The 576,716-nt window shown below is 43.2% G+C and overlaps 1 protein-coding gene, 1 long non-coding RNA gene and 2 pseudogenes across 6 annotated transcripts; 2 read left to right on the top strand and 2 right to left on the bottom strand.

Moving 5' to 3' along the window:
• Positions 1-42,602: 42,602 nt before the first annotated feature.
• On the bottom strand, positions 42,603-56,732 carry LOC100340833 (casein kinase II subunit alpha-like; annotated as a pseudogene). The gene is made up of 6 exons (XR_016214226.1): positions 56,375-56,732; positions 54,665-54,739; positions 51,349-51,505; positions 50,413-50,482; positions 47,945-48,153; positions 42,603-44,356 (listed from the first exon to the last, which is right to left on the bottom strand). The product of XR_016214226.1 is annotated as a casein kinase II subunit alpha-like (transcript).
• Positions 56,733-213,783: 157,051 nt separating this feature from the next.
• SUCLG2 (succinate-CoA ligase GDP-forming subunit beta) lies at positions 213,784-509,588 on the bottom strand. 4 transcript variants are annotated; one of them, XM_002713297.6, is made up of 11 exons: positions 509,498-509,588; positions 438,940-439,081; positions 362,258-362,357; positions 361,280-361,370; positions 351,682-351,834; positions 349,823-349,912; positions 343,008-343,104; positions 331,861-332,022; positions 329,838-329,980; positions 233,489-233,609; positions 213,784-214,943 (listed from the first exon to the last, which is right to left on the bottom strand). In XM_002713297.6, exons 1-11 carry the CDS (start codon positions 509,579-509,581, stop codon positions 214,828-214,830), a joined length of 1,299 nt encoding a protein of 432 aa, XP_002713343.1. In that variant the 5' UTR covers positions 509,582-509,588; the 3' UTR covers positions 213,784-214,827. The 4 variants fall into 4 exon arrangements, with proteins under 4 accessions (XP_002713343.1, XP_089161566.1, XP_089161564.1 ...); XM_089305440.1 differs by lacking the exon at positions 438,940-439,081; XM_089305438.1 differs by lacking the exons at positions 213,784-214,943; positions 233,489-233,609 and adding an exon at positions 269,675-270,138.
• Positions 421,840-422,739, top strand: LOC103349264 (coiled-coil domain-containing protein 127 pseudogene; annotated as a pseudogene).
• A 113-nt stretch (positions 509,589-509,701) lies between the features above and the next one.
• LOC138844082 (uncharacterized) lies at positions 509,702-510,747 on the top strand. Its single transcript, XR_011379487.1, has 3 exons — positions 509,702-509,888; positions 510,047-510,313; positions 510,407-510,747. It is a non-coding gene; the product is annotated as an uncharacterized LOC138844082 (long non-coding RNA).
• The last annotated feature ends 65,969 nt before the right edge of the window (positions 510,748-576,716 follow it).

Raw genomic sequence — 576,716 nt, 5'->3', positions numbered from 1 at the left:
GTAGACACAGAACACTGATATGTGGATCTCCTAAAACTTATAAGAAGGGTCATTTTGTCAGGCTCTATAGAGAATACAAAGATGAGTCAAACGGTTCTCCTGTCAAGGAGACACAGTATATTTGGATAAGTTCAAGTCATTGCAAAAAGAATAATGTCACATGGAATAACTGACATCTCTAAGAGATCCCAACAGAGACTGGAGTTCATAAGAGTGAACACTAACCGTGTAGGAAACTAGAAAAGATTGCATGATTAAGGCAATTTACTGTCTATGGAGAAAAGAATTGCTATTTCTTCTGTCATTTAAAGTGAATAATGACGGGGCTGGTGCTGTGGCGCAGCGGGTTAAAGCCCCGGCCTGCAGCGCTGGCATCCCTTATGGGCACTGGTTCTAGTCCTGGCTACTCCACTTCCAATCCAGCTCTCTGCTGTGGCCTGGGAAAGCAGTAGAAGATGGCCCAAGTCCTTGGGCCCCTGCACTGATGGGGAGACTGGGAGGAAGGTCCTGGCTCCTGCCTTCAGATTGGCATAGCTCTGGCTGTTGTGGCCACCTGGGGAGTAAACCAGTGGATGAAGGACCTCTCTCTCTGTAACTCTGTCTTTCAAATAAATAAATTAAATCTTAAAAACAAAAAGAAAGTGAATAATGACATTATGCCTGTTTCTATGTATGAGCAGCACATACGCATGTGAATGGTAGAGAGAAATATATAATAAAGACACAAAGTGATTGTGAGTTGAAGAAATCCTTGTGGAACTAAAGATCCAGTGTTGCCCAGTACAAACCAACTGACAAAGGTTTTAACAATACAAATACCATGCTAACATTCCAGTTCTTCTGGGAAAATTCTTATCTCTAAAGATGTCCATCACAGGGACCTGCGCTGTGGCGCAGTGGGTTAATGCCCTGGCCTGAGGCGCTGGCATCCCACATGGGCACCAGTTCTAGTCCCGGCTGCTCCTCTTCCAATCCAGCTCTCGGCTGTGGCCTGGGAAAGCAGTAGAAGATGGCCTAAGTCCTTGGGCCCCTGCACCTGCATGAGAGAGCAGGAAGAAGCTCCTGGCTCCTGGCTCTGGATTGGCGCAGCTCCAGCCATTGCGACCATCTAGGTAGTGAACCATCGGATGGAAGACCACGCTCTCTGTCTCTCCTCTCTCTGTGTAACTCTGACTTTCGAATAAATCAATAAATCTTTAAAACAAAACAACAAAAAAAGATGTCCATCACAGCTTTACTACCATGTGGGAAGTTGCAGCAGCTGTTAATTACTGCCTCCCTGATATGAAATTTCCATTTTTCTTAGGATTCTAGAAATGTTGACATATAGGTGCAATATTTTCAACTTTCAAAAGTCCCATGCTGTCTTTAGTTCTGGTATCATTGCAGAAATTCTAGAGAAAAGGATAAGAAGAGATGAGGAATGAAAATGATCTGCAATGCTTTTGGGGCTGCTTTGTGGTCTCTTTAAGACTGGCAAACATACTGAATGCCAACTCTAATCAACTGTTAATGGATCTCTTACCCAGATTGTGAGGACAGAGTTAGCAAGAATGCCAGAACTAATGAATAATAACCACCTTTAAAAAGTGTTAGCTTGTGATAGTATCATACAGTTTCTATATAGAAAAAAAAAACAGCTCTAAACTATTCTGGAGGGGGATATCACCTGATCAATAGTATAATCAAATCTGGGGGCACCTGATAATAGAATTTTGCCAAAATCTTCGATTTCTACTAAGACACATAGATTTCCAAAACATAGTCTGCCATCTTGATTACAGATTCCATCACAAATCAGATTGGAAGTAACAGCCTGTCATTTAGTCATTTAGTCAGCTACTGACTTGGTTATCCAGTGCTGTGTAACATATCCCTTCAAAACTGGGTGTACTGAAACTACAATAAATAGTTTTCTCCCTCTCAGTTTCTGTGGGTTGGCAATTTTGGAAGGGTTCAGATGGGCAATTCCAGTTCAGAGTCTCTCAGGTGGTTCCAAGTAAGACAAAAAATGACTGGGCGGAGTGGAGGGGTCTGAAGCAGTGATACCCATTGATACTCAGTGGGTATCTCGCTCTGTTGAGACAGTTTTAGTGCCCCCTCACGTGTGTTAATTTGGACTCCAAAGGCAAGATGTACAGCCTTTTACAACCCAGCCTTACTTCTACCACATACTATTGATCTCAGAGTTCAAAGTCCACTCTCCCAGGGTGAAAGGGTGGAGAATTAGACCATCTTTTAGTGGGGATGTGACTATGTTTACAAAAAAATATGGGATGAGAAATATTGTCCTTGCTGTCTTTGGAAAACCTGATCATTCACCATTGCAACCATTTATTGAGAACCTACTATGTGCTACATACACACTAGGAATACACTGAAAAGAGAGAGATCATTTTTTTCTATGAAAATTATATTCTACTGAGGATGTTCAAAGAGATAAACAATAAATAAATAAACCAGTAAGCAAGATAATGTTGGAGAGGGACAGGTACCATGAAGAAAATTTTACAAAGAGCAATTAATGTTTGGGGAACTTCCTTAAATAAAGGTGGTCAGGACAGGTCTCTTTCAGTCTGAGAACTTGATGAGAAGGATGAGGCAAGAGCAGATGTAGGGGCCGGTGCTGTGGCGTAGTGGGTAAAGCCCCCAACTGCAGTGCCAGCATCCCGTATAAGCGCCGCTTCATGCCATGCTCCACTTCCGATCCAGCTCTCTGCTATAGCCTGGGAAAGCAGTAGATGATGGCCCAAGTCCTTGGGCCCCTGCACCTGCATGGGAGACCCAGAAGAAGCTCCTGGCTCCTAGCTTCAGATCGCTCCAGCTCTGGCCATTGCAGCCAATTGAGGAGTGAACCAGCGGATGGGAGCTCTCTCTCTCTCTCTCTCTCTCTCTCTCTAACTCTTTCAAATAAATAAAATCTTGAAAAAAAAAAAAAAAGCAGATGCAGAGTACAGGAGGTAGGAAGCAGGTTAGCATGATGGCAGTCAACAAGTCAGAACGAAGTCTGAGACACAGACGTGGGACAGATCACGCAGAGTTTCACCATTAAGGTAAGGAGCATGGATTTTGTTCCAGCCTTCTTGTGAGCTCTGAGAGGAGGCACTTACTCTGATCACTGGTTGTCGGAGCTGCAGTGCCCAGAGCTGTGTTTAACACACAGACAGCACTCAGCAGAGACCTGCTGCACAGACAGTGAATGAATTGGCTCCACAGCTTAAGTTCCACCCATTCACATCCCAAGAGATGCTCTACTTGGTGAGGACCGCTCCCGGTGACAGACTGGATGAGATCTCACTTTAAAATCTTAAGCCTTGGCTGGCGCCGCGGCTCAATAGGCTAATCCTCCGCCTTGCGGTGCCGGCACATCAGGTTCTAGTCCCGGTCGGGGCCCGGATTCTGTCCCGGTTGCCCCTCTTCCAGGCCAGCTCTCTGCTGTGGCCCGGGAGTGCAGTGGAGGATGGCCCAAGTCCTTGGGCCCTGCACCCCACGGGAGACCAGGATAAGCACCTGGCTCCTGCCTTCGTATCAGCCCATCGGCCGCGGTGGCCATTGGAGGGTGAACCAACGGCAAAGGAAGACCTTTCTCTCTGTCTCTCTCTCTCTCTCTCACTGTCCACTCTGCCTGTCAAAAAAAAAAAAAAAAGATTTAAAAAATCTTAAGCCACAAAATTGCATCTACTGCCACCTTAAATGAAGACACATAACAGGGAGCTAATTATAACATGTCCTGCCCTGCTCTTGAATAATTAAATGTTTTATTGTGATGTTACAATCGGAATTTATTATCCTTTGCTAGGGAACAAAATTAAACATAATGAGGGCTGTTAGTCTCTTCTCAGTTCTGCCCATATCCTGTACCTTCTATCATTTTTACCACTTTGATTAATGGGTTTAATTTACTTTGACTGGGATATGTAGGAATCAGTAAGGGGAGGGGGTGAGACTGTTAAAATCCTTTTAATTAGACTAATAATGCTAAATCTGCATGTGTTAACAAGGGTGCACTATTAATTAGCTTTTCTAGGTGGTTTCTGCCAAGGTAGCAGAGTGGCTCTGCAATATCCTTGGTGATTGCAGATCTATTAAGTTGACAAACAGAGCATGACATTACATAGTCGCTCCAGCAAAGAGCCCTCCATCTCTTGAAGTGTAGAGAACTGCACACAATGCAGGCACACATCCCTAAAGTGCATGGGATGGTTTCTGTTTACCCTTCCATTTCCACTCCTGCTCCCGTTCCCTGCTCTCTGCCCTAGTCCTGACCTGCAAGCGCCATAGCTGTAGGACGCCCCGACTGTGCCTACTTACTGGCTGGCTTGGGAAAATGGAACCTGCAACAGGAGCTCAGGGAACAGTAGTCCTTTCTTATCTGCAGAGGCTATGCCCCAAGACCCCCAGTGCACCCCTGAAACCCTGATGTCACTGAACTTGGCACTTATGTACCATGGCTGTAACTTTTGCATTTTGCCCCTGCTAATGCGGGAACAAAGCTTTCAGCTTTTTGAGACAGTCTACCGAGCTCAGCAGCTTTCCAGGTCTGCCAGAGGGTTGGCTGTGCTCGGGTACAGTTGTTCCACTCATTAAGCAGTTATTTGTGTTTCCCGAGTTCTATGTTAGTTTTACAAGTTTTTCTTTTAAAAGCAGAGGAGGAAGGGAAGAGAGAGATTTTCCATTTGCTGGTTCACTCCCAAAAACCCGTAACAACCATGGATGGGTCAGGCTGCAGCTAGGAGCACAAAATTCAGTCCAGGTACTCCATGGGGGTAACAGGGACCTCACTCCCTGACCCATCACCTGCTGCTTCCCAGAGTGCGCATTAGTAGGAAGCTGAAATCCAGATGGACACTAGAATCTGAATCTGGGCAATGTAAGCATCCTAGACAGCATCTTTTATTTTAAAGTTTTTCTTAGTGAATGTAAATTTCATAGGTACAACAAAAGGAATATAGTGTTTTCCCCATTCCTACCCTCCCACCCCACTCCAGTCCCACCTCCTACTCCCTCTCCCATCCCATTCTTAAGATTTGCTTCTTTTTGTTTTTTTTTTTCACTTTTATTTAATAAATATAAATTTCCAAAGTACAGCTTATGAATTACAGTGGCTTTCCCCCACCCATAACTTCCCTCCCACCCACACCCCTCCCCTCTCCCGCTCCCTCTCCCCTTCCATTCACATCAAGATTCATTTTCGATTCTCTTTATATACAGATCAATTTAGTATATATTAAGTAAAGATTTCAACAGTTTGCACCCACACAGAAACATAAAGTATAAAATACTGTTTGAGTACTAGTTATACTGTTAATTCACATTGAACAACATATTAAGGACAGAGATCCTACATGAGGAGTAAGTGCACAGTGACTCCTGTTGTTGACTTAACAAATTGACACTCTTGTTGATGGCGTCAGTAATCTCCCTAGGCTCTTGTCATGAGTTGCCAAGGCTATGGAAGCCTTTGGAGTTCACTGACTTCGATCTTAGTTAGACAAGGCCATAGTCAGAGTGGAAGTTCTCTCCTCCCTTCACAGAAAGGTACCGCCTTCTTTGATGGCCCGTTCTTCTCACCTTCTCACTCATAGAGATCTTTCATTTAGGTGTTTTTGTTTTTTTTGTTTTTTTTTTTTTTGCCAGAGTGTCTTGGCTTTCTATGCCTGAAATACTCTCATGGGCTCTTCAGCCAGATCTGAATGCCTTAAGGGCTGATTCTGAGGCCAGAGGGCTGTTTAGGACATCTGCCATTCTATGAGTCTGCTGTGTCTCCCACTTCCCATGTTGGATCGTTCTCATCCTTTTTAATTCTGTCAGTTAGTATTAGCAGACACTAATCTTGTTTATGTGATCCCTTTAACTCTTAGACCTATACAGCAGTAAAAAACAATGAAATCCGGTCATTTGCAACAAAATGGAGGAATCTGGAAAACTTCATGCTGAATGAAATAAGCCAGTCCCAAAGGGACAAATATCATATGTTCTCCCTGATCAGTGACAACTAACCGAGGACCAAAAAGGAAACCTGTTGTGAAATGGACACTATGAGAAATAGTGACTTGATCAGCCCTTGTCCTGTCTGTTGATGTACAACTTAATACTTTATCCCTTTTAGTATTTTTTTGTTTTACTTAATACTATTGGTTGAACTCTATAATTAACACCCAATTATTCTTAGGTATTTAAATATAACTGAAAAGTGATCTCTGTTAAATATAAGAGTGGGAATAAGAGAGGGAGATGTATAATTTGGGACAAGCTCAGGCTTACTTGCCCCAAATGGTAGAGTTAGAAATGTGCCTGGGGATTCAATTCAATCCCATCAGGGTGGCATGTACCAATGCCATCTCACTAGTCCAAGTGATCAATTTCAGTTCACAATTCATCATAATGATGGGTCTAAGATTTCCTTTTAATTAACTTTATATATAGAAGACCAACTCTATACTAAATAAAGATTTCAACAATTTGCACCCCCCCGCCAGACGCAACATATAAAGTACTACTTGAGAACAAGTTTTATAGTTAATTCTCTTATTATAATTCATTCAAGACAGAGGTCCTACATGGGAATCAAGTGCACAGTAACTTCTGTTGTTGATTTAACAATTGACACTCATTTATGATGTCAGTAATCACCCGAGGCTCTTGCCATGAGCTGCCAAGGCTATGGAAGCATTTTGAGTCCACAAACTCCATCAATTTTAGACAGGGCCATAAGCAAAGTGGAAGCTCTCTCTGCCGTTCAGAGAAAAGTACATCCTTCTTTGATGGCTTCTTTCTACGGGGGTCTCATTCACAAGATCCTTCATGTAGGACTTTTTTTTTTTTACCCCCTAAACAGCATCTTAACCACTATGCCAAATGCCCATGCTATGTTTTACTGTATTTATTTGTTTACAACATAAACCAAACATGAACCCAGAGTCCAGGGCTTGACAAGGCTCCATGTGGTGATGTGGGGTCTACCCTTCCCTGGAATGCTGAGCCACTCTGTGGTTTATGTGAATCTGCTTTGCTATCAGATAATCAAGTAAAATCAATAATTGGTCAGGTGTGGTTTCCTCGTAGAAACAATCCTGCCTATATTCACTCTTTGAGATGGTGCCAGGCAGTGAAGAGGTTGGGTCCAAGTGGCATGGTGCAAAGGACATTGAGTGACACAGAGACCACTGTGCTCTGGGGCTCGCTATCATCACTCAAGATCAAGGCGCTGAGCCAGGGCCGCAGCAACTCCTCCCTGGGGACTCCTCCCATGACCTCATCACTCCCTCCACTCCCTCTCACAGTACTGTAGACCTGGGGCAAAGCCTACCCACACTGGCAGGAGGGCATAAAGCAGAGTGTTATTTCAAAACAAAGTGTTTGTCCTCATTCTCAGGGTAAAGGATCACCTTTCATACCAACCCGACCCCACGTTGACACTGTCTCTTGGTATTTCAGCCTGGTTCATTCTGGATTCTCCCCTCTCTTTTTTTGCACATCAGGCCAGCTGCCTTTGCAACATCAAGGGAAGGATGTCCAAAAGGCTTCTGGTTCCTGTGCCTCCCTTGCTCCTCACTGGCCTCCAGGCAGTTGTCCGCAGCTCTGCAGGTTGAGGGCCACTGCACACTGGTGTCTGATGAGGTATGTACTGGCTCTCACTCTCCACTGTCTCCCTCCCACAGTGTTTACCTGATGTGATTAAACTCAGCAAAGGAGACTAGAAATGGACATCATAGCTGTGAACCTGGCAGTGAATTAGATACTCTTTCCTTCCGATCCAGATGCCTCTCATATTCACAAAATGCTTCTCTGCATGTTTTGCCTGGTTGATGACCATCCACAAGTCATAGCCACAGATTCTGCTTATCTGCCTCAGATTCTGCTTATCTGCATAGTGATAACCTCAATATACTTGCGCCTTGTGAACTATGAATTTACTCATGAACAACTATGCATTGTTCTCTCAAAAGTATGATCATTTTTGGGTCAAGTAATTGCATTTCTGACACCTACATGGGAGACCTGAAATAAATTCCCAGCTGCTAGCTACAGCCTCAGCCTGGGCTACTGTGGGTATTGAGGGAGTGATCCAGTGAATGCAAGTTCTATTTGTCAGTTTCTGTCTATTTCAGTCTTTCTTTGACCCTCAAAAATTTTCTTTGATCATTTATACTTCTTGTGTTGTACTGAAAAGCAACAAGACTGGTACCTGTATTTTAATCAACTGTGTACATATTTAAACATGTTCATATTTAATTAAACATTAGAAGAGCTTCTATTCTAGGTAAATCATTGCAGTTTTAAAATAGACTAGGACTGGCCGGCGCCGCGGCTCACTAGGCTAATCCTCCGCCTTGCGGCGCTGGCACACCGGGTTCTAGTCCCGGTCGTGGCGCCGGATTCTGTCCCAGTTGCCCCTCTTCCAGGCCAGCTCTCTGCTGTGGCCAGGGAGTGCAGTGGAGGATGGCCCAGGTGCTTGGGCCCTGCACCCCATGGAAGACCAGGAGAAGCACCTGGCTCCTGCCATCAGATCAAGCACGGTGTGCCGGCCGCAGCGTGCTGGCTGCAGTGGCCATTGGAGGGTAAACCAATGGTAAAAGGAAGACCTTTCTGTCTCTCTCTCTCACTGTCCACTCTGCCTGTCAAAAAAAAAAAAAAAATAGACTAGGACTTAAAAAAGACAGTGAGAAACTTTTAGTCCTGTTTTTAAACAAAATAATTGACAAAGAAATTTTATTCTCGTCATCCAATGTTTATATATACCTATATGCTTCTACACTGTGAAGAAAATTGTTCTCTGAGGGTGGGTAAACAGAATCATAACTCAGTTTATTCTGAATGCCTGCATCCTGGAATACAGTGCGAAGATTCACAAATGCACTGGATTATTCATGCTGCTTGTGTATTTTGGGGGAATAAACACCTTGAAGACAAACAGAATTCATATAAGACAAATATTTTTTATTTATTTTTTTGCAATAACTGAAAGCAGAGAAGTAAATAATCCAAACCATCATTCTAAAAGAAATTAAATTTTACCATGGAATATTATATGAGGGTATTTCAGAAAATTTGTGGGGAAATTGATTTAAAACATAGGTTTATTTTGGTTCAAAATTGTGAAATTCATAAATACAAGAGGTGCTCCCAACATTGATGAATGATGTATATTGTTAGAAACTACACATGGATTTTAAAAAGTTTGTACCAAAATAAACTTATCTTTTAATTCCACTTTTTATCAACACTTGGAAGTACCCTTGTATTATAGAATCACATTAATTGTACATTGTTCTCAGAGAACATCTTATTTTTTCCTGATGAAAGCAACTCATAAACATTAAAAGTTAGGGCCAGGGGCTGGTGCTGTGGTGCAGCAGGTTAAACCTCTTGCTTGAAGTGCTGGCATCCCATATGGGCACCAGTTCTAGTCCCAGCTGCTCTTCTTCTGATCCAGCTCTCTGGTATGGCTTGGGATAGCAGTAGAAGATGGCCCAGGTCCTTGGGCCCCTGCACCCATGTGGCGGACCTGGAAAAACCTCCTGGCTCCTGGCTTCGGATCGGCACACCTCCAGCCATTGCGGCCAACTGGGGAATGAACCAGCTGATGGAAAATCTCTCTCTGTGTCTCTAACACTCTCTGTCTTTCAAATAAATACAATAAATCTTTAAAAAAAAAATCAGGGCCAGTGCTGTGGCTTAGTGAGTAAAGCCACTGCTTCCATGCTGGCATCCCATATGGGCACTGGTTTGAGTCCTGGCTGCTGCACTTCCGATCCAGCTCTCTGCTGTGGCCTGGGAAAGCAGTAGAAGATGGCCCAAGTCCTTGGGGCCGCTGCATCTGTGTGGGAGACCTGGTGCATCTCTGGCCGTTGTGGCCAATTGGAAAGTGAACCAGTGGATGGAAGACCTCTCTCTCTCTCTGCCTCTCCTTCTCTCTCTGTGTAACTCTTTCAAATAAATAAATATATCTTTAAAAAATAAATGTTAAAACTGACAAAATACAGCTAAATATCAGCTTTTACCTCATCAGTCCATATCCACAATCAGAGCACCAATTTGTTCTATATTTCAATCAAACTTGGTAATTTGTACTTTTTAATATTTATGTACTTTCAGTTTTATGGGAGAGGGAGAGGGAGGGGGAGGGGGAGGGAGGGAGAAAGAGGGAGAGAGGGGGACAGGGAGATCTTTCATTCATTAGTTCATCTTCCAAATGCGCAATGCCCACAACAGCCAGGGCTGGGCCATGCCAAAGCCAGGACCCCAGAACTCCTGGGTCTCCCAAATGAGTGGCAGGAGTCAAGCACTTGAGCTATCACCTGCTGCATCCCAGGGTAAACATTAATAGGAATCTGGATGGGAAACAGATAAGCCAGGGCTCCAACCAAGTGCCCAGTTTTGGGATTCAGGCATCCCAAGCAGCCACTTAGCTACTTCATCAAATAACCTAAACCTGTAGGTTCCTATCTTGGCACTCTTCTGTTGTCTTGGCCATAAAGACTTTCTCTGCCCTTGCAGGTGTGGTTAAAATGGCTTCTGGGATTTGAAACTTTCTGGAAATGATAAAAAAAAATCTTGTAGTAATAATAGCTGGTCATAACTGTTCCCTCCTCTGTGACAACTAGCATTATACACATGCTTTCCCTGTGTTTTCCTCTCACGCTTGGCATTGTGTCAAAGTTTGCGAACTGTCACCAATATTGAAGGCCTACATCTCAAACACCAGAATATATAGTATATTTTGGACAATTCAGGACTCAGGGCAAGACAGAGAAAAAGAGAAATACTAATTTTAAGGAAAAGAACTAAACAGATCATTTACCTTAAATAAATAAAGATACAAGTTATGAGGTCTCACTATCTCCTCCTTTAGCCTTTTTTTATGACTTCATGCAAGTAGTAATGCATGTCTGACAAACCTTGGAGTCAACACAAGCCTTGGGATTAAGGGTCACATACTTCAGATGGATTAAGCTCAGCTCTGTGGTACAGCGATTGACAGTAACATCCTGATTTCTTTACATCAAACACTGGAAAACACAGTAGACAGGATCTATACCTTGTTTTTTTTTTTTATTTTTTATTTTTTGACAGGCAGATTGGACAGTGAGAGAGAGAGACAGAGAGAAAGATCTTCCTTTGCCGTTGGTTCACCCTCCAATGGCCGCCATGGCTGGCGTGCTGCGGTCGGCGCACCGCACTGATCCGATGGCAGGAGCCAGGTACTTCTCCTGGTCTCCCATGGGGTGCAGGGCCCAAGCACTTGGGCCATCCTCCACTGCACTCCCGGGCCACAGCAGAGAGCTGGCCTGGAAGAGGGGCAACCGGGACAGAATCTGGTGCCCCGACTGGGAGTAGAACCCGGTGTGCCAGCGCCACAAGGCGGAGGATTAGCCTAGTGAGCCGTGGCGCCAGCTAGGATCTATACCTTGTAAGAAGAGCCAAAACACAGTCACAATGAATTTTACTAGAGATGAACCATCACAACATTCTTTTTTTCTACTATGCAATTTCTCTCTGCTTCATAGGTTTTACTTGTTTGCTTGTCTTAACCTCTCCACTAAACTCTAAGCAATCTGAAATAAGGGATGGGTTCCCCCCACCCTTGGAAAAAACAGTGCCACAGCACTTAGCTCATGCTCCAAATATGAATGGTTCTCAATAATGACTTTTTTTAGTTGAATTTTGTCTGCAAATCATACAGATGTGAACACACTTTACAGTCATAGAAAATGCTTTTTTTCCTCAGAGTTAAGAAATGATACAGCCTACTGGTCAACTGTAACCTTTCTGGGTTCAAATCCTGGATATGCTTCTTACTAGGAATTTAAATTTGGACAACTCTTTCTGTGCCTCAGTTTCCTGATTAGTAAAATGCTAATAATAATGGAACAATATGAATATATGTAAAATGGCTCAGAAAGTAGCCAGTGCTTTACACTTTAATAGTAATTGTTATTTATGACTACTGTTATATAGTTACAGAAACATGCCTTCAAAAATTAAATTTGAGTTTCCAAAGCAATGGGAAATAGTTAAAAAGTATGCATGCCTCATAAAAGATATTTGCAAGAGATCATAAATTTATAAATAATCCTTCTCCCTTTTTGAATAGTAAAACTATGTGGATTCATTATGAAAATATAATCTGCTATGTCCATCCCACTAAAATACTCAAGCAAATTCGACAGGACTCATGGAAAACAAGAGGGAAGGGAAGGAAGGCAGTACCTTTCAAGATTGCTGGTTTATATTTTGGTGGAGGTTGGGTTTCCAGAGTGACAGTGAGAGAGGAAGAGACAGAAAGAGACATGTTCCATTTGCTGGTTTGTTCCCCCAATGCCTATAACAGTTGGGACTGGGCCATGCTAAAGCCAGGAGCCAGGAACTCCATCCTGGTCTCTTCTACAGGCAGTAGCAACCCAAATACCTGAACCCATCATCTGCTGCCTCCTGGGTAAAACAGCAGGAAGCTGGATTGGAAGCAGGAGAAGAACTTGATTCCAGCCTCTTCAATATGGAATGCAGGAATCCCAGTAAATGGCTAAACATGTTGCACCACAATACCCATCCCTGGACTTCTCTTCTGATTTCACTTCGATTTGGGATACAAGACCCAGGGGTATCCTATGTATGGTCAAGGATTGAAAAACAAACCCAGTGGACAACACTATCTCATCAGATAGCAGAAAATCACAACAGTTTATTAAGACCTCAGACTGGCTAATGAATAGTCCGTAAATTAACATATTTATTTTCATGCTGATTGGGAATAAGATACTAGACCTGCTTTCCAATGCCTAGGGATAGCAGGTGTTCCACCAAAAATCAACACTGACTTCTTCAGCAGGTGTTTCTCTCCTCTCCTACCCCTCTTCTTTCTCCCCTTTCTCCATCTAACCATACCTGAGAGGAGATTATGTGTTAACAGAAAATCGAGCTAGCTTTCTGTGTTACAGTATTAACAAAATGGCCAAGGGCCTCCTCTTACTCTTTTTCTCTAACTTCTCATTGAATGAAAGACTTCTTTAGCTTAAAATACTTCATTTACCATAAAAACCTGTTAGCAGAGCTTTTAACCTACTTTTGTTCAATCTTTAGCAGATTAAGCAAATAAAAAAGATAAGGATACAGAACAGCAGTGAAATATAATAGATAATTTCAGTTTCATAACCATGCATTAAAATTTACTCCCTAGTGACAAAGCCTCAAATTAGACATTGTACATGCCTATTCAATGAACAGAAATCAAAATAGGGAAGTGAGCCAGGCTGGGTAGATTCTGAGAAGACCCAAACACATAAGGTGGGGAAGCCCCTCCACACAGGCCCAAGAGTGAAACTGGGTATGGGTTGGGACATGACTGACGGGACGTCTGTGGAGGAAGACACTAGGGAAACAGCACCATCATTGGTCCACAAAGAAGGCTTTGATTGCTTAGCTCCTGTTGTGTGCATCTAGCACCTTCTCAAAGTCTTCAGAAAGGCTGTATCCATACATTACTTTAAAATTGTTAAAATGTAACAGTCTAGAAGGAATACACTCTAGTGGAGCTCTTGGCTCACCATCCCTTCCATTTTCAGCCACTAACTGAGTCACTACTAAGGATTAAGATTTGGAAGAATGGGATGCGGGTAGGGTGAGGCATATCTCCAAAGTGGGTTGCATTTCCTAAGAAAATCAAATTTTATTGAATGAAGCTATTTGGTTGTTACTGGCAATTCAAATCCTGGAAATATGATTTATATCTGGTATTACAGTAAAAGAGAGAGAGAAGGGAGCGAGAGAAGGGAGCGAGAGAAGGGAGCGAGAGAAGGGAGCGAGGGAGCGAGACCAATCCAACAAGGGTCATAGAAATGTTATGGGACCAGGAAGGGAGAACAGACTTGTGGGGGTGGAAGGTTCGAGAAGGATTTTGGGCAATGAAGATGCAACTTCTCAGTTGGTCCAAGAAGACAAGGAGCCCTGCCTTGACTGAGGGAACAGCTTAAGCCAATCCCTGCATAGAATGAAGAATGTGGTCTACAAACAGCCTTGAGAGCCACAAAGGCCTTCCAACCAAGTACTCCAGTGACAAGTAAGAGTCTGTGTTACTCCCATGCTTCCTTGATAGCAGGAGAAAACAGTCACAACCTATTCTCTTCACCTATCTGTGAGGGTAACCTGCTTTTAAGACTGTCTCCAAACGTCAGGGTGGAAACCACACATTGTCTAAACTCTTCAAACTCATTTAAAGGCAGAAATATTCTGTTTTCCCTCCTGATTACCCCATTACCTTCCTACTTGTGACCTTTTTAATCCCATGAAAATAAATATTTTGTGATTTAGAAAACCAAGTTACTGGAAAAATACAGAAAATCATAAAGCAAACAATAACTCCATCACCCAAAGATAAAACTCCATCACCCAAAGATAACAATATGAGTACTGTTATGTATTATCTTTCCTATGCATATCTGATGTATATTAAATATAATTTAAATTAACAAAATTATACACATCCATTTAGGAACCTGATATGTCAAATTTTCTTCAATGATATTGCATATTATTCCACAGTAGAGATATTCTATTTTTAATGTCCTAATCTTGGACATTTAGACTGATTTTCACTATCTTCAGGTTTTTTTTTATTAATTAGGATTTCTCTGGCTTTTCCCTTTTTATGCACAAAACTTTCAGTGTCTACTCATATAAGGCAGCTTTGACTCCTTCTTCTGGTGAACTAATAAATTAGTCCAAACAACTCAACTTTCTGCAGAGAAGTTGGGAGCTGGGCAACATTAGTTGCATAACAAGCAGTGTCTATGAGAGAAGGCTGTCTATTTGGCATTATACTCTCTACCAGCTAACATGCTTCAGGGTGGGGATGCGTCTCTTCCCCATTACTATCCTTTTCCCTACATGCATGAAAATGCACGATTTGTTTTTAATCCTGTGACAGTTGTGGACTTTCTTAACTATAAATGCCTGTGACTCTTCCTCAACAGTAAGCCAATCAATGTTCTGCAGGAAAACCGAAGGAAAGAAACTCAGATAACAAAGAACAACATGACGTAACACTTCTCTGTGATAATCCTCTTACCACCTGAAGTCCAAAACACTGTACTGAATGAAAATGCAAGATTAGAGTTGTATAAATAATGACAGCACAAGGAGAAATAAGCCAGAGAGGCACTGTTTCTGCCTATTTAGAGAAGAGATGAGCTGTTGCAACACAGAAAAATGTCCTTATATTGAGAGGCATCAGGATCAAGGAAGGAAAAAGGAACAAAAAAAGTCTAAAGAATAAGCTAGAGAAGAGGAATGGGTAGTTTTAAACTGAACACGCTCCATTTGGGACTAGAAATACATGAGGAGAGCAGCAGCTCCCTATTTCTCAGTTTACACCAGGGATCCCCAAGCTTGTTCTGTAAAGGGCTAAGTAGTCAATGTTTGGGATCTTGCAGGTCACACGGTCTTGCTCACTGCACTGTTTGACCCTCTACTCAACTCTCCCGCTATAGTGGGAAAGCAACCATAGACAAAACTCAACAAATAGGATTAGGCACTAAGTTCCCCTAAAACTTTGTCCATGAAGTCTGGTGACACACTGATCTGGTCTACAGGCTGTAGTTTTCTGACCCCTGGCTTAGATGATCCGATAATGGCAGTAGACTGATAGACAGTTCCTTTCTCGGTTTCAGTTGTTGTGAGGATGAAACAACAGCTGTGAGTGGTTCCAACACAGTGCCTAGCACAAGGTCTGATGCTAACTCACCCACCACCCTTCAAGTCAGTGATCACAATCCCCACGGAACACTCACTGCCTCAGCCCACCACACATGCTCATGTCAGCAAGGCAGGTAGAAAAGAAAGACAGGCTGGGAGCAAGGTTGTTATTGATTGTGGTTGTCGTTCTTCAATACACACAACTCAGGACAAATCATTAGAAAGCATCATTTTGCAAACCGAAAAAACAATGAAAAACTGCAAAAAGAAATTAACTCAAGTGGAGTGGGTTAATTTCCGTAATGCTAAGCTCATTTTCCTTGTTTTTAACCGAGCTTTCAAAAGTTTAAAAAAATCCTTACTTTTAATGTATTTTTTTTACAATAACACAGAAGCAGACCCTTACTGGTACAGGTGAACTGTATCTAGCCAAAAGTGTAATACGGTCTAGTTAATCTCATTAACTTCAGCCCAGACACCATCTCAATTTTGACTCCAACTGGAGTTAACTCTGCTTTCGGTTCTCAACAGTCTGAGTAACGCCATTCTAGGTTCTCTGAAGCTTTTCTTTCCGTATGAGGGAGTTTTATTTTACACCGTGTTTCTTGTAAAAATGATTGTCTTTCTGAATATCTAATTAAAATAAAGATGTAATAAAGAATTTACTGTTTTAATTAGGGCATAGATCTTAAAGCAATTATCGCGTTGTTAATAATTTTTTAACAGACATTCTTGCACAAGATGAATAAAAAGATTTTTAAGCTGTGAAAAATCAATACGCATTACTCATTTACATTAACAAAGCATACCGAGCAATCTGTAGCTTCATTAAATTATTTCTCCTGTAAAGCCAAGGAGTTTGGAGAGTCATTAGCTATTTATACCCTAGTGGAACTTCACTTAAAAGGGAGAAGTCTTATTCATCACTGGGTATTTGTATCTGTTTCATTTCAGTGAAGATCCAAAAAAAAAATATCAATGTGAGTGAGTGAAAACAGATTTATATCATCTATAAAGGGAACTAAAACACAGCCGTCTTCCCTGTATTAACACACAAATGGCTCAACAACTTTCTTTGAAAATTAAAAGCCTTAAAAATGTTTTTAAATTATAATTTAGTTCCCCAATTAAGTCTCATGCACACATTTGAGCTGTCATTCAGGCAACTTGTTATCTATGAGACACCAAGACCAGGGAGTGACCTTAACATTGAATCATGACGGCATCCCAAGAAGGATTTTCAAAACAGGATATTTTCTATCATTTCATATAATATTATTATGCTAAGGTGTGGGAAAGAGCATAAACAAACCAAACCAAACAAATAAAAAATTCAAGATCGAGAACAATTTTGCTGAGGCCAGTGTTGTGGTGTAGCAGGTTAAGCTGCTGCCTGTGATGACATCATTTTTTCAGTCTGATCCACTTCTGATCCAGCTTCCTGTGGATGTGCACAGGAAAGCAGTGGAGGATGGCCCAAGTGCTCTGCCCCTGCACCCAACTGGGAGACCCAGAAAAAGCGTCTGGCTCCTTGGCTTCGGTCTGGCCAGCCACTGCAGCCATTTGGGAGAGAGAACCAGCAAATGGAAGGTCTTTGACACTGTGCCTCCATCTCTCTCTCTCTCTCTCTCTCTTTCTCTCTAACTTTGCCTTTCAAATAAGTACATTTTAAAAAAATAATAAATAAAAAATAAAAAACCCACAATTTTGTCAGAGGAGGAAAGATGATATGGTTATAAAAAGCCATTAAGAGGAAGAAAAATATTTGGTAATTGAAATTTTAATTACACTGTCCCTCTCTAATAATTTGGGAGCTGAACAAAGTTCTTCTTTTTAAGATTTTTAAAAATTATTTGTTTGAAAGGCAGAGCGAGAGCGAGAGCAAGAGCAAGAAAGAGACAGAGATCTTATATCCATTGGTTTACTTCCCACATGGCCTGCATTAGCAGGGTCTGGGCCAGACTGAAGTCAGAAGTTCAGAACCCATCTGGGTCTCCCACATGAATGGAAGGGGCCCAAGCACTTTCCGCTGCTTTCCCAGGCAAATTAGGAGGCAGTTGGGTTGGAAATAGAAAAGCCAGGACTTGAAGTGTTACTCTGACATGGAATGCTGTAACCCCAAGAGGCAGCTTAACCCACTGCACCACAATGCTGGTCCCTTAACACAAGTTTTTGTTGGGTCATTTGATAAAGACTTCAGTTCTCATAGCCGAGTTTGATGAGTGGTAGGGAATGATCATGAAAATTAAGACACACTCGGGAGAGACAGCAACAACCATACAAGTCTGCCAACAGATGACTGAAAACTTGTTTCCTGACCTTGTGAGAAGTTCCTTCAGGAGCCTTACAAGAATTTGGAGAGGGGCCTGCACTGTGGCATAGCAGGTTAGGCGCTGCTGGGTCCCGGCTGCTCCACAAGCAGTAGAAGATGGTCCAAGTGATTGGGCCCCTGCACCCACATGGGAGACTCGGAAGAAGTTCTTGGCTCTTGGCTTCAGCCTGGTGCAGACCTGGCCATTGCAACCATTTGGCGAGTGAACCAGCAGATAGAAGATCTCTCTCTATGTATCTTTTTCTCTAACTTTGCCTTTCATATAAATAAAATAAATGTTAAAAAAAATTTGGAGAGGCACAGGTAATTACCAAGTGCTTAAGACACTCAAGTCCTACACTGTAGTACCTGGGTTCACTTCCCAGCTTCAGCTTCTGATTCCAGCTTCCTGCAGAGAGGCCTTGGTGATAGCTCAGGTCCTTGGATCCCTGCCCCTTGTAGGAGACCTGGATTGTGTCCAACTCCTGCCTCCAGTCCTGGCCTGGCTAAATCCTAAATGTTGTGAACCTATGAATGGGAGTTCCCTTTGTCATTCAAATAGACAACAAACAGTAAGAAAAAATAAAAATAAAGAATTTGTATATAAATCACTAATTTTCCAAGAAAAGTTACTGAATGGATTTGTGGTTTCTTAATTCTCTCAACTTGCCCATAAAGAACTCTACTGGGGTGGAGGGGAGTGGATGGCTTTTGCAACAGGGGTATCTACCTGCATGTGTTTGGGGGACACATTGCTGTGACATGCAGTGCTAAAATACTACATAGAATAATGTTATCATTAATAATTCTGCTTGCCACTGGTGGAGTTAGCTATCCTATCAATGTAATTGAGAGATCATGAGATGCCTTAGTCCTCCCTTCCAGGAAATACAAAGACCTAGACGCTGACAAAAGTACTGCTGATCACACACAGGAGGGTGACAGGACTGCCAACCACCCTGTCAACAACTGTACTCTTGTTCTCCCCAGCTGGGTCCATTGGTGAACTTTAGACAACTTCATAGCTGACTGTGGCCTGCCACTGAGATATCTTGGGCACCTTCATAGAAACTTCCTTAAAAGCAGCCAGAATGTGCCCTTTGCCCTTTCTTGCTGGTCCCTCTTCCTTTCTGCTTCTACAGGAAGCAAGTGGCTGTGGCAGAAAGAACCACCTTGACCATTCATTGATTGGTCTTGGAAAAGGAAGCCTAGTCCATTCAGACTGCTACACCAAAATACCATATACAAGGTGGTTGAAACAAATCATTATTTCTCACAGTTCTGGAGGTTGGCAAGTTCACCAAGACACTGGCAGATCCCGTGTCCAGAGACTATTCCTAATCGATAGTGTCATCTAAGTGCCTTCACCTTGTGGAAGGGACAAATGAGTTCCTTCAGGTCTATTTTGTAAGGGCACCAATCCTATTCACCAGGGTTTCATTCCCATGATTTAATCACCTTCCAAAGGACTCTACCTCTCAACACCGACACCCTGATGGGGTTGGGATTTCAGCATATAAATTTTAGAGGGACAGAAACAAAAAGACCATAGCAGAGGCCACACAGCAGAGCATCAAGGTTGTAACAATCCAGCCCATGAGACCATCACGGAGCAAGGGTGGAGGTTCTGGGGAGCCCTGACTACCACTGAAGGTTGTGTGCAAAGTGAACAAGTTTATGGTATGCCAGGACAACAAGAAATAGGCATCTGGATTGTGAAAAAATTATGAGAGCCACAGTCTGCACCATCAGCAATGTATTTTCATATGTAATGCAATCCCAAATCTGTAGCCAAGTTTCCATACTTCTTTCTTTATAGATTTTGACTTTTAATGGCGAAGGCCTTCTGATTTACATGGAGTATTTAAAATTTATCCATATTTCACTTAGATCTGCTTGGTTTTCTTTTAAAAATATATAATTTTTATCCATCTAAAAAATAGTATTGGAATTGCTTATTTAGTAGTCTATGCATGTAATTTATACTGAGGTTAATTCTAGGGATCCTCAAGTAAGCATTTCATCCAGTAGCCCTTCCGTCCTCCCATGACAACTACAGCCAACAGCACACGATTTTTTCTACTTCACAGAAAAAACAGGAAGACCAATAAACCCATAAAACTGCTTGTTAGCATTGCCAATAATAACACTTATTAAATGAGTCAAAATAAAATTAAAAACGGAACAAAACCAAGCTAACTTCAGTATATTGGGACAGGTACTCTCTTTTCCTAATGGTATGTGTGAATTATCTCTAGAAAGCAAACTGGCTGTAAACAAGAATCTTGTAAGAATTCACAGTCTTTGATCTAATAACTCCACTGCATGAAACTTTCTCTACATAATTAGTTTAATATTTTGACAAAAAATTCAAATGTTCTTTGTAGAATTATTTTTGATAGTAATTTTTTTAAAAAAAGCAGAACCATCTCCCAACAGAAAAACACGATTAAATTATAGCACATTTAACACTGAGATATTACAGTACTACTACAATGACATTTTTGAATTATTTTTTACAAAATAGATCAGTGATTATAATGTAATTATGAATAAAAGTAGCAAATATTCTTTTTTTTAAGATTTTGTTTATTTATTTGAGAGAGAGAGCTATAGACAGTGAGAGAGAGAGAGAGAGAAAGGTCCTCTGGTCACAACGGCCAGAGCTGTGCCTATCTGAAGTCAGGATCCAGGTGCTTCCTCCAGGTCTCCCACATGGGTGTAGGGGCCCAAGGACTTGGACCATCTTCCATTGCTTTCCCAGGCCATAGCAGAGATGGCTGGAAGGGGAGCAGCCAGGACTAGAACCGGTGCCCATTTGAGATGTCAGCGCCCCAGGCAGAGGATTAACCTTCTGCATCAGGGTGCCGGCCCCACACATGTTCTTCAATTTTAGGTAGACAGAGAAAAACAACTTGAAGGAAATGTACCACATTGCTTATTACCTCCATGGCAGGTAGGATTGCAGTTACATTTTATTTTCTGTCTTCTATGTTTCTGAATTTTTAGTTTTTCCAAAATTGCACTGGATTTTTATTGTAAAAAAATATTAAAAACATAAACACTACTCTGGGTTCAGATTGAGCAAAACCAGAAGTAGCATTACTTACAAAAATGGACTTAACCAGGAATCTTACCCTTTGCATCTACTACATGTAACATTTTCATTGTTTTGCTGCCAAACCCAGCATCCTCTCTCTCTCAGGAATAACCTGAAGAATATGAAATTATTTACGAACAAATTATATCACTACCGCCTAATAGACACAAACTCATACTAATGCACAAATGCACCTCTTCATTCAATGACAATGTTGACTGGAAAATGAAGTTCCTAGAGTTTAAATGTAGGAAATCTCACCAGAAAGCTAACCACTCTGTCATATGGATCTGAGAACTCTTGGTTGGTCAAGCACTAAACTATCAGTAAAGCTGACTGAACAGAGATAGTTTTACCTAATGGGTTTGACAGTTCAAAAACTCTAGATCATAGAAATATTGACATGTGAAATAAATCAGATTGACGGCCTCATCATAGAGTGACATAACCTGGGTTGAGTAACATTTTATTGATACGCGACTTGAATCTAGAGTAAAATACTTTTCTCTCATTAGTTCCAGCTTCTGATGCACTATGAAGTTCTAGAAAATTTATTTAAAATGACTCAGAAGCATATTCAAAGATTGGTCTACAAAAGTATTCCTTGAAGTATTTATTTATATTGAGGAAAACAGGAGAAAATTTAGGTTCCAACAATTGAGCTTTTTACATAAATGATGTTTCTATATAATGAAGTCTTACACTATCACTAAAAATATCACAAAATAGTTAATAAAATAGTAAAACGCAAATAATCTATGCTAAATAAAAATGTAGTTATTGGATTAAAATCCACATCTCAATGGCTTAAAAATTCATGGAAAACATATTATGAAAACAACATACACGATTTTAAATTTTTTTCATGCCAAAATAAACTTATCTTTTCATTCTAATTTCCACAAACTTTTTGAAGCTCTCTCCTATATTCATTTTGTGCAGGAGTGTGTATACATATAGATATTAAAACACAATCATGCACCTAAACATTATTTCTAGGTAATTGTGTCATAATTTTTACTTTCTAACTTTTTATTTTCCTTAGTCTCTAAATTTATTGTGACAAAAAGACAAACCCAAAACACTCACGAAATTTCTTAATACACTACCAATAAAGATATGCTTATTTAATATATATTGAAGCATGTATAATTCTGAAATATTTATATGCGTGGGCACAAAATGTGACCAGCATTTTTTCTGTTAGTGGCAGTAAACATATTGCTCTTTCCTAAAATAGGGCCAGAAAATCAGGTCTTCCGTGAGACTTTTAATTATGTGGAGCGCAAACCTTCCTGCAGTGACCAGGAGTTGGACTGCACTTACTTAGAAGGAGCTGAACTGTGATGAGTGATAGCGCAGAAGTTGAACTAAGGTTGCAGAACCTTCATGTTATAGAAATCACTTGCAGGATCAACATTTAGAGAGCAGGACCAATAAATATCTGAGTCTCTCTTCTTCCACATCGGCCAACCTTATCTTTTTCCTCAGTTAGGAATGTGTTTAGCGTCCAGTAATAGCAACCCCACCTGAGAGCTGCTCAGACCATATAGACATGTACTGTGCCATAGAACAGCTTCAGCGACTGACTGAGGTCATCAGGCCCACTTCCTTCTTTTCTTTTCACTTTTTCATTCATGGAATGCTAGGTACTTGAGTTTTATCGCCATATAATTCCAAAAGCGGCTGCTAGATACTGGCATTACACTAGCATTCAAAGGCAGGATGAAAAGCCGAAGAGACAGTGTGGTTGCCTTTTTGTAGTAAACACTTCCCCAGAACTACCATCCTTAGCACCCACAACTTGCTCAGTTTTGTCACACGGACGGACATGCCTCACTAAAAGACTGGCTGGCAAAGTATTTCTTTTGATCCATCTTTTTAGGCAGGAGAGTCAGAGACTGTGGGGTTAGAAGTGACTCTGGGAAGCTGACCAGGGGTCTCTTTCCATTTCTGTGGCTTCGACATTTCCTTAACTTTTTTTTTTCATTCCTAGTTCTTTTGTTGGCTGTTATGGGATGGCCCCAATTTTCTATTTTATCTGATACATGCAGGCATACCAAACACAGAGAATTTGATACCTTGGAATATTAAAACACAACAACAAACTCACTGATGGTTTTGTAAATCCAAAAGTGCAAAAGTGCAGCTAAAACCCCTGGGCATGATAACATCAAAAACATTTCTTTCTTTCATGGCAAGTGGAAGACTGCGAATGGGGAACAGGATGGGCCAATGTCAGCTTTCATCAGTTTCTCTTGTTCTATGCATTGCAGGACACTGAGACAGCAGAGATGCTGGAGAGACAAGTCCTTTTGCTGGACACATTACATGCCCTTGAGTAGCCCACATCAGTATTTCTCAAGTGTTTACATCACAGACCCCTAAGAAATCTTTTTTGGTACTTCCTTTCTAACCTCCTGTCCCAGAAAATTTTATGAGATACACTCAATATCTGGAATTTGTAGATGAAAAGAATATGATGCACCTGTCCTGATTCCCAAACCAATTTTTCCTCCCTTGGGGATAATATTCCTCCTGTCTCACATGGTCCGTCATGAGTACTTCCTCTTAAGGATGGATGGATAGAGGGAATTAAGGAGAGCATCCGATGTAACCTTCAAGAATGAAAAGAGCTTTACATATGGCGAAGGAGAAGTATTAGATGCTCTGGGACTGTAGGAGTAAAATGGAAGACACGGGGAGCTGGCGACTCTGATTCTGATCCAGCTTCCTGCTAACTCACTTAGGACAGCAGTGGATGATGGCCCAAGTGCTTGGGTTCCTGCCACTTACATGGGAGACCCAGAAGGAGTGCCATACCCTGGGTAACTGCTTTCAGCCTGGCCCAGCCCTGGCTTTTGTGGCCATCTGGAGAGTGAACCAGTGGACGAAGATCTCACTCTCTTGCTCTGTCACTCTGCCTTTCAAAAAATTAAATAAATAGATTTGTCTATCTATGTATCTATCTTCAAAAAGAACTGAAGAGATAGACAAGTCTTAGGAGTGCGTCAGGGGATGAAGAAGTGAGCAACTTAGAGCAAGTCAGAGGTTTACATGGGTAGTTAAGAGAAATAAATCCTCAAACATGTATCCTCAGATTTTTCACTCAGGGATCTCAATGCCAAACTGTGACAAATGATAAATTCAATAAAAGGAAGCAGAATCATCAAACAGTAAGTAATAATTTCCAATCTGTTTTTCACCCTTGTATTTCTGCTTCTCAAAACAACTGCTTCTAGAGGAAATATTTGGCATAGTGACTAAAACGCTGCTTGGGGTACTAGCATTCCATATTGGGGTGTTTGGGTTCAAATCCCAGCTCTGTTTCTCATTCCTGCTTCCTGTTCATACACACTCTGGGAGCTGGCCATGATGGCTCAGCTGTTTGGATCTCTGCCACCCATTTGGGAGACCTAGGTTGATTTCTAGGCCCTGGGTTTGGCCTAGCACAGCCATAGTTTTTGGGGCACTGGGAGAGTGAACCACTAAACCGAAGACCTTTCTCTGTCTCTCCTCATTCTCTTTATTTCTTTCGGTCTCTCTGCCTTCCAAATAAAATGAAAATAAAAATTAAAGAGAGAGAACAAAATTGGTTTCAAGTTATAATAAAGGAGCTGGCGCCACAGCTCAATAGGCTAATCCTCCGCCTTGCGGCGCCGGTACACCGGGTTCTAGTCCCGGTCGGGGCACCAGATTCTGTCCCAGTTGCCCCCCTTCCAGGCCAGCTCTCTGCTGTGGCCCGGGAGTGCAGTGGAGGATGATCCAAGTGCTTGGGCCTTGCACCCACATGGGAGACCAGGAGAAGCACCTGGCTCCTGCCATCAGATCAGCGCAGCGCACCGGCTGCAGTGCACCGGCCACGGCAGCCATTGGAGGGTGAACCAACGGCAAAGGAAGACCTTTCTCTCTGTCTCTCTCTCACTGTCCACTCTGCCTGTAAAAAAAAAAGTTATAATAAAGGAGCCTATCTAAATGATCTTTACTAGTTCAAGTAAGAATTTCCCAAAAGTCTTACTGCACGAGAACAATCTAACTCGTACAAACACAGTGACTGGATAGCTACAGAAGCAGCACCCAAGGACCTAATAGCATAGTAATAAATGATTGAGTCAGGAAAAGACAGTATGAATTATCAGTTGGTAACTCTCCCCTGAGCTGCTTACTGCAAGGAAAATACCTAGAAGCTTAGGCATGAATAAAAGTTCCTTTGTGTTTTTTCTCTTCTTCCAAAGTGTTTATAATTAATTTTGCTGACACAAATCCACGAGAGGTTCTGGAGGAAGGGCACCACGTTGGAGAGAAGACAAACCTGTTCTTGCCCAATACACTGGAGAAATACGCCTGGACCATTCACCCATGTGAATGCCATCTTTCTAGTGCCTCCAAGGTCAGGAAGACCTCTGGTTAAAAACAAACTAAAAAGTTACTACACAAATGCAAATACATTAGGTCACATTATGGACCTAGTGTAAGCAATATTTCAAGCTAAAATTATGGAGTCAAAATAAATGTCAGGCCGGCGCCGTGGCTCACTAGGCTAATCCTCCGCCTTGCGGCGCTGGCACACCGGGTTCTAGTCCCGGTCGGGGCACCGGATTCTGTCCCGGTTGCCCCTCTTCCAGACCAGCTCTCTGCTGTGCCCAGGGAGTGCAGTGGAGGATGGCCCAAGTACTTGGGCCCTGCACCCCATAGGAGACCAGGATAAGTACCTGGCTCCTGCCATCGGATCAGCGCGGTGCGCATGCTGGCCGCGGTGGCCATTGGAGGGTGAACCAACGGCAAAGGAAGACCTTTCTCTCTGTCTCTCTCTCTCACTGTCCACTCTGCCTGTCAAAAAAAAAAAAAAAAAAAAGAAAAAAAATAAATGTCATGTTCACAAAGATCTCATGCATTTTTTCTATCCAGTATGACTTCACACTCCTTAGAATAATTCCCACTTCAGAAACACAGCCACACACAACACAAATACACAGGATGGGATAATTTTAAAAGATAGGCATTAGGGGCATTGTGGTGTAAGGGATAAGGTCTCTGCCTGTGAAGTTGGCATCCCATATGGGCATGGGTTCAAGTTCTGGCCATTCCACTTCCAATCCAGCTCCCTGTACATGCCTGGGAAAGCAGCAGAAGATGCTTGGGCCCCTGCTACCGGCATGGCAGACCTGAAAGAAGTCCTACCTCCTGGCTCCAGACCAGCCCAGCTCTGGCTTTGCACCCATTTGAGGAATAAAGCAGTGGATGGAAGATCAATCACTCTCTCTCTCTCTCTGTAACTCTGCCTTTCAAATAAATAAAGAAAAGACAAAGGGGCCAGCACTGTGGCGTAGTGGGTAAAGCCATTGCCTGTAGTGCCAGCATTCCATATGGGCACCAGTTCAAGCCCTGGCTGCTCCACTTCCTATCCAGCTCTCTGCTATGGCCTGGGAAAGCAATAGAAGATGGCCCAAGTCCTTGGGGCCCTGCACCCATGTGGGAGACCTGGAACAATTTCCTGGCTCCTGACTTCCAATCGGTGCAGCTCCAGACATTGTGGCCAATTGTGGAGTGAACCAGCAGATGAAGACCTCTCTCCTCTGTCTCTCCTTCTCTCTGTGTGTAACTCTGACTTTCAAATAAATAAATCTTTTTAAAAAATAAAAAAAGGAAAAGAGAGATGTGCATTAAAAATAAAGTGAAATTTGTCGTGGTGGTCAATGAATTAACCATAGCAGATAGATAAATTCCTTTTTGTTTTCCCAGTGCTAGATCAATAAACTAAAAGATAAGAAATCCTGAAGAATTTTTCCACTGAATTTATTGACTATTTTATTGTTACAAAGAAGTGCAGATTTTCCAATGGGATCAATTGATTTTTTTCTTCATTCAGGGAAACAAATCTGTGAACAGATCCCACCATTCAAAGCTCAGAGGCACCCAGGGCCTCCTTTCTGAATGGACAAGGGAAACTTCAATGGAATGTGGTCTCTTTTTATCCCTAAATCCAAATGCAAGACGTGTAAATAGGGGCATAAGCTAAACTTTCTCTAGTTTAAATGAGGATTCCCTGCATTAAATTTGGTATCCCAGAATGGGTCCCAGATAAAAGGACATTAGTGCAAGAACTTTTAGTTAATAATGAATCACCATGAATGTCTTATTTTTGATACATGCACTCTGGTTATATATCATGCTGTCATTATAGGGCAATTACAAAAGGCATGTGAGAACTATATTTTTTCTCACATCCTTTTCTATAACTCTAAAATTATTCCAAAGTACTAAACTTATTTTTAGAGATTGTTTTTATTAATTTGAAAATTAATTTTTTTTAAAAAAGATTTTATTTATGTATTTGAGAGGTGGAGTTATAGACAGAGAGAAAGGTCTTTTATCAGTTGGTTCACTCCCCAAATGGCTGCAACAGCTGGAGCCAGCAGCTTCCTCTGGATCTCCAAGACCGGTACAGGAGCCCAAGCATTTCGGCCATCTTCCACTGCTTTCCCAGGCCATACGCAGAGAGTGGGCTCTGAAGAGGAACAGCCAGGATATGAACTGGCGCCCATATGACATGCCAATGCCCCAGGTGGAGGCTTAATCTACCACACCACAGCGCCGACCCAGAAAATTAATTATTTCAAATGATTTGTTTGAAAAGTAGAGAGAGAGAGAGAGAGAGAGAGAGGTGTGATTCACTTCCAAAATAGCTATAATGGTTAGAGTTGGACCAGGCTGAAGCCTGAAGCCTGGAACTCCATCTGGGTCTCTCAGGTGCATGCAGGAACCCAAGGACTTGGGCCATCTCCCACTGTCTTGTCAGGTAGTCTATCAGAAGTGGAGCAGATGGGACTCACAGGTGTCCATATGGTATGATGGTGCTGCAGGAGTGATTTAAACTTACTGCACCAAGTTAGTGGCCCTCCAAGTTTATGTAAAGCGAAGTTTTCTCTCCAACTCACCAGGCTAAGAATACACCCTTAGTATTCCCTGGACAAAACCATGTTTTCTGATTACTCTACCACAACAGAGATTACTTTGCTTTGTATATATAGAAGCACTTAATATGTGTTTACTGAATTCAATTCCACAAATAGCATGGCAAAGATGTTCCGGACTTGGAGTTGCAAATCTTCGGATTTGGATTCATTATGAGCTGTGACATTCCATGCAAGTCATTTAACCCTGTAGTAGCTCTGCCTCCCCACTGTGAACCTTTGCAGGCCAGGAATCCCATCTTGTTCATCTCTACAGCTTCAGTGACATTTCCTGGATTCTTCAGGATGAAAATTAGTCTAAACTCTCAGCTCCTTCACTAACCATGTCTGCTGTTAGGAGGCAAAAGGTATAATATTTCTTGGTTTCAGTTTCTCCATCTATTATACCCAACATCCTCCCAGATGACACTCGTGGGGAGCATGTTTTGTCAAACAAGTGTGGAGATGATTAAATGACATGATAAGGGTGGGCACCCAAGTGTGTCTGGCACAAATGGGAAACAAGCATACTTTCTCTATAGACACAGGAATTCCACTTATTTTCAATCTTGAAGCATTTTTCTAGTTCTTATCAAGTATAATACTCTGTTCTAAATGTTTTTCAAATAGTAACTTGTTTTATTATCTTAACAACCTTATCAAGTAGTTCACGTTATCTCATTTTACAGATGAGGAAATAGAAGTATAAAGAAGTTACTTGCCAAGGTCAAACTGATACTAAGTGGAAGGACTGGGATTTGTTCCCACATAGCCCTGTTGCAGGTTCTATGTTCCTACAGAGTCACCCAGCTGATGGGAAGCATAGGCAAGGTCAGGTCCCCAGGACTGCTGTGAACCTCAGGCCCTTTCCAGGATACCCCATATCATATATCCTCCCAAATAAGATCATTCTTGGGGCAAGGTTTTGTCACAGAAGTGGCTCTTTCCTTCCCTTGACCCAGGCCTTGTTTGTTCCCCGTCCCAGATGATCTAGGTGACTCTTGGAAGGTTAGCACACGGAAACTGTGCTGCCATTCTCTAACAGTTCCCCATGCCTTATTGTTTTTCACAGCATTCACTGTTATCAGATACCCTATCACACTTACTGTCTGTACCCCTCCTAAGTGGTAAGTTCTACAAAGACGAGGATGGTGCTGGGTGACCATGCCTTGTATCAGTACCTGTGCATGGGAGATACTCAAAAACAGCACTGCTGAATGAGTGAGCAGACGTGTACGAGAGTCCACTGGTAGTTTAATGGTATCCTCAGTTCATGATTAGTAGTGTCTCCTTTTATCATTTAGGTACATCAGTGGAGATGAGATTTTATTTAATAACATAAAATTGAGGTTCTGCATTGTGGTACACCAGGTTAAGCCACCATTTATGATGCTGGTAGCCCACATCAGAGCACCAGCTGAAGTCCTGGCTGCTCTTATTCTGATCCAGCTCCCTACTACTTTGCCTAGGAAAATGGCAGAAAATGACTCACATGCTTGTGTCCTTGCTACCCAGGGAGACCCAGCTGGAGTTCCAGGTTCCCTGTCTTCAGCTTGGTCCAGTCCAGGCCATTACAGCCATTTGCAAAATCAACCAGCAGATAGAGGGAGGGAGGAAGAGAGGGAGGGAAACCTTCCTTCTCTTTCTCTCTCTCCCTATCAAATAAATAAATACACAGAATCCTTTTAAAAATGAAATAAAACTAAATAAAGAATGTTGATTTCCATATGATCAAAACACGAAGTCTATGCAACACCATTAACAACCCTGAGCCTGAACATGTGGTGTGAGACCAACCTCCAGGCAGCCCTTCCTGCTGGCACCACTGAGCTACCAGGCAGAGCCCCTGTTTTCATTCCTCCTAAGCTTTCTGGAGCTTAGAGAAACCACAAATTGTTCCAATTCACCTCTCACTTCTCCATCAGGAAACAACTGGCCTTGATTTATTTTTTATCACTTTATTTATACATCACCTGCAAGACAGAGGCATCGATCTTCCTAAGAGATAATGCTAATAGGATCGATAAACCACGACGAGCATGTATCAAAGTGTCATTTCTCCACCAGAACCTGGGGCAGGAGGCTCCGCTGGCAGCCAGTGCCGCTCAAGTGTGCCCAGATGCGCTGATCTGGGAGGTGGGACCAAGGTATCTTTGCTTATAAATTATGAGCGAACTCAAGCACTTTGACCCAGATAACTGAGCAAGCACAGTGCCATTGAGGGGAGCCTGGAAACCCAAAATCAGATTTGAAAGCTTTTAATACAGTCCACACTAAAGCCAGATTATGTGATGAGGCAGCCAGGGGCAAGGATCACTAAAAGGCTGGCTCCTTTGTTGTTATTCTATGTCAAGGGATCACGGGTAAATTAGAACAAGCCATTTCCCTGGCAGTCTCACCTTTCATCTACTTTTAGAAAACTCACATTGCAGTGTCCCCAACACAGGCAGTAAAACAGACTAACACACAGACTAACACTTGATGGCAAAGCCAACTGGGCTCTGTACACAGGTTATCTAACCAAGATGAGTGCTGTCCCGTTTTCTGCCACCTCTAGGTTCCCATGCCACTCAGTCAAGCAGGCCTCCTGCACTCAAAACACACAGCATAAGGCTCCCTTTCCCACTTCCACCACCTACATGGTCTCTCCACAGCGAAAGCGAAGCAACAAGTCTTAACCTTGACAGGCGAAGGTTCTTGGTGGAATCACAGTCTGTCCTGACAGCACTCATGCAAGAGCCAATCACCTCCCCTCCCACTTGTACTTTTTTTTTTTTTTTTTTTTTGACAGCGTTAGCGAGAGAGAGACAGAGAGAAAGGTCTTCCTTCCGTTGGTTCACCACCTAAATGGCCGCTACGGCAGGAGCTACACAGGTCTGCAGCCAGGAGCCAGGTGCCAGGTGCTTCCTTCCAGTCTCCCAAGTGGGAGCAGGTGCCCAAGCACTTGGGCCATCCTCCACTTCCCTCCTAGGCCACAGCAGAGAGCTGGGCTTGAAGAGGATTAACCGGGACTAGAACCTGGTGCCCATATGGGATGCTGGTGCCGCAGGCGGAGGATTAACCAAGTGAGCCCCCACCTGTATTTCGAACTCCAGAAGTTCAGTCAAGTCCAAGGAAAAGCTCTGGGCATGATAGATTGCTGTGATCCACTTCAGACCTACTGACGAGGAGGTCAGGGGTTAATCAGAGAATGAGAATCTGTATTTTTTTGAATGCTTCCAAGGGATTTTCACAGGATCCTTCAGCTAACATTGTTTTGGGAGCCATTTCTCCAAAATCCCAATGGTCTCAATCATGAGTTCACAGTACTGGACTCATCTGTGAAGCTACTAAAGGCTACAGATGCTTGGTTCTCCCTCCAGATCAAGGCTTCTGTGCTGGAGGGAGCTGTCCTAGACCCCTACCCAACAGATGGCCTAGTATCTGACTCTCCTAAGAAAAAAGTGTTTCCAGACATTTCAAAAATTGCCCCTCCTGCTTGGGCCTGGTGAGGATGCCTAGTTATTTCAAGTTTCCAAACTCATCTTAACACTCATCTCCATGATAATCACCATGCCCTTTCTATTTCTGGTCACCTTGGTTGAGATACTCATCTGTAATATACATGGAAATATTGTGTTTCAGGAAAATACCTAATCTACATACTAAGAAAAGTCCAGCTGGCCTGTATATATGAAACTACACATTCATTGGCCAGGTATTTCTCTATTTACATAGAGAAATGGTTCACAAAAGGATTGGGCAACTAATTTTAAAATACTAATGAAGGCAGTCACTTTTTATTTTTATTTTTATTTTTATTTATTTTTAGAGATGAGATCTAGAGACTGGGATCTTTTTTAAAAAAAATTTTTTTTTGACAGGCAGAGTTAGACAGTGAGAGAGACACAGAGAAAGGTCTTCCTTTTCCATTGGTTCATCCCCCAGATGGACTCTGCGGCTGGCGCAGTGCACTGACCCAAAGCCAGGAGCCAGATGCTTCCTCCTGGTCTCCCATGCGGGTGCAGGGCCCAAGCACTTGGGCCATCCTCCACTGCCTTCCCGGGCCACAGCAGAGAGCTGGCCTGGAAGAGGAGCAACTGGGACAGAATCCGGCGCCCCAACTGGGACTGGAACCCGGTGTGCCAGTGCTGCAGGTGGAGGATTAGCCAAGTGAGCCGCGGTGTTGGCCTATTTTTTTAAATTTTTATTTATTTTTTTAAGGGAATGGGTTTATTGGAGGAAACCCAGCAGACCAAAGGAAGGGCTTAGGGAGGAGAAGAGTGTAAGAGAAATCAAGAGAGAGAGAAAGAGAGATCGGGAGATGGAGGGAGAGGAGAGAGGAGAGGAAAGAGCAGTGAGAGAAAGTGATACGAGAGAGAGGAGAGAGGAGCGAGAGAGAGAGCAGAGAGGGAAGTAAGAGAGGAGCGGCAGTCATTTTTTAGAAATCAAATTAAAAGAATGAAGCACAGTTTATTCCTCTCCCAAATTAGCAAAAATGATTCACCCATTGAATCTCCCATGAGAAAGGCAGTTAGCAACACAGACGGAAATCAGTGCCATTATGGAACTCGTATTCTAGAAGGGAAACACAGTCCTTAGGTGAGCTTACACATCAAGTAAGATAATTTGAGGTCATTTATAGTGCCATTAAAGAAATGAAAGGGGTGAGGTGGGGTGGAGAATACAGAGCAGCAGTGGAATACATTGGGGCATTCCAAAAGGACAGAGTAGAAGTGACATTTAAAGCAAAAAACTGGTGCTGTCACACACTGCTGGTGACACGAAAATTGGTTCAGTCTTCTAGGAAAGTAATTCATCAATAAATGTCAGGGGTTATAATAATGTTCATTTTATCCAATCATTAACAAATAGGAGACATTTCTAAAAATATGCCCTGTTAATATCACTGCTGGGACAGTACACCAAAGAAATTTCTAAAATACTACAGAATATTCCCTTACTACAAATACTTCACAATATTTGCTACAACTGTAACTATTCTACAAATATAACCATTGTCAACAAAAGGGATCAATTAGCTAAATTCTGATCTATCAACTAAATTGTGGTGAATTCTCGAGATAATGTAAAAATCATATAATATGTAGAATGTATAAGGTGTAATCCAAAGAAAAATAAAAGGTGATGTATCTGCATACTGATTGCATATAGGATTTGATGTACAAGAAACAATGAGACAAAATTCAACCAAATAATAAGATGCAGTAGTTGCCTTTCACTAAGATTTTCCCTTTTTTCCTGTTTTCCAGGTTTTTGATTCATATTTAAACACATTATTAAAATAATGTTCCAGACTTTTAATCACAACCTTTACTCACACTGTCAGCTATGCAATCCAAATCTGATTCCCTTTTATTAAAAAACACACTTTTAAAAATTGTATTTATTAAAGAGACAAAAAGAAATCTCCCATCTACGGGTTCAGTCACCAAGTGCTCACAACATGTGGGGTTGGGCCAGCCTACAGCCAGGGGCCTGGAACTCAATCCAGGTCTGCCATGTGAGTGCCAGGGACCTAAGCACTTGAGCCATCACTGCTGCCTCCCAGGTACACTAACAAGAGGCTAGAATCAAGAGCAGAGCCAAGATGCAAACCCAGGCACTCTCATGCGGGATGCGGATGTCCTAAGTGGTATCTTAAACAGTGTGCCAAATGCCCATCCCCGATTCCTTTTCTGAGGTGTCATTTGAATGCAGCATCCAAGCAGCCATACTTGTCTGCCCTTGCCCAAGTCACAATTCATTGATTTTTGTCCACAGCTTCTCAAACATTTTATCTTCCTGTCATAGGCTGAACTGTGTCCCAACAAACTTATATGTGGAAGTCTTAATTCCTAGTACCTCGGGATGTCACTGTATTTAGAGACAGGCTTTCAACAGAGTGACAAAGTTAAAATGAGGCCCTGGAAGTGGGGGCAATCCAATCTGACTGGAGTCCTCCTACGAGGAGAAGATTTGGACACATGGAGAACTAGCAGGGACACACACACACACACACCCCAAGACTCTGTGAGGACTCAGTGGCCACCCGCAAGATCAGAGAGCAGTCTCAGGAGAAACCAATCCCACCAACACATGGATGTTGAACCCTGAGTCTCCGGCCTCTGAGAAAATACACCCAGGCTGTGGAATTGTGTCAAGGTAGCCCTAGCAAACTAGTAAACCTTCCTACTGTAAAACCAAAGAAATTCTAATTAGCAGCCTAACTATTTTTTTCTGTTCTATTAGCTCATTTGCCTGTTAAGCATAGGTTATAGAATTATTTACCTAACTCCAACATCTTTGACATTATGTAGTCATTCAATAATTGCTAGTCAAAATGAAATTTCTTGGCTTTTTTTTTCTTTGCACAACCTGGGAACTTAATACTGCAAGATGCTAAACCAGTAGAAAGACAAGTTAAATGAGAAAAAAGGTCATTTCAGAAGGGAATTCATACCCTCAAAAGGAAAAAAAACTCAATTATCAGTGGTAGAAATTCTCTATAAAATATTTGCATAATCAGTAACTGTTTCTTATTCCAAAGTAAGCACACTGTATGCGTAAAAAATTAGGTAGCTGAGGGGCCCACTAAAATCTCTGTTGAGTTTCAGCCGCGTCAAGTTCTCTTTCTGCCATCTGCATCAACACCACTGATGGACTGCATTTTCTAAAGTACTATGTGATAAATATTCTCCACATCTCAAAAATTGGCTTTAGAATACCTTTTAACTTCTGACAAAAACCTGTTTATAATATGCACACTTTTGTATTTTCCAAGTGTGCAGCTCAATTCTAATAATGATGTCTTTCATATCATAATTGTTAAAAATTCTCAATGTTTGCATTTCCAAGTTTGGTCTGTGAAATCCCAAGCTTTGTCATCACCTGAGAATGTCAAGCCCCATCCTGACCAACTGAATCACAACTTGATTTTTAATAAGATCTCCAGATGATTGGTGTGCTTGTTAAAATTTGAGAAGCACCGTTCTAGAATATGGATTCTCACGATTAAGTGTCTTGTTCAACCTTTTCATCACTTGTATTTGTTTGAAGAGATGAAAAGATGAGAATTTTCCATGACTAGAATCAGTGCTGTTGTAAAATTCTTTATAATCTTTGCTTTGTTTTTAGGCAAATGGAGAATAATGACAACCAAGCAGTCGTTCTGAATTTAAGAAGCACCTCTTGTGCCATTTCACTGGATTTGTCTGTAACTTGGAGACAGCATCTGAGATAACAGACTAGATGGTGTGAAGCCATCCACTGCCTGTTAAATAAATCACAGTGCTGATGAAAGAAGCAGGTGAAGGTACAAATAAAGAGCTTTTTCTGACATAACTTATAGTCAACCTAAATATGACAGCCCGATTTTAAAACAATAGGCAACATCTGAGTTTCAAAATAGCAACAAAGGGGAACAGCGCTGTGGCATAGTGAGTAAAACTGCCACCTGCAGTGCCAGCATTCCATATGGACGCTGGTTTGAGTCCCGGCTGCTTCACTTTCAGTCCAGCTCTGCTATGGCCTGGGAAAGCAGAAGATGGCCCAAGTCCTTGGGGCCCTGCATCCACATGGGAGACCTGCAAGAAGCTCCTAGCTTCAGATCAGCCTAGCTCTGGCCATTGCAGCATTCAGGGAGTGAACTAGTAGATCGAAGACACCTCTCCCCACCTCTCCCCACCTCTCCCCACCTCTCCCCACCTCTCCCGACCTCTCCCGACCTCTCCCGACCTCTCCCGACCTCTCCCGACCTCTCCCGACCTCTCCCGACCTCTCCCGACCTCTCCGTAACTCTGCCTTTCAAGTAACTTAATTAATTAATCTTAAAAAAAAGTTACAAAGAAGGTCCTGGCTGGAAGCCACATTTCTTGAACCTGAGATGAGGCAAATGGCTTCTTAAAAAGGTTTTTTGCTCTCTCAGTAATTATAAATATTCAAATGGATAGGAACAAACAACTGTATGACACATAAAGACAAAATATTGATTCTTCCCTTTTCCCTCCCTCCAGGCACTGATTTCACAGGAGACTTCAATTGTATTTATGGCTCATGAACAAACACAACGGTAAAAACGCTCTGTGGATATAAAAACCTTTCTTCCCAGGAGCTCAAACTGTCTTCTAGACGTTATCTCATTAATTGCTCCCTTAAATCTTTCTCATTGATTTTTGTCTTTTTTGAACCCAGGAGTTCACTGTTTTTTTGCATATGAAGAGAAGAGTTCTGTTAGAATTTGAGGTCTTAAGCATCTTTTATGACAGTGATGTTATAGCTCAGCTGACAAGAGTTCAATGGAATGGTTTCAAAAGAAAGAAAGTGACCCAAGAATGTCACTTATTTATTTATGCTTGAAGTTGCGGAAGGTTCTGAGGATGGCCCTGGAAGACTGGATCAGAAATGCAAACACTTGGTGAATGTACCAACCATGAAAAATGTGTCTGAAGATTAGAGATGTGCAAATGTCTAATTTTGAAAGGGAAAACAAAATGCAGGTATACATTATTAAATAAGCCATCTAACAGGAAAATGCAGTGATCATGAGGGACTGGTAGGCCTTTACCTAGAACAAGGTCATTCCAAACCACCTTTATGGTTTTCAAAGAATTAACCATTTGGTAACAACAACAACAACAACAAAAGACAGCAAGGATGTACTAAAATCCTACTAATTATTGATAGTTGTTTTTTAAATTTGTCTTCTAAAGATTTATTTATTTCATTTGAAAGGCAGAGTTGAGAGAGAGAGAGAGATCGATCCTCCATCCTCTTGTTCAATCCCCAAATGGCCACAACAGTCACGACAGGACCAGACTGAAGCTAGGAGCAAAGAGCTTCATCCAGGTCTCCCATGTGGGTGCAGGAGCCCAAGCACTTATCTTCTGCTGCTTTCCCAGGCGCATTATGAGGGAGCTGGATTGGAAGTGGAGGAACTGGGAATTGAACCCACCTCTATATGGGATGCCAGAGTTGCATGTGGTAGCTTAACAGCTGCCCCATAGCACTGGCTCTAATAATTATTCTTTGTTGAGCACTTCCCATGTGTCAGAAAACAGTATTAATACCTCATTTCATCTTGGGAAGCCTATGAGAAGAAACTATTTACCTATGATGTAAAGTAACTCATCCAACGTCCCAAGGCTGCACCAAGAGATAAGAGCACCCATATAATACACAGTAGCATTATCAGCAAGGCTGATTTGCTTGTGAAACTGTATGGTCACTTGATGTCTCCACCTGCATGTTCTAAACAGTCTCACTTATAATATTTCTGCATGTGATGCTGACTTACAGTCTGGCTCCCTCTCCACACCAGGAGACTTCCTTCCCTTTTGATTTCTTCTGCTGCGGCCAAGGCTTATACCTGGGATGTATCAAGCCACTGTTGTTAGGGAACCCTTCTAGACAAGGCAGCTGCCCAAGGTTAATGTCACAGGCAGGATTTAGGGAGATGGACCATGCTTACTTGATACTGGGCTCTCAACCTTGATTCAGGAGGTACAGACAGCTCTCAGGATATTTTGGGGATTGGTTCCAGGACTCCTCTGAATACCAAAATCTGAAGATGCTTAAATACCTTCTATACAATAGTATAATATTTTCAACTAACCAATTCACATCCTCCCATATACTTTAAATCATCTCTGATGACTTATGATAGCTATTATAACATAAATGCTAAATAAATAGTTGTTATACTGCATCATTTAGGGTAGGGGTAGAGAACTTTTATCTGCCAAGGGCCACTTGGGTACTCATAACACCATTCATGGGCCATATGAAATTATCAACTTAAATATTAGCCTGCAATAGATTTATTGAGTTTCAAGTCCCATCTGTGTTACCTAGGCAGGGCCAGAGCAAATGACTTTGCAGGCTTTGTATGGCCTGGGAAAGAGTAGTTCCCCACCCCTGATGTAGAGCACAACTTCAAGAAAAATTCTGTATGTGTATGTGTTCAGCAAAAACTTATTTTAAAATAAGTATGATCAATCCATGGTTGATTGAATGCAAAGCTGCAGAATCTGTGGATATTTGAGGGCCAGCTGTACCTTATATATCATTGAGTTCTGTGGCTCTGGAATTCTACACATATAATTTTTTTTTTTAGTCTTCCTGAATTTTCCCCAAGCTTCTCTGGTGATAATCATCCAGATGCTACCTGTCAAACCGAGTGGGCCCTACTTCAAAGCAGAACGTTTTCAAAACGCATTAGAATGGCCTGGGCATTCATCTGTGGTCAAGGGGACTGAAAATAATGGGAGCTAAAAAAAGCCTAAAATAAATTACATAGTCAAGGTAGGAACCAAGTGGTTGGAGAGCAGGTCCAGGGAGTGCGAAAGAACGTGAGTTCTAAAGATTTTCCTGATGAGTTCAATGGCAAATCTGTAATTTTACAGCTTTGGATTTTGGTTAACTTGTTAAACTTCTAGACAGCCTGTTTGTCATCTATAACCCTACTTCAAAGGGTTATTTTGAGCATCAAATAAGTTAGCTCATGTACAATTCTTTGAATGTTCTAGTACATAGTGAGTGTTATATGCTGGCTTGTACTAGCATTTTTAAGTACAAAGATGGAAAGATTTCCACAAACCTGTTAACTGAAAGGAAGTACACTGAAGAGTATTATGTATGGTATGGTTTCTTTAATGTATTAAAAGCTACATTTATTTGATTCAATGCAAAGACTTAGTGGAGAAAGATGTAACCCTCTTTGTGGTAACCTATTTGGAGAAAAATATGACTGTGGAAGTCAGAGTAAAGGGAGTTTTCATTCCATTTTTCACATCATTTCCATTTTTACAGTGATGATATTTGATGTATTTTGTAATTTAAAAAATAAATCAGCATTTTTACAATTTATACATATATATATTTATGACAGAGACAGGCAGAGAGAGCTCCCATCCATTGGTTCATCCCCTCAAATGCCTGCAATGGCTATGGTGGAACTGCTGAGGCTGTATCTGGGAATTCAATACAAGCCTCAAATGTGGGTGACAGGAACCCAATTACTTGCACCATCATTACTACCTCCCAGAGTCCACATTAACAGCAAGGTACATTTGCGATCTGGAGGTGGGAACCCCAGCTGCTCTGATAGGGGATGTTGGTATCTTAACCACTAAGCCAAAAGCGCAATCCTGCGTTCAATTTTGCTGAAGCAGCAGACAGGTAACTGTGACAATGCACTGCCTCTCCCCATGATGATGAACATACGCCAAGGGCTCTGAGCACCATCTGCCAGCCTATCGTTACTCAACAAACACACACGTCCTGCCCTTCTCCCAGTCCCCAAAGGCACAAAACACAGAAATCAAACTTGGCACCATTTGTCAGCTGGACCACTGGGTATTTTTCATTCTCTTGCAAGAACACCAAATCCATGTGTTTCTTCCTAGTTCAATGACAGACACTCATTAATATAAGGATGGACCTCTCACAATGACATTTTCTCACTGACTCAGGAAGCATAGATTTAAATATTTTTGCACTAAAACATCTTCTGATTTCATGTTTCATGAATTTCAAAAAATTTTACTTGAAAAGTAGAAAGAAAGAGAAAGAGAGGGATAAAGAGAAAGAGTGACAGAAAGAGAAAGAGAGGGAAAGAGAGAGAGAGAAAGAGAGAGAGAGAAAGAGAGAGAGAGAAAGAGAGAGAGAGAAAGAGAGAGAGAGAAAGAGAGAGCTCCCATCCAGTGGTTCACTCCCAAATGCCTACAATCACTTGGAATGCGGAAGGTCTGATCCTGGAGCCAGGAAGTCCATCTGGGTCTTCCACCTATGTGGCAGGACACAATCACTTGCCTTCATGGATGCCTCCTAGGATTGCCTGGGTGAGAAGCTGGAGTCAGGAGCCAGAATCAGAAACTAGACAGAGGCATTATGATAGGGTACATGGGCATAAATTTATAGTTTACAAAGTACTTTCCTATGTTAGTTCATTTAATTCAACAACCTCCTGAAATCAATAGGCAAGTATTATTACATCATCTCATCTTTCTTTAATATGAGGAAATGGAGACTGAGTAGTTGTTTGAAGTCACATAGGTAATAAGTAAGAATGCCATGACTTGGGCACAAAATTTTTGACTGAGCCGTTAGAAATTAGTAATAATTCTGCAACTAAGTTTTAGCTGCGGTTTGGGGAAGGATAGATATACTTTTTAAAAAGATGAGTAAGTTTTGAAAAATTGGAATACTGTTTAATATCTTCATGTTCAAACAGCAGATAAATTCTGAAATCATTATGTTGGTATGGGTGTTTGGCATGGTGGTTAAGGTACTGGTTGGGAGCCCTGTATCCCATATCAGAGTGCCTATTTCCATTTCTGGCTCCTCTGTTTCCAGTCTAGCTTCCTGCTAATGCACACCCTGGGAATGCAGCAAATAATGCTTCAAATACTTCGATCTCTGTCACTCACGTAGGAATTCTGAATCGAATTCCTAGCTCCTGGCTTCAGCCTCCTGCAAGGCAATTAGAGTGAATCTGTGGAGAGATCTCTGTTTCTTTGTCTTTGTGTAAGTCTCTCCACCATCAAATATAAGAAAAATAAATTCTAAAAAATAAATTATATTTTCAAGGAAACATATTAAAGCAAAGTAAGAGGATAAACAACCACAAAGAGATTCTGGCTCACACCCACCTGGATGGCTGCTACCATAAACCAGAGTGTTAGCAGGAAAATTGAGAATCTGGAACTCTTGCATACTGTTGAAGAGAATGCAAAATAGTGTAGCTGCAATGGGAAAATAATGTGGTGGTTCCCTGCCCCCACCAGTATTTAAAATAGAATTGCCATAAATCTAGCTGTTCCACTTCAGGGTATGTAGCCAAAAGAACTGAAACCAGAGACTTGGGGACACTACTACGTCCATGTTCATAGCAGCATTATTCATCTTAACCAAAATGGCGGAGGCATTAACAAATGAATCAATGAAAAAAATGTGATCTATCCATCTAATGGAATATTATTCAGCCTTAATAAGGAAGAATATTCTGAAACATGGCACAACATGCAGGAAGCTTGAGGGCATTGTGCTCAGTGAAATAAACCAGTTAAAATAGGCAAATGCTATAAGCGAGAGAAGTTACATTCAAAGAAACAGAAAGTATTAATGGTGACGACCAGGGACTGGGGAGAGGCTGAGTGGAGAGTTGCTGAATGGGTATAGTTTCAGCTTTGCAAGATGAAGATTCTGTAGACTGGCTGCAGAACAGGGTGCATACATCTAACAATACTAGCACATACACATAAAATGTGGTGAAGATGGCAAGTTGTTTGTGGTATCTACTTTTAGCATAATGTTTAAATATGGTAAGGGGCATTAGAATGAACAAGTGCAGAAAGTCAGAAACACATTTTTTCTAGTTTCCTTAGTCTTATCTTACCAAGGTTGGAATGGAAGAGAGAAAAAAAAAAAGAAGGAGTAACAGTTTGCTCTGTCATTAACTTGCAACGAGAACATCTTTTTTTTTCTTTTGATAAATAAAACCAAACACTTATTTACACCGAAGAGTTTCAACAATGGATCTCTCACGTATGAAGGACAAGGGATTATATATCCACACACAGCAAGGGGTGGCAGGGCTGTAACAAGAGTTTATAGTTTTCCCACAATTACAGGTCTACCATTTCTGTTTCGTTGGAGATAGTGGCTCTGCTCCCACCTCCCAGATACATCTGCAGGACTGAGGCGCAGTCTTCTCACTAGATGGCCTGGGAGGGGAGGGACAGGTAGGAGGGAGGGAAGGTAGAAAACTAAAGTGAAGCTCCATGTGGCCACATTTCCCATCAGCTCTCAGAGCTGCTGGCATGAAACCTATACAGAGAATGTTTGTCTCTTTTGAAAAAGCAGTAAGTTATGCCCAGGAACAAACAGAATTCAAAACGGCCAAGTCAAAGAAAACTGACAAACAGATCCCTCCTACTAGCAAGTGGAGCACAACACATTGGAGTTGAGGAGAGAAAAGACTAAGGTAAGGAGCCTGGGAGGGAAGGGCCACAATTTTGAACTAAACTCAAACGAAAATGCTAACCGAGTTGGATTCAGGGTTAGGTCAATAAGAGGTGATTCATACTGAACAGAAGTGTGTGGGATCTGTCTGCACTTTGGGTTGATTTCCAGTAATTAGTACAGCCCCCACCAGAGTCAGCAGGCTAACCCTGCAGAAGCTCTTGTGCAGTCAAGTGATGTAAGTGTCCAGCAGGGCACTGCCCCTGGAGATTGAGTCTTCTTGGCCTCCCTCCTTCCCCCTCCCTCAAGAAGCCACATTTGTGTCATCTCCAGAGAAGAGCATGAGATACGACCCCCCCAAAGCATGGAACAGTGTGGGGGGCAGAGGGGGATGGGAAGAACCCTCCCCCCAAACACAGCAGCCGGGATTGAGGCTGGTCCATCTTTGTTCTTTAGTGACGAGGAACTGTATTTGGAATGGGAAAAAAACTTGGTGAAATATTCCACCTGCAAGTACTTTTTCAGGGAATCCCCTGAGTTATGAAAAGTTTGAGTTAAAAAAGAAAAAAAAAGAAAATCAGCCTGTTCTATTTTTTTTTTTAATGACTGAACTACTATAGATCCATAAGCAATGGTTCAGACACAGTGCTTCTGAAAGTGTTTCACCCCTCCCTGTCAGGGCAAGTTGCATCAAGGAAAGGGTGGACGTCCCCACCCCTGCTCAGGCATCAGGAGACAGATGGGGCCATTACTGCCGAGTGCCAGCGGCAGCTGGAACAGGCATCCCCAGGGGGTTGGCGGCAGCAGTCACTGGCGAGCCTGCCAGAGGTCCCAGAGCTGAGGGGGTTGGCACTGAAGAAATCCCTGATATCATAGTGGCACTGCTGACAGGTGTGCTGCCCCATGCGAGCCTGGTCCTTCACGACAGTATAGAAATACGGGTGTGTTCCACGGCCTCCCCTGTGCTGAGCAGTGACTGGTGGTCACATCACAGCAGCTTGTCCAGGAAAGCCAAGGCTTCAGGGCTGACAAGGTGCTGGTTTTCACTGTGGACCAAACGTTCCCATCACTTACGAGAGTGTCTGCCCAGGAAATCATTGAAATGTGGATCTAATTCAATGCTGTATCTGTCAATGTAGTCATACAAATCTTCTGTCCCCAGAACCTTGGCTATCCTCACCAACTGATCGTGATTATTATGCCCATGGAAAAATAGCTCCTTCTGGAAGATCTTATTTGCCAACATGCAACCCAAGCTCCACATACCCACGCTATAATCATACATCAGACAGTCTACAGTAGCTCAGGACCTCTGAAGTATTAAGAAGCAACTCGGACATTATGCTCTCAGCCAGGAAGGTAAAATTCAGCCAAACCCCAGTCTCTCAGTCGTAGCTTTCTGTGTTCACGATCCATCATGACATGATGAGGCTTCACATCTCTGTGCATAATTCCCATGCGATGGCAATAATCCAGGGCCTTCAGGACCTCATCCATGTAAAATCGACTACCACAGTCTGTTAACGTCTGGTACAAGTGCTTGAAGTCTGTGTTGCTTACGTGTTCAAAAACCAAGGCAGGGGTTCCTGACACAGGGTTTCGGATAATGTCTACCAGTGTAATGATGCTGGCTCCTCCTCTCAAATTCTCCAAAATCTTTATTTCATGCTTAATTTTCTTCTTTCTTACTGGCTTGAGAATTTTATCAGAAACTTTTTCATTATTTGTAGTACTGATGGCTTCAAAGACTTCGCTCTATTTACCCGGCCTAATTTCTGAACCCGTTGGTAGTCATCTTGATTTCCCCACCCCACCACACGTGACTCATAACCCCAGTACTCTTGGGGTCTGTGTGCATCCACCTCTGTGTAAACGCTGGCCCTGCTTAGCACCAGTCCCGAAATGTCAGACAGCTGGCCTTGACATTTGAAGGTCTGGCAGTCACCTTGTTTGGAGACAGCTGAGGGCTAAGACCTCGTTTCAGACCTATCTTCTTCCAAAATGCCTCATCCCGTATCTGAGTGCCAGTTGGAGCCCTGGATGCTCCGCTTCTGATCCAGCTCCCAGATAATGCACCAGGGAAGTCAGCAAACGATGGTATAGGCACTTGAGCCCCCGCCACCCACGTGGGAGACCTGGATGGAGTTCCTGACTCTCAGCTCTGCACTGGCCCAGCTCTGGCTGTGGTGGCCAATTTGGCAGTGAACCAGATCTCTCGGTGTCTCTCTCCATTACTCTGTTGCTCTGCTTTTCAAATAAACCGGTGGTGGAAGCGACACCGGTGGCGGCTGCTCTCCCCTCTCCTCGTACAGACAACATGGCGGCAGCAGAGGAGGGGACACAGGGCTCAGCCGCCAGCTGCAGGGACCAGACAAGAACATCTTCTGATATCATACTGACACTCAACCTTCCTGCCCAGAGAAGCAGTTAAGAACAAGAGCTATCTTTGCCTACCCCATAAACTTCCACGAGGATCCAAACAACCAGAAGTGGCTGTCAACTCTGAGGTCCCCCCTGAATCTGCCTCACTCACTTCCATGCTTTTGCTACAATCTGTGTGATGCTGTTTCCCTAGTCTCAATTTTCAGTTTACATGGATCTTTCAAATCCGTGCATTTGACTGGGTATCTCAGGAAACCCCGGATTTTAAATGTCCCAAACTGAGTTCACTCTTCCCCTCTCACCCCTGTCAAGATCCTCTGAGGATCCTTCCTGTATTGAATGGCACCACCCCCTACCAACCCCTGACTGATACCTTCATCTAACCAAGGGCAAAAGTCTGTACATTTTCTTGCTCACCTTTGCACCTGCGTGGCAGCAACCCAAGTACTTGGGCCATCATCTGCTGCCTCCCAACCACTTTAGCCGGAAACTGAATGGGAAGCAGAGATGGAACTTGTTGCCATTTACTCAATATGGCATGGATGCATCCCAAGCTGTAGCTTACTCACTGCACCGTGGTGCTTACCCCTTTGCAGATCTTGAAGGTGGAAGATGAACATTCATGTTTAATAATACTGGCTACTGTGGGGAGCAACTCGGACTAGACTAAGTTACTGGAATTAAAACTTATTCTATGCATCTGCTCTCCCACAATATGGCGCTGGGAGAGAAGAAAACAGCTTCTACACAGCTGCCTCCAGTTCAGCCAATAAACTGTAGGACTTGCTCCTGATTGGAGGAGAGCAGCGTACTCGGCGTGTGGGCAGCCGAGTTGGGATTGGCAGAGGAGGACTATAGAGGAGGAGAGAGACGGCATACACCAGGAACATCTAAGGGGAACACCTGTGCAGCCCCTGAGAGAGCCGGCCGGCGGTGTGCCGCTCCCCTGCGGAAGTGGGGAAAGTGGCCAGGGGGAACCGCCCTTCCACGGAGGTGGAAGGGACGGCAGCCAACCCGGGGAGGGCCGAGCAGACAAAAGAACAGCGCAGGGTCCTGTGTCGTTCCTCCACGAAGACGGGGAGCAACATAATGGTGCCGTGACTCGGATATGAAGCCTAGGCAGGGTTTAGTGTCGTTCCTCCACGAAGAGGGGGAGCGACAGGCTACAAACATGCACAGCTGGCAATGCTACCACATAGGGATGTGTTCCTCCTACCCAATCAATGTAGAAACATTCCAAGTCACCCTCAATAGAGGACTTATGTTAGGTCCAGCAGTGTGGCGCAGCAGGTTAAGCTGCTGTCTGCAATGCCAGTATCTCATACTGAAGCACTAGGTTCCATTCCTGACTATTGCACTTCAGATCCAGCTCCCAGCTAACACACCTGGAAAAGTAATGCAAGCTGGCCCTTGTAACTTGGGCCCTTACCACCCACAAGAGAGACCTGGATGGTGTTCTAAGCTCCTGGCTTTGGCTTCGACCAGCCATGGCTGTTGCAGCCATTGAGGGAGTGAACCAGTAGATGGAAGACCTCTTTCACTATCTCTCTCACAGTCTCTTCCTCTTTGTGTCATTCTGCCTTTCAAACAAATAAATACTTTTTTAAAAGAGCAGGGGATTTGCTTTAAAATGGCATTAAATCTGTAAATACATTATATGCAGCCACTTAAAGATATGTTTACTGATTTTTAAATATCTATTATATATCTAGGTATAATAAACAGGTTAACCAGTCATGTACATATGGGCATCCTGCCTTTTATATAGAATGGTACATTAAAAAATGGAAAATCCTGAAAGTGTTTACACAAAAAGGCAATAGGTATTGTCAAGGGATAATATTTCTTGTGCTTTGTATTCTTCTTCATTTAATCAAATTTCTAATTTTCTATAATATATTCCTTAAACACTTTAGAACTGGTACACATTTGCCTATTGTGACAGTAAGAACAAACAGTGCATGGGAGTGGACAAGAGTCAAGTCATGTTCTGGGAAATAAGGGAAAAATGGGTTTCTATGCCCAAGTCTTTCCTGAGGCATCAGGATGTATATTCAAGATTTCCCAAGCTGGTGTCTTAGGGCACATTGTTCCATGGCAGTTAAGACAGAATTTATTTTTGATGGGGAGGGGTTGATATGCACTGAGGAAGGGGTTTTTACTGTGTTAAAATAACATTGGAAACCCCAACAAAAATAGTTTAAATAGATTTCTTGTCCCAGAATTTTCCAGAATCTTGAATATACTAATGTCCATAGTAAATCTCAAGAGGAAGAAACACTTTTTGACTATGGAACCCTCTTCTGTTTCTCTCTCTCCCTTCTTACAACCATTAATAACTGACTGTCGCATAACTTGGGATTTCAAACACCATGAAAAGATGATGGGGATGTCAATAATAAAATCTCGGCTCTATTTAATCATAATATTGTAATGTGTTGTAGCAGTTTTCTTACCCAGTCTCCTCTATTTGTAAAATGAATGCAATAGCAGGGCCGGCGCTGTGGTGTACCGGGTAAAGCTGCCGCCTGCAGTGCCAGCATCCCATACGGGTGCCAGTTCATGTCCCGGCTGCTCGACTTCCAATGCAGCTCTCTGCTATGGCCTAGGAAAGCAGTAGAAGATGGCCCAAGTCCTTGGGCCCCTGCACCCGCGTAGGAGACCTGGAAGAAGCTCCTGGCTTCGGATAGGCGCTGCTCCAGCCATTGCAGCCATCTGGGTAGTGAACCAATAGATGGAAGATCTTTCTCTCTCTCTTCTCTCTCTGCCTCTGCCCCTCTGTAATTCTGCCTTTCAAATAAGTAATTAAATCTTCAAAAAATGAATGCAGTAGAAGTTCTTGAAGATACATGTATTTATTTACTTTCATTTGAAAAGCAGAGACAGAGGGAGGGAGAAAAAAAAGGAGAGGGAGTGTTAAAGGGCAAAGGCATGAGAGCAAAGGGGAAAGATGGGGGAGGGGAAAAGATAGAGAGAGACAGATCTTCCATTGTTGGTTCACTCAGGACTTCAATATGGGTCTCAGCCGGGTGACAGAGATCCTAGCACTTCAGCCATCATCTGCTGCCTCCCAGGGTATTCATTAGCAGGAATCTGGGTTGGAAGTGGGACCAGACTCAAACCCAGGCACTCATACAGAGGAGAACAGGCTTCCTAAGCAGCCTCTTAACTACTGCACCAAATGTCCACCCACAATCTAACCCAACTTCACCTATTCACAGAAAGCAGGTAACAACTTCCGTTTGTGTGAACCCTGTCAATTTCTTAAGCAACTTTACAACATTTTGTGTCCCAGGAAATATTTTTAAGGAAATGCTCCTGAAAGTACTTTGAAGTTTCATGTAAACACCGTAAAATAAAAACAATTTCATAATAGTGACCACACTGCTGATATACCACCACCTAATCTAAGGTCAGAAATGCTTTTCTGAGACCCAGATAATCAGTATTTCAGTCTCTGTCACAACCATTCCAGTCTGCCATTGGCACTGAAAGCAGCTTGTACAATCACAGCAAGTAAAGCCATGACTGTGGTTGTGTTTTATTCACAAAATCCCTTGTTACCTTTGGGGTGTCCCAGCAACGAGTTTAGCAGCGCCATGTCATCTACTCCGACTCCAGAACTTGGCTTTGACCTGGGATTGATGGGCCCTGTATGTTTTTTGTCTTCCCGTAGAGCAAGTGAGGTTGCTTAATCCAGCCTACTATATTATCTGGGGAGCCAAACTGCACCAGCACCCCTCCAAAAGCAGCAGCATATGACGCAGAAACGCCTGATGGGGAAGAGGGACAAGGGCATGTGTACACTCATTTAGACTCAATGAAACCAAATTAGAGTGTTCTGATTACAACTAGGAATGGTTGAAAATTCATGTGAGTAATTTGGAGGAGGACAGCTCTCTCTAAGTGTGTTTATTTTTAACATCACTACTTATCACTTGTGAAGGGAAAGATACATAAAACTTGTTATCTCAATTAATTTAAAGAAATAAACTCCTAGCTTTTTTTAAAAAGGCAGTTTTCAAGGAGCTCTTTAGTCTAACAATGACATCTAACAATATTTTAACTGTCAGACTGAATTATTTGTATATCAGCCATTTAAGCAAATTAGTCAAGAAGTTAGATCACTTCAGTACTTGTAGTTCCAGCATTGTGAGACCCTCACAAGAACTTCAGTGGAGGTTCACAGCTTTTAAATCTGTCTTTAAAATGGAATTCTTTCTGTTGCAACCACTGTACTGCTCTTCCTGGGACTGCACTTGATTTTTGTCTTTTCAAGATATGGCCAGATGGTGCATGCCATGGCTTTATTATGGTTTGTCGCCATCCAAACCCAACTTGATGCTTAGTCCTTCAATGCAGTAGTGTTGGGAAGCAGGCCATAACAGACAAGAAACATGATTTAATTTTATTTTACACTTACTATATGAAAGCTCCATGTCATTTTTGTTTTAAAGATTTATTTATTTATTTGAAATGCAGAGTTACAGAGAGAGAGAGAGAGAGAGAGAGAGAAACAGAGAGAGACAAAGAGATCTTCTATCAGCTCATTTACTCCCCAAATGGTTGCAACAACCAGGAATAGGCCAGGCCAAAACCTGAAGCTTTTTCCAGGTCTCCCACATAGGTGCAGTGGCCCAGGCACTTGGGCCATCTTCCACTGCTTTCCCAGGTGCATCAGCAGGGGGCAGCCAGGACTTGAAGTGGACTGAAGTGGAGCAGCCAGGACTCTAACCAGTGCTCAGATGGGATGCTGGTACTGCAAGCTGTGGCTTAGCCTGTTGTGCCACAGTCCAGCCCCCATCTCATGGTTTTAAGTTCTAAAAATCTGTTTAAAACATGGATTCTCTATGAAATGAGGATTCCAAATAAATCCCAAGATGTAGACCTACCTATATATTAAAAACTGGTGATATAAAATAAGAATTTTTAAGATGACAATTAACTCAACATCCTAACCTTACGGAGTATTAGAATATTTTCAAATGAAGATCATTAAGGTGGTGCTGGCACTGTGGTTTAGTAGGTTAAGCCTCTATCTACAGCACCAGAATCCCACATGGGCTCCAGTTCGAGTCCTGGCTGTTCCTCTTCTGATTCAGCTCCCTGGTGATGGCCTGGGAAAGCAGTATAAGATGGTCCAGGTGCCTGGGGCTCTGCACCCACATAGAGACCTAGAGAAGGCTCCTGGCTTCACACTGGCCCAGCTCCAGCCCTTGGGGTCTTTCAGGGAATGAGCCAGCAGATGGATGCTCTCTCTCGATCTCTCTGTAACTCTGCTCTTCAAATAATCTTTTCTAAAATATGGAAATCATTAAGAAAATTATACTACACAAAGTCTTATTGTATAATTCTATTCTTTAAAAGAAAGAGCTCAAGTATACAAATGACACTCAAGTGGAGTAGGTAAGCACCTTCCCAGATCATTTATGCAAGACAAATCTCTGTGAACAGTAAAGAGGAAATGGTGGGAAAGGCAATGACAGCATACCATGCCCAGTGCTTCTCACAGAACAGTGATCCCATTCTTCTCTACCCCTCCCCCCCAGAGTTCCCAAACTTTGCTTATCAGTTAGATGAATTTGTTGGAGAAATACTGTGTTTATAAATATAACATGTTGATGCAGGATTTTTCCTCTCCTAAGAAGTTAATTGTTTAACCAGAAGAGATTAATTCCATTTTTAGGTTGTTGTTTAGTGCTATAACTGAATAGTGAGTTTCTGAGCATGCTTACATTTCTGATTCCTTCGCAAAACTGATTAGATTTGGACAACAAGAAGTTTCCTTCCATATTGAAACCACACACCATGTATTCATTTTGCCTTTTTGCTGAGCCTTTGGAAGAACCACACCATCATCTCGTGGTGTACCTTATGCCTCAGCTGTTCTGTGCCTATCATCCCCACCCACATTCATTCATTCGCAGAACACTCTCCCGTGCTGCACAAACCCACACATACAAACAAAGGCAGGTAATTACATCATTAACACAAATGTAAAGTTTACAGTCTTTAAAAACAGTCAAAATTACCTTAAACATGGAAACACCTGTTATGCTGCTCAGGCCTTTGTTTCTGGAATAAAATCAAATCTTCAACGTCCTACAGAGGAACACAGTCTGCGGTGAGAAGTATGTACTTAAGTTGACTGCCACCCTCTATCAAGACAGGAAGGCAGTTCTGAACAATGTCATCCTTCCTCCACTAAAACCCAGGAAGGACCAGACACAAGTAGAGGCTATTTAGTTTGTATGCACTTGGCAAGCTCTACTTTGAGAAACAGGAAAATAACTTCAAAAAAGCTTATAGAGAAACAGAATTCAAAGCTAAGTTTATTGTGGTGCAAAAATTTTTTGAAATTCATGCAGTTTTTTCATGATATGCATTTCCACGGACTAACTGAAGACCCTTTGCCTTTCTTTAACTTAACATCCTTTTTCCCAAAGTACTGAAAGGAGAGAAAGTTCCTGTCTTAAAAAAGATTATGCAGTGAGTTCGGGAAGGGCAGACTGGCACAGTAATAATTAATAATTTAAAAATTTAAACACGCTCTCCAAAGCTGAGCATCTAACAGGCTGCTCTGCCAACGAAGACATTCCAGGAAGTTGACAGAGACCCTGTGAGAAAACTCTGATCAAAGGAATGATTAAGGGGAACTTCCAAAGGTCAAACTGAAGTCCTTTGTTCCTTTTACTTAACACACACACACATCTGATTTGGACATTTTTATTGGAGTGTACAGCAGCAATTAAATATGTATTTGCCTAGCTGAGCTGAAAAGGTAATTCTCTCTTAACCTTCTAAACTCCACTTTCAGACCAGGTTGAAATCAGAGGATGTTGCTAAATTTAAGTCTAAGTTCCAAACAAGTGTCATATGCCTTCTCACATCATCACCCCCTCCCCAGTGGCTGGAATGGGCTTTGAGTTAGAAACACTCCAACTGAATAGATACGTTCCTGTACTCACATGTGCTTTCAGACGATCCTGTTCATCAAGAAGCTGGAAGGTAGGGGCCGCGCTGTGCCATAGCTGGTAAAGCTGCTGCCTGCTAGTGCTGGCATCCCACATGGGCGCAAATTTGAGTCCCGGCTGCTCCATTTCCGATCCAGCTCTCTGCTATGGCCTGGGAAAGCAGTAGAAGATGGCCCAAGTCCTTGGACCCCTGCACCCATGTGGGAGACCTGGAAGAAGCTCCTGCCCCCTTGGCTTCAGATCGGTGCAGCTACGGCTGTTGTGGCCATCTGGGTAGTGAACCAGTGGGTGGAAGACCTCTCTCTCTCTCTCTCTCTCTCTAACTCTGCCTTTCAAAAAATAAGTAAATCTTAAAAAATAAGCTAGAAGGCTGGAGGGGGCATTTTATAGAAATAATTTGGTCTACTTCCCATTTTTTACAGAATAGAAAATAGAAAGCTAGAAATACTAGACACACACTTGCACAAAAGCTTGTACAATATTAAGCATATGGACTTGAAGAAAATTTGATGTCAGGGTTTCTAATTCTAAGATTAATACTCCTGTATTTTCTACCTCACAGTGATGAAGATCTGAAACTGTCACTCTATACAGCAAATGCCTAATTTCTCTGATAAAATCGCTCATTGGGTTCTGGTATCCTATCTCATCCTAACTCTCCAAAATCATCATCAGATAGTGAGGGTAGAAAACTCTGCACTTAGCTCAGAGTACAGATTCTTGAATCTGAAGTCCCACCTACACCACTTTCACCACGTGACATAAACCAAACCATTTCAGTATCAGCACACTTGAAGTATCAGGAAAAAAATTAGATTCTAGTATCATTGCCATCACTATCAGAGTACCAGAAGCCTATGTGCATGATGTTATATTTTGAGTTTTATATTTGATTTTATCCATTCATCTATTGTGTACCTAGCATTGGATGCAGTGGGGAAGGCAGATATGCATTCCAATTTGTGAGACAAAGTCATTATCAAGTGATACCAAACTTCCCAGTCCAGTGAGGGATCAAAGACAAGACAGGATTTACAGCATGAAGGACTCATGAGAAGGTAAGCAGAGAGTCAGGGCTGCCAATGAGGCCAATTAATTATTCAGGTAGAGGAAGGGTATGGTGCTCCAAAGCATCCCTGCCACGTGGGCACGGTGAGCATGACCGGTGCAGCCTGTCTTGGTGGGAACTGCCCGTGGTTCATGTTGGCCAGGAGAGATCTCAGGAGGAAGACCAGATGGTGCAGGGTCTCATGCGGCCTACCACAGAATCCCAGGTTCTTCTCTTCAGTAGACAATATGAAGCCAAGGAAAGCTGCAAAGATCTGCCTCTCCAACAAGACCAGAAGCAATTTGAATCCAGGGCATTTATCATGCTTGACTCATTCTACCGAGTATTTAGCTCCGAGTAGGTGCTCACTGCACTGTTTATGAAACAAGGAGGACAGCACTGCACTTCCAGCGACTCTCTAGAAGGAATACTTGCATAATTAGGCTGAGCATTTCAGTACCCTCGTTTGAACAGAAATTAGATTTCCATTCATTATAAGCCAAAGAGCAATAGCAAGGGTGAAAACAAAAGGTGCATTGGCTTTTCTCATGAAGGCTGGCTGTTAGTGACTCCCTCAAAGTGCAGTATGACAGGAGGCATCAGATTTCTACGAGCAAGCAAAGAGGCAACCAGTTTTGTTAAGAAAACAGAGACCCTCGGTGAGGTGGTTTGGATGAGGAGGCGGCTTGGCGCTCGTGATCATCAGGAGATGAGCAATCACTGTGTCTGTGAACGGAGCCATCAGGGTGGTCGAGGAAGTCGCGGGCACTAATTCTCCGGCAGCTCTTCCCATTGCTCGAGATGTGCAATCAGAGTGATTGGGAACCAACAGTTGCTCTGAGACACATGTGGGAATCTCAAGCTATTTTTTTTTTTTTTTTTTTTTTTTCCCCAAGTCAAAGCATCATGGCTACTTGGAAAGAATGAAGTCCTAAGGACAGAAACTCGTGTTAAGTCAAGTCACTTTTTCCTAAACGCTTGGCATGTCCAAGGCATTGTGTTGAGCTTTTCACAGCTATTATGTCACTGAAGCCACAAAAAAATCCTCTACGATGGAGGGAACATTACTATTCTCAGTTAGCAAATGGAGTAAATGAGACTCAGAAAAGTTAACTAATTTGCCCTGAGCCTCATGGCTAGGAAAGGGCAGAATTAACAGTAACCTATGTCCAGCTGGGGGTCATGAAAGCCTACCCCTTCAACCGTGATTGGAGCCTGGTGTGAGCAGACAATGACGTTGCCCTTCATTTTGACAACCCCGGCAGATCTCCTTGAGCCTCAGTCTTTTTTTCCCCCCAAACCCTGAAGTAGCCCTGTGAGATGTCACCCTTTGACAAGGTGAGGAATTTGTATCAGATAACTTGACTTAATTTTTAACACAATAAGTGCTAGGAAAGTAACGAAATTTTCTGTGCACACCTCCCAGTTGTGTTGCTTCCTGGCTGTACAATCTTTAAAAACTTGCTTAGCATCTTATGAATCTCGGATTATAGCACCTACCTCATGGAGTGGCTGAGGGGATGACATGGGACAGTACACACACAAACCCACAACATCTGCCACATTCTACCTGTGAACATGTGAGAGGACTTCAAAAGTTCACGGAAACTTTGAATTAAAAGGTGTTCATTTTGGTTCAAGAAAATCTTGAAATCTATGCATAGGTTTCACCTAATATGCATTTCCATGAACTTTTTGAAGATCTCTCATATGCCTTAACTCTCAGTCTTGTGTGTTAGTTACCATGCTCTAATTCACCTATCACTAAAACCTAGTGTTGGCCGGAGCTGCGGCTCAATAGGCTAATCCTCCACCTAGCGGCGCCGGCACACCGGGTTCTAGTCCCGGTCGGGGTGCCGGATTCTGTCCCGGTTGCCCCTCTTCCAGGCCAGCTCTCTGCTGTGGCCCAAGTGCTTGGGCCCTGCACCCCATGGGAGACCAGGATAAGTACCTGGCTTCTGCCATCGGATCAGTGTGGTGCGCCGGCCGTAGCGCGCCAGCCATGGCGGCCATTGGAGGGTGAACCAACGGCAAAAGGAAGCCCTTTCTCTCTCTCTCATTATCCACTCTGCCTGTTAAAAAAATAAAATAAATAAAATAAAACCTGGTGCTGCATTGGGTGGGCAGCTCATAACATTGCCATCATGACTGTCCCTGGGTGGCATTTTTTCTCCAAATACATTTCCTTCCTTTCTGCTGTTTTCTCTTCACTGTCGTCCTCTTCTGAGCAAGGTTCCACTCCTTCTTTCTCCTTTCTCTTACCTTTGGAATCTGTACAATACAGCATCGCTGGCCTTCTGGGCTCCACAGGGACCCACACAGCTCTCCTCTCAGTCCCTAAAACAAGCGATCAATGACCCTGGAAATGCTCATTTTAAAGAGGGCAACATTTTGAAAGCTCCAAGACAGAAAAAGCTGTAAGATGGCCATCCACGTGGGAAGGGGAGTGGATCGCAATGAACCAATGACTCAGAGTCAGCACCAGAGAGTCTGCAGCCAGGTAGCTAGGGGTGAGTCACAACACCAGGAACCACTGCACAGATCTACAGCAGGCTCTTCACTGACCTCCTTCGAGCTAAAAGGCTTCTACCTGAGTGCTCTGGTTAGTGCAAGTTTGTTTAAGATGCATAATTCATAAAGGGTACATAGCACTACCCTTGAATACCTTCTCACTTTCCGCTTGCTCAGATGGGTTAGCTGGACTTACTCAGTGTCACACGATCACTCATGAGAACTGGTATTATCACACTGTGCGGCCTGGGAATTGTCACCAGCTACTCATCTTGTTCTCTTGACCCCATGACTGTCCCCAAAAGATACCTGCAAAAGTACACATTCCCTGGCAAATACAGTTCTTTCCTCCCCACGCAGAGTTCCAAAGTGTAAAACCATGACAGCAATTCAGAATCAACCACATTTTCATCAACCACCACTAAGTCAGGAAGTAGAAACTAACTTCCTCCTTTTTATTGTGGAGGAGAGAGGGTAGGTTGAAATGGTAAGGCATAAATTCAGTTCTGCTCCTAAGTACATCTGTTTGAGTTGACACAAGCAAGAAAACTATCTCCTTAGAATCTGTGCAGTTGACCCAGATTGTTTGTCATTCCTATGTCCAGTGATGACATAATAGTCAATTTAGAGGTGATTTATGGTGCTCCTTGTAGGACTGAGGCAGGGCAGCTGCACAATAGGAGTTATTTCGGGGAGGCATTGCTAGTGCTACAACCTGCTCCAAATACCTTGTTCTTAGTGCACTTTGATGATTTTTTTTCAGCATGACAATGACACCCCTTTAAAACAATCCATCAAACTCAGGCAATGATCAGCGCAACCTCATTTCCCAAAACCTCTACACTCTGGTTCAGCCAATAGGATGGTGACTAACAACCCTGACTGTGACAATTTCCCAGCTGATCACTGCTTTAACCCAGAAGCAGGACCAGGCCTTATTCCTGGTCAAACACATACAAACCAAGTGGTAACAATGAGAAGGTGATGTTAGCCATGGTTTATGATCACTTACTACGAGTCTGTCCGTTTAATGAGACCAACACAGTATCATATATATCATTCTTTATAACAACCTTGAACAGCAGATTCTCCTGTCATCCGCATTTCACACCAAGTTTACTCAGACTAGCAAAATCTAATTTATAACAGCATCAGTAGCAGAAATAACAGCGATTAAAATAGCAACAGTTGCCTTTTATTAACAGTTTGCTATGAGCTAGGCACTGTGAAAATTTTCTTCTTTTCATTATTCCTTTAACCCTGGCAGCTCTGTGACATGGGTATCATTACAATCATGTTCACTTTTCCAACAAGAAAATGAAGGCAGAGAGGGGAAGCCAGTTACTGAAGAACACACAGCTAGCAGATGGCAGAGAGGACTTGCACACCCATATGGGAGAACCCATCTCTCAAACTGCACGTTTGCTTGCCTAGCACCATTCTTGAAGAAAAACTACTCACCAAAGTATGAACAGCAAGAAACCACACCAAAGGAGACTCCACACCAAACGCGGATTTCAGCTACTGAAAAAGACAGAAGCTACTGAGTTGCACACAATCCCTTTGGCCACGTGCTCTAATTAAATCCACCACAATCAGGAATCCTACCACCTGCAAGAGCAGCTTCACAGTTTTGCTACCTCTGGACACCTGAGTTAACAGCAGCACTCTGACCTTTGCCAAAAGGTGAGGGTTGCCACCTGTGTGGGGCCCTATCTTAAAAGGGCACACAAGGGGAGCCGATGCTGTGTCTTTAAAGGAATTTTATCAGCTCCATTTGAGTGTGCATATATTGCTTCCAGTAGTTTCAGAAGGCAGTTCTCCCCCAGCTGATTTGAATTGCTTGTCTTTGTGTACAGCTGCCACTTGTTGACTACTTACTAATTGGTAGCCTCTGCGCTTAGAAATACTCCTTACATATTGTCTTATTTAATCTTCAAGATAGTCCTGGGAGACAGATTGCCTTCTTATTCCCCTGTTGGCCTGTATTTTGGGCCCCTCACCTGCTTTTCTAAAATCCTTCAAGGCTGGCAGAGGAAACCCTCATACTGCTTATGTGATCTGGACTCGTGGACCCTTTATTGTATTCAGTCTCCCAGGTAGGCTGGGCTCTGGAAAAGAGGTTACTGAGGGAGTGCAGGCTGTTAACCAAGAATAAACAGGTAAGAACCAATGCTTTTCAGCCAGAAGCGTCTTTTGGCTGCTACTCAAACTGACAGTTGCTTTCACTGAATCAAATCACTTAGACAATGCTTTAAAACTGAATTTAGTCAATTCTGCTGGGGTTGTGTCCCCAGTCTCAACTCTTCTCCATTCAGCCAGCCTCATTGCCAGAACGCTGCGGGGGAATCTGGGGTCATAAGACATAAGTTAAATGTGATTGCAGTCAGCAGAACCTTCACACCTCACTCATCATCTTATCTTCAGTTTTTTCATCTGTGAAATGGGATTATTATTGTAGCCCTTATAACAGATAGTTTTTCGGCATTCATTATGTGCCTATGTCAAGGGCTTTGCATTTATTGCCTTAAATGGTACAACAATCTGCGAAAGGAAACCTCATTGCCCTTGTTTTATAAGTGAAGAAAGAGAGCTTTGACAATTTGGAATGTACAAGCTAGGCTTACTCACTACTAAGAAAGGAAGCACTGGTAACCTAGCAAGTGAACTAAATGCAAAGTTCACCCTCATGCCCATTAATCCTGGGATCCTCCAACTGGAATATGTTCCATCAGAATCACGTGGAAGGCTGGTTTGTCAGTCCCAGTCAGTGCACTGACCTGACTCAAGGTCATGGCTGCATACGTAATGAAGGCAATAAAGCTAAGAGCTTCCAACTGAAGAGAGCAGTTGATTAGAACCGCACAAGTAAACAGGAATTCAACTAAAAGGTAGACAGCCTGGTGTTTAAAGTTATGGCCTTCCCAGTTCATGAAAATAGACCTAAATGAGCAACAAGGTATCAGTCATCTTTGAAATACATGTTCAGGAATCTATTGGTCTGAAGTATTTGATAGTGAACAGAAAATCTGGCCTATGTCCTGTGGCCTCATATCCACAGGAGGTTTGTATTTTATCTTGAGGAATAAATACGCTTTTTGGCACTAAACTTTACCACTAATACCTGGACTATTAGTTCCTCCAGGACATCCTCTCAACTGCGAAAGCAAAACGGACATGATTCGTGAATAGTGAGCAGAAAGGTACTTTAAAAACTCCATGGAAAATTGGGGATTATAACTTTATTTTGGTGCAAAACAATAGAAATCCACACATCCAAGGTATTTTCCAAAAGTTAACAGAAAATGTGTATTATGAAAAAATTAGGGATGGGTTTCAAACATTTTTGCAGCAAAATACATTTTTTCATTCTATTTTTCACCAATGTTTTGAAGTCCTCTTCTATTTATGTGCATTTGTAGAAAGACCATCCACTCACCTCCCCTTCAGCCTAGAGAATGGATTTCCAACCAGAATGTGAACATGAAGCACACCAACCTTCACCCTGGCCCTCACATACTGAGGACCTGGTCTGCACCAGGCACTGTCTATAGCTCTTTACATCTCACCTACTCGAACCTCTAACTCTAAGAAGGCAGCTATTATGACAAGTGGTCCTCATTTTACAGATCATAAGACTGAAGCAAGGAGTGGACGCGGAGCCAATAAACACCGCAACTAGCATTTGGCCCAGAGGCTGAATGACTCTGGCACTCATAATTTTAACTGACTCCCATCTGCGTTTGCATTGCCTTCTTGATTTTATCTTCATGGGTAGATAGTGGATTAATGATACTAATAAAAATAATAGTTAACATTTATCGCACCCTTATATACCTCCTCCCAATGTGTCAGGCAGTTTCTCAATTAATATTTTATCAATTCATATCCCCATTTTATGGATGAAGAATCCAAGGTCATTAGAGGTTAAACAACTAGAAAGTGATGGGGCTGGCACTCTACCCCAGGTCTGCTTGAGATAAAAAAAAAAAAAAAAAAAAAAGCAACAAGTTTAACTCCCAAAGTCATCCAAAGTGGAGGGGCACACCTGACTTCTCCTTAGGGGCATTGCTCGCGGGAAATGAAACAGCATGGGAGCGCCAATGGTGGAAATGGATCAAACTCACATTTGTTCCCTCTCTAAGTTAAAGGACTTCACAAGCTTTTCAGCTTTAAGGTTCTAAAGAACACTGGTTAGTTGAGCACTCTTTGACGTGGCATTAAAGAGTAGAGACATCTTTGCATTGTAAATGATAGGCAGACACCCATTTTCTTAGAAGTAGGCAGCATTTTTCAACTGTTCAAATACTGTAGTCAAGTTTCTACTCCTAATGCTTTTGATTTAGACTTCATTAGGCCTGAGTGTATGTCCCTCAACCTGCAGTTCCTCTGTAAAGAATAATTCCTTAATTTAGCGGAATGATGCAAAAGCCAGAGCCAAGACCCTGAATCAGAGAGACTCAACTTGCCTCTACAGTTAACATCTCCATGCTACCTTCTATTCTGAGATCTTTTCAGGAACTCAGAGGTCCTGAACAAACTGAGTAGTACCCAACCAATCCTTAGACCCTGGACAGAGTAGAGCCCACCTTTGCCATTACTAAAGAAACACACGGGCTTCTATTATTGCCCAATCAAAGGAAGGCAACATGCACTGTGGACCAACCAGGGGCCCACAGGTGAGCAAATCATGAACTGCTCAACCTCCACTTTAACCTGCAAGGGTCACTGCCTTTAACCCCTCAGGGAGTCCAGGAAATGACTGATAGCTGTCTGACTCCCTGCTCTGCACACGGTAAGTAAACTTTCTTCTACCAGTCCAGTATAATTGACTTGATGTACACTGGACAAGTAGACCCAAGTTTGGGGGTTCTATAGAAATTCTGCTAACCAGTTTTCGGGGTGTTCTGGAGGAATACTATAGGCTGAGAGGGGGTATGCCCTGGCATCAGCCTTCCTTATGGAGACATCCACATTAGCAAATAGTTCCTTCCACACACAAAATCAATACAGCTGATTACGTCAGACAAGAGATCTGACTCAAGGTGGGCCAACCAGGGCTCTCTTCCTGGGCTTTTATATCCACTATCTCGTAGAACAGAAAATAGGAAAATTCAGAGATTATCAAAGGACCATGTTTGTCAGTTTAAACAAACAGGTAGGAAAGTCAGTCTACAGAGAGAGAGAGAAGTAAAAATAACAGAACTTGTGGCTTCAGAAGAAGAAAGAGATAACTGCCCACTTTTTGGTTCTAATTCCTTACTCTGCCTAAGGGTTATTCTTCTGCCTTGAGAGACACTTCGATGTACTTACTACCCTCTCATCCCTTCTTCCAAAGACTTAAATTAGCTTAAGTGTGTTTTTATTACTTAAAACTAAAAGAGCCTTGACTAGGATACAATCTAAACAAATTCATGGGCAATTAACTCTAAATTAAAGCAAGTCGAATTCCCCAAAATCTGCTCAAGGGAAAACAGTTGCGTTGTTCTGTCTCCTACTGAAGGTTTCCAAAGAACCCTCTGGGATTTTGATTGCCTTGTTCTTTAATGTAAAAAGGTAAACAAAGATTCTGTGATTGAGATTTTCAGAACTAGGCCCTGGGACAAGGATCTGAGTGACTGTATTTGAGATTATTATAGAAAGTACCAGTAGAGCAGGAGAAAAGAGAACGCAGAGAGAAGGAATCCGATAAAGAACTAGTTACCATCAACTGGGAACTTAAATATCTTCAGGCACCCCTCAAAGGCATCACAGACCATTTTCCTCAAAGTCATCATATGCACTGGGCAGAATCTGGGGTACTTATATACCAAGTCATATCAGAAACTGGTTGAGGGCTAACAGGAGGGAGAATGGTCAGTTCTGCTCCAACAGCCAGACAATGCAAGGAAAGAAATACAGGTGCAGGAAATTCGAAGTCCTGGAGGTCTTCAGTGAAATGGTAAAATGGATGCTGGTGGGACCCATATGGTGCTGGTTCATGGAGATGAAAAAAATTACAGATAAGAAAACCTTTGAAGTTTGTTCTAGGCCAGGCATTTGCCTCAAGGGTTCATTCAGCTCTTGAGAGAACCACATCCCATATCAGAGTGCCTGGTTCTGATATGGGGGAAAATAGTAAGATTAAGTAGAAATAGATGAGCTGGAAGAGTTTTCTCCCAATTTCTGCCTGTAGCCCTGCATTGTAACTCCACACTTTACATGTCAATCCAGTCTGGCTACTTTCCCATGATGCACCTGTGTCTCATCCAGGGCCAGGAAGAAGGAAACACTATAATAAATGGCCACATGGAAGTTAAATAATTAAACTCCATATGGTAGTGCCATGAAACTCCTGGAAAGCCTCATGCACACTAAATTCTGCTTAAACCCTATTTATGTATCCAATTAGGGGACCACCCACTGCCCCATAGAGGAGACTGTTTTATGTGGTAGCAGCTTTTGCTTTTTGGCTTCTGGCCCTTGTTGGTCCTTCTCTGGCCTCCTCCCATGCTCTCTCCTCATAGGCAACTCTTTGACCCTCTCCTGATGGGTATCTCTCCATGTTGCACACACTCTTGCAGGAAGGTACATTTGTTACAGGCCTACATATGTCAATTTTTGCTCCAAAGAAAAAAGAATCAAAGCAGAGGCATAAACACAGCACACAGATGAGAGCAGGATTTATTTGAAAGAGAGAGAGAGAATATACATCTGCACAAGGGTGTAAGCAGCACCACAGGGAGAGAGAGCCATCATGAATGAGCCAGAGAGCTGCCTACGAGGAAGGAAAGTGGGAAGAGGCCATACATCAGGTCCAGAAGCTAAGAAGCAAAATAAAAAAGAAAGGACGTCTTCACGTGTGACCATCACCTTTATGGGGTATGGAGTGGTCCCCTAATTGGATATGCAAACGTGGTAGAGTACGAGCAGGGTTCAGTGGGGGGGAGGGGCTTTCTGAGAGTTTCACATTGCCTCCACTGGAACTTCCATGTAGCCATGATGGCACCTCCTCCTTCCTGGTCCCTGATGAGATGCAGGTGCATCATGGGGAAGTAGGCATACTGGATTGACATGTAAGGGTTGGAGTTACAATGCAGAGCTACATAGAAATTGATAGGAAAAGCTTAAGGCTCACCTATTCCTACCTAAACTTCTGGCCTAGTTCCTCAGTATCATAATCACTCTATTACTTTTAAATGATTCATACTGTCACTGTGCACCTTATTTATGTGTCTGCTTAGAATGCTCATCTCTGTGACGGCAAGCAGTTGGAGTAAATCTTGGCATACACATTCCCATCATCATTTGAGTCCCAGCTAGTTTGCTTTCAATCTCCCTTCCTGCTAATGCACATTCTGGAAGGCAGCAGGTGATGGTTCAAGGATTTGGGTCCCTGCCACCCATGTGGGTGACCAGGACTGAGTTTTTGGTTTCAGTCTAGCCCAACCCTGGCTGTGAATGAGCAGATGGAAGATACCTCCGCTTTTAAAAGAAACAAAAAAAAATAAAATAAAATAGCTTAATTAAAATAAATAAAATACTTTAATTAAAAACTGAGATTGAGGGCCTGCACTGTGGCAGAGAGTAAAGCTGCTGCCTGCAGTGCTAGCATCCCATATGGGCTCCAGTTGGTGTCCTGGCTGCTCCTCTTTGGATCCAGCTCTCTGCTATGGCCTGGGCAAGCAGTTAAAGATGGCCCAAGTCCTTGGGTTCCTTGCACGCATGTGGGAGACCTAGAAGAAGCTCCAGGCTCCTGGCTTCAAATTAGCCCAGCTCCGGCAGTTGCGGCCATTTGGGGGAGTGAACCAGCAGATGGAAGACTTTCTATTTCTCTCTCTCTCTTTCTGCCTTTGTCTCTCTGTAACTTTCAGCCTATCAAATAAATAAATAAAACTTTTTTAAAAAGTGAGATTGAGTAAGAAATTTGGGCTGTGGGGCTTTCCACCCCATTTAAATGTACCATGCTTAATAAATTTTGGACTTACACAGCTAGAGCTGGAGGAAGTAATTCTTAATGTCCCCCTGTGTCCACCTCCTCTTTCAGGCCTCCTAGCTGCAGGAGCAGGACCAGTTGAAGAATCACCCCCCACAGAGTGGTGAAGTATTTCTTTAAAGGGTCCACAGACAAGGCTGCAAATCTTGATATGTTTTGTGCATATACTGAGCAGTAGAGGGTTTAAGAGTCTCATGATAGAAGCCAGGGTTTCAAAGCCCAGGGAAAGGCGATTTTTCTTTCTAACTACCCCCTTAAGGAAACCTTGGAAACAATCCTTTACTTGCTACTTACAGAGACTAAATAAGAAGGGAAAGAAGGCAGGGCACTGAAATAATCCCCGAGAAAGGGTGTGGAGGCTGACGTGGATTCTGTTGTACCGAGATGGGTCAGACTTAGCAAGGACCAATAGTCCTGGGTACTGGCAGACTGGAGAGGGAGTTGCTGCCTCTCTGTTAACTGGCTGACTCCTGCTTTTCTCTGCTGGTCTGTGTCACCCCTTTTGAACTCCAGGAATGGCCATTCCTTCAGCTCCACCTTCAGCCTTTCTACCTACTTTTGGTCTCTAGTGGTTCCTTGCATGTACTTCCATGCACATACATTCTACGTGCTCTCTGCACGTAGAGTTTCCTGTGGGTATGACTAAACACTACTATTTAAGTTACTATGAAGTAGGATGGAAGGGTAGAAAGGTCAAGAAGAGAATAAGACAATGGAATATTTTTTTTCCATTATTTTCACTGGCTGTGGTTTGATATTCTGCAAGATAGCAAGACTGTAATTCATGGCTTGGGAGCCAGTATGGATTTGGATCCCAGTTGTCTGTGCTGCGTATAGCTCCACACGTAGTTCGTTGATTTACTTACCTGGGTCTCAGAGTCTGGCTTAGTTTGTGTTCAATAAATATTTGCTGAATGAGTGAAGCAGATTATAATATCTCCTAATGGCTAGGAGTTTAAGGAACAAGCCTACTTCTGACAGCTGTGGGGCCTGGGTCAGCAGTACAAGTAGAGATGCCCCCTATGGCTCCTTCTAAACTGCTTTTAAGGGGGTATTGCATAAATATGCATGGGCACACCAGCCTGTATGTCTGAGCTCTGTTCTCGTACCCAGGAAGCGCAATCACTAGGCCACCAGCGAGGCCAAGGGTTAGGTGGGAAAAAGACCCACACAAGAGGGCCAGACAGGGCCTACAAGAGAGCTTAAAGCCACTTGGGTAGAAAAGCTGGAATTTTGGGTACTCACAGGTGGCACGAGTAATAGAAACACATCCTTTTGCTCTGAAGATTTCCTTCCTGAGCCGAGGGTGCAGCCAAAAGAAGGCCAAGTGATGTGCCCCAAACAGGAGCAGTCACTCTTGTTCCCTGCATGTTATACTCTGATGAAGTTTAGGTGAAAGACAGATGCAGAGAAAATAAAGCAATTTGTAAATGTTAATGATTGTTGAAACTGGATAGTGAATGTAAGTATATGCCTGACACTGGTCTCTCAACTTTTCTATATGTTTGAAAACTTCAATAGCAAGAAGTCAAGAAAATTGTAACGGCAGTATATGCTCTAAAAGCAAGGCCCATGGTGCTGTGACACCTCATTACAGAGGAATGTCACAAAGGCAAGGAACTTGTATCAACTGCTGGGTCATTTGGAACTTGAATGTGAATTAGCGAAAGGCTCTGGCTCCATGATATGCAACCCTGTGGACTCCCAGCTTCAGAAGTCAACTTGCAGGACTAGGAAATAAAGGCATGCCTTCTGCCAGCAGACGAAGCTCCACACCCGTGCTCATGTACTGGGAAAGGGTACCATAATTTGACAACTACCTATGTCATCTTAAGCATCAGTCTCATCTGGCCAAGGATTTGATAAGAAGCTAATTCAATACAGGGATGCAGAAGGAAGTTGCCAGGCCAAGGACTCAGTATCCACTAAGGACTCGAAGTGGCAGTGAGAATGCTGAGAACCAGAAAGGAAAAAGAGCCCATTGTTGCTTACGTGCAGAGAACTTAGATGGGCCTGGCAGCCTGGCATGGTGTAAAGTTGGCGAGATGGGCAGCAGTAGGGCTTTGAATGAAGCAGTAGTGCCACTATATTGACTTGAGACATAGAACATTCGTGAAACAGAAGCCTTAAAAGTACCTGGTACAAAATATACATGCCAGCACAAACACAAAACTTGGCTCAGCCTCTGGCTAGCAATAATTTGGGGATTAACCTGTCTCAGCCTCAGTTTTCGTAACTGTAAAATGGATATACTAATATTAGAAGAATGTATGAGATTTGGCACATACATACATGAAGCATGATGCTTAATGAGTTTACGCTGCACTTATTATTATTCTTCTCCTGTACTAACGATTCATTCACTGTCATCATTTTCATCATCACAGTACCAAACACTTACAGGCCATAAGGGTCAGGTACTCATCTAAGTACCTCACGTATTAACTGACTGGATCCTCACAACAACTTTAGGACATGGGTAGCATGCTCATTTTTCATATGCGGAAACTGAGGCCAGTTAAGTGATTGATTGGGTCAGGATCCTACAGTGAGAAAATAGCTAAACCACTTTGAACCACGAAGCCAGGCTCTTGGTTCTGCGGGCTTAACCACCCTCAGTGTTGCTTCCCTTATAAATACGTAGGAGGAAAGAATACACATACCATGAAGTATCTCTTCTGCCTCCCCTCAGCACCAAGACACAGGCCAGGGTCAGGAAGCACCACGTTACTCATTTTGCTGTGAATGCTCTTCTCCACGTACAAGTCCCACGGGGTCCCAGATCTCACTTGGGATCTTTTTCCATCCATCCCCACAATCTCCTTGATCTTCAAGAAAACCTGAAGGCCCGCGCCATGGCTCACTAGGCTAATCCTCCGCCTTGCGGCGCCGGCACACCGGGTTCTAGTCCTGGTCGGGGCTCCGGATTCTGTCCCAGTTGCCCCTCTTCCAGGCCAGCTCTCTGCTGTGGCCAGGGAGTGCTGTGGAGGGTGGCCCAAATGCTTGGGCCCTGCACCCCATGGGAGACCAGGAGAAGCACCTGGCTCCTGCCTTCGGATCAGCGCAGTGCGCCGGCCACAGTGCACCGGCCGCGGCAGCCATTGGAGGGTGAACCAAAGGCAAAGGAAGACCTTTCTCTCTGTCTCTCTCTCACTGTCCACTCTGCCTGTCAAAAAAAGAAAAAAAAAAAGAAAAAAGAAAACTTGAGCTGGGTGAAAAATGAAATCAGCTCTTTGGGATGGCAGCATCAATTTTTAACAATCACTGTCACGGAGTGTTCGAGTGGCAAAGCCTTGGGATACATTGACTATTGACCAGCCATGGGCTACTTGTATGACAAAGGGCTGTGAGATCAGTCCAGAGTTGCAGAATGAGAGCCCATCTTTCCTCTTTGTTTTCTTTCTGCATTTTAAAGGAGCCATCCTGTGCCCACTGCTGCTGGAACCCAGATGAAGTGGGATTGTTTTCATTATTCTCAACTATAGTCAGAGCCCGCTCAGAAGAAACCCCACTCGCTAAGTGGACAGGAAAGAGGGAGAACTGTCAATTAGTGGAAGGGGTTAGCTATGAGAAAGGGCACAGAAGACCCATTCCAACAAGAGCAGAAGAGTAGCTACTCCCTGTGGACAAAGAGTAGATGTCGCTCCCCCTCTTCGTGGAGGAACGACACTAAGCCCTGCCTAGGCTTCATATCCGAGTCACGGCACCATTATGTTGCTCCCCGTCTTCGTGGAGGAACAACACAGGACCCTGCGCTGTTCTTTCGTCTGCTCGGCCCTCCCCGGGTTTGCTGCTGGTTCTTCCCGGGTTGGCTACCGACCCTTCCACCTCCGTGGAAGGGTGGTTCCCCCTAACCACTTTCCCCACTTCCGCAGGGGAGCGGCACACCGCCAGCCGGCTCTCTCGGGGGCTGCACAGGTGTTCCTTCAGATAGATGTTCCCCTTAGATGTTCCTGGTGCATGCCGTCTCTCTCCTCCTTTATAGTCCTCTTCCGCCAATCCCAACTCGGCTGCCCACACGCCGAGTATGCTGCTCTCCTCCAATCAGGAGCAGCATCAGCTCCTGGAGGTCATCACTCAAGTTGGCAAGAGGCAGCTGCGTAGAAGCTGGTACTCCCTTCTCAGCGCCATATTGTGGGAGAGCAGATGCATAGAATAAGTCTTAATTCCAGTAACTTAGTCTAGTCCGAGTTGCTCCCCACAGATCCCCCTTTCTTTTTATTTTTTGGCGTTGATACGCACCTGTCTTCGGTGCCCCGTGGCACACACTCTGCTCTGCTTGCTAGAGTTGCCCACAGGTGCTTACAAGTCCTATCAATCAGGCAAACCGAATCCGGGTCCTCTCTTCGCCATGTTGTGAGGAGGTTTTTAGGCGCTGATACGTGCCTGAGTTCGGTGCCCTGCAGCGCATGCTCTGCTCTGCTAGAACTGCATGCAGGTGCTTACAAGCCCTAGCAATCAGGCAAACCGAATCCAAGCCCTCTCATTGCCGTATTGTGGGGAGACTTATTGATGTTAACTCGTGCCTGTCTTCAGTTACCTGTGGCGCATAAACTGCTAGCCACCCGCAGGTGCTCATCGCCTCACTAATCAGGCAGACCGAATCCAAGCTCTCTCATTGCCATGTTGAGGGGAGGCCTTATTTTTGTCTATTTCTCTATCTCCGGGCATTCCTATCTCTCCCATTTTACTTCTATCTGCCAGCATTCCTATTTCTCTCATTTTACTTCTAAATTTCTGTTTCTCTTATCTCTGTGGCTTCCCGGCGCCCGCCCCGAGGCTGCTTCTCCGCGGCTTCCCGGCTCTGAGCCGCTTCAGCCCGCGCTTCTCCCATCTGCGCGGTTTCCCGGCGCCCGCCCTGCTGCAGGCTCCCAGCTCTGCGCGGCTCGGCTTCGCGCGCACACTCTGCGGTCTCCACGCCCTTCGCGCCCGCACCACGGCCTCGCGCCAGCCCCGCGTTCCCTATCTATTCACGCCCCGTGCTCTCTCTGCAGGCGGCGGCTTCCACGAATCACACAGCGTAGCTCACGTCTCCGCCGCTGGCATTCAATCCAAGTTCCCCAGACTAACCTGGCGAATTCCAACCTGGCGGCCCACGTCTCTGCCTCTGGTTCCAGATCTTCGCCTCTTGCTCCCCGGGCTGACGTGAAGAATTCCAAGCTGGCTTACGTCTCCGCCTCGGCCTGCACTCGCGGCTTCATCCTCCCTAACATTTTTCTCTACCCGGTATGTTTCCCTAAGTTTTCTTCCAACAATATTCCCCTCTCATTTCTCCTGGCCTCTCCCCACAGTCCGTGGTGTTCCTTCTAGGTTTCACTTTTACTTTCAACCTGCAGTCCGTATCTGAGTCTAAGTTTCTTCTTGCTTTCACTTTAAATCCTAACTTCTTTCCCACAGTCCATATCCGAGTCTATGCCTAGGCTTTCAATAGCTTCTTCCGGCACCTTTTCCATCCGGCTTTCCCTAGGCTCTTTGCTAGTCTCTCTCTCCGGTAATTTCCACTTCTTCCCGTTTCTTCCCTCCTAGGTTTCCCTATCCGAGTCACGGCACCATTATGTCGCTCCTCTTCTTCGTGGAGGAACAACACAGGACCCTGCGCTGTTCTTTCGTCTGCTCGGCCCTCCCCGGGTTTGCTGCTGGTTCTTCCCGGGTTGGCTACCGACCCTTCCACCTCCGTGGAAGGGCGGTTCCCCCTGCCACATTCCCCACTTCCGCAGGGGAGCGGCACACCGCTGGCCGGCTCTCTCGGGGGCTGCACAGGTGTTCCTTCATATAGATGTTCCCCTTAGATGTTCCTGGTGCATGTTGTCTCTCTCCTCCTTTATAGTCCTCTTCCGCCAATCCCAACTCGGCTGCCCACACGCCGAGTATGCTGCTCTCCTCCAATCAGGAGCAGGATCAGCTTCTGGAGGTCATCACTCAAGTTGGCAAGAGGCAGCTGCGTAGAAGCTGGTACTCCCTTCTCAGCGCCATATTGTGGGAGAGCAGATGCATAGAATAAGTCTTAATTCCAGTAACTTAGTCTAGTCCGAGTTGCTCCCCACAAGTAGACACCAGAGACCAAAGAGCCCCTTCCCAACAAGGCTAGGAGCCCTTTGAAGAAGGTGGAGCTGCTACAGAACTTGGGGTTTGTTAAAGGAGGAAAAACTTGCCTGAGGGCACGGCACTCCAGGGGCTCTGGAAGCCTCTTGCTGTTGTCAGGTCCAGCTGGTGGGAGGTGCTCAGAAGCAGTTGTAGTGGAGGGAGCCTGACTCTGAGCACTCCACTGGAGCTGGTCCACACAGGCTCCCTTGCTCCTACACTGGATAATCACTAACAGATGACCAAAACCCAGGAGGGAAGTGTCCTCCCACCCTACAACCTTACGAGATCATTCCATCCCTCTCTTGACAAAGTCTGCCGTTTTGCTAGCTGGCAAAGGGAAATGTGTACAAGGTCCAGCACAAAGCAGGGCGAAGAATGGAGGATCTGGAGCTGAGAAACAACCCGCTCAGAGTAATCTCATGGGCATATGGCAAGGTGCCAGGCCATGGATACTATTGTCTATAGCATTTCCATTACTGTTAATTCTCTGCAGGGTAACCCTGTCTTTATTAGTTTCTTCACATGTAATGAAGGAGCCTACAATCATGCAGCTTGTGTGTGCACTAACTTCTTCATCTGGCATCATCACATTACATTTTACAATCAGGTATGTGAGTTTGTATATGAGGAACTTTCAAAAGTTTGTGGAATATGCATATTATGCACGGATTTCAAAATATTCTGTCCACCAAAATAAGCTTATTTTTTAATTCAAATATCCTACGAATTTTTCCAACACGCCTGATACAACTGTTGTTCTAGAAAGATGTCCTGTAAACTTCATGAAACAAAGACTTTATTTCATTCATTATTATATCCTTAATTCTTATTACAATGCTTTTCATACGTGCAACACTCATAAATGTTTCTTGAATGAATGAATGAATCAGTGACCCTGCCTGGCTTTCCCTCTGGCATAGCCTGTGCTTTACTACTAACTCAGGAGGATACACCTAGCCTGGTTTGCAAACCAATGGAGGAAGTATAGGTTAATGGGGTAGAGTCAGGCTTCATGGGCCAGGATCTTGAATTCTTATGAGAGTCAACTAATATCCTCAGTTAGACAGCTGTCATCTCTCCCTTGACTTCAAAGTACCTCCTAGAGCCTGGCTCCTGGATACTATTTCCTGAGCTCTTCTCCTGGTAGGCATAAACTGAAACACTTTTAGCCCCAGAAAATCCATCCCTAACCACTCAGTGGCCTCCTGAGGCCAGCACTGCTGTGTAGCAATTAAAGCTGCCCTCTGCAGTGCCATCATCCCATTTGGGCACCCATTTAAGTCCTGTCTGCTCCACTTCCGATCCAGCTCTCTGATATGGCCTGGGAAAACAGTAGAAAATGGCCAAAGTCCTTGGCTCCTGCACCCATGTGAAAGACCTGGAAGAAGCTTCTGGCTCCTGGCTTCGGATAGGCCCAGTTCTGGCCATTGTGGCCATCTGGAGAGTGAACCAGTAGATGGAAAACCTCTCCCTCTTTCTCACTCTCTTTGCTTCTCTGTAACTCTGCCTTTCAAATAAAATAAATTAATCTTTAAAATAAAAAGTGGCCTCCTGACTGCAACCAACCTCGCAAATTATCCTGGATCATGGTGACTCTCATACTCTGATGCCCACGACAATTACTTGGGAGACTTAAAAATCCCAATTAAAATAATCAAGACAGTGTAATAATGGCATAAAACTACACACAGAGTTGCAGGAACAGAAGTGCGAGTCCAGGAAAAATCCCTTTATATTTATAATCAATTCATTTTGGACAAAGGCAGCAAGGTCAGTCCATGGAGGAGGAAGTTCTTTTAAACAAATGCTGCTGGGACAATTGATATCCATTTGCAAAGAGATATATTTAGATTCTTAACTCACATCATACATAAAAATGAACTCATATGGATCACAGACTTAAATACAAGAGGTGAAACCACAGAATTTTTAGAGGAAAACAGAATAAAAATCTTGGAGTCAGGCAATGGCTTTTAAATATGATACCAAAAGCATAAACTATTAAGGAAGAAATTAATAAAAAGACTTTCATCAAAATTAAAAGTTTTTGTACTTCAAAATGTATTATTCAGAAAATGAAAAGACAAGTTATAGGCTATGGGAAAATATCTCAAAACCTACTGATAAAAGACTTAGCCAGAATATATAAAGAAAACTACAACTCGGAAAGACACAAAACCCAATTTAAAAAATAAGCAAAATGTATGAATATATATTTCACCAAGTAAGATATAAGAATGCCTAAAAAGGATAGGAAAAAAATGCTAAACATCATTAGGCATTAAGGAAGTACCAATCTAAACACCACTGAGATACCACTTCATACTCACAAGGATGACCACAGTCACAAAAATAATAAGTTTGGGTGGGGATGTAGACAAACTCCTCACACACTGCTAATGAGAATGTAAATCACATAGCCACTTTGGAAAACAGATTGGCAGTTTCTTAAAAAGCTAAACAGAGAGTTATCACACGACCCAGCAAATCCACCATGTAAAGAAGCACAAAGAAATATTATTTAACAAAAAGCGGAGACAACTGTGGTATCAGTCGACTGGTGAATGGATAGACAAGGTATAGTATAACTGTCCCCTGGCATCCATGGGGGACAGGTTTCAGAATTCCCCTTGATACCAAAATCTGTTTGCTCAAGTCCCTTACATAAATGGCTTAGGATCTGAATAAAATCTTTGCACATCCTCCTATATACTCATCATTACTAAATTACTTATGATACCTACTACAATAAAAATACTATATAAACAGCATTGTTTAGGGAAAAATGATAAGGGGGAAAAAGTCTCTAATGTTCAGTACAGACACACTGTTTTTCTCTTGAATATTTTCAATCTATAGTTGGTTGAATCCATGACTGTGGAACCCATAGACATGGAGAGGTGACTGTATATCCATCAATAGAACCAACCAAGCAATTAAGTATTAACACACTCTACATTATGGATAAACCTCGTAAACATGCTAAGCGAAGAAAGTCAGGTACAAAGCCTACATATTATGTGATTTTCATTTATATGAAATGTCCAGAAAGCACAAATCTATAGAGGAATAAATTACTGGATACCTTGCTGAGATTGGGAACAGGAATTAGCTGCAAATGAATTTGGGGATGATGGGAAAGTATTCTAGGCCTGGATTCTGGTGCTGTTTCAAAAATGTAGATGCACTAAAAGTCACTTAATCATATGCTTAAAATGTAGAATAAAATGGATGGATTTTTTACATAAATTAAACACAATGAGGCAGTTTGTATTTTTTTTTAAACCCCAATATCAAGGTCCTATCTACTCTAATTAAATTAAAATTGCTGGAGTGAGGTCAGCAGATGGGATTAAGAACTGGGCTACTCAAAGTGGGATCCTGGGGCCGGTAGCCCTGGCCGACTCGAGGCCCCAGCCTGAATCGGCATATGCATTTGAGTAAGATCTCCCCTGTGAAGCTGCTGCCCACTGAAGTTTGAGAATCACTGCTCTGTGACATGGCAGTTATCACAACCTTTAATTATGAATTTGTTTGCATGTCTTTACTTCTTTGCACCTACCTCCAGGATAATGGAACACAAGTTCACATAAAATGCCATGTGAATACGTCTTCAATCACAACTCCGAGAAGGCAGCATCCCCGAGCACTGCCACGTGCGTACGCCCAGCAGAATTCCTGCCACAGAGCTGGCACTAAACTGCATGTTCATCAAGTGAATGAACAACCATCACTCTCACCCCATTCCCCCTTTCTGTTGGCCTCCTACTGATAGTGAAGACCACATCAAGGATGAGAAACCTTTTTTCTGCCAAGCGATATTTATATCACCAATCACTCATTATCAACTTAAAAATGAGCCTGCTATAGATTCACTGAATTTCAAATCCCACTTGCAGTTGCGTTGGCAAGATCTGACCAAATGATTTTGCAGGCCTCATTCAGTCTACTTGCTAGACGATGCCCGCCCCTGTTGGATGAAAAGCTCCCTTTACCAGCAGGCAGGACACAGACAGGTTCCTCTTCTCTGTGACCCTGCTGGTCATCTGCTGACCTATTAAGACACCTCTCTTACCATTGGAAAGGCACCATCAACCCATGGAGCTGTGCCATCCAAAGAATGGAGCATTTCTGCACACATCAGCCAGCTAGCATTCAATCTGTGCTAGTAGTAGTGGTATAAACGATCTGCTTGACATTACAGTGTGTCTACCTTATAGACACATGTTGATAAATAAAAGCCATAATGGACCCCCATCTTCTTTGGGACTTAGAACTTGGTGTTGGCTACCTTTGCATGTTAACACATGCCAACCTCTCCCGTCTAATGTCCACCCACCTAGTCTTTGTGCAGCTTTCTTTGCTTATTTTATGCTTCCTGGTAATACACGACCTTGGGCCACATGCAGACCCCCAGATGCACAATCTCACACTCTCATTTGTAGACTTTTCTTACTGCATAGAGGCTGACTCTCCTAGTTTTCTCCAAAGCAGATGCAAAGAGGGATATTCTAGTGTAACTAATTTATTTGGAATATACAAGGATTCACCAAGATTAGCACAGGTAAGTAAGAAAGAAAAGTAATATATTTTTTCTAAAACTGTTCTCCAGTCAGATACCACTGTGGACACGTGCAGCTTATCCCTATTGGGAACTGTGGGAACAATTGTGGGTCAAAGAATCCAGTGTATTTTATATGGGCTTCCCATCTGTTATTGGCTGCAGATTGCTCCTGGAATCATTAACTTCCCACCACTGTAGATTTGCCAAGAGCAAACCCTTGGCTGGGGAGAGGAGCAGAGAAAGAGAATTGCAGGTGTTTACAATAAGCAGCCTTGCATAGGCTGCTTGCCAAAGAAACATTTCTTTGTGAAATTTAGGCAAATACTGGGAGAAAACGTGATAGATACTTTACACTGAATGGACAAGGCGGCTCAGTGAGGCTAACCTTTCAAGGCTGAAGTATTCTGGTCCAGAAAGTTCCCAGTGAATCACAGAAAAGCAACCTTGCTTCCAAGAGGCCAGGTCAGTAGCTAGCAGCATGGTACAAGAGCAAATTGAATTAAACGAGAATGACATTTCATTTACTTTGTTGTTTACTCTGGTGGCCACCTACCAGCCCTCTGAGGAAACATCCAACAGACCCCTGGCCCAGACCTTGGCTTTCAGACTAATGTTACCACGATGTAGATGCAGCCTCAAGCCTTCTTTGGAGTATATGTTTGTAGATGTTGAGTGTTGCGGAGAAGCAGAAGTAGAGCAGGCACTTCGGGGACCCACTGGAAACCCAGGACCTAGCCTGTCAGTAGACAGTTACTAAGCAGAGCTGAAATATCGAAGCCAGCCAAGCTGTCCTCTCATTTCAGTGTGGCAATCTTCCCAGCTAAGGTCTTCGGTGGCAAATCAAATATTCTATTACATTATTTTCCAATTTCAAGCATTTCCCCAGCTGGGACTCTCAAGTGGTATATTTTCCAAAGTTCAGAAACATTGTCCTGTACACCATCTGCCTTGATGGCCTGACATATTGGACACTGACTCTGGGACCAAAACGTGTGGCCCAAGGACACCCTCCTGCCCCTGGCTTACAGCGCCGGAGGGATGGGGAAAACACAGAGGTCTCAATCCAGATGAGCCAAACACTCTCAGCTCATACAAATGTCCCTTTGGCATTGCTGGCATTTACTCGGCACTTGCTAGGTGAATGCACATTAGATTCATCTAAGAAATTTCACTGTCTCCTAGTCTCTGATGACTAATCTGACAATTTGGCCTTTTCCAAAATGGTTATGTGGCATCTGTAAGATATCAAAGGCACTTATACACAGAATTTTAGTACCAGTTCGACCTGATTAGGTATGTTGTCAATAATTGGGCCTTGGATCCGAAGCAGGTGGTTTGTTTTTATCTCTCCGCCTCCTCCCCAGCTCTCCTGTGAGTCGTTGTCTGAATTTTAGGGACCCACGTCTAAGAAAAATGCATGTTCTTTAAGAAGTGCGATGAGGAAGGGGCTCAGCTGGAACCAGAACCCAGCTGCTCTCTCAGGAACTAGCTGGTAATCGCTGAAAAGGCCTTGAGCCAAAACAGTCTGCATCCATTAGCCAATGTGATGAAAAGTGATTAGCATTTAGCAAAACCATGGCAACCTTTCAATTCAAACAAGCCGCTGACCCCAGCTCCCTGTAAAGCGGCTCACTTGCAGCTTTCCTTGACACTGATGTCACTAATTGGTGACACAACTCATTTGCATGGGTCCCTCTGCCCCCACATACGGCAAGCTCTTGCAAGGAATCAGTGCTGGAGGTTGTATCTCTTGTGCCGCTGAAGGGATATCAATCAACACACTGGGAAAAGGAGGTGAGAGGCAAACAGGGGAATGAAGTTTTAGCCTCAGCTACTCAGCTAAGAGTACGAAATGGAACTGTGGGGATACTTAGTGCCGTCTGGGACTGTGCGGCCTGGGAATCTTGGGTTGGAGGCAGGCTCCTGGTGGACTACAGGAGTTGAAACTAGGAACCAGTGCTGTTTTAACTCTGGTGAACAAAGCATGGTTACTTTTCACCTAGTCAAGTCATCTTAGAGTGAAAAGCCTGGGGACTTCATCTACTCCTTTCTCCTTCTCAGCATGGGAGCCACTCCTAGCACTCTCATGATAGGTGATTGGCTACTGCCTCTGCTTAAACCAAGGGTGGGAAGCTCCACTACTTTCAGGAGCAAGGAAGGTAAGCACAATGACTGAAATGGAGCTAGGTCTAAAATCGTAGGAAGGAAGTCTGAGGAAGGCCAACAAGCAAATGCTCCAGCTTTGTAACTCAGTAAATTGTTGAGATGCAAAATAGAGGGCAGGGAGAGAGAGAGCGCGAGAAAAGGAAAATGCATGCATGCACAATAATTTCAATTACATGAAAAAGAAAACACCCACATTTAAGAAAATATTGAATGGACATATAAATCCCTCTGTATGTAGGTGACGGTCCACAAACTACCAGTTTGTAGCTCTGACTTACACACTTGACAGCGAGCCCACCCCACATATACTGTGTATATAACAGCTTCTTTCATGTACTGATCTCTTTTCAAGCGTCTTGCACTATTTCTGTGACATTTTTTGTTATTCAATCAGTTTTTATTAAACACCTACCATACCCCTGGTGTTCTTCTCTACCAAGGGTTACAAGGAGTTCCTTGGGGTAATTCAGGGAGGAAGGCAAGGTTGCTCATAAACAGTTCATTTTACCTACTGGAGGATAACTTTACAGTCCTTATGGCAAAGTCTTCTCTTTTTAGGCTAAACAACCCCACTCTATCCAACCCTTGCTAAAAGGTCAAGGTTTCTCTTTTTATTTCCAGTTGCTTTATAACCTTCTTAAAGCCTGGTAAAGCAAGTATAAACTAGTAGTTATGAAGTCCCATTCTGAATGGGTTTCAATTCATAAATTTTGTAAAATATCTGTTGGACATATGCAAATACATGGCTGTTCGGTGTCCCTACCACCCTTTCATGGTTTCCCTCATGGATTTCGGTATGGACACGTATCTTCATTTCTAAGAATCCTAAGATATGAAACGTTCCACGGATAACTCTGCACCCATCAACTGCAATTTCTTTTCAGACTCTTTATTATTTAAAGGAAGACAAGAGATGCATAGCCAAACTTATTTGCTTTTCCTGGGCATGTATTTCCAAAGGTCACAGATTTCATGCCGAAGTGCGACATGATGTAAGCCTTTCGAGGAGCACTTGAGGAAAATAACATTAATTGCCTGTGACGCTAATTGGCTTTATGACAGTAGCCAGGCCAGTGGCTGGGAAAAGACACCCCAGAACAGCTGTCAGATACACAACCTGGCAGAAAGGCATCGAATGCCAAGAGCCTTCCCTACACAGAACTGACATTCAAGAGGTCCACACAGACCCATGAGCAGAATAAAATCTCCCTTCATGTAATGATTTTTCAAAACCATTTAATTTAAAATGGTTTCTGTGGAGCATGCAAAACATGCCACATTTCAGCTCTGGCTGGCAGTAAGCTGCACTTGGAGTAGCAAAACCCCCAAACTATTAGTCATTAGGTGAGCGTTTAGGAATGTACACAATGATTAGGCCACAATTACATTATTTATCCAGCCTTCGCTAGACGCGTACTTTTATAATTAGAGATGATTTGGGGAGAACCAAGTGGAAATCAACAACCTCAATCTGCCAAGAATCACAAGCTATAGCAATCACACAAGGATCCTCAAATGATTGTCCTGTTTCTCTCCTAGGTAGAAATGGGGCTTGAGCTCTGCCTCGAATCCTCCTATTTTCCTTGCTGACTGTATGACTGGACAACACACAGGCCCCTAAGAATTGCAAATACTGATGGTCTGTCATCGCTGTCCAGGCTTGGTGTAACTAAAAGAAACCAGAATTGGGAGATCAGAGTCTGCTTCTGAATCCTACTGCTTAATATTGACCAAGGAATGGAACCAGTCAGGTGATTGGCAGGGAGATTCAAATGCATACAGAGAAGTGAGTTGAAAAGTACAAAGTACTATGTAAAAAGTATCGAGACACTATCATTATTGTCATGCTGTTTCCCCAAAACATCTTAACAGATAGCTACCACCTGTCTCTCATCAGGTTCTCCTTGTACCACAACTACAGGATCAGTTATCCAGAGCCACTTCTGTGACAGTATCTTTGCTCTCTCCCATAGTTTCTAAACTACAGATCAAGGGACTATCCTGAGCCCACAGAGATATTTGATTTGATTTGCAATGTTTTGTTTTTCTTTTCTAAACTGCCTGGTTTTCAGCATGTTGATACTTTATAATGAGGTATTTCCTATAGATACTTCCGTTTGGCATTTTCATGTCAAAATTCAAATATTCTACTTCTTTTGAAAAATGAGAGGATCTGGCAATACTGGCTGGGATTCCCCACAGCTGTGATGGCTGAAGCTGAGTAGCAGGGACCCACAGGGTATGTTCTCACCACAACCCCAGCCCCCATGGTGCCCGCCTAGCCTGCCTCTCTCATTTATGTTTCCTGCTAAACTCCATTGGCATTTAGATTTTAACTTTTGCTCATCCCTTCCTCATTTCAGAGGAAAAAATCTCTTAAAACATCGAAAAGGATGAGAGCCAGAGCAACAAAGAGAAGCCAGGAGACTGAATACAGGTCGCTCCTCTTCCAGACCAGCTCTCTGCTGTGGCCTGGGAAGGCAGTGGAGGATGGCCCAAGTGCTTGGGCCTCTGCACCCGCATGGGAGACTAGGAAGAAGCACCTGGCTCCTGGCTTCGGATCGGCACAGTGCCGGCCGTAGCAGCCATTTGAGGAATGAACCAACGGAAGGAAGACCTTATTCTCTCTCTTTCTCACTGTCTATAATTCTACCTGTCAAATTAAAAGGAAGGGAGGGAGGGAGGGAGGGATTGAGGTAGGGAGAAAGAGAGAAAGAGAGAAAGGAAGAAAGAAAGGAAGGGCCGGCACTGTGGCATAGAGGGTAAAGCTGCCACCTGCAGTGCCAGCATCCCATATGAGTGCCAGTTCAAGTCCTGGCTGCTCCACTTCCAATCCAGCTCTCTGCTATGGCCTGGAAAAGCAGTAGAGGATGGCCCAAGCCCTTGGGCCCTTGCATCCACAAGGGAGACCTGGAAGAAGCACTTGGCTCCTGGCTTTGGATCGGCACAGCTCTGGCCGTTGTGGCCAAATGGGGGAGTGAACGAGCAGATGGAAGACCTGTCTCCCTCTCTCTCTCCCTCCTCTCTCCCTCCCTGCCTCTTCTCTCTCTGTGTAACTCTGACTTTCATATAAATAAATACATCTTTAAAGAAAAGAAATAAGAACAGAAATATCACTGCTCTGTGAGCAGCTGCAGAGCAAAGAGATTAAATGCAAAGTGTAATGATACAGAAGCATCAAATCATGGGCTCCATCCCTTACTAGCTTGGCGCCAGAGTCACTTAAGCTCTCTGGGCCTCAGTTTTCTCATCTGGAGTATGGGAATGATAACAGCTGTGTTTGGAATTGATTTAGTTTAATATTTTGGAAGTATGCACTATGTACCAGGGACTCTTCTACGCACTAGTGATGCAGCAATAATGCAAAGTTCATACTTGTGTGGTTTACATGAAATGAGTGAATCCACATAAAGCATTCAGAATAATACCTAGCACGCAATCAATCCTCAACGCCTGTTACCTAGCACATCTTCTCTAAAGTGATTATTGAAATCTGGAATGGTAAATCTCTTTAAATTTGCTTCTTATTTCTGCACAGTAGCCACCAGAAAGACAATTTAAGAATGATTCCAAGACCTGTCTGGGCTTAGCAGAAAAAAAGCACAGTGATTGATAATTGATATCAACTGGGCTTGAGTCAAGTGCATGGAAACTTGGTTGTGGGTTTTGCCATCTTGGTTTAAAGGAGCCTTCGTTTCTATAAAGTAGGCATTATGTATGCCTTTTTGTTGTTTTCAGTCTTCCCGAGGCTTCGTGTTCAGGGAGAGAAAAAAAGTCATTCTGTCCAAGATTCTGCTTTTAGCAGGCAGCTGAGAAAGGCCAAGTCATGAGCTGCCTCTGCCGATGTGCCGAGTACACAAAGCTCCCGTCATCCAGGAGGGGAGAGTTTGAAGATGGCTGGGCCAATGACCAGCTGTAAAGATGACCCTCAGAGATGCAAACCCAACTCAAGGGGATGGAGATGCCTGCCTACTTAGGGTTCTTTGTTACTCAGTAAAATACCTAAAGAGCAGGAGAGAGAGAGAAAAAAAACCTTGCACCCAAGCATGCCCTGAGCCCCAGGGTTAGCCCCCAGCTGGCCTGGAGGCTCAAATTCTTTGTAGCAGTCTTTGTTCCACCATTTCCCCACCTTTATTCTCCCAAATGTCTTCCGTTCTCACACAATTCTAAACCAGACAAGCTGCAAAGACAAGGCAAGTTTCCTCCTTCACAGATAAACCCAAATCATGGCTCTTTTCAAACTCCTCCAGGGCAAAAATGAAATAAAACTCTTCCCAACAATATTAAATGTAAACTCACCATACTCCCTGGAAGCTTGCACCTGCTGCCCCAGCCTGAGGCCTTGTTCAGTCTTCCATCAGAATCGCTCGTGACAGCCAAGTTCACAGGGAAAAAGAATTCACAGCCACAGGCTGCTGATGGGAGAGGTCATTGGGTAATGAAAGAAGGGAAGCCTGCTCTGCCTCCAGTTGAAAGGTGAGAGGGCAAGGCGACATCCTGTTATTAAGCAGACACAGGCGATAATGTTGGTGAGGCACCTGGGCAAAGGCCTCCAGGGTGGTCTTGTGTGCCAGCTCACCTTCCCCCACGGAGGCTGGGCATTGGAAAACGATTCTCAGAACGCTGCCCATTCATACCAGGGGACTTCAAGAAGTTAGTGGTGACATGTAATTAAAAGATCGTTATATTTTGGGGTAAAAACATTGAAACTCCCTGCCTGTTTTTTTTAAATACTCATTTTTTTATTATTATTATTTTTTTGACAGGCAGAGTAGACAGTGAGAGGGAGAGACAGAGAGAAAGGTCTTCCTTTGCCGTTGGTTCACCCTCCAATGGCCGCCGCGGCCAGCACGCTGCGGCCACCGCACCGCGCTGATCCGATGGCAGGAGCCAGGAGCCAGGTGCTTTTCCTGGTCTCCCATGGGGTGCAGGGCCCAAGCACCTGGGCCATCCTCCACTGCACTCCCTGGCCACAGCAGAGGGCTGGCCTGGAAGAGGGGCAACCGGGACAGAATCCGGTGCCCCGACCGGGACTAGAACCCGGTGTGCCGGCGCCACTAGGCGGAGGATTAGCCTAGTGAGCTGCGGCGCCGGCCTAAATACTCATTTTTAAAGACTGCTAATACATTATAGTTCTAGAGGATGCAAGCTGTTTCTGCCCAGGTAAAATGAAACTTGTGTGCTGCCAAGGCAGGTGGGTTTTCTGAAAAACGTGATGACGTAAAGGAGTCCTTGGCTTCGCACAAGGTCCTGTGGCTGTTCTTTCAGAGCAGTTCACAATGCAAATTCTTTATTAATTTGTACATCTGCTTGTTTCATACCAGTATCCTCCACCAGAATGAGTTCTCTTGCATCATCCTGTCCTCGTTCTTCAGTGCAAAGGGTGGCAAATGTTTTCCTAAAAGTGTCTGTTAGAAAACATTGTTGGCTTGCAGACCACCCTCACTCTGCTGTTGTAGCCTGAAAGCAGCCAGAGACACACAAATGGGCACAGCTGCTTTCTAACAAAATGTTATTTACAACAAGAGTCCATGTGCTGGGTCTGACTTGTAGTTTATCAACCTCTGACCTAGCACAATAAGTGTATTATTAATTAAGTGAATTATTAATTAAGTGTATTATTAATCTTTTCATTGCGTTCCAACAAAAGCTAATAATCAGTGGTGATTAGGAATCAGAATGGCCTGGGGGTGGTGGGCGGTGAGTACTACAAAGAGAGCAAAGAGGAGCTGGTGAGTTGGGGATACTCTGCTTCTTGGGGTGGGTGCTAGTTCAAAGGTGAATTTAGTTTGTGAGGGTTCATCAGGATGTACACCCCACTTTGAATAATTTCTTCCATGTCTGTTGTATTCTGAAAACAAGTAGACCAATTAAGAAACAAATGTATAAGTAAAATCAGGGCAGATGAGAGAAAGCAGGTAGTTGCTGCCTGCTAGACTTGAGAGTAGATGACAACAATGCGAAGTCCCTCTACTGGTTTTGAGTACAGACTAGGAAGATCAGCCCTATCTACTGGCAAGCTCAAGTGGAAATAAGGCTCTTCACTCTGTCACCTCCATAGATATAGTGTCCTTCCAGCAAACTGGAAGCCCAATTAACCTGGATGCTTTAATTTCTCTGAGCTCCACTGTTTCTTCTCTAAAATAACTGTCTATGCCCAAGCTCTCTTGTGGGGGGGGGGGTTCATGTAGGTAATGTAGAGAAAATGTCTGGAACAGTGTCTGGAATTATTTAATAACCATGATTTGTACCTGAGGAATGTCAGCCAATATTATATGAGAAAATGGGTCTCAGGCTTTCCCTTCTTCACCCTTTCTCCATCCTTCTTTCCTCTGCTTCCTGTTGGAGGTTAACCAACAAGGTCATGTTCATGGGCTCCCTTGCTTTTTCTGGCTTCTGACATGAGATGAGAGGCAAGAGAGCAAATGAGGCCAGGCTATGTGTCCCCCCGCCCCGAGTTCTTCCAAGCAGGGCCCCTCAAGAAGATAGATGGCCTTTCCATAAGTCTCTCTGTCGTCAAGTCCCCATCAAAGCTCCTTCCCCATACTCTGTCAGGCCAGTGGGTGCCAACTGCTTCTGGAGTATTTCACAGAGACTCCACACTGTGGCCATACTTCTGTCTTCTGTTTCCAGGACTCTGACAAATGCACCAGCCACAAATGAGCAAAGCAAATTCAACCACGAGTAAGGCAGGAACAATTCTGGAAATAGTACATTCTGCTTCATTTTGGCTCACATAGGAGACTTGAAAAAATCAAGAAGATGTGTCACTAGGCCCTGCATACAAAGGTCATAAAGTTTGTTTGCTAGATGTAGGCTTTCTTGCTCCTGGACTTCATTAAGACCGGGTTTCTGTTTCAAGAATGCAAACAGCTGCTACCAGCTGACCTAGAGACCTGGCTTTATTTGCTCAGGGAGGTCAGCTGCTGCTGGCTGCCCTCTGGTTTGCACATCGTATTCATGGCAGATTTTAAGAGAGCTTCGGAGCTCAACCCCAAACCCCACCCCAAGAACAAGACTTCCAGTGGAGTAGCTGTGCATGTCAGAGACCTGGAACACAAGACCCTAGGGATTTGGGAACCTTGGCTCAGAGTCTACACCCTGAGCCTGTTGGAGAAGCATCTGAGCCTCTCTCTGAAGGCACATGTGGGTTTGGACAATGAATCCTTCTGCAGTGACCTTAATGGGCTGACCACTAGAGGCCTTTCTAATTAGTACGTAAGCCCTCTGGGATTTCTTTATAAACCTAGGGAAGAGTAGAGGGGGCCCCTAAGCCATGCCCAAATACACTCCAGTGACTCTGACTGTGTTTGACTCAAGTTGGCTCGGCAAGCGGCACTTTTTGCATGGCCAGTGGGAGTACTTTGAGTACAGCGAGGCAGATGCTATAATTACCCACGTTTTACAAAGGAAAACACAGAGCCTCTGGGAACCTGAACCTCTCTCAACTCAAGGTGCTTGGGAGTCCAGGCCAATATTGCTTGAGAAAGACAAATTGAAGCAAGCACTGTTTTGTGTATGTGGAGCACACTGACGAGGGTTCTTGGAAAAAGGAACTATATGATACATTTTGTTGCAAAAAATAAGAAAATCCATGCATTTTTTTATAATACGCATTTTCCATGGACTTCTTATGAATACCACTTCAGAAGCACAATTCCCATTTTATTCTAGGGAGCCCAGCCACAGTCTAGATGTTTGCAAAGTTCCAAGAACTGCATCATCTTCTACTCCTTTCTACACCATTAAGTAAGCCAGAAACCTGAAGCCAGCAAAACCCTGTGTGAAATGTTTATTAAGTAAGATGGGCCTGGGGCATTTAATCTATGACAGTGCCAGGCAAAACCAACACATGTCTCCCATCCTACCACTAGGCACAATCTTGGAAAATTAAGTAAAACAATTAACTCAGCTTTTTACAAAGTCAGCAAAAAACTGTTTACATAATTCATCTTTATCATGGCAGTTCAGTTACAACATTAATGTCAAGTAGACCTGGAGAATAAATGCAAATTGTAGGTGCAAATCAATTTATACATTCAGCAGCATTTCCACTTGCCTCCCCACATTCACTTAATAGCTATATTAAGTGAATAGCTTAATATAAATAGTTACTGGTCTTCAAAAAGGTGCAGATTTGCAAACTGAGCACTGAGATAAAACAACAAAAAAGCAACATCAGAACACTGCAGGCTTTAGAAGTCCGAAGAAGAGCTGGCAGCAAGTGCTTCAGCATTTCCTATGAGAGATGAAGTGCCAGCTACCTTGCTCATTTTCCCTTTTTACTCTTTCTGTTGCTACCAGGCTCCAACCAGCAAACCCTGACTCATGAGGGGACTTCAGATAACAAATGAGGCCAGACCTGCTTTCACTCCAAATTGCTAGGAAATGGATGCTCTTTCTGCTCTGAGATGTCTCCCCAAGTATCTCAGGGATTTCCTTGTTGATGCCCAGGAGAAAATAGAAACGTTAAAAAAAAAGAAAAAGAAAAATATACCTTGGAGATAAAAAGATCTGAAGTCGGGTAAAATAGCTCAGAAAACTATAACCAGGAAACTGTCCTCCATGTGAACCTGTGTAATACAGGTGTAGGTGTCTTTCCCCAAAATTCATTTTTCAGTTATCTTTGGCTATCTGTATTCTGTAAACTCCATATCTTAATTTTGCTCACTGTTTCCTTGGTTCTTTAACCAAAATCATGGGATGGAGCTGGCGCTGTGGTGCAGCAGGTTAAACTGGCGCCTGTGACACTGACATCTCATCTCTAAGTGCCAGTTCAAGTCTCAGCTACTCCACTTCTAATCCAGCTCCCTGCTAGTGCACTGGGAAAGCAGCAGAAGGTGGCCTAAGTATGTGGGCCCCTGCTCCCCATGTGGGAGACCTGGATGGAATTCCAAGCTCCCGGCTTTGCTTGGCCCAACCTCAGCTGTTGTTGCCATGTATGGAGTGAACTAGAAGATGGAAGATCTCTTCTGTCTTTCCCCTTCTCTCTGTCACTTTGCCTTTCAAATAAATAAATCTTTAAAAAATAATAAAAATCAAAATGATGGGCAATAATTGGGTTTAGTCTTCCTAGCCTCCTTCACCCATTACCAGAACATAATTTCTAGTTCTCTCACAATGCATATCCCTAAGTATAATTACTGCAGTAAGAATCTCATTAAATAAAATGGTGGGGATTGACAGCTCTGATTGAATGTTCAAAAAGAGAAGAAACTTACAAATTTTACAATGCTTATTGCTGAATAATCTTTCTCTAAAATATATCTTTTCCTTCTTCTCTGGCTTCATTTTACTCTCATTGCTATTTCTAAAGACAAAAAAAGGGGGCTATGGCTCAGCAAGTTAAGCCACCATTTGCAGTGCCAGCATCCCATATAGGCTCTGGTTCGAGTCCCAGCTGCTCCGCTCCTGATCCAGCTCCCTGATAATGTGCCTGGGAAAGCAGCAGAAGATGGCCCAAGTCCTTGGACCGCTGCACCCATAAAGGGGACCCAGAAGAAGCTTCTGACTTCTGGTTTTGGCCTGGCCCAGCCCCGGACGTTGCAGCAATTTGAGGAGTGAACCAGTGGATGGAAGATCTCTCTCTCTGTCTCTACTCTCTGTCTGTAACTCTAATTTTCAAATAAATAAATAAATCTTAAAAATAAAAAAAAAATTTAAAAAGCAGGACAAAATTTGCCCGCAAAGATCAACCTACCATTATAAAAATTTATATAGAGGGAAATTTTTCTAAGTATTTCTAAGTATTCATGGCTGCAGAGCAGCATGAAGTTTCAGGTATGTGCAATGCTGAGCATAACTAGCAGGCCAAGCAAAATGAGAAACAGATGCCATTTTCTAATCAGAAGAAGTAAAGTTGTTCACAAGGAAGACACTTTGGAGAACAGGGCACTAACATCAAATAATAATATGGGTTCTTTTTAAAGATTTACTTATTATTCACTTGAAAGTCAGAGTTACACAGAGAGAGGAGAGGTCTTCCATCCATTGGTTCACTCCCTAGATGGCTGTGCCAATCTGAAGTCAGGAGCCAGGAGCTTCTTCCATGTCTCCCATGCAGGTGCAGGGGCCCAAGGACTTGAGCCATCTTCCACTGCTTTCCCAGGCCATAGCAGAGAGCTGGATCAGAAATGGAGCAGCCGGGACTTGAACCAGTGCCCATATGGGATGTCGGCACTACAGGCAGTGGCTTTACCTGCTATGCCACAGTGTATGTTAAAGGAAAGGTTTATGTAACTTTATTTGTCAGCTTGGTGTCATACTGATCAGAAGGAAATCTTTTCCCATCATCTACCTTGGTATTTTAGTTGATTTGTTTACCTGTTTGTTTATTTTTTAACCAGAAATCTAAGCTATGATTAGATTGTCTTGGTAATGAAGATGGTCAATGACAAATTAATGAGATTATGGTGTAATTCCATCTGTTATTTTCATCTTTTTCAAAACCATATTTGGGATAGGCATTTGGTGTAGTGGTTAGGACTCCATTTACTATGCCCATGTCTATGCTGGAGTGCCTGGGTTCAACTCTTGGCTCCACTCCTAATTCTAACTTCCTGTTAACACACATCCTTGGAGGCTGCGGGTGGTGGCTCAAGTAGTTGGATCCTTGCTACACGTGTGTGATACCTGGACTGAGTTCCTTGCTCCTAGCTTTAGCCTTTCCCAGCCCTGGCTGTTGTTGGCATTTGTGAAGTGAACCAATGGATGACCAATCTCTATCTCTCCCACATTCCCCCAAACCCTGCTGCCTTTAAAATACATTAAAAGAGTTTTTAAAAAAATTTAAGCAAGCATCTTAGCTGCTATGGCATAGCATCCTTGAAACCATCCCCTAAAAGATGCTTTAAAGATAACCCAGTTTTTACAATATTAATCAGAGATCCAAAGAAGAGCAAAATATGAAAGCATCATACAAGTCTAAAGATCCACAGGACTAACACAGCAAACCTTGCATTGTCTACATAACTTTAAGTACCAGAAGTTTGGTTTTTCTAAATTTCAGATTCTGTGAGGCTAAAGGAGTTACTAAATTATAATAAAACAAGAATTAGTTCTTTTTACCTTACATCCAGATTTCAAATATCTAGTTTCTGTGATACCATACTTTTCAAATTATGATAGAAATTCAATATTTCAGCATCCAGACTAGTCTTTACACATGGAATGGCATAATGATACTTGGCTAGATTGCACAGACTGATTTAGAGCTTATACCTTGGTGAATGTATCTACAGTCCATGGAAGTGTTCCTCCTTCTTCCACCGTGCTGATTAGCAGCTTCAGGACACACAGGTCCTCTTCTCATTTGTCTGTCTTATATGTCATTCACATAATATCTTTAGTTTCCAATTTCTGCACTGAATCCTTGGTGATAAACCTATATATCTCTTGGGGCCAGCACTGTGGTGCAGCGGGTTAAAGCCCTGGCCTGAAGTGCCAGCATCCCATATGGGCACTGGTTCTAGTCTCAGCTGCTCCTCTTCCAATCCTCTCTCTCTGCTATGGCCTGGTATAGCAGTAGAAGATGGCCCAAGTCCTTGGGCCACTGCACCCACAGGGGAGACCAGGAAGAAGCTCCTGGCTCTTGGTTTTGAATCGGCACAGCCCTGGCTGTTGTGGCCATCTAGGGAGTGAACCAGCGGATGGAAGATCTCTCTGACTCTACCTCTCTCTGTAACTGTGCCTTTCAAATGAATAAAATAAATCTTTAAAAAAAAAACCTATATATCTTAGGAATATCTGGGTTTAACAAGTGTACATTTTTCACATTTTAATATGTGATCACAGAAAAACCAAATATATTCAGTGGAAATAGCACCAAATCTGATGTGAAAAGTTTATGTTTGATTCTTGGCTCTTCCCTTTACTGTCCATTCTTAAAACAAACTTCAGATTTCTTGGCCTTTTCCCCCAACCTGTACAATGGACACATCAGTAGTGCCTATCTTTTTAAGATTGATCTGAAGATTAAGTTGGCATATATGAGAAAACTTGTTAACCAAAAATTAACTTCTCATTTATTGTTATTGTTAGGCTAAAGTTGTTTTCTGAGGACAAACACAGAAAACTATAGAAATAATTGCCAGGCATTCTCCTAAACACTTTAAATATAGGAACTTGCTCTAACCTCGCAATAATCCTAATTCAGTATTATTATTCTCATTATTCCAATTGCAAAACAGAGGCAGTGGATAATAAAGTCATCCAAAATCACACAACTAGTACATCGCATACTTGGGATTCAAACAAGAGTGCACAGGCGTTTATCACCATCCTGTATTTTCTCGGGACACATCTGTAGTAAGTATTCTGTTTTGGAGTTTTTAATCAATGTGACATGTATACAGAAACAGGATCCCATCACCAAATAAACTTAGGAAATATCAGGTTCAACAAAGTTAAATAAGTTTTTGACTGCAGGACTCATTTCCTTCAGCACACATGGTGATTCTGCACAGAGAAGTCATGGTGGTCAGCACAGCCCAAGACCAAACAGAACCTCGGAACAGATTTTGGCAAATGCTGATGTACAACATACAAACAAGCAGCAGTGACTTACCATTCAAGGGCCTGCAAAGAACCTTTTGAATAAGGTAAACAAATATAAACACACACCAACTCCATTTTATACACGGTTTCCATATTATATACTACCTAACATATTAAGTGGATTACCCAAAGTAAGAAAAATGGCAAGCACTGTACTTTTCTTTAAAAAAAAAAATGTATGTATAAAGGATACTTCTTTAAACAAAAGGATCTGTGAGAAACTGTTTTTTCTCTTCCCAGGTTGATTCTCTGAGGCTGACATTTGGAAGAGAAAGATTCACGGGTAGGAGCTGTGTCTTCACACACCTCGCTGCCCTGAGACACCACAGATCACACTAGGGCAGGACTGAGAGAGCACAAGGAATGAGTTGTCTTCAAGTGATTAATGACGGTGCAATGACTTGCTGACCTCTCCCAGGCGCTTCTCTACCTGGGCATCTGGAATTACCTCCCGGACATATGGGGAGAGGGAGGAAGGAGACTGGCTCCAAATCACTCAGCGCCCACGATCACCTTAATAGAGACCTCAAAGTAAAGTTGCCTATTGGATTCCTCACTTACTGTTACTAACATGAGTTTAATATGACTCTCAACCACCCTTCCCCCCATACACCCTTATCCCAATGAGAGAAGTCTCAGAGTCCAGCTTAAGACAGAGAAGGATCTGGCCAAGAACCCCTGGAATTACCAAAGACAAAAGTTGTGGTGAACAGCATAAGTGATATCCTCTTTAGAAACTCCATGAAAGGCCGGTGCCACGGCTCACTAGGTTAATCCTCCCCCTGCGGCGCCAGCACACCGGGTTCTAGTCCTGGTCGGGGCGCCGGATTCTGTCCTGGTTGCTCCTCTTCCAGGCCAGCTCTCTACTATGGCCCGGGAAGGCAGTGGAGGATGGCCCAAGTGCTTGGGCCCTGCACCCGCATGGGAAACCAGGAGGAAGCACCTGGCTCCTGGCTTCGGACCGGTGCAGTGCGCCAGCCATGGCGCCATTTGGGGGGTGAACCAACGGAAGGAAGGCCTTTCCATCTCTCATTCTCACTGTCTAACTCTGCCTCCCCCTCCCCCCAAAAAAAAGAAAGAAAAAGAAACTCCATGAAGCTTTGTAAACCACATCGGATGTGGCCGACCACAACATCAGCATGAGCCTGGTACCATTACTCAACTCATCTCCTAAGGGGTGCCTACCCTAGATACTCATGTTACCTTAGAGTATTATTGCTGGGGCCAGCGCAGTGGTGCAGTGGGTTAATGCTCTGCCTGTGGCGCCAGCATCCCATATGGGCACCACTTCTAGTCCTGGCTGCTCCTCTTCTGATCCAGCTCTCTGCTATGGCCTGGGAAAGCAGTGGAGGATGACCCAAGTCCTTGGGCCCCTGTACCCACGTGGGGGACCAGGAAAAATCACCTGGCTCCTAGCTTTGGATCAGCGCAGCTCTGGCTGTTGCGGCCATTTGGGGAGTGAACCAATGGAAAGAAGACCTTTCTCTCTGTCTCTCCCTCTCACTGTCTGTAATTCTACTTCTCAAATAAAATAAATAAAATCTTTTTTTAAAAAAGAGTATTATTGCTGAAGTGGGCCTGGAATTTCAAGTCTGGAAGTTTATATGAAATGGACAATAGCAACATCATTATTTGCATTTGGCTTCCATGCACATGTCATTCTGTTGAATAATATAAATAATTGAAGGACAAATTTCACTGTTATTTTATCTTCATATCTTCCCTCAATATTCTCTGCAACCTAGAGTCTTGCCTTGAAATCAACCTCACTTCACTCTGCTGTTCTGTCCCTACCCAATCCACTTTACTAACCAGCCTCTCAGACTCAGAACAATTTTAAGAATAGTTGGGGGAGGGGGGGGCTGGCGCTGTGGTGTAGCAGGTAAAGCTGCTGCCTGCAGTGCTGGCATCCCATATGGGCACTAGTTCGAGTCCTGGCTGCTCTACTTCCAATCCAGCTCTCTGCTATGGCCTGGGAAAGCAGTGGAAGATGGCCCAAGTCCTTGGGCCCCTGGCACCCAACCACAGGGGAGACCAGAAGAAGCTCCTGGCTCCTGGCTTTGGATTGGCACAGTTCCAGCCATTGCTGTGATCTGGAGAGTGAACTAAAGGGTGGAAGACCTCTTTCTGTAACTCTGACTTTCAAATAAATAAATCTTAAAAAAATAATAGTAAAGGAGTAGATGGGTTCCAAACTCCCAAATAAACACTTCCCAGTTGGCATCAAAACCGACTTAAAACCTGCTTCTGCTTCTTCCTCCATAGCTTTTCTTCATATGGATGCAGATGGACTCCCCTGGGTAGAATCAACCATTCATTCCCTATAGTACCCTGTGAGGGATCAATGTCTTCTGTAATATAGCACTCATGCCTCAACACTATTGAGTTTACGAAGGTAAAACACTGAGGCAGGACCAAGGAAGAGCAGAACCCTGATCTCTTGACTATCGAGTGTGTTGCACACATTCCTTCAAAGGTGGAAATAAAAAAGGATTCCAATGTCGAGACAAAATCTTTAATCTTTGTAGAAGAATAACAGAAGCAGCATGGAGAGGGAGGAAATGAGAGAATTAGAGAGGACATTTTTGGTTAACTGGTGTCAGCTGAGTCTTCTGGAAGACTGGGTTAGAAGTGGAGAAGGTTTATTGGAAAGCAACATTGGTGAAAGGAAAAATGCAGAAGCAGAATTAGAGAGGACAAAGCTCTCAGACTACTCACACCAATGTCTGTGGCTCAACAAGGTACTCAAGAGTACTGCAGTGAACAGAAATGGTTACGCCTTCATATCACTCTATGGTTTACTAACTGGCCAGTACTACCCCAGAAAGCACATGAACTTGGCTCCAAAGCTAAGATAAACTAGGAATTAATGGCAACTTGAGGCTTCAGCTAGCCACACATTTTGCAGTTGAGCAAAGGATATCATTCTTTTTTTGCTGGGCCTTCCACCATGTCTCAATCTTTTCCTTATGGTAGAGTGGATTTGCAACTTGAGTTAATACAGAAGAGCCTATAATTACACACTCTTGACAGTGGAATTGTCATTGGTGCAAACAGCAATAAATATAAATACAAAAATACTAATTCAGCAATAAATAGAAATACAAAAATACTAATTCATTCAAAATCAATAAGTTTTAGGGCAAATAATCTGAGAAGTTAGCTATCACCTTGGAAAAGCAAGATCAGGAAATGGGATAAATGACAGATAAGTTATACTGATGAAGAAAAATAGGCTTAGGATAGAACTTAACACACATGCTCATAATGGGAAATTTTTATCACATCTCTTCTAACCACAAGTAGTTAGTAGACAAAATTATTAAAAATATATAAAAGATCTGAACAAAATTAAAATTTAATCTATCTTGATCCTCTAGGCACTAGCCTTACAGAAACAGCCCTCAAAAGGAAAGACCCAAAGAACTAGATATTTAGAAATCTGTGAATTGTTTGCTTTTTCCCTCTGTCTGTTGTATACAAACATACCTGTCCTTTTCTCACAGGCCTGCTGTAGCCATGGCACACATACACTTGGCAGTCTGGCACTAGAAACTATCATCATCCCCAGGCTTTATTCATGTGCATTTGTACCAGTGCTACCTTGCTTTGGGCAGTTGTGACTGCACCTGCATCACCTCTGTTGTGTGCCTGGGCTCTAGGCACAGACAACTAGACTCATGGGACATGGGACATTGTATTTATGATATGGACAACTGCATGTCTGATGATTCATGCATGCTCCAAAACTCTATGTGTTATTTTCCTGAAGCCCAAAGTTCTAAAAGTTAGATCCAGATGAACCAGTCACCGAGCTAGTAAGTGAGCTTGATGGATTGTCAAGCATCCACCACCCATCTGTCCACTGGCCTAATTTTCTACTCTTCAGAGTTTATAACTGTTCTTTAGGGTCCTGGGAGGTTGACTTACACATTTTAAGCCATAGATGAAATCATTTTATGGGAAAATTTTTATGTTTTAAGAGATTTTCAAATTTGGATATTTTCAAATATATCTCTTATGGATTTGGTGAATTTATTTTTTTAAAGTTTAATATAATGAACCTAGGTAGAACCCTACACCTCACATAAAGAATATGACTTCTTTTTCAACATTCATGGATCATTAATAAAAATGGACCATATCCTAAGTTACAAATCATAAATAAGTTATATTCCTTGGGGCATATACTCTTAACATAAAGTTGATACCAGTGACAACACTAAAGTAAAAAAATTTCCCAAAACATTAATGAGAGTATCAGCACCCCAACAGGAAACAAAGCCATCCTGAGGCCCCAAAGAGGCCACAACGTTGACTCTATGCCTAGAACATTTGCAACCACTTCAACAATTGAACTGGAATATACCCTGGGAAATGCTCATTCTTTTGTAGGCTGGGAAGCAAGGTCTCTCCTCTGCTGTCCAAGCAGACAAAGTGAAGATGATATTCCCTCTTCTTCCTTTCAGCAGAAAAAAAGGGTCCTTTAGCCATCTGGTGAGGCAGACAAGCATGGCTCAAGAGAACAGTGCTTTTATCCATGTGGTCACCACAATTCTCTGGGCCAGCTGCCTTTGGGGCAGAGAGTGAGCCTCTGGGTTCTGAGAAAATGCCTCACAAATCCCTACTGGGACTGAATAGTTGAGACTATGTATGAGTCATTTCCATTTTTAACTTGGCAAAAACCTCATACAGGCTTTACCTATAGCACAACTAAAACTCAAGCTACACCATCAAACTACCACCTCCATTTTCTCATCTTTGAATACACTCAGGTTTCATTGAACCCATAGTTGCAGGGTCGTAGATAACATAGTCAGGCATCCTAGATGCCTATATTCACCTTCCACTGGCAACACAGACTTTGCTTTAAAATCACAATGAAATTTTTTATCAAGGCATCTCCAATCATTCATAAAACTCCACTGCATTCATTCCATGTAATCATCAATTACACCCAGCAACTTCAGAGCAGCCCCCATAATTCCTGAGTGTGGTAGTCTGGAACTCTCAGTGCTAATTCATTTTACATTAGTGCTTCGGAGCAAAAAAATCTTGACTCCTGGCACTGAGAAATAAATTATTCTTGGAGTACTATACTTAGATGCTTTGAGTTTAATTACCTTGTAATTTCCAGGTCATGCTATTACCATGAAGTTACATGATTTTGCAAACTTATTTACAGCCTATAAAAGAAAATGACTTTGGAAATGAGTGTTGCTAAATTGGTCCCTTGTAAATAGTTCTTTTGTTATTTAAAAGTTAAAAAAGGTAGAAGTCTTTCCTACCAGAAAATGTTGGCTGCTCAAATGCTTATTCTCTTAAAATAAAGATTCAGAGTCTTGAGTTAAAAGATCTGAGGTTCCTCTGAGAGGAGCCAGGGTTGGGAGCCATTGGGGATAGATGTCAGGAGGAGGGTGGTTGTCTGCAAAGAGCCAATCAGCATTCAGAAAGACAACCATGAAGGTATAGGGACCAGATAGAAGAGGAACAGGGACAACAGAACTGCGGTTCCATCAACCCCCAAACTCTAAAATGTTAGTAACACTTAGAAACCAAGGGTCAAAGGTTTACAAACAATTGTCATTCTATTTAATGGAAATTCACACAACTATTAAATGACCTAGATAATGCACTTGATTATTTCTTTATGTCCACTGTGTGTGTGTGTGTGTAAACATACACATAAGGGAATAAAGCTAGTCTTTATTTAAAGTTATTGGTCTTTAGAGAAAACAAGACTGTTTCTTCTTGTTTTATTCCATAACCTGTTTCTTAGCTCCAGAGGATCGGTGGTTAGCAACTTGACCTTGCAAAGACAGAAGACTTGGATTGGACTTTGTAGGCCGTGGGTTAAGACCCGACTTGGGATGCCCTCATCCCACATCAGAATGCCACAGATTCCAATCCAGAAGATCCCTCAAGAGTTTGGGTCCCTGCCATCCACATAGGAGACCCAGATGGAGTTTTTGTCCCCAGCTCCTGGCTTCAGCCTGCCACAACCCTAGATTTTGCAGGAATTTTGGAATGAACCAATGGATGAAAGATACCTTTCTCTCTTTTCTCTCTCTCTTCAAATAAATAAAAACATATAAATAAGCCAACAAAATTTAAATTTAAATGAGAGCTTTTTGAAAAAAAAAAGGAGCTGGTGAAATTTAAGGATATGATAGGTAGGACTTTCAGAGGGGATAAAGGTGATGTCACACTGGGCATGGCCTCTCCTCTCTCTCTTCCTTGCACCCTGAAGTCATGGTAAGATCCCAGGGCCTATCATTCCTGTGTCTTTTCACAGATGTCTTCTTAGTAGAGCTCTCCCTGGATGTGTAGGACCAACCACAATGATACTCACTCACCAACTGCTGCTCCCAGGCATGAATCTCACATGCGACTTCTCGCTGGGGAAAGTGGGTGGTTGGCCCTTAGGCAGAATTTGTATGTTCTTTGATAATGGGTAAGCTTATCCTGAAGTCCAGCAGCCATTCAAAAGGGCCCGTTCTATAGGCTTCCTTTTATTTTATTTTTTTACAAAACATAAATGTTTTGATGTTTTGCATATATTTTATCCTTTGATACTGTTTTTGAGATTTAATAATTTTTAACATTTTTGTATATATACGTTACTGTAAATATTATATATACATACACACCACTTTTCTGGAAAGTAGAGATGGATATGTTAATATATAACATGGGATTCAGTACTATATATTATATATATACACAACATATAAATATCATATAACATTGATTCAGGGTAAAGATCATAAAATGAGGAAAGAAGAATATGTTATGTAATGGTTAATAATTCAGTAAAAACAACATTAATAAATATATATGTGACATCTACACATTTTAATATATATAGCACATGTATTATACCATGTAAATATATTACATATATACATATAATCTGTCTTATTTCACTTAGCAAAATGATCTCCAGTTCTATCCATTTTGCTGCAAATGACGAGAATTTCGATCTTAGATGGCTGAGTAATAGTCCATGGTGTGTGTGTATATATATATATATATACACATATTCTTTATCCAGAAATCATTTGATGGCAATCTAGGTTGGTTTCCTTTTTTTTTTTTTTTTTTTTTTTTTTTTTGCTAATGGAATTGGTTTGCAATCAACATGGGAATGCGAGGATCTCTATCATATGCTGACTGACTTCATTTTCTTTGGTTATATTCTCAAAAGTGGTATAGTTGGGTTGGATAATATGGTAGATCTATTTTTAATGTTTTTGAGGATTTCCATACTGTTCTCCATAATGACTACTAATTTACATTCTCACCAACAATGTATTAGGGTTCCTTTTTCTCCACATCCTTGCCAGTATTTGTTGTCTCTTGACTTTGGATAATAGCCATTCTAACTGGAATGAGATTATACCTCACTGGGGTTTTGATTTGCATTTCCATGATAGCTAGAGATCCTGAGCATTTTTTCATGGCTTTTTTTTTTTACCATTTTATTTCTTCTTTTGAAAAATCTCTATTCAGACCTTTGCTCATTTCTTTTTTTAAACTTAATTTATTTATTTGAAAGGCAGAGTTACAGACAGAGAGGAGGAAAGACAGAGAGAAAGGTCTTTGATCCACTCTTCCACTCCCTAAATGGTTGCAATGACTGAGCAGGGCCAATCTGAATCCAAGAGACAGGAGCTTCTTCAGAGTCTCCCATGTGGGTGCAAAGGCCCAAGAACTTGGGCCATCTGTTGCTGCTTTCCAGGTCCTAAGTAGAGAGCTGGATTGGAAGTGGAGCAGCCAGGATTCAAAATGCCACCCATATGAGATGCCAGCGCCACAGGTGGAGGCTCAGCCTATTACATCACAGTGCCAGTCCCATGCCCATTTCTTAACTAGATTGTTTTGGTTGCTCTTAGTTGTTTGAGCTCCTTATATATTCTTTATGTAATCCTTTATCAGATGCATAGTCTGCAAATATTTGCTGCATTGTGTTGGTTGTCTCTTTATTCTGTTGATTGTTTCCTTTGCTGTGCAGAAGCTTCTTAGTTTGATATCGTCGCATTCATCTATTTTTGATTTAATTGCCTGTGCTTTGGGATCCTCATCTAAAAAATCACTGTGTATGCCAATATATCGATGTGTTTCCCTATGTTTCATAGTTTTGGATCTTACATTTAAATCCTTGATACATTTTGAGTTGATTTTTTGTGGGAATCCAGTTTTCTTAACACCTTTTTTTCAAGAGACTATCCTTTCTTCACTGAATGGTTTTAGCACATTTGTCAAAGATAAGTTGATTGTAAACGCATGGATTTATTTCTGAGGTTTCTATTCTGTTCCATTGATCTACTTAGTTTTGTGCCAGTACTATGCTATTTTGGCTATAATAGTCCTGCAGTGTGTTTTGAAATCTAGTAATGCAATGTTTATTGGTTTGTTTTTCTTGTTCAAGATTACTTTGGCTATTTGGGATATTTTGTGTTTCCATAATTTAGTTTTCTTTTTTTATATAAAATCTTTTTAAAATTTATTTATTTGACAGATAGAGTTAGACAGTGAGAGAGAGATACAGAGAGAAAGGTCTCCCTTCCATTGGTTCACTCCCCAAATGGCCACCACAGCCAGAGCTACGCCGATCTGAGGCCAGGAGCAAGGTGCTTACTCCTGGTCTCCCATGCGGGTCCAGAGGCCCAAGCTCTTGGGCCATCCTCCACTGCCTTCCTGGGCCACAGCAGAGAGCTGGACTGGAAGAGGAGCAACCGGGACTAGAACCTAGCACCCATATGGGATGCTGGTGTCACAGGTGGAGGATTAACCAAGTGAGCCAGGGCACCAGTCCCCCATACTTTAGTTTTGTAATTCTGTGAAGAATGTCATTGGTATTTTGATGACGATTTTAGGGAATCTATAAATTGCTTTATATAGTATAAACACTTTGATAATATTAATTCTCTTAATTCATGAAATGGGAGGTCTTTACATTTTCTGTGAGTCTTTTTTTTATTATTGGTTTGTAATTTCCACTGTAGAGGTTTTTCATGTTTTTGTTTAAATCTATCCCCCCAAAATTTTTTATAACTATTGCAAATGGGATAGATCTTATAAGTTCCTTCTCAACAAAATCATTATTAGTGTTTAAAAATGCTGCTGAATGGGGCTGGTGCTGTGGCACAGTGGGTAAATCTGCTGCTTGAGATGCTGGCATTCCATATAGGCACCGGTTCCAGTCCTAGCTGCTCCACTTCTGATCCAGATCCCTGCTAATGTGCCTGGTAAAGCAGCTGAAGATGGCCTAAGTGCCTGGGCCTCTGCCACCTATGTGGGAGACCCAGATGGAGTTCCAAGCTCCTGGTTTTGGATCAGCCCAGCTCCAGCCACTGAGGCCATTTGGTGAGTGAACTGGAGGATGGAAGATCAATCTCTCTCTCTCTCTCTCTCTCTCTCTGCCTCTGCCTCTCTGTAACTCTGTCTTTGAAATAAATAAATAAATTTTTTAAAAATGCTGCTGATTTTCTGAGTTGATTTTTTGTTCTTTACCTTTGTTTAATTATCAGATCTAATGGCCTTTTGATGGAGCCTTTGGGTTACCCCAGGTATAGAATCATGTCATCTACAAACAAGGATAATTTAACTTCCTCCTTTGATTTGTATGACTTTTACTCCTTTCTCTTACCTAATGGCTCTGGCTAAAACTTCTAGAACTATATTTAATAAGAGTGGTGACAGTAGACATCCTAGTCTGGTTCCAAATCTTAGTAAAAATCCTTTCAGCTCTTCCCCATTCAAAATGATGTTGGCTATGGGCTTGTCATAGATAGCCTTTCTTGTGCTGAGTAATGTTCCTTCTTTACCTAATTTGTTTCAAGTTATTATTATGAAAGGATGTTTATTTTCTTAAATGCTTTCTCTTCATTTATTTAGATAATTATATGATTCTTATGCGATTTTATGTGGTTGTGGTTGTCGCTCCCCCTCTTCGTGGAGGAACGACACAGGACCCTGCGCTGTTCTTTCGTCTGCTCGGCCCTCCCCGGGTTTGCTGCTGGTTCTTCCCGGGTTGGCTACTATCCCTTCCACCTCCGTGGAAGGGCGGTTCCCCCTGGCCACATTCCCCACTTCCGCAGGGGAGCGGCACACCGCCGACCGGCTCTTCTCGGGGGCTGCACAGGTGTTCCTTCAGATGTTCCCCTTAGATGCTCCTGGTGCATGCCGTCTCTCTCCTCCTTTATAGTCCTCCTCCGCCAATCCTAACTCGGCTGCCCACACGCCGAGTACGCTGCTCTCCAATCAGGAGCAAGTCCTACAGTTTATTGGTTGAACTGGAGGCAGCTGGGTAGAAGCTGTTTTCTCCTCTCCCAGCGCCATATTGTAGGAGAGCAGATGCATAGAATAAGTCTTAATTCCAGTAACTTAGTCTAGTCCGAGCTGCTCCCCACAGAGGAGAGCAGATGCATAGAATAAGTCTTAATTCCAGTAACTTAGTCTAGTCCGAGCTGCTCCCCACAGTGGTGTGTCACCTTATAGTTTCTTGTAGGAGTTTCATGGCTTCAGGTTTTCCTTCTAAGTCTAATCTATTTTGAATGCATTTTTGTGGATTGCATAAGAGTTCACTTGTGTGTGTATGTGTGTGTATATGCATAAGGATATCCAGTTTTCTCAACATCACTTACTAAAAGATCTATCTTTCCCCCACTGTGTATTTTGTTGCAAATTAGCTGTTTGTAAACATGTGGGTTTACTTCTGGCTATCTGTTCTGTTCCATTGGCCAACATGTCTGTTTTAATGCCAGGACCACACTGTTTGTTTGCTATAGTTTTGTAATATAGCTTGAAATCCAAATGTGTGAGGCATCCAGCATTGTGCCTCTTGGGGCCTTTTAATGGTTCCATATGAAAATTTTAGAAAAAAAAAAAAGAAAATTTTAGGATTGTGTTTGTATTTCTGTGAAGATTTCTTTTGGAACTTGATACCAAAAACCCAGGTAACAAAAATTAAAAATTGGAATATCAAACTTAAAAGTTTCACCACAGCAAACAATCAACAAAAGAAAAAAGGCAATCTGTGGAATGGGAGAGAATATTTGTAAACCAGAAATCTGACAAGGGGTTAATATCCAAAATACATAAGGAACTCTTACAATTCAATAGCAAATATTTACCTGGTTTAAAAATGGGCAAATGATCTGAACATTTTTCCGTACAGGATACTGGCCAACAGTATATGAAAATGTGCTCAAAATCACTATGATCAGGGAAATACAAATCAAGATTACAATGAAATATTCCCTCATATATTTTAGGACAGCTATTATTAAAAAGTCAAAAGAAAACAAATGTTAGTGAAGATGTTGGTGCATATTGTTGGTAGGAATGTAAATTGGTTATAGCCGTGACAAAAAAAAAATTGTATTGAGTTTCTGAAAATACTGAAAACAGAACTAGCGTACAATTCAGCACTGTCAGTTGCAGCTATATATCCAAGGGAAACAGTCACTATTTTCAAAGAGATGTCTGTGCTCCCATGTTTCTTGCAGCACTAGTCAAGATATGGAAACAGCTTCATGTTTGTTGGCAGACAAATGGATAGAGAAAATGTTAACTATGTGAGTTGATGGGTATGCTAATTAACTTGATTGGGGTAATCATTTTATAATGTAGACATGTATGAAAACATCTCATTGTGCATCCTAAATATAGGCTGTCAATCATACCTCATTGAAGCTGGGAGAACAAAAAAGCTAGCATCAAATCTTAGAAGGGTATAGCTTGTAAGAAGGAAGGTTTATGTTTCGCTCACTCTGCCTGTCATCCTGGGGCTTTGTTCCAAGTCCTTGGAACTCTGGGGAGGAGGCTGATAGAGCAGCCACTGTGCTGAACGCTGTCACACTCTGTGGCAGAAGGAAAGAGCTCCAGAATGTCTTGCAGCAGCAATTAAATGCTCCAGTCTGGAAGCCACCACTCTGGCCAGAACTTGTCACACAGCTCTAACCAATCAACACCAAGAGAATCACGACTCCACTATGTGCCAGGAAGGTAAAGAACCAGCAATATTTGACAAACAGCATTAAAGGCTAAAACAGACATCTGAAAAGTTTTTGTTGTATCCACACTTGAAGTCAATCGGAATAAGGTTCTGTTCCTTAGATTTAACAAGGATTGAATGTAAGAAAACTACGACAGATGCTATAAAATTAGGGTAGAGTCAAACTGGGAAGGTTGCCATAAGTCTTGCTAAAGGGCTTATTGGTTTTCTTTCTGTAATCAATGGGAAGTCTTAATTGACTTTAGCCAATAGGAAAATGAACAATTAGAGGTTTTAACCAAAGAATTACACAATTGGATCAGTATTTCAGAATCACCATTCTAGGAAGGGAAAGGGAGGGATGGTAGATTGAATGAGGAACCAACAGTCAGATGGAAGGATAAATTCTAGTGTTACATGGCACAGTGAGGGTGACTACAGACTATGATAACCTTTTGTGTATTTTATGAATAATTAGAAGAAAGGAGCTCAAATTCTCCACACATATAGTAATGACAAGAGGAAAATAACACTGATTTGATCAGTACATATTGTATATATTTATTGAAATGTCACACTGTACCCCACAAATGCTAATAAAATGCTTTTAAGTGTTTAAAGAGACGGTCATGGTGTGGCACTGTGGCATAGCAGGTTAAACCACCACCTGCAGTGCCAGCATCCCATGGGTGCTGGTTCATGTCCTGACTACTCCACTTCTGATCCAGCTCCCTGTTATGGCCTGGGAAACCAACAGAAAATAGCCCAAATCCTTAGGTCCCTGCACCTGCATGGGAGACCCAGAAGAAGCTCCTGGCTCCTGGCTTCTGATCGGCCCAGCTCCGGCCATTGCGGCCATTTGAGGAGTAAACCAGTGTATGGAAGATATCTCTCTCTCTCTCTGTGTGCCTCTGCCTCTGCCTCTCTGTAACTCTGCCTTTCAAGTAAATAAATAAAAATTTTTTAAAAAAGAAATGGTCACGTTGACTAACCTGATTTGATCACCACACATTTTTGTGATACCAAAGAAACAGGGAAAATATAGGCTACTACAGGATTTGAGAGCCATCAACAAAATCATAAAAAAGATAGGAACATTCCAGGCTGGCATTCCCCATCCAGGGGCCATTCCTAATGGATACCACATAGTTACCATTGATATCAAAGACTGCTTCTTTTCCATTACCATTGCGGAGGAGGATAAGGCCTACTTCACCTTTACAGTATGGGAGCCCAATTTCCAGCTCCCAGCAAAAAGATTTCAGTGGACAATACTCCCACAAGGCATGGAAAATAGCCCTGCCACCTTAGAAATAGACTATCCAAAACATGCTTTCCCTGCTAATCAACCTATACCCATGGCACCGTGTGTGTTTACGGACGCCAACAAAGTCACTGTTTGGAACAGTGATCAAATCCTCAGCAGAAAAAGATAAGATCCATGTAGAACCCCATGGGGGATCAGTACAGTTGGGAGAAATAAGGGCAATAGTCAAGTTATTACTACTTAGTCAGGATGGGCCAGTAAATATATTTTCAGACAGCAAATATTCAGTACAGGTAGCAAAGACAATCCCCTTTGCAGTCTTTAACCCGACCATTAAGCCAATTGACCAGATGTTCACAACACTTAAAGAGTTAACTGAGAATAGAAAACACCCATGGTATATCTCACAAGTAAGATCACCTACTGGGTTACCTGGCTTTACTTTCCAAGGCAACAAAAAGGTTGATTATCTTATCTCCTGCAACATGGCTTCCATCAGACACCTAGAACAAGCCCATATTCTATACCAAAAATTTCACATGTCAGCAAGCAACATAAAATTGCTTTTCCCAGAGCTAACAATGAGCCAGTGCAAACACTTAGTATGCTCTTGCAAGAATTGTGCCCCCTCACCCTGTTAGGCCCACAGCAACAAGCAGGAGTGAACCCACGAGGCCTTGCTCCTAATAAGCTCTGGCAAATGAACATCACCCACATTAACTTCTTTGGTAAACTTAAGTTTGTCCATGTGGTAAGAAATACTTATTCAAAGGCTGTATATTCAACAGCCCAATCTAGAGAAAAGGCTAGTAATGTGATAAAGGCGGTTAAGTCAGCCATGCTGGTCCTTGGTGTCCGGTGGACCATAAAGAATGATAGCGAGCCAGTGTATACATCACAGGAATTTAATTCCTTCCTGAGGTCCTGGAACATACAGTCTGCCACAGTTATCCCATATAACCCACAGGGACAGGCAATCATTGTGAGAACTAATAGGACAATTAAGATCTCTTACAAAGACAGAAAAACAATCATATGCCCCCAGACCCGCAGCTTGCTTTGACCAAGGTCCTTTTCACTATCAGTTTTCTTACTTTTGATTCCCAAGGGGTCAGCGCAGCTTATAAACACTGGGGATCATTTCTATCCCAGCCCCCAGCCCCTGTGGTTAGGTGGAAAGACCCCCTGACAAGAGAATGGAAGGGATCACACCCTCTGCTAACCAAGTGCCAAGGATATGCTTGTGTCTTTCCAGAGAATGTGGGACAGCCCATTTGGGTACCAGCCAGAAACATCAAGCCTGCAACTGACAGTCAACCAGAACCAGCTGAACAAGACTGAGAGTCCACCTTGTTAGCAGACACACCTGCTACCAATTGTCAATCTGCTGCCCTATCATCCTACCCTGAGGAACTGGCCATAGCCACATTCACTACTGCTTTATACCCTACTAGCTCTGGTCAGCCACTCAAACGGCCCACAGCCTGTGTGCGGTCATGCCATTCGTGAGTACTAATGTTCCTCATTCCTATCCCCATCTGAGCAGGCACTCCTGTGGTCTCCCGTTTTGAGGGCTGGTTAGTCAATGATGGGTAAGATACCCTGGCAGACAACCTAAGACAGGCACAGCCGCATACGGAGACCACATGGAACAGAGTCAACAATGGTATGGCCAAGGATCATGCCTCCCATTTCTCAAAAATAAAGGAAAAGGGGGAAATGCGGTAGAATGAGAAGGCCGTGCCAAGATGGCCACTGGCAAACAAGTGTCAGTTACTCAGGAATGGCTTAGAAACCCACCTGGCAACGGAGCCTCTTGGCAACAGGCAGTGATTAGATGGCTTTGGAAACTGCCTGGCAACAGATTGTGATTGGTTAGGGCATAAACCGCCCCTTGACCAGATTGGCTGCCTCGGCTATATAAGCTGCTGTACCAACTGAAATAAACAAGTCTGCAGGCTGCTACCTCTGGCCTGCTTTCACCTGACTCCCATGGTGTGTGTGGTGACTCCACACCTCTTGCCCCCACTGCACTTCTCCTCTCAAAACAAATCCACAGCAACACTTTTCTTGCTGAAGGATTCCATGTTTTGTTGCCTTCAACTGTCAACTGTTGGCAAGGTCACAGAACTGCATAATTTCCAAGCTCAAAATAATTTTAAAGACCCTCTTAAAAAGCAATGAGATGGGGCCAGCACTGTGGTGCAGCAAGTTAATGCCCTGGCTTGAAGCACCAGCATCCCATATGGGTGCTGGCTGGTTTGAGACCAGGCTGCTCCACTTCCTATCCAGCTCTCTGCTATGGCCTGGGAAAGCAGTAGAAGATGGCCCAAGTCCTTGGGCCCCTGCACCCACGTGGGAGACTGGGAAGAATCTCCTGGCTCCTGGCTTCGGATTGGCGCAGCTCGGGCCATTGCAGCCATCTGGGGAGTGAACCAGTGGATGGAAGACCTCTCTCTCACTCTCTACCTCTCCTCTCTCTGTGTAACTCTGACTTTCAAATAAGTAAATAAATTTTAAAAAGAAAACAATGAGACTTAAGAAAAGAATGAAAGCGTAAGTCATAGATGGGGAGAAAATACTTGTATAACATATACCTGATAATAGATATAAATCTAAAATGTATAAAGAACACATAAAATTAAATAAGAAATCAACTTAATTAAAAATGAGTAAAGGATGTGAACAGACACCTCACTAGAGAAGATATCCATAAGATTACAAAGAGATGACCAACATCATATGTTATGAGGGTATAGTAAGTTAAAGCAACAATCAGATATCAAAATACACCAATAATGGCTAAGGAAAAAACTAACAATTCTAAATGCTACCAAGGATGCAGAAGGAAGGACAATCAAATTCATTGCTGTTGGAAATGCAAAAGAAAATAGCTATTCTGGAAGACGGTTGAGAAGTTTCTTCCAAAATTACATATGGACTTACTATATGAATCAGCAATTACGTTCCTAGATATTGATGCAAATGAGTGGAGAACTTAGTTTGACAACAACAAAAAAAATCATGCACGTGAGTGTTTATAACAGCTTTAACTGCCACCACTGGAGGCAATCAATAAGTTCTTTAGTGAGGAATAGAAAGGGTGATGAGATACATAGAAATCCTCTGTACTTTTTGCTCAGTTTTCTGTAAAAACTAAAATCATATAAAGAATTAAAATATATTAAATTTTTGAAGCAACAACTAATGTCATTTTTCATATAGTCATGGCTAAAAAAGTGTTACTTGGTGTGCTATAGGGGCAAAAGTTAACTGCTATGGCTAGTAATGGACATGGAAAAAGAAAGTTTTGCATATTAGTGGAAAAGTCCTTTGGAATCAGGAAATCCTACCTCCACAAGCTTACTGGTTTCAGGCTCTTGGATAGGATGACTAACCTTGCTGGGTCTATACTTTTCCACATGTAAACTGATAATAATAAGACGAGACTCAAAGAGTCAAAAAAGTTAAATAAGAGAATACATGAAAAGTTCTAGCTATTGTGACTGGCTTAAGAAAATGGAATACTTGTGATTATGTAGTTGATGTCTAGAGACAGAAGAGGTAGAATGAGAGGAGAAAAAAGAGGAAGAAATCACAGGTTCAAAGATAGGTGAAGATTTCAGAATATTGCTAATTTTTCATAGCCAATGGCTTTCAGTATTACCTTTAGCCACTAGAGACTCTAGATTCAAGTATAACTCCACATATTTGTAAAAACCACAGAAAAAAGTAGAATCTTTAAGAAAAACTTCACATTTTAATGAGTCATACTGAAACATTTCTTTTTTTTTATAGTAGAGATATAAAACTCCATCTAACTAAGCCGGCAGTTAAAAGCAGATACGTATGCATATTTGAACACTTCCAGAATAAAACTACAAGTTTGAGATGAAAGCTGATATTCTGCCTCAGTTTCTACCCTCACCTTCACTTTAAATAGCTTTGATGAAAAGCTAAAATCCAGTGAAGACATGTGAGAATATGAATGCCTTTTTTAAAGAACTAGGATTCTAGCACAATCTCATTTGATTCTTCTACAACTTACTTTTCTCCCCGATGTGAATGAAATGCCAAACAAAAGCCAAGGAGCCAGGTAGCATGCTCCAGTCTCCTAGCAAAGGCTGAACACTTTTGATTGTCCTAAGCAAAGAGTCTCTTGCCCTGGATTTGCTGAAGAACCTCTATTTTAAGCAGCTCCTCTTATTACTCTGTTTCAGGGACTCTTCCAAAGCTCTGATTTTGCCTGAGTGCCAAACATAGCAAGTCATATGATTAGGGGCTAAATCTCCTGCACCAGATCTCTGTATTTAAAATGCTAGCCAAGACTTAGCCTTTTAAAAGAGAAGAATTAGAAACCCATTAGCACATTTAGATAGAACTGTGGATAATGTGCCCCAAACTCCACAGCTAGTATGTGATAGGTGAGGATTTACACCAAGATTTGAGTGACTTTAGAGTTTACATTTTAAAGCCATGCCTTTCCATTTTCCATTCTAGGTTCTTACATCCCAACACCCAAGTGGTTTTGACTTTGGGATGAATTCCATTCCAACAGTATGCACATTCAGCAAATTTAAATGAAAGGAAACTCCATTCTCTGCCCAAATCTATGAAGAATATTAGAGAAGATCAAATGCCCAGTCCACACATGTGACATCCTCATTCCTCAACTGCCCACAGACAGAGAATCCCCTGCGAGGATGATTGATTGTTGAACTTGACTATGCCCAACTCAGTCCTGCCTTGTCCCAGGACCAAGTGCCTCCTTTCCTTCTCCAACCTCAGCCCACTCCTGTAGGCCCAAGTCCTTCCCTTCTTTCCATTTTACTCCTGACTCTCCCCTCACCCTCCCAGTCCATTCTCCATAAGCTCAAAGAGCCTGTCTTATGACATCAGAGATTGTCCAAGCAAAAACCATTTAAACACAGTTTGTTTTATGCAGAGGTGGGGAGAAGAGTTGAACATTCCCAAACTGTCAACACTCATATCTTGCCATTCCTCACACTTGAGAGATCTTGCGCTCTACCACCTCAGGTCTTAAATCCCTTCTGAATCTCATATGCTGCTTCTTGTTCCTGTCCTAGGTTACACAGCAAGAGACAACCATTCTTTCTAACTTCATATATTTGGGCTTTGTGATGAAGCTTGTGCTTGCAGAAATCTAAGAAATTCCTATTTCTAATAATTACCCCCAAGAGATTTATTAAATTTTTACTAGCTATTATGTCAGATTAAATTTTCCAGAAATGGCTGTAATAAAATATATTCCATTCTACACATGCTAGGATATTGACATTCTTCAACCAGTAAGTAGAGAAAAATTACAACTTCCACCTTTCTCTGGGATCACTCACATCACAGAAATCAGCATTTATGCAATTAGACTATTCCAGGAGCTTACTGAGAGGGACTGTAGAGCCCAGTTTCAACATACAACTAACAGCCAATCACATGTTGCTGGGAATGTGAGTGGGTCACCATTATCTTCTTCTGCCACAGGCAAGCCTTCATTTGGCAAGGGTTTCTGGGAGCCCAACTGACACAGGACTGCAATTTCCTGAGACTCGAGTGAGAGCTTGTCATTGGATTCCCTCCCAAATTTCTAACCCACAGAAACTAGAGTGATATTTAAGTAGTGCTATTTTGAATTTCTAAATTTTGGGCTGATTTTATGCAATAATAAATCAATAAAGCTGCTTTTAATACCTGATCTTAAATTTGTCCCAGCACTGAGTCAACCCAAGCTAATTTTAATTTTAAGATGGCCTTTGGGTGAAGGAAGAGTTTCCAAGAGGTGAAGGCTAGAATGGAGACCAGAGTTCTCTTATTACCCCCAAAGAAACAAGGGGCATTTGGACCAGAGAAAGGTTCCCACCACCAAAATGAGTGACTTTGGAAAACAGACTACTTCTCAGTCCTGTCCAAGATTCTGCCCAGCTGATTTTGTCACTGTGTCCAAATCCTAATTCTCAGGAAGAGGAAGAATATCTTCTCATGGAAGTGAAAATTTAATCCTTCTCAGCAGAGACCTAAGTGGACTCTGCCATCAGTCAGAGGTCATAATAGCCACTCTCTGACTTTCCTTCCAGTTACAAGAAAAATCTATCCACTCAGTATGAGAAAGATATGAGACTACTCTTAAAGAATTCAGAGATGGGGGCCAGCATTGTGGCAGAGTGGGTTAAGTCACTGCCTGCAGCACCGGCATTCCATATGAGCACCAGTTCAAGTCCCGGCTCCTCCATTTCTGATCCAGCTTCCTGCTAATGTTGCTGGGAAAGCAGTGGGGGATGGCCCAAGGGTTGGGGCCCCTGAATTTATGTGGAAGACCCGCATGAAGCTCCTGGCCTCAGCCTGGCCTGTGCTGGCCATTGTGGTCATCTGGGGAGTGAACCAGTAGGTAGAAGGTCTCTCTCCCTTGGTGTCTCTCCCTCCTTCTCTCTGTAACTTCGACTTTAAAATAAATAAATAAAACTAAAAAAAAATAATTCAGAGGGCCCAGCGATAACCTGATGATGACTTCAAAGCCGGGTGTCACTGCTGTTCCTAGGCTGGATAAAGGCTGCATTGCCAACCCCTTCTCATCCTTGGTATACCTTCCTTTTGAACAGCCAAATGTTATGTCCTTATGTATCTATACTTGGAAAATAAGCTCTCATAACTCTTTCCTGCTAGAATAGAATTTTTAACTTTTGTACTTGAAGAACTTTATAATCTTGTGGCACAGGAAGATCAGGAATTACAATACATGTAGATTTATGGGGATAGAATCTTGGGGTGAAATGAATCCTCTTCCAATTCAATCCCATCTAGGTGGCATGTACCAATGCCATCTCACTAGTCCAAGTGATCAATTGCTGTTCACAATTGATCATACTGATAGGACTAAGAGTCAAAGGGATCACATGAACAAGACTAGTGTCTGAAAATACTAACCAATAGAATAAAAAAAAGGGAGAGAACAATCCAACATGGGAAGCGGGATACACAGCAGACTCATAGAATGGCAGATGTCCTAAACAGCACTCTGGCCTCAGAATCAGCCCTTAACGCATTCGGATCTGGCTGAAAAGCCCATGAGAGTATTTCAGGTGTGGAAAGCCAAGACACTCTGGAAAAAAAAAATGACCTAAATGAAAGATCTCTGCGAGTGAGATCCCAGTGGAAAGAACAGGTCATCAAAGAAGGAGGTACCTTTTGCTGAAGGGAGGAGAGAACTTCCACTTTGACTATGACCTTGTCTAAATAAGATCGAAGTCAGCGAATTCAAAAGGCTTCCATAGCCTTGGCAACTCATGACAAGAGCCTAGGGAGATTTCTGACACCATAAACAAGAGTGTCAATTTGTTAAGTCAACAACAGGTGTCACTGTGCACTCCTCATGTAAGATCTCTGTCCTTAATGTGCTGTACATTGTGATTTAATGCTATAACTAGTACTCAAACAGTACTTTTCACTTTGTGTTTCTGTGTGGGTGCAAACTGTTAATCTTTACTTAATATATACTAAATTGATCTTCTGTATATAAAGAGAATTGAAAATGAATCTTGATGTGAATGGAAGGGGAGAGGGAGCAGGAGAAGGGAGGGTTGTGGGTGGGAGGGAAGTTATGGGGGAGGAAAAAGCCATTGTAATCCATAAGCTGTACTTTGGAAATTTATATTCATTAAATAAAAGTTAAAAAAATAAAATAAAAATGAATCCTCATTATTCTTGTTGAACAGAGCTTTCCCACTTGGATACATACCTCTTATCTAAGAAGTGGTGGGACAGAATTGTAAGATATCCCAATGCTGTTTTATGTGGAAGGAACCTCATATAAGTGGACTGCAGATATGACAGTTATGGTTTGATATTTAGCCTTGCATACAGAATTTCAATTGACTGGGTGCCTTTCAAGATGGGCTTGTCAGGAGAAAGTGATGGGTACGCTGGCGTGGCACACTGCATGATCTGTCAACATGCCCACCCAAGTGGCTCAGACACTTACACAACACTATGTGAGGTCAACGTCCAGGGCCAAACACCCAATGCCACCTTGGTAGGAAACCTATCAGTGCCAAGTGATATCAGTGACAGCTCAAGTGCCCAACCTGAAAGAAGGACTCACATCAAGGTGACATCCTCAGTAGATGTTTGAAGATATAATATAGAGCAATATGTGACTTCAGGGACAGAAAGTACTTATTTATTTCCTAGCTGAAGATACATAGCTTATTTTATAGCTATTGCTAGCTTAGGGTTCCAGTCAGGAAGAAAAATTAAATTTTAAGCAATGCAACTCCAATTGTGGTCTATGAACCAGCATCATTGGTATCAACTGAGAACTTATTAGAAATAACTTTTGTTTGAGGATTGGCCCTGTGGTGTAGCAGGCTAAGCCTCCACATGCAGTGCAAACATCCCACATGGCTGCCAGTTCGAGTCCCAGCTGCTCCTCTTCTGATCCAGCTCTCTGCTGTGGCCTGGGAAAGCAGTGGAAGATGGCCCAAGTCTTGGGCTCCTGCACCCACGTGGGAGACCCAGAAGAAGCTCCTGGCACCTGAATTCAGATGGGCCCAGCTCAGGCTGTTGAGGCCAATTGGGGAATGCACCAACAGATGGATCAATGTTCTCTCTGTCACTTTCTCTCCCTCTGTCTGTAACTCTACCTCTCAAATAAATAATTTTTTAAATAAATCTTTTGCTATTTTAACCAAGAGAATTTGGAGTTGTTTATGACCATGGCAAACTCACACTATCCTCATTGATAGAACTACAAATCAACACTGGTGATATGGGTCCGAACCCAGGATTCAAGAAAAATTATAGCACCAGGTGTTTACTTAAGAAAAGCAGGGGGCCGGCGCCGCGGCTCACTAGGCTAATCCTCCGTCTAGCGGCGCCGGCACACCAGGTTCTAGTCCCAGTTGGGGCTCCGGATTCTGTCCCGGTTGCCCCTCTTCCAGGCCAGCTCTCTGCTGTGGCCAGGGAGTGCAGTGGAGGATGGCCCAGGTGCTTGGGCCCTGCACCCCATGGGAGACCAGGAAAAGCACCTGGCTCCTGGCTCCTGCCATCGGATCAGCGCGGTGCGCCGGCCTCAGCGCGCTGGCCGCGGCGGCCATTGGAGGGTGAACCAACGGCAAAGGAAGACCTTTCTCTCTGTCTCTCTCTCTCACTGTCCACTCTGCCTGTCAAAAAAAAGAAAAAAAAAAAAGAAAATCAGGAAGGGGCCGGCGCCGTGGCTCAATAGGCTAATCCTCCGCCTTGTGGCGCCGGCACACCGGGTTCTAGTCCCGGTCGGGGTGCCGGATTCTGTCCCGGTTGCCCCTCTTCCAGGCCAGCTCTCTGCTGTGACCAGGGAGTGCAGTGGAGGATGGCCCAAATACTTGGGCCCTGCACCCCATGGGAGACCAGGATAAGTACCTGGCTCCTGCCATCGGATCAGCGCTGTGCGCCAGCTGCAGCACAGCAGCCGTGGCGGCGGCCATTGGAGGGTGAACCAACAGCAAAACGAAGACCTTTCTCTCTGTCTCTCTCTCTCTCTCTCACTGTCCACTCTGCCTGTCAAAGAAAGAAAGAGAAAGAAAGAAAGAAAGAAAGAAAGAAAGAAAGAAAGAAAGAAAGAAAGAAAGAAAGAAAGAAAGAAAGAAAGAGAAAGAGAGAAAGAAAGAAAGAAAGAGAAGAGAGAGAGAAAGAGAGAAAGAGAGAAAGAAGCAGGAAGGCTGAAAATTAAGGTTCTAAGCAATTGGTTAACACAATTAGGGAAAGAATAGCCACAAAAACTCAGCAAAACTAGAAAGAAATTTTTTAAAATGTGAAATGAAAAAACACAAAATGTAAATATCTGATCCATAAAGTTGAAAATCTGTTGTTTAAGATGAGTAGTAAAATCAGCAAATCACTCCTGATACAGGGCTGCAGGGCTGCATTGATTGGGAAAACAAAAACCAGGTGGGCAAGTGGTGCAGCACGTGAAACTGCTGCTTGGGATGCATCCTTATCAGACAGCCTGGGTTGAAGTCCTGCCCTGCTTCAAATCCAGTTTCCTTTTTTTTTTTCTTTTTTTTAATTCATTTCGTTATTTGAGAGTTAAAGAGAGAGAAAGAGAGGAAGAGACATAGAGAGGACTTCCATGCAATGGTTCACTCCCCAAATGGCCATAATGGCCGAGCTAAGCTGATCCGAAGCCAGGAGCCAGGAGCCTTTTCCAGGTCCCCCACACAGGTACAGAAGCCCAGGCACTTGGGCCATCTTCTACTGCTTTCCTAGGCTATAGCAGAGAGCTGGATTGGACGTGGAGCAGTCAGAACATGAACCAGCAACCATATGGGATGCCAGCACTGCGAGCCGAGACTTAGCCTACTGTGCCACAATGCTGGCCCTCCCGTTTCCTCTTAATGTGCACTCTGGGGGTCAGCAGACCAGCTGCATCTGGGAAGTGAACCACTGAATGGAAGATATTGGAAGATTTCTCTCTCTCTTTCTGCCTTTTGAATAAATAAAATAAATGAACATTAAAAATATCAACCTAGATGCCCATCAATGGATGCTTAGATAAAGAAAATGTGGCATAAATAAAGGAACATTTCTCAGACATAAAAAAGAATGAAATCTTGGCAACTGGAGATCACTATATGAAGTGAAATAAGACAGACTCAAAAAGATAAAAATCACATGTATTGTCTTATTTGTGGTATTATACATATAGAGAGAGTATAAAAATTGTCTGGGTGTCATATCATGTGGTGTATATTTATAAATATTGCTTGACTGAATCCTACCATGTAAATGACAATATACTCTTTTCCCCCAATGTTAAAAAAAAAAACAATAAAAAATGGGGACAGGGAAATACTGAGAACTCTTGGGGTACTAGTAATGTTGTATTCTTAATTTGGGTGTTGGTTATGATTGTGATCAGAGGATGAAAAACTCATTTATCTGTACACTTATTTATGAGCATTTCCTGATACGTATACTGTGTTTCAATAAAATGTTTAAAAAAAAAACCAAACAGCTTCAGATCGGCACGGCGCCAGCCATGACGGCCATTAGGGGTGTGAACCAACGGAAGGAAGACCTTTCTCTCTGTCTCTCTCTTACTGTCTATAACTCTACCTGTCAAATAAAGTAAAAAAAAAAAACCATAAAAAATTATCAAGGGCCTAAAAATATTCTGAACACAATCCAGTGCAGGTCACCTAGCTCTACTTGGTGACTCTCCTCCAAATGTTGACACAGATTACAGATTATCTCTGCTGACATCCAGCATCAGTAGATAATGGCAACCATGAGTAGTCAGGTAGATTTGAACTGTTCATCTGATTACATTCACCTGGAAATAGTGTTAGCTTGTATTTTATGTGCTTGACTTTTTTATATCATGTGTATTGACTACATGGGGTTGTGTTGTATTTGTGAAAAAAAAAAGTCACAAAATTACAGTGTGTTGATATCAAATAGAGCTTAAAACAACCAAAGTGAAATAATACATTGTTCAGAAATGTATACAAATGGGATAATATTATTTGGTAAAATGCAGGGGAATAACAAACACCACATTTGACACAGTAGTTAATTCAGTAGTATTAATATGACTCCAGTTCTTGAATTGGATACTGTGTTCTCAATATTCATTTGATTATTGTATTTTATGACTCACTCTGGCATATTTATTCTCCTGTATATATTAAATACTCCTGTTAATTACTACAGTTTCCACTTGAAGTTTATTTATTTGTTTATTTATTTATTTATTTTGGACAGACAGAGTTAGATAGTGAGAGTGAGAGACAGAGAGAAAGGTTTTCCTTTTCCGTTAGTTCACCCTCCAAATGGCTGCTACGGCCAGCGCACTGCGCTGATCCGAAGCCAGGAGCCAGGTGCTTCCTCCTGGTCTCCCATGCGGGTGCAGGGCCCAAGCACTTGGGCCATCCTCCACTGCCTTCCCGGGCCACAGCAGAGAGCTAGACTGGAAGAGGAGCAACCGGGACAGAACTGGCGCCTCAACTGGGACTAGAACCTGGTGTGCCGGCGCTGCAGGCGGAGGATTAGCCTAGTGAGCTGCGGCGCCGGCCTTGAAGTTTATTTTTAAACTTCTAAAATTCATTTATTTTTCATTTTATTTGAAAGGAAAAGGGGAGAGGGAGAGAGAGAGAGGGAGGAGAGAGAGAGAGAGAGAGAAAGAGAGAGAGAGGAGGAGAGGGAGGAGAGAGAGAGAGAGAGAGAGAGAGAGAGAGAGAGAGAGAGAGAGAGAAATCTTTGATCCCCAAATGACCACAGTGGTATTGTTACGGACTGGGTCAGATCAAAGCCAGGAGCCTAATCTCAATCAGGGACTCAGGTGCATGAACCATACCTGCTGCCTCCCTGGATACATATTAACAGGAAGCTGGATCAGAAGCAGAAGAGCTGGGGCTTGAACCAGGAACTTCCACACGGAGAGTTGGTATCCCAAAAAGCATCTTAATCATTATACCAAATGCCAGTCTTACTTGAATATTAAATCTTACCTTTTCAATGTATTAGATTTTCCACCTATGAAGTGGGAATTATAAGACTTGCTTCTGATCCAGCATCTCCTAACACTTACTCTGGGAGGCAGCAGGTGATACTTGAATACTTGGGTCTCTGCCACCCATATGGGAGATTCAGATTGAGTTTGGACTTTCAGCTTCAGCCTGGCTCAGCCTTGGCTGTTGCCGGCATTTGGGGCATAAACCAACCAATAGATGGAAGATATCTCTCTTTGCCTCTCTTCCTCTCTCCCTTTCAAATAAAGTGAGGAAAAAAAAAAGACTAGCTTTTACTTCTGTCATTAGGAAAGCACAAGAATACTTCCATAGTTTTATGGAAAAGGAAGTTCAAAGAGAGGTTTATTTTGGTGCTAAAGATTTTGCAATCCATGTGATGGGTCTTCAAAAAGTTCATGAAAGCGCATATTGACAACAATGCTTTGGTTTGACTAGTATTTGAATTAAAATAAATATATCCTTCAGTTTCATGTTCTATAAACTTTTCACTATTTTTACTATCCCCTTGTATAAGAGAAAATTAATATTTTGATATCATAGTGCAAAACATTTCTTCCACTCCATTTTCCTTTGCTTCTCCAAAAAGAGGCAGGCTTAGGACTGTGGAGAAGGCCAAGGCATTGTGTTGTTGTTGTAATGCAGCTGTCTGGGGAATGGTCCTCACATGTGTAAGGTTTTCATGCATCCTAGAGGTCCATTTGGCACAGATGTACCACCAGGGTCTTTGTTGCATGTGATGAGCCATTGAATGTGTTTCTTGATTGGTATGGAAAGGAGCATCGGAATAAGAGGGCTAAAAGAAAACACTGAGCAAACTCAAGGGAGAGAGGAACTTAGATGAGAAGAAGAGCAAAGCTAACAGATTTTAAAGACTCTATTTGCCTCCTTTGAGCTCCAGGGAGCCTGAGAAAATCACAATTCACTTCCTCATTCGCCTGGCCCACCTGAGAACTAACTGATAACCATCCTGAGTGACCAGCAGGTCCTCTGTAGCAATGACCCGAAGCCTTTCCATTCCCAAGGATGTACTTCAGGGGTCCCAGAGAAAGAAATGATTTTTTAAATATTAATGCATAAAAACAGGAAACAATCCCAGTGCATATTTTCCAGCTAACTCTAGCTCAGAGACTTAATGAGCAATAATCGTTTTATTAAGCTACAGCAATTGGGGCAATATTTATTCATCTGAAACAGCCTATGAAATGTAAATGATAAAAACAAAAGGCAGTGCAGATCGGGGAAAACAAACAAGCAGCCAGTGAAGCTGAGTGGAGCTTTTCAAAGAAGCCATAAAACGTACCCAAATGCATAAGGGGAAAATTACAGAGCAAAAGGAAATTATCATATCTGAGCAGTTCTGCAGTGCACGCACTTGCCTCTCCTGGACTTGGAGGGGAAGCAGTCAGTGGTAATAATTAAGAAAGTCTGCACTTGTTTTTTTTTTTTAAATAAATATTTCATGACATGTCATGTGTTTTGGAGAAAAGCCATAGCGTGCCACAGCCACTGCATACTTAGCAGTTGCAGAATGACAAAAACGGGGCTAATTATGCTAAGATCATACAAATTTAGAAGCGAAGGCAGTGGAAGCTGACAGGCAATGTCAAGGGCTATGAATCTGGGTTATCCACAAAACTCCAGGAGTCAGCCGTGTCAGCTTGTTACGTGGGGCACCTGGCAGGGCCCCTCACAGGGGCCTCCTCGCGAAGAGTTCTCACACATGCTTCCCGGCAAGAACAGCACTTCAGGGGTTTTCAGAAAAGAGTGCATCAAAGCCAAAAGTGCCTGATTTTCCCCTTTCCCCATCTTAGACAGACCTTTAGGCTCAGACTGCAAAGAAACACGGCCTGTTAAGGCCTCTTTGAATGAGGGAAACTCTGAGTTTGTTTCCTTATGAATTAATTGAGCCTCAAGTGTCAGGCACCGTGCCAGACACAAGACACAGCTATGAACAAAACAGACATGGGATCCCTCATGGAGGCCTCCTTGTAGAGGCAAAGACTGATAATAAGCAAGGGGAGTAGGTAATGTTGCAAGCAATGATGGGTGGTCGGGAGGAATACAAATCAGGGAAGGGGGCTAGGAGGTGTCCCAGTTGGGTGCTTTCCCAGTTTTCATTGTATGAAAGGAGGGCCGGAAACACTGGAGACAAGACTGAAGGAAGAGAGGCGTCAGGAGGAATTCCCGGGAAGGGGGTGCTGCAAGCCCAAGGGTGGGTTAGAACACTAGCTTGGCTGCGAGAAACGTGAAGAATCAAAGAGGCTGAGGTTAAAAGAAATGAGGTCAGAGGGACCATGAGGCGGGGCCAGATCAGATCAGTCCGCACAAGCCTCGTAAAAGCCTTGGATTTGACTCTGCCAAGACTGGCACCTCCTGAGGTTTACAGAGCAGAGGGGGATACATCATCCAATCCATCTTCCCACAGCATCACCCTGGCTGCTCTGTTGGGAAAAGAACACCGTGAGGCAATGTCAGAAGCATGGAAACTCTTCCAAGAACCAAAGGGAAGGGGCCTGTGCTGTGGCATAGCAGCTAAAATCACTGCCTGTGACTGTGGACACTAGTTCATGTCCTGGCTGCTCTACTTCTGATCCATCTCCCTCATACTGACCTGGGAAAAGTAGCAGAAGATGGTCCAAGTATTTGGGCCTGTGTCACTAGAGGACCCAGATGAAGCTACTAGCTCTTGGCTTCAGTCAGGCTCAGCCCTGGCCATTGCAGCCAGCAACCAGCAGGTGGAAGAGCTCTCTCTTCTCTCTCCGTAATTTTGACTTTCAAGTAAATAAACAAGTCTTTAAAAAAAATCCAAGAGAGAGATGACAGTGGTTTGGAACCAGGGATAGCAGAAGCCCAGAGGGAGAACTGATCAGACTTCTCATGAAGGTTGAAGGTCAGACTAGGAGAAGACTCAAGGAAGACTCCAAGACTTTTGGCTTGAGCACTTCAAAGAACAGAACTAACACTAAGTGAGAAGGGTACAACTGGAGAAGGAGCACACTGAAGGGAGATACCAGGAGCTCCACTGAGATCATGCTCAGATGTCTGGATCTGTTTAGATGTCAAGTGGGCAGTTGCATCAGGGGTGTATTGTGGGCTCACTACATTGCATGGAGATCACTGACATCTGGTTGGTATTTGAAGCTATGAGGCCAGATGGTGCCACCCAGGAAGTGAGTCTAAATAGAAAAAAGTAGAGAGCTACCAAAGGCTGAGCCCTCGTTATTCTAACACTTCAACAAAATGGCAAATGACTATACCTGCAATATGGAAATAATAGCATGTAGCTCACTGCAATGTGAGGTTTTAGGAGTGAACACATGCAAAGTGCAAAGCTCACACATCCTAGTATATGGTAAAAATATTTAAGTAAAGTCAAACTTAACCAAACTATCCTGTTGAAGTCTATAGTAATTCCCATCAACCAGAAGCCAGCGTCAGAGGCATTTAAGAGCTTTCTGCCTATGGAGGATGAGTTTGGGAGATGAGATTTGAACTCAATTTCCTTAATTCCAAATCAAGTATATTATCTTCTGTGCCTCATGCTTTTTGTTCACACACCTATCTTCAAGGAGCTTACATTTTAGTATTGGGAGAGATAAGACAAGAGGATACAGAGGAGCTTGAAAAAATTCATGATGAGTTGGATTAAAAGATACTTTTATTCTGATGCAAAAAAGTAAACCTGAAATCCCTACATGGTATTTTCATATACACATTTTCATGTACTTTACAACACACTTTTCCATGGATGGAAACCTCTTATATGAATTTTCAGAGATCTAAAGTACAACCCAAAATGGGATGGGTTCCTAGATCCTATGCACTGGGATCCCTGGTTGTGGAAACCCCTGGTTTTCTCCTGTACGATGAGGCCTGCCCCAAGCTGCCTTGCTAGTTAGGACCTAGGAGTTATTCACGGAGTGAAGAGTTATGAGGCAGGTACTCTTAGGCCAGTTAGAATACTGGCTCTGGATTTGTGCATTGCATCAGCTCATCAATCAAGTCCCCTTGATGTGGTCATAAAAAACTTCAGCTAATTGAACATAGTGCCTGGTCCAGCCAAGTTTGAAATGCTCACCTTTTAGAACAGGTCCTCTTGGCACCTGGAGGGAGGAATGGCTACAGACAAAAGCTTTTCCTTTTCCTCTTAGAACCACAAGGCAGCACCAGTTTAGGCTCTGTGCTGGTATTTTCTTTGGCAACTATCTCATCTTTACCAGGCTTTCCCATCTTCATTCTTTCATTTCTACGGCAATGTGACAAATTGTAAGGCTTGTATTCATAGAGAAGGTCACTGAAGTTCATAAAGGTTCTGTGACCTGCAGATGACTCCATAGCTAGCAATGTTGGAGCAAGGACTCAAACTTTCACATCTCACATGGCCAGCACGTGCCATACTGCACACAGCTGCCTATGGTTAGTTGATTGGCTATTGCTGCTTAGGGCGATAGTAAATAAGCCTTCTGAGTCCACTGCCCTAGTAGGTATTCCAGTCACATGCAACTTTAAAGAAAGACTTTCAGATATTTCTTAAATAGCCTTCTTGAGATGGGATTTACAATGCATTCTTAGATCCTGAAATTATCTTTAAAGAGGAAAAAAAGTGTTGAAGTTCTACATTTCAGAAGGCTGCTTTTCAGTGACCATATACCATGCCACAGCCAAGATTAGTACGATCCTACACTCTCTCTCTCAAAAGGATTGATCAAACCATGCTTCTCCCCCAACCATCACCACCAAATTGAGTCAGCTGTTGACTTGGCATTATTAAATGCCTACACACTGAAGGCAGACATCTGTAACCCACCCCAGATGAAACTTGTCAAATGTCAGCAGTCACCCACATGCTATTCAAAACCCCAATCCACACTGGTCCCACATTTCGTGACTGCCTCCCTCACTCCCCACATAAACATTCATTGTTTTATAAATGTCCTTGTTACGCCAGCCAAAAATAAGCATCCACTCACAGCAGCCCACTCAGATAAACTATTCCCGTCAACTTTGCTTGCAAATTTCCATAAGGGAGAATGCATCTCACAGAATTTGAGACCCAGTAACTGTGCGGTTGTATTTATTTATCTTCTTGTACAAAGACTCTGATATCTTTTTCTGCTTCCAGACAATTGGTTAAGGAAGAATCGTAAGTGTTGCCCTAACCAAAACCTTATAAAAGGTCATTTAGGATGGCTCAAGTACAGTTGGTTCTAGGGATAAAGACTCTGCCTGGACTCTGTGAAAGTTGCATTTTTTTATTTTTGTGGGGCTTTTTTTGGAGGGGGGGGACTGTAGAAATTGATGGAGGATTGGCAGCGTAACCTGGGGATCGCTCTGGGAACACGGAGGCAGGAGGGAAACCACAATCCCCTCCTTTAGCCCCTTCCCCAGAGCACTCTACCCTGTACAACCAGTCCAGAAAGTGGCTTTGATCTGAAAACCTAGAGCTCTACAGAGACACAAGGAGCTATTTCATGTCTGCCAGGAACCTGTGAGCCTTGGAATCACCCTTGTAACGAGTCAAAGACAAAATATGGCACTGAGAATGCTGTTGGATCCACTGGTGAACAGCCTTCCTGCTCGTCTGCAGTGGAAAAGGGAGACACGGACATTGCCCCTGCAGGTCCTTTCCCCTGTGGAAAAGTGGATTTAGGAAAACAGGAGGGGTTTGTTTTCCTTCCCCTACGAAAGATCCACTGCACAGCAGGGCCAGCACTCCTGACATTGCCCCCAGAGTCACTGCTGTCGACACAGCTGCCCCTTCCACGCTCTTCTGCATGCTGCTTCCTTCCTTCCTTACCTGTGTTCTTGCACAAGCCCAGTGGTTCAGTGTTCTCCAGCCATTAAAACTCTCATTTTATGCTTTAAGATTACTTATGAAATGGAAAGATATTCATAATAAACTATTAGTAAAAATAGGCTTCAAAATATAAGGTAATCCATGATCCCAACTTTTAAAACAGATTCATTGACTTATTTGGTAGAGTTGCATAGAGGGAGAGGCAGGGGGAGAGAGAGGTCTTTCATCCACATGATCCCAGTTTTAGAGACGAGAAAAAAGCTGTGTAGAAGAATATAAAGACAATAATAAGGATCCTTTCACACAGCATGGAACCATGAGCAATTTAAAATCATTTTTAAAAATTTCTTGGCGTTTCAGAGATAGAGAGCACTCCCATCCACTGGTTCACTCCCCACTTGTCTGTGATAGTTAAGGCCAAAACCAAGAGGTGGGAACGCAACCCAGACCTCCCACATGTGTGCCAAGAATGTGATCACTTGGGTCATCATTGAGGTCTCCCAGACTCTGCATTAGGAAGGTGACGTTAGGAGCCACAGCTGGGAGTTGAACCCAGGGAGTTCAATGTGGGACGAGGTCAGCTTAACTGGAGTCTCAATGGCTATACTAAATGCCTCCCCCTCATGAGGGATTGGGGTATTCTTTTCTGCCTAACTAAATCCCTCTGGACTTTGTAAAAGAAACACGTTACTTTAAAATTACACACAGCCCACTGCAGTACATTTAACAGACATCAGTTGCCTCCCCACTGTGCAAGGGGCTTTGCAGGACAGGCTAAAGCAGCATAAAACTAAAGGAGCTTCCTTGTCTTCAAAGACCTTGCAATCTAGTTCTTTGGCCAGAAGACAAAGAAAATGGAGGCAAGCAAAATACTATGAAACAACTTATTATCTTAAAATAAACTTATAATCTTAGAATGCTTTTAGATTCACAGAAAATTTGAGCAGAGAGTACAGATTTCCTATCAACTCCATACCCTATGCCAACTACTAACACATCTATCTGTTACAATCATAGAACTAATGTTGATGCATCACTATTATTTAAATGCCATACTTTCTCCACTTTACCTTAGTATTCACCTAATGCCCTTCTTCTGTTCCAGGAGTCCCTCTAAGGCACCACATGACATTTAGTTGTCATCTTAGGCTCCTCTAGGTTGTGACAATTTCTTTCCCCTTGTATTTGATAACCTTGAGTGTCAGTGAAGAATTCTGCAGAATGCCCCTACACATGGACTTGTTGATGTTTTCCTGATGACTTGGTTGGAGTTGTGTTTTTTGAGAGGAAGATGTTATCATTTTCACCATATCACATTGCCATCAAAGAATGCCTATAATGTAAAAACCTCTTGCCTGTCCCCCTTAGCCCAAGGTGTCCTTGCCTGCCCTTTATCAAAAGGAATTCACTGCCTTAGGGAGTGATCCAGCTGGCCCTGCAAGGTTCTAGTCATGGGACTCAAGGAGTCATTTGCTTCTCCAATAGATAAGAACCTTGCTGGCCAGTGCTGTCCTGGAGTAGGGGAATTCCAGGTCAGGGCAGAATGTAGCTGCCACCTTTATGTAACTCTCAAATGGAGCCCACCTGGCCAACATAAATTCCCTATAGAGCATGACATCATTGACCCATCTAAGGAGGATCATGAGCACCACTGACCAACCAGGAACTTGGACATGAGCTGATCACGCACCTCTCAGCCCCAATTTCAGTCTATAAGAACCTTTAGCCCTAACATTTTGGGGAGCCAGGGAATGAAGAAATAGCTGCCTGGCTCCTTGCTCTGCACTTTGTAATAAACACCTACTTTCTTCTACCACCCCGATGTCTGTCAGCGATGGGCTTTCTGTGCATCAGGCAAGTGGACCCTGTTTGGGGGTTCAACAGCAATGCCTCCAACTGGCTTGGGGTGTTGTTTGACAACACTTTCAACATGGTTTATTTTTTATTTTTATTTTTATTTTTAACATGATTTAAGGTTAACCTTGATCACCTGGCTGGCTGAGTTTTTTGCAGAGTTTCTCCAGTGTAGGGTTATTATTTTCCCTGTCTCCATGGTAAAGACTTTTTGGAAGAAGTTATTAGGCACACCCACACTTAAGGAGTGGAGACTTGTGGGGCCGGCACTGCAGTGTAGCGGGTTAAGCTGCTGCCTGCAGTGTCGACAATCCCATATGGGCGCTGGTTTGTGTCCCGGCTGCTCCACTTTTGATCCAGCTCTCTGCTATGGTCTGGGAAAGCAGTGGAAGATGGCCCCAGTCCTTGGGCCCCTGCATCCACGTGGGAGACCCAGAAGAAGTTCCTGGCTCCTGGGTTCGGATTGGTGCATCTCCGGCCATTGTGGCCATTTGGGGAGTGAATAGGCAGATGGAAGACCTCTCTCTCTCTCTCTCTCTCTCTCTCTGCCTCTCCTCTCTCTGTGTAACTCTTTCAAATAAATAAATAAATCTTAAAAAAAGAAAAACGGAGTGGAAACTTGCGCTAGAACCAGGTGATGGAGTTAGTTCTTGAACTCAGGTACTCCTATACAGGACACAGGAGTCTTAACTGGCATCCTAACTGCTAGGCCAAATGTCCAGCCCCTCCACATGGGTTAAATCTCCTGATTATTCTAACACACTGCCAACGTTCAAGAGCCACTGCCCTGGTCAGTTTACACAGTCCTCATTTCTGACTCCTCAGTGCCTAGTGCCTGGTCCACAAAAGGTGCTCAAAATAAAATTGTTGGTTGCACAAAGTTGAGATTGAGGTTTGAGATGATTTGGATACCCTGTGAGTGCAGACAGGAAAGAAGGGGTTAAGCTGAGGGTTAGGGACAGAATAGGCTGCCAGAAAAACAGAGGATGTACAGTTGTACCAAAGAGGAAGGATGAAGTCACTGTCCTCATGTACTTAAAAAATGTATGTAAAGCTCTTTGCCAATCTCTTCCCATCTTCACAGAGGCAAGAGGAGAGAACGCAGGCTAGAATTCCAGCAAGTATGCTTAGCTATAAGGAATAATTTTTTCACTGTAAAGATGTAAAAATAGAGAGCAGTCTGTGAAACACTAGGCCCTGTGAGTCTATTAAAAACTCCTGCAGACATTGCTACTGAATTAGGTCAGCTGAGAAACGCAGCTTGGAAAGGGAGTTAGAACTGTTAGGAGAATGGTTTGTAGGCTTTAGTCTGCCGGGGAAAAATCAATTCTCCACTGGATCAAAATCCCCCATCCCAACCATTTCCTCTCCATGTAGTTGTAGGTGAGATGGCAAGACCCCTATAGGTCTCTCTCCTTTTTCTCCTACTCATCCTACATATGCTTAGGAGCTCCAAAGCCTTATCCTCCTGTGAGATCTCAGGGCTTTCATAGGTCAGAGTCAGGTTCATTGTACATCTGCCTGGATGGTACCTTCTTATGTTGCTCTTCCCCTCTCCTCTCCAGCCACACTCTCCATACACTGTCAGTGGAGGTATCTGGCATGGCAATTAAGATGCTATATGGAATGCCCACATCCCACAGCAGAGTGTCTGGCAGTGGTAATGGCTCAAGTATTTGGATTCCTGCCACCAACGTGGAAGACCAGGGCAGAGTTTCTGACTCGAGTTTGGCCCGAGTCAGCTATTGTGAGCATTTGGGGGGTGAACTGGCCAATGGGAGATCTCTGGCTATCTGTCCTATCTTTGTTCTCTCTTTCTGCTTTTCACATAAATAAATACTTCTTAAATTTTAAAATTTTAAAGTATTTAAATTAAATTAAATTTTTATTTTATTACTATCTTAATTATATGTATTTACAGGGCACAGAATAATAATTCTGTATGTATATATATCTCCAATGTGATCAAGTCATATTAGTATTTTCATCTAATTAAACTTTAAAATTTATGTTGAGTAACAGTTGATTATTGTACATATTTATGTGGAACAGTATTTCAATAAATGTATACAATGAATACTTATCAGAATCAGGGTAATTAGAATTTCCAGCTCTTTATCATTACCTTATATTTGGAGTCTTTGAGCTCCTGTCTTCTATTTATTCACTAAATATGTAATAGGGCATTGGGACCCAGAGTTCCCCACTGTACTACAGAAATGACTCCTACCTGCCTGTGTTTTAGTGCTTGTTACCTGGCCTCTCATTATTCCCCTTTCTCCCCCAACCTTCCCAACCTTTAGTAATCAATATCTTATATTCAGATCGACTTTTTTTTTCCCCTTCTACATATAAGATAGGACACGAAGTATCTGTCATTCTGTGTCTGACTTCTTTCATTTAACATGATCTTTGCTAATTCCATCCATTTTGCTGCAAATTTGGGAGCCACATCTTAAAAATACCACAGACACATTTGATTACCTTATTCTATTTATATATTTGAGAAGCAGAGCAAGCGAGCGAACATGTGCTCCCATTTGCTGGTTCATTCCCCAGTGCCACTGGAGCTGGGCTGGTACTAGATCCAGAACTCAGTGCAGATCTCCCACGTGAGTGCCAGGGATCTGATTACTGTAGCCATCATGGCTGCCTCCAGGGGTCTCCAACGGCAGGAAGCTGGAGACAGGAGCAGAGCCCAGTATCAAACCCAGGCATTCCAATACTGGACACAGGCATCTTAATCAACATTTTTAACTGCTAGACCAAATGCCTACCCCTGTAAGTACAGTCTCTTCATCTAAGTTCCTTTCTCACTGTCCCTAGAGCATCTAGCACAAAGTCTGATCCTGAACAAACATAAAGTTGAGTGGGGAAATATAGGAAGGATTCTCTTTGTGTACCATTGTGCTTGGCCACAACTTCTCTGAACAGATCCCAGCTCCGTGACTGTCTGAGTTTTGTCAAGGAGCCAACCTGTCAGGCCACACCAATACCAGCATGCCTCACGCAAGAGGAGGTGAATTTATTCAAGCCTACTCCTTGCTTCGTAGCTCACTTTCTTTAGTTGTGAAGGAAGACGGCAAACAAGTCACTCTCACAATTAGCAAAAATGGCAATTACAGACGCTCGCCTGAAAACACAGTGAACTTTAAATTAGTTACACATGACTAAGGCAAGTAATACCCACCTACAGTTGACATTCAACACCGCCCACGGTGGAGCTCGCGGCCGCCTGTGTGAAACCGCTGGGGTAATCGTCGTGCAGAAAGCTTTGCTTGGGAAGAATCTTCCCAGTTAGGATTCCTGAAAGCAATCTCACTCGCTCATTCATTCCAACCCAGCCTCCTCCTCCGCTCATAGGCTTAACTACAAACAGAAAACCTGATGCAGGCATTGTGCTGCAACACCCTCTGGAAGGCCAGCACCCCATTTGGAGAGCAGTTTGAGTCCCGGCTGCTCTGCTTCTGACTAAGCTTCCTGCTAATGCCACTGGGAAGGCAGCAGCAGATGGTCCAAGTGCTTGGGCCCCTGCCACTTGGATTCCTGACTTCAACCTGGCCCAGCCCTGGGTATTTGGGCCATTTGAACCAGTGGATGCAAAATCTCTCTCTTTCCATCTCTTCTACTCTCTGTGTCACTCTGTCTTTCAAGTAAATCTGAAAGCAAACAAATTAAAATAAATAGAAAACCTGTATTGAGTAGGTACTACACGCCAGGCACTATCCTAAATGTTTTATATGTTCTTTTTTTTAATTTATTTACTATTTTTTTTGACAGGCAGAGTGGACAGTGAGAGAGAGAGAGACAGAGAGAAAGGTCTTCCTTTGCCGTTGGTTCACCCTCCAATGGCTGCCGCGGCCGGCGCACTGCGGCCAGCGCACCGCGTGGATCCGATGGCAGGAGCCAGGCACTCAAACTGGTCTCCCATGGGGTGCAGGGCCCAAGCACTTGGGCCATCCTCCACTGCACTCCCTGGCCACAGCAGAGAGCTGGCCTGGAAGAGGGGCAACTGGGACAGAATCCGGAGCCCCGACTGGGACTAGAACCCAGTGTGCCTGCGCCGCAAGGTGGAGGATTAGCCTAATGAGCCGCGGTGCCGGCCTATATGTTCTTATCTGCTTAATTCTCTCAACAGTCCCTGAACTGCCTATGATTATCACTCCCTTGTGATAAAAACACAAAGATGGCCCCATGATGCCTACCTCCTTCATTTATGTTTTTGTTCCACCTCCTCCCTCAAAGAATGGGCAGAACATACAGCTTGTGTGTGATCACATTGTGGCACTAACATGCTGAACTCTCTCTCTCTTTTTCCATTGTTGGCTTTGAAGAATGGAGCCGCCATGAGTCCTATAATCACAAGTGCATAAACCCTGCTGGCAATCTGAGTGAGTTTGGAAGTCGACTCTCCCAGGTGAGCCTCTACCTGAGAACCCTTCCAGAATGCACACCTGGGTTGTTGCCTTGCAGAGAACCCAGCTAGGCTGCACTCAGACTCCACGCCCATGGAAACTTGGACATCATAAATGTAAGATGGTGGAATTTTCTAACACAGCGGTGGTTAACTAACACCCAGTTTACAGGGAAGGATCCAGAGGATATTGGTCCTTCCACTATTAATAAAGCTACCATTTTTGAACCCTTAGAACATGCCTTGCACTGGGCCAAAGGCTTCATCCATGTCACTGCCTTTAAGTCTCCCCAGAATGTTATGCAGTAGGTATTATTATTACTGGATTGTATAGTTAAATATACTGAGATCACAAAGCTGATGTGCCAAGACTCATAACTATTTGGTGTTGGGATCAGGATATGAACCCAGACTACTTGACTCCAGAGCTCATATTTCCTCTAAGTTCTTGTACTTTATTGCTTCCTGGAATGGTGCAAATTACCTGCAAGTGTGTTCTGACTGGGCTGGGGTTCCCAGGGCTGAAGCTGGGCAGGGCAACTGAACGTGAGAGTGAAAAGTGTCTCTCAAACTGAAGAGCCTAGAGTTAAGATAGTCCTCAGTGATGAAGCCTCAGAGAGCAAAAGAGTCTGGGCTAAGGGTCCTTCTGAGGACACTGGGAGGGGGCTGCAAAGACTGTGAGTGAGGGGAGAACTGGGAGACAGCCTCCTCATCAGCCATGTGCACATTTGTAGCTGCTAGAGCTCAGATCAAGAGAGTTTATTAAACCTTTTGTAAGCTCAGTAACAGGCTCTGCCTCATGGTAGGAGCCTAGAGCAAATCTACAGGTAAACTAGACACTTCTGGGGAACCCAGTCTCTCATCCAGGAGCACCCTGTTAACAATCGATTTATCAGGCAATGCAACATTGGAGCACTCAGTACACTCAGGCTTCCTACGGTGGCCTCAGGCCAGTTTTAATGCAGAAGCTGCCAGCATCCTCTGGCCTGGCCGTTTCAAAAACATGGCAGGAAAGCCGTGGTGAGAGGGCTAAGTAGAAATGGGATCTAGTGGCTGCCATAGTTCACTTTTGCTTGACCCAGATTCTGCTTGTTCTGATAAGATAACAAGCTCTGTGCCCAAAGGTGGATAAGACCTAGTGCCTGGCCTCACGCAGGTTCTGTGTGAGCAGAAGAGCATGCAGAGAACAGCACACAATGAGAAGCTGAAAAGCTGGTGGAAGCCAGTGCAGGGCTGCACACAACAATGTCATAGGGGAGATGCAGACCCAGCAGCAAGATCGGGGAGGGCTTTATGGAAAGCGGCACCTGGCACAAGTCTGGAAGAATTATGATGTCTCCAGTAGGCAGAAGTGAAGAGTCAAGCTGTTCCAGAAAGAGGCAGCAAGCAGCACTCTGCTCAAGGAAAGAGAGGTGAGAGATGCAAAAAGTATTCATACAGCAGAAAGAAATTTGACTGAAGCATGAAGGGCAAGGAAAACTAAATAATGGTCAAGAAGAGAGAAAGCAAGCTGCAGCCAGATCATCTGCGACCTGGAATGACAAAATAGAGACATTCGGTGGTGATTCTGTAATATGGGGAATTCTTAAACAACCTTGAAAAGGGAAGTAATGAAGCTTGCCTGGCATTTACAGGGAACCATCGGGTCTCTCTTGTTTCATCCACTCCTGGATGACAGCAGGTATTATTTCTTTTATTTAAAATTTGTATTTATTTATTTCAAAAGCACAAAGACAGAGAGAGATCTTCCATGCACTGCTTACAAGAGCCTGGCCTGACCCAGGCCAAAGCCCGGAGCCAGGAACTCAATCCAGGTCTCCTACATGGGTGACAGGGACACAGGTACATGAGACATCACCTTCTGTCTCCCAGGCTGTGCATTAGCAGGAAGCTGGAACAGAAAGCAATGCTGGGACTATAACTTCAGCACTCAGACATGGGATGCAGGCTTCCCATGTGAGGGCTTAACCACTAAGCCCAATGCCTGTCCCAAGAAGGGCATTGTTTTTTAGAGTATTTGAAGGGACACTGTTCACATGCACATGCCCAAAAGATAAAGAATCCAGTGATAAAAGTAAGAGTCAGAAATGTGTGCATTCCTCGTACACGTGCCACTCATGTTAGGACAGCGGCAGCACCATGAAGTCCTGCAGTAGGGAAACCCACATGACTCCATTACACCCAGTGTTCTCTCATGTATTTCACCACAGGTTGTTTTCTAGGAGCAAACACATGTTAAGATCTCTTAAAATACTGTTGCAGGAAGGCATGCTCTGTGTTCTCCAATTTTTCAGGTAAAAAATAATTTTCTTAAGGGAGGCCTGAGTTCTTACCACTCCTTGCAAGAGGGAATAGACAAAGAGTTCTCTTCATGTTTAATGACCAAGTTTGGCTGAAAGGGATGAACTGAGAAGGATGACTCCACCATGCAGGCCACAACGTTTGAAAATATTCTACTGAGGGGCCAACGCTGTGGCATAGCAGGTGAGGTTGCCACCTGCGGTGCTGGCATTCCACGTGGGTGCCGGTTCAAGTCCCAGCTGCTCTGCTTCTGATCCAGCTGTCTGCTGTGGCCTGGGAAAAATGTGGCAGAAAATGGCCCGAGCCCTTGGACCCTGCACCTGCATGGGAAACTGGAAGAAGCTCCTGACTCTTGACTTTGGATTGGCCCAGCTCTGCCCATTATGGCCATTTGGGGAGTGATCCAGTGAAGGGATGACTTTCTCTCTCTCTCTCTCTCTGCTTCTCTGTAACTGTCTTTCAAATAAATCAATAAACATTTTAAAAAAAGAAAATACTCTATTGAGTCAATCTTTTCTGCTTCACAAAGAATCTGTCATCTTTCAGCTATGGGAGGGCCCACGTGGACTTGTCTCCATACAAGTTTCAGAGCAGTCCACATTAATTACAAGTGTCCATTAGAAGGCCCGGGAGTGGCTGTGCAGAGAAATAAATGGGGCCTGAACAGATCTGTACAAGCGCAGGCAGGCCTAGTATCAATCAGATGCGGACGGCCAGAGGGTCTTTGCTAGGACCAGGGGCCTGATTCAGCCACGCAGTGATTCATAGCTGCTTCTTCCACATAAGCTCCCTGTGCCTCATGGAAGGCCTCTTTACCACCTCTTTGGGCAACAGACCCAAAGATACAGCACAGAAAGGGAGCATCATTTGGCTATAAAAATGTTGTAATAAGTGTTTTTATATAACCGAAATGCCAGTTCCTCTCCTACATCCTCCCACGCATTTTACAACCAGTTAATATTTTTCTGAACTTTCCTGTTGTATTCCACTCTGCCGCCTCTGCAATCTTTTTTGCCTATTTTTCTGCCAGAGCCACAAGAATAAAGCTGTCAGATGGTGTGCAAAGCCATCTTTCTTGTCTGGCAAATTGTCTAGAGGCAACCATAACCTCCTACCTGCTCCACTATATAACAGAAGAAGCCTGTCTTAACAAAACAGAATTTAAATATTCTTTCGATTCGTGTTATTTACAGGCATCCAGGATGAAATAAGTGAACGTATATCTCACTGACATTTTTTGACCTTGTTCCAGTGGGAGTCGGCTAGGTCTTCCCATTAAGCCGCCCTCGTGCTGATGTGCTTAGCGATGCTCCCCAGCTCTCCGCTGGGTTTCTGAACTGCAATAATAAATGTAGCTGCTCCTGGGGGAGGAAGGAGACAGCAAGGAAGGGCCCCAGAAGAAGATTGAGAACTGAAGGGAGCTAATGGTACACGGTGGTTAGGCTTTGAATGCAATGAGGATTTATTGTTTCAATTAGTGCGGGAGAGCAATTTTAGAAAGTTATTAGCAGGCAACTGGCATTCTCGAAGATGGCTCATTTGTGTATTGCTCAAGATTAGCTGGGTCTCTTAGTTGTTTACAAACACACATGGTGACTTGTATTGAATGTGCGGAAGTGATTGCAATATTCCATATTCAGAGCTCTTTAGCGCAGAAGCCTTGGTGCTTCGGTTTCTTACTACTCCTGTGTGGGCAAAGCAAAAACTCAATTTCGCAACAGATTCTTCGCTTCAAAAAAAAAAAAAAATAGACAAGTTTAAGTTTCTCCACCTGTTCAAAAACTCTGATACACTATTTCAAGTGGATAGTTTCCAGATTCAACACACTGCCTCATATTTAAAAATCTTAAATGCCTCAAATACTTGGTGTTGTGTTGCCTGGAATACAAATTAATTTTTTAAATCTCCCTGCTGGATTGTTTTGCACTGAGAACCATAAATCTTTACATGGGATTGTGCAGCTCTTTCTCTTTTAAAGCCTTTTGGGCATTATCCATACAGTGTAAAAATTCTAAAGTAGATTAGAATCCTGGTTGAAGCATCTTCATACACAACAAAAAACACTCAATCCCAGGGCATTGAAAGCTGTGCCTGGTTTTCTCCACATCAAAAGCCATGGAAAGTGTGACATCACTGGGTGCCAGCAGACCTGGGTCTCTGCCTCCCACCGAGCATTGAGACAATTTTCCTAGCCCCATACTAGGGGAATACAAGAGAACACTCCCCAACCCCATACAGGAACAGTAGGGTTCCTCATAGGATGGCAGGTGCTTGGTCCAGGGATGATGTTCTCACCATGGAAGGACTGGGTTTATATGGCTACTGAGGGTGTGCTTCTTTGACCCTGAAATTCAAATGCTTTTGAAATACTTCCTTAGGTCCCTTATGTATTTATTTATTTATTTATTTATTTATTTTTGACAGGCAGAGTGGACAGTGAGAGAGAGAGACAGAGAGAAAGGTCTTCCTTTGCCGTTGGTTCACCCTCCAATGGCTGCCGCGGCCGGCGCGCTGCAGCCGGCGCACTGCGCTGATCCGAAGCCAGGAGCCAGGTGCTTTTCCTGGTCCCCCATGGGGTGCAGGGCCCAAGCACCTGGGCCATCCTCCACTGCACTCCCTGGCCACAGCAGAGAGCTGGCCTGGAAGAGGGGCAACCGGGACAGAATCCGGCGCCCCACCCGGGACTAGAACCCAGTGTGCCGGCGCCGCAAGGGGGAGGATTAGCCTGGTGAGCCACGGCGCTGGCCTCCTTATGTATTTATTTTAAAGACTTATTGTTTTTATTTGAAAGGTAGAGTGACAGAGATGGGAGGGAGGGAGGGAGGGAGGAACAGAGAGAGAGAGAGAATCATCCATCCACTGTATCATTCCCCAAATGGCCTTAACAGCCGGGCTTGACCAGGCTGAAGCCAGGAGCCAGGAACTCCCACTGGGTCTCAGGGGGCCAAGTACTTGGGCCATCATCTGCTGCTTTGCCAGGTACATTGTCAGGGAGCTAGACTGGAAGTGGAGAAGCCAGGATGTGAACCACCACTCATATGGAATGCAGGCATTGTAGGTGGCTTAACCCACTGCACCACAGTGCCAGCCCCTTCCTGCTTTTTTTTTTTTAAATCCAGAGAATATTTCTTTGACAGGCATACATTCCCCTAATCATATTAATGTATCTAAACCTGTATTCCTCTAGATACTAGAATGTGACCAGGAATCTAGGATAGAAAACAGAGACAGGGCTTTCTTCTAAATCTCTGTCAAGAATGGCATTACCACATACACATTCCCTTCTGGGGTCTTACCTTCTTATTCCCTAACCCATCCTGTGCATAAATAAATTCAATAAATTCAGGTAGTTATAAAGCTAAGAGGAAAACAAGGATCTCAAGAAGATTTTTATTTTAGTCTGCAAAAATTCTAAGGCCAAAAGAAAGCAAGGATCTGGCTCTCTATGTGGAAGAGCACCCTAATGTGCTACTGTCTCTAAACACTTATCCGGCCCCAGGTCTGTTGAGAGTCTGATTCTTCATCTTCCTTCTCTTAGTCAGGAAATGAATTCCTCCTCCTAATTTTTTTTTTTTTATAGGCAGAGTGGACAGTGAGAGAGAGAGACAGAGAGAAAGGTCTTCCTTTTGCCGTTGGTTCACCCTCCAATTGGCCGCCACAGCTGGCGTGCTGCAGCCGGCGCACCACGCTGATCCGAAGCCAGGAGCCAGGTACTTCTCCTGGTCTCCCATGGGGTGCAGGGCCCAAGGACTTGGGCCATCCTCCACTGCACTCCCTGGCCACAGCAGAGAGCTGGCCTGGAAGAGGGGCAACCGGGACAGAATCTGGCGCCCCAATCGGGACTAGAACCCGGTGTGCCGGCGCCGCAAGGGGGAGGATTAGCCTAGTGAGCCGTGGCGCCGGCCCTCCTAATTTGTGATTATCTTTGGCCTTGGCTGGGGGAGGCAGGGATATTCTCCTAGTTTTGGGGACTAGATTCTGAATCATGGGGAGATGCAAACATGGCTTTCGTGGTGGTTATGAGTGGACAGCTATGATGTTGACTGCAGCTTTAGGAATTTATGACACAAGCACTGACCAATCAGATGGATACCCATAAAATGAGTCCGGCTACAGAAATGAGACTGCTGTACTATTGATACTGGCTGAATATTAGCTCTGGATTTTACAAACAGTGGGTGGTCTTTATTAAATTGATTGGAATAGCACTCTAATTAACGTAAGAAAGATAATTTTAAAAACTTTCATATCAGAGATGTTAAGAACAATATAAAACATGAAATGCACGTTTGTACTCCTATACATGTATGCACATGTACTCCTTAAACACAAAAACATATGTATTCAATGTGCACACATTTCCACTTAAAGGTAAATAACAAATAATAGCTTGACATGGTAAATTACGTTGGTACTCCAGAGATGTCAACAAAAGGAAGAGAGAGCTGGGGTTTTCATCCACCAACTGCAGTCAGTCACTTGTGGAAAGCTCCTCTGGGACTCTTGATCTTCTGGTACTTGCAATCTGTCCCAGGAATATGCCAGTTGGATGGGCTGCCATGCCACAGAAAGTCCTTAAGTAGAGAGACATAGTAGCTTACACTTGGAAGCCTTTGGATCTACTAGCATGGACAGAGTAGGTGCCAAGGCGGCTATGGGCAGCCAGTGTTGCCAATGTCTACTTCAGGAGCCAGCCGATCCAGGTTACCTGCCCTGATTAAAGTCCAATGGAGGAAATATGACCCTCCCTTTTAGATACATCCAATTTGTCTGATAAAACTTTTGGAATGCAAATATTATAGCCTTTGGTAGGTTCAAGTGCAAGCCTGTGGTTGGTCAAGGCTAGGCTATGTGACCCCTGTCAGTATACGAAATAAGAGCAGAGAAGGGTGATTCCCCTTAGAAACTCAGGTGTTGCTGGATCAGTAGGGAGGAATAAATATAAGGCAGAACAAAATAAAACCCAGAAAATGGGACTCACAGAGGTTACCAACACTGGAATACATTGCAATCTTCTTACTGCCACTGAGCCACAAATATGAAGTCTCTTGGACACAGGATTGTCCATGACTCTCTAAAGTGCCAGTGGTAGGGGTCACATTTTTAACGTAGCCCTCTACCTGACACAGTTTTTCCCTGAGTTTCAGCTATAGTGGTTGAGAAACCTTGGATAAAAGAAATTCAGGTATAAAGGTCCAAGAAACATTTCCATACTAAATAAAATTATATTCTTATTATATCATAAGAGAACCTCCTTTCCCAATATTCTGACAACAGTATTGACTCCCAGAGGCTCTGACTGGAATAAATGTCCCCTTCAGAACCAAGCACATTAGCCAGGGGCCAAGAGCCCCTTTGCAAATGGAGAGCTCTAATGGCCAGGTCACTCAGATAAATTTTCCAAAGGTCCAAAACGTTCGTAAACACTTGTACTAGCATTCTCAGGCTTGCTTTGATTTATACCTACCAGGTTTTGGTGGAAGGCAGAGGAGACAAAGTTACTGCTTGACCTAAAAATTTTTGCATTTTTCCTCATTCCACGTATCAGTGTTTGGTAAACGATACTTCTGGATGGAAACAGCGCCACTAATTTGTGAATTCTTGCATTGCCAAGTGATACATGCGGAGAAATAGAACTCATATGTGGTTGCTAAGGATTTTTTCCTGCGAGTACACTTGCATTTGAGGGTACTGTCATATGTGGGATTTGCAAGGAAGCTAAGCAAAACTGAAATCTATTTTGTATACTCTGCATTTTAATATGCAGGGAACAGCAGGCTGTCTAACCGTACAAATTGGCTTCAAACAGCAAGCGGTTAATCTTAAGGCAAATAATCTGTTATTTTAATAATTAATTCAACTCTTTAAGAAAGATGGTTAGAAGCCAGTTACGAAGAGGTATAAAAAATAGTTATTTTATTGGATTCAACTTTAAATGAAAGTTTAATGTTTAGATGCAGACAAGTGAGGTTATAAATGTTTTAATAATAGGTTTAGATTATTTTGATAATGGATTCAAAAGCCCATTAATGTTAAGTTTGCAGCAATGGGTGAAATAATCAAGGTTAAGAAAAGATTTGAGATTGTGGATGTAGAGGACCTTAAGGGAAAATGGAGAAAGAATTACATGGAAAGGAAAGACGGTGAAGAGGCAACAACGATCTCCCTCGGTTTCTGTCCAAGTTCTTATCCATTTTTTTTTTACAATGATTAAAGTGTCATTAAGTATGAAAAAAGATTTCACATTACAAAATTTCAAAATAAACTTTTAGTAAGATATATATTTCAGGGGCCGGCACTGTGGTGTAGCAGGTAAAGCTGCTGCCTGCAGTGCCAGCATCCCACATAGTTACTGGCTCCACTGCTGATCCAGCTCCCTGCTAGTGGCCTGGGAAAGGCAGCGGAAGATGGCCCAAGTGTTTGGGCCCCTGAAGCCACCTGGAAGACCTAGAAGAAGCACTTGGCTCCTGGCTCTTGGCTTGGCCTGATCCAGCCTTGGTTATTACAACCATCTGCAGAGCGAACTAGCAGATAGAAGATCTGTCTCTCTCTCTTTCTTGCTCTGTCTCTGGAACCCTGATTTTTAAATAAATAAATAAATCTTTAAAACAAAACCTCCTATAGACACAAGCAAACCATTATCTTTTAAAAAAAAGACATATTTTGCTTTAAGAAATATTTAAAGTACAACAAATAGAGTTATTAGTGCCAATTGTAAGGAATTGATAGAGATTCACAAAATCTGGATTTAGGTTCAGCTTACCTTCTATGTAGACAACTTCAGGCAATCTTAACCTCACTCTATCCTAGTATTTTTTTAAATTAAGATGATGAACTTGATAATTCCACATATTATTTGACCTTAAAGTGTGAAATTCTATGATACCTTTTTTAAAAGGTTAAGGTATTAATTCATTCTAATGCATTAAAAAAATTTTTTTTGACAGGCAGAGTGTACAGTGAGAAAGAGAGACAGAGAGAAAGGTCTTCCTTTGCCGTTGGTTCACCCCCTAATGGCCGCTGCGGCCAGCGCGCCGCGGCCAGCACACTGCGGCCAGTGCATTGCGCTGATCCGAAGCCAGGAGCCAGGTGCTTCTCCTGGTCTCCCACGCGGGTGCAGGGCCCAAGCACTTGGGCCATCCTCCACTGCACTCCTGGTCCACAGCAAAGAGCTGGCCTGGAAGAGGGGCAACTGGGACAGAATCCGGCACCCCAACCGGGACCAGAACCCGGGGTGCTGGGGCCACAGGAGGAGGATTAGCCTATTGAGCCACAGCGCCGGCCCTAATGCATTAAAATTCTAACAGAAATCATAAATCGGAGAATAGTTGCAATTGTGAATATTGAAAATAATTATAAGAGAAATAAAATCAAGTTGGAAACATAACAACACTCTTGCAAGCTGGTTTTATATTCTCCAACAGCCTGAACGAAGCTTAAAAGACAATTAGAAGCAGTTTGAAGAGTTACATTCATCTCCTTTGATAAATGCAATGTATTTTTAGAGGCAAGACAACAGCATTTCAACTCGATTTCCTTTTTCCTTCTTCAATGGTCTACTGAGTTTTCCTTTGCTGTTTGAACGAAGCTAAAATAAACAAAATCATGCCTAATTTGCCTACAACAAATATCTCCTTTTCACGAGGCTCTTTCTATGCACTGCTTCCTTCCCTGTAGGTTAGTGGTTCAGGGAATAGAACTTATTTGGTAACTCCAGGTGCTAAACAGGTTCAGACACAAAGTAGTTTACTAAAAGACCTGGATTCCATAAAAATAATGTCTACATTCCTTTCTGTTCCTATTTTTGTAGGCATAAGGAAATCTGGAACTAAATTCAGAATGTTTTAATCAAACATTAAGATTAGAAATTGATGTTTAAGTTTCTGATTTGTACAATAGAAGTGCTCTTCCTGAGTGGGAAGTTGTTAGAAAAATACCTGATCTGGGAGGAAAGATGATGAGTTAAGCATGTTTGTGTGCATTTGAAGTGCACAAAGGCCAAATGGAAATGACATAGTAGGCAAAGAATATACATATGTAGTTAAGTAAAAAGGTCTGAGCTGGAGTCATCGATATGGGAGCCACTGTCACCACCTTCTAGTTAAGTAAACAATGGGTCCACGGAGAAAAGCCTTTGAGGAGAAAGGACCATGAGACAAGCGCTCCCATGCTTCCCTCCATTTCAACTCTGCAACAATCCCATGGGTGAACACTATTAACTCCCTTTACGAATGAAGACATTGAGTTCAGAAACTAGCACACGGAAGTCCTCCCCACAACCAACCCTTCCATTTGTCATCCCACCTCTGCTTTTTCTTAGAGCAAAAATGAGCAAACGTGGCTTTTCCTTTCGCAACTCCCATCCTGATCAGAGTAAACGCGGATAAAACAGCAGTCACTGGTGGCCATCAGTCTAGGGGGAGATCCACCTACAGTTTGCCAAAAAGCTCACATCATGTCTATTCCAGAGGATGGATGCAATCCAGTAATTAGATCAAATTGAAAGCGAAAAACACTGAAACCATCCTACTCCAACCAGTATACAGTGAGAAAAGTTACGTCATTGATCTTATTGCTCATCCTTGCTTGGGTTTTGCCTGAAAGTTTAATTTCTTGCAATCCCTTTTCTATTATTCCCTCTCCATTTTCATGAAGGGTCTGCTAGCAGACTTCTCTGAGGCCAGAATTCTGACATCTCATATAATTTTCAGCACCATCTTGGACTGTAGGATTATTCCTCACCAAGTGGTTTTCCCTTATTGATACATCCAGATGTTTTCTTCCTGTCGTGTCAACCTTGACACTGGAAGACTGGAAGCCAGTCACACCCGTATCATCACATCCTGATCCACAGCTATTCCCGGGAAAACAGGTAAGGCCTGGGAAGGGAGAGCTCTGTGATCAGATATCTGCACACCAAACACCATAGTAACCTGAAGTCTGCGCTCACAAACACCTCCAAGACCGCACTGTCCCCATGGAAACAGGGCTTTGGTGTTGCAATTACATCAGCATTCTCTTCAGTTAAGAATCAGTCACGGCATATATGTTCTTTCCTCATTGTCCTTGACACAACTGTGAATCTCTAACTGAAAACAGATAATAAAGGGAGAGGGATGCTATTGATTCCTAAATGATGGGTAAAATGCCTTCTAGAAGCCCCCACTACAAAGGGGACAGACAGCAAAGGGACTGTAAGCAATGAAGGGTTTAAAAAAATAAAGAAGCAGACAACAATGATTAAGCCAATCCCTCAGCAGGCTGGTCGGCAGCTTGCTGAAGAGGCTATGATCTGGTTAGCTCATGGCTATCAGTGAGTATTTACTGTGTTCCAAATATTGAGATTTTGGACGAGCCTTGGCTAGGTGTGGGTCTACGTTCTATTGGGTTAGAGTTTATATGATGTAGATGGGGGATATGGGGCATCTTTAAGATGATAATATCAAATCCCAAATACAGAATTACGCACAAGACATTAGAAAGGGCCCAAGTAAAACGAGGGTCCCTGAAGTTTCAGCTTCACTGTGCTCTTGGTCAGTCTACCTCTGATCCTAGAAATAGGGAAGTAAGCACTGTAACAACAATAATAGCATAAATAGCCTGGGTAGCCAGAAACATGCAAAGCACTTTGCATGCATTACCTCGTTCAACCCTCACAACCAGCCCTGAATTAGATACCAGTTTTTGCAGATGAAGAAGTGCAGGCTCAGGAACTTGCCAAAAGGCACAGGGCTGTGGAATGGAATTCAAAAGCAGATATGCTTGTGCTCAAGAACTAACCTCACCACCAAAGTACAAGTTCTCAGCAGTACTCTGGTGGCGCCAAGGGAGCCGCTGAAGCCAATCTTGGGATGCTCAGAAAAAAGCTGTTGGTTTCTCGGGGCAGACAATCCTTAAAGCAGCATTTCTCAACCTCAGCACCGCTGACACTTGGATGGGATAATTCCTGGTTGTGGCGGCTGCTCTGTGCCTGGTGGGCTGTTCAGCAGTATCCTTGGCTTCCATCCATTAGATGCCAGGAACAGCCTCTCCTCGGCTGGGATATCCAAAAATATCTCCAGACATTTTTTAACATCCCCGTGGTGGTGATGTGAATGCCCTTGCCAAGAATTAATGACTTCAAAAAGACTAAGGTGTTAGAGGTGGCTTGGTGAGAAAGGTTGGGGGAGCATTCCAGCAAGAGGTAACAATAACAAGGCCAAAGGCAGAGTAGAGGGAAAGGCGTGACAAGCGCAAGGAAGGGCAGGCAATTTGATTCTACATAAGGTTACAGGGAAACACCAGGAATTCACTGCTGTGATGTAGGTCCACCATATACGAGGCTAAGGAGTTAGAGCTTTATCCTACTGCAAGGGAAGGCATCCATAGAACTGTCACAACACCTGGTAATGACAGGATCACAGGTACATTTTTTTTTCGATGATTTCTTTGTGGAAAATACATCTGATAAGGACAAGCTGATTCAATGAACTGTGCATTTATATTTTATTATTATTTTTTCAAGATGTATTTATTTATTTGAAAAGCAGGGCTACAGAAAGAGGGAGAGACACAGAGACAGAGAGCTTTCATCCACTGGCTTATACCCCAAATGATCATAACAGCTGGGGCTGGGCTGGGCTGCAGCCAGGAGCTAGGAGCTTCTTCTTCCAGGTCTCCTATTGGAGTGTAGGAGCCCAAGCACTAGGGATCTAGACTTTCCTAGGCACATTAGCAGGGAGCTGGATGGGAAGTAGAGCAACCAGGACACAGACTAATGCCCATGTGGGATGCTGGCTTTGCAGGTGGTGGCTTTATCTCCTGTGCTACAATGCCAACCCTTGCCCTTCTATTTTAGGTATGGGTTTTGCCTTCACAATTTTCAGATATCACCCAAAAGTTCCAGAGAAATGAGTGCTTGGATGGCTTTATCTTTGGAAGACAGAAATCTCAATACAACCCTACCCTACCAGGATGTGGGATGGCACTGCCTCGTCAGACATGGAAACTAGAGAGGCTCTCCCCGCTAACAAAATGCATCAGGTTTGGGTACTTCTGTATGAGGTACCCACTCTGCTCAGCTGTGCTTAAAATAGGGCAGAGAAAGAATCAAAACTATGTCCATGAGTGTCAACCACCTGGCTTTCTTCCAGATCAAATGACTTGAATAATGAGCATGCTGATAGCACAGTAAACTGCTCACTGTGTATCCAACATGCGTGATCCTCTTGGTCTCCACCAACAACTTCCTGATTTAGTGTCGGCAAGAGTGTTCTCAGCCCAAAGTACTTCCCCATGTTCGCACGCAGCTAGAAGTGACCCAGCAATTCAGGCATATGAGATGAGTGCCCGTGTTATTGGGTGGTGTTTCTAAGAAAGTCTTTAAAAGGGGGTGGCGCAACTTACTCAGCTCTGTACTTTGGAAATGTCTATGCTCTTCTTGCCTAGAAATGGAACCCATGGCTAAAAATGAAGCAACTCTCTTGTTTTCATGAAGTTGCTATCGTGAAGCTGAAGGCCCCCACACCAGGACGATGGAGAGAAAACGTGGAAAGAGAAGAGGTTGATTCTTGATGCATTAGGGCTGGGCTGCCCACTCCTGGGGTCTCGATTGTTTGATGCAGCTGACCAGCGTAATGGCCGAAAACGGCAACTCATGTAACTCCAGGAAGGAAAGAGAAACAAACAAACAAACAAACAAAAACAACAGGCCACAGAAGGGAACAACTACAAGAATTCTGGTGATTTCCTGGCACAAGAGAAGCAACAACAACAACAACAACAACAACAATCCTAACACCCAAAAAGAAAGGAGCCCGCGGGGTGGGCGCTCCTCTCAGACACAGGTAGAATGTCCTGCACAAGCAGGCTGCCAGCTGTGGCTGGAAAGCTTGTTTCTGGACCTGCCAGCTTCCCTCTATAGCTTCCTGTGCTGCATGTGCGACCTTGCAGTCTTAATCACATCTTCGTTAGTTGCAATCTTCCACCCACAGCCAGCAGAGGAGGCTGAGCCCCTAAGGAGAATCGTGCTGTCTCCAAGAGAATCCCCGGCTATGTCCATAAGCCCAAAGCCAATCAACATACAGTATGTGAAACCTCGGCCAATGGACACCCTAATGAAATGATAGTGATGCCTTAAAAACCCCGGGCACTTCCTGAACGCCAGTGTCCCGTTCGGGCCCTCCACCTGCTCTCCTCTCAGACCAGACGCTTCACTGTCACTTGCCAACCAAATAAATTTCCTGCTTTTTACAGATTGTGCCCCAGCTTTTTATTCCTATACTAAGCTGAGGGGAAGAACCCAGGGAACTTGCTTCAGCAACCACCCTGCCCTCCATGACCAGTAACAAGAAAGAAAGAATTTCATTTTCCCTGCATAGCTCTACTCCAGTTTGGTTCAAGCATTTGAACTGTTAGTTTCCTGAATGTTGAGTGTTAGAACTCACGGAAAAGAAAACAATTTAAATATTATAGGTTTTCTAAAACACTCACCCTATGTTTACTAAAAAAAGCAGTAAACAAAACACAAGCATAAATTTCAAAGATTAAAATATAAAATTCTGGTTCCTGAGACCTGTAGCAGACAATGTCTATAAAACCTTCTACTCTCATCCCACTCAAATTGTTGCCAAATTCTCAAGTTTTCAGGGCACATTGGGATGGTGTCATATCCTGAATACTGACTTGTTGACATAACAGTAAGCTTTTCCTTTGCAAAGTATATGGTTTCCTTTTCCCAGTCTTAAAGTGGGTACTCCCAACCCCCACTCCCACCAGAGACTCCTTTGTTACAAACTGTTATAATCCACCAATCAGCAGAGTCCAAATTACAACCTACCCAGCCCTGAGGATTCATTTGCATAGAAGAGACTGATTGGCAACCCAGGTCCAAAGTCTGGAGCAGGTTTGGAAAACTGTGGATGAATAAATTGTTTTCTGGTTGGGGTTTGTATCAAATGCTTTCCAAGGAGTCTGAATTGCTTGCTTTAGTGATTCTCCATGTTTGTGTAACTAAACTTGATCAGCTGGAGCTAATCTTTAATTCAGAAGTGGGTGCTGTCCATCAAGGAACAGCTGGTGAAAAGATAACAGAAGGTTACTGACATGTTCCTCAAAGAGGTGAACTGGATGAATTAGTCCGACTTGAAGAGAAACAGGAACCACCTCCAGGTGCCTGCATGTGTTGTAATCACCAGGTAGAACAGCATATAAGGAAGTAAATATGATTTTCCTACTTTTAATACAAAGAATTAATTACCATTCTTCAATTGGTAACCTAAATAACCCAGAGATTGCACGGGCAATTACATCATCAAAATACAGGGTGTGGGAGAGGGCATTTATAGTGGTAAGTCACCTGCAACCCCCAGTGGAGGGAGTGGCTGTGTTTGATACCTACCTCCAGCTCCTGACTCCAGCTTCCTGTCAGTGTGCACCCTGGGAGGGAGCAGTGATGGCTCAAGGAATTGGGTTCCTGCCACTTGTGTGGGAGACCTGGATTGCATATCTGGCTCCCAGCTTCAGCCCTATTCCACCCCTGGCCATTGTGGGCATTTGGCAGATGAGCCTGGAAATAAGGTATCTCTCTCTCTCTCTCTCCTTCTCTCTTTCTCTCTGAAATTAAAAATAAATGTTGGGAGTGAATGCATCATGGGGTTGGGGTACTCTGCAAGTTAATGGTCTCTAAACATGGTAAGAATGCTAAGACTCTCAAGGAGAATATGCATTTATTTTTTTATTTTTAAAGATTTATTTTATTTATTGGAAAGACAGAGGTAGAGATAGCAAGAGAGATCTTGCATCCATTAGTTCACTCCTCAGATGGCTGCAACGGCCCAAGCTGCGCCCATCCAAAGCCAGGAGCCAGGAGCTTCTTCCGGGTCTCCTATGTGGGTGAAAGGGCCCAAGGACTTGGGCCATCTTCTGCTTTCCCAGGCCATAGCAGAGAGCTGGATCAGAAGAGGAGCAGCTGGGACTTGAACCGGTGCCCATAAGCGATGCCGGCACTTCAGGCCAGGGTATTAACCCACTACACCACAGTGCCGGCTGAGAATATGCATTTCTAATGTTTATAGTTTTCCCTATTGCTTTTATTTGCTTTACATTGGTGAGATATTTGCAGTATTTATATGAAATGAAATTGTGACATGCCTCATAAAATACTCAAATTTAAAAATTTATTTTAAAAAAGAATTTCCATCATTTTTCTTACAGTTACAAATTGCACCCTTCCCATATTCCCTTTTCATTGTCTCCCACTGGAAATACTGAAATTACTCTAACACTACACATATGACCATTGGTTTCATAAGACAGAAATCATACTGCTTTTGATTTGAGCTTAAGCCATCTGAGATATTGCTTTGAATTCAAAATCTTGCTAAAACTCAGAGCACAAAAAAGTCACAATTCAGAGTTTATTCATCATTCTATGTATTATTAATTCATGTGGAAACAACAGATACCTTCCAGAGGCAGGCATTTGTCATGGCAGGTAAGCCACTTGCGGAATGCCAGCATTCTACATGGGAGCACCTGGGTTTGAGTCCCAGCTCTGCTTTCCATTCCAGTTTCATGTTAAAGCACACCCTGGGAGGCAGGGGGTAATGGTTCAGGTATTTTGGGTCCTTGCCATCCATGTACAAGACCCAGATGGATTTTTTTCATTCCTTGCTTTGACCTAGCCTAAACCCAGGCATGGAAGGTATATGCGAAGGGAACCATTAAATATCTCTCTGTCTCTGTCTCTCTCTCTCTCTCTTTCAAACAAAATAGGTAAATAAATAAAAATTGTAATAGCAGGAATGTCTTTTGCAACCAGAAATCTAGATATAAGGTGGGCTGCAGGCATACCATGTTCAAGACTTTGACCTTTGGGTTTTGCTCGCCTTTGCTTTTGTCTGTGGCAGATTTATTCTTACAGAGCATCCTTTGGTTTGCAATATGGCTACTTGCATTAACTGGAGCAATGCAAGAAAGTAAAACATACATTGAATCATAAAGGCCTTCCTTGGCTTGGACCGATTGAGAAACATGGCTATGCATGGGTTCCAAGCATGGGGAACAGAATGGATGAACATGATTAGGTTTCATTAGTCATGATATACCCTCGGTACCAGAGATAGACTGATCTCTGGGACATTATATGGTAGTATCGAGAGAGAGTGTGACTTGAGAGCAAAGAAATATTGAGGGGACCCCTAGACTGGTAATCAGGAAAGTCTTCTGCCTTCTACATTAAGGAGACCCTAGGAGGACCCCAAATGTGAAACATGAAAGACAGAGATTTACTTGGTGGGCATTTCCAAGAGAGTTCCATTTGTGAATTTTTTTTTGACAGGCATAGTGGACAGTGTGAGAGAGAGAGACAGAGAGAAAGGTCTTCCTTTCCTGTTGGTTCACCCTCCAATGGCCGCCGCGGCCGGCGCGCTGCGGCCGGTGCACCGTGCTGATCCGATGGCAGAAGCCAGGTACTTCTCCTGGTCTCCCATGGGGTGCAGGGCCCAAGGACTTGGGCCATCCTCCACTGCACTCCCGGGCCACAGCAGAGAGCTGGCCTGGAAGAGGGGCAACCGGGACAGAATCCGGCGCCCCGACTGGGACTAGAACCCAGTGTGCTGGCGCCACAAGGTGGAGGATTAGCCTAGTGAGCCGCAGTGCCGGCCCCATTTGTGAATTTTAACAGATGATTGGACAAAGAAACCAAAGGGAAAGGAGGATTATATATTTAGGTTTATGAGTAGCCATTACTAGGTAGGAGGAAAACTCAAACTATGATTAAGACAGTGATTATTTTGTGTTACATGGAACTCAGATTGTTCAAATTTCATCAGGAAACTAAGTTCTTGTAACTGAGACGCTGTTTGAAATGCATTAGATTCATCGTACGTACACATCAGCAGGGTGGTAAATGGCTGATTTTTTAAAATTTCCAGACTGTTACAGAGACCTATCTAGTTTTATATAGATCTTGGGGGTTTTTTTAAGTCAATATCTCAGCAGCAAAACAACTGAGTTAAAATGCACTGCCTTGTAAGGATGTGTTAATGATTGATTACCAAACAATGCTCTGAAATATCCTACCTGTCCTATACCCAACAATATTTCACACTTTTACCAGGATTGCATAATAGCAAATCTTAAATTCCTACTAATCTGAGAAATAATAATAATAGTTCTTTGAGCTAGGTTTCTTTAGTTATAAGCAAGATGGAGTATATGTTCATGTTTGTATTAACTCCTTTAACTAGCATCTCTCTGATGATGGGTACACTGGAGATTTTTCATACGTGTGTGGGGCCACTGGAAATGGGATTTGGCGTGTTTGAAGACATCCTTTGCAGGAGCCAAGGAATTAGTATTAAGGTACACCTCAGTGGAGGACATTTTCAGGAGGCTAAACAGCTGTGATCTAGTTTGCAATTTATTGGATTCAAGGATACTGAGGATGCCAAACATCTGTCTTAGTTTATTTGCCATAAATAATCGCCCAGTCTTTTGTAAAGCAGAGTGATTAGAATATTTGGGATGATTCTCTGTGGAAGCCTGCATCAGTGGTGGTGGGAGTATGCACATGTTAAGGTTGGCAATGTCTGAGCATGAAGCAGTAGAAACTTGTTTATCTTGGCTAGAAGACCTTTGTGTCTCCCTTTGAGAGAAGCAATAGGAGTAGTGTAAGGTTAGAGAGCCATCAGCTTAACAATGTAAACTGTATAGAGGCAGAGAGTGGAGGAGGCTCCTTTATTTCCACTTCTATTTCTCCTCTTTTCCCGCTTCACTCAAAACTGAAAGGTCCATTTAGCCTACTTTTTCCCTCACTCATTAAGTCCCAGACTCACAGCCTGCTGGGAATGTCCATAACAGCCAAACTGTCTCCTGCTTCAGGGCCTTTGCACCTGCTGCCCTTTCTTGTAGCCCTCTTCTGGCCTTCCTGGGAAGACTGCCTTCTTATCTTCCTTCAAGTCTCTGTGGGAAGGCCCTCCCCTCAGAAGTAGCTCCTCCTGTCTGCTATTTTAAGATCGTTATTCCTGCCCTGGTATTTATCACAAATATTTAATTGTGTATCTTTTAAAAAATATGGCATTTAGGGGGATAAAAGGAGCAGGGATGGAGAAAGAGAATATCATTATATTCTAAGAAATGTATCTTGAAACTATATTGAACCTGTTAAAAACTAAAAGAATAAATTTTTTTTTTTTTACTTTTTTTATTTGAGAGGCAGTTACAGAGGGGAGAGACAGAGAGAGATGTCTTCCATCTGCTGGTTCACTTCCCAAATTGCTGCAACAGCCAGAGCTGGGTCATTCTGAAGCCAGGAGCCAGGAGCTTCTTCCGGTCTCCTTCATGAGTGTAGGGCCCAAGCACTTGGGTCATATTTCTCTGCTTGCCCAGGCTATTAGCAGGGAGACGATAGGAAGTGGAACAGCCAGGACTCGAACGGGGGCCAAATAGGATGCTGGCACCATAGGCAGAAGCCTAACTTATTACAGCACAGTGCCTGCCCTCAAAACTAAAAAAATTTTTAAAAATATGACATTAAAAAATATAACAGGCCAGGGTTGTGTCTCAGCAAGCTAAGCAGCTACCTGCAACATTAGAATCCCATATGAGTGCCAGTTCACTCCTGAGCTGCTCCATTTCCTATCCAGCTCCCTGCTGATGTCCCCGGGAAGGCAATGGAAGATGGCCCATGTGCTTGGGCAGCTGTCACCCATGTGAGAGACCAGATGGAGCTCTGGCTCCTGGCTTCAACCTGGACAGGCCCCAGCTGTGGTGGCCATTTGGGGAGTGAACTAGCAGACAGAAGATCTGTCTCTCCCTCTCTCTTTCCCCTTCAAATAAATAAAGTAAGTCTTTAAAATTTTTTTTGAAAAAGTATTTTGCTTCTCTGTTTTGTTTATTTTACTATTTCTCCCACCAGCAAATAGACTACAAAAGCAGGATCTGGTTATCCAGTTTGCACTGAGTTTGTGCAATAACTCTGTTCTGTGCTTCAGCAATGGGAATACTGGCAGGCCACCGTGGGCATCTAATGATGGGAATGGGCTTCCCTGGGCTCCAGTGTGATGGATTATAAAGCTGATGTTTCTTTATGTGGCGATATTGCAAGAAAAATATGCACAGTAATTCACAGCCCCACCCCCTTCAAAAATCCAACCTGCTATTACCAGCAAAAATTGCCATCTGCTTATACTGACACTTGATTGTCCAGTTCACCAGTACCAAATGTCTATAAAAATGAACTGGAAGCTAAAAGCCTATCTTTGACTCACTCTCCTATTTAATTACATTTATGGAGACAGGCATTGGGTCACTATATATTATCTATGGTTTAGAAGTTGTCAGTTAACAAGATTTGCAAAAGCAAAAGCACTACAAAAGGAAAGAAAAAGCCAGCACTATGCTTTCACTAAGTCTGCACACTTAAAAATATATGTGTATATTTAAACATAAAAGATAATTATTTATATTTATGTGAAATGCATATATTTATACAAAATGAATATATGACATGTTTATGCTATTTATAGGAAACATATATCTTTTTGCATATAAAGAACAATGTGGGGGGCTGGAACTGTGGCTTAGCGGGTAAAGCCACCACCTGCAGTGCCAGCATCAGATGGGCTCCTGTTGGAGTCCCAGCTGCTCCACTTCTGATCTAGCTCTCTGCGATGGCTTGGGAAAGCAGTAGAAGATGGCCCAAGCCCCTAGGCTCCTGCACCCACGTGGGAGACCTGGAGGAACCTCCTGGCTCCTGGCTTTGGATCGGTGCAGCTCTGGCTGTTGCGGCCAACTGGGAAGTGAACCAGTAGATGGAAGATCTCTCTCTCTCTCTGCCTCTCCTTTTCTCTCTGTGTAACTCTGACTTTCAAATAAATAAATGAATCTTTAAAAAAAAGTGCTTGATTTGTTAAATATAAAAAATCCAAAGTAGCAAGTATTCATATACAATCATTTTTTAATAAATTACAGTCACTACATAACAAATATTTCTCTTTGCTATTTCACAGGCATCTTCTATGCTTAAATTGAATGGAGTTTCTATAATTCCATTTATAAGCAAAGGAGGTCTGCATTCTTTAAGGGGCAATTCTAATTGGGAATCTTAATCTTCTCTCATATTCCCTTTACTTCTGTGTCTGATTTCTAAAGGTCCACAGGTAATTTCACAGTTTATAATGTAAACTCTGACTCTCTGCACAGGTTGAGAAAGTGCCTACTATTTGGAAAGGCTCAAGAAATACCCTTTCCTGAAAAGCCTTTGCAATGTTTGATGATAATTCAATCACAATCCATTTGCTTTGTGCCGGCAACACGAGCATCCACAGCTGTGATGCTGTGGCTAACACCAGAGAGAGCAGCCGCTGTTTAACACACTCCTCTCAGAGCAAGTCTTAGTAGTCAACATCCTCTGACAAGATGAGATTCAAGACCGCTGCATACAATTAATAGTGATCAGACAGAACTGACATAAATGTCCCCTACCCACATTGCATCCTTAATGATCTTCTAGAAAACCCTTTGTTTGACTGCCCAAACACACATCTTAGAAAGGTGGGGAGGTTTAGGGTGACAAACCAAGAAATAAAAGAGAACCTTACACAGTCACCTGTAAGGTATGCATAGGTATGCAGAATTCAATCAACTCCACCTGCAATGCAGTGTGGGTTGCCTACCACCATGAGTTACTTGGGCATCAGTGACAGTGACCAGATTATACTCAGGCAATCACCTATATCTGGGCAGAGAGAACTGGATGGTCAACCTAGCCAGAGCCTGGCCTTATGTCCTTATCACCTGTCTTTACAACTTTTGGGCAAAAATGGCCGGGATGCCAAGAAAAGCTCTCAGGGACCTTATGTTTCCCAAAGTGATCCTGGTAGTGTTGGTAAGATAGGGGAAGCAGGAGCCGGCACTATGGCATAGGCTAAGCCTCCACCTGTGGCGCCGGCATCCCATATGGGCACCAGTTTGTCTTGGCTGCTCCACTTCTGATCCAGCTCTTAGCTATAGCCTGGGAAAGCAATGGAAGATGGCCCTATAGTGCTTGAGCCCCTGCACCCACATGGGAGACCTGGAAGAAGCTCTGGGTTCCTGGCTTTGGATCTGCCCTGCACTATCCTAATGTCCTAGGATATTTGGGAAAATGGAGTTCATCTTTGTGACAGTGATGGTACTTAGCTACACATTGGGTCTGATTGGGTTCACCACCCAAGGGAAGTGAACCAGTGGGAGGAGGACCTCTCTCGCTCTCTCTGCCTCTACCTCTTCATAACTCTGCCTTTCAAATAAATACATAAATCTTTTTTTTGACAGGCAGAGTGGACAGCGAGAGAGAGAGAGACAGAGAGAAAGGTCTTCCTTTGCCTTTGGTTCACCCTCCAATGGCCGCTGTGGCCGGTGCGCTGCAGCCGGCACACCGCGCTGATCCGATGGCAGGAGCCAGGTACTTATCCTGGTCTCCCATGGGGTGCAGGGCCCAAGGACTTGGGCCATCCTCCACTGCACTCCCTGGCCACAGCAGAGAGCTGGCCTGGAAGAGGGGCAACCGGGACAGAATCTGGTGCCCCGACCGGGACTAGAACCCGGTGTGCCGGCGCCACAAAGCGGAGGATTAGCCTAGTGAGCCGCAGCGCCGGCCCAAATACATAAATCTTAACACACACATACACCCAATAAAGGGGAAGCAATGCTACCAGCTCTCACTCAGGGGAGACAAAGTGGGAGGGAAGTCTGCTGCTCCTTGCAAAGACACTTTCCCCAAAACTCAAACTCTTACCACTCTGGTTTCTTTCAAATGACTCTACTCATTGTCATTGTCGGGATGTCATGTCAGTTGTGAAATAACACCATGACATGGCCAGAAACTAAACTAGAAACTGCATCAGACCACGAGGAGTTGAAACACGCTTCCTCTAGCTGACATCCCATTCTGCGGCGATGCTAGCAGCGGCATTTCAGCGCCTTCGGATGGGAGGTGCTGGTTTTCATTCATATGCATTTGGATCTCAATATGAATGAAAGTACAGGTGAGACACTGAAGAATATTGTAAACTCCCTCCAAGCCATGCGATTCTTCTGGCCACTGCGGCAGTCAAGAAGGTCCTTTTGTTGGTTTACTACAACATAAATCTGCCCGCGGAGCCTCACTTTAAATTACTGTTGCATTCCTGATGGAAAGCTGCCACATCACTTCAGTTCCAACAGCCCCGCGCGTTCCCATATTTCTTATTTGTGACTTGCCACCTCACAGACGGAACACATTCTACTATCATTTTAATAAACAGTTTTTGAGTGAAGGCCATTTTTCTTTGTGTCCATGTTCCATCTGTTTGTTTTTGCTTTCTCTTTACAGACACATCTTGAGATCCAGTAAAGGACTGTGAAAAGCCATTTTATTTCAAAGGCAGCCATCACACTTCTGACAGCCAATAAACCAAATGACCAAACAGAATGACATCTTCAAACTACCAAAGAGTGCGTGAGTGACAAGGCAGGTTTGTCAGTTCTTTGAAGGGAAGCAAGTAATGATTTCTCTAGTTGAGCCGCTTAGCTGTCAGTAAACATTATTTTTTAGAACATCAGTTTTCCTGGGTTTTCTCATTAACAAAGTGTTTTCCCCATAACAGTAGATAATTACCTAGGATATTTGGGAAAATAGAGTCCATCTTCACGACGGTGATGCTACTTAGCTACGCATTGAGTCTGATTGGATTCACCGCCCAAGCTATGAAGAAATGGATATCATGCGACTTTTAATCTTGGACGAAACAAAAAGATTAAACTGTCAATATAACGATGAAGTGCCGTGACGAGCCCTATGATAGAAGCGAACTCTCCGAGCTGCTTCTAATGATATGCATGCAAGGACTGGATTTCCCCTGATAACGCCTGTAATCGGAGCACAGAGATGTTCTGTTCAAATTCGTGACACGCCCAGCCAATAAAGGAAGAGGGGATAAGATCCTTGCTGTTTGTTTGCATGAAAAAGCTTCAATATATGATATATTTTAGAGAAATGAGGTTTTAATCTGGATGAGTAGAAGATATTTGAATCCTAAACTGTTTTGGAGTTGATTTGTGAGGATTCACACAGAGGTAAGGCTGTGAGGCTTACACACCAGGCAGGCATTTTTTTTTCTTTCATTAATTCATGGATGTCTCATACAGTCAAGAGAAGAAAATTGGGCTTTTTAAAAGCCCACCATACAAGAATTTACTTTTATGAAACATAATCAGCAAGAGCTGATAGGAGTCTTAGCAGGAATGTATTCGTTTTAGATTTAAACATTCAAGGAGTTAGATACATCGGTTCAGCAGTGATGGTCCTCCACTGACCTGTATAAAACAGAAATCTACAGTTGTATATTGTTATGAATATATTTCAGAGGCCTCTTGCTATCATCCTGCCAGCTCTTCAGAGAGAATTAAGGACCACACAATGGGTACTTGAAAGAAAGCTTTGCATCAGTTCTTATGTTTATTTTTCAATGCTAGAGGTTATTGTCACATCCACTGGGCGTATATCTGAGAAATGTCTTTCAAAAAGAAATTTTTTCTCCTTGTGTTTTAGAAACAATGTTTCCTATTAACGTTGTCTGTGGAATGGATTCTATTGCAGGAGTCCTCGTTTATGATGTAAGAGAAAACAGTAGCAGGGGATAAACAGTAGCATCATTTGACATGCTAACAGATAAGAACAGCTGTCACAGCTTATGCAGATGTGAAATAGCAAAGTTGTCAGCTCAGGGTTCTAAAGGCTGCAGGATCCAGCTGGATGCTTAGGCCAGGAGCTTTCTGCATCTATTCTTCTTTCCACTTCAAAGCCAGCAACAACTTTTGTCAATTTTCTCTTCCAACAACCCTCTTTGTCACAAACTTGTCACTTGTAGCTCCCACCTGGCTCTGTCATTTCTAATCACCCTGTCTCCTATAAAGTTTCTTTTAAAGGTTATTTCTCTCTCCTTGGCCTCCTCTAAGCCATCCCCCACAAAGCATAAAGTTAACCTGATCATGTTGATCTGGCTTAAAATCCTCAATGGCTTCCCCTTGTGTTTGGAACAAACTCAAACTCACTAAATCTAGACCTTCCGGGATCTAGCCTTTGCTTCTCTGTCTAACCTCCTTCTTTCTCAGGGAGCCAGGGCCATCATAGCCACGCTCCTTTTCCATCCTCACTTTCTCTCCTTCTTTCGGACTTTCTGTTCTGTCTTTAGCCACTCTTCATCCGGACCATTGCCTCACATCTCAGCTAAAACGGCCTCTCTTTGGAATGTAGTAACTAGAGTACATTTCACCCAACTCCGTGGTTGCTCTTACTGCACTTAGCAAAATTTGCAGCTGTTCTGTTTACCGACCTTTTCCTTAGTCCAGCACCCTATGGCAATGTCAGCCTCCTGAAGGCAGAGATGACCTCTGTCTTGGTTGCTGTCACATATACAGATCTAAATACCCTCCACCAGGGTTTGTGGAATGAATACATGCACAGATTACAACATGGATTTCATAGGCGGAGGCTGCAAAAATGCAGAGATGAAGATAAATTCCAAGGGGGACAACTGCCTGTGCTTGGTTTGTTTCCATGTCCCGGAAACATGCGTTTTCTTTTGCCCTACTCTAACATAAATGCGTAAATTACCCCTAATTTTCACAAGGGAAAAGTGAGGGCAAGAGATAGTTTTACATACTGCAATCATAAAACATGCTCAAAGCACTTATATTCTTTCATTTTTGGGTGAGTAAGCCTGATTTTTCTCTGGAAGTGAGCTAAGCCCTTTTGGAAACTTTGCTATATCTCTTTTGGGCCATTTAAATAACAAAGATACTAGCATTTCTAACGTGTCCCCGAGCACCGCATTTATTGCCAAAGAACATGTAGGCTGGTTATATCCACTTGTGTGTATTCACTGTGCAAGACAAGTATAACAGTCTTGGAAAAAGAAAAATAGTTCTTAGCTAATGTTATTGAAATCTCTTATAAATCAAGATACAATGTGAGAGTTGAAGAAACTACTTATAACAACAAATAAAGAACAAAAAAATTTGGTGGACACACAAATCTATTAAATGGACAAGATATTTTAAAATATTGTTTTATTATACAACTTTCAGTGCTATTTTTCTCTTCTTTTTCAGAAGGGATTCTATTTGATTTAAAAAAATTAAATTTTAGTGATTTTCATTTTATTTGAAAGGGAGACAGAGAGAGAACTTCCATCCACTGGTTCACTCTCCAAAAATGCCCACAACAGCCACAGCTGGAACAGTTCAGAGCCAGGAGCCTGGAACCCCATCCTGATCTTTCACATGGATGACAGGGGTCCAAGCACTTGAACCATCAACTGGATGAATATTAGTAGGAAAGTATATTGGAAGTGCAGTGGCCAGGACTCAAATCAGGCACTGTGATCTGGGGTGCAGGCACCCCATGTGGCAACATACCCACTGTACTACATGCCTGCCCCCTGATTTCTTTTTACTACCCATTGCCCAAAGAAAACTAGACACTGATAAAAAATGATAGCTAATAAAGAAACTACCATCATCTTCATCAACCTCACATACTTGCCAAAGCTATATATTTTATGCCATGTAATTTAAAACTTAAAACCCAGAAAGCATGAACATATTAAGGGATATAATGAAATTTACTTGTAAATTTTAAATGGCCAATTTTGAAGAAGTAAGAGGGCATTTAAAAAAAAATCAGAGAAAATGGAATTTAAAAATATGACCCCAACAGTTGTTGAATATTTTTTTTTCTGCAACTAGAGATCATTTGATGGCAATTTTTATAAAAGTAGCTAAAATAGAAGTGAATGTGATATTCTTTCCCATAAGCCAGAGACAAGAACTGATGAAAGTAATTCACTGGGGCCAGCGCTGTGGTGTAGCTGGTAAAGCCGCTGCCTGCAGTGCCAGCATCTAATATAGGTGCCGATTCGAGTCCTGGCTGCTCCACTGCTGATCCAGCTCTATGCTATGGCCTGGGAAAGCAGGAGAAGATGGCCCAAGTCCTTGGGCCCCTGCACCTGCATGGGAGACCTGGAAGAAGCTCCTGGCTCCTGGCTTCAGATTGGTGCAGCTCTAGCCATTGCAGCCATTTGGGAGGTGAACCAGTGGATGGAAGACCCCCCCCCCCCCCCCGCTCTGGTTCTCTGCAACTCTGCCTTTCAAATAAATGAATAAATTTTTTTTAACAAAAAAAAGTAATTCACCAGTCAAATATATCAGTTCATGCATTAAGGTCAGGCAAGTTGCAGATTTTGACCTTCCCACATTGAAGGATTCTGACCGCCCAGATGCAGCTGGACCCAGAGGCACGGATAGGCCTCTGTAGTTTTTCCAGTGGTCTGAGTTTCTGGCTACACTGACATGCTTACACCGGCACAAATGTGAGCCCCTGAACCTGTGGGCAAAACTATACCTTTGTTTGTGTATACACAATATGTTATAACCAGTGTGTCAGAGGGGCTATGGTAGTAACGTGCAAAATTCTAGGTTTTTAAAGCAAAAGTGGGGCTATTAGCAAATCCTCGTTTCTACAGTTAGAAAGATCCTTCTGGTTTGTTCCTCCTAAGGAAAGGGATACACACGTTAGCCCTGGGACTGCAGCTATGGCACAGAGGTTAAGATGCCACTTGTGATGACAGCATCCCACCCTGGAGCGCCAGTTTGAGTCCCAGATGTTCCACTTCCTATCCGCCTCCCTGCTATTGTTCCTGGGGAAGCAGTGGAAGATGGCCTGAGGACCTGAGTACTCAGGTCCCTGCTACTCACGTGAGAGACCAGCATGGAGCTCCTGGCTGTCATGTGGAGCAGCCCTGGCTGTTGCAGCCATTTGGGCAGTAAACAAATGGATGAAAGATCTTGCCCCCTCTCCCTTTCTCTGTCACTCTGCCTCTGAAACAAATGAGATAAATCTCTAGAAAACAAATCAGCCTGTGTCTATAGCTCATGCAGAATATAAATACCACAGATGATCTGAGAGAGAGAGAGAGAGAGAGAGAGAGACAGACAGGACCATGCAACTGTTTCCGCACACTCTTTCTGCAGAGGAGTCACAGAAGCACCAGCCTTCAATGCCAGGAGGAAAGATCCCCAACAAAACCTAATCACTGTGTAAAAGTTGAGCTCTTCTGGAGAAGCAGTAAGATGCAAGTTCTGAAAAACTGGCTCCCCTAGCACATGCCACAGTGGGACAAGCGTGTTAGGCACTTACAGGAGTAGAATAAACTCCTGGCCAAAGATTTACAGCAGCTACTCAGAAAACAGAGGCAAGGTAGGATTCCCAAACCTCACTGTAACCTCATATGCACACACACACGCAAACCAACAGGTGTGCACGTGTTCTCACACAGACGTGCAAACACACACCCACTGCCTTAGTCCACATGGACTGCTATAACAGAATACCACAGGGTGGACAGTTTACAAAGCAACAGAAATTTGTTTCTCAAAGCTCTGGAGGCTGATAAATCCAAGAACAAGGCTACAGTAGATTCAGGGTCTGGTGATGGCTTGCTTCCTACACAGCTCTTTTTTCTGTTACCTCACATGGCGAAGGGACAAGAGCTCCCTCTGGGGTCTTTTAAAAGGGCACTTTAATACCACCCATAATCATAATCCCAAAGGCCCTACCACCAATACTGATACTGGACAGCTGGGACCCCTGCCTGGGCCCCCTGCAACCTCAACAGGGTCCTTGGCTTTGATAAGAGATAGAAATCAACCAGGAGCCAGCAAAATGAAAGCAAGTGAGTTATATTACAGAAAGGGGTGGGGCCAGCATTGTGGCACAGCAGGTTAAGCTGCCTCTTGTGTCACTGGCACCCTGTATCAGACTGCTGGTTTGAGTTTTGCCTGCTCTGCTTGTGATCCAGGTCCCTGCTAATGCATCTGGGAAGGCAGTGGAAGATGGCCCAAGTACTTGGGACCCTGCACCCATGTGGGGAATCTGGGTGCAGTTCTAGGTTCCAGGGTTTGGCTTGACCCAGCCCCAGCCATTGTGGCCATTTGAGGGGGGTGGACAAGTAGATGGGAGATCTCTCTCTCTCTCTCTCTCTCTCTCTCTCTCTGTGTGTGTGTGTGTGTATGCAACGCTGAATTTTGAAATAAATGAAATAAATCTCAGGTAATTGTAAGCTGTCATGGCATGAGGGGAGGGGCGGTTCTTTACTATCTTATAACGAGGCTATAATGAGGCAAGAGAATGTAGAGCAGTTCATCTGGATGCCATGTTGGATCCAACTGATTTCAACCAGTTCCTTTGCCTGAATCTTCTTTTTTCCAGCCCATTTCCTGGTTGGAGAAGCTGGACTTGCCCCAAACCTATCACAGTCCCCCTGAGAGATGTATTCCTCCTTATTCTTAATATGTGGGGGGAGATCTTATCTTCTCCAGCTGTTTCCTGCTGGGCCTTGCCTCCCATGAGAGGAATAAAATTCTCCCATATGCTATCTAAGGGTCCCAGTGGCATCAGCAGCAGGTGCCAACTGAAACTCTTGTGTAGCCATCTTTTTATTTAAAACTGTGGAAGCCTAGAAGACAGAAACTTAACAAGCAGATTAAACAAGTGAGGTCTCAATATTGCCAGTAGTCCACTGAGTCTCAAGGATCCTAGGTGGAGTAAGGAGGAACAGCTGCCTTTATGGTGGTCCAAATCGAGCTGGTGTTGGCCCCCACTCGTTGTACCCGTGCAGCCTCTAAGCCTGCTCACCAATTTTCTGGATGTTGGTTTCTATTTCCATCGTATCTAGTTACACTGGAGTACTTTTTCATCAGGTCTGACTTCCATGGTATCTGCCTGGGTCTCCTATACAAAGAAACAACTCCACCAGACCTCTAAGACCAACAGGACTCCCTTGTAGAATTAGTCTCCAGTCGGGGCCAGTGCTGTGGTGCAGGCTAAGCCTTGACCTGCATCATCAGCAACCCAAATGAGCGTCAGTTCATGTCCCAGCTGCTTCTCTTCTGATCCAGCTCTCTGCTGATGGTCTGGGAAAGAAGTGGAAGACGGCCCAAGTGCTTGGGCCCCTGCACCCACGTGGGAGACCCAGAAGAAGCTCCTGGCTCCTGACTTCAGGTCAGCTCAGCTCCAGCCATTGTGGCCATTTGGGGAGTGAACCAGCAGATGGAAGACCTTTCTCTGTCTCTCCCTCACTATGTCTGTAACTCTGCCTCTCAAATAAATACCTAAAATCTTAGAAAAAATTGAAATAGTCCCCAGTCACTGTCTGCCATTAGACTCTCTCCTAGCTGAACAAGGAGGTATCTGTACTGTAATTAATCAGCCTTGCTGTACATATCTAAATAAGTCTTGGGACATAGAAACCAAGATCCTCAAAATCTAAGAGCAATTTAGACCCACACATGCTGTGATGGTAACAACTGAAGGGTGCTGAGGACGCCTTAGGTCCATAGGACTGCAAGCCTCCCAGAGGGTCCACCTCATCTATTCTGGTGTTTCTTAAATGTTAATATGCATGAGCACCACCTGGTGAATCTTCCCCAAATGCAGATTCTAATTCAGCAAGGTATGAGGTAAGGCCTGACCTTTAGCATTCCTAACAAAACCCCAAATATCACCGCTGTTCTAAGCACCACACTCTTAAAACATAATATTAATTTGGTTATTTGAGAGGCAGAAACAGAGGGGCAAGAGAAGACAGGAGAGGCCGGTGCCACGGCTCACTAGGCTAATCCTCCCCCTAGCGGCGCCGGCACACCAGGTTCTAGTCCCGGTCGGGGTGCCGGATTCTGTCCCGGTTGCCCCTCTTCCAGGCCAGCCCTCTGCTGTGGCCAGGGAGTGCAGTGGAGGATGGCCCAGGTGCTTGGGCCCTGCACCCCATGGGAGACCAGGAAAAGCACCTGGCCGGCCGCGGCGGCCATTGGAGGGTGAACCAACGGCAAAGGAAGACCTTTCTCTCTGTCTCTCTCTCTCACTGTCCACTCTGCCTGTCAGAGGTCTGATCTGATTTCATCATCATTTAAAAAATCATCTATTAATTTTCACTTTATGTTTGTGTGGGAGCAAACTGTTGAAATCTTTACTTAATGTATGCTAAACTGATCTTCTGTATATAAAGAGAATAGAAAATGAATCCTCATGTGAATGGAAGGGGAGAGGGAATGGGAAAGGGGAGGGATGCGGGTGGGAGAGACGATATGGGGGGTAAGCCATTGTAATCCATAAGCTGTACTTTGGAAATTTATACTCATTAAATAAAAGTTAAAAAAAAAAAAAGAGAAGACAAGAGAAAAAAAAAGTTCTTCTATACACTGACTCACTTCCCAAATGCCCACTGTGGTTGCACCTAGGCCAGGCTGAAGCCAGGAGTTCTCATTCAATCTGGTCTCTTTAGTGGAAAGCAGAGACCCAAATACTTGAGCCATCAACACTGACTCCCAGGTCTGCATTAGCAGGAAGCTGGAGTCCATGCCACAGCATGGAATTGAACTTGGGAAATTTGATATAAGCATTTCAAGCAGCATCTTTTTTATTTTTTAAAGATTTATTTATTTACTTGAAAGTCAGAGTTACAGGGAGAGAAGGAGAGACAGAGAAAGATTTTCCATCCACTGGTTCACTCCCCAAATGGCTGCAATGGCCAGGAGCAGGCCAGGTTGAAGCCAGTAGCTTCATCTGGGTATCCCACATGGATACCGAAGCCCAAGCATTGGGTCACCTTCTGCTTCTTTCCCCAGTACATAAACAGGAAGCTGGATCAGAAGTAGAGCAAACTAGTGCCCACATGGGATGCTGGTGCTGCAGATGGCAACTTAACCTGCTGTGCCACAGTGCTGGCCCCCAACTGGCATCTTAACTGTTAGGCTAAATGCCCACTCCCTATGAACCACAAGCTGAGAGTCTAATCGACCTTGTTCTTATCCCTTATATAACTGCCAAATTTAAACATGAAAAATGCAAGATGCCCAGTTAAATTTGAATTTCAGAAATGCAGAATTTTTTTGGACAGGCAGAATTAGACAGTGAGAGAGAGAGAGAGACAGAGAGAAAGGTCTTCCTTTTTCCGTTGGTTCACCCCCCACCAAGTGACCGCTACGGCTGGCACGTTGTGGCCAGTGTGCTGCGCTGATCCGATGGCAGAAGCCAGGCACTTCCTCCTGGTCTCCCATGCGGGTGCAGGGCCCAAGCACTTGGGCCATCCTCCACTGCCTTCCCAGGCCACAGCAGAGAGCTGGACTGGAAGAGGAGCAACCGGGACAGAATCCGGCACCCCACCCGGGACTAGAACTCAGGGTGCCAGCACCGCAGGCAGAGGATTAGCCTAGTGAGCTGTGGCTATTTTAAGTATATTCCATATAATATTGTGTATACACACACACACACAGACACACTTACATTGACAGATTTATAGTTTTTCTGAAATTCAAACTTAACTGTACATCCTGCATTTTATCTGGCCACCCTATCTTCCATACCTAATCTGTCCCCAAATCCCCGTTCATTTTACTGGCCTCTGTAGAAACTCAAATTGAGCAGATTCTGAGACAGGGATTTAGGGACATGTGACTGATGGAGGGGAGTCTAGGGATAAAGGAAGCAGGGAGAGGGGTAGACGAGGGTAGAGAAAGAGCCAAGAAAGCTTGTGGTCTTGACTGGAGTTTAGCTTTAGCCTGATCCTACTAGGCGCTCTGAGGCATAAATTGCACTACACAGTTGGTCCCACGTGGAGCAAAGGGGCTGAACTGCTGTTCCTTGTATTAGGCCTTTGCTGTGGGCAGCTGCCAGGGCTGGGAATCAATTTCCAAGTGAGAACAGTCTTCTTTGCTGATAATTTTTTTGGTGAAGAAGGTAAATGTCAGCTACTAGCAATAACACTCACAGCAACTGGGAGACGAGAGTGCCTCTGACTAAAGGGGGTCCTGATATTCAAGCATCCACTACTGATAGCCTGCTTATCAGGAGCCCTCGGCGTGTGGATGACTTAGATCACCATGCAGCTGAAAAATGCGCTCACGACTCTGATACCGCACATAGGCGGCAATGCTTACTGACCTCTGTTTTGGAAAGACTTACTCTCCCTGGACACATTACACATCCAGACACAGCCACAGTCACAGTGTATAGTGCACATCCCTTAATAATTTATACATGACCTTTAGCTATCATTCAATCCAATTAAATCCAGCTGTGGACATGGAGCACTTGCTATGTGGAAGTCCTGATAGTGTATAACTTGATCTTCTCAAGCATTCCGTGGGAATAAGTAGGCCAAGTATCGCCAGCTCCATGCATAACAGACCGGGGAACAGAGAGCGCAGCAAGTACAACTCCTTTAAACAGAGTTGAGAGCTCATAGAGGATAACAGGCTTTCTCTAACTCAGAAAGATAAAAACCAGAACTTAAGTGATTTTCTGATGCTGTTTTTGAATAAGTACTCAACCCAAGGTATTCATAAGAGGATCTTTATAAATGATAAACATGCACAGTCCTAAAAGGACAAAAAAGAAATTCACTTAGCAAACTTTCTTTAAGGATCTGTATTTTGAAATAATTATGGATTCACAGCAAATTGCAAATACTGCACCGTGAGGTCCCTTCACCCAGTTTCATCTTACATAACTATACCATAAAGTCAAAACAAGGAAACTGACATTGGTAAGATGTGTGTGCAATGTTCATGTCACTTTCACACATGTGCAGATTTGTGTAACCACTGCCACAATCAAGGTACAGATATATTCCATCACCACAAACATCTTCCTTCCTTCCTTCCTTCCTTCCTTCCTTCCTTCCTTCCTTCCTTCCTTCCTTCCTTCCTTTTTGACAGGCAGAGTGGACAGTGAGAGAGAGAGACAGAGAGAAAGGTCTTCCTTTTACCATTGGTTCACCCCCCAATAGCCGCTACGGCTGGTGTGCTGTGGCCGGCACACCATGCTGATCCGAAGCCAGGAGCCAGGTGCTTCTCCTGGTCTCCCATGCGGGTACAGGGCCCAAGGACTTGGGCCATCCTCCACTGCACTCCCGGGCCACAGCAGAGAGCTGGACTGGAAGAGGGGCAACCAAGACAGAATCCGGCGCCCCGACCGGGACTAGAACCCCCGGGGTGCTGGTGCCGCAGGTGAAGGATTAGCCTATTGAGCCACGGCACCGGCCCAAACATCTCCTTTCTGCCTCTCCTTTCTAATCATACATTTTCACATCTCTCATAATGCCTAACGTATAGCAAACACTAATCTGTTTCCTATCTTTATAATTTTGTCATGCTCAGTCTTAAATAAATTGAGCCATACAGTACACAATCTAGCAAGAAGGGCCTTTATGAGTCTAAAGTTGTGTTGTAGCAGGTAAGTCACACTTGTTATGGTGGCATCCCATCATAGCACCAGTTCTAGCCCCTGCTGCTCTGCTTCTGATCCAGCTGCCTGCTATTGTGCCTGGAAAAGCAACAGAAGATGGCCAAGAATTTGGGTTCCTTCTACCCTCATGCGAGACCTCATGACTGTAGTCTGGCCTAGCCCTGGCTACTGTGGTCATTTGGAAAGCGAACCAGGGGGCCGGCGTCGTGGCTCACTAGATTAATCCTCCGCTTGAAGTGCCAGATTCCCATATGGGCACGGTTCTAGTCCCGGCTGCTCCTCTTCCAGTCCAGCTCTCTGCTGTAGCCTGGGATAGCAGTGGAGGATGGCCCAAATGCTTGCACCCTTGCACCTGCATGGGAGACCAGGAAGAAGCACCTGGCTCCTGGCTTCAGATCAGTGTAGCTCCAGCCATTGCAGCCACTTGGGGTGAACCAACGGAGGGAAGACCTCTCTCTGTATCTCTCTCACACACTGTCTGCCTATCAAATAAATAAATAAAATCTTGACCCAAGTGTCAAAGGGATCACACAAACAAGACTAGTGTCTGTGAATACTAACTGACAGAATAAAAAAGGGAGAGAACAATCCAACATGGGAAGTGGGATACACAGCAGACTCATAGAATGGCAGATGTCCTAAACAGCACTCTGGCCTCAGAATCAGCCCTTAAGGCAGTCGGATCTGGCTGAAGAGCCCATGAGAGTATTTTAGGCATGGAAAGCCAAGACACTCTGGCAAAACAAACAAACAAAAAAAAACCTAAATGAAAGATCTCTGCGAGTGAGATCCCAGTAGAAAGAACCGGCCATCAAAGAAGGAGGTACCTTTCTGAAGGGAGGAGAGAACTTCCACTTTGACTATGACCTTGTCTAAATAAGATCAAAGTCCAGCCCTCACCCTGACTGTTGATGAGCAGCTTAATATGTTATCCCTCTTAGTATTTTTTTTTCGTTTGTTCTACTTAATACTTTTGGTTGAATACTGTAATCAATACACAATTCTTCTTAAATGCTGAAACTTAACTGAAAAGTGTTCACTGTTAAATATAAGAGTGGGAATAAGAGAGGGAAGAGATGTGCAATTTGGGACATGCTCAAGCTGACTTGCCTCAAACGGTGGAGTTAGAAACATACCAGGGGATTCGAATTCAATCCCATCGAGGTGGCATGTACCAATGCCATCTCACTAGTCCCAGTGATCAATTTCTGTTCACAATTGATCGTAATGATAGGACTAAGAACCAAGATCACATCAACAAGAATAGTGTCTGCAAATACTAGCTGATAGAATCAAAAAGGGAGAGAATGATCCAACATGGGAAGTGAGATACACAGCAGACCCATAGAATGGCAAATGTCCTTACAGCACTCTGGCCTCATAATCAGCCCTTAAGGCATGCAGATCCGGCTGAAATGCCCATGAGAGTATTTCAGGCATGGAAAGCCAAGACACTCTGGGGAAAAAAAAAAAAAAACTAAATGAAAGATCTCTGTGAGTGAGATCCCAGTGGAAAGAATGGGTCATCAAAGAAGGAGGTACCTTTCTCTGAAGGGAGGAGAGAACTTCCACTTTGACCATGGTCTTGTCTAAATATGATCAGAGTCAGTGAACTCAGGGGGCTTCCATCGCCTTGGCAGCTCATGACAAGAGCCTAGGGTGATTACTGATGCCATAAACAAGAGTGTCAATTTGTTAAGTCAACAACAGGAGTCACTGTGCACTTACTCCTCATGTAGGATCTTTGTCCTTAGTGTGCTGTACATTGAGATTTAATGCTATAACTAGTACTCAAACAGTATTTTTCACTTTATGTTTCTGTGTGGGAGCAAACTGTTGAAATCTTTAATTAATGTATGCTAAACTGATCTTCTGTATATAAAGAGAATTGAAAATGAATCTTGATGTGAATGGAAGGGGAGAGGGAGTGGATAAGGGGAGGGTTGCAGGTTGGAGGGATATTATGGGGGGGAAGCCATTGTAATCCATATTCTGTACTTTGGAAATTTATATTCATTAAATAAAAGTTAAAAAAAAAAAGAACGGGGCCATCAAAGAAGGAAGTACCTTTCTCTGAAGGGAGGAGAGAACTTCCACTTTGACTACGACCCTGTCGGAGTAAGATCAAAGTCGGCGAACTCAAAAGGCTTCCATAACCTTGGCAACTCATGACTAGAGCCTAGGGAGATTACTGACACCATAAACAAGAGTGTCAAATTGTTAAGTCAACAACAGGAGTCACTGTGTACTTACTTCTCATGTAGGATCTGTCCTTAATGTGTTGTCCAATGTGAAGTAATGTTATAACTAGTACTGAAACAGTATTTTACACTTTGTGTTTCTGTGTGGGTGCAAACTGATGAAATCTTTACTTAATATATACTAAATCGATTTTCTGTATATAAAGATAATTGAAAATGAATCATGATGTGAATGGAATGGGAAAGGGAGCGCGAGATGGGAGGGGTGCAAGTGGGAGGGAAATTATGGGGGGGAGGAAGCCATTGTAATCCATAAACTGTACTTTGGAAATTTATATTTACTAAATAAAAAAAAGAAAAAAAATCCAAAAAAAAAAAAAGATCAAAGTCAGCGAACTCAAGAGGATTCCATAGCCCTGGAAACTCATGACTAGAGCCTAGGGAGATTTCTGACACCATAAACAAGAGTGTCAAATTGTTAAGTCAACAACAGGAGTCACTGTGTACTTACTCCTCATGTTGGATCTCTGTCCTTAATGTGTTGTCCAATGTGAATTAATGCTATAACTAGTACTCAAACAGTATTTTACACTTTATGTTCTGTGTGGGTGCAAACTGATGAAATCTTTACTTAATATATACTAAATCGATCTTCTGTATATAGAGATAATTGAAAATGAATCTTGATGTGAATGGAATGGGAGAGGGAGCGGGAGATGGGAGGGGTGTGGGTGGGAGGGAAGTTATGGGGGGAAAATCCATTGTAATCCATAAACTGTACTTTGGAAAATTATATTTACTAAATAAAAGTTTACAAATATAAAAAAAAACTAAAAAATAAAAATAAATAAAATATTTTTAAAAAAAGTGAACCAGGGGATGAGTGAATATAAAATCTTTTTCTCTTGTCCGGCGCCGTGGCTCAATAGGCTAATCCTCCGCCTTGTGGCGCCAGCACACCGGGTTCTAGTCCCAGTCAGGGCGCCGGATTCTGTCCCGGTTGCCCCTCTTCCAGGCCAGCTCTCTGCTGTGGCCCGGGAGTGCAGTGGAGGATGGCCCAAGTGCTTGGGCCCTGTACCCCATGGGAGACCAGGAGAAGCACCTGGCTCCTGGCTTCTGATCAGTGGGGTGCGCCTGCTGCAGCATGCCAGCCGTGGCGGCCATTGGAGGGTGAACCAATGGTAAAGGAAGACCTTTCTCTCTGTCTCTCTCTCTCTCTCACTGTCTACTCTGCCTGTAAAAATAAAATAAAATAAAATAAAATCTTTTTCTGTCTCTCCCTTTGTCTCTATTACTCTGTCTTTCAAATAAATAAATAAATAAACCTTTCAAAAAATGAAGAGCTTTATAAATTAACATAATGTCTCAGTTCTATTCAAGGTGTTATTATTTGCTGCCAGCCTCATGGGGAACCTCAGTTGGATTTCTAACTCTCCATTTTCGCCTTATCCCAGCCCTGTCAACTGCATGCATTTGGGGTGTGAACCATCAGATGGGGAAGTTCTCTCTCTCTCTCTCTCTTCCTCTCAAACAAATAATTTAAAAAAGAAAATAGAAGAGAATAATGGAACTAGCTAGAATATTACAGACTCTCAAATTATCTAAAATGTCTGACAATTGAAGCAGAAATTATGATAATTTGTATTATAAATCTCAGTGTATGGAGAGGATAGGTTTATTTAAGACAATTAAGCTGATAAAATTCTGACACCTGTAGACTGTGATAAATATATATAATGTAATGCCTACGGAAACCATTAAAATCATTTCACATATGAAGAGTATACCCAAAAAACATAGATAAATCATTAACAGAATTCTAAAAGATGTTCAAATAGTTCATAGGAGAACAAAAAAAAATAAAAGAGAGAAAAAAATCAAGAAGGCAAAACCTGAAATGGTAGACTTAAGCCTTAGTGTATCAATACTTATATTAAATATAAACAGTCTATCAATTAAAAGGAAGCTATTTACAAAAGAGGTATTGTAAGGATGAGGGATTCAGTAGTTATCACCACCTAGAAGGAAAGAGTTAAAAAGAGACATCTGCTTTGAATGAGGTTTAGAATCCAAAAGGAAGCCATATCAGCATATACCAGGGAAGGCCAGATGGTAAAAATAAAAGGGGGGGTTGCGGAAGAGGCCCTTGGATGCATTCAGCTTAGGTCAGTGATTTGCTGGTATCCAGGTAGAAGTCTAAGAATGTTGGTTAAGTGGGGAACTGAGAAAGTCAAGAATGCAAATTCTTGACTCCTGCAAGATGCTCAGGTCGATATTAGCAATTTGAATAACTGTAAAGACACAGTGCACACAAAAATTAATGCATGTGAAATACTGGTGTTGCCTCCAGCTATTGTCACTATGTTCAAATATAATGTAATCTGGCCTCAAGGTTTCAGTTTTTTCTCTGATGAATTTACTTGGGAAGTCAATTGTGAGTGTCAGGCAGAAATGACCACATAAATTTTCAGTACTTTTCAGTTTCTCCTTTCTAGCTTCCCTCGTGGTTTCCAGCACCTAATACCTATTCCATAGTGATCTAATAATACAGAGAAAAAACACTGAAAAATTAGGAGAAGAAGGTAGTATAGAAAATGATTTTGGGGCCAGCGCCGTGGCTCAAAAGGCTAATCCTCCACCTAGCGGCGCTGGCACACTGGGTTCTAGTCCCAGTCGGGGCGCCGGATTCTTTCCCGGTTGCCCCTCTTCCAGGCCAGCTCTCTGCTGTGGCCAGGGAGTGCAGTGGAAGATGGCCCAAGTGCTTGGGCCCTGCACCCCATGGGAGACCAGGAGAAGCACCTGGCTCCTGGCTTCGGATCAGCGCGGTGCACAGGCCGCAGCGCGCCAGCCGTGACGGCCATTGGAGTGTGAACCAACGGCAAAGGAAGACCTTTCTCTCTGTCTCTCTCTCTCACTGTCCACTCTGCCTGTCAAAAAAAAAAAAAAAAAAAAAGAAAAGAAAAGAAATGATTTTGTATTCCTAATTTGCCAGTGTATGCACTGGCCCAGGATGACTATTAACGACAATAGCTTCTCATGGAACCCTATAAAGTTGTACACAAATCAAGCAGCAAATGGGAAAATAAGATGGATTGGTGCTTCCCAAAAAAGGCAACAAACAACAGAACTTTCATCTTGTTAGAGGATGCACCAGAACCAACACATTTCATGAGCTAATGTGTTCTTGGGTGGACATGGTGGGCAGGGGGCAATGGGAAAAACAGCAGCCCAGAGCACTGATAGTAACAAAAATGGAACCCATAGAGATAGAGAGGCAGGTACATCCATTCAATCCCCTCTGTCACGACTGTTGATGGATGGGGAACAGAGAAAAGCAGCGAAGTTTTGGAACAGCTTTGAATAATCTACTGAGAAAAAGCACTTCACTACTCAAAAGTCACAATTTTGAGACAATTTTGTACTTCATTGTGGAGAACACAGAAACTATTAACATCTTTAGTAGATAGGAGGCCATCTGCTGGCACACCATATCAGTTTTGCTAGCAATTAACTCAGGTTAAATTATTTCATGTCCAGTGCTAACTTTTCTCATTATAATAATTGTTTTAGGTCTGAAAATACAGGTGGTACTCCACCGTTACTTTCATGTATTCTCATTTTCTATATTGTTTAATTTGCTTCTTTATGAGTGGATAAAGCACACCAGTGTATGCTCTTATATTGAAAATAAATACATAATTTTAATGAAACTGCTGTAGGATTTATGGTTTCCCATGAGTTCGTGGTTCCTTTAACAACTGATAGCAAAATGTTCAGGAAGAAATATCACAGAAACCAATTTAGAGCTTTCCCTAGAATTAAAATCTGAAACGGAGTCATTAGGTGAATTTGGGTGTTAGGAGCTCTTATTCCTTTTTACCTTTCCCTACCTATCTTTAAAGAGTACTTTACAGGTTATTAAACTAAAATTCAAAAATACCGATTCACAAATACTTGTTACTTACCTTACCTGAAATGTCATGCTCATATAGAAAATACAAGCCTCAGACATGATAATCAGAAGAATGTTTTAGGGATGGATTTAGGTTAGCAGTTCCGTCATCATCTGGAATGCCTGCACTCCATATCAGAGTTGGCTGGGTACAAGCCCTGTCCACCCTGCTCCCCGTTCCAGCTTCCTAGTGATGCACATCCTAGGAGTTAGCAGCTCTTTAGGGCTCTAGTACTTGGGTCCCTGCCACCCATGTGGGAGATCTGGATTGAGTTCTGGACTCCTGATTTCTGCTGGGCCCAGCCCTGACTGTTTGGAGCATTTGGGGAGTGAACCAGTGAAGTAGAGATCTCTCTCTATCGGTCTCTCCATCTTTCTCTTTCTCTTTCTGCCTTTCAAATAAAACAAAATAAATAAATAATTTTAAAAAGAATTATATTTAAATACGCTAGCTATGCTTAGCAAGCCAATAGAAAAGACACCTATTGGAATGTTAAAAATATTTTGTAATTGCTCTTTGTGATGTGAAACTCACCTATAAACACAATGTTAACTGAGATAGGTGATTCTATACAGGACTTCTCAACCACATACTCTGTATTTTTTTTTTTATTTTAAGGTTTACAAATTTCATGTATTTCATATAAGCCCTGAATGCACTAAAATATGCAAGGATAGTAATGCCCATACCCTTCAGGGCGTGTGTTGGGAGTCCCAAGACCACAGGCAGCCTTGTGCATACATCTGATGTGTGTCTTGATATCAGAATATCCCAAAGTCACTGGTCCTTGTCAAAGACTATTGTACCAAAAAAGATACATGGACTGTTACGTATGGGAAGTCTGACCAGGAAATAATACAACAAAACCTGTTTATATAAATCTTCTTCATAATAACAACTTCCATTTGAAGAGAACACATGTTCCCCTCAAAATTTGCTCCCAAATTAGAAAAGACAGAGTCTGTCTTCAACATTAAGAACCTTCCTGTTTGGGAGACTAGATTAAGAGTGTAAAAATGATCCCTTAAGCTGACCAGGATTGTCAGCACACCTTCAGTGCGGTGGTGATCTCGTGACTATGTAGTAATCAGAGCAGAGCTGAAAGCCAGAGTAGCAGGGAGGCTGGCTGGAAAGAAACAAGCCTGAGTTCTGTGGTCTGGTCATGCCACACAGTTCTTCACTGGGAAAGTGCCACCTGTGACGAGCCATTTCCAAGGGGAGGTGCACACGAGACAGCAGAAGAGGGATGGAAGCCACTGGACGTGGATAGCATTGGACAGCAATAGTTGTGATGTTTCCCCATTGGAAGCAAAGGCAAAACAGAGGGAACTAAATAGAGCTTTTGAACGTAGAACGCCAAAAGGGACCCAAGATTAAATTCCTCTTTAGGAAATTGTGGTTGGGGGAAATGAGGATATTCCACTTCCGCACAGAGTGTTTACTGGATTGAGCAAGGAGCTCAGAGCAGCCCATCCTCCTGACGGTGTTCAAAAATCCATGCAATGTTTCCAAGACAAATACACTCCCGCTATGCAGCAAGTCTCTGTGGCGGCCCTGCTTGCTCCACAGGAGAATCGTCCCCTGGGTTCCTCTTTCGTTTGTGGTTTTCAGCACCTCTTGCTCTACAGAGCTTTTTACTAACTAAAAACCAGCTAATTATCCTTGTAGGGAGATGGGCCAAATGACAGATAAATCCTTCAGACACACAAGCAAAGTATATTTTTTTAAAAGATTTATTTTATTTATTCGAAAGAGTTACAGAGAAAGGTAGAAAGAGAGAGGTCTTCCATCCACTGGTTCACTCCCCAGAGGCCGCAATGGCTGTAGCTGAGCCAATACGAAGCCAGGAATCAGGAGCTTCTTCCGGGTCACCCACGTGGGTGCAGGGGCCCAAGGGCTTGGGCTATATTCTACCACTTTCTCAGGCCATAGCAGAGAGCTGGACTGGAAGAGGAGCAGCCGGGACTCAAACCAGCGCCCATATGGGATGCCAGTGCTTTAGGCCAAGGCTTTAACCTGCTGTGCCACAAAGCCAGCCCTGCAAAGCATATTTTTTACAGGTAACATGTCTTCCAGCTGTTTTAAGTCGATAAAAAAGTAATTTGCCATTAAGAAAACAATACTGGCTGAGTAGGGAAAAGACACGCTGAATTTGACCACTATTAATTTTAATGAATATATCTTCTGTAAGTAATCATTAAAAAGGCCAGATGACCCAGTGTTTACAAATTCATATTTTTTTTCTGTATATTCTTTTTTTTTTTTAACTTTTATTTAATGCATATAAATTTCCAAAGTACGACTTATGGATTACAATGGCTTTCCCCCCATACCGTCCCTCCCACCCACAACCCTCCCCTTTCCCACTCCCTCTCCCCTTCCATTCACATCAAGATTCATTTTCGATTATCTTAATATACAGAAGATCAGCTTAGTATACATTAAGTATGGATTTCAACAGTTTGCTCCCACACAGAAACATAAAGTGAAAAATAATAGATGATTTTTTTTAATGATGATGAAATCAGAGCAGACCTATTGTCATGTTTAATCCCAGTGAGAGTCAAGTTGGGAATTGATAATTTCTTTCTTTTTTTTTTTTTTTTTTTTTTTTTTACAGAGGATCAGTTTAGTATGCATTAAGGAATAGATGAGCTCTCGATTCACCTCAAGGATCTAGAAAACCTACAGCAAACCAGACCCAAATCTAGTACGAGAAGAGAAATAATTAAAATCAGAGAAGAAATTAACAGGATTGAATCAAGAAAAACATTACAAAAAATCAGCCAAACGAAGAGCTGGTTTTTTGAAAAAATAAACAAAATTGACACCCCATTGGCCCAACTAACTAAAAAAAGAAGAGAAAAGACCCAAATCAATAAAATCAGAGATGAAAAAGGAAATGTAACAACAGACACCACAGAAATAAAAAGAATCATCAGAAATTACTACAAGGACTTGTATGCCAGCAAACAGGGAAACCTATCAGAAATGGATAGATTCCTGGACACATGCAACCTACCTAAATTGAACCAGGAAGACATCGAAAACCTAAACAGACCCATAACTGAGACAGAAATTGAAACAGTAATAAAGGCCCTCCCAACAAAGAAAAGCCCAGGACCAGATGGATTCACTGCTGAATTCTACCAGACGTTTAAAGAAGAACTAACTCCAATTCTTCTCAAACTATTCAGAACAATCGAAGAAGAGGGAGTCCTCCCAAATTCTTTCTATGAAGCCAGCATCACCTTAATTCCTAAGCCGGAAAAAGATGCAGCACTGAAAGAGAATTACAGACCAATATCCCTGATGAACATAGATGCAAAAATCCTCAATAAAATTCTCGCCAATAGAATGCAACAACACATCAGAAAGATCATCCACCCAGACCAAGTGGGATTTATCCCTGGTATGCAGGGATGGTTTAATGTGCGCAAGACAATCAATGTGATACACCACATTAACAGACTGCAGAAGAAAAACCATATGATTATCTCAATTGATGCAGAGAAAGCATTTGATAAAATTCAACACCCGTTCGTGATGAAAACTCTAAGCAAATTGGGTATAGAAGGAACATTCCTCAATATAATCAAAGCAATTTATAAAAAACCCACAGCCAACATCCTATTGAATGGGGAAAAGTTGGAAGCATTTCCACTGAGATCTGGAACCAGACAGGGATGCCCACTCTCACCACTGCTATTCAATATAGTTCTGGAGGTTCTAGCCAGAGCTATTAGGCAAGAAAAAGAAATTAAAGGGATACAAATTGGGAAGGAAGAACTCAAACTATCCCTCTTTGCAGATGACATGATTCTGTATTTAGGGGACCCAAAGAACTCTACTAAGAGACTATTGGAACTCATAGAAGAGTTTGGCAAAGTAGCAGGGTATAAAATCAATGCACAAAAATCAACAGCCTTTGTATACACAGACAATGCCACGGCTGAGGAAGAACTTCTAAGATCAATCCCATTCACAATAGCTACAAAAACAATCAAATACCTTGGAATAAACTTAACCAAAGACGTTAAAGATCTCTACGATGAAAATTACAAAACCTTAAAGAAAGAAATAGAAGAGGATACCAAGAAATGGAAAAATCTTCCATGCTCATGGATTGGAAGAATCAATATCATCAAAATGTCCATTCTCCCAAAAGCAATTTACAGATTCAATGCAATACCAATCAAGATACCGAAGACCTTCTTCTCAGATCTGGAAAAAATGGTGCTGAAATTTATATGGAGGCACAAGAGACCTCGAATAGCTAAAGCAATCTTGTACAACAAAAACAAAGCCGGAGGCATCACAATACCAGATTTCAGGACATACTACAGGGCAGTTGTAATTAAAACAACATGGTACTGGTACAGAAACAGATGGATAGACCAATGGAACAGAATTGAAACACCAGAAATCAACCCAAACATCTACAGCCAACTTATATTTGATCAAGGATCTAAAACTAATTCCTGGAGCAAGGACAGTCTATTCAATAAATGGTGCTGGGAAAATTGGATTTCCACGTGCAGAATCATGAAGCAAGACCCCTACCTTACACCTTACACAAAAATCCACTCCACATGGATTAAAGACCTAAATCTACGACCTGACACCATCAAGTTACTAGAGAACATTGGAGAAACCCTTCAAGATATTGGCACAGGCAAATTCATATTTTTAATAGGGAATGTTTGACTACTCTGTAGATTGTATCCTCTGCCTAAATATTTTCTTTAAAATATTTTGATTTATTTTGATTAAGTGTATCCTAGTATGCACCATCAACTGATTACAAATAAACATGAGTTAACCCAGAGATTAACAATGATATGAGAAAAAGATGCCTTAAGTCCATACAATAAAGTGAGGGCTATTCCTTAGATATGAAATTCTACCTTCCATGGAGCTGATGGACACTAGAAAAAAATTTTTTTTTATAAAGGCTACTGGGTTGAATGTATCCCATATAATATATTTTTTGGACTGCCTATCTTAAAACACATTGCGATTAGTGACGAAAATCAGGAATATTTTTATGCAAGATCAAGAAAACCCTGATTTCATCTTAAGAAACAGTTACCATGGCCGGCGCCGCGGCTCAGTAGGCTAATCCTCCGCCTTGCAGCGCTGGCACTCCGGGTTCTAGTCCCGGTCGGGGCGCCAGATTCTGTCCCGGTTGCCCCTCTTCCAGGCCAGCTCTCTGCTGTGGCCAGGGAGTGCAGTGGAGGATGGCCCAAGTGCTTGGGCCCTGCACCCCATGGGAGACCAGGAGAAGCACCTGGCTCCTGCCTTCAGATCAGCGCGGTGCGCCGGCTGCAGCACGCCAGCCGTGGCGGCCACTGGAGGGTGAACCAACGGCAAAAGGAAGACCTTTCTCTCTGTCTCTCTCTCTAGCTGTCTACTCTGCCTGTCAAAAAAAAAAAGAAGAAGAAATCAAAAAGAAAAGAAAAGAAAAAGAGACAGTCACCTCTTGGCAATAGTGAAATGAAGTCTGCAGGGACTCTACAGCCACTCACTGTGAGCAGGTGGGTCGTCACATTCCCACCCAGCCCAGCGCATTCACTGACGCATTCCTCCAGTGGAGCGTTTCCTGAGTGCCTTCCTTGTGCAGAAGACAGCATGCTAGCTTCTGCTCTCTTAGAGTGTGCAGCCTAAGGGGAGCTGCACAGTAAAGAACTCAACAGAACTGCAAACTTAGAAGAGTGCTATGAAGAAGACTTCATGAGAGCATTTCACAGGGTGTCCAGAACTATTCTCATGGAGGGGGAGGAAGGGTTGGAAGACTTTTCCAGCAGAGGCAGTTCTCTGAGCTTGCATGAGAAGGCCCAGGAGAGATTTAGAAGACAGTGTGTGTCCCAGGGAGAGAGAACCATAGAGTGGGAGCTGAAGAGACTGCTGATTGTTGAGATCACTGAAAGAAGTGTGATACATCCAGGCAAAGAACAAGGAAGTGCCTGGCATGATTGAGGTTGGGGGTTAGGTGTGCTTAGGACCAGACTAGGAATTATGTAGGTAATACTAAAATGATGGGGCTTTGTCTTTAAGAGCGATGGGTAGACAATGAGGAATCTCTCATTCAACTAACTTATCAGGAGCCAAACTGGGTTTTAAAAACAAGCATTCTTGGCCGGCGCCGTGGCTCAATAGGCTAATCCTCCACCTTGCGGCGCCGGCACACCGGGTTCTAGTCCCGGTCGGGGCGCTGGATTCTGTCCCGGTTGCCCCTCTTCCAGGCCAGCTCTCTGCTATGGCCAGGGAGTGCAGTGGAGGATGGCCCAGGTGCTTGGGCCCTGCACCCCATGGGAGACCAGGAAAAGCACCTGGATCCTGGCTCCTGCCATCGGATCAGCGCGGTGCGCCGGCTGCAGCGGCGGCCATTGGAGGGTGAACCAACGGCAAAAAGGAAGACCTTTCCCTCTCTGTCTCTCTCTCTCACTGTCCACTCTGCCTGTCAAAAAAAAAAAAAAAAAAAAAAAAAAAAAAAAAAAAAAAAAAAAAAAAACAAGCATTCTGGGGCCGGCGCTGTGGCGCAGTGGGTTAACGCCCTGGTCTGAAGTGCCAACATCCCATATGAGTGCCGGTTCGAGACCTGGCTGCTCCACTTCCAATCCAGCTCTCTGCTATGGCCTGAAAAGGCAGTAGAAGATGGCCCAAGTCCTTGAGCCTCTGCACCCACGTGGGAGACCTGGAAGAAGCTCCTGGCTCCTGGCTTCGGATCGGTGCATCTCCAGTCGTTGTGGCCAATTGGGGAGTGAACCAATGGATGGAAGACCTCTCTCTCTCTCTTTCTCTCTGCCTCTCCTCTCTCTCTGTGTAACTCTGACTTTCAAATAAATAAATAAATCTTAAAAAAAAAAACAACAAGCATTCTGATCACTGGAAGGAAAAGGGTTTGTAAGAGACAAGAATGGAAGCGACTGAATACGATATAAATTAGAAGACCACCTTATGGAAGAAAGATTCCAAATTGGAAATAACTGTTAAAAACTTTAATGTCAATGGAAATTACACCAGACTGTAGAAGGAGAGACCTTCCATTTGTTCCACTTCATTCCATTCTGTGTCCAAGAGGTTGGCCCACACGGACTTCCCAACCTGCTGCCTTCAGCTATGTTCAGCCCATGGGTGGTACCAACAGGAGAACAGAGGGTACTTGGGGAGGGAGGTCAAGACATGTATCGCACCAGCTTCCTCTCTGCCTGATCATTAGGGGTTGCATTCTTCTTCCAAAGAGGATGGCTTTTGTTGGACTGACGCTCTCTCCAGCTTCTGTAACCTTTCCCTCTCTTTGCCCTTCAAGCTTTGAGGCAGTAATGGTTTCCCACTGTTGCCCACACAGGGTTTCATCACTCACTGCTAGTTTCCCTTAACTTTGCCCATACATTTCTAAATCGTCCCCTCATTAAACTCTCCTTGGTTATCCCCATTTGAATGTGCCATTTGTCTCCTGCCAGGATCCTTGGCCTTGACCCAAATTATGATCATTAGTTGGAAACAAGTCCAGTACAGTGGTTTAAAAAAAAAGCTCTAACCCAAGCATCTTAAAAGAAAAGAGATAAAATAAAATCACACTGACGAATCCAAAAGAAAAGCCTAAGAGGCATCATTCTGCCTGCTACCTCTCTTAGAACGAGGTCATGAAAACATGGAGAATAAATAAGCCCGGGGCAGAGAAGCAAAAAAGCGATGCTGTGGAGGATGTTTTCTTGTGGATACTCCTAGCAGGCCTGCAGCCTTGTTCCTCGTCCCAGCGGCTGAGAGTGTTGGCTTGCATCTCAGCTCAAGCACACCCTAGATCAAGCCTTTAGTCAGAGAGTCAGCACGGAGTCAACTCTGATGTCATTCCAGGTCCAGGCTGGGGATTCTGGCAGGTGCAACTGCTGCTCTCTGCATGCATGGCTATGCTTTCCTAACCCCTCAAAGACGCTGATCCTAAGGACGTTCTCCAGTGAGCTTCCTACACGCTAACCTCTATTTCAAAGTTCATTTCATAAGGAGCCTAATTTAAGACAGGCGCTGTCATCTATTTTCTTATAAAGATGTAAAAACATCAAATGCCAACATTTCAAATTGAGATATGGTCAGAAAAAACATGTGCTTTATAAAGTCCATGCATGGCTGATTCTCAAGTTTCTAACTATATCATCACGTATCTCCTTAAGAATCCTTACAATGATTCTTCTGAATTCTTTATCAGGCATTTTGTCAATCTTGCCTTTGGAGTCTGATACTAAAACATTACTGTGATCCTTGGGACGTCACAGTACATTGCTCATTCATATTTATTGCATCTTTACCTTAATGGCGGCCCATCTGGTCAACCAGTTTTCTCTACCCCTTTTCAGGAGTGGTTTCTGTGGTGAAGGCTTTTCTCTGAAGCTGTATCACTGAATGTTGGGTTGGTAGGAGATTTCGGCTTTAGTTCTTGTTGGATGCTATAGCATATTCTTCCTAAATCTTCTACTGTAGTTATGACAGTGGCAGCAGAGACAAAGGATGTTCCTTTTAGGCCCATTGGGGGTAGATGGGTCTTGGTGATCCCTGTGGGGTAAGGTTCAGGTTATGGGTGTGCAAGCCCTCAATCAATGGTGGCTATTATAGGAACACATGGGTCCTGTGTGTTTCATTGCAATAGCTTGGCATTCTCATACCTTTTTATTCCCCAATCAGACAATCATACAGTTTGGGGATGGATGGACTGAGTAGTTCCATGACCATCAGTGTCACATACTAGATAACATCTGGATCCCACAGTACCTAAGACCAACACAGCATGGGGTAGGGCCAAGGCCAATGCTGCTCTGGTTTGCCTGCTGCTGAAGCAGACTTGTGGCCTGAGGTTGCTGCATCCAACCACAAGTAATCCTGGCCAGGACACAAGTCCAATTGACCAGGGCCACAAGTCCCCACTTGGCATTAGATAAACCCACAAGAATTAGCTACAGGCATTGGCCTGGGGACGGTAACCACTAGGATCTGCTCAGAATTGTTTCTGCTAGGCTGGCACTGGAATTCCAAGAAAAAGTCCCACTCTCATATTTGTGCCTCATGTCCATTGGCTGAAGTCATGTTCCAGCTGTCTGCCTACAGGTGAGAGAGGAATGGTGAAGGGAGTTCATTGGCTGCCCACTGACAATAAGTTAGGTCACACCTGACTGTCATAGCCACAGGTTCATGTGCTATCTTGAAGATGTACACCAGGCCATCATGAAGGTGAGGGGTTATACAGACTGAAATGAGTCCATTCCAACACAGCACAAGTCTCTACCTGATGCCAAGATAGGTCTACAAGTTCTGTCTGCAAAGACTGCCTTGGGGCTACAGGTCTTTGCACTTGAATTGGTGCTGGGTCTCAGTGCAGAACGCCTAGCTCTGAGTTCCAAGGCAAAGTCTCCTGTTCCCTTTCCAGCCCTATTCCCCAGAAATCTGAGTCTTTCTCTTCTTTCTGGTGGAGGTTGGGACAGGGAGTAGCAGAGATGATCCCTTGGCCTCCTGGCGAAGGAGAGGTCAGAGGCTCAGTCTTCAGATCCTTTTTTAGGAGCAGGTACCATGGTGCCCTGTTTGGCACTGGGTTTCAAATTTAAAGTCTGCTCTCAATTGCTTCTCTCTTCTCCAAGCTGGATATGTCTCTATGATGTGCTACTTGCAGCTTGGGGACAGGTGATACAGGTAAGGGTCTGCCTCCTGCCTTCTATAAATGAGTCTTTTCTTAATATTATACCAACATTAGGCATTATAGTTTGTCACCTGGTTTCCTTAGCTCTTGTGAAGGTGACTTGGTGAATGACCAGCCATTCAAAACGATGTCTATGTGGAGACAATCAACTGTTAGAGCATCTTACTCAGCTACCATCATGCTCCATCACCCAATCTTTTAATACCTTAATGTGAGTTTCTACACTAGGAACCAGACGTGATCAACCTGTCATAAATTTCCATGTTAAAAAATACAACACTCTTGGGGTCTTAGAAAGTAGCACTACTTTAAGGCCGACTAAGATGAATGACCTTTTGGGATGTGTGTCCCACAAAGGTATATCCACATGGTAGGCTGTGAAAATGGGCACACAGAGCTTTTCCTGTGATATCTATTACCCTCCAGGACTTTGTAAATTTGGCCATAATTAACTTTGTTGTTACTATGAACTAAATTATGTCCTAAATGCTCTGTGTGTATTATCTCATACAATCCACACAACAACCAATGAGGGTGGAAGGTTTTATTATTCCTACAAGGATAATAGAAAAGCATCAAGCTAAAAGTACAACAATGTAGATTTAAGCCATTTGATATCCCTGGGCATCAGTGTTCTTGGCTGAAATGGGAATGAGAGCTCCCTAGAGATGTGGTGTAGACCAATGAGGTGCAGCAGGGCTATGGGAATGCTTTCCATGCCAAGTTGTTATACAGGAATTAGGACTTCTATTTAATGCAGTTTATGTGTCAGTGAGTGAGTGAGTAAATCTAGATAGAAAAAGAATCAGCATTCAACAGATTGGCAAATTGGCACCTTCATGTCTTCATTTTATCCATGAGCAACAAAGAAATATGAATTAAAGTTCTCATTCTCATTTCAAATGATTCAATTGAACAGATAGAGAATGGTACCATAAAAAGTAACATGGGATCAGAAAAATGAAAGAATTGCAAGGCATTTTGTAAAAGGAACACAAATTGTTCTACTGACTCCTTTCCCTTTTGGAAAGCAGCACTGCTAATTATCATAACATTATTCATGGAAGAAGGCGACCATGTCCACATCCACGGAGTGACCCTGACCCTCTGCTCCCTGACAGCCAAGGTCGCGATGGCTGGGCATCACTCCACTAGCCTTTTAGCAAAGCTCGCCAATCAGAAGTCTCTTCAGTATCACCAGCTCACTTTGGAATGATAAAACACCAGCTGCAAAGCCAAATGGAGTTTCTCAGCCACGTGTCACAGTGATTGGTGGAATTCATGTCAGAGTTTTGCAAGAAGAACAATACGTTTCATTCCTAGTATCGCGAGTGCTGGTTCACTGGGAGACATTTATGACTAAAGCTGTCGTTTGTATGCAGGCTGTGGAGGAAGAATGCGGCTCTGAAAGGAAAAGATGCTGAAAACCCACCGCATAAATTTAACTTAAGATTACTGACTTGGGTGGATAGAGCCTTGTTCATAGGTCTGGGGGAGAAAAACCAGTGTCTTGTACCTTGAATTATAGGGAGAGGAACACTGGTTTCTAAGACAGGCTTCCAATGCAAATGTACCACAGAGCTTTGAATAGATCCTGTTTTGCTTTAAAAAAAGAGAAGTTTTGAGATTCTTGGTAAAGAAACTGCATGAAGCAGTGACTTGTTTAAGTCTGCATCTCATGTAAGAGCAAGAAAGATAAAATATCAAGAACAACCTCTGGGAACCTAGGGGAGTACTGAAAAGATCTTGCACGGTTAGCTCTAAGTTCTGTCTTCATCTAGGAAAGTGGAGAATCTTCTAGTCACCTGAGAATGACCTAAATCCTCATTCACTTATTCTTTGAGTAAAAACAGTGTTCTAGATTCTGTGCATGGGTTGAATACTAAAAAAAAAAATACAGCATAATTATTTTGTTCATAAAGTGTTCACAGACTTAGCAATCCGGAGAGAAGTGGAACCTCTTTCTCTTTTTTAGATGATGCAGATTTCTTCATTGTTTACTATATATTTGTCATGACAGTTGCAATGAGAGGATGGAGAGGAAATCCAATGTGGCAGTGCAGGGCAGAGGGAAGCAGACAGAAGAGAGCAAAGGAAAACAAATAACAAAAAGAAGATCAAAGGCCATGTTGTCATAGTTGCTGCAGATAAGCCATGTCTTGATCCAAAATTGAGGTGCAGCTGCCTCACAAGCAATCAGTTCTTCCCCCATTCCTAAACCTAGTCACTGGGACAACTTCCAAAAATGAATGAGTACCTGAGAGCCCTTCTGAGGCACAGTGTTCTGGGGTTATATAACTTCAGACAAGGATCATTCAGATAAAGATGTTGGGTCCAAACCCACTAGGCTCTGATTAATTTAAACTACTAGATGTACATCTAGACTCTGGTCCAGCGGCTATGTCTTTGAGACCAGGCCCAGCTGTACTTGAAGGTAGTTATAGTTTTATCTCATTTCATTTCATTATTCATTATGATGTAACAGACCAAGTGCTAAGCTGACAAACAGGCAGATGAAGAAGGGTTCAACATCATAACTCATTAAGGAATTTCAGATTAAAGCACAATGAGATTCTATTATACATCTATTAGAACGGATAAGGTAAGATTAAGAGTTCTGACAGTGTTAAGTGCTTTGGAGGACACAGAGAGGCTGCAGCACTCACACTCTGCTGATGGGAATGCAAAACAGCAAAGCTACCTGGGAAAGCAGCCTGGCAGTTTCCTACAAAGTTAAATATACATTTGCCAAAGAACTTGAAAATCTGCTCATTCAGACACTGAACAGAGCCCCTTTCTCTGAGCCTTGAATGCAGATGCTAGAGACCATTGGGCCCTAGTCTCCCCCTGTCTTCCAGCATTCCATCCTTAACCTTAAATTTCCTTGCTCTGTTTTTATGATTGCAAATCAACCACTTACTGAGCTGGTGCTGTGGCATAATGGATAAAGATGCCGCTTGCAGGGCCAGCATTCCATGTGGGGGCCATTTTGAATCCTGGTTGCTCCACTTATGATCCAGCTCCCTGCTAATGTGCCTGGGAAAACAGCGGAGCTTGGACCAAATCTTTGGGTCCCTGCACCCACATGGGAGACCTGAAGAAGCTCCTGGCTCCTGGCTGTGGAGTGAACCAGCAAATGGAAGATCACTCTCTCTCTCTCCCTCTCTGTAGCTCTTTCAAATAAATCAATTTAAAAAAAAGAATAAAGAAAAAATGGCAAAAAAAAAAAAAAAAACCACTTGAACACTTGTTAAAATTAAGTCACTGAGATTAGGGACTGGCGCGGCCAGCCTCTTAGGATTCCTAATGGCAGGGTTCATGGGGTCATTTATTTCCACTACAGATAACATCTTGATGTCTGGCCTTGTCCTGAGGGATTTCTTTTCATGAAACCCCAGGCCCAGAGCAAAAAGTAACTACCACCTGCATGGAGCCCCTAGACCAACTGGAGCTCACTGTGCTACCATCAGTTTCTCTAAAGAATACAATCTTGCTGTCCAGTCAAAGGCAGAACAGGAAAACTGCAGACCAACCATGAACTTGGACATGAGCCAAATGTGCCCCTCTCAGCCTCAACTTCAATCTATAGCAGCCTTCACTTCCAAACCCTCGGGAATCCTGGGAGTTAAGCGATGGCTGCCCAGCTCCTTGCTCTGTGCTGTGCTCCTTTCACTAACCACGCGAGTCAGTGACTCACCTTCCACCTGTCACGTGAGCAGACCCAGTTTTGGAGGCTCTTTTGCAACTCTTCCAACCCGTTTTGGGGCTACTCTATATCAATATCCTTCAAGTGAGGAGTGGATAAAAACACGGTGGTATATCTGCAATGAAATGCCATCCAGCAATAAAAAGGAATGAATACCTGCCACACGCAATGAGATGGATAACTGTGAAATGACTTATGCTGAGCAAAGCATCCAGATGTACAAGGCTGTGTGCTGTAGGATTCCTTTCATGTGACCTTATTACAAAAAGCAAACCACAGGGACAGAAAACAGATTGGTGGTTTCCCCCAGCTGGAGGAAGTGTTGAATTACAAAGGGGCCTGGGGGAACTTTCTGGGTACACTACCTGTTCTATCTCTTGATTATACTGGTTGCTACAGCTCTATATTTGTTTGTCAGAACCCAGTGAGATTTCTATAGAAAAGATTCAATTTTATGCTATGTAAATTATACTTCTACAAACCAGACTTAGATAAAAATGTTAGATACCAAAAACATTATTGAGAGTTTTACCTGAGAACCAAAAATATAGCTAATTCTTTCAAAATCTTATTCATTTTTACATGCCAAATATAAATAAACTATATCTATTTATTGGTACAACCTGATGTTTTGAAATACATTGTAGAATGACTAAATCAAGCTAATTAACAGATCTACTACATCATTTACTTGCTGTTTATGGAGTTGACATTTTTTAGATACATACAGGAAAGAAGTTTACATTAGAATTACTACTACAGAGTTCACTGTTAATCACACCCAAAAAGCCTACTTACTAGAGAGTAATAAAGATTTTCACTAAATGAGGAAGGAACAAATATACAGATAAATTTTATGAAGAGATCAAGTTGAAAAATTTAAAGACAAACTGCTTTGATATTCTTACTGAAGAGGTATTGTTTAAAAAAAAAAAAGGTGTTAATTAAAAAAAAAAGAAGGAAATATTAAGCTTGCCTGATGAAGAAAGGGAGCAGCAGCTTCGTCAGGAATGAGTAAAGGTCTAAGCAGGAAGATTCAGTTTTTTTTTTTTTTTCAGGGACAGTGGTAGTAAAAAAGCCTTCTCTCCATAGTGTAAAACGCAAGATGAAAAGCCCAGATCTTACTCCTCCAGGGAGAACAGAATGACTGTGATACAACAGTCCTTAAGACAACAGCCAGGGGGCTGGCACTGTGGTACAGTGGGTTAAAGCTCTGGCCTACAGCACTAGCATCCCATATGGGTGCCAGTTCAAGTCCCAGCTGTTCCACTTCTAATCCAGCTCCCTGCTAATGTGCTTTGGAAAGAGTAGAGGATGGCCCAAGTCCTTGTGCCCCTGCACCTAAGTGGGAGACAGGAAAGAAGCTTCTAGCTCCTGGCTTTGGATTGGCTCAGCTCCAACCATTGCAGCCATTTGGGGAGTGAACCACCGGTTGGAAGACCGATCTCTGTCCTACCTCTCTCTGTAACTCTGCCTTTCAAATAAATAAAATAAATTCTTTTTTAAAAAAAGATAACACCCAGAAGTATTTAGCAAGACTCAATATAGAAAGTTAAAGAAGCCTTCAACCCTACAGTCACATCTGTTCCAATTAAAAGGGACAAGTTTCCTAAATTAGCTGAGAAAAAATTGAACTGTATTACAAATAAATGAAAACTGGGACTCACATTTTGGTAATAGCTAACCTACACAGTTTCAGAAAGAATCACTCACATATGAAGAGTGTTTTAAAATAGCATTCCTAGAAGAAAAAATGAGTCTTTACAGTTTTAGAGAATGAAAGGTGTAAAGTGGGGAGTAAAGTCCTATTATCTATTGATATTCAAATGAAGCTCCTGAACTCTTTTAAGAAACAAAGCAAGGACTTCTTTGCTCAGGAAATTATTCACTTTCCTTCCTTCAGTATTATAAAAACAGCAATTTTGTTTCCAATTTCAAAGAAAAAATAAATTCAATAACTTAAATTTGTAGTTTAAAACCTTCCCAAAAGTGACAGTCTTAACTAGCAGTTATAGTCTAACCATTTGAAAAACAAAACCAAAAACAATTCCACATAAACTCTGCCAGGGTATAAGAGAGAAACTAGTTTTATTATATCATGATTCCCTTGATACCAAACCTAAAACCATTAAAGAAGAGATAATTACAAACCAACATACTTCATTAGCACAGATGCAAAAACCATTAACAAAACATCAGTGAATGGAATCCAGATGTTTATATGGAAGACAATATACAAAGGCCAGAGGGATTTATCATGGGAGTCAGGGTTAACTTAACATTCAAAAGTCACACTAATAGACTAAAATGGAAAAACCATATAGTCATATCAACAGATGCAGAGAAAGCATTAGACAGCATTCCATATCTGGACATGAGATCTACACACAAAAAAAAATCCTCAGTAAATCTGAAGCAATGAAAAAGGAGCTTCCGGCCTGCGTTGCAGCTCACTAGGCTAATCCTCTGCCTGCAGCGCTGGCACCCTGAGTTCTAGTCCCGGTTGGGGCACCGGATTCTGTCCAGGTTGCTCCTCTTCCAGTCCAGCTCTCTGCTGTGGCCCGGGAAGGCAGTGGAAGATGGCCCAAGTGCTTGGGCCCTGCACCTGCATGGGAGACCAGGAGGAAGCACCTGGCTCCTGGCTTCGAATGGGCGCGGGGCACTGGCTGTAGCGGCCATTTGAGGGGTGAACCAATGGAAGGAAGACCTTTCTCTCTGTCTCTCTCTCTCTCTCACTGTCTAACTCTGCCTGTAAAAAAAAAAAAAAGGAAGAAAAAGGAGCTTCCTCACCTTGATAAGGGTTATTAAAAAATAACCTAGTTAATTATACAAAATGTGTCTCCCGTAAGACTGGGAAATTTTAGCGGTGTTCTCTCTTACCATAGCACCTAACACTGCACTGTGTTGCACTGTTGCTAATACAATAAGGCAATAAAATGAAACAAAGGGATACAAATTGTAAAGGAAAAAGTCAACTCCTTACAAATGGACAAAATGGTCTTTATAGAAAATCTTAGGAACACGTAAACATGCTACAAGAATAAATGACAACATTCTAAAAGAAAACAAAAGAAACTCTTCGTAATTTTGGTTTTGGCAAGATTCTGTAGCATATAAAAATAAAGAAAATTTTTATAAAGTGGAAATCATCAAAATTAAAATGTTAAAGAACAGTGTTGGAACTGGTGTTGCATTCCCAGTAAAACCACTGACTGCATTGCTGGCATCTGATATGTGCGCTCTTGTCCAGACTGTTACACTGTTACACTGATCCAGCTCCCAGATAATAGCCAGGGAAAACAGCAGAAAATGGCCTACGTGCTTGGTCCTGAGTCACCCATGTGGGAGACCTGGATGAAGCTTTATGCTCCTGGTTTTGTCTGGCTCTGTGCTTTCAAATAAATAAAAATATTTACACAGAGACTGAGGGACAAGACAGAGAGATCGTCCATCCTCTGGTTCACTCCCCAAATGGACACAACAACCAGCGCTGTTTCAGTCCAAAGCCAGGAGCCAGGAGCTCCTTCCAATTCTCCCACATGAGTGCAGGGGTCCTAGCACTTGGGCCATTTTCTTCTGCTTTCCCAGGCACATTAGCAGGGGCCTAGATTGGAAGTGGAGCAGCTGGGAATCCAACCAGCATCCATGTGGGATGCCAGTGCTTCTGGCAGTAGATTTACCTGCTATGTCACAGTGCTAGCCCCTAATTAAATAAATCTTAAAAAAAGAGAACAGTGTTACAAAAATGAAAAGAAAGCCACAAAGTTGGTACAATAAAATTATCTAATGAAAGTATCTCTAAGAAAGGACAAACACAATATATTAATTACAGGAAAAATACAATTTTTAAAAATGGCTAAAAGATTTGGACACTTAGCTAGAAGATACAAATTAAGGCAAGTGAGTACATGAAACAATAAACATCATTATTCATAAGGTACATATAAGGTAAAGCCTCAACAATTATATCTATTAGGAAGGTTAGATTAAAAGGACCAACAATAGCAGGTGCTGGCAAAGATGTGATGTAAATGGAATCTCACATACTTGTGTTTACGAGTGCAAATGCCCTCTCAGAACTGGGGGTAGTTCCTTCTGTCTTCTTCACGTCTAGGACTGTAGCTGATGGTGCTACAATCCCTGGAGCGGCGTCTGCCTTCACCAGTGGGGTCTGAGGAAAATCCTATCTGCATTCCGCTACTCTAAGCCTTCCTATTGCATAAACTCCAGCATAATCTGCAGTCGCCCTGTGGGACGTGGAGAAGGACCTATCTGAATTCTACCTGCTTGATACCTGCACCTGCCAGTGCAAATTCCCCAGCGGAACCCCTGCTCTTCTAATGGCATCTGGACAAGGTAACCTCCACACACCTCAGAGCTAAGACTGGGGCTATTGATTCCATAAATCCTAGTGTCACCCATCCTCCGAGATCTAGGGAAGGTCCCAGCCAATTTCACATTTCCTGAGCCACAACTATTGAAGTCACAAACCTTGGAATTAACCACACTCTCCTGGGGAGGGCCTCGTCTGTGTGCAGAGCAACAGGAACCTGACCACTGCCATCACGAACACCAGAGTGACTGGCACTCAGTTCTGCGGGGTCTGCGGAAACACACCTTTGGAAGCCCACATTCACTATAAAGTCATGCCACTACCTTCATGAATCACTGCAGATTAGACGATCGTAGCACTGATAGTCACTGCTGATCTTAATTGCAGCTGAAGGAATCACACAGAGGCTACACTTGCAGACTCACCTAGACCAAAGACCAAAGCCAATGCAACTATCCTACTGACACCCCACCTACTATCTAAAGAAAAATGTCTTCTGGCTGGCATTGTGCTGTAGTGAGTTAAGTTGCCACTCGTGATGCTAGCATCCTGTATGGGCACTTGTTTGAGTCCTGGATGCTCCATTTCTGCTCCCTGCTAATGGCCTGGGAAAAGCAACAGAAGATTGCCCAAGCGTTTGGGCCCCTATACTCACATGGGAGACCTAGAAAAAGCTCCTGGCTCCTGGCTGTGGACTGGCCCAGCGCTTGCCATGGCAGCCATCTGGGGAGTGAACTAGCTGATAGAAAATACCTCTCTCCCTGAACTCTGAACTTCAAAGCAAATAAATAAATCTTTTTTAAAAATATTTTCCAACAAAAGCTACTCCATATAGAAGAAACTGCTAAACTAGCTATGCAGACATCAATGTAGGAACACAGAAAACATAAAGAAAAAAGGAAGCATGACACTGCCACAAAGAATACAATAGTACTTCAGATCCTGATTTGAATGAAATCCGCCAAATGCCTGAAAGTGAATAACGATCCTAAGAAAGAAATCAAAAATATTAGTAGTAGAGAGTTTTGACATGTGGTTACCATAGCATAACTTCACCAAAGATAATGTGTATGTGTGTGTGTGTATATATACATATATATATATATATATATATGCATACATACATACATACATACATACTTCAGTCTTCCTGAAGGCAGTGGTCAACAATTTTCAAAAACCTTTGATGGGATGACAATCCCAGTTAGCAATGCTGTAACAGAACACCACATACCAGGTGGCATAAACAGCAAATACTTATTTCCTACAGTTTTGGAGGCTGCAAGCCTGCTAGCAGGGTGCCAATATAGTTGGTTCTTTCCGCAGGCCTTCTTCCAACTTTACAGAGGGTCATTTCTCATTGTGTTCTCATGTGGTGGAGAGACATACACACACACAGAGAATGAGCCGGTGAGTGATCTAGGCTTCTCATCCCCTAATGAGGGGACAAATCCTTTTCTTACAGGTTCCACCCTCAGACCAAATCATTTCTCAAAGCCCCCCAAATACTACCATTTTGGGGATCTAGGCTTCTTATCATAAACCTTAGAGGGAGTCAAACATTCAATCTGACCATTAACTTAGTTCTTTAAAACACTAGTTTCGTCTGATACATTAGGTGTTTCTCTAGATTTCCTGCTGATTTATACTAACTTGATACTACTTCAGTTTTATTTTTGTCTGTTTTTCATTGGACAGACTCAGATTCCTTCTATCCCATAAAACTTAGACTAGTGTTTCTCAGATTATAGCAACTGCAGATCAAATTTTTCAGACACACACAATGCACACATAGTAAATTAAAATATAATAAGAATTTTATAGCCTTTACTATTTAATATTCTTAAAATATATGTCAATAGGAGATGGTTTTGTACTGTGCTAGTAACATCAGCTAATGTCATAAGATAAGTAAGGTATATATGGTCACTTGTATCTTTAACATTAGCTGTTGGAAAATGCCATCTCATTACCTGAGGCTGGAGATAATAATCATACACACACAACACTCAAATACTAAAACTTGAAGCATCACAGTGAATAGAATCCTAATCAGCTCCGGTTGTCTTCAGCTCTAGCAAGTTTTCCTTTTGTTGTTACAGTTTTTGGACTGGTGTTTAATCATGTCCAATGACAGGTCAGTAATTTGCTTCACAGATGAGTAGGGGGGAACACACCAAATATCTGAAAAAAAATTCAACTTGAAAAGACTGAGGTGTTTGCTCTGCAATTTGTTTTTTCTTAAGAAATCCCGATATCTTATCTAAAACTAGAGAAAAATCCATACCAATTTTTTCTTGAAGGGATGGGTGCTTGCATTCAAGACTCTGAATAAATCACTCAAAGCTGCCACTTGAGCAAAGTATCTGAAATGATGGAGACAGTCTTTACAGGTATCATCAGGGTAATGAAAATGTGACTTTTAAATCTCATCTTTCATTCTTAAAGTTCATATAAGCATCTGTTTCTGCAACAGCAATGTAGAAAGGCAGAACTTTGTAATTGCTACATAGTCCTGAAACTAAGCTCCAATGTAGTGGCTTTCAAGTACATGCTACATCAGTCTCTCCATCTCCCTCCATAAGCTTTGCCTTGTTTATTAACGTAAACCAACCTCATACAAAAATTAACTCACTAAGTAGAGAAAGTGGTGCCTTAGATCCAGCTGGAGGGATATGTTCAATCTACAATGACCATTAACTTAGTTTTTTTTTTTTTTTTTTTTTTTTTTTTTTTTTTTTTTTTGACAGGCAGAGTGGACAGTGAGAGAGAGAGACAGAGAGAGAAAGGTCTTCCTTTGCCGCTGGTTCACCCTCCAATGGCCGCCGCTGCAGCCGGCGCACCGCGCTGATCCTGGCAGGAGCCAGGAGCCAGGTGCTTTTCCTGGTCTCCCATGGGGTGCAGGGCCCAAGCACCTGGGCCATCCTCCACTGCACTCCCTGGCCATAGCAGAGAGCTGGCCTGGAAGAGGGGCAACCGGGACAGAATCCGGCGCCCCAACCGGGACTAGAACCCGGTGTGCCGGCGCCGCAAGGTGGAGGATTAGCCTATTGAGCCACGGCGCCGGCCATTAACTTAGTTCTTCAAAATGCCGATTTAGTCTGCTAGACACATTAGGTGTGCAGACCACAAGATTCTTGACTTCATTTGTCTCTTCTACAGATAATATATTGAAGTTAGGTCTTCTTGGGTTTTGTTTGTTTGTTTGTTTGTTTTTAAGGAACCTTAGACTATTTAAGGAAACATGGCAGGGTAAAGACAGTATATAACAACAGTCACACTGAATGTAAATGCTCTCAACTCCTCAGCTAAACACACAAACTGGCTGAATGGATTAAAAAAGTAAACCCTTCTATTTGCTGCCTACAAGAAACACATCTTGCCAATAAAGACACATGCAGACAAAGTGAAAGGATGGAAAAAGACACTCCATGCCAACAGAAACTTAAAGAGAGCTGATGTGGCCATCCTAATATCAGACAAAATAGGCTTTAACACAAAAACTATTAAAAGAGACAAAGAAGGACACAATTCAACAGGAAGATGGGACTATTATAAATGTATATCCACCTAATTACAGGGTACCTGGCTATTTAAAAGAACTGTTAAGGGATTTAAAGGGAGGGACGTTATGGGGGGGGATCCATTGTAATCCATAAGCTGTACTTTGGAAATTTATATTCATTAAATAAAAGTTAAAAAAAAAAACACAGATTAAAAAAAAACTCCAAAAAAAGGGAGATATAGACACAAATACAATAGTAACAGGGGACTTCAATACCCCACTTTCAACATGGACAGATCAAACAGACAGAAAATCAACAAGGAAACAACAGAGTTAATCAACACCATAGACCAAAGAGACCTAACAGATAGCTATAGAACCCTCCACCCTACAGCCATAGAGTACACATTTTTTTCTCCAGTGCATGGAACTCTCTCTAGGATTAACCATAAGCTAGGCCATAAAGTGAGTCTCAGCAAATTCAAAAAAATCAGAATCATACCATGCATCTTCTCAGACCACAATGCAATGAAGCTGGAAATCAACAACTCAAGAATCTCTGTATCTATGCAAACACATGAAGAATGAACAACATGTTTCTGAATGAACAGTGGGTCATACAAGAAATTAAATGAAAAATAAAAAATGGAAACAAATGAAGATGACAATATAACATACCAAAATTTGTGGGTTACAGCAAAAGCAGTGTTAAGAGGAAAGCTTATAGCATTTGGTGCCTACATCAAGAAATTGGAAAGGCTCCAAACAAAGGAGCTAGCAATGCATCTCAAGGATCTAGAAAAACTGCAGCAAACCAGGCCCAAAACTAGTAAGAGAAGAGAAATAATTAAAATCAGAGAATAAATCAACAAAATTGAATCCAAAAAAAATTACAAAAGATCAGCAAAATGAAGAGTTGTTTTTTTTGAACAAATAAACAAAACTGACACACCACTGACCCAACTAACCAAAAAAAAGGAGAGAGAAGACCCAAATCAATAAAATTAGATGAAAAAGCAAAGCAAATGTAACAACAGACACCACAGAAATAAAGAGCCATCAGAAATTACTACAAAGAGCTGTATGCCAAAAACTAGGAAATCTATCAGAAATGGATAGATTCCTGGACACATACAACCTAACTAAATTGAACCATGAAGACATAGAAAACATAAACAGACCTATAACCAAGACAGAAACTGAATCAGTAATAAAGACCCTCCCAACACACTAAAGTCCAGGACCAGAAGGCTTCAGTGCTGAATTCTACCAGACATTTAAGAAGAAATAACTCCAATTCTTCTCAAATTATTCAAAACAATTGAAAGGGAGGGAATCCTCCCAAATTCTTTCTATGAAGCCTGCATCACCTTAATTCCTAAACCAAAAAATGATGCAGCAGAGAAAGAGAATAACAGACCGATTTCCCTGATGAACATAGACGCAAAAATCCTCAACCAAATTATGGCCAATCAAACCCAAAAACACATCAGAAAGATCATTCACCTGGACCAAGTGGATTTATCCCTGGTATGCAGGGATGGTTCAACATTTGCAAATCAATCAGTGAGATAAACCACATTAACAAACTGAAGAATAAAAACCATATGATTATCTCAATGGATGCAGAGAAAGCATTCGATAAAATACAACACCCTTTCATGATGAAAACTCTAAGCAAATTGGGTATAGAAGAAACATTCCTCAACATAATCAAGGCAATTTATGACAAACCCACTGCCAGCATCATATTGAATGGGGAAAAGTTGGAAACATTCCCACTGATATCTGGTACCAGACAGGGATGCCCAATCTCACCATTGCTATTCAATAATGTCCTGGAAGATTTAGCCAGAGCCATTAGGCAAGAAAAAGAAATCAAAGGGATACAAATTGGTAAGGAGAAAGTCAAACTATCCCTCTTTGCAGATGATATGATTCTATAGATAGAGGATCCAAAAGACACCACTAAGAGACTATTGGAACTTAGAGAAGAGTTTGATAAAGTAATAAGAGACAAAGTTAACACACAAAAATCAACAGCCTTTGTATACACAGACAATGCACAGCTGAGAAAGAACTTCTAAGATCAATCCCATTCACAATAGCTACAAAAAATATCAAATACCTTACAATAAACTTAACCAAGGATGTCAAAGATCTCTATAATGAAAATTATAAAACATTAAAGAAAGAAATAGAATATACAAAAAAATGAAAAAAATCTTCCATGTTCATGGATTGGAAGAATCAATATCACCAAAATGTCCATTCTTCCTAAAGCAATTTACAGATTCAATGCAATATCAATCAAAATACCAAAGACATTCTTCTTAGATCTAGAAAAAATTATGATGAAATTCATTTGGAAGCACAACAGATCCTGAATAGCTAAAAGCAATCTTACACAACAAAAACAAAGCCACAGGCATCACAATACCAGATTTCAACACATAGTACAATGCATTTATAATCAAAACAGCCTGGTACTGGTACAAAAATAAATGGATAGAACAATGGAATAGACTAGAAACACCAGAAATCAATGCAAACATCTACAGCCAACTTATATTTGACCAATGAGCTAAAACCAGTCTCTTCAACAAATGGTCCTGGGAAAACTGGATTTCCACATGCAAAAGAATGAAGCAACATGCCTACCTTACATCTTACACAGAAATCCACCCAATGTGGATTAAAGATCTAAATCTATGACTCTACATCATCAAATTAATTGAGAACATCGGGGAAACCCTGCAAGACATTGGCACAGGCAAAGAATTCCTGGAAAAGACCCCAGAGGCACAGGCAGTCAAAGCCAAAATTAACAAATGGGATTACTTCAAATTGAGAAGCTTCTGTATGGCAAAAGAAACAGGAAAGTGAAGAGGCAACCAACAGAATTGGAGACACTATTTTCAAAGTATGCAATTGAAAAAGATTAATAATCAGAATCTACAAAGAGATCAAGAAACTCCAAAACAACAAACCAAACCACTCAGTTAAGAGATGGGCCAAGGACTTAAACAGATATTTTTCAAAAGAAGAAATCCAAATGGCCAACAGACACATGAAAAAATTTTCAGGATCACTAGCTGTCAGGGAAATGCAAATCAAAATTACAATGAGGTTTCACCTCACTCCAGTTAGAAGGGCTTTCAGACAGAAATCAACAAACAACAAATGCTGGAGAGGATGTGGGGAAAAAGGTACCCTAATGCACTGTTGGTGGGGATGTAAACTGGTAAAGCCATTATGGAAGACAGTTTGGAAGACAGTTTTGAGATACCTCAAAAATCTGAATATAGACTTACTATATGACCCAGCCATCCCACTCCTTGGAACTTACCCAAGGGAAATGAAATCAGTAAACAAAAGAGCTATCTACACCTCCATGTCTATTGCAGCTCAATTCACAATAGCTAAGACAGAGAATCAACATAAATGGTCATTAACTGAAGACTGGATAAAGAAATTATGGGATATACACACTATGGAATACTATACAGTGGTAAAAAAAATGAAATCTCGTCATTTGCAACAAAATGGATCAATCTGAAAAACTACATTCTTAGTGAAATAAGCCAGTCCCAAAGGGACAAATACTATATGTTCTCCCTGATCTGAGAACTAACAGAGCACCTAAAATGAAAGGTGTAGAAATGAAACTGACACTTTTGAGAAACAATGACTTGAACAGCCCTTGTCTTGACTGTCGAGGAACAGTTTTTTATTTTTTTCTCTTCTTCATACTATTTGTTGAACTCTTAACATAGAGTTAATTATATGTATATAAAGTCGATTGAAAATAGATCTCAGTAAAGAGTAAGAGGGGGAATAAGAGAGGGAGGAAGAAGTTTGCAACTGTAAAGCTCTATAGTTCTGCGTACATTCTTGTGGACTTACTTGTAAGGTACAGTTTCATTGAAAGTGGAATTAAATTTTTTGAAATCTATGCATAGCTTTCTATATCACAAGTTTTCCGTGAACTTTCTGAAAACCCTTGTCAGTCACTCACTCAGCTGCCCGTCATGAAGCTGCAGCTCTGCATGACACTGCAGTAGTTTTCTCCCTTCTCTGTCCTTAGCAACGCAATTCATTGTTGTTGCACTGGAAATTGTATTTTGTATTCCTCATTCTGTGGAAACGCAATTAGTTTACCAGTTGAAATTTGAAAAAATAAAAAGCATATACTGATTTATGAAATTATTAAAAATACTAATAAGGCCAGGAAAATTGACCTACCTATAGGTCTCATAAAATCCCAATTTTGGATATTCATCATTGTCCTTTTAGACATATTTTGGTGCTTTCGTGGCTTGTACACTCTCCTCATGCCTACAGCTGTGAGAAGACTGGGCCTGACAAAACTGGGCACAGGTAGATGATGTAAGGGCTAGTGGAATGTTGACTGCTCTGGAAAGCCCCACACCAGGGGACCTTCCAAACTGCTAAGACAATGCACCCCCCACCTTATCAGGGTCCTTGTGGCACTCTGCACTTCCTCCAGCAAGCAGCCTAAGAAGGGACTCTGCCCGGTGCACACATAGAATGAAGACTAGTTTCAACGCCCAGCTCTCTGTCCAGGCAGGCTCAACCCCACTCTCTCTACCCCAGCCCCCCAATTCTGTCCCCCTTAAAATAAAGTCTTCTCTGCTTTAACTAGCCACTCCTTTCCTTCTGTGAACCCTAAAATCCTAAAACGTAACCTCAGCAAATGCAGACTAAGATTTTGTATTTGCTCTTTAGGCTTGCGGTTTTGTCTAAAGCTGTAATAAATAATTAAATTGAAATAACATTTACTTTTTATCACTACTTTCAAGCTTAAACCATTTCCAGTGATGTATTCATTTTAGTGAACTGATGGAATAATACAACAAAATAACAGCAAAAATCACATGTTTAACAATATAAATACATACCATAGAATCACTTTCTTTGAGATGAATTGAACCCAATTATCTACTTGGAAAAGCATTTTTAAATGCTGTAATGAGGTTATTAAATGAAACGCCACTGCTCGTTCATCTAGAATAGTAGTCTCGTTGACCTGTCCATTTTTCTGGTTCAGACTTCCCTTAGGAAGTCACCCCTGATAATGAAGTGAACACCTCCAGGATCATCATTCTTATGATTTGAAAAGTTAATAACTACTAACCACTTTCCTCTATCAAAGGGCAGCCTTTACTTTTCTTTTTGATGGTTTGAGTGTTCAATGCCTTCCAATCAATAACTTTAAAAGTTATTGATGAATATTCGAATACTGTTAATTTTATCATCTCTAAAGGGCAATTTTGTAAAATGGCAGAAAAAATAAGAGCTAACTTTTCACATTCTGTGCCATGGAAAATCAGATGCACCTGTTTTGAAAGAAGAAAAAAACAATTAATGATGATAATAGTTCCACACAAAGATCTCTATGCCTTTGGTGGTCATCACAGCAGAGGCAGTCACTCTAATGCAGACCACTTTACTATAAACCTTCATGGTATGGTAAGTTAAATGGCAACATATGCTGAAATAAAGAATCTGCCAGCAAATATTTTTATTTAACACATTGCTGTGTGAGGTATTTTAATCTGCAATCAAAATTTGATTCATGTTGATATTTTAATATTGATATTTAATTAGATATTTTAATATTGATATTTAATTACTGAGCAACTGGATTGCTCAGTAAAATGCAGATAAAAATATTTATAAAGGTGGGCATTGTGATGCGCTGGGCTAAGTTGCTGCCCGGGACAACCACATCCTACATTGGAGTCCTGACTACGCCGTGCTTCCAATTCATCTCCCTGATGGTGCTGCTGGGGGACAGCACGTGAGTCCATGTGCTTGGGTCCCTGTTATTCAGGTGGGAGACCTGGATGGAACTGCTGGTTCCTGGCTTCTGCTTACTCTTGCCCTCACTACTGTAGGCATCTAGGGAGTGAACTAGGGAATGAAAGATCTCTCTTTCACCTTCTTTCTCTTTCTTCCTTTAAAAAAATCTTTTAAAAATATGTTTGTCATTACTAAAAATACAAAGAGTCAGTGGTTAAAACTTAGGCTTTCATGTCAGATTTAGTTAGGGTAAAATCCTGGGTTTTCTCACATGCTGTGATGTTAATCAAATAATAGCTTCTCTAAATCTGTTTCTTTATTACTACTCAACGCCAAGGCACATAAGAGTAAAGACATCTACTGAGCTGATAATTTTATCTTCAATATTTAATACATTACTTGTACATGGCAGCCACTTAATAAATATTCAACAACTGAAATACTAAATTGAATGATGGGGACAGTAACACAATTTGCCTCTTAGGGTAGATGTGAGAATAAAAAGATTAAGCAAGTATGATGTTGGGCACAGATCTAGACCATAAGCTTGAATAATTAGGTATTATTAGGCTGAACCCAGATACCTTTTGGGAGTGATAGAGGATGCTATTAACAGTCACACAACAGATGTAAACTGAGACCCTCCTGCTGAACGAGACCCCTGGGTACACAGTCATCCCCACTTTGGCTATTACTGTCTGGCAGTATAGGAAACCAAGAGTAGACAGAAATGTGTCACTGTAGGTCTTCTTTAAAAACAGTTGTTTCTACAACAGTGTTTCATCAGGCAACAATACCACAACCCCACCAAATCACTTCTACTTGCCTGAAGCTTTAGAGAGAAAAAGAAATAGTTGAAAAATAACTTTTCCTAGATCACAATTTCTATATTTTGTTGTTTTGGGTCTCTTAAGTTTATTAATTAGGTTAAAAATTCTTTCACAATCATTTACAAGGGTCTGTGGTGTGGCCTAGTGGGTAAAACCGCTGCCTACAGTACTGGCATCCCATATGGGTGCCAGTTCAAGTCCCAGCTATTCCACTTCCAATCCAGCTCCTTGCTAATGTGCCTGGAAAAGCAACAAAAGATGGCCCAAATGTTTGGGCTCCTGCACCCATGTGGGAGACCTTGAAGAGGTTCCTGGCTCCTGGCCAGTACATCCTAAACCAAAAGTGGAACAGAAATACAAAGTAATCGAATCAGCTCACATAGCAAACTTGTTACACTACACTACCAAGAGTCCATGCGTTAATAAAGACCAAGAGGAGGTGTACAGAAGAGAGGCAGTCTGAGTCAAGTGCAATGCCAGAAAATGGGGGTGGGGAGTTGAGTGAAAAACAAAGTTCCATCCCCTTAACAGCATCATTTTCCAACTGTAGGCTGCAAGTGCATTCCATATAACCCCAATCTTAGGACACCTGGAAGAGCTGTGTTCATGATACACAGTTTCTATTCCCCACTCTGTGCCACTAGACACAGTATAATGTACATTTAGTATTCCTGTGATAAACACTAAGTGATTTATACTCTGACACTCCAGTGGAGCAGGAACACCCAAGTGACATTATAAGGACTCAGGGCCCAGTTGTTGAAAGAGAGAACAAAGAAGAGGGGTGGAGAGCAGAAGAAACATGAAAAGCAAACAAACAAAACTGAAAGTACTATTTTGGGGGCAAGATTCTTCCCTGAAGAAATTTATTTTACAGAGATTGATAATTACATTAAAAGAAATGTTTAGGATAAAGACAAAAACCAAGAAACAGAATACATGAACATAATAGATTATGATACATAGTCTTAGGAGAAAAGAAATAAGGACAAGGTAAGGAACTGATGAAATATGACAGCTAATTTAATTATGTATTGATTATTTTGGGTGTTGTTAAATAATACTGCGTTTACACAAAGTAATAAGATGGGTGAAGGGAGCAATATGGTTAATTAAACTGTGATAAGGAGGAGGATAGAAATTATTAAAAACATTAAATTTTATAAAGCAGTTATAGTTACAAAGGAATGTGAACATAAGTTAAGGGCTGTTATTAAAAGTAAAGAGTCCAGGCTGGCGCCGCGGCTCACTAGGCTAATCCTCTGCCTGCGGCACTGGCACACCGGGTTCTAGTCCCAGTCGGGGCGCTGGATTCTGTCCCGGTTGCCCCTCTTCCAGTGCAGCTCTCTGCTGTGGCCCGGGAGTGCGGTGGAGGATGGCCCAAGTGCTTGGGTCCCTGCACCCGCATGGGAGACCAGGAGGAAGCACCTGGCTCCTGGCTTTGGATCAGCGCAGCACGCCGGCCGTAGCGGCCATTTGGGAGGTGAACCAACAGAAGGAAGACCTTTCTCTCTGTCTCTCTCTTTCTCTCTCACTAACTCTGCCTGTAGAAAAAAAAAAGTAAAGAGTCCAATATGGGCCTTCTGTACTTGCTTTCTATTATTGCAGAACAAACTATCACAATTTTAGCTGCTTACAAAACTTCATTCATGATTTCAGCATTTCTATGGGTTGGGAGTGTGGCCACAGGATAGCTGGGACTTTTTGATTCAAGGTCTTACAAGGCTAAAAGTGTTGGCAAGCTGCATCCCCACTTGGCTTTGTCAAGCCAGGGAAAAATCTATTTCTAGCATCCCTCTGGTTATTGACAGTGCTCACGTTCTTGTAGTTGTAGAAATGGAATCCCAGATCTCTTGCTAGCCATTGGTTGGACACTGTTTCAGCTCCGTCAGGTGTTTTCAGGTGGTTGTCATGGACCTTCCAAAATGACTGCTTCTTTTAGAGTTTCATATGAAGGACTCCCATGGGTAGATGATCCAATTTGGAATAACTAAACTCAACTAATTAGAGATCTGTATTACATCTGCAACATTCCTCCCCTTTGTTGCACAATGCCACTCAGTCAATGAGTGCTGTTCTATCTTGTTCAGTCCTGCCCACACCCACAAGAAAATTATGCAAGGTACATACATTAGCATCCATTTGGTGCTAGTAGCAGCCATTTGGGGGGGTGAACCAACAGAAAGGAAGACCTTTCTCTCTGTCTCTCTCTCTCACTGCCTAACTCTGCCTGTCAAAAAAAATTGAGCTATATGTTTCTTAAAAAGAACAAACAAAATACAGAAATATTAAAAAGAAATAAACAAAAAGAATATGCCAGTGGCCGGCACCGCGGCTCACTAGGCTAATCCTCCGCCTTGCAGCGCCGGCACACCAGGTTCTAGTCCTGGTCGGGGCGTCGGATTCTGTCCCAGTTGCCCCTCTTCCAGGCCAGCTCTCTGCTGTGGCCAGGGAGTACAGTGGAGGATGGCCCAAGTACTTGGGCCCTGCACCCCATGGGAGACCAAGATAAGTACCTGGCTCCTGCCATCGGATCAGCATGGTGCGCCGGCCGCGGCGGCCATTGAAGGGTGAACCAACGGCAAAGGAAGACCTTTTTCTCTGTCTCTCTCTCACATTGTCCACTCTGCCTGTCAAAAAATAAAAAAAATTAAAAAAAATTAAAAAAAAGAATATGCCAGTAAAATGGTAACCCCAAATATCTGAAGTTCTAATATACTAAAGTCCAAAGCATTAATAGTGTTCAAGACTAATAATGACAACACAAGAAGTAACTCCTTATGAAAATAACAATTATTAATTTAAACACATGCAACAAATTTTTCTAATAAACATTTATAAAGACAAATTGAAACTGAACTGGGAACTTCCAATACAACTCTATTAAAAATGGACCAACTAAGATAATAAGAACTTAATAAGGATAGATATTTGAAAGCAGAATTAATATGTTTGATTCAATGGTACTATTTTCAAATTTGTACCTATACATTCTTTTCAAATAAAAGGGCATCATTTATAGTAACTACATCACAAAGAAATGTCAAAAATTTCAAAATTTGAATGTCATATAGACTACATCATTTAACTATAATAAAATTAAATGAGAAATCAAGAATTAAAAGATCACTAATAAGACCACAGATTTAAAACCTTAGAAAATTCAGACCTAAATAATTTATGAACCAAAAGAGAATTAACAGTGAGAGAATTATAAACAAATTATGGTAGAACACCAACAAAAACACAGCACAACAAAACTAGGAAGGATAAGGGCCAAATGTCCACGTTTATTATCAAGAAAGACTAAATATACGTAAATTAGTTCAATATTTTTTTTAAAAATATAACTTATTTATCTGAGAAGTAGAGGTAGAGATAAAGAGAGAGAAAGACAGAGAGAAAGGTTTTCTATCTGCTGGTTCACTCCCCAAATGGTCACAACTGCAGGAGCTAAACTGATCTAAAGCCAGGAGACAGGAACTTCCTCTGGGGTTCCCTTATGGGTACAGGGAACCAAGAACTTGGGCCACCTTCCGCTACTTTCCCTGGCCATCATCAGAGTTGGATCGGAAGAGGAGCTGCTGGGACACAAACCAGAGCCCATATGGGATGCCAGCGCCACAGGCGGAGTCCTAGCCCACTATGCCACTGCACCCGCCCCAGTATTTGTAAATTAGCTAAATAGTTAAGTGACAATGCATACAAAGATTTAAAAAAATATGAACCATTCAAAAACAGAAGAAAGGGGCCAGAATCATAGCATGGAGGGTTCAGCTACTTCTCTCAATGCCAGAATCCCATACTGGAGAGCAGTTTGAGTACTGACTGGGTTCTGATCCAGCTCCTTGTTACTGCACGGAAATGGCCCAAGAGCTTGGCCCCTGCTACACAAGACAAGGATGGAGTTCCTGGCTCCTGGCTTCAGGCTGTCCCAGATCTGGCCATTATGGCCATTTGGAGAGTGAACCAGTGGCTAGATCATTTCTGTCTCTCTCACTCTTTCTCTGCTATTCAGCCTTTTACATAAATAAATAATTTTAAACATGTTTTTAAAGTGTTGTAATAGTATTCACTAATTTATTGGAACAGTTTTAACAAAATCAATCTTTACAATAAAAAAATGCCAGGGACACACTGATTCAGATTTTGGTGGATGACATACTTTCGGAGGTGAGTTATATTCCTATTTGGGTTTTCTGTTTCTTGTCTTAAGGGCATACACCATCCATGTTTTCCATGAAGAGCAACTGAAATTAGAGTCTGACTCTTGAAATAATTTTTTTCTCATAATACAAGGGCATTTCAAAAAGTTTTGGAAAAACAAAATTAAAAGATTAGGTTAATTCAGCGCATGAATATTGAAGTCCATGCATATTAATATAATCAGGCATAAAAGACATAAAAGATTAGGATCCATAGGGCTGACGCTGTGGCATAGTGGTTAAAGCCATTGCTTGCAGTGCTGGCATCCCATATGGGCGCCGGTTCAAGTCTTGGCTGCTCTGCTTCCCATCCAGTTCTCTGCTGTGGCATGGGAAAGCAGTAGAGGATGTCCCAAGTCGTTGGGCCCCTGCACCCACGTGGGAGACCCAGAGGAAGCTCCTGGCTCCTGGGTTCGGATCAGTGCATCTCTGATCATTGCAGCCAACTGGGGAGTGAACCAGTGGATGGAAGACCTCTCTCTCTCTTTCTTTCTCTCTCTTTCTCTCTCTCTGCCTCTCCTTCTCTCTGTGTAACTCTGACTTTCAAACATATAAATAAATCTTAAAAAAAAAAGAGATTAGGATCCATAAGGCCCTGCTACTACTATTTACTGATAAATCCTACAAGGGTACTACCAAAAGTTCATGGAAAATTGAAAATTAAAGTTGATTTTGGAGTGAAAAGTTTCTGAAATGCATACATAGTTGTTTTTCATAATACTCATTTTGAAGATGTTTTGTATGCATGTATCTCAAAAATTTTGCACCAAAATAAAGTCATCTTTTAATTTTATTGTTCCATGAGTTTTCTAAAGTACTCTTGTATTAGATTCCTGCTTTTTCTCCCACTGGAAGAAGGCACTTTGAGGACTCCACCTCTTCCCCACATCCCCATTCAATCTTTTCCCTTGTCTGAACATCATTTGTTAGAAAAACAATTTCTTGATCCTGCAGATCACTAAAATTTGCACAAGGCAACATGGAACAAGTGAATTTTCCTATCTCCAGGTAGATACAGAAATTGGACCCGGATTTTCTTATAAAACAGAGAACAGAGTGACTAATAGAGCCTAGACCAGAAGTCAAGACTCTTGGGTCCAACTCTCTGGTCTTACACGTATTTTGAGATACTTGTAAAAATGACTCCAGAATCTTCTGGCGCCTTCCTGTGATGCACTTACAAATGGTAATTATCCTTTTCTATTATAGAGCTCTCTCTATTGTGATACGGAACTGTCTCAAAGGAGCTGACAGCTTAGTTAATGCATGGAGTAGAAATTATTTTGAGCTTCCCACAGGAGTGCAAAATGCACATTAAGTACAAAGTCTGGAGGTACAGGAAAGGAAACAGAAACTGTGAATCATGAACACAGCATGTGCAGCTGTCTTAAGATGGGGTTATGTCGGCCAGCGCCACGGCTCAATAGGCTAATCCTCTGCCTGTGGCGCCAGCACCCTGGGTTCTAGTCCTGGTCGGGGTGCCGGATTCTGTCCCGGTTGCTCCTCTTCCAGGCCAGCTCTCTGCTGTGGCCCGGAAGTGCAGTGGAGGATGGCCCAAGTGCTTGGGCCCTGCACTTGCATGGGAGACCAGGAGAAGCACCTGGCTTCTGGCTTCGGATCAGCGCGGTGCACTGGCTGCAGTGCGCCGGCCACGGCGGCCATTGGAGGGTGAACCAACAGAAAAAGGAAGACCTTTCTCTCTCTCTCTCACTGTCCACTCTGCCTGTCCAAAAAACAAAAAAAAAAAAAAAAAAAAAAAAAAGATGGGGTTATGTCAAGCACAAAGGCAACTGCCATGGGAAAGGCCATGATGGTACCATGGGATGGGCTGTTCCCCAGGGCAGAGTTCAGGAAACAGGTGAGGCAGATTTCTGTGCTGGACTTCATAATGGGCCACTGTGGGGCCTTGGCAACTGTGGTACTGCCTACAAGGTCCAAAATAGTCTGCCCCTGCACACCTCTCTGTTATGAGATTGATGGCATCAGTGGCTCATTCTTCACCCTTTCCTGTGTCTGTCCCTTTTGACATCGGATGTTAAGCAACTCCCATAAGGGAGTGTTTTGATCCTAATTTTGGTGAGGTGACCGGCCTTGACCAGTAGGAAGTTAGTGACTGGAAACCACCAGGTGTCTGAAAAGGGCCTGCATGATTTTGGTTTTGGCCTGGCAAGGTTGCTAAAGGAAGACACAAGTAGAACAGTACCAAGTTCCCCTGGATTCCCAGCCAAGGCCAGCCAAGACTAACCACTGGCCTGCTGGTTCACAGAGATGTGAATAAGCTAAACCAACAAGAAAAACCCTCCGGCTGACTGCGTCCTCAATCACCGAGTCTCAGAATAACTGCTTACTTACACAAGGCACTGAGGTGTGAGCTCATTTTCTTGTACAGCATTCTGAGGCCATCAACCTGAAGTGCTCTCCACTGCCTTCCTTTTACTCTCTGCACTCACTGGGACCAAGTTAGGCATCTCTATTTAACAGAATCGTGCCATATACCCAAGGACAGGACTCTTGCACATACTATTTTTTTAAAGAATTATTTATTTATTTCAAAGTCAGAGTTACAGAGAGAGGAGAGGCAGAGAGAGAGAGAGAGAGGTCTTCTATCCACTGGTTCACTCTCCAATTGGCTGCAACAGCTGGAGCTGTGCCAATCCAAAGCCAGGAGCCAGATTCTTCCAGGTCTCCCACGTGGGTGAGGGACCCAAGGACTTGGGCCATTTACTGCTGCTTTCCCAGGCCATAGTAGAGAGATGGATCAGAAGTGGAACAGCTGGGACTCGAACCAGCGTCCATATGGGATGCCAGCCAGCCACTGCAGGAAGCGGTTTTATCTGCTTCGCCACAGTGCTGACCTCTTGCACATACTACTACGCATCTGCCTGCAACTGGCTCCTATGCTTCTACCCTGGCACCTTTCCTAGGTCAGTTCCTTAGCTGAAGTGTATTTATTCAACAATTCTAAGCTCAAAAGGGACTTCCCTAGGCAAGTCTTTTCCTCCATCCAAGAGCAAGTGTACTTTATTTACAATATATTCTCATGTTTGTTACTATACACTAGAACACTTACAGATATCTTAATAATTATACTCTCACTTTTGAATGATAGTTGATTTTAAGTCTGTCTCCTCCTTTAGATGGCCATGAGTTTAGAGGACAGAACTGTTATCTGGTTCATCACTGTATCTTAATGTGATAGATAATACAGTGCATTGGGCATGGACTACTGAGCAGAGTGAATGGCCACAGCAATTTCTGATGAATGAAGATGTGCGTCCCAATGGATGCATCCATCCTCCACTTTCTGCAGGTGATGACTATTAACAACTTACTTTTTATTTTGATTTTAAATATTTATTTAATTGAAAGAGTTATGGGGGGAGGGAGTGCAGAGGAGGGAAGGAGAGGGAGAGGGAGAGGGAGAAAGGGAGAGAAGGAGAGAGGGAGAGAGAGAGAGAACGCTTTCATCTGCTGGTTCACTCTCCAGCAGGGGCTGTGGCTGAGCCAGGCTGAAGCCAGGAGCTTGGAACTCCATGTAGGTCTTCCACATGGTGGCAGGGGCCCATGCATGACATATTAGCAAGGAGCTGGATAAGAAGCAGAGCAGCCATGACATAAACTGGTGCTCATATGTGATGCTGGCCTTGCAGGTGGCACCTTAACCCATAGTGCCACAGCACTGGCCCTGACAAATTATATTTGTATATTTTTCCAAAGGCATGGTCTTGAGCGACAAGGATCACCTCACTCAGACACCAGAGAGGTTTGTCCACTTCCAGGAATCAAATGACTGGCACAGGCATCAAATAATCCAGCCAGGCCTCTGTGTGAGACATCCTATGTGACGTAACTTATGCTGTAGATATCCCAAGGGGTCAGGGCTAGGCTAGATTTCTTCTGAAACCACATCTTTGCCTAATTCTTTTCCATGCACTAATCTATTCCCTCATCCCCTTTTATGCCTCTACTGAGAACTCAATTGCAACTGATCACTTGTATAAGAATCCCTGTTCCAGGTTCTGCTTCCAATCAAATCCAGCAAATGACAAGAGTTAAACTGAGCATTTCTGACCAGTCAAGAAAAAAACATTACAACCTGAAATATCACCCATTGAACAAAATCTTTGGATAGAGGAAAAAAAAGAGTTCACTTTTCTCAAAAGTTCGTAAATTTGCAGACATCTAATTATTTTGGGGTTGGTCAGAATCTCCATGGTTATTAATATTCATTCAAATATAGGATTTTAGTGAGTAAATAAAATATAGGATCATATGTTCAAGTTTTATTCCTTCCTAGAAATGTTTGGTCTCAGAATTGTTCTCAACAGCTTCATCCCGGTAGAGGGAATGTTTAATATTGCAATACCAGGATTTCACCTGTTCTCCATTTGTGGGTTGCCATTTTCAGAAGGTAATAAAGAAAAGTTGCTATTGGCTGGAAAATGTCTATAATACAACATTAAAAGAAAAATGTAATGGAATGAGTGTCTGGGGCAGTGCTTAAGACATTGTTTAGGATGTATGAATACCATCTCATACAGCCTGGGTTCCAGTCCTAGCTTCATTTCTGATGCCAAGTTCTTGATAGTGTGTGTTCTGGGGAGCAGCAGGTGATGGCTAAATTATGCAGGTCTTAGTCACTCACATAGTGAGTGCATTGGTCATGGACTACTATGTGAGATCTGGATTGCGTTCCTGGCTCTTTATTTTAGACAGGCTCAGCCTTAGCTGTGTGGGCATCTGAGGAGTGAAACAGCAGATGGAAGATCTCTCTGTCTATCTCTCTCTGTCTCATAAATAAAATTTTAAAAAGACACACACCTATACATACATGTATTATAATACTTATGAACAAATCTACCCATTAATCTGGTCACTAAAAAAAAGAAGCATATTAATATGTAAATAATAGTAGCAAAATTATGAGATCCTTTACTTTTCACTCTTATACATTTGTTTCAAAGACTTATTTTATTTATATGAAAGGTACATTTACAGGGAAAGAGGGAGAGACAAATATAATGAGAGATTTTCCACTCACTGGTTTACTTTCCCAAATGGCTGCAATGCCAGGGCTGGGAAACTAGGAGCCTGGGACTCCATCCAGGTCTCCCATGTGGATGGTAGGCCCCGAGCACCTGGGCCATCTTCCACTGCCTTCCCAGGTGCATTAGAAGGGAGCTGGGTTGCTCCCCTGAAGACCAGGCAACAAGGGCAAAATTAGACAAATGACTGTATCAAATTCAGAAGCTTCTGCAAATCCAAGGAAATGATCAACAGAATGAAGAGACAGCCAACAGAATGAGAAAAAAATATCAGCACATTACTCATTCAGCAAAGGGTTAATATCTAGACTATATCAGCAACTCAAAAAACTGAACAATGAAAAAGCAATCAATTCAGTTAAAAAATTGGCAAAACACTTCAAAAGCCAGTTCTCAAAACAAATACAAATGGCCAAGAAATGTATTAAAAATGCTCAATATCAGTAGTCATCAGGGAAATGCAAATGAAGACCACATGAGCTATCACCTCACCCCTGTCAGAATGGCTATTATTGAAAAGACAGAGAATAACAAATGCTGACGAGGATATGGAAAAAGGAGAATTCTTACACACCACTGGTGGGAATGTAATTTAGTGCAGCCACTACGGAATATGTTATGGAGATTACTTAGAAAACTAGAGATAGGCTTGCCGTATGATCCAGCAATCCCATCACTGGGTATACACCCAATAGACAAATGTGTTGTTTCAAAGAGATACCTGCCTCACGATGTTTATAGAAGCACTGATCGCAATAGCCAAAATTTAGAATCAACCGAGGCATCCACCATCAGATGAATGGATAAAGAAAATGTACACACACACACACACACACAACACACAAATGGAGTATAATACAGCTATAAAAAGAATGAAATCCTCTTACTTGCATCAAAATGGATGCAAGGGAAGTACATCATGTTGAGTGAAATAAGTCAAACACCGAAAGACAAATACCACACATTCTCTCTTATGTGCAGGAGCAAAAATTAAAAAAGAAAAAAAAATCACAACACAAAAACAAAACAAAAAAAAGAAATGCCTGTGTGTATTAGTGTTGATGCAAATACAGCTTTTTTAATAACTAGGGATTTTTTTTAAAAAAAAGATTTACTTATTTACTTATACAGAGAGAAGACAGGCAGAGAGAGATAGAGATAGAGATACAGAGCTAGAGAGGGAGAGAAGGAGGGAGAGAGGAAGGGGGAGAGAGAGAGAGAGACAGAGTCAGAGAGAGAGAGAGAGAGAAGAGAGAGAGAGAGGTCTTCCATCCACTGGTTCACTCCCCAGTTGGTCGCAAAAGCTGGAACTGCGCCGATCTGAAGCCAGGAGCCAGGAGCCTCTTCCGGGTCTCCCACAGGGGTGCAGGGGCCCAAGGAGTTGGGCCATCTTCTACTGCTTTCCCAGGCCATAGCAGAGAGCTGGATTGGAAGTGGAGCAGCTGGGTCTCGAACTGGTGCCCATACAGAATGCTGGCGCCTCAGGCCAGGGCGTTAACCTGCTGCACCACAGCAGCAGTCTGATGCAAATATAGTTTTATCAAACTTCACTTTATATCTTTTTCAAATGGCTAAGAATGAAATGCTACTATAGTTTTAATGATCTGTGATTGCTTAAAAATGTATTGTATGAGTAAATGTAATGTGTGAGTGAAAGTGACATATTTTCATTTGATCATTGTTCATAGCCCTTGCCTATATTTCTGCTGAACTATGATGTTTTAATTTTTTATTTGCTGAATTTTTTATTTAATGGAGTACTAAGCCTTTGATTATATTGTAAATTAAAACTGTTATTAAAAAAGAAAGGAGGAAAGGAAAAAAAAGAAGGGAAGGAAAGAATGAAGGGAAGGAGGGTACGGAGAGATAGGTAGAGAGGCAGGAAAAATAATATCACTATAGTCAGAATTATATCTATGAACTACACTGATCTGTTCTCTATGTATTAGTATCATATTAACATTGAGAATTGATGAGAACTGTGTTGTAGTATTCATCACATTTTTGTTATGACTGAGTCTAATGTATCAATAAATTCATTAAAAACACTGTTCATGCCAAGAATTGGGAAAATTTCAAAGTAAATGAAAAGCAGCAATCAATATATTTTAATGCTGAGATGACAGACCTGTCAGAATTATATAACAAACATTCTCAAGCATCTATGACAAAAATGCTCTCAATGAGCAATTAGAAACACACTCAAAACACAGACAAAAACAGAAACTCTCAGCAAAGACATGTAAGATGAAATGGAAATTTCAGACATGAGAAATATAGCACTCAGATTAGGGTGAGATTTTGGCTCAGCAGTTAAGATCACTTAGGAAGCCTGAACCCTCAAGTCCTGGCTGTTTCCAATCCAGCTTTCAGCTTATGTGTACCATGGGAGGCAGCAGACGATAACTCAAGTACTTGAGACCCTGTCAATCATGTAGGAGATCCAGACTGGGTTCTGCGAAGTTGCCTTTGGCCTGGTCCAGTCCAAACTGTTGCAGGTATTTCAGGAAGTGAACCAAAGGATGGAAGCTCTTTCTCTCTCTCTCTTTCTCATTCTCTCTCTCTCTGCCTTTCAAATCAAGTGAAAACTAACAATCAAAAAGAAAAATAAAGCAATCAATATAAAAACACAAATGGATTGGTTCAATAGCAGAGTGCACAGAGAAAAGAATGAGTGAACTGGAAGACAGAGCAATAGAAATTACTCAATCTAAACACAAAGAAAGTAGATTGAAAAAAATGCAAAGAACTTTACGGATTTGTAAGACAATAACAAAAGCTCTAACAGTTGTGTAACTGAACATCTGGAATGAGAGGAGAAAGAGGCTTGGGCTGAAGAAGTACTAAAGACACGAGTGATGATTCAACACTTAAAAATATCACAAAAGATATAAACATACAGATAAAAATCTACAGAACTAGGAAGGTGCCAGCAATGTAAGATTTCCAAAAATAGATCTGTGTGTGATTGTGTGGGCTCTGGAGGCCACCAGACCATAATCGTGATCAGGTAATAAAGTCATTGTTTTCACTTGTATAAAGGACCCAGTGACTCGGAGCTGTGAGCATCAGAAGTCGGACCAGTCACTGTCCAGACCACAGCGATCAGCTACTGTAAATTCAGCTAGCTGAGGAAGACCCAGAATTAAGTATGGAATGTTGAAGATACTGCAGCACTTAGTACTTTTTGTGCATTTGGTATTTTATGCACTTTTCATGGGTGATAAATGTTTAGACTAACAAGTCAGTGTTAAGCTTCCAATCTAACAAGTGTGGCTGAACACTTGATAAAAGTTGACATTTTAGATTGAAATATTACTAAATATACAAACAATATAGCATAGTTAAGAGTATTTAAGAATGAATTTTAAGCTTTAATTAAATTTATTGTATTTATGAGAATTCCTGAAGTGGTTGAGATCCCTTGTCATAAAATGAAACACACTTAAAAAGAAGTGGAATATATTCAATTTGTACAGGCAATTCCAGTGCTTAAAGGAGTTTCACTAACTTTCAAATCATGAATTGAAGGCTCCTTAAAAGTGATTTGTTAAAATAGGATAGTTATAAACAGAGTGAGATCTGTAAGTTTGGGAAGTAGGCTTTAAAATTTATAGCTTAGTCAATTATTCTTTTAAAACATTTTAAATCTGTGAAAAACCTTCCTAGGATCTAAAACCTGCTATCAAAAATAGGAAATTGCTCACGGGCATGTATACCTCACATGGGCATGTGGCATGATCACCATGGGGAAGTCTTACCAGGTTTTTCCAGAGTTTCATTTCCATCACTTCTCCAAGTCCTGCCAAATTCCTGCAAACAATTGCTAAGCAGGTCTGGATTTCCTCCTCCTTGAGTACAGGGTCAATCTTTACGAACCCTGTTTCTTTCCACAGATGCCAAGTTGCTGAGGAGGGGCAGGTATTGGATAAAACACTTGTGAGAACTAAACTAAAAACTTCCTGTTAAGCCCTATGTTAAAATGGCTGATCCTGGGGCAGTGAGTCTTAGGAGGTTTGGCTTCAAAGGATGAAGACTCAGAAGAACCCGAAACTCACCAGCCACACCTGCAAATTGAGCCCTTGCACGACGACCGCGTTGAACACAATTTGATCCTGTCCAGCAGCTTTTGCAGTCTGGGAGGGTGTAGAACTACCTGGATCACACACATTGCTAAGTTCTGCCAAGTCACCTGCAGCCCATCACTGCTTTGAGGTTTCAGGTTGTCCTTTTGCCCCTTCCTAAACAGCAAGATTCACCTGCACTGAATGCCTCAACACAGACCCACAGCTTTACTGTTACCACTGGGAAACAATGCAGACTTTGAAATATCAGAACTTTATGCTATTTAAGAAAAAAATAGGTGCCGGCGCCTTGGCGCAGTGGGTTAATCCTCCTCCTGTGGCGCCGGCATCCCATATGGGCGCCAGTTCTAGTCCCAGCTGCTCCTCTTCCAATCCAGCTCTTTGCTGTGGCCTGGGAAAGCACTAAGGTGGCCCAAATGTTTGGGCCCCTGCACCCACGTGGGAAACCAATGGAATGAAGACCTTTCTCTCTGCCTCTGCCTCTAACTCTACCTTTCAGATAAATAAAATCTTTTAAAAAACATTTAAAATATTATTTGAGAGATGACAGAGCTCTGACAGAGCTCTCCAGTCTTCTGATTGACTCCCCAAATGCCTAGAATGTTTGAGACTGGGCCAGGTCACAAGAGCTGGGAGCCAGGCACTCAATCCAGGTCTCCCTTGTGGGTGGCAGGGACAACTACTTAGGTCTTCACTGCTGCCTCCCAAAAAGCTGGAATCAGTAGTGGATTCAGGAAATAAGAAGGTAGAACCAGAAGTGAAGCTGGGATTCAAACCCAGGCACTCCCTTATGGGACATGGGTATTCCAAGTAGAATCCTAACTGCTATGCCAAATGCCTGCCTCCCCAGTATTAGAATGTTAGACACTGCATTTTGAAGGTTTAAGAGACTCAAAATAACAGGAAAAACATCACCAATAATTACAATTCCTGTCAGAAAAAAATCAGTTGTATATATTTCAAACAAAATTGGATGGCCTATACATGAAATATACACTGGTTCAGAACCAGTAACTAAATATTGCCATTAAAGATCTCAAACTCAAACAAGCGTTTATTTCGAGACACCAAAATGTAAATTGAATGGGATTTGGGGGGTTGTTATTTATCTTATTTTTCCCTACAATGTCATATTGTAATAATTTCCTGTAAAATGTATTCTCTAGAAACAGAGTACTACTGAAAGAACTTAAGTTTTCACGGTACTAGAACATTTACCGATTAATTCAAGAGCTCAGAATATCTATCCTTTGAAGTTTAACCCATTTATCTAACAAGGAAACTCTTCCCTGGTTCCATTTTATACTCTGCTCTTCTTTTGGAAACTACATTTTTACTCTATGAGTAACAAAAACTACCTTAGTAAATTACTATATAAAATTAAATCAATGTTTCTCAATCTTATCACTATCAACATTTTTGACTGAATTCTTTGTTGTGGGGTTTGCCCTATGCATTGTAGGATTATAAGCAGCAACACTGGCTTCTGCATTTGAGAAGTCATAAGCATTTCCCCAGTTTTGAGAAACAAATTTGTCTCCACACATTGCCAAATATCCCTAAGGGGGATAAAACCACCCAACTTTAAATGAAAAATATTTAAAAAAGAAACCCAAAAAAACAAAACATTAGTTTTCTACCACACTTACATTTTTGTTTTTATGGTCTATTTATTTTCTTTTAAATATTTTCTTTTCAAAGAGTTACACAGAGAGGTAGAGAGAGAGAGAGAGAGAGAGAGAAACTGAGTTTTCCATCTGCTGGTTCACTCCTCAAATTGCCACAATGGCTGAAGCTGAGCTGATCTGAAGCAGGAGCCAGAAGCTTCCTCCTGGTCTCCCAATTGGATGCAGGGGTCCAAGGACTTGGGCCATCTTCCAGTGGTTTCCCAGCCACATCAGCAGGGAGCTGGACTGGAAGTGGAGCATCTGGGACCAGAACTGGTGCCCATATGAGATGCCAGTGCTTCAGGCCAGGGCTTTAACCTGCTGTGCCATAGCATCAGTCCTCATGATCAATTTTCTACAGGTACACATACAGATATTCTTAAAAGATATGATCACAAAGAAGGAGAATTCAAATAATTTAGGGAAAAACTGAATGAAAAATGATGTGCATTTTCCATGCACTTTTTGAAGGCCTTTTGGGGTTACTAAAAACTCTTGTATATTCTTTTGTTACTGCTTTTTGCAGCATATATTATGAATACCTTTTCACACAAACAAGCATACACCAACTTAATCTTTAATGGTGAAATAATATTCCACGGTTTGTATAGAATATAACTCATGAATTCATTTTAGTACATTTAGGTACAGAATCTGTTTCAATTTTTCCCCCTCATGGACAATAATGTAATAAAAGTGCCCATTTGGTTGACTATGATATTCTTGGGAAACTGTTTAGCCCTCTAAATTCTGCAGGTGAATCTCATTGTCATCTGACAGTAAAACTGGCTAAGTGCAAGTCCACTGTGCTTGCTTCCTGCTTGTCTCTTCTCATATGCATATTCATATTCATATTCATATTCACATTTTGAGAATCTATTCTTATACAATTTAAATGTATTGATATTTCTTGGACTAAAGAGGTTCTTTTCAATCTTCAGGCACTTTCCCACATTCATTTCTAGAAACATTTATTCTTTCTTTTGAAAAACATCTATTTGAAAAGCAGAATGACAGTGAAGGGGGGGAGAGGTATCTTCCATCTACTGGTTCACTCCCCAAATACCTGTGAGAGCCAGGCTTGGGCCACGCTGAAGCCAGAAGCGAGGAACTCTGCATGGGTCTCTCATGGTGGTGGCAGGGCTGAGACATCACTTGCTGGTTCCCAGTTTGCACATTAGCAGGAAGTGGGTTCAGAAGTTGAGGTGGGACTCAAACCAGGCACTCCGACATATGGAATGAGGACATCCCTGAGAGGTGCCTAACTTTGTGCATCACAATACCGACTCCTATTATATCTGTAAAATAACTTCCATTTTCAGTTGCTGGCTTTTCTAGTTAAAGGACACAATTATTCTTATGTTGGATCACCCTTGTCCTACATACTATTTTTCCCTAATTCTTGCAATTTCTTCATCTCCAGTTCTGTATTCATTGTGAATCATGCAATCTTCATTTCTGCAAGTTTTTTTTCTTCTTTTGGGATTTTTATTTTAATATGAGCCCATCAATCACATTTACTGTGATAAACTAGCAAATGCAGTTAAATTAGGGTTTCTCAACCTTGACATTATCAAAATTTTGGGCATGAAAATCCTTGCCCTCCTGGTTGGGCTCTCTTTTGTGCTGAAATATAGTTACGACTCATTGCTCTCAATGATTTATTGATGAGTTCATTTTTATTGATTTCTTTTCATTTGGTTTGTTTCCTTTTTTTTTCTTTTATGGTCTCTGATCACCTTTTAATTAATTAGATCACTATTCTAAATTCTATACCATGAAAATGTTCTAGGGATTAAGATTTTTTTCTTAAGTTCTATTGTTTCTCCCAAAGTGATTATGTATCTGCTCTGTGGTGTTGGAATTTGCCTGGGTCCAGGTCCTGGTTTCACTCCGCATTCCAAACTCCTGTTAATGTAGACCCTGAGAGGCAGCGGTGATGGCTGAAGTAGTTGGGTTCCTGTCACCTGTGTGGGTCACCTGGACTGAGTTCTCAGCTCCTGGCTTGAGCATGGCCCAGCCCTTGCAGGCAGCTGGAGAGTGAGGCAGCTGGTTTGAAATCTCTTCATCTCTGACTCAGCCTCTCAAATAAATTAGAAAGAAAATTTCTTCCCAATGCTCAATAGTCTTTAGCCCAGGCAGGTGTCTCAGATGTTCGACATCTGAGTTTAGTTTGCATCCTGCCAAAGAAATGCCCTCGTGCAAACCCCTGCCACGTAACAAGCCCCAGCTTCTGGTTCTCCTTCCAGGGAACTATTTAGTTGTCTTATTGTTCTTACCAGCTTCCCTCATTGTAAATTCCACATGTAGACAAAGGAAAATCATAATTTTATAAGTCTGTATTTGCTGTAAGTGCAAAATGTAAAAGACTGCATTTTGCTGTAAAAGATTGGTCATATACTTTCTTAATGGTTATGCAATGAAGTAATGCGGCTAATGACGACATATTGGAAAGAACCAATACTGACCACCGCTCTCATCACAGAAAGTTCTATTGGACAAGAGAAGAAGTGATAGAATTATGTGAGTGGTGCAGAAGCCTAAGTTTTTGCTATTACTTATGAAACATCAAGGAAGCAACTTTACCTCACTATGCTGTAATTTCCCGACTGGTTAAATGGCATAAAGCCTTTGCAGTATCATGGTAGGGATCAAATGCACTGAAGTCAGCTTATTTTCCTTGCTTTTTGATCATGTTCCCAGGACCTCAAGACTACATAACATACAACAGTCACTTGCAAGGATCCCTCTGAGGATGACTTGATAGGGACAGCCCTTTGGGAGTTTAATATTCATAGCCATGATTTGATATTATGCCAACAAACCTGTAAGTAGTTAAGAACAGCATATGTTCAAAAGCCAACAAGCTATCTGTAGATAGTTCTTATAGCTATGAAAAGGCATAAATTAACATAACTGGATAGGTTTTCATTAGCAAGTGGCCTTTGATACACTTCTAAGTTCTCCCAGGTTTTAAAATGAAAAGATCAAAGATCATATTTACTGCTTTTCATTGCTGTTTAATTTTAATGCCTAAACCTGCCTTTTGCAGGTTCAAAACAATAAGAACAAAACCGGTCATGCATTACATCTTTTACTATCTACATTGTTACTATGCTATCAAAAACATTGTACACTACAAAAGACATTGTTAAAAATTTTCATTCATTGCATAACCATTAAGAAAGTATATGACCAATCTTTTACAGCAAAATGCAGACTTTTACATTTTGCACTTAGAGCAAATACAGACTTATAAAATTATGATTTTCCTTTGTCTACATGTGGAATTAACGATGAGGGAAGCTGGTAAGAACAATAAGACAACTAAATAGTTCCCTGGAAGGAGAACTAGAAGCTGGGGCTTGTTACGTGGCAGGGGTTTGCACGAGGGCATTTCTTTGGCAGGATGCAAACTAAACTCAGATGTCCGACATCTGAGACACCTGCCTGGGCTACTGGTTTGTATATAATTTTTCTTCTTATCCTTTAAAAAAGATTTATGTATTTATTTGAAAGGGTTACAGAGAGAGAGAGAAAGAGAGAGAAAGAGAGAGAGAGAGAGAGAGAGAGAGAGAGAGAAAGAAACGAACCTTCCATCTGCTGGTGTACTCACCGATGGCTGTAATGGCCAGGCTGAAGCCAGGAGCCAGGAGCTTCATCTGAGTCTCCCACATAGGTGCAGGGGCCCAAGCACTTGGGCCATGTTCTGCCAATTTTCCCAGGAACATTTGAAGGATCAGAAGTGGAGTAGCCAGGACATGAACTGACACCCATATGTGACGCTGGTGTCACAGGCAAAGGCTTAACTTGCCAAGGCTCCTAATTTTAATACTTTTACGGAACAACCTCCTACCACAGAAGTAGTTGTCTGATGAGTTTAGTGGAACTAGAAACATCTTGGGACAACACACACTCTCCCATTTTAGAAACATGCCTAAGACAGTAAGGCTACTGTCGTTGTAAAAAGAAAACTCTGTGTGAGGAATAAAACAGACTAAGCTGAGAAACACACAAAGATCTTGAACTTTATGAAACATAAGATTTTATTTAAATTTGTGTACAGATAAAAAAAATTTGCCAAAATTTAAACAAATATGTATTTCAAATTTTTACCCATTGTAAAAATGAGGCATCATGGGGAAAAAAAAAAACCACATTCCCCTTGATTATTCCATCTTTCTACCATAGCTGGTAGATTCTAGGAGTGGGGAAGCTGGGAATGGTGTGCAGGAAAGGAGAGAAGACCCCACACTGAACACAATTATCTTCAGTGTTGTCTCATCTCAAAATTATAATCATGGAGATTTCCATAAGAATCCACATTCTTCAAATGTGACATTAGAATGAAAACTTCTATGCCAAAATCACAAATAAGGCTTCTGGCTTTTCTCTTAGCGTGAAGTAAACAGTCTATTCAGTATTAAGGCAAATGGCAACATGCATGCACCATATATTAAAGCAGACCCTTCATTGTAAAATATATTTTGGAAAATTTTTGATTTCTCAGACATGCGTTGGAATCAGAAACTCATAAAACCTACTGCACAGTGGACCAGGAATTTGCTTGAATGTCTCAGCTGCACCCTTCTGATAGCTAGTATGTAAGATGTAATTTCATTTGAGTTTTTTAGGGACTGTGTTTTCTTTTTTTAAATTATCATATAGGATTAAATGTCTACCAAAAATCTTCTCAATATCCAGGGTCTGATTCTCACATTCTGTGTATATGCACATTACTGGATTTTCACAATCTGTGTGTATGCACATTATTTGGCCACGCAGTTTAACCCCAAAGTTGGCAAAACACTGCCTACTGAGCAGACTTGCTGTGATAAAGAAGTATGAGCACACAGGACAGGATTCTTATGAACAGTGTAAGTAAAATCAGTTTCAGGCTACCTAAATATCTTATTCAAGAAAACACAGAGTTATACACTGATCCTTTTTCATTTCCTCTACCCCCTATTTTCCCTGCAAGAGATAACCATTTCCTTCACAGTGATGACAGAACTATCCCTTTTGATGCAAAAATGGCCTTCTTCCCTGGGGTCCGGACACAGGCATCACTTCTTGGCCACGCTGGCCACAGCCTTCTTGGCTGCATCCTCCAGGTCGACGGCCGAAGTGATGGGCAGCCCGCTGTTGTTGAGAATTCTCTGAGCCTCCTGGACGTTGGTTCCTAGAAGGAGGAACGATGGACGGTCACTGAAGGGAACTGGAGGTGGGGCGCTGAGATGTTTTGTACAGCTGAAGCCACACGGTACCCAGGTCTCACCAGACACCAACACGACTTAATTACAACACAGCCACAGCTTTCCATGACCCAGTCTGCCTGTTCCGGCAGAGCCAGACAGAAAATTATTTTTTTCTCTTATTTCCACTTCAATTACCCAGCATTATATAGATTACCTGCTAATTTCTCAGTCATGTAAAAAAAATGGGAAAGAATTTCCTTTAAGGTTCTGCACAAGGAAGGAAAACAATTACTCGATCAGCTAGTTCTTTAAATATTATTTATTTATAGGTAGACGGACAGATAAAGAGATCTCCCCTCCACTGGTTTACTCTCCAAAGGTGTGCAACATCTGGGGCTCGGCTAGGGCTGAAACTGGGAGGTGGAAACTCAATGCAGGTCTCTCCTGTGAGTGGCAGGAGACTCCAGTCTGCACTGCTGCCGCCCAGTGGCTTCTATCAGCAGGAAGCTGGAATCAGGAGCTCTGATAAGAGACATGGGCATCTGAACTGGTGTTTTAGCTGCTATGCCAAATGTCCAAAGCCAGTTTAATCGGTTTGAATGAGGAAAATCTTATGAACTGGATTTACTCTCTGAACGAACAGTCTCAGTATGGAATCCAAAGTAAAAGCCTTGTGGAAAGAGTATGCAGAATGTCAAATCAGGGTGTTAACATGGTATGAAATACTGGAGTGACACATGAAGATACAGGGGACTAACCTACCTATAGCTTTTCATCATCAGAAAAATGATTATTTTTTCACTGTAAAAAAACACATGTATTTATTTTTTTGAAAGTTCAGAGTTATACAGAGAAGGAAGGAGAGATCTCCCATACTCTGGTTCATTCCCCAGTTGGCTTCAACAGCCGTGGATAGGCTAGGCCAGAGGCAGGATCAGGAGCTTCATCTGGGTCTCTCACGTGGGTGGCAGGGCCCACAATGCTTGCTCAACCTTCTGCTGAATTCTTCAGGTCATTAGCATGGAAATGGGTTGGAAGCACAGCAGCTGGGACAAGAGACAGCACCCATACAGCGTGCCAAGTCGCAGACAGCAGCTTCACACATTATACCACAATGTCGGGGGGCTAATTTCAGTTTTTTTGAGAAACTTCCTTAAGGTTTTCCATAAGGACTCCATTATTTTACATTCCATTTAAGAGTGTGGAAGAGTTCTCCTTTCTCCATATTGCTATTAGCATTTGCAGTTTTTCTCTTCTTCATAATAGCTATTGCATTTTGAGATGAGATGTCCATGTGACCTGAATTTGCAGTTCCCTGATAATTAGCGAAGTTGAGCACTTTTAAAATATATTTGTTGACTCCCTGTATTTTGTGTTATTGGAATTATTTATTCAGATAATTTGACCATTTCCTAAAAAATTTTTTTAAAGAAAGATTTCTTAAACCAGTACTATATTTTGATTGGCTTTTTTTTTTTTTTTTTTTTTTTTTTTTACAATTTATTTATTTTACTTGAAAGTCAGAGTTACACAGAGAGAGGAGAGGCAGAGAGAGAGACAGGTCTTCCATCTGCTGGTTCACTCCCCAGTTGGCCACAACGGCCGGAGCTGCGCAAATCCGAAGCCAGGAGCTTCCTCCAGCTCTCTCATGCAAGTGCAGGGGCCCAAGGACTTGGGCCATCTTCTACTGCTCTCCCAGGCCACAGCAGAGAGCTGGATCGGAAGTGGAGCAGCCAGGACTCGAACCAGTGCACATATGGGATGCTGGCACTGCAGGTAGTGGGATTAACCCACTATGCCTCTCAGATTTTGTCTTTGCAGAAAGCTGGAACCAGGACTCGGAGCAAGGGATCCCACCAAGGCACTACAATATCCGGCACAGTCATCCTAACAGGCATCTTAACCAGTGACCAAACGCCCACTCTGATTCAGAAAATCAGTTATACAAAGGTTTCAATCAGTGTTGTTGGTAAGAAAGATTATGTGACAACACTGATCTCAAGTTGTGGTCCAATGAGAAAAGGTGATGAGAGCCAGGACTCGCAGGAGGGAAGTGAATATTCCTACTGACAGAAGCTGGAACGTCTGCCGACTGCCTATGATAATCCACAGTCCGGTGGACTTACTGTGCCTGAAGCCCATACCTGAAGTCCTAAGATCTCTTGGAAGGCAGGGGACTGGGTCATGACCCTACCTGAGAGCAGAGATCCTGAGCCTCTGCCTGAGCCTGTCCCCAAATGCACACCTTAGACTCTGGCAGCGCTCAAGGTGTCCACCTCTGTTTCAGGGACTGCCTACCTAGCATGTGGCCTGCTCTTCTGTTCTTTCAGAGTGAACCGCCTTAAGCATCTACTGAAAGCCTCATCTTACATCATTTCCTGTGCATTCATCTAGTGGGCAAGATGGAGCCTATTTATGAACCCCGTCCTTGACATACAGGCCTTGGAGAACTCGTCTCACCACAGAGAGTGCACACAGGAGCAGGTGCTTGGCCAGCAGGTGTCACACAGGAAGGCAAAGGCTGAGGTTATACAGAGCAGGTGCACTGAGAAGGGGATGTGGCATCGATTCTCCTGGGGCCCTGCGGCCACCTGGCACTGTGTTTGCAGCTCACGGCTGACTCACCGCTATCTGACAAGGGATTCTAATGCAAGCCTGCATGGAAAGCAACAACCTACAAGCTGGGGAAGTTGCCACCTAAACGCTCACCCTGTCTTCCTGCTGGGAAATCCTTGTGTAGTTTCAAGTGACTTACCTCCTCTGTGCCACAAAGTTTTTAGCTCCACGTACAGAATTATCATTCTCACTGTCTTCCTTAGGACAAATAGTTATTGATTGCTTATATATGTGTCAGGTAAGACACTAAATGAATTACATACAGAATGCAAAACCTCTAGGTCAGCTTTGCATAGGTTGCACCACCCCAATGTTACAGGTAAGGCAAGTGAGGCTGAGAGAGGTGGTGACTTCTCCATGGTCACACAAGTGATACGAGGGGGTAGAGAGGTGGTGACTTCTCCATGGTCACACAAGTGATACGAGGGGGTTTTTGCAAAGTTAACAGAAAATGTGTACTATGAAAAAACTAGGCATGAATTTGAAACATTTTGTGCACCAAAATACTTCAAAGTGTCAGAGGTGGGACTTGGCCAACACTGGTAATTTTAGAACCCCGGAAGTCCTAAAGGTAGGCTAGTCGGCTTCCTATTTGGAAAATAATAATATCACTGACAGCTTCCACTGTGAAGAGTGGCAAACGAAGTAATACCTGTGAAAGCATTTTGCCAGCAGTACAGTGTCTGGGGCACACCTGGCTGGCAGTCCAGTGAGGATTCGCACCCCACTTGGACAGTGTAGTGCTACTGCTGGGAGTAGCTGCCTGGCCAGAAGCCATGTTCCAGGCCTGCTGTATGTAGGAAGGAGCATGTAACTGAGTCTTGGCCAATGGAATGTGAGTGGCTAGAAAACAAACGCCCATAAATCTTTTCATACTCCATTTTCCCCATCTGCCTCCTGGAATGTTGCTGGCCAGGGCAATCCCAGAAGGGAAGACGGAGATGACTTCTCCAGCCTGGGTACCGGAACAACTGTGTGGAGCACAGCACCCTGTCTTATCACCCTCTCAGATCTTATGTGAATGAGCAAGAGCCTTCCATCACCTTACGCCGCTGAAATTCCAGGATCTCTCTGCTTCGACTAGAGCTAACACAGTGCTTTGTAAAGAGATGTTGCAGCAGGTAGCTTCTGAAATGACACTCAAACGACCCATGGTGTTCACGCCCTTGTGTGTGGGCTGGATCCATCAGATGGCTTTGGTAAGGAGCTGAGGCCCCCAGTCTCCCCTGGCTTGCAGAAGTGCATCCTGTGAAGCACTGGAGTGACCTTGGAAGTGAACTGTTCCCCAGCCAGACCCTGAGAAGCCCCCAGCCCCAGTAGACGCCCTGGCTGCACCCTCATGAGAGACCCTGAGTGAGGGGACAGGGTCAGGAAACCATGAGACAGCAAAGGCCCCTTTTGTTTCGCTGCTCAGCGTTCGGTCAATTTGTTACCTACTGGTAGGTAACCCACACAGACCTAAACGTTTATGATTTCATGAATAACGGACTCGGTACGCATTTTGGTTCATTTTGTGAGGTTTCAGCCAAGGTCCCAGAGGCTGAAAAGTAGGACAGGGGATGGAACCATGGCAGGTGTTAGACACCGGGCTGAGGAATTGAGACATTCATCTGCATGCAGGGCTTTCGTAGAATTCATGACAGAGTGTGAAGCAAAAGCCCTGACTGACACAGCAGCGACCTGGACTGGAGACCAGGGGATGAACCGAAGTTCCATGCACAAATGTCTGCCTCCCCAACAGACAGCCACGGGCTCAGACTCTCTCCCCTACCGTCTGCCCAGCTGCCGGAGAAGACATCTAAGTTAGGATGGAGAGGCTCCCCTCCCTCTTTTCTCTTTGGCGCACCCTCTGATCTCAACACACAGCCCCCGGGACCTCTGACGGGGGCTGGGTGGTGCTCCGCAGCCCTCCCTATCTCGCATCCTGCTCTTCCGGGGGTTTCAATTTCATCGCGCGTCCTCCCTTCTGACACCTGCTCCTTCACTTTCGCCCGAATCCCCAAGGTTACGGACGAAAAACCTCAGTGACAGCTTAGGTGGGTGGCTCTTTCTTGCAATCAAGTAGCCTAAATAATTCAGTTCTTTACTTAGTATTCTCCTTTAGCATGTGCTCCAGCACCAGTATTCCCAAGGAAAAACACCCTGAAGATTTGATTTGGCCACTCACGAGTACGCAGACACACTGGGTCCGTGGCTCTCGGTGTGCACATCACCCAGGGCTCTGCTGCCCTGACACCATGTACACGCAGGCATCTGTTTAAACGACATGGTGGGGGGGGGGGGGCTTCCTTGCTGCTACTTCCTAATGCTCCCACTGCAGCAAGGCTTATAAAATGAGGTCGCAGGGTACCTTGTACTTCCAAAGCCATATTGTGATCACACCCTAATGGGATGGTTCCCTGCTTCCTCTGCCAGGCTGGCTCACCGGGGCCTCTCACAGCATCACGGAAAGCTGAATAAAAAAGGATAGATTCACAGACCCAGAGAGTGCTGGAGGAGGAGACATGGGGGTGGTCCTTTCCTGAAACCTTGCTGGCCCCACACCCCTAAGCAGCCCTTTTTTATACAGGGGTCGCATGGAAACCCCAACTGCCTGAAGTGAAAGAGCAGGGAGCTGTTTGTGAGCTTGTGCAGGGGTTTCTGGGCACTCTGCTGCCAGTCTCTTCCTGGAAGAAGGGCCCTGAAGCAGCTGGCTGCGCTCCGGGTGCCCTTGAGCAACGACACCAAGCTGCTGCCACCACTCTCAGCCCGACAGCCCCATGTGGCCCAGGCCAGGGAGTGAGGATTTGCTCCAAGGTTAGCCCAGGGGGTGGGGCCAGGGAAGAAAGGCAGGGAGCAGCACCCAGAAAAGCCCACTCGCCCTTCTCTCCTCCCGGCTGCTCCTAGAACCCTGTCAAATGCCTAATTGCTTCCTGATTCCGGGATCCACTAAAGTGAGTTTTAGTCATACTCGCGGTTCTACTTTTTTTATTTTTATTTATTTATTTATTTTTTATTTTTATTTTTTTGACAGGCAGAGTGGACAGTGAGAGAGAGAGACAGAGAGAAAGGTCTTCCTTTGCCGTTGGTTCACCCTCCAATGGCCACTGCGGCTGGCGCGCTGTGGCCGGTGTACCACGCTGATCCGATGGCAGGAGCCAGGTGCTTCTCCTGGTCTCCCATGGGGTGCAGGGCCCAAGCACCTGGGCCATCCTCCACTGCACTCCCTGGGCCACAGCAGAGAGCTGGCCTGGAAGAGGGGCAACCAGGACAGAATCTGGCGCCCCGACCGGGACTAGAACCCGGTGTGCCGGCGCTGCAAGGCGGAGGATTAGCCTAGTGAGCCGCGGCGCTGGCCGCTGTTCCAATTTTAATTACAGCCTTATTTATTAAGCACAGACCAGCAGGCTCAGAACCAAGCCAGTTTTGAAGGGATTCTCCATGCAAACATAAGGCTCAGCCATGGGAATAGGAGGGCTAGTAGTCATGTGAACATGTGCTGTGACCAGATGACAAAGTGTGCCACGGCAGGCAGGCAGGGGGCAGGGGGAGCAGCGGGGAGGGCAGGGAGGAAGAAAGAGAAAGACGGAATGAAAGCAGGAGACAGAGCAGCGGAGTAAGAGAGGAAGAGACCCAGAGGCAGAGGAGAGAAGAGTGAAGGAAGAAGAACGCGCAGGGGGCAGTAGAGCCAAAGGCAGGCCTGAGTTTTCCACAGAGCAGAGAACCAGGGAAGGGGGTGGGGGAGGGAAGAAGAGGAGAGAAAGAGGAAGGAAAGGAGAAAGGACTGAGTAGCACTGGGTGCAGAGGGAGGGAGATGAAGCCAGGACCACCCAGAGAGCAACAGGCCCACGGGAAGGGAGGGACGCAGAGGGAGTGAGGGACCAAGTGAGCTTGCCAAGCACCCTCCGCAGCAGCCACTGCTCGGCCCTGCTCCGTCCCCCTGCATGGACAGCATGCCCTGCTGGCCCCAGACCCCAGCCAGGCCTTCTGCTCCCACTCAGGGAGCTGATGGAAGAGGAAGGAAGACGAACAGGGAGGAGGGGTCGAAGGCTGAACCACAGACACTGGAACCAGGTCCCCGGAAACACCAGGGGGAGTATCAGGACCGGGCAGCTCAGGTTCCTTTCTCCTCCATTCAACAGGTAGCTGATGTGGAGGCCTCATCCCGCTCCCTGGTTTCACTTCTAAACAGACACGATCGTAGTTGCTTGAAACTACTGTGTTCCAAAGACAGCGTTTACGGCCGTGCACACAACAACAAAGGAAGCTGATCTCTTTCCCAGGTTCAGTGGTGCTACTGACATGCTCTGATACTTATTAAATGCTGCACCACTTTTTAATGAGGCTGCAGGACAACACCCTTAGTAAGCACCTGTTCAGACAAATGATCAACCCACGCCGCTCCAACTTCAGGCACTGCTGAGTATCTGCCTGTCGGGAGCCTCCTGGCTCCATGGCTGTCTACCCACCACAGGACTCAATGGCAAGAAAGAGAATCGGAGGGGCACGAGTTTAAAATGCAGTCTGGACTGCTAGAGGACTTTACCAAATAGTAACAATGATTATAAAAAAGACTTAAAAACCTCTCTATCACCTCAGCATGTTTTACCAGTGACTTCCTGCCACTGGGTGGAGGAAGAGAGCTGTAAACACACAGGCAAGGTTCATTTATCAAAATGCGCTCTTTGTTTTCAATCGTATGTAAGGCAAGGACGGGGCAGGAAACACAAAATACAGGGCTGCGTTCAAAATGGGCAGTACCTCCTCCTGCTCAGGCCTGGGTAGTGGAGAAAACCATTCTCCAAGTCTGGAAAATCATGCCACCTAAAAATCGTCTTTACAAACTATTCTATCAATAAGAATTTTTAAAACAGAATATTTAGTGTGTAATACTACATGCAATAAATGGGCATATGAGTGAAGGGTTCACCAGGTTCATAAAACTTAATCCTCAGAGCAACTCAAAAAAGATTGACACCATTTTTATGCCCATTTTACAGAGGAGGCAACTGAGGCACGAGGAGACTTAGGAACTGGACCATCATACTGCAGCAAGTCAGAGGCTGGGCAAGGATTAGAACCCAGGCTTGTGTATCTGCACAGGTGAATAACAAACCAAGCAAAGTAGCCTCTTGGTGGGAGATGGAATCCCAGGGACGCTTTGGACTACGTCTCTTGTTTGCACTACAGCAAACAGAAGCCCAGAGTTGCAAAGGAGTGTGCTCAGGTCAGACAACCAATTAACTATGCAGCCTGACTCTCAGGGGAACGTTCCAAGTCAGGGCTGGCAAACTAGGGCTTGTGGGCCAAATCCAGCCCACTGCCTCTCTCTGCAGCACCTTTGAGCTAAGAATAATTTTTATATTTTTAAGTAGTTGAGAAAAAAAATTAGAATATTTTGTGATCTGTAGAAATTACATGAAATTCAAATCCCAGTGTCCATAAATAAAGTTTTCGTGGAACACAGCCAAAGTGATTCGGTTACAGATTGCTGGCGGCTGCCTCTGCACTACAGTGGGGGAGCTGAGCAGTGATGACACAGCCAGTACGGCCCGCAAGGACTAAAATATTTCATCCCTGCTCTAAGTAATTGCGTCTATTTTTTCCCCACTGGGAAAGGGGAGATCAGTGGAAACAAAGCAAATTCTGCACAGCGGTAGACACCGCTTAAAATGGTCACTGTCCCTGTGCCCTTGCTCTCGTTTCTTCCAATCAGATGGAGGAGGCCCATTTTCTCGGTGACATGGTAAATTCAGATCACTTATCACATCTCTTCTGTTTTGTTATTACACTGTTAGCAGTGGAGTCATCTGTTGAGAATTAAGAAGGCAAAGCTGCCAAGTCAGCAGCCCTGGAGATGCATCTCTTGTCTACCTAGCACCCAATCTGGCAGGCGACCGAGGCCACCCATGTGGATGAGTTAGTGACAACTGTATCTCCTCATTTGTTTATCTTTTTTTTTTTTTAAACTGGCTCCTCTGTTCTGAAGCTCTATCACCCCCAACCCCTGGCTCCCATCTGTTCTCTACTTGGAGGAATTCCTCTATGTCAGAGTTGTCAAGAGGCACTTGTCACCCAGTCGCACCGCTCCCCTATGACCTGTACCACCTATATCTGAGGCCACCATCCCAGGTCTGCTGGGCCTAGGCCCCGAGGACCATGCACTGAGGAGTCTGAAGGCTTGTGATTAAAACAATCAATGCTAGCTGTGTTTGATGTGCTTCTAAGTTTTAGCAAAACATAATCATAAAAGAGTTCAGAAGACCATAAGCATAGATAACATTCACTCAGTTCTAAGGGATTCAAAATCACACCTGCTCCTTACTACAACCCCATGAAGCGGCCATATTTTTAAATTCCCATTTTATATATGAAAAAGCTGAGATTTTAAACCCAGCTCTCTTCCTGAGTAGCAGAAGGGTTTGAGGAAGTTACTGCAGTTTTGAGGCTTTAGATTCCCCTGGATGAGTTTCTCATCTAAATGCCTATATCCCTCATATTTTCTACAAAGTAAAGATGACTGATGGTTATCCTGTGGGGCTTTGGCATATTCACACCCAACTTCCTCATGATTCCTTCTCCCATGGTGACACAACAGGGACACAGAAGGAGTGAACATGATCACAGCTGGAGTCACCAACTCTGGTGTCAGGAGCCCACAGCCAGATTCCTCCCTACAGCCGTTCAAAGACAGGAGCGTACGCACCTCATGCAAGCAAGGTTCCGGGCCAAGTCCAACATTGTGCGTTTATGCTATTGTTTTCAACTATATTAACCTTCAAATACGCAACATGCATTAATGAAAACCAAAGCTATGGGAGCCTTAACATTCAACTAGAATTGAAGACTCTGGAAAGCACCAGCACGTCCCCACTCTGCACACATCCCCATCACCTGCCAGTGATGAGAGTTCTTTTCACGGAGGAATGTTTTATACATCTGAACACTGTGCATGTGGACTTCTCTTTGTCCCTTCTTTGAATGGCCCTTGTGTCTTTCAATCCGTCTATACTGTGATTTACGGAATTCTCAAAGGCCATTTTGACAGTGTGAGACTTCTGTCTGCAGTGTTGACCCTGGAATCTCATCGCTGTGTAAGAGGTCATGTTACTGCACCACTCTTTGGGATTCTGCACTTAGGTAGCAGAAATGACAGAGTAGACCCCACTGCAAATACTTTCCTTGAGAGAAACTGGATTCTGAGAGCCTAAGGTTGCTTTCCAAACTCCTACTTTACTCTCATGAGACATTTCAGAGCCAAGGACTAAGGAAGACAAATAACTTGGGGAGTTCCCAGAATTCCAGGTTTTGTTGCTGGCTGTTTCTCTACACCAGGGACCTGCAAACTGTGACCCATGGGCCAGATCTGTCCCACCAACTGCTTTGGTTAAAAAACAAAACAGGATAGATGGAGACACAGCCCATGTTTTTTTGAGCACGCCCATTTCTTTAGGTACTGCCTATGCTGGCTTCTGCATTATACTGGCAAAATGAATAGCCGTGCCGGTCTCAGCTCCCAGTGTTGATAATACACAAGTGCGGGACACAAAGCATAGCATGTGACTCTACAGGAAAAGCCCACACACCTGCGTCCAACCCTGGGGATGAAGAGCTGGGAGAAGACAAAAAGCTGTCTCATTTGGGGCTCTCCCAGCTTGCAGGTCTCACTGTCTGCTCCTGGTAAGGCAGGCAGCTGTATGTCTAGGGAAGAAAACCCCACTGTCATCTCTTTGAATCAACACTGGCCAAAGCGTGGCTCAAGTGCTCCCGTTCTCCTTGCTCACATTCCCAGAGGACAGCAGTGGTTCCAGAGCTCCTGTCCACTGACCTCAGACGCAGCCTCACCATCTTTCTTGGCACAGAATTTCAGGCAACCACCGCCAATAAACAGAGGGTAACACAGGATCAAAGTTGTTTGTCCTTCCTGTCCCTAAATCATGCTCATGCAGTCTGTCCTCCTATGGAGCTCTGTCCAAGGAAAGCCTCAAGGTGGCACTCTCTGGGAGAGTCTATTAGCCCAACACACCTATTACCTGTAAAACAGTCCTCTCTGTTGGATGGTTGTGCAACCCTGTGTTTTTGTTTGTTTGTTTGTTTTTACAGGCAGAGTTAGACAGTGAGAGAGAGGCAGAGAGAAAGGTCTTCCTTCCATTGGTTCATCCCCCAAATGGCCGCTACGGCTGGCGCGCTGCGCCATCCGAAGCCAGGAGCCAGGTGCTTCCTCCTGGTCTCCCATTCAGGTGCAGGGCCCAAGCACTTGGGCCATCCTCCACTGCACTCCTGGGCCACAGCAGAGAGCTGGACTGGAAGAGGAACAACTGGGACAGAATCGGACTAGAACCCAGGGTGCTGGTGCCGCAGGCGGAGGATAAGCCTAATGAGCTGCGGCACCAGTCTAACCCTGGTTTTAACCCATATTTGGGAGGAAGAAGTCCACTGTGTCTGCACTGAGCACACTCAGACTTTTCTTGTCATTACTCTTTAAATCACAGAATCTAACAACTATTTGCATGGCATTCACTTTGTATTAGGCATTTATTATAAGTAATCTAGAGGTCACTTAGGGTACACAAGAGGCTGTGTGCAGACTGTATGCAAATACTGTACTGTTTTATGTAGGGACAGTAGGCTCCGCAAATTTTGGTGTCCGTGCAGCACCCTGAAACTCATGCCCCTTGCATATCAAAGGACAGCTGGGGTGTGGACCGAATCTGTCTTTATGTCCCCTCTACAGTAGCAATATGCCTGAATCAGTATCTCATCACCTAGAACTTTCTGGCAGCACATGAGGAAACTGAGGCATAAGGGAATGAACTGACTGGTTCTGCAGAGGACACCCAGAGGGCAGAGAGTGCTATTCTGAGGTTAGGAGGCAGGCCTCGGGATGTGCCTGTCATGGGACCTGCCCAGGCTCTGGAGCTCCTCCTTATTAAGTCAGCTGCACACACAGCTCCTGAGCAGGGCAATAATTTCAGAGGTTTGTTCTTGAAGGCACCACTCCTGCCTGGAACAGTGTGAGCCCCAACCAATGACAACCCAGTCCGAGGGCAGAACACGGCCTGTGATGTGCACGGGGAGGAAGTTTCCTTCCATGCAGAGGGCAGGCATTAGCTTCTCACCTCCAGTCTCTCTGGAAGCCTCACCTATCTCTGATCTCAGGCTCTACCTCGGGGAGCATGGACAGACCTCTGGAACCCTAGGGTCTGAATGGTGACCACAACATGGAGAGCCCAGTCACTTCCTCTGCCCTGCCCTTTAAGGATACACTGCCCAGAACAAGTCCAGACAGCTCATCTGCTCCTCAGGGTTCTGCTCAGGGAGCTAGAGGCTCATCCGGTCTCACTCAGGTCCTGCACCCATTTGGGGAGCGAACCAGCAGATGGAAGATCTCTTTCTCTCTCTGTACCATTGCCTTTCAAATTAAAAAAAAAAGCAATAAAATAAACAAATATATAACAATTTGTTCTTTTCTTCATTCCAGAAACACTTGTCTACAAAGGCTAAATTTCCCCTTAATATGTGGCTGGTCGTTCAATTCACCCTGAATTCTTTTAAGCAAAAATAATCCCGTCTCAGCTGGTGCGGTCTATTCTGATAAGGCGAGTAAATACATATAATTATAAAGTTACCCATTTCAAAGGGAAGAGTAATCCTTTCCTTATCCACTGGTAGAACAGCTTGTAATTACTACACAGCTGAGAACAAAGATTTGTCCACAAAATCCCATTAAATCAAGCCTGATTGGCTGATTAAAACCTCTCATCAGGACGTTTCTGATGGGCAAAAGTGCTTCTAATGTGGGCGGCACATCGGGGCGACTGTGGCAAGCGTCCTGGCTCTTCCCAGTAGTCATCCAGCAGTCAGGAAGCCCCACGTTCTCCATTCACAGGCCACAGACACTGCCAAGGAAAGCCGCCACTGGGCTGTTGAGATGTGTGCTATCTCCATCCTAAAAAACCTCACCGTTGCTCAGACGGCATAGACATGTGGCAGAGTGCCTGAAACCTAGAAAACACCCCATAAACATGCTTAGTAGCATGTATTTATTACTGTAATTCAGGCTCTGGCAACACTGTTGAACCACATCTAGCTTCTCTGCAGCCCTAGGCTCGCTTTCAGAAGCTAGGATGATGGACAGATACCCTTTCTCATGTCTCTCTCCATCTTGACACAGGGGTGTGGGTTTTGGCAACATCAACCAATTCCAACAATCGTGTGAATACTGAGAGTACAGCAGTAAGAAAGAGTGTGGTGAGTCAGGTAAACCAGACACCACCCTCTGGAAAAGCACAAAACGCTCCTGTCTCTTTGTGCCATTTTGTCTTTCTTTGTGGCCTCAGACAATGCTCTGTTTAGAGAAACAGAATCAAAGCAGACTCCAAGGTTGGTTAAAACAAATTTGGAGTGATTTGTGGGAGGAGGAGAATTTATGTTCTGAGCCAGAAGAAGGCAAATAGAGAATTTAGATTGAGGATAAAAGAAATCTCACAGAGGTCTCCGTAGTTAAGCAAGATTTTTCCCCACTAGCAGCACTGAGAACTACTTTCTGGGACAAGGATAGTCTCACTTTTGGTTGGTTTCTCATTTTACTATTTTTAAATTTTTTATTTATTTTATTTTGATTTATTTGAAAGGCAGAGAGACAAGAAGAGATCTCTCATGTGCGGGTTCATTCTCCATATGCCCTCAAAGAACCAGAACTGAGCCAGGCTGACACCAGGATCCCAGAACTCAATCCGGGCCTCCAATGTGGGTGGCAGGGACCCAAGTGCTTGAACCATCACACAGTGCCTCCCAGGCTGTGCATTTGTAGGCAGCTGGAATCAGAAGCAAAGCTGGGGCCTGGAAACCAGACATTCAAATATGGGATGCAGGTGTCTCAAGTGGTGTCTTAACTACTAACACCTGCTTGGGTTTCTCATTTCAACTGAGCTATTACCAATGCAGCCATGGCCGACTGAGGGCCTTCAAAATAGGGGCACGATCCATGTGTCTATCACACCTATCCTTGCATTGTTCCATGTTCTACATCTCTACCATATCTACATCTCTACATTCTTTTGGATACCACAGCTCCACCAAAAGTTTGCGATGATCATACCCAACAACAATACTCTCCCACACTGTCTGTCTAGTCTCTAACTTTTGCAGGACCATTAATCCCACCGTCACAACCTTGGTCCTTAAGAGATTTAAAACCCTAGGTCCCCCTTCTCTCATCTGTTCTCTCTCTGCTCTTGGCTCCACTCCACTTTTACCTCTATGTAGCAAGTATGCCTGGGTTTTAGATTTCACCTCTTTTCTTTCAGTCATACCACACATGCATCACTGCAAAGCCATGGCTCTGTCCAGGACAGCCTTCTGGTTTACCCAGGTCCTGGCTGTAAAGCTGACCACTGTGAGGACCTCAGCACCAACTCCCAGGTACAGAAGATCACTCTGATCCTCTACTAACTTTTTCCAATGATTCAAATCCTTCACTATACTTTCAACCTCAATTTGGAGATTCTCCATTTATAATGTCTTTCCTAACATCCATCTGCAAATCTACTATCATTATAGTAGTCAATATTACTTGAAAAAGGGAGTAAGAGAAGGAAATCAGGTTAGGCTACAAGAGTATTGAGGGACACACAATTTATAGGAATCTGAATACCTTAGGGTAAACAGAATTGGTTCTGTTGCACTTAGTTCCTATTATAGGACCTTTATGAATAATACCTTCTTTAATTCCTGCATTTTGTCATCTCTGTATCAAGAATACAGTAACAACAGAATGTTTCGTCCTTCCCTTGTTAAGTATGCAGAACCAATACAAGCTCAGGACTTCTTGTCTTGGTGTCAAACTACTGATTTCCCAGAAATCACATATATGGAAGTTAGTACACTTGGCCCTGCCATGCTGGGTGTGAGAACCTGAATCCATCTATGGACGTCTTTCACACAAGACACCAGTTCCTATAAAAGGAAGACACACTATCACCAGCTAGAACTCTAGAAATGTCAAAAGCTCTCCTGCTTCTTTCCCTTTGACAAAGATCCCAGGTACTTATTATAAGGCAGGAAGCGTCCTGGCAAACGTCACCAGGGGTATGTTCAGTTTTTCTAAATTTGGGAGACAGTGTTCTCTTTGAGTGCATCTTGAGTCATCAGATTTAATTCCCCAAGAGACACGAGCTCATCTTGAGTCATCACATCTAATTCCCCAAGACACCGTCGACATTACAAGGTCATCAATGTTTTCAGATTCAGCAAACCAGGAGGGTGGCTGTCTGCAATCCTCCAATGGCCACTGCTACTAAGATAAAACCAGGTCACACTTGGGTGGACAGCTGTTAGCATTCTTTATACAAGCATATCGTCTTGTATCATATCATCTTTTTTGTTTCAGGTCTCTAGTAAATGAGATCATTTCTCACATTTTTATATTTCTGTTCATCTTCCTTAAAGCCTGAAGCTTAATGGCCTGCACATGGCATTTATCAAGACATTAGTTAACTAATTAAAAATCATCCGGCATATACCTTAGAAGTGCATTTACTTAAAGGATGCAAATACTATTGTCTTAAAAAAACTGAGAAGTTTCAAAGGTTCTTGTCAGTATCTCAGATAGACCTCTGATACCATCAGCAGACATCAGGAAGGGAGCTAATGCTGGAAGTAGTCTTTTGCCTATTTCGGCATGTGTATTACATCCAGGCACTATGAAGATCATTTAATACCGCTGGAACACTAAGCATGGTGCGAAAATAAAAGATGTGCTCCTTTCATCTTCTGGGAAAAATCAAAAGTGGCGTAACTTTCTTTTCTAGGACTATACAAACTAGTGCTAATGATGGGTTTCTAGGGATGCTGCAGGCACACGGAGGACCATGAGCAAGAAGGAGCCCAGCACAGGCACCCTCACTTCCAGGCAGCCCGGGTGACACATGCTAGTGTGACTTGCTTACCCGGGTGACACACACTAGTGTGATTTGCTTACCAAGACCCACTCCCCTTCAGGACACGGAGAGAGCTGCTTTTACAACCACTGGGGTCACTTTGACCCTGAAAACAGTTTGACACCAACATTTTATACTCATTAACACCCTGGTCACTTTTTTTTTTTTTTCCTGGTGGTTTTGGAAATTTTGTTGCTTTGAACAAAGTATTTTTCCTGAGGTCAATGATGTCTACATTTTCAATAGGTTTAATTCACTGATACGCTTGAGTGTCTCTATGAAACACTGCCAACAGGAGATTCTACCATTTTCCTCTTTCCTTTGTGATCAAGTCTGTACTGTGCAGATCTAAGTCTAAGGGAAGAGAGAGAATAGAACAGGAGGGTGAGAGAAGAGCTACAAAGAGCCAAGCAGAGAAAAAAGTGGGCTACTGCCTCTCTGGCATCTAGACTGAACACATGGGAAGAAAGTGTCCACGGGAGGACAGCAGTAGCCGTGAACGGTAAAAGTCTGCCGAGCCGTGCTGTAAGTCAGGAGCTCCCTCAAGATGGCCTGGGGAGACCAGGTTACCGCAGAAAGATGCTGAGGAAAAAGGCATGACGGGGCTGCTGGACTACGTCATCTGAATTTGCAGATGGTCGGGACAGGACTTCTAGGTGCGTCTCACGTCTGCATTTGCTTCTCTACCACTGCGGTTCTCTGGGGACCACAGAACCTGAGGCAGGGGTCCTTAGGGTGAAACCTATGATCACACTAGTAGAAACAATAAGAGTCATAGTAAGACAGCACCAGCATTCGCACCACTGGGGTCAACGTAATGGTGGGTAATACTCCTGGCGCATTACCATTGGAAACAAGGCAGCAGCACCAGAATGGAGCAGCAATCATTGTTCTTTTCAACACCGGACACACTGCAGTAAATACCAGCCACCTTCCGTAAGAATACTCCTGATCGACACTAAAACACTATTAGTTTTGTTGGATCTCAGACCTCAAGCGCATGTCTTTTCAGTGCTGTTTGGGAGGAAGCAGGGCAAACAGAAAGCTGTCTGCTACATCCTGAACCATGGTGCTTGTTCTCGGGAGACGCACTCCGCACCTGTCTGAGGATGGAGCTCTGCTACTCACTTTTCCTTGGAACGTCAACTTTACTTGGAAGAATGATCAACCTTCTGGAGTCGTTCAGATGTGATTGTTTGGAAGATATTGTCTCAAAAATGAGCAAGGTGAGACTGTCACTTTAAAGGAAGCAACTGACCATGCTGCAGCTGATGGTAAAATTTGTAAGTTAAAGTGACAATTCAAATTCTCAAAACCTTGTACCTGTCACTGTGAACGTGACAGCTTCCTAATACTTAAAAGCTTTTCCATTGAGCATGGTGGTATACTAACAAATGCGAATTTTTGGTATTGTATGTTGAGGTATGTCTGTATTTAGAAGATGTAAACAATACATTTTTTTCAAACGATCAACACAGGATGTTATCAGTCATGCATGGATAAAACCCATTTAGTGTGCAAGACACACTCTGATGGAATTTATTCCATAATAAAACTAATCTTAATAATGAAACCATTCCCTATAAACTTTTAGTATAGTACCAAAGGAGAAAATTCACAAATCAAATGAAACGATTATTTAAAAACTCTTCATTTTTCCAAATATATACCATTCTGAGCACGTTTGCTTTATATTGTTAAATCAAAACAATATATTGCAACAGATTTAATGAAGAATCAGATATCAGACTAGACGTGCAGAAGCCTAAAACAATACTAATATTCTTACTAAAATTTTAAAATCTATGATTTTTGTGAAAAATACAATATAGCAGTCCCACCTTATCTGTGGTTCTGCTTTCTGTAGTCTTGTTACCACAGTGAAAACATTAACTAGAACATTCTAGAAATAAACAATGCATATGTTTTGAATCATGCTGGGTTCTGAAGAACAGGGTGAAATCTCACATCTTCCCTCCTGGGATGTGAATCATGCCTTTGTCCAGTGTGTGTCTATGCTGTGTACGCCACCAGTTGGTGGTTTAGTAGCTGTCTGGAACACTGGATGAAATGTTGGGGTATTCCAATGCTTAGGTTCAAGGTGCCCTTACATAGCAGACTAACACTATATCACAATGCCATTCACCTCAAAAGGTAGACACCATCTCATCTCACATAACAAAAAGGGTGAATGCAGCATAATAAAATATTTTGAGAGAGAAAGACAACACATTCACAGAATTTTCATTACAGTATATTGTGACGGTTATTCCATTTTATTATTGTGTACTATGGTTAGTCTCTTACTGTGCCTAATTTGCAAATTAAATTCCATCATAGGTATATATAAGGAAAAACGTAGTAGGGATGATAGAGGGTTTGATATTATCTGCACTTTCATGTACTCACTGGGATTTGCACCCCATGGATAAAGGGGTGTTACTGTACATATTTATAGAAAATACTTATTATAGAGATATAAAATATAAAAGCACAGATTTTATTTTTAGAAAATTTTTTAATTCCAAGTAATTTCTGTCATTAAATTGATTTATTAGTTGTTTTCATTATTATTGACTGCTATAACCCCAAATAAACAAGCTCTTAGGGGTCTTCAATATCCTCAAATTCCAGGGGTCCTGAGACCAAGAAGTTTGAAAGCTTTTGCTCCCATGTGATACATAATTCTTGGAGCAGCATTTCTCAGAAGGGTTTTCTCAGAACACTGAACTTGTGAAATGATTCACAACAGAAAGGCTTGCACTGGAATAAGCTAGGACAATGAAGGGAATCAGAACATCTCCCGTTCTTGGAGTGCTAATGCCCGTCAGCCTGCTGGAGGCTGAGGAAAGTCTCCTGATAGTGCCTTCATTCCACCTAACTTAACGCCATGTCTCTTTACACTGTCTCAGGGAGGTGCTGAGCCCAGAACTCACTGCTCAGCTGACCCTGAAGAAGGGGCACTGGCACAGTGAGAATCTACCACGACTCACCTTCCAGGCGGACCACCAGGGGCACCTTGAGCTCCAACTCCCTACAGGCTTTGGTGATCCCATTGGCAATGATGGCACAGTTGACAATACCACCAAAAATATTGACAAGGATGGCTTCAACCTGAAACAAAAAACAGAAAGTTGCCCATCAAATTGCTGAAAGTCGGTCAACAGCCTGAAAGGTAAGTGGCTAAACAATAGAGGCAAGTAAGATAGGACACCTCACCTTCTGTCATTTACTACACAAAATACAATATAAGAAAAAGCCCAGAATATGTCAAGAAAGTTAATAGTTAGGAATGAATTGATAATGCACAGCATTATTTAGTTATTTGAAAGGCAGAGTTGGAGGGGATGTGTGAGACAGAGAGATATATTAATTGATCTTAGTTGCTGGTTGACTCCCCAAATGGCAGCAAACACTGGGGCTCAGCCAGGAAAAAGCCACGAGCCTAGAATTCTATCTGGACCTCCCACACAGGTGCAGGGGCCCAAAGACTTGGGCTATCTCCTGCTACTTTCCCAGGTATATTAGCAGGGTGGTGGATCAGAATTGGAGCAGTGGAAATCAATGCCTCTGTGGGATGCCAGCATGGTAGGCTATGGCTTAACCTCCAGGCCACAATGCCAGCAGCAATACTATACTAACTCATATAATCCTATCCATTATCCCTCAGTACTCAAAATAAATTCAATCACTATGTATTATGTACTATCTTCTCTTTTGAAAAAGCCATTTATTTACTTTATTTGAAAGGCAGAATGAGGAAGAAGGAATGAGAAAGAAAGAAAAAGACACACATAACACTCTCTAACATAGCCACCCACCCACCAATAATCCTACAGAGAGAGAGACAGAGACAGAGACAGAGACAGAGACAGAGAGAGAGAGAGAGAGAGAGATTTACTACTTATTGGTTCACTCCTCAACTGCCTGCAACAGTCCAGACTGGCCAGGCTGAAGCCAGGGGCCCAGAGCTCAATGAGGTACCTCACAGGGCTGTGAGAGACTCAACTATGTAAGCCATCACCCACTGCCTACCATAGCGTGCATTAGCAGGAAGCTGGAATGGAAAGCAAAGCATCCCAAGCAGTGTCTCTAATGCTCTGCCAAAAGTCTTTCCCTATGGTATACCATCTTTCTTCTTCTTTTTAAAAATATACTGTTGTCTAGAACTGTTCTTTTTATGAGTAGTGTCATTGAAAATTTCATGTGCTTATGTGTATCTTTTCTCTCCACAGTTTGATACTTAAATTTTTATCTGTCATGGTGCTTCATGCAATAATTCAAAACTAGGAACTTAACTATTTATTGTTTTATATTAATACCACAGATTCAAACTTTCCCATGCTTCCAGAATACTTATTTGACAGAGAAGTATTGAAGAATAGTCTCAAAAATCAAAGATAATTTAATTGTCCTTGGTAATAACCTTTTTGAATGAAAAAAGAAACATTCTCCAAAACAAAGCGATACAATCTAATATCTACAGTAATGATGTAAGGAAAATCAAAACAGTGACTGGAGTTTTTCAGAAATGTAAATTGTATCCCATCATGCTAACCTTTTGTACATACTCCATATTCAAAGGCATGTGAGAAAAAAAAAAAAAACTGTAGTTGCCCTGACTTGATAAATAGCATAAGAAAATCCTGTATAATTAACATGAAGAATAAGATAATGAAGAGAATTCATTATTTAGATTAATTGAAAACACCCACAAAAAAACAATTATTCATCAAGCTGGAGGCATCAAAATTCCAACAATGGAGTCACAATCAAATTGTGCCACACTAATTGCAAAGCATATATACAGGTGCTGCCTGTCATTTTTAAATCCTGTTGCTTCAATGGTAAATGAACTACAATAACATAAGAACAAAGAGTGCCTCCCATTGGTACAGCACTTAACTGTTTCCAAACTGCCATTACGAATCCTCATTGTTTATTATGAGTCAGCCCAGAACTCTATGCACTGAGCACACTGAGGGTTGGCCCTTGTAGCTGATAAAGCCATTGGGAGCACTCAGCTGATGTGTCCCAAAATCTGACAGCTGAAATGTTGCAGGGGTGCAGCTCATCATCAGCTCTCCAGATTTGTCCCTTCATGCCCTTTGCTAGAGCTGGGACACTGGGCAAATTACCTAACCTCTCTTGAACACGGCTTCCTCACCCGTGGAAAGACGGTTAATATTAGTTCATCAGCCTCCTGAAAGGCTGGAAGAACTAAATGAGATAATACACAGGAAGAGTTGAGCACATGGCTGTAAATGTACTTAGTGGATATTTATACACACATTTATTTGGGAAGCAATGATGAAAGTGGGCAGGTTACCTAGACAGCAAGTTAGAAAATGTTTTTCAGTAGATTGCAGCTATGCTAAATTCAAATATAATGGGAACAAAAACTTATTGAAGTTCGATAAAAAGCTAATGTCTTAAGAATAAAATAAATGAGCACTATTTTTCAAACCAATTAGAGATTGGGGTTACACCCAAGAAAAAAAATCTCCCATTACCATTCACAGCAGGCCAACTGGTAAGCAGAGCCTTGCTTTCTAATGACAGCTATTAAATGCTATTAGCACTGAGGCTTGGCGCAGCAGTAGTTTCCAAGTAACTGTGGTTTGGAGAGGAACTTGCCAGAACAACGGAAGGAGGATCACTCGAGAGCAGTAATGACTCTACAAGGTCCAAGAGAGAATGTCAGGAACTGTCGGGTCTCACTCAGGTTTGTCAAGAAGTAGGCTTTGCAAAGTACCCACTGGTATCTGCATACACTGCCACGTTCCAATCTGTGTATTCTACCAGGATGAGTTCAAATGTCAGTGGCTCAGGGAAGCTCCTGTTTGACCAAGTTAGAGTGACTGGTCCATTTAACCCATTCCAAACTACACAATCATTCTACAGATTAGTTACAGTCTGCATGAAAAACTCAAGGGAATTCATCTACAAAGATAGCAGGAGGGTGGCAAGAAGCAGGGAGAAGGCCCTAAGGTGTGATTCAAGCTTACTTGGTGGGTAGATATTTTGGAATAAGTGTCAGATATGATGGTGACTGTGATGTTTCCTCAATTGGTCTCAGCTACCATAAGCCTCTCAAACATCAGTATCTGAGTTTAATTACCTTCTAACATTAAAAAAGAGACAATTTGTGGGGCAGGAGTTTGGCACAGTGGCTAAGCTGCTACTTGGGACACCCACAACCCATACTGGGAGCCTGGATTTTAGTCCTGGCTCTGCTCCCAAATCCAGCTTCCTGCTAGTGTGCACCCTGGACTGGAGCAGGTGATGGTTCAAGTACTTGGTCCCTGACTCCCACATGTGAAAACTCAGACTCAGTTCTGGGCTGTTGACATTGGTTTGGCACAGCATCCTCTGTTGAGGGTGGTTAGAGTAAGCCAGTGAATGGAAAATCTCTTTCTCTCTTTCAGTAGAGAAATAATTAAATAAAAGTTTAATTAAAGAATACTCTCAATACAACTATTTGTAACCTAAAAGCAAGCCAACCACTTCAGCTAGTGCTAAATTCAAGGAAAAGCACCCCCCCCCCTTTATAAGAGAAATGGATCACTGCAGTGTGGTTGATTTACCTCTCATCTCCTCAACCCTACACCCCCAAGATACATCTCCCTTGAGTGGATCTTCTCTGTGTTTCTCTAAATAAACGACCTGTGCTTTTCCTATCTTTTTATCTAGCATAATCCACAAAACATGTAATTATTTAGTAAACAGTAGGTTGAAAAATGGATGGATTTGGGGCCAGTGCTGTGGCACACTGGGTTGAAGCCCCAGCCTGCAGCAATGGCATCCTATATGGGCACCGGTTCTAGTCCTGGCTGCTCCACTTCCGAGCCAGCTCTCTGCTTATGGCCTGGGGAAGCCATAGAAGATGGCCCAAATCCTTGGGCCCCTGCACCCATGTGGGAGACTTGGAAGAACCTCCTGGCTCCTGGCTTTGGATTGGGTCGGCTCCAGCCATGTCAGCCATCGGGGGGTGAACCAGCAGATAGAGGACCTCTCTCTGTCTATCTCTCTCTCTAACTCTTTCAAATAAATAAAAAATGGATGGATTTGTTTGAATAGTCACTGTACCAGGCAGAGTTGAGTTCCTGGGATACGGAGGAGGACACATCATCACTGTGGTCAGGGAGTCCCAAGACTAGCTTTGAGACAAGCATGATACAGGGGCCACAGGAGCCCCACAGAGCCAAGACCAGGGCAAGGGCAGTGATTCAGACTGCTGCGGCAACAGAGATTCTTTTTCGAGGTGATGCTCCAGGAGACACAGAGAAGAAAAGACCACAATCCCAAGTAGTAGAAAGAGGACAGGATGAAGACAGAGATGTCACCCAGCTTATCGTGCTGGCGAACTACAAGATGCTACAGGTGAGGCAGAGAACGGCAGGTGCCGGAGGCCAGAGATGGGAACCTGGCCCCTCTTGCTTATTCCTTCTAACTGCATAGTGGATAAAGCCAAGTGGTAAAGGCAGCTTCCCTGGAGGCAGAGGGGAGGAAAGCAGCAGGAGAATCAAAGAGTGAGCAAAGAGTGTGTGACCGTGGGAGAGCAACAGACGCGTGCGGTAGACTGTGTGAGAGTGCCAGGGCAGGGAGCAGCCAGGGCAGGTGGACCGCTGGGAGGGTCTGAGAACGTGCAGGAGTGCAGCAGTGAGAGAGAGGGAGCGTGAGGGGACATGTGAGAGAGACGCGGACACAGAGACAAAGAAAGAGTGAGCAACAGCAGCAAGTTACGGCTTCTACAAGAAGAGCGACGAGACTTACAAGTTCATAGGCTGCTTATTGGCTCAGGGAAATGAGACTGTGTAGGAAAACACCATGGCACACTAAGATGAAAACCACCAACAAGGGTGGTGGGAAGACTCCACTGAAACACAGACTATGCCATTCTTCCTTTCCCACTCACACTTCAATGGGAATGGGATTTAAGGTTTCACTTCAGGCCAGTTTCTGCAATTCACTACCATATTCTGCAACCTCAAACCGTGAATGAAGTAAAAAAGTGAGTCTTGTGACATCGTAATTATGAATCAGCATGTACAAAGCATGTCAAATTTCCAGTGTGTGCTCGTGTGTTCATTCATTTTACCGCTAACAGCTATTCTATGATAATACCAACAACTCAATGCCAGGTCTATTTAAGCACCTAGCGACTTTACCAGAAGATCCTAAGTGCCTTTAGGAATAGAGGCTTTTTCAAATTCCTAGGTGAGAATCAAGTAGGTCGCTTGCTATTTACTGTTTCACAAAAGCAAAGATCATCTAACAAGGCAGTTCTGGTGCTAGCTACAGGGCTTGGTTCCCTAGATCCCAGCCAGTTGTTCCCAAAGAGAGCATGTGGCAGTGGCTGGCAGCTATGCCGGTGCCTGGGCAATCCAAACGTAGGTTTTTCGAATGTGTGTTTGTTTTTGCAAAAACACACTCTGGCTGCAGATTTTAGTCCACAATTAAAAGTAAAGCATGAGGCCGGCGCTGCGGCTCACTAGGCTAATCCTCCGCCTAGTGGCGCCGGCACACCGGGTTCTAGTCCCGGTTGCCCCTCTTCCAGGCCAGCTCTCTGCTGTGGCCAGGGAGTGCAGTGAAGGATGGCCCAGGTGCTTGGGCCCTGCACCCCATGGGAGACCAGGAAAAGCACCTGGCTCCTGGCTCCTGCCATCGGATCAGCGCGGTGCGCCGGCCGCAGCGCGCCGGCCATTGGAGGGTGAACCAACGGCAAAGGAAGACCTTTCTCTCTGTCTCTCTCTCTCACCGTCCACTCTGCCTGTAAAAAAAAAAAAAAAAAAAAATGCATGTCCAAAGCAGAAAACCTAAAGACTTTGCTATTTGTCAAGCTCCTCCTAGTCCCAAATGGAAGCACAGAAAATACCAAAAATCAATACTAAATCCCTCTCGTTGGAAGACAGATCCTTTTGAGTATGTGATGTAGAGACCCCCCCCCCCAGACAGATGAATTCATGCACACGATATTTTGAGGGATAACGTGATAAATCCCACAACTACACTGCTCCTATGGGCTATGACCTCAAGGGAGACACCATCAAGTGCTAACAAAAGCACATGCATAGAGGAGAAGGGGTTACATGGGAACGTGAATTCCTTGTGACTATAAAATTTTAATTTCACTGCACACCTTTCTGGGCAATCAACATATTAATAATAAATACTTACAAATACAACAACGGCTATCTTTCCTAACAATTTAGGTAGTGTTTCACGATTTGCTAATTATTTTACATATATTAACACATGAGTAATCTATGCAGAGGGTATAAATACCATCCCTGCTTTATAGACAAGGAAATAGATTACTAAAGATCTGGGAAAATCATTAGGGCTACAGATTATCTGCTGACAAATGCCCTGCAGGGCTAACAAAGCCACAAAGGTCCTATAAAATGTGCTGTGCTTAGTATCTTCTCATTCTAATGGCCAATTTTACCATAAACAAACAGGAAAGATATTACCTATCCCACTTTGAACATGAGAAAGCTGATATACAGAGAAGAGAATTTTTTTTAAAAAAGAAGCTTTTGCTAAATTATGCAGATAGTATGTTGTCAGTCTTGACAACTCAGTTTTCTTTAATATCATCTTGACTCTCTTTAAAGAAATGTCAATATTGCCAGAGTGCTCAATAAAAACTGGAGTATTTATTGAATGATCTTTTGAGGCCTTACTCTCTGCTAGGTACTCTTTTAACCTCTGAGTATGGTCACCACGAAAGATAGTAAAATTAACCAAAAGGTTACATATCTATATAGAAATCTGCAAACTATGGCAAGAGTTATGAAGGAGAGGGTAGCTCTGGGTACTACTAAAATCACACAACAGACTCCATATTAGATGGGGTGGTCGGAGAGGCCCTCCTGTATGCAGACATTTAAGCAAATGTCTGAAAGACAAACAAGGAGAGGAGAGGCCAGGAAGATGAAGAGAAGTGGAGAAAGTCAAGACAAGGGAATACTGAGGGTGCAGGTGGAAGGACAGGCAAGGGCTTTGTGAATCTGGAATACAAGGAATCTTGGGCTTGGGAAGTGGGAAGCAGGGGAAGGAGACAGGCCATTCCAGCAGGGGCCACACCACACAGCCTAGAGAAAGGGCCATAAGAAGAACCTTCAGAAGCCTTTAGTTTCAAGACACCCAAAGAGAACTCAGGCCAGGAAGGAAACTAACATTCACACAGCATCCACAATGCATTTTCTTTAAACATGTAAGATGGATTTACTACCTCTATGTTACGGATAAACTGAGACTCAGAGTTTAAGCACTCCTAGTTATTAGGAACAGAAGTCACAGGTGATGACAATCACACAGCTGTCAGGGACAGCTGGGTACTTTTTGGGGTGATGCCAACATTCACTAGGGGCTCTCCAACTATTCTATTCAGGGCTACTCAGTACATTAGGCTGCATGGGTCAGTCTCTGACATAACCACTTAACCCAGTCACTGCAGCACCAGAGCAGTCTTAACAAAATGTAAATTGCAGAGCACAGCTGTGTTCCGTTAAAACTAGTTACAAAAAGAAGAGGTGGGTCACAGTACGATGAGCCCTGCCATGACACAAGTTGGTCCAGTTCCCCTCAAATTCACTGCAAGGGCACCACTGCCTCTCCTTCCTTCTACTATTTGATGTTTCTTTGACTGCACACTTCAGATTTTGTCTTTGTAATGCTATTTATTCTTCTAGAAAATTATTCATTCATTTATTTATTTATCTGAAAGGCAACATTACAGAGGGGGATGGGGGAAACAGAGATTTTCCATCCGCAGGCTCACTCCCCAAACTGCCACAATGGCCAGGGCTGGGCCAGGCTGAAGCCAGCAGCCAGGAGTTTCATCCAGGTCTCCCACGTGGGTGCAGGGGCCCAAGCACTTGGGATGCTGGCGTCACATGTGGAGGCTTAGCCCACTGTGTCATGATGCCAATCCTATTCAGGTTTTCAATGCAGAAAAGTACTTAACTATTTGCAACAAGCACTGAAAAATGAGTGGCTTGTTTTAGAAGTCTTTAATTTGCTCACTTTCAACCAGTGTCAGAGAGGGAAAGAATAAAGCAAAGGCATTAAGGTTGTGAACTAGTCAAAGGTACAGGTTTTGTTTTAAATGAATGTTATTAAAGTTGGGGTAGACACATTTATGGAACTGGCCACCACTTCAGGCTGGGTTCCTTAGGATTGTCAAAGACAGCAAGAAAGAAAATAATGCAACAGGGGCCACCATTGTGGCATTAGCGGGTAAAACCACTGCCTGTGATACTGCCATCCCATACAGGTGCCAGTTAGAGTACTAGCTGCTCCACTTCCAATTCAGTTGCCTACTAATGCACATGGGAAAGCAGCGGAAGATGGTCTGGTTACTTGGGCCCTTGTACCCATGCTGGAGACCAGGATGGAGTTTCAGGTTCCTGGCTTTGGCCTGGCTCAGCCCTGGCCATTGTGGCCTTTTATGGAGTGAACCAGTAGATGGAAGATCTCTCTTCTGTCTCTCTAACTCTGCCTTTCAAATAAATGAAATAAATCTTTAACAAAAAGATAAAGAAAACATGAGTGTACCACAGAATATACATTATGATGCACAGAAGTAAGGCAACTCTAGGTTTTGTCTTTGTGTACTCTAATTCGGCATGCTAATTTATTCCCACTGCAGTGGCCATTAGGCTGATACAAATCATGCAAAACGTTAGTCAAGATAAGGATTTTTCTTTTTAAATCACAAGTTATTTTAATTCTGGATGCTGCTGCTCTTGTTTAAGCATCTGTTTTCCTGGAACAGCTTTCCTCTTTGTTGTTGTTTTTATTTTCCTGCTGAATTCTAATCATGTCTTATAATCCATTGGCAGCCGATGAAGGAAAATAAATGGTGAAGGAAATTAGATGCAGCTTGGATAATTGATGTTTGTATTCCTGGCTTTAATAAAAATACTCTGCTAAATTAGAGGGGAGTCTAGTGGATTCAGTCAATAAGGAAGTGATTCAGGTGAGGAATTCAATCTCAGGCTTTATTGTAATCTTACAAATAAGCCAACATATCAGTTCAATTGGAACCATATTTTCTGATTTCCGAAATCTGGACGAGCTGCTTGGGCTTGCTTTTCCACCTCTGGTTTATTCTTGAAGTTGCCCTTATAGTCATGCTTTTGCATTCAGAAGGGGACCGGTTCCCACTATGGGTACCAATAACTGGGGGTACTCAAGTTCCTTAAAGCTATTCTTGGGTGCTGACTGTTACCCAGAGGCCCTTGTATTAAAGGCCTGGTCTTCACTGTGGTGCTATTGGGAGGTGGTGGAACCTGTAAGAGGGTAGGGCCTGCTGTGCAGCCCCTATGCCACACAGGGCATATCTTTAAAAAGCAGGTCTTGTGGGAGATTTGGCATAAAAGGCTGCCTCTGCTTCCTGGCTCACCAAGTGATTCTCTGTCCATGTGTATTTCAATATCGCTATCTGCCCTCCTCACAGAGGCCAAGGGAATGGGGGAGCTGATCTGGGACTTGAACCTCCAGAACCATGAGCCAGAATATATCCCTTCTCTTCACTAAGTTAGTTGCCTTAGCTATTTCATTCATTGTAGTTCCAGAATGTTCACTACAAACTTAAAATAAAATGGTGCAGTATTTGCATATAAAATATGTATAATTTTCTGTATATTTTAAATCCTTTGTAGATTGCATATAATATTTATGACAATATAAATGCCATGCCAATAGTTCTTACTGCTTAGGAAATAATAAAACATCCGTACATGTGAAGACAGACATTTTTTCCTACATATATTTTGTTCCAAGGTTGGCTGAATTCATGGATGCAGAGGGTTGAATGTATTTCCCTGTGGACGAATTCAAGTGCTATTATACTAGTGTTACAACTGATGCACCCCCAGAATAGTAACAGATGCCACCTGCAAACAGGATTTCTTAAACAAAATACCCCTCCAGGTTGTCCTTTTTAGTTTCTGCGATGGAAAAAAACCAAGACTTTGAGTGGGTCCACAATGTAAACTGAAAACCATGAATCAAAATGAAGTGCCTTAAACATTATCCTCAATAGCAAACAACATTTGGGCATTTTAAGCCTATCAATCGAGGTAAACCCAACCATTTCATCCCAACAGACAGCTTGGAAATGACACCTGAGGGATAAATTCTCTTGGAATAGCATTTTGAAGGAGCATGAAGTTGCCATTTAGCTTGACCTCTGAGAAGAGTCAGGGTGAACCTAGGAAAATGTGCCTGTCTTTGATCTTTACTTCCTAAAGTCTCCTTCCTTTTATCCTGTAGTCTCATTAGAAGAAGTAAAATCATAGCGAAGTTTAATATTTATTGTGTGGACTGTCCTAGGTGCTAGGAGTTACTTACTGCAACCTTGCCTGGAAAATAAGACTCAGAGAACTTTTATAACCTCTTTAAGATCACAGCTACAAAGTGATGGAGTCACAATCTGAATCACATGAGTATTTCTTCAACATCTAGGTTCTTTCCAATCTTTCTGCTCCTCTACAATTAATGACTCCTATGATTAGCCAATGACCAATTCTACTTTGGTTCTACTTCCAAGGTTCATGGGCACATTCCTGAGTCCAATATGCTAGTGCCCAAGTATTTCTTGCTTTTGAATCTCACTACTCACTTAAAATTGATGAGACAGTAAGATATCTTTTATAGTTTTGTGAGCCGCTGAGTTTGGGTTCTTCACAAACCAAGAAGTCTTCTGTTTCTGATAAAAGAGTTGCCCAGAGCTTAAAGTCTGCAAGCCCTACTTAGATGGGGTTGGGAGGTGGCGGCAGTAATGATGGTTAAAAAAAGGAGTGTGGGTTTAAGTCTTGGCTACTCCACTCTCCACTTCCAATCCTGCTCCCTGCTAATTCGCCTGGGAAAGCAGCACAGGATGGCCCAGGTGTTTGGGCCCCTGCACCTATGTGGGAGACCTGGAAGAAGCTCCAGGCTCCTGGCTTTGGATTGGCCCAGCTTCGACTGCTGCAGCCTCTCTCTGCCTCTGCCTCTCTGTAACTCTGCCTTTCAAATAACCAAATAAATCTTTTTAAAAAAAAAAAGAAAAAAGAAAAAGAGTTCTCTGTCCTGCACTGGAATAGATGCACCCAATAAGACTCTTGGTGGTAAAAGAAAAAAAAAATAAATAAATAAAGGAAAAAAAAGACTCTTGGCAAATTGATGTACTTTCTGACACAATAAAATTGATCCATTTACCACGGTTACTATTTGTGTACGGTCATGAAAACTGGAATGGAGAACTCTGTCACTAGAGACATATCCATCCAGGTTGTTGGTATCAGCTGACAGCAAGGCCACTGGAAGCAGGGAAGCTCTGTCCTCTGAAAGCAGTTATCTGAAGTACTAAGTCAGCTGTGATGAAGGGGTCACAATCTGGTTCTATAAGGGAGACCTCTGACCTAGTAACAGTGCCTGCCACTGAAGTAGAGAAAAGAGGTCAAAGTAAGTGTATGATTTACTAGTTTCCCTAACTCTGGAGTTGCAGAATACATATTCTGATAATTAATAAGATTTAGTCAGCACTGTCCCTCCTTTGATGACACACACACACATTTTAAATGTTAAGAAAATCTAATTAACACTCAGGGAAATCATCAACAATCTCATTAATTATGTATGTTTAGGCAAATGTAAGGCAAACAGCTTGAATATAGACTTTCAGCATTAGACAGAACCTAGACACCTGCCATTATAAATACTAGTTTACTTTACAGGTTGAAAATATCTGTGAATATAGCATGATATAAATTACAAAGCCATATTTCCTCCCCAAATAGGTACCTTTTTCCTCCTTATTTTTTTTACTTACTTACTTACTTTTTACTTTATTTAAAAGGGAGAGAGAAGGAGAGAGAAAGATAAACAGAGATCTTCCATCTGCTGGTTCATTCCCCAAATACCTGCAATAGCCTAGGCTGTACCAGCCCAAAGTCAGGAGCTTGGATTTCAATCCAGGTCTTCCATATGGGTGGCAGGGACTCCCAGTACATGAGCCATCTTCTGCTACCTTGGAGGGTAAATTTTTATAGGAAGCTAAAATGGCTAGTGGAGCTAGGATATGAACCCAACCATTCCAATATGGGAGCCATGCATCCCCAACCAGTGCCTTAACCACTGTGCCTATTGCCTTCTCCAAGTACCTGCTTTTTCCTTTTTAAGTCAATGTTTTCCAAAGTGTGATCTATGAAGCATTAGGCCTAAGTAAAGATTCCTGAAAAAATCATCTCCTGGTCAAATAATCAGAATCCTAGCCAATGTGAGCTTTAGCAGACTACCTGTATTCTTACTTGTAGCATTCCAATTTAGTTATTTTCCCAAGAATCAATGGTTGGAAATGTGATCTGTCAAGAAAACTGTTCAGAAGCTGATAGGTGAGGAGGCTTCAAAAAGATAATGGAAAAAATGAAATTAAAAGGTAAGTTTATTTTGAGGCAAAAAAATTTGAAATCCATGCATGGTGTTTTCATGATGCAGATTTTTCATGAACTTTTTCAAGACAGCTTAGATGCAATTTTCAATGAACTTTCTGCAGTAACCTTATGAATACAGGTAGGTGATACAAGGATCCAGTGTCTTCTCCACAGATGCCAGTCATGTCATGATTTAGTTCAAATCGATAGTCTCTGTAAAGTTAGAAGCCTATGAAAATAGCGATTGCTACATTCCCTGCGCAGACCAAGGGCAGGATCCACACGCTTCCCCAGTTGTCAGCAACCATGGCGGGAGTGGTTAAGCCAGTCATTATAGGACTTTCAGGAGAAGGAAAGACATGGAGATGGAAATATTGGTTGGCATTTTAAGCATGTACAGGAGTTAAAAGGACTGAAGACATTAAGATTTTTGGGGGAAAGCACAAAGGTTTTTGTTTTAAGATTTATATGAAAGGCAGAATAACAGACAAAGAGGGAACACACACACACACAAACACACATACACACAGAAGAAGAGACAGAGACAGACAGAGAGAGATCTTTTATCTGCTGGTTCACTTCCTAAATGGCTGCAACAAACTGCTCTGGGCCAGGCCAAATCAGGAATTAGGAACTCTGTTGAGGTCTCTCATGTGGGTGGCAGGAATCCAAGGACATGGATTCCAAGGATGTCCCTTTCATGTGTATTAGTAGGAAACTGGAATGAAAGTCTGCAGAAGCTGGGACTGGAACCAGGCACTCTGACATGGGATGTGCGCGTCCCAAGCAGCAGCTTCATCTGTTTCTCTATAACATGGGACATTTCACATTTTCTTTTGCACTGCAAGTCAGAACCATTGCCATGATTACAAAAGACACATGGGCATTTAGAATGGCGAATGTCAGGTTCTTTTTCGAGTGCCATTAAACAGGTCTTGCTTAAAACACGTCTTGTAAAAACCGTCACCAAGCATAATTTGGTCATAGGGCCATTTGAAGCTTAAAAATAAAGAACAAGCAGTCTTTGGTCATATTATGTCAACAAGAAAGCTTTTTTTAAAAATTTTTTTTAAAGAGACACTCTTGGGTGGACACTGTGGCACAGTAGGTTAAGCAGCTGCTTGTGAAGCCTGTAGTCCACATCAGGAGCGCTGGTTCCGGGTTCAGCGCTGTGGAGCAGGTTAATCCTCTGCCTGTGGTGCCTGCATCCCATATGGGTGCCAGTTGTAGTCCCAGCTGCTCCTCTTTTGATCTAGCTCTCTACTATGGCCTAGGAAAGCAGTGGCAGATGGTCCAAGTGCTTGGGTCCCTGTGCCTACATGGGAGACCCAGAAGAAGCTCCTGGCTCCTGGCTTCACACTGGCCCAGCTCTGGCTGTGTGGCCATCTGGGGAGTGAACCAGTGGATGGAAGACCTCTCTCTCTCTCTCCCCCTCTCACTAGCTGTAACCCTGCCACTCAAATAAATAAAAATGAAAAGAACAAAAAAAAAAAAAAAAAAAAGGAGGAGTGCTGGTTCCTACTAATGCACTTGGGAGGCAGTAGATGACGGCTCAAGTGTTGGGCTCTTGCCACCCAAGCAGGAGACCCAGTGGGAGTTCCTGTCCTTTGCCTGGCTCAGCGCTAGCTGTTTTGGGCATTTGGAGAATGAACTGCATAGAAGATTTCTCTTTCTCTCTCTGTCAGGCTGCCCTTCAAACAGATAAGATAGACAGACATACAAATAAATAGATAGATCTTTTTTAAAAAGAGGTATAAAATTTTCACTTAAGAAATGAGCTGTCAATTGACTGTTAAGAAATATTTGAGTTGCAAAACTGCCTTCCCAGCTTAACAGATAATTGCTTTCAAGACAGGATACTCATTGCTCATAATGCAATATCTATATTTTATTTGTAACGGGAGCTACATTGTGCAGATTAAGAATATTTATTGGCACATTCTTTCTGAGCAGTATTTCGTCCAATCATCGCAGACATCTGTCATCTTGATGGATATGAGCAGGTATACTCCATCATCATTAGTTGGAGAGTTAATATTGAGAACACCCATAAAATTGGCAACTTGGTGAAGGACCCATTTATTAATCTATAAACAGGATGTCTATCCATCTATTGTTGAACATAATAGTCTCCACAGTGTAACTGGTTCCTACAAGAAAGAAGAAAAATGCTTCCAAGGGTGATTTCTTCTCCTTTATTCATGACTGACATTAATTAAAAGAAAAAAATTAGCTAAGCAGGCAGAGCCAAAACTCTGGACCACACAGATTCACACTTCATACCACAGAAATGAAGACAAATTTAGTTAAAGGCAAAACCCACTGTTTCTGTAAATAACAAGTCTAATGTAAAATGAAGGTGGAATATAATGATTCTGTGATGCTTCATACATCTGTTCAAGGAAACTTCTTTGATCATTTAGTTTTCTGGAAAAACATGGTTGACAAAGATTCCTATCAAAACCACTTAAGTATCCAGGAAAAGCAAAAATAAAAGCCCCAAACTAATATCTCAGTAAGTTATTTTTCACAGAGTAAGAATTATATTAGAATTATTTTAGTGTAAAGGATTTACCATACACAATTTGTGAAAATCAGTTTACTGCCAAATTTCTTTGTAAAAACAAGTTTTAGATTCATTTCCTGAATTCCCCACCTTCTGTACATCTGAGTAAAATGACTCTCAATGTCAAATCCCAAGTGCAAAATCTTAAGTGGTCACTGTTGATGTACTCTGGAACATAACAAATTTAAATTTGGGTAAATTAAGAGAAAAAGCAAACAGCACTCCAGGAAAGTTAAGCATTAAAACATTTATAGTTACAAAAATCTACATTCCATTTGAATTAGAGCTCCTTTAAGGCTCCTGGGCAGGACCGGTGCCTGGTCATGTTTAGAGTCTAGAGAATTCATTCTATACCTACCAGTGGCATCAGATGTCACTGTCCTCGGAAAATATCCTCAGCTGTAGACAATATTCTAAAATTACTGGTATCACACTCTGACCTTGCTGTGATCTGCTGTGTGGAAGTCTGATCTATTTATTTAGCTGTTCAGCAAATGTCAGTATACCATGTCTGGAGCAAATTAAAACTCCACTGGCAAAGCACTCCCCACAGCCTGCTCAGAATGAAATCTAACAAAACTCTTTCCACCTCAAAGTGCCTCAATGATTGATTGGCCACACCTTCTACCACCCAGGGTTAACCTTTTGTGGACCCCGGGAGAGCTTGCTAGCTCTGAAGCCTCCTTTGACAAAAGGATTCTACAATATTCTGCTCCCTGCAGCATGTGTTGGAGAGACCATCAAACATTTTTATTTGGGACCCATATGCTGCGGATCTTGCAGGTGCCCCTCTGGGTCCTCCTCCTCATTTCTGGCCCTGCTCCTGGCCTGGAGGCTGACTCTGGGACCAGATCGATGGGCTCCTTTCCTGCCTGGCACCTGGGGAACTCTGGCAGGAGAGGGAAGTCAGAGTGCTTAGTCCTCCCAGGGCCTTCCCAGCGAGGTGGTCTAGAGAATCTACATGCCTCTACAGAAGGTACCTGAGCCTTTCAAAAATGTCTTCATTGTGGAACTTTCTCTTCTTTTCAATGAAGTGCCCCTTTCCCTCTCTTGCTTAGGAATGTAAGAGATTCCAGAATACTGCCCTCAGGTTCCCATAGCCCCTACGCACACTCTCATTATCAATTTATTTTTGCATAAACTCTTCCACATACCATGAGTTGAGTGAGCCGGTTTCCTGTTGAGATTGATAGCATCCTATTTTATCCAACCTGGCCTGAATTCAGGGCAATCTCTTCACTGTGAAGGCTGCACCTTCTACAACTGGAAGGTTACTTTTTGCTCAGTTTTCTCCCTCTCTGCATCTATATCCATGGTCAGTGAAGTAAAGCGGAGCATTCTCAGCACAAGCCATTAAGTGAACATCATCACATCCTTCTCTCTCTGGCTCTTCTTGGGAGATAGCTAACACCTAAGAGTCTGGAATTACTGCTCATTAACTGCCTGCATCTACACCCAAGTTAAAGGCCAAGGAATGAAAATAAGCCAAATGCTTTATTATCTTGAGTCCTGTCCATTATAAATGACAGACGACAGCTTCTCAGGCGAAAATGAGCTTCTCTGCACTGATATGGCTTCATTTGGTTTATTAGCTGCAAACAGAAACGAAGGAAGGCCCGTTGGGGAAGCGACTTGCAACCCTTATTCTTGGCATAATGAAAGCTAGGCTCCGTGAGACGGAACCCAATGCAGCCTCTGGTCTGTCTGCAGGAGAAACCAGGTAACATGGAGAACAACCCGGAGAAGATGGCTAAAAACGTAGGTCTGCAGCCCCAGACAAAAGATGATGTTTAACCGCCAGGAAATTCTAGTGATCAGGCTACAAGCTGCAATCACCTCCCATTTATCTCAAGTGCTAGGTTATTTTGTTTTATTAGGCAAATAAACTGTATCTTTGAACTGTTAATAGTCAACAACAAAATACACTCAGAGGGAATACAAAGGAAGGCTTAACAGCTAAGAACTGTGGGGAAGCAAACAAGCTGTAACTCCATAACCTCCTCCGGGCTTCTCCAGGAAGTTAAGCAGCAGCCACAGTCATATGCACGCGCAGTACCCAAACCCAAGTTAGAGACAAGCGCGAGGGTCTGAATACGGTTTGTCTCTGCAGAAACTCAGGTTGAAATATGGCTGCCAATGTGGCAGTATCAGGAGTTGGGCTCTTTAAGAGGTGACTGGGTCACGAGAGCTCCGCCCTCTCGACTGAATAAAGGCATTCGTGGATCCATGGGCTTCTCAGAGGATAACACACTGTTATAAAAAAGCTGCTCTCGGCCATGCTGTGATCAACCAGATGATGGAGCGGCACCCTTGGACTTCCTAGCCACCTGAAACATGAGCCAGGTTTCTCTATTGCTGACCAAACACCCGGTCTTCAGGATTCTGCTACAACAATGGCAAATGGACAAAGACAACAAGCACCTACTTCCCCACTACCTTAGAGCTTCCTCTGCCCCTTCCTCCCCCACCTGCTCTATTCTCTGAAGTAGCTGAACCTGTTTGCAGAAGCCTCACTATGGGTTTAACTCATAAACATGTGTTTTCCTCTATGCTAGGTCCAAAAGGTACTCTTGTGTGTATTCAATGGCTGTTTCATGTCCTTCTAAACTAGAAGCTTGTTGCATTGACAAATGCATTGATGTACCTCATTTTTCCTCCCATTTTTAATGTTCCGTTAGATATTATATCCAATTTCTCAATTCAGAAACCCTGGATGGCCTTCCGGGCTTATCAAGACTGACTGAGGTCATCTCCTATTTCCTGCTGCCCCGACCAGGTGACACTTCCTGTAATGCCCTTTCCTGCCACACACCGGGATCTGTAGAGTTGCCCTTCATGCTGTGTCATTCAGCTAAAATTCAAAAGTTTTTGCCAGCTATCGAAGAGGACTGTAATCTTTGCCAAAGCAGAGTCAAGAACAAAAATCTCACCCTTGTTCCACCATCTTTCCAGGTGCATTGGGTATGCTTTAAATTGGGAGTACTTCTTAACTTTGACCTTGGAGGAAATTAGTCTCTGTACCCTATGTCATCTGTAAAATACAGTTAGTAGGAATGGGCATTTAGCCTAGTGGTTAAGATGCCCATGTCCCACATTAGAGTGCCTGGGTTTGATTCTCAGGTCCAGCTCCTGCCAACACAGACTCTGGGACACAGCAGTGACAGCTCAAATAACCAAGTCCCTGACACCCATGTGGAAGACCTGGAATGATTTACTGGCTCTGATCCTGGCCTAGTCCTCTATACTTGAGCAGCTAGATTGTGAACCAGCAGATGGGAGTGTTCTCCCTCTGTCTTTCTATCTCTACGGCTAAAAAAAATTTAATAAAAATATGAAGAGCAACTGTTGAGCACTGGTTTTAATTGGAGACTGAGGTTTCAAAGTCAAGGTTTTTCAGAGCCAGGTAGGTAAAAAAAAAAAAAAAAAAAAAGTAAACAGGCCTTGGATTAAGACAACAGAAGCCGGCGCCGCGGCTCACTAGGCTAATCCTCCGCCTTGCGGCGCCGGCACACCGGGTTCTAGTCCCGGTCGGGGCGCCGGATTCTGTCCCGGTTGCCCCTCTTCCAGGCCAGCTCTCTGCTGTGGCCAGGGAGTGAAGTGGAGGATGGCCCAAGTGCTTGGGCCCTGCACCCCATGGGAGACCAGGAGAAGTACCTGGCTCCTGCCATCGGATCAGCACGGTGCGCCGGCCACAGCGTGCTGGCCGCGGCGGCCACTGAATGGTGAACCAACGGGAAAAGGAAGACCTTTGTCTCTGTCTCTCTCTCACTGTCTAACTCTGCCTGTCAAAAAAAAAAAAAAAAAGACAACAGAAAATACTCCAGTAGACTCAGAGAGGACATGCCTTCTCCCAAGAGGTAGCTGCCACATAATCCATCCCAACTGTTGCCATGGGAATGCGGGCCAGCATGCCCATCTCTCTCCATTTCTCAGAAAAATCCAGATTTCCACACACTGAGCTCACTAGGCAAAATATAACTGAAAGTCACCTCTGTCCTCAGTACTTAACCTTTGCAGCTCTCACCCTAGCCAGAAGGATCAACATCTTAGAAGAGCCTTCCCAGCCAGGGCGCTTATTTCCCCACATTGTCACAACTCTCCCTTCTGTTCGGATCTTTCTTCTCCCTCAAGAGATTTGAAAATCTGCAGGAAGTGAAAAAGTTTGGTGGAAATGGTTACATGCATGGAAGAAAGAGCAGAGGGTAAAGCCATAAAGAGAGGAAAAGAAGACAGCAAGTTTGAAGAGTTGATCAGAGCGGGATTTCTTAGGAAGACAGTACTGAAAGGCTGCAGATCACGAGTTCACATATGGTCATAATAACACTAAGGTCACGAGGAGGAGCTAACACACAGTGACCACTTACTAGATGGCAAGCACTTTTCTGTTTCATAACTTCCTTACACTTTGTCACAATGCCATGGAGAAAGTGAATGCCATGCATACATGCAGACACAGCACAGAGACGCTGGGTGACTTTCCCAAGGTTCGACACCAGCTAAGTGTAGACCTTCATCTGGCTGCAGAGCTACTACCACATGATACTTGCTCTACACGCTTTCACTAGCACACCTTCAGTCTCACCATTGGTCTGACTTGGCTCAAGTCCAGTAAAAATCCAAAAACATCCTTTAAACCTGAGGCAAATCGTTCTATGAGGCTGTCCTTCTAGATGCAGTAGTTTTAAAACAAACCCACAAATGCCTTCAAGAAGGCAAGCTTCATTTCCATTCTCTGGAGCATGAGATGGACTTAGTGATTCACTTCTAATGAGCAGAAAATGGTGCAAGCAACAGTGTAGGGCTTCTAAGATCCTGTGAGAAGCAATGGGACTTCCTCCTCTTTGCTTTCTTGAATCACTAGCTGTGGGGGAAGCCCACTGCCACGTCATCAGGGCCTCAGAAGAGCGCTATCCAGCAAGGAATGAGATCTTCTGCCAGCTGCCTTGTAAGTGAGTCATCTTGGAGGAGCATCCTCCAGCTGCCATCAGCCAAGTTCTCAGATGACAGTCAACCTGGCTTGCCGCTTCGATGCAACCTTAAGAGACCCTCCAGTAGACCCAACACATAAACAGAAACTGGAAGTCACTTCTCAAACTGTTCAAGGTTAAATTGCTGGTTCATTGGTTGGCAGAGTGGAGTTCTTTTCAATAAGGGCTTAAGGAGCTCTTTCAACGGAATATATTTAGCAACTGAATTTCTGACAGATCACTGAATAAACATGGATATACCCTTACTATTTACTGACCGCATAAAGAATTGAAAGGAATCCTTTGTCACTTGTAGATATGCTACACTGCAAGTATTAGGAAGTGACATAGATTTATATTTTATAAGAGGACAATTTTCTAACATTTTATATGTGGAAAATTCAATACGCTTATATTACATTGGAAGATGACAGCATTTTTTTTTTAAATAGAGACTTACTAGGAATATCAGAGAATCTGCTCTCCTATTAGTATCCTTTTTACCTGAAAAGAATAAGTTGGGTTTATTTTCAAAAAGATAAATTATGTATACCTCAAACCATAAGTACAATGTATGACACATGAGAAATACTATGTAATTGGCATCATAATTCTATCTTTAAAAATTTCAGAAAAGAACTCTGTTAACCACATTGGTGAGTATGAGACTACCCCACTTAAGTTTAATCAATTTCATCATGAAATCTATTTCAAACCACCCACAACTGATTATACTGCCTGATACAGATTCTCAACAATTACTAAAGTATGTGGTATAGTGCTGTGAAAAGTGAGTTAAGGCAAGATCAATATAAAATATAATTGTGACATGTATCCACTAGAGGCCAGTGTAATTCAGAGAAGGCATTTATAATCAATCCCTGTGGAAAAACCAACATCATTTCTTCCACTTAAAAGTAGAGCTCTTGTGAACTGGAAGGGGAAAAGTGATGAAGAAAGCTTTTTTGCTTCTCTGAAGAGGAAGTTTCAAAGGATAAGAAAGATGAGTTAAGAAGGGATGAGTCATGAAAAACAGGAGCAAAGAGAATTTTTGTCTACAGAAAAAAAAATAGTGCTACTATATACTGTTTGATGTTTCTTCAATGTAAGCATAAATGTTCAAGATATTTGGGGTGATTATAAATTTACCTTACATGTTTCATTAGATAACATATTAGAAATTATTAAAGACCTAGAATACCTAAAAACTACCATAGTCATTTCATTTTTGAAGGGGGCAGTCTTGACAGCTAGCTGCCCAGACAATGCTAAGACTTCTAAAAAGCAATGGAAAACTGTACCTTTGCAATTTTCTTCCCTTAAACAGTTTTATTCAGAACATGTACCAAACATGGGAGGATTCATACAGAGTCAACTAGCACTACAATCATAAAATACATTTCTTAATAACAGTGTTACATGATGCTCACAATACTTTTTAACAAGGAAGGGAATCCATTTCTCAAGACTAAATATAGGAGTAGTAGTGAAAATCTAATTCTTCGCAACGTTTAGACACTAACAGTTAGAAGATCTGCATTGGCACTTTTACTGTGAACGATTCCGGGCAGAACCCGCAGATGCGTACTCTCTCCTTTCTCTGCCAGCAAGGAGAAGCGCCTTCTGCAAGGTGGACATGTCGGGGAGATTAATGAAGCAGAACATCTGAAAGCTGGACAGGCCATGGGGTCAGGCAGCCACAGTGGGAACCTGTCCAAACAGGGAGCTTCCTGCTTTGCAAGGTGGCCCACTCCACTGGCAAGGCCAAATATTTGAAAGTTATTCTTTAGTCTTTATATTGGGGACCTTACTCAACACATCACAAAGTAGTGCTCTTGTTCCTGAGTTCAAAAACAAAAGGTAAGATATAAACATATGATCTTGAATGTTGAGGAGCTGTAAAATTCTATTCATGTGGTAGGTTCTGATTCTGATCTCTGATTCAAAATCAATGACTATCACTTTCAGGCCATGTGAATCAATTTCTTTGATCCTCAGTTTCTTCATCCTTAAAATGGGGGTAATTATGGTACCAATCATTCAAGTCTGATCTAAGTATTAAACGAGATATACCAGGTAGAGCAATAATCCAGCATCTGGCAAATGGAAAGTATAGAAGCATTGTTAACTAACATCACTACGCATGCTTTTCTTGGCAAATAAGACAGTCTTTCCCAGTCTCCTGTGAGCTATGATTTAGAGCAGAGACAGGAAAACCAGGATTCAGAGAGGTGAAGCAGTTCACAAGGACCAGCACTGAGTTAACAGTCTGACAAAGATTTGAACATAGCTTTATCTAACTACAGAAGCTTAACAGTTACACAGAGCTCAAAGTAAGGCAACTTCCTGTTCCACATGGCCGTTCCGGCATACACTGGTCAGAGCTATCATATGTCCCTAGATTTCCTTTCTCTGATGTAAATATGGTTAGTACAAAAAGCTAACCCCAAGAACTCTCCCTTCCTGGACATGAAATTGGAGGCAGGGGTAAATTTCTGAAAGCAGAAGTCCCAACAGTCTAGGTTCCTGTGAGCCATGCTGGCTGCCACTCTGCACACTCCCTACAGCCCACATCATCTTGGATGATCGCTGTCTTGGCAGAAGTAGGGCCTCCACTGCCTTCAGCTGCTTCTTTTAAGACAAGCAAAAATGGCCTGGACAGATCCCCAGAGCTCAGGGAAAATAGAAAGACATGCACAGAAATGTTATGAGAAGTATGTCTAGTGTAACTTCTGAAACAGTTGTGTGCTCACTGTGCAAAGTCACGGAATTTTATAAGGTTTGTTCACCAGTCAGGGACAGGATAATGCACACCACTTAGGAGTGCCTTCCGGGTTGCTTGCCTGTTGATACTGCAGAAGCATCCTTCAGTCACCACCTACCCTCCGGCTCCAAGTACTCATTTTGTGTCAGGTACTCTGAGCCTGCTAATGCCGGTACAGTCAAAAGAGGAGGCTGGGGGCCAGCACTGCGGCACAGCTGGTAAAGCTGCTGCCTGCAGCACTGCCATCCCATATGGGTGTCAATTCACGCTCAGGTTGCTCCACTTCCAATGCAGCTCCTTACTAATAGCCTGAGAAAAGCAGCAGAGGATGGCCCAAGTGTTTGGGCCTCTGCTATCCATGTGGGAGACCTCAATTGAAAATCCTGGCTCCTGGCTTTAGCCTGGCCCAATGCAGGCATTGTGCCCATCTGGGGAGTCAATCAGTAGACAGAAGATCTCTCTTTCCCTCTCTCTGTAACTCTACCTTTAAAATAAATAAATCAATATTTTTTTTTTTAAAAAAAGAGAGGAAGCTAGTATTGTACATTTAAATACCCAAGTTTACAAAGGAATTGGCTATTTACGGCCTGTTTAGAATACATTAAAATAACTCTTAAGTCACATGCCTTTAATTTCCTGAAGAGATAGATACTCCTACACTTCAACTCAGAACACCAGGTCATGGGGTGTGTTGGTCGCTCCTGTTACAGATTTTCTATTCCTTTCAACTTACCTTTGGGACAATGCATGGTCCTACCTGTTCATTAGGAAGGAGCTTTAGCAATGTGCTTCCAACTACGTGTGTATCAGACTATCCAAGTGTTTGCTTCTGACACAGAAAGGATGCTCCTTCATCTGGGAAGCACTTCTTCCAAGCACGCTTTAATACAGCTTGTAGGGTCACAGGAAATAAATCATTTCAAATAAAATCTTACTGACTGTCATCTTCAAGTCTCCTTTCAGGAGTCTTCTGAATTACACATTAATGAGAAGCAAAATTTATGTTGAGTTGAGCCCTAATTCACAACACTGCAATAGGTAATTTCCTGTTCCTTGTCAAAAATAAAGCCTCTTCAAGTAAGTGTCAAACTTATTTTCAGTGATTTAAAAACTGCTATCAATATGAGCCACAGAGTAGACAAGATATAAGCAGGAGGGGAGGAAAAAAAAAAGACAACTCACAAGGTAGAAAAAACTTGGAATGTCAAGTTGCTCCATCAGTAGAGACAAATCAAAAGCTGCCGGGGCAAGTGTTCAGTGGTGCACTTAAGCTGCTACTTGGGATGCTGAATACAATATCCAGGTGCCTGGGTTTGAGTCCTGGCTCTGCACCCAATTCCAGCATACAGCTAATAGGTACCCTGGGAGGCAGCAAGTGATGGTTCAAGTAGTTGGGTCCCTGCAGACCATGTAGGACACTTGGTTTCTGTCCCTGACTACTGGCTCCAGTCCTTGCCTAGCTCCACTGTAGCTGGTATTTTTTTTGAAGATTTATTTATTTATTTGAAAGTCAGAGTTACAAAGACAATGTAGAGAAACACACACACACACACACACACCCCACACACACACACACAGAGAGAGAGAGAGAATCTTCCATCCACTGATTCACTCTCCAAATGGTCACAGCAAGGCCAGTCTGAAGTCAGAAGCCAAGAGCTTCATCTGGGTCTCCCACATGAGTGCAGGGGCCCAAGCATTTGGGTCATCTTTCACTGCTTTTCCAGGCACACTAACAGGGAGCGAGATCAGAAGTGGAGCATCTGAGACTTGAACCAATGCCTATATGGGATGTGGGTGTTGTAGGTGGCAGCTTAACCTGCTGTGCCACAACGCTGGCCCCAAGTAGCTGGCAACTGATGAGTGACCCAGCAAATGGTACTCACTCTCTTTGTCTGTATCCCTGCCTCTTAATGAAAAAAGCAAGCAAGCAAGCAAGGTCAGGCATTGGGCCTAGCAGTTAAGATGTTGACATCCCATACAGTAGTATTCCCAGCTCTAGTGCCTGACTCCAACTTCCTGCTAATGCAGACCTGGGAGGCAGTAGATGATGGCTGAAGTTATTAGGTTCCTGGCACCCATGTGGGAAACAGAGACTGAGTTCCCAGCTCTTGGTTGGAGCCTTGCCTAGCCTTGGTTGTTTCAAGCTTTTGGAGAGTGAACTAACACAATGGAACGTTCACTGTCACTTCTCCCAAACAGACATTTCTTTCTAAACAGCTGAACAATGCAATCATTTCAGAGGCATGTTTCTCTTTCAGAGGCTGAAGAAACAGCAGATGGAGACATCAAAGACAATGTGGAGAGGGAAGGATGGTTTGATCACTTTATGAAGAGAACTAACTGGCATGTATTACAGTCCACAGGCAAGATGTAGTATTTGTTAAAAGCAGCAATCCCCAATTAGTTGGAAACAAACTCATTTGCAAAGCATGGAGTATTTGCTTGCCTTCCTAAATTCAGAAGAAAAATGGGTGGGAAAAGAAAAAAATGGAAGGGAATTTAGTCTGGTGACTGACTGACAGTTCAATGTAAGGTCAGACATTTCTCACAACTGGGGTATCTCATCTAGAAAACACCCAGGGTAATGGACCAACCTTATGAACAGGTACTGATGTTATGTTATGACAGTACAATGCAAACAAAATGTTTAAGTTTTCACCCCCAGCTTCAGAATAAGGAAAAGACTGAATGTGTTCATTTCTTTTTGAAGTAAAGGTGAATTTCAAGAGTACCATTCAGCTTACTACTATCCAACAACCTAACCTAGCCACAGGCTAAGAGGCCTTGTCCTGCTGCAAAAACAGTCCTCCCTGTGGCAGCACAGCATATTAAAAACCCAAGAAATGCCCCCCCCCCTTTGTGCTATACTTATCTTCCTATTTCTAATTTGGTGTTCCAACTAGAGTTAATAGGAAACATGACGATCATCTTCTTTTCTCTTGCAGTAATTCTGGTTTCACCTTCAGGTACATATGGGTTTGTTAATAACCAGAAGTCAGATAAACATGTCCTATTTAAAAATAGGTAACTTTTAATTATTACTCTGTGTCAGATATTATTCTAAGTGCTTTATATCATTTTTATGAGAAGTTCTGATTTGACACTGGAGGGCATGGAGGTTAGTAATTTGCTCATGGTTCCACAGGTGCTTACTATAAAGCAAGAACTTAAGTCCAGGTCTACCAGACCATATACCCAAACCTTTATCCAAAGGTGGCAGGTGAACCACCCGTCATATTCAGAGAACCACTGCTCTGTCCCATCAAGGGAACCCCTGACCTATCACTGTAGTACCACATGACTTGGCACACATGAGACCTTTTCCTACTTCCCAAAACAACCCTTCTTTAGCAACGAACAGGCAAAGATGCAAGCACATATTCATCACATCAGGTTGGGAGCCCCAGCTCTAGTCTTTAGTCTAACTTAGGTATGAAATGTTGGAACATCTATCTCTCACAGCTTCGGTTGTTTCACATGTCTAGAAAAGCCCACAGAAATGTCTATGAACAAATGCATCATGGAGGACCACATGTCATCCAGGCTGTTGCTTGTATTCTGCTGCAACAGGTTTACCTAAACTTTTTACAGTACAGAAAAGGAAAGATGAAGTAAAAAACCCTGGGAGGATAAGGCGTCGATGTTTGGTCACTTACTCCTAGACAGTGAGGTCAAATTTAACTTTTATGGATAAATGATGATTGAGAGAAAGAGAAAGAACTACCAACTGGAAGAATATAATTAGAGTATAAATACAATGTCAGGAGAACTAAAATGTATATTTTGACACAAACTAGACTAAAAGAATAATTAAAATTGGCTTCTTAAAAGCTTATTTTGGGTTATGATGAGGAGCTAAAAATTTCAATGAGAAGTATTTCTAGTGCTTAGAATAAAGGCAATGAAGACTTCACATTAACTAGTCTGCATGTAAACACTGTGCATCTGTTCAAGGCAGGGAGACATTCACTCACAGGGGCCAAATAAAGGCAAAGACGAGCAAGCAGCTGCCAGCTCTGACTTGAGAAAGTCAGCTTCAGTACTCCATTTTTTGTTTATTTTATTCTCAATAGCTTGGGTAGCAACAAAACATGTATTAGAGGAATGAACATCCCACAGAAATTTCCCAAGACCCTACACTGTGTTGACATGTGAGAATGGAAGAAGTCAGCGATCTCAAAGTCATAGCCTCAGCCTTTACTAACTGCATAACGGAGTGAACTTGATCTAGAAAGGGCAGAAAAGAGATTTCAAAGGCAAAGAAAGCTCCACTAGCTCCTTATATATGACAAAGTTCCAAGTCAACAGCTACCTCACCATCCACTGATGATGGTGTCCAGGGGGAGGTGACCAGGGATTTTTCACGAGCACCTTATGAAAGGGTAGAGTGATTGCAGCCTTTACACCAGGCAAGCTTCTTCACCCAAGATGGATGGCCGGCAAGGATTGGCATCTCTTCAGGCACAAGCTTCCAGCTCTGAGAAATGGGAGGCAGAGTGACATGGCAAGTGTCTTCGGAGACCTTGATTGGGCTAAAGAAGGCATGTTCCCTTGGGTTGGGTTGCAAAGGTTGATTTGGTCTTTTTGAGGATGGTTAATATGTGAATTTCATGACGCTACCCATGGAGGGCTAAGCTGACAGAAGTACTCACATCTACACACCAGAATTCCCTCCTCTTAATATCCACGAACACCATTTTGACCCTTTCTATTCTTGGCCCTTGATTCTCTCTTCCTCATCTGCTTTCAGATCTGAGAGCCCAAATATCCACACACTCTGTTGCCTTTGCCAACAATGCCCTGCTCTTCTTTTAACTCTCCCAAAGATATTTTGTGAACATGAGAGCTGAACTTCTCATTTCTCCTAATATGACAGCCTTTATATATTTGAACATTGCTGATATCAGAATCTATCTTCACCCAAATGTCTTCTTTTACAGGAGTGGATTTTGCTCCAAAACATTGCAAGTAAAATAGGGGTCTATCCCACGATGGCCGGGATTCTAGAGTAGAACAAATGGCAGCATTTCTGTCGTTTAGGTTCTGACCAGAGACAGGACAAACAGTAACAATAACCACACACTGCTTCTTCCCCTCTCCCTCCACTTCTTGAAGTCAATAAAGGACTTCATGTGTTCAGCACAAAATTAAAGCTGTAGACATAGACAGACACTATGGCTTTGTTTTCTGTGTGCTCAATTGTCACAGAGCTGCTTTAGTAGAATATAAAAGCAAATTGGCGTCTCATTCTAAGAAGACCAGCGAGGGACGGGTGCTGTGATGCAGCAGGTTAGGCCACCACATGGGACGCCTGCATCCCCTATTGCCAGTGCCTATTCAAATCCTGGCTACTGTGCTTTCAATCCAGCTCCTGGCTATTGCATCCTGGGAGGCAGCAGATGTTGGTTCAGGTACTGAGGCCCTGCCACCGATCTGGGAGACCCAGATGGAGTTCCTAACTTCTGGCTTCAGCCTGGCCCAGCCCCAGCCATTGTAGGCATTTGGGAAATTAAGCAGAGAATGGAAGGTATCTCTCTCACTCCGTTTCTCCCTCTTTTTTGGCCACTCAGCCTTTCAAATAAATTTAAACAATCCCAAATATATATATATATATAAAAGACGAGTGAAAGACAACTCTTAGGAACTCGCCTGTCACTGGTCAGAACAGTCCCACCCATGTGGAAATCTTGTAATTCACTTAAACATTTCTACACAATACCTCCTCTCCATCATATGTAAGAACGAGGGAAGCGAGCTCATAGACACGGAAGAACAGGACGAGGGGGATAGATATGAAGCCCAATCTCTCTCTCTCACAAACTTGATTATCTTCTTTATGTCTCTATTTCTGTTCACAGTGGTTCAAGGATTCTTTATCATCCCAATTATCCTCCTCTGGATGGACTCCAGTTATCAATGTCCCTCCTAACATGTAGGCTGATGCCCCATGGCTGCTGTTCTCTGCAGTGACTTACTGCCCTGAGGTGCTACAGGGATGTGATTAAGGATGTGGAAGATCGTGTAAAACGGCCTGAGTTCAACACAGGAACTTTACCATAGCCCAGTGCTACCGCCCTGGGTGAGTTATGAACCTCTTCTATACAGACTTCTCTTGGCTGTAAAACGGACCCTGACAATGCATTAAAGTACAACAATCCACAAAAACGTCGAAGAGCCTGGCACACAACCAGAGCTCAGTAACTTAAACATCAGGGACACTACCACTGCCACCGCCACTGCCACCGCCACTGCCACCACCACCACCCCACACTGCTGCACGAGGAGTCCAGATAGACAGCTTCAAAGCAGCATGGACAAAGAAGTGAGGACAGTTTTCCTTGGCCTTTTCTTACCACAACAAATAGCTCACTTACCACTCCATGTTTTTCCCCCATCTGAATGATGTCTTCTATTCTGGTCTCCTGCTTGACAGCCCAGCGTAACAGGTCTTCCTCCCCACTCTCTTCCATCCTTCCACCACTCCTCCTGCCGTCACTCTGCCTACCCAGGGCCTCCCACCAACAATCAGCTCTCCTGCACCTTATTTTTACCCAGAGAATCACTTTGCTACTCAGTGTATGCTCTTCTAGTTTCAAATGCAATGTCAAATGAGATTACCTTGATTTACAGCTTCCTAATCGATTCACAAATTTATTTAGTCATTCTAATTACAAGGCAAAGACTTTCCCATTTTTATTTGGTATGGTCTTCTTGCACTTAGCATCAATGTGGAAACACAGGATAAGACAGTATCAGTGGACTGATCCCCTGTTTTGACTATGTGAATTACCCTTAGAATTCATTTCAGATTCTTGGAAAGTGGGATAATTTGGTGTGTCAACCTCACTAGGTTACAGGATGCCAGAACTTTTGGTAAAACATGGTAGGAATCACCGGGGCCTCTGAAGAACAGAAAAAAAAAAAAAAAAAGGAAAGACTGGCCCTCTGTCTCTGTCTCTCTTTCCTTCCGTCTCTCTCTCTCTCTCTCTCTCTCTCTCTCTCTCTGACTGTTTAGTTGGGACATCTGTCTGCTGACCTTGGCACTCCTGGTTCTTGGGTCCGTGGACCTTCAAACTACACCACTAGCCTTCCTGACCTCCCCGCCTGCAGATGGCAGATCATGGGCTTCTCAGTCTGGGTAACTGAGTGAGTCAATACCTTCTAATCAATCTCCTTCTATCTCCTCCTCACTCTGTGTCTCTGGAGAACCCTAATAGGGAAATAAAGTAAACCTTGCCTGGATAGTACATTACTACTTAATATCAGGAAAACCACAATTTCTAGCAAGCTAACATAAAAGAAATTTAGTCTCAAATCAAGGCCTATAAACATGTTACTACAAGCCCAAAAGAAGCTCAGTGTACAGTGGGAGAGGAATTCTAACTCAGAAACATTCTGCTTTGCCACAATCCAAAACACACCACACTGACCAAGTGTCTCACTTAACATCTTTGAGGAAGATAAAGCTCTCCAGGGTAAGAACAATGGAGAAGCTGACAGAGTTCTACTTTAAGAGCTCAGGCCAAAACAGAGGATTGCCAAGTTTTAGTATTTCAAAATGCTTACTTTTGCTTAGGCTAAAAAATTAGCAAAACAAGTAATCAAATAAGTAGTAAAAAACTCCTATAAACACTAGGATTGCATTACGCACAAAAACCAATGTCAAAGGAGCACTCTGGGGTCCAAAAGGCTGATCTGCACAATTACCAAAAAAAATTTGTGAGCAAACAAAACATCCAATCTAGGAAGGAGGTGCTGGCTGAAAGAGGGCTCTGATTATTACTCAGAATACTAACAATGCCCCTGAAAAACAGATACAATGCCTCATTTCAACCTCCATTTGTTTGTGAATAATGACTTACCTGAAATTCACTCTTGCATTATCTAAGGAAAAGAATTTGCTTAGTAAAAGAGAGGAAAAAAAACCCCACAGCATTACAATACTAAGATTCTGAAGGAAATATTTAATACTTAAGGAAACAATTTTTTCCAACAACAAGACATCTCATTTACAAATACTTGATTCCTGCTGACTTCTTAATAACTACACATTGACTTCTGCTAATGAAAACAGGTGACATGCATGTGACCAAGCATTCTTTGCCTACTTCAATTACACAAAAATAATAAAATGACATGCAGGATAGTTTTTCTCTAAACAAGACTGTGATTACCAGTGATGGCTCTACTCATGTAAAATAACCACAGATACCTGTTTCATGTTATTGAGCTTCTCTTTTTAGCAAAAACTATTTCCTTTAAAAGTAGCCCACTGATTCACATGTGAAACAGAATCTATTGTGAGATCAGGTTTTAAAATAACTCCAAGGAGGAGAGGCCCTTGTTAAGGGACTTAACAATAGAAACCAGGTCACCATCTCAAGACTTTCTTTACTGTTCACAGACACAAAGGCTGGTATCAGAAGTGCGCTGTTACCAAGGAAGCTATCAGGCAACCCTGCTTTTAGGGACACATTATATTCCAGAACTAATGCAGGCTTTTCCCACCTAGTTGATCACATTAGTTGGTAGGAAAGTCCGAAGTCCGTTCAACTATCAAACTGTAATAAAACACAAACAGCCACTGGTGGCTCCACAGGACCCTGGAGACCATGGTGCTCTCCCTGGGTGGTACCGAGGCAAAGCAGCTGAAGAACAGCAGGAAGGAAATGATGGATGGTGTGCTCAGATTCCCCATGTCCTAACTGCACTTGTCAGGTGTCAAAGGTGTGTATAGCAGGGGCCAGATTTAACAATGGAAATCCAACTGGGGCAGGGTGGGGGTGCTCATTACCTCACTTTCAAATCCAGCAACAGTGTGTAACTGGGCACTGTTTTGCTGGTTTTTAGAATCTGTGTTACAAGAAAAAAGCAGCTGGTAACTGGTTACTGCGTGCTAGCCTGGGAATTCTTTCTGGGCAGCACGGGTCTTGCATTGCCGAGGACAGCCCTCTAGTCGATAACACTCACTGATGTCCACCAAGGCCTGGAGAGGCGAGCTCAAACGCAGTGGTGAAACGCTGGACAAAGAGCCGTGAAGCAAAGGAAACTTTCTGTGGCCGGTGGTGGAGGTGCCAGCTGTGCAATACTGCTCATCCATTCCAGATCTGTTACTTATTTTTACATCTCATGCCCTCTCTCATGTCTGGAGTTTCCCTCCTCTCTACACCCTCAAGTCCTGCCTGAAAGCTTCATTACAGTTTCTTCTCATGTTCTCTCTAGGCGTAAGTACCCCTCACAAACACATACACTAGGTTCTAAGCCTCTGGTTTTACATCATGCCACCTCACTTCATCATCTTGTCTGTTGTATCCCTTTGGTTCCCCCACTGGAATACACACACATATAAACAGAGCTGTCCAGTGAGCACATGACATAGGTATCTCCCAGCATCTAAATTTCCTGAGGGCAGAACAAGACCCTTCGTTACTTTTGTAATACCCCGACCCAGAAGATCCTTCCTACTACATGAAACTTAGAGGCTGCGGTTGTTTTCAAATATTTATTTCTTTGAAAGGCAGAACAAAAGAGAGAGACAGTCAGCAAGTGAGCCAGAAAGACAAAGAGATCTAACACCTACTGGTTCATTCCCCAAATGCCCACAATAGCCCAGGCTAGGCTAGGCAGCTTCACCTTCTGGACAAAAGAAATGAATTAAACTGAGGAAGGAGTCAAGTCTTCTGAGTTTTCTTAGCTTCTTAAAATCCTTCAACTAGGTAAGAAAATAAAACTGAGATGGAATCCTGTTATGTTGGACCCTTTTACCCTAAGTTAGGAGAGACTCAGTCCATCCTATTGTCTGTCTTCTTTGCTGTACTTTGGAACGGAAGTAGGGATGGGAGGTGGAAACAGTTACTAGCCATTTTCCTTAGTAAAAGTTCAAAAAACCTTTATCACTGATTCACATAGTACAACACATTAGTAATCAAACAGTACTTTTTACACTTTGTGTTTCCGTGTGAGTGCAAACTGTTGAAATCTTTACTTAATATACACTAAATTGATCTTCTGTATATAAAGATAATTGAAAATAAATCTTGATGTGAATGGGATGGGAGAGGGAGCGGGGGATGGGAGGGTTGCGGGTGGGAGGGAAATTATGGGGGATGAGAAGGCCACTGTAATCCAAAAGCTGTACTTTGGAAATTTATATTTATTAAATAAGTTAAAAAAAAAAAACCTTTATCACTGTACTAAAAATCCTAAAGTTCACTTCCAAGTAAAAGTACTTCACATAGCTTCCCCAAACCCAACTACGTGAGTTTTAAAATACTTAGCTGGAAACCACTTCCTTTTAGTGTATTAAAAGGAGGATATTATTATGTCTCATAAGTTATAGTGGAGTCTAAGAGCTCACAAAAGATGTATCAGCCTTGGGTTCTTCTTTAAATACAATTAAGTTTCAAAAAGGAAAGAAGGGGGAGGAAGGAAGGGAAGGGGGGGAAGCAAAAACACTTTTGAGAAGCAATAACAAAGAACAGCCCTTGTTTAGACTGCTGAGAACAATTCTCTTAGTTTTTTTTATTCCTCCCTCTCTCCCTCCCTTCTTCCTTCCTTCCTTTCTTGAACCAAAGAGGAGACAGGGAGACAGGGGCAAGGGGAGTGGGTGAGAGGACAGGGCGGGGTAGTGGTGGTGGGAAGAATTACTATGCTCCCGATATTAAAAAAAAATACTTAGCTTGAGGGACTGGTATTGTGGCGTAGCAGGTGAAGTTACCTGTGACACCAGCATCCCATGTAGGCACTGGTTTGTGTACCAGCTGCTCCACTTCCAATCTAGCTTCCTGCTAATGGTCTGGGAAAAGCAGCAGAAGATGGCCCAAGTGCTTAGGCTCCCTGCATCCCTGCAGGAGACCTGGAAGAACCTCCTGACTTAGGCCTTGCCCAGCTCTGGCTGTCGCCGCCCCCTGGGGCAGGGGAGGAAGGAGGTGAACCAGCATGTGGAAGATCTCCCTGTGCTTCCTTTGCTCTGTAGTTGGCTTTCAAATAAACAAATAAATAAATCTTAAAAAAAAAAAAATCTTAGCTTGAACGCTAATTGAAGTTTAATTTCCCATTTCATTTATCAATTGTGACCTACTATATGCTTGAAATGGGCTGAAAAGACCAATTTTATTCCAGTAAAATTTCAGATGGGAGTTGTGATGCCCACTCACTAACAAGGAGACAGGGGTTAGTGTGGAGGGGGGAGTATCCTTTCTAGTCATATCAGAGTATTAGAGGGGCCCAGGTTCACCTGGCTCAGGAATCTCTCTTTTTTCTTTGAGTTGCTGTGTGAGGAAGAAAGGCTATTTCTTCCCAAGGAGAACTCAGAAATGAGGTGGCAACTAAGTAGTGGGGCAAGGAGAATCTACCACATTAGCTGATTAAGCAAACTGCTCAAATACCCAAGGAAATTAATAATAAACCCAGAGATTGAGTGAATTAAATTTCAGGTCTGAAGACTAAACAAGGTCACATTAGCCAGGGGGAGAGGTACAGGACTTAGAAAAAAAGGGTACACATATATGCTTAGCTAAGTCTTATCTATAAAACACACCTGGTTAACTGTCTACTTGCCAGTTTGATAATTTGCTTAATTTTTGCTCATATGAAGAAACCGTAATGAAAAAGCTTCCTATCCCTATGGGAAGCTTGTCTAATTGAACCTGAGGACAAATCTGAGAGGCTACCACACAGATCTCGAGGTTGACGAAGTACGTGAGAAGGAATGGGTCTCGGCCAGCGCCGCGGCTCACTAGGCTAATCCTCTGCCTAGCAGCGCCGGCACACCGGGTTCTAGTCCCGGATGGGGCGCCGGATTCTGTCCCGGTTGCCCCTCTTCCAGGCCAGCTCTCTGCTGTGGCCAGGGAGTGCAGTGGAGGATGGCCCAGGTGCTTGGGCCCTGCACCTCATGGGAGACCAGGAAAAAAGCACCTGGCTCCTGGCTCCTGCCATCGGATCAGCGCGGTGTGCCGGCTGCAGCGCGCCGGCCACGGCAGCCATTGGGCTCCTGGCTCCTGCCATCGGATCAGCGCGGTGCGCCAGCTGCAGCGCGCCAGCCGCGGCGGCCATTGGAGGGTGAACCAACGGCAAAGGAAGACCTTTCTCTCTGTCTCTCTCTCTCTCACTGTCCACTCTGCCTGTCAAAAAAAAAAAAAAGGAATGGATCTCAGGAGCACTGATCTTGAAATCCCAAACCATTAAAGTGCAAGTAATTGCTATATGTGCATGCACAGCAAATGCAATGATAGTTAGAAATCCCTTTGAAAAGCAAAAATAGTACACATACACAAAAAGGATTACGATATTTGTTGCTGCCTTACAGAATCATGAACTGAGATGAGCTAAAATAAGCTCAAATTAAAATTATGTATAGGGTACCTAACAGAAAGAGGTGTTTAAGTTATTTTTCAACTCATGGGTTGGGAGAGGAGGAAGGCCAGTGGTGATATGCTATAATGGTGAGGGAGAGGAGCAGATGATGGTCAAGTCTGAACACAAAGCCAATGTCTCATTTTTAAAATTCATTTCCTTTATAGTTCGTTTTTGTGTGTGAATATACACGGGAATGCATGCAGGGTTCCTTTCTTTCCTATTTTCATTCCACATCAGAGGGCAAGAGAAGTATATCCAGGAGGGGCTAGGACACTTTCTAGGTCTTGTCAGCTGTTAGGTTGGTCTTTTAGAAGTAATCGATCGATCTATCTATAAATCTGTGCATAGTTTACTTGTATTTCTGACTGAAGCAGAACAGGCTCTAGGCTGAGGCCAGGATGTGGCACAGCGGCTAAGATGCGCTTGGAACAACGCTATTTTGTATAGGAGAGCCTGGCTCAAGCCCTGGCCCCTGGCTTCTGGAACCTGACTCCTGCAAATACGCATCAGGGAAGGCAGCAGGTGGTGGCTCAGGTACTACCCTGCCAACCGTGTGGGAGAACTGGACTGAGTTCTGGGCTCCTGGCTCCAGGCTGGGCCCACTCCTTGCCACTGTGTGCATTTGGGGAGTAGTTTGCAAGCAGAAGATCTCTCCCTAACTTTCAAAGAAAATGAAGATAAATGAAGCAATAAATGTTTTTTAAAACGGGAAGACTTTAGGTATATCCTATCACACTCAACTTGCTTTCCGCCATGTTTGCTTGTGAGGTTGAACTACAGTAGTAGCTCATTTCCACAGGGTGGTGCAGCTATAGCTGACAAGGAGTCACCGTTCTAATTCTCAGTAAACCACAAGAGCACTTGCAGGAGAACAGCCTGCTCCTTGTATACTGATTTAGACTCAAACAATGCACTTCTAGGATCTTTCAATAATTATTTTCCTTTTGAACGAAACATTCTGATCATAAGCTTCAAAGGCTATGTACCCCAATCTTCTGCATCGAATGCAGGTTGCTCTGGGATGAAGCAGAAAATATGTATTATTAACACAAGCAGTTGCTAACGGTAGTAATGATCATATGTTATCTCCACCATACAGCGATAATGGGTTTTTATTATTAAAGCAAGTTGTGGCCTTTATTTATAAACATCAGTTAAGTCAGAGAAAATGAAAATGCAAAATTACTGTACAGCTCAAATTACAGCAGCTCTTAAGAATCAGTGGGGAGGCCGGCGCCGCGGCTCACTAGGCTAATCCTCCGCCTAGCGGCGCCGGCACACCGGGTTCTAGTCCCGGTCGGGGCGCCGGATTCTGTCCCGGTTGCCTCTCTTCCAGGCCAGCCCTCTGCTGTGGCCAGGGAGTGCAGTGGAGGATGGCCCAGGTGCTTGGGCCCTGCACCCCATGGGAGACCAGGAAAAGCACCTGGCTCCTGGCTCCTGCCATCGGATCAGCGCGGTGCGCCGGCCGCAGCGCGCCGGCCGCGGCGGCCATTGGAGGGTGAACCAACGGCAAAGGAAGACCTTTCTCTCTGTCTCTCTCTCTCACTGTCCACTCTGCCTGTCAAAAAAAAAAAAAAAAAAAAAAAAAAAGAATCAGTGGGGAGACTGCATGCATCATCTTATAGATCAACAAGAATATACATTCTTTTGGCCCAGTGTTACACATATGCGATTCTAATTTGCAAAAATAGAAAATCAAGTCAAAGTAAACATGCTCTGATGAAGTGATTTTTTAAAAAGAAAACAGGTCTGAAAAGTAAACAATTTTTCTTTAAAATAACCAAGAACAAACAAGAGAATGCTGCACATTCTTCTCCATTATGATTGCTTTACTTAAATAACCTTGCTTACAGACAAATACACAGGCAGCCAAATGGAACTTACACTAACCATTTAATATAGTTTAGCATTTGTTTCCTCTTGAATTTTAGACTGAGGCTCTATTAATACCATCTGTAACCCAAGTGTATGAAAAATAGCATCTCCCAAAAGTGGCCTTGAAATTGTATTTGCTGTCAGAAGAGATGCATATGTTCTAGTAGTAAATCTGGTACTTGGGAGACTATTCCATTTAGTCTGACCAATTCCGAAAGGAAAATATGTGTATGTACGTGTACATGGAGAGAGAGAGAGAGAGAGAGAGAGAGAGAGAGAGAGAGAGAAACACAAATGCAAACCTGAGTTGTGAGCATCATAATAAAGACAGGTAATGTACTTAAATCTCAGTGAAGTATTTCAGGTAATTTTAAGAACAAGAGTTCAAATGTAGGAAAAAAGTAAAACTTAATTTTTGTGACACAAAGCTACTGCACTAATAACAAATGAACAGGAAAATAAACAAAACCTTCATTTGTTTCAATTCTTGCAGGAAAAAAACAAGCTGGTCCCAAACAATGTCAATCAGCAGCAGCTCACCAGCCTTCTGCTGGCACCCAAAGCAGTGCGGCCTACAGCTGACCCCAAAGAAGAGCCCCACTAAGGAGGTGGACTCAGGTGTCATGAGAAGTGCAAGCATGCTAGACAATGGACTGGAACAGAGGGGAAACCATCACTGAGAAGGGCAGACAGCAAAGGATCAACGAATAGCAGTGACAAAGATCCTACCCCCCCAAAAATCCAAAGATCGACACAGAAGGAAGGATCTGCATTTGGGGAGAACAAAATAGCAGTGATGTGCTAGTGCAGTGTGTCCTCTCAACTACGTTAGGACTCTTACTAAAACATCACAAAACCACCATTGATACCACTACTATGCAATTACAAGGTACTTTTCATTTGCAAGTTCTGGGTAAAAAACTTCCCAGTATTTTGTACAAAAATTTCAATTTTTCCAAAAAGTTGCAAGGAATGATGACTGCTATAAAAATTTTAAATGCTACATATGTAATCTTGAACCCAAGTCACATATTTTCTTGGAAGTTATTTAATTACAAAGGAACAAATCACAATTCTTACTGAAAATCAAACAGCTCTCAAATGCTACACACTTCTAAACACCTACATATACCATGCCCTTTTCCTTTTTCTTCTTTTTTCCACTTTTTCCCTTTAAGTATTTCTCAGTGGTAAAATAATAAAAGGGGATCTTCAAAAAGTTCACGGAAAATGCAGATTATAAAAATCATGTCTGGACTTAAAAAAATGTTTGGCAGAAAAATAAGCTATCTTTTAATTCTATTTCACACAAATGTTTTTGAAATCCCCTGGTAGATAATCTCAATAAGGAACAGCCAAACACAGTACTAACATTTGAAAACACAGGGCATCATTACCTTACATAGTTACTTTCAGTACCTTTCTAGGGATGAAGGGAAGATTAATAACAAGTGTAACTGGAAAAACAAAAAAAAAACAAAAACAAAAACAAAAAACAAACAAACAAACAAACAAAAAAAAAACCACCTTTGTGCAGGAAAACGGAGATCAAGGGGCCAGCACTGTGGTACAGCAGGTTAAGCCACAGCCTGCAGCACCTACATCCCATACGGGTGTCAATTTGAGTTACTGCTCCACTTCTGATTCAGCTCCCTGCTAGTGAGCCTGGGAAGGCAGCAGAAGATGGTCCAAGTTCCTGGGCCCCTCACCCACTCGGGAGATCTGGAAGAAGCTCCTGGCTTCAGCCTGGACCAGCCCCGGTCTTTGTGACCATTTGGGGAGTGAACCAGTGAGTGGAAGATCCCTCTCTCTGTCCCTCCTTCTCTCTCTCTCTCTCTCTCTCTCTGTAACTCTTGTCTTTCAAATAAATAATCTGATTGAGTGAGAGAGAGAGAGCGAGCGAGCAGCAGATCCCAAGACAGAAGCTGCGATCTCTTAGAACCTAACCTTCGATTACCGCTTGTTAGAAGGGGACACTGCATCCAACCCTGCAGGCAAAGGGAGAGGGAACTACACAAGAGTTTGATCACCAGGAGATGGGGATCAATCATTCAGAAGCTGCTGCCTACAAATAATGTCCTCTGATCAACATCATCTTGCATTCAAAATGTTGGTATTCTTGAAAAGACAAAATAGATGGTTTATAAGGCCAAATGCTGTGATGATTTTTTTTAAAAGTACCTGATATAAACACTGTCCTTGAGGGTTAGAGGGATTAGCCCAGCTTATTCTTGGAATAGTTGCAGGGTCCTATTCGATAATACATGATGACGGATGTTTTCACTCATAAACAGAATAGTCCTCAATTTTTTAGGAGCCCTCAATTATTTACATTTGAGAGAGAGAATCTTTTCTATCCATTGGTTTACTCCACAAATGCCAGCAACAGCTGGGGTTGGGCCAGGCCAAAGTCAGGAGCCTGGAACCAGGGTCTCCAAAGTCGGTAGCGAGAACCTTAGCCATCACCTGCTGTCTCCCAGCATCTGCATTAGCAGGAAGCCGAAATCAAAAACAAGAGCTGGGACTCTGAACCAGGTACTCTGATACGGGACACAGGCACCCCAAGACGCGTCTTATCTGCTGCACCAAATGCCAACCTCCAGAGTCCAGTTTTATTACCAGGATACCTTTCCTTCATTAACAACAAAACAAAACAAATAAGGGGCTTTTATAAAATATGGGACAGATTATAAAACATGCATTTTGGTATACAGAGTTTCATGCAATGGGAAATTTGAGTGTAAAGTTCTGAAGGTATAATAATGATCAAGATGAAAGACTAGGGGCAGGTGCTGTGGCACAGTGGGTTAAGCAACGGCCTGTTGTGCTAGCATCCCACAAGGACACTGGTTCAAGTCCTGGCTGCTCCACTTCCAATCCAGCTTCCTGCTAATGTGCTTGGGAAAGCAGCAGAATACGGCTTCAGTCCCTGAGTCCCTGCACCCCTGTGGGAAATCCAGAAGAACTCCTGGCTCCTTGCTTCAGCCTGGCTTAGTCTTGGTTGTTGCAGCCATTTAGGAAGTGAACCAGTCAACAGAAAATCTCTGTCTCTCCTCCTCTCTGTAACTCTGCCTTTCAAATAAATAAATCAATCTTAAAAAAAAAAAAAGTGAAAAACCATCATAATTAACTTAATGGCTACCACTAATGAGCCCCTATAAAATCTCATTTCTCATTTTAGTGATAAAGAAACTGATGCTAATACACTGGAATGTTTCTCAAGTCATGGGACTTAACTTCTGCGTTGGAGTATGAATTGGGTTTAGCAACTCATTCCCGCTGAAAAGGAAAAGCAAAGGGATGTATTATCTCCTTGAGATTAGGCCATCCAAAGCCTGGCTTCTGTACTGAGTGCAGTCTCTTGTCATGTCCTTATAAGCAGCTGTGTGGAAAGGACCTCCAGGCCAGGAATTACAGCCTCCTGCACATACACATCTGTGACTTTCAAAATGTTTACTCCAAACACTTCAGAGACCGCAAACCCCATCAGCAGCTTAACCATAACCTCATAAGCGATCTGGAGACAGAACCACCCAGCTAAGCTACTCCTGTCCTGAGCCTTGGCAGATCTAACTGATGGTAAGTGTTGTTTCAAACTGCTGCATTCTAGGGTGGGCTCTTACAGAGCATTACATAACTAACATATAAAGTATCTGCATAAATGACACAGCTGCAGAGCTGGAGTTCAAGCTCTCAACCACTTCAGTTCACTGGCTGTGAAGAAAGGAGAGGGCAGGGAAGAAATCTAGAAAAGTAACTTTCAAAAGGGCTTCCTCTGTTTTCAAAGAGAAATCAAGGGACGAACATACTGATTTTTTATCTGTCCCCCTTTCCAAATCATAAATAAAAATACTGTGGTCACCATTACCCAACATATCTGATTCTACAATATCTAAAATATCTGTCAAATCAGAGTCCTTTAAAAAATGGTATGATTGGGGCCACCACCGTGGTGCAGTGGGTTAACCCGATGCCTGCGGCGCCAGCATCCCATATGGGCGTTGGTTCTAGTCCCGGCTGCTCCTCTTCCAATCCGGCTCTCTGCTGTGGCCTGGGATAGCAGTGGAGGATGGCCCAGGTGCTTGGGCCCCTGCACCCACGTGGGAGACCAGGAGGAAGTTCCTGGCTCCTGGCTTCGGATTGGTGCAGCTCTGACCGTTGCAGTCACCTGGGGAGTGAACCAACAGAAGGAAGACCTTTCTCTCTGTCTCTCCTTCTAATGGTCTGTAACTCTACCTTTCAAATAAACAAATAAAATCTTAAAAAAAATTAAAAATGTGTGATTAAAAAAAAAGAAAAAAGAAACATACAACCATGTTGTCCCAAACACAGCAGAATTCACTGGTACATTGGATCCCAGGTATGGTATCCAGACCAGCAACAGCCTAGAGCTAGTTACACACGCACATGCTGGGTTCCCAGCCCAGGACACTGAGTTAGAATCTTTGAAGCTATGCTGGAGCACACTTGTCAGCTGCTATTCATGTAAGCTGCTCTACATTTAAGGCCCCTGTGAAGATGACAGTGCCTTTCCTACAGTTTTGTGCATATTCCTTGTTAAAAGCCTTTTTCCACATGACAGCAAAGGCTTTGGGTGGCCCTCCGCCTAATTCAAATGTTTAAGGAGATTGAATTACTAAATGCCAACCCACATAAATGTAAAGTTCTTTCCCACAGAGACTTTGGGATGAATCGAATGCTTCTTTTCATCAACTGCTTGGCAAGCAGTATGGCTTTCTTTTTCATATACAGCTACACTAATGCTAAACATATTTATTCACAACTTGACAAGAAATACTGCCCTGTAATTAATCATTTCCCATTCTCCAAGCGGACAAAAATACATGCTGCAAAAGTACATCCTCGTCTTATTATAAGACTCACACACCTACATAACAGATTCATTCACTAACTACATATATACAGGTACTTTTTTTCCCCTAAAGATTTACTTATTTATTTGAAAGAGTTACAGAGAGAGACAGAGACAGAGACAGAGAGAGAGAGAAAGAGAGAGAGAGAGAGATTATCCATCCTCAGATGACCAGAGCAGCAGCGAGGCCGGGGCCAGGAGGAGATAACAGCCAGGAGCTTCATCTGGGTCTCCCATGTAGGTGGCAGGGGCCCAATCACTTGGGCCATCTTCTGCTGCTTTCCCCAGGCCATGATCAGGGAGCTGTATCAGAAGTGGAGCAGCTCAGACATGAACCTATGCTGAGGGGAATACCAGCATCATCAGTGGAGGCTGTACCCGATACACCACGATGCCAGCCCAGTGAGGTACTTTTAAGGCAAAACAATGCCAGATACTCAAGATGTGTTGGTCATCAAAAGGCGATTCATTTTCAAAAGAAAATATAACTGAAAAAAAAATCACTACTCACCCCAATTATTTTTAAAAAATGCTTTCTTTTATTTGAAAGGTAGAATGACAGACAGATCCTCTATCAGTTTGTTCACCACTCCCCAAATGGTCACAATAGGCAGGCCTGGGCCAAGCAAAAGCCAGAAGCCCAGAGCTCTATCTGTGTCTCCTACATATGTGGCAGGGACCTAAACACGTCGGCCATCTTCTGCCTGCCTTTCTAGGCACATCAGCAGGAAGCTGGATCAGAAGAAGAGCAGCCAGGACTTGAACCAGGCATTCTCATAAGGGATGTGGGTGTCACCATTGGTGGCTTAGCCTGCTAAGCCACAATGCCAGCCCCCATCCTTACTATTTTCAAATTTGAGTTCTTAAAACCTGGCTATCTATTAATTGCATACTTCCATTAATGCAGTTCTTTATGAGATGCAAATTTTAAAATAATCACCTATGTTTGAGGAAGAACATGGATAAAGTGAAAAGATTAAGATTAGTTTCTTAAATTGGTTATAAAACATTCATCACTAACAATTAGCTAATGAAAATAGACTTCTTCGGTTCACTAGTTTTATTTAATCTGTATTCTTACAACTTGGATGTTAACATGAATCGCTTTCAACTGGCTAAAACATGTTAAACTTCAAGGTCAATAAAATTGAGTTAATTTAAAAAAAAAAAACCACTTTATGTGCTCATTTTTAAGATTTCCACCACATTTCCCAAAAGTAATAATACTGTAAGTACCAGAAACTACTACAATTAAACACAAAACTCACTTTAAAGTGAACCCCAACAATGAGAGCAAATATTATCAAGTCATTACAACAAAGCAACTGTTTGCATATAACAGAGAATATTCTGCAAGTATGCAAGAGTGGGCTTTTTCCTTCCCCCACCATCTTTTCAGTACTCAAGGTACAATGATTACATGGCAACCCTGGATTAGAGAGTTAGCAACAAAAATCTGTAAGCCCCTGTTCTGAATGTGCTCATAAAAGGACGGGCAGGTGAGAGGGGAGGTGTGCTGGGCTGGAGGGAGCAGCTTAGCTTGCATTTGGCAAGAGCAGAAAGAGATCCAACAGGAGGAAGATACCTGAGCAGGAAACTGGACTTCCACCATGGGAATACTGGGTCATTAATGAACTATATTCCAAATCAACATTGGAAAAGAAAGAAAAATTCTCAAACAATATTTTTTTAATAAGTAGAAAACAGTTATTCATAGTTTTTGCAATTTTATGTACAACGATTGATCAGAAATACACACCAAACTTCACAGACACATAGTTTATGAAGTTTAAGAAAAAAACTGGGAAACAATGTACAATATAATATATACCCATATGGACTTGGTAATAAATTACTACACATTCATTTTATGGAATACTGCTGTCACTGGCTAATGCCCTGAGCAGCTCAGGAGTCCTGACTGAGGGAGCGCATTTGGCGCAGCAGTTAACACGACATTTGGGACACCGGCACCCCATCTCAGAGTGCCTGGTTTGTCTTCGGCTCCATAGCTTCTGATCCAGCACCATGTTAATGCATGTCCTGGGAGGCAGCAGATGATGGCTCAACTACTTGAGGTCCTGCCACTCAAGTGGGAGACCCACTCAAGTGGGAGAATGAGTTCTGTCCTGGTGGCACAGCCTTGGCTGTTACAGGGTTTAAAAAGATTTATTTGAAAGGTAAAGTTACAGAGAATGGAGGAAAGACAGAAAGAGAGTGATCTTCCATCTGCTGGTTCAATCCCCAATGGCCAGGGCTGGGCCAAGTTGAAGCTAGGAGTCCAGAGCCTCTCCTGGGTCTCCTAGGTGTGTGCAGGAGCCTAAGCACTTGGGTCATCTCCCACTGTTTTCCCAGGTGCATTAGCAGGGAGCTCGACTGGAAGTGGAACAGCTGGGTCCATATGGGATGCCAACAGGGCAATTGGAGACTTACTCTGCTACGCTACAACGCTGGCCCCAAAATAAACCTTAAAGTAAGTCTTGATTGTGACTTATTTCTCTTTCCAGGCCCTAAAAGCATGCGATGTTCTCCAAAGTTGTCTTTCAGGTTTTCAATTCCACTCCAGGGAGAAATGCAATCACCACTTGCCCAGGACTGGTCTAAACCCTATGGCAAGAGCATCACCTGCCCAGATGGGTCGAATAAAGTATCCAAAGGCTTCCCTTCGTCATCTGAATACTAGGATCTCAGCTCCAGGAGGAGCTTAACCATTACTTCTATAACCTACAACTTATATTAGAACATATTTCTGAGGCCGGCGCCATGGCATAGTGGGTAAAGCCACCGCCTGCAGTGCCAGCATCCCATATGGGTACCAGATCAGGTCCCACTTGCTCTGCTTCTGATCCAGCTCTCTGCTACGGCCTGGGAAAGCAGCAGAAGACAGCCCAAGTCCTCAGGCCCCTTGCACCCGTGTGGGAGACCAGGAAAAAGCTCCTGACTTCAGATTAGCATAGCTCCAGCAATTGTGGCCATCTAGGGGAGTGAACCAGTAGATGGAAGACCTCTCTCTCTGTCTCTATCTCTGTCTCTCTCTCTGCCTCTCCCTCTCTGTAACTCTGCCTTTCAAATAAATAAATTTAAAAAATAAAATAAAACAAAGGAAATGCTATGTAAACAGCTGTTATACTGTATTGTTTAGGAATAACTACAAGAAAAAAGTTTTTACATATTCAGCACAGATGTCATTTTTTAAAGAGTATTTGCAATCCTAAATTGGTTGAACCCATAGATGTGGGCCGGTGCCACAGCTCACTAGGCTAATCATCCGCCTGCGGCGCTGGCACACCGGGTTCTAGTCCCAGTTGGGTCCTGGTTGCCCCTCTTCCAGGCCAGCTCTCTGCTATGGCCTGGGAGTGCAGTGGAGGATGGCCCAAGTGCTTGGGCCCTGCACCCCATGGGAGACCAGGAGAAGCACCTGGCTCCTGGCTTTGGATCAGCGTGATGCGCCGGCCGCGGTGGCCATTGGAGGGTGAACCAATGGCAAAAGGAAGACCTTTCTCTCTGTCTCTCTCTCTCTCACTGTCCACTCTGCCTGTCCAAAAAAAAAAAAAAAAAAAGAATGAACCCATAGATGTGGAATTCATGGCTACAAAGGCCTGACTGTACTTTTAAGCTGCTGAGGCTCTTCACGAGCATTCTGCATCATGTTCAGGGAAGAAGAAAAAAAAAAAAACTTTTTCTTTTAGTGGGAAGGCTCTAATCGAGCCGGCTGGGAGTCTGTGTCGCTGCTGATTGCTGATTCTGGTAGAAAAAAGACCTGAAATTTCACTAATGTAGTAATGACCGACCAACACACAGGCTGAGGGACACAAAGACACTAACGTGGTGAACATTTCTTGCTTTTGTGTTTTTAGAGAAACACATCACTGTACATTTACTTTGTAGAAATGATGTTCTTTATGGTATTGTCTAAATTCTAAGAATAAAAAAATTTTATTTAAAAAAAGTTTAATGGAGAGATTGAAGTCCAATCTACAGCCAGGCCTGCTTTGGTAAACCATGCTGAGTAATGTCGGGGTAAAGCATGCTTCAGCATGTTCCCTCACCCCCCACCTGCTGGGAATATATCAATGTCTTCCAAAAGCAATAACGAAGCCCACATCTAAGCACTAGAAAAGCAGTAAGTTTTCCCTTGGATCTTAGCTTTCATAGGTTTTTGAGGAAAGTCTGACCATGGAGACAGGTGATTTAACGTGCAGCAGCTTAACGATGGCCACAGGAAGTTTAAAAGCTGAAACACTGGCGAACTGTAAGCCACTGTTATGACAATGGCATCTCATATTGGAGTGTGGGTTCAAGTTCCAGCTGCCCCACATCCAATCCAGCTAATCAAACTGGGAAGGCAGCAGGTGCTAGCCTAACCTGGGCCCCATCACCCATGTGGAATATCCACATGGGGTTTCTGGTTCTTGGATTCAATGTGGCCTTTCTCTGGCTATTGCAGCTGTTTGGGGAATGAACCAGAAGATGGATGGAAGAGCTTTCTCTGTCTCTCCCCTCTCCTTTGCCCTGTCTTTCAAATGAATAAGTAAATAAATTGTAAAAATAAATGAATAAAAAAATGAATCAAAAAAATCTATTTTCATTCTGCAGCCCTACAAAGAACGGGGGTCAACAATTTAATTTATGGAAAAATTAGGCCACTGTTTTTTAATTTTAAGATTTGTTTATTTCCGTGAAAGACAGAGTACATAGAAAAAGGGAGGAGAGAAAGAGAGTGATCTTCCATCCACTGGTTCACTCCTCAAATGGCAACCACTGAGGCTTGGCCAGGCTGAAGCAAGGAGCCTGGAACTCCACTCCGGTCTCCTACATGGGTGGCAGAGGAAAACTACTTTGGACATTTTCCACTGCTTTCACAGGAGCACTAGCAGAGATCTGGATCAGAAGTTGAACAGCCGGGACTCGAACCAGAGCTCACCTAGGGTGCTGGTGCCACAGCAGGCAGCCTAACCTGATGAGCCACAACGCTGGCTCCCAGGTCACTTACTGTTGTTTCTTCAGTAACCTCTCTTCCTATAGACGTCCTGTGAATAGCTCTCTGGCTTTTTCCTTTCTGGTCACTCTATCTAATGCACAATCTGCCTTTTATTTACTGAATATTAAAAATTAATAGCATTATTTGGAAAATAAGATCAATAAGAAAAAAGTATCAATTTACATAAACTGAATAAAATAAATAAAAATACACTTATTAAATTCTAGTTAGATATGTCCTATTTCTGGCTCAGATCCAAACTGCTAAATCATATTAGCACTAAAAGACTGCTGAATTTCAAGAATTAAACAACTGAGGAGGGAATAAACTTCTAATTATTTTCTTTTTTTTTTTCAAAGATTTACTTATTTATTTGAAAGCAGAGTTACAGAGAGGAAGGGGCAGAGAGGCAGAGAGAGAGAGAGAGAGAGAGAGAGAGATCTTCCATCCGTTGGTTCACTGCCAGATGGCCATGATGGCCAGAGATGTGCTGATCCAAAGCCAGGAGCCAGGAGCTTCTTCCATGTCTCCCATGTGGGTGCTTCTACTGCTTTCCCAGGCTATTGCAGAGAGCCAGATCAGGACTTGAACTGGTGTCCATATGGGATGCTGGCGCTGCAGGTGGTGGCATTACCCGCTACGCCACAGAGCTGACCCACTTGTTTTCCAGTAACATATTGTAGAAAGTCTCAAAGATACAGAGAAATTGAAAAACAAAAAACAAACAAAACACTGAAGGGTAAACACTCCTGTATTCATTACCTAAATATCAGCAGTTAGCAGCGGCTGTTTCCTTTCTCACATGACCATCCTTCTATCCATCCCTCTACCAAAGAGAGAGCCAAGGATATTTAACAGCGTTAGTTAACTACCTAGAGTTCTCTCAGTCATCACCAGGTCCCACTGCACAGTTCTGGAAACACTGTTCTGCGAGATGGCATTATTTCGTAACTCCTTTACCCATCTGGGAAGGCTTGTTAACTTATCTGGCCTGTGACCGTCTTTCTTCCTGATAATATACAGGTGCACAACTAATCCCAGCAAACTCCTGACAGTCTCCTTAACTTACAGTCCGGAGTCTAAACACTTCAGCTTAACATGGAACACCAGTCACAGCCTGGCCCCAATCCACCCCTTTGGCTTCTAGCAACCAGCACTTACTGGGAGCTGAAGATGCGCTAGCACTGGCCAGGGAATCTCACTTGCTTGACCTCTTCTAACCCTCAAAACAGCTGCACCAGGAAGCCTTTCCTATTAGTTCACAGACGAGCAAATGATAGTGAGCAGAGATGTAAAAACTGACTGACGTCTGGCTGGTTTAAAACCACTCAGAGCGCACAGGGTCATTTTGGCAGTGGCGCTGATACAGCCCATGTATGCTTCTTCTTAAACATTTCAAGACTCTATGCGTTCCAATCTGTGGATTCGGCTGCTTTGATACGTTTTCCTCACTTCCTTTATCTGAACCCACCTCAATGCCACCTCTTCCCTGAGAAGTGCTCCGATATTTTCAAGGGTGAGCGTTACACCAATCAATACTGTACCTGCAGGGTCAACATTTCTGTGTGATAAACTGAGTGAAAGACTAACTTTGAACTTGTAGAACCAAGTCTTGAGACAACCAAGATGAAAAGAGTTCTCACATCCAGTTATTCGAAAGACAGAACAACCCCTCCTCTGCCCCTCAAATGCCAGAGGGTCTACACAGGGGCCTCTTCCACATTTTCAGGCAACTCCACACCATGTCTCCCAGGCAGGCATCGCCCTCCGGGACTGTTGCAGTCTTCAGCTCAATCAGCAGAAGGAGATGCTACTGAAATGACTATTTTGAGAGATTAAAAAAAAAAGTCCCTTTTCTTACCTTTCCTATTTCTAGGGGGAAGTTAGAAGACGGAGGTGATGTACAATGAAGGCTGAATCTCCCAGAACGTCTTTAACAGAAGATCAGTACTGAAGCAACAGACCACAGATGGAAAGAGCGTTCAGATCTGAAGGGACTTTAAAGACAGAATCACCTTGGACAAGCTGGTAACCCAGTGGGATGCGGGTGGGGGAGGCGGATTCGTACTGTTCACCCATTTCCACGGTGGACATGTTCTCACCATGGCTAGTTTAGAGCTCCCACTTAGTTGCTCAACCACTTGCTCACAAAATTCCTATTTAACATCACTGGTATTGTCCGATCCCCTCATCCAAAAGATGAAGATTCTGAGGACGAGGATAGCTAAATCAATTGCTCAAGAACTCAGAAGAAAATGCCAGAATCTGTGCTGGAAGCCAGAGTGACTGACTCCTGGCCTTGTTATTCTCAGTTTTCCAGAACCAAGCCGGAATTCTTGAATGATATTTAGCCCAGCCTCACTTCAGAGAAGTAGAAAAAACAATCTCCAAGGCCGGCGCCGCGGCTCACTAGGCTAATCCTCCGCCTAGCGGCGCCGGCACACCGGGTTCTAGTCCCGGTCGGGGCGCCGGATTCTGTCCCGGTTGCCCCTCTTCCAGGCCAGCCCTCTGCTGTGGCCAGGGAGTGCAGTGGAGGATGGCCCAGGTGCTTGGGCCCTGCACCCCATGGGAGACCAGGATAAGCACCTGGCTCCTGGCTCCTGCCATCGGATCAGCGCGGTGCGCCAGCCGCAGCGCGCCGGCCGCGGCGGCCATTGGAGGGTGAACCAACGGCAAAGGAAGACCTTTCTCTCTGTCTCTCTCTCTCACTGTCCACTCTGCCTGTCAAAAAAAAAAAAAAAAAAAAACAAAAAAAAAAACAATCTCCAAGGATTAGTCCTCTATTTAAAAAGTCAAACCCAAAAATTCATGAGATGCTTCTGATACAACCAAGTTCAAAAACTCCTATAACCCTTTTTCTATATTTTAAGTTGCTGAATGAATCTCACACCTTTATATTAACTTGAGGGATGAATAACAGATGTACTAATAAAAGATACAAAGCATCAAAATATTCTAAGTTTCAGTACATTCCATGCGTACTCATGAATTATACCTATTGGATCATTTTCTAAACTTACGGAGTTGTAATGATTAGTTCTCTTAAGAGATTAAAAACACTTTTTCTTCAACTAGCTTTCTTTATCAAGCATTTTCTTTTATGTAGAAAAAGAGATACCTTTCTCTTAGTAGACCTAACGACAAGTTCCTTATTAAGTCTACTAAATAATCCACATACAATATGACTCGCTTTCTCCCTCCCCGTTTCCCTCCGTTGTTCTCTTTTCTCCCGCTGTTCAAACATTTACTGAGTTACTACTGAATACTGACTATAACATCCAAGCCAAGAACTCCTCCACATCAGAGAAAACATTTAATAAATTCATCTAATTGCAATTCTGCAACCAAAATTCTCTTCAGGACTGCATTTCTAAATTACAGTTCAATTAGAGGCTTTGTTAGGAGACATGGATGCCATTTGAATCTCAGAGATGTTGTGTAAGAGTCTTTTCAGCCAAATCACTTGCATTTTACAATTGCATAATCAGAGAGCTCTAAAGGCACCTTCTGGGATTATGAGTACTTGCTTTTAGATTTATTTATTTATTTGAAAGGCAGAATTACAAAGAGGCAGAGGCAGAGTTCCGTCTTCCATCTGCTGGTTCACTCCCGAAATGGCTGTAATGGCTGGAGCTGGGCCAATCAGAAGCCAGAAACCAGGCGCTTCTTCCAGGTCTCCCATGTGGGTGAGACTTGGGTCAGCTTCCACTGCTTTCCTAAGCCATAGCAGAGAGCTGGATTGGAAGTGGAGCAGTCAGGACTTGAACCGGCGCCCATATGGGATGCTGGCACTTTAGGCAGCAACTTTACCCGCTACACTAAACACTGGCCCTTCCTTTTTACTTGGAATCGTAGACCACCATCTAGAGCAGGCTTTCCTACCTCCCTTTCTGAACTGCCCTGAAGCCCACGCTTCATTTCTTCCGCATGGCCCTTCATTTTCCGCAGATTTCCCCCCTTTACCTTGTAGCTGATCCGCGAGGTCTGCATCACTGAGTTTCCAGTGTTATGATGTTTGACTTGTGTGAGCATTTACCTTCTTCAAAGAAATGAAGTGAAGGAAACTGTCTTGGTCTGTTGGACTGCTCTAACAAAATATCATAAACTGCAAATTGGGCAATTCGCAAACAACAGTTATTTCTCATGGTTCTGGAGGGTGGGAAGTGTGTGACCAAGGTGCAGACTTGGTGTCTGGTGAGGGCCTGGCAGATGGTGCCTTCTCAGTGTAGCCCCACATAGTGGAAGGGCTGGACAAGCTCCATGGGGCCTCTGTTACAATCCCACTCAGGCAGGCTCTGACTTCGTCACATAATTAGCTCCTGAAGGTCCTACCTTCTAATATTGTTACTGCAGGGGCAAGAGTTTCACCCTATGAATGGGGGAATGGAGGTAGCACAGAGGAGTCACAAACACTCAGTCCACAAGTTATTCCGTGTGATTTTACACAAGCCATTCTGGTTACCTGACTACAAATCATGAAACAGGAAAATAATCTTTCAATCAAGTTACTTTCAGGTAGAAGGAAACCCTTGACATTCCCTGATGAAGAAGTCGCAATGATCCCATAAGTGCTCAAAGAGGCACTACAGGAGTGAACGTTTGGCACAGTGGTTAAGACAATGTCTGGGGAGCCAGAGCTGTGGCACAGTGGGTTAAAGCCCTGGCCTGAAGCACAGGAATCTCACATGGGCGCTGGTTCGAGTCCCGGCTGCTCCACTTCCAATCCAGCTCTCTGCTATGGCCTGGGAAAGCAGAAGAAGATGGCCCAAGACTATGGGCCCCTGCACCTGCATGGGAGACACGGAAGAAGCTCCTGTCTCCTGGCTTCGGATCAGCTCAGCTCTGGCCGTTGCAATCATTTGGGAAGTGAACCAACAGATGGAAGACCTCTCTCTCTCTCACTCTACATCATTGTGTAATTCTGTCTTTCAAGTAAATAAAATAAATCTTAAAAAAAAAAAAAGACACCATCTGGGCCACCAATATTTTGTATTAGAGGGTATGGGTTTCAGTCCTGGCTCTACTCCCATTTACAGTTTCATGCAAATATACAGCTTGGGAGGCAGCAGGTGTTGGCTCAAGTAGTTGGGACCTTGTCATTCACATGAGAGACCTGAACTGAGTCCCTGGCTTCCGGCTTCTGCCTGGCCCAGACACAGCTATTGTGGGCATTTTGTAGTAGACCAGCAGACAAAAGCTTTGTCTTTCTGCCTCTGAAGTAAGTGTTGGTTTAAACAGTTATTTATCTCTAGCACTTGGAACATTACTTGTACATCTATACAAAGCAGATGTCATGTTTTGACTATTTGCTTTCTCTCTCTCTATATATATATATGTGTATATATATATATATATATATATATATTTATAGTTGTCATTTAACCAATTTAAAGTAAATTGCCTGTTACCATAACATTTCTCTCCCATGTATTTTGGCATGTATCTCCTAAGAATATAAACATTTCCATATATAATCCTAATATTATAAAACCTAGGAAAATTAACAATAATTTAATATACAGTCTGTGGTAGGATTTCCACAATTATCTTAAGGATGTCTTAGCACATAGATACACAAACACTATTATCTATTTAGAGTACACACATTGCCTGTAACTTGTAATATCTATTTTGTCATGACCAGTCTTTTAAGAAATGCTTATCTCAAACTTTCCATTTCTTTTTTAGCTTCCCTCCCACCCACACCCCTCCCATCTCCTGCTCCCTCTCCGGGCGGAATAGGAAAGGAGCACACTGATAGTCCGGGAAGAGACAGTTTAATAAAAATGGAGATACTGGAGGTTCAAGGAAGAGTAGGGGAAGAAACAGCAGAGGAAACTCTTCCGGAACTAGTGATTCACGGTGGACCTGCATGGAGGGCGTGGGAGCCCACGGCTGAGGACACCAGCGGCAGAATCTACGCACCAGCATTGGAACGTGAGGTGAGCCAAACCTCAATAGCCCGAGACACCGGTGGGAAAGCAGAAGGAGCCTAGAGGGAACGAGGCTTGAAGCCCTATGGGGGAAAGTTCACAAGGCTAACTAGAGGAGAGAGGAAAGGAAAAAAAAAAAAAAAAGGGACCAGTACAAACACAAGTTTCTCTCTCTCCACTCACCTTTCAAAGGCGAGCAAGACAAACAGCAGGTGCCATTTTCGTCATACGCAAAAGCTGTGAGACCTCAGGGCTGCACCCGCCCACAGCCAAGCAGAAAAACCTGACTCTTGGGGGGTGAAATAACAGAAGATTAGGACCTAGTGAATGTGTGGAGCTAATGAACTGAGACAGTGAAAAAAGAGACAGTGGGTGAGAGAATTCACGGAATTCACGTGAGTACTCTCCAGAGATGCTACAATTCGGTAACCTTGGCAACCTAGTGAGAGACTGCAGGAGAATTTGAGCCCACACTGAGGGCAGAACAGATTCCCTGTGTGGTCCTTGGAAAAGAGCAGGCGAATGTTATACCCACAGGAGCCAGAGATCGGAAGCTGAATAGCTTCAATTCTGCTCAGCTGTGTGGAATTACGTCTCTTCTGAATCCAAAAAAAAAAAAAAAGAAGAAGAAAAAAAAAGGAGAGCGCGATTTACCACGCCTTTTTTTTTTTTTTTTTTAAGATTTATTCGCGTATTTGAAAGACAGAGTTACAGAGACAGAGGGATCTTCCATCTGCTGGTTCACTCTCCAAATGGCTGGAATAGCCAGAACTGGGCCAATCCAAAGGCAGGAACCAGGAAACTCTTCTGGGTCCACCATGTGGGTGCACGGGCCCAAGCACATGGGCCATCTTCTGTTGCTTTCCCAGGCACATTAGCAGGGAGCTGGATCGAAAGTGGAGTAGCTGAGACTCACACGGGAGCCCATATAGGATGCCAACACCACAGGCTTTGGCTTTAAGCTGCAGGATGTCATAGTGCCTACACCTAAATTTTCCATTTCTACAGACTCACAGATTCTAATCCATTTGCCTCTGAATTGTAGCAAGTATTATAAAATCTGTAACCTGAAAATGTTGTATGGATTAAGGTAAAAAGGAGATGGCAGACACTTCTGGCTCACCCTCTTTACCCTTTGAGTAAAGAATGGTCATTTGTCTATTTTGCAGATTAGGCATCGATTCGTTCTTGATGTGTACAAACTTGGGATTTGGTGCATGAATCACTATAAGGCATCTTTTGCATTTGTCTAACCAGTGCAGTGGAAAGCTCCTGATAGGAGTATGCAGTTGGCACAGCAGTGAACATGTTGCTTGAGGCACACGTACCTCACACTGGAGTGAAGTCACAACTCACTTCTCATTACAGCTTTTTATTAACAGGCACCCTGGGAGACAGGAAATGGTGGCTCATGTAGTTCGGTCCCTGTCACCCATGTGGGAGATCTGGATGGAGTTCCCAGCTCCTGGCTCTGGCCTGGTCTATCCCAGGTTCTCCTGGACATTTGGGGAGTGAACCAGCAGATTAAAAACCTCTACTCTGTCTGTATCTGTCTTTCTGTCTTTCAAATAAAAAAAATACATACATAAAAAAAAAACATAAAAAGAGGACCTGCTTTCTAGAATAAAACAGGAAGAGATTTTATATGTCATATTGTTCCTAAAACTGGAATGCTCAAAAGTGACAAATATCAGTAAAGAAAATACTTTTGATTGAGATTACAGAGATGAACTTTCTATTCTGAACAACTCAATTTTATAATACCCTTTTCCAGAATTTATTTACTTATTTATATTTGAAAGGCAGAAAGAATGAACTCCCACCCACTAGTTAACTCACCAAATGCCTGGAATGGCTGGGGCAGGACTAGCTAAAGCTGGGAGCTGGGGACTTCATCCAGGTGTCCCACATGGGTGGCAGGAACTCAATTACCTCAGACATCACCATCACTCCCAAGGACTACAATAGCAGGAGCTGGAATTGGGAACCAGACTCAGGACTTGAATCCAGGCACCAGACATAAATGAGGGTGTGTTAACTGGTAGGCCAAAAGTGCATACAACCATTCCAAGTTAGGAGGTTGGGATATCTGCTATAATCCCTATTACTATATTGTACTACAGGTACAGGGAGGAGGAAAACACTGATGGAACAAGGATCTTATTAGAGAATACGGCAGAGAAAGCAGAAAACAAAAAAAGGATCAACGAAGACTTTCTTGGGTGGGAGTATGGCTTAGCAGTTAAGATACTGCTTAGGATGCCTGCATCTCATACCAAAGCGCCCAAGTTTGAGTCCTGGCTCCATTCCTGATTCCAGCTTCCTACTGATGAGTACTCTGGGGAGGCGGATGATGATGATGGCTTAAAGTAGGTGGGGTCCTGCCATGTACACAGCAGATACATTCTGAGTTCTCAATTCCTGGTTTTGGCCTAGTCCAGTCTCACCTGTTATGGGTGAATTAATCAGAGGATGGGGTATCTGTCTGTCCCTTTCTCACTGCTTTTAAATAGAAACAAATAAAAGTTTTCACAAACAGGGCCCTCATAGGATGAGTTTTAGCATTTTAGTTCCACTGTCCAGTGTGCTAACCCCACTGTGAGCACAACACGCCAGGTCCACACCATACCTCTATCTCCTGTCCCAGCAGTAACGAGGGCGGGGGCTGTTATGATTTGGATGCGGTTTGTCCTGCAAAGATTCATGTGCTGGAAGCTTGGTGCTCAGAGCGGTGATGCTGAGGGGGTGGGGCCTTTAAAAGGCAGGGCCTTGTGGGAGGTCTTTAGATCACTAAGGCCATCCACTGCCTGTGGGAGGGATTAATGCTGGTTTTGCCATTGGCTTACTATGCTAATGTTTAAAGAGAAAAAATTACCTAAAGCAGGTGAGCTTTAAAGAACCAATGTATATTTTCTCTGAGTTTGAGTAGGGTGTGTGTGGAGTGGGTTTTAATATGAAGAAAGTAAGTCCAAGTCTCACAAATTATTCAGTTTTTTAAAAATCTACTTTTTCTTGAAAAGGTACAAATGTATAATTTAGAAAAATAACTAGAGTAGGAGCTAGGACCATGAAAAGAATGTTTACCAGAAGGTTCATTTGTTACTTTTTCATTTATTTATTTGACAGACAGAGTTAGAGAGTAAGAGAGAGAGACAGAGGGAAAGGTCTTCCTTCTGTGGTTCATCCCTTAAATGGCTGCTAGGCCGGAGCTATGCAGATCCAAAACCAGGAGCCAGGTGCTTCCTCCTGGTCTCCCACGTGGGTGCAGGGGCCCAAGCACTTGGGCCATCTTCCACTGCCTTCCCAGGCCACAGCAGAGAGCTGGACCAGAAGAGCAACAGGGACGAGAACCCGGCGCTCATATGGGATGCGGCGCCGCAGGCGGAGGATTAACCAAGTGAGCCACAGCGACGGCCCCCTCATTTGTTACTTTGGATCTAGAAGTTGCTTTTATTTTTTGATAGTGACAAGAATGGTGCAGTACTAGAAAAGTTCTGGAAGATGCTGTCCGTTTCACTTCGAGAAATTGGTGTTTCTGTATTTTGTTTTCAATAAAATTTTTTAAGTGATTTGGAAAAAAAAATGCTGGTTCTGCAAGGGTGAGTTACTCCCGTGAGAGTACAGTAGCATCAAGTAAGGCTACCCCTTGTGCTTGGCCCTTCTGCGTCTGGCTGCTTCCCTTTCTCTCCTCCACAACATGCTGAGAACAGCCAGCTCGGGCTGCCTGATCTTAGATCTTCAGCCTGTAAAACCAGGAGCTAAATAAACCTCTTTTTTTTTTTTTTTCATAAAGTCCCTCGTTTCAAGTAATTTGTTACAGCAACAGGAAATGAAAAAATACAGTAGGCACTCTTGCGCCCAGTGTTCTTCAAATCTAAGGCGTCATCACCAGTGTCACTGTATTCAGCTATACCTCTACCACTGAAAACCATAAAATGGCTAGCAGGGCTGATTCACACCTAAGCCATTACTAGGTGCAAGGCAGAGGCTACTAGGATACCAAGCACTAACTCTCCATTTCTTCCTTAGGAGGAAAATCTTCACCAGAAAGTTAAGTTGATGATATTTTCAGCATCCCTTTTCAACCCAGAATCATGTGATTCTGCATGGCTGCTGAGATGCGAGCTGAAGTATGGTACAGGATTTTTGCTATGCAATCTGGCCTCACTCCTCCCTGGTATCTGCATACATTAAACTGCATAATGCTCTGCCCCTTTATTACCAATCAAATCAACAATAATAGTGTCAAAAATATATGGCCCCTTATATGCAAAGCCTATAAAACAGGCAGGTCTTAGGGAATAAAAGAGAAACCAAAGGAAAAATAGGTTCCTTTGCGGAGGAAGTCGATGGTCCTCAAACGTTAGTGATCCTGGTGCTTGCCTGCTTAGCCCCAGGATAAAGTCTCATTCACAGGTTTACGGGAATGCTGAAATGAATGCAGACAGTAGAGAAAGATATAGCTGATAACAGGCACAGAGCTGCTATGCTGTCCATGCCGTGTGAGGGCACAGAAAAAATGCACTTCACTTGAACAAGGGTACGGTAATTTCAGGCTTCATTAGAAACACAGGGAGGTGAAATCGACTGTAAGTCAGACAGGAAAGAATCAAAATCAGTATGGAAAAAATTTTAATTTCAAGCTTCTAAGGACAACTATAAATACTGCAAAGTTAAAAACATACTAGCAAAAATACATCATGTTATCTCTCTCAAGCAAAACAGCTAAACTTGAAAGTTTCTTGAAGACATTCAGTTCTGAATACTGTAAAGCAAATGCAGATATTTGACAGACAGGAAAAAAGTGTTTCAGGGGAAAATATGAAAATGAAAAGTCTGGGACAACATGCACCAAAATATGAAGTGGGCAGGAATAACTCCAAGTTGTCTTCCCTTTCTTTATACTTTTACATAGTTTTCGAAACTGTAAATTAGTGAATGTTTAATTTTTATAGTTAGACCAGCAGCGCCTATAAAAAGGAGATCATTCACGTAGTCCTACAAGGACACTGCACGAAATGCAGACATGGAAGACTCAACAAGAACACAACACTTCCCAATTATCTTCCACAAAACACTCAAATGACTTGCTCTTCGTGAGAGAACGGTGCCTCCTAGTGTTCTCCTTTATCTGGGTACTGAAATGTTTGGGAGCAGCCCCACTGAAGGGCTCCAACAAATGTGGTACCAAAATGTCCTGCTCTAAATATGACAGATGCTGGACATGTAAATACCTTCCATGGGGAGAATATGCAGAAAAGAACTTTCTAACTGGAACACCTTATATTTTATGATTCTTAGTGCTGTATTTCCTAGAAATGCAGTCTTTTGCCCCAACTCAAACCTGCTTGAATTAGGGAGTGCACTGGACAATTACTGAATTAGGGAACTTATCAGACGTGTCAATTTACAGCAGATGTTTTAGGAAAACTGTGAAAACTACGAGATGTAGCAATAAAACTATTAAAATTTCGAAACTGCTATATGAACTGTTTTCTATCCATACCTACACAACAACAACAAAACAATCAACAATTGTTAGTACCACTGCTACAACATCAAAAGAGAGCAACCAACATTTACTGGATCCACTAATTCCATGAGACACAGCAGGACCTGCCTGGGCTAGTCTGGGACATTTGTGCCGTGCAATGAACCACGCCATCATTGATGAATGCCCTTCTGAAGTCTCTGCCCCCTGGATCTTGGCTGAGCCTGTGACTTGCTCTGGCCCCTGGAATGTGGCAGAGAAGGTGCTGTAGCAGTCCTGGGCCAATGCCTAGGAGAAGGCCTGGGGGGTCTCCGCTTTTGCCCCCCTGAAAACCTGGGGTGCCATATCAGGAAGGCCAGAAGAAGAGACCCCCTGGCAACAGCACAGGGGAAGATAGGGTAAGTCCAGCCTTCAGCCAACCTGCCAGTGAACGCAGCCACAGGAGTGAACCCCGACAAGAACAGCAAAACAACCTGGCCAACATTAGCAAGTGACGAGGAAATACAATGGTTCCTCTTTTTAAGGCACTTGAATTTTGGGGTGGTTTCCTACGTACAAATAATAACCCAAATTTGCTTTACAGACATGTGTGCCTCAGTACCTCACAATAACCACAAGAAATGGGCATTAATAGCATCTTCTATCTACAGAATGCTTTTTTATTTTGCAAAAGGTCCAAGGCTAGGGCTCTGTGTGGGTGAGGACAACTCTGTATTCTGTCCAACACACATGAGCTCAGCTTCTGATCTGAGGACAGGGCATCACCTATAACGAGCTGATGTCTCCTCATCTCTAAAGTAGTGAGAGTGAACTCATCACATGGCTAAGATTGTTTTCAGCTCTGAAATCCCACGACTCTGTGTTTACTGTTTCTGCAGCATGGATGTCAGCATAACACATCACATACACATGCACACCGTGTGCATGTGGTGGGACAAAGGTCAGAAGGGCAAAGAGCACCCTGAGAATGTCCCATCCCAACCACCCAGGCAGTCAGAATCACAGGAACCACGGTACCAGTCAGGAAGGGAAGGCTAAATGCATGCTCAAAGATTCTAAGCGTGCTGCCTGTTTGCAATGTCTTTAAATAACCCAGTCTGTCATACAGTCCTCTGAGTCCTTCAATTAAAAAAGAACCGGCATATGTAAACATTACCATCTCTTTCTGAGTCTGCTAATTTGTGTTTAGGAAAGTCTTCCAACAAGAAAAACACATGGTTAATCACCTCTGAGATCCAAATAACAAAGCAGCCTAGAAAGAGAAAGGGGTCTTTTTTAAAATGATTTAAATTGTCATGTGGTCAATCAAATCTAATCTATTCTAATTTATTCACATGGAAGGTCAATTATCCAAATGCTCTTAATTCAGCCTGCACCTGATCTTGATGGCTGGCGAACCATTCAAAGGGCAGCTGCTTTGTGTGTGCATGTTTTAATAGGCATGAGCTATCACGTTTTTGTATTTTCATCTTGTTCTGACTATTTAAGCTAATGTGGTCTTTTTGATGAAGCAGAGTTAAAAATCATGGGAAATTCACTCGGCATTCTTTGTATTCCAGAATGAAACACCATTCTCTCTCTCTTCCTCTAGTCAATGTAGATGAAAAACCCACCAAATTCATGCTCTCACCATCTGTTTGTAGGCAAATATCCTTACAGCTCTAAGGAAGTACCGGTGCCACCTTTAGAAGAACCCAATACTGAGCAGACCAGGTACCATGCACCACTGCTGGCACTAAGGATTGTCTCTACAAGATGAACAACTGGACAGCAAGCCCACAGGTGGATGGCATGCAGGCCGCAGACCTAGTCAGTAGGCCAACCACTCCTTTCTCGGGAACTATTTCATCTTCAAAATTAGCCTAAAATGCATGCCAAGAACAGCCTACGTTTATCTTTAGGTCAGGAAGGCTTTCTCTTGTTGATTTGTTCAAGGTCAAGGTTAAGTTTGAGTCAGGTTGTTTATTTGTATCATAATAGATGAGAAATTTACCAGGGAAGAACAACACTGCCACGAGTACTCTGTGAGTACTCTGGAAAAATGAGAACGTCTGCCCAAGTTTTTCAGCAGCAAGCCTGGGTCAATCGGGAATTGTATTAGGGTACTAGGAATGAACACATCGACATAGGGACTTAAACATAAGGATTTATTCTCTCCTACAGGAGATGACTATAGGCAGCCAGGACGGGATTGGCCAGATACTTCCCGGAGTCAAGGAGGAACTCAGATCGTTTTGATCTTTCTCTTCTATCTGCAAAGCTTCCATCCTAAAGTTATCTCTTAGACTAAGAGTGCTGCTGAAGCTCCTGCCATTTGAAGGGCATTCCAACTAGCAGGGAAAGGGTACTGGGGCTTCCTTTTCAGTTGCTTCAGTTTCTTAAAAACTGCATTGCCCGAAGTCCCACATCGTCCTTTAGTTTATCTACCACTGGCCAGAAAGCAGTCACGTGAGTCCACCTAGCTGAAGGGAGACTGAGAAATATCACAGAAGAGACATCCCATTGAGACTCTGCTATGAAAGAAGATGTAAAGAACTGAAAGTCAATTGTTATTCAATATCAAGCCTCTGTCTTAAACATAATCAATATGTTGGTAGTAAATCCCTGTTTTATTATTTCTAGTGGTAGAAATGCAGCTAGCTAAAAACAGAAAAATACTATCTCAAGTTACAAGAACTTCTATGGAAGTTACATGAGTTCACACAATAATTTCTTGCTAAGCACATGGGATGCTGGTGCTGCAGGCAGTGTCTTTACCTGCTACGCCACAGTGTCAGCCTGTCATAACCACTTTGCAAGGTTTTTATTAACTCCATCTTACAGAGAAGATACTCACCATTGACTTCAGAGATGGGAAGTGACTAGTCTAAGACTTCATATGATGGGTCTTCAAAGAGTTCATTGAAAATGTGTATTGTGAGAAGCAGGGCCCGGCTCCCACAACACCGCGCTGAGAGAGAGTAAACAAGCTCTACACAGCGGCTTCGGCTGCTTCACCAATTTGACTAATGAGTTGCAGGAGCTGACCCAACCTCCGATTGGAGGAGAACAGCGTGCTCAGCACGTGGGCAGCAGAGCACGGATTGGTGGGAGAGGACTATAAAGACGAGATAGAAGCGGCACGGGGGGAATTCGCTTATGCGCCGCAGACATCTCACACCACGCGCAGAAAGAATAACAAGAATGCGGACACACACCAAGTGGAACGTGGTTAGAATGCGGTTAGCACAGGAGCAGACTTGAGCGCACAACGCATCATTCGCTTAAGCAACAGCGTCTGGTCCGGTGTCCTTCTCCCACGAGCCCGCAGAGGAGCCACAGTGTATTATAAAAAAAAAAAACTAAGCATGAATTTCCAAATTCTGTATCAACCAAAATAAACATTTTCAATTCTATGTTTTTCACACAAAAAAAAAATTTTGGAAACATTTGTGAAATCCCCTGCAAAGACCCAACTGCAATTCCATCAAAGCCCTCCTGACCACATTCCCGTCAATCACCACCCTGATGAGGTCACTGATACTGCAGTTTCACAGGTGATGAAACTAAGGTTCTAATAACTGGAGAGCTTTAATTTACCGCAATTATAATTTACTATGCTACTGAACCAGTGGAAATGATTTGTTGGTAAAAATGATCTTTTATTCACTGATCCCAAAGGGGTCCAGAAAAGAAATTAAGAAATTTGGTTTCGGGGCTGGTACTGTGATGTAGCAGATAAAGCCGCCTCCTGCAGTGCTGGCATCCCATATGGGCACCAGTTTGTGTCCCGGCTGCTCCACTTCTGATCCAGCTCTCCGCTATGGCCCGGGAAAGCAGCGGAAGATGGCCCAAGTCCTTAGGCCCCTGCACCTGCGTGTGAGACCTGGAAGAAGCTCCTGGCTCCTGACTTCGGTTCAGCACAGCTGCAGTCATTGCTGCCATCTAAGGAATGAACCAGAGGATGGAAGATTTTCTCTCTCTCTCTCTCTCTCTCTGCCTCTCCTCTCTCTGTGTAACTCTGACTTTCAAATAAAAATAAATAGATCTTTTTAAAAAAAAAAATCTGGTTTCAAATGCTGGCTATCTGCCTTCACAGTGATTTTTCACTGGACTATAACAATAATCTGTGTCTGGGGTAGGTGCTGTGGCTCTAAGGGTTAAGCTCTCACTTGGGATGCCTGCATCCCATATGGGAGTACCTGGGTTCAAGTCCCTGTTCTGCTTCCAATCACTTCCTTAATGCACACCCTGGGAGGCAGCACTGATGGTTCAAATACCTGGGTTCCTGCACCCAAATGTGAGGTCTGAGTGGAGTTCCTGGCTATGACTCCAGTTTGGGCCACCCCACTACTGCAGGCATTTGGGGAGTAAACCAGCAGATGGAAAATCTTTTCCTGCTCCTTGCTCTGTCATTCTGCCTTCCAAATAAATAAAAATAAATAAGCTTTAAAAAATGATGACCCATGTCTAAAGGGAAGGAAAAATTCAAATATAGGGAAAAAAAAGTATAAACCATTCCTTAGCACCCACAGTTTGAGATAATACAAAGAACGTGAACACTCTAGTAAGCATTCTTCGGAATTTTTGGTATCAAGATTAGAGATGGGGAGGGGATGAGAAGAGAGAGGTTAGGGAACCTACCTAAGGATTCTGAGCTACACAGACACGACATGGAGTCGTTCTGCCCGAATCTTCGATGTATCCTCTGACCAGGGCATTCGGGAGTCAGCCTCATCTGGCCTGCTGAAAAACACTCCTTATTTATGCATGACTTAAAATTCTAAGACAAAGTGACCGCCCTTTGTTCTCACGAGCTTTTAAGAAAAAGCCTCTTTATGTTTCACTTGCAAGCACCAGATGAAGTGAACAGTGGGCTGCTGGCATGGCGCAATGGGTTAAGCCGCTGCTGGCAACCTCAGCAGCCCACATCAGAGCTCCAGTTTAAGTCCTGGCTGCTGCATTTCTGATTCCTGACAGTCTTCCTAGAAAAAGGGGAAGACGGCTGAAGCATCTGGGACCCTGCAACCTATGTGGGAGACTTGGATGGAGTTTCTGCCTTCTGACTTCAGCCTGGCCTGACCCTGAACATCAAGGCCATCTGGTAAGCCAACCCGTAGATGGAAGATCTCTTTCACTCTGTCCTTTTCTCTGCCACTCTTCCTTTCAAATAAATAAAATAAAAGAGTGAGACAGAGAGAACATGACCACTGCAAACTAACTGGGGCAGATGTCTGGTCTAGCAGTTAAGCTGCCAGTGTGGATGTCCTCTTTCCGTACGAGAGTGCTTGTGTTCAAGTCCCGGCTCGACTCTCGATTCCAGCTTCCTGCACACCCTGGGAGGTGATGGCTCAACTACTTAGGTCCCTGACACCCGAGTGGGAGGGAGACTTGGATGGCTCTCCAAGCTCTTGCCATCAACCTGGCCCAGTCCTGCCTTTGGCAGGCATTTGGGAAGTGAACCAGCAAATGGAAGATCTGTGTCTGTCTCTCTGCATTTCAAAAAAAAAAAAAAAAAAAAAAAAAAAAAAAACCAAAAAAAACCCACACTATGTATGAGTTTAACACTCCAAACAAGATTCAGGGTTCTGAATACTAACAATGCATCAAAGCCAACTCATTTCTCATTTTCTTTTGCCAATTCCCTAAATCTGCTTGAAATCTTGAACGCAGATTATATTTTTAAGTTATTCTGGTATTCTGGCAAGTAAAAACATAAAAAAGAATTAAGTTTCCATACAACTATAATGGAAGAAGCACAAGGTAAGGTAGCATTCTGGGGAGGTGGGGTTTTGTGGATTTATTTCAGTACTGTTTTAATCATATACTATGAACAACTGTCAGGGGCTTAGAAGACAGAAATAAATCAGAAAAAAAGGACTTTCTATCCAGTACAGGATTCCTCAACCTGGGAATTACTGTCATTGGGGGCTGACTAATTCTCTGCTACAGGGAGCTATCCTGGGCATTGGGAAAAGAGGACATTCTGAGACAAGGTCCTTGGAACAGACAGACAAGTCCATACCAGCAATGGAAGATAAGGCTATCTGGGAACAGATGGCAGGTAGATCCGAATCTCTGACTCAAAATCTTAGTATTTAACACATGGCAATATTGGCATCTCATAACTGAGTGTCAATTTAAGTCTTGAGTCCTAGTAGCACCTGGGAAACCAACGTAAGATGACCCAAATGCTTGGGTCCCTGCCACCCATTACAGACACAGGATGGAGCTTCTGACTCTTGGCTTCAGTCTGGCTCAGCCCTGATCTTTCTGGCTACTTAGGGAATAAACCAACAAATAGAAGATCTCTCTCCGCCCTCTTCCCATTTCTCTGTCACTCTGCCTCATTTCTCTGTCACTCTGCCTTTCAAATAAGTAACATAAATCCCTCTCCCGGCCCCCAAATAAATTCAGCATTTAGTCTGCAGGAAATAAGAATCAACTCAAGTCTGTGAGCAGTACCTGGGGTAAAACACACAGGAACCAAGTCCTAAGAGGTCATCTCGAGGGTGTGCTGCTGTATGTCTGCTTGCTTTCATTAAAGCCAAGTAGGAGAGGAAGGAACAGTCTACTTAACAAAGTGGCTAAACACCACTGAAAACATACAGGACCATCTTAACGCACAGAAAGTGTTCTGGGCGTGCCCAACATGTAGAGCGCTCCCATCACCATTCGCTCCTCGATGCTATCATTCATGCTGCCGAGCTCATGAAGGGAGGAGAGGGCCCCAGGGGCCGAGGTCAGCGTTTCTCAGCTAAGTCCCAACACACTCCAAGTGTTAATAATATCTGGACAAGTAGAACGACGTGCCCATACAGGATTTTCTTTCCACGATTAATCTTAAAAAAAAAAAAAAACCATCTATGACAAGAGATGGTTTATCTTCATGTATTTTGGTACAAAGGTTTACATTCCCTAACTTGCAATCTTCTATGAAGTAAGAAGAGCACTTACATTTTTAACTGTCCTCAAAGCAATTAATTGGCCTCTGTGGCCATGCTTTTCCTTTTGCTGCCCCAACAACACCCAGCTGCCCTGGTCAAGGTGACTGGGACTCCATGGCAAAGATCCTGGCTCTGATACCCAGGACCAGGAGCGCATCCTGAAGTGCAGAGGAGGAAAATGTCACCTGCTGAAAAGGTCACGGAGGAAGCTACCTCGCCGGCTGCCTCCACACATCATCGTAAGGCAACGGACAGGCAGCAAGTGTAGGACCCGCGGGAGGCGTTCACACAGCCCCAGCTGGGCGAAGCACCTCCGCAAGTGCCCAAAGGGGAGTCACTGTGCAGGAGGTAAGGGCCACCCCTTCCTGTGCACTTGAGGCGATTTTCTCCGGCGACACACCATGCTTTGTCTTCCTGTATACTGAACCTCCAGATCTGGACCGGGAGACCCCGCTCAGGACCATTCCCTTTGGAAGTGCGTGAATGGTTACTGAAAGCGGCGTTTTCTAATTATTCTGTCAAGCATCAATCTCAGAAGTTCCCAGTTCTGGTGCACTCTGATTGACAGGGCAATCAGGATTTTACTTAAAGCATAAGCACCGGCTTCTCCGGATCGAGAGAGCTTGCCACATGTCCAAGGGAACAGAAAAACTCACAAGCAGAAGGCGAGAAATCCTCACGGGTGTGAAACTGCATAAGTGTGTATGCATACCCTACTTGGGAAAAGCACTGTATTACCCTGAGTTCCTTTGAAATGGGACAGCCCCAATTCCAAGGGGTAGACTTGTATTTCTACATGTCAGCCATCACGCCCAGGATTTACCATGTACTTACTGGGCCTAGTGAACAATCGAACAGCAGAGCGGTGGGCATTTGGCCTAGTGGTGAAGATGCTGTTTAAGATGCCTGTACCCCACAACAGAGTACCTGGGTTTGATTCTCTTCTCTGGCTTCTGATACTAGCTGCCTGTCACCGTGCACACCCTGGGTGGCCGCAGGTGACAGTTCAAGTACTTGGGTCCCTACCACCAGTGTGGGAGACCCGCATTGAATTCTTGGCTGCTGGCTTTAGCTCAGTAAAGGCCCAGCTACTGCAAGCATTTGGGGGAATGAACCAGCAGATACAAGATGCATTTGTCTATTTGCCTCTCTCTGCGGTTCTCTGCCTATCACATAAACTGAAAAAATTATTTGTAAAAAGGCACAGCACAAAACCCATCCTCGAAGACCTTGCTAAGTCAAGGCAGGCCAGAATGCTCAGGGATAAGGCAGGAGTCTGAAAGCTCCAGGCCCACTGCCGGCACACCCACTCCAAGTCAAAACTTCGATTTCTAATGCCTTTCATGCTGGGCTTCTGAAAGATAAAGGGATGGGGAACTGTGACAACAGGAGAAAATTATGCTTCTCAATTAAATTTAGGCAAATTTCACTTGTTCATCTTCCTCTAAGAGTTACCTCCACATATTAACCAATGTTTATTTTGTCCTTAGTAACAGGGTAGTTACATAATTTTTTGTTTAAGATTTATTTATTTATTTGAAAGCCAGAGTTAAAGAGAGAGAGAGAGAGAGAGAGAGAGAGAGAGAGAGAATCTTCCACCCGTTGGTTCACTCCCCAGATGGTTCCAACAGCCAGGGCTGTGTCAGGCCAAGGCGAGGAGCAAAGAGCTTCATCCATGTCTCCCATGTGGCTGCAGGGGCCCAAGTGTTTGTGTCATTTTCCACTGTTTCCCAGTCCATTAGCACAGTGCTGGATAGGAAGTGGAGCAGCTGGGATGCTAACTGGTGCCCATATGGGCTGCGGGCATGGCAGGTGGTAGCTTTACTTGCTAAGGCACAACAGCTCCCAGGGTTGTATATAATTTCTGACAGCAGAAAGAAAAAAATGAGATTGTTGGGTCATTAGTGAAACTTAAGTGTGATGGTAAAGACTTCTGCACGATGCCTTAGTGTGAGGCTGCATGCAGAGCGAGATGTCAAGAAATAGGCCACAACCCGGAGACACGGTTCATGACGAGGGCGAGCCCCTGGGAAGCCTCGGCGGAGGGATTTGACAAGAGAGCTGCCCGAGATATGTTAGGAGGACATCTGGTTATTTCCCCAAGTACAAGTAGAAACAGACACCAGGCTCCCTGAGGCTCGGAGAAAAGCCAGGTGATTGAAAAGCAGATCATTTCAGGATGTCAAGACTATCACTAACTAGTCCCTCAACCAGTCTCTAATTCTTCTCTCTTCCCTTTCCACAATGTGTATTCTTGTTGTGGTCTAGGATTTCACAATTCTGGGCCTTCAAGTCTCCAGAGACTTCCCATGTTGTTAAGACTAAGATGCAGACTCCCTACTCTGGCCTACAAGTCCTTCCTCAGCGGGGTGCAGCCTCTCGCCCTCTCCTCAGTCCTCCTCTCTCACTCTCTCACTCTGCTCCTAAAATACTTCTTTGAGCTTGCTTTCCCCTGTACTGTCCACTTGACCACAGGATGCCAAGGCTACTTCTTTTCTATCACAGAGGACTCAATGCATGCCTTACCTCCTCCAGGAAGCCCTCCCTGGTCACTGCTGACCCCCGGTGAGGTCATGAGAATGGACCCTGGACCCACAGGCAGGAGCACAACTCGGGGCCACGCTTGCTCCAGACCATGCCCACCCAATGACAAGAGACAGAGAGAAACCGCAGCAGGCCAAGCTTGGGAAAGGCTGACTCCTGTCCCAGGACCCCCCGACAGCCTTGCCAGGTCTGTAGGTCTCAGCCTGCAGGTCTCTTTAAACTACGCATCCCCCACTAAACCTTCTGACCCTCTCTCCTTCACTCAGGGTCAGACCTTCACCACATCCTAATGGTGGGGGCCAGCCTCTCCAGGCTGCTTCCCCAAGTTCTACCAAAGACATTTTCCCTAACAAAAACCCTTGCCCATTTAATCCTGTCTCAGGGGTGCCTGGGATCCTGAGTAACCTACCACTAACCACGTGTTCAGTAGTAAGCAAGTGACCTAGAGTGGGTCCCCAGCAAAGCGTATTTTGCTAAATAAGCCTTCCAGTCTGTTCTTGCCAATGCTCAACTTTGAGAAACAAAGGCCTATTATTATAGGGCCCCTTATAGTCAGAGTAAGAATCAAGCAGAGTCCGATGAATTCCCATTCCTTTTTCAACATGTACTGTTAGTAACACACACGGTCCTTAGGTGTCTCTCTGTTTAAAAACTCTGCTATTAAAAATGAGGCTACGCTGGTCAGTTTTTATATTCATTTAAAAAAAATGAACGTAATAAAGTGAGTGCTAACATACCAGGTTTGGTGAAGGAGTTTCTACAACTCTGATTGGATCATGGCTGAATGCTTCCACAGATCTAACCAGCTTTGTAGCTTTTAAGGCAGTAAAAATAAACTTCCTGATTTACACAGCTCCCTCGCGAGGGAAGCTTAAGCTGATGCACTGCCACCATCACGAGCGTGGGGAAGCAGCGGTGCTAACAGCACGGCACCTGGCCAGATGAAACGGCGCTGAAGTTTACCACTACTGACGTCTAGGTGGCAAAACCTGCGTCCTGTTCTCCTCGTCCCCTTCCAGATCACGTGCTCTGAGCCCCTGTGAGCTAGTGTCTAATGACAAGGCAGAAGCACTCTGCACGTGAGCAGCCTGGCTGCAAAGACAGAGCGTGCTTTACACGCACAAAGGAGACCACAGCAAGCTCCCTTTTAACAAGTCCTTAGCCATCTGTTCCAGGAGGAGAGGGCGTTCAATCCCACCCATTAGAAGAATGAGATGCAAGTCACAATTTTGACTCTTACAAATACTTAATTTATTTTTAAGGATCAAGAAAGGGAATCTCCACAGTGGTACAAATTCAGAAACCAGGGCTCTCCTTACTAGTGAATCAACTCCAGCCTACAAAGTCACCTGTGAAATTTCTTTTTCATTTTACATTAATTTATATAAATGTTCCCCACACTCTGGCTTTACCTCTTGGGGTTCATAGTATAAGTATACTTAATGATGCGATAACTACTGTCCGAAATTACAGATTTTAGTATTTTAGGCAAAACTTCTTACAAATCAAAATAATACCTCTGATATATTTTCCTCACTGCAAAAAGTGAAGAAGAGAAAGTGACTTGGTTTCTCACAATTTTCTTATCAAGTGCAAAGGGTTCGGTCAAAGCACACATCAGAACTGCTTAAGCTCTAGAGAGAACAGCTTTGACAGCTGAAGTGGGGAGAAAAAAACACTCCACGGTCTTCCTATGACATAGAAAAAAGATGAAATGGTTTGATAGATTTTTCAAACAGGGTTTTATTAAAAGGAAAATATCTTTGGAAATTCAAACTGCAAGTTTTTTTTTTACCTTAATGAAGAATAGGGTAAAATATTCTTTAAAAGGAACATTCTTTAAAGGGAATGCTTGAAAATTATAACATGTTTATTCACTCAACAAATAAAAATCAAATAACTATCACATCAGCATAACCTAATAACCCAGGGTTACTGGAAATACATGGTAACTTGCAGTATAAAGTGTTACGATATTTGTGTGTCTCATGATGTCATTTAATTCCCTTAAAAACCCTGCACAGTTGATTCTATTAACATACCCACTTCACTGTTCACTCACTTGCACAAGTCATATAGGTAAGAGGGGACAGTTAGAATTGCAACCCAACATGACTTGTAAGTTGGCATGGGTTCGTGACCACCTCACTGTATGTCTGTCATTGAACTACAAAGTGCCTGTAGTATAACACAAGCCTTCAGCAAACAGGAGAGAAAATAACTGTAATACAGTTTCTCAATCAATTGCTACAAGAGGGGCAAATGTGTAATTGATGAGTATGCTTGGCACTGACAAACCCTGGAAGGTAGGGTGCAGGAGGTGCAGACAGAGGATACATTCAACCTATAGGGATACAAGGGATTAGGTTCACTCTCATTTGTTTCTGGGACTGATCTTATATTTGCCTGGTATTTTTCCCTGGAGTTATTTATTTGCTCAAAATAATATGATCAGTAACTACACTGTGGCAATGTGGTGTAGACATGGAACCTGACTTCATGAAGGTCATGGTCAAGGCAGTTTTCTTCTTTTTTTTTGACAGGCAGAGTTAGTGAGAGGGAGAGAGACAGAGAGAAAGGTCTTCCTTCCATTGGTTCATGCCCCACCCCCAAATGGCTGCTATGGCTGGCACTGCGCCGATCCCAAGCCAGGAACCAGGTGCTTCCTCCTGGTCTCCCATGTGGGTGCAGGGCCCAAGCACTTGGGCCCTCTTCCACTGCACTCCCAGGCCACAGCAGAGAGAGCTGGACTGGAAGAGGAGCAACCAGGACAGAATCCGGTGCCCCAACCAGGACTAGACCCGGGGTGCCGGCGCCGCAGGCGGAGGATTAGCCAAGTGAGCCATGGCGCCGGCCAAGGCAGTTTTCAAAGATAGTCTCAGGGCATCTCCCACCATACATGCTGCCATGTGATGTTGCCATTCATATATATGTCACATGTGTCATTCCTGGATGAATATATATATTCCATTCTGATGCCTCTGACCCTGGGCAGAACCTCTGACTGCTCTGACAGAATATGGGGAAATGACAGTCCTTGCCTAAAGGTTTCTATTTCCTGACTTTTGTAAGCCAATCACTCCACCTACATGAACACTGTGGGACTGTCAAGCAACAAAAAGACCAAAGCACAAGGAGAGATGAGATACAACGGCGATGGACAGAAAGAAAGGAGGCCAAGTAGAATAGGTTACCAAGTATGTGAGGAAGACATCCTGGACGTACAGCTAAGTCTTCTGATGCCTTCGGCTGCATCCAACAATGGTACAGGTACACCACAGATACCATGCACCCCAGCTGATCCTGGGAACCACAGAGCCATGCTCTGGGGGTGTTTTGTTGAGGAAACAATGGACAAAAGAAACAGAGCTGATTACTAAAATACCTATATGGCAGCACACAATTCAATAATAAGTATAGTTTGAGAAGTTAGAACAAAGAACGTACTCCTTGCTTTCAACCAAGTCTGAGCAATCCTTGGAAGGCTCCCTTACACGCTGGTTGAGGCCAGAAGAGCAAGCAAAGAAAAAACACAAGAAGGGAGAGTCTGAGGCACAAAGAACAGCATCAGCAAAATGCTGAGGATGGGAGTATGCTCCTATTCCAGGAAGAAAGAGAAGATCAAGGGCCGAATTAAACCAAGTAGACAAAATGTGCATCTGGTAGGCTGGTGGACTGGTGTGCTGGGCAAGTAGCAGCACACAGAACGCCTTATATGCCAGGGCAAGCATTTTGGAACTGTATCTTAAAGCAACGGGAGCAAAGCCAGGGGCATGACAGATCACTGGCCACAATGGGTGTCGAGCAGGGGAGACCCAAGGGGGAATGCACTTGGAAGTTCAAGAGTTCAAGTGTAGAACACCCTGAAGTGATACTCAAACCTGTACCACAGCGCTCTCATGAGTAGAAGATTCTTAGCTTAAAAAAAAAAGAAAGGAAAGGGGAGAGGGGAGAGGGGAGAGGGGGGAGGTGAGGGCGGAGGGGAGAGGGGAGGAGAGGGGAGGAGAGGGGAGAGGAGAGGCGAGAGGGGAGAGGGGAGAAGGGAGGGGGGGAGGGGAGAGGGGAGGAGAGGGGAGGAGAGGGGAGGGGAGGGGAGGGGAGGAGAGGGGAGGAGAGGGGAGGGGAGGAGAGGGGAGGAGAGGAGAGGGGAGGGGAGGGGAGGGGAGGAGAGGGGAGGAGAGGGGAGGAGAGGGGAGGAGAGGGGAGGGGAGGAGAGGGGAGGAGAGGAGAGGAAACGCTTAAATACAGAAGGAGAGTTCAGTGTTTGGGTAATTAACTTTCTCAGTTCAAACTTTATGATTCACCCAGAGAGCCTAAGTGTATAGTTTACACATAAATTTGACCTAATTCAGGGAGTACAATTTGGCTCAATTTAATAAACAGAAGCAAATGAGACAGAAAGGACGAGACAGTCTGAATAAGGAACTTAAATGAATTTTTCACATTTCACGGGCTTTTCTCTGGCCCAAGATACACCGAAGCTGAGTTCCTAATGAGCTTAGCCTTCAGCTCCTGCTTTTGGCCAGTCTGCATTTTCTTGTTTTGTTGATCTATCTTTCTCTACAATGCTGTGTGTTTTCAGTGACTATCACTCGGATGGGCAGACACTCCCTGGCCATCCCAGCCTCTCCTTGCCCTGCATGTGAACACTGAAGCAATGGGAATGCTGCAGAGCTGAAACACAGCACGGCCCTGCTCAGGAGCAGGTCTGCTGGCCAGGCAGGGGCAGACTGCGCAGCAAAGGGCCTCAGACACTGTGCTGCTGCAGCAAGGAACCTCGAGGACACTGGGAACAGAGGAACTTGGGGCACCACAACATGCAGTGAACAGCGTTAGCACTGCAGTGGTTTTCAGTTCAGCTTTATTTGCTTCTGTGTAGTTCCTAAGGTAAGCAGGAATTACTTGAGCAGTAATTATTAAAAGTCACAGTTCAGGTATATTATTAAGATGCTAATCAAATGGCATTTGGCCAGAACACTTAGAGAAGTGTGAGGCCCTGACCCATGACTACAAAGTCACCCTGGTAAATAAATGTGCTAGCAAGTAAGGCAAGTCATGGGGACCTCTATTATTAGCTGAGGTGACAACTTCCAAACCTTAGCAAGACAGAATGATTCTGTGGAAGGCTCCTTTACACAACTTGGGTGAAAGACATCAGGACATCCTAATTGCTCTTTCAACTCTTTTGCCCCAAATCCACTAAACCAAGATTCTTAATTTGCTACTTCATTCTTTTCAACTCACAGGAAACATGCCCAGAGAGAAAAACAGAATGAGAGGGGCAGGCACTGTGGCATAGTAGGCTAAGTCTCTGCTTACCATATGAGCTCTGGTTTGTGTCCTGGCTGCTCCTCTTCTGATCCAGCTCTCTGATGATGGCCTGGGAAGGCAGGGGAGGATAGCCCAAGTGCGACCCCTGCACCTACATGGGGGACCCAGAGGAAGCTCCTGGCTCCTAGCTTCGGACTGGGCCAGCTCTAGCCATTGCAGCCATCTGGGGAGTAAACCTGCAGATCGAAGACCTCTCTCTGTCTGTCTCTCTCTCTCTAACTCTGCCTCTCAAATAAATAAATAAATCTTAAAAAGAAAAGAGGGAGAGAGAGGAGAGAGAGAGTCCAGTAATGGCTATAAAATTGTCTGGTCGAGGCTGGTCCAGCCTTCTCTGGACAAGATACTAAAGAAACGGTTGGAAGAAAACCCATGAAGATGATGCTGAAGAGAGGAAGAAGTAAAAAATAAATTGAGTCAGCCAGCTTTATGGGAGGACCCTGATGTATGTTCTGTTCAGCTGGGACTTCTGAAAGAGACCAGAACCCTACTAGACTGTGGGTCTTTTAACTAAACATGGAGATTCCACCCACTGAAGTCAGCTAAATGTGTTTCAATAAAACACTCCTATGGCTTTCCTCTTCCTTGTGGCAGCAGAGACAGAGGTGAGAACAGTAGATAGAAAGAACTGGAAGCTTCCAGAGGCTACAATGTGATTTCAAAAAATTACACACAGAGATACAGTAGTACCCCCTATTTACAGGTACATTTCAAGGAACTCAATGAATTTCTGCAAACCTGGATGGAACCAAACCCTTAATATAGTATGTTTTTCCCCCATACATAAATACTTATGATAAAGTTTAATTTATAAGTCAGGCACAGTAAGACGTAAACAATAACCACTAAGAAAACATAAAAGCACACTGTAATGAGAGCTGTGTCTTTCCTTCTTCTTCTCTCTCTCAAAATATCGTAAATATACTTTTACTTGTTCAATTAAAAGAAGCACTTCTCAGGCCGGCGCCGTGGCTCACTAGGCTAAATCCTCCGCTTTGCGGTGCCGGCACACCGGGTTCTAGTCCTGGTCGGGGCGCCGGATTCTGTCCCGGTTGCCCCTCTTCCAGGCCAGCTCTAAGGAAGACCTTTCTCTCTGTCTCTCTCTCACTGTCCACTCTGCCTGTCAAAAAAAAAAAAAAAAAAAAAAAAGCACTTCTCAGCTTCTCTTTGAGATATCGGAGGGGTTGGAATGATTGCTGGTTGCTTATACATAAGCACTGGGATAGTACAATTTGATAACTGAGACAGCCTCTAAGTGATTAACAGATAGGTGCATATACAGTATGCACACACTAGACAGAGGGATGATTCACGTCCCCAGTGGGACGACACAAGGTTTCACTGTGCTACTCAGAATGGTGCACAATTTGAAATTTATGAATTATTTATTTCTGGAATTTTCTATTTAATATATTTAGAATGTAGCTGACAACTGTCAAAAGCAAAACCGTGAATAAAGGGGCATTACTGATTTATAAAATCATCCTAATTTTTACAAAAAAAAAACTCAAAAACCTTATGTGTTAGTAGAATCTGACACCCCTGGTTTAATTTCATAAAATTAGTGAAGATAATTTTATATAAATTTGATATGATTACTAAAAAAGGCTTGTTTTTTATTTTGATTATTTTCTCCATTCATGAAAAGACGTAAAATGAGACCAAAAAGAACTCAGCAAACAATCTTTTTCTTGGGCTCAAACCCAAGTCTATGATAACACAGTCATTTTCAATTCTTCAACATATAGGAAAAGCAACGTCTCAAACATGCACATATTTAACCATTGACTTAAACATTTTGAAAAGGTTTTCTTCTTTTATAAAAAAAAAATCATGCTTCCAGTGTCATTTTTAGCTCCAGATTCAAAATCTGATCTCAGATTTATTACAAAATATACTGGGCTTTAATTAGGCGACTTTTATATAATAAAAAAAAATCCATTTACTGGTTTGTCTTATAATGAAATATTCTTGTTAACAATAAATTGTTTTTACCCAAATGTCACTATTACATTTATTTGGTTTAACTCTACAACAGTCCTTATGATTACATCAGCTAATGCCCAAGGATCTATCTGTAAAAGATTTTATTTAACATTTGGAAATGTTTAGCAAAAAGCTTTATTCAGGGAATGATAGAGGCTATCCAACCTCAATTACAGTAACAATCACCAGCAAACAATTTTAGGGAGGAACAGCCAAGAATAAAATTATAATTCCATACCTAGAGTTACAAAGGGAATATTTAATATAGCTCCCTGACTCCAGGAGAGGAAGGAATAAACACCATACTTTCAATTCTACTTCTAAACCTATACCACAACAATATCACATTAAGGTGACAACAAAAAACAGGAAGGAAGCCAGCTGTTGTGACCCTAGAGAAACAACTAAAAATACAAGGATATAATCTGACCTACAATGGTCACTAACAATCTTGTTGCATTACATTTAATGATGTAATAAAATAATTTCAGTATCTTGCTAAGTAGAAGAAACAGTAAGACTCACATTTTAAAAGTATTTGCATTTATACAGAAATAAAAAGAAAACACCAGAAGCACACAGACCAAATTTTACTAATTGTTATCTCTGGGCTATGGAATTAAGATTTTATTTCATCTTGTGTGCTTTTCTGTATTCTGTATTCTCTAAGACCATGTATTAAATTATGGAACAAAATTATTTAGTAAAAGAAACAAATCCCATTGAGATTTAATTCTGAAAAAAGAATTAGCAGTGAAGAATAGAAATTTAGAAATCCCAAAAGGCTGAGTGTTAAAGGATATGTTAAAGACTGTTAAAAAAAAAAATGCCTTCTGCACCAAGCTCCAAAACAAACACCCAGAGTCTTCCAACTCTGGGGTTCAAAGCACAGAGGAGCAAACACTGGACAGTGGACTTCAGGGTGAGTGACATTAGAATTCTGACCCACTTTCATTTTAAAGTTTGTTTTGGGAAACACACAGGCTTTTTCTGACGGAAATTTCTGAGTATCCGCAACAGTAGTCTTAACCAAGCCAAGGCTTGCCAAGTGCAGGATAAAGGTGTCAACTGCAAGAGTTTTATCACTGACCATCACCTTCTGACTTCTCTCATCAAGCCTGTCACTGCTGCTGTCCTTTGTGGTGGACAGTGCGTGGGGAGTCAGCACCAACCCTCTGGGTCACAGAACACACTGCCACTCATAAGCCACGACAGACCAGGGAAAGCAGTAACACACTAGAATCTTCTAGAACTTACATTGCTGTATACCGAAGAGACGAATATCACTGTTAGACGCCTCACTACAATGCCCCAACACGAAACTTACTTGCTTTACTTGAGAGATTTCTGCGGATATACCAAGTAGCTGACACAGAGGAGACAAAGCTTGATTGGATTGGTGACTATAAAGGGCCTGGCCCCCTTTCAGAGGAACACGCCAAGAATTCCTATATTTGCTTAAATATAGCTTGCCTTATGATACTGCTTTCTTTCGTATTTAGAAGGTCTCACCCAATTCTAAAATACTGTTGCAAACAAAGATTTAAAACTTTTTTTTTTAAGAAGCTTCACTTAAAATGAAGCTTGCAAACATACTTTTCTGGCTGAAAATAGCCTTCCCTTAATTCATCACTACTGAATTTCATTGCGTTTGGTTCTGGTACTGGTTTTTGACCTTCAGGAACACATTCCAAGGTCACTCACAAACAGCAAGGGTCTTTTCCACTCCACGGCTTTCCACCTCAGGGAAGACCTATTCGGGGCCTACAAGGAAGCTCGAGCTTGTCTCTCTTCCTGGCTGAGACACGGTGCTCCCCAACCCAAAACCAACCAGGCTGCACGCTCTACCCTCAGACCTGCTCTCTCAACGATGCCAACAAGGCATCAACATGCAGCTCCAACCCTCATTTCTTTTCTTGGTCTGAAAAAAATGACAGAAGGAAATGGAGAAATTATGCCACCCAGCAGGTCCTGGAGTCTTAATGTCACCTATCTCTTGTGTTATCGTGACCTAATTAAATGGTGTAAGTGATCAACAAAACGTCACCCAGAACACTACTGTGAACCCCCAAGTCACAGGCTGGCCACCCATGACAGGGTAAGAGAACTCGGAATGAAAATGACATTAACCCTAGCTTACAGAAACAAGGTATTACAGGCTTCTCTTCACTACTCCAATAGCACAGGGACTTTGAATTTCTACCAGAAGGAACCAAATCTGTGCTTGAAAGCTCTGATGACAGGTGAATCCACCACAGCCCAGAGTGCCCTCCTGCCTCTTGGAGGCCAAGAAGACAGTCTGCACGGACAGGAGAGAGCTAAGCAATTCTGAAGAGATCCCACACCTAGACGGCCCACTGTCAAATGCCCTGTTACACGTTTTAATGAGAAAGCATTCCTCGTTGTCCCAGGCCTTTCAATAAATTGATGTGCTGAGCTCGAAGCGTGCAGGTTCTGTCACCAATGCGGACACACTGACTCTGCATGTGACTTCCTTCACCTGCCCACCCCACTGCCCCCTTGATTTTACTTTCCCTGCTCAAAGTCTGTAAGTTACACACCTGGAGTATTGCTGGCAGGGTAACTCCACTAGGGGAAGACATAGACAAGCTCCTGGATGGTCTCAGTGTACCTTCCTCCCTCTCCTCCTCTGTGCAAAGCTCATTTTGTCTATCTGCTTCATGACAATGTCAAAAGCATTCAGTGAATGGATAACAAATTTATACACATATTTATTTTTCCACAATTTCATATGTTCATTCTGAGAAATCAAGTGTCAGGACCACATTCACGTAAGACAAAGACCAGATCTGTCTCGTGTAATATTCTCCAAACACACAGCTACCAAGTTAGGCTATCATTAACCCTGCTAAGGGCCGGTGGCACCAGTGAGCAGTTTCAAACACTGCAGTCATGGAAGCCAACAGAGAAAAGGTTTCTAAAAACAGAATAACCACTTAGAATGGCCCCTGAACAAGTGTCATGATTCCTGAATCCATAGAAACCCTGACCATGGACTTATACCTGTAAGCCCACGTTCCCAAGGACCTCCCTTCTGCACCAGTCCTTATCAAACCAGCCCCAGAGTACAGTGACCCGTGTGTGTATATATGTGTGTGTGTGTGTTTAGAAAGGGAGGGTTTCAAAGAACTGGTGGCCCGCACATCCCAATCATAAGAAAATGACATAAAAAGCCTGGAGTCTGGAATCTGGCTTTTGGATGTCTAGCGTTGAAAGCTCCCTCAGTGCTTCTCCTGTGTTGCCACATATAAGAATTCAAGCTCTGGGAGATTGGTGTAGAGGTAGAGGTGCTGCTTGCATGCCGTATTGGAAAGCTGGGGTTTGAGGCCCAGCCCTGTTCTTCATTCCTGCTTCCTGCCAATGTGTGCCCTGGGAAACTCTGGTGATGGCTCAGGAACTTGGATCCCTGCCACCTAAGTGGGAGGCCTGGACCAGGTTCCTGGCTCCTGGCTTCAGTCCCAGTCCAGGCCCATTGTACATATCTGGCGACTGAACAAGCAGATGAAGATATCTATCTGCCTCTCTCTGTCTCTTTGCCTTTCAAATAAATGAAACGTGTGTGTTTGTGTGTGTGTACGTGTATGAACAAAAAAGGAGGGGGCATACAAGTCTCACTGGCTGACATTTTTCTTTTTTCTGAAGGTAAAGTCTAGGGCTTTTCTTCTCTGAATCTCCTGCCTGCTGCAGGGTGCTGACCACCACCCCAGGTAAGCAGAAAACTGGTAAGAGACTCGAACGAAGTCTGCCAGGCACACGGCACTGAAAGCTTCATGCATGCAGGGATGGGCTCTGTTCTGTTCACCGTATTCCTGGTCCTCACAGAGTGGCAGGAAGATAATGTAAAATGAGTAATTATTTTGTGGAATGAAAGAAATGAACCGTATCAGAGTAGAAGAATGAAATGATAATGAACAGCAGCTGAGACTTGCACAAGCACTATGTGCCAGACACTGTTTTAAAGACTTTACAAATATTAACTCATTTATTAATCACTACAAACTTACAGCAGAGACTATTCTATCCAACCTGCAGTTGAGGAAAGTGATATATCAACAGATGCAACTTCCCAAGGCCGACCAGCTAGGGGAAGGAGCCAGGATTCAAACTCAGGCAGCTCGCCTCCTTAGTCCCTTTTCATATCAAATGATGCTGCAGTGTCTGGCCCAAGTGAGAGGATTTGTCGGTGCCTCTTCTATATAAGTGACCACAGCACTGACCCCTTGAAGGTAGCACCACTGATGCCACACTTCTGGATGACAGAAAAGAGCCGACAGCATGCTCAGCTTCACACTTGTTATTTCATCGACTACTTCAAGTTACTAACAGATCAACACAGGAACTATTCAGCTTGCCAAAGGTCACACAGCCAGGAAGTGGGTGAGTGGTTATTCTACTGAAATCGGAAAGTGAAGTGCAAGTTCTCAACCACCATAAAAGCTTTCTCATAGTTTAAAAAAAAAAAAAAAACAACACACAAAAAAAAAAAAACTCCAATACGCAGGACAAGAATTCCATGCAAGAATTTCTTGGCCCCTGGTGTTAACTGCTCCCTCCATATCTCTCTAGCAAGTGAGACTCATTTCATACATCAAGGGGACATCACACTTACATTCACATGAATCTAACCACATAGATACCAGGACAAACAAGCAAGAGAGAAAGAACCAAAACTTACTTATGCTGAAAAGGCTAAGAAGGGAGGAGGTGGAGTGAGCAATAGAACAGTCCTTTCTGCAAGTTTACTCCCCAGATGCCCACAACAGTTGGGGCAATCCAGGTTTCCTACAGGACCCAATGTCTTGAGTCAGCACCTGCTGCCTCCCATTAGCAGGAAGATTAAGCCAGAAGCTGGAATCGGGAGTAGAGCCAGGACTTGAATTCAGGCCCTCTGTTACAGCATATGGTTGTCTCAAGTGAAGTCTTAACTGTTATTCCAAATGCCCACCTCAAGCCAACATTACGTGTAAAAGCTAGCAGGTTGCCCCCACAGCTACTCCACTCAAAGCTATGGACAGAGATGGGAGGAGATGCACCCCTCACAGGGTCAGTGGCTTATTACACTCCTGGGGCTCTCAGGCTTCAAGGTTCTATAATCATGGGTAGCCCAAAGGATCTTCAAAGCTAACTCACTGTAGTTATAAATATTTCTGCCTTTTGAACTGTCTTTAGGGCCTTATTCTCTTATGGCAGGTGATGCCACTGCACAATGGTACAAAAGCTAGAGGTAGACAGGAAGTGGAAGCACAAATGAAAACTGGTTCACAGGCACTGGCACTGTGTTGTAGCAGGCTAAGCTGCCACCTTCAACACTGGCATCCTGCCTGGGCTGTTCCACTTAGCACCCAGCTCCCTCCTAATGCACCTGGGAAGGCAGCAGAAGATGGCCCAAGTGCTTGGGTCCCTGCCACCCATGTGGGAAACCAGGATGGAGTCCCAGGCTCCTTGTTTCAGCTTGGCCCAGACCTGGCTTTTGTGGCCATTTTGGGGGTGAACCAGGGGATGGAAGATCTTTCTGTTTCCGGCTCCCTTCATCCTCTGCCCCCGTTGTTCCACTTTTCAAATTTTAAAACAAGAAAAAAAAACTGTAATTTTAAAATAAGAAAAGTGGTTTACATCTTGTTACTTCCTCGGTCCACTGTGTGAGAGATGTCAACACCCAATCACATGGTACAACCTCGGAGATGGAGGAAACAGCAGGGAGGTCCTACCTTAATACTGAACACAGGAAATAAAAGGAAAGCCTGCACACCTCAATTCTCAAATGGTCACTGACATACGATGGTCTAAGAGTTAAAGATAGCCACATGCTGATTCTCTAATTATAGAGAGACCTATAAAAGAAGCTTGTACCAGTAACCATCCTGGTAGAGACATCAGATTGTAATCTTTTTAGAAAACAATTTTTTATCCCTTGTACACACGAAAGAAAAAATTCAGCCAAGATCTTCTATCACATATTATTATAAATCAGTTTTCTTGACCAAAAACAAAAGTGGATTCAACATCTCCATCTTGAAACACTTCATTATCATGCCATTTGTCAAATACAGAAAGATCTGACCACTTCCCTCTCCCAAAATAACACAAGGAACCCAGAAAACAAATGAAGGTTGTACTCTGTAACAGGAATAGATGGGAGACTGAATCACACCAAAACACTTACAAATCAAGAGGGAGGCAGAAAAGCTCTGAGAGGGATTAAATGCATGAAGAACAATAATAGGAAAGAAATCTCTTGTGAAAGGAAGCAGTGGATGGCAACTTAACGGAGACAAAAATGAGTTAGATCTCCTTCAGTGACTGAGTTCAAGAGGAGGTAATTTCATAAAGTTTATAGAAAGTCACTCGAAAATTACACAACTTGTTTTTGTCATCTACCTTTAGAGAGGAGGCGAAGAACTGTTCTAGGAGAAGAAGTTAATTTTCAGAAAAATGCATTCAGAAACCCAGCTGATGAACTTCACACATCAACTAGAAGACTATCCTTAATTCTCATTTGGGTAGAAAAGTCTCTTTTGGACTGAAAAAGTCCTCCAAGTTTCAGGGAGAGATTCTGACAGAGAAATAGAAGAGAATAAAAATCCTGAAACACAAACGGGTATAAAGTGTATGGGAAGAGAAAACAGCACAGAGTGTTACCAGAATTGAGTCCAGGGCTGGGACACAGCATGACAAGAGCATACAGACTCTCAGTCGGTGAGGATGAGACTCCCAGGGTGTGTGAAGGAGGACTTGTGGGGTTGTTGGCAACAGCAAGTACATTCTCATTTAGGGGACATAGAAGGAATGAGTTGACTCACACCTGGCAAGCAGGAGAAATCAACTCACAGAAGCAGCAGCTTCAGAGCTGCACAAGTCATTGCCAAACTTAAGCAAGCACAAGAATCACCCGGAAGGCTGGCAGAGGGATGCGAGGGATGGACATGTAGCTTAATGGCTAAGATGCTGCTTAGGAAGCCCTCCTCCCACACTTGTGTGCCTGAGTTCAATACCTAGATCCATCTCCTGACTCCACCTTCCTGCTAAGGCAGACCTTGGGAAGCAGTGAGGATGGCTCAAGTGATTGGTTTCTGCTACCCACATGGGACTTGGAGACTGAGTTCCCAGCTCCTAACTTTGCCCCAACCCAGTCCTGGCCAGTGTAGGCTTTTGGAGAATGAACCAACAGATGGAAGCTTGTTCATTCTCTCTCTCCTTGTCCCCCTCGTCCTGCTGCCTCTAAACCAGGAAAAAAAAAATCAGCCAATCATAAGACAGAATACACTGCTGATCTACCCCAGAGTGTTGCTGCCTGAGAACCTGCATTTGCAATGAGACTCCCAGTGATGCTTATGGGGTTGTTAAAACCACACATTTGGAAACCCCAGGCTATAGGAACTAAGGCCTGTAACTCACAGAGACTCCAACACACAATTTCACACCTGGACCTTAAGCAGGCTTCCAGCCGGTGGTGGGGAACAGCCTCCTGAGTAGTGCATGACCCCAGGTCTTTGTCCAGAGTATTGGGAAGAAAGCCCTGGGCAGGCCTCTGACCAGCCTGAAAGGTGCTGTCCACAGTCCAGTCCTGAAAGCAGCCTGCTAAGTCAGGGACACAGTGAAGTGACGGGCTAGGCCTCGGCATCAGCTCACTCCGTGGGCAACAGGGGGAGAAGAGGGAGCCAAGGGAGGACACAGAAGAAAGAGGGCACCTGACACGATGGCATCACCGAGACCACAGGGAAAGGGAGGCATACCCCCAAAGGAACAAGGGAAAGAGTTACAAGGAAGTGCAGTGAGCCAAGAACAGCACAGATCGACGTGTGCAGACTGGAATGAACCTCACTCTGGCATCAAGATGCACCGCACACTCATGGATGCCACTGTGTTTTCCAAACACATCATCTATCTACTCTTGAAAAGCAGCACTTTTCACATAATCCGTGGCAAAGGAGCAATTTTGAAGAAATTTCCTGTCAGGGACTGATACTCTTGTAAAATACAGTAATAGGAATTATTAGAAAATTGATCTTTCACTTGCATTTCATTGCACTGGTAACTCAAAATAAATGCTTCTCAATGCTTATTCTCAGTTTCTGTACTTCCTGTGAACCAAATGCACCTGTGTTGGTTCATGAAGGCTCCCCAGGCCAAGGCCACACAGTGAGTGAGCATCACTGCTCTTGACCTGGTGGGCCATGAGGTCACTATCCCAGTGCTCAACTTTTCAAGAAGGTGAATGAGCAAAACTGTTTCATTAAAGCTTTATTCACAACAATAGGCACTAGGCAGGATTTGGCCATGGACTGTAGTTTACTAGTCCTGCCCTAGACAATGTCTTCTCAAATTCTAATGTGCCTAAGGAATCACCTGGGGATCCTGGCTCAATTCTGCATTTCTAACAGATTTCAAGTTGAAGTCAACATTGGGGGACTGGTGCTACAGTGTAGTGGGTAAAGCTGCTTCCTGCAGTGCCGGCATCCCATATGGGCACTGGTTCAAGTCCTGGCTGCTCCTCTTCCGATACAGCTCTCTGCTGTGGCCTGGGAAAGCAGCAGCAGATGGCCCAAGTCCTTCAGCCCCTGCACCCGCGTGGGAGACCCGGAAGAAGCTCCTGGCTCCTGGCTCCTGGCTCCGGATCGGCACAGCTCCGGCCATTGCAGCCAACTGGAGAGTGAACCAGTAGATGGAGACTTCTCTCTCTCTCTCTCTCTCTGCCTCTCCTTCTCTCTCTGTGTAACTCTGACTTTCAAATAAATAAATAAATCTTTTAAAGAAAAAAGGTCAACATTGGTTGTTCCATGGCCTTCATTTTGAGTAGGAAGGCTCCAGAGATGCTGCTCTGTGAACCCAGAGTTGAGGATATGACTTTAGGTATAGGAGGTGCTTTATACTGGGTCCTGACTGAGCTGTAACAACTGCAAAAGTCAGGTACAGGCCTTCCTCTGCTCTAAATGGGTCATTAGCTGGCCCACTGGAACAAGTAATATCAAATACTGAATCTTTCTTCCACTTTCTTCATGAGGCCAGAACATGACACACAGTGGGCCATCAAAACACTTTTGTGGACTGTGGACTGGATGCAGGAACACTAAGATTTATCCATGAGGGCACACTAACAAAAATCCTAGGACGGGAGCCTGGCTTTTCTTTCTGGACCGTTATCTAATTAAGGCATGTTGCCTTGCTTGATAAAGTAACACAACTTCCAACAGGTGGTGTTTCAAGGTTGTTCCTGGACAGAGAAACAGACTAACAGAATGTGTTCTTTTAGTAAAAGCTCTCTTCTCCTGTTTCTTCACTTTTGTACAGGCTGAGTATCCCTTAGCCAACATGCTTGGAATCAGAAGTGTCTGATGTTGTGTTTCACAATACCTGTATAAACTTCACTGGCTGAGCATCACCAATCCAAGGATCCAAAATCAAACATGCTCAAAAAAAATGGAAACTTCTTTCACTCTGCTAATTTGAATGTCAAACAGCTCTTGTCTGGGATCTGGGCAGTACAGTCAGCACTTGGATGAACTATCTGGTGGTTCAGTTAACAAAGCTATTGCTGCACTGGCTAAATGCACAGGTTACAAGACTCAGAAAAATATCAGAAGTCAATATCTAAATACAGAATGGACTTTCTGCTTACGCTTGCTGCCCAAATACCAACTTTCTCGGATCACACTAACACACGGAAGACTCGCCTCTGCCACTGTCTCAGAGATGTGTGCTGCTTGCGATCAATGAGCAAGTGAAATCCAGAAGGCCGAGGGTTGAAACCACAGAGTTTTGTGTCTCTGGTTTATGATGATCCAAAGGCCTCTGAGTCTTAAAGTAGACGCTTAAATGTTTGCTCAAAAAATATTCTGCCCAGTTCTAATTGAGAAAAAGGGATATGTCCAGAATGCTTACAGATAACGATTAATGAAAGAACACAGAGATAAGCTGGAGGAAAAATAATTAACTCGGATTTGTGCCAGCTGGCCCCTGGGACGACTAACTAATAAGTGTGTTCCAAGTGCTCCGTTTCCTGACATCTCAAAGGTGGTAATGGGGCATCCTCAGGAGAGGATCCTGGGTATGCAGATAAAACGTCCATGTGTGTCCAGAAAGGTCATCTAATTGCATGAGAGCTGCCACCCAAATTAGGGCAAAGTTGCAACGTCACCTCTTTAAGAGGATAAAACTCTTTTTTTTAAAGGTTTGTGAATAAAGCAAGCCACAGTGCACATGACACTCAGGTAGACAGGTAATGAAGTCAAGCAGAGGAAAAAGAGGGCAGCTCCAAATGGGGATAAACACTGGGACAGAGGCCCAATTGACACTCTTATTTATGACTTCAGTGATCACCCTAGGCTCTTGTCATGAGCTGCCAAGGCTATGGAAGCCTCTTGAGTCCACAAACTCCGACCTGATTTAGACCACGCCATAATCAAGTGGAAGTTCTCGCCTCCTTTTAGAGAAAGGTACCTCTTTCTTCAATGAGGCCCATGTTCTTGACAACTGTCGACACCCACTGTATTAGGAATCTGGCTCGTGTTATTTAATCATTTACTCACTGGCTTTGCTAACCCTTGCATGGGTGCCCTTGCAATGGCAGCAGCTGGAGGTGAAGGTGCCCTCTCACTCTGGGCTTCGTCCTCAGTACCTAGCAGAAGGCCTGGCCCACGTAATAACCTAACCAGATTCTCATCGGGCTGTTGTTCTGCTGTTTCTGAATGGTGTTCAGTACAGCTGAGATAATCTGCAGTCTAGAAAACCACCCTGATCTCCTAAAGGGGTCTTTGATGAGCTGCCTCTCAACACGCAGAGAACCCCTCAGGCCCCACAAGGTCACTCCTGCTGTGGCATGATTGCAGACTCATGGCTGACATGCTGACTTGCACCTATGGCTGTTCCTACCTCAGGTACCTGCCTGGCACTGTCATCTGCCTAAAACCAGGCTTCTGCTTGCAGGAAGCTTGCTATGCATGGCAGTGGCATTTGGCCCTTGCACTATGTACAGCCTGAGGACACGGCCACTGGCTCCTTTTTGGGAGAATACTCCAAATGTTGTTTGGGAGCTGCCACCCCATGTGTCTGCTATCTTTTCACACGGGGCATTCAGGGGAGGCCCCTGTGCCCTGACCCAATCCTCCCTGTATACCCAACTATTATCTGTATGCATTGCCCCCAGCTGCTGGATGGAGACCCCAGCCCACCCTGTGCAAAGGCAATTTCCCTCCACTGTTTGCTTGACCCTGGAAGATAAATCTAGTTCTCTCTAGACTGTGGTCCCTACCAGACTGCGCCAACCCATTACAGGCATCTGGCCTGGGAACTGAATTGTTTCACAAAAATGACATGGTTTTCCTCCTGGCTGAGAATATTCAGTTGGATGAATTCTATGGAAATAAAGAAACATGCATGGAAAATATGAAATTTGTTGTGAAAAAAAAACATTTTGGAGAACCTACCATGTTCTACACATGATTATGGGAGTTAGAGATAACGGAGTATGTAATAATAGTTGAATAAGGAGAAAGAAAACTCAAGGAATGTCTATAGCTTTGTTTGCAAAGAATACAGAGCAAATGAGAAGTATAGGGGGAAAGTACCAAGAAGTCAGGGCAGTGTGCAGATGAAGACCACTACTTCAGGTCAAGGTGAAGTGGAAAGTGGATGAACAAAGGAGATGATGACGGCTAGAACTGTGCATTGTAAACATCATGAGGAAGGGAAGAGGGAGATGAGCACAAATTATCACCAAGGCGTCCTCTGATGAGGATTATAATGATCAAAAACACATCTCTTTTCCAAGTTCACCTGGGGGTCTTGCTTCGTTACAAAGACAGCAAGCGTAATGTGGACACACAGCAAAATCAATGAGCTCCTACGGACTCCTTCAGTAAAATAATTCACTTTACAGCCCAGCAAGAAAGAGCATGGGGAAAGAAGGCCACCTGGAACAAGGCTCACTCATGACTTTTCCTCACCTCGTCTCAACTGAATATTTCAAGACGTCAGGAAGATACTGAACTGAACAAACAGGAAAGGTCTGGAGGCCACCTCTGGAACTTACAGCTCAGCAATGCACAGTGACTGCAGCAAATACTAACGAGCAAGTCACCATTAACCATGAGATAATTAAAACCAACTCCAATTAGTACTCCACACAAGAGTAATGTATAAAACACTCAAGAAGTTACCTACCTTGGTCCTGGATAATGTTGAATTTTTTTAAAGCATTACAAAAAAGCCTATTATCTAACACAGAACTTTTCACACTTGTTGCTTCAGCATTTGATTGTTAACTATGCTGTACGCTGCTGTATGCAAACCTAGCATACAAAGTTCACATGGTCGTTGAAAGAAATTTTAGGTATCAAGCTTCTTAGTATTTTTCACTGATTTGTGGTAACGAACACAGAGAGTACACAAAAAATTATGTATATGAGCAAAATGAAATTTTGATTTGATTATTATTTATGGCCCTTGTCTATACTCTTGAGGAACAGTGGTTTTACTACTTACTTACTACTACTAGTTGAATTTTTTTTAGAGATTCATTTATTTATTTGAAAGTGAGAGTTACACAGAGAGAGAAGGAGAGGCAGAGAGAGAGGTTTTCCATCCACTAGTTCACTCCCCAGATGGCCACAAAGGCCAGAGCTGCACCGATCCAAAGCCAGGAGCCAGGAGCTTCTTTCAGGTCTCCCAGGTGGGTGTAGAGGGCCCAAGGACTTGGGCCATCTTCTACTGATTTCCCAGGCCATAGCAGAGAGCTGGATCAGAAGTAGAGCAGCAAGATCTCGAACCGGCACCCATATGGGATGCCAGGGCTTCAAGCCAGGGCATTAAAAAGCTGCACCACAGCGCCGGTCCCAGTTGACTTTTTTTTTAAGATTTATTTATGTGAGAGGCAGAGTTACAGAGAGAGAGAGGGAGAGACAGAGAAAGGTCTTCCACTCCCCAAATGGCCAGAACTGGGCTGATCCAAAGCCAAGATCCAGGAGCGTCTTCCAGGTCTCCCCCATGGGTGCAAGGGTCCACACACTGGGGCCATCCTTCACTGCTTTCCCAGGCACATTAGCAGGGAGCTGGATGGGAACTGGAGTAGCCAGGATGTGAACCAGTGCCCATATAGGAAGCCAGCACCACAGGCAGAGGCTTAGCCTATTATGCCACAGCGCCAGCCCCCTAGTTGAATTCGTCATTTAGTGAAGAGTAAAGAAATTAAAAGTATGTCATTGTAAAAATTTAAAGTGAGAAAAGAAGAAGAGTGGGAAGTATGAGTATGCTATTAAACCTGAAATATATTCCCTTTTTACAAACAAAAAATTTTTAAAAACCAACAAAATGCTATAACATGATGATTATTTAATTCTGCTAGTGACAATGATGGTCAAGAAAACCAAGGAGCAACACAGGAAGATGTTCATATTGTAATAGTGGATAACGCAGAAAGAGAATGCACAGAATTACAATAGTGGCTGTGTAATAAAAATAGGGACCTTTTATTCTCAAGCTTTTCATAAGAAATGTGTATTTAAAAGGTAAAAGAATGATTAGTTTCTCAATATATATATTTCTAAAAGTTTCTAAAAACATGAAGTTACTAAATTTGTAAGGAAATCCTTCTTAATATAACTGTGAAAACCTAATTAAAATTTCTTCAAATGTTATTCACTTTATTGGGAAGAAGGCAAAATGCCTGAAAACCCAATCCTGGCACCTCCCAATGGTTTCCATAATCAAATCCTTCCTTTTGGGAAACAGAAAGGTACAAATTATATGAGGAAAATATTTTCCTACTTTATACTCAGGCCAGGGATTCCTGACCTTCCTTGAAAAGAGAAAAACCGAGTGTGTCTACCATACAACCTCTGAAGAGCTGCTCATAATCATCCTAAACACTACACAATTCTCATCAGCCCCAGTGCTTGCGGTGCAGTCACCAGGAACCACGGAACCTGTGTGCGGAGCCACTGCACTTCAGGTTAGGTTCCTGTGACCATCTGTTCACAGCACGTTTCTCAGCAATCAATTCACAACCTTATTTCACACGCGTTTCCGCTTAAAGACAAGATAGTCAATACATATTGTTGATTCGCTAACATTCAATTCCCAGCCAACAGCACTGTAACTCATGCCTGAGCAAAGCTTACTGAACACCTGTATGTTTTTCATAAGGCCCATCTCGGACTTCTTACCCCTAGGAACGCTGTATAGAACATTATGCTTGGGACTCTACAAATCAGAAAAATACGGCTCTAACTAGACTAGGGAAAGGACACGTATTTACACTACGAGAGCTGAAGTAAGAAAGCAGCAGACTGCCTCATGTGCTCTCCACGGGGAACATGTGCATCAAACACTGAAATGCTCACCACTTCGCAGGCTTCCTTGAGTAACCCTGAACTGTGCTAAGTGCAAATCACTTTTGAAGTTACAAATAAATTTCAGCACACAGGCGAATTTCCAAATACAGAAATAGCAAATAATCAGGATAAGCTGTACCAAGAACACTAGGAGGGAAAAAAAATGCATATTAGGTTATAATACATTTCCTTAGTACTTCTAAAAACAGCCCTTAAAGATAACTAAGTATTTTACTACTACCTAGAGCAACATATCACTTCGAATCACAATATTGCTGTCAAGTTTGGACTACTGTCCCCTTTGTGGGTGGTGTAGTGGAGACCACCACAGTGTATCAATTCATGAAATAATCTATAAAAAATAAATAAATTTTCATGAGAAATTAGTAAATGATATGAATAGGCACTTCTCAAAAGAAATTCATATGGCCAAGAAATGTATGAAAACATGGATACCATTGTTAGCCATCAAGGAAATACAAATCAAAGCCATAACATTCACGTTAGCTTTTGTCAAAAAGGCAAGAAATAATAAATATTGTTGGTGGGAATGCAAATTATTACAGCCATTACAGAAAAAAGTATGAAGGTTCTTCCAAAAAACTAAAAAGAGATTTACCATATAACCATATAATCCAGCTATCTCACTTCCAGGTACATATACATCCAAAAGAAATCAAATCAGCCTATGAAAGAAATACCTGTTTTGCAATGTTCACTGCTGCACTATTTACAATAGCTAAGACATGGAAGCCAGCTAGATGTTCTTCAGTGAATGAATGCATACAGAAAATATGGTATACCTATGTAATGGAATATTATTCAACCATAGAAGAATTATACTTTGCAAAAAAATAGATGGAACTGGAGGATATCATGTTAACTTAAGTCAGACAAAGGAAGACAAATACCTCCTGTTTTCTCAAAGCTAAAAATGTCAATTTGAATGATAGTGACTACTGGACTCTGAAAGCTGGATAGGGAAACAGAGGGTACCAAAATACAGTTAGACAGCAGTCAGTTCTGTGTTCAACAGCACAGAGGGGTGGGTGCCTAGAGTTCACAATAACCTATTATATATTTTATAAATAAACAGAAGAATGGAGCACAAAGATAAAGTAATGACAACTCCAAAGATAAAGAAATGACAACTGATGTAAACATAAAAAAAGATAACTGATCAGTACACATTGTATACAATTATTGAATGATCATATTGTACCCCATAAATATGTACAAATATTAGGCATTAATCAAATCTCAATTGGTTGGGTACCTTCCACCCAAGTAGGAGACCCAGACTGGGCTTCTGGCTCCCAAATTTAGGCTGACCTAGCCTTGGCTGTTAGGGCCATTTGAGGAGTAAACCAGTGGATGGAAACTCAATCTGTCTGTCTGGTGCTCTGTCTCTCTGACTCTGAAATAAGTAAATATTTTTTTTTTAAATCTGAATTGTGTGAAGCACAGCAGAGTAAGAGCCTCATGGTTGATTTTTTTCTAGCTGTACATCAGCGAGGCACAAGAAAATAGCATCACAGTGCTCTACTCGAGATGCTTTGAAAATACGGCAGCTGTCAGCTACACCCACCCCATGAAATCAGGCACAGGCCTCAGAGCCGAGCTCTCACTGAGACACACTAGAAGGTAAAATGAAAGGAGTTTGAGGTGGGCCAGGGGAACAAACACTCTTGGAAATTTTAATCACCTGGCCATGGTGGACGGTTTTCCATTCTCAAGCTTACGGGAAGTGGCAACCCTACACAGTGACTGTTCTGAGTGGACGCAGAGACGGGATGCAAATCAATATGCACTTTGCTCGCACTTGGACCAGACTGCCTGTAAACTGCCACCACAGAGAGCACCTGCTTGGACGCTTCATCTTTTAAGCTTTGGCGAAAGTGAAACCCACTCTCCAGCAGGCCTGAAACAATGGGACTGGAGGGAAGTCGCTTTAGAAACAGTGCTCCTGCCCTATAAAGTGCTGGGCACGATGTTTGAAAATAAATTCCTACAAGAGTTCTACTGCCCCAGAGAGCAAACCCTCTCTGGGAGATAAGGCGTTTCAGCAAACACAGGTGGTATGTATTGAAACAGCCGGCACTTTGTTAAAATAAATTAAAATGGAGATTGGGCCTGAAGAATCCCTGAGCAGTCAAAGCCAGTTAGGCCCTGGAAGTGAATTCAACCTTGCCTGATTTGTAGACACAAACGAAACTTAACTTGAACCTTTTCTTATAACTGCCAGTTTTTAAACTTGGTTAATTAGGTAGAAATGGCTACTTAACTTATAATTATATAACTAGGACTACCAGTAGGACAGACCAATAAGGGTAGTATATAACTTTAATCACACAAGTGTTTTGTTGTTGTTTTATTTACACATTCACCCTATAAAAACACCTTCCACTTGTGCTCTCTCAGTACAGCCCTGGAGCCACTTATGGTTTGGAGCTGCCTAGTTCATGAGTCATTGTTCATTCAAATAAACTCTACAGTTTCACGGTGCAGGGGCCAGCACTGTGGTTCAGTGGGTTAAGGGACTGCTTGTGATACTGTCTTCCCATACTGGAATCCAGTCTCAGTCTCTCTCTCTTTCTCAGTCACTCACTCACTCTAGTTTTCAGATAGATGCTTTGATAAAGCATAGATATAATTAAAAAAAGATATTCTGCTTTGTATATACTCTAAATGTACAATAATGTAAAACTATGAGAAATATTTACAAAATAGTGATCCTATTACACATGTATTAAAATTTAAGGCATATGCATAAACCTGATAGTGAAATAAGCTATTTGATTTTATTTCTCTGGTCTCTAATTCTAAAGAGCTTTGAAGAATATACCACAGGCCTAATGGCAGTCCTCTGTTTTCAAACTGATAAAAAGTAATATTTTGTGGTTCTTTCAAATATGAATATAATCCTCCCTTTAAAATAGTAGTTTCTCTCTGTTTTCAAACTGATAGAAAGTAATATTTTGTGGTTCTTTCAAATATGAATTTAATCCTCCCTTTAAAATAGTAGTTTCTTAGTTATCTGGACAGAGCAGGACTACAAGTTACTGAGTCACATATACGCTCCATCAATTTCAAAACAAATGCACAGTAACACTGACTACCAGTGACTCTGTTCTTACACCTCCCATCTCTGCAGATGTGTGCTTATCTTACATCTACATTTTAGAAACTATGTAATAAATGCTCAAAAAAATCCACAAACTAAAGTTTTCATGTTCTTTGCAAATGTTTGTAAAGGTGATACTTAATACAATACTTGGGTATATTATGACAGAAGTTTAAAGATAAACTGGCTGATAAAGATATGAAAACATTCAAATCATGAGTTCCAAGGGAAAACAAGCAAACCACAATTAGCCACCAGCACTGACTTACCAGTTCCAAAAGTCAAGTTAAGTCAAAAGACGGTAAATACAAAAAAGCTCAAAAACAAATGGATGACATGAGAAATCAGGGAAGTAGCTGTCTGGGAAGAACAGTGAAGAAGCTGGGAACACACAGGGTGAAGCTTCCGGACACTGGTCATGGTCTATATCTTGATCTGGCTGCAGGTGATTTGGCTATCATCACTCTGAGATACTTCATCAAGCTGCACACTTGAAGTCTGCACACTGCTCTGTAACTTACTACCTTTTCACAAGGACACTGGCATGTGAAATCATCGCCTCTCCAAATTGGAAGCGTGGGTGTGAACTTACGCCATCAAGTCACCCTCTGAGTCAAGTAGTTACTACCACTTTACAAATGAAGGAACCAAGGCACACAAACTGAATGACCATACCCAATGTACCACAACCAATAAGGAGTAAAGACGGGACCGGAGCCCAGGCAGTCTGGCACCAGAGCCCCACTGACAACCCATTCCATTCTGAAAGGAGTCCTTGGAGCCCAGGAAGCTGTTAATTCCTGGACATTCATGGGGCTTTGAATACATGATTCTAAGCCAGGAAACACAAACACATCAGCCAAGGTGCCTTCACTTATTCCCATCAATTAGTATGGATTTTCAAAATCAAGCCTCCAGAGAAAAATAGATTTGCTTAATTTGGAGAACAGGGTTATGGATATTGTTCCAATTCCCGCCAACTGTCCTTAGCTTTTATTCACTTACTCAAGATGTTTAAGACAGCCCAGATGTTTTGTTGTATTCATTCTCTACACCTTCAGAATTCTAAGTTCAGAATTAGAAACCAGCTAAAGCACAACTTCAGAAAACAAGTCAAGAGTAACAATCTACAGAGTGTTTTTCCCTTAAATTTTTCAAATTCTCCACAGACTGTCAATAAAGCCTGCCCTATGTCCTATTTTGTACCATTTGTACTCCCTATGATGTGAAGACCAGTGGTGTTTAAACTTCTGTAAATCAAAATGATGCAGAGAAGATCGCATCTGTTCTACTACTGTTAGAACAAACTCCATTACTTTTCTCGCATTTCAAGCCCAGCTGGAAAATAAGAGAATTATAAAATACTTAATGTTACACTTCATATGAATCCAGTTTACTAAGTGAACTATTTTATGAGACTCTTCTTTTAGATACTTTGGTAGAGGAATTCAATTTCATATATAGTTCAAATAAGAAACACATCAGTTACGAAGACACTTGCGTTAGTTCCAAATCAAAGTTTACAGCCGGGCTAATAGGCTAAACAAATACAAGTTTCAGCTCTAGGGCTGACATTATGAATGGAAATGTGCGTCAGTGCTGAGCGTGTTTGTTAAGTGATGCTGTGTTTATTACTTGGTCAACAGAATTATCTCACACACATGACAAACAAGCAGTTGCTAGTATCAGTTAATGTGATTTAGGTTTTACAATGACAGCCCTTTTTGTAATTTTGAGTTTCAGTTTATTCAAGTGACTAATTTTAATCTAGCAAGCATATCGATCCAGCTGAAATAATTAGCTTTGGGGCTCCTGGGATCCTGTACTTCTGGGCAGGTGGACAGGTTTTTACTTGAAACAATTACTGCCAGGACTACAACTAGCTTCCTTGCAAAATCAAATCAATTCATCCACACTAGTTTTTAGACTGTTCTCAGAATTCTGTGAAACAAGGCCAGGATTGAAATACCCATTACATTTCCATGCTTTTAAACCAGTTTTCGAATTTCAAGATTTGGAAAATGTACTGAAATGAGCTATGCATTCATTTTCCTGATATAGCATGAGAAAAATAACTCCCACATACCTTTATCTACCCAACATGACAGCCAATCTCAAAAAAGTTTAAATACTCCAAGCACTTGAGAATGTTCCATAAGGTAATGTCAGAATTTTTTAAGAGGATTTTTTCCTTTAAGGTCCTGTAACTGACTTCTCACCCTTACCCCTGGTATATACACAAAATTAAAATATAAGATAAACCACTAGGAAAAGATATTTCAAAAGAAACTCTTTGATTGCCCTGGTAGATTTAATCCCTCAATGGCTCTCCATTATTAGTAACAGAATTTCAGTAGATAACAAAAGTTAAATATTTCACAGTTCACTGGGTGCTTTGTGGCTTAATGAGCTTGTGTCCTGTTCACGGTATTTACAGACTTCAACTGGTTTGGGAATCTCTGGGAAGAAAATGATTCTTCTCTTAGAAAGGAGTAGAAGGAAGGGAGAATCGAACTGGATAATGATTAGAGAGCCACTGATAACATTTCTACCTAACTAATGAAAACAAAGTGCTTGTATGAACAAACCAAGGTACCTTTATTTTTGATTATCCATAGCAGGGGAGTGAACCAGCAGATGGAGGATCTGGGGCCAGTGCTGTGGCACAGCAGGTTAAAGCCCTGGCCTGAAGCGCCGGCATCCCATATGGACGCCGATTCAAGTCCTGGCTACTCCTTTTCCAATCCAGCTCTCCGCTAATGGCCTGGGAAAGCAGTAGAAGATGGCTCAAGTCCTTGGGCCCCTGCACCCGCGTGGGAGACCTGGAAGAAGCTCCTGGCTCCTGACTTTGGATCGGCTCAGCTCCAGCCATTGCAGTCATCTGGGGAGTGAACCAGCGGATGGAAGACCTGTCTCTCTGTCTCTACCTCTCTAACTTTGTCTTTCAAACAAATAAAAATATATTTAAAAAATAAAAAAAGATGCAGGATCTGTTTCTGCCTCTTGAACAAAATGCAAATCACTAAATAATTAAAAAATAAATAAATAAAAAGTATGCAGAAGGAGGTGGAGATTATTATTTCTCAGTGGTACATGACCCCGTACTCCTATACTTTTTCAGTATTATGCTAATACTTGACCAGCTTTATGAAAACAATTTGCAGCTGGGTCCTCCCTAAGTTATGTAAGCACAAGGTTAATAATCAGCGTGAAGTAGTCAATGTTTCAGGTCAACCGATGTTCCATTAACTGGCATAGTCCATCTTTGTTATTTACTGCTACCTTCCCAGAGCTTGCTTGCTTTCTTTTTTTTTTTTTTAAGATTTATTTATTTATTTGAAAGTCAGAATTACACAGAGGATAAGAGGCAGAGAGAGAAAGAGGTCTTCCATCCGCTGGTTTACTCCCCAATTGGCCGCAACAGCTGGAGCTGTGCCGATCCAAAGCCAGGAGCCAGGAACTTCTTCCTGGTCTCCCACCGGGGTGCAGGAGCCTAAGGACTTGGGCCATCCTCTACTGCTTTCCAAGACCATAGCAGAGAGCTGGATCACAAGTGGAGCAACCAGGACTTGAATCAGTGCCCATATGGGATGCCGGCACTGCAGGAGGCGGCTTTTACTCGCTGCACCACAGCGCCAGCCCCTCCCAGGCTTTCTAAGCACAGTCTCCATAAGATCCTGGAGACTGGCTTATAAGCCTTTGGCAGAAAACAAGAGCTAGGCCATCATGGACTGCAATGGAAGATAAGGCAGAATCTGCGTCTTGGACTGCAAAGTCTCCATGTCAGCTGATTAACTTGATGGTTAGAATTTAGAACGTTACAGTTTCGCCACAAAGAAAAGGGTTACCTTAGGATCAGAGGTAAGCAACTTGAAGGCCTGATATACTTGGGCTTCCTTGACGCCACCACCAAGGTCCAGAAAGTTGGCTGGCTTCCCACCATTAAGGAAAATGATGTCACAAGTGGCCATGGCAAGCCCCGCACCATTGACTGTAAAATGCAAATGGTACAGAAGGTAAATACAGTGCCATGAAAGGGTCCATGGATTTTTTCCTTTCCCCATTCCTAGAGCAATAACTGCCGTCTTTGGAATTCTGCTCAACAAAGTAAATACACAGACTTTTCAGATAATCAAGAATCAGCTATGTTGCTAGGAGTTTCAGAAACTGAAAAAAAAAAGGGTGGAATTTTTTCATTTATTTGTTTGCTGAGGACATCCTCCTTTGAATGTGGCGTCCCTCTGAGACTAAACCACACAGGGCCCCAACTTCACCGTGTTCCAGACTTCTTACACTTAGTGCGACCATGAATGTTTACATAATGTTACTGGGAGAATGGAGAAAACCAGGGAAGAAATTACTGCACCAAAAACCAAAGTCCAATACCCCTGCTCCTCCTTCACATGAATATAAGGCCGATCCAGTCACTGAAACCAGAAACAAAACAGGCCAAGATTTTCGGAACTTTTCTTAAGAAACCAAGTAAAAAGTTTTAACATCAAAATTCTTGTTTTCTAGAGCCAAGTATTACTGATTTTTTGCCCTTCTTTTGCTTGTTATGCCTATTATATGAAATCACTTTCCTCTGCTTAGAAAGGTAAAAAACAAAAATCTCTGCAGAAACTCTCAAGGTCAAACACCTTCCACCGTTTTTGACCCCTGAATTCCCCTAGGCAAGCCTATGAACATTAACTAATTTAATTAAGCCTGGGACAACTCAAAGAAAAATGGTTGATACAGGATTTTAAAGCAATTTGAAAAATGTTCCTCTTGGCTTCTAAGGCTGCCACTTGGTCAAGTCATGCGCATCCTACAGAGGCTGCGAAGAATCGGTATTTAATTTGGTCTAAAAACACTATTACACTTTGGCCCTTTCTAAAAGCCCACAAGAATTGAGAGCCCATTAGCTTATCAGGATCAGAAGGTGTGAGTGCCAGCCTACACGACAGTTATTGCACCAATACACACCAAGAGCTTTTGGTATCACTTGTAATTGGAAGTCATTTTCTATTGTATCAAACAGCAAACTATTGGATGAGGGCTCTTCAGTTCTAAATATAACAGCACTGTTGGTTTAATGAGCTACAAATCTTATTTATTTTAATTCCATTAAGATTATGACTTCACTTTCCAACGCAATGCACTGGTTCAGCCAGAAACAGTCTTGTGGAATTAAGTTAGAAGTGTATAACTCTCAGCCCCATCAGCTGTGGACAATAACAGAAATTGTATTGCTTCTACAGGCCCATTCTGATCGCAGCTGAATAAGCCATTTTCACAAAGTTAGATGAGTATGGCAAAATCGATTGTTTTATTAATAAACTGGGATAATGGATTAAACCTTGATCATTTAGGTATCACAGAAACTGGGACTTTAGTAAAATGATTAAAGTATATGTCCCCTGCTACATCCTCTGAGAAAGCAATTCCAGACCAGTGCTTAGCATATGAATGCTGACTTAAGTTGCAAGGCTTCTAAATCTTACCAAACAGTTTAACTGAGATGGTTTCAACCAACAGTTCTCAGCCACAGGGATTTCCTCCCCAGACACATGGAAATAACTGGAGACATTTTTGGGGGTGGGGAAAGGGTCACAGCTGGTTTTTCACAGCTGGAGGCCAGAGAACCTGTTAAACATCTTGGGCAAAAAACCACCTCACCCCAGATTTCCAAAAGTGCCAGAGTTGGGAACCTCCACTTGAAACCAGTGATGAGCGGTTAAAATGAACTCTGAGAATAAACTCTGGATTGCTTCCTAAGACGTTTATAGCAGCAAAAAAAAAAGGGGGGGGGTATGCTTACTTGATTAGTAAATAACACTTCAGAAATGAAAATCCACAAAGTGTTCTTTTGATAGAACTGCTTCTTACCAAAGCAGGCAATGTTCCCGTCCAGTCCGATGTATTTTAGATCATATCTGGCAGCTTCATTTTCAATGGGCTCATTTTCTGATTTGTCATCCATAGCAAAGATGTCCTTCTGTCGGAATTCCGCGTTGTCGTCAAAGTTTATCTTGGCATCAAAACAGACAACTAAATAAAGCAGAAAGGAACATACCAGAATATTTTTAGGGGATCCATAAATTAAGTTCTCTAGGCTGGAGAGCACAGGAGAAACACAAAGCTGATGTTGTCACATTTTTCCCATGCTACAGGTAGGAGAGGCTGTTGTGGTTTTCTTGCCTTTAAGCTTTGAAGCTACGAAGACAGACAGGATGTGGTACCTGTTCTAAAGCAATGTTCTTACATTCTAGCAAACAGCACAGTAATATCTAACTTTTAGTCTATTCCCAATAAAACAACAAAGCTTGCAACTGCACATTCAAAGCCACAGGCCAGCACACTTAGACAGTTCTGACTTGCTGTTTTTACTATATTTGCTATTTTTAATATTTAACTGCTGATTATTGGCTTTCCCTTCTGTGCATAGGAACTGACAACAATACTAATCCTTTTGTCTTCCCTTGGCTTCCATCTGATAAGGCAAAATGAAATTGTTATTGAGTCAGTGTCTTCTCTAACATTTCCAAACACTTAGCAGAAAGAATGCTGGCCAGAAGTAAGAGTTTTTAAATCTGACCCTTAACTATGTAATCGATTTTTTTTTTTTTAGAAGAATTGTATGGGGCCAGAGTTGGTGGTGCAGGTCAAGCCTTGGCCAGCAATGTTGGCATCCCCTATGGATGCCAGTTCCAGACCCAGCTACTCCACTTCTGATCCAGCTCCCTGCTAATGTCCCTGGGAAAGCAGCAAAAGATGGTCCAAGTGGTTAGGCCTCTGCACCCACATGAGAGACCCGGAAGCAGCTCCGTGTTGCTTGCTATATGGGGACTGAAGCAGTGAGTGGAAGCTCTCCCTCCCTCTCTTTCTAACTCTGCCTTTCAAAAAAAAAAAAAAAAAAAAAAGAAATTGTACATATTTGATGTATACAATGTTTATACAGACACACATGCGCATGTTAAATGATTACTACAGTGAACTATCTCACTACATATATTTTTTCTAATAACTCAAAGTCTATACTTTTAGCAATCTTCAGTACCTATTACTCAACTCTGGAATCTTAGTAACTTTTGTCCTTCCCTAGGCCTTTGTTTTCTTATTTGAAAAAACCATGAGTAACAACTCCTACCACACTGAGGTCTGCTAAAACAAGGGTTACACCCTTGATTTGTGCAGAACCACCTTAGGACACTTCTGATTCCAGTAACAAAACACTGTGCGATCAAGATGCGTCAGACACAATGTGAGGATGCCAGGCATTCTCAGCACTGCTGTCTCCACCCTGTGGTGTCAACAGTAGAAATCCATCTTTATCCACCAAGTGTCCTGGGCACTGCAAAATCCATTCTGTAACAGAGACAGCCCACAAAGCACTTCCCTCGGTTTACAAGATATCATCTACATGTACAATCGGAGAGAGATCGCAGTGAGGAGGCTGGCCTGCCAGATACCTGTTTTCCAAACCCTTTTATATCTCTCCTCTAGAGCAGAAATTCATTGTGTATGACACCCGTTCATCACATCGTCCTTTAACTTAATTTTGGACACTGACAGGAAGGAAGCATGGATCAAGAATTTATAGTTACTGCCCACTCTCCTCCTGTATTGCTGACCAGCAACTAACTCTTGAAAGAGGCACAGCCAGCAGCTGGTGCTATGGCCCAATGTGTAAAGCCACTGCCTATTACGCCACACCCCACAAAGCTTTGGTTCCTGTTCTGGCTGCCCTGATCCATTTTCTTAGTAATGTGCCCAGCAAAACAGCAGAGAATGGGCCAAGTGCTTAGGCCCCTGTCACAGCTCCAGCTGTCAGAGCCACTTAGGAATTGGATCAGTGGATGAAGATCTCTCTTTTCTCTCTCTCTTTCTCTCTCTTTCCCCATCCCCCCGTCTCTGTAACTATGCCTTTCAAATAAATATAAAAATCATTAAGAAAAAAAATTTTAAGGCCGGCGCCGCGGCTCACTAGGCTAATCCTCCGCCTAGCGGCGCCGGCACACCGGGTTCTAGTCCCGGTCGGGGCACCGGATTCTGTCCCGGTTGCCCCTCTTCCAGGCCAGCCCTCTGCTGTGGCCCGGGAGTGCAGTGGAGGATGGCCCAGGTGCTTGGGCCCTGCACCCCATGGGAGACCAGGAAAAGCACCTGGCTCCTGGCTCCTGCCATCGGATCAGCGCGGTGCGCCGGCCGCAGCGCGCTGGCCGCGGCGGCCATTGGAGGGTGAACCAACGGCAAAGGAAGACCTTTCTCTCTGTCTCTCTCTCTCTCACTGTCCACTCTGCCTGTCCAAAAAAAAAAAAAAAAAAAAAAAAAAAAAAAAAAAAAAAAAAATTTTAAAAAGAGGCACGGCCAGCTGTGTATATCTAGCTGAAAATCAAGTGCACGGTCGGCAAAATTCACTTGCTTCCTATGAAAAGAAAACATTTGACGTTACAGCACCCTAGGGTTGCAGATGCTAGGTGCAGGTTTTTCCCAAGAGTCAACCTACAATAACTTTAAAGCACTCTGATGCATATCTGTGTAGAACTGGTATATTCACATCTCCGAACACTTGACATAAATGCAAATCAAGACCACACATTACCTAAAGTAGCACTGACTGACAAGAGGGAATCTTGCAGGGAAGTTAATGTCTGCCTGAGTCCTTAGTCCTGCCACAAAATATCCAACCACTTTGCCCACACACTGTGAATATATGGAGTAAATGAGTAATTACTTTCCAAAGTTCTGAAATCTTAATGATGGAATCCTACAACTACTTAAGGAATTGGCCAATGTTCTCTGTTTCATGCTAGGGCACTTTCCCAGTAGTTAACGACCAGCATAATAATCAATGAAAAAGCAACTGTATTCTTGGCTTTCCAATGGACTTATAAATACATTCTAATTAATTTATTAGTAATTTTAGCTCCTACATTATTCACTGGCAAGACAACTTGCAACTGACACCTTCAAGATGAATGGGCAAAGGCTATCAAATTGACTTCCTAAATGAAGAGTTTCAAATAAAAAAATCTTTGGTCAAGATCAATAAACCAGTAAATCAAAATAGTTCCAACCTGATCTTTGCCCCTTACAAAGAGTATGGTTACAAGCTTTTGAGAGCGATCATAATTAATGCATATATATGCAAAGTTCGGAAGGCAGTCCCAAGTAAATGCCTGTAAAGCCAGATTTTCAAAAGAGGTTTTCCTGTGATATGACAGACATGCCACATACAGAAATGAGTGCACAGTTTGGGGACCACAGAGGCTGAAGATGGTGACCATGGGATAAAACGGCGTGTGTCCTGGGGCTGGCATCATGGTACAGTGAGTTAAGCTGCCACCTGTGATGCCAGCATCCCACATGAGCAGCTGGCTGGAGCTCTGGCTGCAGCCACTTGGGGAGTGAGCCAGCAGATGGAAGATCTCTGTCTCTCCTTTTCTCCCAAATACTGGGCCGTATGCTTTGCTTTGAACTCCGTCACTCAGGCAGATTCTGGCATCAGGAACAACTGGGTAGAGAATACAATGCGGGCACTTCCTAGCCAGCTAGGCGTGGGCACATCATCTCTCTTAAGCCCAGCGGCATTGTCTACGAAATGAAGATCAGAGTACTGTCTACTACCTGGTATTGCTGGAAAGAGGGACAACATGCAAAGCACTCAGTCTAGGACAGCAGGCATTCGTGAGCAGTATTATCATCACCACCATCCTCCTCACGTACCGTGCTCTTGTGACAGAGTTTCCCGTTACTGCAGCTCAGGTTATACAACTCTCCTTTCTTACCGTCACAAAAAATTACCTGTACTTTGTCCCTTATCCTTAAAATCCTAGACTTGTATCTGGAGTACATCTAAACAACTGTCTTCCTGGAGGTTACAAAAGTACCAGTAACCTGTGATTTTCAGTAAAAAGCCGCCTTCACAGTCCTTAAGAATTTTCCCAAAGGAAGGATTTTAATGGCTGGCATTTTTAGGCATCATGAATGACAGAGGAGATTTCTGGCTGAGGGAAGAGGGTAAAAGAGAGGTATCTGGTGACGCTCAAGTCACATCACACCTTTGCATAGGCAGAGCAGCTGAAGACTGGTAGGCTGATGCTCAAAGCCAAGTGTGAGACCTACAGTCCCAAACCCGCCCACACCTGGTTGTGTAAACGCAGCTTTGCTCAGGTAAAGTCATGTCGCTTCACTCACATATTGTCAGTGACTATTTCCCAAGGCAACAGCAGAGGTGAGTACTTAGAGCAGACTGTGATGCCTGCATATCCCATAATATTTACTAACTGGCCATTTAGAGGAAAAGTCTGCCAATCCCTATCAAGTTACCATTCTTACCACATTTGTGTCCTTACAGGTATCATCACATCTTTTCAAACCAAGGAAGAAACATAGGAAAGGTGCATTCTACTAGCATGAAAATTAAAAAAATAAATAAATAAATAACAAACCAAACAAAAACCTGCAGCTAAACAACAGTAGATTAATCCTAGAATACTGTTTGGCTCTTATATGCTTTATTTAACCCCATAAGATCCTTCCGAATGCACTGCTAGAGCCAATGTGCTAAAAAGAGGTTGATGGTGATGTCAACAGCAGGGCAATAAAATACACTTGGCTGCTCAAACCTTACCATTCCCATTTTAAAAAACAACAAACTACAGAAAAATGTATTTTTGGAGGTACTGCGCTTGGCTCAGACATTCAGATTTTCAATGTCACATTAATGAAACTTCAATTCCATAGAAAATTCATCTTGAACAAAGGCCATTCCATGTAGAACGTTGGTGGAAAAAAACACATACCTATTAATATTTATAAAACAATTTTCACCATCAAAAGCACATTGTTACATGCTTGATAGATTATACAAATGAATTTTCCTTCTGAACAAATATCAAAGCGAGCTGTGGTACTTATACTCACAGGGTGTTTGTGCTGTTTTGTTTAGTGGTGGGAGATTCTGGAGGCTGCTAATTCAACAGCCTCGATGGAGGACATGACTGGCAGTTGCAGGCCTCTGACCCCAAGTTTTAAACGAAGAATGTGCCACAGAATTAAACAAAAGGAAAGTGCATTTCAGAAGGGGAGACTTACACATAAAGGAAACATAAAAATAGCAGGAAATAAGACTGTCATAATTAGTTTGAAAAATAATCTGTCTTCAAGCAACAAAGTGCATTTGATTGGTGATAAATAACCATAATGCACTATTGAAACATGCCTTGCCAAGATGGCCTTTAAAATGCTGATGCTTGAAAATTAGTCCGCTTTCCATTAAATATTGATGTTCCAGGAGTTGTACGCATTTTAGAACTTTTCTTTAGTTGCTGTGAAAAAACAGACAGGGGGCAGATGGGGGGATGGAGGTAGAGAACTGAAAACGTTCTTGAAGATAAAGTCTCGTGTATAAAGAGAGAAACAGAGCAACACCCACCAGCACTGGGCACTTGCCAGTGTGGCAATTTAGGGAAATCAATCTGAAGAAAGAAAGGCACTTTAAGTGTCATTTAACTTGGGATCAGCCAGACATAATTCTCAAAGAATCTTGGTCAGACAGTCTCTGCTTCAAACTGAGTCACTTGGCCTTTAGCTCTGCGAATGGACTCGGGCTCCAACTGCTAAAGTTACCCGACATGAGGAATTTTTAGTCTTTGGGCTCCGGACACGTGGGGTGAGCTGAGAGCATTCTGTGTTGTCTATGCTGCACATAGTAAGACAGTCAGCATTCCTGGTCTCTACTGACAATCAACAATACCCCTAGAGATTGCCAAATGTCTCAGGGGAGGGAGGAATGCCTGTTTTTCTCATCTAGAACCTCTTGCTTCAAACATAAAAAGGGGTCTGTGTACATGCAGAGCTGACTAAAGGTGAGAGGATACAAAATGTGACATAAAAATGTTACAGTGTCTCCCAAAACCAACAGATGTGTGGTAGGGAGATAGATCAACAAATAACTAATGATAAAACAGTGCTTCTTACTTGGCCAAAGGTTTAATGAATTAATTTAGAACTGCAGACAATCAAGAAAACAACAGTTAAGTTCTCTGATTATTTAAGCAACAGTTGATTTTTGTTTCAAGAGAGACTGAGTCATTCTGGTAGACCCATTTTGACTCAGTTTCCCTTGCTGGAAGGAGGACAAACAGCCACCTTTGCTGCCAGCTACAGAAAGCCTGGCTGAGGAAGGCGCTAATTCACAGTAGAGAATCCTGATTCTCTCCAGGTCTAAAGCAAATCCACACTTCCTTTATTTATTCTCGATTTTCAAAATCTGAAAGCTAGAAAGAGCTCTACTCTACATAGACTCGCAGGAAAAAAAGTGATCTTTCATCCACTGGTTCACTCCCAAATGCCCTCAACGGCCCCAGTTGGGCTGGGCCAAAGGCAAGAGCCAGGAACTCCACTCAGGTCTTCCACCTGGGTGGCAGGAACCCAATCACCTGAGCAGTCACTGCTGCCTCTCAGGAGGCATTAACAGGAAGCTGGAATTAGCAGCAGAGCTAGCACTCACATACGGGCACCGCAACATGGGATACGGATGTCTTAAGTGGTCTCCACCATACAGCAAATGCTCCCTCTCAGTACACACTGTACATGGCCCAGTTACACGAGCAAAATTAGATTCTCTCATCCTCAGAGACTTTCTAACAAAAACTAAGCTGACATAGGCTTCTCTCACTAGTAACCCTCAGGAGCCTGGGTAAGAGTCACTAAACTACATCACAGTCAGAAGGGGCAAATTAGACTCCTTGAATCAGGTTGTTCATCACATGGAAAACTAGTTCCAAGACTTCAATTCTTTCTTCACGTGAAGAATACTCCAGGGGGACAACACTGTGGTGTAGCAGGTAAAGCTGTTGCCTGCAGTGCTGGCATCCCATATGAGCGCCAGTTTGAGCCCCGGCTGCTCCACTGCCGATCCAGTTCACTGCTATGGCCTGGGAAAGCAGGAGAAGATGGCCCTAGTCCTTAGACCCCTATACTCACGTGGGAGACCCAGAGGAAGCTTCTGGTTCCTAGCTTTGGACTGGCCCAGCTCCAGCCATATGGCCATATGGGGAGTGAACCAGCGGATAGAGACCTCTCTTTCTCTCTCTGTCTCTCTCTGCTTCTCTATAACTCTGCCTTTCAAATAAAAAGAAATCCTTATATAATTTATTAAAAAAGTAATATTCCAGGCATATTTAGCAGCTTAGATATTCACAAAGCTATTGCTCTTCTTCAACTGACATTGCCAGTAGTACAAATTTGGACGGTGCTTCCCTGGCTCCTGGCTTTGGATCGGCGTAGCTCTGGCCACAGCGGGCATTTGCGGGGTGAACCAACAGAAGGAAGACCTTTCTCTCTGTCTCTCTCTCTCACTAACTCTATCTGTCAAATAAAAAAAAAAAATTTGGACGGTGCTTCATAAAGTTCATAGAAAATAAGATTAAAAGACACCATACGGGCACAGGTTTATATCCTGGCTGTTCCACTTCTGGTCCGCTCCCTGATAATGGCCTGGGAGAGCAGTGGAAAATGATCCAAGTACTTGGCCCCCTGCATCCATGTGGGAGACCTGGATGAAGCTCCTGACCTCAGCCTGGCTCCTCCCTGGCCACTGCAGCCATCTGGGAAGTGAACCAGTAGATGGAACATCTCTGTCGTCTGTCTGTCTCTCTCTCTCTAACTCTGCCTTTAAATAAACAATAAAGCTTACTAAAAAAAATTTCTGAAGATCTCTCACATGTATGGATTTCAGTTTTCTGCACCAAAATAAACATCTTTTAATTTTAATATACATGAATATTTTTAAATATACCTGTATTAGCAATAACTTGGATTTTTTTTTTAAATGTTCCTCATTTAACAACAGAACACTGAAGAAATTCTCCTACAAAGAAAAGGTGTAATAAACCGGTTTAAAGTAAAAATATTTGTTGTGATGCTGAGTTCCCTAAACATAAAAAATACGAGAATTATTATTGAAGTTTCAATGTGAAAGTTCACACGTGAGATCTTCTGTCATTAATGATATAAATGGATATAGCTTAAATACTCAGATTATATATATTAAGATAATCAATATTGCCAAGACATAAATGACTGCTTTTACAACTCCTAAATAAAGGATTGCTATAGGGGATTGTGACATGATGAAGACCAATTTGTACATTTGGTCATTAATCACCATTTCCTAATTGGGTTTAATTTGACTACTGCTCATTAGAGTTATAAACCAACATACTCATTTAATTGTGAATATAATTCAATAGCTGAACTTTTATGGTACAATGAACAAATTAATAGCTAAAGATAATTCTGTTCTTAAAAATATCACATAGGACTTACATTTTAATGAACTGCTTTATAATTATTCAAAAAAAAACTGCAAGAATTTTCCTTCCTCTTAAGAATGAAAACACAACCTCAGACTTCATGAGGTTTTACAAACACCCTCTAGGCAGAGCTCCTGTACCCCTGTTCCCTGCTGCCAGACCCCAGCTTGTGACTGATTACTTCCCAAAAGGCTGAATAAAAATAGTACTTCAGACTGACTTCTCCTACTCCACAGCTGAATCTCCATCTTTCTGAATATGAAACAATCAGGCTACTTGTGCACACTAGTTTGAAAACCAACATCTGACCTTTAAGAACTTGGATACTGAGCCTCTTCTCCTACATTCCTTGATTTAATTATCAGCCACTCAATGCAGCGTGCATTTTGACTAGTATTCTCAAACTGAAGACTACTTCTAGGTCACCGTGGTGAAAGCAAAATAACACTTGAAAAGGAGAAAAAGGAAAAAAGAAGGCAGGGCACTGGAAGTGAGTGTGGTGTATCAGAACCAACATGCCCAGGAGACTCATGAGAGACCAGGGTTCGAATCTCAACCCATGAAACTAGCTGCCCAGGGAGGGAGTCACACTAATTTTTAATCCTCTGTAAAATGGGGATAACAACTCCTAACTTTGCAGGGTTATGGCAAAGACCAAAAAGAATGCACGTAAAAGTTCATCACAGGCTGGCGCCACAGCTCACTAGGCTAATCCTCCGCCTTGCGGCACCGGCGCACTGGGTTCTAGTCCCGGTCGGGGCGCCGGATTCTGTCCCGGTTGCCCCTCTTCCAGGCCAGCTCTCTGCTGTGGCCAGGGTGTGCAGTGGGGGATGGCCCAAGTCCTTGGGCCCTGCACCCCATGGGAGACCAGGAGAAGCACCTGGCTCCTGCCATCGGATCAGCGTGGTGCGCTGGCTGCAGCGCACGCAGCCGTGGCAGCCATTGGAGGGTGAACCAACGGCAAAGGAAGACCTTTCTCTCTGTCTGTCTCTCTCTCTCACTGTCCACTCTGCCTGTCAAGAAAAAAAAAAAAAAAGTTCATCACAGAGCCCGACATGGAAGTTCAAGAAACAGTTTCTTCCCCTTCCCAGCTTTTCTTTATGAAATCCTGATGAGTCACAGAAATTATTCAAAGTAGCTATGAATAAAGGTCATTTGCATGCAAATGACATGGCACAGATTTATCTGATGCTCTTCTGTATAAATCAGGAAATATGTTCTGTTTTTAACAAGTTTAGTTTTAAACACTTATTTATTTATTTGAAAGGCAGAATGACAGAGACAGGTGAGGAGGGAAAAACAGAAATCTTCCATGTGTTGGTTCACTCCCCAGCTGGGGCAGGGCTAGGCCAGGCCAATCCCGGGAGCCCAGAACCGCATCTGAGCCTTCCATGTAGGTGGCAAGGACCCAAGTACTTGGCCCATCTTTCTACTGTTTTCTCAGGCACATTAGAAGGGAGCTGAAAATCAGAAGCAGAGCAGCTGGGGCTCAAACTGCGCCTGGATACCAGAAGCTGATGCTGCAGGCGGTGTCTTAACCCCCTGCAGCACAATGCCAGCCTGAAATAAATTCTTTTCAATGGCTTCTTAAACAAGAACTCTTTGCTTGTTCTAATCTGAGATCCACCTAGAGAATGACCTATTCTGCGTTTAATGCTTAATGTTTCCATATACATCGGCTCACCTCATTTTCACATCCATCTTGTTAGACATGGATTAACAAACAAAGACTTGAGGCTTAGAAAGACTAAGCAACTAGCTCAGATCTGTCCCCAGAGCAGGACAGGTCCAGAATTTATAGCCAAGCCTGTAAGATTCTAATGACACGGTATTTTAGTTTTTCCAAGTCAGACTGCAGAATCTCTGCTAAGGAGAAATACCGTGTGTCCACCTTGCTCCACATCTTGATGTAACTGCACATAGGAATTTACCCATTTATCACTGCAGTGGGAAACCCTATCAGGGGATACTGAGAGGAAAGGTACTGGAAAAGACAAAGTTCAAGGAACTTTCATTCTGGTACCACTATCCTACCTACCTGCTATCCCACTCCCAGCAGCCACCCACCCCCCTCACACACACATTCATAGTGTATGCTACCAAATTAATAAGATCATATTGAACACTCACTATATGCAAGACATAGTAGTCCAATGGTGGTAGATAATGAGATATGAAACAGTTATTTGTAAGTAACTGATAGGAAAACCTTTCGCCACAAAAAAGCCACCTCCTCCTACTGGAAGCAGAAATCGCTCCACTGTGCGGTAATAAGGACCTCACTAGGAAGGTGTAAATCCAGCACAGGACACAGGGCCAAACTAGCTGCACAAAAGCAGGCGCATGGATAACCCACAAACTCAATCGTTTCCATCCCCATGCAAATCCTTAGATTAACGACAGCAACAAGAGGCCCCAAAACGGGTTTGTGCATGCGTGAATGTACGCGTGGCTGGTGTGCTGCAGTGAGGGCAATGGACACTTTTTAAGAAAAACAAGAAGCAGCTTCCTCTGAGGCCTGATATTTGGTTGCAAACAAACCCAAGAGCTGAAATGTTCAACCGTGTCATGGGAGCATTTGAAACTACGGCTCTAACTAACTTACTGAAAGAAATTAATGCAAAGCTACTGCTGCAGTCTTCTGTGCAATTCATTTTATAGTTTGCATAAATAATTATGATATACTCATTTGTTTTCTCAATTTTCTTTTCTTACCTTGTCCTTCTGGAGTTTCACCGAAGGGATTCACTTCCACCTGAGTAGCATCAATTTTCAGGAAGAGATTATACAGCTTCTTAATTTGATCTGCAGCCTAAATGTGATCGAGTGAAATAGAATTACACTAAAGCAGTAACAGAAAATTTATTTTCCTGAATTAATGAAACCTTAAAAATAGCAAGTTACATCTATAATTTCAGTTAGGTTTTCTGAAGGGAAAAACAGAAAAGCATAATTATTTTAATTTCTACTGTTATTCATTAGAAGGAATCACTCAAATTTTCTCCAGACACCAGTAGAGACCATTATCAAAAAAAACAAAGTATTTTCGGCAGAGCCTTAAAACGTTGCTAATCTTTTTGTAAATTATCATGTCCCTATTAGCCGAGTTATCCTGCAATGTAAGCTACAATCATTAATACAAACAAGCTCAATTTAAGTAAAAGGTAAACATGATTTTGAGAGTTTATAATGACTAGGTTTTCCTTATTATGCTGGGGTAAAACAGTTATTATATTCAACAATCCAAGCCTATAATCTGAGAAACAATTACCAAGTGTCTAAATGGAAATTATTGCAAGACAGGAAGATGAAGGTCTTAAGCAGCAGAGTTGAAGCACAGTTCAAACTGAAGGCAGATTGTCATAAAAGCACACAACGGGCCGGCGCCGCGGCTCACTAGGCTAATCCTCCGACTAGCGGCGCCGGCACACCGGGTTCTAGTCCCGGTCGGGGCGCTGGATTCTGTCCCGGTTGCCCTTCTTCCAGGCCAGCTCTCTGCTGTGGCCAGGGAGTGCAGTGGAGGATGGCCCAGGTGCTTGGGCCCTGCACCCCATGGGAGACCAGAAGTACCTGGCTTCTGCCATCGGATCAGCGCAGTGCGCCGGCCGCAGCACGCCAGCCGCGGCGGCCATTGGAGGGTGAACCAACGGAAAAGGAATACCTTTCTCTCTGTCTCTCTCTCTGCCTGTCAAAAAATAAAAAAATAAAAAAAAAATAAAAAAAAAAAAAAAGGCACACACAACGGACAAGAGTACCCGAGGTGTGCCCAGCGTTACTCCCTTGACTTCACTGTTCTCAGCCGGCTTCTAATTCACGTGCAGGCTGGGGTCTGGGAGGCCAACAGGAGCCCTGGTGCGACCTGAAAGCTCACATCTGCCCCAGCAGAGACCATGGTGGTTGGCTGAGCACTGGGCTTCAGCACCACTCTTGTTTCCCAGACTTGCTTTTCAACCATCAGAGCTTTAGTTTTTGGCCCTTTCCCACCTCTGTGCTTTGGGTCTGGGGAGTTGATCCATCAAAGTCGCTGGCCAGCTGGCTTCCAGAGCAGTTCAGCCAATGGGAAGCAGTGGTGGGAGACAAGAGGTGGGAGCAAGGGAAAAGCCAGGGTGCTTCCACTCCTCTCCTGCTGCCTGGGCCAGCGGCTCCTCCTATGGTGCCAGCTACAATAAGAGATGCCCACCAGAGTTCCAGCTTCTGTGTCCAAGGGCCAGTAGCACCATGGCCTTCTCTCCTGTGCCTAGAGCCCACGTGCAGGAGCAATTTGCTAGTACTGTTTAGCTGCAGGTGGCTTCCCTGTGTACTCTTAAATTTCTCAGTCCTGTAGCTACTATGTAACAAATTCCCCCAAATAAATCTCCACTGGCATAAACACAGGACGTGGTTCCAGGTTTAAATGGAAGGTCTCCTCTAGATGTATTCTATGCTATCTTAATGAATATGATATCTATCTATAAATTCACTTAAATCCTAACTTGAAACCCAATGTATGGATGTAAACAAATGTCCATAATGAATATGACTAGACAGGGTAGGAGACTGACCAAGCAGTCAAGTCAAGGCAGAGGATGTACACATCCCACAGGGCAGTGCCGGGGATCAAGTTCCGGCTCAGCTCCCAGTTCCAGCTTCCTGCTAATATAACAGGTGCTGGATCAAGAAGCTGAGTCCTTGATAGTCACCTGGCAGGCATAGATTGAGTTCCTCTCTCTCTCTCTCTGCCAATGAAATAAGTAAAACACAGTAGTAAGACCAGGCATCTAGTCATGTTTATGGCTACATACTACTTGTATAGGTACAAAATTCCCAAAGTATTCAAGGGTTTCCTCCAGTGGTAACCCTCAGCCACACAGCTCCACAAGCCCCCCTGCAGCAAGTACCTTGGCAATTTGGCCTTCACCTAAGACATATTTTATACACACGCAAGTCTGCATATCCTCTATCCTTTCTCAAAAAAAAAAAAAAAAAAAAAAAAAAAAACTTGGTTCTGTATCTTTTTTTAAAAAAAAAGATTTTATTTATTTATTTGACTGGTAGAGTTACAGACAGTGAGAGAGAGAGAGAAAAGGTCTTTCCCCACCCCTGGTTCACTCCCCAAATGGCCGCCACAGCTGGAACTAAGCCGATCCAAAGCCAGGAGCCAAGTGCCTCCTCCTGGTCTCCCACACGGGCGCAGGCGCCCAAGCACTTGGGCCATCCTCCACTGCCTTCCCGGGCCACAGCAGAGAGCTGGACTGGAAGAGGAGCAGCCGGGACTAGAACCTGGCGCCTATATGGGATGCCAGTGCCGCAGGTGGAGGATTAACCCAGTGAGTCATGGTTCTGTATCTTAATTCTTCCTTAACAGACTTTGTAGATGCTTCATTAGCCACATATGTAAATCACTCTTACTCTTTTAATTTGCTGCATTCTTGTTGTATCACAACTTATTTCTCATATAACTAATTATAATGTTGGATTCTGTTTCTGTTTTTTTTTTTTTCCTTAAATAATTTGAGAGGCAGAGAAACAGAGAGGGCGTCCAAGTTCTCATCCACTGGCTCACTCCCCAGATGTTCCCAGCAGCCCTGAACTGGGAGCCAAAGTGAGGAGCCGCATTTCCCATGTGGGTGGCAGGAACCAATCAGTTGAGCTATCACTGCTGCCTCCCGAGAAGCTGTAGTCAGGCGTCGGAGGTCGGAATCAAACTCAGGTACCCAAAAATGGGACACAGGCATCTTAAATGTTCAACATCTGCTCCTGAATTATTTCTAGTTGTTTGTTATTACTTACCACACTGAGGCTAAACATTTCTAGGGTAAATTCCCCAGAGCTGAGCAGAAAGGGGAACAGACATTTTAACTACTGAGAGATTCTGTTTCAATTGCTCTTGGTGGAAGCCTTTCCTAATTTTCATCCCTTTATAAGCCAGGAGAACAGAGACTGCTCTGCCTCTCCCAATGGATGGACGGCCACTCAGCTTGTCTGTTATGTAAAAAAGAGTTATCTTTTTACTTCACAGAGAGATGTATTTTGCATCTCTTTCCTTATGAGTAAGTATGGTCATTTTATGAGATTTCAGTCATAAAAAGCTTTTCTGGGGGCCGGTGCTGTGGCACACTGGGTTAACGCCCTTGCCTGAAGCGCCAGCATCCCATATGCGCACTGGTTCGAGACCTGGCTGTTCCACTTCCTATCCAGCTTTCTGCTATGGCCTGGGAAAGCAGTAGAAGATGGCCCAAGATCTTGGGCTCCTGCACCCGTGTGGGAAACCCAGAAGAAGCTCTTGGCTCCTGGTTTCGGATTGGAGCAACTCCAGCTGTTGCAGCCAATTGGGGAGTGAACCATCAGATGAAAGACCTCTCTCTCTCTCTCTGCCTCTCTTCTGTGTAACTCTGACCTTCAAATAAATAAATCTTAAAAAAAAAAATGGCTTTTCTGTCTTTCCCCCTCCACCACCACAACACACCCTTGTAGAACAACAGATTTTAGACAGGAACACATACTTGGTAGCTTTTACTTATTTTTTTGTGGTGTCAAATAATAAACCATGGTTTAGAGGAAGTGGGCATGAATCACAGGAAACACACTAACAATTTAATAAAATAATCATTTCTTATGTTGTTCACCCATGAGTGAAGGCCCTCCAATATGGCCAAGGCACATCCTGTATGAAAATGAAGTCACTTTCACAGACACGGTGAATCAGAGGGGACTTGACACATAATTTCTGTATGAAAGACAAGCGGCTGGTGTCCACTGAGATGCCTTCCCTTCCCTGGTCACTGTGCGCTGGCCCACTGGATCATTTCAATGGTCTCCATGTGAGCAGGCATCACAGAGACTCCCCAATCAATAATCCCAGGGCCCAGCCACCCCTGAGCTCCATGCCATGTACCCTGTCTGCTATACAAATCCAATGGGGTGTCCCCAAATGAGCAAATTCTAACAAACCTGCCCACAACTGAGATCAACTTTTCTCTCTGTCCTGTGCAATGCCTCCCTGGGCCTACCCCTCAGTACTGTAAGCCAACAGGCTGACCTGCACTGGTCTGTGAGGTTCTGGAGAGTAAGGGCTATTCCTCATGACCTCTGTGCTCCCTGGTCTAGCAGTGGGAGCAGCACACAACCAGGGCCTGCTCCAAGCTGCTGAGCAAACAACAACATAAAGTCTTTGCCAGGTAGGCAATGAAAACCAAAGAAAAATCAATTAACCACTGACTTTCCTTTCCTTGATAAGTGAAAAATATGACAACGTAGCAACTGAATGACCCCTGAGTACCTGCATGCCCACATTTGTCCCATCGTGAAGCCATGTACACCTTGAGGGGCAGGCGTTTGGCGCACCAAGTAAGATACCACCTGGGACAGCTGCATGTCATAGGAGAGGGCCTGGCTTCCAGTTCCAATTCTGGCTTCCTGCTTCCAATTCCAGCTGCCTGCTAATGCACTCTGAGAACCAGTATGTGATGGCCCAAGTAGTTGGGTCCCTGCCACTCACATGGGTCCCCTGGACTAAATTCCTGACTTCCAGCTTCAACCTGGCCCAGCTCTGACTGCTAGAGGCATTTGGGAAGTGCATCAGCAGTCAGGAATTCTCTCCCTCCCTCTCAAAGAAACTGAAAACAAAAATCAAAACAAAAACCCTCGAGTGCTTTTGGCACTGGGAAAACATGATTAAGACCTATAAATAATCCTAAGGTTTCTCGTACAATATATGGGGGAGTCCTTTGATGTACATAATGCTATTACTTCTCTAGAGCCCCCTCCTGAGCTTTCAAACCATGTGATCAGCAGATTTTTCCACTCCAGATTTATTCTTCTGCCATGTAAAGCTACCTCCTGCTGACTCCCTAGGAAATTCTTCAAAGTTGACATTCTAGCTGTGTTGTTTCACTGATTCATGCATATGACAAATGTTTCTTGGGCAACTGATATATATATATATATATATATATATATATATATATATATATATGCCAAGCACTTTGCAGGCTTTCAGCGACACTGCAGTGAGTGGTACGGACACCGGCCCTGCTGTGGTGCAGATTAGGGTCTAGGAAAGGTGACTGCAAGTAACAGAAACACAGGTGTTCAAAGAGCTACGGAGGAGGTGAGCAGGGTTACTAGGTACATGGTGGAGCTGGACACAGGACAGTGTAGCTGGAACGCACAGACCAGACGGCAGAGTGGCTCTCTCTGAACGAAACTACTACACAAGAAGACCAGGAACAAATATGCAGCGCATTGGCTGCTGTGGCTAGCAGCTATACTCTCGGGAGGTGAAACTCACTGCTGCAGCAGGGATCCAGGACTACTCCAGTGTCTTCCTTTAACAGATCACTCCCTTGGTGTGGCTTTGTCAGTCTCAGAAGTGACAATGACCGGCCCTTTCTCACCTGTCCTAAGGTTTGCTCCTGGGTTATCCTGTCCCCTTCCACCATCCTGAATCTTCTGCTTTCCAAGGGAATCTTTACTCCCATTTCGAAATGAAGTGCTGCTCTCCCTTATTTAAACACACACATTTTAAAAATCTTATTTGGCTTCACCATTCTTTGACTGTCTACTACTGTCACTAAATTTCTAGAGGTAAGAGTCAAAAGAAGAAAAAAGAAAGGTCAGAATCTACTGTTTTATGAAAATAATGCAGCATAATTAAAGGGTATACTCTGTAACCATCACGGAGCCCCAGACCAGGGCACACGCATGTACACACATACACACAGCCATGGGTGTGCATGTGCAAGCTGGAGTTATTAACATGTCAGAGTAATCAAAGGAAGAAGTAGCCAGCAAGCTCTTCTGATGGAGCTATGGGACAAGGAAACGTGGCTTTGTGGACTTATCACCAGGAGCCATGAGCTGGACCCAAAGGCAGGACAGGGTGAGGATGCCCAAGACAGACTCTGTCCTTCAACTGCTCTAAGGACAATTTTTCTGCCTTTGTAGCCAAGGGATTTAATTATTCATCTGGCATATTTTAAGCTGTTCTCTGTGAAATTTCACTTTCATGCCACCAGTATTCCTCTGAAATGCCCATTAGCTATGAAAAAACAGCAATCAGTTAATTAATGTATGTTATTCAGAAAAATCCTAACTGGACTTTATAGAATACAGTAACAGGCATGCTCACAGCCCACTAAATCAATGCACACATATGTCTCTTAGTTAGGAAGCATCATCATTCCCATTTCACAGATGGTGAAACAGAAGCTCAGACAGACTGAGTCAGACAGGTACCAGGTCAACGTTACCGACAAAACAGTTTATCATACATCTATCACAAAGTATGCGTGTTGGTGTGCAACACACACTGATGTGTGTGTTTGTGTGTGTGTGTAGGTATATGTATATAAACATATGTGTCATAAAATCTTCTTTTAGAACACTAAGGAAAATACTTTTCATGACCATAAACAACTGGAAACAAAAATTATAAAGCAATAAACAATACTGTTTCCTGGTAATCAAAAATATTCCAGGCAATTAAGCAAGAGCCCTAATGTTTTCTGAAACAAGTTAGACACACACTCATCTTCCCGTTCCTCCTGTACCTGGTTTTTCAAAGGCCCAAGGAAGCCTAGGTTTTCTGCCATCCGCTGAGCCTGGCTGTCCTTTATCCCTTCAAAAATGTCAATTTGCTCCTAGGAAGAAGGAATCAAATGAGTGAAAAACAGATAATCCACTGAGAAGACTTACAACCTCAAAAGAAAATGCTTAGTATTTATTTGCAAATGAGTAATTAAAGTGTGGCACCTTTCCAGAGATCTCTGAGCAGGGCCACCATGGCTGCCCTGGGGTGTGTTTTAATTAGCAGACCATCTACGAAACAGCCCTTCCAAAAACTATATAATTCTTCAAGGTGGCACGCTGACAAGGCAATCTGATGCCAGGTTTCACTTTTAATTACTGTACAGATGGCACTGACGAATATTTAGTCAGTTAATTTTTATGACATCTCTTGGAAGGCTTCCAAAATAAGGTTTTTCTGCCTAATATTGTTGTTAAGTTTAGAGCTTGTCATACACAGGCTAAATATTATCTTATGATTTAAAGTCTACTGATGGTGATAATAATTGATAATACCTAGCTCTACACAGTAGCATTCTCGCAAAAAAGATGCATGTGGTCAGACACATTATTTTATGCATTCTCTCATTCTCTTAACAAACAGAAGGGCTTGTTTTAAATAATATTAACTTTGAAAATGGCAAGGTATTATTGGTAAACCAGACTGTAAAGTGTGAACTTAGCTTCCAAGGTACTTAATGTAAATACATAACATTGTAAACATATTTTAAAATCAAATCACCAGCATATGAGTAAATTATTTAAATAAAGAGATCCAAGAAATAAAATTCCCTTTCAAACAGAAGCAAAATGATTTTTTAAAATCAATACAGAGAGTTGAGTGCTTGGCAAAGGTGTTAAGATGTCACTATGGATGCCTTGTCTCCCACGGGGTGCCTCAGGTCAAGTGCTGCTCTGATCCGGATTCCAGTTTCCTGCTAATGTGCACCACGGGGGCAGGTGGGTGGCAGGGACCCAGACTGAATTCTGGGCTCCTCGCTCCAGTCTGGCCCAGCCCTGGCTTTTATGGGCGACTGGGGAGTGAAACAGCAGACAGGAGATGTGTTTCTCTTTCAGTCTCTTTGAATTTCAAAAAAATAAAATCAATACATTTTAAAGTAAGAAATAATGTTTCTGTTACAAATCTTTAGTCATCTTGACACTAAGACACCACATGAAAAACTAGAATTATAAGACCTTAGCTTTTTTTTTTTCTTATAGCTGAGGTAGTTTAAGAAGCACTTTACACATATCACCTCATTTAATCCTCACAATTCTACATGGTACCACTGACCGTATGTAAAAATGAGGCTTAGAGACTCTGAGAAACTTGCTGAGTAGTTGGACATGACTTTCCAGCTCTTTGGACTGAAGTCAATCTTAATATCAATACAGGGGACAATAGGATTCCAAGGACCGAAACAAACGGACAGAATCTGGACCTGGGGACAATTCCATTTTATGTTGGTACTAGAGAACCTCAAGGTACCTTCAGGTTCACACCTGGTCTCCTAGGAGAGAATTTCTGGATCATATCTAAATGTTAATTGAGGCAGCAGCCACCAAAAGGGCATGGAAATATCACATCCCTCTCCTATTGGCTAATTCTCAGGGCAGGTTGAAAGAAATGAGGGGTAAAGATAAGGCCAAGCAAGAAAAAAGCCCGTGAAAACTTGCTTCAACCCAAGCCTCACCTGGATACCCAGGGAGAAAAAGGACTCAACCTCACACTTCACATTCCAGGAACAGACCTATTCCTGCCAGTCTTCTACTCTGCAGTACGCATTTAACAGCTTCTACTCTAACAATCAATCAAACAAGGGAGCCAGAAATTCAAACTTACCTTAAAAATAAGTTCTGGATTCGAAGCTGCCACTTCTTCAATGTCAACACCCCCCTGTGGGCTGCCCACCAGCACAGGGCCATTGCATGACCTGTCCATCAGAATCGCCAGGTAGGTTTCTCGGGAAATGTCCAAGGCTTCGGCAACCATCACCTATCACAGCAATGGGAAAGGCAACTTAATTCAGCCTCAAGCTGATTTCCATTTGGAAATCTATACAAACTTGCTACACAAATCAAATGCGTTCCTGTTCAGGCTCCTCTCTAACCCAGCGAATTAGCTTCCTGAGATTTTAGAGTTCTGTTCTCCTGGTACACAATGCCTATTTTCATCTCTTTAATTGATCTTGTTCACTTGTTAAATCATAGGAATTGTTTGCCTAAAGGAACCTTCTCACTTTAATCTTTTTCTTTCTGCCGTGAGAAACACTGTCACTTAAGAAAAACTCCAGGGAAACAAGTGTTATTTTAATTTTAGATATTAACAGTACATAAATACTATTACACTGACTTTTCTCAGATGCCACTGATGGAAAATGAAGCTTGACTGCCAAAGAGGCAATCTTTTACAGTATGTGTGATGGTTTTTTTTTTTGTTTTTTTTTTTTTTTTTTTTTTTTTGACAGGCAGAGTTAGACAGTCAGTGAGAGAGACAGAGAGAAAGGTCCTCCTTCCTTTTTTTTTTTTTTTTGGACAGGCAGAGTTAGAGAGAGAAACAGAGAGAAAGGTCTTCCTTCCGTTGGTTCACCACCTCAAATGGCCACTATGGCCAGCACACTGCACCCATCCGAAGCCAGGAGCCAGGCGCTTCCTCCTGGTCTCCCATGCGGGTGCAGGGCCCAAGCACTTGGGCCATCCTTCACTGCCTTCCCGGGCCACAGCAGAGAGCTGAGCTGGAAGAGGGGCAACGGGGACAGAATCCGGCGCCCCAAGCGGGACTAGAACCCGGAGTGCTGGTGCCGCAGGGGGAGGATTAGCCAAGTGAGCCAAGGTGCTGGCCCCTGTGATGCTTCTTATGTTAATACACTGTTGTCTCTTAATCGAGTTTCATTTGATATTTTCTTTTAATTTAAAAACCTAACATTTGCCTATTCAAAAATGCAAATGACACCCCAAGTATATAAACGAAAAGAACAGAGTTTTGTTTTCATCTCCAACACATCCATATCCTTGCGGCCCTGGGACTCATGGCAGTTAGGAGCTCACCTTGCTAGCCTGTGTGTGAGAATCAGAACAGGCACCTGGGCACCTCCTCCTCGGCCAGGACATGATCACGTGCCAGGACCATGACTGGCAAAGGTGAGTGGGATGGAAGCAACGCACTCCACACTCACTGCCTCAGCCAGGTGTCCTCATCTTGCGCACAGCTCCAATTGTAGGGAGCAATTGCACCAGGACTACCTGGCTAGTCCATCTTACATGGATCTGTAGGCACCATGGTAACAGGTAACAGACTTGCTCTGCACAGGACAAGCACAGCAGACATTCTTGAACATCTTTGTCCCTTTTTTTTCCTTACAGACCCCCAGTCTTAATATTAGAACTGGGACATTTTCCTAAGATCCCTGCTTTTCACTCTGACTACACAGTACAAGTAGGTTACAGACATAAATGGACTTCAGTTTTCCTAAAATGCTATTTTCAAGGGCCAGCGTTGTGGCACAGCCTAGAAGTTAAGCTGCCTCGTGCAATGCCAGCATCCCATCAAACTATTAATGAGCTGGGAAAGCAGCATACGATGACTCAAGTGTTTGGGCCCCTGCCACCCACGTGGGAGACCCCGAGGAAGCTCTTGGCTCCTTGCTTCGGCCTGGCCCAGCCCTGGCTGTCACAGCCATTTACAGAGTGAACCAAGGGTTGGAAAATCTCCCTCCTTAACTCTGCCTTTCAAATCAATCAATCAATCTGAAAAATGCTACTTTAGTGATTGTCTTTCTCCACACAACTTAATTTTTTTTAGTATCCTTATGGATAAGGAAAATAGCAGTAGTGCTTAGGTTTGTAACTGAATATTTAAAAGAAGACCTCCCTCTCCCTCTCCTGCTCCCTCCCCCTCTCCCTCTGGAATGGAATAAATATATAATGACCTAAAATGTTACAATGTAATGAGAATAGTATTCTTTCTTTTTAAACCTTTATTGACTTTATCACCTATTAAAAATAAAACACAATGTTATTCAGATCGACTCCTCTGTCACAAATGGAAGCTCATGGGCACTTAAGAACTATTTTGTAACAAGCACTGTAAGAATTATCACAGAACATTACTGCTTTCAGCTGGTTCTTCTTTCCCACAATGCAGGCCAGTGGCGATCAACTGTCCCCGAGTATCTAAGTTTCCTGCCAGGTTTCAGATGCTAAAAGCACAGTCACTCTCTCAGAATTTCTGACTGGAGGGTCAGCCAGTATCTGAAGCAAAAATACTCAGCCCTTTTCTTTCATTATCAAATACAACAATACGCAATCTATAGGAAGAACTTGAACTCTGCATTAATGAATGTTTTTACATTTTAAGACATGAAAACAATCATTTCTTCTAAAAATGAGGAAACAGTATTATTTCTAAGAAATGTAAATGTAAGGGGCACAAAATACAGAAGCATTTTGTTTGTGCTTTCAGATTTCGTGGCCTAACTACTGTCCCCTTTCTAACACTGAGTTGGTCCAGTGAATGGCAGGTAGTGACTTTCAGTGGTCATTCTGAGAAGCCACACAACATTACAACTTTAGAGGGCAAGTGTCACTCAAGAGTCCTATTCTCAGTGCTCTGCTTTCTACCACATTTCTGTTTGTAAAGAGCAGCTGAGGTCTCAAAAGCAGCTCCTACATGGCAGAAATAATCTTTGTGAAAACAGCCGCCCTGTTGGGGCCAACATTGTGGTACAGCAGGTTAAGCCTCCACCTGCAATGCTGGCAGCCTTTACGGGCACCGGTACAAGATTTGGCTGTTCTACTTGCAACACGGTTCCTGCTAATGTGCTTGGGAAAGCAGTGGAGGATAGCCGAAAAGCTTGGGCTCCTGCACACATGTGGGAGACCAAGAAGAAGCTCCAAGCTCCTAGCTCCAGCCTGGCCCACTGCTATTTGGGGAGTGAACCAGCTGACAGAAGATTGCGTGTGCACGCGTGCGCTCTCTCTCTCTCTCTCTCTCTCTCTCTGTGGGTGTGTCTCTCCTCCTGTCTCTGTAACTCTGCCTTTCAAATGTTAAAAAATAAATCTTTAAAAAGAAAAACAATGTCCTTGAGGAAATACCGACTATTAGGTGATCATTCATGATATTCCATACAAAGGCCAATTTGGAACATTATGAGCCATCCATACGACCCACGATATCTTACTGTTTTGGGAATAGCTGGAGAGAAATGTATATGGGCTCCACCAACTCTGATCCCCTGAGATGCATTTCAAAAGAGCCTCCTTCCTCTGCGAGTTAGACCAGCAGTGCATCTTTTTTTGTGGGCTCCCAGGCACAGAAAGCTTCTTAACTTTCTTTCTCTAATCGTTGTATCTATGTTTTAAAAAATATGGTGCTATTCAAAATGTGGTCAGCAAATGACTCCCAGTGACAAACCATACAGGGACCGTGACAGCAAAGACTAAAAGTAGACTCTCCATTTCTGCATTTATTGTAGAGCAGTCACCATTCTTGGTTCTGAATCATGGACCACACTGAGGAGCCCACTTCATATTCCCAAGGAACACACATTAGAAAACAAACATTCGATGAGCAAAAATAATCTGTGTGTTTAAACAGTTTCTCAAAGGAATTGAAAAACTAAAGTTTCTATAATCCGGAATACTTTTCCCTTTTGAGAACATGAAAAAGACACTTCTCTCTTTTCCTTGGCAAGGCACAAACAAACCTGGACAATAAATACACAGAAAACTTAAGGTAACTCTGAAAGTCACACAGAAGAAGGCAGAGGAACTAGGGGATTTGAGATTCAAGGAAGGAGATGATGATGAGGCTCCTTGCGTTTGCTTTTGGACTCCTAAGTCTCCGACTTGGTGCTGGAAAAATTGGCAATGCGGAAACAGCCATGGGCAAAGATAAAGAAATTTGCAGGCCCATGAAATTTCATTACGGAAGTCAACTAAACATTTAAAAGAATCAACACCAAGTAACAATGAACCTGCTGGACATTAAAATTATGAATATAAACACCACCAACAATTGGCAAAATAAAAAATAGAAATATTCAGAATAAACCTAAAAATGCCAAATGTATACATAGAAATTCATATAATACCTGCGAAATGAATCAAAGCAGATCTAAGAAAAAGGTGAGACAAATTATATTTATGTAGTATCAGACCTACCATAGCAAAGATGTCAACTCTCTCCCAATGAGTTTGCAGGTCTAACAAAATTCCTATGCAAAAATCTCAGCAATATTTTTCTCAAGGGAATATTATTACTCCATACTGCATTTGGAGAGGCAGAGGAAATGGAATAGGTATAATTGTTTTGAAAATGAAGAATAAAGCAAGGAGAATCAGTCTACCCATTGCAGAACTTCTTATACAGCTACAGTGGTGTGGTTGAGGGAAAGACACACAGAGCAATGAGACAGAGGAGAGAACCCCAAAATACCCCTACAGATATACTCAGCTGATTTTTGACAAAAGTAACTGAATGGATAAAAAAGGAAAGTTTTTTTTTTTTTTTGCACAAAATGGTATGGGCACAAAGAGGCATTCACAGGCTAAAAAAAGGAAACTCAGGTTTGTCTCACACCTTATTCAATAGTTAACAGAAAATGGACTACAGGTTTAAGTATAAAGTATAGAACATTTAGGGGTAAAAAAATGAGAAAAAAAATTGCTATCTAGGGCTAGAGAAAGTGTCCTCAGCTCCAAGCCCAAAAGCACAAACCCATAAAGGAAATATCGATATACTAACCTTCATCAAAAGTACTTTTTACAAAAGACCATGTTAAAAGATGAATACTCAAGTTGTGCCATGGGAGAAAATACTTACAAAGCACATATTCAACACGTGATTAGCATTTAGATAACTCAAAACTCAGCAGTGAAGCAATAAACAATCCAAATGGAAAATGGGCAAAAGACCTTGTTTATAGTCTGTTTGTGCTGTCATAACAAAATACCTGAGACCAGGTAATTTACAAAGAATGAAAGTTTGCCTCCTCTGAGTTTTGGGGGCTGCGGCATCTGACATCAAGGAGCTTGCCTTCGCCATCAGGTGAAGGCCTCCTTGCTGCTTCCTCACGGGCAGAAGGCAGAGGCACACAAAGTCCTGAGCTAGTTCCCTCGAGCCCTTTACTGGGAGAGACTGATCTACTCCATAAAGGCTCCACCTCTTAACTTCACTGCAATGGGAACTAAGTTACAGTATGAGATTTGGAGGGGATGTGCAAACTGCTAACACATGAAAATTCACTGAAGAGAAGAGAATACACAGATGGCAAACAAGCGCGTGAAAGGATATTCAACAAAACAACTAGGAGAATTAGGAAGATGGAAATCAAACTCGCAAACAAATATTGGTGCACACATGGAAGAATGCCTTAAATTTATATATAAAAAAATTATAGCAGCCAATGTTGACTAGGATATGAAGAACCGTACTCACTCATATTTGGCTAGTGGCAATGTAAAAAGAAATAGCCACTCTGGAAAATGTTTACTGGATTCTGAAAAAAATAAATCATATACCTACCACATAAAACAAAAATTATCCTTAAAAAGAACACTTAAGTTCACACCCAAATCTACCAATGAGTGTTCAGAGCATATTTATTTCTGATGCCCCCAAACTAGAAACAAATCAGATGCCTTTTAGCTGATGACAGTGTACATCCATGGCATAGGAGGCTACAGAGCAAGAAAATGGAAATGACTGAAAATGCCTCTCTAGAAAAGTATGCTGAGTGAAAAAAAAAAAAAACTGAATAGGTTACACTACTGTGTGATATAGTTTATATAGCATTCTGGAAATGTTGGCGCCCCTCTCTCATCAAAATTCATATGTTGAAATCTAATCTCCAATGTGATAATTTTGGGGAATAATTAGAAAATGAGTGTGGAGGCCCCGTAAGTGAAATTAGTACACTTACTAAAGGGCACCCCCAAGAGCTCCATCAACCTTTCTACGGTGTGAGGACACAGCAAGGAATCTCTTCTCTATTACCAAGAAATGGGCCCTCGCCAGATAATGAATCTGCAGGCACCCTGATCTTGAACTTCCGAGACTCTAAAATTACAAGAAATCAATGTCTGATCGTTGTAAGTCACTCGACTGCCATGTTCTGTCCTAGCAGCCTGAACAGACTAAGACAGGAGCATCAGCAGATGCATACTGTGTTAGGTGTGCACTGACTCTGTTACAATCCTACCTTAAGATGATATGATCATTAGACCCACTGGAAAGTGAGACACGGCTATTAAGTGTTGGAACATCAACAAACTAATAGTAAAAGGGAAACAATATTCTCAGCTGAGAATTTCATTGTCTTATCCTAGAACCCAGCACTAGGCTTGGCATACAAAGTAGGTCTGAAATAAACTTCCTGAACACACAATCAAATCTGCACAGGTTTTTACACTGATGAGCCTCCCAAAAAGTTAGCTTTTGCTGTTCCACAATACGTGGTAAATACTAAAAAGTAACAAAAGGTAACGTTAATTCCTCACTCCAGTTCAGCTCCTAATCTGCCACCACTGATGGATCAAAGACCGATACAGACTACCCTGGGAGGCAGAAAGTCTACATCAAGCTGTTACTGTTGCTGAGAACTTCGGAGACTTCCCACACTGTGAAAATGAACTATGTGTATGGTTAAACTGCCGTTTTGGATACTCATGCCTCCTATCCGAGTTCTGGGTGAAGTCATGGTTCTGCTCCCAGTGTACTTTCCTGCTAATGCAGACCCCGGAGGGTGGCACCTGACTGGCCAAGTGGTTGGGTCTCTACCACTGATGTGAGAGACCTGAGCCAGGTTCCAGCCTCCTGGCTTCACCTGCAATCGGCCCTGTCACTTGTGGGCATCTGGGGAGTGAACTAGCAGATAACTGCTCTCTCCCTAGTCTGTCTGTCTCTATCTGCCTTTCAAATAAGTAAAAAGAAATTATAAAGTTCATAGAAACACAGAATAAAAACAAGTTTATATGGGTGCGAAAAAAATGAAATCCCATTATAACTTTTTCATAATGTATATTTTCCATGAAAATCTTGGACAGCCATCATATACAGTGTATTAATGACACACAAATGTAGAAACATAAAATTTATACAGAAAAAGGACAAAACCATTATTTTGGGGTGGCGAGAAAAAAAGGAATTTTTACTTTGTAATCTGTATATTTCTGTACAATTGGAATTTTTTATGTTAATCCCTTCTATAATCAGAAAAAAAAAGACTTTAAAATAAATCACTCCAGTGTTTTTCTGGCAATGAGTCAATTTACAAGAATGCACTTATCTCTGGTATTTCAGGAACTTATCTCCAAACTAATTTTGTACCGAATCCTATTCTATGCACACTCTAATCTAAAATCCCTTGTGCCCACATAAAACAAGGAATTCCTACAAATAAAAATACTAATCATGACCTCTGTGGACAAATTTTGAATATATTATACAAGTAAAGCCCCATGAGCTGATTTAAAATAGAAATGAAAGTAATTATTTTGGTCCAAAAAAACAACAAATCAAAAAGAAACACTCTCAAAGTGTGTTTGTTTATTTTTAAAATGTATTTATTTGAGAGGCAGCAGATACAGACAGAAAAGCAGGAGAGCACTCTTGTCTGCCGACAATGGCTGAGGCTGGGCTGGCCAAAGCCAGGCCCCAGGAACTCAACTCGGATCTCCCGTGGGGGTGGCAGGGACTCAGTTCCTTGAGCCATCTTAGTCTCTAAGCTAACACCTGTCCCACACTGCTGAGTTTTCAAAAGTTCTCTCATCTTCCTGAGAGGCAGCAGGGAAGAGGAATAACCACAGTCAGCTCTTGTCTGCTCTTTTCACATTCAGAAAGACTCATGGAGCCAATGACCCATCAGCATGCCAACTCTCCAGCTCCGTGTCCTTTTCTGGGACACTAAGAATTCAGGATAGACCCTCTCATTTGTAAGCAGGGTGCAAGACAGAGATCATCACTCTGCAAAGCTGTGCCAGTGGAGCCCTAAATCACTTCTTGGACAAGGCCTTCTAACCATGGGTGCTTCCCAGAACCCATGCCTGTGATCTGTGCAGTCACACAGGGCCCTGTGCCCAGAGAGGTCATGCTGCTGTTCCGACATCCTGCTCCAGCCGTCCTGCTGTTTGTACAAGTAGCCCTGCCTTGTGATTTTGCACTGGGTTGGGCAAATTAAGTAGGTGGTGCTGGGCCTTCAACACAGGAAGGGGCTGTGGCCAAGAGTGACCAGACCAGCAGGAGGGAAAAGTGAGGCTTGGCCTCAGCTCTGCTGTTCACAATCTTGAGGCTGAGGCAGGCCACTTTCCTCTGGGCTCACTTTCCATGTGTGTACATGTATTAAACACACTTAGGAGTCCCAGCAGACTTCACTAATACAAACTACTCCCAACCATGACAGTGGTGCCAATGGGAGTCAGCTCCAAGTAGGGCTTGGGAGCACTCAGGAAAACAACTGTAGCAGGGTTCTGTTAGGAGGAACCGTGGGTGGGGTGTGTGGGAGCAAGGGGTGTCCCTCACTGAGTTTAAGGCCATGGGTCTGAGTCCCTTTCAGCTTTAACTAGAATGCATCTGTTCTGAAAGGAAAAGCTAATGCTTCAATCATTGATCCACCCATCTCACCAAATGCTAGTGAAAATAAATAGTATGACTCATGTAGAATCCTTTTAATTTCTCATCAAAGTCATACATACCACTTATTATACAAAGTACACAAGACTTAAAACCTAAAATTAAAACAAAACTAAAAAAGGTTTACAAAATAAAGTGAGGGGCAGGTATTGTGTTTGCAATGGGTTAAGCGGCCACATGGGACACCAGCATCATACATGGAGGTGCCAGTTCGGGTCCCAGTTACTCCACTTCTACTCATTAGCTCCCTGCTAATGCACCTGGGAACCAGTGGATAATCCAATCACCAGCTCCCTGCTAATGTACCTGGGAACCAGTGGATAATCCAATCATCAGCTCCCTGCTAATGCACCTGGGAACCAGTGGATAATCCAATCACCAGCTCCCTGCTAATGCACCTGGGAACCAGTGGATAATCCAATCACCAGCTCCCTGCTAATGCACCTGGGAACCAGTGGATAATGGTTCAAGTACTTCAGTTCCTGCTGCCCATGTGGGAGACTGGGATGGAGTTCCTGGCTCTTGGTTCTGGCCTGGCCCAGCTCTGGCTACTGCAGCCATCTGGGGAGTGAATCAGAAAATAGAAGATATCTCTCTCTCTCTCTCTCTCTCTCTCTCTCTCTCTCTCTCTCTCTTTCTCTCAAGTAAAAGAGGAAAAAGGAAATTTAAATAAGTAAAAATAAATAAATAAAATGGCATCCTGCCAGAAAGCAGTGATTCATTACAATCTGTCGAAACTGAAATAGGGGTTTCTTTTTTTTGTTTGTTTTTTAACACATGCACAGAAAGTGACCAAAAGCTTCCATATTACCTTGTTAACTTTCACACCTTCTTTCGGAGTTTGTTTTGTTGCTAGATTATAGCCAATCATCTGTTTAGCCAGCTGTCCCACAACTTTAGGGCTAAGAGGGAAAGAAAAAGAGAAAAGGAAAAGGAAATCAAAGTCTGCTGAAAGCCATTTTAAAGCAGGATCCACACGTGCTCACGTCCACCCTGCATGGGACCCACGTCCACCCACAAAATCCAAAAGTCCATCCACTCATCCTCCCATGTGCCCAGCACTACCCAGGGGGCTCAGCAAGAACAACATGTGAATGAGGACGAGAATGGAGGAGCGACGGAGGGAACGAGTCAATGAAGTATAAGATGCTTGCAGACCTCTGCGATCCCCTCCCTCCAAATAAATCACACGCACAGTACAAAGAGATGCTACTGAAACACCTAACAGATCTTACAGGAGAGGTGAATACAAATCCGACAGGAGACAGTTTGGGATGCATGGAAAAGGAGGGGACCAGGGAAGGGAGGAAGGAAGTAAACACTGATGAAGAGAAGACAGGAGCAACGTAGAGTCCAGTGCTGGGAAATGCAGGAGACAGTGGAAAAGACAGGCTCAGACACCAGCGGGGCTGGGCTGCTGGACAAGAGGCACGATTCACGGCAGTGCCAGTGGGGCGACAAGGCAGGTTCTTGCATGGGGAAGTGAAATTAGGGGGTAGCATGTTACTTGCAGGTCTTACTGTTTCCAGCAGTCACAACGAATCAGTGATTGCCTAGGAGAGAAGGACTGTCACGTTTTTCCCCAATTAGGGAAAAAAATCTTTTAATAAGGGCAGAGGGAAAGTAGGGCATAGCCACACCCCCACATCTGCAATTTCAGGTTCCTCTCCATGCTATCACCTGCTCCCACCCCGCCTTGCCCCTGCTTCTCGGGCACCCTTCAGACCTTCGGCAAAGTCTCCATAACTGCTCGGCTCACAGACAAGGAACTGAACACCTCCACACTTACTCTTTGGTTAAATGCACGCCGCCTTTCAAACCACTATTGAAGACACCTTTTCCTCTTCCTCCAGCTAAGATCTGGGCTTTTAAAACAATTTCTTTTGCATCTGAAAAAGAAAAAAATTCAGAGCAGGTGGTTGACTTCAAATTCTTTCATATATATATATATATATATATATGCAATAAAGAAAGCAATAAAGATATATAACATTTCAAGTGATTGGTAAAAGCTCTTGCAGACCAAAATCAAAAATAAAGGCAATAAAGAACTTCAAAAAAGTCCCTATGTGTGAACATAAAGCGGTTTTTTTTTTCTTTCTTTCTTTTTTAATAATTCAAGATGCTACTGAAATCCTTCATGCCTATGTCATCAGCTAATACTCAGCTGTCCTAACAGAAAGTGGGGCATGAACTTGGCTCTTCTGAGCGGGGGAGGCAGGAAGAGGGAGGGTAGGAGTGGGCAAGTAGGGTGGGAACAATCAGTATGTTCTTAAATTTGTATTTATGAAATGCATGAAGTGTGTATACCTTAAATAATAGGTTTTTGGGGAAAAAATGATGCAGGATAAATTCAGGACAGTGGTGCCAATTTTACTTTGCAGTGACACTCCCCATGTGGCAGAAGCACCAATCTGCCAATCAGAGGAGTGAACTGTCAGCCATTGGACATGGCAAAGGGAAAAGCAGACTGTGTGAGGCCAAGGTTTAAAAGGTGAGCCACAAAGGCCATGTTTAATAACTGCATTCTTGGAAACTCACCGTTTTCTGAGCAGCTGTTCTATATATTGATAGGGCTAGTCGAGGGAGGAAGAAATGGATTAAAACTAAAAGCAAGCAATATTTTCCAACTACCGGCAAGGTAACAAAGCTTCCTAAGGGGAAGTGGATGTAGAGTCTCCGTTTCTCAGCACACTCCAGGGAAGAACAAACGCCCCATCCTTGACCTCTCGGACTACAGCTGTAAATGCTGAGTTACAAACTCAAGCATCCTCAGGGGCCTGCCAGGGAAGCTCCATGTGTGAGGCAGCCCAGTGATAAACAGACACCTTTATTAAACAGGAACGCTTCCTCCCCAGCCACTGAAAACAAAGCAGCCTCCAAATCCAATATGTTTAATAAACCACACAGCACATGCCCGCAGGCCACAGCTGGCACTTCCCGTTTGTGAGTCTTCTTTATGTAAAATCAGAGATCCAAACCAGCTAGTCCTCCACAAGGCAGTGATGGCTTCCGGTTCAGCACATCAGGTTTAGAATACAAAGGGATTTTACTCTGCAAAAGGACATGGTGAGATGGTCATCCCAGTTGATGTCATTTATAATTAAGGCTCATCCACTGTCCTCATTGGTCTTATTTCCTCCTACATTTGCTTATCCTTGGAAAACCAGGGCTCACCTTCCTCTTTGGAAGCAAAACCAGTTCCTTCTTAGAATACAGTCCTCTATTCTTTCCAACAATACTTTCTGTCTTGGATATGAATGCTCATATCCTCAAACCCTGACTTAAAATCAACTGGGTCCTATGAAGCAGAGCTGAAGATAAGCCATGGCCACTACTCAGTTATCAGAAACTTGCCAGGAATACTGAAAGACGGGCTACACACAGAAACAGAGAAAGATAATCAATATCATGAAAGAATATGAAGGCTGAAAACCTACTAATCAAAGTCCCAAGGAGATCCAAAACAAACAACAGGAATATTTATGGAAAAAGCATAGGACAAAGTCATTACTCAAAATGATAACCCTGAATATAAATAAACCAGATTCTCCAATTAAGATACAGACTGGCTGACTGGATTAAAAACAAGACCCATCGATATGCTCCCTACAAAAATACACCTCACCAATAAAGACACACAGACTGAGAGTAAAAGGATGGAAAAAGATATTCCACACAAACAAATTAAAAATGAGCAGGAGTAGCTAACCTAACATCCAACAAAATACATGTTAACACAAAAATTGTCAAAAGAGAAAAACCTGCAATCATATTATGTGTCTTTTCTAATCACAATGGAATGAAGCAGGAAATTAACAGTTTAAGAAACTCCAGAAAACAAGGAAATAAATGGAGACTGAACAACATGCTCCTGAATGAACAGTGGGTCAAAGAAATCAAATGGGAAATAAAGAAAATTCCTAGAAGTGAATGAAGATGACAGCACATAAAAACTTATGGGACACAACAAAACCAGTGTTAAATGGACAAATTACAGCAGTTAGCGCTTACATCAAGAGATTAGAATGGCATCAAACAAATAATCTAACAATGTATCTGAAGGACCTAGAAAAAATAAGAACAAATCAAATGGAAAATTAGTAGAAGGAAAGATAAAATAAAAATTAGAGAATACACAAATTTGAAAATAAAAAAAAAGATGAATGAAATGAAGAGCTGGCTTTCTAAAACGAAAAAAATACACCACTGGCCCAACTACCCAAAAGAAAAAGGGAGAGAACCAAATTAATAAATTAGACATGCAAAAGAGAGTTGGAGCCAATGCTGTGGCACAGCAGGTAAAGCCACCACCTACAGTGTTGTCTCCCCATATGGGCATTGGTTCGAGTCCCAACTGCTCCACTTTCTTTTTTTCTTTTTTAAATATTTATTTATTTGAAAGGCAGAGTTACAGAGAGGCAGAGAGAGAGAGACAAGTGTTCCATCTACTGGTTCACTCCCTAAATGGCCACAATGTCCAGAGCTGGGCAAATCTAAAGCTAGGAGCCAGGAGCTTCATCTGGGTTTCAGCTTTGGGATCAAGCATTTAAAAACATGCACAAGGCATCAGAATAAACCAGTCCATGAGTTACATCACTTAACTGAATCAGACCAGAGATACTTTGCTTCCCACCAGAATACTATCCATTAGAGTACAAGCTGCAACACTGTCTAAAATAGCAATTTTCAAATATAAGTAAAAGATGAAAATAGGACCATCCCTAGAAAGGGAATTTTTTGATACAAATAGGAAGGTGTCAAGAGAAAGTCCCTATTTTATTTTTAATCTTATTTAAGTTATACAAGTTTCATGTATTTTTATGTATACAGATTTAGGGACACAGTGACATTTCCCCTCAACCTCCCTCCAGTCCATGCTCCAACTCTTCCTTTTCCTCCTCCCTCTCACATTCCCATAATTAATTTTAAAAGCATCTATTTTCCATTTACTTAATGATCATAGAGTTAACCCTACACTAAGTAAAAGAGTTCAACGAATAATATGAAGAGGGGAAAAAAAAAAAAAACAAAACCACTGTTCCTCAACAGAAGAGACAAGGGCCATATACAATCATCGAATCTCAAAATGTCTATTTCACTCCAATACATTACATTTCAGGTACTCTATTAATTACTTCGGATCAGGGAAAATTTATGATATCTGTCTAGAAAGTCCTTTATTGATAAGGCTACTATGTAAATTTCAAATCTAAAGCTTCCTAATAAATATGGTATTTAACCAGTTCCACCTTATCAAAAAAACTGTTTCATTCAGATGCTATAGGGGGCATGATAATGCCACTGTGGACAGTATACTGATTATAAAGATGATAATAGCATCTTAGTACAAAACATACTTAATAGTTTCAAGGGAGTAATTTTAGTCCCTATAAAAACTCCTAAGTCAAAGTTTATTATTATTTCCTCATACTATCACACTCTCAAAAACACTGTATATTTACTGCTACATTATAGGCCTCATTAAAACTTACAACAAATTAGCTTACTCTTCTGATCTTGTTGTTGATGTTATTTATTGCTTTCATAACCATTAATACACACCGCATTGGTGATAAAAGTTGTCAACCCAAATAAAAATTACGTCTGGACAAAGTCACTTGAGTTGTAGCATCTTATTTTTTCATAAAATATACAACCTCACTCTTTGCATGAAGTTACTATTACTAAACGAATTGTACTTTGTACAGAATCTCCTAACAGCGATGCACAAAAAGATCCATTGGCCTTACTCAAACATCTATACTCATCAAAGAGGTTCTATCGTTACAATATCACAACCATAGGACACTAAGATCAGAAGGAATAACAATTTTTCAGAAGAAAACCATTTTTTTTTTTCAGAAGAAGAAATTTCCAGGAAGAATCTCTTCTATGTTTTATACAGATTCCAGAATGGATAATTCTACAGGGGCATACACACTGATAGTAAGACTACCTGTAGTTTTACAGCAACAGCATCTGGAAACAGCCATGCAAGATGAAAAGCACTTATAAATAGCAAAACCATTTCCACTGTTTTGGGAGTACATTTTAAAGTAAAGAAGGATAAAAAACTAGCCATAGAAATAAAACATTTTTCTCCCTGATTTTCAAGCCAAAGATGAGAGTCTGGGTTCAATTACGGAAGCAGAAGGATGAAAAATTATGGGTCAAGATTTACTATAGGGATGAAAATTTACACGATGCAGGAGGAGCTGGGAAAGAAAGATCTGAGAGTCAGGCTGGATGTTCACAGGAGCCCTCAGCCAGCCAAGCAAGAGACCTCGCCCCTCAAGAAAGATTAGGGGGCCAGCAAAGCAGGCTGCAGACAAGGACCGGGACATGTGCCAAGGAGATCACACAAGCTGGAGTCCAGAAAGCCAGCAGCTGGGAAAACAGCTGACATGGAGCAGAGCAGGACGAGATAGAGCTGAGCATCTCTCCCAGCATCTCTGCATCTACCCATCGCCACCAAACCACAGCAAGCTCTGGACAGCCAGGGCTACAGCCCACGTTCTGTGCAAATTCCTCTTTCAGAGAGAACTCTACCCCTCAAATGACACAAGGAAAGGGAATTTTGGCAAGTGTGGCTCCAGCTTAAGCCAGGGAACACAGGATCAGATCACCACACACAACGGGAAGGATATCTGATGGGCCAGCCCGTGGCTGGTGAAGGCTGAGAGTTAACAGCTCTGAAATTCTGCCGAGAGGCTTAGAAACCAATCCTGTACCAAAGGATGTCCCTCCTATCCTCACAGACAACTGGAAGCTATCCAATATGAGAAATACAGAAGGGGATGCTCTTGTTGACCTGAACCAGCAGTGGAGAAGAGAGAAAGGACTGTGAATGGCCATGCATACAGCTCATTTCTTCATGAGTACTCATACAGTTTTTATTATGAGCCAACTGAATGGCCATAGCATTTAAAACGTATGGGACATACACTACCTGGCTGGATTCTTATTTAAAGATGTCTCGTTCATTTTTACAGCAACTGTACTAATCCTCTTAGCTCTCCCATCTTCTTAATTGAAAATCTGGTCTTTGCCTTATTCTCTCTCATTTAACTCAAGCCCTCCCTCAGCCCGTGCCCTGGTGAGACAACTACTCACAGCCATCACCCAATGCCTGTGAAAGCCATCGTCTTGGTGCCCGTGCTTCATGACCACACAACCGCCTGTTTGCCCCACGCTCTGCTCAAGTGAGGCAGACCATCTTGGGAGCAGGTCTCCTCAGAGAATTCTGGAGCAGAGTGTTAAGCCCCTGGTGACACAGTTGTTTCCTTCGACCTTAGTCTGTGTATCCCAAGGCAGATACTCTTCAGGGTAGACTCTGGGTCAGGGCAGCTCAACCTGAGGCTTCGGTGCCCTCACTTCTCCAGGCGCTACAGCCTGTCTGTTTCATTCTCATGCAGAGAGAGCATCCCTCCAGAACCCTTCAACCCTCAGACCAGTGCTGCTCCTTAGTTAGAGACCCATTTCCCAGATACGAACTCAAACTCCCTCTGAAAGACTCCTGAGCCCAGTGCCGTGTGAAGCAATAGGGAGGGGAACCTGTTTCATGCTGCTGAAAAGATTCTCAACAGTTAAAAGGTACCTGGAATGTTCTAAGACACTTAAGAGGTCTCTGCTCAGTGCTCATGGGAAATCTTTTGCTACAACAATCCATCTGAAAGTTGGCTAAAGAAATAAGGGTTTTTCATTGCAATGTGACTATAACAGGGAAAGACTGGACACAATGTGCATGTCCAGCAATATTTGGACACTATGAGAAAAATAAATATTGCACAGCTACACAATGAACCAAAAAATACTACAAAGTCATGGATAATAATTAAATTCCTCCTAATGTATGAATATGGGAAAATGCCCATGAACACAGTAAGCTTTAAATCTTGGGGCCAGCACTATGTCACAACAGGTAAAGCCACTACCTGCAGTGCCAGCATCCCATAGAGGTGCTGGCTTATCTGCTTCTGATCCAGCTCTCTGCTATGGCCTGGGGAAGCAGCAGCAGATGACCCAAGTGATTAGGCCCCTGCATCCGCATGGGAGACCTGGAAGAAGCTCCTGGCTCCTGGCTTCTGACTGGCACAGCTATGGTTGTTGTAGTCATCTGCGGATTAAACAGTGGATAGAAGACCTTTCTCTCTCTCTCTCTCTCTCCCTCTCCCTCTCCCTCTCTCTATATGTAATTCTGCCTTTCAAATAAATAAATAAACCTTTTTTAAAAGTCTTAATGATTAAGATTTTTATAAAGGGGCCAGCGTTGTGGCATAATGGGTAAAGTTACCACCTGAGACACTGACATCCCATATCCATCGTGGTTTGAGTCCTGGCCACTCCACTTCCAATCCAGCTCCCTGCTAATGGTCTGGAAAAGGAGTGGAGGATGGCCCATGTGCCTGGCCCCTGAACCCACATGGGAGATCCAGAAGGATCTCCTGGCTCCTTGCTTTGGCCTGGCTCAGCACAGGCCATCGTAGTAACCTGGGGAGTGAACCCGCAGATGTAAGATTTCTCTCTGTCTCTTCCTCTCTCTCCCGATAACTCTTTCAATCTTTTTTTTAAAAAGAATGTTGGGAAGACACTTGAATTTGTGAATAGCTGCATAATCATAATGAAATCTAGGTGGCCAATAACCAAACCATTAACTGTGGTTATCTTGAGTGGTAATAAGGAGTGGTGCTGTGCCTGGTTATCACCTGGATAACACTGTAGGTGTCCCCAGAGGTCCATACATTAGAAGCTCAATACCCAAAGTCAGGATAGAACTTGATCCAATTCTAGCAGGAAGGCCTTTAGAAAATGGTTAAACCGGATTAGGTTGTTAGGATCAAGTTCCTATGGTTGAATCATGCTGGTTTTATAGGAAGAGATCACACAGATACACAGGACTGGCATGCTGCCTGGCTCACCACACGGTTGCCCCTCTGTACATGTTCCGCCGTCCACCACTGTCCTCATCAGATGCCAGAGGAATGGGACACTCGACCTTGGACTGTGAACTTCCCAACCCATGAGCTGAACTAACCTGTCTTCTTGTCTTCTGTCATGTCTCAGATCACTACCTTCTTTTTTTGTTGTTGTTGCAATTACCATGTGCTGCCTAAAAAGTTAATTTAAAAATAAGAACTTAAAATGTGAGATAAACATAGGCAGTTATCCATAGTAGTTTGTCCTGAATATTTAATTTTTTTTCTCTACCAGCTTTTAACCACTTTGGTATAGTCAGAGATGCCTGTGAGAAGCAGCCTCTAGGAGAACCTTCAGGACAGCTCTGTATCTGTAACACAACCTCCTAAAGTGTCAGGCAAGACACCTGAGAGCAGTGGCAAAACGGTTTGTGCTTTTAAATCTATCGAGTACCTCCTTCGTGGTAACTGCCACCCACGAACCTAAAATCCATTGCAATGGGCAGATTCAAAAAGATAATTACCCCAAACTATTAATGCTCTAATAAATATTAAAAATAACACAGGAAGAGGGAATGGAGCCAAGCCCAGCTGTGCAAGAGAGGAGACAGAAGAGTTTCAGCACCACCAAGAAGAGTACGAGCTCTTCAAGCAGCCAGGACGTGGACAGAAAAATAACTAGGAGAGGCTATATTGCTATTCTATTTTCATTTGTTTGGCTTTCTTAGTTACCTGTTTAAATTAGAAATCATTAAAGCATTGATTGAAAGTAAAGCATGCAAGGATTCAGCACTGCAAACCACTCAAATCTGCTAGCTCAGATCCTCAAAAGACAAGGCACAGCGGCACAGCCATTAAGATGCCATTCGGAATGCCCCCATCCCCTGTCAGAGCATCTGGCACTGTGTCCTGCCCCTGCTTCTCTCTCTTTTTTTTTTTTTTTTGTTTTTTGACAGGCAGAGTGGACAATGAGAGAGAGAGACAGAGAGAAAGGTCTTCCTTTTGCCGTTGGTTCACCCTCCAATGGCCGCCGCAGCCGGCACACCGCGCTGATCCGATGGTAGGAGCCAGGTGCTTCTCCTGGTCTCCCATGGGGTGCAGGGCCCAAGCACTTGGGCCATCCTCCACTGCACTCCCTGGCCACAGCAGAGAGCTGGCCTGGAAGAGGGGCAACCGGGACAGAATCCGGCGCCCCGACTGGGACTAGAACCCAGTGTGCCGGCGCCGCTAGGTGGAGGATTAGCCTAGTGAGCCGCGGCGCCAGCCCTGCCCCTGCTTCTCATTCCAGCTTCTTTAATGTGCACCTGGGAGAGAACAGTAATGGCTCAGAACATGGGCCCCTGCCACCCACGTAAGAGAACCAGCTCAAGTTTCTTGCTCCTGGATTTGGTCTGGCTCAGCCCCAAGATGTTACAGGCAATTGTGGAGTTAACAAGCAGGTTTAAGATCTCACTCTGTCTCTGCCTTTCAAATAACTTTAAGAAGAAGAAAATCAATAAAAATTAAAATTTATTTCCCAAATTCCAGAACCACATACAAATAGAAAAATCACATTGACTGTGTGTCTTTGCTAAATTTAGATATTTTATGCTAAATACTTTTTAGATCTCTGATAATTTTATCAAGCTCATCTTAAAAATTCCCAATCAAGTACAGTAAACTTCAAACAGGGCTCCTAGGAAATTTCTGCAAGGGATCAGTGAGACGCAAACAAGCCAGTTGCTTAGGAGCAGGGACAATAAAGTACAGGCCCACCCCCTACCATCCTGCAAATGAGCATGCATTCCAGATTTTAAATCTGCTATAATTCCGAATGCCACAGACAGAGAATCCCAAACAACAGCTTGGTGATGTAGCCATAAAAAGGAACCCAGGAGGTTTTTATTCTCCATGTTGAAGTTTGTAAAGTGGTGATGACATGCTGGAGCTAAATAGAAGCTAGGAATGACCTTACACCAAGCGAGATGAAAGATTTCAGAACCACTTTCCCAAGATACACACATCCACTGAGATGCGGCATAATTTGTTATGTCGCTTTCAAATTGTGCTGAGTTCTAAATTGCAATGTCTTGCTCTTTTATTGCCTGTCCTGATCCATTCATTGTATTTGAAATCTAAGTCTATTGCTTGAATGTTAAACACAGAGGGACTTTGGATCACATCCTGGAGGATGAAATCTGCAGTATCAGTGAACTAGGAGGAGCTCAGATTCGGTTTGCAAGGTTTGGGGAGGCCACAGAAATAGCTACTACTTCCTTTTCTCTCGTGGCCATTTTCCGGGTTCTTTCCTTCTCTTCCACCCTTCTTCCTTCACTCCTTATTCCTTTCTTCCTTCCCTTTGTCAGAAGTCCAAGCCATTTAATTTGTATATTGAAGTATAACTGAGATCACCAGTTTCAACAACTAGGGACATCCTCATTGACATGAAATTCTACCTTCCATCAAATTCTCCCCAGAACCAATCCCAAGTGCAAATTTATCCAGCCAAATTCCTGTGAAATGGAGCACTCATTATTAACCCCACTGTAGCTAAACTCAGAACTCACAAAACCCACGCTGACTTTCTTGATTATTTTCAAAACAACTTTCCTCAATACCTGTGATCATTCAAGTGAGGACTGTCTCTTTCTGAGACTTTATCTAATTTTTCAATGCATGGCTTGAGCTAGAATTCAGACTAGGGAGAGCCAGTCCAACTGTTATAGGTAGAAAATTAGCAAATTAACCAGGGAGTATCAATTTCTCTTCTTTGAGGGAAAAAAATGATGAATTTTTTGTAGTTAAGTTTTGAATGAGAACAACTGAAAGACAAAAGGTGTAAAACAGAGAGGAGACAGGATACAAACTCACAGATGGACCGAATTTATTCAAAGAAAGTAAACTTGGGCCAGCGCTGTGGTGTAGTGGGTAACGCTTCCACCTGCAGTGCCTGCATCCATGTGGATGCAGGTTCGAGTCCCAGCCACTCCACTTCCAATCCAGCTCTCTGCCATGGCCTGGGAAAGCAGTGGAGGATGGCCCAAGTCCTTGGGCCCCTGCACCTGCGAGGAGACCTGGAAGAAGCTCCTGGCTCCTGGCTTCGGATCAGTGCAGCTCCAGCTGTTGTGGCCATCTGGGGAGTGAACCAGAAGATGGAAGACCTCTCTCTCTCTCTCTCAGCCTCTGCCTCTCTGTAACTCTGACTTTCAAGTAAAATAAAATCTCTGAAAAAAAGAAAAGAAACTCGCAGAGGTCAACACAGTGCCATCATGCACACAGATGGAACATGGAACATGTGGCAGAGGTGGCAGACCCCAGCAGCCCGAGCAGAGGCACCCATCTGGGCCCCTTTTTTTCTTACAACACTCGAGATGGCACAGGAGAATACTAAAGAGTTACCATCCCTATCAGACAAAGCTAAGAGAAAATCCAGGCAGCTTTTCAGTAGCTCTCTGATGGCACTAGTGTGGCAGAGAAATCAAGTCCTACTTCGTACCTGATGAAACCAACAGCCCTCTGTGAGGAACTGCAGTTCCAACCATTACAAGAAATTCTCATCAGGATTTCAGGATTCACAGTTCATCCACACAGCAGAAAGCGAGGACGTGGGTGGATGTCACCTCTACACGGGCAGCTCACGGCGCTTTCCTAGTGCGGCTAGTAACAGTTCCCTATCCCCCCTTCTCTGCTGCGGTCTGAATGTCTGTGGCCTCTGCAAATTCCTATGTCAAGATGACTGCATCAGGAGGTGGAGCCATGGGAGGGTGCTTAGGTCCTAAGGACGGAGCCCACGGGAAGGAAATCCAGGCCCTCACTTCTTTCACCAGGTGAAGGCACAGCTAGAAGTCCCTGTGTGAGCCAGAAAGACCTCAGGGGACACTGAATCTACCTGCCTGGTCTTCCCAGCCTCCAGAGCTGTCTCTAAGCCACTAAGGCTATGGTCTTTTTTCTTTTTTTTTTTTTTTTTTTTTTGTAATTTGTAACTGTTTTCCTCCTTAGTTCCCAACAGGATAAACTGCACATCCACAGAACTTCCCGAGAGACCCTCCTTCCTGACAGCCAGCAGCAGCCCTGTCCAGGCCTCTGACCCTTTCTCTCCGCCTCCCAGCACAAGGTGCACAGTGTGTCAGGATAAGTAAGCGTGATCTGAGCACAGGAATGAGGCACGTCTTGCTATCCTTGATGAATTTTCCAGGACACATGTCCAAAAAGCTAAAAACAGGATAACCATCCAAAAGGAAGTGTCCTAACTTTATGCAGAGGGAGCTATTTTTATGAATCCACTGAACTCAGTGACTTGGGAATGTCATCAAGTCAAACAAAGCAGATGCTGCTCTGCTCCTGGAGGCTCTCCTAGCTCACAGGAGACACCACGCCTCAGGGGATCCCTGGGGCCAGGCAGGGCTTCTGTCAAAGGCAACTGAGCCTTGCTCGGCTTTCACTAGTCACACCCCTCACACCTGCTCCCTTGTGGAAGTGCCTACTGCAGGCCACACACAGAAGGGTGTGGAATGAGGTCTCCACACGTGAGCAGCAGACACACAGTGGGCCCACAGCACTCAGCACTCCTGCATTCATTTATCATTATCAGTTCCTCTGCACTCTGAAATCAGAATCACAGAGACTGTTGGGAAATGAGCAGGAATAAAGATGTGTGCTAAGAGCATTCATTTTTTTTTTTTTTTTTTGGCGGGGGTGAGGAGTAGAGGGGATGACATAACAAAGGGAAACCTTTTATTTAAGGAATGCAAACTTCATGCATTTCATAAATACAACTTGAGGAATATAGTGATTCCTCTCTATTTAGCAAATAACTCCAGTGAAATTAAGTGGCTTTCCCAGTTACACAGAAGACTCTGTGTAACCAGAAAAACCCTCCTAAAGGCCATGCCTTAATTATCACTTCTGGGAAATCCCCCCAACTTTTTATTATTAACATTATTAACATTTCTATTCCAATGGGAAAGCTGAGCCACTAGTAAACATCCTCAACACTCATCACCCAGAGTCTGAACCTGTTCACATTTCACATTGGTTTCTCACATCTCTCTCCAGTCATCACAGCCCATTCTTATTTTGTAAATATTTCAAAGTAAGTTGTACATATCAATATAATTACCTTTAAACTCTTCAGCATATGTATCAGAAACTAGAATGTAACATTTGCTGACCTTTCCTTTGGAGCCAGAGGTAAAATTTAAACATAACAAAATGGCCAAGTCTTCCAGAAGTTTACCATTCAGTAAGTGTTGACAAATGTAAAGACCTGCATGATCCTAACCTCAATCAAGAAATGCATTACAGCTGACCCCCCCTTGTCTGAGGGAGATCTATTCCAAGACCCCCAATGGATGCTTAACTCACAGCACCCTATATATACACCATGCTTCCACTTACACACACATACCGACAAACTGAATTAGGCACAAAACAAGATTCACAACAGTAACTAATACTGAGATAGAACAATTGTATGTCTGATAATAAAATCACCAGCATCACCATCCTCACTATTTGGGATCATTAATAAGTACAAAGGGGTGGACGTTTGGGATGACCAGGACACATATTGCTACCCCAGGGGCTGAGTCTTAGGACATCCCATGTCAGAGTCCCCGAGTTTGAGTCTCATCTCCGTTTCTGATATAGCTTCCTGCTAGCACACACCCAGAGGACAGCAACTGATAGCTCAAGTAGCCGGGTTCCTGCCACCCATGTGGGAAGACCTATACTGAGTTCCAGGATCTTGGCCCTAGTCTGGCCCTCACAGGTGCCGGCATTTAGGGCGTGAACCAGCATGTGGAAGATAACTCTCTGTGCCTTTTCAAAGAGTAAAATAAGGGTTATCTGAACACAAGCACAATAGTATCACAATAGCTGAATCAAAATTGAGTGGGCTGGACCGGAAACTGTGGCGTAGCACGTAAAGCCGCTGCCTACAGTGCCGGCATCCCATAGGGGTGCTGGTTCGAGTCCTGGCTGCTCCACTTCTGATCCAGCACTGGCTAATGCTGGGAAAGCAGTAGAAGATGGCCCAAGTCCCTGAGTCCTTGCACCCACATGGGAGACCCAGAAGCAGCTCCTGGCTTCAGATCAGCACACCTCCAGCCATTGCAGCCATCAGGGGAGTAAACCAGCAGATGGAAGACCTCTCTCTCTCTCTCTCTCTCTCTCTTTCTTCCTCTGCCTCTCTCTATAACTGCTTTTCAAATAAATAAATTAATCTGTTAAAAAAAATTGGTGGGCAGGTAGTGCACACAGTGTGCATACACTGGGTGAAGGGATGATTCCCATTCCAGGTAGGACAGAGCAGGACAGTGACATTTCATCATACTACTCCAAATGGCACTAAAATGAAAACTCACAAGCTAATTTTGAAATTTCTCATTTCATATTTTTAGACAAGAGGTGACCATGGGTAACTGAAACCATATAAAGTGAAACTGCGATTAAAAGCGTACTGCTGTGTTGTTCCTGAGAACATATTACAAGTGTATCTTTAAGACAAAGGATTTAAACAGAATTTCTACTGAAACACTACATAACGAAGTATGAAATGTATACACCTTGGCAAAAAATTCAATGGCCAAGCTTGGTCTCTAGTTGACACACACAGGTATGCGGCCAACTCAAAGATGTGTAAAACAGCAATCAGCTTTCTCCCCCCCTCCAACTCCAAGTCAGAATCTTGCTCAAAACATTCCCAAATCATAGACCATGATATGTAAAACATTGATTTCAAAGTAGACCTTTTCAAAAATCATGAATGTATGTAACTTTTGGAAGAAAGAAAGGACTGATTATTTTCTTTTTTTTTTTTTAAGATTTATTTATTTATTTGAAAGTCAGAGTTACACAGAGAGAAGAGAAGCAGAGAGCGAGAGAGCGAGAGAGAGAGAGAGAGAGAGAGATAGAGGTCTTCCATCTCATGGTTCACTCCCCAGTTGGCTGCAATGGCTGGAACTGCACCGATCCAAAGCCAGGAGCCAGGAGCTTCTTCCAAGTCTCCCACACAGGTGAAGGGGCCCAAGGGGCCATCTTCTTACTGCTTTCCCAGGCCATAGCAGAGAGATGGATTGGAAGTGGAGCAGCCAGGTCTCTAATTGGTGTCCATATAGGATGCCAGCGCTTTAGGCCAGGGTGTTAACCTGCTGCACGACAGCACCGGCCCCCAGGACTGTTTATTTTCAACACCCATTTTAAGTGCAGACATGTTTTGTAAACTCCATTGCAATGATGAGTAATGGCTACACCATGTGTTTCTTGCAATGCACCAAACCTACCTTGCTACTTACACGTGGCTCTTTTATGTTGAACAAAGAATCAAATACCCCTGGGAACATCTGCAGCCTCCAGAGAGGCCTAGGTGTTCCTTGAAGGCTCAGGTCTGATGCGTAAGTGAGAGAATGATGAAAATGATTACCTTTAACCAAAGCAACCTGCTATGCTGTCAAGGTGGCTGTCATCTGCCTGAAGCTTTGACATTATGGGACTCCAGTCTTCTGATAAGCTTACAGGGTTTGTGAAAGAGCAAAGACCGAAAGAAAACTCCAAGCAAGAATTTAGAAGATAAAACCCAAAGCGTATCTGTGTTATAAACTACAGTCTCTTAGTTTTGTTTTTTTTTTTTTTGCAAACTTTAGAAAGTACAGATATAAATGCCTTTAAAAACTCTTAAAATTATATAAAGCCCATACCAACAGTGGTTATCTATAAGGAGCAGGGGTTCAAGTAGCTTTTATTCCCTTCTTTATAGTTCTGATATTATCTGCATGCTTTACAATGACTATTTTCATCAGAGAAAAACTATTTTTAGATTTCAGATAAAGCCATGTTGCTCTGACATGGCAAGATCAGTAACAGTACATTCCTGGGTGGGTGGGGAGCTTGCTATAATCCAGAACATATACCATTAAATACACACAGGAGTTCAAAAATCTCATGGACAATAGGCACCATCTTTTAATACCATTTTCTTTCATGAGCTTTCTTAAGTACCCTCAAATGTGAAAACACATATTTATCCGTCACACACTAAAGATAAATCTAGAATGAAACATCCCACACGGTATTAATTCTAATTAGTGGTGGAGGAGGGTTGCTAATGGTAGTCTGACTGCAAATTTGCAACAAGGAACATTAATTATATCTGTAAATAGGGAAAGAAAGGGCTTCTTTTCTAAAATGAGTCTATTACATATCACTAAAATGAGATTATTTATTAAATGGGCTTCTTTTCTAAATGAGCTTATTCATTAGACAAAGTCAGGTGCCTGACACGTACCATGAGGAAGCGTCCAGCTATTCTGAGTTTTCCATTTCACCCAAGGTGTGATCGACCACGCAGGGGCAGGGACAGGGACAAGACGCCATCCTCCTGGAATCAGTGGCTAATCCTCTGAGTCAAAGCCAGCTGAGGCATTCACTGGGCATTCTGCACTTCCCAGAATTAGCTGAATGAGCTTTGTATAAGGCTTGGGCCATTCAGTTACTTAGATGTAACACACAGGGGTGACACACTCTCCGGGGGAGCCCTCCAGCATCAACACGCAGAATCGTTACACTTCCTCCTCCCTTCACTCCGGAAATCCTTCCTAAGAAAACACACTGAAGCTGAGAAGAATGCACAGGCTGATTCCATGAGCCACACATCAGACAGCCCTGGACTAGAACTCAGGTTCTGTCCCTTTTACTGGCAGCTGAGTGACTCTGGCCAGGAAGCAGAGCCTCAGTGCTCTCATCAACAAAACAGACTGACAAAAACAGCACTTCCCGTTCAGAGTTGTGACATAAAGTCACTTGTCCAAGATCCTGCAGCTAAACATTCCAGAGCAGGACTAAAAACCCCACACATACCACCTGAGCTTGACTGTGCACAACCCTCACATAGTCAAGTCTGGAGATGTGAAAGAAGCTGTGAGGCAGGATGAAGGCCAGGGACAAGGCAAGCCACCCAGTCTCAACTACGACCAGACTCTCTGATGACCACTTCCAGGATAATCAACTGCCAGTTAAAATGTGGAAAACACAATGACCCCTTAATAGCCACACTAGCAAAGACCTCTCATTGTGGACTATCTGATAGGCTGTAGATCCACAGACAGCTCAAGCATGAACAGGTTCAGGAGAAATTACCTTTGCTGTCTACAGAACACAATGCTTTCATGATTGAATATATTCAACTGTAATAAAAGAGAGCGCACTTCATGAGTGTGCTTGCCCAGTGCTTTCACTGTGCACACACGAAAAGGCAGAGAGTGATTCTGTAAAGTCAGAGGCAACACGGGCTGCCCCTACCTTCTCTGAAGCACCCAGAGCTGCAGACGTGGATGTATACAACCCAGCAACACGAGACCGAGAACTTCAGTCCACGAGTCTAGCACCTGCCTGCATGGATCTGCACTCGGTTTCAACTCTTTTCTCACCTGTATGAAATTGGAAACTTCACTTAACCTTTCTAAACTTTAGTTTTTCTGTAAAATGGAAGGAATGGCATAAAATTTTCACAGGTTATTGGGAGAATTCAAAGACTCAACCTCTCTAAAGACTCTGCAAAATGGCTACTAATGAATGTGAACCACTGTGTGTTTTATATCCTTTACCTTCTGATTTGTCCCCAAATAGTTCCCAACCTAATCTATCAGCAGCACCATCTTCATGTGTCAAGTGACGTTATTGTTCAGGCCCTGCAAAGTGGCCAGCTATATACTGGTGCTTTATGTCTGTATTTCTAACCATCCAAATTTGGATATTACTTTCCCCAATTTATAGTGGAAAACAGTACAGGACTTGCTGAGAAGTCTGGCTGCTGGCCCATGCTGCCACTGTTGCACCTGCCATCCCACCAAGGAGAGGTGAGATTGTTATCTTACTGCCTGCAGCAAGGGAGAACTTTGCCATATTGGCCCAGGTGGCATCACCAGAAATTGTTTTTGGCATCAATTTCCTGCCAGACAGCAATTTTGCCCCACCTTTCCTTATGGCAACTGAACAGAGGATGGTCCTTGTGTCAATGTGTTTGGGAGACCCAGGGTGGCTTTGTCACAAGGAAGAGCCACTTGTGAATTTAAATGAAATAAATATTTGCTTAAGTAAAATGACAAATGTTCAGGAATTCAAGCCATTGGAATTCAACTTCGACATCTTATTATTCCACTTACAAGTTTAAAATTTTAATTCACTTTCAAGGAGACTTTTGATTAAGATTCAGATGACTCAAGTTGGACACACTAAACTCCCTTCAGCAATCATTATTACTGACAAATTTAATAAATTTAAAACTGCATTTATAAATTTAATATATCCATTTTCTTTTCTTAAGCACTTCAATTGTCAGACCCCACAAGCAAAATTTTCTCAAGTACTAAAGACTAATTCTCTAACAAATTAAAATAAATGATTCAGCAAACTTTAAAAGCATTGCAATACTGTTTATAATCTTTATTAAAAACTTTATCTTTCAACATAAAAAATAGAAGAGCAATGTCAATTACTCAACTATACATAGAAAGTAGAATCAATGTCTAGTCTGTAAGTTACTTTAATATGCCAAGTTCTTCTAAACCGTACAAACACATCAACTAAAAAATGTATGCAGATATTAATCATTGATAAGGATTAATCACATGGGTTTCAGAAATGTCATCATCTATTTTACTAAATCCTAAACCATCTCGGAGGTAAAAGTAACATAACTACTAAGGAAATACTTCTGAATCCCAGGTCACAGACAAGGTCACAAAACCAAGGAGCTAGGGTCACCCTTTCATTCAGGGTAGTGGTGATTTTTTATGCGCTCCTGATAGATTGGAACTATTTTAAACAGTTGTATCACTTACTACATATTTATATACATATGTGTGTGTGTGTATGTGCGTGTGTGTAGGCATAATGCTTTCCTGTTATTTTTTTCCTTAGCTTTTCAGGAATTTCATCTGCTTTCATGTTGTTTAAGAATCGTAATTCCATTCCATAGGATTATTTATACTCTACTATAATCCTTCCAAACTTCTACCCATTTTGTACTTGACTTAGTGAGATTATATTCAACACTCTTATTGTACCTTATTAATTTAGTATTGACCTTCTTGATGAATTTCTTTACTGACTGACTGAATTTGAAATATTTTAATTTCCTCCTTGCCCAGCATTGGTAGTATTATACATTGAGTAATCCTTATTTCACATGCTTGGGACCAGAAGTGTTGTGGATTTTGGAAATTTTTCAGACTTTGGATATTTTCTTATGTATATTGAGTCATCTTAGGGATAGGGCCCATGTCTAGAGACAAAATTCATTTATGTTATGTTTTATATATATATATAATATTTATAGGCCACAGGTCATTTTATGCCATATTTATAATAATTTTACATGAAATAAAGCTTCATGACAGACTTTCCCACTGGTGGTGTCACGTCAGCACTCAAAAAGCTTTGGATTTTGGAAACATTTTGGACTTTGGATGTTAAGATTTAAGGATGCTCCATCTGTAATATGACATAGGTTTAGCCGCTAAGGGACCAAAAATCTTAAATAGTAATTCAGAAACTTTAAGTAACTGAGGTGTTAGTTTTTTGCTTTTTCCTCTCACATAAAGTCCCATGCTGAGAGTTAGCATCGCAGTTTCAGAATCACCACAGTCCCTCAACATATGGCTCCCCCTTCAGCGTCAAATGGACTGCCTTTGGCCATAACTAACCCACAAGCTACAAATGAGGCTGGGATACAGTCTTGATTCCAGCAGCCAAAAACTAGGAAAAACCGAGAGGCCCCTTGTCCCTGGGAAGAAGAGGAGTGAGGTAAGTGCCATCAACATAAGCGCCAAGAGACTTTACTCCCAGAGAGGTAGCTGACAGGCCCCAGCCCTGATGCTCAGACACAGCTCATTGTCCCTGCTGGCAAGCCACAAGCCACTACTCTGTCTACCTCTGGTGGCTCTGTTCTGGCATAACCCTTCTTGCCACTCTCCCTGCCTCCACTGTTTGCCCTAACCTTGTTACCTTCTTCGTTCCAGTCCCTCAAAGTGATGCTAGCCTGCCCTGTGTACAAACCAGTCAGCTACCAAGGACAACATGCTTCAAGGCTATCACAAGACGGTTTCAACATCACAGGATCTGTGCAGCATGGAACCTTCCTGACATAACTGTGAGCCAGGCAGAAGTGCAGGAACAGAAGGGAGGAATCAACACACTCAAGAAGACTGGAGAATGAACATGATGTAGTGGGCAGGGTGGCGAGTGTGAGGGAGCATCAACAGTGCAGGAGAAATGAGAGGGGAGGGTGGATTTCAGAGACAGCCTGGGGCCACGGTCTGGCCACACACAAAGACATCCTCGGCCAACACCAGGACCTACCTGCACTGGCCTTTACCCCAAAAGTCTGATCAATGAGTCTCCCAACTAGAACTCTAGACCTCTTCCTCACTGGCAGAGGAATAGAGGCTGGAAAAAGCCTGTTGTCTCATTTCAAATCCATGCAGTTCTGTCCTCCACGACCTAGCAAATGGGTTGACGCTTTAGGGACTACTAATGTCACATGCTGCATATCCACTTATAACATGGATGTTTGCACTGACTTATATGAACAGACACTGTGTCTGATGTTTCCAACAAAGAGAATAACTAGGAGTTAATACTTTACCCCTTTTCATATTCAAATTCATAGTCCAAAAAAATTTACTTAATCGCGACCATGTCTTGACCACCAAGACGAAATCCAAGAAGAGAAAGATACATAAACTCACACATTTCATAAGTAGGACAGTAAGACAAGACATCCAATTGTTAACTAGTTCTAGGTTTACCAAACCAAGTTCTAGGCTTTCTCCTGTATTTTTATCTTAACTTACACTCTTTCATTTTTAATTAGGAACCAAGTTAGAGAAACTGAATATACCACTTAAGACTTTATCACTGAAATATGAGCCATGTGTGACAGTATCACTTAAATCTGTGGCTGTCATGGTACCTGGCTAAGCAGTATCAGAATCACCTGTAGCACATCTAAATAACAAAGAAATCCAGGACTAGTGAATGAAAATCCCAGAAATCAGATTCAGAGATCACTGTATAGCGTTCCACTATGAGCTGCAATGCACAGCTGTGTTTGGGAACCTTTGACTTCGGTGACTGTCACTAATTCTACCAACAGTGACCTTAACTCACCAACCCTAGTTTTCAAAACACAAATCAGCTCCTTTGCTGTGAAATCCCTAAGACTGCTTACTAATTCATTTGAATATGATTAGACTGCATCTCTCCACCGTGGGTTTGTGGACAGTGAGGCACTGAAATGTTTGCCGAGGCATCCATTATTAATGCTCTTCCCTTCCAAAGCCTGTCCCCTTGACCTCTGCGTATCCCAGCCTGTCTCCTATAGGAGTTTATGGCCGCTTGTTATTATGTGCAATTACATCATGCTGAGTGTGAGGACACCCCACAAGCTGTTAGCTATATTAACTTAATAATAGATTTCAGGGTGTGATTTCCAATTAATTTCATTTTCCATATGCACATGCAGCTCCATGGGAAGCCAAAATTATAGAGTAGCCATATGGTGCCTCATAAGTAACAATTAAAACTAATTTTCTATTCTTTGACACTAAAAAAAAAAATCATTCACACAGAGAAAACTGAAACTTCAACAGCATCTGCAACTCTCTAGAAAGATGATGTCCCACTTACCACATTTGTGGTCTGGCTAACCCAGCTCCTTGCTAGCAGGCAAGGGGCAAAAGCTGGGTTCCCACCTGGCTCTTAGCAACCTCGGTTCCTCACTGCACGTTCCCTGGTGGAATGTCCCAGAGCAGCTGGGACAAAGCACCGGGTTCTCTGCTTCTTACCAGAAAGTGATGTTGAAAAGAATAGCTGTGTTTCCTTCAAAAACAGAAGACTCCTGGTAACAGAATTTTCCTACTGACCCACTTCTCACAGGCAACACCTGGATTGCCCAAACCAAGGGGAAACACAAGCAGCATCCCTAACAGGGGGTGATGTAACTGTGCCAGGCAGGACAGCACTGGGGACAAGAGGCTCCCCTGCACACTCAGGTAAGAACGCTAACTGCAGGTGTGATCCCCACACACTGAGCACAGGGTAGAATTCTATCAATTCCCAAGGCTCCAATTACAGCAGATTCAACCACTGTGAGGTTAAAAAAACAAACAAACAAACCTGTCAAGGGGCTAGCACTGTGGACAGCAGGTTAAGCTGCTGCCTATGACACTGGCAGCCCATAAGAACATTTGGTTCAAGTCCCTGCTGCTCCACTTCCAATCCAACTCCGTGCTACTACGCCTGAGAAAGTAGAGAAGGGTGACCCCAGTGCTTGGGTCCCTGGCATCCACATGGAAGATCTAGATGGAATTCCAGGTTCCTGGCTTTGGCCTGGCCAATGTGGCCACTTCAGGAGTGAACCAACGAATAGAAGATCTCTCTTTTTTTCTCTGTAACTCTGCCTTTCAAATAAATAAGTCCTTAAAAAAAAAAAAAAAAACTCTATTTGATATAAGCAGTGTGACCTATAAAAACCCTTGATTTTATTATGCCTCTTAAAATTTCCAACTATAAACTTAAATTTTTATGTCACACCAATTAATTTTGTGCTATAAATTTATTCTTAAAAAATACCTCAACTGCTCTGATAAAAACATGACTACATCTCACTATGTCACATTTTGTGATGAAATTCTCTCCAGCTAACATGTGTTAGCTGAAGGAACCACGATGGGGGGGAACAAAAGGCTGGAGGCTCTTCAGATTCCAGTATGAATGGGGGTAGGGGAGACACCTACATGCCTTTCTCTTAGGGAAAAAAAAAAAAAAGAAGAAATAGGGGTGAGTGAGTGGTTTAGCACTTAGGACAATGGACTAGAGAGGCTCACATCCCACATGGAGTATGCATGGGTTTGAGTCTTGGCTCTGTTCCTCATTCCATTTCAAACAAAATAAATAAAAACTAGAAACAAAAAACTCATCAGAGGTAAAACTAAGGGAAATCAACCTCAAGAAAGTCAATAATAAAAACAATGGCATAGACCATTGTTTCAGCAGTGAGAGTACTCTGGATGAGATCGTCTGGGTGGATCCAGGCCATTACGCATTTCTCCTAACCACAGGATGGATAACACCTAACATAAACACAGACCTGGGATGGTAGTGACCTGCCAATGCAGATTCATCAGCTGTAACAAGTGCATCACTGGGATCACAGGGTGGGGAGGGTTGATAAGGCTCTGCATGGTGAAGGCAGGAAGCATAAGGGCATTCTCTGTACCTCCCAATTTTGCTGTTAGGCTGAAACTGTTCTAAAAAAAATTACATTCTTACAAAATACACCTAAGAGCACTTAAAAACTGATGTAAATGAATAAAATATATTTGTGTCAAAAAAATTTGAAATCCATGTATACAAGAGGTTTTTAAAAAGTTCATGGATTTTAAGATTACTTGCATCAAAAGAAATGTACCTTTTAATTCTATTTTCCATGAGCTTTTTGAAGTGCCTTCATGCATACACATACACACACACAATAGCTTCAAGAAAAACATTGAGTCCTTGTTAGGAGCCGAATTAGGCCTCTCGCCATTCATATGCTGAAATCCTAATCCCCAGTAATAAAGGTGACCTCATTTGAAGACAGAGTTGCTGAAGATGCAGTTGCTTAAAACAAAGTCATTAGGGTGGGTCTTATTCCAGCATGGTTATAAAACAGGGAAATTTGGACAAAGCACTCAGCTAGAACAGAAAATGAACTAAGAGATCAGGTGATGCTTCTACACACCAAGGAAGGCCAAGGATGGCCCAAAACCAGCCTGAAGCTAGGACAGCAGAGAACCCATCCTCTCTCACAGCCCTCAAGGGACCAACGCTGCCAGCACATTAATCTTGGACTTCCAGCCTCCAGACCCACTAGACAGTACCTGTCTTACTGTTTCAGCTGCCTCGATTATGACAGTACTAGGAAATGCAAACAGTTCCCATCTCACGGTAAAGAACTTCAGATCTGAGTTCAAACACGGACTCTATGACCCTGGGCAGGAGATAGCTCTCCCCTGAATTTCTTCTCCCAAACCACCAGGGCAACAGCAGCACCTCCTCACATACTGTGGAGAGGGTTAGACCAGATAATCCAAGTACAACAACAATACACAGGCTTGGGGCTACAGGCTCGTGTGCAATACTCAAATGGTGCTCCTTGCCATGCCACCAGCCCCGAGGGTACACTCAATCTCAGGGAGTGCAGAACCACCGTGGGTGACTCTCTGGTGCCTTGGTCCAGTAACTCCTACATACACAGGTCTTCATACAAGGGCTCCCTTTCCACAGCCCAGGAATGAGGAATTCTTTCCTTCTTCCGAATTACAGGACAGCAAAATGGGGAAGGTTTAAGTCAGGTCTGAGCTGTACTGGGTTGCAGTGAGGTACTAAAACAGACAAGCCACCCTCAGCTTCATTTCTTTCCTTAACCCACCTACCAATACTCATAGTGGACATAAAATCAGCACAACAAAGTCAGTGAGTTAATATTAACACAGTTGTGTGTCGCTCCCCCTCTTCGTGGAGGAACGACACTAAACCCTGCGCTGTTCTTTTGTCTGCTCGGCCCTCCCCGGGTTTGCTGCTGGTTCTTCCCGGGTTGGCTACCGACCCTTCCACCTCCGTGGAAGGGCGGTCCCCCTAGCCACTTTCCCCACCTCCGTGGGGGAGCGGCACACCGCCGGCCAGCTCTCTCGGGGGCTGCACAGGTGTTCCTTCAGATAGATGTTCCTGGTGCATGTTGTCTCTCTCCTCCTTTATAGTCCTCTTCCTCCAATCCCAACTCTGCTACCCACACGCCGAGTACGCTGCTCTCCTCCAATCAGGAGCAGGTCCTACAGTTTATTGGTTGAACTGGAGGCAGCTGTGTAGAAGCTGTTACTCCCTTCTCAGCGCCATATTGTGGGAGAGCAGATGCATAGAATAAGTCTTAATTCCAGTAACTTAGTCTAGTCCGAGTTGCTCCCAGTTGCTCCCCACAGTTGTGCATTTCACTTATCTGGAAAGTTGGGCTTTTGACCTTCTAAGATGCTTAGAGAACAAGAATCCTTTGTAGGGGAGAGGCGGCGGCTGTTTAGCCTGGCATTTAGGACAGTGGTCAAGATGTCTGCATTCCATACACAACTACCTGAGTCTGATGCCTGCCTCTGACTTCAGACTTTGGAGGCAGCAGTGATGGCTCAAGTAGCTGAGCCCCCACCACCCATGTGCCAGACTTGGATTCAGTTCCCAGCTTTCAGGTTCACCCTAGCACACACCTCTGGCTGTTGGAGGCATATGGGAATAGCCTATTGAATGGGAATGCCCCCACTCCCACTCTCCCACTGTCTCTGTCTCTGTCTCTCTCTGTCATCTGCCTCTCAAATAAAATTATAAAAAACAGAATCCTCTTTTATAACTAGTATTTTCTTCTACAAGGAGCAACATCACCCTCCCACTAATTAGTTATATTGGGTTTGTTTCACTTCCAGAAGTTATTTCCATCTTGTTTTAGTGATTCCTTCAAACTTCACTAAGCAGAAGTACTGTAATAAGACTGCGTGTATTGTTATCTTTCTGTAGTAAAGAGTTAATGAACATTAAACACTACAGTTATTTCCTCCCATGCCCGTGGACACTGATGAACACCAAGAAAATGAAGTGAGTTCTTTAATATATTTTGCTTTCTTGCATTAATTTTCAATTAAACACTGCCAACATTGAGACAACATTATATGTGGCATTTCACGTTGGGCAAATATTAAAGTCCTCAACAACCATAAAAAAAAAAAACACTCTCATATGGCAAAAGAATAACACATAGCTCAGCAGCTGCATCCTACCTGCTTCGCTAAATAACCATGCAAACAAAAATGAGTTGGGAGATTAAAGTGTATCTTCATATTGCATCAAAAATAAATATTTGGAAACACAAACGTTTGGCCAAACACATCCCTTCTCAACATTCAATGTTGGTTCAATTATTCCGTCTGTACTGCTCCTTTCTCCCTCTCTCTCCATCCCTTTTCCTCCATGAAAATGACTCAAAGGGCTGGCGCTGGGGCACAATGGGTTAGGGCCCTGGTCTGAAGCACTGGCATCCCTTATAAGAGTCGGTTCTGGTCCCGGCTGCTCCTCTTCCGATTCAGCTCTCTGCTATAACCTGGGAAAGCAATGCAAAATGCCCCAAGTCCTTGGGCCCTGCACCCACATGGGAGACCTGGAAGAGACTCCTTGCTCCTGGCTTTGGAACGGCACAGCTCAAGCTGTTGTGGTCATCTGGGGAGTGAACCAGAGGATGGAAGACCTCTCTCTGTCTCTACCACTCTGTGTAACTCTGTCTTTCAAATAAAGAAAGAAAGAAAGAAAGAAAGAGAGAAAGAGAGAGAGAGAGAGAGAGAGAGAGAGAGAGAGAGAAAATGACTCAAGAAATTTGTGAAGAGTTTCACTTTTCAGCAGCGAATATTCCAAATCCTGGTGAAATTAAACAGCTAAGCTTACCATGTCTGTTCTACCCTTTCTGTTCTCTTGTCCATATCAGTTTACACTGCAGGTAATTACACACATGATACACACAGAGGCAAAGAGCTAAACAAATCCAGTGTCTGTGATCACAGGACATGACAGATAAAGGCTTAAAAAGCCCAATATCGCATTTGAAAAGGTTGCCTCTTGACTCACCAGTCTTTCAGGAGGCCTCGATATCACAAAGCTGACCCAAAGGCTTGGCCAGTCTTACAGTGGGTTATACCAAGGTTCTGGCCTCTTTTCTGCTGAGAGGAACATGTACAGGGCAGGGAGACGATGAAGACATTCAAAGCCATCCCAGCTACTCCTAAAGGAGGAAAGGAGGGCACGACAATTTCCAGTGTAAACTCCTCTCCACGTAGCCTCAGTCATGGTCATAATCCTTCATTGTGGCTCTAATTTAAATGTATCCTAAGAGCCCAAGTTCCCCAATGTAGGCCCCAGCTGGTAAGGCATCCCTCTAATTATATGTAGTAAAACAATAGTATGATGATTAATGATCTACATCACAACAAATCACAGAAACTTAGTCAACACCAATTTCCTTGTCACCCTTGCTAAAGAATTAAAATGGCCTGACCTTTATAAACTGCCCTAATGCGTAGGTGCTTCAAAAAGTTTGTGCGAAAAAAGATACAAAAATTATTTTGATTCACAGAATCTTGAAATGCATGCATAGTCTTTTCATATTACCCATGTTCCACGAACTTTTTGAAAATCCCCACACAACACTTGTACACAGTAAACGCTTAGTAGGTGGAATATTCTACCAATACTGCTATTACTATTATAATTATTAAGGCCAGAAAGCCACAAAAACATTAGTGGGCTGTATGTGTATACATATGTAAAGTTTACTATTTCTATACTATAAGTTCTATAATGTATAATTACATACTTTACATCTCATTATTTTTCAAATGTTTGCTTTTTTGAAAAGCAGAAAGAGAGAGAGAGAGAGGAGTGAGTGAGCAAGACAGAGAGAGAGAGAGAGAGAGAGAGAGAGAGAGAGAGATTTTAATGCACTGGTTTAATCCTCAACTTTCCCGAGCAGCCAGGGCTGGGCCAGGTCAAAGCCTGCAGCCCAGAACTGCATCAGGGTCTCCACATATGAGTGACGCAGATCCAAGTACCTGAGACATCACCTGCTTCCCCCTAGGGTGCACAGTAGCAGGCAACTGGAATCAGAAGTGGAGCCAGGACTCAAACACAAGCACTCAGATGGATGCAGGCATCCCAAGCAGTATTTAACCACTGTGCATTCAGTTTAGTTGATAAAGTGTTCACATGTTTAATATAAATTACATTACAAATTAGATTTTATTATATAGGCAACGAACTTTCTTAAGTGCAGTCTCTGAAAAATTCACAATACCACAAAAGCTGACCTGAAAACACTGTGGATTCACAAAGTCAGGGTCACTGTCTAAGAGCGGTTTCTGGAATCCAAACTGCTGTGAACAGTGACGCAGAGGTGACGTCTTAAGGAGAACCCAGCCTCCTGTTCTGACTTCGAGCAAGACCACTCACCTGTACAGAGCTCCGCTGTTGCTTCTTCCTTGAGTTTCAAGGCCTTGGTCACCTCTGCATTAACACTGCTATGCTTTTAAGAAGTACAGTGGAAAAACAAGGCCACCAAGGATGTTTCCGTAATCGTGGGACATCCTCAAGCTGGAATACTTTGAACTGCATGAGAAGAATGAAGAAGCCACCTACAGACAGATCCCCAAGACACTGCTGAGTGGGAAATGGCAAGGTACAGAGGAAATGGACAGTGCGCTGACTGGGCCTCACTGAAGTCCATGAGGAAACGCATTTGAACTATTACCAGATGCAAGAAAAGAAGAAAAGGGCTAGTTGTCCCTGAAGCTCTGAGTTGCTAATTAAGGGAATAAAGGGGGAAGAACAATGAAAGAGAAACACCTCAAATGTATGTTTTCCTTCTAGAAAATCAAGTGCATCTGCCACAGCAACTATAATTTGGTGATCTGACCCTTCTGCCGCACTCTTTCTCTCTGAACCCAGGGCAGGCTGTTGTCAGCACTGCAAACAAGCAGTCCCCATGTGCCGCGCAGCTCTGCCCTTGGAACTCAGCCTCGCCAGGATCTATCTCAGTACAGGCTTTGCGGAGCTGAGTTGCTTCCGAGGCTCCCCCCAGTTTTTCCTCCCTGCTAGAGCTCACTCCAATTTTTACTTCATATTTGAACCTGATTTATATTTCCAGCACCCTGTGAAGCACTCTGCCGAAGCCGGGAATGAAATGTCTGTGTGGCAAAGCTACATTAGTGAAACAGAAGAAACCAAGGCCCGTCGTTACCATCTCTCTATCTGCTATGATGGACAAGGGCCACTAAATGAAATCCTCTCCCACAGATTTCTGCATCCTTGTCTTAGTTATCACCATTGTAGAACCTACACAGAGCTAGAAATTCTCAATCCACAGTACAAATATGGAGTCATTTCTTTTAATGATCGAGATTAGCATATCTTTTTTGTAATCTTAAATAAACTTTTCCTTCCTTCCAAACAAAATGAATCTTGTATCCTAATACTACATTTATTCCTCTTTTCTAAAAAAAATGAAACACACATAGGGTTTCCAAAGTGTGGTATCTGGAAACCAGGGATTGAGGGACAGGTACTGTGGTGTACAAGGTTAAGTAAGCCTCAGCCTGGGGTGCCCACATCCCATATGGGCACCGTTCAAATCCTGGCTGCTCCACTTCTGATTCAGCTCCCTACTAACACTCCTGGGAAAGCAGTGGAGGATGCCCATGTGTTTGGGCCCCTGCACCCACATGGGAAAAACCGAAGAAGCTCCTGGTTCCCGGCTTCAGCCTGGCACAGCCCCAGCTGTTGCGGCAATCTGGGGAGTGAACCAGCAGATCCCTCTCTCTCCTCTCTGTATCTCTGCCTTTGAAATAAATAAATCCTTAAAAAGAAAGAAAAAAAAATGAGAGAGAGAGACAGAGGGAAAGAGAGAGAGAGAGAGAGAACCAGGGGTTGAGTGCTTCTCTGGCACCCAACAGAGTCAAACATTATATTAACAGAATTTGGGCATGAATACACTTGTTAAATACAAGTTATGTACCAGTCACTGTGATAGAGGCTGCGGATTTGGAAGCACATAAAATAAATAAGGTCTTTGCTTTCACCGGACTTCTGTCTAAGGGGTAGAAGTCATCCCACACACAATTTTACCACCTATTTGATACAGTCGTATGTATTCCATATAGTTCCTGATTTATGAACAGTAAGCAGGTACAGAAACTCTCCTGAACACAGTGTAGCTTTCTTTTTAGTATATGTACTGTTAGCATTACAGGACACACATTACAGGGGGTATCTGGGTGCAAACAGTTTTACAATTTCAGTCTTACCCAACTATATAACCCATTATTACCTTTTAAAAATTACAAATGCGCCACACTTAAAAACAAAGTGGCACACTTCACCTGTCCCTGACTGCTGCCCACACCACTTGACACTGGCATACAAGCACCCTTTGTGATCCGTCAGCCTGAGAAATGCCGCTGCCTTGGACAAGCCTCGCTGGCTCTGCAGGTGAAGCCTGTGAACCCTCTCTGCCCAGCATCATTTACCCAAATTCCCACTACTGTGCCTGTCACACTGCACTAGAGTGACTGGCTTCCCTCCGTAACCTGTGTGGTCGCCGCGACATCTCACTGGCACTCGCCTCAGGCCCTGGCTTACGGCAGCCACTCAATACCGGTCTGCTGAACTCATCTGTGACAAAGTACAGAGCGAGCACCACAAGGCATCTGTCACTCAAGAGACTGCAATGTTCCACAAAGTATATTCACAGCTCAAATCAGAAACGCTCCAAGATCCCTGTTCATCTCAGCTGCCTACCATCTGAACATTCTTTCCTCCTCTTATCTCTGATTTCCTGGGCCATAGTCTGTGCTAGGGCCTGCATCAATCAGTCAGAAAGAGTGCAGCACGTGGAAGGAATCACACAGCTGTCCACTTAGGACAGGGCTCTGCATTCAAGGACAAGCATTTGCGGCAAGAGCCTCAAGCATCAGGCAGCTGACGAGTCTTTCTGATGAAACTCTTGGTTCTCTGAACACGACAAACAGTCTTGGGTGTCTCTGACCTTATAAAATTATGCCTTTACTTTGCAGGTTATAAAGTTCAGAGCAGTGGAATCAACCTAAAAATCCTACGGGAGAAAAATGATTAAATAAATTTTAACTTATCCAATGACAGTCTTTAATACAATCATTATAATTACATTTGAGGCATTTAAAAACATAAGGAAATTCTTACAGACAATATTAATGTAAAAAGGGAAAAACACAACAGTACATAAACTACAGTCTCAATTTTGTGAAATAAATCTATATGAAAAGAGTTACAAATACACATATACTTCCAAAAAGGAAAATGACTTAAAGGAGATATATTATTTTTTAAAATTTATTTATTATTTGAAAAGCAAAGTGACAGGGAGAGGGAGAGAGAAAAACACAGAGAAAAATCTTCCACCTGCTGGTTCACTTCCATAATGGCCACAACAGCCATGGCTGGGCCAGGGCAAATCCAGGAGCCAGGGCTTCCATCTGGGTCTCCCGCGTTAGTAGCAGGGGCCCAACTGCTTGAACCATCTTCCGCTGCCTTCCCAGGAGCATCAACAGGAAGTCAGATCAGAAGCAGAGCAGCTGATATAGGATGCCAGCACTGTAAGCAGCAGCTTAATCCACTACACTGTAATACCAGCCCATTAATAATTATGTCTCTAGAACATGTGAGTTTCACTTTCTTCTTTCTAATTCCCTCTGGTTTTAACTTTTTCTACGATCCTATGTTATTTATAGAAATTCTGAAAATAATGTATGCCTTTTTTCCTAACGTAAAAAGCATAATATCTAAGCCAATTTTATGGTGGATTTTTCAAAGTAAAAACTCTTCTACTATCTTCCACTAACAAGCTTTCCTTATTTTTAATAAATTTCAGGAAGTAAAGATAAGTCACCATGTTTCTCTTCAGTGAAAAAAATAAAAAGTTTAATTAATTAGTGAGGACATTAAAGATTAATAGGAACCTCCATAATTATGAATTTCTTCCATTCTACATTTTTATACCCCATAACTTCAGTGCATTTACTGTTCTTTGGAAAGGAAGAAAAATATCAATGGAACTGAATAAGACACTTTTAAATACAAGCAAACATTGCAGAACTACATCAGGAGTTTAAAGTCCAAAAGACAATGGGAATTTGAAAACACTTGAGCAAACGTTATATTCAAGTCAGTTTTCATTCCTACTTCCACAAAACAAATCCTTACTCTTTGTAGTGTATTCTATTTGTAAAGTGGTTCATCAAACTCCACCAGAGAAATACCACCCATTCCAAATGTCTGTCCATGCCTTGCATAGTAATCATCAGCTTTTTTTCCCCCAATCTTTTCTGCACCTGAAGAACCTAAAGTTGATCTTTCCCAGGTGAACCATAGTAAAACAAAGACAATGTTCGATTAAAAGATTCTGCATTCTTGGGACCGGTGCTGTGTCCACCTGAGGCACCAGCATCCTATATGGGTGCCAGTTTGTGTCCCAGTTACTCCTCTTCTGATCCAGCTCTCTGCTATGCTCTGGGAAAGCAGCAGAAGATGGCCCAAGGAGAACCAGAAGAAGCTCCTGGTTCCTAGCTTCAGATAGGCTCAGCTCTGGCCGTTGTGGCCATCTGGGGAGGGAACCAGTGGATGGAAGACCTTTCTCTCTGTGTCTCCCTCTCTCTGTAAATCTACCTTTCAAATAAATAAATAAAATCTCAAAAAAAGGATTCTGTATTCTCAAGCATAAGCTATCTCCTTTATTTAGGTAAAAAATGATTTTCGTGAAAATGTTTTCAGAAATTTTTGCTCTAGAATGTTAACTGTAGGGAACTCAGAAAAGACAGTACAGCCCTTATAGTCACTTCAGCAAAGGATAAAGATGTGCTGTGGTCAGCTCTCCCAAAAAGAGTTGCACAAATTAAACTCCACCAAAACGTAAAACCAGGGCACCTGGCAGACTGGACTTGAATCACCTCTGCTGTGCACAACAGGGACCACAACAGCAAAAGAACCCCAGTAGGAAGAGTTACTGAATTTGTTAGGATTGTAGACAAGTCACTGCTGGACTTCAATGTGCTAAAGAGAAGACGATTTTGGCTACCGAAGAGATACGGTCAGTGAGTGCCCCTCAAGTCAAAACGGGTGAAGGGCATGGCTTTCAACCAACTGGTACAGGCCACGTGCCTACAACTCCCAAGAGAAAGCATCAAAAAGATTTTAAAGTAGCCATATAAAGAAAGGATGGAAAATAAATAAAAGACTAAAAAGTAATACAAGTCTTTGATCCTATATAAGACTGAGATTCCTCAGCAACACACACACACACACACACACACACACACAGAAATAAGATGAAATGTGAGATAAATGAATGTTTTCCACCCTGGTCTCATAGAAAACTTAAATGACTTCTCTTTTTTAAAAGAGCCAGAAATATTTCCTGAACACAAAGTATAAATTGTCTTGCTCATTCTTCCCAAAGCAATAAGCTTTTCAAAAATAAGCACTCAAAGTTCTAAGAACAGATTTAGAACTATGTAAGAAATAATTCTTAAACCAGATTTTTATCACAATTAAAACTTTATTGGGGAGGCTGGTGCTGTGGCACAGGACGTTAATCCTCCACCTGTGGCGCTGGCATCATATATGGGTACGGGTTCTAGTCTCACTGCTCCTCTTCCAATCCAGCTCTCTGCTACGGCCTGGGAAAGCAGTAGAAGATGGCCCATGTGCTTGGGCCCCTGCACCTCTGTGGGAGACCCAGAAGAAGCTCCTAGCTTCAGATCGGCTCAGCTCCGGCCATTGTAGCCATTAGGGGAATGAACCAGCGGGTGGAAGATCTTCCTCTATGTCTCTCCTCTCTCTGTCTGTAACTTTACCTCTCAAATAAATAAAATATTAAAAAAAAAAAAAAACTGTATTGGGGCTGGTGGGTAGCTGTGGCACAGCAGGTAAAGCCATTGCCTGCAGTGCCGGCACCTCATATGGGTAGCTGCCAGTTCGAGTCTCGGCTGCTCCACTTAGTGATCCAGCTCTCTCTTATGGCCTGGGAAAGCAATAGAAGATGGCCCAAGTTCTTAGGCCCCTGCACACACATGGGAAACTCAGAACAAGCTCCAGGCTCCTGGCTTCAGTCTGGTGTAGCTCCAGCTGTTGTAGTCATTTGAGGAGTGAACCAGAGAATGGAAGACTTCTCTCTCTGCCTATGCCTTTGCAACTCTGCCTTTTAAATAAATAAATAAATCTTAAAAAACAAAACAGTATTAAAAACAGATGTAGGAGAGATATTCACACTATTCACCTTCTCAGTCATATCCTCAACCCTTTTATATCTGGAACCCAAAATCCTTCTGTGTAACTAAAGCAAATGCATTAATGCTCTCATTTCACAATGCATTAACTCGATAACTGCTTATAAAATAGGATAGCAACAATCATCTTATCCCTGAGGACACTGCAGCTCAAAACTGCAAGATCCCTGGAACATAATCTTTCTACCACTAACGGACTTAACTGTGAGTTTGTTACAAGTGCTTGTGTAATGCCCATCTCCCTACCTAGTCAGCAACCTACAAGCCTATGAAGATCAGTCAAGCAGGACTGAGCACCTCTCTCTCTCTTGGATGTAGATCTAATCACATTTACTCTTATAAGGAGTCTTGTGACAGAAAGCTTCTGAGGTACAGCGGCTGCCCAAGAGGGCCCAGGAGTTGGACTTTGGCCTTGGTGGGTCCACAGGATTAAAGTCTATTACTATTATTATTAGTTATTATTATTCAGCATTAAAATCCTGTGGGATTTGTACTGCTAGGTTTCAGATACTAGCTTGGAAACTATTTCTTCTATCCATCTTGATCTCATGGGTTCACAGCTAGAGAAGAACTGTGCCCCAGGACGAATCTCACACAGTTCCATTCATGGCTGCTTTACATGAGATTTGAATTTAGAACTGGTGCTGAAACAGATTAAGACTTGGGTAGCGGACAGTTGGGCTTGGAGAAACTCATCAGGTCAGGTCTTTGCTCTCAACTTCTGAAGAGGTGATCTATAAGTCACACCTCATGAGAATGTATTTGTTTAGGGTGAGAAACTGTTAGGGACATGCCACATCCAACTGTTGTAGGCTAGGGGCTCGGGATACCATAAAAACCAATCAAATAATTTAGGGAAGAAGTTCTGGGTGAACAGAGGCTGAGGTCATCCACATGGGCAAGACTCAATCAGTAACACAGTGGAACCCAGTAAACACCCTGATCACTGAGACTCAGGTGAGCTTCCTTAGTTGGAAAACCATGCAGGTGCTATCCCACATCAATGCCAGGAGAGGAACGCACCTGACCCCACACGGAAAGTACAGGAGAACTTCCTCCCAAACTTTTTCTGCCTTATGTGTCTCTTCATTTGTCTGATTTTAACTTGTATCTTTTCTCTGCAGTAAGTCATAACCATGGGTGTAACAGCATCCAGTGATTATTGCAAATCCTTTCAGCACACTGTTGAACCTGACGGCAGTTTGGGGATATCCTCAGCTTGAAGCATGAGACATGAAGTTGGCTGTGGAGCCTGGGCCCTCTGACTCTGCAGGTGGCTAACTCCAGGCAGGAAGGGCGCCCTGGGCAGTACCATGTCGGCGACACTTCTACTCACCCCAAGCAGAGTTCACCAAGGTTTCTTTCCTTCTCAGTATATCAAAGCACAAAATCCAACTTCGGTAATTACAGTGGTTCTACACCCAGGGACATGTTGCCCCAACAATATGTGGCAAAGTCTAGACACATTACAAGTGTTGACAACTGGGGACTGCTACTGGTATGTGGAGTGTAGAGGCCAGGGACGCACAGAACTGTCCCTCAGCAAACAGCACTCAGATCTAGCGTGCCAACCCTGCTTTAGACCTTAGACATGCACTAACTGAACCCCTAGATCTGAGAGCACTCAGGAAGCAGGGAGGCAACACCACCCGAACTCCAGGGGCCAATACCTAAATGCCGACCCCACAAAAAGCACTTCCGTTTAATGCTGGGCAAACTAATAAACCTTTGACCCTCAAGTTTCTCACGTGTACGTGAAGCTAACATTAGGAATTATTATTATTAGGACTGTTTACAGAAGAAGTAAGATCATATATTAAAAATATGTTAGCAAAGTACTTAGGACTACATAACCACTAGGTGATTGTCCCATCTATGTCATTCACTTCTGCTTGGATAACAAAAACAGCTTCTGAAAAATGTTTACGGTGAATGGAATAAGAGCAGGTCACAAATCACTTGTTTTTGATTTGGTATAGAACAAATATATGACTCCTTGAGGTCATAAAGGAGTTGCCAACAAATTAAAGACTTCCTTTATGCAAAATCTCTCTGCCCTGCCTAAGATCACTTTTCCCCTCTTTTCTTCCATCCTAAGCTTTTTTTCTTCGTATAAAGCTTCTATCACGTTTGAGAGGAACCATTGAGGAAATGACAAAGAAAATAGCCAAGCAATCCACAGCTGAGATTGCTGGGCTGTTGGCTGAACACACTACCAGGTAAGCAAAGTGCTCCTACATGGCCATCTTCCAGAAAATTACAAACCGCTCCATACTGGAGACCATGGAGTCGAAAGCCTGTGCATTTTCTATTTAAAAACTAAAAAAGTTTATTTATTCTGTATCTATGTTTTCCACCACCCTTTAGCTAAAGTGAATCCCCCAAGCAACAGACATAATTTTTCCCTTTCAGGCTTCAAAACTTACCACAACACCAAGTACACGAGGGAGTCTTCAAATTGTTCATGGAAAATGCAAATTATGAAAAAATCATGAATGATTTCAAATTTATTGCACAAAAAAATGTGTCTTATTTCCATTTTTCTTTGAACTTCTTGAAGAACCTTTGTGTTAATTCATTTTTCTTAGACTTAAGAAAACATGTGGAAATGGTCAAATGGATTAAAAAAAACATAAGAGCAAACAGAGAAACAAACAAAAGAATGAACAAGGGCAAGAATTTGGTATAGCAGTTAAGATGCCTCTGGGGGGCTGCACTCTGGCGCAGCAGGTTAAAGCCCCAGCCTTCAATGCCAGCATCTCACATGGGTGCCGGTACAAGTCTCAGCTGCTCTACTTCCAATCCAGCTCCCTGCTAATGTGCCTGGGAAAATAGCAGAGGATGGTCCAAGTCCTCAGGCTCCTATACCCACTGGGAAACTTGGATAAAGTACCTGGGACATCTGCAAATCATCTTGCAAGGCCTGTGTTCAAGTTCTGCCTCTGCTTCCCATACAGCTTCCTGATATTTATCACCCTGGGAGGCAGCAAATTATGGCTCAGGTACTTGGGTCCCTGCCATCCACATGGGAGACCCAGATTTAGCTCCAGGACCATGGCTTCAGCCTACCCTATCCTGGCTGTTGTTGATCATTTGGGAAAGTGAACCAGCAAACAGAGCATTTCTCTCTGTTTCTCTGTCTTTCAAATACAACTGTTAAATATAAGCAAAAATTAGGAGCCAGTGTTGTGGCATAGTAGGTTAAGCCTCCATGTGTGACACAGGCATTTCATAAGGGCACTGGTTGAAGACCTGGCTGCCCCAGTTCTGATCCAGCTCCATGTTAGTGTGGCTAGGAAAGCAGCAGAAGGTGACCCTCGTCCTTGGGCCCCTATACCCACACAGGAAACCTGGATGAAGTGCCTGGCTCCTGGCTTTGATCAGACCCAGCTCCAGATGCTGCAGCCATTTGAAGCAATGGATGAAAGATTTTTGTCTATCTCACTCTCGCTCGCTCTCTCGCTGCCTTTTAAGTAAATAATAAAAAGCTTTAAATTTTTTAATTGTAAAAAAAGAATAAATTATTCTTTCTGTAGCTTGTCAATAATAGTACCACTATTTCTACCTGAACCTTAAAAAAATGAAAATATCAGTGGTGCTGTAATATATGCATAGGGAATAACTGTTTAACAAAAGAACCTGGTTTTAAGCTACACTCTGAACAATAAAAAATGTACTCTTGCAGTTTTTTTTGTTTGTTTTTGTTTTTGTTTGACAGGTAGAGTGGACAGTGAGAGAGACAGAGAGAAAGGTCTTCCTTTTTCCGTTGGTTTACCTTGCAATGGCCACTACAGTTGGCACGCTGGGAAAGCAGCAGAAGATGGCCCAAGTGCTCAGGCTCCTGTACCCAGGTGGGAGACTGAGAAGAAGCTCCTGGCTCCAGCTTTCAGATCAACCCAGCCCTGCCCTTTGCCGCCATTTGGGGAGTGAGCCAGTGGATGGAAGATCTCTTTCTCTTTATAAACTCTGCCTTTCAAATAAACAAATAAATCTTTAAAAATAAATGACTATCATCAAAAAATGAAAAAAATAACAAATTTTGTTGAAGATGTGGAGAAAAAGGTATTCTAAATACACTGTTGGTAGGAATGTAAACTAGAACAAACCTTTATGGAACACAGCATGGAGATTCCTCAGAAATCTAAAAATTGATCTACCATATGACCCAGCCATCCCAATCATGGAAATTTACCCAGAGGAACTGAAATTAGCATATTAAAGAGTTACTGTACCCCATGTTTATATCAGCTCAATTCATAGTAGCTAAGATACAGAATTAATCCAGAGGTCCATCAGATGAAGAACCGTGGAACACATTCGTGATGGAATACTATACAGCTATTAAAAAGAATGCAATCCTGTCATTTGTGACAAAATGGATGGAATTAGAGACCACTATGTTTAGAGAAATAAGCCAGCCCAAAAAAGATAAATCTCATGTTTTCTCTGATTTGTGGCAACTAATAAGAGTACAAAAAATATAATGTATATGAGTGAAAATAACCCACTGAGATCTGATTATTGTTTATAGCCCTCATCTGTACTCTTGAGGAACACTGGTTTCTGTACTTACTACTTGTTGAATTCTTTTTTAGTGGAGGATTAAGTTTGTATAAAGTAATTTAAAGTAAATGTATAAAGTAAATTTAAAGCAAAATTAAAGTAAATTTATGTCACTGCAAATATAAAAAGCAAAATAAGAAAGGAAGGAAGAAGAGAGGGAGGGAAGGAAGGAGGGAACAAGGGTAGGGTGGCAAGCATCATTATGTTCTTAAAATTGTATACACGGAATACATGAAATTTGCTTCCTTTTTAAAAAATCTGATGCATGTTCAGAAGAAACCCTACTGTGAACTTTGAACTGTGATCTTTTCCCAGATGGGCTATCCATGTGTCAACTCATGATGCTGAACAGCGGCAGTCAGCACTCCATCAGCCACCATCCAAAGGGGACACCATCAGTACTCTACAGTGCACTGTTACTAAACCACAATGCTCAGCACCTTAGGGGTACCGAATGCAATTTTTCCAGTTTACGATATTTTCAACTCATGCCTGGTTTATTGAGATGCAATGCCACTGCAAGTTAAAGAGCACCTGTACTTGTTTTGACAAATTCAAGTTAAAGGTGAATCTAAAAAAAAAAAAATTATGCTAAGAGAAAGAAGTCAGACACAAAATGCCACATATCACACTGTATCATTTATATGAAATGTCCAGATAAGGTAAACTGAAGGAGAGGGTAGATTGGCAGTTCTGTGGTGCAGGGATGGGAATGAGAACTCACAGTTATAAGCATCCAGATCTGATGGAGGAAGGGGATGAAAATGAGCTAAAACTAATGCATGAGGATGGATGTACAACTCAATCTAAGTTTCTAAAAATCGCCTAATTGTACATTTAAAATGAGTAAATGTAAGAATATGCAAACAGCATCTCTGTAAATAATCACTCGTTTAAAAAAGAAACTAAGTTATGAAATCCCTGAGAAACATTCCAGCATGAAGCACATGCTCTTACATTATCAAAATGATTTTATGAACACTGAAACTGCAAATAAAAACATTCAATTTCATGTAGATATGCCTGAAGTAAATGAAAAGCATACAGCCTGCTGTCTCTTGCATTCTGGGCAGCTAGTCTCCAAATCCATGAAGGACTGAATTAGAGGACCTGGGTGTTTGGACCAGCAGGCCACTCTCTTCACATGAAGTTCAGAAACATCCACCCAGAGGGCCTAACTGGGATTCCATCCCAGTGTCAGCTGCATCCATTCGACCCTGGCTTTCTAAGGTAACACAGCAGGTGGACATGCTATTAACGCTGTATTTCCTTGCTATTTTGATGGCAATGTTTGTGCAGACATGAGTATTGCTGTTAGCATAAGAATTATTCCCTGATCAACAGAGTGGTGAGGATAAGACAGAGGTCAACGTGGGTCTCCTAAAGAAATCCCAGGGGCAGGTATCTGGTACAGAGGTTAAGTCACCACCTGGGATACCCACATCCTGTATCAAAGCTCCTGGTTGGAGTCTCAGCCCCTCTACTGCTCATCCAGCTTCCGGCTGGTGCATAGCCTGCAGGACAGCAGATCGTAGTCTCTGCTCCCACATGGGAGACACCAATGGAATTCTGGGCTCCTGCTCCGGCCTAGACCAGCCCCAGCTACTGCAAGTATCTGGGGAGTGCATCAGTGAATGGAAGATGTCTCTCTCTCTCAAAAAAAAAAATGAAAATCAATAAAAATTAAGAAATTCTACATCAAGTCTTCAAGACAGTCTCACTGAGTTTGTTGGGATGTTGTTCCTTCATGACCCAGGACCTTCTCTGAAGCAAGAGAGAAAGCAGGCCACAACACAAAAATATTCCAGGTGGGCCACTCAATAATCTGTAACACTGTTTTGACAGACAAAAGGTAGCCTTGGGAAGTTCCATGCTTCAGAAATGAATCAAGTTCTCAGAAGTAGATCCCATTCACAAATGTGTGTAAACATTCTCCCCTTTAAATGGCAGATGGAAAAGTTTAGATAAACATATTTAAACTCCAAGAGCAATCGTGAGGAGCTGCAGCAGTTTGGGAAAATGTCAAGAACAACCTCTGCCTGAGAAAACGGCTCTGCCATGTAAAACAGAGATTATCTTGGGAAAAATAGAAGCCTTCTCAAAGCAGCTCACTGAGAACCACGTTCTTCCCAAATGAGGATCACCCAGGATGTTCAGCGCAAGTTACTTCCACCGCCAGCTAGACAAAAACATCTCCTACCAACTGGTTTGGAGGGGAAAAGCAAGTCAGTTGGTAAGATGGAAAATCCTACAGGTTCACCTGATCCACGATTAAAACACTTCCAATTCTAAGAATTGACAACCAAATCGATCAAATAAACTTTCACTACTGATACCAAAACTGGGATTTAAAAAAAAAAAAAAGAAAGACAAGAAAAGCTCAGAATGGATTAGCTGGCGGGATGCAAACAACTCTCCAGGATGACCTGGCCCAGCTGGAAGGCACAAGGAAGGAATTACTCAAGTAGGACAGTTAAGAGTAAAGTTCACTCTGCAATAAAAATAAGCTACTGAGCAAAGAATTACACATTCATATAGAGAAACACTAGTCATGAAAGACCTCATGCTGAGGATAAAACAAATAAATAGCACTTTCCTGAGATGTCAGGAGTTATGCTGAAGTCATACATAAAACAAATTTATACAATACAAGGTATGCTCTTCACTACAAAAGAATTTTAGGAGTCAGAACAGAATCATGAGCTAGACTAAAAGAACAGACTGAGAGAAATTAGGAGTATAAAATTTGATTCCACTATTAATGTTTCACAACAACTAAATGCTAAATAAAAGACTTGAATTAGTAGAAAGCAGAGATGTAAAATCAGGCAGCATTGTAACCTATGGGGCCCTAATAAATTGTTTTTAAACGCTCGGGGTAAAAATCTGGGAGGCACAAAAGGTGTGTGGTAGCCTGTCTTTGCTGGATCTTTCTCATGAAGTAAAGGCAGGGATGGGATGGCAAAGGGCAAGGCAGGGCGCTCATCGAGCTCTAACCAAGTGAGGGAGACACAGGGCGGCCAGGTGCACTCCGCAGCCCCCTGAGAGTCCACCCACCTTCTTGGCAGATGTTTCACATACACTTGCTCAGTCTGCTTTATCTAACAAATCATGGACTCAAATCCCGATGTGCCCAAAAACATAGTACGTCTTAGACAAGGCAGGGAAGTATTCCTTCAGGTCTTTACCTTAAGAACAACTGCAAGAAGGGAAAGTGTCAAACGTGCATTCTGAAAAACACCATCAACCTATCGATGGGGGTGTACTTTTTTTATTTGACAGATAGAGTTAGACAGTGAGAGAGACAGAGAGAAAGGTCTTCCTTCCGTGGTTTCACCCCCTAAATGGCCGCCATGGCTGCCGCTGCGCCGATCCCAAGCCAGGAGCCAGGTTCTTCTTCCTGGTATCCCATGCGGGTACAGGGGCCCAAGCACTAGGCCATCCTCCACTGCCTTCCGGGGCCACAGCAGAGAGCTGGACTGGAAGAGGGGCAACCGGGACTAGAACTCAGCACCCATATAGGATGCCGGCATCACAGGTGGAGGATTAACCAAGCTGGCCAATCAATGGGGATGTATTGTTTATCTTCCCTCTCCCCACCAGCCGGGTGCTTCTGTCTCTGCTCTCATCATAAAGCATAATTTTTAAATCCTTACCACCCCAAAATCACATCGCCCAAATTCAGTAAATAACAAGCACACAATAATAAAACATATCCTTTGAAGGCTCCTCGTGTATTTAAGGAGTAAAGAAACGGTGGCACCTAATCAAGACAAAGCGTGTGCCTGCTGAAATGTTCTAATTACCTGATAAGTATTTAGACAAAATAATGATAAAAAGAAAAAGCAGTTTGCAAAGACAAACAAAAAAAATGTCTTTGACTGGCTTACCTAAAAAACAAAAGCGTATGTCAAAGCAGGCCTTTAGCCTAGCAGTTAATTCGCTGCTTGGGACGCCCAAATCCCATAGAGAGTGCCTGGGTTCAAGTCCTGGCTCTGCTCCCAATTCCAGTTTCCTGCTAATGTGCTTCCTGGAAGGCAGTGGTGATGGCTCAAATAGTTAAGTTCTTGCCACCCATATGGGAGCCCTGGAAGGAGTTCCCGGCTTTGGCCTGGTTCAGTCTTGACCCTTGAGAGCATTCTGAGAGTGAACCAGAGAATGAAAGCTCTATCCATCTGTCTGTCTTTCCCCTCACCCTCCTGCCTTTGCTCTGCCTCTGAAATCTAAAAGAAAAATATGTGTATGCTGATTCCTTATTTGAGGGTAGAATCTCAGGAAAGCTGGAAGAGAGAGAAAGGGCAGAGGCAGGGGGAGAAGAACAAGGATGTAGTGCCGTGGTTGCCACAGGGACCAGGGTCATGCCAGAGAGTAGAGCTAGTTGCTTAGTTATGGAAGACGGGTGTCTCCAGAGAGGTCATAGGAACCACTGCTTGGGAACAAACCATGAGGGAGGAAGAAGGGGGAAGACATAGCAGAAAGTCAGGCAAGAGATGGCTCTGCAAGCTTTTTCTATTTCCTTTCATTCACTGGTCCAAGTCTGCTGAAACTGGTAGGAAGGAAAAGCATCAAATTTGCATTTTAACAAAAATCATCAACCAGATGATCAGAGCTTGGAGTAGAAGCAGCAAGAAGGGAAGAGTAAGGACTTGTTTTGAATCTTTCCTGAAACTCCGAGGTCTCCGGTACCTGAACTGGGGCCTCCAGGGAGACACCACCACCACCACTGGCCAGCCAAGTAGGGGAGGCCCTAGGAAGCAGGCAGGGCAGGTCCAGGAGCACCAGGCCTGATACAAACTGGGTTTCATACAATGTATTTGCCAGGCAATTCTATTTCCCAAAGGCTAAAATTTGTATCATGAAATTTTAGATTTGCCTCAAAAAGAGAAATTTCAGTAAGTTATATGTAATTTCAGAATTTCCAACCTAACTAACATAAATGTGAAAATAAAGTTGTTTTACCCTCAAATGAAAATCTTCCTTCTTCTTTAACAGATCCTTTTACAAGAGAGTCCTCAGCAAGATACAGGGTCCAAGTTCACAGTTGATAAATCAGGGCAAAATGAGGCAATTATAAGACTAAGAATAGAAGAATTCAGAATGTCAAGTGGCATTAATCTACATGAAGAAAACTCTCGCTACACCTAATTTAATTAAGACCAAGCACTCGGGAAACTGTTTTTCTGAGAGGAAACCTGAAATTGAATGAAACTATAGTCCAACATTCCACACTTTAGGGCTGTAGATTTTACTTTCTATTGTTTAAAAAAAATTATTCACACTGTGTACAATGCCAAATCAAAGGGAAAAAAAATCCAAACTTTTTTTTTTTTTTTTTTAATTTGAAAGGCAAAGAGACAAAGGAGAGAGAGAGAACTTGCCATCGACTGGTTCCCACTTCAAATGTCCACTCCCTAGAGCTAGGAACTAAATCCAGATCTCCCACAAAGGTGGCAGAAACACATTGACTTGGGCCAGTTCCACAGCCTCCCAGGGTCTGCATTAGCAGAAAGCTGGGGTCAGGAGCCAGGCCAGATACTGAAAACAGACACTCTAATATATCACGTGGATGCCTTAACTGGCCAAACATCCACCCCCTCCTAGAGAGATTCTAATAAGCTTACCACCACTAAATCACAACCTAAGAAGTTTTTCAAAGGGACTTTGACCTGGCTTCTCCTTTCCTGCCCGATAGGAAAGACTGAGCTAAGAGCACAGTAACAGTTCTCCGTGGACACTCACTCTTCCACAGAGTAACAGAAAGTTTTAAAAACTCAGGGTCATGCTACAATAATACAATTTCAGCAGGACAATGGGAAATAAGGGTCCATGTTAACCAGATTACAATGTAGACCTTCTAAATGATGTTACCATTTAAAAAAGAAAAAAGAACTTGTTCATAGAAAGACTTATACATGACACTGAGTTGCAAAGTGAAACAGTCTATTATTCTGAGATAAGTGAACAGAAAGACATGTGAGGAAATACTTAAGCCACGGGTATCAGCCAGCACAACTTCACAAGACTTAAAAATAAGAGAAATCAAACAGTCAGCAAAAACCACCATGACCTACCCTCTGTCCTTCAGCCTCCTGGTTGTCTGCACACTAAGGTTTAGCCTACAACTTGACAATTAAACCTTTCATTTTCCATTACTTAATGTATTTTGGAGAGTTTTTATATTTATGACATTTCATTCCCTTTTGCCCATACACTATGATGTAGACAGGCAATTAATAATTTTACTCAAAAGCAAAGAGTTTCGAGGGGCAATAAGACTTTCCTGAGTCATGGAGGCAACAAAGGAAGTAAAGCTAGAACACAAGTTGGAGTCTTCCCTCCTGAATCCATGTTATGTTGTTTTCTATCAGGTCATTACACAGACACATCAATTACACAAAAACATCCACTAAATGTCCAATGCAAATGAACAGATCCATAAAGATGAACAAAATGAGAAAGAATGAATTTTCCAGAATCACACAAAACATACTAAAGATCGGAGATAATAAGAAGGCAGGGAAAGCTTAAATACATAATAAGAATTTGGGTAAAAAGCCCAGCAAAAAAAAGCATGAGGATAATAGCAGAATATTGTAGGCAAGTGGTAACTCCTAGTTGTTGAAAACAGATATATGGGGAATGGGGCCATTTACAAAGAAAGCAAACTGTGATGAGGAAGCAACTGAGGCCAGCGCTGCGGCTCAATAGGCTAATCCTCCGCCTGTGGCACCAGGTTCTAGTCCCGGTCGGGGCACCGGATTCTGTCCCGGTTGCCCCTCTTCCAGGTCAGCTCTCTGTTATGGCCCGGGAGTGCAGTGGACGATGGCCCAAGTGCTTGGGCCCTGCACCCCATGGGAGACCAGGAGAAGCACCTGGCCCCTGGCTTCAGATCAGCACGATGGCCATTGGAGGGTGAACCAACGGCAAAGGAAGACCTTTCTTTCTGTGTCTCTCTCTCTTACTGTCCACTCTGCCTGTCAAAAGAAAAAAAAGAAGAAGCAACTGAAGATATGTTTGTGTGCCGGTATACATTTGTTGCTATGTATACTGGCTACAGTGTAACAAAAGTGATCCATGTCCTCAAGGAGCTTACAATATAGACTTACTATGCACAGAATTACAATATACTGCATACATTTAAGTCTTAAAGAGTGCCATAAAAATTCTATAGCATGACACTGGTGGCTATATTATGTCTGCATCAGAATTAGCAGTGGTCTCTAAAACACAGTAGACATGCTGACAAAAACTCAAAAGCGAATGACAATACACAACCTCAAAGAGGATGTGGGGAAACACTATGCTCACACTCACACCACTGATCTCATGGACTTCAACAGCATACACTGGTATAACTCTACACAGGTAATAAGTATTAGAAGACTTGCAAAAATCATTTACCTAGCAACCAGCCATTCCAGCCCTACAGCACAATCACCTAAGTGAACAGGGATATATAGACTAAGGTCGTTCATGGCAGGGTTGTTTACAATGGGGGTTTGGGTGTGGGGGAAGGATGCAGTCACGCTAATGTCTGTCAAAACAAGATCGGCTAATTAAGGAAAAGGAGAGCTGATAATGATATAATAGATCTTTGTGATGTAGGGTTCCACTCCCCGAATGGTAAAGATGGCCATGATGTCTTCAGTGATATGAGGAGGCAGGTACATGACAAGGTATATGTTGTGGTAGTGTGTGGGCATGTATACATTCATAACTACGTCTAGATGGTCATTAGTCAAATACACCAACAGCAGTTCTCTCTGGACAAGATAATTCCAGTTGCTCTTTATTTAAAACCTTGCATTTTAGAAAACTGCACAAGTATTTTTTTTTAGGAAAAGATTGCTAAAAAGAGAAACATTTTTCCATATGTGCTTCATATATATTACACATATACAAAACTATTTTTTAAAGTAAAGTGGACCCATGTGGAGCCACTGAAGTCTTTCCATACACTTTTCTGGTAATATTAGAATAACTCAAAATTTTAAAGAAGCCAATAAACACAATAAAAACATTCTAAAAAATCATTTGGTTTCTTTAGAATAATGGTTTCTTTAGAATAATGGCGTTTAAGATAATTTCAAATGAATTAAATTTATTAATATTAACAGGTATAGCTCTGTGCATCTTGTCAAAGAAATAACCGGTACCAGGCTAGCCTTCCATTCATTAGTAGCCAGAAAACTTGAAAAAATAGAAGAAACATTACTTTTTCAAATATTGGTTAACAGCAGGACTATGATGTCCTAGACAGTAACCAGACAAGAAGAGCTTGTATGGTATCTCAGGCCTCCTACCTGGAGGCCTTTTCCAGATACCACAACAGCAAGCACAGAGAGCTGCAGTCTGCGATGCAGACACAGATGATGGAGTTTTTGGAAGAAGTTGCCAAGGAGACAGAGAAGGGAATTTCTTAACAGAGGAGATTCAGAAATCTGTGAGTGGTCCATTTTTTGGTGAACTCATCCAACATTTCACTCAGAAAGAATGTATTTTATTCAAGGTAAACTACAACTCAATAAAGTTGATTTAAAAATTCTCAAACCTTATATGCCAACTGCAATGTTAAAATAGTTAATAGATAATTTATACAATTAAAAAAGCAAAATTGTAGGAATAAACTCTTAATAAGTAACATAAGACCTCTTGGAAGAAATACACCAAACATTTCCGTGGAATGTGAAAGAGAATTTGAATAAGCAAAATAAATGAAAACCAACAACATAAGATAACATCTTCAAAGCAGCTACGTTCACTATTTCAACGAAATGTTTGCTGACTGCTTCCTTAGAGCACTGTGGGAGCCATACACAGCCTGGTCATGGTTGAGTCCTGAAATGAAGCCCGAGACTCCAGACCACCAGTAGAGACCATTTCTTGATTAGCATTTTCTCTGTTTCAAGGGTGAGAATGTTATCCATGGGTCACAAAGTTTGGAGCTGGGTCCTCTTTCAAAACCACTGGTCAGTTTTTAATATAGCTGAGTTGAACATTATGGACTGTCAATCATAATTTCACAGCTGAGTTGTCAGGAAGAAAAAAAATATCTATTGCACTTGGAAATGTCAAGAGTAACCCAATAAATGTCAAATAAAATTGAAGTGTCTGCAGGAACATATGGGTGTGTGAACAGGAAACCTGGGCAAGACCCTCTGTACTGGGCTGAGCTTGTCTCCACAAAATCAAGGTTTCCCCTGTCTGTAGTTCCTTGCACTGTATTCCCCACTAACTTCTTCTGTTGTACTCTGCCCTTTAAATTCCTGGATGTCTACTAACTTTCCTGATAAATACATTTCTCTCACATGTATTTCTGTGTGCTCTTGTAGAGGGACTACCAAGGCACGTTAACCAATGCTGGTTGACACTTTCTTTAGATGTGCCCATGCTAGTCTTTTCTTAAGAGCAAATTCTAAATATGCAGCCAAGTTAAGAAGACACAGACACCAGGTGCTGAGCCCATGGATGCTCCCTTTATGCTGTAAATGGTCTTGGTGACTTGCTATAGCACACTCACATCTGTGGTCAACAAAATGCACTCTCCTCTGCCACAGTCGTTTATCAAAAGGATTAAAAGGCCTGTCAGTGACAAGTGACTTTCTCTGGATACGTTTTTTCTCTAAGAGATTAAATGTTCACTATTTTTTAAAAGAGGAGGAGGGCCTGCAGAGTAATGACTGTGATTCTGTTTTAATTAGGTCAATATTTTCTGAGCATTTCCTGTTGCAAGCCCTTTGCTCCAAGGATGCAAGGGTAAATAGGGAGTCTAAAATTTTTGGAGTTCAAAACCAAGTTAGGGAGACAGATGAGAAGCAGACAAAGATACATAAAGTGACTGGAGCAGCAGAGTCCCAAAGGAACACCTAGCTGGGACACGGAAAGTCGAAGTTCTATGGAGCCTAAGGAGAGGTGAAGCAAGCAACACACACACACACACACACACACATACACACACAGGTATTTAAGGAAGCTTACAGGATTCAGTCAGGTAAGGATGTTAGAAGGCAGCATATATTTATGATGCCAAATCAGTGAATGAGTAAGAGCTACCCAGGAGCTCCTGAAAATATAAAGAACTAAATACTCACTTTAACTTACAATCCCCCAATTCAGTACCCAAATTAGGAACTCTGTTTATTTCCCAGGTCAAATCAAGCAATGTATCTGAACATTTTATACTTAACAATAATAGAGGAAGTTTGTTATGTGCTTAACATATCACTATACCACATTTCTTTTCTCTTTTTTAAAGATTTTATTTATTTATTTGAGAGGCAGAGTAACAGACAGAGAGGAGAGACAGAGAGAGGTCTTCATCTGCTGGTTCACTCCCCAAATGGCCACAAAAGCCAGAACTGAGCCAATCTGAAGCCAGGAGCTTGTTCCGGGTCCCGGGGGCCCAAAGACTTGGGCCATCTTCTACTGCTTTCCTAGGTCATAGCAGAGAGCTGGATTAGAAGTGAAGTAGCTGGATTAGAAGTGAAGTAGCTGGGACTTGAACCGGTGCCTATATGGGATGTCGGCACTATAGGTGGCAGCTTTACCCGCTATGCCACGGAGCTGGCCCTGATGTTGTTTCCCTTACCTTCTACCAGTAAGCTGTCTCATGGTAGTGATAACAATTTACACGCACACACACACACATATACAATGATAAAAGGCAAAATAACTCACAGGGTCCTTCCTTTATTATATTATACACACACCTTCCCACATGATGACTCAGCTTCCTCCTAAGACGGACCAGTGGTCTTGGGATGTTTAATCAATCATCAAGGGCACACAGTGCTACCATCGCCTCCCACTCTGCCATTCTCTGCCACGTCATCTCTAGCACAGAGGCCTTCGTCATCCATGACCCTGCCCTGATTCCAGCTTGGGCAAACCCACACTTGGTGCAGCCAGTGTCACCTGTCCTGCCTTTCCACTGGTCTCCCTGCTTGGGACCCTGGCCTCTCTACAGTCTAATTTCAACACAGCCAGAGGATCCTTGTAAGACCCCACGTCACTCCTCTAGTCAAATCCTCTACAGCATTTCTTAATGTAGAAATGTACCATATGACCTAGCAATTCCATTCCTAGGGATCTACATGTATTCATTTTCTTTTGCTGTTGGAACAGAATGCCACCAATTTAATGATTTTAAACACCAATCATTTATTATCTTCAATGCACATGCTCGTAGGTCAGAAGTCCAGCACAATGTGATTGGACTCTCTGCGTAGTACTCTTACCAGGGGAAAATCAAGCCATTGGCCAGGACTGTGATTCCCACTCTGGACTTAGAGGCCCCTTGCCAGCTCACTGGTAGATACCGGTTCCTTGCAATTACAGGAATTAATTTTCCATTTCCTTGACACACAGTCCCTGATCCTGAAGCCAGCAATGGCCAACTGCATCCTCCCACACTTCCAATGTCTCTCACTTCTGCTCTCTCTCAATTCCTCTTCAGCCTCTCCTCTCCTTTTAAAAGCTGGTGGGATCCCATCAGGTCCACAGAATTAATCCAGGAAAAGCTTCTAACCTTAAGGGTAACTGATTAGTAAAAGCTAACTTAAGGCTAACTGATTAGTAAAACCTAAAGTCCCATTTGCCACATAATGTCACATATTCATAGGAGCAATGGAAAAGTCTTAGGGCAAGGATTCTGTCTAGCACAGTACACAAGAGAAATAAAAACACACTTCACACAAAGACTTTTACATAAATGTTTGTAGCAACATTAGTCACAATAGTCAGTAGTTTAAAAGGACACAAATATCTACAAATTGGTGAAAGGGCATTGTATGCTGTATCCATGAAATGGGATACTATGCAACACTACCAAGAAAAAAGTACTAACACATTCAACATGAATGAACCTCAAAAACATTATATTAAGTGAAAGAAGTCAGACAGGAGACTACATGTTGTACAATTCCATTTAAAGAAAAAGTCTTATAAGGACAGAAAGCAGATTAGTGGTTGTCCAGGGCTAGGGATGAGACTGAGATTAACAATAAATGGGGATGAGATAATCCTCTTTGAATTAAAAATTTTTTTCATTTCATTTGAAGAGCGGAGAGAGAAACTTTCAATCCACTGATTCATTCCCCAAATGGCCACAGTAGCCAGAGCTGTTGAGTCGGGCAGAAGTCAGGCACCAAGAACTCAATCTGGGTCTTCCATGGAGGTGGTAAGGACCAAAACACCTGAGCCATCATCTGTTGCATCCCAGCTGTGTATCCACAGGAAGCAATATGGGAGAAGAGCCTAGAGTTGAACCAAGCACTGCAACATGGGATATGGCCATACCAGGGTGAGATTTCACTGGCACACAAAATGTCTGGTCCAAGAATAGGGAACTGACTGCGGGACGAAAACGTTCTGAAACCAAGCCAGGGTTATGGCTACATAACTTGATCAAATGACTAAAAAATCATTCAACTATACTCTTGAGACGGGCAAATTTTATGACAAGAAAATACAGCTGATCACTTGTTTAAAAATAAAGGATAGGGGCTGGCACTGTGGCGCAGTAGGTTAATCCTCTGCCTAAAGCGCCAGCATCCCATATGGGCGTCGGATCTAGTCTCAGCTGCCCCTCTTCCAATCCAGCTCTCTGCTATGGCCTGGGAAAGCAGTAGAAAACGGCCCAAGTGCTTGGGCCCCTGCACCCGCATGGGAGACCGGGAAGAAGCTTCAGGCTCATGGGTTCAGATTGGCACAGCTCCGGCCATTGCGACCATCTAGAGAGTCAACCAACAGAAAGGAGACCTTTCTCTCTATCTCTCCCTCACACTGTCTGTAACTCTACCTCTCAAATAAATAAATAAAATCTGTATAAAAAATAAAAATAAAGAATAATACAACCCTGCAAAAAATGGTTTCCCCCTACATGCAGATTTAAAGTCAGCATCGTTCCAAATGCATATTCCCTGCACCCCAATCTGACCTCATTTCGTCCAGCTTGCTGCCTCTTTCTCTTTAGGCTGCTCCCACCACATTTCACCTGCTATCTCCAGGCATGTTTCTGCCTTGGGATCTTCCCAATTTATCCCACAGACCAACTCCTGGGACTGAGCTTAACATTGCTTTGGCTCAGCTCTCTCCAGAATCCACAGGGTCTGGGCCCAGAGAAGGCACAGGAAGCTCCCCTCTGCTCCGCTTTCTGCTCTTGTGGGGTCAGGGAACGTTAGATAAAAAATGACCACACCGTAAAAGCTGGTCCTAGTTAAGAGAGCAGGACACTGAGAGGGCAGGAAGAGAACACTCCCGGGAACAGGGATACTCCATCATCTGTCTCCAGCTGCCACTCAGTGCCAAGAAGCAGCTAGAACGTAACAGCTAACTCTCCCAGGATGGCACAAATCATCGCCATGCAAAAACTGCTTTCTCTGGGCTGCTACTCTCTCTTCCCTGTCCATTAAAAGTCCTGCTTGATTTCACTTACTTCCACGATAGATGGTCTTCAACATTTTAAAATAATGCCAATGTCAAACAACCTTTATCCCAAACTGGCAAAAAAAAAAAAAAAAATCATCACCACTTTAAAGAACCACAAGTGAAGTTAAAGAAATTGCAAGGGACAGCACTGTGGTATAGTGCGTAAAGCTGCTGCCTGCAGTGCTGACATCCTATAGGGGCACTGGCTGGAGTCCCGGCCGCTCCACTTCCAATCCAGCTCTCTGCTATGGCCAGGGAAAGCAGAAGAAGATGGCCCACATCCGTGGGCCCCTGCACCCACGTGGGAGACCCGGAAGAACGTCCTGGCTCCTGGCTTCTGATAAGCACAGATCCAGCCATTGTTATCTATCTGGGGAGTGAATCAGAGGATGGAAGACCTCTCTCTCTCTCTTCCTCTCCTTCTCTGTGTAACTCTGCCTTTCAAATAAATAAATCCTTAAAAAAAAAAGAAATATAAGAAAAGAAATTGCAATGCACTTCCAAAAAGGCAATGACTCCTACTTTTTTAAACCAACTATGTTGGGGCCAGCTGCTGTGGCACAGCAGGTAAAGCCGCCACCTGCAGTGCTGCCATCCCATATGGGTGCCGGTTCCAGTCCCAGCTGCTCCACTTCCAATCCAGCTCTCTGCTATGGCCTGGGAAAGCAGTGGAAGATGGCCCAATTCCTTGGGCCCATGCACCCACCTGGGAGACTTGGAAGAAGTTCCTGGCTCCTGGATTAGGAGCAGCGAAGCTCCAGCCATTGCAGCCGGGTAACTGGGGAGTGAACCAGCAGATGCAAGACTTACCCCTCCCCCCGCCTCTCTGCAACTCTGCCTTTCAAATAAATAAATAAATGAATAAATAATAACCAATTCTAACAATGATGGAACATTCACACTTAGACCTCGCGTTATTTCCAGAGGTTCTTTTCTCTTTTTTTTAAGATTTATTTATTTTTATTCATTTGGAAGAGTTACACAGAGAAAGGAGAGGCAAGCAGAGAGGGAGAGGGAGAGGGAGAGGGGGAGGGGGAGGGGGAGGGAGAGGGAGAGGGAAGGAGGAGGGAGGGAGGGAGAGAGGGAGGGGTCTTCCATCCGCTGGTTCACTCCACAATGGCCGGAGCTGCACCAATCCAAAGCCAGGAGCCAGGAGCCAGGAGCCTTCCCTGGGTCTCCCAGGCAGGTGCAGGGGCCAAAGGACTTGGGCCATCTTCCACTGTTTTCTCAGGCTATAGGAGAGGGAGGATGAGAGGGAGGGGGAGGGGAGGGGGAGGAGGAGGGGTCTTCCATTCACTGGTTCACTCCGCAATGGCCGGAGCTGCACCGATCCAAAGCCAGGAGCCAGGAGCCTCCCCCGGGTCTTCCATGTGGGTGCAGGACTTGGGCCATCTTCCACTGCTTTCTCAGGCCATAGCACAGAGCTGGATCAAAAGAGGAGCAGCTGGGTCTAGAACCGTTGCCCATAAGGGATGCTGGCGCTTCAGGCCAGGGTGTTAACCCACTGCACCACAGCACCAGCCCCCCTAGAGGTTCTTTTCTTACTACAGCCAAATCTCCCACCACCAGATGTGCAAGGTAGAGAACTCCTGAGAGTTGAGGGATCAGTACCAGTCAACCTTAGAAAGCCACAGACGGTGTTTAAGAGGGTCCTAAAACAACCTAGATTGCATTAGACAAATGAACTACTTTACTATTTTTGTAAGAAACAGCTATTAATGAGACTCATTGATTTTTAAGAGATCAGAAACAAGCAGGTTTTATAGCAGGGTCCAATACGACAATATCAGTCCCCAGGCAGCCAATTAATCTCTTCTTCCCAATTGTTCTGATATTCATGACCTGTATGTTTTTCTCTTATTTGCTTTTTGTTTTAAATGAGTGTTTAAGTAAAGATGTTCCCAGCGTCTCCTATTTTTATATACCCTGTTACATGACATTTCAAATGCTCTGGAATATCACCTGGGATTCTGAGTTTTTGTATTATGAAGGCAGCGTAGTATGGTGACGGGAAACCTATGTTCAAATAGGCACAGGTTCAAATTCCAAATATGACATTTACTACATTCAAAGATATTAGCAACCTGCCCACATTCATACAAATACTTCAAAAAGTTCATGGAAAATGCTTATCACAATGCAAATAATATATATGGGGTCTCTGGCCATACAATAATGGCAACACCAGGGTACTCCATGATACTCCTGGTGCTCCACGGTTGGAAGGTAGCACATTCCATCCTTGCGATCAAACCAACTAGCTATTATGCACCAAAATAAATGTACCTTTTAATTCTATTCTCCATGAGCTTTCTGCAGTGCTCTCCTGAGTGACATAAAAGGATTCTGAACCAAGACAGTCTGGCCGCAGGCTCTAGGGGCTGAGTCACTACCATTCCCCCACCACCACCACCACGATCCTCTTGATCCCCAAGATGTCCCACCTCCTCCTCCTGGGCCTCACTGTCAGAGCCATCCTAGAGACGAGATATAAAACGATCTCAACTTTATCCAGTCGTGAACTCTGAAAAGTCATACTCATGAAATGTCTCCCAGTAAATAGCCAAAACACAAAGTCCATTTTTCTATTGCTATGCCAGTGAAGGAGAAAAGAAAATGTCATAAACCTCATTTTACAAATTGGGGGACTGTGCTAAAAAGGATCAAGTCTCTTAGCATCATTTGGTGACTGAGAGGCAGAGAGAGAACAGATGATGCCCATCTCCATTCACCCAGCATTATCACTCATCTTATAAATATTTAAGCTTCCCAACGAAGATAGGTATGATTGTTTACAGCCATCTGATCTACCTGGGGAGGAAACAAAGCCAGGCTGGCTTGCTAAGCACATTGCAATAAAAAAAGTATTAAGACATGAGTGAGGGTCTATCATAAAGAATTCCCACATTGTGTCTGCAGTCAGTATAATAACTGTGGCATTTCTCTCCCTCTGCATTCAGGCTGGGTAATTCAGTGGAACCTTAAAAGTGACAAATGAATGTGAAAAAGAGCTGACACCTCTTCCAAGACTGAACAAAGATGCCAGGAGGACCCCAGCAATGTGCAATGACAGCTAGAATGGATGGGGACAGAGTTTAAAAGCAGTTCAACACTTATTTTTTATCTTTAATATATATATTAAAATTTATTTTATTTATTTAAAAAGCAGAGAAGGAGAAGGACAGATAAAAAGAGAGAGACCTTTCATCTACTGGTTCACTCCCCAACATGGCCACAATGGCTAGGGCTGGGTTAGGTTGAAACCAGGAGCCAGGAACTCTGTCAGGGTCTCCCATGTTGCTGGTAGGGTTATCATCTGCTGTTCTTCCAGGCACATTAGCAGGGAAGTGGACTGGAAGCAGAAGAGCTGGGACTTCAAGTGGTGCTCGTTTAGGATGCCAGTACTACAGGCAGGCGGTGACTTAACTTGCTGTGCTACAACGCCAACCCTTTAATTTTTATATTAAAAAGACAACAAGGAAAACATGAAATGGTAGTGGAAGAGGAATAATTTAACAAACTCTTTGTTAAAGAGTTAATATTCCTCAGGCCAGCGCTGTGGCGTTGAGGGTAAAGCCGCCGCCTGCAGTGCCAGCATCCCAGATTATGGGCGCTGGTTCTAATCTGGCTGTTCTTCCTATCCAGCTCTCTGCTATAGCCTGGGAAAGCAGTGGAGGATGGCCCAAGGCCCTGGGCCCCTGCACTCGTGTGGGAGACCTGGAGGAAGCTCCTGGCTGCTGGCTTTGGATCGGCGCAGCTCCGGCCGTTGCGGTCATCTGCGGAGTGAACCAGCAGATGGAAGATCTCTCTGTCTGTCTGCCTCCTCTTCTCTCTCTGTGTAACTCTGACTTTCAAGTAAATAAATAGATCTTTAAAAAACAAACAAACAAAAAAGTACTGCATAAAAAAAAGTTAATATTCTTGAGTCTGGCCAAAACCAAAATGAAAGACTGTCAAATGCGTCGCTGATGCCCACACTCCAGTCCCCCACCTACTGTATCATCCTTTGGAAAACAATTTTACCCATTTTGAAGCATACTAGACATTTACAAAGCCCCCTCCCAAAATCCAGAGCTTTATATTATTTTCCTAAAATACCACTACATGCACATTTGCCAAAATTCCACTAAAACAACCTTCCTAAAATTAATAAATTACCTGTCAAATTTCATAAAAACAGATGGTCACTTGGAGACAGGAGAAGATATCATTATTCTGTTTTACACAGCTGCTCAAACTAGGAAAAGATCATCTCATTTTCCATAATACACAATGAACCTTGTCTACGATTTCCGATACTAGGCATAAAAATGAAAATTTTATGCAGCTGCTTCTATATCACACATCTGGTTACTGCTGAGGAAATATTTTCAACATAAAAGAAATCATGATAATAAAAACTAAAACTGCTGTGCCTTTGTTTTCTCCTAACAAATATTGTGCTACTTCTAAGCCTTTTGCTATAAAAAAAAAAAAAAAACCCTAAATGGAGTACTCCTAAATTGAGGTGTTTACACAATTAACAATTAAGAAGGTATTAGGAATCCCCTACCAATATGAAAGTACACATTTGCTGAACATCTGACACCCAATTGTTTCTTCCTTTTACTATTTTCATGAAGGTGGTTTAGTAATTTTATCAGAAATCTAACACACGAAACAATAAGTCAACACAACATTAGTGTCACATATCTGAAATGAGATTTTGATTTGTTAGTCTCCAACACATTACTTACATTACTATAAATCGTGTGAAGATGAAGACATTTGGCACCTATGAACAGCTATGAAATAACCAACACCAAGAGCTCTCCTGTTCTATATTTTTACCAAGAGACATGAAACTTGACAGCTAAATATATGGCCACCTTTTTCACAATACTTGCCAGGCACATGAATGTGTAAGTCTTCAGAATGCCCACCAAATACATCTGCAACATTCAACTATCATAAGAGATAGGGAGTATGCATGTTTGGGGGATTCATTTAAATATTGGTAAAATGATTACATTTGGACGGCCACTTTCACTGTGCAGCAATACACTGCATAAGGGAGTGTTAGTTTAACTCTCCTGCTTAAAATTTCCAATGGATCCCAGAGGAACAAAAAATCCAAAGCCCTTATAGAGCCTGAAAGACCCCAGTGATCTCATAGACCCTGCCCGTCTCTCTAATCCCATCTCCTTCCATGCACTACACCCCAGCCTCCACATCATCTGTCCCACGACCCCTCTCCTAAGAATTCTCTTCAAGCCTGCACCCCTGTGGCAGCTCAACATTTCCATCTCTCATATCACAGCCTCATGCCCACAGAAAAGCCTTCCCTGACCACTGGTCCCACGCCTATTCTTCCAGCAGGAGCTCATCACAGTCTTATTTACTTCATAGCACTGATAACCTTAGGACATTGTTTTGGAACTGCGATACTCATTTTCTACCTTCTCTCCCTAAAAGTCAAAGGCCTTCCCAAGAGATGCCTTACTTCACTAATATCTCCACACCAAGTATCTACACATAATGAATGAAGGAACAATGTTTGCAGTAAACTGACTAATAATGTGATTGAAGCAGCCCAACAGTCCATGTGAATCCAGCTCAACAACAGACTCAAAATCAGGTCCATCACATGATGGGGTAAGAAGTCTTGAAGGACAAAGGGACCGTACCAAGCTGATGTTACCTTGCACTATGCACTACCCCAAAAGTCTGCTCAGATGGTCAAGTGTGGGCCTGTTTCCCAATTCTGCCTTCCAAGGGAAGAACATGGTGCCTTCTAAGTACACTCCTAAAACTCACAGGACATCTACCTGAAGGACAGGTGGATGGATCTGAACACAAACATGCATGGGGTACCTGAAAGCCAAAGATGGAGCTGGAGGTGACAAGAACCACGGTCTTGGGGTTGATAATCCTGGAGCTGTGTAAGTTCATGCAGAGAACTCTACCAAGTCCTGGAATACAAAATTCAAGCCAGGCCTTCCAGGTTATTAAGAAGGTGTGTTTGTCAAGGTGAGACATTTTATTCTCTTTGGGATACCCTGCATATATGATAGTAAATGGGCCTCCATGTGTTTCCTGTCCTGATCCTACAAAGTTGGGAATGGGTCTATCTTCCACTATAACACCTTGGTTAAGTCTCTCAAACTCACTGAGTCTGTTTCATCACTTGGGAAAGAGAAAAAATTTCTGTCCTGTCAACACCCAATATTATATGAAGAAAAAACTAAATATATAAAAATGCATAATTTAAAACTACTTCTATTATGTTCTATATCATATTCCTCCCTGTGTAAGTCCAGAGCAGAGGACCATGACAGTTCCCATCTCCAATCTCAAAGCTAGTGCAGCTTGTGAGAAACTTCTAGACTAGACAGGGTTTGGCTTTTCACTCCATTTTTTTTTTTCAGTGTTAAGTATTCTTTAAATTATTTCTATATCCTACAAAGTTTCACATCCTTCCAAAAGGAAGAGATATTGACTGCTCAAGACTTTAGACATTAAAAGAACTTTCTTAAAAAAAAAAAAGAACTTCTAGAATTATTTATAGTTATAGAGATATGCCAACTGAAAAATGCCTCTTCTACTACTTAGCCTATTGAATACAGACCCGTTTTCCAGGAAAAGTGCATAATATACACCAGTGTTGTGCATTTATTGATCTCTCATCAGTTTCAGGAATGCAATGAACAAGAAGTATACCCGTGGGGCTGTTTTAGATCTACCAGGCTGTCTGTCCAGAGCCTTTCCTCTCATCCCAGAGAAAGGATGACCTCAGAGATTTAATAAATCAAGAGCACAAACAGAACATACAAAGAAGCCAAGACAAATGCACAGAAACTTAAAAACTTAAGCGTAGAGAGGCAAGCTGGCCAGATGCAGTAACAAATAAAGCAGACACTGGCCAATACAGGACAAAAGAAAAGAAAAGAAAACCTCAGTGGTGAGCGGGCAATTGGCACAGTGGTTGGGTTTGTTCCTTGGGACAACCACATTCCACACCATAGCGCCTAGGTTTGCGTCTCCACTACACTCTGATCAAGCTTTGTGCTAAGACATACTCTGGAAGGCAGTAGGTGGTAGCTCAAATAGTTGAGTCCCCACCACCCATGAGGGAGGGAGACCCAGATTGAGCTTCTAGTTCGTGACTTTGGCTGTTGTGGTATCTGGGGAGCGAACAAGAAGACAGTGTCTGTTTCTGTCTCTTTCTGCATTCCAAATTAATAACAATTTAAAAAAAAATTTGTAGATTTTAGGGGACTCAGATTTAAAAGGGTTAAATTTCAGGTTATCAAAAGCCTTTGGCAGAAGGTGTTTTATTTATCAAATGAGGCACACTAATCACACAGGAAAATTACAAAGCATCAAAAAATAAAGCAGGCAGAAGGTGATGGTTCAAACGCTTGGATCCCTGTCACCCACATAGGAGACCCAGATTGAGTTCCCAGCTTGGCTTTGGCCCGGCCCAGGTCCCAGCGGCTGAGGTCACTTGGGAAATGAACCAGCAGATAGATCAATCTTTATGTTTCTCTGCCTTTCAAATAAATAAAACCAAAATAAAATTTTAAAAAAATTTTCAGATACAACCGCTCTGGTGTACACAAAGCAACTTCACACTTCTTCCATCAATTTCTTTGGGTGGTTTCAAAGAGTCTGTAATCTGGATTGTGTGTGAAACTAGCAGTTTATTATCATATTCTCACATTAGTAATTGAAAGCTGCTGATCAAGTCAGCAGGTTATCACATCATCCATCCTGCCAACAGTATATTCAGTTGGTCCAGGCCATCCTCAGTGCCTTACATCATCCACCACAACCCAAACATCAGCAGGTTCCACGAGCTTTAGCCCCAAAACCGATGCAGATGACGACAGTCGCTCTCCATCCCCTGCGCCACCTCACCATCCCAACCACCACCTTCTCTCACTAGGAGGACCACAGCCAACAGCTGAGCTCTCCCCCACTTCTCCTGCACCCCTTCTCATCCACTCACCACTGAACAGTCCATGGTAGGGTTAGCAATTCATGCTGTGTTGCCTGTGACTCTCGGTTTTAGCACTGAAAGTCACATCCTAGGAAACTTGTCACTCTTGAGCAATCCAGGACAGACGGTCATCCTAACCTATGGAGAGCCTGCTACACTGATAGGCTTGCATTCAAAGACTCACTGGCCCCAGTTCATCACCTCTCCCTGGAATTCACACTCTTGGCCATGTGTCCTTGGACTTCCTTCTAGCAGAGTTCCTGATGACTTTCCTGTGGGCTCCACCAACAGGATGTGTGCAACTAATACAAGAAGAACTTTGAAACATACTTGCCACTGGGCTTGTTCTCTTAGGTTTTGCTCATTTCCCTGTGAAGTTCATATGGTAGTCAGTCTGTTGCTCCAAGGAAAATGAAAGACACACACGTGCAGACATGGCCCCAGTCTGCACCAGCAGCCAAGCCCACTGAGGATCACCTGGATTTGCAAAAATGTAGACATCTGAACAAGAATAAATGTCTCTCCTGAGTTTTCAGATGATCTGTTATCTAATATTGTTGAGGCAATATCAAACTGATAAGAGTTTTATGAGAACTTTTTCGTTCACTTAGACTAAAATCCAGGAGACCGGGAGGTACTGATGCCCATAGCACAGGTATATCCATGAATAACTTAAATGATCCCCCAAATTGGAGTATCCACCCTACTTCCAGGACTGATGGGGGTGATGGAAGCAGGTGGAATAATGCTCTGTTGGTTCCAATGCTGAGATTGGCAGCCCTTCATTGGATTTGGTCTGCAGAGTTCGGGGGGGGGGGGGGGACACAGAAAAAGAGTGAAGAGTATCACAAGAGAAGGGTCACTTTCCAACAGGATCGGGAAGACCAGTATCACACCACAATCTCAGAAAGCCAGCGTGCCGTCACTCGGCTATCCTTGAAAAGGACAGAACTTGAAAAGGAACAGAAAATGGCTAGTTATCAAGAAGCCCTGAACTCTCAGCGTCCCAAGGTGGTGGAAGAAAAGCAGCTTCTGGAACAGGAGTAGGCTCAGATAATGCAAGAGAAAAGAGAGCTGCAACCTTTGAGAGGCGCATATCTGAGCCACCTGGAGAGGGAAAAAGGAGTTTGAAGATGCGTTCACAGAATGGCAGAACATCTACCGCTGCCTGCCCCTTCCTCGCAGCAAGTGCCTGATGTCGAGAACCTGCTGGTGGGAGCCTCTGTGGACTCTGTGGCTGCTGACCAAAGACGGCGGCTGGTTTAACCGACACACTTAAGCACCATACGTATTGTGGTGACATCTGGAATACCTACAAGAGCCAAAATGGAGGCTTGTGTGGCTGGATCTCAAGTATTCAGAGCTAGCTGCTGAACTGAAAAAGTTTAGGTGAGCAGAGAAAGTCATACTAGAGAAGACAGACAAGAATGGAGAAATCTTCCTGTCACGACGGTCCTGGTGACGTTCTGGGCTGCCATCGTCTCTGTTCAGTGCTCCTTGTGCTGTGGGCCCGGGCATCCCCCAGCAGTGACCTGCAGCAGCTGCCACCCCGTGTGATGGGGAGCACGGTCCCTCCTTGCAGCCACTAAGGATGTGGCTTCTTACCAGCCTTTTCTAAGTTCCCAAATATTTTATTTAGCAGAACACTGTAACCTCCTATTTAGTAAAATACAGTACTGATCTTTAGTATAATTAATTTTCTGTCTGTTCTGATTACTCCTCAAATGGATTGTTTTTTCCTTGGGGAAAAAAAAAGAATAAAATCCAAAATACTTACCCTACTCCTACAAAGCTCTACAGCATCTGGGCTCTCCTATAGCTCTCAGACTGCACTGTTGCCTTTATCTTAAATTCATTCTTACGAGGGTCTCCTTTCTGTTTCTTAAATTGATAAAGCAAAGTCTATTCAGTTTCAGGCCCTCCTGGTATCTCTGCCTACAACACATTTCTTCTGCATTTCCTTATGACTGGCTTCATCTCATCCTTACATATCTGCTTAAAATCACCTTCTCCTTGACTATCCTCCATCCTCCGTGGTTTTACTATGAAGCATGTTTACTTTTGTATTGTTTCTTACAATCAGTAAATTTTTTGTTCACTTTTTATTTATAATTTGTATCCTCACTGAGCTTAAATATTCACACTTATTTCTGAGTCAGTTATTGGATATGAATTAAAGGGAATCCAATGGTTCAAAAAAAAAAGTGGCTTATCCTGGTCAAAAGTGTAAAGGATTGTTATTACTAAAAGAGCAGAAAGTGAAAATCAGTAAGATAGTGAAGTTATATATGGCTTTTATCTATCACTGATAGTTTTAAATAAAATGTTGAAAAGGGATTTATTAAAAAGCATGTTAGCTGGACCTAATTTTATCAAAAACAGAGAAAATTATAGCACAGTTTTAGTTATACTGATCTTTTCAAAAGGAACACCACCTCAATATCAGATTTCAACAATGACCTTCTCCACTCCCCCGAAAACAGCTTAAGTTAGAGGAAGCTAAGCAAATAAGAGGTTGTCTGGTTTAGCACACAATTGCAAGCATGTAGCTACAGAAGTTAAAACAGAAGCAATGAAAATTTGTTGCTCTCTGTTATTATAGTTCCATTCTTTGGGCCTAAGTGGGAAATTTTAGCTCTTCACCTTCTTCAGAGACTTCAGTGTTCACAAAAGACCCCTTTCAACTCCAGCCACTGTGAAGATAAAAGGCACCAAATCATGATAGCGGACATGCTTCTATATTGAGAACACCTTTGTAATGTGAAACCCCACAGACCCTGTTTCTTGTTCAGCTAATAGGTGCTGCTGGCATTGTTCCCAACAGGAAACTGAGAAGCACCAGCACACCTGCGAGCTTGCACTCATGAAAATCAATCCAAGGTGCACAGACAGGACATTGGTCAGGTCTCAAGCAGGAAGGAGGGGCATTGGCGGTGGTCTACTCAGCCTAGGGTGCTCTGAACTAAGCTGAGGGGAGCGAGACACACATGTGAGCAACATGGTGAGCGCCACTCTAGATGCCTGCTGGGAGCCCTCAACTGTTCTTCTGTCACTGTGAAGAGCACAATTTAGTCTCTACCTCTTAGAGTCTCTTTTTAATAAATATTTATTTACTTTCCAAGTGACCACAACAGCCAGGTCTAGGTCAGGCTGAAGCCAGGAGTCAGGGACCCCATCCTGGTCTCCAACCAGATGGCAGGGGCAGGGGTACTCAAACCATCTTCCACTGCCTCCCAGGTACATTGGCAGAGGAGCAGCCAAGACTCAAATCCACACTCCAATATGGAACGCCAACGTCACAAGCCCCAACCTAACCGGCTCTGCCACAATGCCCCCACCCTTTCAAAGAGCCTCTCTCTCTCTCTCTCTCTCTCTCTATAGACAGGCAGAGTGGACAGCGAGAGAGAAAGAGACAGAAAGGTCTTCCTCTGCCATCGGTTCACCCTCCAATGGCCGCCGCGGCTGGCATGCTGCGGCCGGCGCACCGCGCTGATCCAATGACAGAAGCCAGGTGCTTCTCCTGGTCTCCCATGGGGTGCAGGGCCCAAGTACTTGGGCCATCCTCCACTGCACTCCCTGGCCACAGCAGAGAGCTGGCCTGGAAGAGGGGCAACTGGGACAGAATCCGGTGCCCCGACCAGGACTAGAACCCCGTGTGCCGGCGCTGCAAGGCGGAGGATTAGCCTAGTGAGCCGCGGCGCCGGCCTATATATTTTTTAAAGATGTATTTTATTTATTTGAAATCAGAGTTACACTGAGAAGGAGGGGGAGAGGGGAGAGAGGAGAAAGGGAGAGAGAGAGACCTTCTATCTGTTGGTTCACTCCCCAGTTGGCCGCAATGGCCAAAGTGGCGCCAATCCAAAGCCAGGAGCCAGGAACTTCTTCCGGGTCTCCCAGGCAGGTGCAGAGGCCCAAGAACTTGGGCCATCCTCTACTGTTTTATCATGCCACAGCAGAGAGCTGGATGGGAAGTGGAGCAGCCGGGACTTGAACCAGCACCCCTATAGGATGCCAGTGCTGCAGGCAGTGGCTTTATCAGCTATAATACAGCACTAGCTCCCAAAGAGCCTATATTGCTTTAAACTTCACTTATTTTTATTTTATGTGAAAGGCAGACAGAATAGAGAAAGATCATCCATCCACTAGTTCAGTCCCCAAACCCCTATAGCAGCCAGGGCTGGGCCAGGCTGAAGCCAGGAGCCTGTAACTTCATCCAGGTATCCCATATGGGTGGAAGGGATCCAAGCACTTGATGCAACACGTGCATGCTCCCAGGGTGCACAGGAGCAGTAAGCTGGGTTGGAAGTGGAGGAGCCAGGACTCGAATCAGGTACCCAATACAGAATGTGGGCATCCTTAGTGATGCCTTAACCACTGTGCAAATGCTTGCTCTTAGGCCTCTTAGACGATCCTTATAAAAACTAGACATGAGGATGAGAACAATCTCATTAGGATTCAATGAGACAAGGCGGGCAATACATTTAACAGTGTTTACTGAATATACACTGAGTTCCAGAATACATTAGCCACTGTGTTTTCCACCACCTAGCACACATACCTTGTAAATATTTGATGAGTGCATGAGTAAATGAAAGTCTATGCTTTTGTTGAAATACATTTTTCTGCTTGAAAGGGGGTAAAATGTGCTAAGGTAAAACAAGACAAGTCTGTCTTGTCAGTTATCACAGAGATGAACATTCTCACCAGGAGAAAACCATTCTGTCTTGCGTGTGGACTCAGTGACTTTCTGGTGCACACATCATTGTCACGTGTGTGGCTGGTGACCATCCAGCCTCCTTCATCTGATGAGCTACTGGTGGGTACCCACAAGCTTCCCCGACCTACCAAGGCAAAGAGAAGCTTGCAGTCTGCTCAAAGGAGAAGCCTTTCCAGGGCTGTCCGCCGATCTCAGAAGTTTGTCTACACCTCCACCAGGCCAAACACCTGCCTCCAAGCCTCAACACTAGCAAGCTTTACACACAGACAGTAAAATGCCCCCTCTCAGTACTGCCAAGTTCTTGCCAGTCACTTGGAGAGATCTTTTTCATGACCCAAAGAAAGAAACAGGAAGAAAAATAGAGCCAAGGTTTCTATTCCACGGTCAGGACATGGTCAGTTCATTACATGTACTAGATTTAATGAGTCTACAAGAAAATGTACTTTTCTTCCAGGAAGCCTTCCCTAACTACCGTGCATCCACAAGGGAACAGCATCCCTCTGTAGGCTCAGGACACCTGGGTGTGCCCTATCACTGTGACATTCCTATGGGTTAACAGTCTCTCTCCAGCCATTCTCAGTCACCCTGGGACCAATCAACCTCAGTGCCCGACGCATTTCAAGCACCAAGTAACTTAATAGGTATCAATTAAATGTGTTTTTTTAAGATGTATTTATTTAGTTGAAAATAAGAGTTACACACAGAAAGAGAAGCAGAGAGAGAGAGGTCTTCCATCCACTGGTTAATTCCCTAATAGGCCACAACAGCCAGAGCTGTGCTGATTGGAACCCAGGAGCTTCTTCCAGCTCTCTCATGCAAGTGCAGGGGCCCAAGGACTTGGCCATCTTCTACTGCTTTCCCAGGTCATAGAAGAGAGCTGGATCAAAAGTGGAGCAGCTGGGACTCAAACTGGCACCTATTTGGGATGCTGGCACTGCAGGTGGCAGCTTTACCCGCTTTGCCACAGCACTGGCCCCTCAATTAAATGTTAAATAAATTCACAGCCCATAGAAAAAGGCAACTTAATAAACAGGTGTTTTTAAGCCCTCCCTTGCTTTCCTGGTAGTCTCTTCTTTTATAACAAACTCTGCACTCTGGCAAGGAAAGAGGGCTACTACCTAACACCAAAGGATATTAATTTATTTCGAAAAGGGAAAGCAATGATAAAAATGGCACTGACATGCGGATATTTGGGGCACCTTTCAACTGAAACGAGCACACATCTAAGGATCCTAAAACTGAAAGCAGAGCTCATCAATGTCAACAGAACAAAAGGCCACCGCAGACCAGGGGCTTCTGTTAACGTGACCTGCTGAGGCTGAGAGCCAACTGGCAGAAGGTGAAGCTGTCCTTGTCTATGTAGATTCATCCCCGCAAGGCTGCACCTGACCATCCCCACATATGGACCAAGGCTGTTATATGGCATTAAACAGGAGCACCAGTGTGAGGAAATTCTGGACCAGATCCAACCACTAGGCTGGCAGCAGGCAATGCCGCAAAGGCAACATCTTCCTTCCCAACTCCCCAGGAGGCTGCAGCTTCCTTATTTTATCTTCTCCCTTAAAACGGGGATGGCATTGTGCTGGAATGAGTAAAGCTGCCCTCTGCGACACCAGCATCCTACGCACGCAGTGGTTCAAGTCCTGGCTACTACACTACCTACTAATGGCCTGAGAAAAGCAGCGCAAATTGGCCCAAGTGCTTGGGTCCCCGCACCCATGTGGGAGACCCAGAATAAGCTCCTGGCTTCTCCCTGTCTCAGCCCTTGCCACTGAAGCCATTTGGGGGCTGAACCAGAGGATGGAAGATCTCTCTTCTCTCTTAGCTTTGACCTTCAAAAATAAATAAATCTTTATAAAACAAAACCAAGCAAAAACAAACTTCAGGCCAGGACCCAACATCATTGGAGAACACCTACTAGGCAATGCATTAAACAAGTTCTGCTTGATGACTTAGTGTCTAGCTAGAAAGTTCCTCAGTGCGTTCATTCTCTTAGGGATGCTTTCATTCGAAAACCACTTATGGAACCCAACAGATCAAGAATGGAAAGATGAATGAGAAAACGGTCTTGATCCAGACGGAAATCGAGCCTTGTTCCAAACAGCTATTTCAACACTCTACTCCTGACAGTCATTCCTGTCAAGGCCTTTGTCCTGCATGGATGAATGCGTGATAGTCAAGGCTACCATATTCCTTCCCACAGAGCGGGCTTTCTGCTACAGACACTTCTATCAAGGACTCACTCCTAAGGCTATTCTTAGGTCAGCTATGCTGAGGGACAGTGATGAAAACTGTAAGCGCCAGGTGAATGTCAAAACCTCCTGGTGTGACTGACAAAGCTCATGTAAGCAATTTCTTCCATGAGAAGCAGTACGCAAGAGGTCAACCCACAAGGGTGTCATCAGGAACGTACTTTCCCCTTCTGGAACACAGACACCACAGGTTACATTACTGCACCTGCTCCACCTTGTACACACTGACAGGTGAAACTCAACACTCTGCAGCACCGGGAACCACAGCAACATATTAACATCATCTACCAATGCTCCCTTTGAGCTGGACACTGCGTTAGCACAGGGGCCACTTCTCCCACAAAACCTGTGGACAGATCACCACTGGTATGTCATATCTTATAGATGAGGAAACAAACACAGCTATGAAAGGTAGAACTTAGCTACAAATCAATGCCATGTCCTCTAGAGCCTCCCACCTTAAAACATGACTTCTATGAGGTGACAGTTAAACTGGGCCATGACAAATGTGTGATAACAATGGGCACAGAGACCCCAGAAACCAACTATCGAGACTTGACAACATGTAACCTCCTAAACTTCATACATGCATAATCGTTTTTCATTTGTAAGGCTCCTCTGGAAATCAAGTAGTACTGCATTACTAAGCCTACTTTACAGACGAGGAAAGGGAAGATTTCAGAGGGTAAGCAACTTGCCTAATATCACCCAGCTAGCATGGAGCAGGCACAGGATTTGAACTCTAGGCCAATTCCATAGTCATCTTCACTGTGTTAGAAGGCATGTCGCTGAGGACAAGACATAGAGAAAGGAGGGAAGGAAACTGCTGTGGGAAAGATGTAGAAAGGAGACGTGTAGGAAAAGGCAGGTGGTGGCTTTGGCATGCATAACTGGTCAAGTAGCCACCTTGGATTTAAACTGGATCCACTGGACAAGAAAAAATAGTGACGAATTTGGAGCAAAACTGTCATGAGGGGATCTAGAGTCTCTCTTTTTTAAAGATCTATCTACAACTCTATCTGAAAGTAACAGTGACACCAAGGAGGGGAGACAGAGAGAGGGATCTTCATTCCACTGGTTCACTCCCCAAATGGCCACATCAGCCAGGGTCTGGGCCAGGCCAAAGTCAGGCGAAGGAACTCTGCCCAGGTCTCCTCATGGGCCAGGAACTCAAGCACTTAGGCCAGCATCCACTGCCTTCCAGATGAATTAGAATGGAGCTGGATCACAAGCTGTACAGCCGGGACTTGAATGGCACTCAGAGATGGCATGCTGGTGTCACAAGTGGCAGCTTACTGCACTGTGCCACAATACTGGCTCCAGGATCTATATTTTCTCATGCTTATGATGTTAATGGATGGGTTATTTATAAATAAAGCATATATTGATGTATAGCTGCTTTTCAGTACTACATCTAGGACATGAAAACACTGGGCATATTCAGGGTTTCTGCATATAAAATGCGTTCGGTCCCATTATTTTCCCATTACCCACATCCTGTTTGCTTCTTTTTCCCCATACTGAAGTCACTATTGTAGTCACTCAAATAAAATCCTGAAGACACAGCACAAAATGAAAGAATACATTCTAACAGTTGGCTCACATTTAACACGAGAGAAATTAACAGATTCTCAAATCCCATAGCTTGTTTTAAACCAAGTAAAGGAAAAATGTATTTAACTGAGGTAGCCTGATTTCTCATTTGATTTTCATCCTAAAGTAGAGCAAACAATAGAATCCCTTTAAGCTTCCTAAAGTCGTTTCCTGGCTTTTCTGTAGGTTACCTGGAAAACGCAAGTAGAGCCTTCATACTATTTATGGATACCTGGTAAATGCCACCTATGTCTCAACAATCACTTTAGGGAATAGCATGGCATCTTAAAAGCATCACTCCTTAAGTACTATTTATTCTACAGCAATATAAAGAAAAGCACCATTTTCATTTTCTTTCAAAATTAGGCAACTTTTTACTTTGTACACTGACATCTCCCTAAAAAGTATTAATTCAGAGTAGACAAGGAATGATATATTCATTATCAAATCAGCAATACACAATTAATGATATATTCATTATCAGATCAGCAAACTATATAATAAACCTATAACTTAATATTCAGCTGTTACAACAAAAGCACTGAAAATTTTTACTTTTTATCTGCCATTATGTTCCTTTTATTTACCGTGTTCCTTTTTATTTATTTGAAAGACAGGGGCAGAGCCAGAACGAAAGAGAGAGGGAGTCTTCGATCCACTAGTTCACTCCCCAAATGGCCCTAACAGCCAGAGCTTGGCCAATCCGAAACCAGAAGCCAGGAGCTTCTTCCAGGTCTTCCCACGCAGGTGCAGGGGCCCAAGGATTTGGGGCATCTTCTACAGCTTTCCCAGGCCATAAAAGAGAGCTGGATCAGAAGTAGAGTGGCCAGGTTTCAAACCAGCACCCATATAGGATGCTGGCTCTGTAGGTGGCAGCTTTACCCACTACGCCACAGAGCCGGCCCCACCACATTCCTTTTTATGATGGCTGAAGACCTTGGCTAAGTTCAGTTTAAATAAAGAAGAAAGGAGAGCCGGCGCCGTGGCTCAATAGGCTAATCCTCCACCTTGCGGCGCCGGCACACCGGGTTCTAGTCCCGGTTGGGGCGCCGGATTCTGTCCCGGTTGCCCCTCTTCCAGGCCAGCTCTCTGCTATGGCCAGGGAGTGCAGTGGAGGATGGCCCAGGTGCTTGGGCCCTGCACCCCATGGGAGACCAGGAAAAGCACCTGTCTCCTGGCTCCTGCCAGGATCAGCGCGGTGCGCCGGCTGCAGCGGCGGCCATTGGAGGGTGAACCAACGGCAAAGGAAGACCTTTCTCTCTGTCTCTCTCTCTCACTGTCCACTCTGCCTGTCAAAAAAAAAAAAAAAATAAAAAAAAAATAAAGAAGAAAGGAAAAAGGCAGGGAATTCAGTGAGTATCTCCTTTACCTGATGCAGGTGCTATGTGTGTACGTGTGGTTTCTGTTGGTGTTTGAATCACTCCACAAGGTATACAAGGTTATTCCCAATATTAAAGTCAAGTGAACTGTGCTTGAAGCTGATTAGTACAGCTGAGATGAGAGCTCTGGTCTGACTGCATAGCCAGCCCCCATTCCCTCATAAGCCTTGAAGCTAACAGACAAATTTCTTCTGGATTCCAAATACCACCTGTAGCAGGTATTGCTATATGATCAAACTCATTTCTTTTTCTACTTCCTAAGCATGCACTGAAACTCTCCCAGCCTCTCTTGTAGCTGAGATCATGTGATGAGTTTCAGCCAACAGACTGAAAGCAAAAGGGATGTGATCCATGCAAATCCCCATATGCAATCCTCTGTGGATTTTCTCCTTTGGGTAGTACTCATGTCATTATGCAGAATGCTGAAACAAAATTTTTAAACAAAATTATATGCCCAATACTTTCCCAAATTTATCAACAAGCTCATTCTCTTTCAATTAATATTTTGGAAGATTTATTATTTAGTCAGTTCAGAGTGACCAAAACAGAGAGGTGACACAGAGAGAGCAAAATCTTCCATTTGTTGATTCATTCTCTCACATGGCCACAACGGCCCGGTTGGCCCAGAACTCCATCTGTGTCTCCCACATGGGTTGCAGGGGCCACTGTCCATTGCTTTCCCAAGTGTGTTAGCAGGGAGCTGGGTCGAAAGTGGAGGAACTAGAATCCCATCAGGCACTGTGATAATGGATGCCAGTATAGCAAATGGCATGTTAACTCACTGTACCACAATGTCGGCTCCTCCATTTTATTACTAAAATAGGTATACAGAAATGACTTTTGCTGCATGAATGAATGAATATACAGCAAAAGTGGCAGGAACTATGTTTATACTAAAACAAAAATAAACAAAATAACCCTCTGGGTAATGCAATTGAGGGAGTTTTTTTTAAACTTTTATTTAATAAATATAAATTTCCAAAGTACAATTTTCAGATTATGGTGGCTTTTTCCTCCCATAACCACCCTCCCACCCGCAACCTCCCATCTCCCACTCCCTCTCCCATCCCATTCACATCAAGATTCATTTAAAATTATCTTTATATATAGAAGATCAATTTAGTATATACTAAGTAAAGATTTCAACAGTTTGCACCCACACAAACACAAAGTATAAAGTAATGTTTGAGTACTAGTTATACTGTTAATTCACATAGTACAACACATTAAGGACAGAGATCCTATATGGGGAGTAAGTACACAGTGACTCCTGTTGTTGATTTAACAACTGACACTCTTATTGTTGTTGTCAGTAATCACTTGAGACTCTTGTCATGAGCTGCCAAGGCTATGGAAGCCTCTTGATTTTGCCAACTTTTATCTTATATAGACAAGGCCATAGTCAAAGTGGAAGTTCTCTCCTCCCTTCAGAGAAAGGTACCTCCTTCTTTAATGGCCTGTTCTTTCTGCTGGGATCTCAGAGACCTTTCATTTAGGTCAATTTTTTTTTCCCCCAGAGTGTCTTGGCTTTCCATGCCTGAAATACTCTCATGGGTTTTTTAGCCAGATCTGAATTCCTTGAGGGCTGATTCTGAGGCCAGAGTGCTGTTTAGGACATCTCCCATTCTATGAGTCTGCTGTGTATGAGGAAGACTTTTCATTTTTTGTATTTTTCTGTATTTTCCAGAATCAAAATAATGAGCAATTCCTTTAATCAGGAGAAATTTGTCTCTTTATGTTCAAAGTGTTTTTTTTTTTTTAAGTTTTATTGTATTTATTTGAAAGATAGAGTTACAGAGAGAGGTAGAGACAGAGAGAGAGGTCTTCCATCCACTGGTTCACACCCCAAGTACCCGCAACGAACGGAGCTGAGCTGATCCGAAGCCAAGAGCCAGGAGCTTTTTCTGGGCCTCCCATGTGGGTGATCCAAATACTTGGGCCATCCTCTGCTGCTTTCCCAGACACATTAGCAGGGAGCTGGATCAGAAGTGGAGCAGCCAGGAATTGAACCAGCGCCCATATGGGATTTTAGCGTGGCAGGCCAGTGCTTTAACCAGCTGCATCACAGTGCCAGCCCCTGTTCAAGGTTTCTTTAAAGAGGCCAGCAGATCTGGACATTAGAACCAAAAGGAGCAGGTGCCCACTCCATTTACTCTGCGCAAAGTTTTTCTGCGTTTACAACTCTGTAAGGAACCCTCTGGACATTTAGAACTACCAAACCACAAACCACAATCAAAAGCCCCAAGGAAAAATAATTCTCAGCAAAGTCCAGGAAAACATGGTCATGTGCCAACATCAGTTCCTTGTCCAACTGCAACAAAAGAGCTTTATAAAACAAGTTCCTGGGTAACTCAATTAATGATACAATGTAATTATGTTACTGACCACGGATACTTGTGCCTGGGTACACAGAGATCTGAGACTATTGGTACTGAAGGGAAGCTCTTCCCTTTGCTTTAAAGGAAGGACGATTCTGAAAGATGACAATGGATGCTCGGCAGGATGCTGGGCACAGAGGAAAGACCCAGAGGTACAATACCACCGTTATTATTATTATTAGTTAAAATGTGGGAAGAAGAATTAATCCTCGATTTCTATTCCTGTCACATTTGAAGTTGAGGCAGTGGCTTTCAAAGTGCTGTTCTTCTTGGTTTCTAAGGAAACTACAAGGAAGCTACATCCACCCTCCCAAAAAGCCTGCCTGCCCACAACCGGCCTTGATCTTGGCCTTCACTCTCAGGTCTCCTGCTGCTTCTATTCTGTGAACACCACAAGACAATTAGGGAAAAGATACAGTAGCACAGATAGATTTTTAAGGAGACACCCAGAGAAGTCTTCTGTAGAAGAGAATATTTTATAAGAATAGAGGTGAGCGCTTTGCAAAAATAGACACAGTAGGAACTGTTAGTAAAGGCTACAACTTGTTGACACTGGTCCTTCATTCACTTCAATTCAGGTGCTTCTTGGAGCATTCTCAAGCAAACAATAGGAAGCGAAGGCTTTCTGATTACTAGTAATATTTGTGGAATACTTAAGTGTATCTTAGAACCCGGGAAAAGCACTGTATTTGGATGCATCAGGATAGCAGCAAACAGGTAATATAAGCATGAGCTAAGTTACAGAAAAAATACTAGAAGGCTCATACAATTACCAAGAAAGCAGGAGATTCATACTGAGAAAATAGGAAAGAACCCACGGGGCAGCAGCGGCGAGGGACACAATCACTTCACAGCCAGGAGCCACCCACCAATCTGGGGTGAACTCCACTGCTATTCTTAGAAAGCAGGCACTGCTTCCACCTTGAGGGTCTGTAAGTGCCACTACCCACTAGTGCGTCTGCATCACTCACTCCAGATTCAAAACAACGCATCACTAATGGCAAGATTTACTTCAGAGAAAGCCAAAAAATCACCATCATTTCAACACACAGGATGCAAGATCCTAGCCACATAACATGACAGGACAAAGCCACAAGAATCGAGGAAGTGGGTGATGCGTTTAATTGCCTGTTCGATTAATAGCACCTGTCAATCAGGCTAGCAGTTCCCTTTTCACAGAAAATACAATTCCTTAATGGTGTAAGAAATTCACCAGGCTTTAGGATGTGATTATAGGAAATGAAAATAATAACATCATACTGACTACGTGAAGACATGCTGTAGCCGAAAGCAATCCAAACCCAGGAAAGTTCAATGAAAGCACTTTATCTCCATTTTAAGATGCATGTCATTAACTCAGAGAAGATTAATTTCTTCATTCATATTTCAATTTTCTTTTCTGGCAAAAAAATTAAACTGTGAGCTTCTGAAACACAATTTCCTTGCTTAATCAAATGTTAGGAGCCTCACGTCAACATGAATGGAACCATTAATAAATTGTGCAGATACCAAAACCCGAGAGGTAGCGGTCCAAGACTGTTTATATTCAAGTAGATTTTACATATATGCATATATTCAAACATTATTTTTTAAGTTGGGCCTTCTGAGTTATGAGAGACATACACCTTCATTTATCTTTAAAGAGAATTTAAAAGGTAGCATGGAGACTAGTCAATCACACAGTAGCTGTTCTGTAATTATCTGTTGACAGCATTCATTAATTTTAGGCCATAAAAGGAGAAAAGGATATAATTAATAAGCTTCCCAAAGCAATTCCATGGAAGGGAAATAATGCCTTCCTTAAAGCATGATTAGGAAAGGTAGCACTTACGAACTACTGAAGAAATGAATATTATCCACATACTAAAAATTTGACTCACCAAACCAAATTTACCCAATCAAAGATAAGTCAATATTTTGTGCAAGAAAATGAGGATCTAACTCAATATCTTAGCACTGTGAATTGTACTTCGTCAACTAAAGCTTTGTCTTGCCCATTTTGTTTAAATTCACAAGCTTCCCATAATGACATGGCGTACGGTTCTATTGCCCAAAGAGATAGAATAAAATGAATCATTAAGAAAATATCTGCAGATCACACAGTTTCTATAAATTGCACCTTAGACTTTGCCACATCTACTTTTAATCCAATCTTCTAATTTTATTAATATGCATTTTCCATTTTGAAAATGCTGACCTACACATAACGATCTCTCGAGAATACCATCATCCAGTTAGCAAAGAAGAAAATGCTTGGAGAGGAGATTAAAACAAACGTGGTTGGGCTCAAATCCCATCCTTGTTGATTATTAGCTGTACAACCTTGGTAATTTTTTTAACCTTATCTTGCCTGTTTCTCTACTTGTCAAATAACAATGCTGTGCTAACAATAACAAGATCTGGCAAATGGCTGAATATGATACACAATAAAGGTATTAAAGATATCCCGGATCCATCCCAGCTGAGTCAGCAGGTGGAGAGAGGAGGAAGAGAAGATTTGGAGCAACAGAGCAACAAGCCCCACTTGGGCCAGAGATCAGACAGACAACAAGCAACCAGGAATACAGGGTCAGACACAAAGAAATTGACTTGTGGGATAATCTATTCAAAGATTACACTGGAAACCGTGGGCATTTATTTCCAAAATATTTCATAACATATAATTATTCATAAAATGCATACAGAATGTGTAACACATAAATAAAACAATGATAAGCAAACACATTTCAATCATGTTCCAAATTAAACTAAAAACTCTTCTAACACAAAAATGACAGGATACTGATTATGCTACATCTGATCTGCCTGAGCACTTAAATCATGGAAGCAGTGAACCACCTGGAATTGATGCCACTGGTGACACAGACAGCACTTCCACCTTAGCACTGCTCCACGGGCGTATTATGTATTCTCCTCATTATAATACCCCAACTATTAGGTGCAGGTCCCATTTCAGAGGCAATCAGGAAGGTGTGTATGTCATACAGTTTCCATCTTAATCTCAAATCTCCATGGTCAACAGCCGTGGCACTTTCAGTTTTGTTCAATCTTGTAGCTGACAAGAATCCAAGCACTGCGCAGTTCTGCCAGATTCTTTCTGCTTTGCTCCCTTGAGAAGCCTCTGTGATGTGCACACTAGCTTTCATCTTTACGATCATAACTCATTTCACCTATCTTTTTTTATTTTATTTTATTTGAAAGCAGAACTACAGAGAGAAGGAGAGGCAGAGAGAAGTCTTTCCATCTGCTGGTTCACTCCCCAAATTGCTGCAGGAGCTGGAGTTGGGCCAATCTGAAGCCAGGAGCTTCTTCCAGGTCTCCAGGTGGGTGCAGGGGCTGAAGCACTTGGGACACCCTCTGCAGGGAGCTGGATCCAAAGGGGGGCAGCCAGGACTCGAACCAGCACCCTTCTGGGATGCAGAGGCTGCAGGAGGCAGCTTAACCTCCTATGCCACAGCGCCAACCCTCATTTCACCTTTAGACAACTAGAACTGGAACCAGCTCCTCCTCTAGTTCTATGAAATGCTCCTCAGATCAAAACTATTCTGCAATAGAAATCAGAAGACATCTTCCTTCTACCAAAACCGTTCACTGAGGAAGGGAAGGATAAATCAGTTACTCAGCAAATGAGGTGCCTGGATTAGCTCTCTCAGTTCTCACCCAGCTGTAAGCAGGACCACACAGAGGCCAGCTGTTGGCGACAGAGCCCCACAGAGCATCTCAGGAACACACAGGTAAAAGCAGGTACCTGTGCTCACACACATGGCTGCATCTGCCTCGAGTTCTTAGTTTGAAACCACTCAAGAACTAAAATCAGTTTCTTAAAAATGTATGTTCATTGCTCAGCTTTCACGCCGTTTTATTTAAGCTGGCTTCACTGTCTGACTTTTCCCTCCCTAGTCCCAGCACGGGTAATGCCACACTGCTAATTTTTTTTTACAGGATGGAGTTCCAGGCTCCTGGTTTCAGCTTCACCCAACCCCTGCCATTGTGGCTATTTGAGGTGTGAACCAGTGGATGGAAGATCTGCCTCTCCCTTGCTCTCTATCACGCTGCCTCTCAAATAAATCAATAAATCACACACAAAAAATACAATAGTGTGAAGTAACATGTGCTGCAGATACAAAACAAAAACCAGATTTGTGAAGATTCAGACATAAAAAGAACATAAAATGTCCCAGGATAATTTTTTAATGTCAATGACATGCTGAAATGAGGTCTGAATATGAGTAAATAAAGTCTATTATTAAAGTTAATTTCACTCATTTCTTTTCATTTTTCTTTTTCTTTAAAAAGATTTACTTATTCATTTGAAAGGCAATATTGGGGAGGGGGAATCTCCCATCCGCTGGATCACTTGTGAAATGCCTGCTATGGCCAGGCCGGGGCCAGGCTGAAACAACAGGAGCTTCATCTGGGTTTCCCACACGGGTGCAGGGGCCCAAATACTTGGCCCATCTTCCACCGCTTTCCCAGACACATCAGCAGGGAGCTGGATCAAAAGCAGAACAGCTGGGACTACAAGTGGCACCCATATGGAATGTCTGTGTCATAGGCAGTGACTGAACCCTCTGTCCCACAACACTCACCCCACTTTTCATTTTTCTCAACAGAAAATAGGAAAACTCGAAAATACTTAGATGGCTCCCATTGTATTTCTAATGGACACTGCACAACCAAACTAACTGCAAGACAATCTGTATAGCACTGGAAGCCATGGCTACTAAGAAGCAGACAGCAGGAGCCGATTCCTAACTTTTCAATCCATGATTAGGGAAATGAGTTAAGACTTTCCACCACTACAGTGTACAATTTCCCTGACAGACTCACAGCAGCACTGGAAGATGAACACTGTTAGCTATGATCCAGGGCTAAGGAAACAGGCACAGCAAGGAGGAGACACATAGGCAAGGTTACAGAGCCAGTACACGGGACAAAACTGAACCTGGCTTCAAAGCATATATCCTCCCCCTTCCCCCAGAGGGAGCTCACAGCAAGTTCTGCGGTTACTATAGAGATGCTAACTCACCCTGCCACAGGCTCCTCTCTATGACACCCTTCAGCCATACTGATCTTGCTCCCAGCTGCTAAACCACGGCTGAGAGGTGAAACCGTGACTGTAAACTCAGAAAGATTACCAGAAGATGACATCCCACATGTTGCTCTGTCCTGTGAAACAAACAAGGCTTCCTGACCGGACCCCGGCTCTTGCAATGCAAAGTTCTCACCAGCGTCTTCCCCTGTGGGTGCAGTCCCTTGGCCCAGAAGGAGCAGCAGGGGACACCACTGCCCATGGATTCACTGCTACCTTGGGCATGTTCTACCTGTTACACATTCACTTACTTAGCCTCTTAGCAGCCTCCAGAGCTTCACTGGCAGTGTTCGCCACAAAGAATCGCTGCACTCTCACCCCATTGTCAGACATCAGCTTCTTGCTCTGATACTCCTGCAGGTTGAGCCATCTTCTGGAGGTGAGCTGAACTCCCTAGAGATTGAGGGAAAGAGGGAGCACAGGCATCAGTAACAAGAACCACAGTCAACACTCACAGCCTGTATTCTACACATTCGTCACTTCTGTAGGCATACCAGCTGCCAATCAGAAACACGGGGTTCAGACAGGCGAAAGAGAAACTATGTGAATTCCTCATTCTTAAGCATTTTAATATTTATTTTATTTGAAAGGCAGAGACAGACAAACAGATCTCCCATCTACTGGTTCACTTGTGAAACATCTCAACAGCCAAGGCTGGGCCGGGGGAAGCCAGAAATCTGGAACTCAATCCAGGTCTCCCACATGGGTAGCAGGGACTCGCTACATGTTGATGTTGAATCAACACCTACTATTTTCTAGGGTACACATCACCAGGAAAGGAGAATCAAGAGTAGAACCAAGACTTGAATGCTGGCCAGCACTCTGACACATGATACAAGCATCCCAAGAAGTGTCTTAACTGCTGAACTAAATGCCCGCCCCACCATTTTTAATACTATTTTTAATCAAACATATTAAAGACAAATGCATACATTCTCAATGAATGCAGATATTTAAAATACAGTGACAGAGGGATATTATCTATAGTCTAAAAACTGAAATTACTGAATTAACAGGAATCTACCAGGCCAACTTCCTCATTCTGACACTATACTACAATGATACAAAGGTGTTTAAAGGATCTGGGGGAAAAGCAGAATAAAAAAATGTTTATTTTGGCACACCAAAAAGTCCAAATTCTTACATATGAGGAATCATAAAAAAGTTCATGGAAAACACATACTGTGAAAATGTATGCATGGATTTCAACTTTTTTGTAGCAAAATAAATACATTTTTAATATCATTTTTCTGTGTACTTTTCAAATTTATTTTCCCTCAAAGAAACCTTTTAAGGAATACAAACTTCCTGCATTTCATAAATACAACTTTAAGATATAGTGATTTTTCCCATCATACCATATAGTGATTTTCCCATCCCACCCACTCTCCCACTCCTCCTCCTCCCTCTCCCATCCCCAGTCCCATTTTCTACTAAGATCCATTTTCAATTAACTTTACACACAGACGACCAACTCTATGCTAAGTAAAGAGTTCAACAATTTACACGCACAAAAACAACAACAACAACAAAAAAAACTGTTCCTCAACAATCAAGACAAGGGCTGTTCAAAGTCATGACATCTTGAAGTTAATTTCACATCTTTTTTCTTAACTTTAAAGAAGCACCCGAGAATGCTCAAATCCCCTTGTAAAAAACATCAATGTTAGAGGAAAGTGAGGCAAAGGGTACATGGATTTGTTACACCCTTCTGCAACTTTCTATGAGTCTGCAAGTATTTTAAAATGATGTGATTATTTTAAGAAAAATGTTAAAGTTTCTATTACATAGCCTATGTCTTGAAGTCCAACCTCTACTCCAAATAATAAAGCACACAGCATTATTCATTGCTAAACATTGTAAAATATACCAGGAAAACTTTTTTTTTTTAACTTTTATTTAATGAATATAAATTTCCAAAGTACGGTTTATGGATTACAATGGCTTCCCCCCCATATCGTTTCTCCCACCCGCATCCCTCCCCCTTCCCACTCCCTCTCCCCTTCCATTCACATGAGGATTCATTTTCGATTCTCTTTATATACAGAAGATCAGTTTAGCATACATTAAGTAAAGATTTCAACAGTTTGCTCCCACACATAAAGTGAAAAATAATAGATGATTTTTTAAATGATGATGAAATCAGATCAGACCTATTGTCATGTTTAATCCCAGTGAGAGTCAAGTTGGGAATTGATAATTTCTTCTCTTTTTTTTTTTTTTTTACAGAAGATCAGTTTAGTATACATTAAGTAAAGATTTCAACAGTTTGCACCCCCATAGAAACACAAAGTGAAATATACTGTTTGAGTACTCATTATAGCATTAAGTCTCAATGTATAGCACATTAAGGACAGAGATCCTACATGAGGAGTAAGTGCACAGTGACTCCTGTTGTTGACTTTACAAATTGACACTCCTGTTTATGGCATCAGTAATCTCCCTATGCACCAGTCATGAGTTTCCAAGGCTATGGAAGCCTTTTGAGTTCACCGACTCTTATCTTGTTTAGACAAGGTCATAGTCAAAGTGGAGGTTCTCTCCTCCCTTCAGAGAAAGGTACCTCCTTCTTTGAAGACCTGTTCTTGCCACTGGGATCTCACTCACAGAGATCTTTCATTTAGGGTTTTTTTTTTTTTTTTTTTTTTTTTTTTTTTTTTTTTTTTTTTTGCCAGAGTGTCTTGGCTTTCCATGCCTGAAATACTCTCATGGGCTTTTCAGCCAGATCTGAATGCCTTTAGGGCTGATTCTGAGGCCAGAGTGCTGTTTAGGACATCCACCATTCTATGAGTCTGCTGAGTATCTCGCTTCCCATGTTGGATCACTCTCCCCTTTATTTATTCTATCAGTTAGTATTAGCAGGTACTAGACTTGTTTATGTGCTTCCTTTGACTCTTAGTCCTTTCATTATGATCAATTGTGAACTGAAATTGATCACTTGGAATAGTGAGATGGCATTGGTAAATCTCTGAGGTCACTGCTATAGTTTAAAGAGGTAGGGCCTAGAAAGACATCCTAGGTCAGTTGAGAACAGACCCTCTGAAGGGACTGGGGGACTCCAGCATTTCTACATCCCAGTTTTGCAACGTGATCTTCCCTAGGCACATTTTCCAGACCTTGTCATCTGCCATGAGGTGAGGCAGCCAAAGGGAGCACTTGCAAGAGTCCGCAACACACTGATTGAACCTGAAGCATCCTACACTGAGAGCTAAATAAAGTTGACCTGCCTCAGGTATTTTGTTATAATGAAGAAAATTGGATGAATACATCTTAGTTTCTAATGGAGTCCAAGAATAGCCACTTTGTATTTGATGAGATTCTCTATTTTGTACATCACAGTTGAGTATAATAACCCAAAAGACTCACTATTAATTAGAATACTTCCTAATCTTCAACTTGTATATTGCAATAATTGTGCTTACGTTTCAAGGAAAAGCAATGTTCCAATATACACTATCAATTGGTTTTTAATCTGTATGGGAAGGCAGTGTCAAAGGGCAGAACGACAGGAAAAGTTCCTTCCTTCTTTTCATTTCATCCAGTAAGATTTCCCAACAAACTCAGAAGCTCCATTTGCGAAAGAAAAAAACAAAAAACTGAATACACTTAGTCTGTTTCCATTCATGAATCATGGCACAAAGAAACCACCACTTGCAGGAGGGAAGATGACGATGCCATTAATACAAACTGAAAAATCAATCTCACAGCTGCATCACAGGACTGCTGACAAGTGAAAGATCACCTGGTACATGCTCTGGCGACTTCTAGGAATCGCCTCAGTGGCTATCCAAGGCAGCACCAGACAGACCCCAAAACCGAGGTCCCTGTGGTTTGCCAAACAGAAACATTAGATCCCAGGACTTCTGATTTGTCCTTAAAATGACATTTTTATTCAGACTCTCCAAGCTACAGCATACTCATGAGCCCTCTGTGACAACAGGAATTCCAACTAGACTCTGGATCTCTACAACCAGACCAAGTTCTTGTTGGGGGTGCCTTAAACTTCTTGGTATGTTTCGAGAAACAGCAAGGTACTTAGCATATGGAAGACGCTAAAAACAGACCAGTCAGATGGTCAAATGAATACACCCTACCTTTTTGTCCCTGATAAAGACAATTTCTCAATCCCAGAAATGGACCACCTCTAAAAATAGGAAAGTTATTCCTTAAGAACTGAAAAAGGACATAATTTATGCATATCTGTAAAAATTTAAATTTTGACATGATCAAACCTAAAGACAGCTCTTTTATCCTTATAATAATTACAATAACGTTTGTAATAGTGCATTTCTTCTTTTGAAATAAATAATGCTGGGATAAAAATAAACTGCCAGACAAGCAGGACTCATATCACTTCTTGCATTTGGTTTGCTAGCTGTGTATTATTTGTTAACCCTACTTCTGACTTTTTTAAGTCCTAAGAAACATTAGCAATTCAAAAAACACAAAATTTCATAAATGAGTATACACGCAGGTTTAACAGTCTTCACAGCACATCACGTAACACAATAAGAAAAATACAAGTTTAAGGCATTTAGTAAAAGCTCCTTAATGAAAGAAAACATTAAACGTTACAGATGTGCCATTATCTGGGACCACTTTTAAAAGGCAAGTGGGAAGGATCGATGGATTCAGTCTATGTTGACGAACCAATTTAAAGCCATTAACCAAAGAAAAAGAAAATACAGTTTGAAAAGCACAGTTCAGAGGGACTAAAAACAGCCACAGTGTGGTTGTGGTCAATTCCTTTTTATCAGAACATTCACTGTATTAATTTTAGGTATGTTAATGCAATCTGCTGCCAACTAATTGCAATTGATCCAGAGAGCAGCTTCATAGGCATATAATACATATTGACTCTTTCTACATTGACTCAAGTGAAAGCCAGCTTAAAGTCTGTTGCTCTTAAATTGAAAAACAAGACGGTGAGCATAGTTCCAAAGCCACTGTTGACATCCAACCCATCACTCCACAAAGTAATCCTCTTAGAGAAAGATCATCTATTTTTGACCAATACAGAACTGGAAAAAGGAGAGTCCCTAAGTATAAAACTAAATTGCGTCAGCTCCACTTACGAAGAATTTGTGCTGGCATGAGCATTTGACCAAGCAGCCAGGACACTAGTTAAACATGTCTGCATCCCGGGGTATTCCATATGGGCAGTGGTTCATGTCCCAGCTATTCCTCTTCCAATCCATTTCTCTGCTGCGGCCTGGGAAAGCAGTAGATGATGGCCCAAGTACTTGGGCCCCTGCATGTACATGGGAGACCTAGAAGAAGCCCCTGGTTCCTGGCTTGGGATTGGGCACAGCTCCAGCCATTGCAGCCATCTGCGGAGTGAACCAGCAGATCAAGAACTTTTCTCTCTGTTTCTCCTTCTCTGTCTGTAACTGTAACTCCATCTTTCAAATAAATAAAATCTTTAAAAAAAAAGTCTGCATCCTAAAAAATGTAGATGATGGGTTTAAGTCCCCACTCTGGCCCCCAATTCTAACTTCTTGCCAATGCAGATAATGGGAGCCAGCAGTGATGGCTTAAGTAGTTGGCTTCTCACCACCCACAAGGGAGACCTGTATTGAATACTCAGCTCCCAGCTTTGGGCTGGCTCAGTTCTGGCCATTTCAATCATCTGGGGAGTTAACCAGCAGATGGGAGTTCTTGCGCATTTTCTCTTCTGTTCTCTTCTCTCTCTGCCTCTCAAATAAATAAATAGAATTTGTGCTAGAGAGGAACAACTGAAGTTAGCTTTTGCATTTTCAAGGATTAAACAAAAAGGTGAAGAGAAATTTGCTAAGCAATTCGTGGTGTAAAGTATACTGGAACAAAATAATCTTTAGAGGGCCAACATGGTGGAACAGTGGGTTAAGCCACCGCCTGTGAGGCAGGCATCCCATATGGGCGCTGGTTGCAGTCCCAGCTGCTCCACTTCTGATCCAGCTCCCTGTTAATGTACTCAGCAAAGTAACAGAAGATGGCCCAAGTGCTTAGGCCCCTGTATCCACATGGGAGACCCAGAAGAAGCTATTGGCTACTGGCTTAGGCCTGGCCTAGCCCCCACCATTGCAGCCAATAAAGCTCTTCCATCCACTTGGAATAAACCAAGCAGATGGAAGAGCTCTCTTTCTCTCTGTAACTGTTTCAAATAAAAATATAGAAATCGTAAAAAAAAAAAAAAAAAGAATTACTGAATATTAACATTAACAATAATATTTCTGTCTACCATGACTCACCATGCACCAGGCGGTATACTAAGCAATCCTATTATAAAATGGTTAAACCTATCACAAAAAGTCAAGCATTATCATCTCTCTCTGCAGCTGTCATTAGTGCAAATCAACAGATATGTCCAGTCTTCCTCCTTCCAGGCACTTCTGTGCCCTAGCTGAAGTTAACATAAGGCCATGTAGCGAGTTCCAGCCACTTCAGTTGCAAGGACATCCACTGTGTGACCCATCCTGGACAACATTACACTGCACTCCTTCCCACTCTGCCCAAGATCTCTCTCATATGACAAGGGGAAAAACAATATTCAAGACGGCAGCAGATCTGTCAGTGAGAGGCCACAGTGAGGACAGACGCATCCCAGGTGATGATCCGAGAAGCTGAAACAGAACCCAGCTTACGTATATGACACAGCTTATCCTGACTCATCGAACAATCGTAGGAAGCCAGGCTGAAGCATACGTCACAGGAGGCAGTAAAAGACCTAGGCTCTCTGTGCAGGGGTACTGATGGCTGTCACATTCTGTGGGTTCCCTGTGTTTGTCTTCTGACCCCACATTCCCAGGGTCCCCTTGGTGACACACGCTGAGGCAGAGTTAAGATGATATCCCTGTTGTCAAGAAAGCTAACAGTCTAACAAGAACAAGACTTTGATGCAATGCTGGCAGAGCACGTGAAAGGAAAATGTGACTGCTGCTGGCTTTGTCAGGGAAGGAGGTGGAGATGTGAACAGATGTGATCCCAAGATACCACCAGGGCAGAAGGAGATTTTAACTCCCGTTGAAATCCTAGTTTACGGGCAGGCACAGCAGTTTGGCACAGCGATTAAGATGCCACTTGGGATGCCTGCATCCCCGTCGGAGTTCCTGGGCGGGAGTCCCAGCTCCACTCCTGATTCCAGATTCCTGTTATTGATATGAGCACCTTGGGAGGCAGCACATGACAACTCAAGCAATTGAGTCCCTGGTACACACACAGAAACTCTGACTGCACTGCCAGCTCCCAGCTTCTGCCATGACTACTGTGGGCATTTGAGGAGTGAATCAGCAGACGGAGATCCCTTTCTTTCTATATGACTCTCTCTTTTCTCTCCCTCCCTCTCTCCCTTTAAAATAAATAAAAACAAATTTTAAGACATCTTTAAAATAAGAGTTTAAAGATCATCTGACCCTTGGGACCAGCATGATGGCACAGACAGCAAAGCCACCACCTGCGATGCTGGTATCCCATATGGATGCTGTTTCGAGTCAAAGCTGCTCTACTTCTAATCCTGCTGAATGCTACTCAAAAAGCCACGGAAGATGGCCCTAGTCTCCCATGCTACCCATGTGGGAAACTCAGATAAAGCTCCTGGCTCCTGGCTTCATCCTAGTTCAGCCTTAGCCATTGAGGCCATTTGGGGAGTGAACCAGCAGGTGGAGGACCTCTCTGTCTTTCCCTTTAACTCTTTCAAATAAATAAATAAATCTTTAAAAAAATCACCTGATCCGATAGCTTTCAACTGTTTCTGCCAAGTAGAGGAGTCACCCTTACCCAAGGGGTATCCATTTCCAGATTCCCAGGAGATGTCTGGAACCATGGAATGTACCAAGTGCTATTTATAGTATTTTTTCCTATGCATACCTATCTATGATGAAATTTAACATATGATATTAGGCACAGTAACAGATTAACAATAGCTAATAATACACAGAAAAATTATAACAACAGGCTATGATAAAACTTATTTTAATTGTATGTATTATTTCTGGAAGTTTTTATTTCATATTTTCAGATCGTGGTTGACCACAGGTATCAAAAACCTCACAAGAGGTGCCGGCGCCGTGGTGCATTAGGTTAATCCTCCACCTGTAGTGCTGGCATCCCATGTGGGTGCCAGTTCTGTCCCAGTTGCTCCTCTTTCAGTCCAGCTCTCTGCTGTGGCCTGGGAAAGCAGTGGAGGATGGCCCAAGTGCTTGGGCCCTCCACCCACATGGGAGACCAGGAGGAGGCACCTGGCTCCTGGCTTGGGATTGGCGCAGCTCTGTCCATTGTGGCCATTTGGGGAGTGAACCAATGGAAGGAAGACTTTTCTCTCTCTCTCTCTCTCTCTCTCACTGTCTATAATTCTACTTGTCAAATAAATAAATAAAAATCTAAAAAAAAAAAAAACTCTCAAGGGAAAACTGGATATGGAGGAATGACTATATCTGCTGCTTCCTCTTAGGTTCATCCCTCATTCTCCTTTACCACCCAGCTTCTGTCTAACTCGAGACTCTGGTCAGAGACTGGATGGTGGGGTCAGACGGCAGGCTCTGGCTTCCTCTTTCTTAGCTGGTGGATACCTCTGACAGCAGCTGCATTTCCTCTTGAGCACCCTGATCCCTCGGCACAACACTCCCTCCATCATTCCAGCTCCCACCATCTCCCTGGCCGTGACTCCCACACCCTTCACTGGCCTAGACCCGGGTCCCACCACCTCCTTCCCCTCCTGGGACTCACAATTGTTGAAGCTGTCGATCTGTTACCTCCCCAGCCCGATTCCCTTCCAATGGCACGGACAACTCCCGCAACTAATTATCTTCCCTTTTTCTAACAATCTATTAAATGATGAGGCAGAATCTCGTGTCATGTATTTCACACACTGGTGTTCCAAGATACGTATGGTCTGCTGGGGTCACAGCTCCTCATTTTGCAGTCAGGAACCGTGAGCCTAGGGAAGGGAATGGCCTTACTGGGATCTTACTGGGAGCCAGAGGCAGGATGCGAGCTGGACTAACTCCTCCTGTGCTTCCTTTCTTTACAGGGATTTTGGCAAAGTGACCATCTTGGAACAGCATCGCGTCCTCCAACCAGCTGGGGCAGCTGGACTCCTAGCTTAGCTCCCCATGGGCTCACACACCGACCTCGCCACTGCTCCCTTCTCAGCTGCATTTCTAAGCTTGGAGGGAAAGAGGAAAATCCAACTTAAAAGAAAAGCAACACATCAAGATTTAAGGGCCTAAGGGAATAAGGGAGCAGAGGCAGAAGAAAAAGAATGAAAAATGAGGGGAAGGACAAAGAGAGCCAAGAGATAAAAAGACAATGACTAAGCGGGCAAAAATTCACCAGAAAACTCAAAGCACAAAATTAGACAGCTACACAGAAAAAAATGACACAACTGAGAAATCATCCTTCTCCCCACGGCTTTAAAATTAGACGCGGAGACTACGGAAATAGCACCACAGGGGCACAAATCAATAAAGGGAGCAGAGGAAGAAATGTCACTGAGTTCGGCGCCCCCCAAAGGGAGAATCTGTGCATACTTCTGCCCACCCACTGGCTCTGCACTTGCTCCTCTGGCTTCAGCCTGACTGTGCACCCAAGCACAGCCTCCCTAAAGAAAGAAGCATCAAGGAGCATTAGGGCCTAATACCTACAGGAATCCTGGAAAATCAAAATTCAAACAAACAGGGGAAGTCATTCTGCCTCAAGGAATGAAGGTGCTGTTGGCCAAAGGGGGGGTGTGGATGGGGTGGGGGATACAGGCTTGATCCTATCACTGTGGAAGGCAGAGTAAAATGGGTTTCATCACATCACCCACCCAAGTCAGCCACTGGTACGAATATCTTCAAATACAATTTGACAGCATTTATGAAAACAAAACACCCACATTCTCTGACCAAGGAAGTCCACTTCTCAATTGTCTATCCCAGCAAAACATCTATCAGAGACACCTACGAGGATTTTCTAGGTATCGCTGCACAAAACAAAGGCAAAAGCTGGAAATGACCCAAGGGCCTATCAAAGAAGAGAGTGGCTAACCAAAACCACATTCACCACACGTGCCCCCTGACAATGAATCAGTTGGAGATTTCTCAATGATGTGATGGCGCATGAGCATACATACACAACCTTTCTGTTTTTCACTTTCAATACTAACTTCATGATAACTAACACTTGAATATAAAACAGCTTTTGTGTTAGATGACTCTGCCCAACAACAGGCTGACTTAAATGTTCTGAGCACACTTAGGGTAAGCTAGGCAAAGCTATGTTTGGTGGTTTGGGTGTATGAAAAGTATTCTCAATATCTTCAGGTTATGTTGGGCTTATCTATCATAAATCAAGGAGTAAATGTCCATGAAGCATTTAAAATACCTGTGACAACACGGAATTCCTCTAATGTCTGGGACCTCTCAAACTAGTGTGCTAGAACTTTTAAGACGACACGAACAACCCTCCAAAGCCCTTCCTGTTCACTGCAGTGACCTGAAAGCCACTTGTGCAGACACTGGAGTCACAGGGTGGAAGCAGCCTGGATTCCTGAATTCCTACCTGGGGGACCGCTGCCCTGGTGTCACCAACCTACATGTGCCTAAGTGAGAAATCAATCTTTGATCTCTTTACTACCGAGATCTTGGAAACAAACTGTAAGAGTAGCAGTCTGAACAGTTAAGTCTTGGCAGTCACTCTGCTAAAAGAAACCAGCCTTCCCACAGCAAACCAACAAGGTAGAGAATGATATGCACAGCACAACACTTGTGTTTTAGACACACGCGTCCACACACAAAGCAGCATTCTAAACGCTTTAATGATAGGTATATGCAAATCATAATGTATCCATACAGGAAAAGGTCCAGATGATGTGCACCAAGCTAATACCAGTAAATTCAGCCAGGGCAGGCCAAGGAAGGTAGCGGCCAAAGAAGCTTTAACCTCATCTATAATGCCAAATTTTTTTGAAAGAACAAACCCATTTATTATTTGTGCAATGAAAAATCAATCTACCTAAAATCAACATTAAGAAGTAACTGACCCAGTGATGTAGCTCTTGCAGCTCTATTAAGTTGTCTAGAACATAAAAGGCTTGCACCCTCCCTTAAAGTTAGCAGGGTTTTCCCAACGATTTCCTACAAGGTAGGAGAGCGAGAGCTGCACTTGCTGTTACCCAGCACCACTACCTCTGAAAGGAACGCCTGCTGTTAGAAATGAAGAGCCTCTTAAACCTCATTTCGGGCTCTCAACAGCAATGACGACACTGGAATACAAACAAGGAATTAGCCGTAAACTCAGAGGAAAATATATTTTCCTCTTACTACACTGCGGCAGTGAAGGCAGATGCTCAGTGGGCTGTGGCAGGCCAAAAGTTAGTGTGTGTTATATTTTAGTTTTTGCCAATGTTGTTCTCGATGCAAATCACCACCCATAAATCTACCTTAGTCATGTTACCTAGGAAATACCAGGCTTCAAATAAATGTGTTGGTGCAAAGGGAAAGACAGATAGAACTCAACGTATCTCAACGCTGGGTGTCATAAAATAAAAGGCCTGCTTGATTCCAACAGGCTCTGATAAAGAAGCCACTTTAACTGTGCCACCCTGTAAGAGAGATTAAATGGAACCCCATTTGAAAGACAAGAAATTATGACACTACATCCTGTTCCAGCCTTAATGTGACAATGCCAATCTATGGACTTCTCCTTCAGTGTGAAAATATGCTAAAGAAAAAGCTAAGAAAAAGCAAACAAAATGATCAGCCTATGTCTACGGCGAGGAAAAAGTAACACCCAACAAAGAGGACAGTGGACGCGTGGGGACTCACACTGTTCCTCTTTACTCTGTGGTCAAGTGCAGTATCTTCAAGGACTCACCTCTGGAAACAGATCAGCCCGTCTGTCTGGAACTGCATGCTCCTGACCCCTGCCTCGTACAATGCAAGGAAAGGAATGAGCTCCCGTGCCAGAGCTCTTAAACCCTGGTGGCGGTGCAGCGGGATCCTACCTACCCTGTGTGTGACAGAAACGGCAGCTGAAATGAGTTTCCCCACTGAAAAAGTGCAGGATGCTCTCAGGTCCAGCCTAGTAGGTGGTCACAATGATTAAATTAGTTGAATTATGCAAATTCGCTGGAACAGAGTAGATGAGAAGTATTCAAAAAGAAATGTTAACCAGGAGTGCACATTTAGCCTACATCAGAGAACCTGACTCCACCTTCCTACCAACGTGGGTCCTGAGAGGTAGCGACGATGGCTCAAGTAGTTGGGTTCCTGCCATCCATGTGGGAAGACCTGGACTGAGGTCCACTTTTGGGCATTTGGAGAGTGAACCAGCAGAAGGGAACACTGTGTCTCAAAGAAATAATTTTTTGACAAGTTCAGAAAAATAATGTTAGCTATAAATAGTTAACAGAGAAGCACAAAGGGTAAGAAAACCGTAACAAGTGGTACAGACACAGAGGCCAGGGGCTCTGGTGTACAGATTTCACTGAGGGAATGAACAGAGCTGCACTGAATTCGAGGTTCAGGGGGAAACCAGGGAACTCCGAATGAAACAGAAGCTGCTGATGCGTTTCATGACGTCAACAGAATTGAAGTCCAGAAAGATACTGCCGCATTCTTTTTATCCTAGGTCTAGAAGAGCACCATTACTGAGCAGAGAAATGTAAAACTCTTTATAGTAAAGGAGGAATGCCCAAAGGAGGGTTGGCTGGCTAACCACACTGCTGCTCTGCCAGAATCAAGTAGGGAAAACACAACCCTGATAAACACGAGCATACGAGCACACAGCAGAAACACACAAGAAAGGCTCCAGAAACACTGGACGGCCTCCTTTCAAAGTGTCCTCTGCTGGACAGTATGCCAGTTCCACCACACTGCCGAAAGAAAGTCGCTTTAATTTTACAGTGCAAACAGAAGTGGACCAGGATTATTTGCAGATAAAGCAAACACATTCAGGTTGCATCACATTGCACAGGCATTTAATTTCACTGTTTGGAGGCGCGAATGTCCCCTCCAAAACTCAGGCTGACATTTCGTCTTCATCAGGATAGCAGTAACAGGTAGGATGATAGGAGAGCTTCAAGATGTGATTATGCTGGGGTGGGTGCTGTGGCCTAACGGGTAAAGCTGCCACCTGCAGCATTGGCATCACCTATGGGTGCCGGTTTGAGACCCAACTCTACTTCCCATCCAGCTCCCTGTTAATAAGTCTGGAAAAGCAGATGACCCAGGTATTTGGGACCCTGCACCCAAGTAGGAGACCAGAAAGAAGCTCCTGGCTTCAGACTGGCCCAGCTCCAGCCACTGCAGCCATTTGGGAAGTGAACAGTACATGAAACATCTCTCTCTCTCTCTCTCTCTCTCTCTCTAACTTTACCTTTCAAATAAATGAGTAAATCTTTAAAACTAAGAGTAATAATAAAGATGTGATTATATCTAAGGGCTCTGCCCATGAATGGACTCATTCATTCATGGACGGGTGAATTAATGGGTTATTGCAGAGGGGTCTGCTGTACAAGCCAGTTTGGCTGTCTCTGGGCTGCGCCCCTCGTGCCATGTGACGTCCTGCACCATCTCGGCACTTGCAGAGAATCCCCATCTACAAGAGGGCTCCCTCTCCAGATGCAGCCCCATGCCCTTGCCCTTGGACTTTCCGGCTTCCAAAAATACAAGGAATACATTCCTCTCCTTTGTAAATGACCAGTCTGAGGTATTCTGTTACAGCAGCAGAATACAAACAAAAATGCACTCCTAGCAAGGAAACAGGCAGAACCTACACACTTTGTTCACTCGTTTAGCAATTTTCCACTGTGCATCTATGCGGTGGCCTCTGTATTTGATATCCGGGTCTATCAGCACACAGCACAGACAAGTGCTTTGCCATCAGAAAGCCTCTGTCCTGGGGGGGAGGCAGGAACGAAAGATACAGGTGCATAAATGAAGTGTGTAATGACAGACAGTAGGAAGTACTGAGAGAGAAGTAAATTCACATGATGAATTACACAGGCCAACCTTGGAGGAAATGGTATCTGTGCAGAGATCTGAAGTTGGGACCGACTATCCAGGTGTATACAAGCAACAGCCAGAGTTCTGATGTTACTGCCACAGAGACTTAAGAAGCAGAGTGAGAAGATCAAATTCAGATCTTTGAAAAGTCACTCGGGGCCTGTGTTATGGCACAGTGGGTCGGGTTGCCACTCGCTTGTGACGCTGCATTCCATACTGAAATGCTGGTCAGAGACCAGGCTGCTCCACTTACAATGCAGCTCGCTGCTGGTGCATCTGGGAGGGCTGCAGAAGACGGCCCAGGTACTTGGGCCCCGGCCATACACTGGGAGACTAGGATGGAGTTCCAGGCTCCTGGCTTCCACCTGGCCCAAACCTGGCGGTAGAGGCCACTTGGGGAATGAACCAGAGGATAAAGATCTCTCTCTCTCCATTTCTCTCTTCCTCGTCTTACCCTGTAAATCCGCCTTTCTAATAAATAAGTAAAATCTTCCAAAAAAAAAAAAAAAGCCATCTAGTATTAGACACACTCATACTTTACAATGTTACTTTGTGTGACTTTTTTTTCGATTTTTTTCCCTCAAACTGGTCTTTGCAATACACTTATTACACTATTGACATTCCCATACATCATTCTACCCACCTGAGAAGTGGCAGGACTTTGATCTTATAGCCTTCTTTCATTATTTAATATTAACCCTAGCAGGCAACAGGCAAACTACCCTGCTATAGCCTGATTCTACTACAGGGGCTCTCTGAGTTTCTCTTTCTCTCCGAGGAGATACTGCGTAGAAGCAGGCGTGTGTATGGCAGTTAAGGTGCCGTGTGGAATGCCTGCATTTTGGGTTCATGTCCAGGCTCCACTTCTAATTCAAGTATTCCACTATCACACATCCCAGCAGGCAGCAAGTAACTGCTCAAGCATTGAGGTCCTTGCCACCCATATCGGAGTAGACTGAGATTTCCCGGCTCCTGGATTCTGGCTTCCGCCTGGCCTGACGGGCATTTAGGGAGTGAATCAGCAGATAGGAGACATCTCTCTTTTTTTGAGAGCCAGAGAGGGAGATGGAGGTGTAGACATAACAAAAAAGTAGAAATAAAAACTAAGGATCAGTAAAATGTGGCCTAGCCAATGGAATACAGCACAATCAATGGTCCAAATGAATGAAACAGCTCTTGAAATGGATCAGTGCAGACATATTTCCAAAATAAAACACAGGGAGGGAAAAACAGGTCAGAACAAGACCAAACAAGAACTTACAAACACCCTAAGAGAAAAAAAATATGAACATACTTAATGGTGGCATGATAAGCCAAAACACACTGGAAATCAATTTGCTAAGTATAGGGCAGTGGATCAGAAAAGATTATGAGTTTGGGGATGGGACAAAGAAATTTCAATTTTCTCTGTTCTACTTTATGTCTTCTATTCTGTACTGATCGGAGCAAATGTGAGGAGAGAGCAGCATCTGAAGCTTCTTCACACTGGACACACGAATGACTGGGACATGATTCTCCACATGCCCCATTTTTTCTAAATAAAAGTAGTTATAAACTCAATGTAAGTATTTCCTAAGTGCATTTAATTCAACTTAGATAGATATATTAACAAGAGGAAAAGAGGGCCAGTTAGAATAGGTAATTTTTCTATTAGTTTTTAATATGAGAACAGAGGCCTGGAGGTGAGACACCACCTGCTGTGGAGCCACCACCCAACTGTGTGTCTGGGAACTGCCCTTCCAGGCCGACCACCCTATAGCTCTGCAGGTCAGGAGAGCTCAAAGAAGCAAGGAAAGAAAATGGATTTCATCCATAGTTTGTTTAAGGATTTTGTGCCAGGCAGTAGGATCCTAAGATAGGTTTCTGTTCACAAAAACTGAGCTTCTACTCAGGATGAATTGTCGCTCCCCCTCTTCGTGGAGGAACGACACAAGACCCTGCGCTGTTCTTTCGTCTGCTCGGCCCTTCCCGGGTTGGCTGCTGGTTCTTCCCGGGTTGGCTGCTGGTCCTTCCCGGGTTGGCCCTGGCCACTTTCCCCCTGGCCACTTTCCCCACTTCCGCAGGGGAGCGGCACACCGCCGGCCGGCTCTCTCGGGGGCTGCACAGGTGTTCCCCTTAGATGTTCCTGGTGCATGCCGTCTCTCTCCTCCTTTATAGTCCTCTTCCGCCAATCCCAACTCGGCTGCCCACACGCCGAGTACGCTGCTCTCCTCCAATCAGGAGCAAGTCCTACAGTTTATTGGCTGAACTGGAGGCAGCTGTGTAGAAGCTGTTTTCTCCTCTCCCAGCGCCATATTGTGGGAGAGCAGATGCATAGAATAAGTCTTAATTCCAGTAACTTAGTCTAGTCCGAGTTGCTCCCCACAATGAATAAGTTATTTCCTAACAGGTCACTCTTTCATCTCATTTTAGATATATATAAATATACACACACACACACACTCGGGGCCAGTGTTGTGGCACAGCAGGTAAAGCTGCCACCTGCAGTGCCGCCTTCCATAGGGGCACCGGTTGGAGTCCAGGCTGCCCTACTTCCGATCCAGCTCTCTGCTATAGCCTGGGAAAGCAGTAGAAGATGGCCCAAGTCCTTGGGCCCCAGAACAATCTCCTGGCTCCTGGCTCTAGATCTGTGTAGCTCTGGCCGTCATGGCCATCTGGGAAGTGAAACAGCGGATGGAAGAACTCTTTCTCTCTCTCTCTCTCTCTCTGCAACTCTGCCTTTCAAATAAATAAATATTTAAAATAAACAATCAGAAAAAACTATGGGCACGGGCATTTAGCCTAGCAGTTAAAACTGCCCATGATCCCATAAAGAAGTACCTGGGTTTATTATCTATGTCTGGCTCCCGACTCCAGCTTCCAGCTAATAGAGACAGCAGTGATGGCTCAAATTACTGAATCCTATCACATGGGAGGCCGAGATCAGTTTCCCGACTCCTGGACCAATCTGGCCCAGCTCATTCCCAGCTATTACGGGCATCTGGGAAGTGAACTAGTGGAGGGGAACCCTCTCTATTTAACAGTCTTTCTCTCTGCCTTTCGGCTAAATAACTGAATAAAACTATGCACTAGTTTCAGAAGTGTTTTTATTTTTTAAAAAAAATGTTTTGAGCCGGCAATGTGGCATAGCACGTATAATCACCGCCTGTGATACAGGCAACCCAAATGGATGCCAGTCCGAGTCCTGACTCTTCTGTTTCCAATCCTGCTCCCTGTTAATGTGCCCTGGAGAGCAGTAGAAGATGGCCCAAGAGCTTGGGCTCTGCCATCTACTTGAAGACCCAAATGTAGTTCCAGCCTCCTGGCTCAGGCCTGGCCCAGCTCCAGCCATTGCTGCCATTTGGGAAGTGAATATGTGATGGAAGATCTCTCTCTCTCTCTCTCTCTCTCTCTCTTTCATCTCCCTTCTATCACTCTGCCTTTTTTTTTTTTAAGTTATGCAAGTTTACACAGATTTAGGAAAGTACTGATACTTCCCACCATACTCTCCCTATAACCCATGCTATGACCCTTCTTCCTCCTCCCTCTCCCATTCTCACTCTCTTTTTTTAAGATTTTATTTATTGGTCGGCGCCGCGGCTCACTAGGCTAATCCTCCGCCTTGCGGCGCCGGCACACCGGGTTCTAGTCCCGGTCGGGGCGCCAGATTCTGTCCTGGTTGCCCCTTTTCCAGGCCAGCTCTCTGCTGTGGCCAGGGAGTGCAGTGGAGGATGGCCCAAGTGCTTGGGCCCTGCACCCCATGGGAGACCAGGAGAAGCACCTGGCTCCTGCCTTTGGATCAGCGCGGTGTGGCAGCCATTGGAGGGTGAACCAACGGCAAAAGGAAGACCTTTCTCTCTGTCTCTCTCACTGTCCACTCTGCCTGTCAAAAATAATAATAATAAATAAAAAAGATTTTATTTATTTATTTATTTATTTTTAACTTTTATTTAATATATATAAATTTCCAAAGTTCAGCTTATGGATTACAATGGCTGCCACCCCGCCCCCCGTAATTTCCCTCCCACCTGCAACCCTCCCCTTTCCCATTTCCTCTCCCATTCCATTCACATCAAGATTCATTTTCAATTATCTTTATATATAGAAGATCAATTTAGTATATATCAAGTAAAGATTTCAACAGTTTGCATCCACACAGAAACACAAAGTGTAAAGTACTGTTTGAGTACTAGTTATAGTATTTTTTTTTAACAGGTTTCCTTTTTGGTGCTCAGTTAGTTGTCACCTATCAAGGAGAACAAGTGGTATTTGTCCCTTTGGGATTGGCTTATTTCACTCAACATAATGTTTTCCAAATTCCTAACAGGGATCACTTTTCGGTTAAAATTTAAACACCTAAGAATAATTGTGTGTTAATTACAGAGTTCAACCAATGGTACCAGAACAAAAAAAAAAAAATACTAAAATGGATAAAGTACTGCATTGTACATCAACCGTCAGGACAAGAGCTAGATTTTATTTATTTATTTGAGAGGTAGAGTTACAGGCAGTGAGAGGGAGAGACAGAGAGATAGGTCTTCCATCTGCTGGTTCACTCCCCAAATGGCCACAGTGGCCAGAACTAAGCCAATCTGAAGCCAGGATCCTGGAGCTTCTTCCAGGTCTCCCACGAGAGTACAGGGGCCCAAGGACTTGGGCCATCTTCCACTGCTTTTCCAGGCCATAGCAGAGAGCTGGATCGGAAGTGGAGCAATCGGGACTCAAATTGGCACCTATATGGGATGCCGGCACTGCAGGTGGCAGTTTTACTGCTATGCCACAGCGCCAGCCCCTCTCTCTCAATTTTTACAAAGATCTACTTTCAATTTATTTAATGACCCATAAAGTTAACCCAATCCTAAGTAAAAGAGTTCAACAAATAGTATGAAGAAAAAAACACGTCACTCTGCCTTTTAAATAAAAAATAAAAAACTTTAAGAAAAATACAAAAGTATCATTTAATTCCATCTTCTACAACTCTGATGTATCTTTGTATATGTGTGCATGTGTGAGTATGTCACTCCATCTACTTACTCAAGTGAGTCTCTTTGGTAGCAAAAGGGGGTTTGGGTTCCAAGAATCATTTCCACATGAAGTGCCTGCTTGCTAACAAAATCAGAATAGTGCACTGATACATCAGCCACGGCTCATTGCTTAAATTTTCAAACACAGAGAAAAAAAATATCTTTCTGGCTCACCTACCTCTAGCCAAACATGTACACAGTTACACTTGCCACCAGAGCAGTCACTGATACAACTGAGAGAACGGAAAGTACTGCACAGTTCTCATCAACCATGTTGCCCAAACACAGCAGCAGCGGGAGATGCCCAGGAAGAGTGCTTTCAGGATCTCCACCTTCAATGAGTTAGTGACACTGAGTGAGTACAACACCGGTATCAATGAAACGCAACGCTCAACTCCCCGGACCACTGGAAGAATAGAGAGATTGTGTGGGAAGGTACTCGGAACCCCTAAAGGACCTACTTGGGGCTGGTATTCTGGCAACACTGGCAACCCACATCAGAGTGCCAGCTGGAGCCCTGGATACTGTGCTTCTGATCCAGCTCCCTGCTATTGCACCTAAGAAAGCAACATAATATAACCAAGTGTTTGGGTCCCTGCATCCTTATGAGAGACCAGCAAAGAATTCTAGGCTCTTAGCTTTTGCTTGGCCCAGCTCCAGCCTTTATGACCATTTGGGGTGTGAACCAGTAGATAGAAGATCTCAGCCCACACCCTCCTATGTGTGTGTGTCTGCGTGTCTGTCTCTGTTTCTCCCTCTAACTTTGCACATCTGTCATCACTACCAGAATGGGTCCAGCACATCATCTCAGTGTATAAGAAACATCCCTGCATCTTGCTTCATCCCCTCCAGTTTCCACTGTGTGAACCCTCTTTAAATGACTCCCCCAAGTCCTTTCCAAAAAGCTCAGCTGGGAGCCTCCATGGGGCTGACTTCATCTGAGTTAACCCACGCACGCTCTTTCTAACAATCTCATGGTGCTTAATAGTTAAGGATGTGTTTGAGTTTAATGGGATTTACTTGATGGCAATAGACTCTTCATAGCTTCTTTATGGCAGTTTTGAGCATCCTGGCTAACTCCATCTTGCAGGTCGGCCTGTCACGCTGGCAGACCCAAGAACTGACTTGGAGAGTAGTAAATGAGCGACCTTCGCTGCAGAAATTCACGAGACGCCCTCTCTGACATTTTGAATGTTCTCTGCGCAGAATAATAATCAGTGTCTGTGCGATCCAAAGTCCACTCTCTGTGTTCAGAAGATATTTTGTTCTTGATGATGAATAAAATACTGCTATGGAAAAGTAAATCTTACAGTTCTTGTGTAAGTGATATTATGGAGACTTTTAAGTAATACTAAAGAGAATTCCCCTTTTCTCCACATTTTCACTGTCGAAACTCTCCACTTACAGGAGAAAGTACAATCCAGAGGATTGAATCCTATTGCCCTCCCCAATTTTCTACAGAAAATTACGCACAAAAAACATATGCCAAATCTTTCCAAACCACATCAGTCTCCTCTTCTCGTGCAGTAATTTCAGAAGGAAGGCGAACATTTCCTGATCCATTATCTGTATGAATAACCCAAAGAAGTTAAATTCAAGGCCAGTTTTCTGAAAACGGGGTGACATGAGACAAAAACTTGAAAAACAATCCCTGAAAAGAGACTTTACACCATGGTGCAGGATGCGTGGCATTCATTTTCCTCCAGGAAACTTCTGAAAGAAACGCTGTCATTCTCTTGAAAAGGGCACTGTGATGACAGAGAACCCAGCACAGAGCACAGACACTTGCGCAAGAGACAATCTGACACCTTATGTCCCAGAAGCAAAGGGAGCAGCAGCCTAACCACACTATGCTCTCTTTTAATACTGGGGGCCTCTAAGCACCTAAAAAATACCCAGAAAAGGGGCCGGTGCTGTGGTGTAATGGGTTAAAGTCACGGCCTCCGGCACCAGCATCCTATACAGATGCCGGTTCGAGTCCCAGCTGCTCTACTTCTCATGCAGCTCCCTGCTAATGCACCTGAGAAAGCAGTGGAAAATGGCCCAACTCCTTGGGCCTCTGCACTCACATGGGAGACCTGGATAAAGCTCCTGGCTTCTGGCTTTGTATCAGCCCAGTTCAAGCCATTGCGGCCATTAGGTGACTCAACCAGTGGACAGAAGACCTCTCTCTCTCTCTGTCTCTGTCTCTGTCTCTACCTCTCTCTGTATCTCTGCCTTTCAAACAAATAAAATTATAAAAAGAAAATAGGCCTCTTGGCTGGCACCGCAGCTCAATAGGCTAATCCTCCACCTAGCTGCACTGGCACACCAGGTTCTAGTCCCGGTCAGGGTGCCAGATTCTGTCCCAGTTGCCCCTCTTCCAGGCCAGCTTTCTGCTATGGCCCAGGAGTGCAGTGGAGGATGGCCCAAGTGCTTGGGCCCTGCACCCCATGGGAGACCAGGATAAGCACCTGGCTTCTGCCTTCGGATCAGCGCGGTGCGCCGGCCGCAGCGCAGCCACTGGAAGGTGAACCAACGGCAAAGGAAGACCTTTCTCTCTGTGTCTCTCTCTCTCACTGTCCACTCTGCCTGTTAAAAAAAAAAAAAAAAAAAGCCTCTTTAAAAAAAAATCCAGAAAGTTTAATCTTAATGATTTGTCTTTTACAAACCTATAGCAAAATGCTATGTGACAATATTGCATTTTAACAACGGTTCTAAAAGCAACAGAGACTTTGAGACCCAAAAGAGCAAAACTGATCTATAGCTTAGTGATATCCTGATGGCAGCTCCAGGAGCTGATAACAGAGATAAGCTTATGTGGCTGAGGCTGAAGACTTGATGTGCTATCTTCACCCTGCCATCTATTAGCAGGTGACCTTGTAGCTTATTCACTGATATAAGACCAGCAAGCGCTACAGCCTTACAGGTTGCTGGAAAAAAAACTCCTGTAAAAATCTTTTCCACCTGGTCTGGCATCGAGAAAGAACCTCAGGGAGGTAAGAAACGCCACCAGAGAATAGGGATGTGATTCCATTACTTCCACCTGAGCAAGTCCAGGCAGTGTCAGCTGGCTAGACCCAGGGAGAAATATCCGCTAGTGGCGCTCACTCTCTTGTCTTAGGAACCTACCCCATGGTCTCTTAAAGAGGACCATCACTTGCAAATTGGCCTCTGGAGATCCTGCTAGCTTTCAGACACCAGACCTGCAGTGTCCCAAGCCGGTTCACAGGCAGAGGAAACACCCCAGGCATGCACTGCCACACTGATGCCTGGGAAATGCGCTGAGGCTTTGTGGACAAGTGCCTTCCCAAAAGCAAATACTGAACATGAAGTACCACCTGCTCTGGAGGGTAACACTGCGCTGAGCACTCTGAGGTCACAGAACGGAAGAATACAATGTCCATAGTAGCACTGAAAAAATACATTTAGAGGCCATGATAAATCAGATATTTAGAGGAATCCCTGAAGAACAGTAAGCAGATTAAAATTAGACTGAAGCAGGATCCCACAGCCAAACAACATGGGCCAAGACTGAACCAAAAGTGGGAGTAGCTCCTGAAGGCTGGGCATCCACGGAGCAGAGCAGGGGCCAAGGGAGCCATGAGGATGACCAAGGTCAGGTGGAAGAGGATGTGCTAGATAAGTGTGGGTCCCAGACATGCACTGTGTCCCTGGGAAAGACTGCCTGCTGGCACACGGCTCCTGGATGCACAGGCTGCCGCTCTGAGTCACCGCCACAGAAGGCTATTTCACACTAAGAAAGGTGGAGCTGAGCGGGAAACAAAGAGAAGAACTCGCATGGAGGAGAAAGCGTTCCTGGAGGGTGGAGCACAAAAAAGCTAATACATTAGGGAGCTGTACGAGGGTATTCTACCCATCATAACCAATTTAATTAACAGCTTCAAACTGCAAAACTGCCTATTGCTGAAAAGTAAGAGATGGGAAGAAATGGATTGAATGTAAAGATGGTATAACTGAAAAACAAATTATTGATCTGACACTGAAAGTGAGGGGACTTTCATTGTTAAATTCAAGGGTACTTCATAAAAGCTCATAGAAAATGGAATTAAAAGTTAAGTTCATTTTCAGGAAGAAATTTCAAAATCTATGCCTGGTTTTTTTCATGATATACCTTTGCCTACGGACTATGTGAAGCCCCTTGCGTTTTGGAAATGTACAGTTTTCTCTCAGAGTCTCAATACACACTATCTTATTAAAGGTTCTGAGGCATTCAACCATAAAAACAAAATCTATTTAGCTATATTTACAGTTATCCCCAAACCAATTTTTATTTGGCATTTGCTTAAAACCTTGTGTAACTAGTCCTTCCTTTGGGAATGCCACAGCCTGCTAAAACACACACACACACACACACACACACACGAAGACAAACAACCATAACACCAAAGAGGAGGAAGCAGTCTCACCCTGTGCAAAAGGCTACTGCTTGTTCAGGCACTTCACGCTTTCTCACGTCATCTGCACAACCTCTTAGGAAATCGGTGCAGTAAATCGACAGACCCAGAGAGCTCAAAGCGCGGGCCTCCCCAGGGATGGGCCAGTGACTGAGCTACTCTCTCTCAGTGCCCACATCTCCCTTCTAGGTGTTCATGGCTCTGTGGGGCTGGGACTGTGCAAATTAGTTTCTACTTTGCCAGCAGCAGCTTCCCATTAGGTTGTACCAGCGTGGGACCCTATGGGGAGAGACAAGGCTGATGAATACAGGAGGCACCTGTTCCTTGAGAGCAACCAGAGCTCTGTCACCATGTTCCCAGCCACAGCCCTTTCCCCTAGTAGTAGTAGCTCGTTCTGATACTAGGGACCTAGCACTGTGGCACAGCAGGTTAAGCAGCCACCTGTGACACCAGCATCCCATACTGGAGTGCTGGTTCGAGACCTGGCTACTCTGTCTATGATGCACCTTCCTGCTACTGTGCCTGGGAAGGCAGCGGAGGATGGCCGAAGTTCTTGGGCCCTGTCATCCATATGGGAGATTCAGATGGAGTTCCTGGCTCCTGGTTCTGGCTTGGTCCAGCCCCAGATGTTGCAATCATTTGGGGAGTAAAGCAACAAATGGAAAATCTCTTTTCTTTCTCTATTTCTCCAACTCTCTTCTCTGTCTTTCAAATTAAACAAACATACTAAGACAAAATCCTTCACATACTTAGAAGGGGGAAGGCTTACACCTGCCTGCATGACATACATACTTCCTCAAGAACTTTCTAAAACCTCACAAAAAATTCCTTCTTATCCTACACCCCCTACTCTGCGTGCCTCAGAGCCACGTGCAAACATCTCTAACAAAGTTCATCCTTAACATTTAACACGGCAGCAATGCAGACAAGTTTCCCTTGACATAGCATCTGCCCAGGAAGGGCACCTCCACCAAAGACCTGACAAATCCTGACTCAGGGCCCCAAACAAGCAAATTATTCAAGTATTAGAAAATATTCAAGTATTAGAAGACAACTTGAAAATCTTCCATCTTTTTTTGCAAATATAAATGTCCCCTCGCCTTAGACTCCATAAATACACCCCTAGTTCACCATGGCATGAAGGTTTCCATTGTAAAGCTGTTATTCCCAAGCAACTATCACTCTTTGGAGACTCCCTCTGATAGTTAGGCAGGGTCACAGTTCCAGGGCGGTGTGTTCCAGGCACAGGTTCTCCCAACACTACCAGCACAGCCTCAGTCACCATCAACTGCCAGGCGGTGCCCTCTGCTTAGTGCCTGGGACTCCTCTAAATTTCCAAGTCTCTGCAGAGCCGCAGCCGCTTCCATTCACTCCAGGGGTGGCAGCTGCTTCCTGCAGGCATCTCCTCTGTCTTAGGCAGACCTGCATTCCAGTTTCCACTTCCTTTTTCTCCACCCTACATTAGCCCTATGGCAGTAACTTGGTTTCTGTGTTTCTCACTGGATTCCAGATGATGCAAGTAGGAATGGATATACAAGTCTGTATACGGAGAAATTCAGTTCATGCCTCCCAGTCTCTTACTCACTTGTGTGTAACTCATCTCACACCTGCACAGGGCTAGACCACTTGCTTCACAAGGCAAACACTGCTTCTGCTCACTGAGGAATGGTCAGTGCCTGGAACACTGCAGGAGACACAGTAGGGACTCCGTTCGTTTTTTATTTTGAATGAAGGCATGCAGACAGGAATACAGGGGGCGAGGGTGGGGTTTGCTCCTAAATGCCCTCAGGAAAACCACTACATGAACGAGGAAGGAGTATTTTATGAGCAATCTGGATGAGTGCCTGAGACGCCCAGAAGGGTATGGAGTGTTTCAGTAATCATATATGGTCCCCACGCTTCCGTCTAAGAGAAGGGTGTCTACTGGACTCCAGGACTTTGTGAGCGGCCACGCAAACCTGAGGACACAGTAACAATGCTGCTCTGGATGACATGTAGAATCTGTTCAGAGTGGGCGGGAACAAGGCGAGGGCTGGGTCATCCTTCATGGGTCACGGTCCTGGGGAGGGCTGGGCATCCTGCATGTTTCCTCCTTGGACCCTTAAGCGTCCTCTGGTACTGAGGCTTTGGTGTAGGAGCTGAACAGGAAAAGATGCAGAGCCCTGGAGGGAGCTAAGTGACAGCAGGAACAGATATTCTGAGTGATGCTTTCAGACACCCGTCCCCTACTCGTCTCTGTTCTACGTGGGACAGAAGTCTGCAGACGTTTTCTTCAAGGTTGGAAAGTAGAGAGTTTAGGTTTTGGGACTGTCCAACTGTCTATCACTGTTAAGCCTACTCCACCCTGCACCAGACAATACACAGACAGCTGGGTATGGCTTGTTACAGTAAAGTTTCCTGAAAGGGGGAGTTTGTATTATCCGTTCCTCCAGCAGAGTTCAGGCTTAGTTTTCCAGCCAAGCGGGTTTCACCATGCATCCCAGCTCTCACTGACAGTGCCCATGTGGACCCCTGGGTCCTCATGATTCTTGAGGCTGAGACTATACTTTGGGGAGAAGGTGGTGATTGATTACTAAGATCTGTCACACATTCAGCTTGAGGGAGCATTGGTGCAAGCACGGTGCATCTCTCATTCCTGCCACTAGGAGTGCCTTGTGACCCAGGTCTTTGCCATTTATCTTTATCTATCAGGCACCTAGCACAATAGTTCAACATTGGCTTATCAAATGAATGCACATTTAGCTTGATGCCTTCCTCCAAAACCACATCTCAATCTTTTGTACTACGTGGTAAGTGCTTCCTAAATACTGGCAGCATTAACGTGCCTATCTTTTTATTCTAGTGGTTTCCCAAAGAAAGGAAAGCCATGGCATTCCATGTTTAATGTCCTTGGCCAGTGGTATTTTATCTTTCTATATAACAGAGCCACCAAATTCTATGATTTAAGTGATCTTTCTCTCGTTCTATGCTTAATGTGTTTGCGATTAAGGCCTTTAACTTTCATAGAAGTATTATAAACAATGTGGTGCAGTTAGGAGTTGTTTTAACTTAATATACATAGAATGGATAACTAAGGAGTGCTTTTCAATGTGTGCTTTATGAAATATATTTTATTCCTCGACAGTAAACAGAGGGAAACAAAATACACACGTCTGGATCTCATTTCTATAGGCATAATATGCATTTCATGGCTGTTTATCTTTCATGCTTTTAGAGTTGCATTGGGTGAAAAGAGGGCAGAGAACATGTTAAGAAAACACTGTAATCTTTCCTAGCAAAGTCTTTGAGCTGCACTGGTAGCTCATTTATTTGGGACCTTTCCAATTTCTTGATGTAGGCACCAACTGCTATAAAATTCCCTCTTAACACTGCATTTGCAGTAACCCATCAGTTTTGATATGCTATACTGTCATCTTCATTTGTTTCCAGAATTTTTTTTATTTCACTTTTGTTTTTTTCTATGACCCACAGTTCATCAGGAGCAGGGTGTTCAGTCTTCATGTGTTTGCATATGTTCTAGAGTTTGTTTTTTTTTTTTAAGATTTATTTATTTGAAAATCACAGTTACAGAGAGGGAGGGAGAGACTGAGACTGATTTTCCATCTGCTGATTCACTCCCCAGATGGCTTCAACAGCCAAGGTTGAGCCAAGGTAAAACCTGGAGTAAGGAGCTTCTTGCAGGCCTCCCACATGAGTACAGGGGCCCAAGGACTTAGGCCATCCTCCACTACTTTCCCAGGCACATTAGCAGAGAGCAGCATTGGAAGTGTAGCAGCCAGGAATCAAACCGGCAATGACATGAAGAATATAGGTCATTTACATTTGAAGTTACTATTGGTAAGTAATGACTAACCCGTGGCATTTTTCCATAAACATTCCTATTGTTTACTATGGATTTCCTCCGCATTTTCACTGGGAGATTTTCTGCCTTCACCATCTTTTATAATGATGACTATCTTCCTTAAGCATCTTCTGTAAGGCTGCATGAGTGGTGACAAATACTTTCAATTTCTGTTTGTTATCGAACGTCTTTATTTTACCTTCATTCATAAATGAGAGCTTTGCAGGGTACAGGATTCTGGGTTGACAGTTTTTTCTCTTAAGACTTGGACTATGTCTCCCCATTCTCTCCTACCTTGTAGTTTCTGATGAGAAGTCACCTGTGAGTCTGATGGGAGATGCTCTGAAAGTAATCTGGCGTTTCTCTCATGCACATTTTAGAATCTTTTCTTTATGGTTTCCTGTGGAATGTTTGACTACAATGTGTCATGGTGAGGATCTTTTCTGGTCATGTCTATATAAGGAATCCCTTTCTTTCTCCGAATTGGGGAAGTTTCTGTAATTATTTCACTGAATAGGCCTTATAATCTATTCTCTATTTCCATACCTTCAGGAACTCTTAAAACCCATATGTTGTGTCATTTGATAGTATCCCATAAATCTACAACACTGTTTATAATTTTTCTAATTTCTCCCCTCGCCCTCCACCTCCTGTCCTTCCCCTTCCCCTTTCTTCTTCTTCTTCTTGCGTGATGGAAAAATTTCATTTCCAAAGATTTGTCTTCTAGCTTGGATATTCATTTTTCTACCTCATCAAGTCTGTTATTAAGGCTTTCCATTGTATTATTTATTTGATACTGGATTCTTCATTTTAATATTTCATTTTGATTTATCTTTCAAAGTTCAATTTCATGGGAAAATTTTTCATTCAGCTCATGTATGGATTTCTTTAATTCATGAATTTGTTTCTCATTGCTTCTGAGTAATCTTATGATTAATCTGAATTCTGTTTCAAGCATTTCATCTATCTCTTCATCTTCACATTCGAATACTGATGTGCAAAAATCATATGATTATCTCAATAAATGCAGAGAAAGCATCAGATAAAGTACACCATCTTTTCATGAGAAAACTTTAAGCAAACTGGGCAAAGAAGGAACATTCCTCAACACAATCAAGGCAATCTATGATAAACCCACAGCCAGCATCTTTTTTTTTCTTTTTGACAGGCAGAGTTGGACAGTGAGAGAGAGAGAGAGACAAAGGTCTTCCTTCCGCTGGTTCACCCCCCAAATGGCCGCTGCAGCCGGTGCACTGCGCCCATTTAAAGCCAGGAGCCAGCTACTTCCTCCTGGTCTCCCATGTGAGTGCAGAGCCCAAGCACTTGGGCCATCCTCCACTGCCTTGACGGGCCACAGCACAGAGCTGCACTGGAAGAGGAGCAACAGGGACAGAATTCGGTGTCCCAACAGGGACTAGAACCCGGGCTGCCGGCGCTGCAGGCGGAGGATTAGCCTAGTGAGCCGCGGCACCGGCCAACCAACATCTTAATGAGAAAAAGTTGAAAGCTTTCCCACTAAGATCACCTACCAGACAAGGATGCCTACTCTAACCACTGCAATTCATTACAGTCCTGGAAGTTTTAGCCAAAGCATTAGACAAGAAAAAGAAATCAAAAGGATACAAATTGGGAATGAGGAGGTCAAACTATCCCTATTTGCAGATGACATGATTCTATATAGGGGATCCAAAAGACTCCACTGAGAGACTACTGGGAATATTTTATGATATTCATGAGTTTGGTAAGGTAGCAGGATATAAAATTAACACACAAAAATCAATACCTTTGTATATACAGACAATGCCATGGCTGAAAAAGATATTCTAAGATCCATCCCATTCACAATAGCAAAAAAATAAAATAAAATTTAATTCCCTGGAATAAATTTAATCACGGGTGTCAAGGATCTCTATGATGAAAATTACAAAACATTAAAGAAAGAAATAGAAGAAGACACAAAAAAATGGAAAAGTTTTCCATGTTCATGGAGTAGAAGAATCAATATTTTCAAAATGTCCATACTTCTGAAAGAAATTTACAGATTCAACACGATTCCAATCAAAATACCAACAAAATTCTTCTCAGACCTAGAAAAAAATGATGCTAAAGTTCATATGGAAACACAAGAGATCCCAAATACCTAAAGCAATAATATACAACAAAAACAAAGCTGAGGCATCCAATAGCAAATTTCAAGACATACAATAGGGCAGTTATAATCAAAACAGCCTGGTACTGGCAAAAAAAATTAAAAAAAAAAACAGACATTTAGACCAATGGAACAGAAGAGAAACTCTAGAAATCAATCCATGCTTCCACAACCAACTTGTCTTTGACAAAGGAGCTAAAATCAATCCCTGGAGCAAGGACAGTCTCTTCAACAACTGGTGCTGGGAAAGCTGGACACTGATAAAGGATTAATATAAAAGAGCTCAAGAAACTCAACAACAATAAAACAAACAATCCTATTAAAAAATGGGCAGAGGACTTGAACAGGCATTTTTCTTTTCTTTCTTTTTATTTTTTTATTTTTATTTATTTATTTATTTATTTTGACAGGCAGAGTGGACAGTGAGAGAGAGAGACAGAGAGAAAGGTCTTCCTTTGCCGTTGGTTCACCCTCCAATGGCCCGAAGCCAGGAGCCAGGTACTTCTCCTGGTCTCCCATGGGGTGCAGGGCCCAAGCACTTGGGCCACCCTCCACTGCACTCCCTGGCCACAGCAGAGAGCTGGCGTGGAAGAGGGGCAACCGGGACAGAATCCGGTGCCCCGACCGGGACTAGAACCCGGTGTGCCGGCGCCGCTAGGCGGAGGATTAGCCTAGTGAGCCACGGCGCCGGCCATGAATGGGCATTTTTCAAAAGAGAAAATCCAAATGGCCAAAAGACATATGAAAAAAATGCTCAGGATCACTTAGCCATCAGGGAAACGCAAATCAAAACTACAACTGGGTTTCACCTCACCCCTGTTAGAATGGCTCTCATACAGAAATCAATAAACAACAAATGCTGGCAAGGATGTGAAGCAAAAAGTACCCTAATCCACTGCTGGTGGGAATGGAAGCTGGTAAAGCTACTGAGGAAGACAGTATGGAGATACCTTAGAAATCTGAATACAGACCTACCATATGACCCAGCCATCCCACTCTTGGGAATGTACCCAAACAAAAAGAAATCAGCATATGAAAGAGTGATCTGTACCTCCATGTTTATTACAGCCCAATTCACAATACCTAAGATATGGAATCCACCCACGTGTCCATCAGCTGAAGACTGGATAAAGAAATGATGGTATATATGTATACACTATGGAAAACTACATAGCTGTTAAAAAAATAAATAATTGAAATCTTGTCATTTCCAACAAAATGGATGCAAGTAGAAACCATTTTAATTAGTGAAATAAGCCAGTCCCAAAAGGACAAATACTATATATTCTCTCTGATCTGGGGTAACTAATAGAGTACTTAAAAGGCAATTTCTAGGAGTGGAATTGACATTTTGGGATTCAATAATTTTTTTTTTTTTTTTTTTTTTTTGGACAGGCAGAGTGGACAGTGAGAGAGAGAGACAGAGAGAAAGGTCTTCCTTTTGCTGTTGGTTCACCCTCCAATGGCCGCCGCACTGCGCTGATCCAAAGGCAGGAGCCAGGTGCTTCTCCTGGTCTCCCATGGGGTGCAGGGCCCAAGCACTTGGGCCATCCTCCACTGCACTCCCTGGCCACAGCTGAGAGCTGGCCTGGAAGAGGGCAACTGGGACAGAATCTGGCACCTTGACTGGGACTAGAACCCGGTGTGCCGGCGCCGCAAGGCGGAGGATTAGCCTAGTGAGCCACGACGCCGGCTGAATACTATTTGTTTTACTTTTTACTTAATGTAGGGTTAATTTAATGAGTATAAAGTTAAGTGAAAATAACTCTTTGTAAAAAATAAGAATTCGAATAGGAGAGAGAGGAAGAAGTAGCATGGGTGCACAGGTGGGAGCAATGGTAGTGTAAGAAGTACCACTATGTTCCTGAATCTGTATATAGGAAACACATGAAATTTGTATACCTTAAATAATGTTTAAAAAAGAGAAGAAGAAGAGGAAGAAGAAGAAGAGCAGAGACAAGAATAGCCTGCCTGTGAGTCCAGATGAGGACAACACAGCTACTGTCATCCTATGCCAGCACCAAGCAACCCCTTGGAGGGTTTTCTAGCTGCCCTGGCTAAGGGAAGGTCCCCAAGCAGCCTCCCAGCAGACAGATGGAGACACTGGATTTTCTCTCGAAGATGTACTTATTTATGTATCCATATGTTTATGTATGTATTTAAAAGAGTCACACACACACACACAATCTTACATTCACTGGTTCACTCCTCAAATGGCCAAGATCATCTGGGTCTTCTCTGTTGGTGACAGATATATAAAAATACTTGAGCCATCATCTGCTGCCTCCCCAGGTGCAACAGCTGGAACTTGGACTGGAAACAGAGCAGCCAGGACTCAAAGTGGTGCTCCAAAGAGATGCAGGCATCCCAAGCACTGGCTTAAATGGCTGCACCACAACGCCCACCCTAGAGACACTGGCTTTATTGAGAAAAACTAGCCTATGAATTTCGACCAGCCTGTCTGATTCTCATCAGGAATCTGTTAGCCCAAATCCTGTTCTTACCAGCCCAAATCACAGATGAAAATGATGAACAACTGATCTCCCTCTAGAGGCAGAGGCAATAAAGCAAGGCAGAGTCAGGGTGGGAGTCAGACTGCAGCTGATCCGCCAGCCACGAAAAGGCAAAGCAGCCCATTGACAAAATCATCATGCGGCTCCATGACAAGAAATGCAAACGACAAATTTCACCCAGGTGCCACCAAACTCCAGTTTTGAGTATATTTTGAGCAGACTGTAACAAACCCTCGGCTAACTGACACATCAGAAACTTTGCCATTGTTCCTTCTCTAAAGTTACAAAAGTGCAATCAGCAGAAGTGACTCCTGACAAAGTGACTCCACACAAAGCGGCTTCATTTTTCTAAGGCATGAAATGGCCGTTCCAAAAGTGTTCTTTCTCATTCTAACAACATGTTTATTTTGGAAATGTCTTAGGGACAGACACTAATTTTCACAAATGTATATTTAAAAAGGTTTATTCAAATGTACAGGTATGACTGATAAATAATTGCTTGGAGCTGGCACTGCAGCGTATCAGGTAAAGCCGCTACCTGCAGTGCCGGCATCCGATGTGGGCGCTGGTTCAAGTCCTGGCTGTTCCAATTCTGATCCAGCTAACGGCCTGGGAAAGCAGTAGAAGATAGCCCAAGTGCTTGGGTCCCTGCACCTGTGTGGGAGACGCAAAGGAGGCTCCTGGCTCCTGGCTTCAGATGGGTGCAGCTCTACCCATTGCAGCCATTTGAGGAGTGAACCAGCAGATAGAAGACTCCTCTCTCTCTGTGCCTCTGCCTCTCTCTGTGTAACTTTGACTTTCAAATAAATCTTTAAAAAAAATAATTGCCAAAAGACAAAATTATCATGGATTTTAAACTCTTGATTGTTTTATGTCCAATTCTGGAATCCACTTTCATAAGACTGTTTCAGGAGGATGCAGTGGCACAGCAAATTAAGCTGCCCTTTGGTATACTCATATCCTATACTGGAGCACCAGTTCAAGTCCTGGCTCCTCTGCTTCCAATCCAACTCTCTGCTAAAGTGCCCATGTACTTGAGCCCCTGCCAGCCACGTGGGAGACCGAGATGGTGTTCCTGACTCATGGCTTTGGTCTAGTCCGGCCCCAACTGCTGCAAGCATTTGGAGAGTGACTCAGTCCATGGAAAATCTCTCTCTGGGGGCTCTGGGGCTAGTGTTGTACAGAGCAGGTTAAGCCATCTTTGATGCCTGAATCCCACAGGGGTGCTGGTTCGAGTCCTGGTTGCTCCACTTCTGAGCCAACTCCCTGCTAATGTGCTTGGGAAAGCAGTAGAAGATGGTCCAAGTACTTGGGCCCTGTACCTATGTGGAAGGATCAGATAGAACTCCTGGCTCCTGGCTTCCACCTGGCACAGGCCTGACTGTTGTGGCCATTTGGGGAATGAACCAATTGATGGAAAATCACCCTGTGTAACTCTGCTTTTTAAACAAATAAATCAATTAAAAAAAATCTCTCTCTGCATTTCCATCTGTCACTGCCTTTCATAAAACCAATCTTTAAAAAAAATCTTAAAGAATGAATGTTTCAATGGACTGAGCAGAAGAGGTTGCTTTACAGACAGAACTGAAAAATGCAGAAGCAAAGAACACAACGTAGACTGGTCACATCAAAGTTACCTTCTACGTATAGTGGAAACAGAAAAAGAACACAAGACAAGTAAGCGACTGGTTAATATCAGGTAACTCTTTCGTAAGCATGAAAGCAGCAGGGGCTTCATGAGCACCATCCCTGACCCGAATGGGACCCTTCTTGAAAGGGCTGGACAATCACTTCGTTTTGGTTTACAGCGAACTTCAGCGAGAGCGATCCCACCTTCAGCTGTGGTCTGGTGTGCCTGAGCCTGTGCAAGGGGCTCAGTCACAAACAGCAGCCTCCTGTAACTTTTATCTAACGCTATACACAAGTACAAAGGACACTTCTTCCCACACCAGCGGCAGAGCTCTCCACTGAGAAAGAGAATGAGAACACGAGAGGTTTCATTTTTGCTGTAATGCCCACAGATCTTCTGGAGTTCTGTACTAAGGACACAAGTCACCTTTTCAAATCAGTGTCTCCAGAAAACCTTCCCTCGTTCTCCAAATCAGGATTTGCAAATTATAGCCTGTCTGTTTTTGTACACAAAGTTTTACTGGCACAAAGTCACACCCATTCATTTACATACATCAGTGGCTGCTTTCAGGGTGTGCGGTGCACAGAGCTGAGTGGTTGCAGAGGAGAATCTAAGGCCCAGAAGTCTAAAAAATTTACTAGAGCAACCCTCAGAGAAGAAGCTGCCTGACCCATCTTCATTTTTCCTTATAATACGTCTCAGTGTGTAGCTATGTGTTTCTGACTTGTCAGTGTCTGTAAAAACAAAACCCTTGTCCACTGCACTCACCAATGTAGTCTCCCTGCCTGGGAGAGCCCTGGCTCTACAAGATGCTTCCTAAGTACTTCCTGAATGATAATTAATTTATTACATATAAAGACCACTGGTAAAATGATTCCCAGCTGAAAACAGAGGCCCCTGAACCTGCCTCATGACAAACAAATAAATAACAACGGTTCCTGTGACAATACTGCTATGCACAAAAAGTTAGTGGAAAATGTCATTAAAAAAAAAAAAAAAAAAAAAAAAAAAAAAAAAAAAAACAGGGCCAGGTACTGTGGCATGGCCGGCACTGTTGCCACCTGAGAACTGCATATCCCATACACGAGTGGCAGTTCAAGTCCTGGCTACTCCACTTCTGATCTAGCTTCCTGTTAACGCACCTGGGCAGGCATGATGATGAGAACCTGGGCCCCTGCCACCCATGCTGGAGACTCGGATGGAGTTCTGTCTCCGAGGCTCAGCCTGCCACAGCCCTGGTTGTTGTGGGTATTTGGGGAGTGAATAAGTAGACAGGTGATAGATATCTCTCTCTCTCTCTCTCTCTGTCCCTCTTACTGTCTTTCAAGTAGATAAATTTTTAAAAAAATTATGCACAGATTCAGAAAAATTTCTGCACCAAAATAACTATAATTTTTTTCATCAACATGCTTGTATTATATTAGACAAGGTCAGGTACTTTCCAAGGCTCATGTTTCTCAACCCATATACCCATCCTTTCTGAGATCCCAGAGCATGGAATTTTCTGTGTTCAGCCACAGATTATGTAAAAACAGCAAAAGAGACCAACTCAAGCAAGAATCTCACCCAAGAGTATACTTACTGAGCACTGTAGGCTCAGAAAGACAATGCGACCGAGACCTGCTCCTGAGCCCTGACCCCACGATGGACACGGCCACAATCATGCGAGGTGACTGGGGAAGGTGGCCCTGCTACCAAGCACTACTTCTGAAAGAATAAAGTAGGAAGAGGATGCTCTCCAGCTGCAGATGGGAACCAGAGGCACAGATAATAAGACGTTTTCCCAAGGTCACAAAGATCCAGAGTGAACTTCCAGAGTCCGTGAGCTTCATCACTGTACTGTCAGGTTATCAAGCATAATCTGTGAGCGTCTGCTGGCCTCTGAAGCATGCATCTCGGTCCCTAACACACAGCAGGAACTCAAAAGCTGCTTCTGTTATCAGAACAATTACACCGCCACAGTCACTGAGATTGTCACTTGATCCAAGAAGCCATCTGATCCTTCCCAGTCCTGACTGACTTGTGCAAGGACATTCCATAACCGCTCAGATGGATATATAAGTCAGAGCTTCTCCAGTGTTGCTTTTCACCACCCTCATCACGAACACCTGCAAACGTGGAAGGATAAATGGACAGGTACAGCACTTTCCAATTAATATGCCTAAGCCAGAAACCAAAAAAAGCAAGAGCAAATGAATAATGAAAGGGGAATATTTTTAAGGTTATTCAAAAGGTTATTTTCCTGGCTGTTTCACAGACTGATCAGGCAAAATTTCTCTAATTCCATGCTGGTTGAAGTATTTACCAGCAAAATGTATCCATTAAATATTTATTTTATCAATATTCATAAACAATGTAGTACACTGCAATCAGTTTCTGTAGTAAAGTCATTTACATGGAGGTCAAACCTTTCAAACACAGAAAAAGCAAACTGGATTTTCCATGTTTTCAAAACCTAAGTTCTCCCCAAAACTCACATGGTTAATGGACCCTGAACCTTCATTCTGTATTTGACATCTTCATGTCCTACAGCCTATAAAACAACAAACCAGCTGTCATTCCAATGACTTACTGCCCAAATCTACATGAAGTTACATAAAGACCCCATAATGAAATGCCAGCAACAGTGTAGTACATATGAATTAAAGAACAATGCTTCCAAGGCCAGTGTGGAGACCCAACTGATTAACCTGCTGCCTACAATACCAGTATCCCATACTGGAGCTCCAATTCAAGTCCTGGCTGCTCTGCTTCCAATTCAGCTCCCTGCTAAGGCAGCTGGGAAAGCAATGAAGGATGGCCCAAGTACTTGGGCCACTAGCACCCAGGTAAGACCAGATGGAGTTCCTGGATCCTGGCTTCAACATGGCCCAGACCCAGCCCTCACAGTCATTTGGGAAGTGAACCAGTAAACAGAAGATTGATTCTCTCTCTCTCCATCTCTTTGTCATCCTGCTTTTCAAATAAATAATTTTGAAAAAGAGCAACACTTCCTGTCAGTGTCTAAGTTCAAAAAGCTTACCTGGCAATAGTAAAGCCTAAATTTCATTAGGCAAAAAAGCCCAAAGAACACTTTAATGGACTGTTGTCTGATTCATGCTGCAAGCTGGAGAGGACCCTCAGAGGAAAATCCTGGATCCCATTCAGAGAGGCTCCCCACTCCTTTCACGGAAGAACCCTCACCAGTACCTGCTTAATCTGGTCATTCTTCAAAATCTTCAAATAGTTCAATATTTTTAAATTATTTTCCTATTTTATCTATTTTGTCCAGAAGTTTTATGGTTTTAGCTATCTGTGAGTCCAATACAAGCTATCTGCTTTGTTTTGAATACGATGTGGCTTCTGAACTCCTGTTGAACTTTGCACTCTTAAATTAATGGTACTAAGGGCATGGAAAGATCATCCAAATCTGGAGTTTGGGAAGTGGGAAGAGTGGGAAGTCTTCAGGTCACCGAGGCATGACCTTGGAAGGCAGGTCTCCAGAGAGGGTTGGTTCTAAGAGCCTGAGATAGGCCCAGCCACTCTTTCTCTGCTTCTTGGCTCACAGAGTAATCCTTCCTCTGTAAAGCCTTCACTATCCAACACCCTCCTGAGATGCAAGGCCAGCGGGGCCGCCTGCCCTGGACTGTGAACCTCCAGTACCATGAGCTGAAATCAACCTTTCCTCACTACACTGCTAAGCTGCTTCAGGATTCAGTTCTGGTGACAAAAAGCAAATACAATGCTCCAGTAGAGGGAATATGCGACCATTTTACAACCATGGTGTTCAGAAGCAACAGTTTCTGAGACCTAGTCTGAACAACACAGGAGAGAGCTGTCGCCCTCCACATAGTACCTAAGCCTAATGCTGCAAGAACTTCCTTCTGTTGCTCCTATGGAACTAGCATCTTTTTAAGGCATCTTGCAGTGTGCTGGGTATCACAGGAGCTCCTTGGTGCCACAACAGACAGTTAGACCTCTTTGCTTTGCCAGCTCCTGACCAGAAGCACTATCATTACCACAGTCATTATCAAGAGTGTCTGGGACTCTGAGCAGATTTCTAAGAATCTGGTTCAAACCAAGTAAATCACTCTCTTACAAAGCTTATCTCCATTTTTTTATTCTAATTAAATGTACTGAGTAATTTGCTGCCCAACATAAATAAAAATGTCAATAAATATTATACCCACAGAGTCAATAAACAATTGCCAAGGCAGAATCTAACTCACCTGAGATAATCTACTCATTCACTATGTACCTTTTAACCCAAAGGAAAAATCTTTGAGCCAACACAAAGTGCTTATTTCTTAAGCACTTTTCTGGTAAGTTTATGCCAGTAAACTGTCTAAGTCACAGAAGCAAGGAAACAGTACTTTTTGTACCTATCTTGCTCAGAAATCTGCTGGAACTCAGTCCAGATAACACCCACCTCTCAATTCCATCCATGCCTTTTAAGAATGGGCACCCAGGTGTACGCCTTCCTAACCTATCTTCCTCTTCTTGCTGGCTCCTGGCTTTAACACTTAATAGATGCGCATTCTCTCTTCCATGCCTTTATTTCCTCAACTATATGACAGGGATAAAGAGGATTATCCCGAAAATGAGTTGCTACATGCAAAGTGCTTAGAACACTATCTGTCCGCGTAATAAGAGCTCAGAAGGTATCAGCTATTATCATTTTCGATTACTGTGACTTCTACAATATTCAACAGGCTTCCAACACGATTCTGAAGCAGCACGAGGTAACACACGACACTGTAGTGCTTGAGGGAGATCTTCACAACACACCAGTAATCGAACAAAAGAAATGGGAATTGGGGGCAGAATCTGCATCCTTCAAGTCTCTTGTCAAACTCCTGCCTGAGCTGAGGCGCTGCACTGGTTATGAATTTTTCAGACCCCTGGCCTGACTTTCTAAGCCCCATAACTGTGAATGAAGCACATGAAACTCAGACAGGCAACTGCACAGTGGAAAGAGAGCATATTTACACTGTGTGTATCAGACATAAATAACAGAGCTGAGATCTCAGAGGAGAGTGATTCACGGGTGACACATACTCAGACTGAGACTGCACACTGTCTCAGGCAGCAGCTCAGATCTCAGCGCAGTTCTCTTCTATTCTAGATGGGCCACTTGCAGGCAGACTTGCATACGCCAGGTTCAGAGGATGCCCTCTGATTTGGACAAAGTTTATACACAAAATCCAGGACCCCCACCACCACCCCTGACTCCTTCCTGAGATACCGTCGCCCTACTGTTCCAGTTGCTGGTGTGGCTTGAACTCTGTCCCCTAGCTCATCAGGATAGAGGGATCATACGATGTCTCATGGAGCTTGGCCCCCACTGCAGCCGGTCCTCACAAACTTGGAAGTAAAACCTGGAATCTCAGAACACGCCTGATCCTTCCAATTTCAACTCTGCCTGAGAAGCTCCCTGCTTTTCCAGAAACTTCAAGTAATTGTTCTTTGTATTTTGTCCGGAGTAGGCATTCATTAGCTCTGGAAAATCCAGCCTGCTAAGAGCTAACACAGCCACACTAGAAGTAAAGCTTATGGAAAAGACACATCCTGAAGGGGTTCCAGCAGAGAGAGTCTCTCTTATTCCAAACAGCCAGGGCACAGTAACTCATGAGCACTCAGTACTTTAGGAACTCATCTTGCTGAATGGAGAAATAGTCTCCCCGGAGAGAAAGTCACTTCCAAGCAGAAACTCCAAAGGCATGGCAAAGATTGGCCAAGGAACAAATCCCAGTAATTTGTTCTGAGGTACACAAAGTATGGGGGCAGCTTGAGAGATCTGGGGAATGATGTTAAACACAGAGGCTTGGGAAAGGGGAATATCTTCGCCAAAAGAGATGGGAAATGGAAGCCAAGGCAGAAATTAAAAAAAAAAAAAAAAAGTTGAAACAGTTAATAATGTAACTGACGGAAGAGGACCTGGAAGGGCATATGACAGTCCAGAACAAGACAGCCAACAACAGAACCAGGGTTGGCAAAGAGCCTGCTAATTCTGACCAACTGAGAATGGCTGAGTCCTCTATGGGCCAAGGCTACAAGACTATCCAAGTTCTCCAGAATAGCATTATGACTGATTACTGTCTGCCACAGGAAGAGAGAGGGACAACAAAACCCCGTATATTCTGAGCTCAGGATCAAAAATAAGGTTACGGGACTTCAGAACACAAAATAGGACAGATCCATCAATACCATCACTCTATTATTATTGAGTATCTTCAATATGCTCAGATGATGTGTATAGTAATTCAAATTTAAGTGAAATTAAAAAGGGATATCAGAAGGCTAAAATTTAAAAAAAAGTGCCTTGAATCTTAATAAGTCCACAAGTACATGAACTGCCTCCAATTAAATTCAGGGCTATGACTCCTTTTGAAACCAACCAAGAGAAAACACTTATTCAGAAGATCTCAATAAAAAATTAATAACCACTTCCTTCCACTTTATCATGCACAACTCAACGGTGGATTTTTAAAAAACGAAAGTACAGTCTGTCTCAGAGAAATTATACTTGTGAGTCCTTCAAGAGCTGGGGTGTTTTAATCAATAAGGCCTAAGGGCAATTTACTGACTTACATAAATGAACAAAATACTTGGCTACCGAAAAATGAATGAAATCTGTCACTGGAATTGCTAAGGGTTTACATAAGCACACTACTACACTAACAAAGAAAAGGCACACAAAGTCTGCCCTCAACGCCATCTCCACACTCCAGGTGCTTCTGGTTCAGATCTTCACCCTTCCTTTGCAGACTGGAGCCTTCTGCACCCAGCAGGTCTGCCTCTGGTTTCTTTATTTGTTTTTAAGATTTATTTATTTATTTATTTGAGAGGCAGAGCCACAGACAGAGGGAGAGACAGAGAGATCTTCCATCTGCTGGCTCCCTCCCCAAATGGCTGCACCGGCGTGAGATGAGCAGATCCAAAGCTGGGAGCCAGGAGCTTCCTCCAGGTCTCCCACATGGGTGCAGGGGCCCAATCACTTGGGCCATCATCTACTACTTTCCCAGGCCACCAGCAGGGAGCTGGATTGGAAGTGGAACAACCGGGTCTCTAATAGCACCCACACAGGCTACAGGGGCAAGTCCAACCTGCCACGCCCCAGCACCAACCCCTGCCTCTGGATTCTGGTGCACAGTTTTCTCCTGTATCATAGTATGACTTGCTAAGCATGACACGAAAGAAGAGAGATTAAGAGCCTAAGTTTCACAATGAAATGAGTATCCTAAAAAAAAAAAAATAATAAAATAACTCTGTGGTTCTAAATCATTAAAAAAAAAAAAAAACTAAGCAGAAGGAGCTTTTCTGGGGCACTACTAACTTCTGGATTAGAGGGTTTTTTTTTTGTTTTTTTTTTTTGTTTTTTTTGTTTTGTTTTGTTTTTTTTGACAGGCAGAGTTAGACAGTAAGAGAGAGAGAGACAGAGAGAAAGGTCTTCCTTTTTCCATTGGTTCACCCCCCAAATGGCCACCACCGCCAGCACGCTGCGCCGATCCAAAGCCAGGAGCCAGGTGCTTCCTCCTGGTCTCCCATGTGGGTGCAGGGCCCAAGCACTTGAGCCATCCTCCACTGCCTTCCCAGGCCACAGCAGAGAGCTGCACTGGAAGAAGAGCAACCGGGACAGAATCCAGCACCCCAACCAGGACTAGAACCTGGGGTGCTGGCGCCGCAGGAGGAGGATTAGCCAAGTGAGCTGTGGCACCAGCCTGGATTAGATCTTAAGGACTGGTGGTCCCTTTATAATTGTGTGTTAAACTACTCACGTAATACGGATTTTTCCCCTGATATTTCACACTTCACTTTACAATTTTAAAAACCACTGGGTGAAAGTATAAGCTTCAAAGTCGCCTCATCCTGGATTCAAAGCTAAACTCTATCTTTAACCAGTGAGCGAGTTTAGACAACTGACTTAACCTCTCTCAGCTCCGATATTCTTTTACAAAATGAGGATAATGATAGATAATGATGATGACAGTACACAGTTCACAGGATCGCTGTTGAGCACTGAGCAGAGAATGCAATCTCGATGCCTGGCATTTAGCGGCCCTCTTTAGGTTAGGCTTTCCCAGCAAAAGGCTCTGAAACTGCCCCCTGCACTGTTCCAAGCTGACACACAGCAACACGTTTCCAGCTTGCAGTTACACCTGGTGTTGCACTGCTGGGATGACAGCGTGCAGCTGGCCAAACTGCTGGAGGGCGCCCCATAGGTGAACGCAACACAGTCCTTCAGCCTTCGCTAGGAACTCCACAGATCAGAGAGGGTTGGGCAAGCGTGGTCCATAGAGAAAGCCAGCAAGTAGATACTTGAATGTAATTTGGAATCATTGGCCACCAAGGTCCAACTCCATCAAGAAAGTAAAACAGGGCCACCACTGTGCTGCAGTGGGTTAAAGCCCCAGCCTGCAGCGCCGGCATCCCATATGGGCACTGGTTCAAGTCCCAGCTGCTCCACTTCCAATCCAGCTCTCTGCTATCGCCAGGGAAAGCAGTAGAGGACAGCCCAAGTGCTTGGGGCCCTGCACCTGCATAGGAGACCTGGGAGATGTTCCTGGCTCCTGGTTTCAGATCACCTCAGCTCTGGCCATTGCAGCCATTTGGGGAGTGAACCAGCAGACGGAAGACCTCTCTCTCTCTCTCTCTCTGATTCCACCTCTCTCTGTAACTCTCTCAAATAAATAATATAAATCTTTAAAAAAAAAAAAAAAAAAGAAAGAAACCAAGAAAAGAAAGAAACCAAAACAATGGGAAGCTTTCGTCTGTTTCTCCTGTATCACAGTATGATTTGCTAAGGAGGACAAGGAAGTCTGCTGCAAGCAGACAGGTATGTAGAGGTCAGTTAGCACAGGGGAAACCACGCAGACACTGCAGACAGAGTTCAAACCCCTAGCTCTGCACTTGCCAGCAAGTCAGTCAGAGTGGTGGACAACGTTTCTACAGCCTTCAGCAGCTCAGTCAAGGGTGGGGATGGCCATCTTACTGCCAGTGACCAGAGCAGCCATGACCACACGGCCTAGTCCTGAGAAAGCCTATGGGAGCTTTATAGGATGACACTGCTCTCAAGTAGGACTGTGCCTGATACTTAGTCTCCAAGAAATTTCTTCAAATCACACTCTCCCTTGCGGAAAAGTTAAAACAGATCCAAGGGGTGTTTTTTTGTTTTGTTTTGTTTCGTTGGGTGTTTTTTTTTTTTTATTGTTTTGTTTTGTTTGCCCTATGCCTGAGTTACCACAGGCCCTAGAGATCACGAGCACGAGGTCAGCAGTTCTCAAAAACTTAAGAGGGGCAGTCGTCGTGGTACAGCAGATTAACCCTCTACTAGGGATGCCCACATTCTGTATCAAAGAGCCTGGTTCAAGTCCCAGCTACTCTGTTTCCAATCCAGCTTCCTGCTAATGCACACCCTAGCAGGCAACATAGGATGGCTTATGTACTGAGTCCCTCCGACCCATAAGAGACCTGGATGGAGGTCCTAGCCCATAGCTTCAGGCTGGCTCAACCCTGCTATTTCATGTATTTGGGAGAACAAACTAGTGGATGGAAGCTATTTCTCTCACTCTCTTGCTCTTTCAAATAAATACAGTTTAAAAAATAATAATAACGAGCAAGATTTTTGTAAGGGATTTGTTAGAACGAAGATTTCTGGGCTTTATATACAAATTATATCAAAGGGAATCCAAGAATCTGTATTTTTAGCAAGTGTCCCAGCTTACCCTGACACAGGTGGCCAAAGGATCACAACTGGAGTGTTTCCACTTGACTCCAAACAGCTCCTAACTCTGGTCTGAACCCAACCACTTCTGCCTGCTACACTCATCTCTCCATACAACAGTGAAAAGGGTTTTTTGAAAAAGTGAAACCTGATCACATGACTCAGTGCTCCAAACCCTCCACTGTTGAAACTTACCTAAAATGTTTAACTGAGCAACATGGAATGACAGAGATTTGAATTCCTGTCCCCAATCCCAATTATTATAATACTCTAAGACTCTGAGACAGATCAATCACAAGTTACAAGAACTCAACAAGGAGCTTCATTTAACAAACTTAGTTCAACCTCCAAGACATTTATTTGCATGAACAAGGATCATTTTGGGTGCCTCACGCTTCATAAGCAACTGAAGCTGGGAAATGAAGCATCATGCAAGCAGCTTTGTAGCTGTACATTAAATGGAAGTGTGTGCACGGTTTACTGGTTCACAACACTGAGTACCAGAGGCATCGCTCGCACTGTTTTCATTGATTTCTTTTGTACACTTTATGGTTTTCTTGAATGAGGCCTGCATTAAAGTTTCGACTGCATAAACTTTGAGCATCAAATGAATACGACCATTAGGTACACTATATATAAAGCAAGAAAAACACTGAAGGAACAGAGGTGGCAGCCAGTTACTGGATAAATAATGCAAGGACATCTGTCTTGTCAGTTCATGTCAGCACGACAAACACCTCAGGAAAGTGTCCACTGTAATGGGGTTCAATGATGTATAGTAAAAGTTGATGTTGATCTTTTCCTGTTGAAATTAACACTTCTGATTTACAAGAATCTTGCATTTGTCCTAAGAAATTTTCAGGAGTAAGTTTCTTCCCAATGATGAGAAACATATTGTTTGCTATGACAGATGGAAAGTATTGTACAATCATATAGTATTAGAGCAATGCAATTTTAAAGAAGAGGGATTTTCACATCAAGTAAACTGAAAAAAAATTATCTTATTTTAAAAATTTATTTAATTTGAAATACACATACAGAGAGAGAGAGATCTCCCATCTGCTACTTCACTCCCCAAATGCATGCAACAGGGCTGGGCAAGCAACCTAGAACTCCATCTGGGTTCCCCATGTCAGTGGCAGGGACTTAACCACCTAAGTTATCATCTGTCAAAGTGTGCACTAGCAGGAAGGTAGAACTGGGAGTAGAGCCACGACTTGAACTCAGGCACTCTCTTATGTGACACTGACATCCCAAGTGGTGTCTCAACTGTTGTGCCAAATATCCACCCTTAGAAAAAAATTTTATGTGATTTATTTTATGATGCTCAGAGTATGAGAAAATACAAATTCTCATATTCTGCATGTCCACATCCTTATGCCTAAAGGTTAATATTTTATGATGAATAAATGAGTTAAACCACACAAAATCCTTAGACATATAATAAACTGCTAATAAACAGTATCCATTATTACTGCCATTTTTATTAACCATGGATAGGGGTATAAATCTGTAAAGATTTTCCTGGAGGACAACCTGACTGAACATCTTAAGAATTGATCTGATTGGTAAACAGAAATTTATGTTCAAAAATATTCATCACTGTGTTTTTGTTTTGTTATAAATAAAGATTAATTTGAAAGACAGAGTTAAGGGTGGGGGTGGTAGAGAGAGACTGATCTTCCATCTGCTGGTTCACTCCCCATGGCTGAGTCAGGCTGAAGCCAGGAGCCAGGAGCTTCATCTGAGTCTCCCACATGGGTAGCAGGAGCCCAAATACTTGAGCCATCCTCCACTGCTCTTCCCAGGCCATTAGCAGGGAGCTGGATGGGAAGTAAAACAGACGGGACTGGAATCAGTGCCTACATCAAATGTCAGCACTGCAGGTGGTGGCTTCGCTCACTGTACCACAAGGCTGGCTCCCCTCATTGTGTGAATATTAACACAGTGCAGTGCTGGCGCTATGGCATAGTGGGTAAAAGCTGCCACCTGTGGTGACGCCATCCCATGTGGGTGCCAGTTGAGTCCAGCTCTCTGCTTTGGCCTGGGAAAGCAGTGGAAGATGGCCCAAGTCCTTGGGCCCCTACACCCACGTAGGAGACCTAGAAGAAGCTCCTGGCTCCTGGTTTCGGATTAGCGCAGTTCCAGCCACTGCAGCCAACTGGGGAATGAATCAGCGGATTAAAGACTTCTCTTTCTCTCTGCCTCTCCTTCTCTGTGTAAGTCTTTCAAATAAATAAATAAATCTTTAAAAAAATTAACACAGTGCAACTTTACAAACAACATAAATGTCTACGAATAAGGAAATAACAAATCAAATGAGGCTATCTATGTCAGTGCAGCCCTCAATGCCTCCAAATGCTTTGGCATCAGAAGTCAATGTTGGCAAAAATGTGTACTGCACAGGTGAACACTCCTGATTTAATGTCAAGTGTGAGGGAAACAACAAACAAAATTATCTAATTAGTGATCCTAATTCTATTTAAAAGAAACTACTAGCACATCTATAATGCACAGGGATGCAAAACAAGGAAAAGTTCTACACAATCATTCTTGATGGCTGGCGGTTACAGGTGATCATGAGGACTTTCATATTTTCCAAGCTTTCTGTGGTAAGTGCAAGATGAATTTCAGAAGTCAGAAATAAAATTAGCAAAAATATAATTCCATTTGTTTTTGATCAAATACCTAAAACATCTGATAACCAAATTTTTTTTCCCACCAAGACAATTTTTTTCTTTTTTCAGATTTATTTATTTATTTAAAAGGCAGAGTTACAGAGAGGCAGAGGCAGAGAGACAGAGAGAGAGGTCTATCTTCCATCCACTGGTTCACTCCCCAGATGGCTGCATCAATCAGAAGCCAGGAGGCAGGAGCTTCTTCTGGGTCTCCCGTGGGGCTGTAGGGGCCCAAGGACTTGGGCCATCTTCCAGTGCTTTCCCAGGCCATAGCAGAAAGCTGGATCAGAAGTGGAGCAGCAGGGACTCAACTGGGGCGCCTATGGGATGCCGACACCGCAGGTGGTGGCTTTACCTGGGAAGCCACAGCACCGGCCCCTCAAGACAACATTTTTATACCGGTTATTTTATGCTAGGCACTCAGTACCCTCGAAATATTCATCTTCAAAAACAGCTTTTAGAAGAATCTTCACAAATCCCTAGGAGAACTGAAGCTTCACTATAAAGTCCACTGCTACTTGTCAATCTCCAGACATCCTATTTTGAGATGGATAATAAAAACTTAACAGGTGACAGAAAAAGACAGCAAGGACACATAAAGTATCCAGAAAGTGACAAAATAAAAAGGAAGGTTTTTTTTGTTTTGCTTTGTTTTGCTTTGCTTTGTTTTTTGATCCAAGGGTTTCTCTAGGCATTTGACCGAGTGATTAAGATGCTCCTTCCCACATCCCACGTCAGTGTGCCTCAGCTCAAGCCCAGGCTCCTTCCGATCCCACCTTCCTACCTACGTGCACTCTGAGAGGCAGCAGGTGACGGCTAAGCTAGCTGAGTCCCTGCCACCCCATGTTGGAGACCTGAATGGAGTTCCTGGCTCCTGGACTCAGCCCAATCTAGCCCCAGCTGTTGCGGTCATTTGAAGAGTGAACCAGCAGACCAGAGAGCTACGTCTATCTGCCTTTCAAATAAATAATATTTTAAAAAAGGAGTTCCCTGAAATAATCAGGTTCTCAAATGCAAATAAATGAAATATTTTAGCAAGGACAGAATTTGGGTCTGCAGTATTCTTAAGTAGTTTCTTATTGAGTAATATGTTTCTTAATTTCATGCTATAAAATGAAGTGAAACACCAGTAGCCACCAGGTAAACTCTGGAACCTAAATATAAAGCTAAGATTAGTACTGTAGTAACAACCACAAAACAAGAAATTCAAATATTCTCTTCTCTACTTAGCTGACCTCACATTAGAACTCAAAGTTTCTCCTACTGTGCCATTTATTTGTGATATTGTCATTTAGTACAACAAATTCTAACACAGTGAAAAGCAGGCTAATAAATAAAAATAATATGGAAAAGAACAATATTAAACCATTCAAATCACTCTTAAATTTATATACGTAAATAACATATATGACATAAAATGCCTATCATGCACATGGTGTGAAATGTGTAGTGCTGATTTACAAGATTTGTAATTAACTTTTATGAAAATAGCAATTTTTAATTCTTTTTATGTTAATATAATTTTGAATTATTAGAAGAAGAATAACTTTTCTGAAAGCAATTCATTTGACATGTTACTTTTTTTCTTTCTGAAAATACACTCTAATTTATATAACTTGAATACAATTATATTTTATGTTTTAAAAAAAGAAACAGAAACGAAATGCCAAGTGGAGGTACAGCACAAGACTCCCCAGCCCTGAAATTGAAGAACAGGTATTAAACCATCCAATCTGAACTTCCCCCTTAGAGTCTATTTCAAATCACACTGATTAAAGAACTCCTCAGGTAAAAGGGTGAAGTAATTGGTTTTCCACATGGGACAGGGGGATGTCTGGAAGCAATATCCGTTTATTCTCTCAATTAAATTTTTATCAGTTATTCATGGGCACTTTTTCATTAAGTCAAGAACAAAATTATTCTTTCAACTTTTCAAATTCGGAAGATACTATCCCAAACTTTGTCTTGGATAATTTAAAGTCACTAATCGTTCATCAAAGCCAAAAACTCTTGCCTTCAATGAAATGTAAGCCTCTGTGAACCAGTACCTTGGCAGGTACAGTCTACAGAATTGCTGCGTGCTCGATACTGGAGATGCAAACAGAAGAGACTGGGCCACAGATGGAGAGAAGGAGAATGAGAACAGTGAGAAAGAGTGCACATTTCAAATGCACACTGGGGGAACTGCATGTTAAAGATGACACGGAGAGATGCCAGCAAAAGGCACTGCCAGTAGAGGAACAGAAAGCAAACGCACAAGGACACCCAAGCCCAGTGCTATAGGGGACCTCAAGGTCCAGCATGCTAAGGACACTGGGTGGAAGGCGGGGGTGCTGTGTTTGCACACGTGTGCACAGGCAGGAGGAGAGAAGAGCAGTAGGCCCACAGCAGGCTGGAATACAGTGTGGCAGCCAGACTGTTCTCCACAACACTCTGCTGCTGATTCAGAGGACAGCATCGAACGTAAGGATTTTAGGGAAAGGATGAAGTCACTAGGCTAGCAGTTATGACACTGGTTAAGATATCCACATCTTGGGGCCGACCTTGTGGTGCAGTGGGTTAAGCCTCCACCTGCAATCCCAGCATCCCATACAAGTTACCAGTTCAAGCCCGGGCTGCTCCACTTCCAATCCCTGCAAATACACCTGAGAAGGCAGAAGAAGACAGCCCAAGTACTTGGGCCCCTGTCACCCACACGGGAGACCTGGAAGGAGTTACAGGCTCCTGGCTTCAGCCTGGTCCAGCCCTGGCCATCGCGGTCATTTGGGGAGTAAACCAAATGGAGGATCTCTCTGTCTCTCATCCTCTCCCTCTCTCTGTGATTCTGCCTTTCAAATAAATAAATAAACCTTAAGAAAGAAAAAATAAAGAAATACCATTTCTAAAAAATCCACACCCCACATCCCACATCAGAATGACTTAGGCTCATTCCCAGATCCCACTTCTAACTCTACCTTCCAGCTAATGCAGACCCTGGGAGGCAGAGCTGATGGCTCATATAACTGAGTTCTTGCAATTCACGAGGGGGAACCTGGATTAAGTTCCTGGCTCCCAGCTGGAGCCCAATTGGCCCAGACAGGACTGGGCCATTGTGGGCATCTGGGGAATGAACCAGTAGATAGGATCATTCTGTCTCACCTTCTCTCTCTACTGCTTGAATAAATTAGAACACAGAATATGGTGGTTTTATGTTATTATATTCATACTAAGTGATAGAGTTTGCTATTGTGTATAATCCCACCTGACAGCACACTCATATGTAAAAGTGATATACTAAATCTGTATGTTCAATTTACTAAACAAAAAGACAAAAAGTACTATTGCTGTCATTACTAATGAAACAACTCATACTATTAAAACTATCACCACCACTACCATCTCCTACCATCTCATTACCCTTTATAGCTCTAAGAGTTTGAGGAACCTGCCCCACCACGAAGACCTGACAAGGCCAGTGCTAGGATTAAAACTTAGTGGTCTGGGGCAAGCATTGTACTGCAGTGGACGAAAGCACTGCTTAGGAGACCTACACCTCATACTGGAGCACCTGGGACCAAATCCCCTTCTGCTTCCAATGGAGCTACCTCCTAATACACCTGGGAGGAAGCAGATGACGGCCCAAGTATTTGAGTTCCTGTCACCCACAAAAAAGAGACAGAGTTCCTGACTCCAGCTTCTGTCTTGCCCAGGCATAGCTAATGCAGGAAATGAAGTCAGTCAACAGATGAAAGATTTCTTTCTCTCGCTCGCTTGTGCTCTCTCTCTCTCTCTCTTTCTTGCTGTCATTCTGCCTTTCAAATAAATACAGGAACTCAGGAATTTAAATAAAGTCTTGAAAACGAATTTGATTCTGTATAACACCCACATTCTAGTATTAAAGCAAAAACCCCACAGATTTCAACTCCTGGTGACCACACACAAGTTTTCATTGCCCACACTGGCAAAACAGCCTTGGCTTTTGTGTTAGGACTGAGTCAGTGCCAAAGTCCACTATGGTCCTGATTCTCAATTAACCACCACGGAGGCAGAATCAGAACCTCCATGTGGAAATCTAGAGTCAGGGAAACCTTGAGCTTCTGTCAGTTTCTTTCCTAGGAGGCCCACAGAAAGGAAGCTGAAACAAGTCTGTTACCACCAACCACACAAACCCATTTCAGCATGTTTTACTTGATCAACATGCTATATAGATGGTACCAAGATTATCACTGATGGGTACACTTTCCATAGTCCTGTGGTCCATTACGCTGCAAATCTATAGCAAGAAACCTTATAAACAGAAATTTATGGAAGCTGATTTCACCAAAACATCAAGTTTTGAGAGTAATATTCTTTTTAATGCAGATGGATCAAGAACTTCATAGGAATATTAAGCTAAATGTTCAATGTTTCTTTTCAGAATCTCAAATGCTCTTAAACTCAGAAACGTCTTACAACCCAAGTGATGCGGAATAAAGGCACCTAACCACGGAGTTTACCTCAAAAACAAAATATATCGTAAGGCTCAAACATACTGACCTAGAAGCAGAAGGTGGCTGGGTCCTGGACAGGAAGTTGAAAGCACTGACCAATGTAGCAAAGCTGGTCTTCCACAACGCATTTCCCTGCAGTTCAATGGCTTTATCACCTAAGAGATGTCAGAGATGCCTACCAGTTCTAAAATCCTAGAATGCCACCAAGAGGTAAAACTTTCTAAGCAAAATCAATTCAGCAACAGCAGGTATTTGGCACGACAGTTAAGATGTGCACAGCCCATACTGGAGGGCTTGGGTTCAAGTCCCAGCTCCACTTGCCATTCCTGCTTCTCGAGAATGCACACTCTGGAAGGAAGCAGTTGATGGGTCAATTACTTGGGGTCCCTGTCTCTATATGGGAAACGCAAGAGTGAGTTCCTGTCTCTGAGCTTCAGCCTGGATCAGTCCCTGCAGTTGCATGCATCTGGGAAGTGAACCCTCCCACTCACTCGCTCCTGCCTTTCAAATAGATCAAAAAAATCAATTCAATGGAGGAAGACAGCCTTTTTAACAAATGACGCTACAGCAACCAGATAGCCACAGGCCAAATAACTGATCTCAACTCTACCCTCATACCTTATATTAATAGTAATTCAAAATGGAAAGATGTATGTGTATAACTAAAACCTTTAAGAGATAACGTGAGAGAAAATCTTGTGGACCTAGGGCTTGTTAAAGAGTTCTTAGACAGGGCTGGCACTGTGGCGTAGTGGGTAAAGCCACCGCCTGCAATGCCAGCATCAGTATGGGTGCCGGTTTTAGTCCCTGCTGCTCTGCTTCTGATCCAGCTCTCTGCTATGGCCTGGGAAAGCAGAAGATGGTCCAAGTCCACAGGCCTCTGCACTTGGGTGAAAAGACCCAGAGGAAGCTCCTGGCTCCTGGCTTTGGATTGGCGCAGCTCCGGCCGTTGCAGCCTTCTGGGGAGTGAACCAGTGGATGGAAGACTTCTGTCTCTGCCTCCCCTCTCTCTGTGTAACTCTTGACTTTTAAATAAATAAATAAATCTTTTAAAAAAAAGGTTCTTAGAGTAAAATCCTGATTTATCAAACAAATAAATGGATAAATTGTACTTCCTCAAAATTTAAAACTTTTATGCTGTGAAAAACACAGTTAAGACAAAAAGACGAGCGACAGGCTGGGAAAAAGTGTCCTCAGAACACACATCTAACCAACGACTAATGACAAGAAGTTACGAAGGTACTTAAGCTTGCAGAAATAGGGGAGCAGGTGTTTGGACTAGCCATCAAATGCCCATCTCCCACCTTGCTGGTCCTGAGTTCAATTCCCAATTCCAGCTCCTACCTCCAGCTTCCTGCCAATGCAGACCCCAGGAGGCAGCAGTGATGGCTCAAGTAGTTGGGCTCCTGCCCCTCACTTGGGAGACCTGGACTAAGTACCCAGCTCTTGGCTCTGGCCTCAGCCCAGAGTCATAACGGACATTTGGGGAGTTAAGTAGCAGACGGGAGGTGTCTCTGCTTGTCTGTCGTCTTCTATCTAGCTCTCTGCCTCTCAAATAAAAAAATGAAAGATCTTTTAAAAAGATGTTTATTTCAGTGTAAAAATTTTTGAAATTCATGCAGTTCTTTTTTTCAAACTATTCGTTTTCTGTGAACTTCTTGAGGACATCTCAGAGCTTTCAAAATTCAACAGTAAAAAATGAATTCAATCAGAAAATGGACAAAAGACATAAACAATACAATGAAGACAAGCAGATGTTAAATGAGCACATAAAAGGATGTCCAAGGTCACTAGCCATTAGGGAAATGTAAACGAAGATTACAATGAGATATTGCCATCCATCAATTAGGACAACTATGATTTTTAAAAGTGATAGTATCAAATGCTGACAAGGATACAGGAAAACTGGATCTCTCTTAAGATACTGTTGGAACAAAATGGAACAGCTGCTCTGAAAAGTAAGAAGTTTGGTAGTTTTTAAATTCAGGGGCCTTTTTAAGTTGTTGCTTGCAATGCCGGCATTGCACGGGCTAGTTCAAGCCCCAGGTGCTCTGCTTTCCACCCAGCTCCCTGCTAACGGGTCTGGGAAGGCAGAGGAATAAGGATCAAGTTCTTGGGCTCTGTCATCCATATGGGAGACCTGGATAGAGTTCCAGGGCCTTGTCCAGCTCTGTCTATTGGGTCCACCTGATGACACAAGATATCCTTCTTGTCATTCTGCCTTTCAAATTAAATAAATAATATATTTTTAAAAAAAGATTACACACTTAAAATATGACCCAGCAATTGTACAACTGTACAATTGTGCACTGATTCCAGAAAAATAAAAATTTATATCTATGCTAAACCCTTTATGTAATGGTTCATAACCAAAAACTGGAAACAACCAAAACATCCCTCAACAGGTGGATAGTTAAATTAGGATACCTCCAGAGTATGGAATACTACTTGGCAATAAAAACACAACACACTATACTGGTAACTCCATGGACACACGCCAACTGCCCATCTCTCCTAGCGCTTCCTTCCTCTCGTTCCCTCCCAAACACACTGGCTGCTTCTTACCCAACACCAGGCACAGAGCCCCCATCTAAGGGCCTCTGCACTTCTTGCTCTGTCGGCCAGGAACACTCTTCCCCAGACTCCTCCACAGCTCACCCTCTCACCTTCCTCTGAATTCACTATCACGTCACTGGTGACTACTTCCCCAACAATCCTAATTCCGGGTGCCACACATTACCCACACTCTCTTGCTCTCCTTTCTGAACAACACGTCACCCAAAAAACAGAGATGAAATCTCAACCTTCTTTCTAGTGGGAAATGGACATCAACATAGAATATGGTGTGCTCTAGATCCCTGCTGTCTAAAAATGTCCCGAGCTCATTTGAAGTTCTCAAATGTACTTGCTAAAAGGGTGAACTAAAGGCAGAAGACTATAAAACGGTGTATACTGAGCTCTGCCTATGATAATGTGTCCTGAACTTCTCCCCAAAGTTCTTTAAACACCACTGCTGGCTGACTCTCATCCACTGTTTGCTTACTAGCTTAACCAGACTCTTTGTTATCACTCTTCTTTCTCATCTATGGCTACTGCCCCCTCCCACGTTTTTTGTTGTTGTTGTTGTTGTTGTTATTATTATAACCCTCAGAAGTGATTTTACTTTAAAATTCATTATTGTTCATGTATAATCAGCTTTTGATTGCATGCTGATTATTCTTAAATTCCAACTTCATACTACCAAAGAAATATGGTGTTTGCTGTTATATTTCTGATTACAGAATCAGCTCGATTAAGTTACGGAACTGTTTTTCAAAAGGCTTGCAGCACAGGTATTAAACCTGTAGGTCTTTTTGTTTAACCTTGGATGGGCTGTCTGAATAAACAGAATGGTTAGAAACTAGGGGAGATTAAAAATAATGAGGGTTTTTTTTTTTTCATTTAAAAGTAAAGTGAAAAATACCAGAATTGACACATTTGTATGAATAGGCTCTGTATTTATTCCAATTTCTATTGACTGTTTGATATATTTCTAGAACATTTCAGAAGTTCATGCACTGGAAACTTAATCTTCAATTTTTATGGTGGTGGTACTTGAAGGTGGGGCCTCTGGAGAAATTAGGGTTAGATAAAGTCATGGTGGGGGGCAGGGTGGGGGACATGATGGGAATAGTGGCTTCCAAAGGAAAGCACAAAGGGGCTGATTTTGTGGCACAGCAGGTTAAACCATGGCCCGGGACCACCCCATCCCATAATCCTGGATATTCTACTTCTGATCCAGCTTCCAGGTTATGCTCCTGGGAAGGCAGGGGATGATGGCCCAAAGCTCTGGACCCCTACCACTCACTTGGGAGACCCGACTGGAATTCCTGGTTCCTGGCTTCGCCCTGGCCCAGCCCAAGCTTTCACAGCCACGTGGGGAATGAAACAGCAGATAGAAGATATCTCTCCCTCTCTTTCTCTCCCTCTCTCCATCTCTATATTTCTCTCTCTGAAACTCTGCCTTTCAAATAAGTTAAAGAACTAATAAAATCTTTTAAAAATAAGAAAATGGGGGCTGGCGCTGTGGTGCAGTGGGATAAAGCCCTGGCCTGAAGCACTGGCATCTCATCTGGGTGCCAGTTCTAGACCTGGCTGCTCCACTTCCGATCCAGCTCTCTGCTATGGCCTGGGAAAGCAGCAGAAGATGGCCCAAGTCCCTGGGCCCCTGCACCCACGTGGGAGACCTGGAAGAAGATCCTGGCTCCTGGCTTCGGACCAGTGCAGCTCTGGCCATTGCGGCCCTCTGGGGAGTGAACCAGTGGATGGAAGACCTCTCTCTCTGTAACTCTATCTTTCAAATAAATAAAATAAATCTAAAAAAAAAAAAAAAAAGAAAGAAAGAAAGAAAGTAAGTAAGTAAGTAAATGGGGAGACCCGAACTCAGAAGCTCTTGCCACCTCTGGTCCTGTGATGGCCTGTATGACACCATACAAAGGCCCTCACTGAATGCCACCACCTTAACAGTGGGCCAGCTTCCAGAATTCGGAGGAATAGACTGTCTTTCCTTTATAGATTACCCAGCCTGAGGTAATTGGCCACAGACTAGACGTGCACCCAGCCTGTGACTTTTTTTTTTTTTTTTTTGACAGAGTGGACAGTGAGAGAGAAAAGTAAATCTTAAAAAAAAAAAATTCTGTCTCTAAATACAGTCATATTCTGATGAACTTGGAGTTAATGACTTCAACACAGGAATTTTGGGAGGGGACCCAATTCAACCCCTAACAGGCATAATTCACAAGCCCAGCGTGTGGAGAACACAGCTGTGACAGCAGGGAAGTTGCTTACGGTCTCTGTCCCATAGTCTGCTTCTCTTTAATGTGGGCTTAGCAACAGCAATAATAATGACTCCTTCCTAGCATTGTCGTGAGAATTCTCCCATCAGAGCACCAAGGCCCAGAATGTGCATGACAGATAAATGGCAGACAAATGGTTTCACACATGCCCTGCATCTTCTCCAGACATTACTAACCGCTGATGAGCCAGTGAGTCCAGGGCAAAGTGCTGCCGAGCCACCAGAGACGTGGGCAGCCAGACACACCCCACTGTAACCTCCCGTTTCTCAGCAAGTTCACGTCTCCTGTCCCCAAACTCTCCAAAACCCACCGCCTGCTGGGCCTACCAGTATTCCTTTGGTGCCCTTAACAAATACCCACTGGAAAAATAAACGACTATGAATAGTTGACAGAATAGTATCAGGAAAGTATTTCTTCATTTCTTAATGGACAAAGGAGACTGAAAATATAATGCAAACTTACATCTGACATTTTTACTCTAGTAAAAGCTATCATAAAACATACATTCCTTGGACACTCGGGTTCAGAGCAAGATTATTTCCAATAGGCAAAACAGGGAAGTAACCCGTGTCCACTGACAGATGAATAAACAAAGCAGAAATACATACACACACATATTTATGGAATAATGGAATAAAATATATACATGGATATATATGTATATATACACACACGGTGGAATTATTCAGTCTAAAAACAAGAGGGAAATTCTGACATATGCTATAACACAGATGAACTATGAAGACATTAAGAAACAAAAAAGCCAGCCACAAAAGGGCAGAGATTCTGATTTCAATTAGATGCGGTTCCTAAAGTAGCAAAACTCGGAGGCTCAAAGTAGCGGAGGGGTTGCCTTGCTAGGACAGGGAGGAAGAGAAGGGAGGGCTCAGTGTTTAGTGGGGTGGAGTTTTAGCTGGGGAAGATGATTAAAGGGATGCTGGTGACACAGTACGTGAACACACTCGATGCTAGAGAACAGTGAAAATGATAAATGGTTAAAATGGTCATTTCCGTATTATATATATTTTACAATACAAAATCACAAACTTTTACATTTAAAAGACTGTACACATTTGTATTTTCAGTACTTTGAGTAGACTTGGAAGAAAAAATCCTGTTTCTGAGACATAAAAAGCATCTGTTAGTCCAAACTTCGAATCAGTCAGTACAGCAGTTCTACCCTCCCTCCACACCCCAAAATCCCATGACAGGAACGCTGCTCTGCATTAATGATTAATTTGGCTTCAATGATGACAAAGCTGCTTACTTAAGTCTAAACTTCCAGGAAAGGGATTCCTCTCCGATCTAAACAGACTCTGAAGTAGGTCGGGAGAAACGGACTCATCCTTTAGCACAGAACAGTGTCTGCCAGAAAGCAGCACCGTGATTCACGGATTACTGTAAGCACGGTGTTACGGATACAGCACCAACGTGAAGAAAAGTGAAATCCGGTCACTAGATACGCTTACTTGGGAAACTTTGAAAAAGAAGGAAAGAGTACTTTTCTGTGTCTTCACATGAAAGCTAACTTATAGTTTCCCCCGTGTTAAAATATTTTATATAAATGTAGTCATAAAAGCCTCACGATAAACGAAACTCAAACAGAGAAGGAAGGATCTATTCCACTCACATGTGCTCTGGGTGAGCTTTGGACAGAATACTCCAATCCTAAGAGCATCCCGAGGCCCAGCCACCCCAGGACTGGTCAGAAGTTCCCCCACCTGCGTTTCAAACAACCTGGCTCAACACCCAGCCTTTCAATACTTCTGCACCATTTTTATTATTTTTAAGTTTTATTTATTTATGTCTTTATTTGAAAAGCAGAATGACAGAGAGAGAGGGAAAGACAGAGAGACAGATCTTCCATCCACTGGTTCATTCTCCTAATGCCATCAACAGCCAGGAACCAGGAACTCCATCTGGGTGTCCCACATGGATGGCAGGGGACCAGTACGTGAGCTGTCATCTGCCACTTCCTGGACATTAGGAAGAAGGTGGTTTGGAAGCAGAAGCAGGACTGGATCCCAGGCACTCTGATATGGGATGCAGGCATTACTGTGAGTATTAATCCACTGCACCACAATGCCTGCTCCCTGCCAGGAGTTTTTCTTCTGGGTCTCCCACAAGAGTGGCAGGGCCCCAAGAACTTGAGCCATCTTCCTCTTCTGCTGCTTTTCCAGGCACATTAGCAGGAGTATGGATCAGAAGTGGAGCAGCAGGGAATCAACCAGTGCCCACGTGGGACACCAGCACCACAGATGGCAGCCTCACCTGCTCTACCACTATGATACAACACTGCCTCCTGGATTACTTATTAAAGAACCATGAAATGAAGTGCATATTAAATGAACTTTTCCCCTCTTCCTTTCAAAGGTAACTCAAATGAGTCCTTCAAAGTACAGGCAGTATAACAACGGTCTTAAAATTAACTTGAGTGTATTTTGGTTCAAGAAATTAGAGGGGTCGGCGCTGTGGCACAGCAGGTTAACGCCCTGACCTGAAGCGCCGGCATCCCATATGGGCTCCAGTTCTAGTCCCAGCTGCTCCTCTTCCTATCCAGCTCTCTGCTATTGTCTGGGAAAGCAGTGGAAATGGCCCAAGTCCTTGGGCCCCTGCACCTGTGTGGGAGACCCAGAAGAAGCTCCTGGCTCCTGGCTCCTGGCTTCGGATCAGTGCACCTTCGGCCACTGCGGCCATCTGGGGAGTGAACCAGCGGATGGAAAACCTCTCTCTCTGTCTCTACCTCTCTCTGTAACTTTCAAATAAATAAAATAAATCTAAAAAAAATCTGAAACATTAAAAATTCCTAAAAACACATATTACGAAAAAACTATATGGGGCTGGCACTGTGGCGCCAGCAGGTTAAAGCCGCAGCCTGCAGTACCAGCATCCCACATGGGCGCTGGTTTGAGTCCCAGCTGCTCCACTTCTGGTCCAGGTCTCTGCTATGGCCTGGGAAAGCAGTGGAAGATGGCCCAAGTCCTTGGGCCCCTGTACAAGCATGGGAGACCCAGAGGAAGCTCCTGGCTCCTGACTTCTGTTTGGCTCAATTACAGCCATTACAACCATTTGGGTAGTGAACCAACGGATGGAAGACACTCTGTCACTCTCTCACTCTCTCTCTCTCTCTCTCCATGTCTACCTCTCTCTGTAACTGTGTCTGTCACATAAACAAAAATAAGATTTTTTTAAAGATTTATTTATTTGAAAGTCAGAGTTACACAGAGAGAGGAGAGGAAGAGAGAGAGGTCTTCCATCCGCTGGTTCACTCCCCAGAAGGCCGCAACAGCCGGAGCTGCGCCAATCCAAAGCCAGGAGCCAGGAGCTTCTTCAGGTCTCCCATGCAGGCGCAGGGGCCCAAGGACTCAGGCCATTTTCTGTCTTCCCAGGCCACAGCAGAGAGCTGGATCGGAAGTGGAGCAGCCGGGACTAGAACCAGTGTCCACATGGGATGCTGGCACTTCAGGCCAGGGTGTTAACCCACCGTGCCACAGTGCCTGCCCCCCCCCCCAAAAAAAAAAAAAAAACTATAATGAATTTGAACTTTTTTGCAACAAAATAAACTTACATTTTCCATGCACTTTTTGGACTCCCCTCAGAACACCTTACCAGGAGCATGCATGCTTACCATGCAAGCAGAAAATGGTGACAGAAAGCAAAACTTTAAAGCTTTCCCATAAAAATGTCAATTTGGAATAAGTGTTGTGGGGCAGCGGATTAAGCCACCACTTGGGATGGCCACATCCCATATCACAGTGTTGGTTCAATTTCTGGCTCCTCCACTTCTGATCCAGCTTCCTACTAATGCATCTCAGGAAACAGCAGATGACTCCAGTTCTTGGATCCCTGCCACCCATGGGGGACACCAGAGTTCCTAGCTCCTGGTTTCGGCCTGCCCCTGTCCTGAGTATAGTGCATATTTGAAGAGTGAACAAGGATGGAAGATCAATCAGTCAATCTCTCTCTCCTGCCCTCAAATAAAAATAAACAAACAAACATTTAAAATAAAAAAACATGTGAAGATTCAGTAGGGAAAAAAGTGCATATTTCTTTGATAAATCATACATGCTGATCTCCATTTGTATTCAATGCTGTGGATGCAAGAAAATTCTTTTCCCTAAAGTCCTTCTGATTCTTCCACTTTGAAGCACACATAAGGCGCCTGACCCTTCCAGTTCCCTGCTCTGAACTTAATCCCCCTTCCAAGTTCCTGGGCTGAGGGCAGTTGGAGTGAAAGCGGGGAAAACATCAAAGGAGGCTGTTTCTGAAAACACAGGCCTACTCACACCTGGTTTAGTGATAATAAACCTGAAACCATTAACTAACATCCGTTGCTCTTTCAGGGCACAACACTAAGGCGACACATGCAGAAGCCCATCACACGTGCAGGACAACTCTGAAGTGGGTACTGTGACTCTCCCCATTTTGCCGATAAGGAACCTGAGGCACAGGGAAGTGAAGAGTCATGAAACTTTCAAAGCTAACAACTCTAAGATTCACCATTGCTATGTGCCATTGGGGAAAAACCTGCCAAAGAGTTTATGGCACAAAGTATAAAAGACATCCACATTTCAGAGATGTTGAAAAAAATTCAACAGTAAGCCTTACAATAGAGTATGCAAGAAATTTTCCCCAAACCACAAATCTACAAAGCACTGAAATCAAGGCTGGAACCGATGGGGTGGGTCTCATGGCACAGCAGGACACGCCACTACTTGGGATGTCAGCATCCCCCACGGGAGGGCCTGGGTTCAAGTCCCGCTTTCAGCTCTGATTCAGCTTCCTGCTAACGTGTTCTCTGAAGGCAGTAGATGATCGGCTCAAGCTCTTGGATCACTGCCACCCATATCGGAGACTTGGATTGAGTTTCTGGCTCCTCTCTTCAACCTGGTCCAGCTCTGGCTGCTGCAAGCATTTGGGGAGTGAACCAGTGGACAGAAGATCTCTCTCTCTCCCTCCTTGTCCCTTTCCCTCTCCCCCCTCCTCCCACTCCATCCAAAACTTCAAATAAAATAAACTTTAAAAAAAAAAAAAAACATGAACAGAGACACAAAGACACATCTTTCAACAAAAACAAAAACACTGGAACCCAGTCCGATTGATTCCAGTCCTGGTTTACATCTACTCTCCAAGTATGATTACTCAAAGTGTCCCAGTTTTAGGGATTAAAATATATAGTCACCCTACTAATGGTCTGAGTGGGATGAACCCCACAACCTTTGCCCCACTGGACTGCAGCAGGGTCTGGTGCAGGAGCCAAAGCCACCTGAGCGAGCCAGAAGCTTCTGCAGGTGACTCCAAAGGAGCCCTGCCCAACAGGGGAGCCGCTTAGTGAGCAGCCACAGTGGGGCCCAGACAGATCCTCCTGCTTCCGGCTAAGAAACAGAGAACTTGGGCCATTTCAACTCACTGGCTTGTTCCAAGCAAGAATGAAGAGGTAACCCAAACCTGGACGAACCTGCGGTCCATGCCCGACTTGGAAACACTCACCTGACTACCTGGATGAATGAGTGGCTTCAAGAGGGGAGTGGGATCGATGTTCCCACTCACTATGATCACAAGAAAGCCGTCTAAAACAAGGCCCATCACCATCACCTTCCACTCTGCAGTGAGCGGACTCAGCTGAGATCAGAAAAGTGAAGGGGAATTTTTCTGGCATTTAGGAAAAGAGAAAAGAAGACAGGCAGGTGGGCAACAGTTCGTGAAGAAGGGAAGACAGCATCCTAAATGGATCAGGCCACCCCACCAGTACTGCACCCAGAGCCACAGCGCTGCTCTTCCCCATACACTGCCCCAGCTCAGCCACAGGTGGAAGACAGGGGTGGACACCTTATGCAAAACTAGCCTGCCTTTCGGTGGGCTGGTGACCCAAAAGAGAGGACAAAAGAATGAGCAAGACCAAAGAGACTCTCTTGTTATTACAACTATACACTTCTGGGAAGCAGCAAACCCTGGGCAACGTGTCGGGGGCTGCGATAGGTATGGAAACGGACAGCCACAAGAAGTCACATGCAGGTACAAGTCACAAAGAGACATTATCCTAAGTGACCTGTTAACAGTACAAAAGGACACAGAGGAAGCCAACACCAAGGGCAGTTAATCCTGAGTTCTAGAACATTTCCCTTTCAGCAAGCCCTTTCTTCCCCCTTGAGATAAGTCCAGGCAGGTCTCTTTCAACCAAAGAGGCCTTAGTAAGCAACCGAAAGACAGGAAGTGAATAAATGATCCAGAATGCACCATTCCAGCGGGGCCCTGGACGTCACTGCTGTCGGATCAGGCACACTGGGAGCTTGGGAAAGCTCTTGCTACTGCCCTGGAAACCTGGCACATTCACATGCTTTCCTGCTTCTCTTCTCTGAGAGGCACGTTCTTTTCCTGAGGCCCTGAAAACACGTCCAGAGAACACCTAGGCACAGGGACGGAGTACATGGCTCCACGAGCAAGGGCCATTCACACCCAGAGTAGCTGCTCACACCCTTTCTGCTCAGGGACAGTAGTAAACAGAACTGTTTTGTTTTTTTTTTCACCATACGGCTGAGAATATGAGATGCCAGTAATGAAATCACAGCTCCCGTCCATTCTCTTTCATTCTTATTAGATTTATTTATTTATTTGAAAGGCAGAGTTAGAGAGGGAGACAGAGAGCTCAGTCTTCCATCCACTGGCTCACTCCCTCAATGGTTGCAATGGCTGGGGCTGGGCCAGGCTGAAGTCAGGAGCCAGGAACTCCATCCAGGTCTCCTACGCGGGTGGCAGGGGCCCAAGCACTTGAGCCATCCTCTGCTGTTTTCCCATGCTATGAGCAGGGAACCAGGTTGGAAGTGCAATAGCTGAGGCTGGACCCAGTGCCCGTATAGAACGCTGGCATTGCAGGCATTACCAGCTATGCCACAGCTCCAGCCACAGCCATTCCTTCTTCAATGACACCAGTCTTTCTCTGCAGTCCCCACTGTTAGGAGTTTATCCACCTTAGTTAAGAGTGCTACACATCCGGTTTCCCAGGATCAGTCTTAGCTTCCATCTGTTGCCGCAGTTTAATGATTCATGGGTGCTCAGGTTCACTACCAAAAGTGACCTGATTTGGATGAAAAAGTACATGGTCACCCTCATTTTCTCCAATTATAAATATTTATGTTTGGATGGTGAAAAGTAAAAACAACCTGCCAAAAAAAATAAAATCACATTCAGCTACCAAAGATGTTGAAAAGTGAGAAAGGGGGAAAAAAATGTGTCATGATACAATATCTAAGTGATTACCACAAGATCATAAAACTAAAAGCCTGAAGGTAAGATTTAAACCCAGACAGCTGGGTTCTGGTCCTGGTTTACGCCTGTGCACCCTGACATAGTGACTCACAGCCTGAACAAGTGCAAAAGTCTCCCCAATGATCCCCAGTCTTGGATTCCTCCAACCTTCTCCACACCGCATCCACAAAGAGAACATTATGTACACCTAGCCCTTGTGTCCTGCCATTAGCCATGTCACCAACATCAATTTATATACTACACCAAATGCCTCCAATTTTAAAATAAAAAACAAATTTGTAGACAAATGTTCAAAATCTACGCTTTTATGGTCAATGCCTAAATGCTAGTCTTTTGAGATCATTTCTATCTAGAGTAAAGCTGGCCACATACTGAGTACACTGACCAAATTCTAAACTCAGAATACCAGAAACTCCTTCCTCGGTTACCATCACCTCAAGTCCAACTCTGCAAAGGCAATGAAATACCACAATTTCTCCACTATTCCGGAAACCCTGGGGGCAGTGCTTTGCAGAAGCCAGACAGCACAGGCTACGGCCGGGTTGGCCTCTCACATCATCTCAAATCTCTGGTGTACATCAAGTCCAGAAGCCACCAATAGTAAGTCAACACTGCTATGTGCAAATGGCTCTGGAACAAGCAACAACCAGGATGGTGTAGGTGGGCTCCCAGAATGCCCCTCCCCACTGCCACCTTGGGCCTCACCAGACTTTCATCCCATCTGTGGGATCCTAAAGACAACCAGAGCCCAGGAGGCAGGCCTTCTCATCTTGCGCCTCAAGTCCCCACATGTCAATGGAATAATCACCTCCGTCTCACAGGGCTATTCCAAGGATTAAGCAAAATAAAACACACAGAGGCACCAACAAGGGCATAACCCCAAGACAGCAGCATGTGATAAATGTTTACTGAATCTGGGAAAGGAAAATTATTCTAGTTCAGTGAAGTTTAAAAAATGAAAACAGGCAAGTAAAATCAGCTTCAAATTCAGTATAAGAGAAATAATCATTCTGAGTCCACCATTCAATCATCACGCCAAGAGTCTTGGTAACTTTTTATTCAATCTTTGCAAACACCTGTAAGAACTAACCCCTTTGTCAGAGAACAGCACATTGAGGCTCACTTAAGTTCCATAATTTGCTCCAGGTTGCAAAACAAGAACACGGGATACAGAATTTGAACAAAGGTAAATCTGACCCCTGAGCTCATGCCCTTAAACCCCTCTGTTACTCTTTCCCAGACTCCAAAGGCAGAGAAAGAGGGAATTGGGTATGAGCCCAACTGTGTATTGCTGATTAGGGCACCCAAGTCAGCACAAGCCCAAATAACCAAAGGTGACTGTCACTCAAGGGCAAAGAAAGGAGAAAAGTAAGCAAGCAGTGCAACTGACGGCTCACCTAAATGGGATCCTCCAGCAACACAGATTAATGATTTAACAGCCTAAGTGCTTTATCAGCACCAGGCAGGCAGGGACTCCTGGCACTGCGATTTTAAGCAAGTTACGATAGGACTTCCCTGTGTGTCTAATCCTTTATATGAAACAGGAAGACAGTACAACGTCCATCGCAGTAATACTATAAGAGTTCAAGAAATGTGCAGATAGCACTCAGCAAAGCTTGCCATAAACTAAGCCCAATGAATAGAACTATTATTTTAATGTTTTTGCCTTCCTCCCTGCCTTGCTAAATTATTTAAATCACTGTTCAACTTCTCCTGTTCTTTACCTGCCTCTCCCTCCTCTGTGTACCCCACTCAATCATGTAGACTCTAGCATCCAGTCAGGACATCCAGTGAGGACAGCGGAAGAGACAGCAGTGCATAAGAAAAATCTTCAGGGCCAGCGCTGTGGCATAGCAGGTAACCTGCGGAGCTGGCATCCCATGTGGGCACCTGTTTGAGTCCCAATTGCTCCACTTCTGACCCAGCTCTCTGCTGATATGCCTGGGAAAGCAGCTGAGAATGGCCCAAGTGCTCTGGCCCCTGCACCCATGTGGGAGACCTGGAAGAAGCTCCTGGCTCCTGGCTTCAGCACAGCCCAATCTGAGCCACTGCGGCCATTTGGGGAGTGAACCAGAGGATGGAAGATCTTTCTCTGTCTCTCCTTCTCACTCTGACTCTGCCTTTCAAATAAATCAATAAATCGTTAAAGAAAAATCATTTCATTGAACGCAGAAGCAAGACGACAGACCACAAACAAAAAGCACCCGGTAGGGCAAGTGTTACAGAATACAATGAAGCACAAGAGAGCAAGAGAATAGTCCCTAAAAAGAGAGCATCAGCTAAGACCATCGGACACAGGCCCATCTGAAGAACTCATATTCAATCAGAGAACTGAGGGACAGGCAGAGGTCAGAGCAAACAGTGCTTCAGACAGAGGGAAAAGCAAGAGGCCCAGTGCTGCCACAGTCTCTCAGAAGTGTGAGCTCACAGCGAGACCACAGCGCTCATGGGTGGCAGTGTCATTATCGTGGTTTACATGCGAATTTTGCCTCTAGACTGTGAGGGACGTGAGTGCAAGGGCCGAGTAACCTCTCTCTGTGTCTCTCCCTCCACTCACTCAGTCATATTTATTAAATACAAGGACCTGATGAATATTCTCTTACACACTGGGTATTCTGTGAAAAGCTAAATCAATATGTTCTGTGCCTTTGGGCAATATGGCGCTGGGCAAACAATAAGCGTTCAGGAAATACTTGCTAAATGAAAGACATTCGTTCAATTTTCAGTTATGGAATTGGAAGCCAGGTTGATTTCTCAGTTTTCTGCAGCCCCACTAATCCTCCAGGGTCACCTAGAAGATCACCACCATCCCTCAGCTCCTGCCACTCTTCACCTCTCCCTTCCCCACACTAATTGTACACAGGAGACGCACGCCATCATTCCACTGGAACGCCTTCCTCAACCCCCCCACCTTCTGCACCAGACAAAACCCTGGGATTCATTCCCAAATTTCATGAGTATTCTGACTGTATCACTTGTTCCAACATATACCACTCTCCTAAGTTTGTCAGGCAAATCTTTCCCATGAAGTAACAGAAAGAGCTGCATGGAGGGACAACTCCAGACAGAGTAGTCAAGAGAGGTGAAGGACAAAGGATCTCAGGTTACTTCTTAAATTTCTCTTCCTCCTCCAAACACGACGTATTTCAGGAACTCTCTGGGCTTTTTGCCTGCAGAACCAAACCAGGGGCCAAAGACAGCAAAGCTCTCTCTCCTGTGAGTCTGTGCACACACCCGTCAAAGAAAGGCTTCATTTACACGAAGCAAAACCCTTTCAGGACACCAGCAATCACTTAGAGGTCTACCCTACACAAAAGGTCAGCAGTTTGGCATCTAAATTATTTGAGACGACTTCCCTTTTCTAACAGCTGAAATTGCAGCTGTACTTCACTTAAACAAAGAACAGGAAAAAAGTCCAGATATTTATTCTTCTAGGCAAGAGCGCAGTTACAGGTAAATCACAACTTCCAAAGCAGACTCCGCAGCCTCATTTCGCTGATAAGGACTTGTACATAACCTTGACACCCTCACTTCTAAGAGCCACGCATCCATCACTGCCCTCCCACTTCAGGAAGCAGCAGCAAATTAAGGAAGGGGGGATTCTTTCTGAAGGACACGACGACAGGGGCATGGGGCATGGGTTTAAGCAGTTTCCCCTTTCAATCCCCAGTGTTCTCTTAAGTTCCCGGACAGAAGCTCTGGGTGTCCGAGGGAACCACACAAAAGCACTTCTCAAGCTGGGGGCCTGGGAGCGAGCGCCTCCCACGAGGCCCACGCCTTTGCCAGCAGAGCGTGGTGAATTTCACCCAGAACCCTCAGAAAGGGCAGCAGCACTGTGCTGGGAATTACAGCGCCCCAGCCACGATTTCCCCCAAAGACTGACCCACTGTGGTGGGGCCATGTTCTGTAACATGGCAAAGTATCACAGCACCCAGTTCAACTGGCGGCTTATTTGGATACGGCAACATGGCCCTTGTCTTCCAGGATCCGTGTCTTTGGGAAGACTTGGAGCTTTCACCGCAGTGTTCACTGAACATCACTCTGCTACACATCCCAAAGCCAGCCTAGCCCAGATGTATAACAGGGAGTACCTACAGGATAGTAATTAAATATCTGGGCTTTGGCAGCCAGGGCCAGGATTATAATCTATCACTTCTTGGCCTTTTGGCTAAGATCAAGAGTAGGATTAAGACCTAGCTGCTCTTTCACTAACTGTATAATTTTGGGCAACTCACTTAACTACTCTAAACCCTTAAAGACTCCTCTGGCCAGCATCATGGCATAGCAGGTAAAGCTGCTGCCTGCAATGCTGGCATTCCATATGGACCGTTTGTGTCCTGGCTGCTCCACTTTCAATCCAGCTCCCTGCTAATGGCTTGGGAAAAGCAGCAGTAGATGGTTCAAGTGCTTGGGCCTCTGCCACCCACTTGGGAGAACTGGAAGAAGCTCTTGGCTCCAGGCTTTGGCCTGGCTCAGCCCAGCCCTGGCCATTGCGGCCATGTAGGAAATAAATCAGTGGATGGAAGATCTGTCTCTGTCTCTCCCAATCTCTCTGTAACTTTGAATTTCAAATAAATAAATAAGTGTTAAATAATAACAAACCCTTAAAAATTCCTTACCAGATAGGCTGGCGCCGCAGCTCACTAGGCTAATCCTCCGCCTTGCGGCACCAGCACACCGGGTTCTAGTCCCGGTCGGGGCACCGGATTCTGTCCCGGTTGCCCCTCTTCCACGCCAGCTCTCTGCTGTGGCCCGGGAGTGCAGTGGAGGATGGCCCAAGTGCTTGGGCCCTGCACCCCATGGGAGACCAGGAGAAGCACCTGGCTCCTGCCATCGGATCAGCGCGGTGCGCCGGCCGCGGCGGCCATTGGAGGGTGAACCAACGGCAAAGGAAGACCTTTCTCTCTGTCTCTCTCTCTCACTGTCCACTCTGCCTGTCAAAAAAGTAAAAAAAAAAAAAAAAAAAAAAAAAAACTCCTTACCAGAGCCCTGCAAGTCGCCACATGATTTGGCCTCTGTCCACCTCTCAGACCTCATCCTCTGCCACTTTCCCTCTAAGTGTCCAGACATCCTGAGCTCATTTCTACCTCAGTGCCTTCGCACCTGCTCTCTGCTGTGTCTAATACACTCTCTCCCTAACTCTCACCTGGCTGGCTGCTTTTCTCACTCAGGCCCTAACTCAAATGTCAAAAAAGGGTCATATGTAGGAACTCATAAATATACTATTGAATAATATTGTGCAGGTCTATGTATAATGTTTAATTCCACATAGACAATGTAAAAAAAAAAAAAACACAACAACAACAACAAAACCAGTGTATGGTATAATTCCGGGATGGGTTATCCTTTGGGAGGCAGAGATAGTGAAGGGATCGAACACCAGGGGCCTCCAGGTTGCTGTTCAATGATTATTTTCATGACCTGGCTTTCATTGCTGGGGTATGTTTGGTTCACAAGAATCATTCAGCCGCTCACCTACAATATGCATATTTTTTTAGCATTTGTGCTATCATATTTTAATTTAAAAATTTAACAAAACCAAAAACACCACTCTGTCAAGTTCAGTTCCCCTATGCACTCACCCTGCAGTATGTAACAACTCACTTCACGGCCTGTCACTGGCTGGAGTCATTTTGCTCTCCCCTACCCCGTTAAATCATCACATGAACCTGGTTCAAGTTCTGCCTCTGGCTCCTGAGGTCCAGTTCCTGCTAATGCGGATCCTGGGAAATAGCACACGATGGCCCAAGTGGTTGGGTTCCCGCCACCACCTCAGAGACCCAGACTGAGCTCCTGGCTCCCAGCTTCAGCCTGGCCTAGCCCTCGCCATTGTGGGCATTTAGGGAGTGAACCAGCAGATAAACAAATGAACACTCAAAGGCTGCCTAACTCTTTCACCACCTCCAAATCTCAGGACCTGGAACAGTTCTGTCAGATGGCATGGGCTGAGTAAAAAAAAAAATATATGTGTGTGTGTGTGTGTGTGTGTGTAAAAATAAAAAATGATTAAGGTGAATCCTTTAAAAATATAGCTGTCAAGACAGAGAAGAGCGGAAGCTGAAAGGCAAGAAGCACCATCATAACATTACACATCAGGAACATGTGGTATGCATCCATGTGACCACTGGGAGGGAATAAACCAAGTGTCATCCTATGTGTATCTCTGTGAGGCCAATTAGCTATTTCTCAAGGCAGAACCTGGGTCTTCTATCTCTGTATATGCAACGGCTTTTCACAAGTCCTGATAGAAAGTAGGTCTGGGCCAAGAGCAGACAGATTTCTGAGACACGTGGTGAGGATGCTCAGTGCTCAGTTTCCCAGGGAAAGTGGGCCATGTTCAAGGGTAATGTCTGCTATGGACAAGGGGCCAGGCAGGCCCAATATCAAATCAGACTTACACAGAGCAGAGATTAAGAAGCACCCAAGAATTTGAGAAGAGTTCCTTACACCCAAACGAGCAATACCTAATCTATTTTCATTGTCAATTCATAGATGTACATGAAGAAAGAAAGCAACAGTGTGCTCGTGACTTGGAGGTTCTATGGTCACTGCTGGTTATACAGATTAACTTCGATGTTGGCAAAACCCATTTTCCTAAGAGACCTACGCTCACCAGGCAACAGTCAGCTGCAATGGAAACTCACAAATAAACTTCACTCTGGAATCTGCTCTCCCACAGAAGCTCTGTAACCTTGAACACACAGGCCTTACGTCTGACACCCAGGAAGTGACGTGGTTGGACCAGATACTCACTAATTCCCATTTCCAGTTCTTGGACACTGCGTACAGTTCCTATCTTTAGAAAACCATTCTCATCTCCTAAGCCTTGTGTTTACAGGAATGCAAACCATGCACAGGAATGCAAACCAAAGTCATCAGCAGAGAAAGATAACCAAGTTTTTCATCCAGTCTTCTAGATAAACCAAGGACGTGTCTGCCCAACCACTCTCTCTTGAGTGTTGAGTTTAGGGTCTCATTGCTTAGCTAGGGAAGAAATACACGGAAGCTAAACATTCTGCATTTTAGGTTTCTCTGCACAATGATTACCTTCTCCAGTTCCTACTGCCCTGGGCTCTCTCTTCCTCATCAATTCAGTTCTATGCTGATAGTTAGCACTTTAGTTCTTGTGTTTTTTTTTTTTTTTTTTTTTTGTAACATTCAAATAATTAATAGGACTTGAGCACCTGGAGCTACTCTCCTTACTCTATTAAACAGTTATTAGTGATTTTAATTAGACAAAACCTGCATTCCTTTTGCTACCCCACCATACTGTCAAGTGCCTATTAAGGACATTACAGTAATAAGGATTAGCACCTTTTAAATTTACATTAACAATAACAGAGAAATGGTAAGTCAGGAAATGAGAGGGAAGGAAAAAAAAGAATCGCACAGATGTCATAATTAACCCAAGCTTTAGAGTAACTCAAAAATCATTAGGTGCTACTTTTTAATTTTTCTTTAAAGCTATACTACGCATATCCTGATTAAAATTGCATGAGTGATAATTTGCCAATTAAAAATGGGGAAATGGACAAGGTCGTTCTGCCTCGGCTGAGCCCCCAGAATGTCCTTTTTTTTTTTTTTTTCAAGGGGAGGGAGGTGACCTACAGACATCAAGGCGTTGAGGGATCCAGCGATTTCTCTGAGTCATTACCAACTCCAAAGTGCCCACGAAGCCCTTCTCGCTAATATGATGCATGCCCTCTGCAGAAGGTAAAACCCACTGAAGGCCAAGTTCACCCTGCAGCGCCCACCCCCGCCCTCCTTGTTCCATTCTCCATAAGTAAGGAGACCACCAAAGCCTTTCGCTGACAGGACTGATTTTCCTCTGAAAGCTGGGGGCGGACACGCCTTCCATTTCACTCCTTGTTGCATACTTTTCCCCCGACTCGGCCATCCTGAAAATTTGCCCCGCTGCAAGCTCCGAGCGGGAGGCGAGGCACCCACATGGAGCGGCTGCACGGGTCTCCCACGGGCGCGGCGGAGCTGAGACGGTTCCCACGCAGAGCCGAAAACGAAACCCTAGCGCTCCAAAACCCAGGCGGAGGAACTTTTCCTAAACTTGTATCCAGCGCCTGGGAGCGTGCCAGAAGCCGTCACCTCCAGAAGGGAAGCCACCTGCGTCAGCCACTCCGGAGAGAAGCGGCCACACTCGGGGAGGTTGTGGCAGGGACTGCCGTCCGCCCTGCAGCCCCACACCCGAGCCGAGGCCAGGGGGCCGGGGGCCGGGGTCCCTTTTACTCCCCGGGGCGCCGCACACCCGAAGTGCCGGGCCCGAACGGGCCAGCGGGGGAAGCACAGCACGAGGGGAGCCCTGGCGGGCGCCGCTACCCACGGCACCTGTCGCCGGGCCGCGCTCACCTGGGACCTGGGGGCCAGGAGCCGGGGCCGCAGCGCTAGGCGTCGCAGAAGTTTCCCGGCCTGGGCTGCCACGGGGGACGCCATCTTAAACAGGAAACCCGGCGCGGGCGAGCAGGGCTGAGCGCGGGCAGGGAGGCGGAGACGCAGGGGCGGGAGGAGGCGGGCCCGGCCGGCCCCCTGCGCCGGGGCGGCCCCCGGGACCCCGCTGCGCGCGCGCCTCAGGGGCAATGAGGCTCGCCGCGCCCTGCAGCGCCCTGCCAGCCGTCGGGGACCTGGCGGGCTTCTACCTGCGCTCTCCCTAGCCTTGAGAGCCCTGTGCTCTTGAGGCTTGGAATTAAACGCTGTCGCCAGACAAGGACAAAGGAGCGAATTGTTTGTGGCCAGGAGCGCTGTAAGGACACTGGCGCTGTTCCAGCCCTGGGTCCCTGGGGCTTGAGCTGGGCCTTGGAGCAGGAAAGAGACAGGTGGGGGGGGGGGGGTTCGCCATCTGAGCGGTGCAGTGAGTTTGGAGAGGTGAGTGGTGCTCTCTACTCCTTTTTTTATCCTAAGCTAAGATAGTGCAAAGCTGTCGACGCGTGTTAAGGCCGGAAATTACTGACTGAGAGCAGAGGTTGATTCGGACTTCGCCGAATGCTAAGCGCTTTACGTGTAACAAAAATGACCGCAGCCAACATGCTGAGTGTGTGCCAAGCCCTTCACAAATACGAACTCATTTAGTCTTCGTCGCCACGTTTAAGTGGTTACATAGGTAAAATCTCGGGTTGCACAAGGGGAAACTGAGTCGCAGAAGGCAGCTAGTCTGAAATCTAATAAAGGGTAGGTATAAGACCCAAATTCAGAAGCCCCCCTTTTAATTTATTTTATTTTTAGACCTATTTGGCTAGCTTATCCCTGATTTTTTTTTTTAAGATCTGTTTATTGGGCCGGCGCTGTGGCGCAGTGGGTTAACGCCCTGGCCTGCAGCGCCGGCATCCCAAATGGGCACCGGTTCGAGACCCGGCTGCTCCCGTTCCAATCCAGCTCTCTGCTATGGCCTGGGATAGCAGTAGAAGATGGCCCAAGTCCTTGGGCCCCTACATTCGCGTGGGAGACCCGGAAGAAGCTCCTGGCTTCCGCCTTCGGATCAGCGCAGCTCCAGCCATTGCGGCCATCTGAGGAGTGAACTAGCAGATGGAAGACCTTTCCTTCTGTCTCTCCCTCTTTCTGTAACTCTGTCTTTAAATAAATAAAAAGTAAATCTTAAAAAAAAATTGATTGATTGACTTAGTTGAATGGCAGAGAGAGAGAGAGGCAGAGGCAGAGAGACCTTCTATCTGCAGGTCCACTCCCCAGATGGCCGCAACTGGCTGTAGCTGTACCGGTCCAAATCCAGGAGAATCTTCTGGGTCTCCCATGCGGTTGCAAGGGCCCAAGTACTTGGGCCATCTTCTACTGCTTTCCCAAGCCATAGCAGAGAGCTGGATCAGAAGTGGAGCAGCTGGAACTCCACTCCCATATGGGACGCCAGCACTGCCTTACCTGCCCCACCACAGCACCAACTCCAGCCCCATCCCTTAAGCACTGATTGAATTTTTTTAACCTTGCTCATTTCTGAGTATATACTGGTGAGAAAAGATACAATGTAATAAAAGTTTTCTTCCCACTGCTTCTCACATTTTTATTTTTATGTAATTTCAGATTTACCAGAAAAAGTCACAATATTACCCCAAATGGCCAAATACCCTGTATCCACTCATTTTCTGTTCTCAATATAGAGGCGTAATTTTAGATGTATTGGAGCAGGTGTTTGGCCTAGTGGTGAAGATGCTAGGGCCAACTTTGTAGCGTAGTGGGTTGGGCCACCATCTGTGACACCGGCATCCCCTGGGGTGCCAGTTGGAGTCCTGGCTCTTCCACTTCCTATTCCGCTTCCTATTGAGCTCCCTGCTGATGTCACTGGGAAAAGCAATGGAATGTGTCCCAAGTGCTTGGGCCCCTGCTACCCACTTGGGAGACCTGGATGCAGCTCCTGGCCCCCGGCTTCAGCCTGGCCCAGCCCTGGCCATTGCAGCCATTTGAAGAGTGAACTAGAAGATGCAAGATGAATCAATCTCTCTCCCTCTCTTTGACTCTCTTTCTTCCTCTGTGTAATTCTGCCTTTCAAATAAAAATAAATAAATCTTTGAGATGCCAGCTTCCATATTGGGGTTCCCGAGTTTGATTCCCTGCTCCTGACTTCAAAATCCTACTAACAGAGACCCTGGAAGGCAGCAGTGATGGCTCAAGTAATTTGCTCCCTGCCACCCACAAAGGAGACCTGGATTAAGTTCCCAACTTGTGGCTTTGGCTCCAGCCAACCCTGCCCATTTCAGACATTCGGAGAGTGAACCAGCAGATGGGGGGGGGGGGGTAATGGGGGGAGATGGACATGCTGGCTTACTTTCTATCTTTCCTCCAATAAATGTTTAAGAGTTCAGTATGAACACCTTCTAGATCAGACAGATGGACAGATTATAGCCCCTTCCTAGTCAAAATTTTACCCAGTAAATTTAGCATTCCTCAGTGGTTACTGTTTGAGTCATGTATTACTATGATGATTGCAAAATGGCACCTAACTCTGCATTCCGCATTTACTAGTTGCTCTTCTCCTCTGAGAAAAGCTGAACCTTCACCCCATTCCTTTATTCTTTTTCTCACTGTTTCAAGAGCTGTTTACTCAGTGGCCAAACTGTGCTCTTTCCTTCTGTGTACACTCGGCTGCCTTTGGGTATGTCGTTGAGTCCTCGCAGCCAGCCTGTGAGAGTGGTCATGTCGTTATTCCTGTGTTTGCCTTGGAGATAACCGGATCACACCCAGCAACATCTACCTGACTCCAACAGCCTGCGTCTTTCCCAAGCTGGGATCAGATTGTGGAAGGCTGGAATCTCACCAGTCTGCAGCCCACCCTCCTTGTGAGATGAATGTATTTGTCTTTCCATCTCACTGTTACCCCTCCTGTGTCTACCATCTGGTCAGGGTGGAGCAAGGAACTCTGGTAGTGTTTGCAGAGTGAATGTTCAAACTTGTTAACAGCTTTGAACACCGTTGCCGGCAGGAGGAAGGCCACCTATGGACCTCATCAAAGGCCACGTACTCACACATTGCAATGCTCCCCAAGTCCATCACTATCGCTTGCCTTCCAACAGAGTCTTGAAGGGGTTTGGAGGGACAGTTTGTCTCACGGGGATAAAGGAGAGACTGTTAAAAGACAGCCTTTGATTGATGAGTATTGGAACTGGGTTGGCGGAGGCTTTCTGGTTGGTGTTCAAGTACATCTGGCGGTTCTGAGTACATTCACTGCTCGTGAATAATTGGCAACTTTCCTGAATGGATAGGGTCATAGAGTTTTCCTGTCACAGTTGGAGGACTGCCGCGTCCTCAGCCCTGGAGCCCAGATCTTTGTCCAGAAGCTCTCATTCTGCATTCTCTGCAGCCAGAGGGTGGAGGAGAAGGGGCAGGAGGAAGGGGAAGTAACCTTTCAGGTAGGATCTCCGGGCGCTGGGCATGGATTACAGGAAGGAAGATAAACATGAGGAATGAACTGCCCTTAGTGAGTCCTCCTAAGATTTCTCCCCATTTCCTTTTTGGTTTTTGTTCTTCCAAATAGGAAGCTCTTCAAGGGCAGGAAACTGGATTCTACACAGATTTCTGTCCTGTGCTTTTTGAAGATCCTGTCCGTCAAACAGATAGGATAAACTTGATTAGATTAGGCCGGTGCCTTGGCTCACTAGGCTAATCCTCCGCCTTCTGGCGCCAGCACACCGGGTTCTAGTCCCGGTTGGGGTGCCGGGTTCTGTCCCAGTTGCCCCTCTTCCAGGCCAGCTCTCTGCTGTGGCCAGGGAGTGCAGTGGAGGATGGCCCAAGTGCTTGGGCCCTGCACCCCATGGGAGACCAGGAGAAGCACCTGGCTCCTGCCTTCGGATCAGCGGGGAGCGCCGGCTGCAGCGCACTGGCCACAGGGCCATTGGAGGGTGAACCAATGGCAAAGGAAGACCTTTCTCTCTGTCTCTCTCTCACTGTCCACTCTGCCTGTCAAAAAACTAAAAATTGATTAGATTTGTGAGCTGGAAGACCATGCCTTCACCATGCACCCTGTGTGATCTCAAGCCCCTGCCTGACCGCACCTGTATGTCCACCTGCCCATCAGGCTACATAACCACTCCACCTTAAGTGGATAAAAGGCCTGGAACCATTATTGCTTTTTTGTTGCCCCACATGGCCTTTGGGCTACCCGTGCCCTCTATCTTCACTTTGCTGCCCATGATAAGCTGCTAGTAGCTGTCAATAACCAAACACTTGCTACACATGGCTCCTGGCCTGTTTTCTACTTGGTATGGCCCCAATCTGATTTCAGACTTCCCTTTCTCCTTTAGATAGAGCCCTCACCTTCCTATGCATTTCTCTCACTGAGTAAAAGCTTACCATGTCGTCTGGTCTATTTGAGCCAGTATTCAGAATTCTTCTCTGAATTCGTGGCAAGAACCCACACCACTTATTAATTTCAGAGATATTATAAAGAGGTCGATTTCGGGCCGGCGCCGCGGCTCACTAGGCTAATCCTCCGCCTAGCGGCGCTGGCACACCGGGTTCTAGTCCCTGTTGGGGCGCCGGATTCTGTCCCGGTTGCCCCTCTTCCAGGCCAGCTCTCTGCTGTGGCCCGGGAGTGCAGTGGAGGATGGCTCAGGTGCTTGGGCCCTGCACCCCATGGGAGACAAGGAAAAGCACCTGGCTCCTGGCTCCTGCCATCGGATCAGCGCGGTGCGCCGGCCGCAGCACGCCAGCCGCGGCGGCCATTGGAGGGTGAACCAACGGCAAAAAGGAAGACCTTTCTCTCTGTCTCTCTCTCTCACTGTCCACTCTGCCTGTCAAAAATAAAAAATAAATAAAAAAATAAAGAGGTCGATTTCAAAACTGGAGTGGATTCAGAAGGTACCTCTGCTCCATTATTAACTGGTGACCTGGGGAAGTACCTGCTTCCCAGGGTGCTCATAAGTAGTGCTAAACGCAGATTACAGTAGGTCATTGCACTGGACTGAGCTTCCACACTAGGCTCCACAGACTGGAGGAAAAACAAAAATGGAGTCGCTCATGCTTAAGTCCCCCATCATCAGACAGAAACTTCGTTATCTGACCTTCCCTAGAATTCAGGACAGAGAGATAACAGCCAAATCTCCCAGGCAGGCTGATTTCATTTAATATGATAATGAAGTTCCCTCAGCCTTTATCCTTACTCAAAAAAGGTCACCTGAAGTCAGCTGACATTAATCCCTGTCCCTGCCTTACAAGGAAAGTAACTTTGGGAAGACCCATCCGCTTTCTGATGTTTCTGCCTTTTCCAGCCCTGCTCTGCCTATAAAGCCAACATCTTCTCAGACCGTCTTAACACTTACTGTATTTTAAGCAATGAAGTGTTGCCTGCTTCTAGAATTGAAAATAAAGCCAATTAAGATCCTTAAACTAAACTGCAATATCTTGTCCTTTGATAGCAGTCAGTGAGACATTGTGTGTAAAGAATGTGCCCATAGTGAGGGCTTAGTAAATGGTATTTTTCTGCCTCTCATGTGTTCTTAATAAAAATTTGTTTGCTGTCAAATTGAAACACTGGAAAATTATGATGTGTAAATGTGTAGATGACAGTCAACAGTTTTTGCCTCCAGGAAGAAGGCAAAGGGTAGAGGACCCAGAACCCTTACATTTTATCATACAGCTTCAAAAATTCTGATTTCTGGACTTTACCCTACACCTGTTGAGTCAGAATCACTTAGGATAGGCAAGGGTCTGTATTCTAAATAAATTTTAAGAGGATACATTAGTTTTAGAACTGAAAAAGCAGAACAAGCCAACCATAGTGATGAACTCTTTCAGGAAATTTCCTGATCAGTTAAGAGCGGTCACTCTACTGGGTGATGACTAAACAGTGCTTCACAGAGCTTTGCCTCACTGACCCTGTTCTAGCAGTAGTTTGGGATAGCTGTGATTACAGAAGCACCAGCTAAGGGCAAGAACTCTCCTGTCCGTTACTCATTTTTTGTCAGAATTGCAGCTGTGGGGGCTGGCTTTGTAATGCAGCAGAGTTGCTGCAGCCATAGGTAACAACACTGGACTGTGTGTTATCAGACTGAAACACAAAGGCGGGGATCAGTAAGACAGTCCAAGTCTTGACTTTGATTTAAACGCTTCATAATCTTGAGCAGATTACTTAACAGCTTCAATTCCTTTACCTAAGAACACAGATTTGGTCGTTCCCCTATTGCCAGTGAGATGCACTGCTTGAGATCTCCATGGCTGTTACGTACGATGCCTTCATTGCTTGACTAAGCAATCTTGCTGAGTGCTTGTTTCTTTACTAGTTATGGTCATGGGCCTCAGTTTCCCCATTAGTAAAATGAAGGCATCTTATTTGAGCAGGGAGCTCACCATGCAACACTTTACATAAACTTTGCATACATTTCGAGTATTAAGTTCTAAACACACTAGGATCAAGCTTTGCATTGAGAACACCCTGCCTACACTGTTTCTTATTCAGTTAATCGTTCCAGGAAGGAAAATAAAAACATCAGTAGGCCCACACGCCTTCTCTTTCATCTTAGCAGTGCATGTTAACAGTGAAATAATGTGCTCATTTTCATATCCACACTGATTACTCCAGGGGCCCTGAGTTGCCAAAGAGGCATGTCATGAAAACTAGCAAAGGGATAGAGCATCCAGAGATTCCAAGAGTTGTTTATCATTACCTTTTCATTTAAGCATAAAAACCACTTGACAAATACACACTCATTATAACCAGCGGAGCTGAATAGAATTTTTAAAGAAACAACCCTAATTTTCATGAATTACATATTTGAATTCATGCTGCTTGCATGTCAGACATAAAAATCATTATTATGATGATGAAATAAAGAGGCATTTGTGAATTTCGTTTGGTTATTTCTTTTCTAATGGATAACAGATTTCTTGAATTTCCTGGGGAGGAAACCGTGGGCTTTCATTATGTGCATAGGTAATATCAGTGTTGCTGTGTGTGGCAGTCATTTCAACCAGCACTTCAGCTGTGTTGCTTGCCAGTGCCACAGAAAGAGCTTCCACTGTGCTAAAGTTATTTTTCCCTCTTCAATAATGCATTAAAATGATTAATTTTGATGACATTTTGCAGCAGTTTATTTAAATTATAAGGTGCCCAGAAGAAAGGGGATCTAAAATAAAAATCTCTCCTCTGCTCAAACTGCAGTGGGCTCCAGAGAAATTCTCTCTACATCCCGGAGAGAAATCAGGGAGGGCAAATTAAGAGCTGCTGGGATAGCTCAGTGTGAGGAGAGGAAAGGAGGAATAATAAGGGGCATCATTAACCTAGGGAAGGAACAGCCAGGGATATGGTCGGTGGACGAGACTAAAAGTGACATCATGATGGACAGATAGAAACAAGGGGAGTGGACGCTGTGAGTCGTGGGCTAAGCCTCTGCCTGCAGTGCCGCCATCACATAAGGGTGCCGTTTTGTGTCCCAGCTGCTCCTCTTCTGATCCAGCTCTCTGCCTATGGCCTGGGAAATCTTGGATCCCTGCACTCATGTCAGAGATCTGGAAGAAGCTCCTGGCTCCTGGCTTTGCATCAGCCCAGCTGCAACCGTTGTGGCCATTTGGGGTGTGAATCAAGACCTTTCTCTCCATCTCTGTCTCTTCCTCTCCCTCTGTCTGTAACTCTGCCTCTCAAATAAATTAATTAACTTTTTTTAAAAAAGCAAGAAACAAGGTCAATGACTTTATATTGGCAGGGAGTTGGGGGTCAGAGGAAGAAGACGGTAGAAGCCAGGAGAAGAATATTAGCACTCAGGACTGTGGAGGCGCAGGGATGGAAAGAGAAGAATGGCACCAGATGAACTGTGGGAGAGAAGTTCCCTTCAGAAACACAACCTATATTCCCACTGCAGTTGGAGCCCAGGGAGCTCAGCACTGCCAACATTATTAAGACAGCCTTCTTTTCAATGTGAAAGTGAAAATTCAAGGAACATTGCATTTCAAAAAGAACTTCTATTGTGCTACTTTCTACTTCCTTTGGAAAGTAGGCAGCTATAGCTGTTCTTTTTTTAAAAAAATGTATTTTATTTATTTGAAAGGCAGAGTGAGAGAGAGATGGATCTTCCATCTGCTAGTTTGCTCCCCAAATAACTACCACAGTCGGGGTTGGGCTAGGCCAAATCTAGGAGCCTGGACTTCCATGGGTGGTAGGGGCCCAACTGCCTGGGCAATTATCTGCTGCTTTCCAGGTGCATCAGCAGAGAGCTAGATTAGAAGGAGAGGATCTGGGGCTCAAATTGTCATGGCTTAGTCCACTGTACCGTAGCTCCAGGCCCTGCGTTGTTCTTAAACTTAGATAAGCAATAGATGCTCTCTGGGTCAAGCTCTTAAGATATTCTGATTCAACTGCCTTGTCTTGGGGCAGGGATCTGCATTTTTACAAGTAGCTTGCCCACCCCACTGTTGTTGTAAGTGGTCCATGTTTGGAGCAGCACCAAGCTACAACTACAAAGTAGGTCTGTGACAGGTTTAGAGGGGAAAGGACAATGACATCTGCCTCTCCTCTGGTCCTCATTTTCTCTTTCTTATCCCACTTCTAATATCCTCCTTAATCTTCCTCCAGTTCCTCTAAAATTTAATTTACTACAAGGGACAGGAATAGGGCCAGCATCTCATATGGGTGCCGGTTCAAGTCCCAGCTGCTCTGCTTCTGATCCAGCTGTATAATATGGCCTGGGAAAGCAGTAGAAGATGGCCCAAGGTTTTGGGTCCCTGCACCGACATGAGAGACCTGGGAGAAGTTCCAGGCTCCTGGCTTTGGATCGGCCCAGCTTTGTCTGTTGTGGCCATTTGGGGAACCAGCAGATGGAAGACCTCTCTCTCTGTCTTTCTCTCTATGCCTCTGTAACTTTTCCTTTCAAATAAATAAATACATATTTTCAAAAATTAAAAAGAAAAAAAGAAACAGAGTCAAGGAGTATGCATGTAGCTCCATGCTGTTCCCTCCACCTGAAATGCCCTTGTCTGTTGTTCACAAGGTGAAGCTCTCTCATCCCTGGAGATTCAGTCACCACCTGCAGGAAGCTTTCCTGAGAGCAAGGCTGCGGGTATTTCAGAGCATGACCATTGATTTTTGGTTTTCTTCTGCTTTTTGGGATTTTAAAATGTGCAATGAATAGAGGTTACCTTCTTCATTATTACCCTGCTCACAGTATCTTGTCTGGAGGACAGGAGGCGCTCAACATGTATTGGCTGAATGGATAAATAAATGAGGAGGAAGTTGGTGCATGGAGGGAAATAATCCACCCAGTGTCACACATTATATTAGTGACCTTTATATACTGCCCCTCCAAGTTCTTAGTTAACTTGGAGATCTCTCTCTCTCTCTCTCTCTCTTTCTCTCTTTCCCTCCCTCCTTCCTTCCCCTATGTTTATTGAATAATTATTATGCTTTTTAAGTGGCTTACAGAAATCATCTTACTTAATGCTTGCTGTAACTCTGTTTTACAGATAAGCAAACTGAGCCCCAAAGTGGAAGCAACAATTAGAAAGAGGCCAAGTCTCAGAATCAGCCCTTAAGGCATTTGGATCCTCCTAAAAAGCCCATGAGAGTATTTCAGGCATGGAAAGCCAAAAGACACTATGGCAAAAAATTACCTAAATGAAAGATCTCTGTGAGTGAGATCCCCGCAGAAAGAATAGGCTATCAAACAAGGAGGTACCTTTCTCTGAAGGGAGGAGAGAACTTCCACTTTGATTATGGCCTTGTCTAAATAAGGTCGGAGTTGGTGAACTCAAAGAGGCTTCCATAGCCTTGGCAGTTCATGACAAGAGCCTCGGGTGATTACTGTCATAAATAAGAGTGTCAATTGTTAAATCAACAATAGAAGTCACTGTGCACTTGCTCCCCATGTAGGATCTCTGTCCTTAATGTGTTGTGAACAGTAAAACTAATTTTCAAACAGTACTTTATACTTTGTGTTTCTATGTGGGTGCAAACTGTTGAAATCTTTACTTAGTATAGAGTTGATCTGTGTATATTAAGAGAATTAAAAATGAATCTTAATGAAAAATGAGATAAAGAGGGACTAGGAAATGGGATGGTTTGCAGGTGGGAGGGTGGTTATGGGAGAAGAACCGCTTTAATCCAAAAGTTGTACTTTTGAAATTTATATTTATTAAATAAAAGTTTTCTATTACAAAAAAAAAGAGGCCAAGTTCCATTGATCTGGAGATGGAGTCGAGGTCAGGGACTCCAACAGCTCTTTCTGCAGATTGGGAGCCCTCTGTAGTGGGGTACAGTGCCATAGGCATTTGCCCTGTGTGGCTACTGAGTGCTTGAAATGTTGCAAATGCAACTGAGAAAATGAATATTTAATTTTATGTAATTTTAGTTAATTCATATTTAATTTTGAATACTCAATGACTAATGGCTACCATATTGGCTAGCACAGTTTAAGGCTGTGTGAGGGACAAAGTGCACTATCACCTTGTTTTCCCCTTTGTGTTCCTTTGATAGTAGTTCCTAGGACAAGGGTTAGAGTGTAAAAGCTGCTTTTAGAGTTCCTCCTAGACAGCAGGTGAGGGAATGGCAAGTTGAAAAACAACGAGGGAAAGTAGTAAAGACTGCGTGGATAGGCTGCAGACAGTGGGGCTCATTTTTTTTTCAGGGAATGCTTGAGAGGCACACAGGACCCAATTCATAACCATGCCATCAAAGAGTGAGGCCATGATCATGTTTATCCACCAACTCATAAGCTTAATTGATGGAGAATGTTCCTAGGTCTATGCACACACCGCCAAAGACTTCCATACTTTCAGAATGCCTCCCCTACAGGACAGTCCCTGTGCCTAGATAAGAACTTCAGCACAGAGACACAGGTGCTTGTAACTTCCAGGGTAGATCAAGGAGATATGGGGTCCAGTTAAGCTATGGATATATAACTTTCATTTTAAACCAAGCAGATCAGCTCATGTTAATGTTTTATCTGGGATGAAACATGTTAAGGAGCACTTAACATTGTGATGCAAAGAAAGATTCTGCAGTTGAAAAAGGAAAGCTTCCAGACTGGAGCTCTTGACTGTGCTGCCTATTTTTCTGTCCATGTCAATCATTGAGCAGAATGATGTTCTCTGTCATTTTTAGCTCTGCACGGATGCTTTCAATATTTCTGCAGTCTGGGACCCTCCACGTGCATTTGTGTCTGGCAAATAGCTGCTCTGGGGGTTTCTCAAGCATTCCAGAAAGCATTCATGTGGTTGGCTTTTATTTGATATAGATAAAAACATTACAGGCAGCAAGAGAAGAGAATCAGGGAGCATCTACCCAGAGTTAAAATAAACAATAGCAGAAGCAGAAAAAAGTGGTACAAACAGCAATAGTTCCTCCTCTAACATCAAACTTTGCTGATCACCAGGCAAAGCAAGCATGTGATTGCTATAGAAATAAGTCAACTACAAGCAAAGTCAGAGGCAAATTAGCCCTGCAGGAGACTTGCTTGCTTCTGAAAGAAAACAAGGTAAAAAGAATCCTAGCCTCCTGGCCTCTGACCCAGATGGGGCTGCTGGTGCCTGTACCCTTGGGCTATAACCATGTGGAGAGCACCTGATATAGTTGTAGGCAAAAAGAATGTTATCAAACATCCATCAGAGACAATGGCCAGCCGGGAGCTAAGTTCCACTACCATAAATAGCCTGCCTATAGAAATGTCTTCCAGGGGCCGGCTCCTTGGCTCACTAGGTTAATCCTCCACCTGCGCCACCGGCATCCCTTATGGGTGCCAGGTTCCAGTCCTGGTTTCTCCTCTAACAGTCTGGCTCTCTGCTGTGGCCTGGGAGGGCATTGGAGGATGGCCCAAGTGCTTGGGCTCCTGCACCCGCATGGGAGACCAGGAGGAAGCACCTGGCTCCTGGCCTCGGATCAGTGCAGCGCTGGCCGTAGCAGCCAACTGGGGAGTGAACCAACAGAAGGAAGACCTTTCTCTCTGTCTCTCTCTCTCTCACTGTCTATAACTCTACCTGTGAAATAAAAAAAAAAAAAAGAAATGTCCTCCACTACAAACCTCTGTAAATTTCCCTTTCAAGTATTCTATCCGTTTTCAAAAAGATTTATTAATTTACTTGAAAGCCAGAGCAAAAGAAAGAGAGAGAGAGGGAGAGCGGTCTTCCATCTATTAGTTCACTCCTGAGATGGGTGCGACAGCCAGGGCTGGGCAAGATGGAAGCCTGGAGTCAGGGCATCTATCCAGCTTTCCAACACAAGTGGGAGGGGCCCAAGTATTTGGCCATCTTCTGTTGCCTTTCCAGGCGCACTATCACTAGGCTGGATGGGAAGTAAAGCATATGGGACTTGTTGAACTGGCCCTCCAATGTAGCATGCTGTCTTGGCAAGCAATGGCCTAACCTGCCATGCCACAATGTAGGTCTCTCAAGAATTCCAACTTAAAAAAAAGTTTTGGAGTCATCTCAGATCCAGGTGAGTGCAAGAATTCTAGAAGAGCAAAGCCTGAATTGCTGGAAGGGAGAAGAACACAGAGGGAACCTGGAGTGAAATTTTTGCTTTAAAATATGGGAGCTGTTATTAAAAAGTAAATAAATAAAAGGCATTTAGCCTGGAAGTTAAAACACCTGCCTCCCGTACTGGGGTTTGATTCTCACCTCTAGCTCCTGAATTTAGCTTCCTGCCAGTGCAATCCCCAGGAGGCAGGAGCAGGAGGTAACGGATTCCTCCCACCAAATTGTGAGACCTCAATTGAGCTCTCAGTGCCCAACTTCGGGCTCTAGCCCAGCCCTGGCTGTATGAGGGCATTTAGAGAGTGAACCAGCAATGGGAGTGCTCGCTCTTTCCTCCATAGCACCCCCCCACACACTTAAATTTAATAAAGAAGGGGCCGGTGCTGTGACTCATTTGGTTAATCATCCGCCTGTAGCGCCGGCATCCCATATGGGCGCCGAGCTCTAGTCCGATTGCTCCTCTTCCAGTCTGGCTCTCTGCTGTGGCTGGGGAAGGCAGTGGAGGACGGCCCAAGTGCTTGGGCTCCAGCACCCACATGGGAGACCAGGAGGAAGTACCTGGCTCCTGGCTTCGGATCTGCGCAGCACGCTGGCTGTAGCGGCCATTTAGGGGGTGAACCAATGAAAGGAAGACCTTTCTTTCTGTCTCTCTCTCACTGTCTAACTCTGCCTGTCCAATAAAAAATTTAATAAAGAAATAATTTTAAAATATACTAAAATTAATAATTTAAAAACCTATTCATTCAAAGATACTAGTTGCAGCAATACTTTTTTTACTAACTTATTTTTATTTATTTTTTAAAGCTTTTCTTTAATTAATGCAAATTTCATAGGTACAACTTTAAGAATATAGTGGTTTCCCCCCGTACCCACCTTCCCACCCCTACTCCTGTCCCACCTTCTACTCCCTCCCTCATCCCATTCTTCATTAAGATTCTTTTTTTTTGACAAGATTCATTTTTAATTAACTTTATATACAGAAGATCAACTCTATACTAAGATTTCAACAGTTTGCACCCACCCACCCACACACACAACGTATAAAGTACTGTTTGAGAACAAGTTGTGCAGTTAATTCTCAGAGTACAAGTCATTAAGGACAGAGGTCCTATATGGGGAGTAAGTGCACAGGGACCCCTGTTGTTAATTTAACAATTAACACTCTTATTTTTTATGTCAGTGATCACCCAAGGCTCTTGCTTTGAACTGCCAAGGCTAAGGGAGCCTTTTGTGTCCACAAACTCTGTCAGTATTTATCCAAGGCCATAAGCAAAGAGAAAAGTACATCCTTCTTTGATGGCCCCTTCTTTCCACTGAGGTCTCACTCACAGAGGTCCTTCATGTAGTATATTTTTTGCCACAGTGGCTTGGCTTTCCATGCCTGAATTACACAATACATTTAATGAAGAAAATTTGGAAACCATGTATCTGGTGAATAGTTGATGAGAAATACTTTAAAATCGGGGCCGGCACTGTGATGCAGCAGGTTAACGCCCTTGCCTGAAGCGCTGGCATCCCATGTGAGTGCCGATTCGAGACCCAGCTGCTCCACTTCAGATCCAGCTCTCTGCTATGGCCTGGGAAAGCAGTGGAAGATGACCCAAATCCTTCGGCCCCTGCACCTGCGTGGGAGACCAGAAGCTCCTGGCTCCTGGCTTCCATCAGCACAGCACGGGGCCATTGTGGCCAATTGGGGAGTAAACAAGAGGATGGAAGACCTCTCTCTCTCTCTCTCTCTCTCTCTCTGCTTCTCCTCTCTCTGTGTAACTCTAACTTTCAAATAAATAAATAAATCTTTTAAAAAATACTTTAAAATCTTGATCAATACCAAATATTTGTATATCATTTATAAAATTTATATGGACTTAAAGCAGAAATGCATACTGAAATTTTTAAACCCTCTGAAGGTAGTAGCTAATGTTAATTGTTTCTGAGATAACCGTTAAGAAATTTTTTATCTATACATTTGTATTTATATTACTTATATTTGTATCTCTGTCTACCTGTAGCTACATATGTTCCTGTGCATGTGTATCTATTCTCACATTTGAGTGTATGGAAGATGTGACCCGGGAAGGGCTTAGGAAGGCAACAGGGCACTGCGGTGTCAGTTTCAGAATGAGCTATATGGTATTACATATGTATTAGTATGCAAACCCTACTACTCATCTTGGTAAAAAAGATTTGACTAAAACTCAGTCCATCCAGTTGTTTAGGTGTTGTTTACAGCTTTGCAGCTACACTAGTAGAGTTCAGTGGTGGTGACAGACATCGTACAACCAAGAATCTGTAGCCGGCGCTGCGGCTCACTAGGTTAATCCTCCGCCTTACGGCACCAGCACACCGGGTTCTAGTCCCGGTCGGGGCGCAGGATTCTGTCCCGGTTGCCCCTCTTCCAGGCCAGCTCTCTGCTGTGGCCAGGGAAGTGCAGCAGAGGATGGCCCAAGTGCTTGGGCCCTGCACCCCATGGGAGACCAGGAGAAGCACCTGGCTTCTGCCATCGGGTCAGTGCGGCGTGCAGGCCGCAGCGCTGGCCGCGGCGGCCATTGGAGGGTGAACCAACGGCAAAGGAAAACTTTTCTCTCTGTCTCTCTCTCTCACTATCCACTCTGCCTGTCAAAAAAAAAAAAAAAAAAAAAAAAAAAAGAGAGAGAGAGAGGGAGCCCCACTCACAGGTTCCCTCCTAAAGGCTGGGCTGACCAAAGATAGGAGGAAGGAACAAAAACCAGGTCTCTCATATGAGCGGTAGGGACAAACAAACACACACACACAAAAAAAAACCTGCAATCCAGAGTCATCGCAGCCCCTCCAGTGTGAGATGCAGGTGTCTTACCTGGTGAATCAAACCCCCACCACCCACCTCCAGCCCTACAACATTTTTATTTTGAAGCAGACCCAACAAGGCAAAGCTGCGGATGAATTTGATTTACAGACTTCCAGTTTCTGCTTTCTGATCATACAAACAACTTGGACCTTTTCCTTAAAGCCTGTGAGGTCAGGGATGCAGAAGGATCTGGGAGGAGTTGAGAGTTAACTGAAGTTCAAGCCTAGGATAGGGAGAGTCAGTGTTGTGGCATAGTGGGTAAAGATGCCACCTATGGTGCTGGCATCCCATATGGACACCAGTTCGAGTCCCAGCTGCTCCACTTCCAATCCAGCTTTCTGCTAATGCACCTGGGAAAACAGCAGCAGATGGGCCCCTGCTACCCTCATGAGACCCAGAGGAAAGCTCCTGGCTCCTGGCTTCTGTCTGGCCCAGTGCCAGCCATTGCAACCATCTAGGGAGTAAATCAGTAGATGGAAGATATCTCTCTCTCTCTCTCCCTCTCTCTCTCTCTTTCTCATCCTGCCTTTCAAACAAATAAATAAATTCTTAGAAAAAATAGGATAGGGGTGAGAATGAGGGAGGAACAAGGGGTTCTCAGAATAGAGAGAGAGAGTACAGTTTAAGACTGGAATAAGGATGTGCAGTTGAAGTTATGTGGTAGTTTTATAAAATAAATTCCTATATTTTATTTTTTAAGCTACAGCAAAACATTCATTGCGTGAAAATGGCTAATCCTAACAGCCCCAACAAAATATGTCACTTCCTCTTTTTTTTTTTTTTTTTTTTGGAAGATTTATCTATCTGAAAGTCAGATTTACACAGAAAGAAGGAGAGGCAGAGACAGAGATGTCTTCCATCCGCTGATTCACTCCTCAATTAGCTGCAAAGGCCAGAACTGAGCTGATCCAAAGCCAGGAACCAAGAACTTCTTCTGGGTCTCCCACGCAGGTGCAGGGGCCCAAGGACTTGGGCCGTCTTCCACTGCTTCCCCAGGCCATACCAGAGAGCTGGATTGGAAGTGGAACAGCCAGCACTTAAACTGGAGCCCATATGGATGCCGGCACTGCAGGCAGTGGCTTTACCCGCTACGCCACAGCACCAGCCCATTCATTTCCTATTCTATACCTATGTGGAAGATCTAGTCATGGTAGTAACACTAGCAATGGCTGGGTATTGTTGGGTCTCTGTTATGTGCAACAATGTGTCAAGCAGTTTCACTAGGAATGTCTACCTCATGCAGTTCTCAAAATAGCCTCATGAGATAAACAAGATTACTGCATCACAAGACTGGTAGAAAAACATCCAGAGAGTCAGCGTGGCTTGCCTCAGACCATAAAGGCAGGCGATGTCAGGACTGAATTAGTGAGCCAGAGTGCAGTCTAGAGTTGGTCTCCTGAGCTCCTGTAAGGGACAGCTCCAAAGCAGTGGAAGAAAGGGAACAGTGGGTAGCAAGGCTATAAATCAGACTCTACTGTTAGCACCAGCATCAACTTGGCTTTGTGTAATTCTTGGTGTGGATGTCTATCCTGGGCATGCTAGGAGGTTGAGCAACATGCTTGGCCTCTTCTCAGGGACAAATGTTCCCTCCCTCCAGCTGTGACAATGGAGAATGTTCTCAGGTAATGCCAAATGTCCCAACTGAGCAGGCGGGGTAAGGAGGTCAGAGTCACCCCTGGCTGAGCACCACTTATATACATACTTGCTCTTAGAACAGAAATCCTTCAACGCTTACTATTGTTATTTCCTCCAGTTTTTTTTTTTTTGATCTTTAATAATTGAAGGTATATCTCCTCTCTCCACCAAAAGAACAATTAAATACAGTAGAGATTATTGCATAAAATTTATTGTTATGTACTTCGTTGTAGAGTGGGTTAACTGTATAAAGTTATCAAAAGAGGGAAACAAAAAGTTTTAAGTCATCGAGTAATCATTAAATGAATTAAAATAGTAAATTCTCATGTGATTAGTTTGATTTTAGACAAGCCAAGGAAGTGCTATTCTAATATTTTGCACAAAATAGCAAATATCAATTTGAAAATTCTCCAAGCAGTTAATGGTCCTAGTTTCCATCTGATTTAGCAAATAGTTCAGAGCATTTGTGAGCTAAATTTTCACAGAAAGACATTTTATATTATCAATGTTAGTCTGTGCCATTAAGATCATTTTTTTCCTTGGTAAAATGAGTTTTTACATTATTGATCTGTGTCTCAGCAAAAAGTACAATATTTAATGGAAGGAACCCCAAGATGAGCCTCAAAATTCCCCCTATGTGATTTCCTATTATGTGTCTGAGCAAGTGGAGAGTTTGGAATTCTAAAGAAAAATTAGTTCAGGGGCCAGCACTGTGGTGTAGTGGGTAAAAGCTCTACCTACGACAGTGGCATCCAATAAGGGTGCTGGTTCAAGTCCCAGCTGTTCCTCTTCCAATCTAGCTCCCTGGTAATGCTTCTGGGAAAGCAGTGGAAGATGGCACAAGTGCTTGGACCCTGCACCCATGTAGGAGACCCAGAAAAAGCTCCTGGCTTCTGCATGGCCCAGCCCTGCTTGTTGCGGCCATTTGGGGAGTGAAACAGCAGATGAAAGATCTCTTTCTCTCTCTCTCTTTGCAACTCTGACTTTCAAATAAATAAATAAATATTTGAAAAAATTAGTTCCAATTATTAATAACAACTAACGTAGGAATATGGAAGATATTTCTCATGTATTTGATTCTACTGCTTGAGTATCCCTTATCCAAAATGCTTGAGATCAGAAGTTTTTCAGATTTTGATTTTTAAAAAATTTGGCATATTTGTATATGCATAATGAGATATGTTGGAGATTGAACTTAAGCTTAAACATGAAACTTATTTATGTCTCATATATATCTATACACATAGACTGAAGGTAACTTTTTATAATTTTTTAAACTTTTTAAATTATGGGGCCAGCATTGTGGTGTAGTGAGTTAAGCCACCACCTGCGATGCTGGCATACCATATGGGCACTAGTTTGTGTCCTGACTGCTTCACTTCTGATCTATTCCCTGCTAATGTGCCTGGGAAAGCAGCAAAAGATGGCCCGAATTCTTGTCCCCTGCCATACACTTGGGAGACCCAGATGAAGCACTTGGCTCCTGGCTCCAGTCTCCTGGCTCTAATCTGGCTAGCCCTGTTGCAGCCTTTTGGGGGAGTGAACCAGTGAATAGAAGATCCATCCCTCTCTCTGCTGCTACTCTGTCTTCCAAATAAATAACTAAATCTTTCAAAAAATTTTTAAAAATTGTCTGAGAGACAGATACACACATGCACGCATGCACACACACACACACACAGAAATCTCCCATCTTCTGGTTCATTCTCCAAATGCCCCCAATGGCCACGGTCAAAGTCAGGAGCCAGGAACTCAATCCAGGTCTCCCATGTGGGATACAGGAAGCTACTTATCTGAGCCATCATAATTGCTTTCCAGGGTCTGCATTGGCAGGAAGCTAGAGTCAGGAACTGGAACCATAAATCACAGCCAGGTACTGCCAAGTGCATTGGGGCCTACTTAATCACTAGACTAAATGCACCAGTCATTGGCTATAGCTTTTTCTGCTGAGATGTTGTGAGCAATCAGATGGGTTACTAGACAGGGTTGTCCTAGTGGAAATTGGGATGCAAAATTCTTCCTTCCCCAAAAGTTATCTTTAGCTAGGCCAAAAGTTCGTGCTCCATTCCTTGGGAATTTCTACTCTTATCAAGAGAATAGCAAAGGAATGGTGAGTCCACCCTTCTGAGCCCCCAGTTTACTGTAAAATAAATAGGAATCCTACCCTTCTGATGGCTCTTTTGTTTCACCATGAGCAAGACAGGCAGGGAAAAAAGACTACAAATCAGGTCTTTTGATGGGTTTTGTCCCTGCCTTGTAACTGAATGTCAAACTAAGTTTTTTCTTCTTCCAAATTGTGCTTATAAACCCCAGTACCACTGACCCCCTCGAGTTTTGCCTCTCTTGGAGCCCCCCTCCAGCCACTCTACCTGGAGGTCTCTGACTTAAATAAATCTTGCCTTTAAATACATCTGGCTTTTCTCTTTGCCTAGTCCACTTGGAAATTCTTCCATGTGAGACAAAGAGCAGAGGTAATAATATTTTCTCCCATAATATTTCTCCCATAATATTTTCTCCCAATAATATTTTCACCCATAGAAATGCAATGTCCTAGGCTCTTTCAGCTCGTCTCTGCGTAGGCAAGAGAGTCCTGGCAGCCCAAGAACAATTCCCTGCAGGAGGCTCCAGTGCTGGCCTTTAGCAGTATGAGGAAGAAATCACTGGGTGCTGGGTACACAGCACGGAGAGAGGGCATCTGAGAGGGACATAGGGTGCTTGCTGCACATGCCAGTCCCTCAGGGGGAAAAGCATTGTGTCTGTATGATCAGTGGACTCAACAAGAATCGTATTTTTTTTTTATCTTTTATTTAATGAATATAAATTTCCAAAGTACGACTCATGTGTTACAATGGCTTCCCCCCCCGTACCGTCCCTCCCACCCACAACCCCCCCCTTCCCACTCCCTCTCCCCCTCCATTCACGTCAAGATTCATTTTCGATTATCTTAATATACAGAAGATCAGCCTAGCATACCTTAAGTAAGTATTTCAACAGTTTGCTCCCACACAGAAACATAAAGTGAAAAATAATAGATGATTTTTTTTTTAATGATGATGAAATCAGATCAGACCTATTGTCATGTTTAATCCCAGTGAGAGTCAAGTTGGGAATTGATAATTTTTTTTTTTTTTTTACAGAAGATCAGCTTAGTATACATTAAGTAAGGATTTCAACAGTTTGCTCCCACACAGAAACATAAAGTGAAAAATAATAGATGATTTTTTTTTTAATGATGATGAAATCAGATCAGACCTATTGTCATGTTTAATCCCAGTGAGAGTCAAGTTGGGAATTGATAATTTTTTTTTTTTTTTTTACAGAAGATCAGCTTAATATACATTAAGTAAGGATTTCAACAGTTTGCTCCCACACAGAAACATAAAGTGAAAAATAATAGATGATTTTTTTTTTAATGATGATGAAATCAGATCAGACCTATTGTCATGTTTAATCCCAGTGAGAGTCAAGTTGGGAGTTGATAGTTTCTTTTCTTTTCTTTTCTTTTTTTTTTTTTTTTTTTTTTTTTTTTTTTACAGAGGATCAGTTTAGTATGCATTAAGTAAAGATTTCAACAGTTTGCACCCCCATAGAAACACAAAGTGAAATATATTATTTGAGTACTCGTTATAGCATTAAATCTCAATGCACAGCACATTAAGGACAGAGATCCTACATGAGGAGTGACCTTGTCTAAACAAGATAAGAGTCGGAGAACTCAGAGGGCTTCCATAGCCTTGGAAACTCATGACTGGAGCATAGGGAGATTACTGATGCCATAGACAGGAGTGTCAATTGGTAAAGTCAACAACAAGAATCGTATTTTTAAGCCAGAGAGAGAGAGTGATTTACCAAAAGAGGTAAGATCTTCTTACATGGAAAATAAGGAAGGGATTGGCAGACAACATAACGATGCCAATTCTGTGTGGCTTCAAATTATTTCGATTCACCAAACTTGACCCTAGAGAGGTTGAGTCAAGGTCAGGTAAACACACATTTCCAGAAGGAGAATTACTTTTAATGAGAATCTGTTATGTCACCAATACTGTTTTCATTAACAGCTTTATGGAGGTAAAATTTGCATCCAATGAGCAGCATGTACTTCAAGTATACAATTGATAATTTTTTGAAAGGATTTATTTATTTGAAAGGAAAAATTACAGAGAGTGGGAAAGAGAAAGAGATCTTCCATCTGCTGGTTTGCTCCCCAAATGCCTGCAATATCCAGGGCTGGGCCGGGATGGAGCCAGGAGCCAGGTACTTCATCTGTTTCCCATGAGGTCAGCAGGGGCCCAATCAGATAATGAACATCTCCATCCTTCTGTAAGTTTTCCATACCCCTTAAGCACTTATGTGCTTTCGGTTATTATAGCTTATGTTGTATTTCCTAGAATTGTTTATAAACAAGATCCTACATCATGTGCCTTTTCTTGTCTTAATTATTTTGGGTTGAATCCATGTTGATTTGTATGTTAATAGTTCATTCCTTTCTATTGCTCAGTAGCATTCTATTGCAAAAAAATTTCCACAATTTGTGTTCATCTGTTCACCTGTTAGTGGACCCTACCACTTTTATATGTCATATTATGTTTACATGTGACATTCTTTGCACAGTACTTGGAAGTTGGACTTATGATGTGCGTTTTCAAGAAGAGATATCAAGACTCAGGTAGATGAACTGTTACGTGATTCCTCAGCTGGGAAGAGGCAGGGCTAAGACCTCAATTTTTCCTTGGACAAAGCACATACTTTTTTCTAATGTCACCATCTTTATTTTTTTAATAAGCTTAATTTTTAAAAAATTTTAAAAAGATTTTACTTATTTATTTGAGAGGTAGAGTTACAGACAGTGAAGGCAGAGACAAAGAGAAAGGTCTTCCATCTGTTGGTTCACTCTCCAAATGGCCGAAATGGCTGGAGCTGCACCGAACCGAAGCCAGGAGCCAGGTGCTTCTTGGTCTCCCATGTGAGTGCAGGGGCCCAAGGACTTAAGCCATCTTCCACTGCTTTCCCAGGCCACAGCAGAAAGCTGGATTGGAAGAGGCTGGGACTCAAACCGGCACCCATATGGGATTCCGGTGCCACAGGCAGAGTGCATCCCACAGCACCACTGCTCCGGCCCCAATTTTTTTTTTTTTTTTTTTTTTTTTTAAGGAATACAAATTTCATAAGTACAACTTTAGGAATATAGTTATTCTCCCCACCATATCCACACTCCCACCTCCTCCCTCTTTCCTTCTCAGTCCCATTCTCCATTTTTTTTTTCAAAAGATTTATTTATTTATTTGAGAGACAGAGTTTCACAGAGAGAGAAGGAGAGGCAGAGAGAGAGGTCTTCCATCCGATGGTTCACTCCCCAGTTGGCTGCAACAGCCGGAGGTGCACCAATATGAAGTCAGGAGCCAGGAGCTTCTTCCAGGTCTCCCACGCAGGTGTAGGGGCCCAATGCCTTGAGCTATCTTCTACTGCTTTCCCAGGCCATAGCAGAGAGCTGGATTGGAAGTGGAGCAGCTGGGATGCGAATCGGTGCTCATATGGGATTGCTGGCGATTCAGGCCGGGGCGTTAACCCACTGCACCACAGCACCGGCCCCCAAGTCCCATTCTCCATTAAGATTCATTTTCAGTTAACTTTGTACACAGAAGACCAACTCTATACTAAGTAAAGATTTCAACAATTTGCACACACACATACACACTCACACACACACACACACTCACACACACACTCACACACACACAAACTCTTTGAAAACTAGTTTTACAGTTAACTCTCATAATACAACTCATTGCAGTCAGAAGTCCTGCATGGGAAGTTAGTGCACAGTGACTCCTGTTGTTGATTTAACAACTAACACTCTTATGTATGACATCAGTGATTACCTGAGGCTCTTGACATGAGCTGCCTAGGCTTTGGAAGGCTTTTGAGTCCACAATCTCCGTCAGTATTTATACAAGGATGTCCCCATCTTTCCAAACACAGATCTACTTATTCATTGATCAATATCTACTTCAATTAGTACCATTTACATATTCAGTACAGGCTTTCCAATTTCACACTCTTATTTAAAAGCCTTGACTTCAGGGGCTGGTGCTGTAGTAAAGCTGCTGCCTGTAGTGCCGGCATCCCATACGGGTGCTTGTTAGAGTCCCAGCTGCTCCCCTTCCAATCCAGTTGTCCACTATGGCCTGGAAAAGCAGTAGAGGATGGCCCAAGTGCTTGGGTCCTGCACCCATGTGAGGTACCCGAAGGAAGCTCCTGGCTTCTCGCTTCAGTTTGGCCCAGCTCCAGCCATTGCAGCCATTTAGGGAGTGAACCAGTGGTTGGAAGACTCTCTCTCTCTCTCTTCCTGCCTCTGCCTCTGTAACGCCACCTTTCAAATAAATAAATAAATAAATCTTTTCTAAAAAAAAAAAAGGCTTGACTTTAGCTTTGATGCTTTCTTCATGCCACAGTTGGGAAATAACCTATTTCCTTTGCTATTTTCTCTTCAAAAGAATATAGCAGATTAATCTGATAGCATGCTTCCTAGCAAGTATCCAATCTTTGGTCATTTTTTGCTCTATTATATGTAATCATATGTCCATTTCGCTATTGAGTCAACCAGCTGACAGCTTAAGAAGTCAACTTTAGTGTGTGCCCACAGATGCCTTAACGTTTCTGAGTCAGATGAGAAATGATCCTAGATGAAAACATTAAGAATTTCAGCAGATTTCTCTGTGACAAAACCTCACATCCCTCCTTGCAGAAAACTGCACTGCCACTACTTTAGTACCTGAAACTTCTAAATTGATTCAGTTTTTATTTGTCTAATCTCCCTAATTCAATTCTAAATTATTTGAGAGCATCTACCAAGCCAACGCTGTATAAAATCTAGCTGTTCAAGCTCAGAGTTCTAAATCCACTCAACTCAGACAGCATGCATTTTAGTCTTCTTAGCCGAAAGTATTCAGGTGGAAAGATGCCTAATAACAGAAGACTTAGCTTATGTTACAAAAGCCTCTTAAGGCAAGGGCTAAAGAATAAGGAAGAATTGAAGTCAGGTCTTGGTTATGAAGACCTTGTTGGAACTCTGCCTGTTTCTCCTAAGTGCTCACCTCCATAAGTCTGCTTATGGAAAATTCTTTGAGGGGACAGATCCAAGATGGCTGAATAGAGAGGCCTTGTGCTCACCGCTGACACCCAAGAAGGAGCAGGCCATCAAAGCAAGGACTGTGGTTCCATGAGATTGAGCAAAATCTTCAGCGAAGAGGTGACAGGCATTATAAACTGCACGGCTAGTGAAAAGCCAGACGAGAGAAAAGGGCAACACACTCCGTGCCTTCTGCCTCAGCTATCTGGCTAAGGGACGCCATCTTGCCAGGAAAACATAAGCAGAAATTCCTGCAACTTTGACCATCAGCACAGCCCTAACTATAGAATTCCTCAGTCCTCATTGGCATGAAATCCAGTCTAGAAAACTAACTGCAGTCAGAATGACTACTTTGCTCCGAACAAGAAGCCCACATTGCATTCCCCTCCCTCCCAAATCCCTGGACCTGAACTACAGAAGTATAGCTGCTGCTATACTCCATTCTGTCTTAGGGGACTGCTAGTAGCCCAGTCACTACCAGAAGCCCCCAGGGTCAGAGCTAGGGAACTTTACAGGACAGAGAGCAGGCTCTCCTGAATCTTGTAGCTGCAGGATTTATGGCCCCAAAGCCATAGCCATACTTACTTGCTCTAAGTCATCTAGGAAGGTTCTTCTCTGCTTTTTGAGGCTCAGTACCAGCAGCCAATACACAAGCCTAGAGGACCAGATCTAAGGAATTCCTTTTTCTGAATCTCTTAGCACAGGGTGCTAGGTTGCTGGAGTACAAGCCTCAGTATCACATTTGCGTGCCCTATGAGAACTTGGGCCAGTCTCTGGGCCTGTGGTTGTTGATACTACAATTCCTGGAGTAGCTTGCAGTCACCTATGGGGTGACCCCATAAGGCCCAGTCTCTCCACTTTAACTTCAGGTTGGTGGCTGCCAGTTCATAATTCCCTGCCTAACTGACACTTATTCTGTAAGACCTGGGTAAAGGACCTCACTGCATCCTGTAGCTCTGGAACCATGAATGTTGGTGCTTTAAGCCCTAGAGACAACTGCACACCCCTATGGGGACTAAGGCAGGCCCTGTCGGAATTCCTCCACTCCAGACATGGGACTGGTGGTAGATAATTTCCATTCAAACATGAAATCACTGTGTGGGCACTGCTGAGGTTATCCTCTGAGACTGGGACTGTTCCAGCTATTTTGCACAGAATCATCTGAGTTCTCCCCATGGGACCCAAGGAGGACCCTATCTCTGTTGTCCCGCTCCAGACCCATGTCTGTCAGTGAACAACTGCCTGCATCATCTGCACATGCAGAATGAGACCTGGGTAAGGTCTCCAGGGCATCCTGTTCTTCTGAGACTGATAGCTCTGTAGATCTTGGAACACCTGTGCTTTCCCTGTGAGATTTGCAGCAAGCTCTATCTCCATCCCACTGCTATAGGCCTGAGGTTGCCATTGGACAATCCCCAGTCTCACCCATTCTTTTCCCATGGGAGCTGGGAAAGGTGACCTTCCTACCCGGCAGCTCCAGGACTATGACTATTAGAACTATATTCTTCAGAGCTGATGGACCACCCTGAGGGAACTAGGGAGTGTTCTACCTGCATGCTCCAGGCCCACACCTGCAGGTACAGAATAACCAGTACAAACTGTATTTACCCTATGGGATAAGGTCAAGATCTTCTTCAAATCCTCCCAGCCCTGGGACTAAGGATTTTGGTGCTATGAGCCCCAGCATCACCCATGTCCAACCAACAGGAACATCCACATCCTACATTTCTGATGGCACAACAATTGGTGCCACAAGACCCAGCATCCATCAGGTTTCTCTGGTGGGACAAAGGGACACCCCCCTCTGTGTCCCACAGCATCAGAATCATGGCTGCTATTGCAAACTGTAATGTGCTTGACGCCAACTCTCTGAGGCCTGAAGACACAAGCCTTTGGAAGTCTGTGTCTACTTCAAAGGCATTCTACTACCTCCACAAACTATTATGTGTTAGACAACTGTGTCACAGATGGAGCTGACAGTGATTAAAGTAGAAGAAATCACTGAGAGGTTATACTGCTGGGATCACCTAGAGCAAAAGTCAAAGCAAGTACCCAACTGCCACCCTGCATTATATCTAAACAAAAAAGTCATTTCCAAAGATGAGTACTTCATGAAGAAGAAGGAACTGTTACGCTAGTTGTGCACATGTCAACCCAGGGACTCAGGAAGCGTGAATCAACAGAAAATCATGAAAGTTCCAAGTGCGCAAAATAGGTCTCCAGAAAGTGCATCCTGATTTGAAAGATATCTATAAAATATGTGAAGAATTCAACATCATGAATAATGATAATGGTAGTGATAATTCCTATCTTAAGTAAACTCAGTGAGATGCATGAGAATGCAGAGAGACAAATTGAAAAAATGGAAGACAAGACATTTGAAATAACCTATTCAGTCAAGAATAAAGAGAAAAGAATTAAAAAGAATGAAGGAAATCTATGAGATATGTGGGATGCCATTAAATGTACAAATATCCATACTATATATATACATAAAGGGGAAGAGAAGGCAAAAGGTATTGAGAACCTTTTGAATGAAATAATAATTCAGATCTTTCCAAGTCTTGAAAAAAGTGTGAGCACCCAGATACAGGAAGTTCAAAGGACCTCAACTGGAGTCAACTAGAAAGACGAACTTCAAGGCATACGATAGTCAAATTGTCAACAGTTAATTACAGAAAGAGACTCTTAAAGACAATGAGAGAAAAACATCAAGTTACCCATAAAAGAATACCCATTAGACTAACTGTAGACTTCTCAGCAGAAACCCTACAGATCAGAGGGGAGTGTGATGATGTAGTCAAGGTCTCAAAAGAAAGACAAAACAAAAAGCAATCTTTCAACCAAAATCCAGAGAAGCTATCCTTTGAAAGTGGAGGGGAAATAAAGTATCTCCCAGACAAATGAAACTGAGATAATTCATCACCACCAGACCAACCTTACAAACGATCCTGAAGAGAGTCATGCATGAATGAACCATAATAAAAACACATGGGGCCAGCGCCGTGGCTCACTTGGTTAATCCTCCATGTGTGGCGCCGGCATCCCATATGGGCGCTGGGTTCTAGTCCCGGTTGCTTCTCTTCCAGTCCAGCTCTCTGCTGTGGCCCGGGAGGGCAGTGGAGGATGGCCCAAGTGCTTGGGCTCCTGCACCTGCATGGGAGACCAGGAGGAAGCACCTGGCTCCTGGCTTCAGATCAGCACAGCGCCAGCCGTAGCGGCCATCCAACGGAAGGAAGACCTTTCTCTCTGTCTCTCTCTCTCACTGTCTAACTCTCTGTCAAAAAAAAAAAAAAAAATTCACTAACAGAAAAGATATGCAAAAGAAAAAAGGAGGAGAATCCGAAAGAAGCAGAAAGCTACCAAAATGCAAATATAAATAAGAGGCAGAAAAAAAACAGAGACTACATAAAATAATTAAAAAGCAACCAAAAAAACGAGAGAGGTAACTTTTCATCAGTACTAACCTTGAATGTAAATGGGAAAAATTTCCCAATCAAAAAAATTAGTTTGGTTGAATGGCTTAAAAACAAAAATAAAATAGCTAATTATAAGCTGCTTACAATAAACTCACTTCACTGGCCATATATCTAGACTGAGAGTGAAGGTTTGGGAAAAGATACACTATGGAAATGGAAATAAAAATAAGCTAAAGTTGTTACACTGATATTAAATAAAACAGATTTTAAATTAAAAACTGCAAAAAGCAACAAATACAGGTACTTTATATTGAGAGGAGGATCCATGTAGCAAAAAATATGACAATTATAAAATGTGCACACCCAACACAAGACCACCAAATATTATTCGACCTAAAGGGAGAGTTGAACCATGATTTAGAACAAATATACTAACAGACATTTACAGAACATTTCACCCAGCAGTTGTAGAATACACATTCTTCTCATCAGCACATGGATCATGTTCTAGCCTGCATCATATACCAGAGCACAAATAAAGTCTCACTAACTTAAAAAAACTGAAACTATACCATGTATTTTCTTAGTCCACATAGGAATAAAACTAGAAATCAACAAGAAGGGCAACAGAAAATTGAAAAATGCACACAAACTGAATAATTTTTTCCTGAATTACTAATGGATCATTGATAAAACTAAAAAAGAAATAGGCCGGCGCCGCGGCTCAATAGGCTAATCCTCCACCTAGTGGTGCCGGCACACCGGGTTCTAGTCCTGGTCAGGGCGCCGGATTCTTTCCCAGTTGCCCCTCTTCCAGGCCAGCTCTCTGCTGTGGCCTGGGAAGGCAGTGGAGGATGGCCCAAGTGCTTGGGCCCTGCACCCCATGGGAGACCAGGAGAAGCACCTGGCTCCTGCCTTCAGATCAGCGCGGTGCACCTGCCGCAGCGTGCCAGCCATGGCAGCCATTGGAGGGTGAACCAATGGCAAAGGAAGACTTTTCTCTCTGTCTCTCTCTCTCACTATCCACTCTGCCTGTCAAAAAAAAAAAAAAAAAAAAAAACTAAAAAAGAAATAAAAAAATTTGTACCAGAAAAGATAATGAAAATATAATATATCAAAATCTATGGTGTACTGCAAAAGTAGTATTAAGACAGAAGTTTATAGCAATAAGTGCATACATTAATAAAGTAGAAGGATCTCAAACAATTTAATGATGAACCTCAAGGACTTTGAAAAGAAAGCAAAAACCAAACCCCAAATTAAAGGAGGCAAGAAATATTATATATCAGAGCAAAAATAAATGAAATTGACACTAACAAAAGCCACAGAAGATCAACAAAATAAAAAGTTGTTTTTTTTAAATAGACAAAACTTTAACCAGACTAACAAGGAAAAAAATGAAAACAATTCAAGTTAAATTAAAGATGAAAAAGGAGGTATTACTTCTGATTCCACACAAAACATGATAAGAAACTACTACAAGTAACCATGTGCTAACAAATTGGAAACCTTGAAGAAAGGGATGAATTGTTAGATACATACAACCTACTAAAATAAATCAAGAAGGAACAGAAATTCTAAACAACCCCATAAGAAGAAATGAGATTGAAGCAGTAATTAAATGTGTCCCATAAAAGTCCAGAACCTGATGACCTTAAAACTGAATTCTGGGGGCCAGTGTTTTAGTGCAGCAATTCAGCGGCTTCCTGCAATGCTGACATCCCATTTGGGCCCTGGTTTGTTCCCAGCTGTTCCACTTCTGCTCCAGCTTCCTACTAATATGTCTGCGAAAGCAGCAGAAGAATGCCCAAGAATTTGGGCCACTGCACCTGTATAGAAGACCTGGAAGAAGCTCCTGTCTCCTGGCTTCGGACTGGTCTAGCACTGGCTGGTGTGGCTAACTGGGGAATGAACCAGCTGATGCAAGATTTCTCTCTATTTCTGTCCTTCCCTCACTCTGTAACTCTACATTTCAAATAAGTAGATAAATTTTTTTTTAAAAAAATTGATAAAGATCTAAATATAAGACCTGAATCTGAAATTACTCAAAGAAAACATGGGGAAAATACTTCAAGACATTAGAACAGGCAATGATTCTTTGGATAAGACCCCCAAAGTAAAGGCAAAAAAAATACAACTAGAGAAATGGCATTAAATCAAACTTAGAAACTTCTGCACAGCAAAGGAAATAATTAATAGAGTGAAGAGACATCTGAGAGAATGGCATAAAATATTTGCAAGCTACTTCTGCAATAAAGGATTAATATCCAGAATAAATCAGGAACAGAAAATTAAACGACAAAAAAGTAACCAATCAGTTAAGAAATGAGCAAAGGACCTGAACAAAAAAAATTATCAAAAGAAGAAATACAATTTCCCAACAAACACATGAAAAAATACCCAATGGCACCAGCATCAAGGAAATGCAAATCAAAACCACAGCACACTGTCATTCACCTCACACTGGCTAGAATGGCTATTTTCAAAGTGATACAAAGTAACAAATACTGGGGAGGAAGTGGAGAAAGGGGAACTCTTACAGGTTCTTGGTGGGGGTACAAACTAGTACAATCACTACAGAAAACAGTATGGAGATGTCTTCTTTACTTAATGTATGCTAAACTGATCTTCTGTATATAAAGAGAATCGAAAATGAATCTTGATGTGAATGGAAGGGGAGAGGGAGTGGATAAGGGGAGGATTGCGGGTTGGAGGGACGTTATGAGGGGGAAGCCATTGTAATCCATATTCTGTACTTTGGAAATTTATATTCATTAAATAAAAGTTAAAAAAAAAAACTAGAAATAGAGTTGCTGTATGATCCAGCAATCCCACCTCTAGATGTATATGCATAAGACACAAAATCATTCTATCAAAGAAGATACCTGCTCTGTCATGTTTTTGGAGCACTATTCACAATAGCCAAGATACGGAATCAACCAAGATTTCCATCATCAGATGGATGAATGAAGAAAATATGGTATGTAAACACAATGGAATACTATTCAGCCATAAAAAAACCACAAAATATAAAAGTCATTTGCAGCAAAATGGATGAAACTTGAGACACCATGTTGAGTGAAATAGGCCAGACACAGAAGGGCCGTGTGGGAGCTAAAAAAAAAAAAAAAAAGGACAAAACACAGAAAACCTCAATCTGCATGTAGAAGCTGGTAGTGGTAGGCAATATAAAGAAAGTTAGTTTTTTGTTTTCTTTTGTTTTTGACAGGCAGAGTCAGAGTTAGACAGTGAGAGAGAGAGAGAGAGAGAGAGAGAGAGAGAGAGAGAGAGAGAAAGGTCTTCCTTCCGTTGGTTCATCCCCAAAATGGCCGATACAGCCCACACGCTGCAGCCGGTGCACCGCGTGGATCCGAAGCCAGGAGCCAGGTGCTTCCTCCTGGTCTCCCATGTGGGTGCAGGGGCCAAGGACCTGGGCCATCCTCCACTGCACTCCCAGGCCACAGCAGAGAGCTGGAGTGGAAGAGGAACAACCAGGACAGAATCTGACACCCCAAGCAGGGGTAGAACCCAGGGTGCTGGCGCCGCAGGCAGAGGATTAGCCAAGTAAGCTGCGGCACTGGCCAAGAAAGTTTCTATTTAAAAAAAAATAGGGGAAGGGGCGGGTGCTATAGCGCAGCAGGTTAAAGCCCTGGCCTGAAGTGCCAGCATCCCATATGGGCACCAGCTGCTCACTTCTGATCCAGCTCTCTGCTATGGCCTGGGAAAGCAGTAGAAGATGGCCCAAGTCCTTGGGCCCCTGCACCCATGTGGGAGTCCCAGAAGAGGATCTTGGCTCCTGGCTTTGGATAGGCACAGCTCCGGCCATTGCAGCTATCTGGGGAGTAAACCAGTGGATGGAAGACCCCTCTCTGTCTCTACCTCTCTCTGTAACTCTGTCTTTCAAAAAAATAAAATAAATCTTTAAAAAAAATTGGTTGAGTGTGGTTTCTTATTTGTGACTATATATGTATATGCACTAATATAAAATGCTAATAATAGGGGAAGTAGCAAGTGGTTTATATGGGACCTTGGTGTACTACTCCACAATTTTTGTATTGTCAATATAAAAGTATTCTGAAATTAAAAATTTATTTCAAAAACATTTTTTAAAAACCACAAATGAAATAAAACAAGGCAAAAAATAACTTTCCATGTGTGATAGAACATGTATATTCAGAACAGGATTTGAAATACTGCCATTATTTCAGAATGTTTCCATGAATTATTTTCATATTTTGTATAGACATTAATTCCAGCTCATCTTGTTTATTAAAAACTATGTCATGTGAAGAGTTTCATCTGTAACTATTTTATACCTTCTACAAATGCACGTGGAAATAATACAACTGACAAAAAAATCAAAAAAAGAAAGAAAATCCTCGGGTTCTCTTAGCCTAAGGTTGTTACTGTGTCTTTGGGAGCAAGCTTGGCCAACATGCAGAGCTGCCTGTCGCTAAGGGAGAGTTAGCACCTCCAGTCGCAACCTCATCCGAGAGTGCAGTGCTGGTGGATCAATGGCCAGCTCCTCTGCCTCTTGAGTGGCGTAGTTGTGAAGCTTTTCTGCTTTGGCTTTTGAGCTCTCCAGCAGGGGTGGGCTCTGCTATGGTTATCCTTAGAAGTCACATGTTCAGTAAGTCACCCTTCATTGCCCTCCTTCCCTTCTCTCCTTCACTTCTCAACTCCTCTACCTGTGTTTCCTGGAATCACTTCCAGAATAAACATTTTGCATCCAAATTCTTGTCTTGGAAGCTGCTATTGGGAAAAGGCAAAGACAGATATTAAGCAGAAGTAGTAACAGCAACCACTATTGCACCTCTGCAGCATAATAGGTTAAGTACAAGGAAACTTAAAAGCATTTCTGGGAAAATGAGATTAATAAGTAAGTTTATTGTGGTACAAAAATTTAAAATCATGCAGTTTTTTTTTTTTAATTTTTTTTTTTTGACAGGCAGAGTGGACAGTGAGAGAGAGAGACAGAGGGAAAGGTCTTCCTTTGCCGTTGGTTCACCCTCCAATGGCCGCCGCGGCCGGCGCGCTGCGGCCGGCGCACCGCGCTGACCCGATGGCAGGAGCCAGGAGCCAGGTGCTTTTCCTGGTCTCCCATGGGGTGCAGGGCCCAAGCACCTGGGCCATCCTCCACTGCACTCCCGGGCCACAGCAGAGGGCTGGCCTGGAAGAGGGCAACCGGGACAGAATCCGGCGCCCCGACCGGGACTAGAACCCGGTGTGCCGGCGCCGCTAGGCGGAGGATTAGCCTAGTGAGCCGCGGCGCCGGCCAAAATCATGCAGTTTTTAATAAAATGCATTTTTCATAAACTCTTTGAAGGTAGCACTCATCTCACACATTAACCTATTCAATTTCCTAATAAATTTAAGAGATATTTTTGTTTCCATGTGACAAGAGAAGAAATAGGAGTCTTTGAAAGGTTAAGAAACTTACCAAAATTTGTGTGTTATGTGACAGTGGGCTGCCCTCTTGCTCTGGGTAACCCCAAAACTATGTTTTACATACAATCAAAATACCCAGGCAGCTTCCTTGGAGTTGTGGAATGTCTAGTTAATACAGCCTTACCAGGTGGAGGAAGGAGGTGGGAGTGTGGGCAGGAAAGAGGGTAGGGTGGTAAGTACCACCATGCTCCTGAACTTATATATAGGAAATATATTAAATTTGTATACCTTAGGTAAAATAAAAATAAATAAATAAAAATACAAACTTACCTGGTAAGCTCTAAGTGTCTCGTATTTTTGATATTGTATATTTTGATATTGATATTTCTTGTATCTTTGATATTGGCCATGAAAAGACTCGGTGCGTTGTAACTCGCAGTAAAACTATTTAAATCTCAGGGATTTTATTCTGTATTTGTTTTCACTCTTATGAAACCTGGACATGTGATTAGCTCACATTAGCTCGCCTAGGTGTGTTTGCAGAAGTGATAGCAAAATGATATCCTAGTCATGTTTCTGCCACAGTAATGTCTACCATTCATTCTAGCCTCATTGATGGGATGCTGATGAAACTACTGTAGGTGTACGTTCTCATTCTTGTGTCTCATTATTGAGGAACTCAAGCAGTTCCCAATATATTTTATTTTTAAAATTGGTAACACACACACACACACACACACACACCAGTTTCCTTGTTCTTGAATATATGCAATTTATCAGAGCAGGTTACATTTCTTATTCACTTGCTTTTATTTCTTTTCCATCAATATGCCAGGGAGAGAGAATTTTAATCACTGAAGGAGGATTTGTATAGTAAAGGTGAGCTGTGCAAGTCCTTCAGTGAAGAGCATGAATAAATGATCTGTACATTCTTAATACTTTGCTCCAAATATGATTTTCCATTTGCACAGAAGTTACAATAAATTGTTTTGTGTCCCTAAAGACCTACAGGTGCCTCATGGGCTACATTGCAAAGGATTCCATTTAGTAGAAGGAATTTTGTTTATGGGTAGCTCTCTGTACTTTTCTCCTCTCTGTTAATGGCTAACAAAATTAAACAACACAATCATGCCCTGTGTGTGTGTGTGTGTGTGTGTGTTTTAAATTAGAAGTCCAAGGCAAACTTCCGTCTAAAGTTTTCTGAGTTTTTCAGAAATCAGTGTGATATTTTTTCAGTCAAGGATCTGAAAGTACAACTGACAACAAAAATTGAGATGAATCGTAAACTTGTGGAACAACTAACTTGGCATTTAATAAGTAACTTATAGAACACTCAGGTTTTTTGTCCTTGCAGCGTTCCTATTATTCAGGTACTATTATACCCATTTTATTGATAAAGTAATGGTTAGAAAGTATACTCTGTTGAGGGTCACACAATTTTTAGAGTGTTTAAATATTACCTATCTGTTTTTTTCATTTTATACCTTTTTAACCAGTACTAAATGCTGCCCTCTATGTTGGCATAGATATCAAATAATTTGTCTCTAAAATTTGGCAATTTTTCCAAAGGCATTAAGAAGTTTATGCATTACATTATGTGGTTGAAGCCTTTTCATATTATTTCACTTGAATTAAAAGGAGTGCCAATTAATTTTGTAATTTATCCATCAGTAGTAACCTATTCAGCTTAGACAACATCAGAATTTTCACATTTTTGTTGTGGTGGTTCCAAAGAACACAAACTCTTTTTTTTTTTTTTTTTTTTTTTTTTTTTTTTTGACAGGCAGAGTGGACAGTGAGAGAGAGAGACAGAGAGAGAAAGGTCTTCCTTTTGCCGTTGGTTTACCCTCCAATGGCCGCCGCTGCAGCCGGCGCACCGCGCTGATCCTGGCAGGAGCCAGGAGCCAGGTGCTTTTCCTGGTCTCCCATGGGGTGCAGGGCCCAAGCACCTGGGCCATCCTCCACTGCACTCCCTGGCCATAGCAGAGAGCTGGCCTGGAAGAGGGGCAACCGGGACAGAATCCGGCGCCCCAACCGGGACTAGAACCCGGTGTGCCGGCGCCGCAAGGTGGAGGATTAGCCTATTGAGCCACGGCGCCGGCTTAGAACACAAACTCTTTACATTCATTTCTTGACTCATTGTGCTCTGATAGTAGGATGAAAGACTGTTTTAAACATTAATTATCTGACAACAGGAGTCACTGTGCACTAACTTCCCATGCAGGACCTCTGTCCTCAAAGAGTTGTGTTATAATTATGTCTAAGTGCTTGCAAAAGATGTATCATTCTTGGGTGCTTCTTTAAAGTTAATTAAGTTTCTAAAAAAAAGTGAAATTAACTTCACGATGCAATGACTTTGAACAGCTCTTGTCTGTTGAGGAACAGTTTTTTCTTTTTTTGTGCAAATTATTGAACTCTTTACTTAGTATCGAGTTGGTCTTCTGTGTATAAAGTTAATCAAAAATGGATCTTAGTGGCAAATAGGACTGGGAATGAGAGAGGGAGGAGGAGAAGGGGTGGGAATGTGGGTGGGAGGACGGGTATGATGGGAAGAATCACTATATTCCTAAAGTTGTACTTAGGAAATGCATGAAGTTTGTATTCCTTAAATAAAAGGTTTCTTTGTTAAAAAAAATATCATGGGCAGGGTAAATATTCTCCTCTTTAAATTTTAATTTAAAATTTTTTAGCCTGAGGATGTTACAAAGCTTCTAATCTGATATCTAGAAAAAATTTACTCTAACATCCATTGAGTATTATTTTTGTCCTTCTTTTGTAGAACTCCCTGTGAAGTAGGGAAGAGAAAGGTGTCAACATTTGACCTAACTGGGCCTCTGACCTGTGCTACTGATGCCCCAAGGTATTAGTCACTTTCGTTGCACTATGGAAGCAGCTTTAAGAAGTCAGTGATGGCGGCACACACCCTTTACTTTTTCATTTTTAAAGATTTATTTATTGGGGCCAGCTCTGTGGTGTAGCGAGTAAAGCCGATGCCTTTAGTGCCAGCATCCCATATAGGCTCCAGTTCGAGTGCTGGCTGCTCCACTTCTGATCCAGCTCTCTGCTATGGCCTGGGAAAGCAGTGGAAGATGACCAAGTCCTTGGGCCCTTGCACCTGCATGGGAGACCCGGAAGAAGCTCCAGGCTCCTGGCTGTGGATTGGCACAATTGCAGCCATTGTAGCTATCTGGGGAGTCAATCAGTGGATGGAAGACCTCTCTCTCTCTCCCTCTCTCTCTCTCTCTTTTGCTGCCTCTGCCTCTCTATAACTCTGCCTTTCAAATAAATAATTAGTTGGGAGAAAGAGAGAGAGATCTTCCATCCACTGGTTCATTCCCCAAATAGCCACCAACAGCTTTATCCAGTCTCCCACATGGATGCAGGGGCCGAAGAACTTGGGCCACCTTCTGTTGCTTTCCCAGGCACATCCAGCAGGGTGCTGGATTGCAAGTAGATCAGCCAGGACTTGAACTAGCACCCATATGGGATGCTAGCACCACAGATGGTAGCTTAACCTGCCCAGCACACACCCATTTTACCAAGGCTTTTGCAGCTCAGAAATTTGCCCAAGCTGAAGCCCTTGGGAAGTGACATTGTGAGAATTTGAATCCTGGAATGTTTCAGTGTAGGTTTTCTATTTTCCAGTGTATCCCAAAATAGTAATTCCAGGGTTCCAGATAAGTGCTATGTGAAAGCAAGCTTTTCCTATGGGCCATGTTCATTTGGAGAATAATAGATCACACAAAGTTCATCCAGATTTCATATAAGATTCTCAGAGCCTATAGCATGCCAATTCACAAGTCAAATCTGGATGGTGGTAGCCCCCCAAGGTTCCCATGCCTGAAATAGGTGTCCTATAGAATTCTTTCCCTTGAACAGGGATGATATCTGTGAACATAATGGGACATCACTGCTGTGACTAGGCTATATTAAATGGCAAAAGAGATGGGACCCTAGGCCCCCATGTCTCAAATGTGATGCGTGGAAGTACAGCAAACATTTTGCAGGCAAAACTCAGATAGGTTTTCTGTATTTGGTAACAATTAGGAAAAGTAAGTGAAGGTTCTCCTTATCAGTGGACTGTGAGTTAATTAAAAATGAGATTCCTCTGGGTGAGCCTGGCTTAATCAGGCAAATTGCTTAACAGATGGATTGAGCAATTTCTGCTGACCTTGAAGAACCAAGAGACACTCTATGGAGAGTGGATGCCTCCAGTTGCTGAGGGCAGTCTCCACAAAGGAAGTGAGCTCTGTCAACAACCATGTGAACTTCAGCGAGAACCCTGAGTTCCAGAAAAAAAAAAAACATAGCTCAGCCAACAACACAGTTTCAACTCTGTGAGACTCTTGAGTAGAGAGAGGACCCAGCCCAGACAACCTTGGGCTTCTGATCCGTGGGAACTGCGAATACCAAGTAAGTGGATTCTACACTGCTAAGTTTATAATATGTTACACAGCATAGAAAAGTCATGCAGGACTGTAGCACTTCATTGTCAAGAAATATTTTCTTTCTTCCACCCCAACAGAAGATCTTACAGGATTGTTTTTCCATAGAATGAGCTTTTATAAATGTTGTGTTTTTTACATAGGTATTCTTCTTTTCTTCAGAGCAAGGGTAATGGTTAGACACAACATTTGTTGCAGGAATGAGCAGACAATGTAGTGATTAAGAAAAGGGTGCATACTCCTGGAGTAGGTTTGTTGCGGAATGAGGGTTAAAACTGATGGTCAGGTAAGCAGGAAAATGGCAAAATTCAATAGGTTGTCAACGTGGTTAGTTTCATTGGTTGACTTCACTGGACCCTGGAATATCCGGATATTTGGTCAAACATTATTTCTTGATGTATCTGGGAGGGTGTTTGTGGATGGATGACATGAACATATGAAATGGTAAACCAATAGAGCTGATGGCCCTTCCCAATACAGGCAGGGCTCATCCTATCTTCTGAAGAGGACAAAAGACTTAGTAAAAAAAGAATGCTCTTCCTCTGCCTATATTCAGGTTAGAACAGTAGTCTTCTCTCACCTTTGGACTTGAATTTTGATGGGAACAGTACCATGAACTCTCCTGGAATTCCAGTTCTTTGACTGTTGATCCTGGATTTCTCTGTGAGCATAATCGTGTGAGAGAATTCTGTAGTAGGTCTATCCCTGTATATATCTACACATATCCTATTTGTTCTATTTTTCTGGAGAACCCAGACTGATACAATTGGATTCACAGTGACAGGGAGTTGGGAGGACCTTGAGCAATAGTTGGGATACTCAGATAGGTCTCCATACTGTGATACTTATCCAGGGGAAAACATTACACTGTCATTAGAGCATTGCTATAGCCCAAGGCACCAACTTCCCAGCCTAACCTGTTCTAAAATTGAAACTGTCAATCCTGCTATCTACAATGCTGTCTTCCAAAAACACTGAAGAAGGAGACCAAAATACCAACAACTTATAATGAGAAATCTGAGAGTCAGATGGGCCGATTTTTTTGAGTGGACCCGACTGGGCCATTCCTTATAAACTGCCACATTTTTGATCGTTTAGCTATGGAGAGTGGAAGAGAAGGGCACACTCCAGATGACTTGTCGATGCCTGTCTTGCTAACAGAATGAATGATTGGTGGTGGACATCACTCCTGAAAGGGTTCAGGTTTAGTGGAGGAAGGTCATTAGGTAAGCCATGTTGAACTTGAGAGGCATTGCAGATACCTAAAAAGGAGTCACATTGCTTGTGGGCTAGACATATGCATATGTGATCCATCCGCACGAAAATCGTCACTAAACCTATGATCAGAAATGGAATTTTCCAGGGAGGGGGATAAAATAAGAGGGCCTAGGATTCTTGAGAAATCCTTCAACTAATGGGCTGGTAGAAGAGGCTGAGCCTGAAAAGGTGACAAGAGACTTTTGTAAAAGTGAAAGAAGAAAAAGTTGGAGCCCCTACTTGAAGGATAATTAAGCTTCTGCCTGTCAAAATCAGTAGGAAGGACATTCAGGGAAGGAGGGAAGATAACGAGCTAATCACTCAGGACAAAGTGAGCAGGCCAGATAAAGGCAAGAGCAAGCAACCTGGGGTGATTGTGGAGGCTGCGCAACAGATAGAACTTAAGAAGAGGATGGTTGTCATATGCCGAACGTCTTGAATGTCACTGTCAGGATTCATATTCTTTCATCAGACTGGTGGTTTTTAAACTTGGAAGGCTGGCAGTCAGGGCTCCGAACTACATGTGAACTCTGGGACTTTTTTTCATATGTGGCTAACAGTATTTCGAAATAAGAATCAATGTTATTTTTAGCTGTACATAGGAATTCATTTTATTTTTCCTTTCTGTATTTCCTGGAACCCAAATGCGTGTTTGTTCCTTACTCAGGATCTGTTTTGTTTTTCCACACTGAGGACTCTGTATGGAAATTCCAGTTGTCTAGAAGGATCAGGCAGGTAATGTCAACAGGCTGGATGATTTGACGCAGAAGAGAAAATGGTGATGTTGGTGATGTCAGTGACAAACTGGAGACCACTTTTCTTTTCTTTTCTTTTTTTTTAAAGCAGCAAAATTAAACTTAAGAAAAGCAAAATGCAGCTCTGTGACCACAACGCAAAACTTCTCTGTGGGCAGTAGTGAACCCAAGGACCAGCTGTTCATGAACTCTGGACTAAATTTTTGAGGAATAGAGTGAAGAAGGTGGCAGATAAGGAAAAGATATAAAATGCATGCCTTTGCCAAAATATGCCATTGAAGCAAGGAGAATAGCTTTCTACTTCTCATACTCCTGATCGGGGGACTGAGACAGAGAGGAAATAGATGAATGGCTTAGCAGATGCCTGAATCCTTTTGTCAGGGTTGCCTCCAAGCAAACGGCTGTCCATGCAGACACAGCATGGAAGCAGCACAGACAGAGCTTAAGTCAGAGGTCACTTCCAGGAACCCGTGTGTGACTGGATCAGGGAAGACCCTCTCCCTGTCAGCCTTTTAGCTCTGTGGGATCCCAGCTCTGTGAGGCTTGATTCTGGAAATTTGGAGGATTCTGTAGCTTAGGCTGAGATTTTTTTTTTGTCCTAGAAATATGATTAACAGTCAGAAATTAAGCTTTTATTTTTAATTACTTTTCATTTATTTGAGAGAGAGGGAGATGGAAGGAGAGAGGAAAGGAGAGAGAGAGGAAAGGAGAGAGAGAGAGAAAAATACTGGATGGAGTTCCCATCTGCTTGTTTATTCCCCAAAAGCTTAAAATAGCTGGGTTGGAGCTGGGACCAGAGCAAGGAGCTAGGAGCCAGGATCTCAATCTGTGTCTCTCGTGTGCATGTCAGGAACCCAAGTACTTCAGCCACCATTGCTGCCTCCCAGGGTTTGCATTGGCAGGAAACTGGAGTCTGGAGATGAAGACAGGTTCTTCTTTTTTTTTTTTTTTAATTTAAGATTTATTTATTTATTTGAAAGTCAGAGTTACACAGAGAGAGAAGGAGAGGCAGAGAGAGAGAGAGAGGTCTTCCATCTGCTGGTTCACTCCCCAATTGGCTACAATGGCTGGAGCTGTGCCGATCCTAAACCAGGAGCCAGGAGCTTCTTCCGGGTCTCCCACGCAGGTGCAGGGGCCCAAGGACTTGAGCCATCTTCTTCTGCTTTCCCAGGCCATAGCAGAGAGCTGGATAGGAAGAGGAGCAGCTGGGACATGAATCTGCACCCTTATGGGATATTGGCACTGCAGGCAGCAGCCCTATCTCCTCTGCCACAGTGCCAGCACCTAGAGACAGGTTGTAAGCCCAAGTGCTCCAACATGGGATGCAGCTGTCTCCACTGCTAGGCTAAAGTCTCACTCCCAAGCTGTTATTTATTTATTTTTTTTTTGACAGGCAGAGTGGACAGTGAGAGAGAGAGACAGAGAGAAAGGTCTTCCTTTTTGCTGTTGGTTCACCCTCTAATGGCCGCCGCGGCTGGCGCGCTGCAGCTGGCGCACCACGCTGATCCGATGGCAGGAGCCAGGTGCTTCTCCTGGTCTCCCATGGGGTACAGGGCCCAAGCACTTGGGCCATCCTTTACTGTACTCCCTGGCCACAGCAGAGAGCTGGCCTGGAAGAGGGGCAACCGGGACAGAATCCGGCACCCCGACCGGGACTAGAACCCGGTGTGCTGGCGCCGCAAGGCGGAGGATTAGCTTAGTGAGCCGCGGCGCCGGCCCCAAGCTGTTATTTTTAAAAGAACAAACATAGAGATGGGTGACCCATTTCACCCATTTGAATTTGAGGCCCAGCATTCGAATCTGTTAGGCACGTTCTGGAGTTTATTCTGGAGTTCTGAGCTCTCTGCTGCAGGTGAACACTCACCTGGTTTACATAGGCTCCTCCTGTCTTTCAGTGCTAAAGTACTGAGACTAGGAGTCCCAGGTGAAAGGGGATGAACTGGTCACTCTATCACTGGAACAATAACTGCAAACCAGTCACAAATTATTGCTTGGGGCAAGGGTGGGTTTTTGAGGGGCCGAATGTTATCATCAGAGCTGTGCTTTGGGTAGAATGATCTACATGCTGTGTATAAGAGTAGAGAGAGAAGAGAGGCTCCGAGAGGGATCCAAGTTACACCATGCAGGTGAAGAGAGGTGGGGTCCTGGCTAGGGAAGGAGGCTGGTGGGGTACAGAGCAGGGCAAGATTCAGAGAGGTCATGATGGAGTCATCACCACCTGGGAAAGGTGGAGTCAGATTTTGATGACTAAATAAAACCTTCATGGAACTGGCTGAACTTCAGGTAACAGCCCCTCACCAAATAAGAATTCAGGACTCTAACTTCAAAGATGAATGAAACACTTTCTATGCTTAGTTCTGTCAATTTGCATTAACCTATTAGGAACACTTGGAGACACATCTCCCACCAGGCTATGTCTGTGTTTACCAGCCAAGGACAATTTTACCTCCCAGCAAATACTTAGCAATGTCTAGAGACATTGTTGGTTGTCAGAACAGGAGCTGCTATGGACATCTTGTGGATAGATGCCAGAGATGTGGCTAAATATCATACAGTGCATAAGCTACTCCTCTACAACATAGACTCATCTAGTCCCAAATGTCAGCTATGCTTAGCTTGAGAAACTCTGGGCTATATGCAACAGCATGAGGAAAGCATTAGTGTTACCTAAACTAAAATATCCTCTAAGTGTATGTGATAATGGACACGCTTCCGTAGAAAATACTTGGTAGATTTGATAGTGAACTTTTTCAAGTCAGGCTTTTTGCCTCTGGATTTCCAGAGCCTACTATGTAATAGATATTTAATTATTGCTCAGTGAACAAATGATAAGTAAATAGTTATTATTTATTGAGCTATCACCATGGGTCAGGCATTTCTTTGATGTCTCAATGTTCATAACGCCTTCATTGTTAGGTGCTATTATCATCACTTCATAAATTTTATTTTGTTTTTATTGGGGTGGGGAGTGGAGAGAGAGAAAGAGAGAGAGAGAGAGAGAGAGAGAGAGAGAGAGAGAGAGATTCCCGCAATGGACAATACTGGAGGACAGGCCAAAGCCAGGAGCTAGGAATGCAATTTGGGTCTCCCATGTGAATGGCAGGGATTCAAGTACTTGAAACATCACTTGCTATCTCTCAGAGTATTCGTTAGCAGGCGGCTGGAATTAGGAGCAGAGCCAGGACTCAAACCCATGTCCTCCAATATGGGATTAGGCATCTTAACCACTAGGCCAAACACTGGCCCCTCTCACCTCATTTTACAGGTGAAAAATATGAGAATCAGAGAGGAGAGTCACTTTCTTGTAAAAAAAGGAACCAGCAGGAGATTGCTGTTTGTTGCTAATGTTCATTTTATTAACTGCAACACTAAACTATCTCTGTTTTAACATGAACTCAAGTTGTCTTGGCTATAATCAAATTTCCAATTATTCACATGCTGGTGTAAAAGTCTTTATAAGCTTCATAAACTATCCTTTCTCTCTTTTTTTGTTTCATTTTGTTTACTGCTACTCTCTAACTTGCTACTGCGATATGAACATTGAATTTGTAAAGTACCATATTAGTAAGGAGCATTCCATTTTTTCCTAGCAGAATGTGTTTCCAAATGTATTTGTGGGATTTATGCATTAATATCACCAGTTGGGTGATGTGTTTCATATTAGTTTAGTAGATGAGAAATCCTTGGAGGGATGCTTGATGGTAACACCGAGCCACTCTACCCACTCCTCTCCCTACTTAAAACATCTCAGTCTATTATTTTGGGGGTGAAATGTAACGCAATACATTCTCATTTCATTCACTGATTGTATTGTTCTCCATGTAACTTTATTCAGAAGGGGAGAAATAGCTAACTGAGATGAAGAAAATTCAATAGCCATGTATGGTGGGTTCTGAAGAATGGATACTGTCATTTACCACCATTTGGCTGTCTGATGGTTGATTGCTTTCTGAAAGCTCTAAAAACAGGAGATCAATATGCTGCAAAAGTCTGTTTTAGCATTGCGGGAATTTTTGCCACACCATAGTGCTATCAGCAGGTGGCTAGAATAGACTAATCCTGCAAATAATTCATAAAAACCCCTCCACATTTTCCACCATCTGGACCTCACCTGCCTTTCCTGTCTTTTGTTCCCACACACATTCCTGCCCAGTAAGATCAAACATGAGATCAAATGATAATGATCCCTTTGCAGGTGCAGATCTTCTCATCACAGTAGCCTCCTCTTCTAAGTAAAGACTCTTAGTTCAACACCAGATTCAATCCCCTTGTCAGCTTTGAGTCCTTGCCTCACCTGGTTCTAGCCAGCAGTCATTCACTTTAATTCTTCTCGAGTCCTATGTCAGGTACTGTTAGAAAGTGGCAATAGATGTGGTTCCAATGGCTATCCATGTCCGACGGACATGTTTCCAACCCTCGTAGAACTTATGGCCAAGAAGAAGTCAGAAAAATTAATTACTGCCTGTCCTGGGTCCCTATGCTGTTACCTTTTATATTCTCTTATTTATTTATTTATTTATTTTATTTTATTTTATTTTTGACAGGCAGAGTGGACAGTGAGAGAGAGAGACAGAGAGAAAGGTCTTCCTTTTGCCGTTGGTTCACCCTCCAATGGCCGCCGCGGTTGGCGCACCGCGCTGATCCGATGGCAGGAGCCAGGTGCCTCTCCTGGTCTCCCATGGGGTGCAGGGCCCAAGCACTTGGGCCATCCTCCACTGCACTCCCTGGCCACAGCAGAGAGCTGGCCTGGAAGAGGGGCAACTGGGACAGAATCCGGCGCCCGGACCGGGACTAGAACCCAGTGTGCCGGCGCCGCAAGGTGGAGGATTAGCCTAGTGAGCTGCGGCGCTGGCCTCTCTTATTATTTTCAAATTGTGTCTTTCCTGTCACCCGAGCATCCTAAACGATTCTGTCTCACTTGCATTTTCGCAGTCCTTTCCAGCCTCGCCCACACGAGACATACTCAGTAGACCTGTCTGCAGAGGGTCAGATTTTCCATGTGACATCTCAGAAGCAGCAATAAATGAATTAACCATGTGGCTCTGGGTTTACTTGATAATCCTCCTCTCCCTTGTCTTTAACCATTGCTCCGGATACATACCAGAAAAACAAGCAAGAAGGCGTATGCATTCAAAGACACTTGGTTTCTTCTGGTTTAAAACATCCCAGGTTTTAAACTCAGTTTATCAAGTATCTGAACTAACCGATAAAATTGACCTTAGAGCGCTTGAAATGTGATAAGCCTGAAATGAAATGTTCTGAACATGAAATCTTGTGAAATTTACACTGGCTTTCAAAGATGTAAAGTGTCAGATTAATGCTTTTATATTGATTCCATATTGAAATTGCATTTAGATTATATGGGTTAAATAAACTACACCATGGAAATTAATTTTACCCGTTTGGTTTTATTATTTTTATTTATTTATTTTTTAAAGTTGATTTTATTTACTTGAAACACAGAGTTACAGAGAGAGGTAGAGACAGAGAGAGAGGTCTTCCATCTGCTGGCTCACTCCCCAGATGGCAGCAATGGCTGGAGCTCTGCCAATCCAAAGCCAGGAGCCAGGAGCTTCCTCCAGGTCTCCCACGTGGGTGCAGGGGTCCAAGAACTTGGGCCATCCTCCACTGCTTTCCCAGGCCATAGCAGAGAGCTGGATTGGAAGAGGAGCAGCCGCGACTAGAACCGGCGCCCACATGGGATGTCGGTGCTTCAGGCCAGGGCATTAACCTGCTGCGCCACAGCGCTGGCCCCTGGTTTTATTTTTTAAAATACACCTACTAAAAAGTTTTTCTGCAATGGCCAGAGCTGCGCCAATCCGAAGCCAGGAGCCAGGAGTTTCTTCCAGGTCTCCCACGCAGGTGCAGGGGCCCAAGGACTTGGGCCATCCTCTACTGCTTTCCCAGGCCACGTCAGAGAGCTGGATCGGAAATGGAGCAGGCAGTACTAGAACTGGTGACCACAGGGGATGCCGGCGCTTCAGGCCAGGGTATTAATCCGACGCGCCACAGTGCCAGCCCAAAAGCTTTTCTTTTTTAAAGACTTGTTTATGTATTTATTTGAAAGGCAGAGTGACAGAGGGAGAGACATTAAAAGAGATAGAGGGATCTTCCATGGGCTGGCTCACTCCCTAGATGGCCACAACAGCCAGGTCTGGGCCAGGCCAAAACCAGGAGCCGGGAACTCCATTCTGGGACTCCCATGTGGGTGACAGAGGCCGAAGTAGTTGGCCATCATCTGCTGCGTTTCCAGGCATATTAGAAGGAAACTGGATCTGAAGTGTGGCAACGGAGACTTGAACTGGCACTCAGGTATGGGATGCTGGTATTGCAAGTAGCGGTTGAACCTGCTGGGCTGTAACACTGGCCCCTAGAAAACGTTTAGTTTTGTGTGTGGCTTGCATTGTGTTGCTTTTAGATGGTGCTGTTCTAGATTCTCGCCTTCCTCCTCTGGTACCCACGGCAATCCCTTTGGGTTAGTGCTTACGTTATTCTGATATTTGGGATGAAACCTCTTACTGAGTCCTGGCCTGGATCCAGCTTGTTTCACCTTCACCTTGACGTCTGAAGGTGCTGTCTTGTTGGCATGGCACAGGGCTCTGAGCACAGGGCTCAGAATTGTGCCCGTTTTCTTGTCTCCTAGAGGCCTCCTGTGAGCAGAGCTTTGCAGTTTCCCTCCTGGAGTGATTTGGTTTTATACAATTTCTACCTCCTTCCCCAGAGAGCCTGGCCTCAGCCTGTTGGCCTGATCTTCAGGGAAGAAGGCTGTAAGAGGGGAAAACAGTTTCCTCCTGAGAAGTAAAATAAGTTTGATACGTCAAACTATCATTTCCTATTTGTTTGCTGTGAATGAAAAATTCAAAACATTGAGCCAAAGCTGGAATCCGTGTCCTGGGAAATAAATCCACATTGTCTTTCGTGGCCCAGAGAATGGAAGGAAACCAGGCTTGCTCACTTTCAAGGTGAGCGGCTTTTCAGAGAGAGGATGTTTCAGTAAGCTTCACAAGGACGAAGGCTTTCTTCAAAACCACTCAGTGGATAAATATTAGTGTTCCAGACCCAGAATGACTCACGGGGTGAACCTGGCCATTTATAATTTTCCCAGGATTTAAAATCTCCAGCTGTGAGGGCTGCGAACTTTCCCTCTGTGAAAGGACAGGACAGGAGAGTCCCTCCTGGCTTCCTGGTTCCACACGCTTCACCCACTCAGAGCTCCAACTCGCATCCTTCGTTTCCCAATTCAGTGTGTAACTTTCCTTCTTTTGCTACTCCACAGGTCATTAATTTGCCTGTGTGCGTGAGTTGTCATTATCAAAGTTTCTCAGAGGAATCCCTTTAAAATTATCGCTCAGAAAAATCTCCATTCTTTCTCATAAAATCTGAATGGTTGTCCGTGACGCTTTCTCTGCCCTTTGAATGACTGCTCAGCAGAATTTGTAGTATTACCAACGAGCTGTCCTCCCCTCCCCTCCCACCCGCTGGTGTAGTTCCTCCTACTTACCCATGGCACTTGGGACTCTTTTTTTTTTAACTTTTATTTAATGAATATAAATTTCCAAAGTATGACTTATGGATTACAATGGCTTCCCCCCCATACTGTCCCTCCCTCCCACAACCCTCCCCTTTCCCACTCCCTCTCCCCTTCCATTCACATCAAGATTCATTTTCGATTATCTTAAATATACAGATGATCAGCTTAGTATACATTAAGTAAGGATTTCAACAGTTTGCTCCCACACAGAAACATAAAGTGAAAAATAATAGATGATTTTTTTTAAATCATGATGAAATCAGATCAGACCTATTGTCATGTTTAATCCCAGTGAGAGTCAAGTTGGGAGTTGATAGTTTCTTTTCTTTCTTTTTTTTTTTTTTTTTTTACAGAAGATCAGTTTAGTATGCATTAAGTAAAGATTTCAACAGTTTGCACCCCCATAGAAACACAAAGTGAAATATATTGTTTGAGTACTCGTTATAGCATTAAATCTCAATGCACAGCACATTAAGGACAGAGATCCTACATGAGGAGTAAGTGCACAGTGACTCCTGTTGTTGACTTTACCAATTGACACTCCTGTCTATGGCATCAGTAATGCTCCAGTCATGAGTTTCCAAGGCTATGGAAGCCCTCTGAGTTCTCCGACTCCTATCTTGTTTAGACAAGGTCATAGTCAAAGTGGAGGTTCTCTCCTCCCTTCAGAGAGAGGTACCTCCTTCTTTGAAGACCTGTTCTTTCCACTGGGATCTCACTCACAGAGATCTTTTGCCCGAGTGTCTTGGCTTTCCATGCCTGAAATACTCTCATGTGCTTTTCAGCCAGATCCGAATGCCTTTAGGGCTGATTCTGAGGCCAGAATGCTGTTTAGGACATCTGCCATTCTATGAGTCTGCTGAGTATCTCACTTCCCATGTTGGATCACTCTCCCCTTTATTTATTCTATCAGTTAGTGTTAGCAGGTACTAGACTTGTTTATGTGCTCCCTTTGACTCTTAGTCCTTTCATTATGATCAACTGTGAACTGAAATTGATCACTTGGAATAGTGAGATGGCATTGGTACATGCCACCTTGATGGGATTGAATTGGAATCCCCTGGTATGTTTCTAACTCTACCATTTGGGGCAAGTCAGCTTGAGCATGTTCCAAATTGTACATCTCTTCCCTCTCTTATTCCCACTCTTATGTTTAACAGGGATCACATTTCAGGTAATTTTCAACACTTAAGAATAACTGTGTATTAATTACAGAATTAAACCAGTCATATTAAGTAGAACAGACAAAAAAACTACTAAGAGGGATAATATATTAAGTTGTTCATTAACAGTCAGGGCTATGCTGATCAAGTCACCGTTTCCCATAGTGTCCATTTCACTTCAACAGGTTTCCTTTTTGGTGTTCAGTCAGTTGTCACCGATCAGGGAGAACATATGGTATTTGTCCCTTTGGGACTGGCTTATTTCACTCAGCATGATGTGTTCCAGATTCCTCCATTTTGTTGCAAATGACTGGATTTCGTTGTTTCTTACTGCGGTATAGTATTCTAAAGAGTACATATCCCATAATTTCTTTATCCAGTCTACCGTTGATGGGTATTTAGGTTGGTTCCAGGTCTTAGCTATTGTGAATTGAGCTGCAATAAACATTAGGGTGCAGACCGCTTTTTTGTTTGCCAATTTAAATTCCTTTGGGTAAGTTCCAAGGAGTGGGATGGCTGGGTCGAACGGTAGGGTTATCTTCAGGTTTCTGAGGAATCTCCAGACTGACTTCCATAGTGGCTTGACCAGTTTGCATTCCCACCAACAGTGGGTTAGTGTCCCTTTTCCCCACATCCTCGCCAGCATCTGTTGTTGGTAAGCACTTGGGACTCTTGTGACTGTTGCTATTTCCCTCAATTGAGTCTGAATTGTGAATTATTATCAGTTCATCACAGCCAATCCAAACTGCTTTCTAATTGCAGATCTCAACTCTCCCCCTCTCAATTAAAATAAAATGCCCAAATACAGCCAACTGGTTTTTCAACCAGAATGGACTACATCCAAAATGTTATGGAGCCTTCTGATAGATTGAGTCACATTACAACTTATTAACATTTAAAATCATTTGTAGTTTTTTTTTTTTTTTTTTCTGTTTTGGGGAACTGTTAACACTTTAGTCATGGGGGTTGCCTGGAAGGATGAATACATGTCTCAGGATTACCATTTGTGTCCCTTTGAAGTCTAAAGTTTGCCAATTTTCAGTAGTCTGCTGCTGATGCTTCTACTGGCTTGTGATCCTAGTTCTGGGGCTGCTTTACCTTGGTCAAAGCACAGAACCAGTGGGGATACCCACTGTAATAGCTGTTTGACCCTGGACTTGTGCCCTACTGTCAGTGAACTTCAGCGTCCTTGTTTGCGAACCATGAATGGCAATGCATCTTGCGGAATTTGGGAAATAGCTATAAACGATTAATGTAGGAAGCTGTTACAAGGATCTACAAAGCGGCAGCCTTGAAGTATTACGCAAGTCAGGCTCCCGGAGTCCTTTGGATTTCATGAACCAAAATAATTTCAAATTGTTTTTATGGCACCGATAGAAAGTTGGCAAATCTTACTTTTTCTTTGTTGAGCAAAGACAGTAAAAGAGAAAACCAACGCAGCTCTCATTTACTCTCATCCTTCCTGTAAAAGAAACAAATTTTAGCAACAAAAAAGGGAGGATGCAATCTAAGAAAATAACACGATCCTTTCAGTTAGGGGCTGGTGTTGTGCAACAGTGCATTAAGGCGCTGCTTGTGTCACTGGCATCCTATTTCGGGGGACTAATCTGAGTCCCAGTTGCTTGGCTGCTGATCCAGCTCCCTGCTAATGCACTGGGAAAGGCTGAGGAAGATGACCCAAGCACTTGGGCCCCCACCGCACATATGGGAGATGCAGGTAGAGTTCCTGGCTCCTGGCTTCAGCCTGGCCCAGCCCTTGGCTGGTATAGCCTCCTGGGGAGTGCGTTAGTGGATGAAAGCTCTCTCCCTTTCTGTGCCTCTCTGTCTCTCTGCTTCTAAAATGAATAAATGAAAAGTCCTTCACGAAAAAGTTCTTATTTTTTCATTTCACTCTGAATGGGAATAATTCATCGGAGGTAGGCATCGGTTGAACTGATGAATATTCCCTGTTGATACATTTGTCCGATGTCATACTTTCCTCCTTTGGCTGGCCTTGCCGTGTTTTCTGAATGTCATCCCCACAGCAGAGTCAGGCCTTGCTGAGGAAACGGGGTGCTGGTGAGCCTTTTGTTTTTCCACTGTGGCTGAGTTTAAATTCTGCTCCTCCAAGTGCACCCAGCCAGGGTGTGCTGTTTTCTGATGTATTTTCAGTGGCTGTTCATCTGACCTGACCACATGCGTGGATGCTTGTGCACTGGTTTTCCATCTGTATGGGTCTGCTCATGTTTTCAGGTCAAACAGGCTGAATTTCATCAACTTTCCTATTTGCAGATCACAGATGAAATCCCTGAAAACTTTTTCATGTTTGATTTCGATTATGATGACTTTAGAAATAATGATGTCGCCAAATACTCATTTCTCTACCATGGTTTGTCATGATTCTTTTCTAATTTTTAAGGTCATAAGGCCCACAAAGTGTATAGGCATTTGGTTCAACAAATGTATCCATGGTACAAGTGCATATTCTATTACCATGGAAAACACACGGGGCTGTCTCTGTCAGAGTAGGAAACTTGGAGGCAGAATGTTATATTGTTATGGAATAAGACTTCGATTTCAGAGATAGCCTTTTTGATAATATATAGACCAAGACCTTTAGTTTTAGATGGGAAAAAGTCATCTGGGCTGGGAAAGACCTCTCCATGTTCACTGAGAGTTAGACCCTGGATAGATGATGATAAGACTGTGTTGTGAAGGATGCTTTCTTAGCAAAGTAGCTATTAAAGAATGTTTCTTTTTCTAGAATGACTTAACTAGTGTTGTGCTTAGGGTTTTGGATTATTATTATTGTAAAGATTCATTTATTTATTTGAAAGGCAGATTTACAGAGAGGCAGAGAGAGAGAGAGAGAGAGAGAGAGAATGTCTTCCATTCGCTGGGTCACTCCCCAAATAGCTGCAATAGCTGGAGCTGCACCAATCTGAAGCCAGGAGCCAGGAGCTTCTTCTGGGTCTCCCACGTGGGTGTAGAGGCCCAAGGACTTGGGCCATCTTCTGCTGCTTTCCCAGGCCAGAGCAGAGAGCTGGATTGGAAGTTGGGCAGCCAGGACATGAACCGGCAACCATATGGGATGTCGGCACTGCAGGTAGTAGATTAACCCTCTACGTTACAGCGCAGGCCCCCAAGGTTTTGGATTATGACCCATCTATAAAAAAGTGTGAATGCCATGAACCTTAAAGATAATAACTGTTCTGACACTGAGGTCATAGTTATAAAACTGAGTTACATGAGAAATAGTCAAACAAGTATGAATGTTGCATTTCACCCTGAACCCAGTTTCTGCCAAGACATTACCACGTATTTGTTATTCAGTCAATGGGGAGGAAGTACCCATAAATGGCTAACGACCTGAGCTTTGGTGCTGAAAAACTATAGAGTTTGAGGCCTGTCTCCTAAATGTACTTTTTTATGTGAACTTCAGCCATTGTTTATCTTCTTAAGTCATAGTTTCTAATCTCTAAAATAGTCATATTAACCTTAGGGATTTTTTTTGTACATCTCTGAAGCTAGTACTGTGATAATAAAGAAGTAGGGTATATTCTCCCCGAAGAAAAAGATTGTATCTTGGATGTTACTGCTTTGAACAATTTTTGCCTTAACAGGATATTAACAGAACTTTTGAGGGTCACAGTTAGGTGATCAGATATAACAAAATTGCAGAGATAATTTTGTAGGAAGTCTGAATAGGAATAAAATATGTGATATGATTTATGTTATCACAGGCCCTGGTCTAAGATATTTGGTGGTATGACAGGGGTCAGGAAACTACAACCCATGGGCCTGCTGCCTGGTTTTGTAAATAAAGTTTTATTGGAACAAAGCTATACCATTTCAAGGATGGGCATTGTGGAGTCGTGGTTTAAGATGTCACTCAGGACTCCCACATCCCATGTTGGAGTGCCTGGGTTCTAGTCCTGCCTCTGCTTCTGCTCTAGCTTCCTGCTAGTGCACAGCAGGTGAGGCAGCAGGTGAAATCTCAATTACTCAGGCTCCTGTTACCTACATGGGAGATCAGAGTGAAGTTCCTGCCTCTTGCCTTCAACCTGAAGCAGCCCTGGCTATCATGAGTGTTTAGGGAGTGAACCAGTGGATCTGTTGTTCTCTTCCTCTCTCTTTGTCTCGGTTGCTCAGTGTTTCAGTAAATAAAAAATAAGCACAAAAATAAGCATTTGAACACCTATGATCATTTATTCACATACTGTGTACAAATATGCTGATTCTGTGCAGCATTCCTGGATCTGAATAGTCATGACAGACACCATCTGGTGCACAAACTCTAAAGTATTCAGTATGTGGACCTTTGTGGAAGACGTGTGTTGATCCCGGCTACATAATCATGCTGATGCCATGGGTTCAGTTTCTTTTTTTTTTAAACTAGAGAAGTAGAAAGGCACCAGCAGCCTCTGTTCTCTTAGCAATCACTGTGGTGCCTCACTCTATGTCCTGCATATTATGAAACCTATACATTCTATGGCATGCTTTTTACTTTTGATGTCCTGTGAGTTTAATAAAAACAATTACATTGGACAGTAAGGGGGTCGAAGACTCTTCTAACAAGGGCATTATAAAGAACAAATTTAATTCTTTTTTTTAGGATTTATTTTTATTTATTTGAAAGACAGAACTACAGAGACCAGGGGTGAGAGAGAGAGGGAAAGAGAGAGAGAGAGAGAGAGAGGATATAACCTTTTGCTGGTTCACCTTCCAAAAGCCTGGGACTGGGCCAGACTGAAGCCAGGACCCTGGCACTCCATCCAGGTCTCCAACATGGATAGAGGGCAGAGGACCGTTTATGATGGGGTCTGAGCTGTGCACTGTCAATAGCTGGGGGAATGATTGTTTCAGTACTGTGAGGGGAGAGGGTTAGTTGGGAGGCCTCCCCTTAATTCCCACTGCAGACCAAACATTTTTTTCGATTTTTTCTGTAAATGTAATTTTTTTCTGTACATGTTTCTGTATCTAAGAGACAGACATTAAAAAGTATCTGTAGTGTTATTATAATATCCAATTTTAATTATTAATGATTCTTAACATTCGATCTGTGTTCAGAATTCAGGTTTCTAGTTGTCTGATAAATATAGCTGTACATAACTTATTGATGAATCTAGGGGCCGACCTTGTGGTACGTAGAGTTAAGTTGCCAGTTACGACACCACAATTCCAAACTGGAGGGCAGGATTTCTCTGCTTCTGATCCAGCTCCCTGCTAACACATGGGAAAGCAGCAGAAGATGACCCAAGTACTTGAACCCTTGCCACCCATGTGGGAGACCTGGATGAAGCTCCTGGCTCCTGTCTTCAGCCCAGGCCAGTCCTGACCTTTGCAGTGATCTGGGGCCTGGGGGCTGTGAGCCAGCAGATGGAAAAGTTTTCTGTCTTCCCTATTCTCCTACTCTTCCTGTCAAATAAGTAAATAAATATTAAGAAAAGTCACATTTGAAGGAATTTATTTGAAGTTTGTTTGATTTGGTTTTCAAGTAAGATCCATGGATTATAATCAATTGGTATCTCTTAAATCACTTCTAATCTAATAGCTTTTCATTTTTTTCCTTGCAATTTATTTGTTGAAAAAATCTGGTGGGGCTGGCGCTGTGGCATGGTGGGTTAACGCCCTGGCCTGAAGTGACGGCATCCCATATGGGTGCCGGTTTTAGTCCCAGCTGCTCCACTTCCGATCCAGCTCTCTGCTATGGCCTGGGAAAGCAGTAGAAGATGGCCCAAGTCTTTGGGCCCCTGCGCCCACATGGGAGACCCGGAAGAAGCTCCTGGCTTCTGGCTTCGGATTGGTGCAGCTCCGGCTGTTGCGGCCAATTAGGGAATGAACCATTGGATGGAAGACCTCTCTCTCTCTCTCTCTCTGTCTCTCTCTGCCTCTCCTCTCTCTGTGCTCTCTGCGTAACTCTGACTTTCAAATAAAATAAATAAATCTTAAAAAAAATATTTCTCTGCCTATCAAACAAATACAAATTGATAAATAAAGTTTAAACATTCCATGATGATTATGGAAGTAATCAATGTACATTACAGATAAATTAGAAAATATGGGAAAGTATAAGGAAGAGATTTTAAAAAACCTCTTGCCACGTCTCAAACAGACTATCACTAAAAATATGTTGGTATATATGTTTCCTTTTTTTATCTCTGAGATAAAGTAGTTTTAATTTACACTATAGTCAAAGGATTAACGCTCCACTAAAAGAAGAGTTCAACATGGGCTGGAGCTGTGGTACAGCGGGTAAAGCCTCCACTTGCAACACCAGCATCCCACATGGGCACTGGTTCGATTCCAACTACTCCATTCTGATTCAGCTCCCTGCTAATGGGTCTGGGAAAGAAGGGGAGGATGGCCCAAGTGCTTGGGCCTGTGACCATGTGGGAGACCTGGATGAAGCTCTGGCTCCTGGCTTTCGCCTGGCTGTGCTCTGGCCAATGTGGCCAGTTGAAGAGTGAACCAGCTGATGGAAGATCAATCTCTCAGAGCATATGTTTATTTACTGTAAATACTGGGGAGAAAAAAAATGAGTGAAATGACTTTCTCACAAGGAAACAACAAAAATGTGAGACAATCAGTGGATAGTTGGTTATTTTTGGAGGTATAAGTTACTGACATGGAAAAGTGAGAGGAGGTTGTCCTAGATTAAAAGAGACTCACAGATATAACAATCTGGTGCCATCAGCTCTCTACAGGTGTCTTTGAGGCTATGAGGGTGTTTGATTTTAAGTGGGGCAAGAGATGACATGTGGGATTTGGAATGAATTCAGTGAGTCACGATAATGTCCTTGTAGTTGTGGTGGACACCTGTTGTATCCAGTGTTGAATTTTCTTGGTCCACCTTTTCACTCCAGCTGTGGCTACTGTACCTGGAACTGTATAGGTAAACTCTGATAGCACCTTGCATATACTGCACCACAGACCTCTGCTGAGAGTGTCTCTACTGCCCCTATGGGACACCTGTGCGGAGTTTTCCAGCCATTCTATCTCCTTCCAAAGCATTCTATTGCAAAGCCCAGCATTCCATGAGGCCATCATTGACCCTGAGGTATGGAAACCAGTCTAGAAACACCTCTCCCATTGCTGTCACTCAATAAGTAATTTAATTGTATTCTTCAGCTCCTTGGAGGGTATATTAGTCAGCTTCTCATCATTATGACAAAATGCTCAAGATAGCCTAACCTTAAAAAGTGAACAGGCTGACTTTGACTCAGATTCTAGAGGTTCACAGTCCAACATTGGGAGGCCCATTGTCTTGGCCTCCAATGATGGTGCTCTTACTGACAGAGCTTTGAGACAGTGCAGGGCATCACATGGCAAGAGACAGGAAGCATATGTGCGTGTCTATAGCCATGTTTGTTTATAAAACTGCCAGCATTCGATTGTGGGGACTTTATCCCAACAACCTAATCCAATCTAACCACTGCCCCAAGGCCCCACATCTAAGCACCGTAAATGGATTATATTTTCACCCTCTTAGTATCATTAACTTGAGACTTTGGGGTTTAAACTTCTTTGTGAGTTCACCTTCCAAATATTCAAACCACAGGAGAAAGTCCTCAGCTGAATCCATCCTTGTGTATTTACTGGGCCAGCAATCTGATAATGCATCCCTGGGTTGGCTTTCTCTCTCTTCCTCTTCCACTCTTCTCAGCCCCGAACCACCTGGGATGATTTCTCAGAGTCACAACTTGCAGGCAAGCCCTTGGTTCAGGTTCTGATTTGTGGGGAGGGGTCCCATGTTGAGATGGTGGTTAGGAAAGAAATTGATCATTTCTTTTTTTTCACTTTTATTTAATAAATATAAATTTCCAAAGTACAGCTTATGGATTACAATGGCTTTTTCCCCCCATAATTTCCCTCCCACCCGCAACCCTCCCATCTCCTACTCCCTCTCCCATTCCATTCACATCAAGATTCATTTTCAATCATTTCAACATGTGCATGTAGAAGTCTTCAGGGGGCCGGCGCTGCCTACGGCTCTGGCATCCCTCATGGGAGCCGGTTTGTAGCCCTGCTTCTCCTCTTCCAGTCCAGCTCTCTGCTATGTCCTGGGAAAGCGGTGGACGATGGCCCAAGTCTTGGGCCCCTGTACCCACGTGGGAGACCGGGAAGAAGCTTCTGGCTCCTGGCTTCAGATCAGTCCAGCTCCGGCCTTTGTTGCCATTTAGGGAGTGAACCAGAGGATGGAAGATCTCTCTCTCTGTCTCTCCCTCTCTCTAACTGTAACTCTACCTCTCAAATAAATAAATAAATAAATAAATCTTAAAAAAAGGTCTTCAGACTGTTTTTTTCTTTAAATATTTCATTAACATCAAGGAAGAAATATAAGGAAAGAGACTGAAGAGATAGATGAGCAAAAACCATGATGATTGCTCAATCTGAGTGTTGAGTGTATGGCAGCATTTTGAGTATGTTTAAAGTTGTTGTAACAAAAAGTACAAAAGGTTAAGGTTATTACCAGGTCTGTGAAGTAGAGCAGTATAGTTTTGGGAGGCTGTCTCGATTCCAGAGAACCCAGCCCAGGTGGGAGATCAAAAAGCACTTTTCTGATGAATCGCTGTCAAGCTGTGGCTTCAAGGATAAAATGTGGTTTTCAAACCCATCCTGCCAAGGCACTCAAGGTACCTTGGTGAATCTGGCCCCAGTACTGGGGTCACTTGTGGAATCTTGGTTAGAATACTGGGCTCCAAGTCTGCCATGTCCTGGGCTGCCCCTCTTTTCAGCACTTGGTGCTTTCAAAGGGCTCTGTTCCCATATAGAATCTGCTGTGGGTGGCTGATCACTGTGTGTGAAATCTCTTCATTCATCTGAAGACACCTACTGTTTCCCCAGGTGACTGTTGGAAACCTGACTTTCTTTTCTTTGTTGTGAGTGGCAGAAAGGCATTTGGAGAACTATTTTAGGGTGGTTCAAAGTTGAATGAACTGCTGGGTAACCTTGACTGAGTAACTACTTTTCTTCACTATTTGCGACATCAGAATGCTTGGATCTGTTTGGTAGCTTCTCTGCTGTCATTTGGGGCCAAGAGTGAAGGCACAGGAGAAACACTTGCCTGTTAGGGCACATTCATGCTCTATTCTCAACAGGCAAAGGAGGAGTTCATAGTCGTGCTGCTTCCTGGGTTAGGAAAGTGCATTTTGCTTATAACTTCAGGAAGTAAGCAGCCAAATCACTCTTCTTCCTTTGTTTTGCTTTGTAGTGCCTTGTTTACAGCAGTGTTCTCTACTGATATTGACACTTAACCCCCCAGGCTTCCTCTGTTATGTGGTGTTACCTTGGGTGCTTAACTTGCTTACGTATCACGAAGTGCTTTTCTAACTGTCTTACGTATTCCTCACAGTGTCTCTGTCATGTTTTTCCTTCCCTTCCGACTTTCCTTTCCTCTTGGTTTCATTCCACTTTTCCTTAATTCCTTTTCTCCCTCTCTTGCCCCTTTATAACTTTCTTAATTGCAGTGAATATCTTCAGAGATTGGTTTGCATGTTTGATGTCTTGAGTTTAAATCCAGGTTCCATCATTTTCTTTCTGTGTGGCCTGAGATATTCACTTCAAATTTAGGCTAAATTTACCCTTCCATACCTGGGCAGAATACATCACTTTAGCAGAGTCTTGAAGTGCTAGTTTACCGGACTTACAATGGAAAGCAAACAAAACTGGCTCCTTTTATTGTTGCAAATATTACTTTTTAAGCTCTTTACATACAACTGTGACTGATGTGATTGACACAACTATGGGATTTATACTTGAGTTATTGAGAAAACTGAGGCACACAGTTAGTAATTGGGCATACCCATGGTTTCAATTTGGACCTAGTTGTTTTCAACATTGGTGATGTCCTAACTATGTTGCTTAATGTTTTAAACAAAGTTATCCATCACTCAGGATTCTTTTCTGTTTCACTTTTGGAAAGGAGTCCAAGAATTCCTAATAATCATGTTATTAAATCTGTATCTATGAAGTTGGCGCTGTGGCATAGTTGGTTAAGCCTCTGCCTGCAGCGCCGGCATTCCATATGAGTAATAGTTTGTGTCCTGGCTATTCCTCTTCTGATCCAGCTCTTTGGGAATGGCCTGGGAAAGCAATAGAAGATGGCCCAAGTGCTTGGGCTCCTGCACCCTCTTGGGAGACCTGGAAGAAGCTCCTGGCCCCTGACTTTGGATTGGCACAGCTCCGGCCTTTGCAGCCATTTGGGGAGTGAACCAGTGGATGGAAGATCTTTCTCTCTCTCTGTCTCTCCCTGTAACTCTGCCACTCAATAAAAAAAAAAATTTTAAGCCTGTATCTACCAGCGTCTAAAACCACATTCCTGTTCATCTGGTATGCAGGACTTGTTACACAGGTCATATTCCTGCCTTCCAGGATTTTGACTCCTAAGAAAGAATCACTGAGCCAGGTACATTCTGGTAATTGGATACGATTTAACACTTATCTTACATGCCTGTTGACTCAAAGAATTTGACTCACAATAGTATTTCTCCACCACTTTGCTTAAGTAATGAAAAGGTACATTGGTAAAAATGCACAATTGCCACACAACTGCAACTTGCCCTCTAGCTTTGCTCAAGTTCAAATCTCCCTTTGTTCAGTATTAATACAGCCACCAGCAGCATCTCATCATATCTGTGGGTTGTGAGGTGTGTGTATCTTCCTGCCACATTGACACTGTGGTCACACTGTATACTACATAGTTACACAAACCAATCACTAAATTTTTCATTTAGTTTTAATGCCCTCCTAGCAGTGACGAATAGGGAGCTGCCAAGCACTCTACTCTGTACTTACTGTGCAAACTTTCTGAGCCTGTTTCCCATCCATAAAATGATGAGAAGGATTTCGTTGCATTATTGGGAAACATTAGTGAGAAAATGCACATCAGACATTTTGCATAGATTTTGGTAAAAGGAAAAGATTATTCTTATTACTAACTTATTTGCTAAATATTTTTGACTGCTTGATATATATATTGGACATAGGCTGTGTGCTGGAGATGTGAAGGTGAGGGCATCCCTAGAACTCAATCTTCCAGGGGTTCACAAAAGACAGAGTGTTTTCAGTTAGCAAGGCAGGATTGTGGAAAAAGGTGATTGGTGCTCAGAGTTTCCCAGTTCACACAGTCACAGCAATGTATGTCAATTATATAGTCTGACAAGGCATTTAATTTGGCCCTCTGTATACCAGTAACTGATTTCAAACCTGACAGTTTCATTTTGGATTCAATGTCTTAGGCTTCCATTCATTCCAAAGAATTATCTTTCAAACAACACTCTGCAAGAAGTGTGTTAGAACATCATCAAGTAGCACAGTGTAATTAAAGCCAAATGTTGCTGATGTGACCAGTTGCGAAACCTCTAGCCTCTGAGGGTCACACGGAATAATTTATAGTTAAACTCCACTGGATTTTTCAAATTAGATTCTGTGTTATTTTAGCTGAGTAGGAATTTACAGAGCATCCAGGTGCTTACCCAATCTAAGCAACTGAAAACAGGGAGAGAATGTAGAACAACAGCCTGACCAAAAAGCACTCCAACTGGGCAGTCCCATGTTGCTACAACGCCTGAATACCAACTCAACAGTAACCGCATACTGGGTGTGCTAATTATTGCAACCTTTTACTCCTCTTGTGTAAAATTCAAAAAAGGAAGAAGAAAAAAAAAGATGATGCTAAACCAAAGACTCAGAGGCTTGAGCTCTAGCTTTACTGAAAAATGTTTGTTTGCTGCCCTCAGGGCAAAGCCAGGCACACCCCAGGGATTAATGGTGTCTACATCCTCAGTGCTGCTGGTAGAGGAACTGCTTGGTATTTGTTTGTCAGTGATAGAGTAGTGGAAACATATTCTGTTGTTGGATGTAAAAATCCAAACCAAAATGGCAATGAATGACCAATCGGGGTGGATCCTTCAGCTTCTTGTTAGTGAAAACAGCATTGAAAGGAAACACAGAGGCCGGCGCCGCGGCTCACTAGGCTAATCCTCCACCTAGCAGCGCCGGCACACTGGGTTCTAGTCCCGGTCGGGGCGCCAGATTCTTTCTCGGTTGCCCCTCTTCCAGGCCAGCTCTCTGCTGTGGCCAGGGAGTACAGTGGAGGATGGCCCAAGTGCTTGGGCCCTGCACCCCATGGGAGACCAGGACAAGTACCTGGCTCCTGCCATCGGATTGGCGCGGTGTGCCGGCGTGCCGGCCGCGGTGGCCATTGGAGGGTGAACCAATGGTAAAGGAAGACCTTTCTCTCTGTCTCTCTCTCCCACTGTCCACTCTGCCTGTCAAAAAAAAAAAAAAAAAAAAAAAAAAAAGGAAACACAGTTGTGCATCGCTTCACGATGAGGGTGAACTCTGCGAAAGGTAACAGAAGCCGATTGCGTTGCTCTGTGGCCAACATAGTGCATACTTCCACCAACCTAGACAGTGTAGCCTGCTACACCTGTGCTATATGTATGTACATGTGATATTGTTTCTAGGGCTGTGATGGAGAAAACAACACAAAATTAAACCTGGCACAAGAAAAAATGATGCACTGCAGTTGTGGTAAATTCAAGATGCATAAGGTTGCTTCTGGTATAACACAGCATTGAGTTTTGCTGGAATGTATTTTTTAAGATTTATTTATTTATTTGAAAGGCAGACTTACAGATAGGCAGAGGCAGAGAGAGAGAGGGAGAGATCTTCGATTCACTGGTTCACTCCCCAGATGGCTGCAGTACCAGGAGCTAAGGTGATCCAAAGCCAGGAGCCAGGAGCCAGGAGCTTCTTCTCAGTCTCCCACATGGGTGGAGAGACCCAAGGGCTTAGGCCATCTTCCATTGCTTTCCCATGTGCATTAGCAGAGAGCTGGATTGGAAGTGGAGCAGCTGGGACCTGAACTGGCGCCCATATGGGATGCTAGTACAGCAGGCGGCAGCTTTATCCACTGTGCCACAGCACTGACCCTGGAAGATTTTTTTTTTAAAAGCCGAAGTACACTCTAAAACAATGATAAAAAGTATAGCACAGTAGGTAGATAAACCAGTAACAGTCATTTATCATCATTAAGCATTATGTACTGTACTTAATTGTATGTACTATACTTTTATACAGCTGGCAACATGGTAGGTTTATCTACATTATCCTCCACAGAGTTAGTTAACCAGAGGTTGAATAGCAGAAAGAGCTGAGCACTTACCTGAGACACCATGAGCGCTACAAGGTCACTCACTAGGTGATAGGGATTTTTCAGCTCCCTTATACTCTTAGGGAATCACCGTCGTATATTCAGGCCCTCCCCGACTAAGATGTTAGGCGGCGTATCATGTCTAAAATAAGAAATGTGGAAGTCAGTTCATCTGATAAAACAAGTGCTTAATAGAAATGACCCTTGAAGATAGTGTGGGAGAAAGATAGAAGCCAAATGCTACAGGAAATATCCATTGTCCAGGGCCAAACACCAGTGGGTGTTTCCTGACTCTTGGCTGCCTTAGGTCTCCTCACTGCCTAGGTCTACCCTGATTGTCCACATCTTTGGCTGCATCACGAGTGAAATGATCCATCTGCATATATGCATATAGCTAATGTGAGTAGTCTAGTGCCAGTGCACATTTTCTGACTAGTTTTTGGTTTGCTATTTTAATTCCACTCACTCTTCTTTCTGGCTAAGATGTTTTGCTTCCCCCCCACCACACCTTACTGTGATCACATTTTGGCGTTCACTGTTAACTCTTTTTTGTTTGTTTTCAACTGTGTGATAATGTCCTACCCATCCTCCTCCAAAACTCTTTTCTACAATTCCTTCCCCTCTGAGGACTAGGGTGCCCTGCACATGTTCCTCTTGCCTTCACGATTTGCACTATCCTAAAGTTATTCATTTTTTAAAAGATTTATTTTATTTTTTTGAAAGACAGAGTGACAGAGAGAGGTAGAGACAGAGAGAGAGGTCTTCCATCCGCTGATTCACTCCCCAGCTGACTGCAATGGCCAGAGCTGCGCCGATCCGAGGCCAGGAGCTTCTTCCGGGTCTCCCCAGTGGGTGCAGGGGCCCAAGCACTCGGGCCATCTTCTATTGCTTTCCCAGGCCACGGCAGAGAGCTGGATCAGAAGTGGAGCAGCCGGATTAGAACCGGCGCCCAAATGGGATGCAGGTGCTTCAGGCCAGGGCTTTAACCCACTGCGCCACAGCACCGGCCCCTAAAGTTATTCATTTGATTTGTGTCTGCACCAGTGGATGTGAACCTCATGTGGGACAGGATCCTATCTTACTGATTTTTGTATTTCCAGGGTCTAATACAGGTCTGGCACATAGAAGACCTTATAAATATTTGCTGGAGACAGGGAGGTAGTACATGGTATTTAGCATTCTGTACAAAGACATCTGAAGGGTCAGGACACTGAAACTGTCTGTGGGAGTATGAATCCTGGTCTGGGCCTATACCAGTCCTAAGAGCGACACATGTTGTGTAATTTGCCCAGGAGGGAGGACCCTTTTTGTGATTTCTGTTGCAGTATCTTGTTTGCTTATAGCAGATGGGTGTATAAACAAGCAAGTGAGTGATGGTCTCCACACTCCTCTAGAGCTTGTAGGAAACAAAACAAAAGTGTGCAAATGCAGCTTTATTTTTCCCTAGGCTAAGAACACACAGTCCAGTTTTCAAGCTGTTCAAAATCTATGGGTAAGTTCGTGTATCTTTCTGCTATTGAACCTCTGTTTAACTCTGTGGAGGATAAATCCTGACACCTGCATCTGAAAATGGATAATTTAATTGGCAGTGACATCTGATTTGTATTATTTCAAATGCAAGCATTCAGTGACTCTGATGACTATGACTGTGTGCAGGTACTGTCCATCTGTTTGCCCCACAGACTTGTGACACTCTTGAATAGTCTGTAGGATGCTGACATGTGTCCACAATGGGTTCCCGGTCTGTTAGATATGCATCTTTATGCCCAATTTAAAAAAATGATGGTTCTAGGCCGGCGCTGTGGCTCAATGGGCTAATCCTCCGTCTTGCGGCGCCGGCACACTGGGTTCTAGTCCCAGTCAGGGCACCAGTTTCTGTCCTGGTTGCCCCTCTTCCAGGCCAGCTTTCTGCTGTGGCCAGGGAGTGCAGTGGAGGATGGCCCAAGTGCTTGGGCCCTGCACCCCATGGGAGACCAGGAGAAGCACCTGGCTCCCGGCTTTGGATCAGCGCAGTGCGCCCGCCGCAGTGGCCATTGGAGGGTGAACCAATGGCAAAAAGGAAGACCTTTCTCTCTGTCCCTCTCTCTCTCACTGTCCACTCTGTCAAAAAATAAATAAAAAATAAAAAATAAATGATGGTTCTAAGATCTTAGTTATGTAACAATTATTACAATAAAAAATATTTCTAGACAAAGAGCATGCTTTTTAGTTAATTTTTTAAAAAGAAAGATTCATTTATTTACTTATTTGAAAGCAGCAGAGGTGCCTATGCTGTGGTGTAGTGGGTAAAGCTGCTGCCTGCAGTGCCAGCATCCCATGTGAACACTGGTTCAAGTCCCAGCTGCTCCACTTTCGATCCAGCTCTCTGCTATGGCCTGGGAAAGCAGTAGAGGATGGATGTGAACTTCATGTGTAGGAGATCCAAAAGAAGCTCCTGAATCCTGACTTCAGGTTGGCACAGCTCCGGCCATTGCAGCCATCTGGGGCAGTGAACCAGTGGAGGGAAGACCTCTCCCTCTGTGCCTCTTCTCTCTTTGTGTAACTCTTTCAAATAAATAAATAAATAGATATTTTTTAAAAGGCAGCAGAATGGCAGAAAGAGAATGAGAGACTGAAACAAAGACACTGAGAGATCATCTGGTTCGCTCCCTAAATGTCCGCAACTGCCGGCTGAGTCAGGAGCCAGGAGCTCCACCTATGTCTCCCATGTGACTGCAGGGACTCAAGTACTTGAGCCATCTTCCACTGCTCCCCAGGTGCATTAGTAGGGAGCTGGATTGGAAGCTGAGAAGCTGGTATGGGAACCTAGCTGTAATGGGATGCAGGTGTTCCAAGCAGTGGCTTAACCTACTCTACAACAACGCCAGCTCACTGTTTAGTTGATCTAAAAATATTTTTTCTAGTATAGATTTATTCCAGCATTTTGAAAGTATTAGGTCTTATATTGTAACAGCTCATTAGACTTCATCAGTGCACTAGAGAGTATGCTGAATATAAACACCTTCATTTGTGCGTTCATTCACTCCTTCCTTACTAAGAAACTATCTGCAGCGCCCCAGTGCTTAATTTGATTCTTAACGCGGAGCAGACACCCAATGAACTTGAGGTGACTGAATTTACTCACATACACATTGTTTTATTCTCTTATCGACATTTATGGGGCAGCCACCGAAGGCCAGTTACTATGCTCAATCACAGGGACACAGTGCTTGTCAATGTACACCCAGTCTCTATTTCTCTGGAGCTTAGAGTAATTGATATATTTCACAGTATCACGCTGCATGAGGATTGTCATCCCTCTGAATGAGGCCCTATTACTACCTGTTCTGGTGAGTAGATGTTTAATGAATGGTTCTCAGCCCTGTCTGTACTTGGAAACTACCTGCGATGCTTCTTGAAAATACCTAGGCCTGAGCCCTAACCCAGACTAACTGAATCATATCACGGCAGGCAGGACCCAGCACTGGCCACTTTTTAAAAACTCCCAGAATCACAGATCCTTTGTTTCTCTGCAGGTTGTTTGTCCATAGTGGTCTGAAAATACTAATATTTGTCTTGACTCTTTCACAAGAGGGAGACCGCACTCATATTACTTTTAATATGCTTGTTATTATTGTCCTATTTTACTATTAATTATTATTTGTAATCTACTACTATGCCTGATTTATAAATTAAACTTTAATATAGGTATAGATGATAATATAGGACCTGGTACACCCTTGGTTTGAGACATGGGGGTCTTGGAATGTACCCTTGGCAATAAGGGGAAGTTATTGCACTAAGTGATTTCTTATACCTTTGGTATCAACTTTATGTGTTTTGTTGGTATTGGGTTATGAGCTGTGTTGATATATGGGGTATGTTTGATATATCATTGCTGATGGTTAGGTTGAAGTTCTAACCCCCAGTACATCATATTGTGATCTTATTTGGAAATAAGGGTAATCTACAGGTTAAAATCAATCTGCTTAAAATGAGGTCTTTAGGATGGGTTCTGGTCCAAAGTGACTGTGTTCTTATAAAATGGAAGTTTGCACACAGAGACACACAAGGCAATCACCATGTGAACATGAAGGCAGACAGTAGATTATAACTTCTATAAGCAAAGTATGATGATCGATCAGCAAAAACACCAGTGACTGGGAAAGCCTCATGAGACAGATTCTGTCTCACAGCCCTCAGAAGGAACCACCTCTGTTAGCACCTATAACTTGGACTTGTGGCCTCCAGAACTGAAAGAGAATAAATTTCTTTTGCACAAGCCATCTGGTCTTTTGGCACCACTTTTCCAGGGCAGCCTCATGAACAAGTTCAGTCATCATCTTTAGAACAGCATTTGTAAAGGGCTAGCTCTTTGAGGTGGTCTTTCTTCTTTTTTTTTTTTAAAGATTTATTTGAAAGGCAGAGTGAGAAAGAGAGAGAGAGAGTGCGAGCAAAAGACACACACACACACACACACATACACAGAGAGAGAGAGAGAGAAAGAGAGAGAGAGAGAGAGATGCATAGATGCATCTACTGGTTCGTCACCAAGTACTTAACAGCAGAGGCCAGACCAGGCTGTAGCCAGGAGAGACCGGAACTTCATGCAGGTCTCCCACATAGGTGGCAGGGCCCCAGCTGCCTGGGATAGCTTCCACTGCTTTCCTAGGCACATCAGCAGGAATGCTGGATCTGAAGTGGAGCAGCCAAGACTTGAACCAGCCGTCGTTTGGGATGCCTGTGTCACATGCAGGTAGCAGCTTAACCTATGCCAGTCTCCTGTCTTATCTCTCTCCTGAGAGTGGGCCAGCCCCAGCCTCTGAACCCCAGCTGAAAGCTCTGTGTGCTGCTCTCCAAGCAGGCTCACTGGTATTGAGAGTCAAAGTGTTGACGTGTAAATGACCAGCCCACCCGAGTCGGAGAACTCCAGCTTGACTCCATGATGAATAATCAATGTGTGATAATTCTACTTGCCGAGCAGAGCTCCGGGCCATAGTAGCTGTTCCCGGCAGATCGATAACAGACTCAGAGACACTTGTTTCAGTGGCTGTTTAAATTCCGCCTCATCATTTGATTTGCTCCGACAACATTCAAGTCTTGCCTCTTTAAGTTATTGTTTCAGCAAATTCAATTTGCAATTACTTTCAATATGAAAAGTCTCAGAGATTCCATTTAATGCATTATTAGCTGTAAAATCTACCACTGTTTCAACAGCAGAGTGTGAGGAGCGGTTAGTTTGTTGATCGGTTCTGCTTTTTCCTTGGAGTTTCTGACCATGAACAGTTCCTTCAAAATTCCTGATCATGGGACCCAGGTTTGAACTGCATTTGCCTACAGAGACAGGGATTTCTTGGGGAAATATAAGCTACTCTGAAGATAGGTTATTCTCAGCAGTGAAGCTTCGCTTGTCAAATATGGGGCCATGCACTAAAACTCATGCAGATTTTGTTTTTCAGTTGAGGAACAACATGACTATAACAGCAAGTCAGCCTTAAGCAGGGGGACAAGGGAGAGTTTACTGCTTTGTTATTTGAATTATTTATAGTCATGTCTTTTGTTTCACTGCAAATATTAAAAATGAAGAAAATCTTCCCTATTTGAAACCTAACAGACCATGGTGTATAAGATCCGAGAAGATATTTCCAGCACTTAACTTCTTGGACAGCAGCATTAGCCAAGCACTGTCCTCTTGCCCTGTTCTTGTTCTACTCCCTCTTATTCCCCACCCGTCTCCTCCAGTGTAAGGGCCTGATCCCACATCACAGCTTCCATGTTTATTGCTAGCATGCTGTTCCCTCCCATTTTTCCCTGGTTTGTTTCTTATCAATTGGTATGATTTGAATATGACTTGACTCCAAACTCAGGTAGGATTTTCAACCATTGAAGTCCCACATTACAGTACTAAGAGTCCAGTGATAGTGCTAGTGGATGTGCCTGGCCTCTCTCGCCATGGGTCATTTCGTGGTAATCTTTTTCAGCCACTGTGGCCTCAGAGTTTCTGAGGGTGAGA

The sequence above is a fragment of the Oryctolagus cuniculus genome, chromosome 10 (genome assembly GCF_051225735.1).
Source record: "Oryctolagus cuniculus isolate XC-2025 breed Fujian yellow rabbit chromosome 10, ASM5122573v1, whole genome shotgun sequence".
Lineage (NCBI taxonomy): Eukaryota > Metazoa > Chordata > Mammalia > Lagomorpha > Leporidae > Oryctolagus > Oryctolagus cuniculus.
Note: the sequence above shows the minus strand (reverse complement) of the source record. Positions and strands in the feature narration are given on the sequence as shown.

Bases quoted from the DNA above. Each gene is read 5' to 3' on its own strand.
- SUCLG2 (XM_089305438.1), bottom strand. From the start codon at position 509,581: ATGGCGTCCCCCGTGGCAGCCCAGGCCGGGAAACTTCTGCGACGCCTA. The intron at 439,082-509,497 runs GTGAGCGCGGCC...CTCAATCTCTAG, and splicing joins TCCTGGCCCCCAGGTCCCAG to GGAGTTCAGCTCACCTCCAG. The intron at 332,023-343,007 runs GTAAGAAAAGAA...TGCTTTATTTAG, and splicing joins TGAAACTCCAGAAGGACAAG to TTGTCTGTTTTGATGCCAAG.